This window comes from Prinia subflava, chromosome 8, assembly GCF_021018805.1.
Source record: "Prinia subflava isolate CZ2003 ecotype Zambia chromosome 8, Cam_Psub_1.2, whole genome shotgun sequence".
In the NCBI taxonomy this organism is placed as follows: domain Eukaryota; kingdom Metazoa; phylum Chordata; class Aves; order Passeriformes; family Cisticolidae; genus Prinia; species Prinia subflava.
Window position 1 is genome coordinate 10791190 of NC_086254.1, and position 459055 is coordinate 11250244.

Genomic DNA, 459055 nt, shown 5'->3' on the forward strand with positions numbered 1-459055 from the left:
ACGGAATCGTGACAAACGCCCGGCCCGGGACAGCGGCCGGCGTGCGATCCGGGCCCCGCCCGGCACCGGGTGCCCGCGGGATGGGCCCGGCCCCGCTGTGTCCCCGCAGGGCTCCCAAGCTGTGCCCCATCCCTACAGGACCTTCCCGAGCTGTCCCGGGTCACGGCCCGCGGCTGCGTGTGGCCGAGGGCTCCGGCGTGTCCTGCCCCGAGCCGGCGGGTGGCTGCACGGAAGGGGAAAGCCGAACTCTTTCTATGGATAAAAGCAAGGAAAAGAGGGAGCCCGTTGGAAAGGGCCAACACACGCAGTGCGTGCTTCCCGGGAAACAGCTCACACTGCGGCTGCCTACGGTTAACTTGAGCAACGTTTTCCTTTGTACGGCCCCTTTGTCAGTAGCTTGCGAAACGAAACTGAACTTCAATTATCCACAAAGAAATTTTCCATTCTTAGTATCTACCTCTGATTGACTTCTGGTTTTTGGCTGGGAAAAGATACTGAAATAAAGGGAAAATCAAATGTTTAGAAAAACCAGTCCTTCTCACAGAAGGAATGGGATTTTTAAAAAACAGATTTTTCATATAAGAATTTCATTCTACCTATAAACATTAAGGAATTTGCAAACTGAAAACTGCCCTGAGGAATGGCCACCGAAGGGGGCAAGCCCAAATCCTTGTGAGATGGGCTGTACTGGTTTGTGGAGCTTTGGGCTGACTCTAAAGGTGCTTCTGTTTCCCATTGCCCATGCTGAGCAGTCAGGGGAACCTCTATTCCTTGCTCAGCATGTGACTAGTGGCCTCATGCACTGCACGTTCATCTGATCCTCCTCTGCAGATGCAAGCAGTCATTTCCTCCTGGGCTTTACCATGAACTCATCCCTGTGCTATCAAAATTCCTCACAACATTAATGAGGATAGTGTCATCAACACATGAGCAGAAGATGTAGACAACTATGAGCAGAAGAGGTAGATAAAATACAGATGTATTTTATGTACAGATGAAACCTAGCCAAAAGAAGTCACCTGAGGTACCTTTGGGCAGTTGTAGCTCATGGAGGGATAAGCTAATTTCTCATGGAACTTTTTAGCTGCTTTCCAATAATCTCTGCAAACGGCCTCACCGGCTCCTCCCAGCTCCAGCAATGAATGAAGGAGTTTTACCACCAGGAATGCCTTCCATCGGCCAGCCCAGTTCCCCAGAGCAGCTGCCCGGGCTGCTGAGCTCCGCCTGTGTGACAGCAGCGGGAGCGCTACTCAAAGTCACACAATGCACAGGCCTTAGGGAGCTCAGGAAGAGCTGACTGCATCTGACAGCTCCCACGTTCTTCCCTTTGTAGCCTGGCTGTTTTCAGGTATATTTTGCATGTGCTGTGTGTGACTGTATATGTCACATTCAAAAACTGGGTTGTCTGATCCCAGCAGAGGAGCTGAGGATGCCCCAGCACCTGGCAAATGCAGCTGGAGAGCAGCAGAGAGCCCCGGTGGGACAGCCACAGCTTGGGCTGGCTGTGCTGTGCATGCTGTGGGACTGTCACTCTGCAGGGCTTAGACTGGTCAGCTGGCACTTCAAAAAGCTGGACAGCCTGACCACAAGGTGAGCTGGACTTCTGTCAGAGGGGAGCACAGAGCTGGGACAAGCACTTTGCAGTCCAAGCTGCTGCTGTGGGCTGCAGTGTTGCAGACCAGGTCTGTGTATGCAAGTGCAAAGTGCAGTGGCCACAGGTTCTGTCTCCAACCAGCTCTCTGTAATCCTACAAACCATTCAGGTTTACAGTGCCCTTCTAGATGGACTCAGTTTGAAGAAGGAATTGCTATTCTGCCATCAAACCTGCTGTGCGAACTGCACCTCGTACCACGGGCCCTGCCTGTGGTGCTACAGCCCAGGACAGAGACCTGCTGGCCCTGCACGGGCCACAGATTCTGGGGTTTTAGTGTGTGAGACAAAAAATCCCAAATAAGACAACAAAGTGAGTCATTAGAGGAGGTTATGGAGCATGCAAGAGGCAGTGCTCTGACTGACTGAGGGTGCTTGATTGAACACAGCTTTTGAAAGAAACGTTTTCAGGTGCCATACAATAGTTCAGTCCTGTGCTGGGTTAATGCTTTAGCAGGAGGCAAAACATTCCTTCTTCTGCCTGCTCACATCTTTTGCAACACTAATCTCCAAGGAGAGTTGTTTGTTTTGAAACCTTGAGCTCTGTGGGCTCTTGACTGCTAAGCTGGCTCCTAGCTTTGGCAGCTCACAGCAGAAATCAGTGTCATTAAACATTCATATCTGAGCAATGTTTCCTGATTAAATTTATTTATTGCAAGTTTTTGGACCTGGCTGACAGAGCAGCTTGGGTACACATCTAGAATCCATCAACTGTATATTTATCTACTTCTGGAGGGCTTTATGGAAGAGTTTTCACTGAATCATTTGACACTGTTACTGGGGACAGGGATAAACCAGAACACTTACATTATCTGGGTCGACTTTGTGAACACTATAAGGACAGTGTTCAAAACTTTGCACATGTGTTAGAAGTACCAAGAAGTCCAATTTCTTCCCCATTATGCTCCACACTTAGTGGGAAGAGCAGGCACTGGGCTACCTCCACAACCCTGCCAGACACAGACCTCAGGGGCTCATTGCACCAAGAAGCAGAGTGGCTTGGTCTGAAGTCAGAGCTGTCCTTCCTGTCAGGCTGCCCAGCCTCAGGGACTCTGCTCAGGGTTATGCTGGTCCTCCTCATCTGGACTACTCCTGACAACAACCCATGGGAAGGAATCTCTTCCCAAGAAGAGAAGGCTCCTGTGGCTCCTGAGCAGGAGGCACTGCAGGTGGCACTGCAGGTGACACTGCTGGAGCTGCCACATCCAGCCCTGCACTAGGGGGACAGGGGCCTCTTCAGTTTCCATCTGTGGTTTTAAAACTTTCAGTTGAGTCCTTTGACTGATTTTTTTTTTCATGTTCTTTAAATATTATATATACCTTAGGAGAATTAAGACCTTTGGTCTCCTTATAAGCATACATAGTTTACAAGGGGAGCCTTTTTACCTGTTTTGAGGGAATGCCCAGGGCATTTTATCATCTTATCTGTGTATTATTTCCTGTTTAGTCAGTCCTTTAGATCACATTGGGTGATACTCAGATAGCACAGATATTGATCTCTACTATGTTGTGGCTGTAGCTGAGCCTGAAGGAAATCTCTCTGAAATATTCCACGTGGATAATACCTTAATCATAAAACCGGGCTGTTGTAAATGCCTTTCTTTGTTTTGAGAGTTATTGACAGCATTATATAAAGTTTGAATGGGCTTAGATTTATTTAGATAAAATGATGATGATATTAATATATACAGTGCAGGAAAAAGCAGCAGTGTTTATGGGGCTCATCATCTTTCCTTATATCCACCCTTCTCCCCCCACAAAACAGACAAGATTTGAAGGAGATGAAACATTTCCATTTGAGGATGACACTGTCTTATAATGGCACAAGGATCACCTAATAAATACTCCACATATCCTATACTAGGGATGTGATGGATGTTAAAAAAAAACACTTCAGCTGTGCAGATGTGGAAGAATAACTGCAATAGTGCTGGAGATCTGACAATCTCCTTCCTGCTGTTCTGCTTGCTTCCTTTCCAGCTGTGCAGCAAACAGTTTTTCTGTGCTCAAACTATCCTCAGGATTTCTGCATCCCGTAACCAGCAGTGAGTTTAGCTTTCTGGCAGTATTCATCCCTGTGACTTTTCCCCCAGCTCAGAAATGACTCTCATTAATTTCCTGACTTTTCTGAGGTCACGCAACCCCTGTGAGCCAGGGCATCACCCCCAGCAATGGTGGCTGTGCAGGGACTGAGCTCTGTGTTTGCACCCTGGGTTGAATACTCTCAGCATCTCTCTGGCTGCGCTCTGCTGCAGAACACACTGCTGAACTGCTGAGGAACAGCGGGAGGGAAAGGTCCATCCAAAGTCCAGAGGCTGCAGGCTGAGGTCTCCCAGGTTTGAAGCAATGGCTGGTGGAGTCACTAACACTGAACACATCACCACAGTCTGCTACAAATATGGTCTGTGACTAAAATACCTGCTTGGAATGATAAAAATTAACCTACAGAATACACAGTAAAACAATTCTTCTCCCCTGAAAACTGGAATGGCCTCTGCGTGGCTTCGAGTCACCTTCTGACTGCATAAAAAGCTGTGCCAAGTGATGCACCCTGGAGACGACGGCTACCGAGCGATTTTGACCCGACCGTGTTGTTCTGCGTGAATGAACCGCCGGGACCCCGCGGCAGCGCTGACAGCCCCGGAGCAGCGCTGGGCTCCCGTTCCCGGGCTCGCGTCCGGGGCTGCCGCGCTCCGGCTCCGGGACCGAACCCGGGGCCGCCTGGCGCTCCCGGCGGCCGCCGGCAGAGGGAGCCCCGCGCAGCCGCATCCCGGCAGCGATCCCGCAGCGATCCCGCAGCGATCCCGCAGCGATCCCGCAGCGATCCCGCACCAGCCCCGGCAGCGATCCCGCAGCGATCCCGCAGCGATCCCGCACCAGCCCCGGCAGCGATCCCGCAGCGATCCCGCAGCGATCCCGCACCAGCCCCGGCAGCGATCCCGCAGCGATCCCGCAGCGATCCCGCACCAGCCCCGGCAGCGATCCCGCAGCGATCCCGCAGCGATCCCGCAGCAGCCCCGGCAGCGATCCCGCAGCGATCCCGCAGCGATCCCGCAGCGATCCCGCAGCGATCCCGCACCAGCCCCGGCAGCGATCCCGCAGCGATCCCGCAGCGATCCCGCACCAGCCCCGGCAGCGATCCCGCAGCGATCCCGCACCAGCCCCGGCAGCGATCCCGCAGCGATCCCGCAGCGATCCCGCAGCGATCCCACACCAGTTCCCGAGGGTCAACCCTCTGATGGATGGGAGCTGGTGTATTTAAGGGAGATTATTACAGGGCTGCTGAATAGCAATTGGACTTGTCTGGAGCAACGCTTGGCAGCCGTCAGGCTGCTCTCCAGGGAGGCTGTGACCTCCGAGAGATGCCTACAGAAAATAGGAAAAATATTTACTGCTCCCTGCAAGTTCATTTAAATTGAGGATTCAGCAAAAGAACTCTTAATAGACCTTTCTTGCCTTTGATGACCTAACCAAAGCTGACCCAGTGCAAGGAAAAAACAGGCACATTCCGCTCTGTTTGCTACAGTCAGTAAAGATGCAGAATATTAAAAATAAAATTAAGTTGTTATAAAAATTACAAATCTATCATCAATGTCTGAACATGGCTTAAACCCACACAGGAGTGTATTAAGCTCTTCAGAGACAGTCTCAGCACAGGGACAGTGTAAAGACCAGCAATTAAATTCTGTGCCAGCATCCACTGTTACTTTTAAGTGTATTCTACAATATACATGTGAAAAATAGAAGTGCTTAAATGGCACAAGCCAATTCAATTTGATAAAACGTCTGAAAAAGGGGCTTATTTAGATGTATGATAAACAGCTTCATGGTTCATAAAAAGACAACTTTCCCTTTGCTGTTTCTGTGTACTCATGCTTGTATCAAACAACAGGATATCATAATATATGGCCATGTTAAAATGGAATGATAGCAAAAGCACCTTACGTTTTAAGGAACAGTAGCTCTAAAAATCATGCTTTGTGCTTGCAGTGGGAAAACACTCCTGGACACTTTAAAATAAAACCTCAGTAACAAAATGGTGTTAGAAATGACCTGCCTTTTTAAAAGCAGATACTAAAAAGTAAGATAATTGATAGTTTGGTTGTATCCTACCACAGCCATCTGCATCTGCTCTGGGAAGGACTCGAGCCATCACAACCACAGTCTGGTTTAGGAGGCAACGTAGACATAAATTATTCAGCACTCTCAAATGTAAAAATCAATGCTTTATGCTGTGTAATCCAGCTTAATGTAACAGCCAGATAACCCACTTATGAGCAGTTTTAGAATAGGTTTTCCCACAAAACGTCAAGGGTGCAAGAGCAAAAGGAAACAACAGGTGGGAGGCTCTGCCCCTCCATGTTACGCACAGGTACCCACGTGCCATTCTGCAGGTGACAGTGGAGAGCTGCCTGCATCCTGACCTCCCCTCACAGGGTAATTAACAAAGAGCTCTACCACAAACGGTGACAAAGCTTTTTACACCACTCTTACTCCCTGGAGTAGCAGTACTGTTGCAGCTGGAGCCCTCACACAGGTCAGAGTCGTTCAGAGGCCAGGGGGCTGCACCTCCCTGACCAACGTATGTCACAGCTGTGCACAAACACACACCAAGAGTAAATTCATTTACATTCCCTCCAGCACCATACACACTATCAGGCCTTCAATAATTAATACTCTAGCTTATGATGTACCTTTCACCCCAGGATCTCAAAGCACTCTGCAGTGTGTGGGGATGGATTTTTATTTTGCTGGAGTAAATAGGGTAGAGAAAGATTAACTGATTGACCAAGGTCATGCTGCGTTAACGTTTTATTTCTGCTCTAGCATTTAACTGGATAGCCGCTGTGACCTTGGAAAGCTGGAAGAAAACTGCATTTTAAAGCTAACAATGTAAGGATAATCTCCCCTAAAGTGTACCATATGTTTGTGATTAGGCAAAAGAAAAAGCATCAGAAGAATTGCTGGTCGTGCAAGTTGTTCGCAGTGTTCTCTGGGGTATAATAGCTGGGAATTTCAGTGCAGCCTGAGAGAAGTGGATGCAAAGCTCCCCTCCATTTCAAGGAAAAATGGTTGCTCAGCATCCTTGGGCTCTGCTGGAAAGTCGAGTTTGGTTATCCAGTAAAGTTTCTCAATTAGAAAAGCTGATGTGCTCAGGAACCAACATGTTCTGCTCTGCCTGGCTCCATGCTCTGTACAGGCGTCCACTCTTCCCACTGAGCCATGCCCTTACCAGCTCTGATTCCCCTACAAGAACTAACTTCAGCAACCTCTCCTTTGGGCCTCTCTGGTAATTTTCTCCCATCTGTACTCACAAGTGCACTAAGGGTGTGTGCTCTGGGCTACCCCATGGCACAGGCACCTGCTGGGAGCCACCATGCTGCCCTCCTGCACAGCTCTATGCTGCCACCAGCACCAGCCTGACTGTCCCAGGATCCCAGCTGGGCTGTCATCCTCGTGTGAAGAAGATAAACGTAACTCATTGCCAATGTACTCTCAAGGGGTTGAGGATGCCGTCACATTCGACTGTCTTTTCTTGTGGCCCTAAATTGATGCTGGGAAGTCACACCAGTCACAAACCCTGACTAGAAGCCCTCAGACAAGAGCTCTGGGCTGCAGGAAAGGAGCCACTTGATTTGGCACAGAAAGAAAACAATCTTTTTTCTTCATGGCTCCCCCAGAAGTGAGTCAGTAGGCTTGACGAACAGAAAACACAAGTTGCCATAGAAACTCGCATGCCTTCCACCAGGCGGAGAAACAAATGTAGGCCAATATTTCTGCTTAGCTGGCTTCTGCTCCGGCTGCTCCTGCCCGTTGCAGCCCAGAGCTCCATCAGCAACTTGCAGTTATTTTGCCCCTAACTGTGCCAGACCCTTTCCCCACCACCTCGGGAATGCACACACGGCCACGTGGGCACACACAGGGACAGGGACACCACAGCCGCTGAGCCAGCACCATGCTGTGGCTGGGAGAGCCCCGAAGGAGGAGTCCACTGAGCACAGCAGCAATGGGAAGAGCCTGGCACAGCAGCCCAAGCCCATGCCAAGCAGCATCTTCCCTGGCCTTCTGCTGTGAGCCTGGCAGGGAGGGCTGGAGGAAGAGTGGCTTTGAAATTGAATATTTGTGCTGGATTTTTCCAGCCACCTTTGATTTAAATAAACTCCTGCTTCTCATCTGTAAAAAGGTGAGCCCTTGGTGGGGTGCAAAGACATGCAGGTCATCCATGTGTGCAGAGCCCTCTGGGATGCTTCAAGAGCAGTGGTTACGTGGCATGTGCAGTCTCTATTGAACCAGCCTTTGCTTTATTGTGTTCCCTGATCGCATGCTATTCTTGGGCTTTACTTCTAATTGTACCGTAGGGCAAGTTGCTTTCCTTCTTTCCTTGCTTCTTTGCTTTTTGGATTACATTTTTTTGTAGATTGCCCAGTGGCCTCCTGCATATTCAGTGGGCTGTTATGCTGTAACTGGACCGTAAATAAAAACAATCTAACAAAAGGAAGAAAGTCCACTTTCATCCTATTTTTACTGTAATTTTTTGTGACTCACTACTAAGCAAAAAACCCCCCTAAACACAATAGACCTTTGAAACTGTGTTTGGGCACAGGCTAGTGTAAACCCAGTACTCAGCTTTGCCCACAGGATAGAATCCTCTGCCGGGTTCTTGGAGACAACAGACGGCCGGGCCCCCGCCAGCCCTATGCCCTGTGCCAAGCGCTGGTTCCATCAGGGGCAGTTAAAGGAACGTGACCAAAATGATGGAGAAAGCCTTTTCCTCCAGAGCAGAGCCCATAACCCAGACACCAGCACAGAGAGGATATTTGTCAGTTCAGCTCAATGGTCTCCAGAAAATGTACAATCAAGTTTAACAATTTAATAATTTAAATGAGCTGCCTGTGGTTAATGAACAGGCTCAGGATCTTGACAGCTGGAGAGACAGGTGGTGGGTGGTAACACCTCTCTTCTGAAAGGGCTTTTGGTTTGAGGGCAGAAGGGAGCATCTCATTTTGTAAGTGATCTATGTTGTTTGGGCAGTGATGTGACTGTTTGGTTTAATATAATTTCAAATCTCTCCAGGTAAAGAGTTTAGTGCAATTATTACTGACTGTGAATGAAGATATACCCGTAACACCCAAATTCCTACAATACATTTACTTTAAGACATCCTAGCAGGAAAAGGTTTCTTTTTGCTGTAAAATATTGAGTGAAAGAAAAATAAAGAACTAATAGAACAGTTTTACTCTTTAAAAAAATGGCAAAAGAGGGCAGTCCAACCATACTTTTCCCTGGCTGCTGGACTCCTCATGCCCAGCATCCCCTCATATCCAAGCAGCCCCTCAGCTGCCAGAGCTTCTGGAGAGCTGCAGAGGGCATGAGGAACCTGCTTCCAGAGCGACACCCAGCTTCATTCCTGGATCTGCTGTGGCCTTGGGAAAGGGACTCCACACCCTTCTCTGTTTACCCTGACACCACTTGTCTGAGGCTGTTTTGTTTTTTCTAACTTGAAAGCCTGTTTTCCATGACCAGATCAGCCTGTTTCAGTGGTGACACTAATGTCCCCCCTGGTTTTTAATAGTTACTCCAACATAGCTAGCTAATAATCACTGGGTTTATTTTAGATACATGCTTTGGGAGAGCAAGAGTCAGTAAAACTTATTTTACAGCTAAAATTCACTTCATGGCTTTAACGAAAGTAGAACAAAATTCAGCAGAAACTTTGCGATGTTTTCACAGGGGAAGTGAGAGTCTAATTCTGTGGCTGCCACTGCTGGATTCAGTATGTGGGGCACTTCCCGCTGGGAAGGAATGAGTAAGATAGTGTAGAGTTAAAAAAATAAAAGTCCTAAACTTACTAGAAAATGAGAACTTGGGACTGTGCTAAAAGTCAACAATAATTTCTAGAAGGGTGAATTTCAAAACTTTGCAAACACCAAACCTAACTACAAACAGGATCACTTGGCGAGCCACTGCCCCCCGCTCACAACTGCCCTCAGTCCCTTGTGTGTTGGCTGAAGCCATGCTGACACTCAGCCTTGGAAGCAGAGTTCGCCCTTTGGAAAGTATCCAAAAATCTTTAAAAATATGTAAATCATGCAGAATTACACCTGAAAAATCCCTCATTCAGAAGGGAAGCAAATCCTCCTCTTTGCGGATCTCAGACGCAGGAGGAAGGTGATCCCTGAGAGCATCGGCTCCAGCTGAGCTCAGCCGGGACTGCGAGCTCGAGGGAGGGGCAGTGCTAAAGCCACGGCTGTGCCTGCTCCCAAAGCTGAGGCAGACCTTGATTATTTCACTATTTCCCACTATGGCCCAAGAAAAAAGTTTTACGTAAGAAGTGAGCATCCTCTCTCCATCTCGATCTCTCTGCTTACAACAATGTATTACTTCTCACTGAAATAACCTATGAAGTTCAAAGATTTATGTTTGACTAGAAGATTTCAGTTTTTGTAAGAGCAGATATAGAAAGTGCCAGCATTCACACACTGGATTTGTGCCTAAATTGAAAGAACAGTCTAAAAGAACCACAGAAGAAATTTTCTGTTCAGGCATAAGTAGCAGGTAACCAGCTTCCCAGTACATTGAATTTAAATGTTTCTCTCCATACTGAAGTTACCAGAGCTCCCTTGTACAGAGCTTTACACCTTGAAAGGAAAGAAGTTAATTGGTGAGTGATCAAAGATTTCTGCCTGGTAATTTACAATCATTGCAGGGCAGGACTCCTGTGGAGAGGAAAAGCAGGCATCAGTAGGATGCTAAATGATGAAAGGCTCCTATGGAGGCAGTTATATATTCACCCAAATGTCCTGTAAAAATCCAGCAATCTCCTAGGAATTAGAAATCTGCTTTTCTGCAGAGGAGCCCCAGGGTCAGCACTGTACATCCTCCTGTACCACAAAAATGGTGAGTAACAAAGAGTTCTCCCTCCTTTCTACACTTCCAATGCCATTGTGTCTCCTCTCCTTTCCATGCCTGGGTTTTCGAGCCCCTCTGCTTGCCAGTACCAGGTGAGTGATTTTAATAGCATGAGCTGTATGAGTGAAACTACTTGCACGTAGCAAACTGCAAAGACTCACCCTCCAAGCCCACCACGGCCATCAGAGCCCTCCCTTCCCTAGACACACACTGCCACGGTCACCAACCTCCACAAGGATGGAAACTGCTCCTTGGAAAGTACTTGGCAATTTTAATCCTGCAGATGCACATCACTCACCACAGTTACTTTTAAACAGCAATAAAACTAGTGAAGATTGGTGATTAACCTAAATTCTTTACACTTGCAGGATGAGATAAGCAGTGCAGATATCAGTGTCCCTTGCTGGAAGCTGATTTCCCCCAGCCAGGCTGGCTGGTGCTCCCACATCGAGGGGAGGGAGAGAAGGGGAGGCTGCTCCCAGCAGCTGGTGAGCTGTGGGATTTGGGGGGCAGCTCTGGGCAATTCTGCAGGCCTGACCCCAAGGCTGAGCTTTTACATCCCATTCCACTTGGGACAAAAAGTGATAGACGGCATCTTCACAGCTCTAACTGTGACTCCAGATGTACATGTGTACGTCAGGGAGGGCGGCAGCTGCTGCCTTCACTGAGCGCTACGAGCTGGCTCATGTGAGCGCAGCCGGCGCTGCGGTGGAACCGCGGACGGAGCTCCCACTTCAGCCCGCCGGTGAGACGAAGGGCTGTGCACGGAGCCGCCTCTGCTCGCGGTGTCACGGCGTCACCCCGAGCAGCCCCGCGCTGAGCGATGCTGGGCCCTCTCCGAACACTCCCAGCCTCTCCAGTCCGAGCCCACGGCCTGCCCGCAGCCTCCGAGCAGGCAGGCACGGCTGTCACTCCTCCAGAGTCCGCACACAGAGCCCTGAGCATCCCAGTGCCGGCGTTTCCTGCATCGCCTCCCTGCCCGGCCCGGCTCTGCTCTATTCCCACACCATGCTGAAAGCAGATGTCTCGTCTGCTGCACGTCTGCTGGATTTAACTGTCTGTGTTCTGTGTGCCAAATGGTCTTAACGTTATTAAGAATTGAAAAGAAATGGTTTATATGACTGAAGGTATGCTGTGATACTGATTTTAACTGGTTTTAATAACCCTTGCTATTTTTTTTCTCCCGCTTTCTCCCAATTTGAAAGCTCAATTAATTTTGAGCTACAACTCTGTCTATCATTTCAACCACATGTGGCAGAGTGAGAACTCATGCAAGATAACGGTTAATTTTTGGTATCTTCTGCTGCCTAATGACAGGTGTGCTGTCCTAAATAATTAGCTTTCAGAAAGGGATCCCCTTAACCCTTCTCTGAAACTGGGTAGTGATCTTGGTTTTACTTCATTAAGCTCTTGACAGCTCAATGTACTCACATCTGTTACTGTTTGGTAGTTTGATTCCAAGAACACAAATCGCTTCAAGAACTGGCAACAAATTCATTCAGGCTCATGATGCAGATCAAAATCCATCTGTTTACTAATCAAAAGCCATATTTTAATCGTAGTACTGCAGTAGTGTCAGCAATATCCCAACTTAGACCTTCTCTCTGCCCTAAACATGGTAGGTAGAACTCTTCCTGTACGCTACATTTATTTGAAATGTATGTTTAAATGCATCCAAGGATTCTGGAGTCTGACATTCCAGCCCTTGCCTACTGGATTTGATCAATATGCTTGCCCTGAAAAATGTTATCAGACATTTTGTACCTACAAGCTGAACCTGAAAGTGTGTTACATCAATCACTTCTGATATGATTCTAAAATAGAACAAGAGAGGAAAACAATGTGATGAATCAAATTTTAACTTGAGTTTCCAATTATTTGTTTTATGGACTAAAATCCTTTGCCTACCCCAGCCATGACAAAGCTGACTAATGTCTATGGAAGTCCACCTGTGCTCAGGTGTGTAGGAGTGGTTAACTGAGGAACTGCAGCTCCGTCCCCAAATCTTGAAGAGCCCTTGCTGTATCTGGCCAAACCCCACAAGCTCCAGCAACATCATCACAGCCTCGGCTGTGCCATGGGCTGTGCCTTGGCCAAGGAGCTGCTGCCTTGGAGCCTCCTCAGGTGCAGGGCAGGGAAGGACAGTCCTGCGGGAGGGACACCGGCGTGGGAGCGGCTCTGGGGAGAAACACGGCCCTGCCGGGAACGGCCAGGGACCAGGCAGGGCTGGCAGCTCTGCCCCCTCATGGGGAAGAGAACGCAGATCAACCCCTGAGTATTTCAGTGAACAAATCTGTCCACTGTGCTCTTGCAGGTTGTGCTGCTGGCTGAAGTTCTGCTAAAGCCACTCTAGAGCTCTCTGGGTGCTCTCTGAATTGCAGCAGTGAAGCCACCAGTGAATTCCTGACCCAGTGAAAATCCAAGAAGTTTTGATGCTAATTACAGATTTCACCCATTATTTTCCCTACTATATGGTATGTCAGTGAGATCCCAGTTTATTCCTACCTGGAAACAAATACCTAAGGGATTTTACAAGCTGGTTAACCCATGACCACTACATTAAGATTCCAAAACAAATGTAGCCCATTTGCTCAGGGATGACAGATTAATAAATTGTTCCACCTCATTATCCCTGTAATTCCTGATGGCATCGCTTGGAGGAGGTCTGGCAAATGACATCAGCCAAAGGTCAGTGCTCCTTTTTCAAAAACAAGATTATAAACCTTAATACAAACATAAATAATTCAGTGGATTATGAAAAGGCAGCAGAAGTCCTATGTCAGGTTCAACCAGTGCAAGAACAGAGCCCGTGCTGTGGAGCCCCGTGCAGCTGAAGCAGGGATGGCCGCGTTTCTGACTCCTCTCGCCCGTGCCGGCCCCGGCTGTGCCGGTGCTGCCCCACGGCCCGGCTGCCCCAGGCTGCTCCTGGGCTGCCCCAGAGCCACAACACCAACAGGCTGTTCCCAAGTCCTTGCTCTGGCTGGAGCATCAATTCAAAAAATTAGAGAGGATGAAAAGGAGCTTGGAGAGAGTTCTGCAATTCCAAAGCCATGAATCAGGAAGAGGACTCTCTTGAGCCAAGCTTGAAAGTAGTGCCTCATTTTAAGCTTCTGTGCTTTGCAATGTCCTTAATAATCTTCAAGCCTGCAGGGTCAGATTTGCAAATTTGTCAACAACTGCAAAAATGAATAGAATATTTGAAGTAACAAAACTCATGCCTGCAGGAGTGAAGGAAAAGGTGAATACCATGGAAGCTGTGATGAAATTATGAGACCTGGAAGCTATGGAATACAACTTTTAATATACAAAGATGAGACCAGCTACAAACATGTAGAGGTTTACATATTGATTAGTCTTGGCAGAGAAGCTCATATAACCAGAGGGAAATAGGAGGAAAGTTGTGGCTCAAAATAATTCCTCTTGATGGTGACAGTCATGCATTTTCTCTGTAAACATGTGTAAACTTAGTGGATAATGTGTAGACTAGAGCAGGCTGGAGAAAACTACATCACTGAGCAAAAACACTCCTTTTAGGAATTGCTTCCACATCTGTGGAAATAGGTGAAGATCTGCTAAACTGTAGAATTAGCAAAGGATTGTGAAGACAGCTGAGTACCACAGTGTGAACAGATCCTGAGCAGTACATGGGCTTTCAGGCCAGCATTATGCATAGAACTACAAAAGCTTTTTGCTTTCAGAGGAACAAATAAAACCATACAAACACACAAGTCAAGACTGTCTTATGTGCTATGCCTGACAAGGAGCACAAAATAATCTTAAACCAGCCAAAACCAGTGTGTGAGGAATTCCTCTTATCACAGGAAACCATACTGGTGAAGTGGGGCAGAGGTCTAGGATGCTCTGACAGGTGTAAAAAATAAAAGGAAATGTGAAAAAGGAGAGCTTATTTAGATTTTAAAAATCACTGAAAAGTCCCTGTCAGGATATAAAACAAAGCTGTTCATTGTCATGCACACACTGAGATCTGTGAACTCAGACAGCTGGGGCAGGAGCTTTGCTCTCCCACAGTGTCCCAATAGAGTCTGGGTACTGGGAATGTGGTCCTGGCTGTGTGGGCAGCATTGCTTGTGGATGGAACTGCCAGGGTGACTGCAGCAGCCCATTACCCAGTTATAGTCTGGTTTGCTACTACAGAATGGATGAAGTAGATAAAAAATTAAAAGTTCCTGTGAGTAAAGATGCCAAGCAGAAACAAACATGAATTTTGTTTGGCAGCAAACAGCAAACACTCTGTCACTAAAGCACCTGGCATTTAAAATGTTGATGTTTGTATCTTTCTCTCTGAATATTTTAAGCAGGAACAACTGCTCTGGAGAAAGCATTATAGTAGGGAAGGAACTATAACCATCAACCTCAGCTATGTTAGAGATTAATTCATAATGTCACTTCACTGAAAAATTACTCATATTTCACCTCTCTTTTTCCCAAGGTCTTTAATTCTCCCTCTGCAAAGCAATGTTATTTTTGCTGTTCAATTACATTTCAACCATTCAATCAGACTCAGCTCTATACAAACGTATGGATCCTTGTTTCAGATTCCCTTGCTCAGCTTTTACTTCACAAAGAGAAGAGCTGCGTGCCAAGGTCACAACTGATTAATCTTGACCTGTGAACCTTGAAGAATAAAGTCTTACTATAAATGTATTACTCTACATAGTAAAAGCAAATGTACTCTGTATCCATGACAAATAATGAACTAATTTTTTCTGGCTTTACTTTTTATTTGCCAATTAAGCACTTAAATACAAGATCTGTTAATTCTTATGATAAATGACATGCTTATAAAAAGAGTGAAATCCTTTGGCCTTTGAGCAGCAGTGATGAAGGTATCTTCTCATCAGGTATTTTGGGAATGGATGCTTTGCCAATACTTGTGGGTGCTTAGGAAGGAGCTGCCACAGCCACACTGCACCCCTGTGACATGGACAGTACTTACAAGTGTATGCATTTAGGGCATCCAGTGATACTGTGACAGTATTTCTGTATTACTGGTACTACGAATATTTTAACATGTATTTCTGGTATATTTGTTAGAAATTGGGCCACAAGACAGAGGCAAGTGGAGTTATTTTAAAATAAAAATGTTTGCTAAATGGATACTTATGCAAATTCAATTATACAGTAAATAAAAACAAATAAATACAACAAAAAAATTGAGGGGAAAACCAACAAAAAAGACAACATCTACATTCAGGTCAGCCTTACAAAGCACATTTCTCATTGTGTGTGCAGTTCACTGACAAGCTCTTGGAAGAAAATGAAGTATAGTGCAGAACAGGCCTCATAGCACTGGCACTTCTACGTTAATCAGGAAACAGCAAAGTCAAAGCAAATTTACCAAGCACTTCTTGTTACTGCAACCAGGACATCTCCAGTTGTGACAATGAAATTAGCTCAATGGACACTGTGGAATCATTTCCACAGTACATTAGGGCAGGCTCACATGAGTTTTTGCAGCAAGTGATTCCATACTGCTCACAGATCTGAGGCCCCATGCAAGCAAAAACATGATAAATCTATTTTTATCTTTAATCATTTGGAAGCACTGACAGGCACATTAGGGACTCCTGTCTAAAATTAGTTCTGTTCATGCTGGAAGAAACCATTTATTCTATCAAGCTATTTGTACGCTTAATGTCAGAAGACTTCTGGGAGCTGTTCCTGGTTTTGTGTGAGTTTTCTCTGAAATACCCGAGTTTGTTCCTGGAACGTGGCATTGCTGTTGTAATTACCATCCTAAAGCTCTATGAATTGTATGTCATTAAGATCTCTGGTAACTGTCAGACCACAAACCAAACACAAACGTGTCTCTGGAAGCTGAGCAGTAAGAGAGAAGACGGCTGCAGTTTGCTGTCAGGAGGGGTGCAGCAGCCATCCCAAAGAGCAGTGGAGGATCCCGTGACACGCCCACGGCCCTGGGGTGTGACTGCACAATGGGGGCTCCAGGGGCTGCCTTTGGGACCAAAGCCGGTAGCAAATAACATCTCAGTAATAAACAAACGTTCTGATCTGCATTTATATACTCTGACAAGATCCTTTAGGGGCACAGAGAAACCCCAGTCCTGTTTAGAACACTGCACTTCCAGTTCTAGTCACCTTTTCTGTTTGGTTTTTGTTCTTCTAAAGGCTTTGGAGGACTCAGGAGCACACGAAACAATGCTCCACATCTTAGATGAGTGCTGCTGCTGCAGCCGTGCTTGGTCCCCAGTGCCCAGGGAGCTCTCGGAACAGCCGTCAGCTTTGCTCATGCCTGCAGTGCTTACATACTCAGAGAGACTTGTTTACAGAGATAAAAGAAGGTTTTTAAACTAGGAGTCAATCTATGCCTAAAGCCACCACCATCACAGGAGAATTCACAACAATCCCTCTTGTAGACACTGCAGCTCTTCCCAAGAGAACAAGTGGAAAGGTGGAATGGGTTTGGCTGTCACACAAGTCTTGAGAATGGCATATTATATATTCACTCCAAAGTCCATGTGATCTAAGTCACCATGACTGAACCCTTCGGCCAATCCATTCGCAGCGATTGTTCCCGTGGTTGGGTCGCTCAGCCACTGGATGTCACTGTTAGTCTGAGCACATAAACACAAACAGCATTTGTTTGGCATTAAAAAATGTTTAGGGATATGAAATGATGTCTTTAAACATCATCGGGATGAAATCAAATGCACTGCAGAGGGATCATCTCTTTAGATGCTGAAAGCATTTGCTCAGGTCTCACACTTGTGACAAGTTGATAGCGTAAGAAGTGCCTGATTTAATAAGGGTTATTTCTCTCTTTTGGTGACTAATTTATGAAGCTGATAGCAACTCATGTGTTCTAGTTCCACTCATCTCTTGGCAGTACAGTCGTGTACTGAGCCATTCGGTGATGCCCAGGCACAGGTGCGCAGAGCCCGGCTCCTGCCCGGCGCTCCCGGGCCAGCCCTGGCCGCGGTTTCCCGGGATGCCCATCCCGGCTCCCTGTCTCCCTCACATGGACAGCCCGGCAAAGCATTCCGGAGTCCGCTGCCTCAAGCATAGACAGAGACCTCGAGAGCTGCATTTCCACGTCTGGTTCTCTCTGTTCAAACTGTACAGAGTCCCAGTGACACAAAACATTCAAAACAGGAGCTATCACGATATCCTCTTGAGTTAGGAGAGGAGAAAAGAAACTTTTATTATTTTTTTCCTAAAATCTTCAAGTATCAAGTAACAAAGAACCAAAAGTTAAGATAATCTCATGCTCTTCTTTGTAGGGTTAAAGCTAGAAGAGCCATTTCTCCAAAGGGTAAGAAAAGATGCTCTGGCCAAGTGACTGTAGGGTGTGAGCACAACCTGCCAGAACGAGCATAAAATCAGGGAACAAGGTAATGGAGAATCCATCCTTGGAGAAGGCAAAGAGGGTAAAATAAACATGGGATATCCAGAAAATAATAGTAATAAAAGCAATAATGATAATAAATAATCTAACTGTGGGCTCAATGCTCCTTGTGCAGCAGGAAAGCCTCAGCACCCAGGAAAGCCCTCACAGCAGCTCTGAGCACCACCACAGCCCGACGTGCTCAGTATTGCTGTGAGCAACGTCTGGCTGCACTGACAGTCACTGACAGAGAGCTACAACAGGCCTCCCTCAAAGACAAGTATTGGAAGAAAAGTCATTTGAAGCAATCTTACGAAAAAAGGATGACTGATATGTTTTACAATTATTTTAAATAATTATTTAAAGTAATGATATTGCTCTGAACCAATACTGTAATTTTAACACAGATACAATCACTGTAAATGACATTAAGAGCTTGTCTACAGACAAATTGCATTGCTTTGGTTATAATGGGATTGTTGAAGCTCAGCAAATCTCCAATTCCAGGTATGGCTGAAATCACAGAAAAGGAAGGGAAAGAAGTATAGCAAACCCTTCAACCTTTTCGGGTTTACACTGGCATGGTTTTTTCATTCGAAAGAACTCCTAACTAACCAAAAGGATTGAATTTGAAAGAAGCAAGTGATACATCATCCTGAAACATGGAACTGCGATGACAACAATGCTGAAATTTTCATACATTTAAACTTGAACAGATCTAGAAGTCCTGGCTACTGAAGTCAATGGAGAAGCTCTTGTAACCAGTTTGGAGTAGAACCTGTACCAGGTTCTTTCCCCAAAGCTGAAAACAAGAAGTGACCTAAATATTCAAAAATGACTTAGTGACTGTTAGTGAGTCTATTTTTGAGTGAATTACTGCAGACTCCTCTAAGAAATTTGATCACCAGAGATGAAGCTTTAACACAGCAGCACCTTTTAATGGATTTCAGTTTCAGGCACATCGAACCACTAATCACTTCAGTGAAAAATTGGGTCAGAGTTAGCCCCATCTTCCCCAAAGTGCTGCAAAGACACATTTAAGTGTGTGTGTATATATATATATTTATATATAATTTTGTATTCTGCTTTGAAGAGATGGCAAAGTATAGTGTTGAAATCCTTTTGGATGATATTCACTAAGGGACCCCAATAAAAACACCATCCACTGGGCCTCTTTTGCCAAGTCCTCTTTCAGCCCTGTTCTCAATAGATAATAAAATCTGTATTTATTAATGAGTCCAAAACCCCTCTACAGTTCCTAATGCACTAGGCAGAGACAGTGATATTTTGTACCTGTTAACTGGCAGGCGTAACATGAAGTAAGCAAATGCATTGATAAGTTACTTATGGCTGCACAGACCTGTAAATAAGAAGATAGGGATAAATAAAGGTGTATTAATTTCCTCTGGTATTTCCAAACTGCTTTGCTGTGTTTTAGCCTAAGTTCATATTTCTGGGCCTAAACCAAGGACAGTCAGTGGACAGCCCTTGGCCAGCGGCTCCGCGGGCAGGGCTGGCCGTGGAGCCCAGGCTGGCGGGAGCACGAACTGTGCTCCTGTGCTGCTTAAGCAGCAGCGTGTTAGGGTTCCATTTTCAGATGCTGTTCACCACTAATGCCTAAAGGTGACACGCTCACTAAACAGGCCTGCTGCAAACAATACCAGATAAGACATGAAAGACATATTGGATTACCCAGTCCACGTCTCCAAATGCAACACAAATGAATGCCAAACGCTGTGGGGTTTGTCACTTGCAGCGTGCAGCAGCCTTTCCATTATGCATTGCCTGATCCTTTGCCAGATTTCCTCAGGAAAACCAAGTACTAGGATGGATGGGAAGAGCTTGTCTGGAGGTCACACTGCGGGAGCTGGGAAGGAGGAGGCTGCTGTTCCATTCCTCACTTGCCCTAATGCCCTGCCTGGCCCTTCCTTCCTTGTTCTACCCAGCTGTCAGATAGTGAAGCTTCCTGCCCATTCAAGTCTTACAGATAACAATGATATCACTGTTATTATATTTATTAACTAATCTTAAATCTACAAGTAAATCCAGGACCCCAAAAATGGATTGGTATTTCCCAGATGATAAGAACTATTAAAATTATGAGGGTTGTTGCCATTCCAGGACTGCTGCAGAAATCATTTGGTGCCAAAAAGGCATTCTGCAGTGGAAGAGAGCTGTTACAAATAACTGCTGTTACAAATAATAGTGTCCTAATTCTCAGTGCAAATATGTTGGTAACAGCTCTACAGACAGTTGGGCTGGGAGAACACTGAAGCAAACTCAACTAGATGAGTTTAATTTCCTTTTGGTTTGGAATTACTATTTACAGTGCCACTACAAGAGTCCACGTGTTGGCTTTAAGCTGCCAGCTCCTCAGGGCAAGGTTTAAATTAAGTGCTCTTCTGCTTCTTTCTTTCTTTTTTTAAATCAGGAAATTATTTATATTCATTTCAAGCTTTGTAATCTGCTCCAACCTACTGTTCAAAAATAATAAACAAAAGAATACCCAAAGCTAAATGTTGACTCTACATCTCCTTTCCAAGCCTCCTATTTAATCAGCCTTGTGGCATATTGGAAAACAGAGCATTTAGTTCCACTTCATTATTACGGGGGGAAAAAAATCTTACAGTTAGGCTTAAAGCATTCAAACACCTGAAGCTGTATCCTAATCTGAACAGCACATGGGTGTAAAACAGACAGGCAATTTTTGTTTCCTTGGGGCTACACTGTTCATGGTGTCTGGCAGGGGCTCTGTGTTTCATCAGGCCTTTCTGAGCACACTGCCAGGCGTGGCTGCCAGGTAATGGGTGTGTGGGTGTCAAGGGGGCAACAGAGGGACTGGAGCAAGGAAAGTTGAAATCAGAAATAGACAGAGCTTAACATCAAGTGTGCACTGAAATCAGCATGAATCTAGCAGTGCTGTAGTGAAACCCACCTGCAATCAAAGCAGAGCTTCACCCTTAATATGTCCTGCAAAATCCTCCCTATTGCCTATCCAAGAGCCTGCCCACAGCACAATTTGGGATCACTGCGGAAGAGAGGGCCAGGAGAGAGAGGTTATTTTAACCTGGAGAAGACTCTCATCCTCTTGTGGTAAAAATCCCCACAAAACTCTTTGGTGTCTCGGACATTTAGGAACAGGATTCTATGATCCCTGGGATGGCAGCTGACTTGATGACAGCTCAGTTATAGAGGATCATTCCAATAGTCTGGTCCTTCAGCATGTTTTCAACTGGCATCTGAGAAATGTGAGGTCATTGATAAACAAGCCCCATATTACATTAAAGACAAAGTGATCTTTGAACTCATTTGGGTTTCATTCTTTCACATGTTGTTCTCCAACACTCTGAAAACAAACAACCCCGATATAAATTCTGCAAAGTCTGATGATGCCGGTAAAAAAAGGTCAACAGAGATTGAAGAATTAATTAAAATGGAAAAACATTATCTGGGGAAGGCCCCACCTAGAATTTTCAATTTTGAAATATTTGGAGCTGACCATTAATTTCTGTGTCTTTTCTCTGGCTGGGCGCTACCTTCATCAATATGACTACATTAGTTCCTGCCCATAGAAAGTGACATGAAAACACCCTGCTGCTAGTCCAAAATGATGCAGGTATTCTAAAAGCAATCATGTTAGAATATAAGAAAGAGGCACAGAGTTGTCATTTCTTCATATTTCACAATCATTTAAAGTCAAAACAAGACAAAGAAGCATTTCTGAACCTAGCCACCAATCAAAAGCTTCTTGTGTTAAGTTGCTTTTCAAAATAAATAATTTTCAGGGACCAAAATTGCTCAGCGAGTTCATTGTGTACTGGCGAGAGATTACAGACATGCTTGGGTTGCTGGTGTAGCTGTGTGAGCAGGAGCCGGTAAGGGCAGAGCTGGTGCACACCGCGGGGCTCCTCTGTGGGCAGGTGACGGCAGCGAGCAGGGTCAGTCGGGGATTACTGTGCCCGCTACGGGGCACCAGTTCCGCCACTGGTAACCAAAAACTTGGTCTAATATAGCCTTTTCTCTCTCCAAGTTCCTTTTCTCTCTCAGATTCCCTTGAGAACCTCTCCTCTCTCCCGTGCGCGGCCGAAGGGCCGGTGAATCGAGGGGGCAAATGAACACCGGGGGCGAGCAGGGGCGGTCTGCGGTCGGGTGGCTGAGGACCAAAAGCTGCCTCGCTCTGCAGCCCGGTGCAGGGCAGCTACACAAGGAAAGCCTGATTTAAAATATAGACACGTAAGCACGGCAGAAACCCCACCTCCGTGGGATGGCCTGCGAGGGATCCAACGGGCAGAAATGCCACAGACACACTCCTCCCAGCGTAATTGTGACTATCGCAGCTGTGGCGGAGGGAGGGGGAGGCGGGCGGATGATGCAAGGCGCTCGGATCGCGCTCGGTGCCGGCCAGAGCGCAGCGCCGGGCGGGAGGCGGCGCTGGGAGCCGCCCGGCAGCCCCGCTCCGCCGGCTGCCTCGGGACCGGCACCGCGGGGCCCTCGCCGGGCGGGCTGGCACCGCCGAGCCCGCGGGGACGGGCAGCACCGGCATCTGCTGCTGCCGGGCCTCCCGCCCCACACACGCAGTTTATCCAGCAGCTGTGAGATTTACTCCACCACCACCGGCTCTTAGTCACTTCTCTTCAGAGCTCATTACGAAGAGTAATTAAATGGTCGTAACGTCCCCAGCCTTAACCCTATTTAGTAGATAAAGTGGATAATTGAGCACTGTTAGCTCCGTTTTGCCATGGAAACTGGTGAGAGGCTAACACAAGGTCACAGGGCCACTCAACTGAGTCAACTGAAGATCACAGTACATCACTGTCCCCTTCATCCAAAATGCTAGGATATTTTGTTGGCTTTAAGGAGTTATGGACCAAAACTGCTATTCTTGTCTCTTCACTGAGAAATCTAACACTGAGATTAGGGATTTCTGAGAATACTGAGAAGTATTACATGATTTAACAAATAGAGTATTTGAGAACTTGAACCGAGCGCTGGTATTCCAGATGTATTCCATCTGCCAAAGGAGACGCCACTCTCTCTTTTAAACACGCTGCTCGATGTAGCTAATTGTCTCATATGCATATCCTTGTACTCATATATAGCAAATCAGTAAGATGTGATGAATCTGACCCCTGGCCAGTGAGTTTTAAATGCCATTATTTGTAGCTGCCCAGGTGGAATCACAAGCCCCTGCCACGGTTCTCTGTTTGTCACGTGTGTAACTGCAGGGACAGCTCCGAGGTGTTGGCCAGGCCTCTCCCCTGGGAGCACCTTCCCGGTGCTGACCGTGAGTCATGGGGCTGTCGCTGAACCACTGCATCCTGCAGCTATAAATAGCTCCATTCCTATAAACTATTATCTCACTTTCAGCCAGTCCATTTGCCTGATTCCGAAATGTTTATCTTGCCCTAACTGCCAGCCTAAAGGTGGAATGCTATTTTCAGCCTATGAGAAGCTTGAAGAGAGATACATTTTTAAAAATTCCCCTTTATTTTTTTTTTATACCTTAGTACTTATGCAAGATGATGCTACAAATGGAAGACCTCCATGTATTCACAACATACGAATAAAACTGACAAATTTTCTCTACCTACGTGTCTAAACAGCACAGCTCTGCTCTGAGCCATGGAGAAAGTGCTGGGAAAGAAAATCACTGAGACATCCAAAAGATTTAGACAGCTTTACTGCTTAAAAACCACGCCAAAATCAACCAAACCAAAACTACTCAAAGCAAAGTCTTGAGAAGCCCAAGCTTTCTAGAGAAATGCAAAGCAGCTGGAGCAGCCCTAGGGACCGGACTGGTGGCGTGGTGATGCTCCCTGTCCCCGTGGCAGAGCCGCCCTCTCGCTTGGCTCCAAAGCAGTGTCATTGTTAATTGGATGCTCAGGGGTGGATCTGGCCACCTGGCACCCTGTCTGGCTCTGAGCTCATGATCACCTCACTTGGAGACTGAGGGGGGAACTGGCCACCTGGCTGATATGGGGGCTACAGACCCTGCCGAGCCGAGCACTGTCCTGCTCAGACATTCTTTGATTCTGATACCAACAGCAACTTCTCTCTTTTGCTGTGTTCACCTCTCCCACCACAACTTGTGTGCTCAGATCCAAGCACCCAGCTCGTGACACCCTCCTCTCTTCCCTTCCCTCTGTCTGCCACGATGGATAAACACAGAATCCTGTCTTAATCGATAAATGGGAATAAAATGAGCTACTTGTCTTCTCTCCAATTTCTTTGTATTATTCCAAGTTCCCTAACCCCACTCCATCCTGTCTTGCTTCTCACCATCATTCTCAACACTCCAAATTAAAATGTGTGTTAGCTGTTGAGTTGCACAACAATTTTTTGAATGGGGCAGTTTGTTGAGTATTTTTCTAATTAGTAAAAATACTGATAAATTAACAACAAAACAATGAACTGGAGAAAAAATGCTGTGAAATCAGACTCATGCCTGAAGGCAAGATTCTCTACTTGCCTTGCACCCTGTTCTATTATTAGCACTTGCAATATCATAGTAAGAAAGGCCACAATTTTTTTTTACATTAATTTTGCATATATGTAAATTACTCCACAAGAAGCAAGACAATTGAAGAATGAAGCGCACAAAAATAAATCAGTACAAATATAAAGTGCTGTTTGCATTACTCAGTGAAACAACCCAAATTCCATGAAAATTCATTTTACTACAAGATCTTGAAGGATTTACTACAAGTCCTCACATTTTCTTCTCCATTTCCAATGTACCATAAGGATGTTCCACAGTGGTTTTAAGCTGGTCTGGGGATGCAATAAGTAGCTCATATCAAGCTCTTACATCCATTACAAATGATCTGAAAAGAATGTACTTCACTAATCAAATCGTTGCACAGAAATGCGACCACTGGTTGGAGTTGGTCTGTATTCATTGGTGCTACTTCCTTCTTTAAACCAAAGATTCATTTGTACCTTGAAGAACCTGATCCAAATGAATTCAGGGGGAGCTTTCCACAAGCTTATAGAAGGTGGAAGAAAGCATTTTAGATATTAAGGCAAGCATGAATGTTAAACTTATCAAGTTGCTGTCTTCACATTATTTTTAACCTTTTTTTCAGCTGTACAACTGATTTTCCTGCATCTGTGCTGGAGAAGATTTCAGGAAACTCTTACTGCTTTTTAGGGAGCCCTTACCAGCATGAGCATCATCTCTGCCTACCCCTGCACAGCCTCTACTGCCCTTTACCTGGTGAGCCCCTACCAATCAAATTACTGACAATCTTCACACATATTTATGGGTGAGTCAGGAACACACATGCCAAACCATATCTACCACCAGCCACTGAAGAAACTCCCCTGCCCTCCAGATGCCTCTTCCCACCACTGCAGTTGTCCCTCAGGTCACTCCAATGCTCCCTTGGGACATGGGGACAAAAGCATTGTCATGCACCCGGCTCTTAGTGCACCTGGACCTCCCTGCATTTCCAGCACCTTCCATGTGGTGTTGGTAGCTGCTCCTGGCGACAGTGGCCTGCCACTGCCGGGCTACAGAGCCCTCACTGTTCAAGGCTGACACTAGAAAGGTTCCTGCTTGCTTATTTGACCCCACTTCTCCATTCTGGCTTTACAGCCATGCTTAGCTCCACTTTTCTCTCCCTTATGTCTCAGAGCTCACATAAGCGCTGGATGGCTAATATTAAAAAAAGAAAAAAAATTGAGTCATTTTAGTTGATTTCAGTTTCAGGTCTCTAAATGTCAGGCTACAAGAGGCTCCCTTGTGCTCCCTGATTCTGCATCCCGGCTTGAATTACCAAGTTATTTAGGCAACAGCTCACTGGCACAGGCTCCTGCCTGCACGTTTGGCGGGCTCTGCTCTCTCTGAGCTCAGTGCTTTCCGTTTGCTGACTGGGGATGCATCCCTCCAGCAAGGACCCACATCATTTTTTAATCTTCAGTGGGTAATAGGCTGCTCAACATGTATGACTGCCATTTCCAAGTGTGACATTTAGCACTGTTGGTGTTTTATTTTACCCATCTTAGGTGTCAGTAGAACACTTGTTGCTGTTTGCTAACAGGCTTTGAAGACTTCCAGCTGGGGGCAAGGCAGATGGAAGTTGTGGGGCAAGGGATTTATTGCAAAACCTCAGCATCTGGCATTATCTTAGGAGAGTATGTGCCCTCTCTCTGTTACAGGAGTCCCTGCTGACATTGACCCCAGCTGGAGTCGAGTGCTTGTAAGCAACTCAGTTTCAGTGTCCTGTAAAACACTGTTTTTCCTTAACTGGTCTGGTGGCCCCAGAATAGCTCTGTGCACTCTAATTCATACAGTTTTGTAAGTAATGACAGATAATACTATCAAAGTCTGTTCCTAGAACACAGGGATTAACTCACCTCATTAAAATGTACACATTATGCACAGCAGGACTACTTGAGGACAATTATTTTAGCCAGTCCAAAGATACTACATTCTGTGAGAACTAGGATGATCCCTAGCTGTCCTCTACTTCCCCGTATTCAGATTTTAATAATCTTTTTTTAGATGACTACACAGATATCACAGCACTGAGCACTTTAAAAAACCTAAAATAGACTACATTAGGTTAAAATTCTAGGTAGTAAAGAAACTTGAGAAGCGAGAAACATAATTAACTTGGAGCCTGGAAAGATTCCCTTGTGAGAAAACCACCCTGAATTTTAAAAGGTGGTTTGTACAAAGCACCTAATGGTGAACCCAGAACCTGGCAGGTTACACATTCTGAAGGCTGATCTCTCAGGCTGAATGTGGAAATGCTTTTAATTTATTTTCCCCAGAGAAATTGTTCTTAGCCATTTGGAACTTACTTGATTTCTTGATTATTAAAATGCAATCACCAGCATTTTCAGTGTTTAGTCTTTTTCTGTAGAGAAAATGAAAATAAAAGCTGTATTGCTGAAATTGCGTATAGGTATCTCTCTGCATTCACAGAATGCCTCTGAAAGCTCTGCTTGCAAACAGACCCCAGCTCTGCTCACCTGAAAATAAAAGGTGAAGGTCTCCTGAGCACATGGACAAGGTAGGAGATGGAGTTTTTCCCAAATGAGTTCCTTTTTGTTCCTCATAGCTTACCTTTTCTTTTCAACTCAGTACAGTAACCCTTAGCCTAATTTCTTCCTGCTTCTGCAAGAGAAGCTCTGTGATCTACGGGAGCTGCAGACACAACTGCTCCAGGACTGAGCTCCTACCCTGGCATGCACCAGCAGTGGACATGCCTTTCCCTACAGATGCGCAGGTGGCACAAAGGCAAATTTTTCACAACTGTCTGTTGAAGTATTATGGCTGAAAATTTTACAGTCCAGACTCCCACAGTAGTTATTACTGCCTTACCATAATTCAATTGCCTTCTAACAGCCTTACCTAACTACATTATTCTGGCACATTGTCAATTAGTTGCCCTCCCCAACACTGTCTGGTTTGGTTTTGTTTTTGTTGTTGTTTTTTTTTTTAAATTATGGTTACATTGGCAACTTAAAAGAAAACAAAGGGTATTTCTTTCAGCTGTGTTATGTACCATCAGGCTGATTAATTCTAAGTCCTGACAAAAAAGAATCCTATGAAATATTGCTATGGGAAAAACCAACTTTGCAAACTCAAACTCCTTATTTACACAGTTCTCAGGTTTTATGGACAGGTCAGCATTCCTGGCTGCGTTACATCCCCCTCCAAGAGTCCTCAAAAGAGGCAAATTGGTTGCTTGGTTGGTTGGTAGGTTTTTGAAAAATCACAGAGTAGCTCTGCAAATACAACATATTGGAAGACTTTACAGATCAGATGTGTTAGACAGAGTTCATATCAAAAATCTGCTTTATCAGTATGTAAAAAAACGTTACGAGATACTTTGTATTGTCTTGTGCCATAAGATGACAAAATTGTTCTAATCCAATCTCTCCTTCTCAGATCCTGCTTAATAATGAAGAAGATGCCATAGGAGATAAAGCAGTGAATACAGATAACGCAATGAAGCCTGAAAATGGGGACAGAGAAAACTCTCCAGGCCAAATGGAAATCTACTGGGACTCCGTAGATGAAGCAAAGAGGAGTTCGTTCCTATGTTTTTAAGAATTAGTAGATCATTCTCAATTAGAAATCCTTCTCAATTCTAACGACAGATTGCCGTTATTTATTAACACCGTTTCTAACCAAGGATATCACCATGGATTAAAATGAGAACAAACTGAATCTCACAACTGTAATTTTTATAATTCAAGTCTGATATCTTGTTCCTAGTGAGAGTTGTGGATCACTCCTGGCTAAGTCAGAAGGAGTACTGGTGTAAAATAAAGTGTAATGTAAACACTGTAAAAATCATGTCCCATCATCTTCAGAGCCCACTCTGCCCCACATCTCTCCTAGGCATAGAAAATTTATTGAACTATGAAACTATTCACTAAAACACTCCATTACATAACTATAATCTCCTCACAGCACAGCTCTAACTGGCACCAGTGCAAGTCTTGCCTGAAAACTCTTATGTCACGGTTGGATGCTGATTTTTTACCTTCTGGTAAAATTCTATTCACTTTTTCATAGAGAGCTCTTAAAAGCACAGAACTCAGCCTTCTATCAATTTTTTAAGTAATACACCTTAGTTTAATGAAATTTGTTTAGAATTTCTTATTTGCAATGAATACAGGAAATCCAGTGGAGAGTCAGGGACAATTGATCCTTTCTGAAGCAATTTTAATTAGGTGCATTTTTTAACCTGGCCAAAAATGTCACATCCTAAAATGTATCTTTCTCTAATTATATATATAAGCATAAAGTCACTGATGGCACTAAATGATGCTTAGAACAAACAACAGAAGTACGGCAAATATCTTAGAGAGCTTTTCAGCCAGTAGAGTGTGGAGACATAGCCACTGTTCTCTATAGATATTGCAGACCAGTTGGATGATTAATTCCATCACAGTCACCAAGAGCTTTATCACTGGTTTGGGAAAAGATTTTTTCCAATACTTGATAATATTACTTTTATGGTGACATTTACTGAAGCACGAATATAAACAGCCTTCATAAACATGAATGAATAATGCTGGCATTGGAAATACTTTAACAAGTATTCAAGAGACGTGAAATGATTTGCCCCAAAGGAGAGGAGTTCCTGAGAGGACAAAGCACAGGACATCACAGTGTATCAGTGTTAAGAATTTGTAACTTTTCCAAAAATGGACAGATACTCCTTCTTCCTTCCCTTTCCCTGCCTCTTGGGACTTACAGTTGCACCCAGAAGGGATTGACTGCAGCAGTGTTCCTGCTCCTGCAGCACTGAACAAACCCTTTCTGCTCTTCAGAGTTCCCGAGGCTGCGCTGCCATGGGCAGCGGCTGCAGCCCCCCAGAGCCACAGCAAGCTCTGTCCCACACTGTGTCTGTGTCTTTGCTGTCTGACAAAAGTTTTAAATGTCAGGCTTTTTCTTCCATTTACAATTTTCAGTACATTTACTAGAAAATACCTATGGCAACAGGTGATGTCTCTAAGTTGTCCTCTTTCAGAACCATTTAAGATAATACTCATTACAGCTGTTCTCCAGAGGGAAGCCAGTGGCAAAAAGGCAAGCTAAGGTTCCTGTTTCCTGGTGCCATGTGTCATGAGGAGCGGCCCTGCAGTGTTTCATCATCAGCCAGCACCACACTGAATCACAGCATCACTAACGTGTGTAATTGCTTGCAGAAAGGTTCAGTTTAAGAATGTGTCAAACATATAATTTGATCAGGGCGTATGAGTATCCATGCATGGGTTGGTGGTGGTGCATTCTTACAGCTGTGAATCACCCAGCATTTGAGCCACCTGCCTCCTCCTTGCAGGGGAGCTACAATATTCTGTCCTGTTGGAAAGAATCCTGGACTAGCTTTTTAGAAGTTGAAGGGACTCTCAGCACACATCTATTTCAATCTCTCAGCCCTCTAGTTAGACCAGTAATATTCATGATGTTGCTGAGAAATAAGAGTTTCTTATCTAATAGACAACTTTCATTTTCTGGTAATAACCAATATTCTAAAATGCAAACAATAAAGCATTGGTATGGCATTTATATTTCCGAATAGCTCTATTTGTTGTAAAATGTTGCTGTTTTTAATGGGGGGATATACTGTCAGTTTATTAAAGCTGGTGCAGGTTTGTCAGCTAAACAGATTTAGTGTTAGGAAAGAGCATTCATTCTGCTGTAACAGGAAGTATTTCTGCTCAGGATTATATTGTTTAGAAGACATGTAAGATTAAAAGTCATCTTCCCAGTAGGTACCGACCAGGCTCGCAGCATACCTCAGCTGTAGTCGCAGGTCTCCGGTGCAGCATCCGCATAACTTCAGCAGCGGAGTCCCTCACCCCGCGGGACTCGCAGCGCCTGGGGCCGGGGCCGGGCCCGCCCTCGCCGCACCTGCGGAGCGCGGACAGAGGCTGTGACACCGCGACACGACACGAGCGCGGGCAGTGGCTGCAACCGTGCCCTCGGCACAGCTCCAGCCACAGCCCCTGAGAGACTTTTCCTATTTCCCACATCTATACAGGAATCACATAATGAATAACATCTTTCTCCAACATTCACGGATTGACTAAATAATTTGTCCCATAACCCATGAAGCAGAGGCCACACTTCCCCGATGTTTTACCGTATCTTAAACAACAAATCCGTGCCATAGAAGCAGAATTTAAAGAGCAAGTTTGAGTGGACAAGGGATGCTGAGGTACAGCAAGGCTTATGCTAGAGTCCTTCAAACCACTGAACTGCAGCTGAACCGCAGCTGTGCAGCACATCTGGGAGAGCCAGGAGTGATGCACTGGATCCCAAACACCTGCACAGACCTTTGCAGCAGTTTTCGACGCAGATCAGGTACTAATGCACAAATTATCCTGGTTACCTGCAGGAGCCTACAATGACCTGATCTGCATGTTCAGCTGCAGCACTGGCATGAGAACTGTACACAGCTTTTGCAGGCAAAAGTGCATGCCCCAGTTACATTAAAAGGTGGAAGCTTTATTATCACTACACTACCATCCTTTTAACTGGAATGTGCATGTTACTGGCCTTCACTGTAACCCAGAAAAACATTTTGAAGATATAAGAAATAATTCACTAAAACTATTGAATAAAATTTTTGTGTAAGCATATTTATCATTGAATAATATAATTTTCATAAATTTTAAAATTCTGGGAACAGAAAATACCTTTTTGATTGACAGTAAATACTTGCAATTAATACTCCTACATTAAAAACTTTAACAAGGTTGTTACAGGCAGCACTTGCTTTCACAGTCTCACAGGAAAACATGCCACTGACTGTATGGGGACAGGGAAGGTGAATGTGAGACCAAGCAGACACAGATTACAACCTCACAAAAACACAGAGGAACCAGCAGATAACCTGGGCTAGCAAGGGAGCCAGGCCCACGGCTGTCAGGGAATGCTGCATCTCCAGGGTGAGCATTCAGGCTTGGATGAGGGCCTGGCAGGGGACACCAGTGCAAACAGAACTGATAAGTGGCTGAAATGCTACTTGTACCTGGACTTTCATCCTTTGGCTCTAGGAAAAGCACTAACACGTGAATATAAAGAAGGAACCATGTGAAAGCAGTATCATTGGAATAGTATTGGACTATCAAAGGCTATTGAATCGAGATACAGAAACATCATCATCAACAGTAGCATAAACTCTTTATAAACTCTGTGTGATCAGCAGCCCAGGTGAGATGCAGAATGGAATAAAACCAGGCATGGCCACCTTTAGCAGCAAAACAGGAACACATGCTGAAAATTTAATTTTCATTTCCTTCATACTAAATTAGAAAAGGGGCTCACTTCAGTGAAAATTTTTACTGCAACAAGGGAAGACTTTGCACAGGGCCAAGGTTCCCCACACAGGAACCTCAGAGCCAGGATTTCTTTATCTTTTTAATTGAGAATGTCACGTAGAGCAGGACACACAGATTGCCCTCTTGCTTATGTTTATAATGTAAAAGAAAGGCCACGTGAGTACGGGAGTGGGATTTCTAAAACTTTTACACCTATAAAAACAATAAAGTGGAACATTTGCAGTCCTAGAGTCTTGTTTGAGCCACAGAGAAGTCACTATTCACTAGTGAACAAAAAGAAGAAAAAATGCTCATTTCTTGTGATTTATCCCAGTGACAGGGTTAATGACACAGGTAGACATGCCCATTGACTCATTAAATTGAATTGCAAGACACAGCTAGAAGTTAATTTCCTTTGGTATGTGCTTAGGCACCTTGTAATGACAGTATTTGTGTCACTGGAATTCAGTCCCGACCTAAAACTGCACTGATCTTTCAATTCAAATCTGTGAAGGCATTTTCATGCAACTCTTTCTCTTTCAGAGCTCGGTGGCTGTAACAGCTCACATCTTTTGTAGGTCAGGCACCGCGATGGACGTGAAACGTGTACACGAGTTGGCTGCAGTGGTACAGTCACTGCAGGTGCTTTGCTACACAAATACGAACACGCGCAGAATATTAATGACAACTTTCATTCAGAGGCAACATATGAATTATCAATGACTCCAGCTTCCGTGTTTAGCAGGAAGCGTGTGGCAAGGGCTGATGGAACGTTTGGAATCACAATCTCAGCTGTAGCAGCTACTGATGTGTGCGCCACCCCAGATGGCAAAAACTCCCCTGAAGAAGGCTGGCTCACGCTGTAGCAGAGCTGTGCGAGCTGCAAACACTACCTTGAGGCATATTCTGAGGGAAAACTGAAGTGGAGACCAGCAGGAGCTGTGCGATTGGGGTCTGCCTGTCCCCACTGAGGCGCAGGGTCTGTGTTTGCCATTATCAGGGTACATGGTGGCAATCAAGGAAATGATCAGGAAAAAGGGCTCTGAGACTCCTCGCGGTTCAGCTCTGCTGGCAGCTGGGATTTCTTTTCCATTCTAATATCAAGCAATGATACTACAAGGAAGGCCAGCTGTAAAGGAGAATAAAATACCAGTGTTTTCAAGATCACTGGAAAATTCATTAATCCCTGCAAACCAGATTTAATTTTTTGGGTAGATGCTAATTATCACTTGAATATGCAGCCTAAAACACTTGAAATATAAGAATTTTGAGGCTGTCAAAGCAGTTTTGCCTGCTTTGCAAGTAGATGGAAGTAAAGCCAAGGTAATTTGGGGAACCATTTGAAAGTCTTCCCCTAAATTTCTGTCCCCTGTGTTTATTATGTTGTCTATGCAATAACCCTGGTGAGTGCCTGTGTGGTGTACAGGGTTTGCACACTCCTGTCTTGTTTATTGCTGTATAAAATAAACAAGAGCAGGTGAGGGGCTAAGGCCCAGCACAGGCACGGGTGACACCAGCACCCTCAGGTGTTCTGGGTACAGACACAGAGATCCATTACATAACTGGGACATTAGTAATCTTTACTGCTACTTGCAGGAGTAACAGATAAGACTGTACAGCTTTTGATTATGAAACTTCCAGTGTTCCTTGAAGTTTCTTTCACTTTTTGCTATCTAGATAATTTTCCACGTGGAATTACCTCTTCCCTTGGGTCAGCATTTCAGAGAGCTGTGTGGCCCTGCTCTCACTGCATTGCTGCCGTGCTGCCAGCGCTGGAGGTGGCCGTGGTCGCTGTCCCTGGGGCTGCAGGGCTCCGGGACTCCGGGCCAGCAGCAGGTTCCCTGCCTGGGCCTCTGCCAGCGCAGAGTGCTCACCACGCTGGGCTGTGCAGAGCTCCCGGGCAAGCCCTGCTGTCCCTGACACTGCAGCCCCTGGGGATCACAGGCACCAGAACCACAACCCGACGGGGAACTCTGCCGGACAGAGTTGCTTGGCTGCGTTGGTCACACACGAGCTGGGACAAGCAGTGCCAAGACTGCTGTGTCGCCATGTCGGAGTACATGGATTAATGCAGCAGTGGTCTGCGCCTCAGTTTACCATCAGGAGCTACCATTTTAAGGCACTAAACAAAGGACATTTAGGAGATTTACCAAAATGGGGTTTGTAGATTATGCGAACATTCAGTTCCCAGTGTAAAGTGGAGTGTTCCTATACTGACCCCGTGAAGGTGCTCTGGGAGATGCACAGGGGAGCCCCCAGAGCTCCCGTCACACGGAGGTGATGGACACAAAAGATCTGAACGTTTCTCTCAACTCTGGTGACTCCAGATCTGCGGGACAAGGTCACTTACTAAAAAAGAATTGTCCCGTCAGGGGATTCCTGGGAAGGGACACTCGGAATGCACTACAGCGCCCGGTGCCTGCGGGAGGCCGGGGACGATGGGGTGTACCCGCGGCGTCTCGTCTTCCCGGTACTCGGTGACACCCGGCGTTCCCGGTGCCACCGCTGCTGTGCCCGGGGTTTTCCCGGTGTGCCTGATCTTCGTGGCTCGTGGCCTGTGCCCGGTACTGCCGGTGTGTCCCGGTAAGTACCCGGTATTCCCGGTTCTCCCGGAGCCCCCGGGCCGCCCCCTCAGGCGGGCGGCCGCGCAGTGCACGCCGGGAGCCGCGCGCGGCACGCTGGGACACGCACCCCGCGCCTCGGCCGCCCAAGATGGCGGCGGGCGGCCGTCCCCGCCCCCGGCCGCGCATGCGCAGCGCCGCGGCGGCCGCGCCGCTCCCGCCCTCCCTCCCGGCGGCCGCGGCGCCTCTGACAGCGCGGAGCGAGCGGAGCGTCCCCGAGCGCCGGGACCGCGCACCGGGACCCCCGCACTGGGACCGCGACCCCGCACCGGGACCCCGACCCCGCACTGGGACGCCGCGCCGGTGAGTGGGACGGGCGGGTGGCGCCGGCCCCGTGCAGCACGGCGAGGCGCCGGCGCTGGCGGGGCTCGGTAAGGCCGGGGCCCGCCGCCCCCCTGGCCCGCGGGTTGTCCCGGCCCGGGGCCCGAGCGGCCGCCGCTTTCCTCTCCGCTCTCCCCCTCCTCTCCCGCTCCCCGCCCTCGCCCCGCTCCCCCCCCCCTCTCTCCTCGCTCTCAAAATGGCGGCCGCGCCCGTTGGTGAGGAGGGACCGGGCGGGGCGGGGGGCGGCGGGGGGGCCGGCCCGGTGTCCTCCCCCGGGTCGGTGTTGGGGGGGCTCGGGGGCTCTGGGCGCGGCTCCCCCGCTCCCCGCGGTTCCCGGCCGCGCTCCCGCGGTGACTCTGCAAGAAAACAGGGCCCGGCGGGAGCGGCGGGGCGGGCGCGGAGCCGCCGCCGGGCCCGTGTCCCCCCCGCGGGCCGCGCCGCTCCGTCCGTGACTTAGCAAATACCGGGAGGAGGCGATGGGCCAGGGTAAATAGCGATAAAATAGCCTTCAGGGATGATGGGCCCGCTGTGTGCGCCGAGGGGACCCCCAGCATCCCTCCCCGGTTCTTGCCGGGGTTTTCCCCCTGTCACCGTCTCCCCGGGCCGGGCGTCGGGCGATGGCCCAAATCGCCAGCGCGGCCGAGGGACCGAAAACAAGACGAGAATTAATAATCCAGCGAAAGGAATAGGTGTTGTTTCAAAATTTTTCTCGCATCCTCAGTTTTCCTGCAGTGCTCAGCAGGGCAGCAGCGATAGGAGGTGGCTCAGACCTTCAGAACCAGCTGCAGTAAAACGGGGGAGGGAGGTCTAATCTCTCCTTCTGGGGGTCATATCGCTGCCTGGATGGCTGCAGGTGCACAGGCTTCCCGTGAAAACCTTATAATATTGCTAAAAGTCCTGTATTAATTGCTACTCCCGAGGTTTTGTTTCGGCAGGAGGTTATATGCAGGCAGGGCTTTTGATGGAAGCTGGGGGGTGGGAGTGGTGCCTCCCTTGAAAAGTTTGGGGTTTGTTCAGTTCTGTGGGCATGAGATTTTTTTTTTTAGGGTGGATGCAATTAAACTTGACCTTTAATATCAATAATAATGTGACACCTTCCCTTTCTTTGCCATGGTATCACTCGAACCATATCCTCGCCGATAGTGCTGCAGCAGTGGGCTTGGTTGGTGCAGGTCAAGTCCTTTCATAATAAATTGCCTACTAGGGATGGGGGAAGGTTAATCTAAGCTATATTAAAAATCTTTAATAAACACCATTTTAATATAATTAAATGTTTGGGCATATTGACCTGACTAAATTATGTATTTTTGTGGTGATTCTTTTAAGTGTATGTTCCTTTGACAGTATTGTTCATGGCATTAGGAGGTGGTGGTTAAAGATCCTCTGTTCAGTGATGATCATTTTGTAAATGATTGTGCAGCATTTGGCTGGTTTTCGGGAGAGGGAGGGTCTGCTCTCAGAATGTTATTTGCCCTTAGAGTAATTTTGTTAAATAGGAAAATTATGTTGGGGAACTAAACAAAGAAAATATTTTTAAACTGTAAGATGCATTGCAAATATCCAGCTTGTTCTCGGGCATCTCGTTTTTGTGTGTTTCTGTTGCTGTTCCCATGTTTGTGGATGCTGTGAGCAGCCATTGAGCAGGGAAGAGACTGGGTGGAGTAAGGAGGCAAAGCTGCGAAATGGCTCGATTACCCTTTCAGAGCTTTTTTTTCCTCCCTTTGCCGGGGTGGAGGAATACTAATTGCCGTAACAATGAAGTCTCTTCTTTAGGGAAGAATCTAATGGTGCAGGAAGCTTCGGAAATGAAACAAATCTCACATTCTGTTCCGAGGCTGATTTTTCTGCAGGGTGGATTTTGATTTGTCTGGCAGTGAGAAGTGACCAGTCACTGTTGCAAAGCCGGATTTTTTTTGTCTGATAACCGCTTCAATTTATCCACTTAGATATGCACTTGTTGAATTGATTTTATTTACGCTTTAGATAAGAATTACAATTTTTGTGCGGGTGTTTTACACACAAGATTCTCAGGAATCTAGAGAAGCCTCTGTATTGTGGCTTCATGCTGTTATTTGTTCATGGAACTTCTTGGTTAGAGCGGATTATGGGTGGGCACACAGAAAAAGACAATCCCTGGTTTCTCTGGTGACCACGGTGGAGTGACTGCTGTCAGTGTACAGACTGGATTGCATTGCCCTTCACCATGTGCCAAGTTCTTGTAAAATAACATCTCAGGGTTTTGGAAGCGCTTTTAAGCACTATAGCTCTGTAAGAGCACTGCTGTCCCCCTTGGGTACTACTGCTTAAAGTTGTGTAGGAAATGCGTTTGAACAAAGGATTTGGGGAATACAATGGGGATTGAAGGAGGCACCTAGGAAGGGCTGCCTGTGGAAGTGCTCCCCTGTTCCACATGTTCCTCATGGCATTCCCATCTCATTTCAGTACTGACTGGAGCAAGTACAGCATTGAACACGGATGGTTCTGAAGCAGACTAAGGTTTTGATTTTTCATGGGGGTCTCAGTTCTGGAGTGTAGTTTGTATAGGAGATGGGCATATAAGAAAGGGACTGTGTTTCTCAGGATTCAGTGGCTTCATGAGCTAAATACCTGAGTCTAATGCACATCCAGGCTAAGGCAAATGAAGAACCCAGTAAAACACTTGCCATCTTAGCAGCTTTGGTTGATTTTTGCCCTTGAAATGATGGCAGTCACATTTTCTGCAGGAGTAACTTGTTCATTTGGGTTCTACAGAAGCAAAAGGCATCAACAGTTCCTTTCTGGCTGCACATGGAGTCTGTCTTGCCCGTCCTGCTGACTCCTGTGCCTGTCCTGGCTCCTCTGCTCATCCCAGCCTGGGAGCTCAGGTTGTGTCTTTGCTCTCAGCTTGCTGTCTGTGCAACTTGCTATGGATGGGACAGCTCCAGAACAGCATCTGCTGACTGCCTTGTCCAGCACTCCAACTTTGTCTGCCATGAAGAACTCCACAGCCAGTGTCCATCGTTAATTGTAACGTATTTGTACTTCTTGTGGAGTATTGTGGGCAACCAGTAACTGGAGCCCTCTGCCTGAGGGTAGCTCAGGTATAGACTGCATATGTTTGTAAGTTTTTTTACAACCATCTGTAGCTGCCCTGTATTCCTGAACTAGAAGGGTTGGAATTACTATAGTAGGAAGGAGAGTGACATTGGAATAGTTTGGTTTAGGTCAGCTCCCTTCTACTTTGGTGAACTTGAGGCCCATTTTCTAAACTAAAGACAAAGACTGGGAGAGCCACTGAAGCATCCATGAAGTGGGCACTGAAATACTTGTCAGGCTGAAAAGAAGACCTGTGTAGGCCTAAATTCAGGAAATCAAGAGGACAATAGAAATCCATAATTATTATTAATAGATAATAATTTCAGATTTCCTATAGGGTGCGGGGGAGTTTCCAGCCTCTAACATGTAATTTATGATGGCAGCTGAAGATCTTTCCCAAGGATCAGAGCCATATGTGTTGATAGAATGATGCTGGGACTCTCCTGTGAGGTTTGTTGCAGAGAAGTCATTAAATTATGCACTATCCATGCTTGCAGATCTGTCAGTGATGTTACAGCTGGCTCTTCTTTCTCCCTTTTATAAGAGCTTAAGTATCATTGGCAGGACAACCTGACTACTAAAAATGTATTGCAGTGGTGAAGCCTTGCCTGGGTTCAGGAGCTGCTTAATTACCTGACACAAGGGAAGTGGGGCTTCTAATGTGGCTTTTGAGGATTTTATTCATGGGTGATGTTGCTTTGTCTTTTGATCTGCCTGACAGAGTAGGCTACACTTCAAGTTTTTAAAAGTAGACATTCACACTAACATACAATCCTGACCTGTTTAAAATCAGTTGTTGAGTACATAAAGCTGTTTCCTGAGAATTCTTGCTCTGAATGCTGTCCATGCTAGGAGAATGTGAATGGCTGTGCTCTGTGGGCAGGATTGTGCCACCACTGAGGTGCAGAGGTGTGGTGGGAGCTGTAGCTCTGTCACCTCAGCTTAACAGTGGGGTCCTGAGCCTAGGCTGGGTTAAATGTCTAGTTTTCATACATTACAGTTATTTTAGAACAAAACTTTTCTTCATTCCTACCGTGTTCTAAGACCTGCTGATGAACAGTACATATTAAAAGCATTGGCAAGAACCATGATTTTGTCTGATGAAGAACAGAATTCCAGTTTTACCCTGGAGATACCAGCTGCTGTGGGTTAGCACAACAGATGTGTATTGCTAACCTGTATCTTATCAGTTGTTTAAAGAAGGGCCTTTTCCTCTCAGTTGAGGTAGGACCTGGATGAGGCAATGTTTGTCTCATTCATAATGTTTAAAAGCTTATTCTGGTTGTTTTCTTTTTCTTTTTAGCCTCCCGCTCTCTCCTTAGGGGAGTAGATAGGTGTGACTTAGACGCTCTCGCTTTTAGTTCACTGTCTTGGAAGCCACCTATCATTTCACTTCCTGCTGGCATGTACAGTCAGGAAATTCAAAGAAAAATGTTACTTAGGAAGTAAGTGTATGCTGAACTCCATTTCCTTGAGACTATAAACATACAGTCCTTTCAAAACTAGTGCACAGCATTGTCACACTGACCAATACCAAGAGCATTGATGCATGTATAACTGTGTAAAAAAGTCAACATCATTAATTCAAAGTGCCTGCTAGTTAATACATTTGGAATGATTTGCACCATTTCCTTGGTAGTGGTACTGCTTCTGAGTGAGCTCTGCAGCTTGGCTTGGCTGCTTGTGGACTTTGGATAAGGGTTGTGATTAAATGAATGTAATAAATACAACTTTATGGTTGTGATTCTGGAAGACTTAACAGATATTTTTTACTAGTAACTACTTGCTGCAGCCTTGAGAAGGTGTTTCCAGAGATGGGACCATCCGTGGCTGAGGTTTGTAGGTGGTGCAGCAGCAGCGTCTGTCCTGTAATTTCCTTGGATCCGTTGTTAAGTAGGTCCCTGCTAAGGGAGTTGGTCAAAGGCTCTTCAGAGACACCTCTTGTTCTGGGGCTGGTTGGTGACTCAGCTGTCACACCTCTTGTGAGGTAGGTGACAGGCCTGTGGCGTGGTGCTGTACTGGTTTGCATCTGGGATAGCACAGGGGCATCCGTGACTGAGATTCCTTATCCCTTGTCTCTTGTATCCATGTTAATTGTTCCCGTTGTGCTTCCCAAACCTGAAGTTCTTTTGGTGTAATTAGACAGACAAGTGTTTCCCTCCCCACCTCCCCCCAAGATTGCCTCTGCCTTGTTTTTCTGCTTAATGCTAAAGCAAAGGTGTTAAGTTTATCCTTCTTTAAGACTAGAGGAAAATCAGCTGGAAGCATCTAGGTTGGTTGCTGGAGATAAATGACTATTTCTTCCATGAAGAAGCAATATTGGCAGCTCGTCTTGTGCTGGATTCACCTGCTTTTTGGGGTGCAGAAAGAGACTGGATAAACAATTTCATTTGTTATAAAGCTCATATCTTTGCAATCTATTAAGAGGATGATGTTGTTAATGAGTGTCTGCATGTATTTTAAACAGATGGTGTCTGTTAAATTAGTAATAGTAGTAGTTTATGTTTCTCTCACCTTCAGCTCTGTTTTAGAGGCAGGAGTGTAGTAGGTGAAGGTGGGTGATAAGAAAGACAAGACACCTTCTACCAGAACCCTGATTTTGTTATTTTTGGTACTAGTGTCATGAAAGGTTGAACACTCTTCCCTGTAATAGAATAAGATGTTATGGATGACAACTATGATGAGCTTTTTGGTTTTGTTCCCCCCCTGCCTCTGGGCAAGTGAAGCCATTCTTGGTCAGCAAGCTTTGAAAATGGCTAAAGGACCCACAGTGTTGTCATGACTGAAGAGTGGAAGCTCTGTCTTAAGTTGTTGTTTGGATTTCTTTGTGGTTTACACCTTCCCCTATTTCTAAAGTATTAACGTAAGTGTTCCTTTAAGTTTCCTTCTGGATATTTTTCTATATAAGTTTAATCAATTTGCAGTTGTCTTTGTTAATGTCACATTTCCAGTATAACAGGGAGTTTAATGATTGAATTATTTAAATGTGGAGATAGTCCTGTGACCTCCTTTACAGTTATAAATCTCTTACTTTATTTTTCTAGTCATAGAAGTATGGGAGGAAGAACTGAGAACAGCAAAGTTCAAATCCAGTGCATTCCTCCTGATAGACAGCACTCTTCTCTTGGTGGTCTAGAATTGCTATCCCAAGATCTGTATGGGTTGTTCGAGCTAGCAGGAGTGATACTGCAAACACCCTGCTGGAGTCACGCAGCTGCCCCGCTGTGCTTTGCTGTGAGCAGGGGTTGAGTAGCAGCAGTGTCCTGCAGAGCCCCGTAACGCGACCCCTGCTTGCTGTCCTACCGTGGTCACAACGCCCTCAGCAGCAGTGTGGGGAGTACCATGCCAAAAACCTTTTCACACGTGTTAAAGCTTTATTTTCTACTGCTGCCTGCATTTCTTTCTGTTACTGGTAGGTAAATTTACCTGCATTTTCACACAGAATTGAACAGGCAGGTTAGGAGAAGGATGTTTGCCCTTGTTTTCCACCAAAGCCTACACACAGACCTCAGGCTGGAGCTCTGACCTGGAGGAGAAGCTCAAATGCTCTAAAATGAGATGATGTGACAGTGCTCAAGATGCTTCTCCTGAGAATTATTTGTGTCATGCTTCTATCAGAATTGCAAAACTGAAGTGATACATGGAGAAAAAATGTCAAGATTGAATTAATTTAAAGTTGTCTTAAAAAAAAAAATCCAAGCAAATTTGGTCCAGATTCCTCAAAGTCATTTAATGTTGGTGTCTGGGAAGGTAACGAGGCCAGAAATGTTTTTTGTTGTTTCACAGTCCTAAAGGTGGGTAGTGACTGCCAGTGATGTGTTAAAAACTTAGCTTGAAATAATATGGGAAAGCAGACGGGCATAGGAGTTGATTTCAAAATGCTCAGGCGTTTCTTTAGGCAGCTGCATGGAGCAGCCAACCTGCTCCTGGTTTATAGCATCGTGATGACATTCCTTAGCTTTATTTTACAGACGTAATTGCAACCTGCATTCTGAGTCTTTGGAACATAGGCACTATATCTGATCTGCTACAGATTGCTTTCTAGTTCCCCGTGGATTTGGTGTTGAATTATTTTCAGAACTAAACTACTGTATCAGGTTTTTAGCAAAAGCTGTAAAAGCAGGTGAAATGGGGAAGAAAACAGGCATAAAATTTTTCACTTTTTTCATGTTAAAAATATGTTTCCTTTGATAAACCTGTAACTGAACTGAAACAGAAAATATTTTTTGTGAATTATTACAAACACTGCACAGAATGCTGTACTCTGTGGATACTACATCGATGTATCAAGCAAAGTGTTGACCTACGGGCATTTTGAGACTTCCCTTAATTGCAGAATAACAGGCTTACTAAACATATGAATTAGAAATAGGGCTCAGAGTTGTAATTCAGATCAGATTTGCTTCTTGTTTTGTTTTTCCCAAATCAGATAGCTGTTGGAGCTCACTTTGTCGTAATCCCTCAGCCAGCTTTACTGATGTAGGCTGAAAAGTGGAAAAAAGATTAACCCAGCTCATAAATGAGTAGCTTTCTCATATTCTCCGACTCATCCCTGCTGGCTTAGCAGGTGATGGATTCCAGCATTTTCTAGGATAAGGTCTGTGTGCTGCACTGAGAGCAGCTGCATGGCTGTGCCTGGGTGGTTCTACTGTGGATGAGCTCTCCTGCAGTAACGGGAGGCAGGATGGAAGCAGGAGAGGAACTGGATTATTTTACTTGTTATTGTTTTTCTTTCCTATCTACAGATAGAGACATATCTAGGAATCCTTTTCAGGTCTCAATAGTTATGCCCAGGAACCATGGATATTACTTCACTTCTATGGAATCTGGTTTTGAGTACATTTGTGGAAAGAGTTATCCTATTCTGTGGAGTGAGTTTGATAAAGCAGCTTTTTGCTTATGGGCTTTGAAACAAAATCAGACTGATGAAAAATCAGTTTAAATTAAAAGGAAGTTTTCTTATATACTTGGTAGAATTTAGCGACATAATCCAGAGGTTTAAGAGAGCAATTCTTGTGGTCTAGTTCTTCTGTAAGGACTGTAGCTTTAGTTGCCTGGGAGTACTCCCAAAGAACCACTTTAAGGTCTCTTGTTAATGTTATGGAACAGGATACACTGTCGAAGAACCTTGCAATGACCTCTTATGCCAGCCATGTAGCAAGAGGCAATGCAACAGGAGTTTCTCCTTTATTAGTGCACAAATGGACCCTTTCATCTTTAAAGAATTGGGGAATTTAATTCTGATTATATCAATTCAGTTACTCTTTTTGGTGGCCTTTGGTTTTTATAAGTGACTAGCCTTTCACTGGGATTGTTAAATCAGCTGAAGAGAGGGAGCTAACTGAAGTAGGGTTTGGGGTATGTTAACAAATCGGAAATAAACTCTAGGAGCTTTCTTTGAGGTAACAAAACCTTTCAAGAATGTCAGAATGTGTTAGGGAAACCACTTGAAAGTTGGTAGCATGTAGCTGGACACTCCAAAATGTTTTAAGTTTTATATGGGTTATTGACATTTTAAATGATAAATTAAGATTTAAATTTAAACCTAAATGTGAGTAATGGAAAACTCTTAATTGATTTCACGATGTGAACCCAGTTTTGTGTTCCTGATGGTGGTGTTTGCTCATGTGCCTTTTTAACACCCAAATGCTTTGTATTAGGTGTGCCTGAGCTGGCGATCTGAGATAGTAATGTCTGATTGTGTTTTCTTCAATAAGTGTTCTTGTAGAATATAATTTAAAATGTTGTCGTAACAATACTTATGGAAAAAATGGTCTTGTAGCTGAGTTAATTAAAGTATTAGAATCCTGCAAAAAAAGGCAAAAATGTACAATTCCTAAAGCACAGCAGTGCTGAGCTAAAGCTTTGTAGAGTTTTCAGAGCTGTACTCTGCCGGTCTGTTCTGTGTCTGCTGATGCTTTAGCTCTGTAATTGATGCCCTGTATCTCTTCTAATTTTTAATATAATGAGTTACAATTACATGTTTAGTGTACAAAGCTTGTGTTTTTGTGGGGAAGACTGTTTATGGAGCCTAAACAACGGTCATAAAAACTGCAGAAATTGAATTCATTTACCGATAAGTTCCTGGAGTAGCCATGGACATATATTTGGGATATGCACTACCAGATGAGGTTGCTGGACAGCACCAGCAGAGTGAACCCGGGGTGGTGGTGCTGGTGTGTGGAGCAGTTCACTGCTGCTGCCAGTATCGTGAGCCAAGGAATGCAGCTGAAGCTGATTTTTTTGTCTTCTTACACCTCACTGTGGTAGCAGAGCACTGCCAGTGACAGAGGCACTGGCACAGCTGGGTTTGAGGTGCCTCCCTCCTGGGAGAGGGGAGCTCACTACGGGAGAGATGGATCACAGCTCAATGGGACTGACTGCTCCTGACTGTTCCTGAACAGCAGAAATGGGCACTGTTAGTCAGCTGAGCCATTTTAGGGGTTTGTTCATGGGTTTGGTCCTTAAAAGTGTTTTTGACACACTTATTAGGAGCAAACAAAGGCAGTGGAGAGCCTTGAACCTAACATATCGACAAAAACCTGTGGAAGATGCTGAGGTTTTGATGGTGTGATGCCTGGTGGAGTTTGGTACCTCAGGATACGCTTCTGAAAATGTGGATTTACAAAGACACCTGATCTTGCTGAAAACACCTGTAGCCCTCTGTTACTGTCCTTATGCAGAGGTTTGCCACTTGGTGCTTTTTTATATGCAGAGCACTGATAGGCAATCAGACAGGTTTAAAGTTAGAAACTACAACTTGGAGGAGTGTAAGTGGGTATTAATAAAAGGCACACTTAATTAATAGCTGGAACTCCATGGGTGGCTAAGTTCAGTGTGCTTTTTCCTGTATTTAATAGTGGACAAAGTAAAATTCTGATGTAAAGACACCTTTTCTTTCAAGAGAAGATCTAACTCTGTCTTGACACTGCCTTGAGATGTGGATACAAAGTTTCAGGCGAGATGTAATGAACAGGAGGCGGTTCTTTGTGGGTTTTGTTTCCCAGGGTTGTCCCAGCTGTCTCTGGTGGCTGAGCTGTCAGAGGGTGACACGGTGGTGGCTGGATGGTGATGGAGGAGGACTGGTTAGTCTTGCTTCGCTGAAGCCTGTATGTAAAGTCTGCTCCAGCTGAAAAAAGGTAGTGCACAAAGTGGCACAGGTGTGTAATTAATGGTGGTTCTTTTGGGCTTTTTGGATTTGGACACTTTTGCTTGAGTGGATTGTTTGTGTGGGGGTTTTTATTTGTTTTGCGTTTTGTTTGTGTGCAGTGGACTTTGTTTGTTTCTGTTTGTTCTGTTTTTGTCTGTGAAGGAGGCAGTCCTAAAAATACTTTGCCTTCTATTCAGGTGGCTTTGTAGTTACAAGTCAGGAATGCTGAGCAGGGTGCTTGGAACAGACCCTTTCCGGAGGAGGGAGATGTTGTACATCAGTTGGTTGGTGGCTTTGGCTCGGCTGTAATTCGCTAATAGCAGGAGTAGCTTCTTTGCCCTATAGCTGTTGGAATTTATCTATTACTGGGATCTGTTTCTCACTAACAATTCAGAGTTAGATTGTGGAGCTGCCCAGATGGTAGGAGGTGTATATGGGATATGGACAAGTTTGGGGTTACTTTACATTTGACAGGGAAAATGCATTTCTAAATAGGTGACGTGAAGAATGGCCTTACAAACACAGTTGCTGTTATTTTTAGACAAGTGCTATAATTGCATCTCCCAGATACCACAACAAAATTGATGAGATATTGGGATTTTTACTATAATCAGTACACTGGCACTGGATTTGCTAGGCATTCACTGCGTAGTGGCAGTTCATAATACAAACCCCACCCTCAGGTTTTTCCCCGGCAGTCCTAGAAGCAGAGTTTGGACGTTCCGGTGTTTGTGTTGTGCTGCTGGGCGCTCCCAGCAGTGCTGCCGTGTGTCCGGAGCGCCCGGTCCCGTTCGCTGCCCCTGCCGTGCCCCAGCCGCCTCAGCAGCACCTCATTTCTGATGTTAACTAAGTTTGCATGCGGTACTCTGCTCTGTACTGAGCACTGGACATCTCTTGAAACCCAGCTGTCTCTTTACCTGGCATGAAATAGGTACGGGACAAGAGGAAGCGGAATGCTTGCTTCTGTTCTCTGAAAGGATGCAGCCTGTGCTGTTAGTTTTCAGCTGAATTGTTTCTGAAGTAGCAATTGGGGGAGAGATTAGGCTAATTAAACGAGGCATTGCCTCTTTAGAGTGTTCCTATTGAAACTGGCTTGCAGGGCAGTATTATGGTGTGCAGTATTTAACGTGGAAGATCCACCAGCAGGGAGGAAACAAGCAACTTGCAGCTTAAGCTCATTTTGAAGCAGACGGCAGGACCTAGATAGGTTTAGAAAGAAGCCTCTGATCCCCTGTGATGAATAAGTAGCCATTAATGATACAAGCTTAGTATTTTCCTTACTTTTTTCATAGCAGGCTATTGTTCAAAGGAGACTCCTTACTGAAATTGTTATTGAGCTGTGATACTAAAGTCAGTGTACCTGTGTGTCTAGGGAGGGGCAGAGGCGAGGCAGTGGGAGCATGCAGTCCTCAAGCAGTCAGTAGAAAGTTTACAAACCCACCTGCTGTCTCGGAGCCTCTGTGTTGCCTCAGTTTATCTCGGTGCTGAAGGCTGGCTGGTCAGTCAGACTTGCTGAGCAGCCTGGGTGAGTGCTGGGTTCTGTTCAGAACCTGCCGGGTGTGCAAGAAGTGCCATTTCAGCACTTTGCGTGGTCGTGGCGCTCACGAGGTCCCTGCAGTGCAGAAAGCAAAGGCTCTGCTTCCAACGGGGGTCTGCTGGTGTCACTGAGGCAGAGGCTAGAGCTGCCCAGTTGAAGCAGGTTGTGCACTGAGAATGCTGTAGTTCATGTTCCTGAAGCACAGGATACGAACGACTGTGTGTTGTGGAAAAGCACAACTCCACTGGCTTGAACTGTCTCGTGTGTGTCAGATTTCAGCTGTAACCTGAATTGGCTGGCGTTGCTGGAGTTGTGATCACTGCCTGAGCCCAACTGCAGTAATGGGCCTATGGCAGCCCTTCCCATGGTAGTGGTGCCACTCTGCCAAGATTGGAGGAATGTTTAAAAATTTGCTGTGCCCTAAAAGTGGGTGAGATGAAATATTAACTCTAGGTAAACTACATTAACTCATGACTGAAAAGGAAACAAGTATTGTCTCTTAGTCAAAGGTTTTCCAGAACTTCCTCAGGTGGTGGTACTGGAGTGGGAAAAGTCGTTTGTGTGCTACAATTGTGTAGTGCTGTCGCTGAAATGGCCTAGTGCTGGGTAGAGCCAGAGCCTTTAAAGATGCTGTTTGGATAAATCTGGGAAAGCTTCTTGAGGAATGCTTGTTTCAAGGAAACAAATGATGTCTCTTTCTTCTCCTTGTAGATGGATTGAATGTTCTGTGTTGAATGCCTCTGGATTTCCTATTGGATTTCACATCTGGAGAAGTACTTGTGATTTAAGCCACTGTGGCAGACTGAATTGTGGATCCTGGGTTCCCAAGGCTTTAGCTCTTGAGGAGAAGCCACTGCTCGATCACGTTAACCTGACATCTCAGCCACGATGGTGCTGTCACAAAGGCAACGAGATGAACTGTAAGGGATCTTTGTTTTTAAGTTTCGTGTTGCATTTTCATTAAACTTCAATTATTAGTATTTGTTTCCAAATAGATTTTAGAGTGACTCTGTTCACGTGCCCTTTAAGTACTATGTATTGTGGTTTGGCTCTCTCTAGTCTTTATTTTTGACAGAACTGTTGGTATTTGAAACTAGTATTGGGAAATGATGAAAATATAATTTCAGTTACTGATGGGATAAAAAATGTATTTTTCAATTTGCAATAAGCACATTGCAATATAAGCAGCAATCTGTGAATTCAACATGAATCTTGAGGGTTTTTTGCAATTTCTTTGCTATTTTACTTTGGAACATAGACAAGGATTTGATGAGAGTGCAGTATGTTGTGATGACAATCTTTCTCTGACTCCTTAAATTGTATTTAAAATGTTTTGTAGAAATCGAGCAATAGCAGATTACCTCCGTTCCAATGGCTACGAGGAGGCATATTCGGTTTTTAAAAAGGAAGCTGAATTAGATGTGGTGAGTTCAAACAAGATTCTTCATCTGTATTTTAACTTTGAAGTCCATCAGGTTTATGGCATCTGCATCTGTTCTGAACCTGTATGCCTGTTACCTACCTGTTAGCTCAGACAGTTTCAGAACTGGAGGTGGTGAACTCACACAGGTTATTGCCTTGCCAGAAAAGGGAAAAATAATCATTGGATGAATTGACAGTTTCTGAACAAATGGTTTTATAACCAGATTTGAAATAGTCTGAGACTGTGCAACTTTGGAGACTGACTTCACTGGGAATCTTCACTGAGAAGCAGGAAGACAAAACTGGATTACTTTTGTCCTCTGCTTTATCATACAGAGCCAATGTTGGAAGATAGCCAAGGTAGCCAGTCCTCAGAGCTTTTATCTTCCATGGAGTAAGCCTTGGCATGGTTATTTTCTGATATCTGTTATCTTCATCTTATTTAGGATTATTGTAGCATGAGACTGCAATTTTGTAATGGAAAGAAACATGCAGCATTTAGTTATTCTGCATCTCTGATGTTTGTTTTTCTGTGTTGCTTTTCTTCCTCTTTCTTTAAATGCTTCTTCTCAGAATGAAGAGTTAGATAAGAAGTATGCTGGACTTCTGGAAAAAAAATGGACATCTGTTATAAGATTACAAAAGAAGGTAAGTAGAGATCTGCTGGTTGTACACGTATAAAAAGTTAGCACAGAAGGCATTCAGGAGTGCAGTCCTGAAGCTTGAGAGGCAAGAGGTGCCTGGAGGCAGTTAGTGAGAAGGGAAATGGAATTGCTGTGTGGAGAGGGTCAGGAAAAATCAGGGCTGCCTGTTGTCTTTGGCCATGGCCCTAGAAGGAAGGAGCCATTAGCTGCAGTGCATTCCAGCGGGCGACTGCGCTGCAAGTGGAGAGTACAAAACTCTTTTTAGTCGTGCTTCAATGGCTCAGGAGTGTATTAAAAGCAAAAATACCCCTAAAATCAGTGTGTTAACAATGAAGTCCTATCCCTTGTGCAGGTTAATACAGCGAGGGTTTATTAGCCCTGCAGTGTTTCTGTTGTTGGTTAATGTGTGTGCTAGCTCCAACAGGACACAATTCCTGCAGCAGTAGCATTCCTTTTTGTTAGCACAACCTTCTTTGGTAGTTTGGCACGATAGTAATTCAGATGCATTTATACAGTGTGTGAGTAGAGGGGATTTTTTAGAACTTTTTTTTCCCGTGAAAATATTTGGGAATTTGAAAAGAATAAATAATTAATTATTAAATTATTAAGAATTAACTAAATTATTAAAGAATAAACTATAAATGATTAATTTAGGTTTGAATTTTAAAACCAGTTCTACTGAATATTGATAATCAGTTTTGGTCCATGTAATCTTCGCTTTACTGTGAGTTTTGGAGTCAGTTGTTGTTTGGATTACTAATGCAAGAAGATGAATTAGATCTTGTATAAAACTGGAAATGAAAGGTCTCTTTAAAATTCATACACTCAGGTAATGGAATTAGAATCGAAGCTGAATGAAGCGAAGGAAGAATTTACATCAGGTGGACCTCTTGGTCAGAAACGAGACCCTAAGGAGTGGATTCCTCGTCCTCCAGAGAAGTATGCGTTGAGTGGGCACAGGAGTCCTGTCACTCGAGTCATTTTCCATCCAGTTTTCAGTGTTATGGTCTCAGCGTCAGAGGATGCCACAATAAAGGTGTGTGTGTGCTCCAGACAAGTGGCTGTGGAATAAGTGACATCAATACAGTGAAACTTGTTCTCCTGCTGGGTTTACAATGCTTAAACTTAGCTGAAAAGCAGTTTTCAAAATGCATTAATTCAATTAATTTATAAGTAACAAAATCACATAAAAAGAAATTAATTTTTCTCTGCTGTTAAGCTTTTTAGGGCTGTCTGTCTCTTGCTTGATTAATTACTGAACAAGGTGCCAGACTGGCCTTCAGAGTGCAGATGTGAGGCTGGAGAATACAAAGAGTAATGGGTGCTGCTAACAGGTTGTGTGTTCCCTTGTCAGGTGTGGGATTATGAGACAGGAGACTTCGAGCGAACCCTGAAGGGGCACACAGACTCTGTGCAAGATATTTCCTTTGACCACACTGGCAAACTCTTGGCCTCCTGTTCTGCTGATATGACCATTAAGCTATGGGATTTCCAGGGCTTTGAGTGCATCAGAACTATGCATGGTAAGGTATAAAGGGATTGATTTAGCAGTCTGTAAAGTGAAGAGATTTTTTTTTTTTAATCCAGGAAAACTGCTGATGTGGAAAGGGGTTATAGACCAAAGTATTTTCCAAAAGAAAAAGGGGGGATATAGTTTGATGCTTTGAGTGCTCTATAAATAGGGGATACATGCAGTGTTTATGGAATGAAATAGTATCTTAAATCTGCAATGCATGATGGTGTGGGAAGCATCCCATAATGATACTGAAGTAAAATGACAGTTAGAGGGATTTCAGCTGTAAATATTAAATACTTGCTAGACAATAATAAAACTGCCTTCAAATCAGTGAAAGATTCCTTCCTTCAGCCCTATGTGTTTGTGATGCAGCGCTGCAGGAAGGGAGGAGTCAGTGCCGCAGGAGTTGTGGCTGCTCCACGCAGGGTTTGGGAGCGTTCACTTTGCGCTGGGTTTGAAAACCATAGGGAAAATGGACAGGTACAACCACAGCTATAAGATTCTAATATTGACAGCAAATATTTTATGTATTAAAAATACATAAAAATGTCTTATGTAAGAGCTTCTTTCTTGCTTTTAGGATCATCTTTTAGAAATGGTGAGTAGAAATAGAGAATGTTTGAGACTTAAAAAAATAAACACCCACCCATAGATACATACAAGTAAACAGAAAGCATCTTTAAGGATGCTCAGTGTCTGGACTGTGTGGGTTCTAAAAATGTGGATGATTATTTCATAAAACCTCAAGTTTACATGTAAAGATCATTCCATAAAACACACACTGCTGCTGTAGCTACTTGAGCAAATAAAAAAAACGGCAAGTCCTGTGTGCTCTGTGAAAACTCTGCCAGTGTCACTTAATAAAGGTTTTGTTTTGTTTTTAGGTCATGATCATAATGTTTCTTCGGTAGCCATCATGCCCAACGGAGATCATATAGTTTCTGCCTCAAGGGACAAAACTATCAAAATGTGGGAAGTCCAGACAGGGTAAGTGCACTTGTGAGCAATCAGCAGCAAACAAAAGCAATGAGAAACCACTGTGTGTAGAAATGGGACACAGGAATCTGAATGTCAGCAGGCACGATTTGAATTGAGAAATGATGTTGTGTTGTTTAGAGTAATTCACTGAAGGATTCTGCCTCAATCATTAGGCAAAGGGGTTTAGATGTTAATACTGACTAACTAAAGCTAACTGGTTTTGTCTTTCTGGAAGCTATGAGGATAGATCTCTAGCTCATGACCAATTAGGAAAATAAATTCACTAGGTTCACATGGGTGAATTCACATGGAGTATCTGTTTAAAGGGAGTATCTGTTACCTTTCTTCACACAGATCAAGGTGTCTCCTGATTTTTTTTTCTTTTTGTCTTCTTGCTTGTTTTCATTTATCAGTTGTCTGTCTAATACCTAAATGACCTGTAGATCTCTACTTGTTCTTAAAATAGCTGTTAAACGCAAGTAGTCACATCCATTTCATTTTCTCCCATTTCCTGCTTTTTGCCTTATCAAGTTTTTGCTAGCTCCTAGCTGTCACTGCTTTCTCACGTCAGTGTGCTTTCCACAAACTCTTTATGGTGTGCTCCATCGTCTGCCAGGATGAACATGTGTGCCCTGAAATATTTTGTCTTAACCCTGGAAGTCGGTTAAGTGTCCTGGGCTCGCCAAGGCGCGCGGGTTGCTGCGGCGGCGGGTGAGTGACGCTGGCTCTTTTGCAGTTACTGCGTGAAGACTTTCACGGGGCACAGAGAATGGGTGCGCATGGTGCGGCCCAACCAGGACGGCACCCTGATTGCCAGCTGCTCCAACGACCAGACGGTGCGCGTGTGGGTGGTGGCGACGAAGGAATGCAAAGCTGAGCTCCGAGAGCACGAGCATGTGGTAGAGTGCATTTCCTGGGCTCCTGAGAGCTCCTACTCCACCATATCAGAAGCTACAGGATCAGAGGTAACGTTCCCGGGCCGTTACGCTGGCACGCACAGGGAGATCTTTGTCTGTGCCCTGTGTAGCACTGACAGACACTGAGCGTTGGGCTCAAAGCCTGGCAGCTACAGCAGGTGTATGAGTGCTTTTGTCGAGTATCTTGGTGTGCAGCTCAGCCCTGTCTTGGCTTCCCAGGATCAAGCTTTTGTGTTTAGGACCTATCTTTTCACTAGTGAAGGTGAACTTCGGAGAGATGCTCTGTTGAGGGAGGCGTGAGAGTGGGACCACTGTCTCATATTGCAGCAAAGAAATGTGTAAATCAGCTTCTCTGGCAGAATGTGAAGATTATAAAGATGCTTAGCAATTGGAAGGTAGAGGGGGGAAGAAGCCAGTCAGGAATGTAGAGTGAAGCTGCCTTGGGTACACCAAGGAGTCAAGCACCGACTGCTGTTTTACTGCACAGCTACTGATGGGAGAAAGCATTCCTTAACTAAAACGAATCCCAGTTTGTGTGATCACAGATAGTAGTGAGCCTCAAGAAAGGCTTGCTAAAGGCCAGAAGAAATTTCGTTCTAAAGAGGTTAAAGTGTAGAAGAAAGGAACTAGAAATTAACTCTGGTTTCTAGTCAAACCTTCCCACCCACCATTGCTTTTTTTGCCCTCTGCCTCCAAAGGCCATGGACAGCCCAAGGGAAAAGTAGCCACACTGAGCAAAGGGACTTGTCTAGTGATGGCTTCTACAGGTTATTTCGATCAAATTTTACTTGAATCGCTAAAAGAACCTTATAATCTTTTAATTATAAGTAATTAAAACGAAAGTCTGTGTGTCCCTTCCTGTGGCCATGCGGACTCTGCAGTGGTGCCTCCCCTGCCCCCTGCTGATGGGATCGGGCACAGCCTGCAGGGGAGCACTCCCTGCACACCTGGGGCAGGTGAGAGCTCAGCAGGTGGCAACACCGTGCATGGACACACACAGAAATCACCTCAGAGCAGGAAGTTTTCAGAAATTCTTAACCCTGCTTCATTGCATTTTATGAAGAATGTGAACACAGAGGTGTGTGAGCTGCATCCTCATTTGTTCAGACACACTTGGGCTGTGTCTGCTGTTAACAGAGGATGTCTTGCAGTAGGCAAGTGTGTGTTCAAAGTGTTCCTTGGCTTGTGGAATCAGGAGGACAAACAAACATTACTTTAAACTGATGGTGTAATTCTCCTAGCATTTGTACCAGAGCCTGTAAGCTGTTGTGTGATCTGATTTTGGTACTAAGCAGTATCACTGAGAAGGGATCTGCTTTATTCCTCCTCTTCCTGCTTCCATCCTATGTATACCGTAACTTAAACCATAATTTTCTGTAGACTAAGAAGAGTGGCAAGCCTGGGCCTTTTCTGCTGTCTGGATCCAGAGACAAGACCATTAAGATGTGGGACATTAGCACTGGCATGTGCCTTATGACACTTGTAAGTCCATTGGTGTTTTTTCTGGCAATCATAGCTGCATATGTACAACCAGTTTTAATGAAATGTATTATCTTGCATGTCATGTTTCCAAGAGAAGCCAGAGTTGCTGGAAATACAGTTTTAATGGCTTCTATGGTTCAGATCTTGTTGTTGCAAAGAAATACTGTCAGTCTCTAAAACCATAGTGTGAATGCAGTACTGTGGTGTAGTTTCTGTGATCAGTAGCTTGGTTTGTTTTCAGAAATGCTGGTAATGGTCTGAATTCTGTCCTCTGTGAAATATCATGTTGTTCCCACGTGTGGGACTTCCCGCAGGCCACAGCCTGCTGTTCCCAGCTGACATTCCAGCTGGACTGGGTGGTGGTGTTGGGATGGAGAGCAGAATTGGTACAGACCACATGAGGACTGCTGTTTGTTTGCTTTCAAGTACAGGAACTTGCATTGTTGAGAGGACAGATAGAGGTGTAATAATAGAAACTGGAGATAAGCTCTGAGTTGTGAGAGGTTTCAGGAGCTCCAGTGCTGTCCTTGTGGGGCCAGGCAGGGGTCACTCAGTGTGCCGTAGTGTGACGTGTGGGATGCTCAGCTCTCAGCCTGCTCACTGATCTCTCCTTGTGCACAAGGTGGGCCATGATAACTGGGTACGTGGCGTCCTGTTCCATTCTGGGGGAAAGTTTATTTTGAGCTGTGCTGATGACAAGACTCTCCGTGTCTGGGACTTCAAGAACAAACGATGCATGAAAACCCTCAACGCGCACGAACACTTTGTTACCTCTTTGGGTATGTATTGCTCCCTGTGCCAGAGCTGCTGCTTCCCACAGGCTGCAGCTGGGCACCAGGCTGGCGTTCACTTTGGGGCTCCAGTGGCACCGTGTGTTGCCTGTGTAGAAAAAATGAACTAGAAATCAATTCCAGTTTCTAGTGAAACCCCCCCCCCACCCATGTGAGTTGTAGAGTTGGAGTGTGCTGGATTTTTCCACTTCTGCTGCCAGCGTTGCACATGGATAAGGATGTTAACTGACAGGGAGCTCTGGAACCTGTCACCAGAGCATGCAGGCACCTGGGGAGGGCTGTAGTGTCAGTGCTTGTCCAGCAAGAGAAGGGTGTGCACAACGGTCAGAAATGAGTTACTTTGAATTCCTGGACATTCCTGGTTCGTGTTACCAGATCTTGGTAACAGCATGAGAGAATTTGGCTACAAAAGTACAGTCAGGAGCTTTGGAATGCAGCCTTTGAGCTGGTAGAATTGTTTTGAAGAAGCAGTGCCATTCAGGAGAGCAGGAAATGCTGCGGTTCTGGGTTGGTTGGTAACGTGAGCTTTTGTCTCCCGGCAGATTTCCACAAGACAGCCCCGTACGTGGTGACTGGGAGTGTAGATCAAACAGTAAAAGTGTGGGAGTGCCGCTGATGGAGTTCACAGTGACCCCTTTTCCTCTGGATGCACTCAGATACCATGGTTACCCATTGAGCTCTGTTTAAATAAATATTGTCCTTTCATGTAAATTATTCTGGATGTAGATTGAGCTTATTAAATGTTACACACAAAGTATTCATGCATGGTGAATCCAAATTGTATACTGTAAATTTACATACGTTGTCTAGAAGTACCATAGGTTTAAGAACATGGGCTGGCATTGGTCACATCAGACCTGAGAAGGCAGAAGTGGGATGATTGGAATAGGGCACTTAACTGAATAGTTGACAGTGTCGTTATGTCGGATAATTATACCTGTTTTTCTTTCTGCTGTCTGTTGGTGCCTGAATTGGTGACCTCATTTGGGAAAAGTTTTGTAGGGCTTTTTCAGAAATGTGTATCTATGTAACATCACTTAAGTGTGCTTAATAAATCTTCTCTAAGAATACTAGATAATAAGGCTGCAATTCAGAATCTTCTGAACCTTATATGTAATTAATGGAAATTAATTAAACTCTGGAATATTTGTCATGAAACATTTGCCAAATCAACAGAAAACACTTGTTTTGGCCTCCTATCACGCAAGGGTTGGTATATTTATAGAACTGACTGTAAACCTGAAATAAGACAACAAATCTTAGTCGCAGCTGATGTGATAAATGTATTTATTTTTTATTTGGTCATTCAATGGTTAAGCTGTGCTGTTAAACTAAGTTTAAATGGTTTTTTGTTTGGTTTTTCTTATGCTAGACAAACTTCCAGGAGGAGTTGTCCATCCCACTAGAGTTTAGTGATCCAGTTTCCAGTAGAGCTTCCTCTCCCAAATGACTGCCATGGTCCATCTTGCTGTTAGCTTCCCATGTTTGTTAGAGATGTGCAATTCCTATTACACAGCAGGATCAAAGGACACTTCCCTCATTCACTGGCAGGAAATTGGGGTATACAAGAGTTTCTTGGTTTCCTTAGTGCCTCCTTGGACAATGAGGTGATCCTCACCTTGGCAATGTGGCTCCAATAAAAACTGGGGTTTGCAAGTGAAGAAAAACCTTGGGCTGCAGCATTGAAATGCTTTAAAGGAAGCACTGAGTATCTTGAGAATCAGTTGACAATGGCAGGTCAGATCCATGCAGGCTTCTAAAAGAACTGATGCTATGAGCAAAGCCCACACCCATCCGTGGGAATGATGGTAAACATTAAACCCAAACCCAAATCCTATCAGCAAAACCAGCCCAGCTCAATTATTAGTATTTATGTTGTTTGCTGTACACAATTTTTAATTTGCATATCCCTGAAGTTACATATTTTGATCTGAAATGAATGAAAATATTATAAATTAATATTTTAATCAGCATTTTTGTGATAGATTCCATTGTAGATAACCAAGAATTACAATACTTATCAAACTAACCAGGTCTTTTTAAAAATCATCTTTAAAATTGACAATACAATGAAGTACCAGGCTGATGTTTTAACAGGTGAATTTGTGCATTATTTTACTCCTTTGGTTTAATCCATGGCTTTTAAAATGTCCCTTTTAGAGGTGAGAGTCCCTGACCAGCATAGGGTGGGCTGGAGGGCGAACATACTGCACCTGGTGAGGGAGAAACTTCCACAGTCAGCCCAGAAGGACCCGTTGTTCTGTGGGAAGAGCTGGGTTGGTTTGTGGGATCCTGTGGAAAGCGGGGTTCTGATGTGGGGGTTTTCAGAGCCAGTTTAAGATCCAGGCTAATCTCTTAAATCCAGTGGTTTCTGTCATTCTCAGTGTGTGTTGCTGCATAAGCATGCACGAATAAAGTCTGTTTTGTTCATTAGCTGCTTGGACTGGAAAAATTTGCTGCTTTTTGTCCTATTGGAGAATTCCCGATACACAAGTTAGTGCATCTTAAAACCCTCCATGCATCTGCAACTGTAAAGTAATAACATCTGTTTAATTCCTGGTAGGACCTAGAAACTTTATTTAAGTCTAAAGTAAACCACCCTCATGTACATAACTCAAACCTGAATGAGAAATTAAAGGTACCTGTGATGTGGAAGTTGTCTACTGCATTTTTTCCCTGAAGCAGAGAAACATTTACCAGGACCCCGGCCCCAGAGCTGGCAGCAGCGTCACTGCTGTGTGAGACTCAGCACTGCTGCTGTGCAGAGTGAGCCTGGTGGGGCAGCAGGGAGTGATCTCAGGGATGGTCCCGACCCGACCAAAGCTGAAGCCCTGGTTGGAAGGGAGCCACACCACAGGCGTGGGAGTGAGGGGGACGCTCTGGGACATGCCGTGGAACTGTCCCCACTGTCACTGTCAGCTTTTGCTGTGCCTTTGCTGTGATCAGAACTGCAACAATGAGGTTACTGGGTCAATAATGAACTAAATGCATTGGAGGGGGCAAGAGGTTCACCGGTGCTTTGGCACTTCCTGACTAAACCTGGCAGCACGTGCCAGGACCCAGATCTGGCCTTACCGGAGCCACTGCAGATCCCTGGGCTTAGCCTAGCCTGGGCCATGCCACACGGGCCAGAAAGTGCAACATTTTTTGTGGTTTAGATAGAAGCTGGAAGTTGATGTTTTATACCATCTTGCACTTTAGAAGGTGAAACAACCCATCCTGCTTTTGTGTGTGGTGTGACCAATGTGTGCCCAAGGCACTGAGGAAAGGAAAACAACCCCTGGCTGGTAGTGAGTGGGGACTATGGGCATGGGTCCCTGCCTCTCCCCTGCCTCTTCCTGTCCGTGTGAGCTGCCTGAGAAATCACCCTTAGACAGCTCCTGACTCCCCTGAGAGCTGTTTGAAAGGAAAAATTCTTTGTTATCGTAGACAGTGGTGGCTTGGTAATCCTTTAATGATTTGAATATTGCAAATGCTGAGTTGAGTAAGGAAAAGCACCCTTGGAGTGAGCTGTTGTGTCCAGCTGTATATAATGTCCGTGTATTAAATCAATACCGAGAGTCCTGTAGCAAGAGCACGTGCATAGAGGGGTGGGATGGACGGGGGGGAGCGGGGGGGTCGCGTTGGATTTGCAAGTCACAACTGGCATTAACTGGCCTTTTTATCTTTCCACTGTGTCATGTAAGTAGCTGCTTTCCTGTCTTGCCTGTCCCTCAGGCTTCCCCGAGTTCATTCTGAAGAGAAGTTAGCAAAATCCTCACGCTTTAGAGTCGGTCCCGACATTGACGTGAAGGCAAATGTCAGATGTTTGTTTGAGCGCTGTTAGAGGTTGCAAGTGGAGAGAACAGTTCCCAGGCTGTAGGAGTTAACTGAAGCTATTGACACCATTAAAACAAAATCGGTAAAGGAATGTATATAATACTGCTCTGTGTTTTACAGTAAGATTTGTTGCTCTCAGACTGTGTAAAACAAAATTTATTCATGTTTTCTGCATATTAAAAAAATCTTATTGTACCAATTGGTAAACTATTAAATGCATATAAAACTAGATGTGGTTTTGTTTCCTTGGATGCAAGAATTAAAACTATTTTGAAAAAAGCTATTGGTGTTTCACCCTCAGATTTTGCTCCCACCTGCTTTGCCCTTGCTCTGATTTTAATTTAACTTGTGCTCACCTGAGGCTGCAGGAAGTGGTTTTGAGCTGGTTCATGGCAGCTGGAGTAGTGAGAGGTTTTGTTGGTTGATCCGGTGCAGTGATGTGCTGCAGGAAGTGCTCACGAGAGCCTTGTCTCTGCAGCTGGCACAGGCCAGCCCTGGCTGGATTGGGTTTGGTTGGATGTTTCCCCTTACCTTGGCCCTCTGTACTGCAGCCCTGACAGGAGCTGCCTTTCACTGCTCCTCGCGCGGTGTTGGAGCTGTTGAGGGCAGTGGCTGAGCGTGGCCGTGGATCCTCGGAGCAATCGTTCTCGCCTTTGAGACAGCACAGGGGAGCTGGGAACCAGGAAAGCTGAAGGCACTGGGTGGTTTTGGCAGCATCTGTTCTGCTATTAGGGTCTTGTGCCTGTGTGTACTTCGGTTTAATTTTTCCCTGTGATTTGGCCCTAATTGCCTCAAGTACTGTTTAGAGATGGGTCAGTAGCCAGAATGGAATGGGCACATCTTCGTAATGGAAGAGCACGTACGTGCTCCTGAGCGTGATGTGGGGAGAGAATGGAAGGGCTGAGGTCTGTGGAAGCAGCTGGCAGGGTGGTACTTTGCAGTGGATACACGGGATGGACATTTGGAGCAAACTCACTTGCATTTTGGAAAAAAAACAGTCTGGGCTCTGCCAGAGCCATTGTGTGCGTGGTCTATCCCAGATGGGGTGACAGCATGGCACATAGGTGGTTTTTGGGGTGAGGGTTGAAAGGAAAGCCTCGTATGTCTACAAGTAGTGTTTCTCACAGGGAGCACAAGTCAGGTTCAGGTGTGGGTTGCCAAGAACAGTATGGAGAGTTACCTTTGATTTCCCCCCTTAGCTCGAGGAGTTGTTGCTCGTGCAGCAGGTGCTGCACTGACAGCATCTCTGCAGGTGTGAGATTGGTTTGGACCAGCTGTTTCCAGTCCCAAAACAGCACTGATGAGCACTAAAACATTTTTCAGTGGATGGGTTGAGTACCTGCCTGCCTCCAGCCCAGCTGGGTCCCAGGGCCCATTTGAATCAGTTTCTTCTACACTTGTGTTTAAGAACTTGTGAACAGAGTAATAACAACCCTCAGAACCCAAAAGAGGTAGTGAGGTAGAAACAGATGTTGGTAAATGCAGTTATTTACCAGCCTGCATTGCCCTTGGAGCTGCTTAGCTGTGGAGCCTCAGTAGCCAGGACTTGAGTCCTTTACCTTCAATTTATATGGGTAAAAAATGCCCAAAGCTGTGTCCCTGCTCCCACATCTCCCCAGGGATGAGAGGGCAAAGTAACTCCTCTCCCTGAGCAGGATTCTGACAGCAGAGGTTGTGCATGCCCCCTCTGGGCTGGGGTTGTGACTCTGGTACTTATTTACAGGTTTTAAAGCCTCCAGGTCAGCTGGTGCTGTTCTCTCAGCCCCTCCCGCTCCTTCTCAAAGGCACAGGAGTGGTGGCTCCCGTGCTGGTACCAACATTTTGCCTCATACAGTAAAGAAACCAAAAAAATGCCTGGAAGAGTTTAAAAAGCTTTTAATGGACTGTAAGACACTAGTAAAAGAAAAATCTTGTAGGAAAGATGCACTGTAGTCATTTATTGATTGCTTTCCAGGAAATTCAGAATTTTTCTAATAGGAGCAAGTTCATTTGCAGTGAAGACTGCTTTGTTGCCTCCAACACCTCAGAGGCTGCTCCCTCGTTGCCCTGCAGCCCAGCCCCGAGTTACAAATAGCTGTAGGGTGAGACAGGAAACGGAGGGTACAGAGCACAGGGACAGCACTCGGCTCCAGGGGTCAGTAAGAGAAGCAGCGCGGATTAGCACGGGGCACGATCCAGGACAGACAATGCGAGGGAGGAGAGGCTGGGCTGCCGCCAGCCCACCGCTCTTCTACAGCTGCATCTGCTTGGAGAACAGGACATTCAACTCTGTCGGCATCCCGGGGCCTGCAGCAGCCACATCTTACCTGCTTGAGGACAGTGACAACCCCACAGGATGTGCGTGGAGGGGAGGGGACAGGAGGATTTCCTTGGTGGCACTTGCCATTTCAGTACCATCCATTGCCAGCAATGGCAGCTCCCAGCGCCAGTCCCAAAACCAGTGTGCAAAAGCACCAGAGACAAAGGTATTTGCCAGAGGTTTCAGTGCTGGGGGATCCTCAGTTTTCATTTAAACCCCTTCCCCAAAACCTAGTACTTTGGGGTTGTGATTCTGTCAGGTTCAGGGCCCTCAGCTCTGTGTCAACAGTGCAGTTGCAAATGACACCAGGTCTCTGTTTCTGAATTTTTCTCCCCTCTCCCCCCCCTTAAACAGGGCTGTGATTCCCTCCTTTCTCCCCTTAGCTCAGACCTCATTTGCTGCATTCACACCTCTCCGAGGCACTGGGGTTTCCACTGCAATGGAAGTTTGTGCGCTTTTTAAAGATCAAGCCCTCACTCTTTGGATACAGTATCCCAAGTCACTCAGCTGCAAGCAGAGCAGAGGTGGAACGGTGAATATCATATATATATATCTCTATATATATATATCTATATATCTATATCTATCTATATCTTTATCTTGAAAATTAGAATGTGAATGTTACAAAACCCCACTGAATTGCCAAACTGCCAACCAAACATAGAAAAAAATGTTTAAAGGAATCCCATGGCTATATCCTGATGTAGAAAATGCTGTACATCCCCCGCTTACACATGTCACAAGCTTCAGTCATCTCAGCAACACAAATATGGCTGTTTTAGCACAATCTTGAATAGTGACTGGGGGAAATCAATCTTTTGGCTTGGAATCCACGTTTTACAAGAACGCGGAGCAGCGATGGGGCTGGTTCTTTACTGGTTTAGCAAAGCAGTGTCCTTAGTCAACATAAAAATGACCTGAGAAATGTTACATTCCTCCAGACAGTTCATTTGGAATTCATATGTACAAAGTAGAAATAACTGCTGCGCACACACACGACACAGACACACACACAGCAGGAGGGCCCCGCGCGCCAGGACGGGTCTGTGCTGCCTCCGGCCACTTCCCCTCGCGTGGCAGACACAAGCTGGGGCAGACAGATTACATTGCTCAGATTAGTTCTTTGCATTGTGTATTAATTGTACCAGTGCAATAACATTGTCAAAAAGGAGGAGCTGCTCCAAGGACAGCTAAGGCCCTGGGCCAGATTCAGAAAAGGGTGGTTTAAACTTTTTTTTTTTTTAAGCGAGGTACACATTAAGCAGAGCTCTGTGTTAAGGGGATGGCAGTGGAAGGCATGCTCGGCTCAGCCTCTTTCTCCTCCACAGCTTTGTCCTCTGCTTCCAGCTGTTCCCCACTTTTCATGCTTTCCTGGAGCTGCTGGCGTCGCTGCACCTCGGCTTTAAGGTTCTCCAGGTCTTTTTGGCTGAAGGGGAAAGCAGGAGGAGGAGCAGACATTAGACTGGCTGTGGGAATGGTGAGGCACCAGGACAAGGTCATGTTCAACAGGGGAAACACTCCTTGCACCTCCCTCCCCCACAGCTCAGCCATGCCTGAGCAGAGCCAGGGCCCAGTTAGCTGGCTGGGTTTGAACAAAGAAGGCAACAGGATCTGCTCCCTCAGGGGGGCTGGGGCAGAGCAGGGGGTTCATCTCACTGCTGGCCAGGCAGCCTCCAGCTGCTGATGCTGCATTTTTACCACCAATCATTATTTACAGCCTTAGAACAACAGTCTTGGCTCAGGTCATCTATTTCCACCATCATCCCAATCAAATTTTCAACTAGAAGCATAAAAGAAAACTCATAATAATTAAAAAAATAAAAAGGAATCTTAAACAAATCCTGGGGAGCTGGTTTCTGCTCTCTTGCAAACTAAGACAATACAGACTTGATTTCTAAAGGCATAACCCAGAAGAATCACTGTACCTTAGTGGAATGAAGAGAATTCCATTGATAATGTTCAGCTGTTCCAGGACACTGGCCATACTGGGAGCTGTGAACTACATCACAAGGGAAAAGAAGTTTTAGGAGTCAGAACCTAGAGAGGACTCTGAACTGCTAGGCACATCCCTTTGCCAAAGGTTGGGTCCTGAGAGCATTTGTAAAATGGATACACAGAGTTAGGTAATAAAATGGCATCATTTACATTATCTACCTCTGTATATCCATAGGCTGGAAAGCACCATCTAGAGCTTCCCACCAGTCCCTGTGAGGATCTGCTGAACCCTGCAGGACTCCAGTTAAATACATCACAGTGCAGTTCCAAAATGTGTTGGGTTTTCTACCCTCCTTTAAGTATTTTAACAAGGGTAAACCCTTCAATGCTATTTTTATGGGTTTGAGCCTCTTCACTGGCCACAATTCCCTGGACTTTTATTTGACTCAAGGTCCTTGTACACCCTTCATTGCCATGAATTCCTCAAGTCTGTTGCCAGTTCTCCACAGGGAGAAGAACACCCCCACAGAGAGCACTGTCCCACTCTGTCCTCCCTGCAGCTGGAACTCTCTTTCCCAATCTGCTGGGGTACAGCCTGGCAGGGAGAGCACCCATGGCTCAGGCCGGGTACTCTGCCAGGTGTGGAGGCAGGCAGGAGCAGCTGGGTTTGGCCCAGTCGTTGCTGCTCCATGTAAGGTAAGACAGCCCATCTGTGCTCCCTGCCCAGCCTTCCCAGCCACAACATCCCTGGAAGGAGAACAAAGCATCTGGTAAAAGATGAGAGCATTTCTGAGGATGAGGAAACTGAAGTACTTCTGGGTTGAGCAACCTGCTGCCTGGCAGTGAATCAGCAGCAGAGGAGGGTTGTGTGCAGGTGTGCCAGGCTCTCACCGCAGGAGCTGTCCCTGCAGCCCGCTGCTTCCCTGGGCACCCTGCAATGCTCCATCCACACAGATGACATCACACTGTGTCTGAGCCACTGCCCCAGCAAGGGCTTCTGCCTGGGGAGGGTCTGACCTGGGGAGGGACAACTGCTACCCCTCCTGACAGGCCACGTCCCTCAGGAGCATCTGGACACAGCTTGCTGCTGGCACAGCACAGTCCCCGGTGCCCCAGGTTACCTTCAGGGGCATGATGTTGGCATTGGAGCCGTTCTTGTAGATCTCGTTCATTGTGCGCTGCAGAGCGACCGCTTGCTGCGTCAGGTATTTCAAGTACTCGGAGCTCTCTTTGGTCTTCTCATGGTGTTCACCGAGCTGGTGGGAAATGAGGAAACAAAAAAGGTTCAACATTGTAAGTGAGAGCAGGACCCAACCCAGGGAACACACCTGGGTGCTGCCAGCTCAGCATCCCTACAGGAACGCAGCGAAATGGATTTTACCTGCCTTGGCAATCAAAAACCAGTAAAACAGTTCCCCTGGGAGCCTTCTTATCAACATTTCTCATTTTCATCAAGTGAGGCTATATTTGCTGGGTGAGCAGCTTCCCTGCACTGGGCTCATCTTCCAGGAGCAGCCTCCTAGCATGCCCCGGTCTGGACCAGTATTCCAGCATTCCCCGCACTGGGCTGTGCCCTCACCTCAGTGAGTCACCGCTGCAGCAGCACACGAGCTCACACAGCCTCGGGCTGGGGCAGGACTTTCACTGCAGCAGCTGGGCTGACAGCTCACTACCAAACCAGTTTGGAGCTGGTGTTTAAAGACTAGGGGTGCAAAGCATGGGAAGAAGAGACCATTTTTTTCCAAGTGCCACCAGAACATGGGACTGTGCCACAACAGAAGTGCTTGTTCAGCCATGGGCAGAGCACAGACACATTTGCAGGAAGCTGAGCAAAGTCTGCTGGCATTGACTGGGCAGTGACTGCACGGGGCAGGCATTTTGCCCTGGCCCTACAAGGTCTTCCTGGCATCTCTCAGAGCTGTTTGTAGGAAAGGCGTCCCCGAGGCCCAGGCTGGGCACTGGTTTGCAGTGGAACTGCTCAGTTCTGGCCCTGCAGCAACAGCTCACAAGTGCACAGTGGGGGCACTCATCACCTGATTCTTGTAGATGGTGTAGCCTTCCTTCTCATGCTGCAGAGCTGACCGGAACTCTGCTTTGCTCTCGTACACTCGGGCAACCAAGTGGTGGCTGAGGGAAGGAAAAGGGTGAAGTCACTTCTGTGAAGAAGAAACATTTCTGTGATGTGGTGAGCGTGGCTGTGCCATCACAGGGTCTGGGCTGAAAATCTTAACACGAGTGTGAATGAAGACTGAATGCAGCACCCTGGGAGTTACTTCTTCCCAGCCCAGCTGAGGATTCAAACACTACATTCAAATCACTAAGTTGGATTTTAATTGGAATGCTGAGAAGTGACCTACAGAGGTAAAGACTGAGCTGGGCATCTTTTGTCCTGCATCCACAAAAGCTGAAGGCTACAGCAGTGACTGAAGGGAGAGGCACATCCATGGGAATACCTTGGGGCTGGATTTATTAACTGGAGAGGAAAGCTGCAGCGCTAAGCCCTCAGGCAGAGCCAGGCCTGAGTCCCCTGGGCTCTCACCAGCTGGGAGAGCTGGACTTGCCTTGGACTGTTGGCCTTGGTGCTTCTGGAATGAGAAAGAAATTGCTCAGTTTGGCAGTGTTTCTGTGTGGGAGGGGATGGATCTCTCCAAGCATCCCAGTGCCACTGAGGGACAGCTGAAGACTCTCTGGAGCCTGTACATTCATCAGCCACTGGAAAACAAGGCAGGCTCTTGCAGGTGTTTAATCAGGTTGATTTGCAGCCTGATGGAGAACAGATGGCTGTGATGTGGCAGCAAGAACTGGGAGGGGGCCATGCCTGGCTGACAGAGCCAGTTCTGCACTGAAGGACAGAGGGCATCCAGCACTGCACATCCTACGGGTGTCACCAGTGCCAAGCTCCCTTGGGAACACACAGAAGTCACTCAGCGTTTTTATTCGAATACAGGACTTTATGGCAAAGGACAAAAGCACATTAAATGATTCTCAAAGATCTCCTTGAGGGCTGGAACAATTAAGCATGAGCCTTTAACACACTGTCCCCATCTCCCAGTGTAATTCCCTTACAGGCTCTCCACCCTTTATTCTCCACATACATTTTTCTATTGAGAGTCCACAGGGACCAGGGTCATCTTGACAGATTTTTTGAGCAAGCGTCACAGCAGATCTCACAATTAATCTTAAGAACAACTTTTGAAATAACAAACTTGGATACTGCACCATGACCTTGGCTCTGGGACAAGACTGAATCTGCAGTTCTCAGGCCCAGAGCCTCCCACGTGAGCGCCCTGTGACTGTGCCCGCTCTGACAGCGGTGCCCCAGCCCAGTGCCCCACCCTGCCTCACCTCAGTGCAACCTTCAAAGACTTGGAGCCGTGGTACTTGGAGCTGATGGCCAGCGCGTTCTCCAGGAACCGGAGGGACAGGTCGTACTCCATGACCCCGTGGAGCACCAGGCCAATGTTGTTCTGCACAGAGAAGCCAAGCGGGCATTGGGAAAGGCACAGTGACACTACAGCTCCTGCTCTGTGAACAGTGGGGCCACACAGGTGCGTCCCTGCCAAAGGGCTGCAGCCCCTGGCCATGTCCCTGCAGCAGCAACACGTGACAGGGACCACTGCCCCCATGGAGCTTGGCCCCAACAATCCAGGCACAAGGGAGGTAACAAACTCTCCAATTTATGCCAGCACAAGAACATAATAAACAAAGGACTTTTCCTAAGGATTATAGGTGCTCAAACCCCACCTGCAGTATCTGTGCAGAGCTCAGCACAGAGGCTGACCCTCCCAGTCGACCCTCCCTTTTTCCTTCATCTGATGGCACCAACCAGTAACAACCCAGGAAGGAAAAGCACTGCCTAAACGTTTGTTTTTAACAGCCACCATGTGGGCATCTTAAAGGCCAAGGGGTTTCTCAGAGATTAGGAACTTGAAGACTCTTAAACAAATTACTTACATCTAAGAGTGCCATTTCTGGGTGATCCTCCCCAAATACCAAGAGCATGAGGTAGCGTGCACGGTACAGCAGGTTCAGTGCTGTCGAGAGCTGGCTGTTTGCAAAGCAGTAGAGAGCCAGGTGCATCTAGGACAAGAGAAGGGGCCCAGCATTAATGTAAAGGAAAAATAATCTCTCCTTTCCACTCCCTTCCTCAGCTGCACATGAATAATAAGTCTTCCTCACTGGTTAAAGGACTTCAGCCACTTCAGAAAGTCTGGTCTGCTGGCTAGTGCACAGCCCCACGGAGGTGTCCCTGAGGACACAGCACTGAGGAAGCTGTGTTCTATTTCAGTTTGTCTTAGCACCCCTCATGGGATATTTCCAACCATATTCTGACTGTGTTTTGGGGGGAATTCTTTCTTCTTTTTGTTTTTGACATAAGCCCAGGGCTAAAGCCAGGAGAATTAATATATATAAATAAAGATGCAGCAGACAAACACTAGAAACCTAGGTTAAGCAGGACAAATAGTGAGCATGCAGGACACACTCAGCTTTTCACTTTGCAGGATCGTAAGAGATGATGGAGAATTCTGGAAAGAAAGCTGTAGAAGAGAGGAAAATGCAACCATTTTCCAGCTGAGCCATAAACTAAGGCTCCCAGACTGCAGCCAGACCCCTGAGATGCTGCTGCTCCCCCAGCTCCCCATACTCACATATTCTTGGATGGTGTTGGGATGTTCGATGCCCAGGACCCTCTCGCTCATTAGCACCGCTTTCTGCTGATTGCTTAAGGCCTGGAGAGAACAGAACAGAGCCCAGGGCAAGTCACACCATGCTCTGAGCTCCAGCAAGCATGGGGAAGGAATGAGAGCACTGAGAAGGTCCCCTAGAAGCCCCTGCTCACCTCTGAGTAGTCTCCCATGATATAGTTGAGCCGAGCTAGCAGCCTCAGGCAGGCACAGATTTCTACATGCATAGCACCATACACGTTGTTGAACAGGTTTAAGGCTTCGTTGATGAGCTCACAGCCCTCCTTCAAGAAACCTGGAAAGAAGATAAATCCATATATATATGAAATAACCCCTAACACTGCTGGAGACAGGAACTGAGACCAGCAGTGGGATACACAGCCCTGGGGGAAGGATATCACTGCCCTGACCCATCCTTGCTCACTGCTGGTGGCTTTATAGCAGGAGTGTTCCAGATGGTCTTGGAGACCAGGATTCTCCACCAAGCCAAGGTTGGCAGGGGTGTCCTAGTGGCCATGCCCACACACCCTGTTCCTCCCGTTACCAGTGATCATCCTGAGACAGAGGCATGTGGAGTTTGTACCTTGCTGAACTTTTGCTTGCCCGCTCTGGAAGAAGTGGAAAGCATCGGAAGCTTTTGGGTTTACATGCTTCACTACAGGGAAGATGTTAAGAATATCCTCTTCTGTGAAAGTGGGCTTGTGCCTGTTGTCAAAGTTGTACTCCTTCAGCAGGATCTGGAAGGACCAAAAAAGAGTGGAGGGCACAGTTACCCTTCAGTAGGCACTTGGCAAGAAAGGAGCAAAATTCTAAATGTGGATTCACAGTCAAAACATCTCTTGTACCATGACCTGGGACAGAACTCTCCAGGTGGTCAGATGTGGGTGTGCACCACCACCACCTGTACATGGCAAAATGGCACCGCTGTGACAACACTGAACCCATGACAGAAGAGCTCATCCAGGTGTTGTCCCACAGCCCACAGAGGAGGGAGAAGGCAGTGCAACTGTACTGAGGCTAGCTGTTCTTCCAAGGGACATGCCATCAAGTGTACCCTAAGAGGAACTGGATTAGAAGTGTCTTTCTCAGAGCTGGGACCTCTATTCCAACATGAACACCACAAAGCCCTTTTGGGGCTCATGCTGTGCCTGCAAAACACATTGCACTTATTTTCATGTTCCTCAGTACAGAACATGATGGCAAGGGAGGGAGGATGTGGATCTTACCTGGACTCCAGTTTTGAGGGAGATTTCACGGAGCAGGGTGATTTTCTGTAGATTATACACTTCAGCTGCTTGGTCAGCATTCTCACTGCAAAAAGCACACACAAGCTTCAGCTCTCAGGGGAGTTTCTCCTCAAGGACATCGCTCCATTGTGGGTACCTGAGGCACAGGTGCTCACTCAGACCAAAGACTAACACTGCAGAGTTTGGCCGTGGTCTGTGAAAGCCTACAGAGCACAGCAGTGCTTTTACAGAAATCCCACGTGAGTTCCCAAAGCCCACTGCAGCATTTGGGCTCAGTACCTTCAGCTCTTGGTGAGGAGCGAGCAGCCCCTGACACGAGGGATTGATCACTGCCCAGCTACCAAAAGCTGGTTTATCCAGCTAGCCATGGCTTTTCTTTTGGGCCACTTCATTGGTGCTTCCAGTTTAGTACTCACAATGTGTCCATTCCTTATTCTGCATCTCTGCTCACGTACAGGAGCAGCTGGTTTTTTGGAACAGAAGCTCCCTTCAGCCTAAAGCACTGTTGATATATACAAATATCTTCTGACTATGCTACTTCTGCTTCTCACCTTCTGATCACCTCTGTACCCTTGGGAAAGGTTTCCCTTCCTCCTCTGCTTTTCATGGCTGCCTTTATGTCATAGGTTTCATCTGATTCAAAATTTCACTTCCCCCTTCCTACTCTTTGTCCAATTTCTTTCCATTAAAGATTTTTCTAAGTCCCTCAAAAGTACAAATTTTATTCAAACAGAAAACAAATCAAAAAGAGAGGTCCTGTTAAAGAACAAGAGCTACAGAAGTTTGGTGAATCCAGGGACAAGCCAGGGTCACCTGCTCCACTTACCATTCAAGACTGAAATCAAAGTAGTTCTTTGCTTCTGAACAAATATTCTTCCATAGCTCCTGAGGGGTCATGCTGGCCCATGCAGTGTTATCAGCATTTCCAAGGTTCCTATTTTTCCTTTTCTTATTCTTCTTCTTGGAGACCAGCTCATCAGCTGGAAGATGGGCAATGGGATTTGGGAAGGAGCTCAGAAAACAATTGAGGAAGTGGCTGATAGCAGCGGATAACCCTGACAGCTCCACGCCCTACAGTGAGACACCAGAGTCAGTCAGGAGGCACCTGCCATCCCACAGCCCTGCTCCAGCCCCAAGCCTCACACATCCAGTCCTACTGCAACGGGGGAATCCTCCACGAGAGGGACAGCAAGGCAGCATTTACAAGTGGCACTAGCACAGACAGAGTTATGTCAATGTAGGATTAAGTATATGCCTACACACAGAATGTGTAGTTACATTTTGGGCTGCTAGCCGGGACAGAGAAAGCAGAGAGTGCAAAGAAGACTTTGGCACTGGAACCAAGCCAAGTGTATTGCTAGGCAGTGTGTGAACAGGTACAAGGACACGCAGTGTTGAGCCAATTAAAAAGGCTTCTTAGGAGGGCAAAAGCAGCACTGTTTAAGAGGAAAAGGTATTACAAGGAAAACAAGCTGTGATTTCACTTTTAAAAGCCTCCAAAATAATGAGTGAGGATCTGGGGAGGAAAAGTATGGATGATTGCTCTCCGAGAAAGCTTTTTCAAGTGGGAACTTGTTTTCCCTTACATACAGGCCTGTACCTATTTCAGTGCTAATGAGCTTGCACTTCTCATTGCCACACAACCCCCCAACTGCCTCATGACAGGAGAACCCCAAACAGCTCTGTGAGAAAAGGTATTTGAGGGAGGACACACGAGGCAAGAGGTCAGACTGCAGGTCATACCTGGAGGTACGTCTTGAAGATGTGTTTGGCTGATCGAGTGATCAATTCACTGATTCCAATTTTCTGCCCAAAGGAATAAAGAACAGACTGAGTCCATTGGCAAGAAAACGGAAAAATACACTGGGCTTTTGAAATGGTCTTTTAGCAAGATCTGCAGAAAATACATTCTCCCTGCAGCACAGAACTGCAAAAGCGTTTGACAGCCCTCCAGGAGCCGGTGGGGAGCTGCTGGCACCTCTGTGCCTGGTGCCCACAAGCCACGGGTGCGGCTCAGCGCAGCTCCAGCAGCGCTGCAGGGGCTGCCACAGCCCAGCCCCTCCCTGCTCCTGGGCAGCCACACTCACAACACTTCAGAGTTTGATCCAAAGCCCAGATGTGTCTTAGAGGCTTAAAAAATGCATGGCTGAAAATCCAACTGTGTTACTCACTACTACAGTTGGGAATCCCTGAAGCAATTTTCTACCCCAAAAAAATACTCCCATTTTCTAACATTATGAAAGCCATTAAGGATTTGGAAAAAAAAAAAAACTCCTCAGCCATCACTTACAGGTCCTCCTCCCCTATTTTTGAAGCTGTTTATTTTTACACAGAGAGAACAACTGACCAAGTGGGAATCTCCTTGGGACAAATAATGCCAGAGTGGTTTGAAGTGTCTGATGTTAAGGCTGATGCTTACAAAGATGTGATCCAGCTGTGCACGGCCGGGGGTCTTGGTGATGAAGTTGATCACTTTGCCCAGGTAACGCATGTTGATGCCTCGCTGGTGCATGGCCTCAGCCAAGGTCGCCCCATCCATCGGGAGCACCGTGTGATCCAAGCAGTCCTTCACCTGCAGGGTATGTACAGACTTAGGCTACTGAGGACAAACATGAAGGAAAGAACTTTCATTTAAAAAATACTAAAAAAACACCACACTAGGAGGCAGGACGGGCATTCCCTGATGCCACTGCAGGCACCTCGTTACCTGCCCAGGGCCCAGGGTCGCCCTGAAAGCAGGCACTGACCCTAAACAAGGCTCTTGGTGGGTAACACCTGCTGTAACACCAGGACCACCACGGTAACACAGCCAGGGGGGACACCTGCAGTAGCCAGCCCAGTCTGGGCCGGGTCCTTGCCACGGGGGCCAGTTTCACTCCTCTGTCTCAGCAGGGAAGGAACAGCACTACACTCTTTCAGAGGCAGAGGCAAAACAAATCCTACTTGTGCAAGAAGCAGACCCTTCTTTAAGGGCCTTACAATCACTAACTAATTGCCATTTCCAATTAAAAGAGTACGTGCAGCTGTGCACACATAGCTGATAAGGACAAATGGCACTTGCATGTTAAGTTGTGTTGCAGTGCTGATAAACAGTTGTTTAATTCACGTCACGGAGTAACACCAACTCCTCTCTGATATGCACAACACTACCTGCTACAGCAGCTGACTGCAACCTGCTCTCACACAGGCCTGTGCAGTGTTTTGGGTTTATATACTGGAGCATGAACTACCTTGTAATCAACAATCACCGAGCCCTTTTCTGACTCACTCACCTCCTTTCTTATGTAAAGACTGAACAGCTGCTTCTGAAGGTTGTGCTGACTACAGAATTAGTGGATTTAGAGTTCAGAAGAAACTCTCAAACAAGGAAAATCCTCTTCTACAAAAGACCAACAACTCCTCGGCCTCTTTGAGTAGAGCTCATGAGTTCTCCCCTGCCAGTTCCAGTGCCTGCTCTGACAGCTGCATTAGCCATCAATTCAGCAAGTGTCCCAGGAAGGGAGAAACTGGGATTTTATATCTAGCCAGGTGCATGGGTAACATCCAAAATATTCAAGACTTACAAAATGAGTTTTTAATGACTGCTATTAGTAAAAACAATTTCCCAGTTCACTTCAAATTATTAGTCACTGACTGAGTCACAGCCAGGGTCAGCTAAAACAATAAGCTGTGAAGGATGCCTAGGGCTAGGGAGGATAACTTATGTGGTCTCTATTGTCCAAAACGCTTAGCAATAGCTTTAATTACCAGTGCCAATTGTTTTTTGCTGTATTGGTGAGAAAATTGTGCCACGAGGTAAGATGGGAAATGGAAAACCCCTCGTGCCTTGCACGCAATGCTCCTGCTGTTCCCTGTGGTCCTCCACCAGTGCCAGAGCCTGCAGCTGCTCAGGTGCAGCTGGTGCCCAGAGGTCACCAGTGCCACTGCTGGCTCAGAGCAGCCAGGCTGTGAGAGCAGCATCACTGCTGGCTCTGGGTTCCTTACCAAGCCTGGGATCTGGCACGACAGCAGGAACGCAGCAGCATCCTTCAGCAGCTGCTTCTGATCCTGCACCTCCTCTTTGCTCGACTCAGGGAAGCGAACACCTGGGAGAGGAGAAGAGAAAAAACATCAGCCACAGCTACTCACAGAAACAAGTCCTCTACACAAAGTACACAGTAAAAACAGGTAAAAAGTTAAGACTAATTGTCTTCCTGGAATTAAGGATCCTTCAAAAACTTATCTGAAACTATACATGTTTTGATGGGAAGAGCATTGGCTGCTGTGTTCAGGCAGTGGCTGGGCTGTTCAAACTCAATGGTTTGGCCATTCCCCTGCAATGTGTGCACACTGTTCCAGTATTCACACCCAGAAACAACTCTAGTAGCTTCTTCTCAATTTCCCAGTAAAAAATACTGCTCCAAGTAATGGAAATTCATGTGTGATGCCTGCGCCTGATGTGTGCATGTGAAAGGGCACTGTGACTGCTCAATAAAATGTTCCTAAAACAAACCCAGCCCTTCACTGAGGTCCCAACATCAGTTATTCAACTACAATGTTATTTTTTGTGTAAACCACTATATGAGGAACAAATTTGATTTTTTTCCCTCCCTTTGCTTCTTTTCACGTGGTCTCAGGGCTGGGATGCTGGAGAATCACAGGAGGGAGCAGCCCGCAGCCCTCCCCCGAGCGCGCGGTGGGAGACGCCCCCGCCTGCACTTGCAGCACTGCAGCTCCTCTCTTCTGCATCCCTGTGCATCACAGAGAGCCCTGCACCATGCCCAAACAAAACCAGCAAGAGTCTTTGCTACAGACCAGTTTTTGTCTGCAGCTGGCTGGACACAGCCGCCCTCAGAAGGGGTGGTCCCAGCTCTGGGTACACGTACCTGGTGAGAAAATATCTGGGTTAAACCGAATATCAAATGATGTGTCACTAATGGAGCCCACAGCCTTGCAAGCATTCCGAATCACTTCTCTGCTTTTGGGATCCACTGGAGCAGGAAGAAAAACAGCACAAAAATGAATGTGGAGTTCAAGAAATTACAGACCTAGCTATTAAATAAAGTTTTGTTACTAAAAATAGCAATGATGGCACATTCTGAAGAAATTCATTATAAAAACAATCACTTGCAAAGGAGAATTGCTTCGAAGTCTGAATAAGAGCACATAAGATGACCCCAAAACCCCATGGATGTCCCCACCTCCAAGCACAGGCACTCAGAAATCCAGGCCTGGGTTCCCAAAGGTGCCCATGCACTGCTGGCCTCCTGCCTGGCCCCAGCGCTCCCCTGCACCCCCCAGGCCAGCCTGGGATGAAATACCTGTTCCATCGTCAGACGCGATGGTCTCTGCGAGCTCCTTCACCTGATCGAGTCCCGTCACGCTGTCCTCTATTTTGCCATCCTCTGACTCAGGCCTCTCGCTGTCTGTGGCGCCATTCTCTGCAGAGGCACCATTTTCCAGCGCAGCTGAGTTCTCCTGCTTGTTGGCTTTCTGCTGCATCAGCTGCAGTGCAGCCAGCTTCATGAATAAGAGATACCTGCAGCAAAGGGAAAGGGCAATTCAGCACAACAGAATCCCAGAGCACCACATGTCTGGAATGTGTCCCACTCCCTGAGCTCTCCTGCCTTGCCAGCACCAGGTGACCCAAACATCCCACCACAAACATGCCTACAGCAGTACCCACAGGATTTTTACCAGCCTCTAGAAACAAAAATAACATTCAGAACACTGGGAAAGTCTTAAAAAGAAGCATAAATCCTTCCCATTCCCTAGCCATCAAGTGGAAAGGATACCAGCAGGGAAAGAACTTCTACACGCTTGGACAGGAATCAACAATAACAGATCTGGACACTAAAAACCATCTCTTTCCGTGGCTCTCTGTCCAAATCCCTACTGTTCTCACCCCTTGTTAATTAAGTTCCTGTAACTGTATTTACACAGCCAAGCAATGGGGCAATTAGCTGCTCACTTCTGGGAGCTCTGCTGGATGTTCCCAGGACAGTGCAGCAAGGTCCTGAACCATGACCAGCTGCAGGTGGAGGAAGGGGGAGCTCTGCTCACCTGTGTTCTACAAAGGCATCAACAAGCTCTTGCCGGAGACAGCAAAGCTTGTGTCTGTGCTGCTTGGGGAACCCCATTTTCTTACACTCCTCTGGCATCTCCTCCCCTTCAACAGGCAGGAAGTTTAGATCTGGAGGGAAAGTGCGTAGCAGGTCCAGGATGTAGTGACGCCCATCGTTGCCAATAATGCCTTTGCACTCTACTGAGGAGCACAGCTCCACCTCCTCGTTCTTGTCGTTGAGAACTTTGTGCTTCTGGATCTTCAGCGGCCTGCTGGTCTTCTCCAGCAGCTCCAGGTACTTGGGATGTGACACAACTGTCTTGCCAAAGTCTATTGACCCATAGATGACACTCTGCTCCTGCTCCCGCTCCAAGATGCCAGGAATAATAGACTGAGCTGTCACCCTGTACCCTCTGTAATCCACCACGACAGTCCCCAGCGTGTACAGCCCTTCCACATCCACAGCATTGTAGGTCCGCACACCATTGAGATCATTGGTAGGAGCTACATAAGCAGCAACGTCTCCACCAAAGTCCTTGTAGTGGTCACGGACATCAAAGCCCAGGCTGAAGAAAATGTTGTTCCAGATGAACATCTGCATCTTGGTCTCCTCGCTGGGGTTGATGGCCATGACGTTGCCATCGATGACAGCCATAGCACCTCGTGTTGCTGCTGCAGTGAAGTCACTATGAACCTGGAGGCATGTGGAGACAAAGGGTCAGGAAGGGTCCCCACGCTCTCAGCACCCTGCAAATTTTTCCTTTGCTCCTCTCCTCCCAACAGCCTTCCAGGCAGGCAGGCAGGTCCGCTGGCTTTTACTGCTGTGAGCCAGTCTAGTGCCCAATACAAGCCCCAGGAGCCAGAACACAGGCAGCAGGGAAGCGGCTGTGTGAGGAGCTGCCTGCATACCCCAAAGTTACCTTGAAAATGGCTCGTTCTCTCAGCAGCCTCTCGGGCAGGTTCTTGCGTGGCAGCTCTCGTGTGGTCTGCAGCTCCTCGTTCCAGTCTCTGGTCTGAAAGAGGGAGGGAAAGCCTTGTGGGATGGAATGCATTGTGTGGGAAGGGCTGGCGAGGCAGCATCCCTGCTTCACAAGGCATTTTGGGAGAGAAGGGAGAGGAAGGGGCGAGAACTCAGGCTTCTGTGGAGCTCAGAGGAAGTGACTTAGCAGCAGGAACGAACACACCTCGAGAGTGGACTTTATTCAACAGCAGTTTAGGACAGATCTTGCATCAGCCCAGCCAGTGCAGGGCAGTGTCACTGAAGGGGCAGCACCATGCAGGTGACATTAGCCAGTGCTGTGGTCACACTGCAGGTACGTGCTGCCCACAGCTGGCCACTGCTGCCCTGCACCACTCTGTGCTAGAAAGCTGCAGCTGAAGCATTTGGAGCAGTCTGCTCAGAGACACAAGAGCCATTCCAGCACAAGGGAGTGGTCTGCCTCCTGTGCAGTGGCACTCTTCAGAGAAGGGACATGGAATTTATAAACATCCAGGCAGAACCTCCTCTCAGTCGCTTCTGTGCTCATGGAGCTGCAGCCTGAGCAGCACAGCCCCTATAGTCAAGGGCCCTGTGAAGAACAAGGACTCCTCCAAGTTTTCCCTTGATGACCAAAACCCTCCCACAAACAACAGAGGTTTCTTTTTGGAAGTTAACTTGTTCTTGGCACAGCTGGCAGCAAAACTCTTTCCAGTGTCATCAGGCAAAGCAAGACCAGTACCTGTCCAGGTATGTGCTCCTCATAGCCCAGTCTAGAAGTGTAGGCATCCTCTGCCCGGACACAGTCCATGGCGTGCTCTGCTTGCGGAGCTGTCCAGCTGTACACTTGGAAAGGAGTGGCTATCCTCTCAAAGGGGTGTCTCTGAACCCTAGTGTGGGAGAAACAACAATTATATATTTATAAAGGAAGAATCCTTTCTATTCCTAGAGAATTTTCCCTGGGCTTTCGGACTGATCCTTACAGGTCACGATGTAACAGCAGCCCACAGTGCAAATCCAAGCACTGCTGAAGGTCTCCCGTGTAATCTGTCTGCTCTCAGCAGGGGCTGGGGGCTCATCTGTAGCTACTTCTAGCACAAGAAGCAATAAAGTACAGTAATTTTTAAATGGCCAAATAGTCACAGTGGTGGCTGGAGGCTACTGCTAATTTCAGCCCTTTTCTAGTGTCACTTTCATCTCCTTAATGAAGCAGGAGCAGAGCTCCCAAAGGCCACACAATGTGCCTGTCAATCCATGCCCTGCTGAGCCAAGGCCGTTCATTAAGTGACTCTGAAGAATGACAGGCGTTTGCACAGGACCCACTGTTCTGGAGCAGAACAAATGGTCCCTGCAGCAAGGACAGGAGAATCAAACAATGCCTTATTGTTGTGTTATTATTATAGGATCTAGAGGAAATTACAGAATACTAACGTGCACAGACATGTTTAAAATAACCAACCTCTCTCCACTGTAAGCTTACACAAAGCCCTCTTATGTTACTTGCACTGATATTTATGTTTCAGACTCTTTTGTGGATCGGGGAGATCCTCAGGGTGCTGCCCTGTCATTCAGCCAGGTGCTCCGTGGTCCCTGCAGCTTCCACTCCTGTGTCCCAACCACCCACTGCTACACGAGCTCCAAACGCAGGCACTGCAATCCTGCTGCACAGGGGCACCCAGCTCCCCAGAGCAGCTGAGCCTCCCCAGCTGCACACTGGTCTGCTCAAGGAACTAGAGAGGACGAAGCACTGCTACCGTTTCTTCTGCAGAGCAGAGAAGTTTTTTTTGAAGGTAGGGCTGATCTGGTTTAGTAGTTCCACCAAGGAATGACTGAGAAAACTGGGGTTTGCCGGTTTGGGATTGAAGTTGTATGCAGTAGACCTGCAAGAGAAAAAAAAGAAACAGTCACAAGCCATTGTCATACCTGAGACATTTCACACCCTTGGAACATGGAATATGACTGAGAGCTCTTCACACATGCACAGTACCAAAGGCTGCACTGTGTCCCCCTGCCTGCACAATGGGAGACCATGAGGCAGACTTACCCAGTGTCCTCACATGAAACAGCCAGTAACCCTGTACCTGACCCTGATGGGTTTTTTAATTTAGACCTTCTCCAGCCAACCCCAGGATCAGGAGAGGCTTCTGTTTTTATACCAGGGGAAGGACTGACTTCACAGAACTTCCCAAACACACCAAAGGTGCCTCTGCTTAACAGAGAACCCCCTCAGCACAGCTGCTTCAACAGGCACAGCCACAACACCTCTCACAGTTATCATTAAAGAAAACAAGAAATTATTTATATAATATATAATTATATTTAGTCAAATCTGCACCCAGCTCAGGGAGTTCTGACAGGCTGTAGTTTTGCTTTAGGGCAAAATGAGATAGTTGCAATAGTCAGGGAGGAATTTCCTCCCAACTCAAAATGCTCTAAATAGCTGATGACATTATGGGATGTTTAAACTTTCCCTAAAGCACCAGGCATTTAGCCACTGTGGAGAAGTGGTACCAGGCATAACTGAACAGCCCAATCCAGTATAGCAACTCCCACAAACCCATGTGAGCAGCAAATTAAAATAGGCTGTTTCTGCCAAAGGAAAGAAAAAAAAAAAAGCTGCAACTGTTTGTGATTTGTTTTCCAGTTGGCTGCTGCAGGGCAGGACAGGAAGAATCTCAGTTACTCACTGATTCAAGTAGAATCCCCGAGTGGAGGCGGTGATGCTGACGTGCCGATCCTCCACCGTGATGACGTACAAATACATGAGGTCCCCGTGCATCTTGCGGTTACCGGGCGGGGGGTTCCAACCACTCATTGTCAACACCTTTAGGCACTGCAAAGGCTACAGCAGAACACAACAGAAGCAACTCCTGTCAGCAGGAATTAATGTCTTTGAGTTAGAGTCATTCAGTGTACATGCCAGATCCCTTTTACCTGCTGCCCTTGCTCGACTCCAGAAACAGAGCCTACAAACGCCCCTGGCCTCCAGAGCACAGCTCCCTGAGCCCTCTGCAGACCACCAGCTTGCTGTTCACACTGTGAGACATGGGTGTAAACAGACACCCTGCGCCCTTGGGCTGCACAGCGTATGGATTTCTTGCTGTAATTGTTCTCAAATGGCAGCTTCTACACCAGAATCCGAGTGGAAGGGCATGGGAAAGCTAAGGGCAATCTGTAGTGACCTGCAGATCCTGCCTTCAGGACTTTGCAGAGGACTGCTGCCTTCCCTTCTCTGCAACCCATCCCATCAAGCCTGGCCCTTCCACATGCTGCAGATGTCCAGGCTCCATGTCCAGTGTTTTGCACACCAGCTCCTGGACTTTATTCTTTTGGCTAAGCAGTGGTATCCCAGCACTCATTAAGTTCCAAGCACAGCAAATCCCAAAGTCCACTTCAGCTCAGCTTTCAACCCCAGACCACCAGTTTGCTGTGAGGAATGTGCCAACAGCTGTTTCAATGACACAGGAGAACTCTACCTTCCAGTCTCTGTTCTGGGGCTGAAGGGCACACAGGGGCCTCTCTTTGCTACCTGGCAGGATATGTTCAGGAGGTGTGCAGTCAATTTGTTCCATTTCAGTACCTTTCTTCTTCCGTTTTCCACTGTCTAGAATGGACAGAGACATGAGATCAGTTATGAAAAGTGCAGCATTCCCTCCTCCAGTCACCATTCAAGGAGGGATGCTGAAGTGCTCCAAGTATTGTCTGCACTCCTAAATGACACAGGACAGCTGATGGTTACTGTGTGTTTAACTAAGCAAGGAGTCAGGGAATGAAGCCACCGACCACACCAGAGAAGTCTTTTTGACCCGTACCTCCCAGGTCTCCTTCAGTGAAGACACTCAGGAAGGACAGTGAGTTACAGTCCACACCATTGAAAGCATCTGATGGGTCAAGACTCTTCAGAAGGTCCCGAATGTGGCGCACGTGTATCCTGGCTTCTCGCACTGTGTACGGCTCTGATGAGCAGAAAGTGAGGAAAGAAACTGGAATTAGACACTTGCTTACTCCTTTAGCACACAGGTCTCAAAATGGAACCACAGGAAAGAGCTGACAGGTGGCCAAAATCACTGCCTGAGAAAACCCCCACTCATTCCCTCCCAAGTCTGAAGGAACTTGCCTTCCACCACTTTCAGCAGTGAGCCCTCCTGCAGTCCTTCAATTGTCTTCAGCTCAGCAAAGTTATCCAGGACGTTGCCATCCAGCTGCAGGGAGAAGCAGGTCCGATGGCAGGTATCCTCACGGTCCATCAAAACTTGATGGATTTCTTGCACCATCTCTTGAGGAGAAACCTTAAGAAGGTAAGAACCCATACAATTATTGTTTACCCTCCCACATGCTCTTGCCAAACTTTGCCCCTCAGCTCCAATATCAAGAACCTCTTAGACCTCTTTCTTCAGGCTTGGAAAGGCAGATTCTACTTCCTTTCCCAGGAAGATCTCTTCTGCTCCTGCTGGGAGGGCACTGCCTGACCTCTGGCAGGGTCAGCCACCTGAGTGCCACCCCACAGGGCTTGGCACCCAGAGGTGTAAGAGCCAGGCACTGCACCAACCACTTGGCATGGGACAGAGGTGACAGAGGGCAGTGAAGGAACAGAAGGTGGCAGGGGAAGCAGGGGGTTCTTCCCTTATCCATTCACACCACATTAGTGGTGAGACCTTGAATGCTGCACATGGAAAACGGCCCAGTTCCTCCCCCTGATGTGTGGTGTGTCTGTGCCAGTGCCACACCTCCACAGGGCTCAGGTGAGGCCAGACCCACCCTGAGCACTGGGGGCTGCTCCCTCACCTCCCGGCCCTGCTCCAGCACCACTGACACTGCTGGAAAACCTGGAGGACTCGGGGTAGTTTACATAAGCTGCTGTAAACAGCACGGCCTGCTATTATTAGCCTATTAAAACTAACAGCCAGGGGGATTTAAAGGAGACAAAAAGTCAGTCTGAGATGCAGCTATTTCCACAGGGGATGGGATTTTACTGCACTCTCTGCCAGTCTTTAGGAGATAAGGAATTCCCACTGTGTTTAGATTCCAGATGCCTCTCCCCAGAATTAAAGATACTTCATTCAAATAGTTTTTGGTGAAGTATCAAGGTAAATGGGACTATGAACCAGGCCTGTCAGGTCCTATCCTGACCTGGCAGCATGTTACTGTCCACACGACACGAGGAAGCGATCTCCATGCAGAGGGATGTGGACACTGCATCGTTCCCTTGGTCTTCAGACTGGTGCTTGAGCTCCCTGAGCTGTGTTAGCACCTGTCACTGTACCAAACCCAGACTCGCCTGAAGCAGCATCGTGTCATAACTGCTGAGCAAGCAAGGGATTTTCTCTTCCTCACTCAGGCCCAGAAATCATGCTTTTGCAACTTCTTTAAAACACCCCAGAAGTGGGAAGGCCATTTTCCCTGCGCTCAGCTCCATTCCCAAGCCCCTCTCTGATGGACAAAGGGCTACATCTCAGTAAGTTCTCCTCCCCTTGCTGCACACACGGGATCCAGAAGGAAACACCCTCCCTATCCTTGCAATGCCCAGGCGGGCCTGGGCTAGGCAGCCTCTTGCTCACGTCTCTTCTTCCGTCGTTTCTCTCAAGGCACTGGCCAGGCAGTCTCCTGCACCCTCCATCCTTTGCTGCCTCCTTCCCCACCTAGTCCTGGTCAGAAGACAGACAGGTCAGGGAGCTGTGAGCAGCCTGAAGGTACTGTCCAGACTGTGGGGGCTAACAGGGGCCTTCCCTGGCACTGCCTCCTTCCCTGCCTGCCTGGCTGAAAGGATCTGGCTCAAATACTCCCCCACCACCTCTGTTCCCATCCCCAGCTGGCGAGGGCAGGTACCTGCAGGGAAAAGGGCTCTATCCCTGGTGCACAGATCTTGACAGTAAATCCAGTATCCTGTATGACGATGACCTCCTGGTCGTTCCCATCTTCTCCTGGGTCAGCTTCCTCATGGCCGTTCTGCTTGGCATCCTTCTCGCCCTTGAGGCTGTCATGTGGGCCGCTGCCATTCATCAGTGCCACGCCAGATTGGTGCTCTGGGCAAGAGGAGAGGGGTTTAGACAAGGTCCTCTCCAATGGGCTGCAGAGACTGGCCTGGACACTGGAGAGCCTGAGCCAATCAGGGGCTGAAAGGCAGGAAGGGTTTCATTCTGCACTTGCTGTTTACTGGACAGAGGTGTGTCAGGCCCTTCCCTCCCTTTCCTCACAGCATAATTAAGGTGCTCTCACTCGCCTGCGGGGTTTGCATCTTCCACAAACCATGTGTAGAGAGAGGAGGGAAGGAGAGCAGGAAGGATGGGTCAGTGTACACCACAGTGAGCTGCCTTAAGAAGCCTTTTAATTAAAAAAAAAGGGTGTGTGGTGCTTTGCGGCCTGGAGGCAGCTGTAACCTCTGCACCAACACGTTAAAGAGCAGAGAGGGAGAGGGAGGCGAGCAGCACCGCCGCACATCGCGTGGGAGCCCGGTTACTGCACAGGCACACACAGCTCCCACGGCCCTGCCCGCCTTTGGACACCCTCAGCATTTCCAAAATGCTTCACAGAGATCCCATGGTGTCAGCGTGAGGCTTTGCCCAGCAATTGTGTTCAAGAAAACAGTGACGACATTTTAAGTGCTCGTTTAGACAGATGTGTCACAGCGCTGGGGAGCTCTCTGCACCCACCTCACCCCTCCACAATGGTTTGGGGTTTTTTTCCAATGAGGTGGATAGTGTCAAGAGAGCTGATAAGATCTAGGAAGCTGCCAGTCTCCTAGAGGAGCCTACATCCTCTGAACCAGGCTGAGGACCACACTGAAGAGGACTAAGGGGCTGCCAGGAGAAGCTGGAGGAATGGAAAGAGCCGCTGATAGCAACTCAGAGATGGCAGAGTATCCCTTGCCCGCGGCCTGCCAGGCCGGTGCCCCAAAGGCACCACTCCACCAGGCTGTGTCCCCCAGGATGTACTCCCAGCAGGGCTGGCACACTCAGCTGGACCCCCAAGGTCACACGCAGCAGTTGCAGCTTGCTGCTCTCACTTGCAAACAGCACAGACGGAGCAGGTGGGGCGCTTTCCCAGGCAGCAGAAACAGCCTTTCTGAAAGGCTGCACAGGGTCAGGACAGCTCCAGGGCAGGCTAATGCCTCGAGACTGCAGCCCTGCAGCCAGCTCCATCTGGCAGGTGTCTCTCCTCATCCTCACTTCCCAGCAAGGCAGGAGTCCCCACTCCAGGGGAAATGGCAGATCAGCCTCCCCACCTCACAGACTGGTACTGTGGCTTGAGGACCTACAGCTGTCACAGCCAGTTCTTCCCCACCAGCCTCAACTGCTCCTGCAGCCCAGAAGTCGTTCAGCCTTCACCATAACCCAGAAAAGGGATGGGAACACCACATTCCCCTGCACACCTCTGGAGCACATGAGGCTGCAGCAACAAGCCCTGCAAAAGCATCCCTGGAGGGTCATGTCCCTGACCCAGACAACAACTGCCAACAGCAAACCCTCAGAGATGACTGTCAGGGATGACTTAGGACATAGTGAAAGGGCAAAAAATGCAATGAGAGCACACCCATTCCAAAAGGCAGCAGGTAGCAGAGCTACTTCACACGGCCTCAGCTGCCTTCAGCAGCTCAGCAGCTGCTGCTCATGTTCCCTGTCACTGTGCATATGTCCCCAGCACTCACTGCTCATTTCTTTGACAGATGAAGCCATGGGCAAGTCAGACAAGAGGCCTGGCTCTGGCTCCAGCAGGCTGCCGTCACGCTAGAAAGGAGGAAGAAAAGCTCCATGCAAGAGTGCCCCAAGAGATGTGGTTTCAGAAAAACCACACCATGCCCAAAGGGCTGGGGAGAGCCCCTCGTCACACCCTACAGCCAGCACAGCCATACTCCTGGGCTGCGTGAACACGTGGGCATCTGCAGGGAGTGCAGACAAGCCACCACGGGAATGCTGCACCTGGGGCTACCAGCACTGCAGACAGGATGACCTGCCAGGCGCCCGAGCCAGGCTTGGCCCAGCCCCTGCCCACCCAGGCAAGGCAGGATCACTGAACTTCTGTTCCTGCTGTGGCAGAAAGGAGGCAGAATTTGGCTGAAAGGAAGGCTGGCACTGCAACCCGTGCACATGCCAGTGTGGAGCACAACAAACACCTTCAGCAGCAAAGCGAGACAGGAAAAGCTGAACTCAGCAAGTGAAAGTCACCAGTGAGGACCACACTTCTGCTTTTCACTACACAGTGGTGTAAGATCCCCAAACTACCTATTGTTTCAGAAATCAGAATACCAGTCTGCAGAAATACATGTTCACACCTTCCATTGCTCTTTTCCTTACTTGAGTGAAGGCAGAGCTGGCACAGCTGTGCTCTTTCTGACGAGAGACATGTAGTGGCAACACCCTCATACCTCCTTATGGTCGGGGATCCAGCTCCAGCCAGCATAGTCTCAAGTTTAGAAATGAAAGTTAAGTCTGGACTGAGAAGGATCTGCTGTGCAGCAGGTTAACCCTTGGATGTGATGCAGGCAAGGCTTTCCAGAGGGGTTCTGTAGAGAATGGGCATGTTTCAAGGAAGTGTGAGCCGGCGTGGAGGCCATGCTGGCTGCTGACTCACCTCATGTGCTCCCCAAGGGAAGCAGAGCTGCACCCACCTGCCTTAAAGTGGGTCATCAATTCCTCCCACCCACTGCAGCCCGACTGTGCCGCGGCCTCAGCAGTGCCGGCGCAGAGGGAGGCACGGCATGGGGCACTCACGGATTTCACAGGATTTCAGCCTACTTGTGACAGTAGGAGGAGGCCCAGGAACACCTTAAAGACACCTACAGAGGCCTCTCTCCTGTTCCTTGCTCTGACTTGGAGCTGCAAACAAGCCGGCAGCTGTGTCTGGCTGCTGGCTCCCGCTGCCATGCGCTGCAGCCCAGCTGGCTCAGGAAGGTGTCTGAGTCACAGGGAAGCAGTTCCACCCGCTCCAGGGGCAAACCCGGCCGCTCCTCGCGCTCACCGCCCTGCTCGCTGCTGCCGACAGAGAGCCCTGCCGGGTCACGTTGGCCCCAAGACGCAGGTTTATGGTCTCGACCGAAGGCTGTGACCTCTGGTCTCCCCTGTCACTGCAAGGGATGTGCCTGTGTCCCAGCAAGAACCCTCCTCCTGCACTGGACCTGCAGCTCGTACCCACGGCTGTGGCGGAGGCTGCCCGTGCTGGCTGCTGGCTGGGCTGTACCGCGGTGTTCTCGTCGCTGCCCTGAGCACAGTGCAGCAATCCCTGCGCACACGCAGGGCACAGCAGCACAGAGCGGGCACCGCCGCTCCGGGGCAGCCGCCCGCACCCGCCTGTCTGCGGGCACACCTGGCACAAGGGATCAGACGAGGATTAGCTTTCATCTCTGCGCCTGGACAAGGAGTTCACACGCCAAGGGGACAGGGCCTACTTTAATGACAACTCCTATTTACAGCCAGGCTGCAGCAGCGGCAGGCACCTGGTGAGCCCCAGCGCTCGGAGCCTGCCATGAGGGAGGGCACACACCTGAACCCAGAGTCTGCTGGTTTGCACACAGTGACAGCCAGCACAGATCCTGGGAAGAGTTAGTTAATAACTGATCTATGTTCAAACAAATCTTCTAAACCTAAGTCAGACACAAATCCTTTTTGAAGATTATCGGATCCAAAAGTCAGCGACATTATGTTGCTGGGATTTAGTCTGGTCTACAGGGACTGCTGTGTCAGTGAGGAGTTTCCTTCCCTACATTTAGTAACTGAAGAAACTTAAGAGAGACAAAACTAAAAATTAAACCCCCTGCCTTTTCCAGCACTGACTTTTGGAATGCATTTCCTATTATCAGCTCCAGTGCCATTTTGAGGGGCCAGCTGTCCCCACTGCACTGCAATAACGCACCAGGTGAAGGAAGAGAAGGAACACCTCATCCTAAGCAGAGCTGACGGAGCTGCTGCACCTCTGCAGCTCAGGCCTGTCCTCGACCTGCACACAGCTGAAGGAAGCCAAAGGCTCCCTGTGCTGGTCCCTCACAGCTTCACACTCCCACCCAAGCTGCTGCAGGCTGGGCCAGGCAGATCCGCTCCCATCCTTTACAAGGACCATGTTTGCAGTCACAAACAAAAGAGGGATTTGCCTTATGAATTGAGAAGAAGACAAGCAAAACACCTGAAGTTTGCTTTGCTGACAGGATCAAGGCACAGACAGGTCCCTCTGTGGTACACACCCAGGTGGGATACCTTGCCACCTTCCTCCTTCACCTGTGAAGTTAAAACATCACCTCTGCTCCCCTTTGTGCTGCCCCATCCCACAGGCACACACAGCCACCCACCCCCATGAGGGGCATACGTGTGATGGCTCCATGCAGCAGGACAGAGCCCCTGGGACTGAGCACCTGGGAGAGGGAGTTTCTTTTTCTTCCTCTTCTTTTTCTGCTGCTGCTGCTTTGAGGGCAGAACCTGTGCCTGGGAATCAGGATCACAGCTTGATCTTCTGCTGAGGCAGGCAGTAGGTTCTGTCACAAAACCAGCACTTGTGTCCTGAGCCTTAGGTAACACCTCACCAGGGGAAACAGGCAGCACAACTGCACTTTGAGCTGACAGGGTTTTCCCCACACTTGATGGCAGAGCAGAGGACAGTGTCCCAGGGCTCCCTGGGGAGGGAGCAGGACCTCTGCACTTCAGCACGCTGTCCAGAGCCACTAAGGCTGTGTCCAAGCACACGGCTGCTCGCTCCTCGCCGTGGCCCTGGCCGGCAGAATGTGCTCCAGGGCCCTCACTGCCATCAGCTGCTGCCACGTGCTCCTCCCGGCGGCAGGATCTGTGGGCTAAGCCGCTGTCCTCAAGTTTCACACAGCCCTGGCAGGCCTCAAGTGACTGAGCATGATCAACCAGCCCTGCCGGCCTGTCCCCAAGGTCGGCTGGAAGGACAGTCACTGCACGGGATGCCTCTGTCTGCTGGAGCAGGCCAACCGTGCCAACGCCAGGTATCAAACCGCCCTTATCACAAACTGTCACCATTCCTTCTTTGTCCTTGGTCTCAGATAGGTCTTGGATGTATTCAGTACCCTTCTGCAAGCTTCCCGTCACTGCCTCGCTGGGGATGATGTCTGGATACAGCCCAGCACACTGGGCAGCTTCTGGCATCTCTGGGAAGACAGTGCAGCCTGTGGAAGACTTTGGCAAGAGGGGCGACCTCTCGTCGGGTGAGCCAGAGCTGCGTGGCTGGAAGAGGAGATCGGTGACTTGCCTGCAGCAGTTTGCAAAAAGGCTGTTTCCCATGGCTGGCTCATGCAGCACCGGATCAGAACAGTCAGCTGTGTTTCACACATACACTGGAGTCCCCACAAGGCACACTCCCACGCGCAGCCCGTGCCCTCCGCTGCCTGCTCGCAGTCAGGTGAGAATGCCTACTCGGCCCCGGCGTGGCAGGACACAGGAGGACCAGCAGCTGACTCCACGCAGGATCCCACGTCCCATGTGCTCACCAGAATTGGGTGCTGGGCTTGCAGCAGTGTCCCCAAGTGCTGCCCGGAGACCTTCATCCACCGCACGCCTTCGCGCCTGTCCCCGGCTGCCACCGCAGGCGGCAGGGCCGGAGCAGCCCCGCAGCTGCAGCTCTGCTGTGCCGCAGCACAGCCGGGTCACGCAGCTCCCCAGCACTGGGGGATGCCAGCCGGGCCGGGCCGGTTATAAATAGCCCCATCTCGAGTGCCACACCAGTGCAGCCTGGGACGGTGCTGTGCCAAACCTGAGCAAGGGAGATGCATTGAATTACAAGGCGAGGGCAGTTACTATGGCACGCCCGGGCCCGGCACAGCCATCCATACTAAACAGGCGAGCACAAAGCATTCGGGCAGTGAACCACTAAGTAGATTCTAGACGAATTTTCTCTCCTCTCACGCTGCTCTGCCATATAAAACACAAACAAACCACAAAACCACACACACAAGTCCCTAACACCTCTCCTCTCTCCATGCTACTCAAAGAAAATCACGGCAACTGAAGCAGGGATTATGGAGCCAGAGCCTTCTCCGAGCACAGGGTGGTCTGAGGTCTGGCCACCAGGCTGTGGCCAAGCAGGCACCGCTCGCCCCAGTGAGGCTGTGCCACAGCCACGGGCTCCTCACCCTCCACCATCCGGGCATCATCACTCCTTTGGCACAGGACAGGCCTCGGAGCTCCGGAGCCTCACGACTGGGTACCCCTCAGTCCCACGAGCCAGCACCAACTTTCAGATCACATGAGCATCATGCTTTTCTTGTGATTTGTGATTTTTGAAGGACTTCAGATGTACTGAGAGCTTCAACTCTTCCTCCTTACCCAGAGGCCTCTGGGAAGAGAAGGAATCTCCTAGAAGTACCTGGTCAAGGCTCATGAAGCTGAGCTGCATTTCTTTGACTGCAGCCAAAGCAAGCTCACAGCAGCATGTATGTGTTAGCTCTAACCTGTGAATGCTGGTGTCAGTACAGCAAATGCAAATTAAATATTAGCTGAATAATAAATGAAACAAAATAAATAGTTTAATGAATCTAAATAAATTGACTAAATGAACAGGCATTAGCTTCAGAGATTGCCCTAATGAAAACATTTCTGCAGGACATCCCGTCAGGGAAGGTGAGGGATGTGGAGGTGCCTCCTTCTGCCTCCCCTGCGGAAACCACAGCTTCCAAGGAACTTCCCACTTTAGGTACAACAAGGACTTCTTTTAATAAGAGCCCACAGTGAAACATTAGAGCTGCTCTACTGCCATCATTAAACTCAAATTGGTTCTAAGACATCTGTGGGCAGAGCTACAAGCTCTGCATTTATTTCTCAGCAGCTTCACACCACTGGGACTGGCTCAGAGAGAGAGCAGAGCAAAGTGAGGCTGCAGCCTGCAGTGCTCTCAACAGCGCCAAGCCCCATCCACAGGGTCCCACAGCTGCTGGCTCAGGCACCTACAGGTGCTGAAATGTCTTGTGCTTTGCATCTGGCACCCTGAGTTACCCACCCTGCACTCTCCACATCTGGGAACTACATTCAAACCCATTTGTAAACTTTCTATCTGGCCAAAACTTCTCAGGAACCTAGCCTTGAAACCGGCTGTCTGGGTGACCCTGCTACAATAACACGCAAACATCACAGAAATCAGGCACAAAGAGTAGGACTAATGCAAAGTGCAAAGATCAGCACCAACAAAAACACTAACAGTGTCAGGAAGAGCATGCTTCTCAAATTTTAAGAGAGCCGAAGGAAGGAATTTTATTTCAGACAGAAACCAAGAACCAGCTGATAATTCTTCAAGTCTCTGTGCCTTACTCGTGCACGTACCTTAGTTTCAGAAAGCTACTGGGACAGCACGAGCAGGGAGCTAAGGGAGCTAACATGTTGTTCTCTGTGTGGGGTTTGCAGGGGAGATCTGAGGGCTGTGATGTCCTCAGCAGCTCCGGCTGCCTTCCCGTGCCCTGCGGTGCGGCCGCGTCCATCCGCCCGCTGCCCCAGCGGCTCGGGCCACACACAGCCCCGGGGACAGCTCTGCAAGGATGTGCTGCAAGCAACAGCCCGGGAAACCTGCCTGGAACCCCTCTGCCAGGGACACGGAGTGATCCCACCCGACCTCGCACACTGCCCTGGCCGAGCTGGCACCACAGCCCACCTCAGCCCCAGCCCAGCCTGCAGCTGAGCCTCCGGGTTGTGGAGGCTTTGCAGGCTCCAGGGACACCAACAGCAAAGACAGAGCACGCAAGGTACTCAGCACGGCACAGCTTGCTAACAGCCAGGAGCCACCCACCATTCCCAGTCTCATCCAGCCCCCAAGGGCAGGAGGCTGGCTAGTGGGGAGCCTGGGCAGCAGGGCTGCTCTCAGGCTAATCCGACCCACTGGACCTGTGGGCAAGATTCATGATCCTGCAATTTGATGTCATTGGACATAACTACATACAACTTCTCTGAGCCTGCAGCCTCTTCAACAGCTTATAGTAGAGACTTTCTCTTTAAAGTGAAAGACAAACTAAGGAAATGCTGTTTCAGAAAAACTTGCCAACCAAAAGCTAATCCCGAGACAGCCTTGCTACTATGACAAAAACCTGACCTACTACCAAAAGTGACAGCCACTGCCACCACAGGAGGAACCACACGCTGATTTTCATCCTTGGCACACTGTCCAAGCACTGCCCCAAGGACTGGCATTGCTTCTCAAGTACAAATTAAAAAAATGCATGAACTTCAGACCTGTAAAGCTTCTAGAAATAACAACTTTCCAGCACAACCAATGGAGCACAATGCAGGAAAGTAAAGCAAGTGCTGAGAAGCTGCACCAGGAGACGGGTGTGCTGCCAAGTTTAGTCATGTACAGACAATGAAGGTAAACACAGGACTCTGCAACATGGTGCTGGTTTTACTGTGCACAAGGCAGTTCTGAGTCTGCAGGTGGATTTATCTCAGTGCGTGTTCCTGACCTACTTACTTCCACTTTTCAGCTGGGAAACCCAGGAACAAGGCTGCTCAGGCAGAGCAGAGAGCTTCCAGTGGGAGCTCAGCTCTTATCCCACTGACAGAATCACCCTGAGCATGATCCCCTCGAGTTCCCATCCCTCATCTTGCCATATAGATGCTGTCTTATCACACCCCTTTCCTCTTCTTAACCTTGTAGCAGTGATCAGATTTCTCTTGCACAACTTTCCTCTGACTGTCCCCCCCAAGCCTGTCAGAGCTCCATATTAAAAACCCTGACTGCCAGCAATTCAGTCCTTTCCAGAACACCAGGGGACCTCCAAGGTTGGGCAACAGACAGCGATAGCAGATCCCCAGATTAAGAATCAGCCTTCTGACCTTGTTGCTAATGCACAGCTACACTTGCCTCCACAGCAGTTTTACATTAACACCTGCATTCTCTGCTGCTCTAACAGAAGATGTGTTGAAAGCAAGGGTGGCTGGGGAGCTCGAGGATGGAGGGACTGAACTAGGAGAAAACAGATCTGGCCAAAGCAAGGTTGAAAGGCATTTTATGGTAGCTAGAAGCACTGCTAAACTTGTACGTGAGAAACTGGTTCTAAGGCAGTGAAGACTGTAGCAATAAAAATAATACAAGAAATGCTGCACACAATGGCTGTCTCTGATCTCACAGCAGCTGATAAGAAAGGTAACTTTCTTTAACCCAAAACTGCAGCCATCAGAAATCACTACAGGAACCCCAGCTATCCATTCTTTTGTGTTTCTGTACTCAGAAGGACAGGCTAGTCTCAACAGTTTCTAGGCTGGGGGAAGAGAGCCGCAGCCATCAGCTCTCTTGCCTGGCACAGAGCCCAGCACCTGAGCCTGGGTGCCTGGCACAGCTCTGGGGTTTCTGCAGCAAGGTGCCCACCTGCAGTCTGCCCACGGCTCCAGGTACTGAGAGCTGCCCTCAGACACAGCCAGTGCCTGCCTACACAGGTGCTCTGCAGGCCACAGCAGTGGGATCACCAGAGCCTGGGAAGCAGAGCTCAGGAGGCCAATGCCAAGGTGGCCAGGCTGACCCTGCTCCTGTGGAACAGCTCCTTGATGAGACCTTCCTCTGCTCCTTCCCAGATCCCACATGAACAATCGTCCAGTGCTGAAACACACAAAGAATTTTTCTGCTTTCCATCCTCCCTCAGCAATTCATTGTGGCTGGAGAGGCAAGGATCCATAACCTTTTAACCCAGTGGCTGCCACTGCAGGTGTGATGCTTGCTTCAAAATCCAGCATGTAGGTGAGGGGGTGGCTACCAGCACCAAGCTTGCCACTCTTGAACTGCATCCAACCTGCTCCACTACCAAATGCCAGTGAACTTTGCTTTAGGTGACAAACTTCAAAAATCCACCTCAATACCATAAAATCAGCGGGGGATGGAGGCGACATGTGGGTCAGTCAGGGGACTCACGTGCCTCAGGACTAAGGCCAGCCACAAGCCACGCTGCTTCTACACCTTTTGCTTGTACATCACAGAAAAGAGCTGAGGCTGAGATGGGTGCTCAGGCTTCTAAGTTCTTGAAGATACAAACACCAAACTGAGCAAGCCCAGAGCAGGTGGAAGCATCTGAGGGCTGGTGCCAGCCTGGGAGCTGGCACTGAGAACAGTGAGGACACGGAGCTGCACACCGTCCCTGGCCTGAGCCACTCAGGTTCCAACACAGAGCAAGAACAGCCAGCAAATAACTAGTTAAACCCGCAGTTTGGAGCTGAGATGTCGGACAAGCCTCTGCCCTTCCCAGGAAAACTCTCGCTTCTGAGTATTTTCTAACATGCCAGTGGCGGCCGCAGCCCGAACTTCCTGGAGGACCCAGCCCTCTGCTGCCCGCCACCCCCGAGCCACCCACGCCCGTCACGGGCAGCCCCACGCGGTGCCGGAACGGGCCCGCTCCGCACGCCGGGAGCGCCCGCGGCTCCCGGGAACGGCCCCGCGGCCCTCGGGGCGCTCCCCGCGGGCCGGGCACGGGCGCTCCCGGCCCGGGCCCCCCCGCGGCCGCGCGGTGGAGCGGCCCGTGAAGGTGACCTTCACGGGGCCCGGGGCTCCCGCTCCGCCGGGACGGGCCCGCCCAGGCCCGGGGCGCCGCCTGACCCCGCGGCTCCCCCGGGCCCCGGCCCCGGCTCGGCCCCGCTGCGGCACGGGAGGGCACCCGAAACCGCGCGGCCCGGCCCCGCCGCGGCCTCCGGCCTCGGCAGCCAGCGCAGACCCGGGGCTGCGAGGAGCCCTCCCGAGGCACGGCGGGGCCGCCGGGCCCCGGCACGACTCCCCCGCAGGAGCGGAGCCCCCCGGCCACGGGAGCACGGCCCCGCGGCGGGGCGCGCCCGGGCCGCGCCGCGGGCTGTCCCCGGGTGGGACGAGCCGCCCGAGTTACCAGAACCGCCCCGGGTCCCCACCGCGGCCCCGGCCCCGCTCCCGCAGACCCCCGCGACCTTTCCGGCGAGCTCCGAGAGCCCCGGCGCCGGAGAGGGAGCGGTGGGTCTGCGCCGTTGGGACGGACATCCTCGGGACGGACATCCCCGGCGCCGCAGGCCCCGGCCCGGTTCCTTACCGGGGCGCTGCTGCGTCTCCGCGGGCCGGCTGTCGCGGGGTGCCGGGTGCTGCTGCTCGGCGCCCTGCGCGGCCGGCACGGCGGCCGGCGGCATCTCGCCCGCTCGGATGACCATGGGCCCGCCGAAGGACAGCACCGTCCGCCCGCCCCACGTGGTGCGGCCCCGCCGCCGCTACGGCGCCCGCCGCGGCCCAACCCCCGCGCGCCCGCTGCGCCTTAAAGGGGCCGCGCCCGCGGCCGCGCGCGCCGCCCGCCGCGCCGAGCCCGGCCCGCCCGGCCCCGCTCGGCCCCGCTCGCCCCCGCACGGCCCCGCGGCAGGCGGGGTGCGGCCCGGGGACAGCCCCCAAAGCCGGGGGAAGGCCACCGGCCGCCTGCGTCCTTCCCGAGGCCGCAAGGTCACCGTGCGGCGGCGTGTGCCGGCCTCGTGTGCCCCGCAGCATCGCGCCCGGCGGGGCGGGCACGCACGGACGCGGGCTCCGGGCTCGGGGGGCCGCCCGGCGCTCGGGGAGCGGAAGAGAGCGTGGCACGGCTGGGGTTGGAAGGGACCCCGGTTCCACTGCCTGTCCCACGGACACGTTCCCAGGGTGCAGGCTGCTCCCAGCCCCGCTGTAACCCAACAGTTGTGTGGCTTTAAACAGGAGTCTGCAGCCGTGGGGGAAATGTTGGGAAAATCTTTAATTGTAACAAATAATGGTTGATGATAGGTTAAAAAAAACAAAACAAAAAACACCCCAACAACAACAAACCCCAACCTAAAAAAAAATTCAAACCAACTTTCTTAAGAAAGGATGTTCTTTAATGTTTGATCTTTGTAACTTTCAAGCCTAATCAACGAGATATTTAATTCATGAAACAGCAGCTAATAAGCAAGCAGTAAGTGATGTCCATGGGTTAGAAAAACAAAGTTTAGGGCTTGACATGATTCAGTGATCTAAGACCTGGGGGAGGAGGTTAACATAGCTTAGGAGGAAGGATGTTGTCACTAATAATGGACACAAAAAGTGCAGAATTTATGGGCCACAAGGACATTTAGCAGGACTCCTAAGATAAAGAATAACTAAGAAAACTAACTCAGTGATTGTGCTGAAATCAGCTCCAAATAGGTAAAAGGTAATTCTGGCAGGGGGAGTCTGTGGCCATCAACCCACAGACCACTGATGCCAGAAATCGACCTACCCAAAAGAAGAGAAAGACTAATCAGCATGGGAAGTGGAGAATCATTAACCAAAAGAGAATACTAATTAATAAGAGAACTATGTAACTTGTAGCCAATGAACACTAATTCCTTTGTTTGCTAAAATGTATAAATTGTTAAAAGTTTTGATAATTGCCATACATGTTAGGTGGAACAATGTACCTCCATGTACCCAGAGCTGAATAATGTCAACTTTCTAACCAAACAAACTGATTGGAGAATTTATTTCCCATTTCTCTGTGTCACTGTCCAATCTGGCCTTGAACACTTCCAAGAATGGGGCAGCCACAGCCTTCTCTGTGCCAGGCCTTCCCCACCCTCACAGGGAAGATTCTTCCCAATATCCCATCTAAGCCTGCCCTCTGGCAGCAGGAAGCCATTCCCCCTTGCCCTGGCATTCCAGATCCCAATAACGATCCGATCCCCGTCTCCCTGCAGGGCCCCTGTAAGAAGTGGGGTGTCACTCTGAGGACTCCCCAGAGCTGTGGGAGAGCTCTAGGGGAGTGAGGTAGGAGCCAGTCCTGGGACAGAGATGCTTCTGGTTTATGGCTGGAGGTCTTGCATTCTGGGGTAGGACATTACCAGCCTGTGCAGATTTCAGTCTCTTTATTAAGAAAAATGCCTATTACAACAACTTCTGAAGTACAGCTCCATACTCTAGTCTCTGGGTGTTAACACATTTTGAAAAGCACTTGGTTAAAAAGCAAAGTCAACATATCATCCTGGCAAATAATGGTGACGTAGCAAAATGAACATTCAAATAAAGCAGAGCAGTGTCAAACCTTTGGCATCTGTCCCTCTGGAGCAGCACTCCCCAGCACGAGGCACAGGCGTTTATTGTTCTCACTGAGCTTCGCAAACTCAGCCAAGGACAATATTTTTTCTCCAATGAAACCACAGCTGCTCCGGGACCAGGGGAGCTGAGACCAGAAGTGCTGCCCTCCGCATCCCTCTGCCAGAGCCCTCTCAGGGGTCCCAGCACGCCTCAGGCAGAGGTGACGTCCCCACCCCACTGGGGTGACCTTGAAACATCCAGACAGTGCTTGTCCCTGCAGGGCCAAGGGGCTGCACTCAGTGCTGTACCCACAGCCCCTGGGCAGAAAGGATCTGCTGCTTCAGACATGCAAAGATTTGGGGCTTTCCCAGGGCCTGATAGTCTAATTTCTGTGATAATTGCAACAACAGGAAAGAGGAGCTTTCCTGGAAGCTGCAAGACGACTGAAATCTATCGGGAAGAGCCAGGAGGCATAACCACACCCTGGCCAGGGAGGACCAGGCACCGTTTGGGTGTGGGTTGGGTGCACCTCTCACACACCGGCAGCTTCGCTCCCCTGTTCCTGCCCAAAGGTGCGATGAGAGGGAGGGTGAGAGGAGGGGATCGGGTGTGGAAGCAGTACCGAGTGTCCTGCCCAGAGGCACCATCCCTTCAGGGGCTGGGACAGCAGTGTCCCTGCAGGGCCAGCGCTGGCAAGGAGGGCACAGAGGCAGAAATGGGGCCCTGGGGAGCAAAGGGCAGCTCTGACGATGAGGGCACACAGTGCTTTGATCCTTGTGCTTTACCAGGCCTGGCTCCTCCACAGCCGCTGTGCTCATCGATCCTGAGCTCCTCCTGCTCACCCAGCCTGGCACTCTGGCACTGCTGATCTTATCCACAGATCTCAGATGCTGGCATGAGGCAACCCAGAGGCCCAAGGGAGTTCTCTCCCGTCCTGTTGCATTCCCTGTAGCACTTAGCAGCCAGGCGCCGACAGTGCAAGAGGGTGACAAGAACAGGCGTGCACCGGGGCGGCTGCGGCATCACTGCAGCTACACTGACTCATCGGGGCTGCTGGGACTTGAGGGCTGCTGGTGTTCTAGGAAAAGGGCGGGATGGTGTGGCTTCGCTGGGACAGCAGGAGACAGTTCTCAAGGCTGTACACATGGACTCTGAAAGGTTCACCTAAACCCCAAAATTGAAAGTCCCTTGTGCTGCTGATTAACCTTCCTAGTTTGGAGAGCTTGGGGAAAACTTGGGAAAAGCAGAGCAATCCTTTCACACTGCCTATTCCAGCCACTTCAGGCAGGATATTTCTTGTTGTGTCGCTGCCACCTCTCCTGGGCACCTAGGAAAGAGCACCCCTCAGTCCCTCCAGAGCACCCATCAGCTTAGCCATGAACCTGGCTTTGCTTGTGATTCACAGAAAGCTTCCCTCTGGGAAGCCAGCAGGGCCTGGCCCCAGTTCAGACTGTCTCAGCACAGAGCCATTCAGCATTGGGAAGTTTGGGAGCCTAGTGGGGATGGGAAGGACACGGCTGGGAGAGCTTAGGTCAGCTCCAGCAAACACATTCAGAAAATATGGCTTTTTAGTTCATAGGGTCAAGAAAGAGAACTTCCTGACTAACCTACCCAGGGTTAAAGTAAGTCCAGGGGAGTGTGCACCCCGTGGCCAGGACTGGCTCTGCCATGGCAAGTGCAACGGCTGCATCTTCCCCCACCCACTGCTCACCTCACACCTGCTGCAAGGTGCATTTGAGACATCACTTTCTCAGGAAGAGTTAGGAAAAAAAATAATAATAAGGAAAAGAGATACTAGCAAACCAAACACACCAAATCCATAAGCCTCTGCAGAGCTACAGAGAGAAAGCGGGTGCAGAGGAGAGGAGCCCGGCTGTTGGTCTGCAGACAGCTCTCGGCGCGTGGTGCTTTACACACACAAGACGTTGTTCAACAACCGAGCGTTATTGCTATGCTTCCATTTCCAGTCTAATCATTAAGCTTTACAAGTCAACATCAAACGCTGCCCGTTCCATCCTGAGCACGTTGGGGTGGCTGGTTGCACTCCTCAGTCTGTGCTTCCCACGCGGCGCAGGTCGAAGCTGTGTGTGCCCTTTGGACTCCGAGGAGTGCAGAGCACAGACTAAATGCACCTACAGGTCCTGTGACATCTTACAGGCTAAGGGCTAGCTCACCGTGCCATGGGGGAGTCTGTGAGAGCCCCTCACTCCAGGAGGGGAGGACAGGCCCTGCCTAGGCCCCAGTGGCTCTCAGGCTCCCAGTGGCTCCAGCAGCCTTCTCAGTAAAAAATAGGAATACTGTCTTTTTGATTTTTTTTTTCTCATTTTGATCTCTTTGATCATTTTATATAAATACAAAGATTAAAATAATTTATCTCAACATTATTTCTATTACAATCATACAGTGTTTTCCCTTCAAAACAAGTGCATGTATGTGTGTATATATATATATATATATAAGTGTATATATAGTATCTCTAGAGCTTCCCTCCCCCCCAAGAAAAGCAGCAGTGACTGAAGCAGGTACAGCACGCAGGAGCTGATCCTTCCTGCTCCGAGGCAAATGTGCCTAAGGAAAAGTGCAGGGCTCACCCTGACAACTCATTTCCAAGCACATTACATTGGCATGAAGGGGGGAACTGGGGTGCTTGCTCTCCAAGCCTTTAGGAACCCCAGCTCGCTGCAGGCGGCTCTGCCTGCCCGGCCACGGGGCTCCAGACCTGCCCAGCTGCCTGCCTGCACCAGGAGCACCTGGGGAGGGACAGGCATGGGGGACTGGGAATGAGATCAACTCCTTGAGCAAGCTGCTAATTACTGGTGGAGAGGAGAGGGCCCTGCAGCTCAGACAGGGTTGCTTCATTTACATACTAGGCACTACGGATGATGATTGCTAGGGAAGGTATTTACACAGGAGAAGGATCATACTTCTCCATCCACTTTTCAATGCTTGGGCCGATCATAAACACCATGATCTTATGAAGGAGTTTGTAATAAAAATGCAACGTACTGTGTCTATCAGGATTGTCTAGGAAGGACAGGAAACAGCTGTGCACACCACAGCTGCAGCAACAGCCAAGCACACAGGGACAGGCATCGCCTCTTTCACCCTAACAGGGGAGAGACAAATCCACAGCAGAACCTCTCAGAACCTGAGAGAAACAGCAATTTCCAGAGGCCAAAAGCACCTCATGGGCACGGCACTCCCAGAACTGTGACGCTGGAGCCCTGGGGCTGCTCGTGCAACACTGGACAAACCTCCCCTTGCTGCCCCCACGGGTGGGTGACAGCAGGGCCCCAGCCCACCCAGCTCACCCCGCAGCCGGGGCCTGGCAGAGCCTGCCTGGACCACTGTGCAGAGGAAAACAGGCAGGAAGCATTCTTGCCGGGGAGCTCAGGGCTTTTCTCCCTCTTGCAACTGTTGGCGGTGCTCAGAGCCCAGCGGGGCATTACCAGAGCCCTCCCGTGCTGCGCTGCCCCTGCCGAACCTGTGCAGGCAGCCTGGGCACGTGGAACTCTGCAGCCACGGCTGTCAGGACCCTGCCAGGGCTCCCTGCAGCCTCCCAGGCTGCGACAGTCTGGGAGGACAGCTGGGGGCTCCTGGGGGCTCTGCACTCCCGGGGCAGCAGCTCCAGATACCTCAGGGGCTGCAAAGATTTCCTGCTAGAGCTTTCTTAACCCAGGAGCTGCACACCTCAGCCAGGCTGCTGCCTGAGCACTGTGAGGTGGGCCCTGTCCAGCGTGGCTTTGCTGGGCTCTTTCCCAAACCCAGGGGTGTGTTAGGGACCACGCAAGCAGCTGGGGAGTCCCAACCCTCAGGGGTGCCCTGGGACAGCAGGAGGGGTCTTGCCCTCCAAAGCCTGACTAGTCACATAACAGCCAAAGAAAAGGTACAGAAGCAGCTAATTTCTGCCCTGCTAGTGCAGCTCATATGCTTTGGGGTTAGTTTTTACCAAAGAGCTGGCTTGGTGACTGCTGCTGTGAATCTCATAAAGCATTTTAATAGAGTATATAAATACTGAACTACAAAAATATTTGTTCTGACTGCTCTGACTGCCTGGGCACACTGAGGGTGAGTGCAGGCAGGCCAAGCCTCGCTACTCTATGAGGGTGATGTCTTTCAAGAGGTTTCAAACTGAACTGGAAAGAAATCAGGTCTGATCTCACCCTGCAGCTCCCTCCTGCCCACGCCAGCCGTGGAGGCAGCGAGGGTCCTGCAGGAGGCTGCTGCCCACCAGCCTGGCAGGGCGCCGGCCGCAGGCAGGGCCGAGTCCCGGCTGGGCCAGCCAGGCTGGCAGCCCACAGGCCGGGGTGAAACCTCCCCTTGGGTTGCCCTGAGCAGCACAGGTCCGGCAGCACCGGAGCAGAGAGACCTTTGCCCTGCCTGGCCGCCACCGCCCTCCACTTCTAATGTGTTTCACAACACCCACAGAATGGATTGTAAAGCTGACAGCTTGGTTGGAAATGGGGCACGGCTGCCCCAGCAGGGCAAAGGCAGCTGCGTATGGCTGCTGGGGGAGGACCGGGGGCTGCTCAGCCCTCAGCAGCAAAGCCAGACCTGGCTGCAGATGTGACTGAGAACCAAAATGCTGGTGCAGAGGAGAGCCCTGTGCAGGGGGCACAGGGTGCAGCCCTGCTCCAGCAGCACACGGAGCCCGGCTGCAGCAGCCAAGGAGCCACGGGGTGTCCAGCAGGACTGCCAATCTCAGCTCTTGTCCAGCTGCCTTGTTCGAGTTTTGTGTGCGAACGTGTTGAGACAGCCAAACCGCTGCACAGGGGAGCAATAGGGCCTGGCCAGCACAGCAGCACCATCCTTCTGGAAGGGGATCCCTCCGTCACCCACAGGATCAACCTCGCTCAGCTGCCTGCGTTCTGGAGAACCTTCCTGGTGGTGTCCTGGGCCCTCTCCAGTGCCCGGTGCCGGGGCTGGAGGCCGGGCTGGGCTCACCCCGCGGTGCCAAGCCCTGCGCTGCACAGCCTGTTGCTGCTGCACGCCCACTCCCAGCACCCCGGGCCAGGGAAAGCAACCCGGTGCCCACTCTGAGGGCAGCAGCAGCAGCAGCAGCAGGAAGATCACATTTCAAAAATGCTTCCTCTTCTTTCTTTTGTTCTTTCCTTGCAAGCTCCATACAGGCACTCGGACGTGTCCCCTTCACGGCCCGGGTGCTGGGTGCTCCCCTGTCCCGCAGCACTGCCGGTAACATCCCTGGCTCAGACCTTTCGGGCAGAGGGGTCCTCCCTGGCTGCCGGCGGGTGGGAGGTGCGTGCACGGCTCCGCTTTCGGCTGCCCCGTCCCCTCCGCCAAGGGGATGGGGGAAAGAACCTCGGCCGGCGCCCGCCCCGGTGCCGCCGGGCTCAGGCCTTTCCGGCCGCTCGGGCCACGCCGTCCCCTCCCCGCCTACTCCTGGGCCCGGGGGGCGCCGTGGGCACCGGACCCCTGCCTCCTGCTGGGCTCGCCCTTGGCCGGCCGGGCCCTGGGCTCCTGCGGGGGCTGCCGGGGGGGCCGCTGGCCCCGGGAGGCCGCGGCGGCACCGGCCGAGGCGCGGGGCTGCCCGGGGGGCTCCGGCGGCGGGCGCTGCGGGCCGTGCGGCCGCGGCGTGTACAGGAACAGCGCCGGGTCGGGCATGGCGTCGTGCTCCTCCTGCGCGGGGTCCCTGGGCCGGGCGCCGTCCCCGGGCGGGCGCCGGGCGGGCGCCCTGTGGCCGCGGCGCCGGGGCCGAGCCTCGGCCGGGGGCTGCTCGGGGGGCGGCCGCCCGCCCGCCCGCGGGCCCGGCAGCCGCTGGGCCGTGGCGTGCAGCTGCAGCGAGAGGTAGGCGGCCGCCTCCGTCTGCTTCTGCAGCTCGGTGTCGAGGATGGTGACGCGGTGGCTCCGGCGCTTCAGCTCCTCCAGGAACCGGCGCTCCTTGCTGCGGAGGCTGGAGCGCAGCGCAGCCACCAGCGTCTCCTTGTGCTGCAGCTCCTTGCGCAGCTCTAGGTTGTCCTTCTCCTTCTCCTGCAGCTGGGCCTCCATCGCCCGGCACTTCTCCTCCAGCTCGCGGTCCAGGACGTCTGTGGGTCAAGGCACAGAGGGGTCAGGAGCGGGAGCGAGGCCCCTGCCCCGCTGCTCCTGGCAGGTCCCCGCACGGACGTGGCTGCTGAGCGCTCCGTGGTGCCCGCATGGCCCAGCAGTGCCCTTGAGGCTGCTCAGGGGCTTCTTGAAGTTGGGATGCAAAACTCCCCGTGAGCTGCCCGAGCAGGGGCTCACTGCCAGCACAGGCACAGGAACCGCGGCACAGGTGCTGTGTGTAACACCCAATGCGGGGTGAAAGCAAAAGGCAGTTTCAGTGGAGCATGTTGTCGCCATGGAACCTGCTGCCTCTACCTTGCTGCAGTTTTAAAATTTCCCTGGGTACGTAGTTTTTCATCCCAAAAGTGACTTTGAATGTGTGCAAAAGGTGTGGGGGAGCACATGGGCTGGGAGAGAAAAGGAAATGGTGTAGGGAAACCATCAGCCCAACTTTGGAGGGACTTTTGGCCTGAAGCCTTGGGACTCCAAAGCCTGGTTAGTCAGGATGGAGATGCTAATCCATGATTACAGAGGAGCTGGGCCGTGCTCAGCAGGGAAGGAGCCTCCATCCTGGGAGGGGGGAGTGGGTTCTAAGGAATGCTGTCCTGGGGCAGGATGGCCAGGCAGCTTGGGGAATTCTCAGCTTGGGGCTCTGGGGCCCAGTGGGCAGCAGGAGGGCTGGGTTGGACTCCTGACTCCAGCCCTTGGCAGGGTGCAGGCTGGCACCTGCCCGCTCTCCCTGGCCTGCCCAGGCCTGCTCCCATCCTCTGTAATAATCTGCTTTTTATTATGTGATTGGCAGCCACTTACAGCCTCAGCTCCTCGGTGTTTCTGCAGCTTTGTAATGAGGTCTTAGGGAGGCAGTTGCAGGCAGTAATTATTGCATGAATGGCATTAGAAGAGCAATCATTTGATGGCATCGTAAATGAAATGCTGCCCCATAAACGTGGCAGAGGGATTGTGCAGCTCTAAAAGGCTGAAGGATGGGTAGGCACTGTGGATGAGACTCTCTGCATTGTGGCTGGTGACACCCTGATGGCACCTGGTGGCTTGGGCAACAGGCCCTCACCCCTTTGCCAGCAAAGCCCAGGGGTGCAGAGCAGGGACCCCTGGCTCCATGGGAGGGGCTGGGAGTTTGGAATTCCCCTGGAGCCAGCCATGGCACTGCGTGAGGGTGCCGAGGACGAGGACGCCTCTCGTCCCAGTGAGAGCAGCCTGCATCCACCCTGGGACCGGCTGTCCTGGCACTGAGGACAGAGCACAGGCTGGGGCTTGGTGCCAGGGACCGTGCCCGGGCAGCGCCGGGGAGGAGTTGCAGTTTCATCTCTGGGACAGAGGAGGGAGAGGAGCCAGGCTGCTCACAGAGCAGCCTCTGCTGGCCGCGGGGCTCCCGGGCACCACCAGCATTTACTGGGCTGCCAGCAGGCTGTGCACGGCGCCTTCCCAGCCCTACCCTCAGCCCCACTGCCCCCTCAGGCGAGGTCCGTGTGCCCTCCTGCAGCCCTGTCTGCACCCACACCTCCTCGCCCTTATCTCGTGCCCAAAGCTGCGCTCTCACCTTGCTGGCGGGCCTCCAGCTCTTTCATTTCCAGGTCATGGGTCAGCTCTGCAAGAGAAATCCAACAAGACTGAGGAGGAGCATCCCACCCATTCTGTGCTCCCCGTGCCTTCCTCTGCACGCTTTAGGGCACAGGACATCACTGTGGCTGCAGTGCTACCTCTGCCCAGCCCACGTGGGAGTGTGGCTGTCTTGGAGTACCAGCCATAGGCTGAGCTAAAAATAGGCAATTCTGGCAATTTATGTATTATTAAACAGCCTCATGGCCAAGACATTGTCCACAGGAGGTTCTGCTCCTCTGACAATGCCTTTCCTTTTTCTAAGAGAGTTCCTGAACCATTTTCAGTGATTTAAACCAGGACAAAGAGCAGAGCAATGGATTGAAAATAGACCAAAGTGTAAGCTGCCGCCCAAAGCATTTCATAATTTACTGCTCCAGGCTGATCGCTGCCTCTGGACGTGACGCAAGCGAGGACAGCCTTGTCCCAGCATGGTGTGCCTGCAGAAGGATGCTGCCCTGCTCCAGGCAGGAGTGGGAGCAACCTGGAGCTTCCAAATCCCTTCCAAATCTCAGGAGCTGCAGCACCTACCTGTCTGCTCAGCCCCAGCTTGCTGCCTCCTCTCTGCTGCTCTTTGCCTGCTCGCTGTCTAGCCCCAGGCTACAGCACCAGGTCACAAAGGGAAGCTCAGGGACCTCTGGAGTTCACTTTACCCTGCAATCTTGCAGACAGTCCCTTTTGAATTAATTATCGCAGCCCACCCAACCACTAACAGCCCTGAGCAGAGGAAGAGAGTGGCAGCAGCAGCATTCAGCTGTTTGGGGGCTATTTTTCCCCTGAAAATGAGTTCAAATGGTTAATCTTTGCCCTACATTTTTCTTTTAATCTGCTTTTGTGTTGACTCTAATCCTCATCACTGCCATCCTTCTGAAACCGAATGCTTGGCTCAGGCTGCTCTGCCTGTCTGTCTTGGAAAACAAATCTGTAGCGAGAAGGCAGAAGTACCTGAGAATGTAATGCAGTTTCTGGAAAGCGTTCAGCACTCTCGACTGTCCTGGTGAGAATCAATGGCCATTGCTATTTTTCTGAGGCTAAAATAATAGGTTTGGAGTCTCAAATATATTTCAAATGAAAACCAAAGCAGCTGTCTATTTCCAAAGACATAATCCACTGAGCAAGTGCAAGGATGATGCACAGCCTGGGGTCCCTGTGCTGGAGCCAGGGTGCTGCTGCTGATCTGCTTCAGTACCAACCCCATGACCCCTGAGGGGCAGCTGAGAACCACCTCTGTGAGAGGGAGAGCCTTTCCCACAGGGATACCTCAGAGAGACCAAGGGGAAAATGAAAAAGTCAGGAACAACAGTGCCAGGGCAGCAGGCAAGGCTCCACAGGGCCACAGTGGGGAAAAACTTAGAGACTCTACTCTCCTCCTGCAAACAGCCCCCCTGATAATGACACTCAAATGTCAGCAGAGTCTCCTTAAAACTACCCAGGGTTGCCCCCATCACTCCTGGAAGAACCACACACCTCATCCAGGAGGACAGGACCCCTCCAGTCAGATATGGGTGTTCATGGGTCACACTGGAAAGGGGAGACCACCCATGCAGTGGGCTCATTTCAGCCCGTGAGGACAGACCCCCCCAAGTTTGATTAAGGCATGAGAACCTCACTGTCTTGCCTGCCTGAAAGGCCATAGATGAAACCATTAAAACAATGAAACAGAACAGCAAAAGCTCAGAAGGGTGGGGAAAAAGAGCCAATTTTAGCAGTGCAGACATTTCTTTGTTTCCCAGAAACCTGGGAAAATGAGAGGCTGGAAGACAAGGAGTAATTAGCTATGGCTAAATTATTGATGAGAGCAGCAGCACAAGTTGGAATGAGTTTCAGTGGTGGCAGAAGGCTGGGCAATCATCACTGCTGCAGGGGTGGCTGGAGGGGAGTGTGACACTGCCACAGCCCCACAGCCACGGCCAGGCAGCGCCCCGAGCCTCGCGCTGCAGCCTGGCACCCGCCTCCTCTGCGTCCTGCCGAGCACCTGTGTGAGACCCCGGGGTGCTAGCAGGAGCTTTCCTGCCCGAGGTGCTCCGTGAGCAGCCAGCTCCCGCACGCTCACCTGAGCAGTGCTTCTGCAAGCGGAGGATCTCCAGGTGCAGGTCATGGAGCAGCTCCATCTGCTCCTTCTTCAGGAAGGCGATGTGCCGCTGCACGCTCTGGATCTGGTGCTCCAGGGACACGGTCTCCATCGCAACCAAATTCACAGTCCAGGCCTGCAGGGAGTGGAGATGGCTGTGATCAAACGTGCAGCGGGGCTTGCGAGCCCCAGCGCCGGAGCCCTCGTGAGGGGCAGAGCCTGTGGTGCAGGGTGGTGCCTTCTCTCGACCCTCTGCATGGGAAGTGTGGCTGTGGGCAAAGGAGCCCTGCTCAGCCAATCCCCGGGGAACGGCCTCAGCCCTCTCACCTTCCAGCGCCTCTGGGGCCAGCTCCTGTCCTGCCTGCTCTGAGACTGCACAGGCAGAAAATCCTGCAGCATGAACCCTGGCATCATAGCGTGCATGTCTGTTCTGAATTTGGCCCTAGGAAATACTTTATCACTGAGTAGGATGCATCTGGGACAGGATTGCTCCCTGTCGTCCTCAGGTGGGATTTGCACCAGAGATGATTTTGGCTCTCACTTGACAAGCCCCACATTACACAGCAGCAACTGCAGCGAGTGATCCAGCACATGAAAAATGCAATATGCTCTGTCTAACCCGATCAGCACTGCATGGCTAGGAGAGTCATGTTGTCTTCCAGGAGAAGGAACATCTTCCCTGATAATTTGCCTGGCAGACAGGAGCTGCTGGCAGGCTGTGCCAGGCAGCCGAGCTGGGCTGGGGGTCCAGCCCCACGTCATCAATGGCCTCGGCAACGCAGCTGCAAGAGCCGCCCACCTGTGCTGCTGCACAGAGAGATAAAAATAACCCCTGAAAGAACCCTTTATCCCAGGAAATGCCATTTTGTGGTGTGTGGAAGCTGTACATGCTCCCTACACACAGCCCAGAAGGAGAGAAGCTGCAGCAAATCAAGGTAACCTGGCAGTGCTGGGTGAGTGGCTGGACTCAATGACCTGAGAGGTTTTTCCAACCTAAATGATTCTATGGGGAGGTGCTGTGCCACAAGCCTGAGGGATGGAGTGCATCATCCTGTCCCTGGGCAGGTGCTTCTCATCTGACTCCAGTTTTCTCTCTACTGCAGAACCAAACGAGCACTGTGGCTCACTGTTCCAGCACCCCTGGCATGGTTGCATAGGGCATTTTGCAATTCCTGCAACCAGAATGCATTTAAGATCAATCCCACAGTACGTGGTCTTGGCAGTGCCCCAAGGTCAAAGCTTTTTCCTGCCAAAGGCTCTGCACATTTGTGACAGCTCTACAGTCAGATCTCCACGTTCCTGTATTTGATGAGGTGGGGGGTGCAGGCTGGCTGAGGACAGCTGAGCACCCAACCTGCTGGTAAAGAAATGATCCAAAGTGCATTGTCCTGCAGCTGTCCTTAGGGATGGTGTCAAACCCAGCAGTGCCAGGGGGCTGGGGCTGGCCAGGCCATCCTCCTTGGAGGGCCACATGTCCTGGTGCCAGTGCAAGAGTTATGGAGTTATCTGGCATCTGCCAGAGACCAGGAATGCAAACCACACCACGGGTACATCCTCCTGCCAGCCCTGGCCATGGTGGGCTGAGCTTCTCGATGCGAGTTGTGATACCTCATCTCAGGAAACATCAGAAAGTAGGTTGGCCGAAGCCCAGGGGACATGTACTGCTATTTTCAAGCACTTTGTTCTCTCTAGCTGAAATGTCTTTAGTAGAAATGGCTGCAAATTTTCTATTGAACTTTCCCTTCTCCCATTAAGTAGGAAATTGCTCTTTTTTTTACCAATGAAAATGTTTTCCTTTAAAAATAGTCGATGATTTCAAGCTGAAAAGAATGACAAAGAAAAAAAATCTGGAATTGAGATGCTTGTTGTCTCTGATTTGGAAGCAAAGAGCCTTCATAATTTACCTGTGTATGTGGGAAGAAGCCTGTCTCCAGAGTTGCAATGGGAAATCCTTAGTGGGTTTGAATCAGCTTTGCCTGTCCAACATTACTTCCACATTTTCCCTTGAGAAACAGCTCTCAGCTTGTGGCAGGAACATCTGAAGTCCCACATGAGGGAGCGAGCACCTTGTTCTGTTTAGCCATGAACCTCCCAGCAGTACTAATAGCATGGAAGGAGGCAGGAGTGGGACACAGAGGCGAGCAGGGCAGGAACTGCCTTCATTGGAAATGAGGACAGTGCTGGAAACAGTCGTGCTGTTGCCCAAGAGCAGTGATGGGAAGAGCTCTCCAGGGATTCTGGGGACCCGAGGCTGCTGTTGTTCACCATCTGCAGCCCTGTGGGAGGGCTGTGTTGTCCTCTCTGCAGGTCACACAGCTCTGCCTCCCAGGTGATGATGCAAGAGCCAGAGCTGTTAAGGAAGATGCAATCTCATCCTGGGGCTTAAGTAGCATCAGTGTTGGAGTGTCCCTAACTTTACCAGAGGGCAGTAGATGAACATTTGTGACACCGAGGCAGTGTCCACCTGATATCCCAAAGGGGTTCAGAACCAAACTCTCAACATCCCTCCATTGCTCCTGAAGGCAGGTGGGATTGCAGCAGCATCCTGAGCCTTTAGTTTGATGTGTGCCTTCTGTCATTTCACACAGTTCGATCCCTGGGCAGTGTTGGGAGTTAATAAGGATTAGCTGCTGCTGCTGCTGGCTGATTTAACATGCACAGGATCATTGCAGCTCCCAGCTGGTAACACCAAAACTCCCTGTGCCGAGGGCTTCAGAACACCCACAGTGGTGATGACCAAAAGTCTGTGCAGTGAACCATGGCAGGAATTTTCACCCTGTGCCACAGACATGAGAGCCAAAGCATGGTCACTGGGGCTGTCCTTCCCACCATCTCCTCCTGCCCCAGCTGGGTGAGCGTGGCTCCCAGAGGGGTGCTTGTACTGCAGCAAACAGGGACACAGCTGGGTGCCCCCACTCTGATCCCTCCGTTGCTGCTGTAGCTGTTACTTCTCCTTTCCAGACTAGTTCCTAGATGCCAAGGCAACTGGTGGTGGAAGCTCTCGCAGTGACCATGTGTTCTGTGATTTTAACAAGTTATGTATGAAGTTACAACCCTAGAAAACAATGTCACTCATAACAAAAGCCAAGAGTAAGTGATAGTAGTCCTCTTTAACTCAAAGGATGCTCTGTGTCCTTGTGCTTCTGAGAGTTGTACCTGTGCACACACAGCAGCAAAGGAGGCAGCAGTCAGCTGAGCAGTGTGGTTTGCCCCTATTCAAAGGTGACACCTACAGCCTGAGCTGGCCCCTGCTCCCTGCAGAGCTCTGCCTGAACAGCTCTCTCCAGTTTTGGAGGCTGGACATCCATGGGGCTTTGCTCCTCCACGAGAGCTTTCCAGGAACAAGGTTCTCTTGCTGATCCTCCAAGGTTTTGAGCACAGAAGTGATGAGGCAGCATTGGGCTTGGCCCCCTCCAATGCCCCACATGGAGTGACCGTGGACATGGTCTTGACTGCTGAGCCTTCCTGTGCACCTGCCTCTAAACTACATTTTTTTTCTGCACTCTTTGTCCTTTCACTATGAAACCATGACCTTCAGCACAAGCATACTGGGAGTCCTGATCTCAGCTTCTTTCAAAGTGCTGGTGGAAAACCCCTGTGAGATTTACAATTTCATCCCAATTCATCAAATCTTATTTCATAAACCAAAATGACTGAAGCAGACTCTTGGAGCAGCTGCAATGACCAATTCAGTTGCAAGTCTTCCAAGAGCTGATTTCCTTTGCACAGAGAGGTTGATTAAGAATTTGCTTCCAGGGTAAAACTCTGCTTAAGTCTGCTGTTCAATGGAAATCAGAATCCCAAAACTTTGACCCAAGAGAAACCCTCCACCCCAATGATGCATCCGAAAGGGGGATGCACTATTGCCTATCCACATACCTCTACACACACACACCATCACACAATGGTCTGGCCCTTATCTGTGTGATTATTATTCCCCATAAATGGCAAATTATCTGGGAGTCAGTGGGCATGAGGTTTGCAGGAGCAGGTCGATAATTTGTCCTGCTGTGCCTGCCAGCAACCTCTTCTCCATCACATTAAAACATACGCAGGAATAAACACTCATACACACTGGAAATCCATAGCGCTTGGTATTTACAACTCAAAGAATATAAACTGCAGCAATGCCACTAAGCTAGTGTATCTTTAAATGTAGGGAAACCAGGCAAGCAGGAAGCTCAGAAACTTGCAGAAGGTCACAGAGGCAGTGGCGATGCCAGGAATAGAAACCAGAGGTGAAATCCCGGCCTTGGAAAAGTCAGTGGGAAACCTTCCCTGATCTCAGCGGAGGCAGAATTACACTTGGAGTGCTGTTTGCTATTCATTATCTGTCAGTATCTATTTACAGATAAAATCAATACAGATGGTGATTATAAATTATTGTGTTTCTTGCAATTCTCTAAGCACAACCGCCCGAGGAACAGCCTCAGTGAGGCTTGTCGGGGAGCTGCGGATGCTGAAGGCAAGGCCGTGCTTTCTCCTCCCGGCTCTGAGGAAATTCGCTACGGATCCAGCTCTGCTCCGGGCGCGGAACCGGGCCATCGCCGCCGCCCCGGGCCGATCCCCGTCCCCGGCGGAGGAGCCCGCGGTACCGCCCGCACGCTGGGGCTGGGCAGCGACGCTGCCCGGTGCCGGCGCCGCGCTCCGCAGCGGGCGGCAGGGCCCGGCCGGGCTCAGGGGGGCGGCGGCACCGGCGGGGTCACGGACCGGCAGAGGAACTGCTCGAACCGGCACAGCGGGGCCGCGGGCAACTTCTGCGGGGCCGTCCCCGCGCCCCGGGACCCGCCCGCCCCGCAGCCCGGCCCGCGCCCCGGCCCCGCGCCGCCGGCCCGCCCCGCCGCGCCCGCGGCCCGCGCCTTACCTGGGGGGAGCGGCGGGGCCCCAAGGGGCGCCCGCTGGGCGTCATGGGGCGGCGGGGCCGGGGCCGGGCCGGGCCGGGGCCGCGCCGGCTCCCGCGCTGCCCGCGCTGCCTGCGGCGGCCCCGCCTCGCCCGGCCCGGCCCCGCCGCCCGTAAACAGGCGGCAACGTGACCGGAACTGGGGAGCTCCGCCGGGGCGGGCGGCAGCGGCCGCGGGGACAGAGCCCCGCGCTGGGGGCCGTGCCCCGGGGCCGGGCCGCGCCGAGCCGCTGCCGGAGCAGCCGCACGGGGGCTGCGGCGCCGATCCCCGAGACATGCAGCGAAGCGGGGCTCAGCTCCCCGGGACCCTCGGAGCCCCGCTCCCGCTCCCCTGGACGCTCTCTGCGGCTGGGTCCCGCTCCTCGCGGTCTCGCTCCCCGGGACCTCCGGTGAGGCCGGTGTGTCCCTCCCCGGGGACCGTCGTGTCCCCGTTCTCCCTCCCCGGGATCCTCGGGCCGCCGCTCCCCGCCGCTGTCCGCGGTGCTGAAGCCCGAGGCCGGAGCGGGGGCCCCCGAGCAGCCCCCGGGGGTCAGAGCGGGGGCTCTGTGTCTGTGGGGAAGGCAGCGGGCAGCGGCCGCGTGTCCCTGCAGTGTCACCGCCACGGGGGGATGCGAGTCAAATGCGGGCCGGGACACTAGCGAACATGTGGTCAGAGAGATGATGAGAAAAACTTGTTTACTCGAGTGGCTACTGATTTTTCGTGCCTTTTGTTTGTGGTGCCCAGACCAGCTGGGGCTTCACGCTGAAGGATGACTCAATCCTTTGCGCCTCTGTGCCGGCAGGCAGGCTGGGATGCGGTGGCCTGTTCCAAGCTGCACGGCAGTGACGGCACAGGGAAATGGTAGCGTCCTCCCCATCAGCTGACAGTCTGCTGACTCCCGTCCCCTTAAACCCAAATGTGCCTCAAAGTGCAGTGCTCCTGCTCTGTTGCTGAATTGTGCTGCCGAATCCCTGTTAGAACTGCTGCAATCTCGCATATCCCAGTGTACAACCAGCACACAGAGGAGGTTTAGGGGAGCTCACAGAGTATGGTCGGTGGTATCATTCTGCCATGCCTCATCCTTCCCTCCCCTTGAATGCCTCCAGGCTCTGAGTGAGTGTTGGTGCTCCACAGATCCAGTGAGGGTATACTGTGGCCAAGAGAGTGCCCTGTGCCTGCAGCAAAGCACACACTTCAGGTGTGATACAGAAAGTTTGTGACATCTCTGCATAGTAAAGGCTGAGGACTGGACCCTCACCTGATGCACAGTGGTGGGGTCCAGCCTGGCCAGTTGTTTCTGTTAGCAGAGAAAGGCTGGGCTTGGTGTTAGGGCTCATCTGTGGAGACTAAGTTTAGTTCACACAAAGAAAGAAATTATTAAATCAGGAGAAAAGATAAGCAGTGTGGTCTGAAGGTCTGTACATGCACACACAAGAAGCTAATTTGCAATAAGTTATTCAGACAGATCTGCTTGCAGCCCCAGACAGCACAGCAGAGAGCTTCAGTGCTCACCCATGCCAACTCTATGTGGGCCTCCTCTCAACTCGTGTTCTCTGAAAAGTGTGTTCTTCTTGAAACCAGTAGTTGTTGAGAGGTCACAGATGCCTGCACAAAGGGGGAGAGTGCAGCCTTTCTGATTCAGAGCAGCACTGTCTCATGTGGAGCCCCTCTCACCCATTTGGGACCCTCACCTGCCACGGTGTCACTTGTCCCTCTCAGGGCAGTGTGCCAGGTTTGGGGTGTGTGGATGTTTTTAATGTCTCGTTGTGTCTTCTTTAACTTGTGTGCTAACTTGAGCAGCAGTGAGCTACAGACGGGAGGTGGGGGCAGGAGAGAGGGGGAATGTCTGAGTGCATCATGTTTCACAAGGTTTGTACAATTTTCATTGATTTTCCACTGGATAAAAGACAAGCCTGCAGTCAAGGTCAGGCACTCAGGGGCAGAGAGCTGCTCTGTAAATGAGGTCATCGCTCCTGGATGCAGCCTGCCGGGCGGGACAGCAGCAGAGGGCAGCGCATCCTCTGCACCCAGCATGGCACAGGAAATGTCGGCTGCCTCCACAGTGTGCACCTGGCAACTTGGGGTCACTCTGGTGCACACAGGCTGCTTATCACCAGTTTCCCATCACCAGTTCCACAACTGACTGGTTTCACTGGCAGCTTTCTCGAGCAGGACATGATGTGGCAGTCCCTTTGCTGATGCTTCCAGTCACTGTGATGTCCTGCACTGCAGTTATGCTACAACTCTTCCCCACTCCCTGCTTGCTTCAAGAGACAGGAGCTCCTTCTCAAGCAAGTCTGAGGTTACAGTATAGTGAGGCAAAAATGGCAGGAATACCAATTCAGGAGGAATTGGAGGGTCCCTGCTGCCACCTCAGATGTGTGACTGAGCTCCAGAGGCAGTTGGGTAGAGGCAGTCAGCTCCTTGCCTGCCATACCCCAGCTGGGAGACATCTCACAGCCGTGTGCCTCGGTGAGAGCGCTGGCAGCCCCTGCTCACGGTGACCCGCGGGACAGCAGACCTGGGGACACCCACCGGGTGCCTCAGCTCCGGGTTCTGCTGCAGCAGCCGGGCTTTTCCCCTGGTTCGAGGCTGGTGGAGACTGTGGGGACGCACGATGGGGAATGTGGGGATGTGCGGATGTAGGGATGGAGTGTGCGGGATGCGGAGACGTGGGATGAGAGATGCGGGCACTGCGGATGGGGCTGCAGGCGGCAGCTCTTCCGAGCGGGGCTGGGCTCCGGCGCTGCCGCCGCCGCCGCTGCTCCGTGCCGGCACTGACCTCTAGTGGCACCGGCAGCGGCACCGGCGGCGGCACCGGCGTGGCAGCGGTACCGGCTGCGGTAAGGATAAGCGGTACCAGCAGCGGTACAGGCAGCACCCGCGAGGCCGTGTGTGCTTGTGTCAGTGTCCGTGTGTGCATGGGTGTGCCCGTGTGTGGGTGTGGGTTCGTGTGCGTGCCGTGCCAGGCTGCGTTCCCGCTCTGGCCGCGCCGGACACCCCGCAGCCGGTGCTGGGCAGGCGGGAGGCGGCTCGGGGAGGGCTGGGCAGAGCCACGGCCCTGCTGCCCTGCGGGGGAAGGATGTGCTGGGCACCACGGCCTCGTCCTGTCCTCGCAGGTCTCCGAGTCTCGCTCTGACGCTGCCTGGTTGATCCCGCGTTAGCCGAGCTCCTCGCCCGGAGGAGCGGGGCAGTAAGGACAGCAGCCATCCCACACCGTGCCACAGTCAGCGGGCAGAGACGGCCCCGGGCAGCACCTGGGCTGCTCCTGCCCACCATCCCTCCTTCCTGGGGCTGCCAGAGGAGCTGAGGGATGGAGCCTCTGCATGCAGGTCTGGATGGGCCTGTGCTGGGAAAACCCAGGTCCCTTCAGAGGTGACTGATTCCTGGAGCAAACAGCTGATTCCCAATGGCAGCTGCATCCCATATGCACTGGGGTTAATCCTGTGCCCTTCCAGGGTGGCTATGGGAGTGCTTTGAGACCAGAGCTTTCCCCCTCCACCCTCGAGCTAATTATTAGGGGGATTTTTGCATTTAATTTATAAACGAGTTTAACTTTGCCTCAGATATTATTTTTCAACCTAATTGAAATGTAGTGTGTATGTGTCTTCTAATTGCTTTGAAGAACCTAATAAGAAGATCCTTAAAGTCTAAAGGCTAAAAGCTAGAGGGTTTTAATAAATTTAACATTAGCTTAACATTTCCACAGGGATTGGAAAATCTACTCGTAAGGATATTTGCTTGAGCTAAGCAATGCAATTTGTTCCTCTGTGTTAGTGCGTATGTGATATGTGAACAGTCCAATTTTTAATTTTCTCATGGTTTAAAAATGAGAAAAAAAATTTCAATGAAAGTTGTTCTTATTTTTAGATCTCCCAGGTCTGTAAAAGTTGTTGTGATGAAGCTGGGGTGGATCAGCTCAGGGGCTGCAGGGGCAGGAGGGCGAGCTTCAGCCTCTCCTCTGCTTCGTCCTTGGCCTCTCTCTCATCCCTCGAGTCCATCCCGTCACTGCTTCCCTGCCCGTGACCTCCTGCAGCTGGTGCAGGGGCTGGGGAGAAGCTGAGGCTGGGGTCAGTGCCAGTGAAGGCTCAGCCAGGGCTCTGCTGAGGGCAGTGAGAATGGTGGGAGCAGTGGGACCAGCTCGGCTGTCCCTGTGAGCTCTCTCCCCATTTACAAGTGTGGGGTTCTTTACGGCTCTCGGGCTCTGTCGAGCGCGGCCTCACTGAGCCCAGAGCTGCCTGACCATCAAATGTGATGTACCAGTGATTTCCTGGCCACCGTTTCAGCTGACACACACATGAGGGCCAATTGCTGGGCTCCCATGGGGGGATCTCACCTACCAGCTGCCCACCTGGCACGTGGACATGTTCTCTTTGGGTAGATTGTCCTCTCCAGCCTTCAGCCCATAAATTGTAGGAGATGACAGCCCCTCTGGAAGGCAGATCACTTCCCAGGTTTGGGACACTCTTATCTGAATTCCCCTTCTGTGGCCCAGGCAAGGTACAGCCTCTCTAGCTACCATGGCTAAGCAACCTCTGCTCCCCAGCTGCAAGGAAGCATCAATGCCCTTCAGATGTGTTTGCACCCAACAACAGCAGGACTTAAAAATAATAGGAATTTACTTGAGTAATTAATGCTATTTGCTTTAAATGAAGCTGTTGTGGATGCACCACCTGGGTTTGTTGAGCTGTGAAATTAAGTTCTCAAAGATCAGAAAAGTGAGGATTTAGGGCCGGAACACCGTTTTTGGGAAACAGCTTTCAATGTGGTTTAAAGCTCCTTAAAGTAACACCTGACTACATGTGTGGTTTCCTTCCTGAGCCCCCTGCTGCGCCCAGGGACTCTGGGAGGGAAACTCCGGCTCAGGCAGGTTTTACTTTGAATTTACGGGAGAATAGTTCTCCCAGTTCTGCCAGGTGGGTTGGGTGGGTGCTCTTAAAGCGAGCAAGGACCGTGACAGAGCCAGGGGCGGGGTCCAGCCCCCAGACTGTGCGGGTGTGGCCTCTGCTCCCCCTGCGCGCTTGTGAGGGATTGGGTGAGTGGGGGGCTTGGGGAGGGCCAGGATGTCAGGGCCCCGCTTTGGGGTTTCTTTTCCCCGTGGCTGTTCCCGAGACACTTTGGGATGCTCAGCGCGGACCTGCTGTAAGTGTTTAACAGGCTGGGAACGCACGTTTCCTCAGAGCCCCGGATGGGATCCGGCTGGTCGGTGCGAGACTCCGGGGTCCGCAGAGAGGCACCGGGGCCGTTGTGTGTCCGTCGGGGCTGTCCCGGTGGGGGCATTGCATAACGCTTTACATAACCGGGCAGAGCGGTGCGGCCCCCCCGCACCTGCCCGGGGCCAGCCCCCCCGGGTCCCCCCGGGCGCCGGAGGGGGCGGGAGCGCAGGAACCGGCGCAGCCGCCCGAGCCCGGGGCCGGGGCTGAGGAGTCACCGCCGGCTCCGAGCGGGGTCTGCGGGCCCCTCCCGGGCGGCGGGACCCCCGGGATGGCCTCGGGCAAGGCGGCGGGGGAGCGGCGGTGGGAGCTGGTGCGCTGGTGAGTGCGGCGGGCCCGGGGAGTCCCGGCTTTCTCGGCAAGGGGGACCCGAGCTGGAGAGCGGCAGGGGCTCAGCTGGAGAGGGGGTCTGGGCTGTAGCGTGGGGGATGCTCTCAGCCCAGGAGAGGAGGAGAACCCGGGCTGGGTAGGGCTGAGGGGACACGGGACCTCGCCTTGGTTCTGGGACGCTGCAGGGCGCTCCGAGGGGCGCTGGAGCGGGGCTCCCGGCTGGAGCGGGGCTCCCGGCTGGAGCGGGGCTCCCGGCTGGAGAGGGGCTCCCGGCTGGAGCGGGGCTCCCGGCGGGGCGGCTGCTGCAGCCGGGGGGACACATGGGGGTGCAGGGAGGGGGCGGGTCCGTGCTGGGAGGGGGATCGCTGGCAGAGGTAGAAGACTCTGATCTAGAAGACTTTTTGCGCTTGGGAAAAGGTCCTGCCCGCTGAGGAGGAAGCGTGGGAGCAGCAGCGTGCCGGGGAGGCCGAGGTCTCCTGGTTCCGGGGGAGTCCCCGGGATCGCGTGGCGTGCTGAGGCTCCTCCAATCTCTGGCGTGCGGGGACGGGGCTTGGAACAGGGCACTGTCTGTGCCCGGAGTAGCCGGGATGGGCTGACATTGAGAACAAGCTTTGTCTGTGTTCTTTTATGTTGAATTGTGCAGTTTGTGACGTCCGAAGCTTGTGACTTTTGAGCAGGGCGCTGCGGCGATGCCAGGCTGTGGCTGGATGGCTCGGTGGGGATGCTGATGGCAGCGCTGGGACGGGGCCCGGGCTGGTCCCTGGGCGGGAGCAGAGCCCGAGCCAGGCCGGCACTGGGTGCCAGCGCCCCAGCTGTGGGAGGGAGCCCCACAAACCCGGGCAAGTAGGTAGAGTGGGAGGCACTGAAACTTTTCTTCTCTCTCTCCCTTTCCCCTGCTCCTTGCAGACAAGGACACTTTTTTCCCTCACACACTTGGACAAACTGTTATAGCAGCTGTGGCCTGGCTGTTCTGCATCCCCACTGCCTCACCCCCACTTCCCAAGGGACACTCTGGCTTCCCTGCCTCTGCTCTGTGCAGAATTCTCATATACCAGAGCTGCAGGGAGCACTGGCATTGCACTGTGCTTGGTTGCTTTTAAGTAGAAAATTGGCAGGTCACTCTGTGCTGGCGATGCTCAGGGAGCATTTTGGGTTTCCTTTAGCTGCAGTGCAAAGTCTCAGTTCCTGCACTGTCATTGCCCCCAGCTCCACAGGACCCACAGTGCTGAGCTGGGCTGAGTGGGCTCAGGCAGGTTGCAGAGCCCAGCAGCAGCAAGTGGGGAGCTCATGGCACTGTGGAACATCCCCTTGGCCCCATCCACACAGTGTGGGCACTTCCCTGCAGTTAACATTGAGAATGAACCCCCTGGAGCATCCATATGCAGAGGAAGGGACAGGAGCCCTCTCCAGCTCTGGCTGAGGTTCATGGATGCTGCAGCTGTGCATGTGTATGTCTCCAATTAGTGCTACAGGGGCTTTAATAATTAACTTATTCATTACTTGCTGATGAAATTTCATGTTCAGAGGACTGTGTGTGAAGTGCAGCTGGCTACTGGGATGGAAGCAAGCAGCAGGATTTTGTTCCAAAAGATGGAAACAACTGCAGTGACCAGAATTTTGCTCATACCCATACTCTTCTAATCAGATTCATAAACATCAATTCACTCAACTATTACTTGATAAGCCTCAACATCTGGCCTGGCATTTGAAGTGATGCTAGAAAGGCCTTAGCTTGGCCTTGGAGCCAGCCTGGGGATGGGGGTGCCTGGGTGCTGGGAGCAGGCTGTATTCCAAGACAATGGTGCTGAGCAGGGGGTGCTGTGCCTCTGTCCCCTGGGGCTCTACAGGGGAATGTCCTGCGCTGCTTTGGAAATGTTTGTTCTTTGCTTTCCTGCACATGGTGGTTATGGGGTCCTGTGGGTCTGGTCTGAGGGCCCTGAGTGGGTTGGGGGCTGTACAGGGGTTGCAGCTGGCAGCAGCCCCACAGATACCCATGAAGGGTGCAGGGTCCCCTCCCTGGGGTCCGGTCTCAAGGGATGCCCTGTCCCAGGCATGCCCCTGTGCCTGTAGGGGCAGGGGCTGGTGGACAGTGAGGGATGGGGGTGGCACAGGGATGCAGGCAGCTGGGCTGTAAAGTGATTTTCTGCTCCCACTGGGGAGCGTGGTGCTGTGGGATGCTGGCTCTGCGTGGCACTGCCGAGCCAGCCGCTCCTGCATCGAGCCGCCCCTGCGTCCTGCCGCTCCCTCCCCGCAATCCAGGGCTGATGAATATTTCAGTCTCTCTTGATGTTATTTTTAGGTACGTGCGAGAAGGCCGCTTTCGCATTGAGGAGAGGACGCTGACGGCTTTCCAGTGGCTCTACTCGCCCCACCAGCACCGCATCGTCAGCCGGGCAGACCTGGGCTCCCCCAGCAGGTAAGGGGGACTGTGGGGAGCACTGGCACATTCCCTAATGCTTGCTCTTTCACAAGCCCTTGTGGTTTTGATGTGGGCCTCACAGGCTGGAGCCCTGTGATACATGAAAATCTTGGGCTTTGCTTTAAAATAAAGTTCAAGGCACAGCAGTTGCACCAGGAGCTGCAAACACCACATAAACGCTATTTAGTTTAAAGCAGTGAAAAGACAAACTACCTGCCTGCCCAAACTTTTCTTGTGGTCCCCCTCATGCTTTTGGTTGAGGATCTGCTTTATGCATGCAGCACTTGAGATTTACTTAAAATACACATGGGAGCCAGGGGCTGTGTTTCCCCCAGCCATCAGCGATCATTGGAAAATATCTGTTCTGATCCCTCAGTTTTGTTCGGTGCTTAAACTCTGCCCTTGGGAGCCACATCCCGGGCGTGTGCTGTGGGTCTCCCTGCTGATGCATATGCATCACTGTCGGTTCCCATCCCGTGTTTGATGATCAAACAGCATTAACACAAAAGCCTCATTGGCCTCCAGACACACAGAGAGTAGCATCTGTTCTCTGCCCTGCAAAGAGCTTTGGAACATGCTGAGTCCCTGAGTGGCTGTGACACTAAAAGCTCTTCCCTCTCCATTTCAGCAGCAGTTTTTCTCCAAGAGCCCTTAAAGCCCTGAAGTATTTGTCTGCCTGGAATTGCATGGATGGGAACAAGAGTGGGAGGGTGGCTGCAGAGGAAGGAGGTGTCCAAAAGACTTGGATTTCCCAGGACAGGGAGAGCTGTGGGTACTCCATGCAGGGCAAGCAGGGTTGGGATGGAAGGAGGTGACATTCACACCTGGGACACACTTCCAGGGGCGTGAGGGAGGTGCCGACTGTTCTCGGCAGGAGCCACGGCATACGTGCTTACTGCTGCCATCTGCTTCCCGCGGTGGGAATTCCTCTGCCTGCCGCTGGAGAGGCTTTCTAAACACTGGAATGACTGTGCTGTTTATTGATTTTAACTAATTTTTGCAAATTGCTTTCAGAAGTTGTGTTAGCCTCACCCCTGATATGCAGGTTTCATTTGGCACATGCAACTGAAATGCCTGCAACATCATTTATAATTAATGTTAAGTGCTGTTGGGGTTAACTTCACTAGATTCATTTGATTTCCCGTGGGGGTTATTTTCACTGGATTCGTTTGACTTCTCAGAGGAAAAGCTTCCTGGAAGTTTCCCCCGGGAAGTTACCTGTAGCCGTCTGAAGAGTCTGTAGGACACGAGCGGCCAGTTATGAGGTGTCTGTATCTCTCTCGTTGGGATAAAATGTTTGTCTCCCAGGGCAGCCCAAGTGTAAGCTCTGGCTCGGCAAAGCAGCCGCGGGCACTGCTGCGGCACGGGGATGCTCGGTGGGATGGCGAGGAGGAGGCAGCCACGGCCAGGGCGTGTTGCTGCCTGTGGGCCCCTCGGACAGGGCAGGGCACGGGGCAGGACAGGGCGGCAGGAGTCGGCTCTGCCCCCGCAGCCTGCGGGACCGCGGGCCCGCGGCGGCGGGCGGGGAGCGCGCACGACTCCGCACGGTTCCTCTCCGCCCCGCTCCGCCCCGCACGGTTCCTCTCCGCCCCGCTCCGCCCCGCACGGCTCCTCTCCGCCCCGCTCCGCCCCGCACCGCCCCGCGCTGGGCCGGCTCCGCCACCGCGGCGGGATCCGCAGGCGGAGCGGCGGGCACGGCGCGGGCTGCGGGCTCCATCCTCGGCGGTACGTACGTGCTCCTGGCTGGGGAGCCCCGCGGGGGACACGCAGCGGAGGTGCCTTCGCGACTCTCGGCTTCTCCGTCTGCGTTCGGAGCCGCGGAGCCAGGGCAGGGGCTTGGGGCCTGGAACCGGGGGCTGTACGGAGGCTTAGGGCTGGGGACGGTGGACGTGTGTGGGAGGACGGTGAAATGGTTGCCAGCACCGCTCTTAAATATTGACCACTCGAGGAGGCGATTTCCAGCAGTCCGTGCTGGGCTCTGCCCGGGGGCTCGGCGTGGTGGGGTCCGGCGGCATGCGGGGGGCTTTGTCCTGCCTACCCCGGGCACCTCCTCGGCTGGGGAGCCCCAGGTGTTTGCACAGAAAAGGGGCGTCTGAGCCTCCCTGCATGCCCCACACCAGTCTGCTGCTCCCCACCACTGCCCCTGTGCGAGGCTGCAGCTCATCCCTGACAGGGAAGCGGCGCAATGTCTGCTCACCAGGCTGAGCCTTTCCCTTCGTCCTGCTCATTCCCACAGGCAGGGCACCGGTGTGCCTGGCGTGGAGCTGCACAGGTCCTGTGAGTGCTGTGTGAGGTGTTGCTTGCATCCCTGGTGAATGCAGGCTGTGGGATGGATCATGCCAGGTTCTGCCGTTTCATGCATGCTCTAGGCTCTGCTGTTTTGTTTAAGACTGCTTGTTGTTTTAGTAGCAGAAGGGACATAATATCTGTCCACAAGGCACGATTTATTGAGGGTTGGAATCACGCCAAAGAGTTTAAATCCAGATCCAACACACAGTGTGGTTGCAGGCAGCAGGCTGCTCTTGCACACACCACGTTTCACAGATACTGCATTCTCCCTCTGCTGCCGGTTCCTCCCACTAGAGATGATAACCATACCAGCAAAATCGCCTTTTTCTTTGCTTGTTTGTTTTATCATCCTCCCTTCCCTTCACCCCTAAGCATATCTGTATGGTAGCAGAGTCCTGGGGGCTGCTCAGAGAGGCCCTCTGCTGCTGCTGCCTGTTGTGTACCTGCTCCGATGCTCTGCTGGTTGGTAGCTGCTGCTTCTGTGGAAACAGGAACAGGACTTCAGCAGCAACAGGAGGAGAGACATTTTTTCCAGGAGATAAAAACAGCTCATTCTCCACAGACAGTTTTGCAGTTTTGTGGGGGTAGATGAATCCCTGCTTGGAGTTAACATCTGCCTCCAAGCTGGATACCAGAAAGACTGTTTCTTGACTGTGATTTGATTTCAGCCCGGCTCTTGCAAAACCCACACAAAATGGTTGAAAAAGACAGGTGATGTTGGCAGGAGGTAGCAGGATGTGGAGAAGCTCAAGTCCAAGCCACATGTGCCTTGTTTGACACCCTCAGAGTGTCCACGCACGGGTTTGGCCTCAAACCTGAGCCCTGGCTGCTGAGGTCTGACCTTGTGCCAGCGCAGCTCAGCCTTGGGCAGCCACCGATTCCCCGTCTGCTGCTGAGGCCGGGGTCAGGGCAGGCAGGTCTGAGAGGAACAGCCCTTGTCAGGGGAAGGTGCCAGGACACACGCTGGGTCAGTGAGCCCAGTGCCCTGCTGCTGGGGCCATCACAGAATCATAGAATCCCAGCATGGTTTGGATTGAAGGGACCATAAAGGTCATCCAGTTCCAAACCCCCTCCTATGGACAGGGACACTTTACACTAGATTTTACCATCTTGTGTAACATCTTCACAAGTGTTCTGTGTCTCAGTTAGGGGATTGGGGTTTTTTTTGTTCCTTTATTTCCATTATTAGGAAACTGTTCCAGAGGGTGATTGTATTGAAGATTAGAAACCTCCTAATTTCCAGCCAAAGCATGTTCAGGTCTCTCTCATTCCCATGCTTTCTTTCATCCCGCCCCCACATTTTCACAGCCCTGGTTTTCAGTTTAAGCTGTTCTTTTTCTGTCTCTCCACAATTTCTTCATTGGCTGCAGCCATCCCCCTGCTCTGTGTTTGTTGTGTGAATTGGGCTAAAAGCCCTCTGGTTCCTGGAGCAGCTGCCAGTGCCAGCCTGCCACTGGGAACAGGTTTTTGTGGGAGGTTTGCCCCAATGCATCCTCCCTCCACCAGCCCCTGCGCTGCCTGGACAAACAGCAGCGAGCTCCTGCTCCTCCATGCAGTGTGGGATGTGCAGTGGATATGCAGGTAGCCATGGTGACAGTGCCCAGGGACCTGGTGCTGGCATGGCAGCTGCTCGTCTGGCTGCAGCAGGGATGCCACCAGGCACAGAGGGGAGCACGGAGGGGCCAGTGGTGCCTGCCCTGTCTGTGGAGCATCCTGTGCGAGGCACCCACGTGAGCATTGTCGGGATGCACAGAGCAACCTTCCTGCTGGATCCTGGGAGGCAGAGTGCGTGAGGATGAGAGCCTCTGCTGCTTCCCTGAAGCATCCTCCCTCAGGCTCCCCTGGCATGGGAAGGGGGTGGTTGGAAGAGGTGCAGAAAACAGGCACAGAAAATCTGTGTGCTTGAACAGGCTTTTCCTAGAGAGAGCCTTTTCATGCCTTTTCCTGAGAGAGAAATATCATGCCCTTGTTAGCAAGGCAGGACTCTAAAATGGGTGGACTTGAGAACACAAGCAACTCTGTACATTAAATTCATGGTGGGCTGAGAAGAATTCAGTGTGCCTGGGAGCCTGTGTGACAGGTTTCTGCATACAGGGCTGTGATGAGACATGATCTGTGTCCCTCTGCAGCCAAGAGCTGGTTCATGTGATGGTGGGAGAGACCAGCGGGGCTGTGGGGGGCACAGGCACCTGGCCAGCACGGGCCTGGGTTGTCAGCCAGCTCCTGGCGGTTTCCTGGGTTTCTCTCCTCTGTGCTGGCTGGTCCCTGGCTGCTGGGAAAGCTGGTGCTGCCGTACCTGGCTGTAAGTGTCCCTCTGTGCCAGCTGCCTGAGAAGTGATACTTTGCAGGTCGCATGGTGGCTTCCTCCAGGATCTGTTTTTTAGCTATTTCCACAGAAATGAGCAGGAATGATCAGATCACTTTGGACATGGGGATGAGTCCACAAGCCATCAGTGGTTTGTTGAAAATGTGGAAGAGGAGCTGGAGCCTGGTTTGCAGCTGTGCATGGGCTTGGGCAGGCCTCTGGCTTTCCTGTCCTTTGTCTGAAGCTCTCCTCTTGGGTGACACGGCCTCCCCTCCTCAGTGTGGTGGCTGAGGGAGCCCTCTCAGTCCTTCTGAAGCTGTTGGGCAGTGAAGAGCCACCCCTGAGAGCAAGCTGGCGTTTGTGGGAAGCTGCATTTAAGACATCAAGTTTCTCTTTTCACTTTGGCAGTAACATAAAGGGGAGAAAATAGTGTTTTAAATATTCCATGAACTGAGTCAGAAGTAATTTGGACACTGTTTTCCTTTGCTCTGTAGGTCAGGCTGATGATGTGCACGGCATGTTCTTCCTGTCAGGACAAAATCTAATATTTCTGGGTGTCCACAACCTTCTTTAGAATCATAATAGGAAGCTGAATGCCCTCAGAGTGCCGCAGGCAATATTAAGGCACTAATGATGCAATCAGTCACTTACCCCAGTAAGAAAGAGAAGAATTATGCTGCCCTTGCTGGGCACAATCCTGCTCTGAGGTGCCACCAGCTGTGTGGCACTGTTCCCAGTAGGCAGGGGCTGCTCACCAGGTTGGGTCAGAGCAATGGGATCTTGGTTCTGGCAGAGGCCCCTGGGAGATGTTAATTTAGACTGGTGCAGATGGTACTGAGGAGTCGTCCTCCCCCAGGGTTTTGTTCCCTAATTTTGGCTGCTCGGTTATGATTTGCCTGTGCCTGCTCTGAAAGGAGGAAGGTTTTTTCCTTTTTGTTTTTGAGCCTGTGTGAAATACCTCAGGGGGAAGAGGGGAAGTGAGAAAATGTCATTGCAGAGACTATTTCTGGAGGCACGCCCCTGCGGGTGAGATGGTGCTGGGCAGGCGGTGGTGTGGTACCCGGGAGTGAGGGAGGCTGGTGGCCTCGGGGAAGCTGAGGTTGGGTCCTTGGTATATTTTTAACCTTTTCCTGGTTCAAATGCATTTTGTCACCTGGATCTGTGGTGGCTGATGCGGCCCTGGGGCCTGCCAGCAGGAAGATTTCCATTTCCACCACTGCCAGCCACAGGTATTCCCAGGTGCTGGAGCAGCGTGGGCTTGTGCAGGGGCTGCCCCACACCCTCCTGGACAGCAGGAAATGGAGATGTTTCCCTATGGCCATCCCAGGGTCCTGCCCTCTTGTGCTCCGAAATCCTGGGGCAGGTGTGGGGTTACTCTGTGCTTTAGCATGACACGAGGAAGAGCTGTGGTAGTGATTATGACCTACTGACTGAGGTGGCCTCCTGGCAAAGGGGAGTCAGGTCCTGCCTGGCTGTGTGTGTCCCTGTCACCCCTCCTGCTCCCTTGTCACCTCTGGCAGCCACGAGTTGGCACAGGGCCGAAGCAGCAGAACAAGACACAGTAGATGGTGCTGCAGGGGGAAGGTCTAAGCTGGCCTTCTCTCTGGGGCGCTCCAAGTTGTTCCTGGTGCAGTACCAGCTAAGGTCAGTGCTTCCCACAGCCACTATCCCTCCCTGTCCCACACTCTGCACGCAGGGCTCTGCTGGGTCTCATTTCAATGGGCCTGGCTATACCTGGACCTTTTATTTTTGGACATGTTAATTGTGAGCAGTTCAGCAGAGCTGGGCAGAAATCAGCTGGGAGGAATGTAAGGAAGACATGACCTGGGGGAAGATGAAGTGAGAGGATAACGTCACACTGCTGTAGATGCAGAGCTTTGACACAGATCATGAAGCCAGGAACAAATGTGCTCCAAGCAAATGACTGCTCCAGATATTTTGTAGTACCTGAATTATGGCTTCAAAGCCTGCAGCATGGTTTTGGGGTTTTTTAAAATAATGTCTTTAAGAGCTCTGAAATTCAAAGAATTTCCATCGTTTCATCCCTTTAGGGCTGTAGGCAGAGAAGTAGGAGTTGAAATAGCTGGATTTCAGTCCAAGTTCTTTCCCTGGAGTTGAGTGATTTCTGTCTCCAGCTCCCTATACTCTCTCTCCCCCCACCTCTTTCACACATCAGACAGAATTCAAATGGCTCTCAATTTAAAGCTTTTGGGTGCTTGGATGAGAATGCGGGGCTAGAGCTGCCTCTGACCCAGGAGCCAGCACTGCGTGGAGTGCCAGGGCAAGGGAATGCTGTGAGTCTGCACCAGGCGTTGGCTTGGTTCTCTGGGGTGGGAGGTGAGTGATCTGGTTGGACCTGGGCAGTCAGAGGCTCTTTCTGGCCTCTGAGCTGCCCTGGCTCTGGGACATGAGCTCCTGGCCCCCGTGGGCATGGCCGAGGATGCGTGGCTGAGCAGCTCGTCCCGTCCTGGCTGCGGCGCGCGGCTCTGCTCTGATGTTGTGCTGTGGCCCCAGCCCAGCTCCCCCTGCCTCTCCACTGCCTAGGGGGGCTCGGCGTTCCCACCTTCCTCCCCACCTGGACCGGCAGAGGGTGATCCCCTGGCGTAGCCCCGCTCTGAGTGGGTGCAGGTGGGCGCTGGTGTTTGGTTTGGAGAGGTGAAAGGTGAGAGGGCACCTGGGGATCACACACACCCCTGCAGCCGGGCTCACCTCCCCACGGCTCTGCTGTGGCCTAAGGCGTGGTGCAGGGAACAGCATCTGTTTTCTTGGTGTTTGTGATAGATGGCAGCTCACACCCAGCTAGATGTCAGCATTTCCATTTCCATCGGATTTCTGAAGCCTGGCTGTTAAAGGACGGGGGGGTGGGTGGTGGTCAGGTGGCAAATGCCACTTCAGTCTTACAGAGCTGCTGAGGAACCAGAAGATGCCTGTGTGGCACAGGCAGCTGCATGGGAGCTAGTGGGAGACGCCTGGCTGGGCTCTGGGATGGTGGGATCTGTTTGCCATGAGGGATGAAATGATGGGGTTTTGCTTATTGAGGTTTGATGCCTTTAGTGGGATGTCCCCTGAGGGGCACTGGAGCGGTGAGTGGAGGTTCCCCTACCGGGGAGCCAGCCTGGTGCTGTGACTGCAGCGCTACCATTTCGGGGGCAGGGAGGGAAAGGCAGAGCACCCCGCTGCCGCCAGTGACCCTCTGGACCGGGCCCGAGTGGTTGGGGCAGCCGCAGGGCGCGATGTTTGTGGGTGACACGGCGTCCGCGGCTCAGCCCCGCTGCTCATGCGGCACTGCTGGTGGTCCCGCCATTAGGAGAAATACGATATTTGCAGCGTGAGGTTGCGAAAAGCCTGTGGCCACGAAAAGAAAAGGAAATGACTTTTTTCTGTGGTGTTTGTGTGTGCGCGTGTGCAAGCGCGGCCGTGCTGGGGCGGCTGACCGGGACGTGCTGGGGTCCCCCCGCCCCGGCACAGCGCCCCGACACCGGCAGCAGGCGCCGCTCCGGCCGTCCGCACACGGCTGCCGCTGTCCCATCGCCGCTGTCCCCGTGGCCGCAGCGCCCTGGAAGCTCCGAGCTACCAACATGTTCCAGAGGAAGCGCAGCGTCTCCTTCGGCGGCTACGGCTGGTGGGTGCCTTCCCCCTCCCTCCCTCCCTCCCTGGCTGCCGGAGCCGTGTGAGCAGCTCTGCTTCCCTCCGCGGCTGCAGAGCAGCGATCACCGGGCGCTGCGGCGAGCCCTTCCCTCCGCCCGTGGCAGCACCAGCATGTGGGCCACGGGACGGACCCTCTGGCCCCTGTGCCCGCAGGAAGCCTGGCACAACTTGAGCCCAGCAAAACCTCGTGAGCTCTGCGGGTGATGGGCAGTGAGGGCCATCCTGAGGGCTCGTGGTGGGCTCCTGTGGGCCCTCTACCTGCACCAGTGTCTGCCCTGCACCTTTCTCTCGCTGCTTTCCCTGCTGCCTGCTCCTCCTGCACTCAGACAGCGATGCTCACAGCCACCTTGGGCACCTTGGGGTGTGCAGCAAGCTCCCTCCTGGTCCAGGACAGGTTCCCAGTACCTCTGGCACCTCTGTGAATCATCTGTCCTCAGCAGAGCACCTTGGCTGCTGCCTGCACCCAGAGTTCAGCGGGATGTTTGCCCCATCTCTTCTTTCTGAGAGGTGTTGATCTGTAGGGAAACAGCGTAAGGAAACGACACCTTCTGCCTTCTCTTCAGGTCTCCTCTCCGAGGTGTTTAATGCCTGTTCCAAGTCTGTTATGGCTGTGATGGTGTTCGGTGCTTGGAGCAAAAGGCTGCTCTGCCCCCTCCCTGTTCTGCAGTGGCTGCAGGGGCTGGCACTGGACAGTGGCAGTCCCGGGGCTCAGAGGGGATTGTGGTGTCCTGGAGCTGCCTGAGACCGGCTGGGGGAAATGCTGAGTAACTGTGAGGGCTGTGGGAGGGCAGCTGGCGCACCGAGGCTTTCGGCAGGGTCCCCTGGGATGGAGCTCACGCCTGGCTGAAGCCAAGAGAGCTGCCTTGGCTGGAATATGTTTTCTTTACATATGGGAAGGGAGCATTTGGATAGACTTCTGTACAAATAAGTTTTGTGATATGTGGGCTCTTTTTGTGGTGGCCAAATCGCAGCTCTTGGACAGCTCTGCCCACGGTCGCTGTTGTGAGCAGTGGCTCTGGGGCCGTGACTGCCTGGGGGGCACCCCAGGAGCTCCCTGGGGCGGTGGAGCAGAGCTGTGACCCTCCTTGGCAGGGCATTCAGGGCCAGCTGGGCCTTGCTCTGCTTTTTTCTTGCTGTGCTTTGGCAACTGTAGGGGGAAGATAACCACGAGCCAGAGAGTCACTCAGGAGAAAGGGGTCTGCCAGCTGGTGGGGGGGCTGCACTGGCTGTTGGAGGCTGCACCACCATTGCAGTTTGGGCTGGGGGAACAGGACGTGGGCTTTCCTTTAGACACCATGCCAGTATCTGCATGGTGAGAGCTGCAGGGAGCCCCATCCTCCATGAGCTGCGGAGTGGGGCTCCCAAGGGGGTCGGTGCACTTCTCCCCGGGTCCCTGGGGAAGAAGCTGCCTGGAAAGCCCTGTGTGCTGCCGGGAGAGCCCTTCCCTGGGCGTTTACTGGAAAAGAAGGGACCTGCCACAGCCCCTACCTGCTCCTGCATCTTCTCACGGTCCCACCCTTCCTGTGGGGCTGCGTGTGAGGTGCCTGGGCACACCCAGCCACCTCCTGCTGTGGCTGCACTCGCTATTTCCAGCCTCTGCTGGGATGGAAATTGATATTTTTTTCCTCTCCACCAGCTGCATGTGCTGCCAGCGAGGTCCCGGAGCAGTGTGTTCATCTTGAGGGGCAGATGTGGTGCCCCCAGTTTGGCTGCAGGGATGCACATGGTGTGCAAAGCCACTGTGGTGCTGCCCAGGCCCGGGGAGTCCCAGGGCTGTGGGGTGTGGGGAGTTTCATTTTGCCGCCTCTGGAGCAGAGCAGGGCAGGGCAGGGCACACAAACGGCTCTCACAGTCACACTGCAACTGCGGTTTCCCAAACATGGGAGTTTATTTCCTGTGGGTTGGGGTTTTTTTATTTTTCTTTTTAAAATTTTTTTTCATTTGTTTGTTTCCCTTTCTACCCTTCTCACTCTAAGAGGCACAACAACTGTTTTTCCTTCCCGTGGTTCAGGATGGAGCCACTCTTGCAGTTCCCACTCAGGGACAGGTCCCATGAGAGCTGCCCCAGCCACCCACTGACCCTGAGCTGCTTTGCCTCTGCCACTGAGTTTGGAAACAGCTCTGCTCCCCAGCATGCTCTCATGTTCAACATGATTTAATGATCAACAAGGTCTGGGCAGGCTTGTGAGGTATTAAGGCACAATAGCAGGTGCCCTGGATCTATTTTTAGGAGCAGCAGTGTGCTGGCTCTCCAGAGCAGAGCACGGAAGCTGATGTTTGGGGAAATGCCTGGAACAGAGCTCCCGTGGCTGTGGGGTTTTATGAGGGCAAGGTTGCTGCAAGAGAGGGACCTGGGAAAGGTGATGGTACCTGTGCCTCAGTGCCTGCCGGGCTCAGCCTGTGGCACAGAGTGCTGGGCACCCAGCCCCCCGTGCCACCCATGGGTGCAGCCCCCTCCTGACTGTGGAGCCCAGCCTGGCAGTGGAGAAGGTAAAGCTGCAAGCAAGGGGGAAGGTGTATTTCTGTGGCCATGCCGTGTCCTCTGTGATCACAGTGCAAAACAAGAGGGTGTTGGGGGTGTTATTTTACTGTTTGGTCTTTTTTTGAGATGTGGAATTGATTCCATGTGGCAGATAACAGAGCATTTGCAGTGACTGCCAAAAGACATTGTTTTGCATTTTGAGACAGTATTATGATTTGCATTAATTAATATTAATATGACTGTAACCACCATGATTCTGAGGAGATGAGCACTCATTACCAGTGCCAGGGAAATGAGTGAAGCCACTGGGGCTCCCAGTCCCACATGAGCCAGCTAGGGCTAGGAGTGATGGGGCTGCACTGTGTTTGTCTGCCTGGGGCCAGGTTGCAGTATGTGGGGTTTGGTGGGATCTTCCCAGCACGTCAGAGCTGTCACAGGTCCATTATCTCTAAATATGTGGTCTGTGGCAGCTGTGCTTTGGAGAGAGCTAGGCAATGCCCTCCTCCTCCAATGCCAGCTCACCTCTGGCACTCCAGATTGGGAGGTGGCAGTTCTGCACCAAGAAGGAACTAGGGGGATCTTTTTCTTGCCTGCTGTCAGGCTTCATTTTGGGTTAAATCTTGGCGGATTTTGTTTTCCAATGAAGTCTTTCTGTGGTGATCATTGTGTCAGCCGGAGCGCTGGCACCTCCAAAGGATGTGCTGAGGTCGTGTTTGGCAGCGGCCCCCAGCACCCAACCCCCTCCAGCTACATCTGGAGCCCCTGCCTGCAGTAACACCCTCCTCTGTTCTCTCCCCAGGATCGACAAGACAATGCTGGCCAGCCTGAAGATCAAGTGAGTACCTGGCTCTTCTCTCGCGCAGTGATTTCCCGCGGGATGCGTGGTGCTGGGAGCTGGCTCCGTGTGTGGAGGATGCTTTTCTGGGAGCTGGGCTCCAGCTGGTGCAGTGGAGTCCAGCCATGTCCGCCCACTCCAGGACGTGTGTTCGTGCATGTCCCACGGTCTGCTCTCCTGAAAGCTTAAAGTGAATCAGGCACTGGGAGATTACAGCAAATACAGCGACGTGACTGCTGTGAGATCAGTGGGCTGAGGTGTGCATGGGGCAACTCACAGGGCACCAGCTCTGCCTCGGGGGTAATGCGGGTGGGAATCAGCAGGCCAGGCTGGCACTGACCTTCTGAGTGTAAATCCAATGAAGTCTGGAGGTTTTGTATTTTGTTTTTCAGGCTGGAAAGGTGAGGTGGTGAGGTGGAACAGTGGGTTCCTGTGAGCCAGCTCCTCTCCTGTGCTACTGAGGGGCTCTGGGTATGCTCTGGAAGGAGTGGAGATGCTGCCAGGGTCCAGGAGGGTCTGTGGACTGCCAGTGTTTCTTGGTGTGTCCATCTTGGATTTGCCACAGACTTGCTGGACACTGGTGCGTGGTGTGGGTTGTGCAGCTCTGGCAAGGTGGTTGCTGGGCCAGGTCCTGTGCTGTGATGGAGGGAGTTGTGTGAGGTCACCATGCCTACTGGGATATGTCCTTGGCTGATGGGGAAGAGAAGGTGGTGAAGGTCTGGGAGTGGTGGCACTGATGCTCTCTGCTTGTGGGTGTCTGGGACCTGCCTCCTGTTCCCACCAGCTTTGTCCTCCTGGCTGCTCATCCTCGGTACTGATCCCTTCCCTCCCATCTTCCCCTCTCCTGAATTCCGGATAAGCTCCCCGGGTCGGGGGTTCCCGTTGGGAGCACACGTGCAGCTCCAGCGCTATCAGCTACACCCTGTGCTGATAAGAAATGCTGTGGCCAGGCTTCCCCTGGGCTCCAGGCAATGCGTAGGGTGATGGCTCATGCGGTTTCCCTCTATAATCATTGTGCAAATTATTCATTAATGGAAAAGTATCCGGAAAGCCTGGGGGAGCTGCTGCCTGAACGAGCCGGCAAATGCCCATTGTAAATGGCACAGCAGAATCGCTGGTGCTACGCTCATTGCTCAGGTTGTGCTGAACTAATGAGAAGTCAATGTTTACCACTTTGGGGAGTGGAGGGAATTCTCTGCAGACTTTCCTTTTCCCGTGAAGCTGAGGACTGAGCTGCTCCTTGTACTCTGCTGTACTCTGTGCCCTGATTTTTTCTGAGGCTGTCGCAGCAGCTCTGCAGCAAAACCGCCTGTACCCTCCTCTCCCCACCGTGCCAGGCAGGTAATTTGTGCTTGCAATGCTGTGCCGGTGCTGTGGGCACGCTGCCATACCTGGGCAGGGTGAGGGTCTGGGGCCACATTTGTCTTTCTGTCTCTGCCTTTCTTGCCCTGGCCAAAAGAATGAGATTCCCTGGACCTTTTGATGAACATCCACTGCTGCTTGCAGCTAATGCTTCCCACTACCCCGTGGTCTGTGGGTAGGCTGCTCCATTAAGTGGTTCTGTAATTTGGGCTCAGCCCAAATACGTTTTGTATTTGTAAAAGCTTTTAAAATTATAAAAATATTATAAGCCCAGACTTCTGGGTTTTTAGCGCCCTCTTGTTATTGCTGCAGCCTCTGCTGAGTGTCCTGGTTTAACCCGTGGCACAGAGGCACCAGCCGTCGAAGTTTTTTCCATGTATAAGTTATTACCGAAATTCTGAGCTGCTTTCCGCGTGCCCTGGAGCCCCTCAGGGAGCCTCGTGCTGCTGCGGACAGCGACACCGACCTGCAGAAGCCCGGGAGCAGCGCAGGGTGCTCGGCGCGGCCCCGCCGAGCCGCTGTTCGCAGGGACGGAGGGACGGCTGAGAGATGCAAGCCCTGCCTGTCCTCAGGAGGGATAAACGCGCCCACACAGAGTCAGGATAAACTCACCCACGCAGGTGGCACTGGGGCATCAAAGCACTTTTCCCTGTGCCTGTCTCCGTTTTCTCCTTCAGTGCGGGTTCCGTTAGTTCCTATGGTAACCGTGAGTGTGTCTGCGGGACCGGGAGCTCGGGCAGGCACCGCAGAGCGGGAGCGGGGCCCTGGCACCGCGGCGGGGCTCAGCCGGCCCCTCTGCTGGGGGCTGCAGGTGGCCACAGGGCTCGGGCATTCCAGGGCAGCTGCTGCCAAACAGCCACACAGCTCGGCCGCTGTGGAACGCCCGGGAAGCTCTGGAGAGTTTGGGTCTGGCTCTGCCCCAGGGAGCTGTGCCATGCCCGTGCCAGCCGGGCAGAGGAACCTGAGAGTGCCGGCGTCCAGCCAGGAGCTGGTGTGCCCTGTCCCACCACTCGGGTTTGAATGTCCTGGCCATAGGCCAGCCCTGGCTCTGGAACCCACTGTCCTGCGGCAGGAGAAGCTGAGCCTCTGCTGCCACGGGGAGCCAGGGGCTGCTCTGGGGAGCTGAGCTCCCACCCAAAGGCAGTCTGTGGGGGATGAAGAGTCTGGGAGAGGGCTTGGGGATACTCTGCTCACTTGTTTTGGGGGTGCACATCCACAAGGGTGGAAGCAGGTGCTGCTGTGCTTGGGTGCTGGGGCTGGCCCTGGGGAGCTGTGGGATGGAGACTGAGACCCTTGGGCAGTAAGTGGGATTTGGCATGTGCGGACCCTGGGTTTTGGTTTGGACCAATTCCATGATCCCTACTTTCCTGTTACTTTTTTTATTCCTTACCCACTTCAAGGGAAAGCACTTGGAGCAAAGGAGAATCATGTCCAGAAGCAGCTCCCCAGCCTTGGCTTGCTGTTGGTGTTTTCTTGTGTCCCATGAAGTCTCTGCAGGGAGCTGGAAGCATCTCCAGGTTCCTGAGGTGCCCCTGGCTCTCCTGGGGTCATGGCTCCATGCAGTCCTAGTCAGACATGGGGTGTTTGAGGTCAGGTTGTGCTGCCAGGAAGGGAAGACCTGAGCAGATGGCAGCTAAGCTGCTTCCCAGGTGGGAAGGTCACCCTGGAGGAAAACATCAGCCTGCAAAGGATCTTTGCATGTCAAACAGCAGTTCTGGCCAGTTGAGCCAGCCAGGTGGATTTGTTTGCCTCTCACAGCAAAGTGCAGGGTCCCCAAGAAAGCAGGCAGAGACCTTTGAGCCCCCTTGGCCTTGTAAAGTCCTTGTGTTGGGGATGCTGGAGGTGGAAAAGTGGGATGGGGACTCGTGGGGCCCTTCCTCCTCCTCTGTGGAACAAACTGGTAGAGTGATGTCCCCCGTTCACCAGCTCTTTACCTGCTGACAGCTCCTCAGCCTTTGTTATTTGTTATTTGGTTATTTGCTCATTGCTATTGATGGGGTGTGCTGAGAAACCACAGAGTGTTAAACAAAAAGATCAGTAAAAAAATCCCCTCCTTCAGGCAGAGTCACCTCTTCTTTTAGCCTTATAAAGCAAAAATAGCACCAAAATAATCATGTCTCTGTGGAATGGGGGAGCCATGCACAGCATTTACTGGGAGTCAGTGTGTGTGCAGTCAGAGCTCACATGAAAGAGCATGTGATGTTCCTCTGCTGATGGCAGCAGGAGGATGAAGGTGGGAAGAGATGAAAGATTTACTCGACCTCCGTAAAAAGAGCTGTCCAGGCTTGAGGCTCTTTAATGTTTGATGGGCTGGAACGGAGTTAATGGGAAGATTTGGGAATGATTTAGCGTCTTGGAGGTGGCTGCACTGACTATTGCACTGATCTTGGAGGTTTGTGCTTGGGTCCTGTGAGGACAAGGTCTGGTGAGCAGATTGCATCTAAGTAAATTCCTTTGACTTATTAACACTTCATAAATGGATAATCGCATGTAAATGTATGTTTTGCAATTATACTTAGCTGGAGAATCACAGGCAAAGGAAATGTGTCAAAACTACTGCAAAGCAGCCAGCTGCAGCACACAGGGAGGCTTCCTATCTCAAATGCTTTGGAGCTGCTCTTCTCCCTTACTGCCAGGCGTGGAGCCAGCGCAGTGTAAACCCCAGCAGTGACTCCCACCAGCAACATGCCCTGGATGGATATCCCAGTTCTGGAGCCTGGCAGTGACCCCTTTCTGCCATTTGCCTGGGGAGGGACAGAGTGTGCAGGGCCGGGGTGCAAGGAATGCCCTGGACTTGCAGAAAACTTTTAACTCAGTTAAAACCAGTGCTGGGCTGGAGGGGCAGAATGAGCCTGGGCTGAGTCTCTCAATGGGTCAGTGCTGGGTCCGTGTTAGTTGTGCACCCAGCAGAGTGCAGGGCCGCGGCAGCTCAGAGAGTCGTGGCTGGGCACGGCATGCCAGGCAAATGAGTCCTTGTGTTGGCAGCAGGCCTTGTGCTGGGTTCCTGCTGGGGTGAAGCCCTTTGCAGTGTCAGGGAACTGCAGGTGTGTGCCCAGGGGTGGTGACAGGTCTCTGCTGCCGCCGCAGGTGGTGGCTGCCACCATCCCTGCTCGCTGTCAGCTGCTTGATTTGCTTGCTGGGATGGTGACAGGGCCGTGGTCTGTCCTTCCCATCGGCCCGAGGACTGGTGGGAGATTTACAAAATCCAGCCAGTCCCAACGTCTCCCTGCTATCTCTGGCAGGCAGGCGGGAGCGCTTCCCTCTTCGTGGAAGGGCAGTTATCACCCTGGCTGCCTGCCCACACCCAACCCTGCACCCACACAGCATCCCCCAGCTCGTCTCACAGCCTGCCTGGGACAGAGGAAGCTTTCACAGGAGGAGGAAGGTGCTGTCAGCTCTGAGGACTTGGAGTGTTTCAGCCATTTAATCTGGTAAGGCTTAGCTATATAAAATTTCAGGCCGGGGGACTGGGTACTGGCACAGTTCCACTGATGCTCCCCCTTGGTATTTGACTCTATGCATTCCTCTTAGTGGCCTGCTGTAGATATTTGGTTTTGTGTGCAGGTTTATTCCTGAGAAGGCCCAGCCATGGAGCAGAGGAGGCGGGCTGGGATCTGGCGGTGCCAGCGCCGCTCCCAGTGCCGTTGGAGGTGGCGCAGCAGCCCCGCGAGTGCCGCCCCATCCATATGTTGAAATGTTGCTGTTGCTGTCAGACAGCCTTCCCATATTTAAAACTAGATTATCCACAATTACATCTGCCCAGAGGATGGAGCAGCCCCACGTGGGTCTATTTTTAGCTCTGTCTCAGAACTAATAAACTGTGCTGGTTTTTCCTCCTGCCATATTTATAGCCTGTCAGGCTGGGCGCTGTTTGCAGTCGGAGGGCGGTTGCTCGGAGAGCAGCCACCTTCTGAGAGCAAATATTGTCGTGATGGGAGGAGGGAGCCGTGATGGCTGTGGTGATTGAGGCACCATCTGCCTGCGGGTTCGCTCCCTGTCTGCAGGAGTCACAGAGGTCACCCAGGCAGGGTTTGCAGGGGGTCTTGCCCCTCTCGGGGTGCCCACTGCTCTCCCCTCTGCCCTGGCCATGTTCCCGCTGGTGTCCCTTTGTCCGTGGACACGTGCACTCGCTGCCAGGGTGGGTGTGATTTGGGGACTGTGAGAGTCCCATCTCTGCCAAGCCAAGGAGCCCAGAGCCGGGTAGGCAGTGCTGGCGTGGCAGTGCAGGCATTGTGCCAAAGCCTGTGGTTTGTTCCTGATGATAATTTTGTTAATTACTGTACCGCTCCCGCCGGCTGTCGCTCTTCCTGCGAGTTGGCAGGGTCCTGGCGCCGGCGAGCCCCACGGTCTGGCAGGGACGGGCGGCCACTGGCACCCAGTGGCATTCCCGTGCCATGGGAAGGCTTGGTGCTGGCAGGGCTATGGTCCTGGACTGGAAATGGCCCTCTCCATCTCTGCTATTTTATTTCCAGTGGGGCTTGTTATGCTCTCAGTGACCCATACAATGTCCAAGGACCTCACATCTTCCAAAGCCTGTTGTGAAAACATGGCTCATCTCAGGCTCCCCCCCAGAAGAGACATGTAGAGGCTTGACAGGTACTTGAATAGGTCAGAGCTATATTCTGAGTCTCTGTGAAGGCTCAAAGGTCAGTCCTTTGAGGCACTGTCCTGTCTTGTTCCTCTCAAATGTTACTGGTGTCACACCGGAGACCATGACAGCTCCTTTCTCCCACAACAATATGGTGTTAATCCTTTCCAGTTTGGAATGCAGAGTCCATTTTCTAAAGCCCTGATAAGCTGATCTGGCTCTCTTGTTCCTGATCATTGATGAGGTTGCACAGTGTGAGGTGATTTGAAGAGGAAGATGGTGGGTCTGCAGCTAAAAATAGCTTCATTTCCCATCTTTTCTTATTTGGAGCAAGAGGCAAGGAAAAATCTGTGAAGCAGCAGAAACCCCTGGATGTGATTGACTTCAGAACGTTCCCTGTAGTATGGATGTGTCAGAGATAATACCTGTGTTTTAGCTCCACAAATTATATGTCTTTTAATGCTTTCACATCAAACAAGAATGTGTGAGGGAGGTGAGTAATTGAGATGGTGTCACCTCCAGAGCTCCTGGGGCCCGGGTGCTGCTGCTCCTGCTGCCATCCCCGTGGCACTGGGACCTGCTCCATGACCCCCTCACTGCCCACCACCTCCTCCCACATCCCTTGCAGCATCCTTGGGAAGGGCATTGCTCCACCGAGGTTAAAGTTTAGGCCTAATCCTGAGCTTCCCAGCTGGATTCCAGTGGTGATTGTTTGGCATAATGGCTTCAGAGATGGTCTTTGCTCTGTGTGGGAGGCAGAGGAGGGACTGGGGGCTGAGCAGGGTGCTGGTGGTGCTGGAAGTGTTGGGTAAGTGGTGAACATTAGTGGCTGTGTATCCCAAATCTGGCTTTATTAGTGATGTTACTGATGAATGGTGACATTTAGCTCACTGATTTGCTGCTAGTAAAATTCAGAGGATCTGCTCATGCTGTAAAGACTAATTTCCTCTGCTGATTTGATCTAATTTAATTGGATGCTGAAATCTTGGAGCTCATCTCTTCAGGAGGCCTGTGTTCACAGGGAGAAATACCCCAAATTATCAGGAATACGATTTCCATGTAATTGTGCTGCTGTCGTGGCCATGACTACCTTGTTCTGTGTCAACTGTGCTGCAGCTGATGCTATCCCCAATTGCCACCACACAGCCAGGCTGCTGGGCAGGAAGACCCCAAGGGTGACTCACTTGGGCTGTCTCAGTTACTGGATAGTGTTTGGCTTACAGCCAAATGGCACACAATGGATGGGAGAGGTGTACAAGAGACTCCTTGTACCCACAGCTTGCTTTGTTCCTTGATAAATGAGTCTTGGAAAGCCACCCACTCATGCATTCATGTGTTGATGGCACTGTCAGTGTTCCAGGCTCCTGTCACTGATGCTCTTGGGTCACTGCTCTTAGGTGGCTTTCTTAGAGTTCTTGGCCTGGCTACGGCTCAGGTCTTGCCCCTTTGGAGCTGGTCTGGTTGAGTGTGTCTGTCACACACGGTGCTCGCCCTGCACACGCTGCAGCCAGGAGCGTTTCATTGGGATGCTCTGGAGACTGCGTGCCCTGGAGCAGGGGCTGCACAGGGAGGAGCTGCTCCCAGCACCCTCCTTAGCCATGCTCCTCAGCATCCCCTCTGCCCAGGGGAGGGTGACAAGACCCACCTGACCCCAGCTGCAATGAGAGTTCTTTCAGTTTTGTTCTTTCGTTGTGGCTTTGGCCGCTCTTCCTGCCTACTGCTTGGGAGGGCTGGAAGTTGTGCTGGGGAGATGGGCACTGCTGGACCCTGCTTGGCCACAGGCCAGGCTGGAGGTCGACGCTTGACTGCACTTGTCACAGGGATGGGCTCTGGACAGGGCAAGCTGCTGCCTGTGTGCTCCTCCTTAAGTTCTGCAGGTAAAGTTCTCCTTTCTTGCACTTCAAGCCTGCTCCTCTGTACAGGAGCCACAGTGCCAGGGCACAGGGAGCTGTCAGGGCTGGGACACTGCTGAGCAGGGAGGCCTTGCCAAAGTGTGTGGGGGGAGCTGGGGCTGCCCCATGCCTTGGCACACATCGATCCAATCTCTCAGACTTGACATGGTGTCGGGGTGGCTGGTGGCATCACACCATTTCTGGGGAGATAAGCTCACTGTGCTCTGTCTCTCATGGAAGAGCTGGCTCTGCTTTCCTGGGATTTCCTTTATGTCTTTCTAACTGAAACCATAAAATAAATTTCTAATCAGATTACTTGGGGCTGGATGTAATGTAATCTAAAGCTCTATTTCTTGTGATACTTCTGTACAAGTGGATGCCCTTTTATCCTCCTCCTGCAGCACCGATTGAAACACCATGATCGCTTTCTCCCTCGTTTGCAAGCTCCCAAATCCGTTTCTGCCGTGCCAGGGAAATCGGGATGTGACTGCTCCTTTGCAGGGAAACAGTTGCTATTTTTGGGTTTGGGGCCATGTTGCATTGTCTCCTTTTGTTCCTCTCTGGCTCCTAGTCCTCGGTGCTGGCGCAGCTGCCCCGTCTCAGCTGTCCCACCTGGGCAGGGCAGGTGCCTGTGCTCAGGTGGGAGGCAGTGCCCAGGGGGGCTCAGGGGGAGTGCCTGGGGCGGTGGTGAAGGGTCCCGAGGTGGGGCAGGGCCCGGGCAGATCCCTGGGCTCCCTGTCAGCGCCCGCAGCTCAGGCACGGCAGGGACGGGCTGGCCGTGCCCCCAGCCCGGCTGTGGCAAATGCCCGGCATAGCTCGTGTATTTCTGGCACTGACACTCGTGAGTGAGGGAACCAGAAATATCTCCTGCCCAGGGAGGCTCAGAGGGTGACAGGGACATATCCTGCACTGTCTGATGAGGCAGCGCCGCCGCTCTGGCTGGAGAAGCCCTGAGTCACCAGAGCCGGGCTCAGCTGTGGCTGCAGCTCAGGTGTGGGGATGGGGCTGGGTCCTCTGCAGGTGGAAAGGCCCCTGCTGATGGCTGAGGAGGATTGATGGGCTGCTCACCTATGGGGGGGTTCATCTCACAGCAGCGTCTATACAAAAGCCGAAGTTATTATATAAATTAATGGCCTCATAATAATATTAATAGTTTCATTTATTCACAGCACATTCAGTACTTCTAGGGATAAAAACTCAATCTTTTCCAAGTCTGTTTTTTTCAGATGTTTCTTTCTCAGCAGAGTGTCCAGATGGCTGCCAGGTGATGTGTTAATCACAGTGTGTAATTGTCCTGGCCTGTCCTGCACTCCCTACAGCCCCTCAGGCTTCCTAGTTTGCTGCCAAACTGCTTTCTCTGAAGAAAATGTCAGGGCATTTTTTGAGAGATATTTATTTCTTCATAAAACCGGGGCAACTGCTTACCCTGGAGGTAATTTAGTGACTGAAGGGGTGATACTGATATTTTAAAGGAAGGATGGAGACTTGGAGTCTCTTGAAATGCAGTGTTCTGTCTTAGGAGATGTCCTTTGGAATCTTCTGGGGGTGCTGGGCCTGACAGAGCATCCCTTTTGCAAACATTCAGGAGGGTAATGGATGCTTTGGTGGCATCACTGCAGGAACAGGAGGTTGGATGGAGCTGGAGGGGGTGAGGCATGCGGAAGACAGGCAGGGCAGGAGCTTTCAAATGCACCAGCCCTGCCACCCTGCGTGCCTTCCTAGGAATCCCTGTCATCCTGCCCTGGTCCATCCTGGAGAGGCTACCAGATGGCAGAACCTAAGAAATACAGGGCAGGTTCTGCAGGGCCTGTCACAGCCAGAGGTGATGTCCTATGAAGCAGGAGGTCCTGGTTCCTTTTACCTGTGTGAGCATCCAGCCCTCCTAGGGACCCAAAGCCCCCAGCCCACTTCAGCCCTCACCATCTACTACCTTGCCCTCAGCCTATAAATCACAAATCAGCTGCAATGAGTCCAGGAGCAATTACTTCCATTGTGGGCTGAGCCACATTTGGTTGGAGAGGGAACCTGACTGAGTTTCTGCTCAAAGGTTGTCTATTTCCAAATAGGAGAGAATTGAACATCTTTAAAAATCAATACAAAGCCACTTCAGCATAAACCGAGAGGAGATTAATACTTAACTTGTCTGGAAAAGGGGAGGGGAGATGTGGAAAACCTCTCCAGAGAGGGAGACTCAATGAAATTTGAGTCTGTCTGTTTAATATGAGAGCTAAAAGATTTAAAATGAACCCCCCTCTCCCTCCATTAACTGAAAACTAATTTGAGAATTGGTGTAATCTGGCACAGAATTAGGCTCTAATTTCTCTCCTTTTTTTTTTTTTTCTCTGCACCTGAGAAATTAATCAGACTGATAGCTTCAGCTTGAAGGGAAGCAGACAGGTATTTTTTTGCAGGAAGAGATCTGTTGGTCCACCAAAAACTTTATTGAACAGCTTGGCTGTGCAGGTAGCACCCAGATTTAGCAAGATTCATTCTTCTTACCTACTTACGTTCTTTCACCACCATTCAGAGTTTGGCATCATCTGATGTTGTTCTGAGGAGACAGAAATGCATTTTGGAATTTTTGGAGAATGAGTTGGACTTTTTCATGTGGGGAAATGGATACCTCAACACTTGTCTGCTGGAATTGCTGCTGCCTCAGTCTCCCCAGGGACGTCGAGATCTGGTGAAATACAAAAATACTAATCTTGGGTGTAAGTTTGGGTCTTGACTCTCTGGAGTGCCCCATGTGCACGGGATGGGTGCTGTGGTGACACTGAAATGCTGTCTGGTTCATCTGGGGTGAATTCATGTGGTGTGTTGACAAAAATAACATCACGCCTGTTTTTATCTGACTTACAGTAGGATACAGAAGAGATTATGGCAATAAAAGGGGGTTTGTTGTTGTTGCATTCAAAGAATCCATCTGATTAGAGATTCTGCTGAAACATTGAGATAGAGAAGACCAGAACTGAGGTTGTGTTGATCTCCGTAAGGTTGGTAGACAAGAGGGTGACAGGCAGGGGAGGGTGGGTGAAGCAGGAGTGTGACAGGCAGGACGAGGCAGCAGGAGCGGCTGTTCCCTGCCAGATGTGGTCTGTGGCCTCTGCAAGCTGTTTCTCCTGAGCAAACACATTTATTACCGACTTTGCCAGGGGAGCCCCATGCACTGTTAATGATTGACTGCCCCAGCTGGGGGTTTCCAGGCAGCTCCTGTTCCATGCTGGGCTCTTGCTCTGTGGGTGGGGAGCAGGGGGCCTTTCTTGCCATCTTTCCCCAGGAGTTGCTCAGGTCCTGCTTGAATGGATGGTGGGTATGGTTCCTGCAGCTGTGTGTGCCCCCCAACAGATCCCTGTTTGTGGCAGGGTTTCCCCCAAACCCTGACCTGGCTGGGACACTTTGAGCAGCTGCCCCAGGGGCTCTGCACTGTGTGCTGTGTGCATTGCCAGAGAGGTTCTGCCCTCCCTGCTCTAAGGCCAGGCTGGTTAAACACGGCCAGGGCAGTGGGCTGGACCAGGTGCAGGAGGACTGTTCCGACTGCTCCTAATGGCTGCAGGGATACGGAGAACCCGTAGGTTTTGGGCAGGTGCTGGTGTCCTGTCCTTGCTGGGTGGATGTTGTCATGCATGATCCCACACCTGCTGGCAGCAGGGATGGTGCTTTCATCTCCCGGACTAGGAAGTTGCTCAAAGTGCTGTAGCTTGTCCTGTGTCTAATTCCTGTGAAAATTAAACTGGCAGAAGAGAAAGGTGAGATAAGGGGGGCAGAGGGACCTGGGTGTTTTATCACCATGGCAACAAGGACTTCCAGGGAAAGGTACTGAGGTGAGAAGTAGATAATTTACAGGTTTACTTAATAAAAAAAAGAATTCATTTCCTGGAGGGAGTTGTGTGTAAGCTCCCGGTGTGAGGGACAGGCTCGAGGCCCCATGCTGTCCTGCTGCAGCCTGGGCTCAGGGGGAGGGATGCTCGGCCCTTGCAGAGGGATGGCAGGGCCAGGCTGGGACCAGCTGAGGGGTCCTGCGGGGCTTTGCTGCAGTGAGGAACCCGTCTGTGGGGCAGGAGCGAGTCCTCCCTCTGTGGGGGTTGAAGGGGCTGTGCTGGCACTCGGCCCCTTAAGGAGCCCGGGCTGTGGCTGCCGGGAAAGCCTCCGTGCCGGGGTGATCCGGGGCTGTGCCGCGGACGGTCGGGTCCCCGGGCCCGTGACGTGCTCAGAGCCCCGCCCGCCCGCAGAGCCGGCCCGGGGGTGTCCGGGGGTCTGCGGACACACCCGCGTCCCCCGGCCCGAGGGGCAGGGGCAGAGCTGCCGCCATCCCGCAGCCGCTCCCGCGGGGCTCCGGTACCGGCCCCGCGCTCGTTACCGGCGGCGCGGGGCGCGCGCGGGGCGGCGCGGGGCGGGGGCGGTCGCGGCCGTGGACGCGCCGCCGCCCCCGCCGGTGCCGGAGCTCGGTCGGCGGCGGCAGCCGCGATGTCCCGGGCGGGCGGCAGGACGCGGTCCCGGCGCGCGGGGGTGCGGGCGGCCGTGGTGCTGATCGGGCTCCTGCACCGCTCCCGGCAGAGCAGCGAGAGAAGGTGACGCCGCGGGGAGCCGGGGAGCGCTCGGTACCGTCGGCCGGGCAGAGCCCGGGGGCTGCGGGGGGACGCGGGGCCGGCGGCGGGAGCGGCGGATGGAATTACTGGGCGGGGGGTGCCGGCGGCGGTACCGAGAGCTGGAAGACAGGCACCGGGATAATCGCGACCCGCTCGCGGCGTGCGCTGAGTGCCGGAGCGGTGCCGGGGACCGGGCAGCCGGCACCGGCATTAACCGTGACCCGCTGGCGCTGCGCGCTGCGCGCTGGCGGCGGTGCCGGGAGCCGGGCACCGGCACAGCCGTGACCGCCCAGGGCGAGCGTGTGCAGGGGCCGCGCTCCCGGGCCAGGTGAGGCCCGGCACCGCTGCTGCTGCACACCCGGGAGCACCAGCGCGATCCTCGGGGCCCCCTCGGGCTCCCGTGCGGGCGGATCGCAACCCGGCTCCGCAGCTTTGTCTGCGTCGGGAACAGCTGACGGATGGTTTCATCTTTCATTGCCGAAACCATGCGCTACACTTCGCGTTCAACTTTGTGCCGTAGGAAATGGCCTGTTTGCAGGGCTGTGCGAGCTGGCATCTGTTCGCGGGCGCCGCTCCCCCCGCTCCGCACGGGAGCTGCTGTTGGCCTCAGAGATTGACCCCGCGCTGATCTGTGCGGGCTGCCCCGGGCAGGGAGTTTTCTCCTTCAGGACTCTGCTGCTCTGGCAACTTCGGTGTTAAAAATAGTCAGAAATAGGCACCCGAACCTCACAGCGTGTGTACCTCTGGTTCAGGGTGGAAGCAGCACGGGCAATTCTGCAGACTGAGGGGCTTTTTCCTTTCTTTTTTTCTTGCTTCAATTTGTCATTTTGTACCAAACTGAAATTAATGAAGAGTAGATTATTTGGAGAGGTTATTGTAAAATATTCTCCCACTCCCTAATCTATAAGAGTGAAAAATCAGAGTGAGGCGACTGAGGATGAAGCCTTTTGTCTGCCATCAGCTGTGGATTGCAGGGCTGGCACCCCATTTTTCAGTGCTGCTGGCACAGGGACTTTGCCTAGGACAGCTGGTGCCATGGAGAACAGGATTTCAGTGATGCACTAAACACTGAACATTGGCTTTCCTGGGGAGTTCCTGTGTCACTCGCTGTTTTGGGATATTTTCTTCCTTGCTGGGGTATTAGGTACATCATCAAAGGAGAACAGTTGGAAAAAACCAACCTGCAGGTCCTGAATGAGCAGCAGTAAGGGCTGCTCACCTGAGGCTGGGTCCCCTGTACCACACTCCCTGGCTGAAATGCAGGGTGGGGAGCTGCACTGGGGCTCCCTGGTGGGCTTGACTGTTCCTGCCCCCGCTGTTGTTCCCTGGGTTTTGTCCTGTTTAGCCCAGGCCTGTTCTAGCCATAGCTCTGCCCTTAGACCATGGGCTTCAGCTACCAGCTAGCAAGTGTTGGGAGGGCTGGAAGTCTCTTCTGCTTTCACGTGTGGTAGAGAACCCCCCGTGTGTGGGGATGAGTGCAGAGTGATGCTGGTGGGGGCCCAGATGATGCTCTGGATGTTGTACCCACTGAAACTCCTTGGCCAGTGCTGCACTTGCCTCAAGGGCAGGAAGTGTTTTACCAGTCACACCAAGCAAGACTTTGCCAAAGAGTTGTCTTTCCCCCAGGTACCAGGTTTCTGTGCATGAGCTCAGCATGACACTGGAGTGCTTAGAAAAAAACTGGCTCTGAACTTGCACAGGAATCTGCCTGGTGATATGTGAGTCTGGTTTTCCTTTTTATTTTTTTCCCCAGCATCATGTTGTGCACAAAACATCTCAGTGCGCCTCTTGCTGTGGGGTTTACTGAGTACAACAAGAGTCACACAGACATCTCAAGGGGAGAACAAGACCCTGAGGAGGATTTTTCTGCCTGCTGTGGACTCCATGGGAGTGATTGCAAGAATTCAAGCAGTGCTTTACGGTGGTTGTTTCATCTTATGCAAGCTGTCAGGGCCATCAAAGTGACATAATCTGCAGGAAAAGGAAGGGACTGGTAGCAGCATCGTCAAAAGGGACTCTGTTCCTCCACCTGCTCCTATTTGCTTTTTTCCCTCCTACATTCATCTTTGTTCTGCATTTGCAATTGAATTTTGCTTTCCATGAGCCATATGCAAGCCTGGCAGGATCAGTGGCAGCTGCAGAGTCTGTGGTGGCCCATGTCCCTTCCTCGCTAACAACCCAGCAAAGTGCAGCGCAACACACCAGGCTCCCCCGGCAGAGCTGGGTGATGTGTGCCTGCCCCTCCACCTGCAATCTTCTCACCTGTGCCTCCCCTGCACACCTGAGCTGGAGGAGAGGAGCAGGGAAGTCTTGGGGGGGGGAGGGTGGCTGCTGCTGGGGGATCCTCCTTGCTCCTTTTTCCTCTGAAAGCCTGGGATTTGTAACTGTACTTATACCTAAATGAATTTTCGTGACTATCCCACAGGCAAGGGAGGTGACGCTCTGGTGGCTGTCCTCTCACAGTGCAGAGCTGGTGGGTGGGTGCCCTGTTGTGGGGCACTTCTCCACTCACAGCCTCCCCTTGCCCTTTGGCATCAGTGCCACAGTGTTTGGAGACGCAGGTTTCTGGGAGCTGTTCTCTGCAATTTGCAAATTATTGAATCAGCTCAGAAACGTCTGCCCGAGGCTCCTGGCTCGGGTTTGGCAGGAATAGGATCAGATGAGCCTTCTGGTCTGAAAATGTCTGCAAGTGCCTTGGCTGATTTACCCAGATCTGCAGGAAATTGCCACTTTCTCTGTTCCTGCAAGGGAGAGTAGGCAGTGCATTTTGAAAAAGATAAAAACTTCTTTTCACCCTTACTTGCATATCGAGCCTCCCTGCCCTGGCCTGGCCCAGTGGGAAGCCCTTGGCCAGCTGGACGGGTTCCAGTGTCTGTGGAGGTGCAGGGAAAGCAGGAGTCAGCTCTTCGCTGGCCCCCTCCCCAGCAGGACAGGCAAGGTGTGGTGCAGCAGGGACCCCACGGCCAGTGCAGGCAGCAGGGATCCTGCCTGCTCAAGTGCAGGGCACTCTGAACTGTTCAACAGTGTTTATTTGCTGTTCAGTGGGGCAATTAAAGCCAAGCCCTGGCAGTTAAATGTCACCTTTCTCTGCGCAGGGCTGCGGTCCCGCTCTGAGGACAGTGTGCTGGGGACGTTGTGTGTGTGCAGGTGCAGGCTGGCAGTTTGCAAATATGTAATTTATTGCAAGAAATGTAGATGAGAAAATGCTGCACTCTTTTTTTTTTTCTTTTGCTGACTCTCAGGCTTTGATGTGAGAAGGCAATACTGCTCAATAGGGCTAGGCTGAGCCAGGACATAAGGTAAATCAGTTTCTACAGAAGATGTTCCATGGCAGGGGCTCACCCCAAGGGTCTGGCAGCTCTGCAGCACTGAGTGCCTGGGCTGGACCCCATGTGTGGGGCGGATTCTGGGGCCCCACGACTGTCTGACATCAGTGGGAGCCTGCAGCAGTGCATGTCCTCTGCTGATGTCCTCTCTGGGATGAGTGATGATGCAGCGAGATCTTGCCTGCCTGGCATCCTGGGATTGGGTGGAGAGCTGCTCAAAGTCAGGGCAAGGTTCTTCATTCAGGCACTCACTGCAGATTTGCAGGTGTAAACTCACAGCAAGGTGCCCTTGTCTGTGTTGCAAAAAACCCACAGTTTTGGTTGAGGGTTGTTTTTTTTTTTTGCAATTTGTGAGCAGCTGGCAAGGGCTCCTGGCCACTGCTGCTGTGCCTGGTGTGTCAGCAGGTACTTGTGTCCCGGGAGCCAGGGGTCAGTCCCAGTGTGTGGGGGATGGAGAGCAGCCCCCCAAGAGGAGGAGGACGAGCAGCCTCTGCCCTGCTTCCACCACCCACTGCCGACAGGGCTGAGCCCGGGCAGGGGGAGGATGGAAAGTGATACGGAAGCACAGTCCCCTCTGAAAACTTACAAGACTGGGCATGGAATATTAAACAAACTAAAAAGGAAGCAGCTGGCAAGGTGATGCCCATCAAGGATAAAAAATGATGAGTCCAAAAATAGAGGCTGTTAATTTACAGGAGAGTTTTTGCTGACCTTCTCAAGGATGAGGCATCTGCCAGGCAAAACTTGTTGCTGCAGGGGTTTGGTACCTCCTTAGGCCAGGTTTGATCTGTGGGATTAAGCATAGGCATACAGGTAACCTGGGATGCTCCCATCTCATTTGCACATCTTGACAGAGGCAGAGTCAACCACATGTTGTGGAGCATTTCACCATGTCAGGCAACATGTTGACATCTCCCCTCCCCACCTGTGATTTACATAAATGTACTGTATTGATTTAGAGCTTGTCTGGGAAATAAATCAGATGGACAAAATGAGGAAGTGCGATGCATTAGGTGTTTTTTACTAGGTTTTAGCTTGAGAGAGCATGAGAGAAGTGTGCACTCAGGGTCAGGGTCTGGATGGGAACACTACAGAGGTCCAGGTAGCCTTGGCTCTGTACTGAACAGGACTTTTTAATCAGAATTTCAGTATGTCTGCAGGGTTTACCAAATACAGGATATTAATTTGAAGGTGTTTTAGGAATGTGATCGGCAACGCTTTAAACAGAAAGACCTCACCTGCCCTTGCTGTGTTGGGAGCTCACCAGGGCCCATGGCATCCCCCAAAATGGGGAGAAAAATCCCCATTTTGTCCCCCTTTGGAAGGAGCCAGGAGAGCAGCTCTTAGCAGGTGGGCTTTGCCTCACAGAGACCTGGCAACAGGTGCCCCCCAAGCACAGTCCCAGGAGGGGGTTGGGATGGCTGGGGTGATCTTGGTCTCCGTTCGGAAACCCTGCAGTCGGCCCTGCCATAACTGCATTAAGGTATTTCCTTAATTAGATTTACTAAGTATGCAGGATTCTAATTCTCTCTTTTCCTTCTCTCTTAATTTGCCTAATGAGAAAAACAAAGAAATAAAATTAGGAAAGTGATGCCCACGTTTCCTTCTGGAGAGCCTGGTGTCCGGCCGCGTGGCTCTGGAGGATGCTCTGGCCCATCCTGTGCACTGGTTCCTGGCTGTGGCCCTGCAGGGTGGACATGTGGACATGTGGGCACTGGGGGCAGGCAGAGCCCCCTGGTACCTGCCAGGTGCCCCCTTAGGGAGCGAACACAGCCCTGTGACCTTTGGTTATGTACTCGATGCTGGAGCTGTGCATCTCCTGTGGTGCCAGGGAGAGGTGAGAGTGTGGGGAGCTGCCCGGCGTCCCCAGTGCCCGTCCTGGCTGGCGTGGGCACCTGCCACCCCTGCTGTGCTTCAGGCTTTGCAGAGGTTTGCACTCTCAGTGCCAGCTGGGGACTGGGTCACAGTGGGGGCTGCTGTGAGCCCCCGCTGGCTCGGGGTCACTTCAGGGGGATCCCTGAGGGCACAAAGACGTGCTAATCTTCCCTCTGATTCATTTATCATCCCCTGAGGGCAATCGGTTTGGGAAATGGGCCGTCGGCCCCTGACCCCAGCGCTGATGGCTGAATCATCGGCGTCTGTGGTTGGACTTTTACCGTGACAGATTCCCAGCGCAGAGGCTCGTTCCAAGCAGTCGTTGGGGATGGGCTTGCTTTGCTCTCCCGGAACTGCAGGAGCAGTTCCAGCAGTTTGGCCCCAAAGAAGCAGCCAGCATGTGACAGAGGAACATGTTGTTAAGTTGGGTGATTTTATAATACTTAGATGCTATGGCAACCCACTACAAATCCCAGACCAAATCAAATTATTTGTGCGCATCCCTGTAACTTTAATCTTTTCAAAGTCGTATCTGTTTTATGCCTTTGAGGCCATTGTGTGGCTGAGTGCAATCAGGCAGAGCTCAGGGTTCAAAGCAAGGAGAGCAGAGGATGAGTGGTTTGCTCCAGATCAGGCTGTGCTTTAGTGTCCTAGAAAGTCAAAGAGCAAACAAGGAAAATCTGTCATCCTTGGCATTTTTCAGCAGTAGAGACATGGTGAGGTTGTGGAGAGCAGAGAGGGAAGGAGCTTGATAAACAGTATGGGTAGGCGGGACAGGAATTCTGCTATTGCCCCACATTGCTCCAATAAATTTCTTGCACTGAAAAAGTGGAAGATGCCAGGAGCTCAAATAAGATATAACAATGTAAATTTAACCTGCTCTGATATGAAAAAGAGAAAGAAGATTTGTCTTGGTTTGATGTGATATGAAACAACAGTTCTCGATCTGGATTCACATTTCGACTCAATGCAATGGGTATTTCCCCCCGTGCCTCTGGCTAAGTCCATGTTGCTGGCAGAGCCCAGGTGGTGCCATGACTCCCCTGGCTGTGAGTAGGAGGATGCTGCTGGTCCCACTTTGCCTTCCCAGCACCCCTGCAGCCTCCCCACTGCCTCCTTTCTGCCTCCTCAGTTCATCCCCTCAGCATCTCGATGGCTCCGGGCGCTGCTGAGCAGGGCTTCCCCATGACCGGCAGGTGATTGTCACCTGCTGCCACAAACACTGGGGCTTGGGAGGAGGGGGCATGGTGGGTGGGAGGGCAGGTGTTTGCAGAGGTCGGGGGTGCCCCTGTGGCAGGAGCTGTGTGTTTTGGAGAGGCCCGGCGGGCATCGGCGCCCGTCGCGGCGCACGCGGCGCTGTGCGGAGCCATCCCGGGGCGCGCTGCCATGGGAACCAAGCCCCATTACAGCGAGATAAACAGTTGGACATTTTGGCCCGGTTTCTGCAGGACTAACCTGGCAAGGACAAGAGGAAACTAAATTAAATCTCAGATTTCTGACTCCCGGAGGAGCATCTGGCAGTGCCGCTGTGTGATGGCGTGGCTGCCTGCCCGGGAACTGCCGGGCGAGAGGGATGGGAATTTGTTCAGGGGAGGGCTGAGACCGCACTTTTCCAAAGCTCAGGGGACTTTCGGGGAGGGACTGTCTTGACAGCTCCGTGGCACAGGGGCTGTTTCCACTTTCCTGGGGTCTTGCTGGCTTCATGATGGCTCTTGGTACTTCCAAATCTGGTGCCAGGTGCCGTGTTGGCAACAGGGCCCTCGGCTGGGTCCCTCCAAACCCGTGCTGGGGTGTCCCTGGGTGTCACTGAGCCTCCTTTGCTGTTGGAAGGCTGCTCAGCCGCACGTCCTGCCCTGGTGGGGAGGGTGCCAGAGGCAGGGAAGCCATGGGGAGGGGCTGTCATAGGAACCCAGCCCTGCTGTCTCTGCACCACCAACACCACACGAGGACTCACAGCCCACCCTGGGCACAGGCTCTTCTGATGACTTCTATCACCTTCTCACACTGTCTGCTGTTTTCTTTCTCAGATTCTAGATATTACTGTACAGGCAGCTGCACACCACGGCTTTGCCAAGGGAGATAACCCTTATCTCCTGCCTCGTGCGCTGGCTCAGGCGGGGGGAGCTGACGTGCCTGTGTTTGGTTTTCCAGGAAACAGGAGCTGCTGAACAGCACGGATGTGACGGCCCCGGAGCGGCCCCTGTCACCCCCCCTGACGGCCCCACCGACCATGAAGGTGAGAGCGCGGGCGCCGCGCCGGGCCAAGCTTGGGGGAAGCCGAGTTGGTGCGGAGCAGCGCTTCCAGCACAGCGGCTGCACGGGTTAGCGCTGCTCCCACAGCAGCAGCAGTAGGCGGTTTCTGGCATTCAGCCTGTTCCGACGCCATCCCCGTCTCGGTCCGCGGTGGCGGGCCGTGTGCGCCGGCCCATCCCGCGCTGGCGCTCCCGGTACGCAATCGCGGGCGGCGATGCCGAGCAGGGTGCTGCGTCCCGGGGCTGCCCTTCCTTCCAGTCCCCTCCCCAGCACCGCGCTGGGCGGCTCTGTGCCAGCACTGTCCCCGCCGCGGGGCCGGGCATCCCGTCGTGAGGTTTTACATCTTGGGCTGTGCATCCCAGCAGGCACCTGCCTGTCCCCTGCAAACCTTCCTGCCCAACCTGTTCCGGGCACTTCGCCTCCCAGGGGAGCCACCCTTTGAAATAACAAGACAGCTGTCCTCTGACTTGAGGAAACATTAACAAAGGGAGGTGTGGGGCTGGGCAGGGATGGCCGGGCTGGTGCTCAGCCACTCCTGCTGGGTGCCCATGTGGAGGTGTGGCTGTGTGGCTAATGCAGGAGGGGCATGATGCCAGGAAGGTGATAGGTTTCTTCCAGGGCTCCCTGGTGAATGCTGTGACATGTGGGGGAGAGTGCTGGGGGCAATGCTGGCACAGCTCTGCTTGCTGCCCTCCCTGCGAGGCAGCTCTGGCCCAGTGCAGGGTTCTCTTTCTTTGTGGCCCAGAAAAGCTGGCTCTGAGTGTGCACAGCTCTCTGAAGGGTGCAGACTGCTGATGCTTTGCTCGGTACGTGTGGGCATTTTCTGTGGGACTCGCTGTAGCAGGTGGGTCTGGTGCCACCGTGGGGTCAGGTCTCAGCTCTGGCTACTGGTGAAGCAGGACTTGAAACTATCCAAGAACATTTGTACCCCAAGATAAACAGAATCCAAACCAAGCTCAAACTAAGGAAAAGACTTTTTAAAGAGCATCCACCTGTGGGCAGAGAGCTGTCTGAGCCTGGAAATTTTCTTTTTGACTCCTGCAGGGGCAGTGGATAAGGATGGGCATGATCTAAAGCTGGAAAGAGGCAGGGCTGTGTCCAAGCCACAGCTGCCCCACCTGTGCTGGCAGCCATAGACTGCTTGTGCTGTAAATCTGACCTTTGCTCACCACAAATATTAAAGGAAAAAATATCTCTCAGACTTTTCTTTTCCTTTGATTTTCATTTCTTCATCCTGTCCTCTGTTTTTTCCTCTATTTTTTGTCTTTTGACAAATTCAGTCTATTCTAAGAGCTCACTAAAAATCACTGCCCGTGCCTTTCCCCTTGTTTCCATGACCCCTTTTTTTTGCCCCCAGTCATGCATGTCTCTCGCTTTTCGCTCTCCCCTCGGGCTGGCAGTGCTGCCCTGGGCCAGCCCCTCCCCGTGTGCAGCCAGGAGCAAACCCGGGCTGGATGGAAGGAGAGCTGAGACAGGGACGGGGCGGGAGCGGAAAAGCCACTTACAGGTTTATGGGGAGTGCCGCGTTTACCCAGCCGTAGTTTGGCTGGGTAATTTATTTGTGTGTAGCTGGCAGCAGGAAGAGCTGGGAGAGGGATCAGGACTGTCCAGCAAGTCCAGCTTCTGCAGGTGCTGTGCTAAAGGGATGGCCCCAGAGCAGCTGCACTGGGCACAGGCCAGCAGCAGGACCGCGGCCCCGCTGGGCAGCGCAGGTAGAGCAGGGTGGGAGCAGGGTTATCTGAGTTCCCTCGCCGAGGGAGAGCAAGGCTGAGCCATCAGCGTGGGCTGGCAGCTCTCCCAGAGAGGCGATGGTGGGCTGGACCCGCTCTGGTGGGGTTCTTGTCCTCTCTCCCTGTGTCGCTGCTCACCCTGGGTGTGCGGTGGCTGTGGCTCCTGTCCCCGGCACCGCGGCTCCTGAGGCAGGCAGCAGAAACAGGGTTTCTAATTGGAGCAGCTCAGTAATCTCTTTAGTTCCTTTGGCAAGTGGGGATTAACCCTGCACTGGGCAGCCCAGCACTACCAGCAGCAGCTTCTCCAATGCTGCTGCGATTAAGAAAAGCTGCCTGGTCACATTCAGGGAGCAGGACAAGTGCTTGGGGTGGGGGTCCAGTGTCCTGCTGTGCTGTGGCTTGGACTGGCTCGTGTCTTGTGTCTGCTTTTATAGAACAGTAGATTTCCTTCTTTTCTTTTCAGTCAGCAGAATTCTTCGAAATGCTGGAAAAAATGCAGGTGAGCAGCCATGTGCATGCCAGTAACCCGTGATGCTTGCCCCAGCAGAGCCTCTGAGGGCAGAGGCCCCACTGCAGTGCTGGGAGGCCTGTCCAGGAACAGACCCCACCTTCCAGCGGCTTGGGTGGGACTGATCTCCATGTAGCAAAATACCCACATGTTGCTGGTATGACCCCCTGTGCTGGCAGAAGAATCTAAATTATTTGATGCATTCATTTTGTTCCAAACAGGCACCAAAACTGGAAGAACAGAGGTCGGGAAGCCAAAAACACAAGGTTGGTTGATTTTTGTTTCTTGAGGGGATCTTTTCAAGTGTCCCCTCCTCATCTAAGAGGTTTAATGTGATCATCAAAGACAGTCACTTGAAGGGCTGGAAAGGATTTATATGTTATCTAAAAACAAGGCACTGATTGAATTGCAGAGATAGGAGCATGGTGCCTGTAAATCCCTAATGCAGCTTTATGTCCAGATCAGTGCACTTCAGCTTCCAGCTGTGCAAAAGGATTGGGGTTTGCCACCACGCTGGGAAGTTGCACCAGTAGAGGAACTCCCTTTAGGCAGGACTTAGCCTGTGTTGACGCCTTCCTGCAAGGGACCAGAGGGTGCTGGAGGCACTCCCTGGGTTGGGTGGGCATGACTGGGGTTTTAAGGGACAACTGGTGGTGAGCAGATGGTCATAGATGGTGTTTTGGTTCCTTCCTCCAGGAAGACTACATCCCATACCCCAGCATCGATGAGGTGGGTGCCCTGAACCCCCGAACACCTTCTGGTAATGCCTTTCCAAAATTGCTGATGGCAGAGGTGGAGATTCTGTCTCTGAGAGGAGCTGCACAAAGCATGTTCCCTCTCCCTACCTTTGCGGTTTTTGGCTTTTCCTCAGTAGCATGTCCCCTCTTCTGTGACAGAGGTTTTAGAGAGGGGCTGGACTTGTTCTTCCTGGTGTCAGAGCTGGGGTCTGCTGCAGTAGGGGGGCAAAACATGGGGCAATGAGCTCTGCATCCCACATCCACATCCGTGTCCTGCCTGACCCCTCATGGCACATGTCTCTGCAGATCCTAGAGAAGGGTAGCCCATACCCACTGATCATCCTGCCCCAGTTTGGGGGATACTGGATAGAAGACCCAGAAAACCTTGGCACGCCCACCTCATCTGACAGCAGCATCTGCGAGGAGGAGGAGGAAAACCTCAGCCCCAGCACCTATGGCTACAAGCTGGAGTGCAAGGGAGAGGCCAGAGCCTACCGCAAACATTTCCTGGGGAAGGTGGGTTCCTCTGCCCCACGGGGCTCAAAGTTGCACACTTTTGACTGAGAAAACTCTCCAATTGTGAGGAAAATGGGCAAGTTTTACGATTTCCCTCTTTGCAAGGAGTGGAGGCACTGGTGGGGTCCCAGCATGGCAGTGATGGCCACGTACGCAGCCTCTTCCCCTGGCCCCACAGCCACAGGTCTCCTGTGACGCCAGTGGGGACATTGGCTCTGAGCTTCCTGTCCCTGGGGACCTGCAGGGCAGCCCCTGAGCTCCTGCTCACAGCCCTGGTCCTGGCAAGGGAGTGCAAGTGTGTGAGTGATGGGAGGGCGTTGGGGAAGCAGGTGAGTGTCCAGACAGTGTCCTTGCCATCGGCGAGTTGCTTCCCGGCTGCTAACATGCTGTTTTCTATTTTTAGGATCATTTAAATTTCTACTGTACAGCCAGCAGCCTTGGAAATCTGATCCTTTCTGTTAAATGTGAGGAGACAGATGGCACAGAATATTTAAGGGTTATACTCAGGTATGGAAAAAACCCACTTTGTTTAACAAAACATTCTGTCTTTGGGAGTCCCTGGTTCTGTTTCTACAGCAAGTGCTTGAGCTTGAGCAGCATGTGGAGGGGGTCTGGGTGGGATGCGAGGCATGGGAGGCAGTGGCAGCATCCCTGTGTTTCTGTGCTAGGGCTGCCTAAACCTGATAATGAATGTGAGACTTTGATCTGTTGCTAAACCCACTGGAACTGAACGTAAACCTCTGAGGGTTTAATCCTCCCTGGGATAACACCAGTCATTTCTCTCACCATCCCTACATAAGCTGACAGGACCAAGCATGTCTGAACCATTGTGTTATTTTCCTCCAAACTATGAATATTTTAGGAGCTGCAGAGATGAGAAGACAAAATGAACCTTTGCTCCCTAACCAGGCCAAACAAATGCAGCACAACAGTGTTTCCCAACAGCAGGGGCTGCTTTGCTGTAGACACTCTCTGACATCTGTCTGCTCATTGTTGTTTCTTTACTAGGTCCAAAGTGAAGACATTGCATGAAAGGATTCCGTTGGCAGGATTCAGCAAACTTCCGAGTATCCCCCAGATTGCAAAGGTGAATTGCCTGGCTTGCAGGAAAGGCTGTGCCAGTGCACATCAGGCAGAGTTGGGATGTGTTGGGCAGAGTGCCTGGGCTCTCGGGTCAAGGGGCACTTGGGTGGTGCTGTGTGCTGGCCCTGCTCTTGGTTTCCTGCTGATCCTTGGCACTCATTTGACAGGGAGAGACCTGGCTTGGCTTGCTGCATCCTCAGTCAGGGCCAGCCAGGCCATGGGGCATCCCAAGGAGAGGATGTGAAGTGGGGAGCTTCTGCTATCAAAGGCTGTATTTGGCTTCTTTGTAAGACATTCATGGCCTGAAGTTTTGGCCAAGGACCTGGCACTGACTGCTCTTTCCCCTTGCCCACAGGCCTTCTGTGACGATGCCTCTGGGCTGAAGTTCAACCCGGTTCTCTACCCCAAGGTGAGGTAACCTGCCCAAGGTCGTGTGTCCTGCAGGGACACTGAGAACCACACCCAGGGCCACTGTTGAAAACTTTTAGCCTAATTATGTGAGAATTTGACTTCTTTCCCCCTTCCACTCCCCTGGTGCTGCCCAGCTGTTGTTGTACCCTACTGCAGCTCCGGTGGGCTCTCCTCACCCCTCACCACAGATCTTTTGGCCATCACAATTTAAACCATCAGATGAAACAATTGGGGTTTTGCTTTCCTGCAGGCATCCCAGATGATAGTGTCTTATGATGAACATGAGGTCAACAACACGTTCAAGTTCGGTGTGATCTATCAGAAGTTCAGGCAGGTGAGTTGTCCCCAGGCCACTTTCATGGAGCATGTCCCTGTGCACCAGAGATCCACGTTTCATGAACACAGACTCAACTCTGACATTAATTCTGCCGTGTGCAGCACCTCGTGTCACTGGATGTCCTCACTGACTGTGTTTCTCATTGCTTGGATGTTTTCCCCACTCATTAAAATATGATATGACTGGAAAGTCTCAGTAAGGAAATCAGCCCACAAGCTGCTGTAGGGAAAAGCGAATGTGAAAATGGATTTTAGCAGGCGTGGTATTTTAATCAGATGTATGTTTAGACAGCTAAACAGCTACGTTTGTCTGGAGGGAATGAAGGCTCTGAAGAGAGGCACTTGCTGAAAATGCTGTCATTAGCTGGGGGACTCTGCATGGGGAGTGCAGAGCTCAGCCTCAGAACTCACCGGGAATTACTCTGACAGGCACTCTAATTATCTTACATATTGCATTTTGGGTTGGATTGAGTGACTCATGCAAGGCCATAATTAGGTCTCATTGTTTTGAAATACAGTGGGAGATTATTAGGGATTTTTCAACAGAGGATTCACTTCTGGTTTGGTATTTCCTGGATATTATCCTAAGGTCCTTGCTGGGCCTCAGAAGAGGCTCTCAGCAGCTTTATCCTAGGCTGTCCTGGGTGCTGAGTGGGCTGTGCCAGCCCATGGATGGTGCTGGTGGAGAGTGTGGTGGTGCCAGCTGGGGAGCAGAGGTGGGGAGCAGCCTGTGGCTGTGCAGGACACGATGGAAAGCTGCTGGTCAGACCCCAGTGACCCATGGATGGAGCTGGAGGTGACAGAGGATTGGACAGGCAGGGAAATTGGGGCTGTCAGCAGATGAACCCTGTGTTTTGTAGACCCAAGAGGAGGAGCTGTTTGGCAATAATGAAGAGAGCACTGCCTTCAAGAACTTCCTAAGTTTTCTGGGAGACACCATAACTCTCCAGGACTTCAAAGGGTAAGTTGGATAAAAAGGATGATTTTACAAATGCATTAACAGGAGAGCATGTCATATGTAAAAATATCTATGTGTGAGAACAGAAGTCATCTCGCTTATGAGCGGGATGTGCGGAGCAGAAGCAAATATAGCTTTGGCTTGTTTTTCAAAGCTGGGGGAGTTAAAAAAAATGGAGCTGCTAAGAGAGAAAAACTTCTTTTCCTGCAGCTTTGAGGTTGTGATAAAATCTGGCTATATTCAGCCATAGATGGAAGGAAGTCTGTGGAAATGTGCCGTGCCCGGTGCCTGCAGGGCGGTCACTGCAGTGGCCACAGTGTGGGCAGAGACTCCCACCTGGTGAGGGGTGGTGAGGCCACAGCTGGTGCCCATGGCTGTGGTCATCCCTGGCTGACCAGCCCTGCTTTATGTTCACCCTGTATTTCAGGCTGGTGACTGCGATGGCTGGTTACAACTCATGACGCACGGTTTGTTCTTTCCCATTTGCTCGTTGCTAGATAAAGATAAATGAGCTGGGCTGTTCCATCCTGTCCCCTGACAGCTGCTGGTGCTCTCTGTGAAGCTTTCAATTAATATCTCGTCGTTTCTCTCCGCCTTTCCCTTGATCCCCAGTTTTCGAGGAGGCCTGGATGTCAGCCACGGGCAGACGGGAGCAGAGTCTGTGTACACGGTGTTCAGGGACAGGGAGATAATGTTTCATGTCTCTACAAAGCTGCCTTTTACCGAAGGAGACACACAACAAGTAAGAGAGATGAGGTGGCTGGCACAGAAGGGTCTGAGTGGGGATGCACTGACACAGCCCTGCCCAGTGCCGTGGGCACTGCCAAGCCCTGGCTCTGTGGGAAGTGGCTGCTTGGCTCCCCAGCCTGGGACTGGCACTTGCTTCTGCAGGAGCAGAACTGCCTGATTTCACTGACCCAATGATCTGCCTTTTGGTTTAGCTCCAGAGGAAGAGGCACATTGGCAATGACATCGTGGCAATTATCTTCCAAGAGGAGAACACGCCGTTTGTCCCAGACATGATTGCCTCCAACTTCCTGCACGCCTACATTGTGGTGCAGGTGGAAAACCCTGAGGCAGATAACACAACATACAAGGTGAGGGCAGTCCCAATGTGCACCTACCCATCTTTGCTTCAGCATCTTTTCACAAGGGCATGGAGTGACAGGACAAGGGGGAATGGCTTCCCACTTGCAAAAGGTAGGGTTAGATTAGAGATTAGGAGGAAATTCTTCCCTGTGAGGGTGGTGAGGCCCTGGCACAGGCTGGCCAGGGCACTTACCCTGGGCTCAGTGATGCAGTCAGTGTTAGGCCTGGTGGGGACTTGTGTCTGTGTGCTGAACACACACTCGTGTGCACACAGGTGTGTTAATGTATGCACTGTTATGTAATGTGTGTGTATACAGACATCAGTGCATAAAATACATGTTTATAAAACAGCTCATTTGTTAAAGACTTTTGATGGTGTCCTCAGTGTTTGAATGTGCCTTGGAACAGTCTGACATATCACCTGGATGTAGATGGCATAATCCCTGTTATCCTGCTGCACCCATGGGAATAACGTGCCTCTTGACTCCTCAGGTATCAGTCACAGCCCGGGAAGACGTTCCCTCCTTTGGCCCGCCCCTGCCAAGCCCACCGGTGTTCCAGAAGGTAGGAGCTGAGAGGGGGGCGTGTTCCAAGCTGTGAAAAAGTAGACGTGCATGTCCGAGATGTTTCCAAGCACACCAGCTTGGGGAAAACAGGACTTCTGGGATTGATTTGCATTGATTTTGGTTTCCATTGAGACACCTGGTGTTTATGGTAGGATGAATAGCCATGCACCACTGCATGGCATTACTTTAGCAAGGTGGCAGCAGTCCCTCTGGTGCTGAGGCACCTGTGTTGGTGCAGGCAAGCACCTCAAATCCATCTGGGATCTTCCACCAAGGCTTCCACATCTGGAGGTGCTGCTGGATGCTTGGCTTTTGGGTTGGTACAGCTGTGGTACCAGAGATACAGAGGGTCTTAAAATGGTGGGTGTTTCCCACCTTGGTTCTCTCCCTGCAGAGCCCCGAGTTCCGGGAGTTCCTGCTGACCAAGCTCATCAATGCTGAGAACGCCTGCTGCAAGTCTGACAAGTTTGCAAAGCTGGAGGTAACGCTGCCCACGTGCCCCTGCCTGGAATAGTGTTTGGGCAGTTCTCCCATTCCTCCCCAAAGCCAGCTTTCCCTGTTGAACTGGGTTGGTGCTCACAGGGATGACAGCATGGGCAGTGCCCTCAAGGAGGCACGAGCTGGTGTCACAGGGCTCGGTGCCACTGCTCTTCCCCTGGAGCCCTGGTGAGTCTTTTGTCTCTCCCGCAGGACCGGACACGGGCTGCCCTGTTGGACAACCTTCACGATGAGCTCCACGGGCACACACAGACCATGCTGGGGCTGGGGCCCGAGGAGGACAGGCTGGAGAATGGGGGTCATGGAGGCTTTCTGGAGTCTTTCAAGGTAAAGCCCTGCCCTTGCTAACAGCAGAGCTAAGATGCACCTGAGGTTGGCAAAGCACAAGTTAGGGGACAAGAGGTGTTCCTTGAGGGTAGGGTGGCAAGAAGAGGTAGGGGCTGCAGCCACCAATGCCTGCTCAGCTTGGCAAATGTCCAAGCTGGTCCCAGTGGGAGCAAGCATGAGCTGACACAGTCACATTGTTGGTGAGTATCCCCATTGGAGTGACTTCTCCAGAGTTCCTGAGCACTTCTCTACCAGTGTACTCCAGCCTTTTTTGTGTCCCCAGAGGAGTCTCAGTCCAGGTCCAATCCCCTGCCACAGGGTGTGCCTGCAACTGGGCTCTGCTGTGGCAGGACATGTCCAGCTCATGTTCTGGCTGCTGGCTGCAACTGCTGCGGGACAGGGATCAGGATCCTGGGGAGCTGCCGCAGCAAGCGGGTGGGAGGTGGTGGGCTGGAGGAAAAGGAATGAGTAAAGTGCTGTGGAGGAAACTGAGCAGCCAGTGGCAGTAGGGACAGCGACTGGCTGGGCAGCAGGGATATCCCTCGAGACAGAGGGGCAGCACCTGAGCCTGAGGGTTTGAGCCATTGCCAGGTGTCCGAGGTGCAGCTGCCCTGTAGGGGCTGGCACTGGGCGGCCGTCACTGTCCGGGCAGGGGGGCTGTCCTGGCTGCGACTGTGCTGGGACAGCTCCTGCAGTTAACTCAGGCACGGTTATTTCTATAGCACAGAGAAGTGAGGCTGGTGAATGAGTCACCTCGTCCTGTACCCAGAGAATGGGGTTGGGGAGGAGGGGACAGCTCACCAGGCCCCGCTGCAGAGGCTCAGCTGTGTCCTGTTGCAGTGTGAGACGTGTAGGAATGGCACTGCTGTGCAGTCAGTCATACATCACAGCGTTCACCTCAGGGTCTCAACACTGAGGTTAAACAGTCTTGTTTTGGCACACAGTGTGCGAGGAGACAGACATTGGCATCTCTGGCATTGCAGGGAGTGCTGGGGTGGGAGGCGAGCCCCGTGGGCCGCGCGGGGCTGCGCCTGCCTGGGCGCCTCGGGCCCGCCCTGCTGGGCTGCCTGCTGGCCTCTGTCCTGCACCGCGCGCTGTGGGAGTGACGGGGGCAGGACAGGTGGCAAAGGAGGGCTGGAGGGGCTGAGACCGGGTCCCCATCGTATCTTTTTGCCTGCTGCCTTGCGCCTGTGACCCAGCCTACAGACCCATTCCCTTGGCCGGGTGACCGGGGGAACAGCAGAGCTCGGTTCTGCTGGTCTCTGGGTGAGTGAGAGGTGCCTTTGCTTCTTCTGTGGGAGAAAGGAGCCTTAGGGCTGGGGTGTTGGGGAACCCCACAGAGTTCCACAGCCCTGGGCAGGAGCCTGCAGAGTGTGAATACCTGTGGCCGCTGCTTTGCAGCAAAGCAACTGGTCGCTTTTACCTAAGAACAACATCAAATTGTGTATGAATTGCTGCTCACCCCAATAAATTCAGTCTGATGGACTCTTGCTTGATGTACATTATTGGATGGGCAGGAGGGGCTGTTGGGGCTATAGTCTTCAGCTCTGGAGGCTCGATGAGAGCTCAGGGCTGCAGCTTCCTCTTGCCCTGGTACAGGTCCACCTGTGGCTCCATGACCCTGAGCCAGCAGCAAACAGCCTGCATGCTGCAGATGCAGTGCTGGCACCTTCAGGAGTTTGGCCTGCCATGGCTCATTTAGTCTTTAGCCTGGGCTGGGATTCAGGGGCTGGAGGAGCAGCAGCCATGGCTGAGGGAATAGCTCATAAGAGGTCGGAGAAGGTAGCTGATGTGAAGAGTGAGGGAAGGGGGCTACTTGACGGGGATAAATGGGGATCAGGGGGAGCAGTAGCTGCGTGCGCCAGTGCTGCACAGTGCTCTCTTCCAGTCCCTTCCAGAGGTAGATAGACCAAACCAGAAGCCACAGCAGTGGTTCAGGATAAATATATTCTCAAGCAGTAGCTTGCTGAAGAACAGAAGCACTTTTATGTGGCTGTGAAGCCTCCAGCTCAGGGGCTGTTTTGGGACAGGCTGGAGAGGTGCAGGAGAGGTGCAAGAGAGGCAGGAGAGGATCTGTCCTCTCTGAGTCCAGGGAGAATTGTGGAAGGTGTGCTCACAAACATGGCTTATGGCTTGGCTGTGGCCCCCATTCCTGCCCAGGCATCTGGGAGGTTGGCCAGGCAGGAGGCAGGGCTTGGGGCTTGTGTTTGCATCTCCTGGTCCCACATAGCTGCAATCCTTGATATCACAGAGCAGTGGGGGGGAAATCTGATCCTGTGGGTGCAGTGGGGCTCCCCAAGGGCAGTCCAAGCGCAGCTGCAGCTGCCAGGGCTGCTGTCACGAGTCGTGCTGTTGTTGGGGTGTGCTTGCTCTTGGGGAGGCATAGACAGGTTGCTCTCCTTTATGATGACTTGCTGTCCCCTGTCCCCTGTGTCACAGAGAGCCATCCGGGTGCGCAGCCACTCCATGGAGACGATGGTGGGCAGCCAGAAGAAGCACCACGGCGGTGGCATCCCAGGCAGCCTCAGTGGGGGCATTGCACACAACAGCGGCGAGGTGACCAAGACCACCTTCTCGGTGAGCACGTCCACATGTCCCTCTATCCCTCTGTCCCTCCATCCCACTGTTCCTTCCTCTTCCCACCCCTCCACAGCCCGACAGGTCACTGCCTTCCACTGACACAGCCTGCCAGTCCCCAGCAAGGGTAAGGGTGAGGGGGAGACTTGCCCAGGCCATGAATTTGGATGCCTTGTTCAAGTTGGGCTTATTTTGTGGAAGAACCAAAGATAAGCTTCCTGAGGTTTTGGCCCCATAGTAAAAGGAGATAGAAAAGAATTTCTGGCATTATTTGGTTTTTAGATGTGCAGGCAGTGCAGTTCCTCTCAAGATTTTTAGTGTCTGAACTCCCAGGAGAGAGCTGTGTTCTCAAACCCAGATTGCTCTCTGCTTCCAGCCCCCTGTCCCAGCTGCTGCTGCCAAGAACCAGTCCAGGAGCCCCATCAAGCGCCGGTCAGGGCTGTTCCCTCGCCTGCACACAACATCGGAGAGCCAGGCAGAGAGCAGGACAAGGTGGTGAGTTTGTGGTGGTACCTACAGAGCATCTGCTGCTCTCACAGTTTATAGTTGGTGTTAGGTAGTACAGTTTGACCATCCTTTTTGAGTCTCTTGTATAACTCATGCAACCTGTCTCTTTGTGCCCTCAGTGACAGTGTTTCTGGAGCCCAGAAGACACCAGATTTGGGACATTCTTCCCAAGAGATGAAATCTGAAACCTCATCCAACCCCAGCTCCCCTGAAATATGCCCCAACAAAGACAGGTGAGGCAGGGGGAGCCCATCCTCCTTCTACCACAGCTCAACAGATATCAAGGAATTTGTCGAACAAAACCATATCTAAATTTTCCTGTAAATCAGTTTGATATTAAGGCAGAAACTATTCTGGTGATTCATGAGCAGAGTTCCTTTTTGGTCTTTACAAAGAAGAGCAAAGAACAGCATTTGACCGAGGTTGCCCAAATCCCCGGGGCACAGAAGGCTGCTGTGCCTGTCCCTCCCTGCCAAGGTGGAGTCAGCTCGACCGAGTGCTTCCTGCTGGGCACCCACCCAGTGCCTTATCCCACGCCCTCGGAAGTGGTTATTGCTGAAGCACCCCAAAAGGTTCATTCCTACGGCAGCGCTTTGCTCCGGGGGTGTGCAGGAGCATCTGTCCCCCTGTCACAGTCCAAGGGACACTTCCCTGGTGACAGCCACGCGCCCTTCCTTCCGTTCCGCCTCTCTCTAGGCCTTTTATCAAACTGAAAGAGAACGGGCGGTCGAACATCTCCCGTTCCTCCTCCAGCACCAGCAGCTTCAGCAGCACGGCGGGGGAGAGCGAGACCCTGGAGGAGTACGACAGCGTGGTAGGTACCAAACCCGCCCTGCAGCACATCCCTCACACCCCTTGGCTCCCTGCTGCCTCCAGACCTCTGGGCTCTGAAGGGGGGAAGTGCCTGCCAGCCCCCAGGTGCCTCCTCACTGCTGACAGGGAGAGGCTGAACCCCATCCCTGGGTGTGGGGAGTGGGAGGGTTGGTGTGCCTGGTGGGACATCAGAGTGTTGTGGCTGCCCCGTCCCTGGAGGTGTCTGAGGCCAGGTTGGACAGGGCTGGGAGAAACCTGGTCTAGTGGAAGGTGTCGCTGCCCATGGAAGGGAGGGTCTGATTAGACGGTGTTCAAGGTCCCTTCCAAACCAAGAACCCAAACCATTCTGTGATTCTGTAACACCCCAGTGAGCCTTGGAATGCCGTGGGCACTGCTTGGTCTGCCCAGGCCAGTAGGTTGCAGTGGGCACGGGTGCAGTGGGGCATTGGCAGGATGTGGGGGGTACCTGACTGCAGGAAAGGCCATGTCCTGTCTCTGTGAGCAGGGAAGCCAGCCCTCCACCGCGTCACCCTTCAAGCAGGACGTGTTTGTGTACAGCGCCTCACCCGGCAGTGAGAGCCCCGGCGCGGGGGCCACGGCCACCCCTGTCATCATGAGCAGGAGCCCCACAGGTGGGTGACAGTCAGACTGGCAGGAGGCACCGGCACTGCCCTCACTCCTGGAGACACCCGAAGCCCCTGGGTTCCTGTCGTGGTGGGTTGGAATGGGGTCTGTGGCTCTGGGATGGAGGAGCCCCCACACAGCCTTGTCTGGGTCCCAGGGTGAAGCAGCAGCTGTGCTCACCCTGGCAGGACAGGCGCCCATGGGGTGCAGGGCAGCCCCATCCTGGCAGGGCTGTTCTGGGGAGATGGCCCCACGTGCTGTAGTTCTGTACTTCCATGGGGAATTTGTTTCCTTTCTCAATTAGAGCACAGAGGTGGCTCTTGCTGTGGCTTTGTTCCTCTGTCTCCCCTGACAGGCATGTGCAGTAGTCGTGGAAACTCTGGCTCCAGAGGCTGAGCCATGACTCACAATTATTTAATCAACAAGCAGCTTCCTGTGGTCTTGGCTCCATTCCTCTCCTGCCAACCTGCTCACCAACTCCATCCATTTCAGTCGCATGATTTGCACAATGAGGTGCAACTCAAAAGGGCAGAAAGGCAGGAAGAGCTCTTTGTTGGCCCATCCTGTGGTGGCGGTGCAGTGAGACGGGGGATGGCTGCAGTCACCCCTCGCCCGCAAATCCCCACGGCTCTGATTCCTTGAGCCACAGGGACCTGCCACAGGGCACCACCATCCCCGTGGAGACACACTGTCAGAGGAGGAGCTGTTTTTGGAACAGCCAGGAAGCACAGACAGACCCAAATGGCTCTGTAACTGGGAGTGTTGCAGGCAAAACGGGACCATGGAGCGCAGGCATGCTTTTTTGTATCTTGGCACCCCACAGGTCCTCCTCCTTATTTCATTAGTGTTTTTCTGAACCCTTAAACCAGCCCCTTTTAATGCTTGAAGTGTTTATTTTGTATTTTTCCTGCCAAGAACATGAAAATCCACCCATACATTATATGGATCGGTCATTCCTTGTAGCCTTTTCAGTGGCATTTCCAGGAGAAAGACTGTGAAATGTAATTAAGCCTCAATTTGTTCCATCACAAACACTTAATGTACAGCTTTTGCCAAACATTCAGCCAAGGCAGACTAAATATTGGTAGCACTCCTGACAGCCTATTAAAGTGCCTAGCTGGGCTAGTGCAGCCAGTACTACAGCAAATATTTTTGTTCACAATTTATTATTTTTGTTCTTTGTCCTCTCCCTCCAGCAGATCTAAAGAACAGAAACTCTCCACGGTCCAACCTGAAGTTTCGCTTTGACAAGCTCAGCCACGGCAGCTCCAGCATGGTGAGTGCCAGGGCCCTCACTGGTGGGATGCAGTGTAGATGTGTCCTCCCTGCCTAGCACAGGGGGTCTGAGCTCTGGGCGTGACTGTGGGGCCTGTGAGGGAGAAAAGGGAAGGGATTTTGTGACTTCTTGCCCCTTTGTTTGCAACCCACCCCATGTTCTGTTCTTTCACATAGAGTCACTAGCAGGAGGAAGTAATGACGTGTCACAGGTGAGTGTTGGTATGTTTTGTTTTGTGCAAAAAGGCTGTTTGGGGGGCAGCTGTGTTCAGCCAACTGCTCACACTGCTTGTTATTGCCTGTGGGATCCACACTGTACCTTAGACCCCCTTAAAAGCTGCTGTAGGTGCGTGAGGGAAAGGGCAGGGATCAATGACAGGTCTGCACCCACCAGTGCTGCTGTGTAGCTTTACCTCTTCCTTTCTGGAGCACCATGCCCCTGCACCTGCTCCCAGTGTCAGGTACCCCAGCCCAGCAGGTTGCATTTTTCCCAGTTAACCTTTGTCAAACACTGGTGCCCATCTCCAGGTTTGCTGCCCTGTGCTCTGGGCATTGGGGTGGAAAGGCAGTGCAGGCCCTTACCCATCCCAAAAGTCCAAGGGGAAATGGAATATTCATGAGATGGATTTCATGGGCAGAGGTAAAGGGAACTCAGTGGGATTTACCTGGGTTCCATGAAATTAAGGGTGTCTTGGAAGACCCAAGATGAGCAGAAGACCCCATAGAACTTGAAGTGAGAGAAATTTACATTTCTGAAAGCATGGGTCTCAAAAAGCTGTGATTTTCACCCCATCACTGAGTTTCCTTTCCCCACAACCTGGGAGTGATGGGTGGCCTGGCACTTTGGGGAAGGGCGCTGCCTGGGACAGGTGCTTCAGTAGCCAGCACCTCAGGGGTGGGAATGTTCTCCTTCCACACTCTTGACACTTTTATCCTTTTCTTCCTTGCACAGAATGTTCCAACAAAGGAAAAATCTTCAACACCCCATGGGACCACGCACGCCCCAGCCATGGGCAGCGGGGGGCCCTCCCCTGCTGGCTGCCCACTACCACAGAAAAGAGCTCCCACCTTGCTACAGTCCTGTCCTGACAGGGACCAGCCACCTTCTCACCTGGTGTCCCCTGTCCAGCACACGCCCTGCGCCCCCTGCTCTGTGTGCAGGAGGGGACTGCGCTGTGGCCAGGCCATGTCCCCTTCTGGTGCTCTGCTGGGTCATCCTGTGCTTGCCCACATGTGCTGCAGCTGGTGGGCATCGTCCATTCCCCCTGTTCCTGGGTTGCCTGGCAGCTCCTTTTGGGCAGAGGGGCAGCAGGAGAGACCCCTGCATAGTTTAGGTCACTCCATGCTTTATTTGCAGCTATCAGTGGGGAAACAGGAGTTTATGTTTGTTTTTTGAAGGGTGGGATGTCAGGCCAAAGTTTGGTGTTAGTGGCTCTGGGGGGGTCCTGGGCAGCTCTCTCAGAGTGGGATCTGCAGTGTCTCTCCAGCCATCCCTCAGCTCCTACCTACACCCCAAAACTCTTGGGGCAGAGGCAGCCCCTCACTCCAAACTTACTCAGTTTCTTGCACAAGAGGGAGGTGAGTGACTTGGCCCAGGGAGTGGAGCTGGGGACTGCAGCCAGCTCATCCTCCTTGGCAGGTTTGTCCCTGCGTGACACTGAGCACAGGCCTGGGAAAGGTGACCCAAAGCTGAAGCCGTGGTGTATCACAGCTTTAGCTTTTCTAAGTACTAGAACTGGAACCAGAGGGGATTTACCTGGTGGGCTCTGCTTTGCCCTGTGGCTTGGATCACCAAGCAAGCAAATGCATAAAACTCCAGTGATTTGTGAGGCATTAGCCTGCTCCAGCCCTTGCAGAGTCTGTCCTGCTGCTTTTGAGCAAGTTCTTGCTATTCTGAAAGGATTATAGATTCTGCAAGGTAACTTTCCCATAATACCTTTTCCCAGAAAATACCTCTCTCAAAATGCCAAGAAATCCTTTTGCTCCTTTTTGGAACTTCATGTGAAGTTTCCTTAAGCCTGTCCATAAATTTCACATTGCTCATAGATTTCCCTTACCCATTTATTGGAAGACAGGCCATGATGCTGCAGAGATATTCCCCCCTGTGCCCTCAGCCTGTGACTTTTGGAAACCCTCATGAAATCAGGTTCTCAGTCTCAAGTGAACACAGTTCTCTGAGTTTGTGATTCCTACTGAAAACAAGAGTTCGGGTGCCCAAGTCACCTTCACCCAGGGGGTGCTCCAAGAGGTACAAAGTACCTGACAGCCAGTTTCAGGAGGTGGGTGCAGAACTGTGCTCCTGGAGCAGCCCTGGGCAGCTGCCGTGGCTGTGGCTGCTCCTGCTCCCCTCTCTCTGGGGCAAGTGCTTATAGGATTCTACCCTCACCTCCCCTCCTCCCTGTCATCTCCCGGGGCCAGAGACAAGCCAAGCCTTGCAGAACCTGCTCTGCTCACCGTGGTCCCGCAGGGAGGTGCTCTCTATGATCCGGTTCACATAGGTGCTCTGCTCATGCTGTAATTAATCCATGTGGGAAGGCTGTAGCTATGATGGGAGGGGGACCAGGTTAAAGGAGAGCAGTTGTGAAGAGGCAGGGAACAGTTTCACTGGCCCTAGGTGCTGTGTAGGACTAGTAAATATCAGTAACTCCCACGGGGACGCTCCCTCCTGCTCCCAGCCAGTTGCAATTCAATAGAGTTTAAGCCTTGATTTTCCTATGGAAGAGGAGCATGCAGTGTGCTCAGCCCAGCCTGTAGCGGTGTCTCAGGATCACACACTTTGCTGTTGAGCACTTGTCTGATGATGCTTCAGTAGCACTTTCAAAACTACCCCCAATTCCCCTCTTAGAAGCTTTGGTCTGATTTCCTGAGGCTGCACAGTGAAACACTGACTGGTGCAATGACTTGCTCCCAGGGTCTGCTCTGGGTTTGTTTTTTTGTCTGAGAAGCCACTTGGTTCTGTAGATGTTGTTATTCCTATGGGTGTTGATCTCTGTGAGATCTTTCAGCAGACAATGCAGTGGCTACTGTCAGCTGGTTTGCCATTTTTGGTTGTTTTGTTGCTTTTTTCTCATTTTTTCACTTGAAACTGTGGCTTTCCTTTTTGACCTAGATTGATTTGGGAATTATTCAGATGGGGCTAACAGGCAGAACTGTGTGAAGCCTCAGGGGCAGTTGCAGTGTTCTGGACTTGTCTCTCCTGCGCCGGCCCTCCGGAGCAGCAGTGGGGCCGGGGGCTGGGGTCTGGCACGAGGTTTGCCAGCAGCTCCTGCCAGACATTTCCAGCAGCACTCCTAAAACCTGCTGTAGGTCCTTAGCAGCAGCTGGGTTTGGATGCTGCGGTCCCGGCCAGGCTCCTGCTGCCCGCAGCTGCCTGCGCTGGCCTGCCCCTCCCATCCCGGAGTGTCCTGGATTGTCCTGGGCGGTTCTGGGGCTGAGCAGTGTTTGTGTTGCATCCCGGGGACTTCTGCACTTCCAGCAAGTGGGTGAAGGTGTTCCTGTATATATTTTGCAAAATGTTTTGTGCTTATAAGTGACACATATCTATACATGAAAAAAAGGGAGATATAAATATATATATGTATAATATATATATATTTATATATATAAAGGAAAGGATCCTTAACTGACACTAGAATTACTGGGCAGTGCATTTTCCTTTCTGATTCCACTCTTTCCTTGCACACAACGTCTGCCCTCCTCAGAAGTGACATTGCAGAGGGAGCAGAGGGGGCTCAGAAATGCCTTAGGGGGGTGATGGGGAAACCCCCTCTGTGTCAAGAGTCTCTGTTGCTGGGGGCTGCTTCCCTTCTTGCCGGGTTTTCGGTCCCCGCTTGCTCCTGCTGCAGCCCCTTGGCTCGGACCAGCCCCTGGGCTGGGTGCCAGGCCGTGGCAGCTCGGGTGCAGCTCCACATCTGGTGCCGCTGGCTCCGAGTGCTTGTGCAGAGCGGGCTGGGACCCCTTCCCCTCCACCAGCATCGCCTCCATCAGGGGCTGGTGTGCAGCTGCCACGGGCTGGCAGAGAGCTGCTGCTCTGGCGGGGCTTCCCTTCAGGAAAGCACTTGGCACGAACTTGCATCGTCTTGAAACCCCACAGAGCCAAAGCACAACACGGAAGTGCTTTTTTTTTTTTTTTTTTTTTGAGGGAAGCAGGAGACCCTAAGCACAAACTCAGTTTCTTTCCAGAGTTTTGAGGGTCTTCAATAATGGCAGGTAAGGGGCCAAGAGATGTTTTTGCCACAAAGGGGCTGTGCCTGGGCTGTGACCTCTCGGCTGCGGGAGGTGCTCGGTGCCCGTACCGCCCCCAAAGCCAGGGCAGAGCCCGGCACCTCTGCAGGTCCCACCTGCGCTCCCGCTGCTCCGCCGCCGCTGCAGCCTCTGCCCCCCGCATGCTCTCATCGCCTTCAATGAATGTAGCACTGCGTATGTCCTGCCAGGGGAAATGCTGGATTTATATCACAGAATGTGAAGAGAGTTTAAGAGTGAAAATAAATATTGAAGAAATGTATCTGACAAAGTTTATTTTTGATGTAGAGAGGCAGTGCTTTGTAGTTTCTGGTGACCTATGTCTGTTGTAAATAATGTATATTTAATTTATTGCTATGGTAGCAGATTGTTATGTATAAAACTAAAAGTTCACAAATGTATATTTTGTTGCTTAAATGTGTCTTTGCAAAATTCACAATAAATAACATATTTTGTGTCCATATACGTACTCTATGTGTGAGGCCATGTAGTGTAGTGACAGCTTTAGAGGAGCTTTATCGGAACTTTCCTTTGAAAACCAGGTGAGGGCATGGAACGGGGCTGAGCCGTGGCAGTGGGGGCCTGGGAGGGCTCCCATGAAGTCAAACGCTCTGGCAGTGGAAGCAGAGGAATACTGGAGCACAGGGATGCTTAAATGGGGAAATCTCTGCTGGTGCTCCCAACTCTTGAGACTGGGGGAGCCGAGAGGAGCCAGCAACTCTTCTGCAAACACTCAGCCATTTAACCAAGAGAACTGTTCTGTCTGAACTGAAATTGGTGTCCCATAAAGCTCCATATGAACTGGTCCTGTCAGCAGCCAGCCCCTGTGGCAAAGCACATAAACAGGCAACAATTCTGTCTGTCTGCACCAGCTGAGCTCCCCTCAGGGCATCAAGCTCCAGCATTGCCTCTGGACAGCTTGGGTAAGCTAACAAGGAAATTGCATTTTCTCCTTCCTCAGCCATTTTTTTTTTAAATATATATTTTAGCAGGGGTTAGGGAAAAGGCTGTTGTAGGAGAATCTGAGCACCTCGGTGTGTGGTCAGTGGGCAGGCAGCCAGTCTGGTACCACAGGCAGTTGTTACATGGTGCAAAGTTACTGACATCTCCTCATGTTCAGAGCAGGGTCAGCCTTGAGAGGTTTAAAAAGTTAAGCTTTAAAATTAAACAGTGTGAGACAATGTTGACAGATAAACAAGCAGTTTAGACATATGTTTTAAAGGATTTAAAGAAATCTTTTCTAAACCTGGCAGATGGGCAAGTTGGGAATTAATGGTTCAGTATTCCAGCCAGAATTTGGAAAGTTTCCCACAGAATCTGGATTCTAAAGTTTGGTGGGAGGGAGACTCAAATACTGCAGACAACTGGAAAACAAACTCGAAACAGGGTGCTCAGCCAAAATTGCTTCACTCACTTCCATAGTTTAAACAAACTGTGAGTGTTGTGGAAACAAGAACCTAAATCCAGGTTTCAGAGGAGTTTGCTTGGAGTCTTTAATTCACTCAGTTCCAGCTTTCACAGCCTGCAGGGCAGAGTCCTCAACTGATTTGGCCAGCAAATTGCAGATGTGACCAGAGCCAGAGCTGGGGACACAGTGCTGCTGCCCAGTGTGGCCCTGCCACAGGCCCAGAGTCACGGGAGGATGACTTCACTGCCCGAGCACCTTCTCTGTCTCCTGTAGGGATGCTCACAGTGCCATGGACTGCTCGTCCTGATCACACAGGAGAGTAATTTGATCATTCAGTCGCAGAAGCATCTGCAAACGTGAAGACACTGACCCCAATTAAGTGGTTGGATGTTCTAAGGCTGTTCCAAATCATCTTCAGAGCTTATCAGATCTGGCAGGGCAGCATGGGGCAGCTATTAGGGAAGATGATAAGACCTTGTCTGTCTCTTTAATGAAAGTCTGGAGATAATCATGCTGAATAGTGCTTAGTGGAAAACCTCCTGAATGTAATTAATCAAGTAATCAAGTAATTTTCTAGGCACTGTAGGAAAGTAGAAGGATGAATGAAATCACAGAATGCTTTGGGTTAGGAGAGACGTTTAAAGTTCACCTACTCACCCCTAATAAGAACATCCATTAGGCTCAGGTGCTCAAAGCCTTATCCAGTCTGGCCTTGAACACTTCCAGAGATGCGGCTCTTCAAAGCTACTGCTCTGGATCCAGCTTTGACAATGGCTCTGTGTGGTTCAACCAAGCAAGGCATCAAGTGATAAAAATCAGGTTTGTTCTTAATATTTGAAATTGAAATTAGGGACAAGAAAATCCAACTTGTTTTTGTTTCAGGGTTTTTTTAAATATTTGCAAACTCTTGATACAATATAAAAAAGCTATTCAGTGCAAATGTTTCCTGCAGTCCTTTGACTGTGTGGTTGGATGCAGTGTAGTCTTCAAGGATGAGGTGTGTGTTCCTTGGCACAGCCAGCACACTGCAGCCCCACAGCAGTCTTGGGCTGAAAATCTCTGGGAAAAGCTCAGGATGACAGAGAGAAGAAAAACGACTATACCTGATCACATACTTTAATCATGGCCCTATGAATTTATTTGACATGAGGTTTTGATATTTATAGCCAGACTTATGCTTTACTTTTTTGATAATAGTGGATGTTTATTTCTGTCACCCATTACATCCCATCCCAGAAACTGCACGAATTTATGACAAACACAAAGGGAGGCCAATATACTTTCTTTGTAAAATTAGAAGGTTTTGGCACCTGTGGGTGTCTCTAGCACACAACTCAGTGTGCTGTTGAGCTACTGAAAATGTAAATCCTTCAGTGTTTAATTTCAATAGTGACTGAGTTTTTCCACGTGGGTGGGGGAAGAATTTTCCAGTTTCATTCCTCAGAGCTGCTGAACTCTGAGGTTTCCTCTTCTGTACAGAAGATGGCACTGGAAATACAGGAATGAAGTATAATCATCTGCTTGCCTTTTCAACCAGGCTCGTGTCTTGGTAATGCCTGTCAGGACACCTGGGAACAGGAGTGCTCCCTCTCTCTCGGTCAGTGAGCTCCCGTTCTGCCTCTTGCTGAGGGTTAATCTACCAGGTGACTAACACCGTTACCACAGCACACATTTAAAATGCCTGTGCCTCACAGATGAACTGGGATCTGATGTGAATTGTCAGAGCCCAAACTCTCAGGATAGCGAGAGACAGTCCTTAAGAGTCCTCAGAGACTGACCAGCGCTGTCTCCTTTCCAAGGAGGGAAAGGTGGGTGGCTGAGCTGGGTGCACCCCCGGCCAAGAGCCATCTCCTCACTGTGCAGATCCCTCGATGCAGATTCGTCTCAGCCCCTCCAGCAAATGTGCAGGACCTCAGCCCAACTCAGCATTAGCAGGATGAAGGGCTCTTTCAGCTGATCTAGGCTCCGTGGGCAGTGGAAGTGATGCGAAGGGGACGCGCTTCACCGGACGCAGCCTCGCAGCCTCGGGGCGTGTCAGCTCCGCCCGGGGCCACAGAGCGGCGGCAGTGCCTCGGCGGAGACACGGAGCCGAGCCTCTGGAACTCGGCTCTGGAGGTAACCTAAAAATAAATAACTGTAGTTGTAGGAGCTTAGAGCTTACAGGCTTGACTAAATGGAAAAGGCTTTCTTTCTTTGCAATGCTGGAGGTCCTGCAGGAGACCTCAAATTCCTGTCCCACAGTAGCTGCTGTTTAGGGATGGAGCAGCTGCTGTTGGGAGAAGCTCAGCTGCCAAAGGCATGCTTGTGTTCATAGTTTTACTAATGTTTCCTTTACAACTTTGCCAAATGCAATAAGTTTAAGAATTTTTTGCCCCAATGAGAAGAAATGAGTTAGGCTTGCTAGAAGTTCTTCCTGTGTTACCCCAAGTCCCATCTTAGGTAGAGTCAGCCATGAGCTTTGCTGCTGGGATACAGAGGGAAGGTTGCTGAATAGTTGTGAACCTCAATAATGCCAAACACAGGTCTGGCCAAGGCTCAGAAGCTGGCTGCACATCTGGCAGTTCTCTTACAGTCAGTGCCACGGTCTTTAATTTCTGTGCTGTTTCTGGCTCTGGTAATTTCTTGCGTCCAGTAGGAGAGGAAAAGTTTGGAAAGGAAAAAGAATAGACCTGTCTCTGTGCATGCCTGGCACTGAGACCTGCAAGGGAAATTGTGTGGCTCTGTGAAGCTCTGCGAGACCACACTCTACCTAGTGATCCATCTCCCCTTGAACTCCTCCCCACAGTACACCTTCGCCCCTTCCAATTTCCATCAAGCTCTTTCTGGGAAGGGCCCTCACACCTCCTGAGCTGCTACAGGAGCTTCTTCCTGTACCCTCAAGGCCACGTCTCCTCTGTTACCAAAAGTCGGATGCTGTCTGCAATTTGGAATGTAGAAATGGCCACTTTGGAACACTCTAATCATGTCTCCAATTGTCTGACAGGGACTGTGATGCTTTGCTTTGCTCTGGTGCTTTGTCTGAATTTGGCATGTGGAAGTAGGGACAGGGCTGTATCTGCTGTGCTCTATTGTCTGTTTGCTTTCCTTGAAGCCTTCCTAGAGGAATTATTTGTTAAACAAATTGAATGTGTCGGGAATAGCACACGTAATTCTCTAATGTTCACAATTCTCTATCATGTATCACTGATCAGTGGGAATTCTGCTACATCACTAGCATAGTGCTGGGGCTGAAGAGAATACTCTGGGAGGTGGTTCTGCTGCTGAAGACATGACCATATTCATTGACAAGCAGAATTAATTTGTTGGGTTTTGTTTGCATGGATTTTGCCAGAGTAAAATACCACTTATTTTCCATTTCAGCGCCATGAAAAGTGTATTGATTTTTCTTCACTTCTGATTGTTCACATTACTGGATTGCTTTTAAATAGTTGACAGAGCTCATTCATTTTCCAACTCCAACATATTTTACAGCTCATTCCCTGTTTTATTTGTGTGTGCTTTGGGGGAGTTCCACAGTTATACATCATAGTGATCACCTTCTGCAAACGGCAGCCCTGGCAGGAGGGAGGCAATTCTTCCCCTGTGGGGTTTTTGCCTTCTCCCTAGCAGCTTCAGCACCTGCGTTTCACCTTCCTGACTTAGAAGCTGGAGCTGAGGCTAAAAAAACCTCTAAGCCAAAGATCAGAACAGGCCAAAGAAATAACATGGCCACAGAAAAACCAATTATGTGGCAAGAGGTGTTGGTTAGTGAGAGGATGTGAAGAGCTGTCCTTGGTGTTTGCCCTCACGGGAATGTGAATGAGGGGTGAAGAGCTCACCAGGGGAAAGCATCCCTCTAACCCAACACACGAAGGAAATGAGGGAACCTCTGGGCATTCCTTCAGAGTAGAACCCACCAGGCTTTGAAATGCTGTCCCAGCCCAACACACCTCCCCAGGCTGAGTCCTGCCTGTCCCTATTTGGTGGTACAGTACCTAACACAATGAGGTCCTGATTTCACAGAGGCCTCCAGATAACAGGGCGACAATGCTAATAATGAGAATTAATTATTAATTTATCACTTCACTCTCAGTGAATTATCTCCAATAATCATGTATAATTTGCTGCTTCAGTGAATACTTTGATACTAAACAGAGCTACAGAGCTGGTAGAATAAAGTCACAGGAGTGAAAGCCCCATGTAAAAGGAGTGAGAAAATGGTCAAGACTAAAAAAAAAAGTCTAAGAAATATTTGTGCATAATCACTTGCCCAGATCTGGTAGTGTCCTGGATAAACACAGGGAAGGCAGATAGCGACACGGATTGCTCAGTCTCTTACCCAGCTCTTGTCAGAGAGTCAGAGATCACTGTATGATCCCAAACAGGAGCCTATGTTCTGTGGCCAGAGGATGGTCCAGGAGATCCTTTTGCCTTCAATCTCCTTCTGGGGTGAAGGAAGGCACAATAAAGGAAAGCTACTTGGTACTGAAGCAATTAGGTGGGGAATTAAGTATTCATAAAGTCTAAATGATCGGGGCATCCAGACTGCAGGTCAAACCAAGCCTGCCCTGGGAAGTCAGGGAAAGCTGCCTCCAGTGCTGCTCAGGGTGAGTTTGCATGGTGACATTGATTTTCCCATTTGCCCTTGCCTTTTCCTTTCCCATGGCTACTGAGTGCTTGAGCCATAGGGCTGTGCCCATCCACACCATGTGCATTTATTGCAAAGCTGTTTGTGACAAAGGCAGATTCCAGCAGCCAGGAGCTGTGTTAGGCCGTGGTGTTGTTATGGGAAACTGCTGAAACACTGTCTGTTCCCACATGGAAATCTCTTTCAGAAGCAGATTGCACTGTTGTATTTTAGACTGTGGTGGCTGCTCATATTATCCCTTGCTGATGTACAGTGATGATGCATATGTTGGATCTCACAATGCTGAGAGAATTAACACTTTGGAAGTGTTTACCTCCCCCATTATTGATGTTCTGTCAGTAGTAGTGTGCTAATATTCTCTGCAGAGAAACTAAAGGCTCTGACAAAAATCACTGAGCTTCTCTTCTCATCTAAATCTTCAGGTAAGAAATGGCATTTCTGTATGTGAACAGCACTTGTGCTGTTTGTGTTTGGTGACACAAACCCTTACCTGTTTCCCCTTGGAGTTACAGGACAGGATATTTGTTCAGTTGTTTGGGGTGGTGGTTTTTTTGGTGGTTTTGTTTGTTTGTGGGTTTTTTGTTTGTTTGTGGGGTTTTTGTTGTTGTTGTTGGTTTTTGTTTTTGTGGTTTTTTTGGTTGGTTTTTTGGGGGGTTTTGTTTGTTTTGGTTTTGGTTTTTTCTGAACAGTTTTCTGAAGCATCACTTGGGAGATTTTATTTACTTGTGTTTTTCTTTCTCATATCTATTTCCACAGAAGTACTAAAGCATTTAACTTCCATTTATACATTCATAAGAGTGTGACTAAAGTCCTGTTGGTGGGATGAACTCTCCCCTCCCTTGTGCTGGCACCAGCGACGCTCTGAAATTCACAATACTGGATCCAAACTTCCACAGTCCTGGAGCATCCCCAGCCTGCAGCCCCTGTGCTGCTTACTGCTGAGTAAATGCCAAACTTCCATCTTATAGGCATGTCCTGAGACTTAATTAATGCTTCTGAAGTACTTTAAAGCCCTCAGATGGCAAGCAGGCTAAAATATTGCCAGTCCCTGAGGAACTTTCCCCTTCAGGGAGGAATTCGGGTGTTATATTTAATGAGCAGCAGTGTCTGAGGACTGTCTTGACTGATTATTTCTGAGGCAAAGCAGCAACACAGTCACACAATGCTGCTGAATTTTAAATGGACTCCAGTTTATTGTGGAAATACAGCACTGGAGCAAGTACCCCCTCTTGTATTCCTGCAGCCAGCCTGGCCGGAGACTCTCCCTCCAGGAACTGCTCCACAGGGGCAGAAAAGGCACCCATGGAAACCATGGAACCATGGACAAATTGGGGAGGTTCTACCTCTTCTCCCTAAGGGAAAAATGTATGGAGCCAGGTGATTCAACTTTTCTGCAGGAAAGTGTCTTGCCCACCTTTTCTGTGTCTCTAAGTTAAACAGCATTGTCTGCATTGGGCAGCATCTCTTCTTACATCCTGGGAGTGCTGGGCAGCTCAGCGATGCTGATAAACAACTTTATGATAATGCAGATTATGTAAATGTACCAGTTTTCCTACCATTTCTTGTGCTACCCGTGGGAGCAAGTATTTTCTGGTGTGTGAGCAGGCTGCAGCATTCAGCCTGCTGCTTTTTAAAAAATGCTTTACAGGAGCAGAACTGTCTTCAGAGGTTCTCTCGCCTGATACCTGAACTAGTGACTGTGAACACGACGTGCGCCATGTGAAGCCAAATAACCCTCCAGGAATTCTTTCTATTAAAATAATTGCTAGGGCAGGGGAATACTGCAAACAGCTGTGGTTCATCCCATAAACATATTCTCCTTCCTTTTGGAGCCTCAGCCTCCAACTGATGCCAGAGCCTGTCAGCTGCAGGAGCAGTGGAACATATTTCCTTTGCAGAAATGAAACGATTTCTGTTGAATAAATCTGTTGTGCACAGACCTGAACTCCCCAGTGCGTGCTGCATATGCAAAAGGGAAAAGTGACAGTGTTTCACCCTGGAATGAGCCGAAGTGACAGTTCATCTGCCAAACACTCTGGCTGTGGAGCTGCCATGTGTCAGCAGCCTAGCAACAGTGAGTGTGAGGAAAAAATCCCCTGAAATCAGTCCGGCACTGAATGGCATCACCTTGCATGCAGTGCCCTTGCCCTGGCAGGGAAGCAGCTGTCCCATGTCACAGGATGTGCTGAGAGGAGGTTCCCTGCATGCCCAGCATCCTCCTTTTGGCAGCCTGAGTGACTGGTGGCAAAGGGTTGAACCAGGGAGAACTGGAGGGTGGGGGGCTCTGGGACCAGAGGGTCTTGAGGTCCCTGGGCTGAGGCAGTGGGCACTTCTGGGCTGTTGTTTGCTGCTACAGCAACCCAGGCAAGAGATGAGTCCCTGGCTCTGCCGATTCCCTGAGACAGTGCCTGGAGTGGAGGGGAAGATGAGATGGACCAGAGCAAACCCTGCTCTGCAGCTGTGAAGGGGACAAGAAGGAAAAATCACTGAGGTCACTGTGACCTGCATGCGTCCCAGGTTCACAGGCTTGGTATTGCCTGACAAAGTCAAATCCTCTTTATTTCTGTCAATTATGTCTGAGTGGAGGAGATGAGCAGTGGACACGGTCACTGATGACTCTGATGTGTTGGTGAGCTGTCACCAGCCCTTATGTCACAGTGGTGTTTCTGCCACCTGGCCTGCAGGAAGGTGGAGGCTCTGCAGGGAGTGACAGCAGTGCTCACCCAGCCCCACCATCACCTGTCAGGTTGTTCAAACAGCCTGCACTGTATTTGCAAAATATTGTTAATCAAGAGACACAGTTCAAGGCATTTGACTGTCATATCCAGTTAAGTGGTAGCAAACACGCTGTAAAACCACTGTGCTGAGGCCACCTTCCTAATGAATGCAAAGTGGGAGCAATCAATCAGGGCCAGAGCGCAGCTAGCGCTGGCACCGCCTCTACAAATGCAAATTGAACGAACAATAATGAGTGTTATCTAATTAGTGCACACAGCTGCAATGTTACAGCCCTGTATAGGACACACCTTGTTAAATTTCATGGTATGCATCCCAGAGTGTCTAAGAAAATGATGGAGGTTTACCACGTGCACACCTTTTACAGCACAGACAGGTAGATTCTTGATAAATGCATTATCCTTAGCAGGTGAGCTCTGGATTGGGTAGTGCAAAGGTCTCCTGAAAAGTCAGCTAGTCAATGTGCAAATTAGCCAGCACAGTGCAGATTTTGTGTGTGCGTGCTGTGGCCAGGATGGTCAAAAGACTGGGAATGGGACTGTGCTGTCAAAGGGTCAGTCCTCAGTGAACCTCCTCCTACAGCTGCAGCTCCAGCAGCTTTTACTTGCTTTGGACGGTATCAGGGGAGGACAGGGAAGAACTGCCTGGCACAGTGTTGTGGAAGCTGTCAAGTGGGTGTCACCCATGGCCAGTTTTTCGGAGCTGGTAGTTTTAAGCAGCATATTTCAGTCCTCTGCCAGCCACGGACCTCTGTCTTTGCAAACAAACATCCTCAGAAGCAAGCATGTCTCCCTCACCCAAAATCAAAGGTGGGAGTGCTGCCTATGCTGTCCCCAAACACTCCTCAGCAGCAACACCTGGCTCCTGGTGTCACCATGCAAATTTCTTTTGCATCATCCAGTCATCCTGGTGTTTGAAGCACGCAGTGTGAGGCGATGCTGGACAGCATATGATAAATGACTGAGGACTGGCAGCTGAAAATTCATTCTCTGGAGCCACCCTCACTTCTCTGAACCAGTGGTTGGACATGTTGAGCATTGCAGGGCCTAGGAGCTTCTGAGTCACTTGTGACTCAGTCCCAGTTGTGTTCATGTTGACTTGGTTGCTTGAAGCAGTTCAAGCAGTGAAAATCCCATGGAAAGAGGTACATCCCAGCAAACAGTTTTGTCTGGCTTCCCCGACCATACTGAGACCAGAAAGCTCTGCCCAGGCTCACGGGTGTGAGTGGAGAGCTGCCCTGGGACAGCCCCATCTAATGTCACAGAGGGACTCCAAGAACACCTGGTGACCCAGCACGTCCCATGGCACACACTCCCTGTGGAGCTGCTCCCACAGAATCAACTCCATGCATTCCTCTGGCTTCCACTTCTCCTGCCTGGGGACTAGGAACTCTTTTGGCAGCCGTTCTTAGCACCAAGAGGAAGAACACCTGGGGACAAATTTTCCCATGTGACACTTCTATTCAAATCCATGTCAGGAATTTGGTGAAAGAAATATTTCAGGCAATTCTTTCTCCTTTGTCGCTTTTATGTTCAGCAATATCTGTTCTTCCTGTAAGATCCCTGGTGACACTGCAGGGGATGGTGGGATGGTGTTTAAATATTGATGTTTTAGCAGCTTATGGTTTTAATACAATTTAAATTATGCACATTTTTATTGGACTCATAGGTTCATCAGCAATTAGTCTTTCCCAGCTGCACAGGAGGGTGTTCAACAGCTCTGTATTGATTTCTGCCTCAACCTCTGAATTTTAGTGACTGTCTGCATCTCTAGTGCTTTGGCAAGGTAAACAAATCCACAAGTCCTTATTCAAGAGCTGCTGGTTAGCAGCCATAAAGGTGCAATCAACAACTCAGTATCCTTGGAATTAGATCTTCTTAACAATCATTAGTTTCATCCCTTGCTGCTCTAATAAACCTCTTGGTAGTAGGCCAGAGCTAATTATACTTGTGCTTGGAAAATTATAAAAGGAGAAAAAGTCTGTGTTGCCACAAATAAGGCCCAAACCTGCGACACATGTGGGACTCATCTGTTGTTTATCGGAGGTTGAGCACTGAGTATTGGAGAAAACATTAGGAAAATCTGTATTTATTTTGCACATTATGGATTCTCCCACCTGATGCCAAGCTGGCATCAGTGCACAAGTCCTGCAGCCCCTTTCACTTTCCTTATGTAGGCTCTGCAGACCAAAGCCACCTGCCCAGAATGACCCAAAGTCACATCGTGAGAGCTGCAGTGAATTAACATGGATTCAAAGATGTTTTGGGAAAGGATCCCTGGTCAGTGATGCTCTGCAAGGCTCAGGAGGAGGATGGCTGTCATGATACAGTGACAAAATTACTTTTTTGTCTTTTAAGTGTGATAGGACTTTTAAGTGTGATAGCTCAGCTTGGGGGTCCAGAGGCTGGGTTTTCATTTCCCTCTCCCTTCTGCAGCCCTGGGCAGCTCATGGAATGTCACTAGCCCCAGACACTGGGGGGTAACAGGAGCAAGCTATAACTTGACAAACTGAACAAAACTCCATTACTATGATGGAACATCCCTGGGGACCAGCTCTCTGCTCCCGTGCATCTCTGTCTTCTGGGGTAAGCGTTAGGGAGGAGCTTGGAGCCCTGGAGTGCTCACTCTGTTCCTGTTTTGTTCCCAGTGCAGTGGGATATAACAGATAAACACCCCTGTATCACTAACATTTTGTTTACACTTGGTCTCTGTTCATTCAGTGAGGCTTTTGTGAGGTGCAGTGAGAAGAAAACATGCACCTGCACCAAGTACAGTGGTTGTGTGGGCTCTTGCTAAAGAAAATCATTAATAACAGATCCATCCATCCTTCTCCAGGTGGTTCTTATGCCATCCTGCACAAGTTTTTTTGAAAGAAGTGATAAGTTTCTAGGATGTGACATCAGCTTTACAGTCAAGCTAGGAGAAGAGAATGGGAATGTAATCCATAAAAATAACAGATGGGAGACAGATGTGATAAAATGGAAGCACAAGCAAATTATAAAAGCATTCAAAACTGCTCATGCAGATAAAATCAGGAAACAAAATCACACCTGAAATCACAAGGACTGGGTGTCTGAGAAAAAAATGTTTGACTTTGCTGTTTGTTAGTGCCATTGGTGGTGGAGATGCTCAAGTCCAAAGTCCCGGAGGAGAAGCAGGGATTTCTGCTGCAGGAAAACTTGGGCTGTGGCACCTTCATTTGTTGCTGAGGAGCATTTTTGCTGTGGAGGCTTAAAGACAGTGGTTTTTTCTCAACCCACACTGCAAATGTTAATGTTAATCTTGTGCCAGTACAATTACTTTATTGCAGTAATAAAATATCATCCAAATAACTGAAGAAACGCGAAGGGAAAAATACCCTTCAAAAACCTAAAGGGCAGGTGAACATGAAATGGAAACAAAATGATGCTAGGATCTTCTGGAGCTCTACTGGGGGTATGACAGGATCCTGAAGGGACAGGGTTGAGGTGGCACAGTGACAATGCTCAGAGCCTGGGGGAGCAGGGACAAGGAGGGCACCACAGAGGCTCCGTTAAGGTGATTTTAAAAGACCCAAAAAAAGACCTGTTACATTGGAGCATCTAAAATCACCAAGCCAGTACCCTGTGTCCAGCAGAAACTGGACAGATCTGTGCCTACCAATCAGGCTCTCCATTTCTAGTAATTAGCAGATTACAGACTTCCTGAGCCACGAGTTGTGTTGGGAGCAAGGGGCTTAATAGCCACAGATAGGTTTCTCCTCTGAATTAATTGAATCTCTTTTTGAACCCATTTATCCTTCTGGCCATCACACATCTCACCATTTAATTACACAGCGTCTGGGGACTTCAGAGGTGCCCCTTCCCATTGCACCAAGCATAAGGAACAGACATCCAGAGTCTCACCTTCTTCACACCACTTACACAAATCTCACCGCAGGTTTCCACAGCATCTGATGCTCATTAAAGCCTCATTTTCTGAGCACACAGAAGTGAGTCTGGTTTTCTTTTCTTAATGAGTTCTTAATTTTTTTCTTTTATATGCCCAAAGAAGAGGGATGCAGTCTGAGTATGTTCTGAAACCTCTGTTCAGAAGGCAAACAAAGACCCTCTTTGTTCTCAAAGATTGGGTCCACTACTCTAAATTTACTAACTCCTCCTGATACAGGGCTTCCTTCAGGATCACAGCATTTGGAATATGCTCTAAAACACTTGGATCACGGCAGTAAAGTGGGTGCTATATCCAGGCAGTGTGTTTTACTCTGGATGTGATTAGAAATGTAGCTTCAAACACAAATGGGGGAAAATATGATAACAGGGAGGGGGAAGGAAGGAGGAAGAAGGTTAGAGGACTGAACCTTTCAAAATGCTCATGATCTCTTATTGACTTTATGCAATGATATTCTTATTTATAACAGCATCAGGTCAGAATTAGGCTTTTTCTATCAGTATTTATGATGATGCTGGCAATTTGATGAGTCTTTGTCCCGTAGAGCAAATGAGTGATTAAAGTTTTCAGTGACTTTATGTCTAAGGAGTTCTGCTTTTCCCTCTGGGAAGTCTAAGCAAGAGAAACCATTGGCCTCTTTGCAGCACCAGGGGGTTGAATTTGTTTGTGGGTTGGTATGGGGCTTTTTTTGGCTGGGATTACAAAGCTAATACTTAGCCTTTTATCAGAAATCCATAGTTTTCTGGGGTGCTTGAAACATTTCAATGTATTTTACATTTAAATAGAAATGAGGTCTCCTTGAAACAAATTCATTCTGGTTTCCTTTGCACATTGATGATTAAAGAACACGGTTCATTTTTTTTTGTCTCATTCTGAGAAAGGTCTCATTAGATTTACATTTTATTTCTTTCCATATCCATCATGATTTGTGGCAGCAGAATGGTTACATAGATGGACAGCTTATTATCAGCTTTAAGTGAGGAAACAGAACACAAGAATGGTTACTAAAAAAAGGGAAAGATAATTAACACTGGGTGCCAGAATATAAATGAAGCTTGACATTTCCATTTTGCTAATCCAAATTAACCCTCATCTTAATGTCACAGAGTGCAGGAGGGGATTCTGGGCCTCTGCTGGCGTTTCTGCACCCCCTAGTGCTGCATGTCCTGGCGTGGCACAGCAGGGCCCAGCGGGGCTGGTGAGGCTTCAGCTGCTGCTGTGGTGGGACCTGAGAAAGACGTGGAACTGCTGCAGAGCTCCTGCACCCAAACTGCAGAGCTGCAGAGCCTGAGCAGTGGTCCACGCACAGGGGAAGCTGCTGGTCACTTGAGAATTCACAATTGTCTTTCCAGTGCATGCTGCTGTCCCCTCCTTCATTCTCTCCTCCAAATGTGGTATGTCTGCAAAGTAATGGGGCTCCATTATTTAATATGTAAAGTGGGAGTGGGAGGGAGGGTCAGGGAGGATGAATTAAAATGAATTGAGAATCTTTATGTGAAGCGAAAAGAGGACTGGAGGGAGCTATGATAACTCTTTACAAATACTTAGAGGGACATTATGAAGAGGATAGAGACCAATTACTCTCATTAGTCAGTGCAAGCAGAACAAGAAGTAATGCTGTGTGCTGCTGAAGGGAAACCTGGATTGTGATGGAAACGTTCAAGGGGTAACACCACAGAAGGAATCGTCAGGGGATGGTTTGTCCTGGCCTTGACTGAAGAACCTGCTCCAGAGTTCTGACATGCAGACTTCTAGATAATTCACCAGTACATCAGGTATAAGTTTTTGCTGTTTTCATGTCTACGTGGCATACATTCCTATTCAATCATGGACATATTTCCTGTTTTCGTATCAACCCTCAATATTTGAGATGACACCTTAGGATCTCACCTACCCTTTTTTGCTCCTTTTGATCATACACTTCTCATAGAAATAGGAGGGAAAAAGAGAAAACCTGGGAGAAACCTGCATGGGAATGGGGGAGTGTATTCGCATTTGCTCCACTGGGCATAAGAATCACTCAGGAAATTAAAAGCAGGATGATATTTTGAGGTGATAAAACATTAAAGTATAAAACTTGCATTTGACTCAGATCCAGCCTCAATTTTTCCTTTTTAAGCTGCAGTTTAGGAAAAGCTGAAACCTTGACAGTGACAACTGCAGGCTCTGGACTCTTGCAAAAGGGATAAGGAATTAAATTATGTTAGTTGATGATGAAAAGACAGGAGAAATGCAGAAAGAGGAAAAAGGTAATCACGGAGGTGAAACAAAAAAGTACAAGAGTTTCCTTAAACAATGTATTAATTAGGACAATGCAGTGATTTTCAGGGCGCCTTCGACACAATGCAGGGTGATGGTGATGTATTGCCTGGTGGTGTACACCAGTGTCCTGCTCTTGGATGAAGCCTCAGCTTTCCACTGGTAAAGTTATAAGCCTTTTGCTCTGTTGGGTTTTTGTTTGGTTGTTATTATTTTCCTATGACCTTTTCCTACAGTTGGAAATACACCCAAAGAGGGTGTAAAGTCTGCTGCAAAGGCAGCATTTATTTGATAAATCAAATACCCTAAATGCCATGTAACATAAAAGCCTCGGGTGGTCGGTTGATGCTGATTTTCCTGTTCTCTGTGTGCGTATGTGGTTCACTGGTAAGAAACAGTGTAAGCCCTTGTTACACACAAACTGGGAGCAGCACCCAGCATTCCCCCATGTCCAAGCCCAAGCTCCGCTCTCCCTCTCCTGCAGAGGCTGATCCCTCCTTGCTGAGGCATCATCCCTGTGCTGTTTGTTTTCATTCATTCAGCCTCTTGAGCAGAATGATCCCCTGAGTAGGCAATGATTCAATCACTGATTTTCTCTCATTTCCTTTCATAGCTGTTATTGGAGGTAAAGCTGTCACTACATCCATTCAGGGGAAAGAGATGATAAAAGGGGGAAAGACAGGAAAACACCATTTGAGAAATAAATGAAAAGTTATGATGCCTCTGTTTGCCTGAGAAAGAGAGATTTTTATGCAGCTTTTGGCATTTACAAATCCTTTGTGAAAAGGTCACCCCGTAGTTAGAATCTTATTAATACAGAAGAACGGCCCAGAAAATGTCATGTCTTTTTACCCTGATATTTACCCAGAAAGGAGTGACTCAGCACCTGGAGCTCCTCTGGCAGGATGGCATTAATGAGCCAGAGCCCGCAGCCGGGATGCGCGGGTTTGGCAGGCGGTGACAGTGCCACCACTGCCAGTGACACCGGGAGCACAGGGGCTGTGTGTGAGCACCCTGCACCTGCCTGACTGCAGAGAGGCAGCCCATTAACTACACACTGTATGCAATGTGCATATATGTAGCAAAAAAAAAAAAAAAAAAAACGGTGAACAAAAAGGAGCATTTAACTGTTCTAGAAACATACACGTTTATATGGTTACGTGTATAAGCGCACCCAGCAGGACATGGGGATGGAGTCTGGGCAAATAAAGGCTCAGAGCTCTCAGGACAGTGTGGTGCTGCAAGGGGAAGACAGAGTACACAGTGAAAAAGACACAATAAATGCTTTTCCTCTGGAAAATCAGTAAGAAAAAGTTTGTCTGTCATCTGCAGTTTATATTTCAATCATTAATCTACTGCTTTTAGTTATGTTTGTGTTCACTTCCTTCAAAGGAATTTTCTTTCAGTTTGCCTTAGTGGTGACTCATTTTACCTTTAATATGTTTTGGCAGAACTGAGGTATTTATTTTAGCAGAGTAGTGAAAACAGTTTTGAGCGTGTTAGCGATCACTGTGACTCCCGCCGTGTCACCGCGTGTTTAATGCCCTGGCTCAGGCTGACCCGACGGAGCTCTGAGTGCACACAATCAATCACCATCACACCTCACACTGTACACAATTTCGTAGTTTTTAATAACTTGCACAGTGAAATACTTTGCCAGTTCTGACATGTCGCAGACTTATGCTGAATGGAGCTGGCTTGTTCAGCATTTTCTAACCCATTACAATGTTTTTTCATTTTACTTTTCTCTTTACTTGACATGCAAGAGCTCAAAATGGTGTTTATAACACAGAACAAATGTGATACACCATCTCTGACTAGGGAAGTTTTCAATACTCACTGCTTCTTTCATTATTATTTCCTGTGGCATTTATGGTTCCCATTGCCCTGTCCTGTCCTGTGACCCAAATATCGCTTTCCTCTCAGGACACAGATCTAGCATGAACACTCATGAAAGGATGCACATTCTCTCTTGGTTATTCATGCATCACTGCTCACTCACAAGCTGACTAAATTCTGCAAAGTCATAGGCAGACAGTCTCTGGTGCTCACCTTCACAGCCAGCATCATGGCAGTAAAAGATTTTGCAGGAAAGAATTGCATTCCAAGCTGAAATACCCTCAGTCTGGGTTTTTAGAACCACACTCAATTCTTTAACAGGTACATTTCCCTTCCACTGGAGCTATACAGCCTGAGTACCACATTACTCCTCCTTTCCCCCTTCTCCCCTTTCCCCCAGCCCACCTCAGGTGTATCTCACCATTACCCTCCTGGTCCTCAGGCTCGGCTGCTCAGTGAGACCCGCTGTCACTGTTGCTGCCACTCGTGATTGTACCTGAAACCACAAAGGAAAATTGACAGCAAGCAAACCAATGGCTTCTGAATCCAGCTCCAGAGCTCCAAGTGAAGGTCACCCACACCTCTATGTGGGAGCTATTAATGTTCATATTTGCAGAATCTTTCATGAGCACGATAACAATGAACGGTGACAACTCATGTACATGTGCCTGTGTACACACACAGGCAGACCCCCAAATGCTGGAACAGTATGCCAAAGAAATTATGTTTCACATCATTTGTAGTGTCATCTTTGATTAATTTGCATTTCTTTTCTCATTATGGCTCATCCCTCATTTCAAAGGCATCCTTCAAACCAGAACATGGGAAGAGGACCAAGAATTGACAGACAGCAAGGAATAATCCTAAGACAAAGCTCAGAAAAGCCATTCCCACTGCCACATCTCTGGTTTATCACTTCCACCCCACATCCCACATCGCCCCTTCCCATAGACAGTTTCCTCTTTGGAGAACTTGTTTTCCCAGAACTTATTCATTGTGTCCCAATGGCCACAGATTGCCCTGTTACCCTTATCAGTCAAGGAACAAAGAAATGCCAAAATCAGTGAGATCAGCCATGGGTAATTTGACAGCTACACAGAGCCACAATATGCAGAAATACAGTCAAGGGCCATTTATCCAAATTCTTGGCACCTCCCCCACCCGCCCCAATGTGATGTGTTTGGGCACTCCGTGTTGAAGGAGAAGTGAGTCCCTTATCGCCCACGGCTCAGGCATCAGAACCAGCGTGGCCATAAACTGGCTGCAGGACATGTCCCCAGTGCTGTGACCCCTTGCTCTCCCCCTGCAGAGGGTGGCCACTCTGCAGGGGCACTCTGCCATTGCAGAGTAAATCACAGCTCCACTGGCTTGAGAATATCATAAACAAAACCCATCTGGGGAGATATTTCATCTCAAACTTTGATGATGAGGTCAGCACTGCTCAAACATATCCTTCAGCTACAGGTCAGCCCTTTCTGGACATCTATTTTGAGATATCCATACCCCATTTGTTAACCCCTGAAACAGTCACAAGAGCCTCTGGACTCCTGTCTCTCCCTAAAATCCTCCCCAAAACTGTTGTCTCTGGTGGCATAGGTGGGTGCTCAGAAAACGTGCGCTCACCTTTCTGCTCACATATGAATACTAATACAAAGACACAGTTTGTTCTTTGCCTAATACAGAATTAAACATTATGCAACTCACTGAGTGATATGTTTTGTCCCATGAGAGATTTGCTTCAGAAATACAAAGAAAAATATCCATCTGTCATTATCACACTAGTTTTTAATCAGCTGGGAAATGCTGCTTCTTCCCAAAAATGAGCACGATGGATGGAAACAATGTTCTACCTCTGCCTCCCCCAAAACCTCTTCCTTTTCCCATAGAAATTTTCCATTTTAATTAGATCCCTTTATTACCACCCTCTTTTCTAGCACATCTTTTCTTGCTGTTAAACTTTTTTTCCCTCTACATATCTATTTTTCATTTTCTTCAATTGCCAAGAGCCACAGCATGTGTCCGTGTGCATATGCTAGGGAATGAAGAAGAAAGAGATAAGAAAAGAATAAAAAGAGAGAAAAGATGGAGAAAATTAATCTGATAATTGTTGGAAAGAATTGTTGACAGCAGCAAAAGTGCTGACAAGGCACTTTAGTGAAACCAGAAAGTTTTCCTATTTTGCCAGGATGGAAGTTAGAAACCCACAGTCCCCTCTTCCCCCTGGCTGCACCCCAAAAGGGGAAGTCAAGCTCTCACTGCCTGTTACAGCCACTGCTCTGCCTTAAGGACTTTATTCAGAGAACAAACCAAGCAGAAGCAAGTAATTTCTGGTTTCTGAGCCACTCCCAGCTCACTGACAGCTCTGGGCCGTGATGCTGAGGAGGGGGATGCCCGTGAACAGTGTGGGGCTGCTGGCCTCAGGTCGTGTGATGCGCTGTGGGTAGTGCTGATTTGTGTCTTTCGTTGATGCATGTTAATGCTTACATTTGCATTCCAACTCCAATGAAAAATTTATGACTGTTAAACTTCTGTATGTCATAATTAAACACAAACAATAATTTCCAAATAACTGTTTACCATGCTGCATATTCAATTGTGCAATCAATCTCAGTGACTCTTTTTCCTTGCAAATGAAGGGAGGCGGTCCCATCCTCGCCACGATGCGCTCGCACCACAGCCCGTGGAAGATGAAGAGTCAATCTGACATTTCAGGAGAGAGCAGTTACATGTGGAATAAACAGATTGAAGCCCTTTCATTCCCAAATAGATGCCACCTCCTACTGCCATTTGTTTGGAGGAAGCCTACCAGAGAGATGGATGGGGCAACTGCTGTTCAAACATTAATCTTAATGCAGAGAGAGACAGAAGCAGCTGCTTGCAGAGCTCTGCCAAGGGACCTAAGACCTGCAAGGGAAGCGTGTGAGGTGGCCTGAGCCCTGCCACCAGTGGCGGTCGCACAGCCAGGACCTGCTCTGGGAGAAGGCAGGGACCAAGTGACCAACAGAGACCCCCCCATGCTTGTGACAAGCTCTAACAACAAGCAGGCAAGGGGATGTGCAGGGAAAGCTCCACTGAGAACCAGCAGAGGAAAAAGACCTTGGCATGAGGATAAGGTCCTGCCAGTGCCCCTGTCCCTGCGCATTCCCATCCTTGCCAGCTCAGGTGGCTTTGCTGGCAGTGCCCAGGGTGGCCAGTGAGGAACCAGGAGTGCTGTGGGAGTTGAGGAGTTGGATCATGCTGAGTCAGTGGCACTGTAAGCCTTGTATTGTTGGGATTCAGAGCAGCCTGTTTCCTTTGTGGCATAAAACCTGAACTGGTGACCTGCCAATGGGTGCAGATTGGCGATGGCTTCACAGGGAACTGCATTTGTCCTGGAAATAAGGTGAATAAAAGACATAATGGAGTTCAGTGATGCAATACAAATAACAGTGTCGTTTTACATTACTAACAACACACACTATACTGTCTGGATCCCTGGTCTCCTGAGGCCACCACTAGGAAGCTCTTTGTAAATAGGATGTCTCAGTTAATGTCCTCTCCCAAAGAGTGCATTAATCACCCATTGTCAATTCAATCTCAGGGAGTAAAGACTGCACTGGGTGGGAAGACAACATCGCTCCCAATCTGAGCTGTGTGGGGACTGTCCACAAACCCACAACTTCTCCATGGCTGAAGCCAAGGCCGCAGCACTCTCCACTGCCACGTCTGTGGAGATGCCACCTGTGGCAGGTACCACATGCGCAGGAGAGCCGGTGTCACAGCAGCTCTGGGGCTGCAGACAGGGTCCACAAATCCCCTGAGGGGCTTGCAGAGGGGCTGTGAAGGGCAGGAGAGGAGGGAGAAGACCTCGTTGCAGCCCTCTGCTGCCTCTGTGAGCAGGTGTCAAGGAGTCTGAAGTGTACTTGTTAGCTCAAGAGCTTTCTAATGGGTTCTGAAGGATTTCTTCTCTAGACCATGGGTTTATATTGTCCCCAGGTCAGTTCTAGTGACTAGAACTCCTTTCCACCCAGAGACTTTTTGAAGTTGAATATTGTCCCAGACTGGGTCCCTAAAGATGGTTTCTGTAACTCCAGTCCCTGCTTATGCAGAGAAGGACAAGGCTGGCAGCACATGGACCCTGCTCTGTCCCCCTGCCAGCAGGGCCAGGTGTGCACCATGAAGGAGCCAACAGGGGCATCTTCCAGTGAGATCGTGTGTGCTCCGCTATTGCCATGGTCAGATTTCAGCTCTCTGGGCTGTCAGCTTGCTGGCTTTCATAACGACTGATTCCCTAATTAAATTAAATTCTTTAGCAGTATTTAATGTTGCATATACAACATTAATTTTTGTGCTAGTATGATCAGTGCCATATTCACACTTGTTTATTTTCAGGGTGTTAACCCAAACTCTGTTGCAAACACATTTTCACAGCTCAAAAGCAAAGCATAACAATCAACAAAAATATTTTCATCATGAAGATTTCCAGTTCTACAGTAAATGCGATGAGAAAAAGAATGTCTTGAGAGCAGGAGAGGCTGCTGGAGGACCCTGCTGCTCTGAGACTTGTCATCCCACATGGGAGCTGTTTTCACAGCCACATCCAGCAGTAAACCACACCTAGGAGTGTAACTAGCCACAGAACATTTTGTCTTCCCTTCTGGTTGAGAACCATGTCCTGCCTGGGCAGGAGGTTCTACATGGGGTGAAAAGTTTAAGGGAAGAAAAAGGCTCTGAAAGACACAGGAACTCTCTCTTTGGACTGAACAGATTCAAAGTGCTCCCACTGGGACCTCAAAACTGTGTCAAACAAATGCAACTTATTGTCTCTTTCCCTGTCTTCAGTCCCTAACAAAGTTGTTTCCATTATTCGGGAAACCCCTGGAGAAGTGTCAGCCTTGTAAGTACCCCTTGTAAATGGAATCAAATTAGGGAAGTGAGCATACAACACAGCAGAGCAAATAGATTTCATTTTCTATCTATCAGGTTCTATTAGTTTCACAGACAGGTCTCTATCACAGCCATGGCCTGTCTGTGGTCAGAGTGCACCCAGCAGATTGAAATGGAAACATGTCTGCTGATGAGCCTGATGCTGTCATTGGATTGAGCTCTCAATCCCCAGCTGGACGAGGGGTACTGCAATTCATCGGGCACCAGACTTAGAGAATTCCTACTAAATCCTGTAGGCACAGCTCTCTGCAGTGGTCACCTGGTTTAGAAATAGCTTAAAGTACATATCTCTGATGAGTATCCAGGTGAGATCAAATTACTGCTGAAAAGGTTCTTTGTGCCTTGCTCCTCCACACACTGCTGCAAACCCCTTCTACCCACTAAACTCTTTTCCAGCATCTGTAACACATCATGGGCAAACTGCTTAACTACCACAGCAGGGACTCACCCAGCCCTGGCAGTGATGGGACAGACTCCAGTCACCCTCAACAGTCCTCACAGCTACAGAGGAAGCACCCCCAGGAAATGAGGGAAAGAAAATTTACCTCGTAATTGCTAACAAGCCCCATATTTCCTTGCTAGCACATAAACAAGGGAATTTGGCTCTCTTGCTGCATTAATGGCACTAGTGAAAACTAACTTGGGAGGCTGGATGTTTTTTTCAGGGTAAGGAGATATTCCAATTACAAGTAAATTGCCTGCACTTGGAACCTCGCTGTATATTAATTCAAAGCAAGTGAATGTTCATTGAATTACCCAGAAGAGTAAACAGCTTTTTGTGGGGTGTGTAAATAATCCAAGGGTAGCAAAGAAATTGAGAAAAGAGATTTTAAAAACTAGTTTGCCTGGGCAGAGAAAAAAATTCGAAGGAAATGAGTAAAAGAAAGGGTTATCAGTGAAATGGTTATTTTGGTCGTTACAAGTTGGGTCATATATTTGTGACTGGAAGGAGCAGCCCCAGGCTGCCCATCACACCAGCACTGCACAGAGACTTTCCTGCAACAGAACATGAGCAGCCCCATCCCTGCCCCACAGGCCCTGTGGCTGTCCCAGGCTCCCCCATGGCAGGAGGAACATGGACCAAATGCTGTGGGAAGAAGAAGGGCATTCAGAGGTTGCTGTACTTTCCACCTGAACCAAACTCTGATGCCTCTCCAGCTCAGTGTCCATTACAATCATCACTTACAATCTTTTCCTCTCGTAAAGATTTAGTAAATGCATGTGGCTTCAGGGGGTTTTCCACCATTTTCTTTTTTTCCCAACTCAGATCCCTCATCACTGAGCTAATGCACTAATGGACACATACCATTACCTAACTTCCGACCTAATGAGCACAGCAAATAAGTGAAAGGCTCATAAAATCAAATTTATTGAGCATCATTCCTCTTGCTGTCCATTAACTGAAACTATTCATCAGGTTAAGCAGATCCAGGGTATGGAGCTACATTCATCTTGTATTAATGCTGTTACATGGACATTTCAGGCTCTCCAGCAGTTGCAGAGAAGTGTTGTGAGGCCAAGCTCTCACTCCCGGTGGTGATTTCAGAAGTGTGAGGGCCCTGTGAGATGGGTGGGTTTCTCTTCCTTAAGGCAAGAAGGAGCTCCAGTCAACTGGCTGCTGCAACATTTCCAGGAACAGGAAAGTGTTGTTAACCTTGATGACAGTGTCTGGTTGATAAACACCAAAACTAGAGACAGATTAGATGAACTTTAAAAACTTTAATGTATATATACTGAATGTGTTTTTCCTTGCTAAGTTACTTTTTTCCTTTCTGAACTCCCAAGGCCCCCGTAAAGCCAGTCAATATGCCATTACAATCATTTGGGGACCGTAAAGCTTTGAAAAATAGCATTTGCACTGGATTTAAAGTAAGCCTTGAAGATAACTTTGGAATGTATTTTTATTTCTCAATAATTTCTCGAAAACCATTAAAAGAAATGAAAACTCTGCACCCTGGGCAGACACAGGCTGGTAAAGCACTGTGAGGGGGAAAAACATATTGTCAATACTTAGGAAAGGATCTCAGGAGTGTCCCCAAAGCACTGTTTTGCTAGCAGAGGAGACAGCTGCAGCTCTCCTGTTCCCATGTCTGTAACCCCACTGCCACCCCAGGGCCTCGCCCTGCACCTTTGGGTGCTGCTGCTCCCTGTTGCTGGCACAGGTGGGGGTGCTGCAACCACAAAGCACAAGCAACTGCTTGGTGGTGGTCTCCTGCTTGAACTGGTGCTTGGTCCCCAGAAACCCAGTCCTTCCTCTCTCCCCTATTAACCATCCCTTTGACTATTTTCTAAAACGAAACAGCAGCTTCATTGCATCCAACTAATGACATCTCAGGCTTAAAAGCCATGCTGTGCACACAATTTACAATTAATCAAACAGTCTCTAATGTCTCCTGACCTACTTCTCAGATCCTTCATTGTATCTGCTTAAGATAAAACCCTTGCCAGGATTAAAGCATTCATGGCACATGTCCAAAGGTCAGAAAAGGCCATGCTGGAACTACAAACCAAGAAAACTGCTTCTGGCAGTTTCAGTGTAGTATTTTACCTTCAGGACAGGAAAAAACTTATTAAAACTGTGAATTATCACACCTATGGGAAGAGCTGGAGCCTCTCATTGCAGAGTGGTGCCTCTCGAGCCAAACCCAGCCTCAGAATGTGCCTTTCTTCCTGCAAGGTGAAGATTCTCAACAAAATTTCAACAGAAATTAGGATCTGTTTTTTTCTCTTAAATAACTTGATTTTCTTCAGTATTTATGCTATAAATGGGAATTAAGTAGTAAAGGATTTGAAGCCATTATACAATTAAATGCCTGGTTTTCCATTTTCTCAGCTGTGCATTTGTTTGGTCTCCAGCACAGGTGGCATTTTGCAGTGGAGTACCAAATGCAATTGGAACATTTCTCAAGCACTCAGTTGGCAGCAGAGCAAGCTTGATTCTGAAGGCCACAGTGGTACCAGCTCTGACCAGGAACCAGAGCCTGGAGAAGTGACAGGGATGCACAGTCTCACCTGTGAGCTGCTCTGAGCAACACATGGGAATGAATTCTGAGTGGAATTTTCCCCTTTTTTGTGAGTCCCTCTCTGTGCCCTAAGGGTGGCTGAAGCCAAGCGTGGTGTCCTACTGAAATGAGGGTGGGGTGACCCTGCCACCCTGCGCCACAGCAGTGTTCCAGGGTGATGTCCAAGCCACAGCAGAGCCTGGCAGTGCCAATTGGTCCTCAACAGCTGCCTAAGGCTCTGTGTGGACCCCAGGCACCACCGTGCTGCAGCTGCTTACTGGGGTTAATGACAGTGAAGTGAGGAGCAGGAGCACAGTGTGAGTTGGTTTTCAGTTAATTTAGCAGATGATGTCAGCTGTGCAGGCTCAGGCTATTTCTATTCCCCCCATTAACCTCAGCTCTGACATATTGTGCCGCTGCACTTTGGGGACCATTCATCAATTCCCAACTCCCAGCGACACTGCTTCCGTTTCACTGATGGTGACTGAAGAAAAATTCCATTGTTTCTGCAGGATCAGGCCTCCAGGAACCCACAGTGCTGCTGGAAAGGGAGATTCAGGCACTGGTGCTTGGCCCTTTCGGTTGGGTCAATATCTGAACCAGTGCTGTGAGCAGACACCAGGCAGTTGGGAAGGCCTCTTGCAGATGAGGCTGCTGTCTCAAGTCCTCAGGGTCTGTGAAAATCTGATTATTTGTGTTTATTTTTGTCAGAGATGGGCAACTCTAAGTCCACTTAAAATCTACTTAAAATCTTGCCACCTTCTCGCACACTGAATTTCTGTTATAGCAGGAATAGGACTTCCAGTCTGAAGCCCCTGTACTGTCAGAGAAAGATGACATGAGACACATATTGGGGGACAAATCTTTCTAATTTTTCAGAGGAAATGTCATCATTTCAATTTTCTCATGTTCTGGAGATGAAAAAGAAGCCCCATACAAGGACTCTGCTGAAAGAGGGAAAATTTCTATTACTTAAAAGGCTCTGTTCGAACAAAATATAATTTCACTTGAGCCTGACTTGTGGAAAGTGTCAGAAAACTGAAACATTCAATTCTGAAAACAAAAACAGGAACTCCTTGAACATCCCACAATGAGGCTGGAATGTTGGCCCCTTCCCAAAGTGGTTTTTTTGTTCCAAGTTCTCCCTAGAATACATGTTTTGTTGGAACTCTGGCCTCAAACACCTGCAGTTACAATGATGCCACGGTTAAGAGCTGTGTTCCACAGGAAGTCAGCCCATCCAGATCTGGGCAATTCAGCCCTTATTACTTATTTATGAGAGTTAATTTCATGTGCTGGCATTTCACATGCCATATGGAGGAGCGGCTGCCCGAGCCAAGCTGCAGGCAGCTCTCAGCTGCCTTTTATTTTTTGTTGTTGTTTTAAATAGCGCTGCTCGTGACTGAAGCAAGGTTAATCACTGCTTTTACCAAGAAAAACCACTTCTTGAGAAATCCCAGATCCTCACCTCCCAGGCATGATTATGCCACAGAGAGCTGGTGTGCCCCAGCCAGGGCTTCGGCTGCCTGGTGCCCCACGATTTGCAGATTGGCTTGGTAGGTACAGTGACAGATAATCAGACGTTGGGTATGTGCAGCCATGTCCATTAATTTTCACAAGCATCAGTTCCTCCTGGTGTTTGCTCATCTAATGGTGATTGACAGGGGAGCAGTCCAGAGAGATTTGCCATCACAGCCTGTGTGCTGCACACCCAGCAACTCAGTTCCTGCTGCTGTGTTCTGTGCCACCACTATTGCTAAGAAACCTTTCCTCACCAGTAACTTCTCTTAAATTTGGAGTCTTTGTCACTTTTGGGGAGCTTTTTGTAAGGGTATCAAGGCCCAGGTTTGACCAGAAACTCTTACTGTGTAAACAAAACTAGACCTGTGCAGACTGGGGATTTGCATTGCTCCAGCTGCCTGATAAGCTGATCCCTGATCCATCCAGGCAAAAACATACATCCAAAAATATACAGCTATTTTCAGTATTACTTCTTTTCGATGAGGTATGTCTCCAAAGATAGCACTGAGATAGATTCACAGGAAGGTTGTGGCACTTCTGGTATTTGCTGTATGAGAAGGAAATTTATGATAAAAAACATGGAAGACATGTGGAGCAGTAATGATGGAAATAACACTTCACTGGTGACAGAGAAATTGTATAAGGAAATGAAAGCCAAAATGGAGGGATGGCAGGAAGGGCACCGTGGCAGTTGGGAAGCAGTGGAGTAGCAGTGCCAAGGTGGGCTCAAGGAGCAGCTTTTGTCTGGGGTGGGATGAGCAAGAGAACAGCCCCAGCTGTCTGGCACTGGTGGTGACCTGAAGGAGCCCCAAGTGAGCCCCCAGGGTCTGAGCACATGGGTACAATAATCACAGCCACCTGGTTCCCCCCATGCATCCTTCCTCATCACAGAACCAGTTCCTTCCTTTTCGCCTCATAAATCTCTTTTCTCCTGGAGATTTCCATGGCTAGTGGATCCTACATAAACTTGTTTGTTTTCTCCATTTATGAGCCATCTTTGATCTATCTCTGAAATGCTACAAATACAGTAATAGAAAACTGTTCTCATTACAGCCTGAAATTAAAATTTAGTAGAAGATGCACAAAGCAGAATAAACTTTCAATTAAAATCTAAACACTATATTGAGAAAGAAAACTGGAGGGAGCTCCTAGGTTTTTTTGCATTAAAAATGCCTGAGATTTAATTTCACTGTGACATCTCCTCGGAATTACACTGCTAATTGATCAAATTTTGTCTGTCTGTTATTTAAACTTTCAATAAAACTTAGATTAATGGAAGGTGTAATCCTCCCGGGCAGAACAAATATTCCCATTGTTCGTGTCAGGTATGGAATAGCAATGCACCCACTAACAGCTTCTGCATTCAACCTGGGAACAAGAAGTTAATCATATGAGTGTGGTGATTCCTTAATTGCTTGAAGGAAATTTTCTCTGTGTGCCATTCTCCCCACCCCCAGTCTTCACAACTGCTGCTACAGATCTTTAAAACCACACAGGCAGCATTTCCAGGACTGACTGGCTTTGTTCCTGATGCAAATGAAACCCCAACTTGCTCTACCCATGGTCTCCCAGAAGGATAGAAGCACCTTCAAAGAAAAAAAAAAGCAAGCAACAGCTTTATGGAATCACAGAATAATGAGGTTTGAAAGACACTTAAGATCCCCAAGTCCAACTGTTACCCCAGCACTGCCAAGGCCACCACTTAAACCCTGTCCCTAAGTCCCACACCTACATGTCTTTTGAATCTGTCCGGGAATGGGGACTCCACCGCTGCCCAGGGCAACCTGTTCTGGGGCTGGACACCCTTTCCACAGAGAAATTTTCCCCAGTATCCAATCTAAACCTCCCCTGACACAGCTTGGGACTATTTCCTCCCAACCCTTGTGACCTTCTAGAGCAGATGACCACCGCAGTAAAAATTAGCTCCCATCTCTGGCACTACAGAGAAAGAAGCCTGAATGCCCAAGGAACCTCTGTGCATCCCTGCAGCTTCTGGACTGGCTGAGGGGGACTCCAAAATTCGTATCTGGCTGTGTGGACATTACTGTTGAAGAGCCTCTTGGCCACACACCAGCTGGACCCCAACACTTGCTGAGAATCTGGCTTGCACAGGCATCCACAGGATGTAGCTGTAAATGAGCCCTTTGTTAGCACAGGGGACCTCAACCTCCAGCTTTGGAAGATTTGGTGATTTTCCTACACAATGCACTTGCTGACACAATGTATTTTTGGATGCTTCTGGGGGTAAAACCATTTCTCTATTTCAAGCTGAGTTTGAATAAATTATAGAAAGCCTCTCCAAGATGCAGAATGCTTTCCAAATTGCTTATTTTAGTTTTCCATCTCAGTGAGGACTAAAATCTCCTGCATTTTTAGAGAAAGTGATCGACAGTCAAAGTGCCACCTGTGGTCTGAAATGCTTCTTACTTCAGAAAACTGGGATCAGTCTTGGACAAAGGACATGCTACACCAACACCGACACTGTTCACAGATAATAATATTAACATACTGCAAAGAATTAGAGCCCATTTTTTACCATCCTTTTCCACTGTGAGCAATGTATCTGAGCCAAACTGTTAATATCCACAAGAGGAGGAAATCATGCTGTATTTTTTCCTGATTTCTGCCTTTCCAGCAAATTTACTCTCTGCCAGACTGAGAGACCTTTTGTACTACATCTATTAAAAGCCAAAGACAAGCACTAACAAGAGGGAGGAAGAATTCGGGAAGCAACACCTAGTTTGTATTCCTGCAGTGGTTGATCCTGTTTGTTGTGAAGTGCTAAATTAGCTCCCATTAATTCATTGTGAAAACAAGCTGTAGAAAATAGCAAGGAACCTACAGTTTCTTCTGAATTAATGCTGCATAGTAGAACTTTATTTTAAGAATAATTAATGGTAACTCAGTGGTGGAAAAAACAGTCTTTGATGCCTCTGAAGCACGTCAGCTATAGATGGCTATGGTTGTACATGCTGGGAGTCCTGCTTAAAATATAGTCAAATATTTTCATAGCTGTGATTCATCTTTTCATCCTCCTAGTCCTGTGCTATATTTATTCCACATACACTCGGGGAGGAGAAAAAGGAAAAATCTGGTGTACCTGAAATGGGAATAAAAGGGTCAATTTCAGGCTCTCTGCTCACACCAAGCCAGGTGTCACTGGGACATTACTGTGGACAAGAACTAGCAGGAGGGATGCTGATCCACAGGTCAGATCGTAGGTCTTTGGAGTTCCCTCTGACCTAAAAAAAGTGGCAGCCCGTGGAGCCTGAGACCTCAATGCCTAGCCAGGACTGTGCAGTGTTCCCTGCAGAGGTTTGATATTGCTCAGCTGAAGCATGGCACGGTCTTCTTTGCTGGGGTGAGACAGAGCCAGTGGTGGGGGCTTGGCAGCAATCTGCATAAATGATTGATCCAGGTGAGTGGCACACACCATCCTCATTAAACTATCAGTGGGGCTGGAAATGAAAAAGATTCATGTCTGCTGCAGGAGGCTTTCAGGGATCAATATGTTCCAACATATGTTTTAAAACTTCCTCTGTTCTCACACGTGTCTCATGGGATTTCTTTATTTATCTTTTTTCCCCAAGGTTATGAAGCCAACTGGTTTTTATGTGCTCTGAGGTAGAGACCTGATTTTCATAATAAATCTCTTTCCTAGAAGGTGAAAAGCATGAAGCTCTGTTTCTTATCCAAACAGAGCAGGATCAGATTATGCTATGCACAGAGCCCTGACTGCTCCTGCTGCATGTTGCTAGAGTGCTCAGCACACCTTCGGGAGATTATTGTTCCAAAAGGGGCTAAACACAACTTTTGCTTGTCAGGCTTCTGGAACACTTTCTCCTCCCTTTATCTCTCCTTTTCCCAGAGGACACTGTGCTTTGATGTCTCTATAACAGAGATCACACTGACACTGAGAGGTGAGTGGGCTGTGCAGATCCATACTGGAAATAGGAAAAGCTGTCCTCTGCAGCACTGAAGGAGAAGGGAGAGCAGCCCAAGGAATGGGATTTGATAGGAAAGAAAGGGAAAAGGGCATGAAACTGTGTGGAAGCATGTGAGAGATGCAGAGCAACCCTGGTTATGCTGGCCTAGGAGCACAAACCAGTTCACAGCTGCTGTGTAACTCAGCTTCTGAGGCTCATGTGCTTGGTAACTAACCCAGCTCCTCATCAAACTAATTAATTGAGAGAGCCCAAAGGGCCATTCGAAGCCAGTTCATGGCAGGATGCTGTGAAGAGCCCTCGTTGCTCACTGCAGAGCACAGGACTGGGTTCTCCAAAACAGCTCCAGAACAGTTCAGCTGTGAGCTGGTGGGGTGGGTACGCTCAGAGCAGTGCCAGGAGCAGGGTGGCCATGACCCCCTAACCCCTCGTGGTGCTCTGATGGTCTTGGGCCGCCTGGGGGGCTGTGATGCTCTGGGCTCCCCACTCCTGCTGGCTGGCCCCAGAGGCGCAGTGGCCACTGCTCCAGCCCAGGGTCACCAAGGCCACACAAATTCTCTACCCGAGGTCATTTTGTCCTTCTTTGTCATTCCAAGGAGAGGGGACCGGCTGCTTTGGCAGTAAATGGGGTGATGAATAAATCATGTGTGACACCTCCCACGTCTCATGGTGCTGCGGTTCGCTGTGGAGTCCATCACTGCTGGGTGGGAAGGAAAAACAGGACGTTTTCACACCTTGCTCTCATTAGCTCTGTGTGTGTGTGTTGCTCTTTTCTCTAGCACTTCTTCCCCCTCTCACAGCAAAACTGTAGGACAGGAAAGGAGCTTGCTGGATTCAAACCTGGACCTTTATACAAGAAATTGTTGTATTCCAAGAATCCTATCCCTGGGGCTAAATAATAGGATAGAAACAATGATTGCATGAAATCCAAAATCAACCAAGAAAAGAAGTCTTTGCAATTGCAGCACCCTACCCAAGACAGCCCAGACTATCCCATTACTGCACTGGAAATGTTATTTATTTGTATTCACACCACCATATAACTGCCTTCAGTCAGCATTACAGGCCTGGCATTTTCTAAGTGTATAGCGTATACAGTAAATACAGGCCTCTGACAGCACAGAAAGGTACAAAAGCCAAAGGGCAGGAGGAAGCACTCTGGTCCTGTTTCACATGCCAGGAGGAGGGATTTGGAAAAACCTTTGTGATTCTCACTACAGCACATCCCTGTACTGACACCCATGGTACCCTGTGCCTGGACACCATGTCTGGTGGGGAGGACCATGCATCTCCCAGCTATCCAACACAAAGTGTAGAATTATAATTTGCAACCTAAAATTCCCACTGAAATCTTCCTTGAATAGTCATTTCTGTGCCCTTTGCCCCTCTGCCCTTGTTGAAGTCAGTGCTTTCACTGAGCCCTGGGGCAGGTCACAGCTCCCTGCTGAATGAGTGAGTGTGTCTGGGAAGCAGAGTGAGCTGATTTGAGTCAAACCACTGCCGGGCTGACCGGTTTGATTTCACTCTACAGCAGAAAGCGCTTGGGAGAACAAAAACATCCAGCAGGTGCTGAAACCTTATTCCCAAAGTGTGAGATTTGGAGCTCAAGACACTGACAGGGTGCAAGGCCAGCTCGGCCAGGCACGCCCCAGGCACGGCTCTGCCCAGCGGCTGGGGAGGGTCTGTGCAGCTCCCCGCTCTGACCCTGGTCACTCTGTCACAGAGTGCTAACGAGTCATCACTATTCCTCATTTTCATCCTCAACAGGGGGAGTGTCCCGGGCTTGTCTGGACAGCAAGTGATAACTAAATCTGACATGATAACACAATTTCACAGCTCATGGGTCCTGGGAACAGGGACTTCTTTTTGGCCATTCTGTCTGAGAGATCATTTGAAAATAATTAAAAGATGGAACCTTTTATGTGGTTTATAATGCTTTGCACAAGGTTTTTAATTAACCTATCTTGCTTTCAGCTACTGCAAGTTCATTTCACCCTCACTGACAACATCATACTGGGATTGATGATAACCCAGTGGGGACCGTGATCCACAAGGCTGCAGGGTCCTGGCTGTGGAGCTCCTTTTTTAACCCCTTGGCCACTGGTGTCTCCTGACAAGGTCTCTAAGGGGACATGGGGCTGCTCTGAGGGTGGTGAGGCAGCTGGGAGCAGGTGGCAGCAGCGGACAGAGCACGCTGTGCCAGATCCCAGCCAGGCACAGCCAGAGAGCCAGGCAGTGCATCCATCACCACTCCTGCCAGTGCTGAGGCCAGGCCATTCATCAACCAGTCAATTGGAAGCAGCAACGGGGGCACGGCCACAACACGTCTCAGTGCTGCTGCCTTTGCGAAGGGAAGTGTCAGGCTGAAATTACTCACCCTGAACCCAACAGTCAGAGACACACAGGTCCTTTGGAAGGGTAATTTGCTTCATCAATCTGTGTGGAGACACTGAACCACTCACACGATGTTTTATCAGTGGGGAGGGAGGTATAAATGTCACCTGACATTAATGCTGCTGCCTCTGCTCTGCGAGGGAAGCTGCTCTGCATCAGCTCAGGGCAGATCTGCAGTGGCAGGGAGTTGGGGAAGGTGGAAGACAAGCACAAGTCACGATCGTCCTGCCAAGAGAGGCCTGTCAGAAGGACCAGGGCAGGAAAGGACTTAAAGTTCTCCTGTCTTCCAGAATCCTGCTTCCTCTACCAAAGCTGCCATCAGAATGAACTTCTGTTCAAACTGTTAAACGTGGGGGTATGTCCATTAAGCTCCCCATGCTAAGCTCTGCACCCCTCTGTATCTGGCCAAGGAGGACCACGATGCCCCTGACCAGGAGATGTGGCTGACTCATGGCTGATCTCCCCCAGAGAAATTGCTCTTCCTGACTGTTTGGCACTGACTGCTAGAAGCAGCAACACCGTGTCTCCTGGTGCTTCCACCCAAGGTCACAATATGAACTTGATATTGAACAAGAGCCTAAAACAATTTTTGGCAACTGAAGAGACTTACAGTGTGCTGCGCCAACAGCTTTCCAAGAGGCATTGGAGTAGGCTGTGCTAATAAACCCTGTAGAGAGCCATTGCATGGGGGGAATGCTGAATCATTGCGGCTTCCTCTGAACTGCCGTTGAGGCTGGAAAAATCCATTCTCAGCAACTTCTTTAAGAAGTGTTTCTTAGAAAAGTGTTTACAAACAAAATTGAAATTTCTATTTCATACCATTAGCTTAAGGAAAGGCTAATCAAGCACAAGCTCTTGGAATAGAAAAATTTTCTGAGTCTGTTTCCAAAACTGTCATAAAAATTTGCATTTTCATGATGTTGCTCTTTTCTTAAAAAAAAAATATTCTACACCCCCGTCCCACTGCCCTGAGACACTCCCACAGACAAGTGGCTTCATCTGCTTTTTTTTTTTTTTTTTTTCCCAGCTGTATTTACCAGAAAAGTTCCAGAGCAGACTGGGACTCCTACTGCACTGCATTTTCGTAAAACCGGAGCCACATCTTTGTCACAGCAATTCTAAAGAAAGTAAAGTGATGGTAACAGGAAAGCACCTCAACTCCTTATTGAGGAAGGGAAAAAAGAAAAAAGCAAAAAATTCAGGGAAAGAAAAAATTAAGTTGTTTATAGCAGGAGCTTTCCCTAAAGACTTGAATACCTGTGGAAAATGTGAGAGTGAAATAAGAAAAAGATTTATTGAGTCTCAAAGCTTCCAGTTAAATGTGGTGAGAAAAGTGGCTTTCCACTTTTAATTGTCTTTACCACAGTAACTGTGTGTTAGTCTCTTCTAAAAGCCTATTAATTCTGTAATTTAGTGCTAGAAAGAGCTGGGAGACAGGCAGAACCACCACTGTTCTTTTTTTCTGAATTCATTGACTAAATGTCATCAGGCATCAGTACTAGGGGGAGCTTTCTCCTTCAAGGCTTTAAATACTAAAAATTAAAAACTTTTTATAGTTTACTGAATAAAAAAGTGCTGGCACATCAGTTAACAGGAGTGCTATGACACTGTATGTTGGTGTGCTAATTGTGGCTAAAAATAACTTGACAGGTCCAAAGAGCTGTTGAGTGAACAATTGCACAGGCAGGAGAGGGGATTAGCTCGTTTAACTGCGGTAGCTAGATGCAATGTATGTGCTTAGCCATAGTTTTAGAGTTTATTCTGAAACTAGCTAGACCAATAATAGAGCTATTAAGACAGAGACAGGCTGGTAGGTGGATTTCTTGATATTTAAAGTTGTATAATGAGGTAACTGCCAAAAAAACTCCAATTACCTCAGAGCCAGCAGCAAAACAGTATCCATATTTGAGTCTTTACAAATCGGGAGGAAAGATACTTGAAGAAATAATTAAATCAAAGCCATGGGTGCAAGAGGAGCAAAGGGTCCTGCAGGAGCACCAGCATCCCCCCCGGGCACTGGGGAGCTGCTGGCACCCACAGCTATTTCTGAATGGTCAGTTGTTACAAATAAATCACTGGGTGCCCCTGGGTCACTTCTGTGTCTGAAACAGCATCAGCAACAGAAATGAAGAGTCACTTTGAACAAGTACTGGCACTGAAAATGAGAGCTTATGGAGGAATGCTGAGGGTGTACCCCAAGCTCACTCACCCATTCTAGACCTCTGTATTATTTCATGTAAATGAGGATGCAATTTCCCTGCATCCCTCCTGCAATCCATAGGTGGAAGCCTATAGGAATACTTTCCATTATTTGCTGGCCCTTTCCATTTCCCAGGCCTGCTGAAAGCCATGGGAGGTTCCATAACTGGCAAAATCTGAGATCTAGATAAGTCATTTGCTTATCTGAATGTATTTCATACAGCGCCTCAGCCTGATTCACAACTAAACTTCCTTTTTGGTAACATAATTTTCAGTGTAATGGAAGCTGAATTTTGTACTCCCCTGTTGTCAGGGTGCTGCAGTCCCATGGGCAGGATGGTGACTCCTGCTGAGCTCCTTCTGATCACCTGTGACAGTCCCTGTGCAGACCCTCTGTATGGAGCAGGGCAGGGATACAGGGCACCCCAGTGCTGGGCACAGACACTGCTCCGCCACTGCACTGGGGGCACAAACACCTTGGCTGGCACCATGTGTCACTTTGTCCTCCAGTGCCAGGCAAGCAAGCAGAACACCTTAGCCTGTCTGGCAATTTATTCCCTGCTGATTCTGTCAGAAGAGGAAAAAAAACCAAAACAAACAAACAAAAAAAAACCCCAACAAACCACACACACACACCCCCCACCCAAAAAAACCCCAAACAAACAAACAAAAAAACCACCAAAACAAAAAAACTCCACCCCCCAAAAAACGCTAAACAAACAAACATTAAAAAAAAACGGCAGGAAGTCCTTAGATTCAAGGTTTCAGAGTTCAGGACTGATTTTTGTGCATATACTTTGTTCCTCACTTTAGAACCATCAGGTTTTCTTTCTCCCAGAGAACATAAACAACTGAATTTTAAACCAGACTCAGCAACTAACATGACATTGTGAAGGACATATCAGCACTTATCATCTCTCCAGATGAGTTGGTAAGTATTTATGGAAACATTTCCTCCCTGGCACAGCTTTAACTAAGCAATGTATCTAATTTCCTCTGGAGAAATGTGTTGGAGAAATCAGTAAGATAAGTCTCATCATAAACAGTAATAAATAACTACTCTGGTGTAGTTGCTTATTTTGTGAAGTTATTTGAATATTAATGGTTTTACAGGTACACTCACAGGGTAAAAATCCATTACAGTAATATCCGAAAACTAAATCCAGGATTCTATGGTCTGAATTACAAGGCAGGATGTGGACAAGGTTACTGGGGACAACAATATATGGAATAACCCAAACCTTCCCTTAAACATCAGAGACTTCATGGAGAGCTGCTCCTTGGGAACACTGAAGCCCAGATCACTCAGAGCAGACAACAAACTTCCATGAGCACAGCCAGGCTGAGAGGCAGGGGCACAGTGCCAGGCACGGGGTGGGACAGAGCCAGGTCCTGCTGGGACAAGCCCAGGATGATCTGCTTGGCTGGAGCACGGCTGCCCGGGAGGCAGCAGTCTCGGCTGAGAGCACAGGAGCTGCAGGGCAATCACCCAGCTGCAGAGACACCGGGACAGGAAGGACCAGCCCCTGCTGTGTGTGCCTGGTGGTGCTGCCCGGTCTCCCTGTGCCAGGGTCCCCATCCCTGTGGTGAGATGGAACTCCGTGGGATGCACCCTGTCCGCTGCACACAGCACTGATGCCTTTGGTTGCTTTGATGTTAGCAGCAGGAGACATCACAGCAGTGCTGAGATGCTTATTATCCCCTTGGGTTCTTTTCTTTTATTCGTCATGGGTTTCAGCCTGTTGTATAATACACATTTTTCAAGTTAAGCATCAAAACAATGAATACAAATGAGCAAGGAAGTGTTCACTTGCTGAAGGAGGAGAATTACTAAAAGCAACACTGCGCAGTATTATAATGCATTTCCACTACTACACCATTTGTATTAATGTATTAGAGACATCTACAAAGACAAATTGCAGCTTAGTTCAAAGGGAAGAACACTCAAATGCCTGTAAAACGCTGCAGGCTGCTCTCAGAGATGCTCTCTCTGAAACAACATTTGGATTTCAGATTTTTCCTGGCATCAAGGACAATATGCTCCCACTCCCTCTTCCCAACCATTCTGGCTTATGACAGCACATGAGTGCCCAGAGGCCCTGAGGAGGGGGATGGCCACTGTCCCCAGCCCAGGACAGTGCCTGGCTCTTCCACCCTCACTGACCTGGATGCACAGACAGCCATGGGCAGAACCGATAGCACTGGCATGTCCCAGTGAAGACTTCGTTGCCGAATATAAAGTAGCACTGAAAGCTGCAGGAAGGTCTCTTGTCTTCCTTCAGCATTTAGAGATTCTGAATTTCCCAGCAGGAATGGGCAAACAGCCTCTCAGACCATGGGACACATGACCATACACCGTTCCACAGCACTGCTGTGGCTCAGGAGCAAATGTATCGTTTTGGAAATGTCATTTCTCACCAGCACCAGGGACCCTGCAGATAAAGGGCAGTAAACCCAGGCTGGGAACACAGAGGTCACTCAGTGCAATGAGATCTCTGGGTAAGATGAATCAGATGAGCCATTTTCAGGACATTAAGACTGTTTGCAAATCCAGTCAATTTTTATTTAGTTTTGAATGAATTTGTGTACGTATTTTCTTTTGCCCTCTGCAAGCACAGTCATCCTTTCTGATCTTCTTCCATCTCTCCCTGGCATATGGTATTTTCATTTTGCTAACAGGATTACGTTTACCCTGCCAGGCTATAGCAGGCTCCCAGTTTCGCTCAAACTTCCACTGCTTCTCTCACAAATGTGCTGCTATTAGCAAACGTCAGCCCTGGAGCAGGGAGGTGTGAGAGGAGGAAAGAGGAAAACAAGAAAGGGGGGGGGTGGGAAATTTTAAAGAAAAGGAATAAGAGTGTTAATAGCGGCTGCTGGGAGCACAGAGCCCGTGGTGGGCTCCTGGGGCTGGAGTCCCCGGCACCACTGCGGTGTGAAGGGCAGAGCCCCGAGGTCACAGGGAGAGCGGACTCTCTGCCACAGCCCCGAGGTCACAGGGAGAGCAGACTCTCTGCCACAGCCCCGAGGTCACAGGGAGAGCGGACTCTCTGCCACAGCCCCGAGGTCACAGGGAGAGCGGACTCTCTGCCACAGCCCCGTTCACATCCTGCTGTGCCCTCGCGGGTGAGCTGGCGGTGGGCGCCACTCGCTGTGGCCTGGGGAGAGCGGGAGGGGACAGTGGGATCTAGGCTGGTCAGTGCTGCACATCCTGATTTGCTGGAAGCAACCCACCAAATAAACTGTTTATTTTTCCTGGATATCTCATGTTCATTAAAAAACCAGAAAACCAGCTTTGTGATTCATTAGGGTATCATCTCCCTCCGTATTTGTGCCAGTTGAAAGGGAAATGACAAATTCAGCCAATCTACAGCTATGTGTATCCAAGTTTTGTTTGCTGTGTGCCAGGTCTCCTCCTCAGCTGGGATCACCCCTCACTGCAGGTACCATGTATGGCCACCTGGAGACGCATCTCGTTTACATGCCCACCCCTTCCCTGCACATCTTGTAAGAAGAATTAATTAGTTCAGATGATAAAGCACCGTGGGGAAGGAGAATCAAGGTTAATAACATATATTAATAAAATATCAGCAAGGAAAAATGACTAGCTGTATCCCAGCTAAGCCATCTCCACAATCATAATCTATTCCTGTCTTTGAAAGTGGTTATATCTCAATAGATCAGGAGGGAAAAATAATGGAGATGAAATAACACCGTAAGACTTCAGCTCCAAATGAATGCTCTGCTTGCTGCTCCACTGGCAACAACCTGGTGTGCAAAGGAGCAAACTGGGTGGCTGGCAGCACCCTGGGAGTTGTTCCCAAAATTTGCTCTGAGGGAGATTCTAGTCTGGTGCAATACTGCACACAAATGAGGGACAAGGACAGCCCTCTTCATGCTGTGGCCAAGGTCCAGCCTTGGGCATAGTAAGGGGCACACCAGCCATCAGGTCTAGGTTTAGGTTTGGAGAGTGTGAAATAGTGAGCTGCCAGAGAGCTGTGATTGTCATACTACCTCAAAACATCACCCAAATTCTCCTTTCAGCTTGTTTAAATACATCACTTTATCATTCCCAGTAAGTTTCCCATTAAGTGTTCCCATCAGCAGAGAAGCCATGGAAGCACACTGTTTATCTGAGGTCTCACCACTACCCCAACTAATTACCTGTCCCCAAGCCATGAAGCAGCCAGAGAAGCAATACAGGCACCTTCTGTGACAAGCAGGTGGGAAAAAAACATTTTATCTTCATTGTTGCCTCTTATTCTTGCCCAGGAGAGGAGCCAAAGGGCAGGAACAAAACAACAACAACAAATGCAAAGTCTGTGGAGAGGTGTCAGCAAACCGCATTTGCCCATTAAATTGCACCATCAGAAGGGAAACTGACATTCATCTCACCAAAATAAGAGGAAAGCCTCAATCCAGAACTTACTTTCTAGAGCCAGACCCCAGACCCCAATCTCCAGCAGCTGGTAGGGGCAGGGTTTGGATGCATTGCTAGCCTAAGGGGATTGATGTGGACATTACAGGAATGGCAGTTCCTCCCCAGTGCAAGCAAAGCAGGAACCTGCTCTGTTCTCTAGCTGCTATTGATTTATAACACTTCAGAAACTTCTCACTATATAGTCTTTTAATGCTGAGCTGTGAAATTAAAAGACATTTTCACACCATTAAAGGGAGGTTAATGTAAGATGAAAAAGAGAGTATTTGCATTTAATGAGTGAATTTGAAGAGCTCAGCTGGATTTCTTGCAGGCTGTCCCTGGAAAGAGATTCCTGTACAGGGAAGGAAAGAGGTTCCTGTACAGGGAAAAGTTTCTTCTTAAAAACAAGTGTGTTCCTCCCCTCTCCAATCCCAAAGCAAAGGACACTTTTTAAGTATCATATTGAAATACCTATGGTTTGGTTTCAGAATAAGAAATAATAGCTCCAGAGAATTGGAGGCTGGGAAAGCAGGACGAACCTGGCAAGGAGATGACACACATGTGGCTGCTCGTGAGGCTTGTATGGTTCTTTTCCCAGTTTTCCATTTTTCTCAATTCCAAGCTGCAGCATAGCACAAATACATTAACTTTATGCATAACTGAATAAAAGTATTTTTTTCCTTTCCCTTTGCTCTTCCAGGGGGATGCTCCTGGGGCCAAGCTGTGTCAGGGGCAGATGAGCCCAGCTGGCTGTCCGGGCCCTGCCGCTACAGCCGGATCCCCAGGGAGCGAAGGAGGGTCCTGGTGCTCCAGCCCCAGCCCTGGCAGCTGCACCATCACCCGACACACACACTTCACTTTAACCATCGGCAGCTCCTGACCAGCATCCAGCAGCTGGGAGTTCAGATTCCCACAGTGATCTATGCTCCCATTCGTATCTTTTGATATCGGGAAGTAGAGAATTTCAGCGAGAAAGGGCTTTCCACTAAGATGACCATAAATCTCAATGTGTTTACAACAGAAGACTGACCAGAAGAGTTTATTAAATCTCTAAGGGATTTGATGTATATCAAACGGTTACATAAAGTCAATACTTTGGAAAGAACTAGGCAATAAATACCCTACAAGAGGCAATATTTCTATCACGGAGAAAGCAATCACATAAAGATTAGGAGACCAATTTCAATACTGAATGTCAGTCTGCTGTAAGAAGACATTTATTGTTTTTCTGAGTTATCACAGAAGAGCGAGATAAGCCATAACAATATTCTGAGCCCAGCTAATCATGCTATCAAAGTCAGAAATACTCTTTCACCTTTTAAAAATCACTTTTCTACTTCACAAATAAAAGGAACAACCTCTTGCAGGTACAAGGCGAGGGAGGGAAGGAGATTTATCATGGCAGGTGCTGAAAAACCTGGAGTTGCTGCCCCTCAGGTAGAACACAATTCAAGGTTCCTCTGAGGGTGCACAGGGCAGGTGCTGAAGGGAGCAGCCCACCCCAGGGACTCTGATTCTGCCTCAGTTGCTCCAACTGGTTCAAAGACCAAAGCATCACCTGGGACAAAGCTGGTCCCAGTGGAGGGTTTGGGAACTCTTCTTAATGACTGATAGATGAAGACCTATGACAAAATATCAATATTCAGCATGCAAAAATGCCACTTGTTACAATTATCCCCCTATAAAGAGATTTTTCCTTTTACAGTTCAGATTAAAAGAAAAGAAAATCTCAACCAGTTCAATTTTAGCAGAAGCCAAAGAACAGATATCACTGGGGAACAGTATTGAAACTCTGATATTCTAAGGGCTTGTTTCAATCTCATTCCCCATTTTCCCACTGCGAGGTCCTGCCTCCCCTATTAGTATTCTCCTCCCAGTGGTGCTGGCCCTGCCCCGCGGCCCAGCCTGGGCTGTGCCCACACCCCTGCCCTAAAGCAGCTCCTGCACCTACAGCACTGCCTGCGGGGTGATGCTGAGCTGAGTGTTGCAGCTTTCAGCTTCAGCCCTGCCCAGTGAGGACACGTCCCACTGGCAGCAGTGCAGGGGCACTGTCCTGCCTCCCAACACTCCGGGAACGATGTCAGACCAAGGACTAGAGGGTGGGAACATGGGTTATTCAAGCCATAAAAGCTAACATGAAAACTGCCAGTAGCGCCAACCATGATGGTGGGATGAGTTTGAGAGTTTGGGTTTGTCTGTCTGAAGCAAAAAATTTCAAATTTGAATAACAAAGTGGGAGCTTAAGAATTAATGTCATTTTTGCACAGCACGTTTCCCCTCACCACTCCAAGACCCAGCAGACAGCACAGAGAGCAGCGCATGCTCCGTGCACAGGCAGGGAGATAAGCTCTTTGCAGCAGAGATTAGCTGACAGCCAAAGTGAACACAGCTATTAATAATGACCTGGTCCAGAAGGGAATCATCAATTATCCTTATCATCTTCAGCTTGCATTTCTGGAAAGATGAATCCAGCAGATTAGTGTGTACAGGGAAGAAAGGAAATGACACAGAGCTGTTGCACATTGTTATCACAAACTGAAATGCAGTGAGATGGAGGTAATTATCAGCAAATTTAACACAACTGCACCAGATACATCAATGCTGTAATATTGAGCATCAGTGGGTAGGAGGTACAGCAGGTACCAAACATGAGTTTTAGTCCAAATCAACCTTTTCATCTCTCACAGGATCCACATAGCAGTGCTCAGAGGCCTGAAAATTCATTTGAGAAGAGCAGTAAATTAATTGTGCAGAGGTTATTCCTTCACTAATCCCTGCATTTTTCCCTTGTCCCAGAAAGAACAGTGACTGGCTTTCAGAGAAGTTACTCTCGCAGTCTAATCAAGCCTGTTCTCTCTAAGTGAAGTTAATCACAGGAAACAGGCTAGAGAGGACGGTCCCGGTGAGCGATGCCCATCGGCGGGTCCAGTGATGTCACCTGGCACAAGCACTCAGGCTCTGGCACTGGTTTTATTTCACCTGTTTGCCTAAGAACTGCTCTGTTCTGTTTCTAATGGAACAATAATCTGCACTCTTATGGGACTGGAAAAATTTGGTTTCCAAGGGAATTTGACAGCATCTTTACTAGTTTATGGCAGAAAAGAAAAAGTACTTAAGGGGATTTTGTTTGTCACTTGAAAATTAGCCTAGAGGAAAAATAATCTTCAATTCAAATTTAATTAAAAACTGATGAACCAAAAGCCTTGTAGTGGCTCTGTTAAGTCCTATTCTTACAGCACAAGAACATAGCCCCAATAAGCAGCAAGAAGAAAACAAACACAACAGATTTAAAGGAAAAACATGAATAGAAATGGGCCAAACTGTAATCCAGTGGCACCAAACCATTGCCAGAACAGAAATTGTCCCACTGCACTTAAACAGGGGCTTTAAGGGAACTGCTGACCCACTTGTGTACTTCTGGAAACATCCCATTAAACTTACTGGCATTATTTCATCCATCTCTTTTGGTCAAGACCTCATGGCCCCAAGGGAAGGGGACATGTCCCTGAGGTGCACACATCCCTCTGCACTGTCACACACAGTGCTGAGCCAGGGCAATTGCACATAGTCAAGGTCAGCTTTGTTCCCTAACGCATTAGAGCATGTTCATAAACAGCTAATAAACCCACAGATGAGTGATGACTTGGCACAGAAGGAGGAGAGGTCAGTGATGCTCAGCTGCTCCAGTCTGTTCTAGAAAGGGAAAGCAGCAAGTCCCCAGGGTGGTTTTGGGGATGTCACTGGTGTTACTGGAGCTGCCATGGGAAGGTCTGAGCAGGGCACCGCACACATGACCTGTGCACTCCCACAGACCTCAGGCATGCAAGTGGACATGACCCACTGCAGCAAATCTCTGAGGCCAGAGTGTATGGCTTCACTTTATCAGCTGGACCAACTTAATTAACTACGGGAACATTAATTATTGGCTATTGCTGGTTTTATTTCAGAAAAACCAACTGGCATTTCACGAGGTCAGTATAATGCAAAATAGCCACTAACCCCAGTCTGAGCTCAGGCCCCAGATACTTTGGATTGATGGTAATTTCTTCGTAGCTCTTACTGGCAAAGAACAATTTTTAAAATGGTCCCAAATACCAGACCAGCCAGAGGAATGAAATTTCCTCAGATATTTAAGACCTTCTGTTTTTCACCCTCTGTAGCATGTTATTCATATACATGGTTGTACATTTTCTGTCACCAGCGATTTATGAACAAAACACATTGTTCAAATAAGCTTAATACATAAAGAACTGAAGCATTTTGTCACGGGGTCTCGAGGCAGCAACTGCCTCCCCTACCTCTGGACCTCCTGTTCCATTCTGAAAGACTAGAGGGGCTACAGCAGGCCAGCAGCCACCTGTGCCACCATCACCGGGACAGGGCTACTCAGGACAGGGAGGAATTGCAGCCCACTCTGCCTGTGGCACTGCCTTGAAGTCATGTCTCTGTTACAAACACAAGCCAAGAACTACCCTGACTCCATAGTGGGTTTGGGCACAACAATGTATTAGAATGAAAAAATGATTAAAGTAATTCCATGACTCTTTGTGATTCTGATATTATGGTTTAAAACTCTTGGCCTGGCTTGAACAGCTTCTAAGTTGCACTAAAAAATCTTTCAGAAAGAAAATTCAAAACAAAATGGTGGTATTGAAAGCAGGGGGACGATGGAGCTTGGGTGGCTTCTGTGCAGCATTCAGACCTGGAAATGAACTGCCCCTGGTTCTCTGCTCCTTTTCCTGCTGATTTCCACGGCTCACACAGACCAGGAACAACTGGAGCGTCACAGACAATCACCCGCAGCCCCCATGCTCCGCCTCCACTGTCCCTTCGTGTTCTGAGGCTGCAGAGACCCACGTGGGGTTTGCAGAGGATCCAGCCAGCTCTCACCACGTCCTGCCCACCTCTCCCACTAATGGACACAGCACAGCCATTTCCCCGAACTCCTGCATTTTTCTTTCCATGATTATCTCCTTTAAAAAGGCACGAATTGAAAATGAGATGCAGAGCCAGCGGGCTCTTTTGAGCTATGGTTATTAGCTGTGTGGAGGATGAAAGTGGTACGACTCCCCAGATAAATATATAGTTCATTAAAAGTGTTCGGGATCACTCTATGCTGCTGATCAAAAGCCTAAATCACACAGTTAGCAACATTAAGGAGCTGTATTATGATTTGAGTTATATCTGGATAAACCCACTCGAGGACTGAGGGAAGCCCAGTGGCGCTGGGAGCCCAGCAGTCACACTGCGGCTGCGGCTCTGATCCCAGCACACGCAGCCCAAGGCAGGATTTTATCCTGTTTTCAACAGCTTAAACCATTCCGGCTGTTTGGGAGCAGCAGACTGCACACATGAGTAGGTGCTTTCTTCCTCAAATGGCAGCTGTCAGGTTCCTCTGTGGTTTTAACTGGGCAACAAACCCAACCAGTGCTTCCCAATTCCAGAGGTATTTTTTTAAACCACACCAGAGCTCTGTTTTCAGTAGTGTCCCTGTGGAATGCTGTGAGTCTGGGCAAAGGGCAGTGTGTTTATGCTAAGGAATGTGTGGGTCTGGAGGGTGCAGGGAGGTTGCAGACTGGCTCTGTAGTCATGGGTCAATGAGGTGCTTAATACCACAGTTCTGGGCTTACTGCAGCCAGAGATATGAAATACTGATTCTGGAGAACAACTGCACACTGATTTACTCAGAGTTACCAACACTAACCAAAGGTGATTGTTCCATCCCTTTTGTACAGCTACTTTTATTAAGCACACAGCTTAATAAAAACCCACAAACCCTCTGCAAGACCAGGCTCCAGCCCTCTTGGGCAGAGACTTCTGCAAAGTCCAGCCTGATCTCCTAAGTCTTGGCTCAAAACCTGCCACTCTCCGATTTCCGATCATTTCAAATCTGGTTTAATAAAAACTATCTGAGACTGAGGACATGAATACTGATGACAAATTTTGCACCCAAATGATGTCTCAATCAGTCAGTTTTAAAGAGAGTACAAGTCTCTTGTTCAGCTTCAGGCTTTGCCAAGGACACCCCAGAGTCCAGGCGAGCTGCTTCTCAGGAGGTGGTGAAGGAGTGCTGGGTCTCAGCACCTGTAGCAGCTCCTGTCCCACATCTCTGCCACCTGAAGAAGAATGCACCATTGTGCTCACCCTGCTCAAACGGGGCTTTCTCCTCTTTCCTGGCTGCCCTCACAGCACAAGCCAAATGCTTTGACAACTGGATGTTCCTGCTTACCCCACCACTACCCCCCTGGAAGCAGGACAGCTCACAGCTGAAGGAATCCCTGCATTTCAATGTGTTGCAATTAAACAACAGGCACAATAATCCACAGCAGGAGAGCACCAGTGGGAAACTGCTGTTCCCCCCTTCCCTCTCTGGGAGTTCTTGGCCAGCCACTGATAAATTAAACTCGGCACCTCCTTTGACTAAGATGGATGGCAGGCTTAAATGATATCCTCTGAACAAATGGCTGATTTGTGTATTCTTCCATTCAGGATTAGGCTAATAAGATGTTCATTTCTGGATCTATTACTCAGTCATTTAACTGCTTAAAAGAAGAGGACCGGGCTAATTTCACTACCCAGGAATTGATTTCCATCTTTTTAGGCCAAATTTTAGTGGAGGGTTTGCAAAAGTAATTTAGTGGGACATGTCAAAATATCATTAAGGTGACACAGTATTTTAAAATATATGAAAAAAACTCAGGGTGCTTGTAGCCTCCAGGTTTAAGGCAAATCTGCTCTTCCCCACCTGCCTTTTGCTGTGGTTCCTGGAAGGACACACAGTCAGAGTATTTTAGACTAAGAGGTGGAAAAGGGCTTCCAATGACCCTGGGGACCTTTGGGGAACCCTGAGCCACAGCAGCCTGGTGCAGGGCTGTCCCCAAGCAGAGCAGGTCTCTATGGGGCTGTTCCCAATTGCTGCAGGCTGCAACCTGTAACTGCAGTGTCACTTCAGGAGGGAGAAGGTTTGTACATTCCTCCCTCCCACTTCTGGGGCAGTGCTCAGCTCAGTGCCCATCGGAGCGCGTGCCAGGGGGCAGGAGTACTGTCCACTCTGGTCATTGACTCGGAAACTTCTGGTGACAACAAGGAAAATCCACAGCAGATTCTTCAAAATGAAGATTTGCAGTCACTAAGCATCCACACCCTTGGATGTGCGTTGGATCCAGCCTATGGAGGCTTTGTGTCTGGATAAACAAACCAGCACTCTGGCATCTGTGCAGCCAGCCGCTGGGCTGGCATTAATTCAGGCACGGGGAAAGCCTTTCTGCTTGGATTAAAATAAAAATCATCAGCTGCCTGGTTTGGCTTAATTAAACCAGGAAATAACTAAAGACTCTGGTATTTAGGCTGCTGTCATTAGGATTCAGCATGAGCAGGCATTCCTGCACAAGCAGCTCTCTGCTGCTCTTCCCTTCCCAGCCCCATGCTTGTGTTCCTAACTCACAGCCGAGGTGCTCGCCCACCGGCCAGGGCTGGGGTTAATGGCTTTACCCAGCGCTGCTGCAAGCTGACAGAATCCTCCTCGCCGCGCCCCTCAGGGCACCAAAGACCGAGCGGTAACACTCTCCATACTGGTCACTTGGGGAACAGCTCATTACCCAGGATTTTGATAACACTGCTGAGCATTGGAGACAGGAACACAATTATCTTCCAACCCGGATTTACCAGCGCTCTCATCCTATTGCCTCACTGAAGCACAACAAGCTTGAATGGAACACTCTGCTGTGTGAGATCACTGGTGACTTCTCAGAGACAGAGGACAGGGGGCACACAAGAGTTCTTAATTTATACTTCATCTGCTGGGTCTTAGTTAATTTAACAGGTCCTCATATTCATACAACAGATTATGCCTCCAGAAAACTGAGCTGGTGCCAGGATGTAACTGTTTTGTTCAGTACACCCACCAACACCACGAAAACCCATCTATGTGTGTGCTGTCATGCACTTCACATTAACAGAAATTCTCATCCACATCAGTGCTCTGTCCCACTCCGTGATGTGTCTTTTCATACAGAGAGTTAAGAAGAAAATACAAATGTGCTGCCCAGAAGTCCACTTTCACCTAATGACATGCTTCTCCCCTGCCTGCTAAGGATAGCAGGGGTGATGGGATTTAGCACAGGGTCAGATGCACAGAGCAGAGGGCAGTGCTCTGGCTCCCCACAGGGAGGACAGCTGCTGGCAGCCACCGGAGCAAAGACTCACAGCACCCTGTTCTTCTGGCTCAGCTTCCCTCAGCAGGGCCCCTACTCCCTCATGGGCTCCACAGGGCACAGGTGAGCCTCTCTCCTTCCCGGGGCAGCTGCCTGCAGAGCCCAGCCATGGCAGGGCACAGCCACTCCTTGCCCAGAGCACAGATCATGAGAGGAGCACGAGCACCTGCAGAATACCCAGTCCAGGCAGTCTGTCTGTCCACCCACCAGCCCTCTGTGCCCTGACAGTGGCTTTCAGGAATACCTTGGTGTGCCTCCCCAGGGCAGCAGCCCCTCCCCAAAATAGCCCTGGGAAAAACCCTTGCCAGGTTGGTTTCTCTGTTGATTCCACACTTTCAGAATCCAGGGCAGAGCACTGGGCTGTGACCAAGTGAACAGCTCAGCCGTACATTCATCTCTCTCTTTTGCATAATGCATTTAGAAGTGGATCTATTTTTTATTGCAGAATAATATGTCTGGTTTATATATTGGCATCTTTGTGATGTACTGACATTTTGGGCACATTCACTGCTCACCCCAGAGACAGCTGGTAACTGAATACCACCGTGGCCCTGTTACACAGCACCAATTATGATCTTTCCCAGGTACTACTTGCTTCATTATCTGAGCAAAGAGTTTTATCTTACCTACCAGGCAAACCTTCCAAATTCACAGCTAGGTAGACATAACCTTGAATATTTAGCTCAGCCATAATGGCAGCTAATATTCCTCTTAACTGCTGCTCTTAAACAGTTTCATCCTATCATTGTTAATCACATTAAAAAGTATTGGATATATAATTTCCTTTAATTATGTGAAAATATTGGTTGCTTCCTTTCTTTGGAGTGTTATGCACAGAGCAGCAGTGATTAATGCCAGGAGTTTCAAAAGGCAGTCAGAGAAAATTCCTAATTGTTGATTTATGCCCTAATTAGAAGACACCTGTTTTTTTCCCATCCTTTTGATCTTTACTTTCTGTTTGAGTCCAAAATTATTCAGCGTGTGTCATCATTACATTAATCGATACACGTTTTGTCCTTCACAAATCTGCCTAATTGCTTTTCTCATTCAGACAGTCATTTACTAATGAACACCGTCACCCACTAACACCAACAGGAAGATTTACCATGAGCACTAAGCAGATTTTTAAGGGGAAATTTTTGTTATGGGCAGTGAGCATTTGAGACAAGACTTCAGATAGTCAGCAGGAAAAAGGACAACCAAGCAGTTAAAAAAAGAGTGATTTTGCATACAAATCAAAGATTTTCTGCTCCCCTGTGTACACAAACATGGGCTTGGGTTTTCTGACTATGACTCCTGAGTTATTTTTTTGGAGGCCGCAAATGACACCAAGTCTTCTGTGACAGTGAAATAGGAAGTGCCTAAAATGACAAATTAGGAGGAAGACTGTTTGTGACAGTGATAAAGGGAAAGTTTAAGGCTTGTATTTAGATAAATTGGCTGGAAAATTTGATCCACACAGTCTTTCAAATACGATTATACAAACATAATTTGCATAAATATTATAATTAAAATTCTGCCTATGGCATAATAAAGAAGGGAAAATAGTATTAAATGATCAAGGCATTTAAATATTCGAAATTTCACTGTGTGATGTTTCATGCTATCCATTAAATAAGTAATTTATTGCAAAATCTATCAAAGCAAAAGGAAATTAAGTAAGATAAGGCTGGCTTTTTACTTTGCATGGGGTTTTTCTGAGGATTTTGTTCCTTTCAGAGCACATGTGATTTCTTGAAGGTACTAACTGAGAGTAAATATAATACTGGATCTGCTGTAGAGCTGTGACCCTCCAGATGCTGTAACTACAGCGCGTGCCAATGTTCAGCTTATGGCAGCAGGGCACAGGACTTGTCACTCCTGGGTGGCAGTCCCGTCCTGTGTCCTGCTGTGTGCTAGTGAAGCCTTGGGCAGCAGGGACACGGGCTGTGTCCGTGTGGGCAGCGGGGACACGGGCTGTGTCCGTGCGGGCAGCGGGGACACGGGCTGTGTCCGTGCGGGCAGCGGGGACACGGGCTGTGTCCGTGCGGGCAGCGGGGACACGGGCTGTGTCCATGCGGGCAGCGGGGACACGGGCTGTGTCCGTGCGGGCAGCGGGGACACGGGCTGTGTCCGTGTGGGCAGCGGGGACACGGGCTGTGTCCGTGTGGGCAGCGGGGACACAGGCTGTGTCCGTGTGGGCAGCGGGGACACGGGCTGTGTCCGTGCGGGCAGCAGGGACACAGGTTGGCCGCTGAGGTGCTGTCCTGTCCCAGGACCGACCCAGCCAGGCTGTCACGAGCAGCCTGCGCACACCTGGGGAGCCCCTGCCAGGTGCCAGCACCCTCCTCTCCAGGCGTCTCCACACTGAAGCACTGTTATTTTCAGCTGCCTTTTCCAGGCTCTCCCGCCCCGCCATATCCTGACACGTATCATACAAACAACAGATTGCCACACTGCTAAGCCTTGCTGGGTCTGGAACACATAGGCTGAAGTCATAGGCTGCTGTGACTTCAATCGCTGTTTTCTTCTGCATACTCTGACTCCCACAGCCCCTGGCAACCTGCTGTTTTCATCTCTGTGCCCCTCCTTCCCCTCCCTTTGCCCTTGGCAACGGGCCCCCACAGCATCTGCACTGTGGCACGCCTCACGCAGGGTTAACAAGGGATGCAGGCAGTGTGACGGACACGGGAGGGATGGCAGGATCAGCAGCTACTGGTCACACATGGGATGCATTAAACGTGGTTCCCAGCACCAAGCCAAGCTGGTGGACAGCAGCAGCTGAGGGACTGCATCACTGGCTGGACAAGCGACTCCCCATCTGCTCACAGGACGTGTCAGACACTGGTGCCCTGCTCAGCCGTGGTGAGCAGGGGCCGGACTTCCACGCTCGGCTCAGCCCCATGTGTCCCCAGCCACCTCAGAGCTCCTGCCAGGGGCAGGGACCACCTGTACTCACAGCATGAACACCCCACTCAGAGAGCAGATGAGGCTGGTTAGTTACTCTGTTGGCTCAACCTGGTGGAGACGGAAGGATGAAACGGCAAGTAGGAAATGAGCTTTGAAATGCACAGGGAAACAGCCTTCCTTACCAGCCACTGCTTTGTCCCTGCCACTGCAAAGATCTCTTTAAGTAAACAGCAAAGAAAAATAGGGTAATAAAGGAAAGAAAACTTACAAACAGTTTACTGAAGCATTTAGACTAAACTGCTGCAAGGTGCGTTGACCCTTTGATATAAATCCTCTTCCTTGTCCACCTCCAGGCCTGCAAACAAGGCAGTCTCGCTCCTAATGTCACTTCTACTGCTGAAAATTTGCGACATCAATAAAATCCTGGTTTGTCAGTACAAATGGAATTTTAAATTGAATTCTTATCAAATTAGCCTTTCATCAAGGTCATGCAATATTGTATGAATAACCTTTTGTGAAGCTGTGTACATGGCTGATGCCGGAGGTGAGAATGAGACAAATTCTAATGAGATTACCCAGCTGGAGCACTCAATAACAGGCAGTGGAGGAGATGGGGTGACATTAGGTTTAGGGATAATTTAAGTAAATGGCTACACCAATGCTTGAAGCACAATGCTTCACTCCCCAGCTCAACTGTGAACCCACACATGCAGTACCTCTCTCACAAGCCTCAGTAGCCCCAGAGCAGTCACAGCTCTGATATGCCAGAGCCAAATAGAATTTCCTGGAGGAACCAAAATGAATAGCAAATGCATCCCCTCTGCTGGCTCTGTAGTGCAATAAAACTTCCCTTTGTTTCAGGGGAATGGTGTTTTGCAACAGCAGCTGGAGGGATTTTCCATCAGCTTTGCACATCATGACCAAATTTGTGGGAAAAACTTGTTTTTCAGCATGAGGAGCTCAGTGCTCCAGGAGCTGGGTGGGAGCTGAGGGAGTCTGAGATATGCACATGCATTGTGAAGCAAGGACACAGCCTTGCTCCCTCATTCCAGGCTTGGCTGCAAGCAGAGCCCAGATCCGTGTTGGACACAGCCTCTGCATCACGCAGGTTGAGCAGGCTGCCAGGCAGGGGTAACACTGCCCTGGCCCCCCAGCACCTGCCATGCCCTGGGAACTGCAAGACCCATCTGAGGAAGCTGTTCCCACCATGATGGAATAATCCTAATAAATAAGTATGAGCTGCTGCTGCTATCCTTTTAGAGAACATCTTCTTGAAATGAAATATGAAGATCAAATTGCACAGTCAAGAAATATCCAGCTGCTAAAACCTCCCTCCCAAATAACAACATAGCTGTATATTTGACAACTCCAAAAAATATTTCAGCAAACATAATAGAGAAGATAATGATAATTAGGCTGGTATTTTATGCTCTAACACACTTGAATGCCTACAAAATACAATATTTTCAGCAAAAGATAATTTAAAAGATTATTTGGCTTATCTAAAAAAAATTTTCCCAAGCCTCAGCATATCTGTTACAAGAATTCCTGCAAATACATGGTGCAACGCTGTTGGCTCAACAGACTGTTCATTACTTTGAGAAAGAGGTGGATAAAGACACAGAGGGTTTTGTTCATGACAGTCCCTTTGACAGGAAACTGACAAAATCACATTTTGTTGGACCCATGGAAAAGTGGAAGTGGCTGAATAAGCCCAGGAAAACAGCAGCCAGCTAAGCTGGAGCCCAGCCCAGGGCAGCCCTCGGCACGGGGCAGACACGGGGATCCCATGGCAGAGCAAAGGATTTCCTCACACAGGTATGAGCTGATGTGAACCCTCTGCTCTGGCATTTCCCTGCAAACCTGCACAATTTGCTGTTTGTTGATAAGTTACATGTTTATCCAGCCCTACACAGGTCTCTTCAGCACTAAATGTTGGGTGCCTTTTGCAGATGCAACAAGTTGAGCATTTGTTTTTAGTACATGTTCTTGCTATTCTTGCTTTTAGTACATGTTCTTGCTATCTGCAGGCTGAACCTTTGAAGTACAGACAGGTAATTGAAAGCTACTTTCTGTCTTTGGGGGGCATGGGGGTATGGTGGGGGAATTCCAGGCTTGGCTGCAGCAACACAATTGATGCCAAGGGAGCCTGTGATACCAAAGGGCTGTGGATGCAGCCAAAGCATCAGTTCTGAGAATATTTCAATATTTCAAAATTGAACATTTTAAATCTGAGGGGCCACAAATTCCTTGTCTTTATCCTTCCCTGCTTGTCCTCCTTCCCAAACACTCTAGCTCCAGGCAGACTGAGCAAGACCTTTTGCTTTCAAGTAGGTCTGTACAGTGCTCTGATTTCTTACTCGTGGTCCCTCCAGCTGACAAGGGAGGGGGAAACATCTACATGCCTTGTTTTGGGGTCCCTCGGTGCTCTGTCTCACTCCAGCCACCGTGGCTGCACTCACCTCCCGTACTGACGTGGTCACAAGGATGTCTTCCCAGGGATCCCTGGGTGATTTTGTGACACAGGATTTTTATTTGTCTCAGCATTTCAAAAAACATTTACTCCTGTTCAACCAGTGATTGAGACTGATTGAGGAGAATCTAGAAAAATAGAGTTTTACATGGGCCCTGCTAGGTTCAATCTTCAGTGCTGCTGTGACCCAGCCCCATAACACCAGAAGAGACGTCGGTATCTGCTTTACAAACTGGGCACAGAGCAAGAGAGAAGCAAAAGGGCCAGTGCCCAACTCCACTCATGTCAGTGAAGCAGCATCTCATTATTCTGGGGCAGAAGCCTGGAGCAGCCTCTCCCCCAGAAGCTGCTGCTCTGCTGGTACTAACTGGACTCCTGACATGCACCAGGTTTATCCATGGGCTGAGGGGCCTGTCCTCCACATTCAATATTCAGAATACACTAAGCACAACATTTGTGAAAAGTGTCAAATGCAATAATATATTCCTGTGTTTAACTTCAGGCTACGCCCTCACTAACCACCCTGAAAAGTGTTAGAATTGGACAAGATTTCCCAGGAGTAAAAGAAATTCATGTTCATATGCTTATAAAGGTTGACAGGTGAACAAACTCTTCTACAGGGCAATTGCAGATGCTCTAAGTGACATTTTAAATTCTTAAGAATTTTCCATTTGCAAATAGAAGTTGCCTTGCAAAATGACAAGCAAACCAAGCAGACTTTCCAGAAACTCGTCCTTTCTGTTGCCTTTTAGTGGTTTTATTTTCCATAAGAGAGAAAAATGATCAGTGGTCCCTCAGAAATTGACTTTTACATCTATCTTTTTAAATCTTTTATAGAAGAAGAGTAATTGGCCAGATACAGCACTAATTTTTATTGTAAACTACTCTGGGAACATATTTTACTCAGAGTCCCTAGCACAGAAAGCAGATTAACTGGAAAAGCTAATGGTAAAGTGCAGTATAAATATTTACACAAACTTTTAGCTAAATCCTTTATTAACAGGTCAGATTTTCTCTGAATTTTTCACCTTTTGTTATGAGATTTTTAATGGGTTGATACCTTTCCAGGCTTTAATAACTCCTCAAGGGAGGAGGAGACAGCCCCCCAACCACCCCAACTCTTGCTGCTGTGCTGTTTTCATTCCACTGGCTCTTACAAAGCAGAATTATGCCTAAATTCCTGTGCCCCTCCAGGGACATGATTGCTCAGCGTGTGAAAAGTAGCCAAGGGGACTCTCACAGCAGAAGCCCCATGGCTGTGTCACTGTCCCTGTACCCTCTGGCTCCATATCCACAGTACGATGGGACAAGCAGGTGCCAGGAGCCTCTACCCAGAACAACCAGTCTTCTTGTTCAGCAGTGCAAACATTGTCTCTCCCTCCTTCCTTCTGTTTCTCATTTTACCATATATAGTTCTGAGTTAATAATGATCATTAAGCACACTAAAGATCAATACCTTCCAAAAATCTCTGAAAACCTGTTTTAATTCAAGGAACTGGAGGTTGCTCTGGGGTCCTATTATAGTTTTACAGCCTTGAATTGATTGGAGATTGTTTCAAGTCAAACCAGACACACTGACAGCAGAGAGTGATGGTCTGGGCAAACTCAATACATCAACGCTGTGATCAAGTAGATTCAGCAGTCTGCTGAGAAGCAGGATAAAAAGTGTGGTTTGCACTCATCAATTTTCCATTCTGTCTATTCAGTAAAAACAAAAAAACCCCACAAAGGTTATGAGAAATCATCACCTCGGGTCACTTAGGAATTTCCCATTTAGCACAGCTGTGATGAACATCTCAGACTCTCCTGGTGTCACAATTCATCCAGCTCAGCCTGCCAGTCCTGCCTGTGCCCCAATGAATCCTGTGAACACAAGGAGCTGCCAGAGGCAGGGGACACCTGGGCCAGCGCCCAGACTGCCTATCCCCCATCCCCCAGCAGCCCTGCAGCAGCCACCCACCCACCACTGGGAGTTTGTTTGAGGTTTTGTAGAGATTTCTTCCTTGAAAACTTTTGTCTTGAAGAATGGGAGCAAAGTGAAGGGTGCATCTTAAACAGGAAGAAGTCTGTGGGAAGGCATCTGTATCCTAATTGTTAGCAATGCCTAACTGTCAGCTCAGAGCCAAGGAAGAGAAGGGATTGTTCCTCCCCTTTCCTGCTATTCCAATGCGTCCCCAGTCAGTAGAACGTGCTCTTTTTCCATGGACCTGAAACGGAGCTGATTTACCCCAGCAACAGCTCCTACCCAGTAAATGTTCAAAAATCTGTCTCATGGTTCTCTGGTCATGCAGAAAATTTTGTTCTTAATTAAACAAATGCCACAATGACAACTGGGAATTAGCAGCTGTAGTTTGACCAAGGAAGTATGATACCTCCTTTAATTAAAAGAAAAACTCTCGAAAGTTCCCTAATGAAATCTCCACTCTGATAAGATGGAGCAGCTATGAACCCAGAAAGCAAGACATAATGGGGAAGCACAGGATTCAGTCAATGCAATTTTCTTGCAGGAAAATACTTTAACTTTCAAGGAAAGAAAAGAAGCTGCAGGAAGTTGCAGGAAGTCAGCTTTCCAATAGATTTTCAGTTTGACTATGTGGAGCATCATTCCCAAGAAATTACTAGGAAAATGTACAGCATCCCAATTACAACCCAGAGCACTAGACACTGGAGGTATTGAACTTAACTGTGACAGCTCAGAGTGTGTTAAACAATATATTTTATTTCTTAAGGAGATAGGCATCTGCAGCAGAGGATATGAGGCAGCCAGAGATTCAAATCTGTTTTTTTAAAATATTGGCTCTTTTGCCAGCCTCAGAGCTACTCAACATATTTCCATATTCTGACACACCAGACTTGCTCTCTTAATAGATAAAATATGTAACTCTATTTAAAGATAAAGAATCTCTCTGTGCGTATTTTCCTAAATAACATCAGATACGTAAGAGACTCCCACTGGTGTAAAATTTCCTCTAACTGATTTGACTCTTAACATTGCCCTTCTGAACCCAGCCCTTAAAATGCTCCTCACATTGGGCAAGGCAGCACCGAGGGCTCTGTGTCACCTCTCCTGGAACACCTCTGTGGCCATGGTGCAGGGACAAAGCATCACGTAGCTGCCAGAGCTGTGACTATTCAGTGGTTCAGAAAAGCAAGGGGAGCAGAAACCATCAGGAGCTTATGCAGCATGGCCAAAGACACCAATTACTGCAGAGCTGAGGCTGCTCCCATCTGAAACAGGGCTTTTCTCAATCTTTTGCAGTCTTAAGAAATTATCATTTGCCTCCAGACAATCATTTCACAACAACCTTAGAAGAGGATATGTACTATCTTTGATGTCTTATGGACTCTGGGGTTTGCCATAAGGGGGTAAATACACAAGAGTGGAAACTGGGTGAGGTTACTAAGGACAAGTGTAAAAATAAGACAAATGTACAAGGACAAACCCATAAACCAGTGGGCACTAAATTAAATAGAAATCCAGGGTCCATCATCCATGACCAAGAGAAAGCCTGGGTGGTGTGGGAAGGAGTAAGTACTCTATCCAAAAAAGGGACAGCAGCAATGGGATCCCAGACGCCCGCAGGCAACTCAGGCTTGCTGAGCTTCTCCCTGCCCCACCAAGATGCTTGTCTGAGGCCACCCCTGAGCTGTGCTGGCAGTGGCATCCCCTTGGAGATGCCAGGAACAGAGGCATTAGCCTGGCCATGGTCAGCTCTGGGGCTGACAAAAGCGGTACCAGGAGGGAGGAACTGATGGGTTTTATTGAAATAATTGTTTCACGAAAAACAGTCTCTGCTGAAAATCATCTGTAAAAGATGATACTCAGCTGACACAAACTGATTTAGATCCACAAACTTTGATGAAGCATCAAAAATCATTGCAAAAGCAACTCCCTGCCCCATTGGGGTGGCAGGTAACTCCACATGACAAACCAGGCAGTGGCTGTCAGTAACATATTGACTTTATAGGTGCTTCCAAGAACAGGGACTACACAAGTTTCCAAAAGCAGGGACATATGGTCCTCTGCATCTAACTACATACTAACAATATCCAGGTTGTGCCTGGAAGAACAACTCTGTTTTTTTAAAACCCACTCTTGGCTATGCAGAAGGCATTCTCATGCTTTTGCAGCACAGACTTCCCCCGTGCCTATCCTGCCTCAGGTTTGTACAGTGACTTCCCACACCAACCAGCTCCCCAAACCCATGCTGTAAACATCACACACAGTCCTGTCCTCTTTAAAAAGCACTTGGAGACCTGGGGTAGCAAAGTGCTGTTTGATATTTGAACTGCCTTTTGATCATCAAAGCACATGCTTAAGAACAGATTAGCAGGATTAGGGCATGGGCCAAACCAGAACTCCTCAGGGCACAGCATCCTGGCTCTGGCACAGAACCCTCCATCCTTTTGTATCCTCACCAAAGGAAAGGGGAGCAAAAAAAGAACCTACCAGTAAGGCTGCTCTGCTACAGCAAGGTCAGCCTTGCTCCTGCCATGATGAGAGGCTCCAGCTGTGCCTCAGCACCAACCACTTTGAGTATTACACAAAGCAGAACAGTCCCATTTATCAGGGATGTTTTTTTGCAAAGCAAACCATTCTGGCATTAGCCTTTTCCAACAAATACTCAACAAAAAGTTTGCACAGCAATTGCAACCACCAGGGTAGAGGACTTGACTGACTGGACTGCACTTGACTGACTGGGGTTTGCTGGCAAGTAATCACTCAGATAAGGACACCCAGGGAAGCCCAGGATTCAGCTGTGAGCAGAAGGACATGGGCTCCCTGAAAACCCATTTGGAACAGCCAGATTTCTCCAGAATTTCCTAGCTAGGCACACACCTACTGGGGAGAGTGGGGTTGGTACCTACCCCAGCACTGGAGGAGAGTGCCAAATGCACTGCAGTCCTTCCTGAATTGGTATCACTGTCCTGCTGGAGTTTAATAAACCAGTCTCTGTCTAAATCCCATCTCCTTCTTTTTCTTTCTTTTGTTTATTTGTTTTACGTTTCTGCTGTTTGTTGCTTCAGAATAACCTAGTTTTCCTGGCAGAGGAGCTGCTGATGTGCTCACCTCTCAATGTCGTTTCCTTTCTTCGGTCCCATCAGAGCTGACTGAACCTGGGCCCAGGGGCTCAGCTTTTATCTTGTTTACTCATGCTGTGGTTGGCACAATGGGGCTGTGAGGCCTGGGGAGAATCTGCCCATTTTACTGGGCAAAAGGTACTGATGTGAATAACTTAAGTTCCTCAGAGAAGCAATAGTTGTCAGCACCGTGCTTCCAGCCCTGGCTCTCTGTCCCCAGGTGCCAGCAGGATGGCAGCACCCAGCTTGTGCCCTGTGCAGTGACAGAACTCCATCCCTGCTGTCCCTGCAGCCTGGCATGAGGCACCTGCATCTGATGTAGGGAGCTGCTGCCACGTTCCCTCCTGGCTGGCTCTAACTGGGTGTCCTGGTTTAAGGCAAATTTGGGAGGGAACTTCCAAAGAGGCTCCTCCAGGGGCAGAGGAAAGAGTTTTTCCTCCTCAAGCAGGCAGCAGGGCTCAAACACCAGCAGGGTCTGCTCGGCTGTGTTGGAGCCCAGAACCTGGTGGGCAGGGATGCTGATGTGAAGGCAGGAGCCAGCTCTCCAGGCCCTGGGGCAGCTCTGCAGGGATGGAGCAGCTTTACCACCACATTCATTACCCTTTGTGTATTCCTGCATTTTGCAATGGCACACACAAAATCATAGTGATGTATTATTTATGAGAAATAAATATTAATCAATATGAGTAAATATATGCACACATAAAGAGAGAACAGCACTAGATGATGGCCACTGAGTGGTGGTGAATGTCCTTGCACACAGCGACTTGGCAAACAGCATAAATATATCAACCAGGTATACAAATATACTCCCTCCCTCTCTGGGGTTCAAATACCAGGTATAAACACTCAGCTTTAATATCAGATACACAATAGTGTTTTTTAAAAACTGCAGTAGAATAAAGCCTTGTGATTCAGGAGGCTTTGCAGATAAGTGGGATTTTAAACTGTTCACCACCCAACAGGGATGGGGCTTAGGGATGCTGCTGGATGGACACCAGCAAACTATCCCTGCAGCAGGACAGTCCATCAGCAGAGTCACACTGGCCAGGGCATGGGGCAGGGCTTTCCTGTCACAGCAGATTTACCAAGGGAAGTGGGAGAACCAACCAAGCTGTGAATCCTTAGAAAAGCTGAAGTCAAAGAGAAATGAGGGCTCACAGCCACAGCAGGAGCTGTCAGTAATCAGTATGTGCCACCATATGTTTTAATAATTTCAGATTTCTCACATGGCTCTAAGGGGAGCCTCAGAGCGGTTTTCATGCTCTTCACTCAGTTTTCAAACTTATTCTCATCAATAAAAGATTTGGTTTACACACTGTTGTAACTGTATAAAGAAAGTCAGGTGCAACTCTGTAATATTTCTCTTTAATTACTATTTGTGGCATGAAAAAGAAGAATTAATCATTCTGCATTGTAAAACAGGATGAACCACCTACTAATCACAAACTCTTATTTTCATTCAGGTGGTGTTGCACAACATTCTATTAGTGCAAGTAAATATCAACACTAGTTTTAATTTCTTTGGTATTTCTCCCCGCATGACACATCTGATGGGAACAGATATACAAGTAAAAGAGTTATGGCTCTTCCTTCTCACACATCTGGTCCAGAGACATAAAACAGTTTCACTCCACACCCTTAGAATCAAAGATATGTCCTTGTCTCTCCCTCCCAACTATATTCTCTAGCATCAAATTTGCTTTTATAACTTATGGGTGAAAAGTGTGAATTCAAGGAAAATATAGTCTTCTATCATTTATTCATACTATCCTTCACAGCCAACCCACTCAAGAATCCAAAATAATTTCTTTATTTTGACTGTGGGCACACATGTGTCAGTTAAGTGTTAGTCCTGCTACTATACTTCCTGATGGTCAATTTTTAATTCCTGGCAGGGGTCTGATCTCCAAATCTTACTGAAAAACAAGAAATTCACAGGAATGTCTATCCACAAAGGAGTTGTGTTAGCACTTACTGAATGCCATTTTGTGATGAGATGCGCAGAAGGCTCCAGCACTCCTAAATTATGCATGGCTGTGCATTCAGCAGATCCTTTGCTTTATTTGCAAAAGTCTCACTTGCCAGAGCACTCCAGGGAAGGAGGAGAGGCTCCTGTCAGAACGAATACAGTCAACCAGAGAAAGAGGATTTCACCAATTAACTGATCGGATTTCTTTTTTCTGGTATTTTTCCTCTCTGCCTCTCCTCAGCCCCATTCCTGCAGCCCTCCAGGACAGCAGGGCAGGGAGCACAGGCTCCGCTTGCAGCCTGGACGGGAGCGCTGACCCGGGGCTGAGGGGCTGTGCCCCCACTCCCCACACTGCACCGAGTTTCTGTTGTTTTGTTCCAGGATGGAGCAAAATGTCAAGGCTGCTGAAGCCCCACAAAACCAACTCAGGTGAAGTTGTTTGTTTCATCATTTTTAAGAGATAATTGAATTCCCAGTCACATCCTGAAATTACTGTCAATCAATCCAGTCATTCCAGTATATTCATCAGCTGTATGGGATACTAATCCAGACTGTTTAAAGAAATAACTAGCTATTGGAAACCTCTCCACAGTCCTGCACCAATCTTACTAATTATTAAAAATAGAGCTATAACCTGTCTGCCTCTTCCTGATATCATTAAACTTGAAAGAGGAAATAAAATCCATTTAATAAAATTGCTGCAGCGGGCAGTTAAAAAACCAAGCTTGGTTTTCCTTTCCAGTCCAACACAGGGACACACCTGGCTGTGCCTCAGCCCAGTTCCTGGCAGCACTGGCCACACTGGCTGCTGCAGCCTTGGTGCTGGGCATTAGCATGTGGCAGGAACAGGTACAGGACTTTCTCATGCTCCCTTGAGATTTCACTTCCCCATCTATTACCATTCCCACTTCCCAGCTGCTCTGCCCTCCTTGAAGCCACAGCTCCTTGAAAGCAGCATTTGTCCATACAAGCTGTGTGCTCCCTGGGATCAGCCAGGAACAATCCTGCTCTGGGTACACGTCTTGCAGCAGGGTTCACAGGTTTTCTCTTCCAACCCCACATACCAGCACTGTCTCTTGGGCAATCCTATGGGACTTGTGCTCAGTCTCCTACCCCCACACGAGTATCAGAACCCCAGTTCCCAGCAGCCTTCAGCAGTTCCTGATGTGCTGCTTCTTTGATCTGAACTTAATCAACCTTGAATGCACATTCCTGGGTTTCGCTGCCTCCCACAAGGCTACTGGGACTCCCAAGCTCATCTCATGCTGTGATTCATTCAAGCCATGAATTCCTTCCCCAAAGTCATTCTCCTGCCTGTTAGCCAAGTCTCCCACTCAGACCCCTCCATCCCAGCCCAAGAGGCAGGCAGCCGACAGACGGAGCCAGTTTGGATCCACTGCAGCTGTCCTCTCCCCCTGGCCGCCGTGGCTCATTACAGCTGACTAAGATGAATGCCCGTGTCCATGGCAGCCTCCTCAGCAGGGTACCCACGGCAGCTCTGACCAGATAAGATGCTTGTACACGGCGCGTTACAGCGTGTCCTGGCAGCCCTGCCAGCCCCGCGCTGGCAATCAGGAGACTGAGCTGAAAACAATTAAAAATGGAATGGCACAGCTCTCTTACCTGGGAATTGACCCAGAAAGGAGATTGGAATAAGGCTGTGGGAAAAAGCATGAGGTAGTTTACAGCTACAGTGTTTTCCATCTGAGCCAAGCATGCAAGGAATGATAATCCTCAGCCCCCTGTTTCTCCTGTTGTCATAAGCACTGTTTTCTTCTGTGGAGTTAGGGGTTTTAGTTTTGCTTTTTTGTGCTTTTATTTTAAAACCAATGCATTGCATGGAAGCAGCAAGTCCACAGCATCCATTCTACCAGCCCTCCACAATCCACCATGGCAAATCTTGAAACTAGTGACCCAACTTCAGACTCTGAGTAGCTGCTCCTGCACAACACAGCTGCATGGACATAGATGGAAGAAGGGAAAGCCATTGGGTATTTCTCGGCCATTGCTGCTTTCCTTTGCCTCAATTTCTAATACAGATTTTATGTACGAGGAACTCTAAGAAATACCAATAGAGCAGGGCAAACACCAGCACTCATGCTGATGGTCTGGAGCATGGTATACATTAGTTGTGGCTCTCTAGTACTGGGAACCACAACCCATTAATTCATAATCATCATAGACAACTGCTGAACACAACAGATGCTCAGGCTCCCCACTACATCTGTCTATAGTGGTGGCAATCCAGAAAACAGACACTGCTTTACGGGGAGAGTTAAAAAGCCATGCCATTTGCAACACACACACGTGCATTAAACAACCATAAAGCTCCCCCCTGCACTGCACAGCATTGTAATAGATGTTGGCATTATGTCAGGAAAAGCAGTTTCCTGGATTCAGCCACATTAATGTTCACCCTAATGAACTCTCTGGAGGAGCTGTCATAAATGACAGAATATCATAAAAGAGCTTTGTCGCCAATAGAGGCCAGGGAGAGCACAGACACTGATTACATGCATGGGATGAAGTTGGAGCTGTGATGTTCCGAGGCAAGGCAGTGATATTTCTGGTTAATCAGTTATTCATTTGGTTAAGTTTGCTGCTTTTATCTCTGCAGGTGCATTTGAAGTAGGATTCATGGAAAAGAACTTAAAAGATTTCTTACAAAGTTATTAAAGATAATAATTGAAATAGTTATTTTGCCTGATGATAAAGCCAATGGCTAAAATTATTCAAGCTTTTAAAAATCAGATATTAAACTAAGTTTTTCCTACTGGTAATCAGCTCATTTCATTGCAAAGACCTTAAAGAATTCAGCTTTGTTAACCCCGCTCTTGTCAGAGGTTATTCAGTGGTGTGTAGGGGCTTTGTTTGTTTTGTTTTATTTTGGGTTTGGGTTTTTTTGTTTTGTTAGGTTTTTTAAATTGTATAGATACTAGGGAAGAGGAAGGGAGATGGGACCATATGGAATATTTCTTTCTGCACAGCTGCTACTTTTAACCCACACTTTGTTCACTCACCTGAAAGCATTTACCCTAAAACACTCACAGGCCTTGGGAGCTAGGACCATTTCTGAACAAGAGGACCATTTCTGGCAAGAAGAAGTTCCTCTCCTCCAACACATTCGTTAATGTAGAGCACAACAACCATGTCTTGGAAATCCACAATCCAATGACAGCTCTGACTGCCACCCTTTCTATGGTGACATCCAACCAACAGAGAACTTAATTCAGCAAGCAACCAACAAATGTAATAATTCACCGACACTCACCAACTATTGCCTGCTTCACTTTGGGACAGTGAATGTCCTCTGAGGATAGCAGCATTTCTGCAATGATTGTACCTCAAACAGACCTTTTCCCTTCTCTTTGGCTTCATTCCCTTTTCAGTGCCTTCCTGCCTCATTTGGGCTCCTTTCGCTATTTTCTTGCCTCTTTCCCTCTTCATGTTACAGGTGATCAGAAATGGAGTCACAGGATTTCATGTCACACAGTCACAGCAAGAACAATGGAACAACTCTGTAATTAGTCCAAACCAGCCCCATCATGTCTTTTGGCAAAGAGTGATTTTATACAAATTGCAACTGCAGCCTCGTTTCCAGAGAAACAGATACTCGAGGTTTGGACACAAACTCCAGCCCCCATGCCACAACCCTCTCTTCCATTGGATCAGCATGGAGCCCACACAACCAGGTACAGGGAAGAGCAGCCTGACACAGAATAATTTCTCCATCCTTTCCAAGACCAGCAAGGGACAAGACACCAAATGTGCTATGCTTCATAAGCCCCCCAAGCCAATAACAGCCCTCTGCACCCAACACCTGCTGGGATAAATAAAATCAATCCTCTGCCCAGCACAGTACCAGCAAGACAGGCAAAACCAGGTGCAATTCCCACTTTTCTTCCTCAGCTCTGCCACAGCTTTTCAGGAGAACAAACAGTGATGCAGTTTTGCAGCCCACCCCTTTTGGCTTTCTTCTCTAACCCCTACAAAGGGGGGCCAATAGGAGCTAACAGAGCCTCCTGCAAGATTAAAGTAATTTAGCAAGTCAAAGGTGTCCTCATTTAATAAACTCTGGATCTCTACCACTCTGACAGCATGTCTTCATCAAGCCACTACAGTCTGAAAAGAAGTGGGGACATGAGATAGGGAGGCCTGTCACAGTCACTGGTAAGCTGGCTCCACAACTTACCTGTCAGCTGCAATCAGACATCCAGAGATTGCTGCTCTGCTGCAGATCTGAAAAAAAAAAATCAATCACCATCATGCTCATGTGATAAAATCCTCAGTGCTCCAGACATGCCAGGTAATTGATCACTTCCTCATAACATACATCACTCCCTTGCTCTTCATCAAAAATAAAACCACCAAAAATTAAAATACAGAATGCAGCCCTGCCTCTATGGAGTAATCCCAATCCCTTTGCCCCAAACTCCCTAAAAATAACTATTACAAAGCTGCCTACCACAAAGAGTCAAACATGCTTTAGTCATGAAAAGCATGATGGGGTGATGACATAGTCCTTAAAGCAAGACTTCTCCCAGGATTAGGGGCAAGAAAGCTCTGGAGACAGTTTAGAGCTGAGTCTTTTAGGAGTCCTCAGAAGAGCTTTAGATGATGGTGGTGACAGCCCAGCCCCCCTTCCCCAGTCAGATTCCAGTTACCCAGATCTCTTGTGTAGTCTCAGCCTGCTACAGAACTTCAGGACAGACAGGGACAAAGTAAGAGGGGGAGTCAAGATGCTGCATTTATCCCTCCCCTCAGGGTGTGTCTCTCCTGAGCCACTGACCTACAGCTGTGGAGGCTGACTGAGCCCATTTGAGGGTTTGGGGCTTGGCCCTGAGAGGCTTCTCACATTTCTGTGGTACAGAGGGAACTCAGGCATCAGCACAAGCACTTGGCTGCTTCTGCAGCTGGGGGTGGGTGGGAAGGGACCCTCGGAGGGTAGACAGGCAATAGGGCTCACCTCCACAGCACATACGGTTATATGTCAAACCCATTTGTTCAGGTGTACTGCACTGTAGATTAGTTAAACCACTGTTTTGGTGCTTGCACTTGAAGAGCAGAGCTGAGTGTGAGTCTCCTGTTTTGCAAAGGAACTTCCATTTCTTTGGACTTCACGAACAGCAAAAATACAAATTGCTGGCATAGAAATTAAATGTTGTCTTGCTTTCCTTGAGGCTTGTTCCTGGAAAACAAACCAGTTCCTTTCAAAAATGGTCCTAAATCCCTGTATTTCCAGCTTTTTCTCACTGCTTGAACAAATACTATGCTCCCAGTATACCCTCCCATCTGCTACATGCTTGCAGAAATTTTGGGTCTCTTTTCATTTACCATCTTAATTAATTGCCCTGAAGCTTGCCTTTCCCTTCTTACCTTTTGCTTGTTTATCTGTTCATTCTTGCAACGTTTGTTAATTACTGCAGACATTTGTATTTAAGGAGGATTTGCTCCTTTCCTGCCAATCTTTTCTTTCCACTTGACCCTGCAGTAACTTTGCCTATGAAAGTAAACACAAGCTGCCTGGTTTGCATGTGGAAGAATAAGGACAGTAAGTGGCAAACAAATGGGCATTGCTGCAATACCTGGTGTTTATGGCTGCAAGCTCCCCACCTCTGCCCTAGTGAGGGAAGAGGTATTTAGTCAGAGGAGAACAAAGAGCACAGTCCCTCCTCCATCCCCTGCCCCAGTGGCTTGGCTGGGGACAAATTGCATAAAGCAGCATAGGTGGAAGTTGAACACTATTTATGTAAAGCAGCAGATGGTGGCATTACATAATCTGAAATTATATATATATATATAAAAATTACATATATATTTAAAAAAATATATAAATTTCACCGAGGCAGTAGGACATTACATTGGAGGGACAATGTGTATGGCTGGTTGTGGGGTGGGTCTACAAACCATGTGACAAGCTGAACATGTTTTTGGCTGCTATGTCTCAAGAACAAAAAAATTAGGTGCAGATTTCCGTCTCAAACTTTCTCCCAGCAGAAGGGAAAAGGAAATGCTAAAAGTCATCGAAGAAAAACTAAGCAATTATCTCTTCAAAAGCAGCAGCATAAATAACCAAACATGTAAACGAATGTGGAACTCCAGGTATGTGCTACATGCTGAATCCTTGCAAAATCTGGCCCAAATCCCTTTCCTGCAGAACCCAGGACATGCTGATCACCACCACAGATGTGGGGTACATGTTGTTTGAACCATAGGGCTGTGAGTCCCAGTTCTCCGGGGCTGCTGTCAGTGAGACCATGGACACCTGAGGCCATGCAGGAGGTCTCTGCTGTGGGCACTGCTCCAGCGTCCTTTGTCACAGGCTGCCAGACTGAAGGAGTGATAAGATTGTGTGGTTGAATCCCAGGTGTCCATCCTGAAGTGGCCATGGAGCACAGGGCTCCCAGCTGGAGGCAGCTGACAGCACCTGTACAGGAGAATGCTACACATCCCCCCATGGTGACTGGCCACTTTGGCAGAGAACACAGGCATTGCCCCTGCAAGACAGTGCTGGGCTTGAAATGGCCATTGGCCTTTAAACGCAGAAAGAGCAGCAGGCATTGAGTGCACATTAATTTAAAATTTAATTTTATCCTCTGCCTGGGACTCACGTGGGATTTATGCTATTAAATATTAAATACCAAGACCTTTATGCAATGAGGCAGCTTTACTGAATAAAATTACGTTAAACAGTGAAATCAGAAGCTTTGCAAATATTAACAATGTAACAAGTTCCAGAAAACAGGATGAGGACACAGAGGGGATGTGTCCTTCAGCCAGTGACCCCCAATGAGCTTCTCACCCAGGGCTTGTGGCCTCTGGCACGCACCTGAACGAGGGGCTCTCTCTTACAACTGCACTGTGCCAGTGTCTGCACCCTCATGAGGGCAAGGCTTGCACATCAGAACAGGGGTTTGAAAGGTAGCTCAAATTCCAGTTTGTGGGAAGTCCAACAGCAAATTATAATTTTCTTTTGTTTTCTTTTTCCTTAGATTGCACTTCAGGGAATTATTTGAATATTCTGCATGAAAATGGTGATTACTTTGTCAAGACTGGCTGTTGAAGTGACATGGAGGTGATTTCATTCCACGTCTGGATGGGAAGAGAAACACTTCTGTAGCAATTGCCAAAACTGACCTCTAATTAACACTGGTACCACTGAACCTCAGTTCTCTAGGACCTGCAAATAAATAACCACAACAGAGTCCCAAATGTAATGACTATTCAGTAATCTGTTTTGCTCTGAGATTGTTTCAGGATTTAAAACAATGGGATATAAGTTATTATTCCAGCTCACAGCCCGGCTCACACCCAAGTGTTAACACAGGTCTGGGCCATACCTGCTCTGTGAGACTTGATTTCAAAAAAATTGCTTAAATGTGGTCTAGGATACAACTCAGCATAAGAACATGTTAAGGACCTGCTCCATGTAAGGCACTTCTCTGAAGTTCCTATATTTAAATGTTTTCCTCACCCAAAATGTTTGAGTCTTCTCCCACATGAGGTCATTTGTCAGCATTTGTCAGCAAGTATCCAGAGCATGAACTGGGAGAGGTATGAGTATCTTGTTATCAGAGCAGAGAGACTCTTTTCAACCACTTCACTGAGGTTTTTTAGGTGGAGAGAGGAGAGATGAAAGCTCTTTGCTAAAATGCTCATCTTACAAAAATAGAACAGGAAGAAAAAAAACTTTTTCCCAAGTCCTCAAAATGGATTTGATGTTGAGATTGAGATTTTTAGAACAGAAGACTAATGTGATGAAAAGTAATTGGAAACCTGTTTGAATGACTTTAAAAAGATTGTCTTTGGGGAAAATATCCATTTAAGTGGAAATAAAGAAGCGTAAGGGCCTGGAGGCAAAGCAACCTTCAATAAAGTGCATGGCTTGCTTCTGCAGCCCAGGAAGCAAGTGTTCCAGGGTGAGCAGCCCAAGCTCAGATGTATGCTTTCCTGGCCAAAACACTGTCCATCACTGCTGCTGGGGAAAAAAACCCACAGAGAAGCCCAGGTAGCAGGAGCATGGATACCACAGAACAGTGTAAATACAGACATTAGTATAATTTCTGTCAGAACAGATGACTGAATGAATTTCTACTGCTCTATTTGCAGTTCCAAATTTAACCCATGCCACAAGAAGGAGATTTCCAAACATTAAACATGTTTCCATGTGCTGTGGAAGGACTCTGTGTACCTTTGAATTTAGCTGTCTCCACCATTTCTGTTGCATCTGCTTATAGTCTAGTAACCTGCCAAGGACAGAGCCAGCCAAAACAGCAATAAAAATAATTCCTAAGGTCAGGGGAGTGCATCACGCTTGGGGCATTAAAAATCTCAGCTTTGCTCTAAGCTGCGTAGATAATCGGCACCAGAGACAGCAGGGAGGACTTTCCACAGGAGCGTTATGCTGCTTGGTGTCCATATGGCTCAGGGATATTTTGCTCGATTTTATTTCATGGTTGGCGAGATCAGAGTTTTCCTTGAAGAGCTGGCAGGCAGAGCAGACAAAATTCCCATGGTATTTTCCTGCTCTAGCAGCAAACTGCAAGGAGAAGAGCTCCTGCTGGACTCTCATGGATGAGAGGGCTCTGGAGCAGCAGTGGCATGCCAGGACACAGAATTGTGCAGGAGCTGAGGACACTTCCTCAAAGTGCTGGCTGACACTCACCTCCCCTCCTGCTCAAGTGGGGGAACAGGCACTGCCACCCAATGCAGAAGTCACTGGGTGACCATGCCCATCTCTCTGCCTTGGCATTCTGTTTGGATAGCACTTCCAAAATTACCCAAACATCTTAAACCTCGGAGAAGCCAGAAAAGTCAGTGTGTTCTGGGAAGTTTTAGGAAAAGATATAAAGTTAAATACTGCCACCTCAGTAACAATAGCTTCACACTGCTGCAACTATTTGTCTATCAACATTTTGATGTTTTCACTTACAGTCATTACAAATGACTTATTCCTGTCCCCAGACACCAATCAGAGCCACCATTGGTAAAATTCTGACCACAGGCAGGTGTAATAAAATTGATCAAGGTGTTGACACTTAAAGATACAAGTAAAGGAACATGATAAACTGCCAAGAACTGCAAGCAAGAAACACAATGTTCTTTCTTTGTGAAATAGCACCTGGCAGGGATGGGTCTTTTGACTTTGTTTTGTGTAGACAACAGCTTTCAAATTACCCAAGTAATCCATTTGGCCTCTCAAGAGCAGAACGGGTAGGCAAAATGGCCCTCGTGCCCTTGGACACAGGGTGTCCTTGCTCTGGGCATCACAAGACATGGTGGACACGGGGGAGCTCCTTCATCATTTGTCCCCACCCTCTCATGAACTGGAAATGAATCCACATGTGTGCAACTCCTGGCAAACACCTCTGCAAATTTCCCTCCTGCCCCATATATATTCCAGTTGTAGCTCAATTGTGCATTACATGCCAACAAGATAATTGTGTGGACACACCTAGTTTGTACAAAAACATCCATCCCAACCAAATAAAAAAATTCTGTTATTTTAAGCTTCTGCAACTGGGAAAAAAAAAAAAAAAAAGGCTGAGAACATCACTGTGCAGCTTGGCTTACGCTGAATACAAAGATCATGCCCTGAACTGAGGAGGGGATGCTCTCCTGGTCCTTTTGCTGTTTTACACAAAGCTGCCACTTCTTCCAGTAGCCCAAGGTCTGTGATGTGCACAAAGGAAAATTAGGAAGACGCTGTTGCTGACTAACTGGCAAACCACTGTGGCAAATTCCCTGGAAAAGTGAAGAATTCTAAAGGGCAGTGCAAAATAATGGATTGTTCCAACAAAGGTGGTTTGACAGGAGCTGCACGATTTGAATTCAGTGAGAGAAAAAACAGCAGGGCCTAAACAGGAGTGTTGACCATGAAGTAAACTTTCCTGGAACTGAAGTGGAAAGGCTAATTCATCAAGCAGTAATGAGAACCTCATTGTCATTCATCTTTTATGTGAACATTTGCAGGCAAGAGCCTGGATGTCAGGGGAAAGCCCTGTAATTAATTTATCTCTGTTTTGTAAAAGGTAACAGATCTGAACAATAGGTTCTGTCCCAGCACAGCTGCCTCAAATAAAAATAAAAGTGATTATTTAGGTATAATTTCTGCTTCCACCAAAGGAAAACTAAATAGCTGCAGAAAAACTGGAACCATGAAAAATGCACTGTTTGACAGAAAAGGCGCAGAAGACCTCTTCCAAAAATCATGTTGGCAAGAACAGCCCAAACCCTCAGCAGGGAGGGGTGAAAAGAAGTACCATTTGTTTGCAACGGGACATATATATATATATATATATACCTATCTGAAGGTACCCAGTTAGGATTAAGGCCAAATAATGGAAGCAACAATCGAAGTTATTTCCATGGATAATTTGCCCTCAATGTTCAGAAGACCATGTCAAGATTCCCTACAATTAAAAAACCCTGGCTTACTCTTGTTGTGATTGCTTTAATCAAAACTCTATTTTTTGGAGCAGGAGCACCAGTAGACTCACAAGAGTGACAAAGACTTGCCTGAACCACCTTTTGTACAAACAGGTGCCAGAGAGAGTTCTTACAGCTTCTGACTCAGAAATGGGCTTGTACAGGTTGGGGTCCGGCTCAGTGTGTGTTTTGTGTTGAGCACAAGCTGAGAGCCCTGCTGCCAGGCAGCTTCCATCCAGCAGTTCCAACCCTCAGGAAGTGAGTGGAAAGGCAAGGGAGTGGGACAGCTGGAGCTGCATAAATTATCAGTCCCAGCAGATGATGTATCGATATGTAAAAAGAAGAAAGAGCAGCCTGGGTCCCTGTTTGCAGCCAGTGTGTTGGGTGAGCTAATTAACTCCTTAACTTCTTCAACAAGAAGGAAATACAGTCAGTGGAAAGTCAGGTAGTTGATGTCTGAGAAAGGAAAGAAACAACCTGCTGCCCACCCAGTCCTGCCAGGTGTCCTGCCATGGCCAGGCTGTGCTCAGTGCAGGGACTGTGTAGGGCCAACAGGCAGAAGTACCTTTTTTAGGACGATAAAAGCACAACAAAGAAGAGAGAAAAGGCAAAGAAATACTGCTGAGCCTTGATGCACAAAAGCAACACCAATTTGGGTCTGTTCCTAGAAGCTGAGATCCTATTTTTCTTCTACTTTATACATCACCATGCAACTCTTGAGATTAAAACAAGCAGGGTGCTCGCCAGTACACTGGTGAATCCACAAATATGTAGGTCTCCAGGGTTCTTCAAGTTATTTTTTTCTGTTTGCTGGTGTGGTTGGAATTCAGCCTTTAAGGATGTTCTTGCCAGCTGGGATATCCCAGAGGACACGTTTCTTCCTCTGTTTTGCTGGCAACCATGAGGAAAAAATCATAATGAATGACCTCTTTTCTCTTTTCCTTCTGCACCAGCTGGCTCTGATACCCTTTCCCAACCTGCACTTGCATCTTCTACCAAAACAGATTCTCATTTCCCAGAGACTTCTTCAGGCTTCTCAAGATAATGAAAAAGCCAGCATAATAAAAATACTTTGCATGGGCTTTCCTCTTTTAAACCAACTTGCTTTTTAAATTAAAAAGCTATTGGAATAAGTAATTTTCCTCTATTCCGTTAATCCCAGCTCCCTGCACATCAAGACACATCCTAAACTGGCCATACTGAAAGCCATTAGATAACCTTGAGAGGGCAGAAACAGAGCTCTCTGCGATTGCCCTGACTAAACAGTTTGCCAGAAAAAAAACACTGAATGGGTCTTCAGAAGCGTGTGGGAGGAAAAAAGCAAGAGAATAAAATCTTTTTCCTGTTACTATTTCCTCTTGATTCTTTATTTCCACAGAAGGTGAGCAGAATGGATGTACCTGGTGTGCAGCAGGGCAGAGCCTGGGGAGTGGGGTCAGCTCAGAGCCTGCAGTGCTGGGGCTGAGCTCTAGCCTGGACACCAGACAGGAGGGGAACATTCCAAAAAGGCAGGTGCAGTCTCCTGCCAAGCCCAGAGGGTGGCTCTGCAAAATCTGGTGCTTGACTGACATTTTCCCTCCTTTAGTATTTTCTTTTTCAGAATTAGGTTTTCTCTCGTTCCAGATGTTCTGGTCTGAGTCCAGTTTGCTCCGTGGGTGTGACAGGTTGCTTAGCAGCCGACTTTAAAGTTCGATTATTGTATTAATATTGATGCTACCATTGCATGAATCATGACTCCTGTAGGAGGAATAATTTAAGTTTCTTTAAAATATTGATCTTGGAGAGATACCAAAGTGGAGGCACATGGGGCTGAATCCTGCTGGCACAGCAGCTCGAGGATGAGCATCACCGACTCTGCTGGGTGGGATGGAGCTTGGGAAAAGCAGATGGAAATTCTGGGATAGTTTGGATTTTAATGGATCTGACTCCACTGGGGGCACAAGCTCAGGACAACACAAAAATGTTTCTGCATTCAAAGGAGCTGATGTTCTCATGTGTATGGGAATAACTTTTTCTTTGAGCCAGGGAGATTTCCAAGGCTATAAATGTGAGTGCTAGAAATCTTATCTGGAATGTCTAGAATATGATCAGAAGTCAAAAGAAGTCATGAACACAGAGTTCTGTCAAGAATGTCTGTATTCTCTCGATATTTTCCACATAAAATACAAAAAATGGGTTATACAAATAACATTCTATGAAAATGTCCTTAATGGCTGTGCTTTGACACATCTTTAAGATCATAAACTACACTCTTTTTAATGTTTTTGGTAAGACTTGTAATGAGAAAAGACAATTCTGAAGTCCTGACATTAATAAGTCTATTGTAAAAAGGTCACCTTTGCCTAAGAATGTTTTATTATCAGTGGAGCAGAAGAGCTGTGAATATGTAATGACTTTTATCTGATGACTGCCTTGTATTCTTTCTAAGGAAAGACGGCTTCAGATGTTGATAATTTACATATAAGTGTTGAAGTGTTTGGCAGTAGAAAAACAAACTGGTTCAGAGAAATTAATTATAAAGCAGCCATAGAAGAGACATGAAAATTAACTTCTGATCATCATGTGTTTCTAAGAGGTTTTAAAAATCACCACAGGACTTCCTGTCCTTGGGACACCACTGCATGGCTGGAGATTCACTTTCTGTATAAATCACTGGAAAGGCTGTTTCTCATTTTCTTTCGTTTTTTCCACTTTGGTGTAGAACCTCCACCTCTTGCATTTAGCAGAACATAATGGATTGGGATGTACACAGAGAGGAGATAGGTACAGGTGCAGGTGCAGGTGCAGGTGCAGGTACAGGTACAGGTACAGGTACAGGTACAGGTACAGGTATAGGTATAGGTATAGGTATAGGTATAGGTAGGTAGGAGTGTTAGTGGCAACAGATTAGCAACTTATATTAACAGCCACATGCAAAACCAGAGCTGTGTGAAGGTCTCTGTCCCCAGAAGCTACCAAGAGGAGAGACAAAGGGGAATCATGCAGTCAGGATCAAACTGAACACGTGGGACCAGCAACCTCATGGACTCCCTGCAGGAGCTGCCAGCCTGGCACAGGTTTGCTGTGGGGTACAGAACCTGTTCTGCAGCCACTGACACAACTCTGCAGCTCAGAAATGCCCCTCCTGCCTGCCATGACCCTGAGCACACCTCACACTCTGTGTTCATGTCAGATTAGGTATCCCCAGGAGAACTGGGTGTTCATAAATAGTTATGCAGAGCTTGTTTGTTGTTTTGAGTCATTACATTTCACTTGATTACTCCCAATCCACCATCAATGAAGGTTTTTCAGCAAAAGCTGCCTTTGCTAAGAAAGCATTTTTATATACGAATGATCTCATCTCAGGAATGTTTTTTCAAGAGCAGTTAAACATCATGCTTCATTTGCCAGGGGACACAATGAAAAGTAGGGATTTTTTTATAATTGTAGTTTCAAGAAGAATTTTTCTAGAAGTGCTATCTGGGACAAAGGTTTTGTCTTACTGTGAAGTCCAATTATCTGAGGACTAAATAACTGCAAAACTTCATCAGTGCAACAATGCTGCACCAACTCATCAGTATTTGAGAGGAAATATGATGGATATACACAGAGCATAGTTTTCTGCTGCAAAGTGATGGCTGCTGACTCCTGGAAGCCATTTCAAGGTTCTGCAGGGGGGCAGCATGCCACCTCTCACAACAGCACTGAGTTCATTTCATGTGCCAGAGCATCAGAGAACAAACAGGAACAATTCTGAGGGAATTGAAGTGAGAGACTGGGAAAAGGGGTGGCGAAGAACCACACAATCGACAGCAGCAATCGAGATTTGTCAAGAACACTTCTGTCAGGAAGCTGGAGAGACCTGAATTGCAAATGAGACTTAGCCAAACAGGAGAAGAGAGGACAAAAGCAATCCAGAACATAGTGAAAGCATGAGGATGTGCAACTGTGGCTCTCCAGGAGGCAGATGAACTGAAGCTGAACTCTTGAGGTGCTTCCAAGCATGTCCTGTGCCATTTGCACCAATTACAGGGCTGCTGTACAGCCTGCCCTCCTAATATGAAACAGGAGGAGCCTTAATCTCTCTGTATAGGAAATGAGTATTTAACCTAATTTTTTCAAACCCTATTTGCATCCTTATTCTTCCGATACTGAGCTAATAAATGAAGCATTCCAGATTCCACCCTGGCATTTCAGCACACTATCAAAAGAACACACAATGGATCAAGCAACCATTAGCTGTGTTGTGCATTCTCAGCCAAGTGCAGTTCCAATGCCACATTTCACAGATGGGTTCAGTGACTGCTGCTCTGTGAGAGCAGGAGCAGTGGGGTGGGCTGATTAAAGCAAACTAACAACGTCATTTGTGGCTGCTTCTTCTGTTTTATTGTAATAAGCTTGAGTTGGTTTGTGCTTTCTCCATTCTGTCACCAGTGCATCTTCTCCAACAGAAGAATTCCAGTTCCACTGATGGCAGCCCCTGAGCAGAGCCCACCATGAGGGAAGCCCTGGGCACTGAGGTGCTTGTGTGGGACTATGCTCATGTCTCCATTGAAGAATGAACACTGACAGATGAAAATATTCACAGTTACCACAAAGCTTGCTTCATTTTTCATCCTGTCATGGACGAAACCCCTTCTTAATGTCCTTTACATCAAAGAAATTATTTCTCTATCTAGTATCATCCAACCTGTTTTCCATTCCCGAACTCCATTCCCTTAGAAAGCTGAAGACTAATTGGTATTCAGTGAATAAATTGTCATTACTTTTATTAATTATATCACATTATTCGACTCCCGATATAAGGGAGTTACTGTTCTCAATGCATGATGCTACTCCTGTCAGGAGAGAAGGGTGAGGGATAAAAATTCCAGAAGTAATATTGCACCAGTGAAATGTGACTTTTGTCAGTTCTTCTGAGCCCCAAACCCCGCTTGGAGCTCTGGCTATAGAAAAACACCCTCCTCCCCAGCCAGCTCCCCAGGCAGGCCCTGTCTGAGCCCTCCATGCTGTGTGAGCACACACACTTTTCACTGTCCCCCAGTGCATGCAGGACTGCAATCCAGGCTGCAACCCAGGAGTCACCACTGAGATTTAAAAATCCACAGGTGGAGTTTGCAAAGCTGAAGTTAATCTGTAAGCTAGTGTCTGATTCAGAGAAGCGAGAAGAGGCTGCTCCAGCTCCTACATAGACAGAATTTATTCCATCCCATCTTGGAAGAGCTGTAGTGTTCCTTTTGTCTTGTTTTTCATTTTTATAAGAGGAAAAGACTTGAAAAAGGATCTGCACAGCCTAATTCCCAACTGACATTTCAGTTTTGAGTCCAGAGATGAACAGGATGCAGTGGTGTGAATTGTTACAATAACATTAAAAATGCAGCAGAACTCATTACCCTAAATTTAATCTCTCCCTCTGAAATTCTGTCAGACTCATTATGTTGGTTCCCTTTCTGACATGGTTTAAGCACCTCTAGGGAGCAGCTGTACAATACCAATAATAATGATTAAATTGCTGTCTAAAGCTTCACTGGACATCAAAAATAAGTAGGTTAAGTTCACACTTACAGACATTTTAAAAAGAAGATTATCAGTGCACCAAAATGGTGGAGCTTATGATACAGCCTTGTGGAGTAACTAAACACCAGCTCATAGAGCAAATGTCCTATAAACCTCACGATGCAGGACTCCGAGGGGTGCTGGTCACAGTCCTGTTTTCAGGGAAGCAGAAAGTGACACTTCATCCAAACATATCACAAACTCCAGCTTTGGAAATGTGTTGCTTCCTGCCATTGTAGGGCTCCTGCCCTGTGCTCTGCTCACTGTCTCCCATGGCCACCCAGCCCCAAATCCCCTTCAGCAGCAGTAAAGCAAGTGCATGCTTACATTTTGGAGGGGAGATTTTTAAATAGAGCTACATAGAGATGAATATCATCAACCAAATCTGTAATTAATTCCAGCAACTCATTAACTGCAGGAGTAAAGTCACTGGAGCTTCACTAGTTTATGAGACCTATGAATGGCTGTCCATTTTTTTACTAAAGAACACAAATCATGCCAGGGTTTTATTAGGTGGTGTATTCACTAATATGGAGACTCTGTCTGTCAGAGCTGCAAAGAACCACAACAGAATGATTTAACTGAAATTCCACATCAGTGCTCAGGAGTTAAGTGGGACACAAACAATGTATAAACTTTGTGCTAATTTCTCCTTAAATTATCAGCATTCCCACTGAGAGTCAGTAAAACTGACCCTCAGGTGCCCTGAAAAGCCATGGTTAAAGTAGTGGAAAACCTGAGCTGCGCCGGGTCTGTGTGTTCAGTCCTTTGAAGAGTGCTGGCCGTGTCCCAGCATGCATCCCTAAATAAACCAAAACTGAACTGAAAAGTCACTTTGATTTGTTATTAACAAGCACTGCACTATTTTAATTGGCCCCCTGGTGAATACTGGCCTAAGCATAGGGACAATAAATTGCCTTACTGTGTGAAATTTCTGTTTTGAATCCAAGGGTAAAAGAAGTGCCCCAAACTCCGAAAAAACACTGACGTGTACATAAGCAAAAGGAGAGAGCTGAGAGCACCAGGTCTGGTAAGAGTTCTCTGTTCAGCCAGCTCTGGAACTACCACAGGCAAACTCCAGTGCCCTCAGCATCAAACCAGCAGTGGCAGTTGAGAGTTTGAACTCAAGACTAAAACAGCCCAGTTTTTATGTATCAGGAATGCTTGGAAACTGTATTACTTAGTCTTCTACAAAGGTTGTTTCTTTTCTGGAGGTTGAGAGAAAGCATCTTGTAGAGCCCTGCTGATGTGTTGCACCTCATGCTGGACCTGGGTTTTCCAGCATCACTCAGAAGTCAAAACAGGACAAAAAAAAAAAAAAAAAAAAAAAAAAAAAAAAAAAAAGAGTCAAGTCCTCCTACAGAAAGGAAGAACGAGCCAAATCAGCCTGCAAGTGAGCTCCACCAGGGCTGTTGCCACCCTCTATTCATCAGGAACAATGAGTGTAGGCATTGAAATTCCACACTGGTTTGATAGATAGTGCTGCTTTTTTAGTATGTCACATTTAGGCAAGAGAGCAGATTCTGGCTGTAAAAAAAGTACCCTTAGAACCTGCTTTTATAGTTCTTACTTGAAATATTTCTCAACAGTCCTCTCATCATATGCATTTAAACAACTGCAGCCTCAGGAGTGTAATAACCGATAGCAAATCCACTGACTTTTCCGGGGTAGAAATCCAAGTCCTACATGCAGGTCACAATTTAATGAGTTCACAGACAACAAAGCTCCCAAACCAGAAGGGAATCAATGCTAATTATGACAGGGAATCCCAGTGTCTCCACTGCATCTGTAGTGTCACTTACCTGTGACCACTACCTGTTCACATATTGATTTTAAGGTTAGCATCAGGCACAACACCTTCATGTGAAACGTGTCCCTCTGCCCTCAGATTTACACTGACAGGGATCAAACAGCCAGTAATTGGTAGGGGGGGGAAAATCCCATACTCCCCAGGCACAACTGGAACAAAGGAAATCCCAGATTCATGAATATTTAGCAAGTTTCCGATGCACAACAGATGTATTTTGGTTTTAAAAGAATGTCAAAACCATTCACTGCAGCTCACTTGTGAGATTAGAGTGGCCCCTTTTCTGGGAGCAGTTGGTTTTGTGGCTTCATCCTGCACCTTCTTGAGGATTGGGTTAGGGCTGGAACTGTTCAGGGAGGAAAATGGCATACATACAGACATCTTCTATATTCAATTTTCATTTCAATTACATTTATCTTTGGGCTTTGAGGTTGAAATATATCTGCCAGGAGTTCAAGTATTTCTTAGTCATTGCTCACATTAGTTCTTTGAAAGGATTTTCAAGACAAAGGAATCACACACAATCAAAAGTGTCACCTGAGGAGGACTTGTGAGCAGCAGGTTAGACCAGAGGACAAGTCCTGCTGGCATCCTGACCAGGCTGGCTGCTGGGGCCTGGCACAAAGCACTGCCCTGGGCTACAGCCAGAGCCCTGAGCTGAGGACAGGGGCACTTGGTGTGCCCAGCTGGCTAAGACAGGGCTTGGGAGCCATGGCCACCCCCTCACTGGGCCAGAGCAGCCATGCATCCCTTGGGAACACAGGGCTGGAGTGGCCGGGAGAGCTGTGCAAGGGGCAGAGGGGTACATAAAATGCTCCACTGGTGAATTTAATGCCTGGTGATAAAACACTTTATCCATTCCAAAGGACGGTGCTTAAACAGGTGCTGTTAGGGGTTGTATTTCAAAAGTCAACGGGGCTAAATAAATCTAAAATTTATTTCTAAAAGTGTTATGAGGCCAAGGTCTTTTTATTCTTTAGGTGTTCAATTAAGAAAAAAATCCAGAGATCTGCTGGAGAATTTAAGACTACCATGAACAGGAAAGCTTTTTAGTTAAGCTTTCATCTCTTCATGTTAAGAACTAAATTGATGATTTTTAAATAATTTACATCCCAGAAGTAGTGTTTAAAAAATGTCCCAAATGGAGCTAAAAGCATCGTAAATATAATTTCCTGTCAGATTATATGAAATACCCTGATAAATGAACAGCTCTTAAAAGGACACTAACAGTGGACTTGGAAGGTCTGACTCCAGCTTTCTGAAAATGCCAGCTCTGAGCAGCTGCCATTTGACTTCAGCTCCGTGTGCCCTGAGCAAGCCATGCGATACAGAAGTATGAGTGTGCACTTTTTTCCTTTCTCTGATTTATTACTTCAATGCTTATGTTTTGAAGAGCCTTATCCATCTAAGAAACAAAGGGAAACTAGTCATCAACCCAGAACTAGGGGAAGGGGAGAGGTACATGACTGTTTATCTGCTCAATAGGGATCCTTTTGAACAAATCACCAGCTGCCAAAAAACGCAAATGTCTTTTATTTTCCTTTCAGTGAGTGCACGTGGGAGGGGAGGAGAGAGAGGAAGAAGTCTGTGTTAGCTCTGCTGTTACATTGCTGAATTAAGATAGTCACCTACCCATCATCTTCTTCCAAATCCCCCTTGATTTTCAGACACAACTGACATTTCATAGCCCATCCTGTTTAAATATTAATGCATCCAAAGGTTCAGATGACTGCAGCCATCCAGAGCAGAGAATCAGAAATTAAAAGCAAACAGGAAGAACAAAGCCCAGTAACGAGTGCGTGGTTCTGATCTTGCTGGGAAGGCTGAGATGAGCATACAGTCAGCTTAAGCCGTGAGTCATCCTTTCTTGTTATTAATGCAGTATTTATCAGCACTCACTCCTTTCCTCATGATTTCTGGCAGCTCTGTTTTCACACCACGTTCATCACCACAGCTTTCCTGTTTCTCTGCCCAGCTAGCACAGTTCCTGTCGTGCCCAGCAGGCCCAGCTCGTGTTCCCAGGCTCTGTGTCCCGTACTCCCATTGTGTCAGCAGCCTGTTTCTCTGGGTGTTGTATTTCTTTTGCAATTGTTTGTATTTCTACGTGATGAGGCAGCAGTGGTGAAATAAAAACTGACAGCCTACACTGAGTGTTGTTATGATGCCATCATTTCAATTTTCAAGCAGATGGAGCCAGCAGGAATTGAACGCAGCTCTTCAGACACAAAAAAATGGCTTCAGCACAATGGCAGAACTGACCTCTGAGCCCAAAGTGTGGCACTGATCTTCAGAGCACAAGGGATGATCTCACTTGTCCTACCACCGCCACCAACCATCAGAGATTGGGGTACCTCTGACAGGGCACGAGCATCTCTGCTCAGGAGCTCTCTCAGCACAGTGCTGACCCTGGAACTGCTGCTCCCTGCACATCCTGGCTAGTTACATTGTCCTGTGCACAAGGAATGACCGTGGGCTCGTCTTCCAGACTTCAGATCACCAGCACTGAATCTGCACGAAGAACCTGACCTTTCCCCAGCCCCACACGGACAGGGACGGCAAGGCCTGAGGAGCACATGGCGTGTCCAACGGGGACATTCAGCAAACCGTCACACAAGCTGAGAACAGACATCAAACACTTCTATGACACCAGTCCCACTTTCCATACTGACCTGTCCACCATGGGAAGAGTGAAAGATAGAACCCTTAGAGGAGGAAAACCATGCTCAGGAAAGAGAAGATGCCAAATGCAGACATTATGGGAAGAGTTCAATATTTCCTTCCATTCAGCCTGAAAGTCAGAAATGATAACAGCAGAACCCTAAGGGGAGGCGGATGAAAGAGCTTCGTTCCTGGGCATGTGACACTGCTCCCCTTTGTGGTACCAGATGCGGGAACAGAGAAGAGAGAAGAAAAGCAAACTGGAGCTGAAAGGCTCTTTTTTTCCTCCCTTTTTTAAAGAAAGAACAAAATTAAAATGATCCTGAAAGAACAACTCTTCCTTTCAAAGACATTAGTTTGGGAAGCTGGCTGTAAAAGGGTACATTTTTGAAATGTGGCTGCAGTTACCAAGCAACCTGCTCTGCTGCCAGCAGCACGTCCAAATTTGGGGGAGGCAGAGCCCATGGCTCTGCCCTCCCAGGACAGCAAGTGCAGCTGGACAGCTGGCACAGCACAATGTGTGGAGCCAGGACCCTCCATCCAGAGTGGCCTCCAGAGCTAGCTGGGCCTTTGGAAGTAGTGAGGATGGCAAAACAATCGAGACACTCTGCACTCACAGAGGATGGAGGAACAAGGAGAAGAGGAAAATCTGGAATCAGCCCAGTAGCTGCAGCAGAAGAACTCTGGGTTTATGTGGGCACAACTATAAGCATAATTTGACGTATATTACTAAAACTAAGGCAAACAGAAAACAAAATTCTCAATTAACATTCACAGTTCTTGTATGCATTGGACACACTGCAGTGCTTTGCAGGATTTTCTATAGGGATCTAACAGTGGAAAGAAGAAAACAGATGCCCTGGGACCCAACCTTTCCAGGCTGAAAACCCCACAACTCTTCCTGGGTCCAGAGCTTCACCAGAGCTTTCATTCCATTAATTCTGCACAAGGATATCATTACACTTTTCTAATCATGAGCTGTTTTGTTATCTCCATTGCTGTTCTAAATGAGAACTAGGCACAACATGACTTAATTTATACTATGAGTTGAGCTGGCAAGCTGTACAAAGAGATGGATGTTTTATTTCCCCCCATTTGGTGAAGAGAACTGGCCCCAAAACTTCACAACCTCACACCATCCCAAATGTCTCCTGGCAGCCTCTGTCCCCAAAATGTCCTGAGCTGCCTTGTGCTGAGGGCTGAGTTCAAAGCTCCTGGCTCAAAGCATTAACAGAAAGACTGTGATTAAATGTTGTTTGAGAAGCCTGAGGATGCCAATACTAAAGATGGGATTTGGGCAGCCCCTCCCAGCACCTCTTTCTACCCTTTTGACACACCCTCCACCATCACCTGAGCCAGCAGCAGCAGCAGCAGCGTGAGCCCCTGTGCTACGGCACCACCTGTACAGAGCAAACAGCACTGCCACTGTTGCATCTGCCTTTACTCCAAAAGCCAAAGCCAACTCTGAGAGATATCTTAGGAGTGTAAGATCCTTCACTGATCTGCACAATCTTCAACAAATGTTCTGTCCTGGCACTTGGCATATTTATTGGGTGCTCTGACATCACGCAAAGGTTTGCCAATAATTGTATTAGACATCACAGTTTTCCCTACACTACACCTAATATGGCATGTATGTTATAAACACAGTCATTGTGAAAAGAGAGTGATGTTGTCATTAAACAGCTGTTTTGCTCAGCTCTTTCATGAAATAACTGAAAATTGTAGGTAGGCATTACACGGAATGCCTAATCCCTGAGTATTTAAGATTATTAGGTGAAAAGGACACGTAAACAATTTGCTACATTATATTCCTTTATGAAACCACAGTCTTTTAGATATTTCTTCTTGAAACTGCACTGGCAAAACCTGTCACTTTCCTGAACTGATCCTTACTGTTACAACTGAGACTATTTTCTGAAGTGACTGAAAGTTTGAGTCATTTAGCACAAGAACTGCTCCCACAACAGGATTCTAAAAGTAATGCCACTCATTCCAAATTTCTTTGCTGTATTTTGTGCAACAACCATGCAGAACCATCAAGCACAGAAAGTAAGTGCCCAGGATTTTACTGAGACACACACTACCTCCAGCTGCCACTCCTCCCATCAGTGACTGATTTCACAACATGACCATAACGCACACAGGCTTTTTCCCTCAAGTTTTGCCCCTTTTCTCTTAGTGTTATTAGGTATCATTTTTCCATGTCTGCACCCTGGGCAGTACACCCTTCGGATTTACAGTCTGACCCACCCCCCTCTTAATTTAGTAAGAGCTGCAGTGGTCACTCACGTGAGTCTTGTCAAGGTACAACTTCCTGCAGACAATGGGATAATGCAGGTGAGAAAACAGTGAGAGTAAATCACGAGAATAATTTCCTGTAGGTCTGACCCTGAAAACATTTGAAACAATCTCACAGTTCCTGCTTCATCGTCAATGCCACTGTGCCTCTTCTCATACAGTGCATCACATTTCCAACTTCTCCATCCAACAGTGGGTGTTCCCCTCTTCGTGGGGCCGGGGTGGTGGCACAGGGGCTGCTGCTGCTGGGTGCTGAAGGCACAAAATTCACCTTCACCACTCAGCTTCAGGTGGGCTCCTCCGCTCACCCTTCACAGTGATGGCTCTGCTCTGCCATGCTCATGTCTGTGCTGGTGCCCAAAACACTGAACAGATATTTCTCTTTAAGGCATTTAAGCAGCAGCTGTGAACAAAGTACAAAAATCAAACACACCACCCCCCTCCGCCATCAGGCTGGGTTAAACAGAGCTGAGCATCTCTCAGCTGTGAAGAGGAGTGTGCATAGCAAAGCCAACCTCTCGCAAAGCTCCTTGTGAGAGACAGAAAAATTCCCCAGCGAGTGAGATAAAAACTGTATCACTAACCAGATTGGAAATTAGGGAGCTGGAGATATTACGGCCAGCACAGGGAGCAGCCGGTGCTCACACCGAGGGGCCGGGCTGGCCGTGCCCCCGGATGGCAGCTGCGGCTGTATGACACAGCATCACCCAGCAGGGGACACAGAGCACCTCCTACCTCCACCACAAAATACTCCACCACGGAATTTCAGGAGAGGGGACTGCCATCCCTCCAGATACAACACTACCCTTCCTGTATTTTCTCGCTAATTTCCCCTAAATAGGGCTGGTTTAAGTCTTGAGTAGTGGCTTGACACTGCCATTTGCAGCCCTAACCCCTCAGCCAGGTAATCTTGTGGCAGCAGGACTCTTGCCCAAGGACTTAGTGGGTCTTGCAGTTCCCCACGTGGTATTTTGTACACAAAGTCCTGGAAACAAATTGGCATTAGAGAACGCTCAATGCAGCAGGGCACTTGTTTTATAAACCCCGGGAGTTTGTCTGTGCTTCACCTGTGTTTAGAAATCAAGGCAGAGCAGCTGTGAGACCCCCAAACATCAATGCTTGTTTTCACGTCAAATCTGTGCAAACAGCTCATATGTCAAAGTTGCAGCATTTCCCCGGGATGCTCCTCACACCGAGCAGGTCTCTCCCGTGCTCTGAGCATGCCAGGTGGCTGCAGACCCCACCAGCTGTCCCTCCTGCAGCAAAGGTGCTGAGTGGCTGTACCTGCACATACACCTCCACACATCTCTGCTGCCCCCACACACGCTGTGGGGCACATCAGCATAGCTTTACTCACTGAGAATGCTGACTGCATTTTCTGCCACTGCTTCACCTGGGCACAGTCTTGCAATTCTATTGATTTAGGCCCCAACCCAGCATATTTAAAAATGTCATTACATTTAACATTTGATTAATTTAATTTCAGTAAAACTAAATTAATTTCACAATTTTACACCCTTAAAACTGTACACTCACATGAAGGTTGGATGGGTTGCAATCTAACAGATGCACAACTTCTTATCATTGAGAATAGACCTCTACCCATCAGCATTTTAAAACTTGAATGTTAGACTGCTAAGCCTCAGGGTTTTCTGTTAATCAAAATTCACCAAATCACTCTAGGATTGCAGCACTATCAGTCCATCAGGTCCCAGAGAATATTTGTTACAAGAAAAAGCACTTCAGTTGTTCATGTTGAACTGAACAACCAGGCTCCTCTTCTCCAATGTCATGTAGAGATGGGAAAGCCCAGTGTCATTAGTGTCAGCATCCCATTGTGGGGTTCAGACCCCACTCATGGGGTGCACTGCATGGAGAGATGCACACACCTGCATCGCTCAAATCCATGAGACTGGTCAGAGCTTGAAGCACTCTGCAAAATACAGAGAGGAAAAAGGATCAGTCCCCACATGGCATCCCAATTCCCTCCCACATCCAAGAAACCTCCAAGTGCTGTTTTCTCATAGCCAGGCGGGTGGTGGGTCTGATGTTTCTGATCCACACTCCGGCACAGAGAGGAACGAAAGGTCCCATAACCACATTCTGTTTTGATTCCAAGAGAGGGATCTCCACAGGTTTCATTAAATATGTGCAGACCATAGTGTATTTCAAAACCCTAGGCAGGGGCAGCCAGCTCCCATTTAAATGCAGATGCTTTACGAATAACTATCAATTGCTCAATCTCCATGTGAAGCAGCAGCAGAATGGAGCTGGAACATGCAGGGAAGGTGGCAGCACAGGCACTCCTGAGGACACCAGCAACTGCCTTTCAGCTCTTACGTTTATAAATAATTTATTTCCAGCCACCTGTGCCCAGAATAACAATTTTCTGCCTGAAATCTCTAAGCTGGTGCCGGGAGGCCGTCAAGGACTCGCTTTCCCGGGACCCTCTCGACGTGTTGGGAAGGGGTCCTGGTCTCCAGAGGGGCAGCTCTGAAGGGATGTGCCCCTAGTGGGAAGAGGCACGAGATACAAACACGGAGCATCCGTTCAGCTGATCGCATTAGGGCTTCTCGCTGCTGCTGCCGCCACTCAGCTCTCTGCCGATGCAGCCATCCGTGCGTTTGGACAAACACTCAGGCAGAGGGAATGGGTAGGTCTGGAAACGTCGGCAGCTGCAGAAGGCTGCAGAGCTCTGCTGTGAAGCAGCCTTAGAGGAGAGGCTGTTTCCCCGGGCAGGGGAGCGTTATGAAACGCGAGCGCTCTGGCTGTGCTTGAGGATTTTGGCAGCGCAGCGCGGAGGCTGCTTCCATCCTGCCCGTTGGCGCAGGAGGCCATGGAGCGGCTCCCTCCCGCCGCCTCCCGCAGGGCGCAGGACCCCGGCGCCCCGGCCCGCTGAGCCGCAGGGACCCCGGCCAACAGCAGGGACTCCGGCGAGCCGCAGCGACCTCGGAGAGCCGCAGAGACCACTCGAGGGACTGGGCGGCAGCGGTGAGCGGGGCTCGGAGAGGCGCTGGGCGAGTTCAGGGGCAGCGGGAGGGAGCGGAGCGCCGCAGACCCGGGCACCGCACCGAGGGGTCCGCGCAGGATTACGGCTCTGCGCGCTGGAAGCGGGAGGCAGCGGAAGGATTAGTAGGGAAGGGCAGAGGGAGCAGGATTTATCAGCTTTTCAGATATGCATTACGGCCTTTTGTGATATTTCACTGGATTGTACAGGACTTTGTCCTGGCTACAACAGGGGTTCCTCAGCCGCAAAAGAAAGGGGAGGTTTTTCCTCTTTTTCGTACACCGTTCAGTATCTGCCTCTGCGAGCCGTGTGCCAGCTGGCCTGGGCATGAGCAATAACCGGACAACTTTTTGCAGAGGCTGAGATATCAGCATTCATTGCAGTCTCAATGACTGTTTGTTTTACTAAATCAATCCACAGCATCTAAATAAAGGGGCTTAGCGGCATTATTTACAAAGGCTGCAGGTTGCTCTCGAGATGCCCTTTCCCAAGCATCCACGGAACATTATACTTGAAAAGTCAGCAATGGATACTGCAAGTGTGTTTGTGTCACAGCCTAGCGAGGCAGGCTGGAATGCTCAGCTTCTCCCATCAGTTTCTGGAGCATCACTGTGCTGAACAAATAGACTAACAATGTTTAGGAGGTGAATGTTGCAGGAACTGAGATATTGGAGGGTTCATGAGAGACACTTTAAACCACCTATGATTCAGTTACAGAGCTGTGTGTTATTTTATTTCTAGTAGATTTCCTTGCACACAGGGAAAGATCTCATCTCATCCTATGGGCTAAGGCAAACATAAATATATGGCATATTTGTGACAACATTCTTGTGCAAAACTTTAGCCACAGACCACATAGGGGCTTTTGGAAATTGCAGATAGAGCATCATTTACTGGGCACTTGGAACTCTTAATATCTCAGAACGTACATCAGGCATGAATGTTTTATCATTAATAAAATACTTTTGAGATTTGGTAATAGTTTGCTGAAAGCTTTCAGTTTGTCAGAGAATGTTGACAGCAGACTGTATGTTACCTCTGAAGCACACATCCCTCTGTTTACAGAATGCACACACATGGGTGTGGATGCACATGTACACCTGATGTACACATATAACATATGTGGGTATGCATATGTCTGCATGCATCTCTTCCATACTGGCATGGAATCAGTCCTGCTGATTACTGCATTATGACTTGTGCTAGGTAAAAAGTGTGGGGTTAATGGAGAAATACCATGGTGTGATTTCTGCCCAAGCTGTCCCTGAGCACTTTCTAAGTCAGCATTCTCACAATAACCCTTGCTGGACCATCTGCCTCACGCAGGCTCTTCTACATTCCTCACCTTAGGCTCACCAACAACATTATTGTCTGGATTTACACCTATCTATGCTAAAAAATTAGTCTTAAAAAGTCAAATATCTGGTGAGAGAGCCACTGCGACAGGATTTGCATGAATTAGGACTGACCTCTCCAACCTCAGGCTGCAGCTCTGCTCTGTGACATTGCCTTTCCCTTCAAAGCTGAATTATCTGTCACTGTAAAATGCCTCCTGTATTGAATAAACAGGGTATAATGTATATATAAAATCTGTGTTACTTTCAACTTGAACTGATTTGACCAGTTAATGGACTATAGGATTTTTCTTTCTGCTAACTCCACGGAAAGATATTTTTTCTTATTTATCTTATTTATCTTATTTATCTTATTTATCTTATTTATCTTATTCTTATTTAACAGTTCAGTGTTATTTAAAGGTTTTAATACAATCTCACCATCCACGATAACTTTGCAATCTGATTACATCTTGTAGGAAGCCCTCATATAGCAGGCAATGGTAAACTCGCTGGAAAGCCCTCTCAAGCTGCAACACTTGTCACCACAGCATGGGGAGAAATTTGGGTGCTCCTACCTAATCTCCAGCTTGTTAGCAGACCTAACAGGGAGATGTGTGGGGTCAGCACAGACACATCGTCTAGCAAGGAAAACTTTGTAAGAAGTACTTGAAGTTTCTCAGAATAATTTTAGCTGTTGGAATAAAGGGAACAGCAAATGCTTGACAGGGTCCCAACATAAAATTTGTGGCTTCTTAAGAGTTTTACTTTCTATGTGCCACACAATATGATATTTGTCTTGACTTTCCAAAATGCCCTGAGAAAATGGCAGTGTGTATCCAAGGAAAAGGCAAGACAGAACCCTTCAGCTGAGGCCTGACTGCATTTGTCCTCAAAGGAAGCTGACAAAAAAAAGGAGAGACATGGAAGAGGGATGGATTTTTCTAAAAATAGTAATCATGAGTCCAATTCCCTTCAGTTTACAATAGGAAACATCATCTTGCTTCCTTGCCAACAACTCTGAATTTGCAAAATGCTGCTGGTCTTTATACAAGGACCAACTCTTGATGACCTGCAGGTGTCAATGCAGCACTGACCTGAGCTTCTGCACTGTGCACACATCAAGGGACAGTCCTCAGTTAAGCAACTCTTCACCTGCGAGTCTGGGGCTGTTTTTCAGTGTCTTTATCCTTTACCAGCACTCATGGCATCACTGGAAATATTCAGTCTTCCCTTAAAAATTCTGTAAATGCCCTTTCAGCTGGGACCGTAGAATTGCCAAGAACTTTATCATGTTTCTATTATTTCTCTCTACAAATACATTAATGCAGCTGCCTCTGTCACACTTTGCAAGTTCATTTTGGAAGCAAGATACTGACCTGTTTTTCCTTATAGCAACTTTTTTGGTGGCACGGGATCCTTTCTCTGCTGAAGTTCCAGCACCCTGTAGAACCGTGCTTCCCCTCACTATGCCCAAAGCTGATATTTTCCAGTGCTAATCACTGCCCTTTTCCCAGTGCAGTGTTATCCCTCTCACTGTCCTCTTCACCTAGAGGTCTCCTCTGCCATTTAACAGTTGTCACTGCCTATCATTTATCCATCATTGTCTTTTCAATTATAATTTTATGATTTTACTAACAACTTCCAATTCATATGGTCCTAAGCCCCCTTTGACTGTGAGAACTGATAAAACAGGGATAGAAGACTTGTTTTCTTCCATTTCACTTCATTCATTTTAGGTGAAACATGCATGAAAAAGAGAAATGCCACATTTTCTATTACCAGATACTAGTTCTTTCCTCCTTAGTCTTCCCTTTTAAGTATCATCATCAGAAGTGATGCACTTCAACTCTTTTAGGCATACTTTGGTGATATTGCAATATGCAGCTTATGGAAAAATCAAATGACAGTTTTTATGTCAGCAGCACTTTGCTATTTCCCCACTAAAAAGCAACATTTAATTTTTGAATTGCACATTTGCAGCAGTGGTTGCGGGCGGAGAGTCTGCTTATTTATTTAGTTGGATTTTACTACAATGTACTGTCATGGCAACTGCTCTAAGGGCGAGTGCATCTGGAGGTAATTCGTACACATCATGTTGAATGCAGCAAAATTGCCTTGTACCATTTGAACTTTTTCAACCACTAGGCAAGGGCAAAGTTACCCATTTGAGACTCTGAAGCAGTTTTCTCCTTACTAAACAAGAAAATACATAAACAAACTTGGCAGAACACTACAAGCAATACCAAACATTTCTTGATGTTTGGATGCAGAGCCTGGTGCACAGTTAAATTAGGTCCGATACCTTGGGTGTTTTCTCCAGTTCTGCTGATACACTGCAAGCTTTCCGTCCTGTTCACATGGAGGCAGAACATTATGCCCTGCCCACTTGCTGATTGGGCAGGCATTGGCCAGACTCTATTGTCCGATAGATTTCTATATCTGATAGATTTATCTAGCCTTACCTTGCTGATGGAGGGGGAAAATCTTAAACCTTTTGAGATTATGCGTGACTGCAGTCATCACCATCTCACTGCTGAGGGTTCGCAGCAGCTTCACAGGGCAGGGCTGCCTCGGGCAGCATGGAGTGCCCAGCACTGAGGCGTGTGGGCACCTGCCCTGCTGACCCAGCCTCACCTCGAGGTACTGCACAGAGCATGGGCATCCCCAGTCCGAATCTCAGGTGGCTGATACCTGCACACTGCTTGCTTTCAGATCACACAGCCTCCACTGGGAACAGCTCAAGTTTACAGTAGCCCCATGGCAGGAACAACTAGTGAATTAAATCCCACCTATGCTCATAGACAGTATTTCTTCACATGAATTAGTGCAGTAACAACCTGCAGGATCTAATTATGGCTAATTTTCCATTCATTTGTATCGGTACTTCTGACCCTTTTACTGCAGCTCTTGAGCACTCACAACATTGATCAGAGATTTTCAATAATTTAACTCTAAGGGTCAGCTCTTTAGCTGGTGTAAATCAATGCGTTTTCTTTGGCTTTGGAGCTGATCCGAAGGGAGGTGTGTAACTTCTACTGTAGAGAGAGCAGTCAGAATTCACTGAAGATGCTATGGCCTGGCAGTGCTTCACACCTGCTCATGCTCACCAGCCCTTGGAGAAGGAGTAGCAATCAGCACATTGAATACTTTTGGATTGAATATTACTCAGTCCTCTACAATTAAAATAAGCATACATGTACTTTAAAAAAAATACCATTAATAAAAGTGCCTAAAAGAGGTCTTCAGGGTCACCTGAATTGTAAGATTAGAGACAGAGACTCCTGGCTTGTGATAGCCTCATTTAGGAATTGAGGCTAAAAGGTCACACAAAAGGAATCCAGGCTCCATTGACAAAAGATTTAATTGCATCTTAATTTATTTTTGTCCTAGAAGTTTTGGATCTTTGGTTTGGTTGCTATTTAAGACAGAAAGAATTTGCACAACCAAATGAAAAAGGTAATGGATGGAGAGTTAATTGGTAACATATATTTAATAAAGCAGCATAAGTGAACATCCACAAAACTTTAAATCAACTACTGAAACAAGGAACAGTGAGCAGATGTTCGTTGCCAGGACTGCGGATTTCAGGAGTGTGCCCCAACTGCAAGCTAAGCAAAAGCCATAATATTTTCTTTTCTGGAAAACATTGCATCTTTTCTCAACACTTGCCTTGCTCCACAGAGAAAAGATAGACTGGGAAAACAGGAACTTATGGGGACACGCCAGCTTTTATTTGCCATGGGAGGTTAAAGGTTCCCTAGAGCACAAAGGAGCTTTTCTTGCCCAGACAATCCCATTGTGGCACACATCACTAGAACTAAATCTGCAAAGCTCAGCAGCAGTCAAGAGCGATCTGCTGAACTTGAGCTGAAATTTTTTCAAATATTCACTAGTTTTACTCCACATGCATCCCCACATCAATAGTTGGCAATTTAAATCCACTAAAAAAAAAAGCAGAATCTCTGGTTTCTGTTAAAGCAACACACAGAATCTCCAAATATCCTTCCAGCATAAAGCCCAACTTCTTTGTGCTGCAGAGATTAATAATTATCTATTATCTATTGTGAGTTGATGCAATTTCTTTTTTCCTCCCACACACCCACTCTTCTGTTTCCCTCTGATCTGCATTTGTAGCTGAGCTACTGTTTAGCTGAAAGGAAGGAATTTGGTAATACCTCCCTAAAAAGATGCCTGTTCATCCAGTGACAAAGGATGGAGATGCTGGCTATTGACAAAAGAAAATAAAGAACTTATTTTCCAAACATCCCAAGAGAAAAAACCTCATCATTAAGATATTTCTTGTGCATTACAAGTTAAAAGAAAGAAAAGAAAAAAGTCTGAAGATCTGAAACTCGCTTGAGCTCAATCAATGAATCTCATTGGACTGTAGTCCTTAACTATAAAAATAATTATAAACAACAGATGGAGAAATGCTCAGATAAAGCCAAAAGGGGGAAAGTCACCCTGATGGTGGATGCTTTCAATTTGGATGTGAACCAGCCTTACTCCCCTTGTTCTTTCAGGTTCCAGCATTGGCTGTTTGGCAGCTCAGCAGGACACAATGAAGGTATCACCCCAGGAGCCCACGGAGCCCCTGGGCCACCCAGGCGCCTGAGGCTGGCAGCAGTGCCACACCAGGCTGGTCTCTGCAGCTGGCTGGGAAGAAGATTTTCTTCAGGAGAAGGCACTGATGTGATGGGCTGAACTTATGGAAGGAATGAGTGTCTGGCCAGGCGGAGATTCGGAGGCTGGTTGGGAAGCGTGAAGGGCCAGTTTCAGTAAGGGCATGGCCAAAGCTTTCTTCAGACTACAGAAGTTTCTTCGTCGGACCCAGTTTCTGCTCTTTTTCCTCACAGCAGCTTACCTGATGGCTGGCAGCCTCTTGCTACTGCAGCGGACCCGCTTGGTTATCCAGCAAGGTTCACGTGGGACCCCCACTAACCAGGCCCTGCCGGTGCCAGAGGAGATGAGCAGGGTTGGGCTCCTTGACCCCAGGACCCTGCAGAGCCCCGGCCCCAGGCTGCTGGTGCGCATGGATGCGCTGCAGGAGCCAGCCCTGGACCAGCGGCACAGCCCGCACTGGCTCACGTCCCGCAACTTGGAGCTCAGGCAGCTGAGGAGAAGGTGGTTTCACAGGTTCACCAGCGACCAGGAGCCCCTGCAGACAGCAGGATTTAAAGCAATGAAGCACACTGCTGAGCACAAAGGTAAGGGATGGACCCATTTTCTGGCACACACATAGACTGTGCTTTGCTGATCCCAAGCAGACATAGGCGAGCATCATATGCCCCTGCAGGTCTGCCTTCCTCCTCGCTCATCACCACTTTCAAAACAGTTCTTAGGCATATGCACAGGCCAAAGTACAAAGGATCCATGCTGGGTGACTGCTGTGCCCTCACTGCAGCAGCAAAGTATCAGTTTGCAATCTTTGATGTTTTGCCTTTTAGAAGAACTATCTGTTCTTTGAGACGTTTCTCTGATAATAAAACAAGAATGGGATCTGGATGACTAGACACCACATTTTGAAACTGCTTTTTGTTTGAATAAATTTGCCCAAAGTCCCACAAAATGGGTGCCACATCATGCTGCTTACTGAAGGAATCGTCAGAATGAGAATGAGAAGGCAATAGTGGTGGGAGATGAGTCATACATTGTGAGTCAGGCAAACTGAACTGCTGGAGTTACCTGAAGCTCCAAGCTGGAGCTGCTCCAAGGATGTTTCAGAACACCCTGTTGGTGGCAGGTTTTGGTGGCAGAGGAGAGACTGAGAGCTGTTCAGCCAGGGCCTTGCTGAAGTTTTAACTACTGATGAAAGGGGTCAGAATGACTTTATTTGTACATCTCACGATACTGAACTGTAGATTCAAATATGCATCATTTGAATATCTGATTGAACATGACGGGACATTATTAATAACAATATTGTTAATAACTATTGGAATGCCTTTGAAGGTAATTAATTAAAACTTAACTACCTACATAGAGCATGTTATCTTCTCCAATTCACTTCTAGTAAACTTAGAGACTTGTTATTTCATTATGGATCCCTTTCAAGACCTAATGAACTCCTCCGTGCTTATAATGCTTAATAAAGTTTCAGTGATGTCCTGTGGCTCCTGCTTAGTAGAGCAGTGTTGCCTGACCATGGAGGCTGGGCTCCCTCATGGGTGCCATCCTAATAAGGCTGTGGGTCTGAGGTAGTACAGCTCTGCCCCTGCTTGCCCGGTGGCTGCTAGCCAGCCCTTTGAAGGCTTCCCCAGGCAGACTCTTAACCCAAGCCACCAACAATGGCATGGCCCCAGCCTGTTGTGAACATCCCAGCTCACTTTGCCTCACTCTGTCTCCACCCAGGAGCACACAGCCTTTGGCAAAAAAATCCAAGTTCTTTTTTGTTCTGCGCTAGGCTACCTCAGCTGCTGACATTACAAGTGGCTCAGAGTAGGGATCACACTTTTCCTAAAGGAGACTGATTGGCAAATACTGTTAGTATAACAATGAGAGTTTTCTATTCCGATTACTCCCAGCAGATGGAATTTCCAGTTCCCCTGGCCTGGTTCTGCCATTGAATGGGATGCAGAGGTGACAGGGACTGTATCACTGACATGACATGCTACTCTGAGACCATGGAATCTCCATGACTCCTTCATGGGAGGATGTGAATGAGAAACTGGAGGGACATGGGGAGGAGGGCAGATGGTGGCTGGCCTGCCCAGGACCCCCTCTCAGGCTCTTTGGCCCAGCATCCTCAGTTTTCTGCTGCTACAGGTTTGAGTCGAAGTACTCAAATCAAAAGTCTCCAGTAAAATGTGGAGCTTATTTGTTGCAGGTGCCTGACTACCACCTTGTTAATGGTGTGCTGGGTGTGTGTTTCTAATTATGTGTTGGCAAATTACCTTGTGCAGGTTTTTGAATCTACTGTTGTGTTTGTAATATTTAAAAGTTTGATTTGTTATTCCTGGCTCCAAAATCCCTGATGGAGCAACTCAAACTTCCTTTTTCTTGTGGATTAGTTAATAAAATATTTTTTAGTTTCATTTTTCACTTTATATTCTTTTCCTATGCACAGCTTACATTATTTAATTTCCCTGTGTTATCATCTAAGTGTTCCTATTTCTAAAATCAAATTTCCTTTCTTCCTTCATATTTTGATGATAAAATGTACTTATAGACACACAATTGCTGTATAATAGTGGGACTCCACATCATCATTCCAATTGTATATTAAATAATGGGCTGGATTTTTACAGTATTTTGTTCATGACAACAAAAATTAGGCAGAGTACTGAATGCAGTCTAAAAGAAACATTTATCCTTCCTATGCTAAGTAAAGCAAGACATATTTGAAGAGACTCCTTTGCACCAGAGAGGAGATAGCTCCATGTGATAGCTACATTGTGCTGCCTAGTTAAAAGTGAATTTATCTTTCCATTATAGCTTTAATGTAACCCTCTATATCCAAAGAAAATTGATTTTCTTAATATTTCTCTTGCACCATCTCATTATCAACTAGAGATTTTAAAGAACACTTGGGAGAAGTCCAACAGGATTTCTGGAAGTTGTTAGCATTTTGAAGGCTACATTCTCCTGTACTTTAGAGAAGTGCCATGTTTTGTCACCCGAAGGAGGGAGTAGAGCAGACAGCAGCTGCATGCAGGAGCTGCAGTCCTGGGTGGGTCATACACTGAGTATGCAACAGCAGGTCTGCTGAAAGGAACTTGGGGAAGGGTAATTCTCATTTCCTTTTTGCCCTTTTCCATGAGACAGTGGCACTGACCCCTTAGCAAGGTTCACTAGCAATGGAGAGGTCTGCAGAGGGTGTGGGACCCCAGACAGGTCGGGACAGCCCTGCTCGCAGTGTGAGGCTCTGGATAAGCCTGGGATGGGATTTTCCCTTCCCTCCATATGCATTGCCTAACCCTGGTCTTGCATGCACACAGGCACCTACATGGGCTGCTTCACTCACGATTCGAGGGAGAGGACACTGAAGGGAGCTGTCTTTTATGATTTAAGAAAAATGACAGTAGCTCACTGTCAGGAAGCTTGTGCTGAGAGGTGAGTGGTACTTTTTCACTGCAAGTTTTCTCTTTTCTGACAATAAGTGGAACTGAGTTTGAAATGGGAAAAGCATTCCTATATTAAACATACAGCATCTATGAAAACAGTGATTATCTCCTACCTTCAGGCACAACATAGCTCTGCTTCTCCACTTGAAGCAGACTGCTGCACTGCTGCCTATTCTCTATGGCACCATGACTATTTACATTATATTCTCTATTGTCCTGGACAAAAAAAATATCGTTTGGTTAAATAGTCTTTGTAAGATATCTATCTATCAAAAGATGTCTTGTTGAGGGGCTGCCCCTGCTGAGGAGGCCATGCTGTCTCCAGGACGGACTCAGCTCCACAGCAAGGCAACAAGAGCATAGGCTGTATGCAGGGACATGGGGACGGGTTCCTCCCTTCCTCAGGTACAAACTGGGGAGCAGACAGACTCCTCTGTGACAGCAGCTAGTATTTCTCCTTGCAGGGCTTACAGCTACGCGGGCCTGGCATACGGAGCAGAGTGCTACTGTGGGAACACGCTGCCAGCTGCTGCTGCCAAGCCCGAGGAGTGCAACATCGAGTGCAAGGGCAAGAAGGGCTCTGTGTGCGGAGGGGTGAACCGCCTCTCGGTCTACAGCGTGGAGGAGCTGCGGGCAGGAGCCAGGAGAAGTAAGTGGGCGTGCCACCAGACAGGGGAGGCCACGAGGGACAGATGTCACGGCCCGGCTGCACACAGGGGCTGTCCCTGCTGCTTGTCTTCCTCCGTTTGTCACCAGAGTTTGAAGCAGCAAAGGACAAAGGTGCCTGAAAGGCACAATGTCCCTTTGCTGCTGGTCTGATCCCTGGCTTCTCTCCAGAATAGCAGTGCTGCTCACCACCCCAGAGCAGGGACATGTGCCTGGCGTGCTGCCTTGGGGCTGCCACAGAGGAGGTTCCTGTCACCAGGGAGGAAACAACACAGTGTAGAGTGACTGCAACAGAAGCACAATTTCAGCTGAAAAAAACACTCCCTTTGGTAACTGTTGAAGGGGTACAAACTGAAGTGTGTTTAAGAAATAGTCTTGGAAGAGGTGCCCTGTAACAGGAGGGCAGAAAATCACTCATATCAAGGCCACTCTACGCTCACGTGATCCTAAACAAAATGAGTGACCTGTGTCTGTGAGGAATAAGTGGAGGCCAGAAAGAGCCACATCAGTCTCTTTCCAGAGGGAAGTGAGACCTGAGTTTTGCTTTTCCATGGAGTTCTGTTCCAGCAGCAGTTGGGAATTTCGTTCCATCTTTAGATGGCAACACACTCTACCCATCATTCAGTTAGTTGCCATGGGCGACTCATTGAATAAACTTTTAGACAAACACAAAGCACATAACAGATCCAAACAGCTGATCACTTTGCAATTGGCAAGCTCACAAGACCTTATGGATGTTATTTGCTGAGAAGAAGCACCAATACCTTAGGCTGTGCCAGTATTGATAGGACTTCATTTCTACTTAAAGACAAGTCAAGGTTTGTACAATAATCCAACCAGCTACATATAAATTATATATCAAAGGTACATAGACCTAAATTGCCAGTGTCAGGCTGACAAGCATGTTGGCAGGTTTCCCAGGACATGCATCACTGTTTGAACCTCCAGTATGAAATATATATACACACTCCTCAGGAAAAGACAGCATTTAATTTTTTTTAAGTATTAATGAATTACTCCTCAAATTAGTCTAGCCTGAAGCTAGAGTTGTAATTTTCTTGCCCTCAGTTACACCTGATAGTTGTTTGAAGAATCCCCCTGACACAAGTCAGCTGATGGGCCAGTAGAAGTATTAATCACAATGAACAAGTATGTTAGAAAGTAACTCTGAGACTGTAAAGGCCCCCATGATTTACGCTGTGTACTGTAGAGCACAGACCTCACCTAAGTCTTTTACATGGAGCAGATTCAGTGACATCTCCACTTAAACCTTCCCAGGCAAGGCTTGCTATCTTCCCTCTCTGTCCCTGCCCTCCCTGCCCTGCCATGGCTCCCTGGACACCCTGACTCGTGCTCCCATGTCACGGTAAGGAATCCAGAGTTCACAGCTGTCGCAGCCAGGGGTGGCTGTGGCATGGAGTCTTGCATGCCTCAGGGTGTTCTTCCCCCAAAAGAAAGTGGGCAGACCACACAGACCCGGCCGCTTCCAGTGTAATCCATGGGTTCTCCGTGCATCCTGCTCCCTCCCGATGCCGCTGCAGGCAGGTCAAGCTTTCTTCCTGACTGCTGAGAAAACTCTAAACATGTTTGTAAACATTTTGTTTCAGTAATTAAATATCAGTGTGAGATTTAGTAGAAGATCTTTCAAGAACATTCTAAGAAGTCCAAACACTCCTTTTATTCTTTGGTGCCATGCTCAAAGGGACGTAGATGGACTCCTGTTCATTTCAGCTTGGGTGGAGTCATCCCAGAGATCCAGCTCTGCTTCTAGTAAATGGTTCGAACAGTTACAAGAACAAAATTTAAGCAGCTTCTTCTTAGATTGCTCTAGGCTCTTGTTAGGGAGACTTGCTAGAGCTTTTCTGCCAAGAAATTCAGGCAGAGCCATTTTTTTTTTCTTCACTGCACTGTCTCTCCTATATTTCAACTCACTTCCCACATCAGTTCTGGCAATACTATTCAAGGGAGCAACTGCAACAGTGCCAAGCCCTGTGGTGTTTCTACAGAAGCAGGTGAAATCAGAGGCTGCTGCTGAAGACACAGTGGAAACTGATCTTCCTGAGCAGCTGAGAAGAGCCCAGTTTAGAGTCTGAAAGGTTGCAGCAAACTCCTTTGGCCTGAAAAGGCATAGGAGCAGAGGGGCAGCTGAAGAGGAAGGTGGGTCCAATGAGGGGGTTTTCAGGAGTCATTTACATTCCTTTCCTTTTCTGACGAAGAAGCTTTGTATATTTTTATCAGGGCTTTTAACTCACTGAGGGGAAAGCAGGTCTTCAGAGGAAACTGGGACCTGCAGACAATAGCAATGCCCTCCGCTGGTGGAATTTAACTCAAACTCGGTGCTGTACCGCTGCTTCCCGTGGTTTGTACAAAGATAAAGACATGTGCTCCTTTCAATACCACACGATTTGGAACACGTTCTTCTTGAGTATATTATAGTTTCTCTTATTTCTGCAGCCTTTGCAATATAAAATTAATTTTATTATTTTTGCCTTCTGAACCTAATATTATTCTTTGTGAAAGAGGCAGGATACTATGGACATAGTTTTCTTAAAGAAACCTATTTCATATCCCCACAGGGAGGAATGTTATCTATCGAGGATGTTTTAGAGCTCCAGAAAATTTAACAGACACCTTTCCAGCCTCTTTGATACAGCCCAATTTGACGGTGGAGATGTGCTCTGAATTTTGCTCCAAGAAAGTAAGAACTGTTCTTATTTCACATAGTTTCTTTTATTGTTATTTGAAATTCTAACCTACTGAGGGAAGGGCAGAGATTAGTGCCTTAGAGCTTTGAATTTGTAAATGAGTTTATAAAGGACAAAACTCTTCAGAGTAAATACCCAGTGATGCATCTGGTCCAACTACTGGAGTGGGAATGGTGGGAGGGAAAGTCATCAGACTGGTGCCACTAGACACGATACACAGGCAAGCTGCTCTAAGTGATGAGTATTGACCACGAGGAAATCAATACCATTTCCGTGTCACATTCCAATCAAGCCCTGAGCCACATCTGACCCCGGGGGAGATGGCTGCAGCTCATGGAGAGACATGCTGCCAGAGGGTGGATGTGGGCTGCCAGCATCCAAAACGTGGCTCTAGTGCCCTCCAAGGGAGCCAGCTCCACTCAGAGAGCCATGCACAGGGCATGGGCAGGGCACCCTCTGCTTTAGTGGCTGTTGGTTCCCTTCCCTGCCTCCCCACTCCAATGGGGCTGGTTTTTTCTACACAGGGTTCACTGTATGGTCAGATTTTGCCTGCAGCCACATTCAGCCTCATGCACTAAACTCAACATTCAATTTTGTTTTGCAGCATCACAGAATTGATTAAAACTATTAACTGGCTGATTACAGTGCTTTGACCAGGACCCATGGCCTCAGCACAATGTCCTCTCCCATGGAATAAGCAAATGGCCTCAAGTTGCACCAGGGGTATTTTAGATTGGATATTAGGAAAATTTTGAGATTTCCCATGCAAAGCCCACTCTCATTCATGTGCTGCCCAAGCCGTGGGAAAGTTGTGCAGGTGAGGTCCTGTCCACCCAGCCTGCCCTGGGGACAGACACTGCACCACTGGTAGCCTGCACTGACCACCTTCTGAAGATGCAGGAGTACAGAGGAGCAGCTATTTTTGTTGCCTCATAGAATCCAGCCTTCCAGAAAACTTCATCACTTGCAGGGGCCACTTGGCATGAGGTACAAGGAACATTTTTACCCTAAGCTGTGTTTGAAGGCAGGGAAACTTACTAATTTCTCAAACTGAGAAATGCTGCTTCATTGTAAAGGAAAAATTTCTGTTTACATGCAAACCCAGAACTGTTTTGCCCTTGGATCAAATCTGTAAATAGTTTTTGACAATGTCATATCTCATTCGCTAAGTAAATGTTGGCTGTTGGGCACACACAGCACACGTGTTGCATTTGACTCCTTATCAGAGGATGAATGCATGGGAAAGAGCAAGAGATAAGCTGCTCAGCAGTCTTGTCACATGCTCCCAGACTCCAAAAGACTTTTTAAAGGCAAAAAGTGTTGATGTGGAATAGATGGACTGGAACGTTCTACACTCGAATACTCCCTGAACTTCCTTCAGCCTTCTGCCCGCCCACACAGCCCAGTGCCACCAAGAGAGCCAATGGGGGACTCCAAAGCAACCCAAATCTTTCTTGTAAACAGTAGAAAATCTGAATTTCAGGGCCAGTAAGCAACTGCTAATTTCTTTGGTAAATATTTAGCACATTTCCCTCAAACTTGTTTTAATTCTTACCACTGTTAGCCCAGCAGCTGGGGCTACCGTCCCACCACTACACAGTTTTGTAGCCTGTTACCCTTCTTGGGTTAGACTGGTACACCAAAACCTGAATTACCCTGCATCATATCCATTAAAAAACACTTCTTACAGACAAGAACCTTCCTTAGGAATTTCTTCATTACAAACAACACTAACTATAACTTCCTCATGATTGCATGCCTCAGTAGGTTTCCTATCTAGAAGCAAGGTAACACAAATATGAAGAAGCAACAGGAAAGTAGCACGAGCTTTAGAATGACACTGCTTTGATCTTGACAGTGGCCTCTTGAAGACTTATTTTCTTTGCATGGCAGCAGCATTCCCTGCAGGCTGTTGATGCCATGGCATTTACACCCCGCTCTGTTTTCCCTCTTTTGCAGGAGTTCCCGTTGGCAGTGATCCGAGGGCAGGAATGCTACTGTGGATACCCCACCGGGCGGTTCTCGCTGCGCGAGGGCTCGGACGGGCTGCGCTGCAGCGGGACCCGCAACAGCAGCAGCGCTGCTGGGGGAGAGCACTGCCTGGTCTATCAGACACCTGTGCAAGGTACAAGCTCCAGCCTTGCTGTGCCAGGGCCACTGCTGCTGGAAACAGCCCCTGTGCCCCTTCTGCAGTGGGTAAAAGTGATCCCATTTACAGCAGTCTGAACCACAGTAGTGGGTATCACCATACGGGCAGGAATTTAGAAAACAGTCTTTCTCTAAATTCCCCCCTTGCAATCATGCTCATGAAGATGCATCCTTCCATTCTCTCATTATGTAACACCTTTAAGACAAATTGCTGCCAAGTACAATAGTTTGTTGCAGCATTATCAAAAAAGCATTGCCTTACACAAAACTATCAAAAACCTCTTTGAGGATAATCTCTTTGGCCTCATACAGCTGAATTAATTTTAGGAAATAGATGACTCACAACCAGACCAAATTGATATCCTATATTTTTAAGAGAGAAAAGGAGGAAGCAATAAACTCTGTAATCAAGAGCTGTCAGTAGAATCATTAAAAAGCCATGGTGCTAACAATGAAATATCTTCTCTACTCACAGACACCCGCTGCACGGACAGGAAATTCTTAACCACCAAATCCAAAGTGTTTGTTGCTTTGTCAAGCTTTCCTGGGGCTGGGAATACGTGGGCACGCCATCTGATAGAGCATGCCACAGGATACTACACAGGAAGTTATTACTTCGATGGAGCTCTCTACAACAAAGGTACCGGGGCCCAAGAGATGGTTCAAAGGCAGCCCTTCCAAAGCACACAACTTTACTTATTGCTCTGTCATCCTTTTGCTTGAGCCAGCAATGGCTGTCACTGTCAGCATGTTCAGTACAATTCGGTCCATGCCTGGACTGAGCAGACTCCCGCAGCGCAGACGGCAGCAGGGACAGCTCCAGCAGCTCACTGCTCTGACAGAGCAGCTGCCCTCACAGACAACAGCCAGCCTCTCCATTTACAAATGTGCACATTGCTTGCACTGGTGTCCTGTGCACACTCACATGTGTAGCTCCCACCTGGCAGGCTGATCCAAAAGACCAGTTCCTTAAACACTGTGGGTAAGACCCTTCAGTAAACACCTAGGTTAAATTTTCAAATGTTAATAATTACCAAAGGAGAACAGTATCCTGAGGCAGCAGAAGTTCAGCAAGCACCAAGCTCTGGCCCTGTGAAAAGCTGCCTTATTGCAGTGAGGGGCTAGGGATGCCTCCCCCAGCAGAGGGAAAGCCAGGCTGCCAGCACGTGTCCAGCATGGTGGCTGGGGTTCCAGCCATGGTCTAGCTGACTGGTACTGTCACACCAGCTTTACACCACTGTAGGGAATGATTCAGTGGGAACAGACACAGACATATAAACAGGAAAAAAAGCCAACAATCTTGTCTTGTAAAACAGGTTTTAAAGGAGAAAAAGACCACTGGAGAAGTAGAAGGACCATCTGTGTGAAAACGCATGAAAGTGGCAAGACTGAGATTGAAATGTTTGACTCGGCAATCCTGTTGATAAGGAACCCATACAAATCACTGATGGCAGAGTTCAACAGAAAATACGCTGGGCACCTGGGCTATGCCACCGACCGCAACTGGAAGAGCAAAGGTGAGCATTACCCCAACACAGGCTTGAAACCCATCTCCTCAGTCTGCTGGGAAGGGGGGACACACTAGAACCTGAGTAAGCACTGCAAACAAATTCAGTAGGACTTGAGTCCTGCTGCAGCTGAGATCAGTCCCGAAACCTCTGACACCGGCACAGGGGGAGCGGTTGTGGTCTTGCTGTATGTCCCCCCACCCCGAGGGGAGGGGATTGTACCACCACCGCCAGAGACACACAGGAGCCTCACTGCCACTGCACTGTTGGGAATAGAAAACGTGCCTATGTACAATGCTCCTGTGCACAGCCCATTTGCTAGGCTGAGGTGAAGAAAATTTGCCCCTGCAGCATGTAATAACCATGAAAGATCGAACTTAAGATTTGGAGGATCCAATGGAGCATGACATTTCATGAAGGATATTTTACAGCATTGCACAGGTGCTACTGCACTGCAGAAAAATAGGATAATAGCAATAAATGGACCTGAAATCCAGGGTCCCCCAAACACATGAAAAGACTTCCAAACCTGCCTGCCACACTTCGCGTGTTTGACTGGTGAGCTGGCTGGTGACTGCAATTTCCCCACTGGATACACTGCTGCATTCAGACTCTGCAGCAGAGAAGCCATTTGGCTTCCATTTCTCCTTGTACAGCATTAGAGCTGTGGCTTGGCAGAGGGCTGGGGGGAGAAGTGTCCTGTGTCACAGCACATTTCTTTCCCAAGCTGATGTATCACCTTTCATCAGTCACAACTCAAGACCTATTCATCAAAAGCTGACAAAATAAGCCCCAGAAAAAAGAAAAAGTCTGCTGGGAATAGCTTTCCCATACTGCAAACTTACATTTCAGCCACAAATGCTCTTTGTCCAGCCCAAAAGCTTTCACTAGGACTATCTTGACTTTAGGAAATTAAATTATCAAAGAGAGCAAATAGAGATCAAGACATCATTAATGTCTAAGGCAAAGAAAAATTGCTTACATGCAGCATGGCTAACATTGTCTCATTTTCCTGGTTTCCTGGTCATCCAGAGTGGCCGGATTTTGTGAAGAGTTATGCCTCCTGGTGGGCCTCCCATGTCCTGGAGTGGCTGAAGTATGGGAAGCGCCTGCTCGTTGTCCATTATGAGGACCTGAAGCAGAGCCTCATCCCCAAGCTGAAGGAGATGGTGGAGTTTCTGAATGTGACAGTGACAGAGGACCGGCTGCTCTGCGTGGAGAACAACAGGGACGGGAATTTCAAGCGGTCTGGTGCTAAGCAAAAGAATTTTGAGCCATTCACCCAGGAAATGAAAGATCTTATCAACAGATACATCCTGACAGTGGATGAAGCCCTAAGAGGAAGAAACTTCTCAGGGTTGCCTAGGGAATATGTGCCAAGATGATAGGCTGGTATCACACTGCTGTGGCTAAAAATGGTTTTTTCTTAAACAAGCAAACAAACAAACAAACAAACAAAAAACCAGAAAAAAACAGAAAAAAAAAAACCACAAACAAACAAACGAGATGAAAAGGAAAAAAAAAAATCAGACCTCTTTAGTAGTTCTGGCAAAGATACTTGTGGAGGCTGCAGAGCAGTGCAGCAGTTGGGAACGCCTGGGTTTTGTCAGCCCCAAACAGCCCCAAACCTGGCTCCAGGGGCATGGAGGAGACCCCAGAGGGGTGGCAGAAAAGGGAATGCCACCTGTGCTATGTTTCTGCACCTCCATCTCTTCACCTGGAGAGTCACAGTGGGTCTGGGGGGTCACCACGGCCAAATGTCATCACAGTCAGTGCTCTTGGTTCTAGAAATGGCCATGGTGAGGCCAGACTGATGTCAGCTGGGAACACCTGGAGAATAGGGGCAAAGGGGTGAAGCCAAATCCTTCTGGCCCCAGCAGGGGTAGGATCACACCTCCTACCTCACCCCTGAATCCCTGGAGGAACTCCAAGGCAGTCCAACCTGGAAAACCATGGATACTTAGAGCTGCCCTCTGAAGCTCCCTCCAGCAGCCATGCAGGTTTGATTTTTAACTCCTGCAGTCATCTGAAACTTGTCTGACCCTGCAGGGAGCCCATGTGCAGTGCGGAGAGAACAGGGGCACACGGGGCTGTCAGTGCAGCTGCCCCCATGATCCTGGGCCACTGGGAAGCTTGGAGGTGGTTAAACCCTGTGGCCAAAGGGGCTGCCCTGCTGCAAGATGCTTCTGTTCAGTGAAATAAAGGATTTCTTAAAATTTGAGTGAAAATACTAATTTTAATTAAAACAAGTTTATATAAAGGGAGCTGAACTTTCTCTACTTGTGTACCATTGGTGCTTTAAAAACAATGCAGGACATGGAGTACACTTCAACCTGAATCTCTTCCTGTTTACACCCCACACATGGCTCATCCCTGTGCCACTGCCTGGTATGGGGCTTGTTGTGGGGCTGCCACATCCCTATCCCCAATACTCAGTGCCTTCCCTGGCAGTAAGGGTCTCAAGAGCCACAAAGGCATGAGGGATTGTGGTGGACCGAGCTGGTTAACAAGGAAAACAGATTTTTTTTTTTGTTTATGTAAGGGGTACAGCTTAAAAAAACCCATTTAGTTTGGGTGCTGTGAGCCCGAATAAAGACAAATGGTAAGACTCTGTGGTGCCTGCACAGAGTGGTACAGCCCTCCCTGGGACACCACAAAGCCTCCTATGCAGGAACACAGCTCACATAGACATGGACACCAATAAAAAACCCCAAATAATATTATGCCGGTACCAAACACCGCAGATAGTACAGAAACTCCCAGGTACAGAAACATTCCCATAAAGCAGATAAATAAGAATTCTACAAAAGAGGACTATCACCGTCTCTACTCTGACTTAGTGAAGAGCTGATTCTTTTGAAATTATGCATTAAAGCTCTTCCAAGTTTCATTTGGGCAGCAGTTGCTTTTGATGGACATGGGTCACAGCCCACAAAGTTTGAGCCTGGCCTATGGAAGGAGCACAAATATTTCACAGAAAGAAATTGCTCTTGGCCTCACTGAATTACATGCCTGAGACTATATATCAGGATTTGGGCCCACCACAAAACATGAAGATTATGAGAATGACATTTTATTACATTGCCTTTCCAGCCTTGTATAGCATTACAGGATAATTTTAAAAAGTTTTTGATCATTTCAAACCTAAATGGTGAGCAAAGACAGGCTGTAAACTCTCAAGAGGGCAATTTATTTACACATATGTCCTATAATGAAGACTCCAGGTGGGTAAAATTAGAGCTGGCAAAAATTATGAATATGCATTAGCTCTGTAATGCCAAAAATCAGCTCATTTACAAGAAAAAGAAATCGTAGTCAACCATTTCTTAATAGCTGAGGTACAAGGGCTGCCTCTTTATTTTTATACAATTTGTACAAAATATGTATACACGTTATACACCTTACATATCTGTATGTACAGACACACAAAGGTATCACTTGCATATGTTCTGCCAAGGTTCTTTTAGGATCGTAGGAATAGTGAAGGACTTCATGGGTCATTGCACACAATCCACATCAATAGTCTGGACAGAGGCATAGCTCACACTGTTCTTCCCTGCCACATCTGTCCTGGTCAGTATTGTCTTTTAGCTGAAGCAGCTCTTCATCTTTACCTTGAGATGTGTTCACAGATATTGATCACACCCTCTCTCAAGCTCCATCTTCAAGGAGATGTAAGGCAGGTTTTCCTCTCAACCATCTTTATGCTTATTGCACTTAGCTTAATTAACCAGAATACCTCCGTTTAAAAAAAAGAAAGAAAGAAAGAAAGAAAGAAAGAAAGAAAGAAAGAAAGAAAGAAAGAAAGAAAGAAAGAAAGAAAGAAAGAAAGAAAGAAAGAAAGAAAGAAAGAAAGAAAGAAAGAAAGAAAGAAAGAAAGAAAGAAAGAAAGAAAGAAAGAAAGAAAGAAAGAAAGAAAGAAAGAAAGAAAGAAAGAAAGAAAGAAAGAAAGAAAGAAAGAAAGAAAAGAAAGAAAGAAAGAAAGAAAGAAAGAAAGAAAGAAAGAAAGAAAGAAAGAAAGAAAGAAAGAAAGAAAGAAAGAAGAAAGAAAGAAAGAAAGAAAGAAAGAAAGAAAGAAAGAAAGAAAGAAAGAAAGAAAGAAAGAAAGAAAGGAAGTCACTATCATGCCACTGAAAGCCATGTGATGTTCACTCCACGGTAGGCCTGCCTTCTTATTTTGTATTCAAAATATTAGAAATGGAAGAAATATGCACGCAATTCCCTCAAGCTTTCAGTTTTTCTCAGGAAGTCATGAGTCATAAGCAGGCAACCGGAACAAAACAGAGATGCTACATTTGAAAAAGAAGAGCTTAACACTTGAGGTTGTTAAAGTGAACAACAGGCACGCTATACAAGATGGAATCCAGATTCTCCATTGAACTGCAGCTAAAAAGTGGGTAAACAATACTAGAAGAGAGGACATAATAGGAGAGAAAATGGTTTTTCTTCCTGGAAACCAGCTGCAAAATAAAGCCTTTAAAGCAATCCCAAAAAAGCATGAATGTCATCACCAACAGTTCTGTCTTTCTACACTGCTTTATGAATTTTCTATTAAACAAATTTCTTTTAAAACCCATTACTCACTGCTAAGACCAAGCTACTATACTACTGCAGCAATATTAACCTCCATTAAATAATTAAAGGATGGATTATCAGCATGAGACCTTACATGACACCTCTCTGGAACCTAATGTGTCTTCCAATGGACTGCAATATAAAGAGATGTTCAAATATAAAACGCTGAGTTACCACTTTTGTCAGTTGTGACATTTATTCAATCAGAAAGATTCAACTTCCCAACTGCATTACTTACACTTTACTTTTGACCTTGCGTGTTTGAGAGCAATCCTTAAAGAAGCCATCCCTTTGAATCTCCTTTTTACATTAGCATTTAATTAGGCTAAAAAATTTCCTGATGTACAATTATGATGGACTGTAAATCAGCTCTTTCTCTTTGAAGCATGATGTTGCATTTTTTAGCCTTCTGCATACTCAGACCAGAAAACATATCCATCTCTCTGCTCTTCTATACAGCACCTGTTTATCTTCAGTTGCTGGTTCCCAGATCAGGAGCTTTTCCCATCACAGGACTCTACCTGCTATCCACACACCCCCACCCTTCAGTCTGAGGGCCCCCCAGGTCACACCATTATGCTGTTTCTGTTACAAACAGAGCAATTCACAGGTGTGTTCAAGAAAATGCTAAAATCTTATCAGGAAGTGTATCACTTCTAGACATGGGACATGATCGTCATTAATGGCTGCACTGTTTTGACCAAGCTACTTGAAAGACTACCAAAGAGGAGAATGGTTTCTCTTAATCACATGACTCAGTGTCAAGCAATACCTCAAAGGAAGAGGAATAGGATTGACATGCATTATTAAATGCTTTATGCAATAGTTAAGATGATGTGAAAGGCCCAAAGATTTTTAAATGAAATCAGCTCTAATTGAGGAAACGTAATCTCATCAGTCCAGTCTCTCCCTGGCCTCTGACTGCAGAGTTGTGTCCTGTGCCTGCTCTTGGAGCCTGCTTGTCACACCCCTGCCCACAGGAGGGTGGTCTGCAGGTACCAGCTTGCCTCCTGCCCACCCTGGAGACACCACGTGGGATTTTTCTGCAGTTCAAGGCTTATCAGAGCCTCGGCTAGAGCTCCTTCAGGCGCTGCCCTAGTGCAGAGAACAGCATTCAGCTGCCCACATACTGTTGCCCTTCAGCATGCCCAATGGAGAGTTCCAAGGTGTGGGGGCAGGAGAGGCTATGGAATCACAAGCTCTTAAAAGCGCTGAAAACAAAAATCATTTCCTCCCATGAACCACAGTGGAGAGATCTTTCCAGGTCCGTTCTGCACCAGTGGGATGGGTAGGAAGCAAACTGCATTATCTGGAGCAGTTGCTGCAGACAACAATTCTGGATTATGAGCACTTATCCTGAAGGCAAAACAGACAATCACAGCCTTTGGATTTTTAGATATGTCAGAAGCTGCATTAACCTATAATGCTTCTGAAATAAAGATGTTAAAACCAAGGTCTGTCAATGTCCACAGGCTTCTACCACTGTTGGGAGTAACAGTATCAGAATTGCCAAAACAACTCCCAGACTTCAGAAAGAAGAATTTGTGACCATTCTGAAGAAAAAAATATTCTCGAATATCTGTTTCTGGGTCCAGAACAGTGAAAGGCAACTACAATGTTAATAAAAAAACATCTTTGGGGCAAAGAGCAAGAGAACTTATTTCACCCAAAACAATGAAATGCCTCTTAAATTCATCCCTTTTGCAGCTCCATAAATTGCAATAATTGAAAACAGGAAAAGCTTAATGCTGATAGATTATTTGTTTCAGTGAGTAACAGCTTTTGACTTCTTGCAACCTGATAAAAAGGGAATGACCCATGGGCCTATTTGTGCATTCTCTAATACCATTTCACGTCACCTCCACTCGCAGCTTACCTGCCTCAATGAGGAATAACACACTTCTGCTTTGGCTGAGGAGACTCAGAGGTTGTGCCAGCAATCTGTCCAAGATCTCCTGTGTCCTGTCAATATTCATGCACCAGAGGGATGCTCAGTGGGGTGGGATGGCAGCAACCCTTTCAAAAGGAGTCAGGAATGCTGTCAGCACTGGAAAAGCCACTCGGTATCTGTCAGTTTACTCTTTATTGGAAATATTTTGCTTTCCCCTTCCTCCATACAATTAAATTTGCCATAGTGAATTGGCATGCAAAATTGCCCTCTCCATATACATTGTTGTTAAATTACTCTATAATTAGTACTAATATACTGCACTTAGAGCATTTACTATGCTTGATGGTTCCATCAACATACTCTTATTGTGATCTATAGCAGTAAGGACGACAATTAAAATGGTATTACTCAGTTTTAAAGAGCCACTGACAAGTTCTACCCACATTTGCAAGCATCCTTTCAATCATGCTTAGCAACTTCCATAAACTCTATTAATAATTATATAATGCTGATTTCCCTGTGGAGAGAGAGACAAACAGAAAAGCCATCCCACCCTTTTGGGCAGGACCAGGAAGCAGAGAATCCAAACCATGATGGAGTACCTGCCTCCCATGGAGCAAACACTAGGGGCTTTTGATTGCCCAGGAAATCAGTGCTGGAAATCTCCCATATAATTCAGCAGGATTTGGGATCCTAAGTTCTCGAAGCACTTCTGCAAATCCTGGTTTATTGCTCAGGAGGGCAGAATTTACACACCCCCGGGGACCCAACAAAACAGAGAAGTAATTCCTCAGTTGGAATTTTATCCAGTCACATGGGCCTATTCCCTGTGCACTGTCTCAGAGCCAGGACAAAGATTTAGCCCTTGGTTAGAAAGAATATTTATACATCTGCTTCATGCAAGCTGAGTGCAGGACCCACCATAAACAGGTAGCTTAACACTAAAATTACTTTTTAAATGAAGCCTTCGTTTTTCATAGGGAGAAGCAAATCCATTGGAATACTAATAGCCTACATCTTTCAGATTTGTATTCAGGTACAGGGGAGCAGGGTGAGGAGGAGAGGTAGAAGTGACCTCAGTTCTGACAGTCACATAATTTTGTGGTTCAAAAGTTATTGGAACGTTTAATGCAATGATTTGCATTCCAGAGACCTTGCCCAGAAATTGAAGGATTGCTAAAGGTGCCTATCTCAGCACTAATGCTTGTGCCCTTTTCTCAAATTAGTGATACTGTCAAGCTCTGATGAGATCATATCTGACACAGAGCAAAATTATGGTAACAGTCATATGTGATCTTATCCAGCCCAATTCCTATTTCCATGGGAGTACAAAAAGAAAGAAAGTTCCATTAAACTGTATTTGAGAAGGTGTTATTCACCCTGCAGCTATAGGGCTATATCTGAGCACTACTTATCACATCCTCAGAAAAGGGTAGAAAAAGAAAATTCAGAAACAGCACCAATGATCTAAGCAATCATGTAATACAATCCCAGTTACAATTTAATGCTGATTATAATTCTAGGTTTCTAGATGCAAGTGAAGGAAATCAGATGAATTTTGGGGAACTGTTTCCACATGTATAATTTAAAAGGGTGCTATAGCAGCTGAGGATCTTAGCCTTGTTTGTGAGAGGCAGGGTTTGAACAGTGTGTTTTGCCTGTAATTTGGCTACGGTCAGAACACATCCAAATAGCTTCCCACTTCCTTAAGGGAGGGATAATTAGTGGCTGAGAGAAGCATGCTCTGAGAGCCATCTGTGAACTGAGGTGTGAACCTGCAAACACCTTCAAACACCCAGTGCACCAAGAGACATACCACACATGGCCACTAAAAATAGGATGAGTGTGACTGAATTATTTGTTCAGTTTCTGAGCTCATCACCAGCTGAGGAGCCTCCTGATGAATGTATCTGCCTCAGGCCTGATGCTTTCATGGAGGAACCACAATTGCTGTTGTAGACGCAGAAGCACTTAGCAACACCTCCAACTGAAAGTGTCAGCGGTCTCAGATAAGTATCCTAATATGGATTTAATAAGAATGCCTATATTAATTATATATCCATTTATTGTTAGTTCACTAAAGATTTAATAAGAGATGAATCTAGACGTGTGCTAATTAGCTGAAAGCTGTATGAAGTGCGAAGGGTAAAACTCCCACCTACACCAGGTGGTGTTTGGTCAATGCTGGATTTGGCTTCCACCCATCCCTGGCGCCATAAGGACTGAGCTGGTCCTGAGCTGACCTCACTGCACAGACACAACTTCACTGCAAATGCACAATGACCTTTTCATCAATCCTAGATACTTGCAAATATATTTTTGTAAAATCAATTTAATGCTCTACCTGCAATTCAATACCAATGCAATCAGACCAAGATTATGCACATACAGCTCAGCTATGACTCACTGCCCTGCTCAGCCACATGGTGTTTGAGCAGAAGAATATAAAGCAAAGAACTTCCCTTCAAAATACAGCGTAATGTTAAATTCTAATGGGTATTTTTGGAGGACCATCTTTAAACATTTGACATGCATGTGTTCATTTGCAATCAGGGTTATCAAACACTGTTAGCTGTGAGCCAGACTTCGCTCAGAGTGCTGACAGCAAGACCAGGACCTGGAGGAATTATGGATGTGATCCACCTTCCTTCCCATGGCTAGGCCAAGAAAACAGTAACTTGATCTTTAAAGGTCTAGACTATCTGTTGCAGAGCTCTCTGGTGCCAAGAAGGCTTTTCCACAGGGAATAGGCATCTACCCATTCTTTAGAGTAACAGGTTGGATTCCAATGTCTGTCACCATAAAGTATAGTGACTTTATTTAGACCTCTTGCGAGTGAAATTTAGTCACATTACTCTCAGCAAACAGGTATTAGAGAAGAGAGTTTTGACTTGAATATCAAAGACATCCCCCCCAACAGTCGTTAAACAAAGAATCATTCAGAATAAGACTCATGTTAACATTAAAACAACATGCAGGGGGGAAAAAAGTGAGAAAGCAAGCAAGCAAGCAAGAAAACTTGATATAAATCAAGCCTAAACACTCCACCAATCATCAGCTCTCTAAATCAAGAAATCAGACAGATTTTCCAAGTGAGAATCAATCTTCCTGTCTCTGCAGTAAATATACTGTAATCATTTTTCCAGCACAGTACAGAAAACGTAACAGCCATGTTCAAGATTTATTGAAAAACATTCCGCCAGCCTGTTTGAATGCTGCTGTTTCAAATGTGTTTTAAATAAGAGATCAGAAGAGTTTTCAAGGCTCTATTCTCCTCCTGTGTCCAAAACTGTTTTGGTGAAAGACAGTCCACATAGTTCATGTGCCTGTCCCAGCAGTACCTGTGCCCAGAACCTGCGGTGAAGCTCCAGCAAGATGATATCCCCTCACCTCTTGGGCACAGCAGATGCTGCTGAAAGCACAGAGAGGTCAGTGCGGGGGAAAGGAGACAAAAAAGCAAGGACTGTTAAATAAGCAGGAAGCCAGTACTAAATCCCCCTCACCCCCAGCACTGCCCCTGCCTTCCCTATCTATTGCAGGCTGCAAATCAAAGCTCAGCCCTCAAAGGACAGACTGGGATAGGAATAGATTCTGACTATAGGCAACAGCACTGCAAAACAACCCCTTAATTCTCCGTACAATACAGCAAATCAATGCTGCTGGCATTGGAATCTGTTCATGTTACAAGAAATTCAAATGATTCTGCAAAAATAACCCTGAGGCAACATGTAAAGGGAGAGGGAAAAGCCATTGGATTAAGAAACTATTTAAATTCAGAAGCCACTGAAAAACCAAGGAGCTAAGGTCTCCCAAGAGTTTCTAGAGCTGTTTTTAAAGCACATTGATGAGCTGAAAAGAGATATTCTTCTCTTCCCCATTGCTTACAGCCAGGGGACTTCAGCATATCCATCTAAAGAAGCTACCTTGCAAGCATTTCATGGCTTGCAGCAGGCACTGGCACTGTGGTGATGCTCCTGGGCTGGTGGTGCTGGTCACTGAGCTGTGAAATCGGCAGAATTGCAGTGAATCTGGACACCTTAGAATATTAGTTTTTGCCACTGTGTGCTAACACTGGTGTCCTGGCTCAATTTGAGTTTGCTTGGTTTCACCCCAGCACTCTGCAAGCCCTGCACTGCTGGCAGGGAGGATGATCTCTCTCTGCCCTCCATGACCATGGCACAGCAGATCCGGCCAGTGCTGGGTGAGACTGGGTTTTGATGAGGGCAAAGGCACAGCCACGTGTTGTCCCTGTACCAACCACAGACGAGGTGTGTACTTCCCGTGGGAACTTACAGCAAAGTCAGAACTGCACGGTTCATCCACAATAACCCACAGAGAGGGGAAGGCTCCAAGCAGGGATGTGAAGAAGCAGCAGTGTGAGGAGCCCAAGGTTCAGTTAATGTTGAATGAACAGGCTAATGTTTTAGGAGCTGGCCTGGCAGGGAGGAGGCAGTGAGATGCCACTGACCTTCCTCACTTGACCTTCAGAGGAGGAAAGTGATCTGGTAAAACTTTAAGAGATGCATGTTCCCACTGGTGAAAAAAAGAGAGGAGAGAAGCAGAGAGGTTGTTTCCTTCCTGTTTATCCTTTAGTCTCTCTAAAAACTTATAATGAGAGCTTAGTATAGTTTGGTTTTTAACTAGGATAATTTGTATTTCAGGAGAAAAGCTGAGGTTTGATGTTCCTTCTAAGTCTATATGATACAACAGCCAATGTGTCTGTTCAACAGCAGAAGGAGACCTTGCAGGCATTTTTGTTCTACGTTGGTAAAGATGGTTATTCTTTATATATATATGCATATATTTTTTTCTTTGCTTTCTGCATCTATTTTCACTTTCCTGTAAGCCAAAGTAACATACTTAATGCAAAAGTACTGTGAGAATGCCCCCAGAGCTCCAGCGCAGATGTGTCACTGTCCACTTTTCCCATGAGCTGCACCTGCTCCTCACCCCATCAGTCGGGAACATGCTCCTGTGGGGAACAGTCTAACATCCATTTAGATGAACATGCAGGAAAGATGGGATCTGAGCTGGTGCTCAAAACTCAGCAAGAACAATTTCCTTTAAAAATTAATTACTGCTGACATCTAATACAATTGCAGCATGCAGGCAGATACCAGCAATTAATTAATCGGCAGTTTTCAAAAAAGAGGGTATTGATTTGTTGTTCCTCATAAACCTGGAATATTAGACTGAGGACAAGACAATTACATAAAGCAAGGGAAGGAAATTGGCTTTCATGAATGAGACAAATGGAAAGGAGTCTGGCTGTCTCTGGTTTTCACCTGAATTCCCATTTAGGGTCATACACCAGAAAGACACATTCAAAACAGCTCACTCATTCTTCTGAAAAATTCTCTCCAATAAATAAACTATGCTGTCCCATCCCCTGCTCCACCTCCAGCACAGAGCCACTTGCAGCAGAGCAGGATCTGGCTGTGCTGTACAGCCCAGCAGCCCACTCCTCCACTGGAAAATGTCAGCTCTCAGCTCCAGAGCGTCTTGAGCAGTTCTGTTCAGTCCTGCTTCCCTGCAAGCCTCCTTTCTTCCCAGAAAGCCGTGGCACATGAAACCTGAGTTGCATGGCCAAGGCAGCATGCTATCAATCACACTCTGTTTATTCCTGGAGCACAAATTGTCTCTTTTTATTATCTGCCCTGTCCATTGCCCTGTCACACTTCTCTGTTTCTCCTTCTCTCCATACATGTTATTTACTCACCTCCCCCCCCCCAGTAAGTACTCTTTCTCATGAGATGGAAGCTGACATTTGGGGCATTATTTAGGGGGTTGACAGGCACAACTTCACAGGGAAAACCAGCTGAAAGATTCGGTCCTCCCTCCCTGTGCACCACAGCCCTGGAGGGTGGCAGGGCCCTCAGCAGGAACAGGGGCATTGCTGCCGCCCTGGGCACCCTCTGTCCCTGCTGTGCCCATCTGCGCCTCTGGTCGGACCCGTGGCTGCCCATCCTCTGCCACGGCCCTCCTGTGCACGGAGCACCGAGATCTCCCACGGCAGAGACTGTAACTGAGCAGTGAATTTTAACTGGTCACACGATGTCTGGTTACAACACTGCCAGCACAGAAATCCTGGAGAAAAACAAACAGGAAGATGTCACGCAGGCAGTTTCCATGGATGCAGCTGCTGCTTGAGTGGACTAAAAAAATATAATATTCTCTTGTCCTGAATTTCACATTCCCTTTCTCCCTCCAATCACGTGTGTGAGGTTTGAAGCTGTTAATTCCCATTTCTGTTCCTGCCGCTCCTCCCCAGAGACTGGGAACATGCCACCTCCTAATTGACATGGCAGGCCAGGGAACAGGGACGTGATCAGCTTGCCTGCTCAGCATTCAGCAGGCTGAGAAACAACCCAATACTACATTGCCAAAGAACTAAAGCCTGCCTCAGAAAGCCAAGGCTTCATTAGCAGAAGGTATTTACTTTCTGCCCAGACCAGGAAGGCAATGGCTCCGCCAGCCGTGGTGCATTTGGCTGGGGACAGTGCTCAGGCCCAGGTGCGGCAGCTTCACTGGGTTCAGTTAACGTGACAGGAACGTTACAACTCTCAATTATACAACTTTTTGGCTTGAGTTCCTGAAAAAATCAGAAAATCACCTTCTTTAACTGTGTTCATCAGGGGACACTTTACAGCTCTCCTCCTCATCTTCCATCACACCTTCTTCTTTCAATACATTTCATCCCTTTTTATTTTATCCTTTATTTTATTCCTTCCAAGGAATTTGGCAAAATTTTCAAGGCTTCTGAGCTATCCAAATTCAGACAAGTTTCACCCCAAACAAGCCTGCTGCTTGCAGGGGTGACAGGCTGCTCGGGCCAGAGGAAATCTTCCTCCCCGATGCTGCTGCTGAGAGAAGTGTATTCCCAGGCAGCACTGATCTCTTCCTGAGGGTCTCTGTGGCCTCCTTCCAGTCAGGACTCACTTTGCAGAGAGCAGAGGCAGCTCCACCAGGCTCAGTGGAGGGTTACATCAGTGCAGAGCTGTTGCAGCTGCGTGAAGGAGTGAGAGAGACAAAGCACATGGGACAGGTGGGGTACCCAGCAGGGCTGAGCCTGGGAGCCCCAGCAGAGTTCCCATAATTAGCCTGAGATGTCCCACTCTTGGGAACCATTAGGAGTATGCACCCTGCTGTAGGAACAGCTTGACTGCATCAGTTACCGACTGTTACCGAAACACCCTGCTGGTAAGCATGAAACCAGATCAGCCTAATTAGAGCATCTGAGAACTCTCAGGCTCAGCACAGCTGATCTCATTGTTTGCTTGGGAAGGTGTATCTTCCAAAGCCAGGAATACACTTGACTTAAAAGGGCTTCCCTGCAACTGAGGCAACTTTCAATATTGTTTTCAGAAGTGATTGAGGCAGATTTGGAGGTGGGAAGGACAAAAGGACTGTCACATATGTGATTTCCAGTAAAAAGCCCTCACCTCCACTCAAGGACATCACCCAGAACGTGCTGTCCAGGACCACCACCAGCCAGGCTTGGGTACCTCCCAGGACAGAAGTCACCCTCCCTCTCTGCAGCCCATCCTAGAGTCTCACCACCCTCACAGTAAAGAAGCCTCTTCTGATGTCAAATGTAATGTTCAGCATTTCCATTTGTATCCATTCCAGTCATGAAGCTAAAAGATAAATTTTGGAGTGCCTGATGTGCTCAGATTGTGACACAGAGACAATGGCTCTGCCCACCAGACTTGCTGTAAAGGAGCAATCCAATAACTGGGAGTGCTTGTTTTCACATCATCTGCGGAGAACCACTCTCCACCTACCCCAAATAAGCCCTGCTTCAGAAAACATGCTGTGAGTGAAGTCCATGGACAGAAAAACCTGCCTTTGACTGCACATACAGGAGGCCCTTGTGTCTCCCCAGAGAGGGAATGGGCTCTGGAATGTAGAGCCCTGGCACCTTTCGTTGCGGCCTGGCATTCCCTGTGCATCTTCTGTGCCAGGTGAGGAACTGGCAGTGTCTCCAGTGCTGTGCAGTCCTCTCCCTGCATCCCAGCTCACACCTCCACCAGGGCCATGAGTCCACCCAGCTCTGCAACCACAAGCAGTGGGAAGGTTATGGAGTGCTCAAGTGTGGGACTGGAGATTACAGTTATTATTCTTGTTTGTTCTCTTGGAGGTTCCTCTCTGCAGGCAGGGGCCCTGGGCAGAGAAAGAGGCATTGCCTTCCAAAACATGACTTCTATCTCCCCCAGACCCAGCTTCAATGACTACAACAACAAATTGTGCAGCCTGAGGGCTGCATTTCTTTTGCAGCATCTCCCTCCTGTTGCATTGCATTTTCCCCTTGCTATTTAGCACTTGAGAAACAAAACTCATTAGAGATGTCCCATTGGAGAGTGGTTTCAGGGAGTAGCAGCACTAAAAGCATACTGAATATTCATTCAACAATGAAGTCATAATTCTCCATAGCATCTCCTCTGGGCAACACATTTCAAAGTGAGACGAACATCAAGGTGAATATTCATTATGTTGCAGTTGGCTTTTTCCTCAGCAGATCTCATTTCTACATCTCATTTCTGCAAATTCTCATGCAAAACTAAACTTACTGCCAGGGCTGAACAGAAAAATAACATTGATGAGATCTGTATGTGCAGGGTGGGCAGCAAACACTAAAGATTTGTAAAATGCAAATTGTACAGCAGTTTAGTAAATACCAACAACTACCAACTCACCAGAGTTGTCCAGGGCATCTTAATGTCTGCTTGAGCCTTTGTCACCTTTTGTCATCCACATGCTGTCACTTCAAGGAAGAGAAAGATGGGGACAGGAGGAAGAGCACTGTGAGCTGTATAGCATTTACACGAGGGCGGGACTGGGCTCTGTGCTGAGCTCTTCAAACACCTCTTCTCTAAAGGGTTTCTTCACACGGTACTTAAAACTACTCCCAGCTCTTCATAAAATGATGTCCCAGCTCACTGCTATCAGACATGAATTGCAATGTACACGTGCAAAGAAAATAAAAGTCTGTTTTTATTGAGAAGCTGCCTCAGGGATTTCATTCAAAATTATTGTCTTCAATTTTATTAAAATCAATATGAGATTTTATTACAGTATAAATTAAATGGGAGGCTATTTGCTCCTCAGATACCAGAAGCAATAGTACGAACATTGCTTCAAGCAATGATATTCATCCACATGTCTTAGCTAATGTTATCCATGTACAAGAGTGGAGTTCCATTTCTTTTTCTCTCTTATTTTTTCATTCCTTAAACACCAGGCACAGTTCACAAAATGTGACTGAGGCTTACAGATGATACTCAGATATTTTTAAAGGCTCAGGAAACTCAGAAAGGACTTGAACAAATTATTAAGATCTGTAGGAAATGCTCTACAGTGAGTGATTAAAGAGCTCAATTTGTTTAGTTTATTAAAAAAAAGGTGAAAGGTAGCTTGATTACAGGGTATCAATAGGTTCACAGGGAGAAAAATACATGGGACTAAATGGCTTTTAACCTAACAGACGAAATGGCCACCATGTTCAGCAGCATGCACCAGCCAGGCAAGTGGCCCAGGCAAGGGGGGCTGCTGGGGTGCCCTGCCCCAGCACATCAGCACCAGTGCCAGACACAAACCCTGCAGCAGACATGCCTGTCCTCGTGTCAGACAGTGGGTTTGGGAGCTGAAACACAGAGATTTGGGTTCACATTGTAGGCAGCAGCTAGAGCTGGGAAGCTCTAAGCTCACGCATAGGTGGCAGTCTGGTAATAGCACTGCTTTGAGATTGAAATTTCTAAAACCAGATTGAGAAGATGGGAGATTTCATGGAAATGCCAGGGTGTTGGAGGAAAAATCTCAAATGCTCTGTTACAGTAGATGTGAAATAAACTGTGATAACAGCCAATATCCTGTCAAAGTTGATCTAATAATCACTTAAACTGGACTTAGATGCTCAAAAGGTTAATGTGCCAACAACTCATTTCACCAAGCTGCCATATATTAGCAGACAAATTATTTAAATAAATATATACACACTCAGAAGAAGGTCAGCAGAGTCCATAAATGCAGGTCATATCCTGAAATACTGCCAGTTACTGTCACTTGGAAGGAAAAAAATTATGTTAGGCTGATGCGCATAGGGAGAAACTGGACCTAAACACTCAAGATAGAGAAATCAAATGCAGACGGCAGCTGGTTATATGATCTTTAAAGCTCATCCCAAACATGATACAAAACTAAAGCACTCCCAGTTTCCCCCTAGTTCTTACTCTTTCTTTAATTAGGTCATTTGTATAAAAACTGGATTTCTACATTCAGAGTTTAACAGTTCTAGCTGAGGTTTTGTGCAAGGACTTTTTCCTCTCTTCTGAAATTGCCTTTGCTTTGGGGCATAATAATTTCTCTCATACTAATTATGATGTCAAAACCGAAGGATTAGCTACTCCACTAGGAATATACACACAATGAGAGGCAACTATAGAGCATTCCCTTTTCCATGCAAAAGCCATTGGCACAAGCCATTTACACAGAAATAACACAGACCAAACACTAGCTTGTGCTCCTGCGTGCAGCATCAAGTAGAACTAGATGTGGTTATGCTGCATTTATGCCAACCAAGCTCCTGCCCAGTCCCCTTGTCTTAATCATGTCATTGCAGTTCTGTGCATCATCAGAAATTGGGTGCTGCTGTTTCTTCCCTCTGTGCTCTGCTCACCCATACTGAACAGAGCCATCAGCACAGATTCTATTCTTTTCCTTATTTTATTTCTTATTTTAAGTTGCTGAGTAGAAAAGCCTGTTTTTAATGGAAAAAGATGATCTCTCTGTTAGAAGCATGATGAATAAAGCCTCCTGAATAAAAATTTCTGCAGTTTATTAGAAGTGACACATCAAATACAAACTGGATTACAGGCACAGTGAAGTAATTATTTATTAGAGAGACACAATTAAACTACTATGTAACACTTTTTGAACCCCTGATAGGTTGAACATGACCATGGGGGTAACCCTTTGGGCCCAAGGGATGTTCCAGACCATGAAGTGCCTGAGAGCACTCAAAAGTGTTGAAAAGTGTCTGAGACATCTCAAGATTTAAATTTTGCCATTCTATTGTAAACAGCTCAGCAACACAGGAGCAACCTTGTTAGGAAAGAGACAACTCTTCCATTTATGTTTAGCTGAAATGAAAAATAGTAAGACACAGTGTCTTACTAGTTATCAGAAGGAGCTAAATGATGCCTTATACCTCTTTTTGTAAACTAAGAATAGGGGCCACTTTAATGTGCTGCCAGATACAGACATTTATGGTTGAACATGCTCAAACACCTCCTCCAGCCATGATCCAGCCTTTCACAGCAGTCTCCCATCTTTCCACACTCAAAACCCCTTGTTCTTGCGATCCTCACTGAAACAAATAAATGTATAATACTCCTGTTTTCTTCACAGGGAATTTATATAGAACATCATTATTAATGTATAAAAGAACAGATATGCTCAATTGTAAGCAGTGAAATAATTAAATATAGCAACAGATAAGCAGGGGACATGGTAAATTTTTCATCATTTGAGTTTTTAAAGATCGTATTTCTTTTGAAAAGACATGTTAGTTTAAACAGACACTCTATCACTAGACACAGGAATTAGTGAATAAGAGTCCAGGATTCAGGATGTAAATGTGGTGCATAAATAGGTCCTGGGCCTGTGACAAACAATTAAAGGCTTTTTCCCTCGGGGTTATTATGTGACAAGGGAGTTACAGTTTGTACTGTATTAACCCCTTTTCTGTCACTGTCAGACATGTTCAAGACAAACTTCCCAGCTGCTGGTTCCAGGGGAAAGAAAAAGAAAGTTACTGAAAATGAAAGGAAAGGAAAGAAAAGCAGTTATTGAACAGGATCTCATAGGGCTAGGACCAAAGTTAAAATTGCCTCTGAGAGTAATAGCAGTGCCCTAGGTATCTTGGGTGCTGGCAGAACTAATCAGGAGATTTACTAGATGTAAATAATATTTAACAAACGTAAGTGAAGGTGAACAGAATTCTAGCCTCATGCAGGTATTGTCTGACCCTTGGTTCAGCAACTTAATAGAGCAGAGCAATGTAAAACGCCTGCAGTGGAAGCACTACAGAGCAGCAGCACAGACCCTTTCAACCCAATGGAGATTAAATATGGGACAATAATTTGCTTTTTAAAATGTAGGACAAATGACCAAAATAGAAGATGCAGCAAAATTAGTAGAGCAGAAAAGTCCAAAGGATGTGATAATAATTCTGTTATCAAATGCCTGCTGACACACAGTGCAATTCTAAAAAGGCATTGCTATCACTCTGTGCTGGGAGGGAACGATAGGACAGAGAGACAGAGGTGTCATGGCTGTGCAGGGACTGCACTGTCCCAGCACAGGGGAGAGGGCTGCCTGTGCCACCCTGCCACTGCAACAGCAGCCAGCCACAACCTGAGCCAACAGCAGGCAACAAACAGAAAACAGGCTGGAATGTCTTCTGAGGATGCAAAGATGCTTTCCAAGGCCCTTTTTAAAGCTTGGAACTCCAGCAGTGTATTTCATGTCCTGGAGGTAACGTGACCAGTCAAACATCAGTGCTGCCACAGTCACACCTCAGGAGCCAAACATCACAGTCTCTACTGGCTTGAGCTGAGCCACAGACTGGGACCCTCTGCACCGTAACTCACCATCACTCCTGCCCAGCCAGCAGCATTCAACTCCTGTGGGCAGCACTCAGCTGCTGTGACCAGGGTTTGGCTCTGGTCCATGCTCAGCCCACCTCTGCCTGGGGGCATCTCTGGCTCCAGAGATGCAGCCAGCAAGGTGAGGTGAGGAAGAGCTGAGTACGAGTCGCCGTTGTTTCCCCTGGGAATATTTCCAAGATTAATCTCTGCAGAGATAAGAGTCCTGAAATATTTATATGAAGAATTTCATGCTTCAGTGTAAATCCTATTGTAAGCCCTACAGAAACAATAGGGTTCTTCCTCCTCCCTTTTTCTTCTCGGCTGTCTCTCTCCATGTACATAAAAATAAACGGATAATATCCAGCTAGGCTGAATAAATTCAAAGCTATTGAGCTGTGGAATTACAATTGCCCAGAGAAAAGCTCAGAAGGAAGTGACTTTCCTTCCTACAATGCAGGGGTGAGTAATGGACCATAAACATGAGCTGAGCTCCTCATCCTCCTGACTGACACAACTACACATCAGCTGGAAGATGCCAGCTCCATTTGAGGCCAGGCATTGCATGTGTTAGCGCTGAGAGGGAAGAGGCGATACAACCATCATTATGGGGGAAAGAACAATGCTGTCATCATAGCACAGAACTTTCAAACAGCATAAAGAAATCAAATGGAATTGGGAGAGGTACAAACACTAATTCACAGCATCAAGCACCAAACTTCCCACTGCTATGCTCCCTCCAAAGACATCTTTCAGCCAATACTGGTGAAGCACCAGCACATCCCAGCACCTGAGGCTGATAACAGATTCACCACGAGAGAGCTGGCATCACACTGCTGCTCCATGGGAATGACGGCAGGAGACTTTGACCCTCAAACTCCATGCCTACTCTAGTAACATAACAGCCAAATAATGAGGTCATCTTCAAGTTAAAAATACTTCAAACTTTTTTCATTGCAATGATTTTTGCAATGAGCTGCACTGCTTTTGTCAAGCCCAAGGTTTGCATACTTGAGAATAACTTGTGCAGAAGGCCAATCCTGGTTGCTTCACCACACCAACCTGCCAGTGTTGGTGTGGTGAAGCAACCAAAGCTAAGCCTGCAAGGAAACAATCCCCTTAGCACCATCCCTGTTCCTGTTGGCATTGCAGCTTGTCTGCAGAGGGGAGGGCTTGCTCTGATACACGTGGAACTTCAGGTGAGAAAAGACACACCTGTAAACTACACTCCCAGGCATTACTTCCCACGGAGAGCAAGGGCTCAGGCACCTTGATGGATCAAGTCAGTGTTTGGTGCTGGGCACACACTGTAAGTGACAGGCAGTGCCTGAAAAAGCTTTTTGCTCTCAATGAGCTGCAAAGGTAGTTATTAATTTATTGTGAGCTATAAATAAAGCAAAAATGTCTTTTCATAAAGGGTCTTTTTCCATCCACAGATGGGGAAAAATAAAAAGCCTTCACACACACAGTGCTGCCTTTTCCAACATCCTCAGCTTTTATCTGCTCCTGGAGTTGTTCCTAACCCCCCGGCACAGTGTCCAGCTCTTTAGGCACATGCCTTGTGCTTGGCAGTGCTTCCTACAAGAGGCAAGGACAGGCAATGCAGAGGGGTTTCAGCACCCCCCAGAGCTTCCCAGCTGTGAGCAGAACCCCGTCAGGACGGGGCAGCCCCAGGTCCAGGGAGGCTGAACGTTCCTGCCCCAGGACAACAGGCTCTGCCTCCTCCCTGGACCCAGCCTTCGGGGACAGCCAAAAAGCCACAGTGCCTTTCTTTGGAGCCCGAGGTCCTGCTGCACACGCACAATAGGAATCAAAGTGAATGGGGCTGACAATATGGTGATAATATATGAATTCTTTTTCTCAGTAATCATTGCGTGCTAAATTTAAACATGACAAAGCACATTGTATTTCTGCCTCAGCTTTATCACTTCATAAGAAAAATGCTTGAATACTTCCCAAATTACAGTCCAGCCTAGAAGAGCTTTTTAAGCTTCTAGCAGAATTGGTTATTTCAGGTTAATAGAAGTGTTGCAAGGTCAATGCTGTGAGCCCAGCACATGCCTCTGTGTGGAGGATGACAGCATGCCAAGGGCAACGAATGCAATGCACAGCAGCAACAACTCACATGGCCTGTCAAAACATTTCCTGTATTTCCTTAGTTAATAAAAATTAGGAAATTATTCCCAGCATTTTAAGAACAGTAAATGATACAATAATGTGGTAAGATATAGATAATCTATTGCAACATTAATAGGCAATCTCTTAAAATGCATTTACAGCTTCATATAATGGAGAGGATCCTGAAGTGCCAGCTCAGTAATGCGCACCTGCTTAATTCTGAAGACATAGCTCTTACTTGGCAAGCTTCCCTGGGAGAATGGCTTTGGAAAAACAGAGTCAACATCTGGCTTTCTTGACTCCAGTAAAGGCCAGCCCCTGCCCAAACACACAGCACTGGCACCACACACAACTGCTGCCCTGCTCACACCTGGGCTCTGAATTTCAGAGAGGGAAAATCATCCAAAAGGTATCCAAAGATCAACAGAACAGGGCAAAAGGCTTCAGAGCACAATGAAGTGCCACGTTTCCAAAAGGAAATGAGACAACGGTGAATTCATCTCTCCTGTAATATTCCTACTTTTTTTAACACATTTGAGAGTACCACTGGGGAGGAAGCCCAGGAACACAGCCATCAGCTGCTAGCTTGTGGCACAGGCCACACAAATCATTCCCAGCCCATTACTGGTGACAGCTTAAAAGTTTGATCAGCTCTTTAGAAGTTAGTGCACAAAAACATTTCAGTGTTTTCATTTCATTCAGTCATTTCAACAGCACTATTCCATGCTGGGCATCTATTAAAGGAAGCAAATACAGTCTAAGCCTTCCCATGTCGTTTTCATACAGAAAATAAGTAAAATTTTCTGCCAATGTTGTGTCACCTCATAAATTCCCTTCACAGCAGAGCAGCAATGAGTTATGTGAAGCAGGCACTAATCTATTCCAGTGAATTACAGCATGGTTCTGAAAGCAGTTTCTCAACACTACCAGTGGACTTGGTTTCTAAACCAGGTTTTCTATATATTTATCTATATTTTGTTATTTAGCTGTGAATTTTGGCTGCTGAACTGCTCACTTCTGTTAGGCATGAGAAGCAGCCACTTGGGTGTGCAGCCCTAGCATGAAATTAAGGAGGAGTACTTAATACCTAGTGTCATGTCATGTGGGTGCTGTGCAAATCTTACACCACTCTGGGGACTGTCTGTAATGCCAGCCAGCCAGATAACCCTAATCAGACAGCCAGAAAACAGAAGATGGATTTAGTCTGGATCTTTTGCATTAAGGCAAAACTAATGCTATGACTTGGCTGGATGGAAATGCTACACTGAGTATCCTCACTACACAGCTTACATCTGCCAGTTGTAGAAACAGTAGGATGGACAAGCCAAAAAAACATCCAAAGAAGCCAAAAAGGTTCATTTCTGTAATTAGGCAACTAATCAAGACATCAGCTCAAAAAGATGCATCCATGGTGTGACAGGGATGAAACAAGGCAAGTGCATTTTGCAGTGAAAGACACAAAAACTAGACAATTAATTTTCTGTATCTATGTCCATTTGCATGGCTTCTCTTAGTAACCAGTACAGAGCCTGAGCAAGATCTTTTCCAGATCAAAAATATTTTAAAGTTCTAGCCATGAGATCAACACAGAGAAATTACTGTAAAAACCTGTCTAGAGCCCAGCTGTTCCACCCTTATGAAAAGGAGACAAATAGCCATGTACTGCAGGGGATGACTCCAGAGAAAACAGATTCTCACTCACTGTTTCCTTGAACTGGGGAGAAACAAATTCTTATGGAATATTTTCATGTGTGCCTTACTAATGCAAACACCTGCATAGCAAGAAAAAAAAAATCAATGATTTGTAAAAAACTTCATAAATCTCCTGCACTATGTTGCTATCTTCATTATGGTAACAGTCAATACTGAATATTAATTGAAAATCAATGGTACCAATAATACTTCAACTGAAAACAGACCATAGCTCTAAGCTGTCTTGTATCTCCTGTGTGAGGCTTTCTCCAATATCATCTTAAGCACTTCATTTTTTAGCTATAATTAAAAATGCTATCATGTGCTGTCTGAAAACTGATCACACTGTGTTCATAAAAACCTGCAACGAAATGTATCGTTGTGATCACAGCTTTACACAGAAGCTTCTCCATGGAGCCAAGGCAGTAGCATGTATCCATTCAGGATGATCAACTGGGCCTTCAGAACACAGAAAGAGAGATTGTTTTTCCCATTAACGGGTACGAAGGCTGCAGTTTAATTTATAGAAATTATACCCTTAGTAGATTCCCAGAAGCATGGCTTTGAATGACAGGCAGCTTGATTTTGTAAAACAACATCTGAAATAGAGTGGCATAAAAATGCTGTCTCCAGTGGTGTCCATAGGGCCACTTCACTGCCCATCAGGACAAATGTCCTGGGGCACTAAAGAGATTGCCTTTATAATAATTATGTTAGAATTACAATGATGAATTCTGACAACTGACAACTTCTTCAGGGTTATGACTGGAATACAAAATTACATATTATCTCTTCATCCCTTGCCATTTAACTTGCATTTCCTTCAACAAGACTTGGAAAACCTGAAATTAGTGTTAGCATTGGTACACCTCCCCTGCATATTCACGGCAAAAATATGCGCCCATTTCAAGTGATTGACAAATTCACACCCTTAATAAAGAAGAATTTCAATACAGTGTAGCATCCAAGTAGTTCACAGAATGGTACACCAAGAGTCAGGGTGTGAAATAATTACAATTAAAAAAACCTGATCATAGAACCTAAGCTGTAAAAAGACTAAAGCTTTGCAGGGATCAGAATTTCCATTTCTCAGTGTTGTACAATTTCAAACTACAGCTAATTCCAAGTCAGAAAATACTTTTCCTTTTAACACAAAGATATTTTATAACATTTCAGTCCATTATACTACAAACTGCAACTAAACTTTAGTATGAAATATGAAGATGCATAACTCTCAAAAGGTGCTTTTTGTCAAGGTGTTTTGTGTGTCCCTGACTATTTCCTTGATATCAATACACCCCCATTTTCAGTGTTAATGAAATAGCAATTCCCTAAAGAAAAATGTCCCATCAGAAAACTCTCCATAGATGTAATTATCAGCCAGAAGGCCAGGCTGCCAAAAGGCAGCAGAAAATTTGGTAAATGAAATGCTTCAGCTGTCTTTCTGGAATACCTTATCTCAGCTATCAGTTCTAAGGTTTACCTATCCACACCTCTGACCACAGGTCCTGGGCTGCAGTTCTGCCTTGCTCTGAGCACTTATGTGAGAAGAACAGCTTTAGGGAATGGGATTTCTTCAGGACAGCAGAAACCATGAACATTCTTTCCTTGGTGCTATTCTTAGACTAAAGTAGTCATCCTTAAATTGCTTCTGTGTCTCCAACTGGGTTGTCTGGCAAGCTGACAGACAAATCTTAGTAAAAGACATACTTGATAAATATGCCAGGAGAAGTACTTGCAGTCTTGTTACAAAAAGAAAAGAATTGGAGGAAAAATTAGGAAAAGAGCAAAAAAATAAGACAAAAATGCAAATTGCTCAGCTGCTCTGGCTTCATGTATAACTTTGGGAAAAGGCAGTAAATATTAGCAAGAATGACAATTTCAACAACTGGGTTAATGTCTTCCAGCAGATACAAGATCTGCTGGCTACTGAGTTCAAGAGAGCCCTGACTTGCACAGCCACAGAGTGCAACCTCGCTTCAGCATGGCGAGAAAATGATTGATTGCCAAGGCTCTGGTGTTGAACTTTGTTTTCTCCCTGCAGTATTCACAGCAAGGTAAGCTACGTAAATAAACGGCCCCAAGGTACATTAACTCCATTGAAAGGAAAACACATGATCCTGTCATAAAGCATTCATCCAACAATTCTTCAAAACCGTAAGTGAGGCTGTAATTTGCTGTTGTTGTAATCCAGACATTCATTTACTTTTCCAAAATTGTTCCTTCCATAGAGATCATTCTGCCTCCAAAGCAAAAGTCAAAATAGTATCACCGACCTGTTACATTTAGGTCCTAGTTTTGAGGATTTTTGTCATTTGATTTTACAATGAGAGGGATTAAATATCTCAGAGCTCAGTTACCCCAGCAAACTGTCTGCATCCAAAACACCCTCAGCAGGGCTAAGCTTCTCCTAAGGAGTAAAAAAAAAGTGAAGAGGGATGTTTCTATGAACAAAACTTTTCAGGAGAAAAAATTTACTGAATATGTAATTTTGACTGATTTTTTTTAATCACAGCGAATTAGAATGTATTTTAATAACTACTGAACCGTTACGAAAAGATTTAAACCCTGAACAATACTTCCTCTACCACACATGCAGTCATGCTTCCCTGTGGCAGACTTAATCAGAAATGGAAATTCATTTAGCTCCTGATTGATTGATCATAATGCCACAGCTCTTCAGCAAAATGGAATTAAGAGGACTCATGTAATATTGTTATATAGTTTCCTTGTTGGGAGCAGAGTGAGACATCTCACAATTCACACTGGTTTTTATTACAATGTCACTTGTTATTTGTAATTTGACTCCTTTTAAAATTGTTTTTTGGCTTAGGATTTATTCATTGTATCACTGCAGTTCCAATGGCCCTGTAGTCAAAATAAAGGGGCAGGAGGCCCTTGGGGACAGCTGGCCCCACTGGCACCCACTCCCTGCATGGGACTGGGGCAGAGACAGAGCCAAGTGAAGAAGCTCACTCAAGTCATGCCACAGGAGTGCAGACCCTGCCTCACACCCAACTCAGCAAACACACGAGCTCAATGAGCTATCAATCTCCAAACTTCACAGAAGAAACTGGCACATTAGACTTCAGCATTAAGTCGTAGCAAGGTGTGAATTATTATCCCACAGTGACCATCTAAATCTCATAATAGCAAAATGTGAAGATAATACCTACATTGTAGATCATTTTTCCAATAATAAAAAGGACATAATGATCAAGTTAGTAGGTATAAGCCTGATGACTCTGCTAAGATTTTCAGTTTTTGAAACCAAATTGGTATGGGTGTGCCTGTACTTCCTGACTGCTCCAAATGCAGGATTTATTGCTCTGCCTTATGTTTTTAATTTCTGCTATGGTTGGAGGAGGCATCTCTTGCTTGCGATATGCATTAATGTATCTTCTCTGCCTTTGAGTTTTCTGGAAAATAAGAGGTAGCTGCAGGAACTATTCCTTACTCAGTTTCACCTAATGACAGGCAGTGTTTCATAGATTATTCCAGTGCTGGAAAAAGAAGAATAATGAAGAATTCTAGTGGATGCAAGGATATGAAACACAGATGGCTATTAGTGGAAAGAACTACTTGGACAAATTCAATGGCATCAATCTCTGTGACCAAAAAAAAAAAAAACCCTAACAAAAATTCCCTGCAAAACCAGTCTCAGAAGAAAGTGTCATGCTTTGATATAGTTTTCAAATGCAAATGCAGACCTAGACCATCTGCAGGCTCTGCTGAGTTCAGCAAGAGATAGGTATTAGTTCTTCCAAATGAGGATCAGATCCAAGGATCAGCCAAGTGGCCAGTGGAAGCAACAGATAGGGGTGACCTTTATTTCTCAAAATTTTAGAAGTGTGAATCAAAGACCAGTGAAAACAGTATAAGTCAAATGACCTCACTGGGCTTTGCCAAGATGTTCATTTCCATGTCGCTCCGTACAACTTCTGAAGTACTGGTTCCATCCCAGAAACTTGGGCCCTGGAACAAGTTTTCGTGAGTTTGGAAACAAGTTAGTATTTTTGGTCAGTTTTGTTTTCTCTGAATTTCATCAGTAGTAAATTTTTTGTCTCTAGGGAAATACTCTGAGTATTTCTTGTTTGTAATGTCTCGGGCAAGACAGTGCGACAAAGCTGCACAGACTGTCATCAATGAGCTGACTCATAATGTCCTTCCTCTTCCTCCCCGGTATGTTACCAGAGCCTGGCCAGTCTGGCTGTACTTGGAGTCACTCTCTGAAAGTACTAAATGTCAACTGGAAAATGGGTCAGCTAGTTGCTTTAGGTAGACATTACTCAATATGAAATTATTGAAATGTCAAGAAACATTTGTGTAAGTATGAAGTGTAACTTGTAGAGAGCCAGTAAACGGGAGCACATTAAAATTTAGGCTCAGTTTCAGAGCCCAGTTTTTCACTGAGGTGTTTAAACAAGAGACACTTGCAGTGGTGCACAATGCCCTCCTGCTGTATTAATTGAATTGAAATTTGATGGTGTGACTTTGTGCTTAGCTGGGCATTGAGTGGTTCTGAAATCCCAATTTTCCTGTTACCCTTTGAAGCCTTGGGGAATAAAATCACAAAAAGCCCTGTGATGTTTAACATCTTCCTTCTTGGCTTAATGGTCTTGAGTCACAGTGTGCGGCTGGAGCAAAGACAACCCATGCTGGTACTGACACTGCTTGTGTCCTGATGCTGTCACTAAAGCAGCATCTATCTGTAACTGAAGTCATGTTAAGGGAGAGCAAAGCTTGTCTTCAACTGGTATGTCTTCATAAGCAGGAGATGCTGGTGTTCACATTTGTTTTTAGACAATACAAGCCACAATACCAGCTGCAGGCAGTGTGCTTGGACATGAGCCTTCCATGGGGGTGTGGTGAAGTGCTGAGGTGGCTCTGTCCTATCCATGGATTTCTGTTCAGAACACTGAGTGGTGATTGGAAGGTGCTGTCAGCATAAGCAAAACGTATCTGAATTTGTCTTGGATACTGAAGTTTGCAGTAAATTACAAAATTTATCAAATCAGCTGTGGCTCAGTTTCTGTGCCTTCTTGTCCTTACCCAGGAGTACACAGAGTTCCTGATTACTGCCCGTACTGCACAGAAAAATGAGGTTCTTCAGCCTACCAAAACACTGCTGAATCCTTACCCCCAAGGTACATCATGCCATGTTCCTGTTCTCCCCCTTTTCATGGGCAGGATCAGAGGGATGGAAAGATTAATTAGCTTCCCTAACCCTTCTAGAACAAAACCAAGCATAAAAAAAGAGACCAGGAAACATTGCCTCTTCACATACACTCTTGGAAAACTAAAGAATGCCAGTGGAATTGCTGTTTCAGATGTTCACATGTGACATTCACACACACCTTTCTGCCATTTCAAGAGCAGTGGCCCATGTCTAGAACATCATCTCCACAGCAGAACAGAGTCCCTGGTGGAAGGAAAAAAACCTCTAGAAAATACTCTTACTCCTGTGTGACCAACACTCATGGGCTGCCCTCTCCCAGTCCCTGTGCTCAGGAACTCTTTAGTTAAAGCCAAGCCATGTGCTCCAACAGCTGTGTTTACTAGAGTAACTGTCGCTTGCCCTCTAAAAGTAGTTCTTAGTTGATGTCAGTTGTGTTTATACAGATATGGGAAACTTCATGTGGCAAACTATTTGCCAAGTATCCTGTGAATTCGGCTATTTTCCCTGTGCTAACACTGGCATTACCTAGTTTTAAACTTCAACACATCTGTATGACAGCATTGCAGATAAATCCTCAGCTGAGAGTTCAGCCTTGAAAGCAATTATTTGGCAAGCATGTATATGCTGAACACAAAGGACACCCTGCCTAGTATTTCTTTGCTTTGGAGGATCACAAATCAAAGCCACTCTCTTGTTCAGCCACTGCTACTTTGGGAACAGCCCTCTTCCTCCTCTGAGGAGGGAGGTTCACAAGGAGGAAGAGGCAGGAGGTCACATCCAGCGTGGTATAAGCAGGGTGTCTGGGAACATCCCATCTCTGAAGTAACCAAATTCATGTCTTTTTGTTACCTGGAGCCCCTAAATTCAATGTTAGCAATGCTTAACACAGTAAGTGTGTCGCAGGCAGAAGCATACAGGAGATACAGAAAGTCTTGCCCATTATTCCCTCTGGATTCTCTTAAGACATTTATGATTGATATCCTAAACCCAAATGGTGCTGTGCTAGAATTGTGGCCAAAGCAGCACTGATAGCACAGGGGTATCTCAACTATTACTGAACACTGAGGCACAGCACCAAGGCTTTTTCTGCTTCTCCTCAGTCAGTCAGTAGGGAAAATGCAAGAATAACAGGCAGGACGAACACACAGGGTAAGAAACATGCCTGTGCAGCATCCTGCAGGAAGGAATCTATGATCATCATGGGTTATAGATGAATCTGAATCGACTCATGATGTTGCTGCAAAATATCAACTGGAAAGAATGCAGGAGGGAATGATCTGAAGTCTCAAAATTGCTTAGAAAAAAACAGGTGAGAGAATAATTTAGTCTAAGGAAGGTCAGACTAAGGAGATCAGACAGATGTAACAGACGAGAAAAGCAGTGAACATTAACAATAGAGGGCTCTTTTCAGAGGCATTTAGACATGCTAAATATCAAACTCTGTCAGGATTATGCTCCAAGTTACTCGCCCTACTACTGAAAACAAATGCATGTTCTCAAATTACACCTAAACACTCATACAAGATAATGGCTTCTAGAAAGCCAGAAGCATCACTTCAATAGAAGAAGCAAGATTCTGCTCTATAAACAGACCTCAGTTCTGAGCAACTCAAATCAGACTTCGGGATCTTAACTCCAGTTCAAGCCATGTCTATGCAAATGATTCCAACAGGACTGCCGTATTTTCTACAAATGAAAAGAACAGAACAATCCTGCTCACCTGCAGCAAGACATAGTCTCATTATAATCCACATCAAGTACCTCTCGACAACTTACTGGAACATGATGGTTAAAAATTTGAGCAAGCAGCTGTCAAGGAGTTTATCATTCTGCTAACGTTTGAGGTACAGATGTCAAGCGTTAACAGACTTGCTACAGTGTAAAAGAGCAGGAAGTCTCCGACCTTTCAGTTCAAAGAGAATAGTACCTCAAAATCCTTTTGATCTGGGGATGACCTGCAAATCTGCACTTACCCGTTCATTCTGCTGACTCCCAAGACAGCCAAGAAGAAAAACCTCATGACAAGCAACTTGGCAAAGCAGACGGTTACGGGATACAAAACAGAAAAACCACAGAGCTGCAGTAAGTTTATAGTGATCCTTTCCCAGTACGTTTCTTAATAATTGCAACAATTTATATGTTTCTTGATTTTTCAATTAGACCAGATCCCAGAACTAGTGAAAACACGGAAAATCTTTCTGCTGATCTCAGGAACTTTGGACTAGTTTCTTCTGAAGTGATTTGTGTTTCATTCTGCATTGCAGGTTAAACTTGTGTTCATCAAAGCACTGGCGACACTATCAGAAAGACTATGTGACACTTCGATGCCATTCCACCAGTTTAAAAAATACTCCATGAAGAAGTTGACCTTTTCTCAGTCAAAATATAAATGCCAAAGTTGCAGGAATCTATCTTTCAATTACTGTCACATTGATAGCGAAAAATGTTGTAACACTGCACTTAAAACATTACCAAGACTAGATGTACTTCAAAGGCAATCTTCCCTTTCAGGGTGGATTCTTGATTTCTGAAATGCAATGAATCTTATGCAACTTTTCCTCACAAATATGACAATACTGGGGATTAAGAATCACTTTAAAGAGGGAAGGACTAAGAAAATGTCGGGGAAGGAGCACCAGGCACTTGCCTGACTACAAGGAGCGGCTCTTAACCACAGGCTGGCTGGGGCAATTAATGCCCCCCAGTCTCGCAAAGAGAGACCAGAACTCTGTGTTCCACTACACTGACAAAGTTTCTGCCAGGGCTGTAGGGAATGCTGCCAGCCAGAGGCAGAAGGCACAGGCACCAGCAGCAGGGAAGAAGGGTCCCTACTTCCTGGGGAACAAGTGTCTTTTTTACCCTCTTCCCAAGGTTCACACTTTTGCCAGAAAATGTGCTTCCAAATGAGTTCCCTAGGAAGCAGAAGATAACATCCAAACCCCTAATTTTTAAAACTCAGCCTGAAGCAACCACAGAAAAGTTCTGGTTGAGAAGAAATGCCGTAAGGAATAAATGATCCAAAGTGCCTGCTGCTCTTTAAAGACATTTTTCCTTTTACTTTCCTTTTCCTTTGAACTGAATGAGGCTACAAGTCCAGCTTGCCAAAAAAAGTAGCAAATACTGCACTTGAAACTCACCAGAGCTGAAACTTTACACAGGCCCAATTCTACTTCAGCTCCATTTGATATTCTAGATCAGGATCCTTCTCTGCACAGGTGAATGGCAAATGTTTAATTCATCCCTCTGTGTCTCTGTACGTCTGTCTCATTATCCATATACCCATGAAGTTACAGGATATTCACGATGATGATATATGAGCCCCTGCCCCTAAGGGAAAGGATTGCTGCTTTTAACCTAGAGTTTCAGCTCAGAAAAAAAAAAAAAAAAAGAAAAGAATTTATACCAAAGTGTGTGAAGATCCCTAAATTTCAGTTATTGCTTCCACTTCTCAAAGAAGGCATATACTTGCAATGCTAAGTGACAGCATAAAACCCTTAGATAGGTGCATAACAATTTATTAATTACCTCTAATATAGACAGAAGCCATTGGACATAGATATGATACAAGGAAACTGCCATGAATTACCACCATAGATTAAGAAACATCTGGGGTTTTGCTTCCTCTTGTCACTCATTCCATCTTTTTCATTTCCTATTCTTTCATCTCATGGTAGGAATGCTGAATACTAACAAGATGTATGTATTTAACTGTGCTCACTCATTTCCATGCTAATTAATTCAGGTTCCAATATATGCATTTTGTGCAGGTTTGATAAATCCCTCTTAAATTGGTAATTTGAGCCCAAATCTTCTCCCAGGTCAGAGAGAATCATTCAGTTTCTGGCCATCTCTGCCTATGATGTCAGAGCAGGGATTATTTTAATTAAAATGTAGGTGAGAAAATCAATCAAAATATATCAAACAGGCCAGATCACCCATTACCTGTAGCTAGTATATATATATGGGATTCTAATCCAATTTATGAAGCTTTCAAGCCAGTAAACCAATTAATTTTAAAATGCATTTCAGTCAAGATGAAAAACTACTTTGTCTTGTGCTTTGTTTTTTAAGGTGCAGGATGAATAAGTCACAGAAGACAACAGAAAAGCATTTTCTTCTTGTTTTTGTTTTTTAATGATACAAATGCAGTGATTACTCCTAAGTGATATCCATCAGAAGTCTCCTGGCAGTTTATATACAACTTTAACAACAGTTAAAGTACCTCAAATTCTTTGAGAGTGATGTTAGCAAACTGGGTTTCTGTGCATTTTTTCTGCCATTACTTGCTTTCATTCTGACATGTTAAACCATAAGACAGAAGGAATCTACTATGGTCCCACTGTGTTCTCCCTGTTTCCTTGCCACTCACAGATGCAAGAAGCTCTAAAAGCCTTCAAGGGAATAGTAAATATTCAGGAAAAGATATTGAAATTATTAGATATGGGACCACTATGCAAGTACATAGAATATAATTACCTTACATCACGTATTTCACTGAGCTCAAGACTGTAATTATTATTTTGGTTTATGTTACAATTATAAAAAACAGGAAAAAAACAGAGTCATGCAGCAAAAAAAGCTCTTCACTGTAAAGTATTAAGTGAAAATACTGAAAAACAGGATAGTGTGTAATTAGACATAACATATATCCAAGCAGATATTTACAGTCTTCAGGACAGTAAGACAAACAAGAAGCAAAAAACCTGCCCAAATATAACAAAAGTGACCATCGTTTGGTGTACCAGAGGGCAATTTCATTCTGCATCACCAGAAATGGTTATTCAATTGTGATGTATTCCATTCTTCTGAACACTTTTTTCCCAGTTTTTCAGGTTTTGTCAGGGAGAACAAAAATAGAAGAAGGAATGAAAACAAGAACAAAAAAATTTTCTATATCACCCAGCATAAAATGTATTTCATAGTAAAAGTACTCAGGAATCAGGGGAAAAGAAAATAAATTCCTATTTTTATGCCAAAGTTACATCATAAAATAATAGTTTAAGAACTGCCTGTATTCATAGTCTCAGTTTCAGTACAAATGCTGCATTCATAAAAAGAAATATAGGGTAGTAGGGCTGGATTTATCACTGGAATTTGCACACTGCCATAAAGAATGTCCTCTATTAGTGACAACAGCTGTTGGTTTAATAACCCTAGAAAAGATCATTAAATTCCTTCAAATTTCCCATAAACAGATGGAAGAAATGCAAAAGTGTTAAAACATATGGGAGAACATATTGGAATTCAGCAGCCTCCTGGAGCGGCCAGGAATCCCAACACTGCAGCCTCCAGGCTGACACAGGTCCCCCACAGCACTGGAGGTGGTTTGCTGTGGAAATGATGGAAATACTGGGAGATGATGGAACAGGATGGATGTCTAGGGGCAGGGGTTGCTCTGACAGTTCACCCTCATGGCCTTTGAAGGCACCAATTTCCTTCCCACTCGATTTCCTTGGGAAGTTCTTTGCACCCAGAATTTCAGGACATACAAAATTTTAACTCACAGAGGAACCCTTTCCCCCAAGAGCTGGAGCAAACCCATGACTGTGGATCCCCTCTGCACTTCTTAGAACAAGAAAAAATTCATTTTAGGAAATGGGAATTTCCCAACACCTTGAAAGAAAAATCACAACAGGTCCCAGAAGAAATGTTTCCTGTGAGGCTTTCTTGTCTTGCACTGCAGTAAATCCCCCAGGCTGGGACTCCCAGGACAGAGTGCCCTTAAGGAGGCATTGGCACTGAAAACAAGATAAATTAAATCCTTCCTCACCAATCAGGCTGCAACTCACTTCATGCGGCCCAGCCAGGAAAGCAGGAGCGCCATTTCGCCAACCTCACTCAGTGAGTGTCTTCATGCAGCTACAAGCAGAAGCCCTTATATTTGTGACTCTTTATATATCATCTGCATTGGATTTTGTGAACTTTTTATCTTCCCAGTGAATGCAATTCCCACCCAAACAAGCTGACAGGCAGTTCACGAGCCATCTGCAATATGATGCACCTTCCTTATGTACACAAGTAACTGTAAATTTGTTCTTTCAAAAGACTACTTTTTCTTCAGCAAAATCTAGTTACAATATTAAGCCATAAATGTAGATCTTGTCTCATTGTTTCTTTATGGTAAATTTTCATAAACAAATGGTTCCTGTCTTCTCTAAATTGATAGCACAAAATGGACAAGTTTATCAAAGTTGTTCCAAACTATATATAACATAATGGTGGTTTTGTAAATCCAAGTCAAGTACATAATTGCAAATAATATTTCCACCATTACTCACTTGAGGAAAAAGGTACTTCAGTGAAATTTTAGCTAATAATTGACTGTTTAGAAAATCCATCATTTCAACTCACAAGAACACAGGCAAGTTGATACATCTTATTTATATACAAACACTTCTACTTGCCACCTCTCATGCCTGCCTACCACAGTGCACATCGCAAAACCTGTGACAAATTCAACAGCTTTCTGTTCTGTCCCAAAGAAATGTTATAGGTTGAAAGGGTTTACTCCCTACACTTTTTTTTGGCTTTTGTTTCGTTCAAAGTGCTGTCAAGCAGCACAGTTCATGGTGAGAACTTCTGGTAACAGAATCAGAAATAGCTGCTCTCTTTTTTGAGCCCAGTATAAAAGCCACCAACCCTGCTTTCTCCTCCTTGCCTCTTGCATTCCTCTCAGCTCTTCAGACCCATTTTCCAACCCTACTCTTCTGTGACTTCCTTTTGTAGTGATGACTTCATATTGGACAACCAGTCTATCACTGAAATCAATTGCTTGCACATTCTTGCAGAGCAGGCTTTCAATACATCAGTAACAAACACAAGTGAGTTACAGGGAGTTCTAGGAGGTTCCTTTCACTGTTCAGTTCCTACATTGCAGTAGGGAAACACAACATTCTATTATTGGCATCTAATAACAGAACAGACCCTCTCCCTAGATAAACAGCTGATCTGTACTTGCTGATACCAATCTGCTGTGGTGGGTAATGTAGTCAATGATACCGACCAAGCTCTGTTCATTCGCAAAGCTATCAGTTTCAAATTCATTCCGTGCCTTTGTGTTTAAAACCCCACTCTGGAGCTGCAAACACAAAATATTAGTCAGCCAGCCTCTTGCAGAGATCCAGACCCCTTCTCACACCCACTGTCCTGCCTCAGTTTTTGCAAGGGGTTAGATTCCAAAGCAGCTTTCAGTCACAATCTTTAGAGCCAAGGTTAATCAGAGTCTTTGAGCTTCAGGAATAAAATATTTCTTATTTGTTTGTTTGCTTGTTTTGCCTAGACGGTGTTCTGAAGGTCAGAGTATTGTTTCTCAAGCTGTGGGTACTTCACACTTCAATGGAAATAAAACCAGTTTGCAAGCACCTTCACAGCAGCATGCAAACTCCCTCTCACCTCCCACTCAATAAACAGGAATGAACTAGCATTCCTACTTAAAGGCAGATGAAGATTGGGAAGGTTGGGAAATCTTGGTTCTGCCAAATCAATTGAAAAAAACTATAGAAGCCCACCAAGAACTGCTTCTCAAAACCCCATTTTTAGCAACATGAAGCTTGGGGACTTCAATTGTTCTTGTCTTGCCAGGTAAGGGAGAGAGTGAGTGTGTCTCCGACTCAGGCAGAGTGCCAGAAAGGTTTCACTGCCAGGAAGGGCAGGTGACACCCAGCACATTTCCCCAGCGTCACACACAGCCCTGACAACAAGGCAGCCCTCGGCAATGTCCCTCTCCCACCAGAGCAGGCTCTGACACAGAAAACACTGCCATCGTCATATTTCAGCATGGTAAATATTCAATCAATTTGCAGATTTTCATTATCATATGTGACTCACTATTGATTTCTCTTCTTTTCAGCCAGCTGCAGCACACTTGATCCACCACTTTCCACACCTCCGTCTCACAGTGACCGCTTGTCTCAGCAGCCTTCACAGGAGGTGAAGTGTCACAGGTATGCCAGCCAGGAGGGAGGTCACAGCACCTGTGACAAACTTTCTGCAACAACAATCCAAAAACATAGCAGAGTCAAAACACAGATCTAGGTATTTCTCTCACCCATTTCATGCATGTGACACAAATGTGTCATTAACTTGTAGGAGGATCCACATGTGGGGAAATAAGATTCAAATCTAGGAAGGTAAGGCCCCTTGCTACTGCTGTGCCTCTAGACCCCCAAGACTCCCAGCACCAGGCCAGCTGGGAAGCCAGATGCAGATCTTTAAAAAATGTGAAACGGATGCACAAGATGCTTACTTGAAGGCCTTCATTCAGAAATGGCCTCAAATTGTCATTCCTTATTCCTCCTTAGCAAATGAAAGCTAATTTATCTTTGAATGAAAACATCTGCAGAAGAGCTAATTGTGTTTTAAAATATGCATAGTGATCTCATATTGAGCTGGACCTGCTTCAGCTTTCCTGAGCACGGAGGCAGAAATCACCTGCAATGCAGGGATTGGAACAGCATCAGGAGCCCCTCCAACCCCCACTGCAGAGCCATGGGACAGGAGATGGAGAGGGACTGTCAAGGACTGCCTCCTCACAGAGCCAAGCTGAGCTGACATACACCAACAGACAGAAACACCTCTGCCTCTTCTATTCAATGACCCAAAGTGATGCTTTACCTATGGTCTGACTCCGGCAGTTTTTGAGGGAAGTTGATCCAAATAGGGCCCTTGAGCTGTGCCTGTGCTGAGGTTCAGCACAGCAGAGACCAGGTAAGCCCTGGTGCCTCTGTGAGTCATGGCTTTACTTGTTACTGATGCCAAATCTCTAATCCCTGCTTCCTATGAGGCCAGTTGAAAGGGGACAAGAAAAGCAAATAAAAAGCCAACAAACAATTAAAAGAAACCAACACAAAAACTTCCACACAGAAACTGTACTTTTCTCAACAGAATTAGCTAATAAAGAACATAAAGGCACTTGGAGTTTTACTGGGTTAGGCTTCAATCTTTATTACAAAGTTTATCAATTATTGAATAAAATTTATATGGATTATTTAGCAAACCTTTTATTTAAAGAGGTATCTGGTAGCAGAGAAACTGGAACACACCATTTCAATCCTCAGCTTTATAATCTTAATAGGTAGGCTTAGCAGAGATAAAAGTCACATTTCACAGGAAAAATCCATTTGCTAGACTCATTTCACTTTCCAAATTTGTTTCCACTCCTCAGGAACAGCATGAGATAAAATCAAAAAGCACCTTTGGTCCTTTGGTGTCTGGTGCTGGTGTGGGGTGCGATACCATCCCCAGCACGCCACAGTCCCATCACAGCTTCCCTGATAGTGATGGCAGAAGAGGCCAAGGGCCCCTGTGCACCCACCAGCACCATGGGGTGGGAAAGGGCTTCTGCCTGGCCCCGGCCCTGCCCTGCCAGAGCAGAGGCTTAGGAGATGGTCCTCATCATTCAGCTAGAATGAACCTGCAAACCACAGCTCTCCTCTCACTCGCAGCCAGGGGCAGCTCACAGAGCTGTGCCTTTCAGCTCCATGGCAAACATTCTGATGGCTGCACTTCAGATCTTGCAGCCACTTGATCCTCATGCTGCACACAGAACTTGTCCACTCACACAAACAGGATGACACTCCCTGAAACTGGAAAACTGAGGATAAGCCTGTATAGGATTGTGACCAGCAATTCTGTCCTTCTAGTCAATATTTACACTCCAGCAGTGGAGTTTCATGAGAGTATTTGCCCCCAAAGCTTACTTTGAAGGCTGTATCTACCTTTCCCAACTCACTGCTCTGCAGCTAGCACAGGGCTCCTTCAGTGCACAGGCTGTGCTGCACCTGGGCTTTAGGAGTGACATCCTCAGGTGATACTGCACCATATGTGTGTCTGTCTGTCTGTCTGTCTGTGTACCTGTTGTCTCACCTTACTCAAAGCAATCAAACTGTTTTAATTACTTCAATGCTCTTTATGCACAGTAATAGAACAGAACTGTTAAAGCTGAATCATTAATCATTTGAGCTAAATCGATAAATAATTATCTGTGCCATACCGCTGTACTCATTAATAGAACCTTCCAGATACACTGGAAATAAACAACAGCCACATGGACACGTGCAAGAAAGAAGGAAAAGAGACACTCCTCAAAAACCCAACTTTTTCCCTAAGTGTGTAATAGTGAGATTTGCAAAGTGCCAGAGCTGTGAATTGATAATTTATTCCTAGAATGATTAGAGGCTTTTGAAATTTGGACAGAGCAGATTAATAATTACCAGATCTGGTGTTATTTCTGCACTATAATTTTAGAACTGACCAGGCATGCACAAGGACACACAAACATGAGCAAAGTGATCATGACATGCCAAGGAGCAGTGATGTGGGTCTTGATCTGTGTAGGAGTTTTATGTTACAAATTTCCTGCAATAATCTAAAAGTTGTGAGAGAAGGCGGAACATGAATTAGGCATCCAGTCACTGCCATAAAACTCCACTGTAATGTCCATGACACCTTGGAGAAATGCCTATTCATTTATCTCTTAATTAGGAGCCCACCCAACCCTTCACATCTCAGCTCCCTTCTTCCTCTCACAGAACTCTGGGAACTGGAGCTTCAAATAGAAACAGCAAGCACTGCAAGATTTTAAATAAAAATTGTAAGATGTGTCAGCCCTGCTATTCGAATGTTTTCCTGTTTTCAAAATTGAGCCCTGTGTGCCCCACCATGGTGCTCACCCTGAGACAGGACACCACAACCAGGCCCAGCATCCCAGCTCCCATGAACTACCCCTGCAACGCCCCTTTTCAGTCTCTCCGGAGACGCAAGTTCCTTTTTCAAGAGGAACCTTGCTCTAATTTCAGCATGTTTCCAGGACTGAAATTCTTACACAAGATCAAGAAAACAAAATTAAACAAATAAAATATTCATAATGCTCCTGTAATAAAATCTACATAAGATAATGCTATTTTTGTAGTGCATGAAAATAACTATAAAGATTCAAGCCCTTGTAGAAATCAATGATTCTCTTATTTCAAAATCTTCCATGCAAACAGTATTTCCTTAAACTATTACAATACATTGAAGTGAAAGTTGTAATTTTACTATAATTGCATCAATAGAGCAGTCACATTCCTCCATACAAAACTCTGAAGATGAAATTTTAAAGCATGGTTCATAAATGCAAGAACTGAGAACAAAATAACTTTTTTTTTTGATAATTAAACAGTTAGCAGCAAAATTGCATTGTAATTGATTGGAAAATTGCTTTTTAAATGAAATTTAGTCACTAAAAAATGGCTTTTTTCTTCAATACACCCAATGTGCATTGGGGTAATTTAAAGAACAAATTGCTTTCCCGAGTCCTCCCGTAGAGATTGAACTTTCTGTAAGAAAAGTCACGTCACCCAGCAAAGGAGTCCCAGCCCTGCAGCTCAGCAGGCGTGCACTCAGGGCATGGTAGGTGCAGGGGAGTACAGGAGGTGCAGGTGGGTACTCCTCGCTGTCCCAGGAAATGAACTTGCACCCTGCCAGCTCTGCTGTCTGTTTGGCTAATACTGGGGTGGATTGGGAGCAGTGCTCCAGCAGAGGCCTCAGCCTGGACAGTATAAACAAATTAAACAATGTGAGAGAAAGTACTGAAATATCTTTTTAAAGATGTATTATTTCAGACCTAATGTACTACTATGACTAATACAGTGTGCAAAAAGATAAAGTAGCCTTTCTTCAACACTAGAAAGGCCATTAAAATATTTGCTTTCAAAGATACAGGAAACAGTCTAAAAGAAATCTTGTCCAGCTACCTTAAGTGCACTGAGTAAGCACATATTAATTGTAAATTACAATCTCACAACTATTAGTTAAAGGAATTTTCCAAATGCTACAGGAAAAAAAGATTTTGAAGAATCCTGGTTATTGCAAGCAACCTATTATGTACAACAACACATGCATTATACAGTTAAGTCAGATTTTTATTGTTTCATTTTCAAGATTTCTATTGATGTGGCTTGGACTGCAATATAAACAGCAGTGATCGCAATCATTTGTTGCTGCCATAGCAACAGAGAAAATTAAAAGGGCAAACACTGAAGCTGAAGTGGCATCACAGTTGTAGCTTATAATTGCCTGACAGTAAAATGCTGTGTGCAGGGTGGCAGCAGCACTTGCAGGTATCTGTGAAGCAGGTTTGCTTGCAGAGATCAAAGTCATTCAGGTCAGGTTCTGAAATCAAGAATGAGCACCAGCTCTCATTTTTCTACAGTTCTCTCTTTTTTCTTTCTCTCATATAGGTAGATTTAAAAAAAAATAGTTCAGAGCAATCTTATCGAGATTTAAGCTATGTCTCCATTCTCCAGGCTTCTACTTTGGAACTCACACATAACTATTATTCGCCATTTTGGCTCTGGATTTTAAAATGTGGTGGAGAACATAGTCACGACTATTTATGCAGTTGCATGACACCAGTTTCCACAGCCCAGGGATGAATTTGCTTCTGCTTTGCTGCCTCTGCAATTTGCCATCCCTTGGAGATATTTCTGCCTACCTCAGTCCACTCACTCTCCCCCGCTGGTTATTTGCACTTTTACTGCATTTCTTTCTGAATTTCAGGGGCATGTGTTCATATACCATAGGAGAAGATGGTCCTGATCATCTATCTAATAGTTGTTTACTTTTTACAGGGTTTTTTTCTAAATAATCAAAAAAGTACTTGAACTGAAGTTTCTGCCAAATTTTATCCCAGTGCGACTCAAGACCCCAGAAAGCCCTTCAGCAGCAAATAAAGAGATGTCAATCATGAGGTAGTACACAAGTTACATTGTTGGGTATGATGCATAAAATATACGCTGTTTGTTTTAACATGCTTAGGCAGTGTGGGGGCCTTGCATTGACTCAACAGATGACTTTTACCTTCTGGATTACTGAAAATCCACACCCATAGAAGACAACAGCAAGACAATGAGAACCTGGCATTGTCTTTTGCAACAGAACCGGTGAGAAGCAGAAGTGGGCAAATTCAAAAATAGGTCGTTCAGCTTCTCCCCATCAGCTCACTGCAGGGTATATTGTCAGTTTAATTTCCTCATTTAGTTCCTTCTGCTTCCCATAACATTGCCTCCGAATCACAACAGTGTCTGGGAGTAGGATATGCCAGCTGGCTTTGCAATGTTTTGTGTACACACAAAAATCCTGCATTCAAATGAGATTAACCTTTGAGCAAAATTAATATACACATAGCACACAGCATGGTGAGGAGCAGTCATCAGAACACAGCACCTAGGAAATGGAGAAATATGAGGTGTCCTTCATTCTGGCGCCTCAGACATTGGTCTTAAAATTGTCACTACAACAAAGGATTGTTTAAAAAAATACTGTATGGAGAGACATGTAGGTAAGGGTTTACTAGAGAAAGAGGGTCATACAGAAATGGATTGCCTCCTGCCACTGCCAAAGCGTAAAAGTATGTCTTAAGCTTCAGGGCAAAACACTGAAATCTCAGAGTATTTGAAACCTCAGCAGTGCTTCAGGGGTATGATGTCCGCTGAGTACCTGTCCTGGTAAGGCTGAGCTTCCTTTTCTTGCCCAGAAATATATTTTTTATCGATAATAGTTTTGTGCTTAGTAAATACAGCCTGTCTATTTTTTTTAAGAAACAGACAGTAACAAAACAAATCTTCATTACCGAGCGGAACAACAGCACAGTTATTTTCTTGGTTTCTCTATTATCTTTCAGTTCTGTCCTGGGCCAAATCCAGGCCGGGCTCTACAATCCTCCCCTGCTGCCCAGGGACGAGCACGTTGGGCCTTTATTGCCATCTAGTGACCGAAGAGACAGCACTGGCACACGAACACATCTGGGAATCTGGAAACCGACAAGCGCTGCTTCTCTCTCACTTCGTGCTGCCCTGTTACCCGCATCCTGACCTTGGGCCTAGGTTTGCAGACGCGTGGGAACTGCTGCTTTCATAGTCTCGCCGCTCTACAAATGAACCGGCCCTTCACCCCTCCACTGGGCCAGTCACAAAACCAAAGAGCCTTGGTTTGTCCCCCAGAAACACACCAAACTTGGGAGCAGGGTCATCGCACTGGGGAGCACATCCAGTGACACTTAGGGTGGCATCAGATGAAAACAGCCATCTCCTCACCCTGGGAGAAGTACAAAGACAGATTGCTTACAGGTGTTTTGAAGATCCATCAGAGATGTGTTTTGTTTTGGAGGCTCTCTTGGTACTGAGACAGACTCCTGGCAGCTGGTAGACCTGCACACATGGCAGCAGAGCATGCCGGGGGGCTGCAGAGTGCTCCAGGCCACGGATACCTGGCTTGCTGCTCTCTTTTTCCAGATGCTGTTGTCTTTGGCCCAGCTGGGACCTGACGTTATGAATTACAGAACGGTCCCGCGCCCGGGCTGGCCAGGCTGCTCCGGGCTCTCCTCCCGCCTGAGCCGCGGCCCCGCGCGGGGGAGCCGGTGCCACCTACAGCCACACAGTGCCACCCACAGCCACACGGTGCCACCCACAGCCACACGGTGCCGCTGCAGTACCAAGCGCCCAACACGCCGCGGGCCTTCGCGAAGAAAACACCTCCCTGATAGGCCAGGCTTTCCCACCGCTCCAAAGGGAAGGGCTGAAAAGCTAAAGCCCTGTGATCTGAGGTAGTTTTGTGATCTGAGGCTCTTTTCAGGCACAGCAACCTTGGTCCTGGTGCTGCAGTACGAAATGTGACCCCATGTGTTCTCACAATAACATGTGCCAGAGCACAACGATAGTGTGCAGTACTCTTGGTACGTGCACTATCCCCTTACCTGCCTATTTGCTCTCCCGTGAGCATCCACTCTCCCTGCACATTTAACTTTCCTGCCACTGGACTTCATCAGTTTCCACTTGCATTTCAAGAGACAAAGACCCTCAGTTATCCCTGGATGTTCCTGCCGTCTCCTGAGATGAAGGTGTTTGTGCTGGTCTTAGGTTCAGTGGTTCACTGAAGTCACGGAAAGCAAGATTTAGTGTTTTCTAATTTCACTTTGCCATGACCTGATAAACACCAAGTTCTCAGCTATCAGTGAGCACAAGATGAACTGGTAGCGCAAACCTGATAAAGCCTTCTGAACTCCTCATTTCCTTCTCTTCCCCAGAACAAGTATTTTAAAATAAGCTGCTCTCCCTGCTGAAGCAGGTGGGAGATGTGCATTCCTAAAGCAAGCTTACATAGAAATATTTGAAATTACAATAGCTGTTGAGCTCCCATCAGTTTTACAGTTTTCTGGCAAAACCTTTAAATGCTTCTCTTGATAAGGAATAAAAAATTCTGAGTCACTCTTTGTCCTTAATCCAGAGTAGCAAATTTACACTTTTATTTGCCGATAAAGCTATCATACTTTCAGTGCCCTTTGCTGAAGCTGAAGCTTCAATCTGAACACATGCCTCTATTTCCAGACTTAATCACAAATGCTGTAGAAAGTCTTCTGGAAACAAAGACCAGTTATGTTTTTAAAGTTTCAGGTTTACAGCCTTCCTATGTCATCACTCCAGTGAATGAACAATATTAAAAAAAGTCACTAGGTAGTTCAAATAACCCATGTTATTACCATGTACTCACCTTCATTTCAAGACCAGAGTCCTGTAATTCAAAACTAGGCATACCTCTTATTTATCACTTTAGTGCTTTTTCTCTTTAATCCACCAGGAAAGGAAAGTTTTACAGGGAAAAGTAGTACATCATTTATTGAACAAAATAGAAAAAGGACAGATTGAGAACAATGGCTTTCAGTTTCACTTAACTAAACTGGACCAACAGGAAATTATTCTGCCAGGAACTGAAAACCAAAGGAGGATATTCTGGTCTCTGGTTCAGTAGGGAAAGCACTCCACTGAACAGAATAGATTGATTTGTGAGGCACAAGACATGTTAGTCTGAGTTGAGAGAGTGAAAACTTTGCAGCAATGCTTCTTTAGTGCAATCTCATGGGAACCCACTGTGTGTTGGAATCTAAAGAGCTTTGTGATACTCTGAGTACTGGCTTTACGAGATGCAGTTCCCCTGCAAAATATCCCATTCTTCTGGTTAACTCAGTCTAGAATCATCCCGAATGAGGAAATCTATTCTAAATTTCTGAAATTTTGCTGTACATTTTTCCCTGTGGCTTGATTTTTGTTTCATCCTACCATTTTGCAAAGTTGTCCAATGCAAGTATTTGATCTAGAAAAATAAGGAACATTCAGAGAATAATTTAACATTATATGCAACAAGGCATCATATTCAGTCGGGAGGCATCTAGATATAATCCTACTGTTTGCTTAGCAGGAACAACATGAGCTTTCAACAATTAAGAACAGTTGCTGAAGACTTTCCAGGATTTGAGCTTAAAATTAATTCCTTTAGTCATGGTTATTACTTTCCTAAAACTGAAGCAGCCTACAGGCAAGGGATCTTGTTTCAGTAGACGTGAGCATAGTCTATGGAATTATCAAATTCCACACTTTACAGACGGAGTGTACCTGTGGCAAACAGTTCAGTTTTGGAATACAGAGATGGGCACTTGGGTCCTGTGGAATATGGGGTTATATTTGTTAAGTTGTTAAGGCTTATGCTCACCAGAAAGCCCCGTGGGAACGGCGCAGCTGCACGCCGGACAGCTCGAAGCTGGCTGAGGGGAGCGAGGAGACACTCATTGAGTGACAGCTGGAAGTGAGTTGTGACTGGCTGGAGGAACGCGCGGACAGCGTAAGAGCGGGAAGCTGATTGGGCAATAGGGCAGCACTGCACCCGAGCCGGCCAATGGGTGCCCTTCTTCTGTTAAATGCTGTTAGACCTCGGTGGGGCTTCAGTTAGGCCCAGTGGAGAATAAAGGTAAAAAAGCGGGCGATTTCTGCAGTAAGGGGATCTTCTTCAATTTTATTCTTCTTCTTTGTTCTGCAATAAGGGAATGCATGAGGAGATCCGTGTCACTTCGTTCCCCATTGTTACAGGGTCTTGGGCATTCGGGAGAGAAGTTGTGATTGTGTATGGCCCTTTGCAGGTAGGAAGCCAAGTCCAGTGTGTCACTTCTCACCTCATGTTTCTGAAGGGTTGCAACAGTCACAGGTCAACAGCATGTCAAAAGACTGAGTGTCTTTAGGAGCTTGAGGTGATGTGGAACGTAATTGTTTCTGGGAGAGGGAAAGCTAATCATCTCTTCTGTTGAATTTGTCCAATGGCCTTGCTACTATTCAAGATACATTAGGTTCCGTGATCCTCATGGCCCCTTTCAGTCTTCTATTCCATGAGAGATGGCCGATTACCCTGAACAAGGAAATGAATGTTTTATCACTTAATTGCAAACATATCAATAGAAAGAATCATGTCATGGGGGCAAATTTGAGGCAGCTGCTGGGTTTGGCATGGTCCGTGCAGGACTCCTCTCTCTGCCAGATACTGCAAAATCGCCTACAGTAGTAGGCATTCTGAAAAGTGAGAACATGTAGCAGAAGAGAAAGCAATGAAAGAAACCTCTGCACAGCAAAGTAGCAAGAGAGCAGGAACTTGGAAATGTGAAATGCATACAAAATATTTTTTGTTTCCTACTCAATGGCTAGCATACTCCTGGTGTGTGGTTCTTGCTCTGCTGCCTCACTTACAGGAGATCCAGATAACGCTAAGCAAAATCCTAGAAACTCTTAAAATCCTCCCTTTGTAGGAGTGAAGATCTCTTACCAGTTTTTGCAGAACTTGCTCTCTCCTAACATTTTTCCATTTGTTCTGCTGGATATACTTTCTTCTAAGAGCAGAGAGGAAAAATAATCCTGAAAGACTCTGTTGCAATAACTTCACCCCAAACAGCTGTTTAGCCAAAAAATCATTTAAAGGAGAAACTAATTGCAAGGCAAGTATTGGGGTTTGATTTTCAGTGGGAATTCCACACACAGATTAATTTGCTAATCCTTAGAGAAACTCTGGGGTCTCAGTTGCCTTCTTTCTCATGTAAGTTTGATTTATATTAGCTGGTTCAACAGATGGAAGGGTTCCTCCATCCCACCCCTGGCTGGCCTCTGCCCCCAGCACCCAGGCATGCTCCAGCCCAGGAGCAGAGGGAGCCTGTGCCACCCGAGGAAGGAGGCACAGCATGAGAGGTCCTCCAGGCTGCAGGGCCCCAAGGCTGGCTTGTGATGAGCAGGAGGGCAGGGGCAGGCTGCCATCCCCTTCACCTCTTGAGGGATGGTCATGATAGTATTTGGTGCTACAAACCCACCTTGGGCTCCTTGGGCCAATGCTGCTTCCCTTGGACAAAAGCTGCCAGCTCATGGGAGGTGTTTCCCCTCCATCTCCACCCGGGAGAAACCCAGCATCAGTCCCCAGCCTCTCGGCCCCAGGTGCACAGCATGGGCTGCTGGGCCGTGCCCAGCAGATGCTCAGGCTTCACTGGTTCCCCAGTGACCTTTGGCACACTCCAGGGTATCCAAGTACGTGCCAGGTGAAACCTCCATCCTGCATTAGCCAGCATTGCCTTTCCTCTCTGGGGATCCTCTGCTGTGATTGGGACGGAAATATTTTGCTGTGATTGGGATGGACTGACAGCACAGAGGCCCCAGGAACAGCAGTCCTATCTCCTCCTGAACCTCAGCAATACATTTTTAAATAGGAAACTTCAAAAGATATATAAATAAGAGAGAAAAATGAACAGAACTTTGTTTTCAATGCCAAGAAGTTTCAAGACTTTCTGAAGGAAGGCCAAGCATTTGTGTACCTGTTGCTACAACTGATCCCTTATAGCTGTATGATGGAAGGGGTGTCTCTGATGTGACAGACCCTACCCAGTGTGTAACAACGAGATACAGGAGATGCAGAAAATATTAACTGACTTCCTTAATCTATCAAGTAAAGGCACTAATATTAATTCTTTCGCTTTGCAGGAGTATCAGAAAGAATCATTCACTAGTCTTTGCACAATGTATCTGTAGTGGTTTCAGTTCACCAGTTTCTGTTCCCCAAAATTAGTGTAGTGGTTTGAGTACCTACTAGAAATATTTACTCTTGGTAAGGAGGATTAGGAGAGAAACAAAGCAGGCTCAGAACTTAAAAGGGTATAAAGACAGGTTTATTAACAAAACTACAAGGGAGAAAAAAGTATCATAATGCCATATACAACAGCTGCCACAGATGTTTCTCAGAAATTGGTGTGGTTTGTTTCTCATCTTAAAAAGCCCCTTCTGTCCCCCATTTTTCTCAGGGAAAAAATGAAAGAAGAACAAAAAGGAAGCGCAGTAAGCCACTGTTTAGATCTGAGAATAATGAAGGTTTATCTGGATTTTGTAACACAAATTATGTAATGAAGCAGAGAAAAGGCTTTTGAACAAACATGTTAATGAGATGGCAGCTAAGGGAGAGGTTACAGAGCTGCCAATTCTGAATCAAATTTTTAATGTGATTTTCTTTTAGATCTTTTTTCTTTTGTAGTCATTAGCCTGCACAGCATTTGAATGGGCTTTGGGGCACAAACTATATGGGAAACACAAACTCTAGGTCAAGAAAGACTGATCAGCAACATACACTGACTGCAAAAACCCCACTAACTCAAAATTCATAATGAGGGCTTTTATGTAGAAAGCTGTTGGGCACAGGGGTTGTGCCGAAAGGACAGTTCATTCAGAGTCTTGAGAGCTTTTCTTGGAAAAATATCAGATGCTCCACTGGGAACTTAGTTGAAAGCTACTCCTGAAACAGGACAGTGGACTGGCAGTAGCTGGGAAGGACTGATTGGAGGGAAAATGGAGAGCAATGAAAGAGCAGTTTTCTCTGAATGCTGGTAATAACTCTTTCTTTTTAAATTCTGTGTAAACCTTCCAGTGCATGACATTACCATACAAGACCTCTTCTAGGCATCTTTTGAAGGCAAGAATCACATAGAGGTAAGTTCTGAGCTGGTTATTTTTTAAATGTAATTTTCAAAAGCCTAAGTAAAAACCATTCTTTTTCTGCTAAGTCCTAGAAAATCCCAGGGTCAGTTGTTTTAATTTTTGTTACTGTGTCAAGTATGATACAACTTACAGTCCTTGTTTAATTATATTTTGTTAAAACTTTTGTACCTCTGGCTGTTGTATGGTGCCTGCAACATTAAAGAACTTTAAAAAGTATGCGAGGAGTTTTTGTCTCGAGAGAGAGTAGCCGTTATCTAGGTCAAATGGACTGCTTTAGAACAAGCAAACTGTACTTGTGTGCTTGGGCAGCATTTGAATTTGAGGCAGAAAATATGTCTATCTGTAATTAAATGAATCAGCTGCTGCCTGTAAAGCCACCTTTTTACAGACCATTCCTATCCTTCAATAACTGGAGTAACTGGGATGATTGCCTTGTAGAGTGTGCAATATATCAGAAAAACAGCTTCTCAGGACTGAACTAAACTGTAAAAAAATCTTTATTTTACAATTTTTCCATCTGGGCTGACCCTGGAATTCCTACTTTCTAAGTGGGATTGATTTTCAGTCCCTTTCTCTACCAAATAATACAGGTCAGCCTTTCTTTACTATTGATTCAGTCTTCAGCAGTGTCTCACTTCTGACTGCAACTCTTAGCCGTGGTTCACATCATTGACTCTGGTATCTGAAATATAAAAGAGAAGATCGCAAGACTCTGCATGTGATTTGACAATGCTGTCAAGCTCATCTAGGCATTTGCTGTCTTGAAAGGTGCAGCTGTTCCTGCTACAGCTGTTCCTTGCCCAGCCATAACTAGCCCAGTCTCTTGAGCTGGCTCTGGTGCTCACTGAACACTTCATTGAACCTATTCAGCTCACTAACAGCAGAAAAATGTTCTGCTTTCTTTGTTAAGTTGAATCAAATGAACCCCAGAGCCACCAGCTGAGAAATGTCACAAAGGCCAGGGAAGTTTGGTGGCAGCTACAAGATGGGCTTGGCTCTGTTACTCAAACCCTTGAGGGCTTTAAAATACCTGTGTTTATTAGGGCAGCAGAACAGCAAAGGGGAGAAGGGGTATCTTGCAACCAGGAAAAGGGATTTCAGGTGCAAGAGACCTGATTCAGCTCCTGGTTCCACCTCATGTCACCATCCATGCCTAAGCCTCTTTGTAACACAAAAATATGAGTTCCTTTGAAAACTGATTTGAAACTTACTACCAAGAAGTACTAGAACGCCACATTATTCAACACTAGGGTATCAAAATCTGGCCCAAAGGATGCTACAGTCTTCTGCTTCTAAATTATGTCTGCAATCAAAAGCTAATTTTACCCACTGCTTCTAAAGCAGTATTTAACACCATTGCTTTCTATGGTGGTCAGAGCCATACTGACTGGAGAAAGGATTCCTTTTTCTTGAAGGTGTGCAATTAGGGCTCAATTAACATGAGCTGAATTTCAGGCTGTGGAAGGCTTTTGTTTGAATGCTCTTTGGACCACCTAAAACTCCTCCTGGATGTTTTGTAAGTGCTTAGACTCTCTGTAGCTGTCTTCTACCCAGCTGTCAGACCAGTTCTTAAAGCAAGCAGCCAAAACTTTGTCTGTCTTCTCCTTGGCACAGTGAAAAGGAAGCTCATCATCAAATGATATCAAGGCAAGTTTGCAATAATTCTGCACAATAAGGGAATATTGATTCCCCTTTCTGTATGAAAACAAAACAAAACAAACAAACAAACAAAACAAAACAAAAAAAAACACAAAAAAAACCACCAACCAACCAAAAAAAACCCACCAAAAAACAAACAAGAATTAGCTAATTTATTGCCCATGGAGTCCCATGTCTCATCCCCAGGTACAGCAAGCAAGACTCCTTTCACAAGATTAGTACATCTGAAGGTATCAACACGTTTTTTATCTTTCTTTTTATTTTCTTTTTTCTTCACTGCATTTTGTTTCATATTTGCACTGGTTTATCAGAGTTAACCTTAGAAGAACTCCTTTAGAGTTAACTATTTGCATTTTCTTATTAAGTGCTTCTAGTCCTTTTCGGTTTTTGACTAGGAACCATTTTTTTCATTGGATACAGGCCACAGGAATGCAAGTTTTGGCCAATTCCCTACTTTCTGCTAGACTTTGCACTGGTGTGAAGTTTCCTCTGTGTTGGTAAGTTACCCAGAGGGACTGCTCGGAAAGGTTTGAAGATTTGGAATCTGTCCAGATCCGGTTGGCAACTATTTTGCTTAGTGGGCATTCACTGCTTTTATAAATGAAAAGTAACATTGGAGTGTCTTGTTTTGAACTTCTGTCACTCAAGTTCCTCTGGTCAGCAGAGGACAAAGAGTGCAAGCTGTAGTCAGAGCTCCCTCATTACTTGCTGTGGAATCTGACATTCTTTATTTCTGTGAGTAACTGCTTGGTAAGACTGTATTAAGAGACTGCAGGATCAAATTATTGAGATATGATTTATGCTGACTTCAATTTCAGGTGGCTGTTGCCATCCCAGAAGCAAAACCTAAAATATCAACAATTTGTTTGTCCTCTGTCTAGTTTTCCCTTTCTGCCCTCTCAGTTGTGCTGGCCACCATCAGTAGGGCCATCGCTTTGGATTCTGAGGCTGCTCTGTAGACAAAGTAACTGAATTCAAACAACATTAAAAATAACCTTTCAAGTTAACCTTCCTGGGTTATTTTTAACCCAGATCCAGAGGCACAATGCCTCTCAAAATAATAGCTAAACACAGCCATGCATGCCTGCACAGACCTTTGTTTTGGGGAGACCCCCACTATGGTTTTAACTCTCCGTTTCCCTAAAGGAGCTCAGTCCTTCCCCACCACTGTGTGAATGAGCGGGGGACGATCCTCCCTTGGCGTCACCAGCACGTCCCGAAAGGCGCCGTGTCAGCGCCTCGGTCCCTGCACGAGATGCGCACTGTGACAGTCTGTGCTTGCTGGCACCTTTCCGTGGGCTCTGTGAGCAGGGAGGACGTTCTTACACCACTCTCCCGACTGGTGTGACAGCTGATACAAAGTCATTGAGCCGCTTTCCTTGGCACGGAGGGGCTGCAGAAGCCCCGCGAGGAGGTGGCCGTAAGGGAGGGGGTACCGGGTACGCTCCCGGCGGCCCGGCAAGCGAGGGCGGGTCGGAGCGCGGAGCGGGGCCGGCGCTCTCGGGGAGGCTCGTTCGCTCCCGGTCCTGGCCCGCGCCGCTGCCCGGGGCGGCCCCCGGCGGGGCGGGCGGGACGTGTCGCCCCCAGCCGGGTCCCTCCCGTCCCTCCCGCCCCGTACTTAAAGCGGCGGCGGCGGCACTGCTCCCGCTCGCGCCCTGACCGTGTCACCCCACAGAACATGGCCCCGACGTGCCTGCGGCCCCTGCTGAGCTACCGCTCCTTCGCCATCCTCTTCCTCACGCCGCTGCTGCTGCTGCCCCTGCCGCTCGCTGCGTCCACGCGGGTAAGTGCCTGCGGGGCCCCCGCGGGAACAGAGCCCGGCTCCGGCCCTGCTGCCCCCAGGTGATCCCCGCTCCTCCGGCTCCGGCCTGCTCCCGGTGGCTCCCACGCACCCAACGCATAGTGCCAATTAGATGCAATTCACTCTGGGCCAAGACAAACCCATGTGTGGCTGGCCGGCGCGTTGGGAATTGTCCTGCATTATGTCATAGCGATTGGAGTGGGCTGAAGCGCAGGAGTGCGTCCCCCAGCTCTCTGCTGAGGCTCTGGTACTCCCGGCATGTTGCTTGGTGACATTCTCCATCCTGATGCAGTCAACGTTATGTTGTATGAATTGGTCAGGATTTCAAATGCCCTGTCCTCCAATTCATCCATCTTACTCCAGGGATAGTGATGGCACAATTCCTTTGTGTTCAGTGGAGGTAAACTAGCATAAAATTGGAATAACCCAGGGAAGTTTGGACTTTAGTGCCTTGTAGCCTTCTTGACCAAGTGTGAAAGCTCAGTCCACAGTATTTTAGCCTACTAGAGCTTTGGAGGCTATTCTAATGGTAAAACCAGCCTTTCTTCTGGGCAACTTGTATCACTCAGTCTGTTTTTAAGTACAGGAAAATTTTATCTGTGTTTATAAACCAAATTGCCAACGCTTCTGGTTTACCTGTCTAAGTTATACCAGCCTGGCCTTTCAGTTGAATGGTGTTGCTTTATATAACGAGGAATTTCTGGCTGTTAAGCTCTACTTTGGAAAGGTAATTTCCAAAAAAATTAAGTATGTCTTCAGTTTGCCATTATTTGTAGGCATATTGTCATTAGTCTAACCTAAGAAATTACAATTTTTCACAATGGGAAAGCAGTATTTCTGTCCATGACTGCTTTTTCATTTCTCAGCCAGGAGGCAGGTCACTGTGTTTTGTGTCAGCTGTACAGAAACACCAAAGAGACATTGTGTGACTGTTCCCATAAATCACAGATAGATATAGGTATAAGTGCAAATATATATTTAATTCCAGATCTTTGGTTGTTTGAATTGGCCATGGTTCTTGGAGTTAATTTATAAGCATGGTTGCATTTTTGAACTTCACATAAATTATTTACTCTCTACTCTCTAAAACCAGTGTTTTGAATTTTATTCACTTAGGGTTGTTTATCTGTCTTTCCTACTAGCAACAGATTAACCACAGACAGTCCTAGCCCTGCATTACTGCAGTACAGCATGAATTGTGTCATGAGCTGACCTTATATGTATAAAGGGAAGAGACTTCAACAGTTAAATTTCTCAACAAAATTAAGGAAAACACAGCCCTACTTACTAATATGACCTGTCAGTCAGGTGATATTAAAAACTGATGTCAGTTTTTAAGTGTCACTGTCACACCATTTATTTTAAAATAAAGTCACATTTGTTGTATTAGAGTAAAATCCTATAAACACATGCCCTAAATAGGAGCAAATACTGAACTACAGAACACCGACTTCAGCTTTCAAACAGTTCACTGTTAGCTAATGAATGCTTGCTTCTCCTGACAATTTTTAGAGTACAAACCACAGAAGGCTGGGATACAGAAATGCCTGATCAACAGCCCAAAAAGACAGGTTGCAACAATTCTAAACTAGGGAATCCCCTTAGCAGGTAGGGACAGTATGATCTGGGAAAATAGTTTAATACCTCTAATGTGCTTAGTCACAAAAAAAAAAAATTATAAAAGAGTTTTACTTTAGGAGTTACTTTAAAAAGCAAAAAACTTTTAAATTATTCAGTGAAATAATTTCTGAGCTCAACTGTATTACTGGACATATATTAAAGACTTGGGAATTTCACGCAAGGTAATCATCCACACTGGAAAATTTGGCCATCCATTTAAAAAAAATTAACTCTGTATTGCATTCTTGTTTCCTAGATGTAAAATCTGATTACCTCAACCACCAAGAGATACTTGCACACAGCAAACTGCACTTTCCTAGTGGTGAAAGATTTGTTTTTCTCACAGCATTTATTTTGTGTGGATGTATTAAAGCAAACACTATGGTCTTATTGGTCAAAAAGATCTTTTTATACAAGTGACATCAGAACATGATTTAAAAGCATGAGTTTAAGTCCTCATTCAGCATAATTTGTTAAGCTACAGACAGTGGAGTGTGTGAGCCGCTTGTAAGAGCTACCAATGTGTTTCTTATCTTTAATACAGTTTCTAATGCTTAAATGTGTCTTATATTGCAGGAGGCCAGATGTGCATATATCATCATCATCATGGCTGTGTACTGGTGCACTGAAGTGATCCCCCTGGCTGTCACCTCCCTCATGCCAGTGGTATTTTTCCCTCTGCTTGGAGTTCAGACAGCTAAAAAAGTAAGGAACTCCTGCAATCCAGGTCTGATACAGAGAAATCCAGTGCTCTGATCCCTCATCAATATTTAGCCAACAAGTCTGTGTTAGTATTCAGGGTTCTTATATAGGAAGATGCTGAACTACATACAATTTGAGCAAACTGTTAAGAGTGGGGGGCTTGAGGTGGTAGAGGGGAGGGTCTGTTTTGGGCATGGGTCCTGCTGGAGAGCATCCCACTAGTGCCAGTAGTTTGTGTTCCCAGCCTATGAGAAAGTGGTGCTTACTGTCTTCTGGGAGATCTCAAAATGCATGGGACAAACTTCTGAGAGGATAGACGGCATGGTGCCAGCAGGTATGCTGTGTCCTCCCAAGATCTCCTGGGCGGTTTGTGCTGAAGGCACAAAGGCACAGGTTGTATTCAGGTTCTGTAGCCCAGGTTCACTACTGCCCAACAAGCTGGTAAAGGCAGGTGTGGTTGCTGAAGGTGCTGAGAAAGCCCTTTTGGAGCTCAATATTTCCAGCACCTTCCATACTTTGAGCCCTCAACTGTACTTTAGGAAACCACTGTCATTTTGCCCAATAATGCACAGAGCTCCTGCATAGGCAAGTCAGCAGTAACACAGGAGATCAAGGGCTGAGGAAACTGCAGAGAGCTCTCAGGCAGCAGCTGCCTCTTTTTCTTGTTCTCAAGGAACTCCTGGTTCCTTGACTGGGGTCTGGTACAGTCCACAGATGTGAGAGGGTGGTAGTCAAATTGTACTGGTGAAGCACGTATTTTAGCCTGACTTACTTTCTCTGTCTTTCAGGTGTGCCTGCAGTACCTAAATAACACAAACATGCTCTTCTTTGGAGGGCTGATTGTCGCAATTTCTGTTGAGCAGTGGAATCTTCACAAAAGGATTGCACTGAGGGTCCTTCTGATTCTTGGGGTGAAACCTGCACTGTAAGAGTATTAGATTATTTATTTCTTACCTCTTGTCAGTTTAGCAGGGGCCTAGGGATGATATTTAACAGCTGGCAGAGAAAGGATTCTTCAAGAGCCAATTTAGCTGTACTTGCACAGAGTTTCCAGAAATGAAGTCTCACAACAGGAACAATTTATTTGTCCTTTATCCAAAACTAGCATCTGACTAAATTTTAGAGGTTTGCCTTTGGGGACAAAATTTTGACTTAATTATGATTTAATCCTGCACTGGGATTCCTTCAGTGAAAGTGGCAGAGCTGTCCTAGAAAGGAGTCTGGCCCTGCTCTGTACTAGTGGATGCTGCACACATCTCTGCCTGGGCTTTGCTCTCCAAATTACATTGACTACAAAGCCTAGCAACATTTGTTCACTTTCTTCTTCTCTCCTCTGTGTCTTTCTCTCTTTTCAGCCTCATGCTGGGGTTTATGATAGTCACTGCCTTCCTATCCATGTGGATAAGCAACACAGCCACCACTGCCATGATGGTTCCCATTGTCCACGCTGTCCTGGATCAACTGGACAGCACAGAGTGTGACGTGACCATGGTAGAACAAGCAACTGGGCAAACAAATACAGTGATTGAGCTGGGGGAAAAGAGCACACCAGAGTCCACAGCAGTGCACGGTAAGGGCCTGCTCACCAGTAAGCTAACGCTACTGAACTTGCTACACTCAGTTCCCCAACCTAGGAGTGCTGTGTACACCTTCCAAGGAAAGAGGATGGTAACCTGACTGAAATCCCTTAAATACATGACATTTAGGTTTTACAAAGTAGCTTTCAATTTTGATGGCTGCCTTTTTGTATGCTAGTGCTAGATTCCAGACAGGGTGTTATGTACGGATGCTGAAAACCTGGTCAGAGAGAGAAATCAGGCAGCAACAGCAGAGTCTGAGTCTGTGTGAAATCAAGTCACATAGCTTTCTCACACTGGCCTGGGAAAGCATGAGGAGGAATCAAAAACAATCCTTGGAAGGTGAAAAACTGTTAGCAGGTAGTGTTTTTCTAACTTGTTATTTACTTGGATAAAACGGTCAAGGGGCATTGTTCTGAATGTCCAATCATCTCTCTTTCTCAAAAATGTCTATAAAAGAAAGGAAAAACAACAAAGATTGGCTCTCTTTGCCTTCTGAAAATGGGGAGTCTGTGTCGTTGTCTACTGCCGTCCCTAATCCTACAACAACAGTTATGTTCTTTCCTTCGAGCTGGAGTCATCCTCCCACAGTTTCCCTAGACTTAACCACCTGTTTAGGGAAGTGACGAGCATATCCTCTGGGAAATAACCATCCAAACCCCCAGCATCCCACTTTCTAAATCTTGTGATTATCAGCAGGGATTCAGCTTCTAGGCCAGGTAGGACTATTTGAAAAAGTTATGTAAACACAATCCATTTTGGTTCTAGGGTAATAAATATCTCTTTATTGACCAGATTGTATGTGGAGGTGGGGAGAAGAAAGAGGACTACTTTAAAAGCCACATGGAAAAGAGGAACTGGTGTAATTTGACTCACAGTAGACAAACTGTTCTTGTGTGTGATCTTACCCTGATACTTGATTCCTCAAGGTCCTCTGCCAGTGCTGTGATTCTACAATAGGTTTCACTTCATTTGAAATACGTGCACCAACTCACACCCTCTCATTTCACTGCTCTGCTGTGCTGTTACAGAGGGCTATATTACTAAATTATGAATAAAGATCAGATTCCAAGTGCAGTGAAGATAATAAGAGTGTGCAAAAAATACCCTTTGCTATTGTTGAGTTGGTTGTAATTGCCATAAATTCTTTGTCCTGCTCCATTAGTCCAGTCAGACTTCAAGATTAGAGTGTGAACCTCAGAGAACAATGGACACAGCAGTAAAGTTTCATGATTATTGTAAACTGACATAATGCCAAGCAAGGATTTGGGTTTCAGTGGGAGTTTTTTCTGCCTGTGTTCATATCTGTTAAAGCTGGTTGGGTTTTCACTGTGGAATTGGAATTGTTCCAGTAACTACAATATTTGGCTGGTGGTAAGCCTCTCTGTGAAACAAGACGTTACTGATGAGAAGCTGTGGCACTGATGTGGGCAACAGCATCCTTGGATCATGTAAACCCACACTGTCAGCCTCTTTCTTCAGGTCCTCATGAACATTAGTCTGAAGTATTTAGGGAAATATCTGTGGGTTTTTAAATTAAAATAAAGGGCACATACAAACTGGAATCACTAAGCCTACAGACCCTATCCTGAACACTCTGCCTTTACCTGAGGCAAATAATTTTCTTTCTGTCTAGTTGTAAGTAATGAACAAATCCCTGATGACCCCAGATCTTCTGAGGAAAAGAAAATGAGGAAGCATATATGCAAGGGAATGATACTTTGTGTATGCTATGCTGCCAGCATTGGAGGAACTGCAACACTTACGGGAACAGGACCAAACATGGTACTGAAAGGCCAGATGAATCAGTAAGTAATTTTTGCTGCTTCCTTTTACAATGTCATACTGTTTGTGTGACCAATTGACTGGTCTTAAATGACAATTTCACTTGTGTACTTCAAGCAATAAGTTGAGGAACTGAGACTGAGAAATGTGTATGAAGTTGGTTTTTTTTTGCTTCAGCATCTTTTAAAAGGTGATGGAATTAAGCTATGTGATGGAATTAAGGTCTTCTGAGAAAACTGGAAATACTTGTTGGCAATTGACATGGTGGTTGATTATGAGATTGGTTCTTCTGTGTCCTCTTTTTCAACTGAAGTACAGCACATCAGAAGAGGAACTGCAGTAAAGAGCACCAGAAGAATGTAGATTAACCCTACTCATAAGCACAATGAAGAGAGCTAGAAGGAGCTTGGCCCCTCCTGTAACACAGTTCCTCCATACTGTGGCTATGGAAACTGTGCAGTTGTGTTCTCTCATTTTTAAACTGAGTTTGGGAACTGATCTACATGGAACCTAATCTGCAGTGGAAATTTTCCAACATTGCTTCCTTGTGTAGCAAGTACTTCAGCCTCAGCTGCTACATTATCTGTTGGTTTTAACACCCAGCTGGAGGTTTGCTATTGATATTTTTCCTCCAGTCATTATTGGCAAACACAGAGAATAACAAAAATTGCCTTTCTTAAAACACACTCTTCATTCTTTCAGTCAAGTAGCAACTTCTTAATTTGCTGAAGGCAGCAGAAGTACAGGTATTAATTTCAGGAAAGACATTTCTTGCTCTCTTATTAGAATGAATTGGGAGGAAGAAAAAATATCCTGTCTTGGGATAAATGAACAGGTGTGTTGGAAATGAAAGGTATCTGCAATATATGGGAGATCTTTCAGCCACTCTTATCTGACTGAGCCTAAAGTATCAACATAAGCTCCGATATGCATCAAAGTAAAATACAGGGGAAACTGACAATCATTTAATTTCTGCTCTGAAATGAGGCTTAAGTTAGGCTGTGGATGTTACCTATGATTGCTTGTAATGGTTACCCTAGATTTACATGCATAATTGTCACTAGCACATATTAAAGGGAGAGTAGATTTCTAAATGTTTTGACATTCATACAGAAAGTAATTTCTTTACAGGTTATACCCCAACAATAATGATATTGTGGATTTTGCTTCCTGGTTTGGATTTGCATTCCCAAACATGATCCTGATGTTGGTGCTAGCTTGGCTTTGGTTACAGTGCTCCTTCATGGGACTCAAGTGAGTATTTATCTACATGATATTGTGTAAACCTCTCAGTAAGTTACTGAGACATTTGGCTAAAACAAATGCACTGACAAGTTATTAATTTTGTAGCAGAGAGCAGGTCCATTTCACAGAAATTTTGAGGTCTGGAAACCTTTCGTGTTCATGGGAGGTACATTAAGGCAAAAGCCTTATGCATTATTAATCTTCAATCTTTTTATTTTTAAATCTCTCAGCTGTGAATTTCAGCCCTAGGAGAGCTGGCATATAGCTGGTTTGCAGCCACTGATTCAAACCTGACTCCAAATTGCCATCCTCTGATAGACCCCATTCTTCCGTGAGAATTGGTGTATCCCCACTAAATACTTTGGCACTGTTGTAAATTCTTTATTTATGGCCTCTGCTGTGGTCTGTGTCTGTCACCAATAGTGACAGCTTCAGAGTGATGTTAAAGCCCTCTAATATGTTCATACTTACAGTATTTTTTTTCTCCATTTTTCTCAAAGCTTTAAAAAAAGCTGGGGCATTGGGACAGAGAGAACTACCAAAGAAAAAGCGGCATACAATGTGCTGAAGGCAGAAATGAAGAAGTTAGGCCCTATCTCGTATGCTGAATTAAATGTCCTCCTCTTGTTTGTATTGCTGGTGGTCTTGTGGTTTTCCAGAAACCCAGGCTTTGTAAAAGGCTGGGCCTCCAAGCTCTTCCCAGGAGGAGAAAAGTAAGTTTTTTTAGGTTTTTTTCCATCTTTTACCCTCTTGGTTATTATCAGATTCCCTTGCTCATACATTCCATTTTAAATGTGGGATCATTAATTCCAACTTTACCTGACTTCACATGTTTGCTGGGCTTGGTCCAATGGCTTGTACATGGCACTACCAATTGTCTATGATTTGACAGTTTGTACTGCAGTGGAAAGGCTGGAGAATGAGACATGGAGCAAGCTGAACCTTCTAAAAGAAGAGAAAATTCTGTAATGCTGGTCTTAGTCACACTGACGTACGCCTTGGTATTTTGTTAGTATGAGCTCCAATTACTTGGCAGTGACACTTGAATATTTCGTAATATCACCTTTAACCAATACCTTAAAACTCATTGGAAAATTGATTTTATGTTTTGAATGGCTGCTTTGCATAGTGTTTGTGCATGGCATGTTAGGAACATAAAATACATGTTGGGACTATCATTCAGGCCATTTCTTTAGATGTCTGTCTTTGAGATACAACTGTTGAATCTAGGCTTGAGCACAGAGAAGGAACCCTGCTCCAGGAGGGATGATTTGTCATCCAGGACTCTGGTTATTAATGTGTATTGTAGCTTGTTTCATTTATTATTGTGTTTACATTATGGCAGGTCTAAGAGACTTCAGACATGAGCTAATGACCCATTTTGCTCAAGCCCCAAATGGGATGGCAAAGATCAGTGACCAGAATGCTGAAAGGCAGCCCTTTTCTAGGAGAAAGGTGTCCATTTTCTAACCTGCATTCTCATATCTTCATTAGGTATATCACTGATGCTGTTCCTGCTGTGTTTATTGCCCTGTTACTGTTTATCCTTCCTGCTCATAAGCCCAAATTCATAGCCTGGAATCCAAGCAAGTCTGACACTGAACGGACTGAAGAAGGTATTTAAAAGAGGGATTGTAGTACTGTGAAACAGCTAACCCACTCAGCTAACAAGGCAGGAACATACACTGGGTTTTTCATGCAGTTCTTCAGAGCAGCTCACCTACCTCTCTTGTTGGGCAGGGCTGGGGTACAGTCCATGCTCGTGTATGTTGCCCTCACCCTGTGAAGATTTCTCAGTACTGTGCATCTGCCCACTGCTATCTTATAGAACAGGAGACAAAGTGTCTTCACTCTCCTAAAACATGTTCTACTTTTCATTTCTCACCTCAGATGCAAAAAAGCCATTATCAGCCTCACTGCTAGACTGGAATGTGGTTCAAAGGAAGATGCCCTGGAGCATTGTGCTGCTGCTGGGAGGAGGTTTTGCTTTGGCTGATGCAAGCGCAGTATGTCCTGACACCTGTTTTTCTCTGACTCAAAGGCGAACTTCCCTGGTTTGTTATCTAGTCCTGTATTACTGGGCATGCACCCAAAGTCAAACCTAGTAGCGAATTCCAGTACTGGAGGGAGATATAAATTAGGAAAAACCAAGGAGAGGTGAAGGCTTGTGAGTCTTTTCCAGGAATTTTTGTTCTCTGACCAAGTTTCTTTGATTTATCTTACCTCTTGAAGACAGCTGAGTAGGTTGAGATCTTCACTGTCTGAACAGTCCAGAAAAAGCATCCTTTCTTATTTCTGTAATCATCCCAATCCCAGCCCTGGCTAGAAAAGTAGAAGTATGGATAACATTTATCAGATTTTTAGAACCATTTGATGTTTGTTTAAAGGTTATGTATCTTCAGACTTAAAGCAAAACTGCTGCTGAAGTGGTCAGAAAGAAAAATCCTGGGTTGATACTGTGTTCATAAATTCACAGAAAAGGGAACTAAATTCCCAAAACAGGAAGGAATCTTGAGGTGAACCATATTGTTTCCTTCATCACTGCTAAGATGCATCTAAATCAAAGCAAGCGTTAGCTACCAATAGTGCCATGGTTTGGGAAACCACATGGTTTTGTGTCATGTTCACATCTAAGTTTTGTGGCTAATTAGGTTTAAACCGTGGGGCAGATTAATGCTCTGGGGCTTACATTCAACTACATACCTCACACAGAAATTATTAAAGCTTCAGAGCATTAAAAACGATCAAGTCAAAGATTTTGTGACCTGTTCGTATTAACTACTGACTGTTTTCCAGCAAACATTTCCTAGAGCATTCATACAGAATCATAACCTTAGAAACTTTCAGAAACCTTAGAAAAATGTACCAATATGCTTCTGGGCCATACATTAGGTATTTGCAATGGCCTCAGAAAAAAAATCTTGTTTAGCAAGAAAACCATAATTTTGTAAACTATGTGTGAGCAAGTATTTGATTTCCAGAAGAATCAGAAAAGTGGGATTCAGTGTTATGTCTAGCTGGCAAGGAATTTCTTTTAGTTTTTGTGACAGATCATTGTACTTTCCTGGATGGTGTTTGTATAATCAAAGACTCCTTTAGCATTATTTGACAGAAATGTTGCCCGTAACCTGGCTTCCCCGTTTCTGAGTCAGGGGTTCTAAACCTCACCGAAACCCACTTTTTTTCTTGCAGAACTCTGGGCTCTCAGCTTGGCTGGGTCATCAAATGACTCCACTGGGATCTATCCCACCATGGGCCATTGCATCAGTGGTCTCCCTTATTATAGCTGTCTTCACTGAATGCACCAGTAACGTGGCCACAGCTACCCTCTTCCTGCCTGTCTTTTCATCCATGGTAAGATTGCTTCTGTCCTGTTTCCCTGTCAGCTGGAGGATCAGAGTTAAACTGGGTGGCAAAGCAAGATTATATTTATTGTCTTGGATGTTGGTCCAATGTACTTAAAGGGAAGCCAGGTCATGCCTTCTGTAAGATGTGTGCCTTGGCCCTGGAGAAAGTGAAGTGACAGTCACTTTTTCACTACAGATCAGCAAACATCAGTTACTTCTGGTCATTTTGAACCATCAGCTTAGAACTGGAAAAACACACACACACACAAACAAAAACAAACCAAACCAAAACAAAATCCAGCAGTTTCTGATGATGCCTTTGAATTATTCATCTTCACATTTTGTGCTAAAATACTCAAAGTGGTAGGCCTGATTATTAGAAATGTGTAATTTCTCAGGTTTTTTAAACAATTTTAAAACTTAGGGAGGAAAACCTGGTAAGATTTGCTGCCTTTTCTGAGCAGAATCAAAACTGTGGCATAAAGAGAAAAATAAGTTACTTTGTTCTTTAATTAGAAAAGGACAAGCACTTTATTCTAGACTATTTCATCAAAGCAAAATTACCCCAGTCAAAGTACTGAGCTATTAATGACTTAAACTGGCACTTAAGTTTTGAGTCCCACAGAGTTTATGTAAAGTCTAAGAGTGTCACTCCACATGCCTAGTAATTATAATCCCATTCCTGTGTTTCCTGTAAAAAGGGTGGTTCAAGGTCAAAGAAAAGATTGTTGGATATATTTGACCAGAAATCTAAATTATACCATAGAGCAAAACAAAAACATGAAAGAATCAAGCCTTGTTTTTAAGTATCATGGGACAGGAAACAGCAGCAAGTTATCTTTAAGCACATGTGGATTTCAGAATAAAATGTTTGTGAATTATTCTGATGATGTAATACAAGGCAACAAAATAAGCCTATGTATCTCCATCCCAGTGGTCTGGGGTGGATTGATCCTTTATGCTTTTCTTTTTGAATACCCCCAGAGTGATATTATCTCCATTCATTGCAGGCTACATCTATCAAGATGCACCCTTTGTATGTTATGCTGCCTGCTACTCTCAGTGCTTCATTTGCCTTCATGCTACCTGTTGCAACACCGCCAAATGCTATTGCATTTTCTTATGGCCACATCCATGTTTGGGATATGGTAAGATAATTGCCTTCTCTCTTATCTGAAATTCTCCATTGCTTTCTTCCTGAAATATGGTGAGAGTTTAATTTTCTTTGCAGAGTATTTCCAAAGTAACCAGGAAGCTCTCATGGGCAGTAACTATCACTGTATGTCCCTCTCTTCTGCAGTGTTAATACTGTGATAAAAATTTGCATCTCTGAAGTAACAGTACTTTTCTCACAGGCTTTGGAAGACATACAGACTGGCCCAAATGAAATGAAAAACTGACAAGTCATAAGTCTCTGAAACCTGAAGGGTTAAACTGCAGGCATGCCCTGAGTGTTCTGGGGCTTTGGCGAGGGTCTAAAGCCTTGTCTCCAGTGGAGCTGAAAGCAGAAGGTAGCAATCAGTAGCCCTTGGCTCTGGTCCTCTGATTTTCTGCCAGACCACACAGGGCAGGTTCTGGGCGGAACACATTACTGGTTTTCTAACTGGGTACTTGAAGAGGGCATAAGCTGTTCTCTAACTAATAAGAACGACTTGTTACACATGCCTTAAAGCTCCTAGATTGGTTATATACATAGCAAAGTGCTCAAAGACATTGCACAGTGTGTTCCCTCATATCTCCACCTAAGCAAGAGCAGAAGGCAGTGGATACAGTGGGTATTTCTGTAATTTATTTTACCATCTTTCTTGTGTATGTACAAGTAGGTCTTGCTGCAGTTTGTTGTTCTGGTGTTTGGGTGTTGCTGGTTTGGACTTGCTGTGCTGGTGTTTGATTATTGTTGTTGGTTTTTTCCTCACAGGTTAGAACTGGAATAGTGATGAACATCATTGGAGTCTGCTGTGTCACACTGGCCATCAACACATGGGGAAAACCTATGTTTGGGCTGGACACATTCCCAACATGGGCAAACACCACAACAAACCAGTGAGCTGTGAAGAATTCGTGTGTTAAACAAGGAAAGTACCCTTAGTACTCCCTATTGCCTAAAGTCATATATAGAGTCTCATCACCACTTCAGATCCAGTGCTGGGTGTTTGCTGCCTTCCAGCAGTCACACATCAGTTCAGGTTTGAACCAACCCAGTCTTAGTCTAGTTGTGCTGGGGCCAAAAGTGTTTGCAATTATACAACCTTATGTGTCGGGATCATAAGTGTGATCAAGTGATCGTTGTACCTCCAATCAAGGTCAAGAATTAGGATTTATCAGACTTCCAAGAAAGAGAGGGGAGGCTGTTGTATCTAATGGTTTGAACTATTATATCACTGGTGTGTACTTGTAAATCATTAGCATTGAACATTGCACTCAGGCGGGGGCTGAACATTCCTTGCCTATTCTTATATCTACAAGTTAGCAACTGTACAGAGAAATCTCTGTTGTCACTTGTCTAGTGAAGAAGAGGTATGTGATGTTATACTATGTTATGTTTTAGTTGGGCCTCAGCCATGTGGTGGGATCCTTCCAAATAAACATCCAACACACTTTCTCTTGCCTTGTTTTCACTCCAAGATCTCACTGCATTTAGACACCTTTACTGAGGGTTGAGATAACGTAATTCCATGCTAATCATGATTCAGCTGATATCTCGGACAATGATGCAATAAGGCTGGCTCTGTGTTTCTTGCACTGTTGCAATTAGAGGGGTGGGAGCCTTTCCCTCAGTCACAGGTGTGATTTCACATGCCAACCAGTGTTTTCCAAGTGCCAGCCTGGAGATGACCAGCAGCCCATAGGACTTCACACCTATTGCAGAAGTTCCTGAATTAGCACCTGATGTGCCTTATTAATTAACTCTGAATTTTTGAGTGAAGTCAAGACATGAGAAAGGCTCTTAACTGATGACCTGGGAAAAATTTAGGAGCCCAGATTTTAGTGCTTGTGCTGGCTGACAGCAGTGGGAGTTGCCTTGTGTACTTCAGAATTCATGTCTTGTGAGAAAAATAGTTTGTAACCTATTTATGCTGTTTCTGTTGCAGAAGTAGCCTACAGAATGATTGGGATTGGGCTGGGTGTATTTTGTCAGTGGTACATGGATGCTTTTCCTTCAGCCCTGGGGATGGAGGTGTGTGGGAGGTAAAGCAGTGTCTTACAGTGGAAAGATCTGTGGGTATGACCTGGCATTTTACTCCCAGACTTGCTGTGTATCCCTGTACAAGTCAGTTCACCTCTTTTTGCCTATTTCCCCTCCTAAAGAAGATGTTATGGAACCTATCTTCCTCACCAAGGTGTTTTGAGGACATAAGGGTCAAATTCTGCAGTCATAGTGATTTCCCACCTCATGATAATGGGTGCAAGGTGTTAAGTTACAGAATCATAGAATTTTGTGTAGATCTGGCATATAGCATAGTATTGTGTGTAGGATATTCAGTAGTTATTAATGTGAATTTTCATTATGGAAGTAGAAAAATACATTTTTATCTAGAAGCGAGGGAAATACTTATCTACAAAATGACCAGGTGCTTTTTGGAGCAGAAAACTGCTTCAAGAATTGATTTCCATGCCTTTATCTTTTGTGCTCTTTAATGATGCTAAGCACCATAAAGTGTCTGCTGAATGTTGTTACCGAGTGCCACCAATGGCACCCTGTCCTCCCAGTGGCTGCATGCAGTGCAGCATCACACTTCTTCCAGGGAACGGTGGAGCATGTGGATAAACACACTTCCACTTGCAGAGTCTATCTAAGGAAGAGGCCAGTTCTAGTGCCAAGAATTGGCTTGCTCACAGATATTTGTCACCACCTGAAACATACCACAGTATTTTTTTGAAGAAAGTGAAACCAGGAACAGTTGGGCACCTTCTGTCCTTTGGCAGTCACCACTTAATGCTGATTAGCATCTCTAGGTATCTAAATGCATCTGAGAAAGGGATTTTCTCTTCTTTCTGGTGGACTTAACAGTGTGAGAACATTATTTTTGCCAGATACATGGTGCTTGCTCTGCTGTCTGACAAGTAAGATACAGGGAGCTTGCATGGGTAGATGATACTGAGCTTGGCTATCTCAGTTCACGCAGACCAAAACTCCTCTAAAACTGGTTCCAGCTAAAAGCTGTAAGACAGACGCTTCACTGTCCTGTTTGCAGAAAAGAATGTTCTGAAAGTTCCTTGAAGAAGAGAAATTGCCCTCACCTCAGCTAGTGAAGAGCTTCACTCTGTTGCTGGACACGAAGGAAGCAAATGCTATTTCCATCAACAGTCACACAGGGTGATTCATGGTCAGGAGTGCTGGGCCAGGGGAAGTGTGCATGTGGGGTAATAAACAGTGTTTGGTTTATTGTCACTGTAAGAACTGGATGTGTCACCCCTGTGTACTGTTAATAGCAGTTTCTTTTTGAGACACTTTTATGACATCTTGTGATTTATTCATATTTAATTTAAATGAGTGGGTTGCATAATTAGAGCCTGGCAAATAAAAACTTTCTAGAACAGTCTCCCCTCCTGTGTAACATAGTGGACCACTTGTTTCTGTATTAGCTTCCACTGTAGTACAGTGTGGCCCCAGTAAGATCCAGGAACACACACTGTAGTGAATAATGCAAAGCAGAGATTTGGACACCACTCTTAAGTGTCTTCAGACCTGAATACCAGTGGTTTCTCTTCTTTCATCAGCTGAATGATAACTCACGTTTGCATTTCTGAAGATGTTCAGGTGGGACCAAATCAGGTGACATACCCTAGGAACTGTCTCATTCATTTCAGAGTAAAGGATTACAAGAATCTTAAGAAACACAACCAGTTTTTAAGAATGAATGTTGCAAAAACTTTCCAGTATAACAGGCACAAATGGGCTTTTCTTCATCAAGCACGCATGGTGTCCTGTTCCAGTGCCCTGAGTAAATACACATTACTTACTGTGGATAATGCAAGTTCAGTTGTCTTGTGACTAGATCTGGTTTACAGCCCCTTCAGCTGCAGGACAAGTATCATGATAGAAACTTACCAGGCATGGCATTTATTTTGTTGTTCATCAAAGCATTATTGTTTTAGATGCAGAAGCTGTGATGGTCCTAAGGTAGTGGCATAAAAGAATCCATTTCCCCTGCACTTCAAAACAAGCACTGCCAGCACCCACAGAAATATGGGAGGATCCTCAGTGTGGGCTTTGTCAGGGTGGGTTATTCAGCCACCCTGAATGAGCAAACAGTTCCCATTTTACCATACGAGAGCAGAGTGTGATTCCTTGTGGTCAGAGAGTCTGTCCGCTGGCCAGCTGGCAGCACAGCTGGCAGTGCCACCTCTAAGGAGCTAAATTAATGCTTTCCTACTTTCTGCCCCCTCCCTATGGATCCTTGCCTTTTCCTTTCTTCTCTCAAAATACCAATTTACCAAAATACCAAATTGCTAATGCTGTTTCTGCAAATATTGAGTGTACCAATCCTGCAGTGTTGTCATCTGGGCTGCTGTTGCACAGGGTTCCTGCTTGGTCATGTACCAGTGTGCAAACTTGCTCCCACAGTGTACAAGTGTTTGGGAATGGTCTTAAAATCGCGAATGAGTTCATGAATGACCAAACAAGAAAACACACAAAGGGAGAACAAAGGTATTTCTCATGTGTTGAACATATGTTGAACATCTAGATCTGAGAAAAGAGAAGAAAAACCTTTCAGCATTCTCTGTATGATCAGAAGTCCCCAAGCTGAAGAGTGGCTCAGATTTGTTGGTGTCGTCCATTGAGTTCAGAGCAGCGGGTAGTGCATTCCAGCTGAGTTCTGATCTCACTTGAACTCAGTCTTTGGCTTATTCAGCCTTTGTTTTCCAGCTCAGGTATGTTGCCACTTGAAACAGCAATAAGCTGGTTGTAGCCAAACCCAACATTTGCTGACAAAGTTGGAATTGGACAGTTGGTGAAAATCAGCTCGGAAAAAGAAATAGATAACTGAATTAGTCTTAGCCAAAAATGCAGCAGTGGTTCCTTAACATACCACCTCTTCCTTTCTACTAATAACACATAGTATCCATTTTTACATGTTTCGCATGTGTTTTTTTTCCCCCAAGTGTCTGTGCTAAATATGTGGAGAAGCAGGTGATAATGAATCCTGAGCCCTTGGATCAAGTGACAGAGTTTTCGCAATATGGGACAGAGTTTTCCAGTATGGGTGAATAACTGTGTGACTTTAGACAAATCTGATCAATTTCTTTGTGCCATTGAGAGGTTTTCAATGCTTCTGTACCTTGCACCACAAGGCCACCAGTCTGCTGCAATAGACTTGTTGGGCTCAGCACTTGTCTGCATGGTTTAATGGCAGGGTGCTGATTCTCCTCTGCCCAGAAGAACCATCCCAGTGGCAGCTCTTCAGCGTCAGATCAGACCTTCCCCTTTTTGTATCTTTGCTGGCCCCTGTGTGAAGGATTTGTGGCACAGAGAGGGCTTGCCATGCACTGCAGACTGCCTCTGCTTGGCAGAGAAATTCTGAGGGAACTACAGCCCTTACCATTGGGAGCACAGAGTAAAGATAGACATACCATGCTGCCCTGAGGTGATTGAGCACTGCTTAATACAATGTTTGGTGGTTATTTAAAAATAGAGCTGATTACACTGAAACTATTTTTGTCCATTTAGGTTTTTCTGGAGCACTTAGTCAATAGTTGCCATTCATTATGGTTTAAATGTAGATTTACATTTACTGTAGAGTCTGGCCATAAGAAAGAGACTGTTTCTTCTGTCAGAGAAAAGATTTTTATCCTTCCCCAATTTATTTCAGTGCTTTATTTACCCACAAAAAATTATTTCCCAGTCTTAGTTGTCACATGGCACTTCAATGAGTTTTCATAAGCTGTTTCAGGCCATTACAATGTTCATAAAACTTTTTTTATAGACAAACCATTGTCTTGAAAGAACTTAATGTTCCAGATACTAAATCAAATTTATTGTAGTTTCCTTTGTGAGCTATTCTTCGAGAACAATAACTTGGGTTGGGTCTTAGCAAATATTTTAGAAAGCCAGCTGAAGATCAAATTTCCACCAGAAACAAAGTTAACACAATCTTTCAATTAAGGAATGATTATTCTGGAGGAAGTTTCTATTTTACTTCAATATTTTGCCTTGGCTGTACAGTCAGAAATCAGAAACATAGGTATATATATTGCTCCTGGCAAATAGCTGATTTCAAATTCACCTGCTGTCCAGGTGACCTAATAGAAGCCCTCAAGTATTTTTAACCAATTTATTAATGAAAAATATAAAATGCTTTCTGACACATGACATTTAATCTGGACTTTATCTTTAATTCTAGTGTTTGTCTGAAGCTGGAGGAGTACCACAGTCACAGAAGTACATGTGCCACTGCCTTCAGGAAACTAGTCTTTTTACACTATTTCATCCAATTTGCAGCTCGCTTGAATGGTGTTTGGCATCTGCAGATGAAGTGGTTCCACCATGACTGTTATTGGCTGCCTTCTGAAATGCACATTACCTGCCAGTTTCTTGACCTCAAAAAAGAGAACTTAGTGAAGGGTTAAGCCTTTAATTAAATACGTTCTGACAATTGTTTTAGTCACTGAAAACTATGATCTTGTTTCTACTGAATTACAATTATAGCATTGGAGTAAAAAAATTGCAGACTTTGCGCTGGTTTGTTATATTTATAACATAATGCATACTCTGCTCTCTGTTATTTAACCATATTTTAAGCAGGATGCTCTCCAATCTACAGGAGCTGTCTTGCATTCTGTGGGTAAAATCCTGTCAGATGTTGTCCATGTTAATATCAGTTTGCATTCTATTCCAAAGCAGTGGGTAAATGGGTGAACAAGAGGGAATGTCTTGGATTTCATACAGTGTTGTAAAACACTTCCCTGTTTCATCTCACTTGATCAGTTTTCAGTGATGAAATTGCTGGACCTTCTTTTCTCTCTGGTGCAAATGCACTGTGGTGTCACAGAGGAATCTTTTGCAGCATTTCACTTCCTCAGTTTTTACCTTCAAGAATCAACAGCATCCCAGGCAAGACTATTTTCTCCTGTGTCTCAAAAACCTTGGTGGCTTTAGGTCCAAGAAGGGGCTCCATTTAAGAGCTGTGTCTCTCTGCCAGTTCTGATAAGTGAAGATAAACTTACTGTCCTAAACCATCTCATTTCTGGGCAGGCAACAGCAATGATAGCAGTCTGGTCTCTGTGAAAGGAGAAACAGAGGCAGCAATGTCACCCTGGTTCTATGACAATAATACAAACAAAAAAAAATCAAACTTGTCTTAGAGAATGTTCTCAGTTAGTATACTAAAATACTGATTTTCAATTTTATTCCTAAGTTTTGACGGACAAGAATTGAGATGTTTGACTTAACTCTGGCAAACCTACATAGTAATTTATTTTTGTGACCAATCCTTTTTTAGGAGTCTCTCCTCTGAAGTTACTCTTGGGAGAGAAATCCTGCTCTAGAATAGCAGTGCAGGCACGTGGGATCTATTTGATCTCTTCTTTTAGCCCAAAGTCTGTGTTTACTGGGGAGTGACTTGTTATGTTTTGTTATAGTAATAGTAGTAATCCACAACCACTAAAATGTTGTCTAAAAAAGCAACCTTTTTTATTAAAAAAAACTGTGCATGGATCCTTTTTATATGTTTTTTGTAATCCAATTCCCAGGGAAAAAAATCATACTGTATAGGAAAAGATAGTATTATAGAAAATTGCTAAGTTGGATGCCAAAAATACTTCAACAAATGAAAATAGAAAATAATTAAACAACAAAAAAAGAAAGACATTAGAAGGGTTTCAAGTCAGTCTGTAAAGATTGCTTCCACTGCTGCTGCTCACTCGTGGAGCATTTGGTTATTAATAGTTTTACTCTGAAACAACTGTGTTTTAATTAATGAAGAATTAAGTGCAGAGGTTGACAGAAGTCTTCTTGGCTGACTGTAAAGTCACTATGAAAAACAAAATAAAACTCAAAGCTCCAAACTTTGTCCAATATCCAATATTTACCATTAAACTTCAAATACAGTTTAGTATTTTAGGGTTGATTCTCTCCACTTCCTTTTGCTCTGGAAGTGGTGAACAGTGGCTTTGTCTAGTGCAAAGCTAAAATGAATGTTCTGCAAATACAAACAAAAGTTCATCCTCTTTTTATCCTTCTCAGCTCAAGGGTTATCTGGGGGGAAAAAATGCTTGGACCATTGACCCCAGAGCCATATTCTAATGACTCAGGGACTGACTGGCCTCTCTGGCAGATGGACAAAATACTTGTTCCTGTCAGAAGGAATGTTCATGTTCGGGAAGAGTCGTAGGAGCTGGAGTCCCAGGAATGTCACTCTGTCCTTGCACTGGGTCCCCCTGGCACAAGCAGCGCGTGTGGCTGGGTGTTCTCCCCTCAGATGGTGAAATTCTGCAGGGCCGGAGGCTGCCGCAGGACGGTGCTGATGACGTCGTCAAGACAAAGCGATTGATATAAAACTGAATGCTGGTCGTTTAAAAATACATTGGTTTGTACTTTAATGATTTCAGAGGTTTTTGGAGTTTGCCGTAAGCTGCAGCAGACCACCATGACAAGGAAGGAATTTGAACAGTGCCATATTCAGGGTGGGGTTTATTTGGATATTGGGATCGCTGAATACTCTTTCCAAGAGCAGCTACTCGATGCCCTGCTGCTTTAACCCAGGAGGAGCTGCTCCTCACCGGCGGGAGTGAGAGAATGGTGTCAGCTGTGCTCAGCTCCCACGACCAGAGTGTCTGCAGGCTGCTCGCCAGGGCAGACACGCGGGAAGTGCTGCGACCAGTGCGCGGCTCTGGCCAGACTCGTGGGGTGGGGAAACCCAACTCTTAAAATGACCCGCACTTGTTCAAGGGGCGCCGTGTCAGCGTCTAGGGACGAGTGCGAAGGACCGTGTGTCAGCACACGGCGGGGACCAGGAAAGGGAACGAACAGCGTTTACAAAGGCCCCCTCCATCGCCCCCGCCGCGGCCCGCCCCCGCCGCGGCCCGCCCCCGCCGCGGCCCGCCCCCGCCGCGGCCCGCCCCCGCCGCGGCCCGCCCCCGCCCCCGCCGCCGTTGCTAGGCAAGAAGCGCTGCGTTCCCAGGGTGCTTAGCGCTGCGTTTTTCCGGGCCGCTGGCAGGGGGCGCTCGCCGCCATCCGGTGTGCCGGCGTTGGACATGGACGCAGGTGCGGGGCCGGTGCGGGAGCCTGTGGGGCCGGTGTCGGTGTGGGGCTGGGGAGGAGCCCCGTGAGCAGCCCCGTGAGCAGCCCCGTGAGGCCGCCGTCGCAGCCGCTGTCGGAGCTGCCCAGGCCCCCGGAGCGCCGGGTCTGACGGGACCGCGCAGGCCGAGGCCGCCGCACGGGCGCGGGCGCGGGCGCGGGCGCCCCTCGGAGCTCGCAGCCTCCACGGCCTCTCCCGTGCCTGGCCTGCCCTGGCCGGGCCGGCTCCGCGCACTGTGCCGTTGGCTGCCGCCGGCCGTGGCCCCCGCCCACCCGCTTCGGTCCCGGCTGTAGCATCAACCGGGATTACTTCCAATCTGTTGTTTGGATCAAATTCTTACTGTTTTTTCCTTGAATCAGATGATACAGGAAATCGACTTCGATTCCAGTTGGAGCTGGAGTTTGTTCAGTGTCTGGCGAATCCAAATTACCTCAACTGTGAGTACTTAAAGTAAATACCAGGACCTGGAGGAGTTAATGTAGTTTAATGATGTCTGTTGTGACTGATAAATGCTAAATATAGAGAGAGGGCTAAACAAGGAAAATGGTTTTTCACAGCATAAAGGTTGTCTGTAAAGAATTATTTTAACAGGTGTTTTTTTTTTTTTGCACGCAAATTCTTTTCTTGGTTGGAATGCAAAAAAAACCCCATTTATTTGGTGGAGGAAGAAAACAACAAATTCCTGTCTGTTATCAAAACAGCATTCCTTTATCTGAAAACACAATTTTACTAATGTAAATAGTTTCCAGTACTATACATAACTGTGCGAATTTTGATGCTACAGTCAAAATTTTCTTGTTTCAAAAAGCTGTTCCATTCAATGAAAGAGACAAACTGCAAGGGAGATGAGACCAATCCATTGTTTTGTTGGCATAAAAATCTTATTTTGCCTTCTTTTTTTATTTGCCAACTATAAATCATTGAAATTTGATTGTAATGAGAAAGTTTTGACTTAGTGAATCTTTTCAAGTGTGCAGATTTTTTTCAGCCATCTGTAACTGACAGTTTCTCATTTGTCATTTTATTTCAGTTCTTGCACAAAGAGGCTACTTCAAAGATAAAGCTTTTGTAAATTATCTTAAATATTTACTTTATTGGAAAGAACCTGAATATGCAAAATATCTGAAGTAAGTGCTAAATTCCCTTAAGTCTCTGCATTTTAATGGTTCGGCATTGACCTCATGGTATATACTGTACAGCAGCATGTCACGGTTTCATTTCTGCCTGTAATGTTACTTTTGTCCTCCTCGCAACATAGATTTTGCAAGATTATGGTTACATGCTATGTAGATTTTCCTGTTTCCAATAGTCCACAAGTAGCAGCAGTGGGCAAAATTATAAAAATTTCCTGAGTTTTGCATAGAATCTTCCTTTAAATCCTTAGTCTGCACTTCCGATTGGTTTAAAATCAAACTATTCAATGTTAGGGTAAAAAAGCAGTAAGTGCATTTTACGATGAATTTTGCGTTATTGATGCTTACATGAGACAAGGGGTGATTTTTGTGTTTCTGCAAGTGTGCAAATTCCTTCAGTTTTTGGGAAAATGGTTTTGGTCATCTCTTTTAATTGGGTTCTAGAAACAGGCATTGTAATTCCTATGGATTTGGTCTATCAAACCAAGCCACTGGGGAAGCTACTCTAAGCAAGCAGGAATTTGCATTTATTAATGGGACTGGATTCCTTGTTTCCTGGCCTGATGCTGCAGTTACCAAGTCACAGTGTGCAGGCTGAAGTGGTTTCACACTTGGGTAAAGCATATATCAGTCAAAACTAAAATAACAACCCAAGAAGTACTGGAGACTCTAGATTAATGTCCCTTGCAAAAACCTGTATTAAAGTGTGTTTATTTTTAACCCAGGTATCCTCAATGTTTGCATATGCTAGAGCTGCTCCAGTATGAACATTTCCGCAAAGAATTGGTCAATGCTCAGTGTGCCAAATTCATTGATGAGCAACAGATCCTCCACTGGCAGCACTATTCCCGGAAAAGGATGCGCCTCCAGCAGGCACTGGCCGAGCAGCAGCAACAAAACAACACCTCTGTAAAATGAAAAGCACATGCAGTAGTGATGATAAGGTGTACTTTGTGTTAGTGAAATATTTACAGGAGAGGAATGAACCCTTGTGGAAGTTTGGCTCTGGATGTGTGTCCCTTTAATTTGAATTTATCAAGTGACTGAATTGTTTTTGTTTCATCAACTCTTTTAGAGACTAATAAACACCTGCAATTTATTTTGTAGCATGGACAATTTTGTAAGAGCTTTACTATAATAGTTATTGATTCCTCTTGATTTTGAAAACAAAACCTAGATTTGTTCCTTACTAAGTATCTACAAAAAAGTAGCTCTAAAGGCTGTTCCTAGAAAGCCTTTTCCCTGGAGAATAATGGTGTGTCTTAAAGTGTCACTGAGAACTCCCTGCTATTTACAGCTCTGGGACAAGCAAAGGTGAAGTGATGCTAGACAAAGTTGAAATTGTGCAGTTTTTCTTTGAAACCCAGCTGAGCTGTTGTTACTCCTGTTTCCCTGGCAGTCATTGTTGACGGAAGTTTTGCAGTTTTCCTTACAGTACATTGTACAGATAGAAATCAGGAGTGTACAGGGTGAGGTCTGGGGAGTGGGGTTGAGATAGGTGCTGATAAATTCTGCAGGATAGAGAAGGAAACAAACTGTAGCTGTGTGTTTTCCATTAAACTCAGCGTCCTTGAATCTTGGCCTCTGCCTGTGCAGCAGTGACTGCTCCGGAGTCTCTTTACTCCGTGGAGTCTCTTTATTCCATCCTTACTCCATGTAAGGACAACAGGGTGTGGGGGGAAATGTGCTGTTGCTTGGAGTATTGGAGAGGCACCTGCCATTTATTCCTGTATTGTTTTTTTATTGTAAGAACATAGCTCTTGGCAGCTGCCAGGGTTTTAATTTTTGTATTTTTAGACTGTATTTCTGGTGCATTCATGTTTTATTTCCTGTCCTTGTAGGAGCAGGTGCTCCCAATTATTAACCACTAACATGTGATCAGTGACACTGCAGCTGTCAGCCATCATGTTATCCACTGAACCTGGACTGAACAGCTAAGCCATTAAACATCTTTGGCATTGAAAATTTATCTTAACAGCTTCTGCAATTATGTGGTCAGGCTTAGGGAGGAAGTTTTTCTGTTTCTCCCCTTCCTCCTTACTCACTCTTAAGTGTAACTTTGCAGTTACATTTCAGTAAGTGCAGGCTAATCCCAAGTTTCTAACGTGAGCTCAGCTCCTTTGAAAAGAGGTTATTCACAAACTCAAGTTTATTTGGACATGAAAAGAAAGATACATTTTTTTGTTGTAAGATTTTAGTGTAAAGTTTGGACCCAGAATTTCAGGACATTTATCTTGCTAGTCCAAAGTAATTAATCATGAAAGTTTCAATTAAGGTCAGTGATTCCTTGAGAGGACACTACAGTAATTGAGATTACCATCTTCATCAATGATTGACTAGTGAGGGCTTTAGTCTTCAGTAAACAACATACGCACAAGCTCTGCTTTAAAACATTCTTCTTCGACCAGCTTCTGAGGCTGAAAGGAAAAGTTCATAATTAAAAAACCTGTTCTAGCTGAGAGTCATTTGTACATACTAACATTAGCCATATCCAGCAACTGTTGTCCTGGGGAGTGAGGGAAGAACAAGAAAGGTAATAACAAATGAAACATTCCTGAGGGCTTTCTGGCCTTACAAGAGGCATTTCTAAGAAAGTAACCGCTAATTTAACTAACATGTACAAGTTACAACTTGAGCTGCAGTCTGAGTCGAGTGTACTGCTCATAAATTGTTTCACTCCTGTAGTTCAGTGTTTGGATTTTTCAAAAGTTGAGGAGCTGCAAAGAAGGAACATTAACTAATATGTAGCTAAGAAGTTTCTCAACCCCTCAAGCACTATGAGCCAAGTGCACCTATCTCCTTTACTGCATGTTTATTATACACATTACACAGAATTCTCTTTTGAAGAACCGTTTGAGTGAGGAATAGGGAGCAGAAGAGCTGCTCAAAATGCTCTGGTCTCCTTGAACAAGAGAGGGTTCTCAGAGAATACACGTGACTAACACATTTACAGCTCTGAATTCCTGCCAGGTCCCCATCTCAATGCCTGTAGATTCAGAACGTGCAACACATGACTTACTGTTCCGTATTTAAGTAGTGTAGGCACTCCTGTTAGTTTCAGATTCCTCCTGAATTCATTGTTGGGATCCTTCCAGCTGTTCAGAAACAAGGCATTAAGCAGAGCCCATAGAGGGACATTTAGAAGTTAAAGTAGCTTGAAAATTATTTGAAGGCCTTTGCCTCACACCTTCCCAATCCCCTTCCCCAAACAAGCATGCAGATAGGTTATGTCAGAGATGGTGAACACCTCAAAAATTATTGACTCCTTACAGAAAAGAACAGCTCAGTCAGTTTTTTCAACAGGTTAACCACCAGTCCAGCAACAGAGCAGAGTCATCCCATCCCATTTGTGAGCATTCAAAGGTACTTACTAGGCTCTATCTCCTACTAGACAGTAGATGAAAACTGACCCATCAGGCAGGTTATGAAGTTCCTTCCTCACAATTGGCTCAGCTAGAAAATAATTTTTAAAATCTGTTAGTACTTGTGCTACAGAATCACATGGGTTTACTTGGAACAGCAAGGCTGCTAATTAATGTTTTGTCTGCTTTAGTTAGAGATCTGTATTTGGTTTCACCTGGCTATCCACAAGTTTTTCAGAGTCTTTTACATGTTTGAACGCTGACTGGACTTGTGTTTGAGTAAAGGCCAATTTCTTCTGTAACACGAAGAGAAACACTCGTTCTGCCCTGTCCTGGGTGTGGTAGCCCAGCACGGCGCCCTTCTGCAGGGTGACGGTGCCATAATGCACCTTCATATCTGCTCAGACACGTAAAGCCCAGGCAGTTCAGTGCGGTGATTTCTGAGAACAGCCTTCATCTGCTGCCGCCGAACACCGTCGAGGAGGGCACCGCTGCTCCTCGACACGTGCAGCACAGGTGAATCTGCCCGTAGGACTCAAGTTTGTTTGCTGGGCCGTGTACCAGCCTTCGCGAACACCCCGTGCTGTTCGATGTGGGCAACGAAAAGGGCAGCGCGGCAGCTGCGGGGCACAGCCCGCTCAGTTCACCAGGGAAAACTGCACCTAGAGCCCGAGACCGGCACTGGGGCTACTGTGCCCGCCTGGCATTTTCCGGAAAGGCGCCCGGGGCCTCTCCGGCTTCCGCAGGACCGACACGACCCATGCCGCAGGCAGGGCGCTCCCTCCACATGCCTCACCCGTCACGCAGTCGGGACACCAGCTCCTGCCCTCGGCGTCCTTATCGCCGCAGAAGAGCGCGAAGATGGGCCGGCCGTGGTAGCTCTGCGCCGTCCGCACAAATTCCGAGTACCCGCGGACCTGCACCTCCTCCCAGCCCATGGCGGCAGCGGCGGAGGCTCCGCCCGGCCCGGCCCGCGCGGCCGCCGTAGCTCCGCGCGTTCCCGGCGGCCCCTGCGGCGGCGGCGGGACCGGGTTCGAACGGCGCCTGGTGGGCCCCGGCGCGGCCCGGGCCGCCCGTCCTCCCTCCTTCCCTCCTGTTTCCCCTGCGGCAGCGCCCGGGGCCCGCTGGTGCCGGTGCCGCCCGGGACGCCGTGAGGGCACAGGGCGGGAGCAGCCGCGGGCCCTGGGCGATTGTAGAGAGGCCGCCCCAATCTTCTCTCCGCGGCTCCTCGGGCTGGTTCCTTTTTTACTCACATTAGACCCGGGATGGCTTTTGCGAGCCTGAAATAACGGTTTATTGTTCTCGCATTCAGAGCTCTGATCAAAAGCAAGGGGTAATAGCGGGATTTGCTCTCAAGCCGATGCGATGGGACCGAGCAAGACAGCGGTGTCTGAGGATCCGTTTGCATTCCAGCGATACAGGAGTGAAGCTAAAGCTTTACAAACACAGGTACCATTTGCCGTCTGTAGCGATGCTGAATTGGTTTTCTTTGTGATTGTAACAAAAAGATGATTCTGACCCACTTCTGAGACAGCCCAGCAGGGAGTGTCATACTAGCTTTTTTCATGCTGTCACACATTATCTTGACACTGTCCTTTAGAAAGGGTAGAGATCACAAAATATATTCGTAATTATTCTTAATTGTCTTGTAGTTCAGTCTCTGTAGGCAGTTGAGCATGCAGCCGCTTGCTCACTCTCTCCCAGTTGGGATGGGGAAGAGAACTGGAAAGCAAAAAGTATGAAAAGTTACGGGTTGCGATAAAGGCAGGTTAACAGGGAAAGCAAATGCTTTCCTCTTTGTGTCCACAAACAAAGCAAAATAAGGAATTCATTCTCTACATCCCATGAGCAGGCAGGAGTTCAGCCATTTCCATGAATTCAGCACATATAACAGTGACTTAGGAAGACAAATACTGTCACCAGTCTCCCATTTCTCCTTCTTCCCTGCAGCTTTTACTGCTGAGCATGATGCCACAGGGTGTGGAATATCCCTTTTGTCAGTTGGGGTCAGCCATTCAGTTGTTTCCTTTCTAGCTTCTTACCCACCCCCAGGCTACTCAGTGGTGAACAGGTAAGGAGCAGAAAAGACATGTACCTCAGTGAGCCCTGCTTAGCAAGAAATGAAAACATTGGTGTGCTGTAAGCACTACGTTCAGCACAATTCCAAATTAGTGCCATCATTACAGAGTTGCATCATCTGTATAGTGTTCCGTATAACATCAGGGGTTTTTTTCACTTTGAACAGCTCCAGTTTAATAGAAATGTTCCAGCAGTTCCAGAGAACTTGGCTTTCAGATTCTCTCACCCCCGTCCAATTATAATAGAAAAACTGAAGGCATCCAGTGATCAGAGAAATCTAGTTGGAAATGAGGACCCCAGCCTGAGAAGCTCTGGGATGTTCTCAGTGGTATCTGAAGAGAGACTGAAATTGGCTGTTCAGCTGGCAAAAAGGGACATCAAACAAAGACGTCTCAAAGAACAAGTAAAACAGCAGGTATATGGAGATGTGGTCAGTACACCATTGTGGACCCAGAAATCACAACAGCAGAAGGCTGAAGTGTTTTCAAGTCGAGAAAATAAAAATGCCCTGAAGTCTCAGACTCGCTTGACATGTCAGCAGGGGCTGGACCAGCCTTCCCAGGGGGAGTCTGCCAGCTCTGACACGAACGTTTATCTCTGTGTAGTTAAGGAAGGAAAGCCAATACCAGCTGTTTTGGACTCTCCACCCACCCATGACCCAGGACCAGACCCCAAGCCAAATTTAAATAAAAAAGAACATCAAAATATGCAGGAAGTCCAGCATCTGCAAAAAGAATTGAGAAGCTATGTCCAGAAAATTGAAGAAATTATTACAAAAGGTGTAAGACTGAACAGTAATTATGTTATATAAATGTACACTAGTTTGTTGATTTGTTTTCCCACATTTTTTGGGTTGGATTAGAATTTGTATTTATGTCTGGACTTTTGAGAACCATCTATTTTTTTGAAAAGTAGATAAAAGATAGAAAAGCTAGTCAGCTTAAGCAGTTGGTTCTTTTGTAATAACCAGCAGGAGGTTTAACCTTATTTTGAGTGCTTTATCCGCAACTTTGTCATAAAACTGAGAGGTCACATGATTTTTTAAATAACTAATGAGTTATATTATATTAGACTGTTTAGTCAAATTCTAAACAGAAACAGGATGTAGAGTTTACAATAACTAACTTGCATTACTTTTAAAGGAACTCCCACAAATATGTGGTTTGGTTCTGTGTGGAAAAGGCTTATTACTAAATTATGTCTATTGTCATGGCTTAATTGGGATTTTCATGGGTTAAATTAAGATATAAAACTTTGTATCCTATGCTTTTTAGGGAGAACTAGAAAACTTCTGGATCCTGAAAACGAGCAGCGGCTTTGCACTAGGAGACAGCAACAAGCTGCACGGTCAGCTCGGATGCTGTATGTGCTCCAGCAACAGGTAGAACCATGATTTTAAACTGGGATGCATAGGAACTTAGTTCGTTGTGATGAATTTGTCAGAAACTAATTGAAACAAGAGAAAAATCAATCGAGTTATCTCTGAACTTCCATGGCATTCTAGTTTAGATCTGAATGGTGTGACTCATTTCCCTCATGGCTGGACAAAGAGGTGAGCATCACTGTTGGAAAATCTCAGGTGCTACAGGGAAAATCTGTTGTTCATTTATGGACGTGGAACTAATTCTGACTTCTATTTCTCTCTGTCTCCTTTCTTGATAAGCAGGTAAAAGAAATTCAGGACGATTTAGAGAAACTGAGTCCTCATACAATCAAACATACTAAAAAGGTAAGATGTAATTATCCTTCAGGCTCTAAGTGACTTACTGATAGAGTTTTCTGGATAATTGAGCTTGATTGTCTAGGGTGCAGCTGAGCCCTGTCCAGAAGGGAGATTTCCTTTGTATCTTATACATTTCGTCTCATTCTCCAAGAAGAATGGCTCAGTTGGCCTGATAATGCCTTTGCTGCTTCCCTCTTCTCAGCTCTCATCTGCAGTAAATGAGAGGAAGGTGGTTGGTCATCTGCGTTTATATGGCTTCTAATTCCTTCTTCATTCTAATTCCTTTTTGCAAGGAATTAACAATGTGTTCTACTCTTGACTGCTTTTTTTAAACTTGGTTGATGGCACTCAGTTTTAGCAGCCTTCTTTCTGATTTTCTCCTCTGCCCAGCACCTTTCAGGGGGACAGCTGAGATCATGCCTACAGTCTGGCCAGTGTTGCCCTGTTGTTTGTTTGTGCTTTTTCGATCACCTGCATTTTCTTCTGTATCAAAACATGGAGAATTGAGAATATTCTTGTTTGCACATTAGGCTCCAGCCAACTATAGATGACTACAGTTCTGTGTTGGCACAGAAACATCATGACCCATTATACCCAGGCTGTTTTACATGAAGTCAGCATGACATTGATAGGAGTACTCTTGTGAGGAATCTTGAGTAAATTACTTGAAGGCCTGTTTTATTTTGTCTCACTAATGGCTTAATATCTATCAATTATTCCAAGCCTGAGTGTTTCTGCATGAAATTTTGGTAAAGATTCTTCAAATAGTAAAAGTATCCATAGAAACTGTAGTTATTAAAGCATTAATTTATTTTTCATTTTTCCAGTCTCGAGCAGTATCCAGGTTGGCAGCAGCACACAGAGGAGCTGTACGAACCTTGCAGGCGTTTGCCAATCAGTTTACAGATCACACAGATGAGCAGATTCCTGCCCACTACAAGGAGCTGGGCAGTCTCATTCGTCAGCTGTCTCTCTGCTCTGCCAAACTAGAAGGGGATTCTTCCATTTCTGAAGTTATCATAGATATTTTGCTGCAAGTTGAGGTAGGAAAAAACGTTTGTTTTTGCCAAGGCAGGAAAGATGTAGTGAAATACGAGATTGTTCTCATGGAATGGCAGAATATATTACTGGTTTTGCTTTTATTTTTTAAAGGGTGTATTTTCTAACATAAAAATGTACTTCTAATGTTCCTAAATAATGGTGGTCTAAAAGAGACGTGCATCCTAAACACAGAAGCTACCTGCTGCTGGTCTTGTTGATGCTGTTCCTAGCTTTCTTGGCTGTCCTGGTAGAATGAGGACTGGTAGTAATAGTGGTAACAAAGCATCAGTTTCTAATTCATTAGTCATTTCCAGGACCAAGAGAGTTCATTTTATACGTAAGTGTGCATTAAGCGTTTATTACTCTGGATGCATGCTTTAGTCATCATTATTAGTGATGAGCACCTGAGCATCCCGTATGGTGGTGGGTGCAGAGTTGTCCACGCAGAAGATAAAAGTTGTGGGTACAAGAGTTACTTGGCTCTGTGCCCTTCAAATATCTTTTTCAGTGATATCTGATGACTTACACATGTCATTGGTATAATAGAAAAGTTCTGATGCATGTTGCCTGCTGCATAAATTAAAAAAGCAGTACCAGAGCCATAAGATATTTTCCTTAAAATACTGTTAAAACTGTAAGAGCTATGTTTTTCATTTTAGTGTTATGACCTGCTTATGAGACCAGTAAGAATGCTAACTGCCTGGGAACAGGAAAGGAGGTTGTTGTTTAAGTTTGGATGTAGCATTGGAAGAAGTGTCTGCATTACCATAGTCACGTGACTGAAGTTTTTGTTGGTCTGTAGCCCTTGTGTTCAATTATTTTTGAACATTCTGTAAGCAAATGGTTTGTTGGAGTCATTTGTAAACACAGAAATGTAAGCCTTCTCAGTAAGATTTAAATTAATAATATGAAAAAGCTTCCACATGAACAAACTATCAGAAATAATCACCACCTGAAAAAACAAACAGAACCAAACCACACCAAAAAAGCTCCAGCTGCTTAGAATGTCTTGAATTTGCTTTTCATTACATCAGGTTTACTGAGAGAGTAACTAACTCTAAATATTTGGTGCAGGATCTGAACTCACTGCTGGAAAAAAAGAAAACACCAAAAACAGTGAAGAAATGTATCTCAGTTTCTCAGGCTAAATCTCCAAGGAGCACTGAGACATTTCCAGCCAGAAAGCACCTTCTGTCTCCAAAAGGAGAAAACAAACATCTCACCTTAAAGGGCCAGCATAGACAAGACAAGAGTCTCTTGACTGGTTTGTATTTTGAATAACTAAATACATTTTTATCACTTAACTTGCCTTGAACTTAACTTGAATCTGCAGTTCAATTTTTTAGTATGGTATTGTTGGTCAGAATTTGGTTAGATGTCAGCAAATCAGTCTGGCAGAAACCAGGCTGTGGTGGTTGAACTGTTCATACTGAAAAGTTATTCTGTGGCTTTGGCTCAGAATTCCCTTGGTTGGTACAATTTCCCTACTTCTGGGAGCTGTGGCTGTTTTATCCTGGCCAGTTCATTACTGTTAACGGCTTGTGCACAACAGTCATGTTTTTGTACCTAGAGACACATAAACTGATGGTTAAGCTGAAGACTTGTGAGTTTTCACCACTATGTTGGAATGCAACTGTTCAAAGTTGGCATTCTATATTGTTCTTTTGCTTTGGATATGAAAGGAAAGGTGCTATTCTTTCTCAAGGTGTTGTGAGATAAATTTACCTGAAGTATTTTGACACCTCATGAAAGCCACTGTAAGTTCTTACATTATTATATAAATTATATTAACTATTTTTCTTCTTTGTGGTGACTTTCTCATACCTCAGGCTAGTTTGTACTAGAATAGTAAGTATTCCCTACTACCCCCAGGTAGGAAGAATTCCATATGCTAAATTTATCTTTGGCAGTCCAGGGTAACAGTATATAAATAGCTAATGGTTTCCATGTGTCTTGCTGCCTAAAAGAGGATGCTTTGTTACCGCTGTCTAGATCTCATATAGCAATTGCTCCCTAAAGGCTTCCCCATGACTTGCATATATATGTATATTTTCAAACATCTCTATACATATAAATATGTATATGCACACAAACCCCAAATCTTCCTGTCCATCAAAACAATGTAAGAAAAACAATTTCTTTAATACTTGTCAGGAAATACAAAGCTAGAATTTTTCATTTTGTCTTTGATTTTTTTTTAAAAATTATGGTAGAGCTTAAAAGTTCATTATTAGGTATACCTAGCATAAAAGAGGTATCAAATGTAGAAAAAAAGACAATTCTTACCCCTTTCAACTTAGAGTTAACAGTTCATGTGTTATTTATAGTATAGATAAACACTGACATGTTGCATATATTTCAGCAGTTCAACAGGCAAACAGTAATACTCATATATCACACAATAAATACCAAGAAGAAAATGGCTCATCTACTTCAGAGAGAAATGCCACTTTGCAAGGAAGCACAGATGCACTGGTGAGAGCTAGAGCTGTAAAAAAAGAGTCTGTGCCTCAAAGTGGTGCTTTGAAGAAGAAAGACGTGTTATTGCCTGCAAAACCACAGGTATGGAAGTGGTAAATCATTTATGCTGTCTTCTGCTTGTGCTCTGGGATTTGTTGCATAATATAAGACACTGTCAAAACTTCACACTTCCTCACAATATTGCTATTCTGAGCTAGGATACCTAGGGGGATAAACTGTGTCATCTGCCTGAGATTTCTGGTGGTTATGACTATTTCAGCAAATGTTTTCCGAGAACAGTGTTTACTGTTCTTTGCAAATACACTCTACGACTAGAAACAGAACAGAATTGGTAAGGAAAATGCTCACTGAAACCAGTTGCATGTCTGAAATTAACGTGTTTTCTTTAATTTGAAATTAAAGCTGAAGTATCTTCCTCCTATGGTCATCCTCTATCACAAAAAATGCACTCAGCAGTATTGTGCTAATGTCAGTAGGAGAACATAAGTTACTCAGGCTTACTTAATTGATGACAGAAATGATAAAACTGCACTATACAAGTTCTGGTTTCTGCTAAGTTCTTGCAACCAGAAAGAAGCTCCATAGTGCAAACAAAACAATTCTTAAAAGACTAGGGCTATATTTTGCTAATAAGTGTGTTTTTCTTTCATTCTTTCCTCAGAGTATGACTTTTAACTAGGAAAATCAAATCTGACACAGTAACATAGATGTGTGCTTATGTAACTTTTACTCCTTCCTATCCCTGTGATCAGTGAGGATCGTGGGCAGGAAGGTTAAGCATTTCAGTAATTCATATAGAAGAGAGGAGTCTAAGTGATCCTGTAACAAATATAAATGTGGGAATATTATAGTTTTGTGGCTGAATACAACGTTACCTTGGAAACCTTCTATTTGGATTTATGAATAGTTAACATAGAGTCTAATTCTGAAAAATCAAAAATAACTTTTTTCCCCATGAATAGCAACACTGGAAAAGTTGGAACTGTTTGCAAAAATAATAGTTGTAGAATTAAGCATATTATCTGTTTAGGCACAGCTATACTTCCCTTTAAAGCACTTGTAAAACCTTCACATACATCAGCTGCAGCAAAGTCAGCAGGCATGATTTCAAGACAAAATCTGAAGCAGAATACAAAATACTTTAAAAATTCAGCAAGTGGAATATGTGTTTTTAATGTGATCTTGTTAATTTTAAGGGAATGCTGAAATCTTTGGAGTCAAGATGGGCACACCCTCCAGGAAAGCATGCCCAATTTCAAAAGCCAACTATAGCTTTCCAACTAAAAGAGAACAAACGACCTGTTAAGGAGAGCAAAATGCCTTGCTTGCCTACAAAGCCTCCACCTGGGTGTGTTTCAGCTCAGCGGTATGTTTGCAGTCCCCTGGCACCCCCCTTTGCCCTGCTTCCTGGTGGAAATGCTTCTGGATCTGTGCTAGTGACTGGGAGAGGTTGGCCTGGCTTCAGTCCAGCACAGTGCAGCTTGCTGTCATATAGCTGCTCTCCTTTCCCACTTGGCCCAGAGCAGCCCCATTCCCTAAAGGCTGGAAAGAGCCAGGGCTTTAGTCTTTTGCCTGAGTTGCTGCCTGGAAGTCAAGGCCAAGCTGTGCAAGACAGGGCACTGACAAAACACAGGAGGAGGGATGGGTATTCCCAGAACTGCATTAAGAAGGTAAATATTATCTCCCTGTTTCAGAAGGACAAGACACATGTATTTGTCCCAGACAATAACAAAGTGCAGGTTTGTTTACTGTAAATTCTGTTCAACATCCTGTTAGACAGGGGTCTCCAATTTTAGGTTGGTTTGGGACTGGTGGCATTTGAAGAAGGAGATCCAGGTGCTGGATCCGTATTAGGCAGCAGTATGCATGATAAGATGAGGAGTTCATTTCTCAGGGCAGAAATTGTGTATAAGCATGTAGTTCTGTTTGCCAGCAGCAGAAACATGATTGAAGATCCCTCATTCTCAACAGATTTTTCTGGCTTATATGGTCTTAAAATCTATTAATTTTCTCTCTAAAGTTTCTTGTAACTCTTCCAAACTAATACTGGAAATCACACTACTTCATTCTTAGTTGTTAGAATGTACGTTTTGTAACTCTCTATGCTACTGTGCTGTTTTTGAAGACAAGCAAGGTTTGATGAAAAAAATTCAAGAGGAGTAAAGATTCTAACTGATCATTGCAGAGGAGAAATGGAAAAAATACAAAAGTTAAGGTAATGACTTTCTTTAAAAATTCTCATGAGGGGTGTCAGATTTGATATGAGCTTCTCCCCACTCCCAACAGTCCTCCTAAAAATACATTTATGTACTTTGGTGTTTTAAATTACTGTTGTCATACCAGGTATCAGAATGACATTGTCATTTGTTCTTTGTGCAGGTCACGAACTGTTTCTCCAGCCCAGTGTGCAGACAAAGCTGCGAAGAAGGTATGGGAGTGGTCAGAGCCTCCATCAAACAGGAAACAGGTAATACAGGCAAGCTCATGCCACTGAGTGAATGATGGCTTGAGAGCTGTTCAACATTTATAAAGGGGCAACAAACACTTTCTTTTCAACTTAATGCAAGTTGCCTTTGTTTTGGTTTGGGTTTTGTTCTTTCTTTCTTGTACTGGGTTTGTGTCTTTTTGTTTTACGTGGCATTTGTTTTTGGGGTTTGTTTTTTTAAGTAGCAGGTTGCAACAAATGCAGATATTCTGAGTGAAGAGCTATTGGATGATCTTTTGGAAGATACTGCTCAGGAACTGTGGAGCATGGATCAGCATGAGAGACTCCAGACTGAGGCCCTGACTGTGGCTGACACTCATAGCCTAGAGTCAATGTTGCGAAGAATGGAAGAAATTGAAGTAAGATTTTCTGTCTTGGTTGGTTTCATTAGTGCAAATTACTTATTTACTGTCCATAAATTATAATATCTGTAAGTATCTACATTCTTAAATGAAGCAAGGTCTGACTGGATCAGTGTCTGAGATCAAAGACCTGAATGGCGCTTGTGCTTCCAGAAAACACAGTGTAAGAACAGAATCTGAGTGTTTGATTTATCTGTTGCTGTAAAGTTGGCAGACCTGAGTTTGCATCCCATCTCAAGACTTTGTGGCTTAAGTCATTGTGTGGGAATGGGAGAATCAGTATGGTGATTATGTTGATTGTCTAGCAGATTGGAAAGTATTTTAATATTAATTTGAATTTTTCCCTTTTGTGTGCTATCGAATCTCAGTATTCTAGTAGCATGACCATCTTGAGGAAATACACTCTGGCAATCCAAAGTATTTCACAGTGCATCATGGAGAAGTCAGACAAATACATGGCTATCTGCACCTTTTATTCATCTTTCTATATAAATATACATAAGGCTATAGTTTACTTGAGCTTTCTCATATATTGCTTTCTTAAAAAGTTTTCTTCAATCTGTTTTTTCATAGTTTCTGGTTTAAGCTCCATTTTGACCCTCCTGTTCTCTGAAATTTATTGTGACTTAAGAGCTACTCAGTTTAGTGCCATTTACTTCTAGAGATCTGTTAATCAGTTGGAAGTGTGAAGCTGCAGTGTCCTTACCCTTGAGGCACTGGAGCTCTCATTTAGTGTGGGTGGGGCAGGAGCAGCTAGAGGGCCCTTCAGTTGTTTGGCTGAGAGCTGTTGGTCTGAAATGGGAGGAGTTCCCATGGGACTGGCAATTAGTTTTGTATTTGAGTGTGGCATTTTGAACAAGATAAATGTGTTTTCAATCCCCCACCCCTTTTCTCTGTCGTGTCCAGCCAAAATAAGCCTGCTTTGCCCAAGGAGGATCATGACTTGCTTTGCTGTTAGTGATAATCAGTACAGCTGAGCTGCCAGGTACATGGTTGACTGACTGATGTGTGTCCCACCACAGATGTACCAGGAGGCTGTCCGCAGGAGAGTCACCCAGATTGTCTACAGTGACTCCCAGTTCTGGGCCCAGGAAGACAAAATGGGTAATTGTCTTTCTTAATACAACTTGGTTTCCCTATAATCTGTAGGTTTAAATTCAGGTGTTTTGAAATCCAGGTCATTGGATTATGTGTGATCAAATAGCACCGCTCAGACACATTTTTTACCATAGGTGTTTCTTTCAGAGGGCAGTTGCTAAGATATAGTTCTAATATCAGTACTTTATCAGCATTCCTTTTCTTTATCCTATGGCTTGATTGAGTAGCACTGTGAAGCTACATTGATTTTCTGTTGGATCACATACAACTTTACTGAAACTGTATTGCTTAATACAAGTTGGAAAATCTCACAGTAAGACTGGTGAAGATTTATCCCAAATCTTTATGGATTCTTTTTCCATGTCTTGGATTTACCACTGATTTTAATAGACTGTGCTATTTTTACAGTGGTGTTTTCTGTCTCTCTGCTAGAAGTACCTACTGGCAGCGCAAACAAATACTAGTAAAGGTAGTATTTCTAAAATCTTCAGCTTTAATACACTGAGCTGCATTTATATTTTTTCTCACTTTGAATACTTAACTTACCTGAAGGACTTCTCCTTAAAAGAAACAAAAGTCTTTGTGAGGACTTAACCTGCAGTAGATGTAGTTTCTCTCTTTCAAAAAACCAATATAAAATAGTATTTTCTTCCTTCTAGAACAACAAATGGCATCAACAGCTAAAAAACTTACATCACCTCGTCCAGTTCAGATAACCAAATTAATCAGACACACAGAGCTGGAAAAAGATATTTTATTTGAAAAACCTTTTGACAGCACGTAAGTGGAATATTTGGCACTACACTAAGCTGTGGTGCATAAGATCTATGTGACTCCATTATAGTGCTTTCATTACACTGACTTCAAAAAGAGACAAAAATTTAATTCTGTCTTGATGATTATTTTATATTTCCAGTGATATTGATGAAAATAAAGAAGCAGAGGAGAAATTGCAGGCTGGAAATTACATTCTGCAGCCCTTGCCTCTGAATTCTCTACAGCAAACATATCCTGTGTCTCTCTCTGTGCCAAGCAACGTGCTCAAGAGCATCCTGGATTATAACAGCAGATACAAGCATCATTTAAAGCTTATTTCTCATGAGGTGGTGGGCAGTTTTGATCCATGGCAGATTGCTGAGAGGTATATGAACTATCTTTGTGGTTTGGAAGTGAAAGACTGGAATTTGAAATCTGACTTTCTGAACCTTTTCTTTCTCCTTTTTTGCCCTCTCCCTTAGTCTTGCAGAGCAACTGACAGAGGAAGCCCTGTGTGACGTGGCAGCAGAGCTGCAGGATGTTTGTGAGGACTATGCAGAAGCTGTATTCACGTCGGAGTTTTTGCAGCCAGTGCAGTGAATTCTTTCCCACCTGCCCCATCAATGTCAGCCTCAGCCTAACAGCCTGTGAGATTTTCTGCACTGGATCTCCATCAAAGATTCATCTTAGGTTTTTTATAAAACCATTATTATAATGTTTTCCTTTTCAGAAAGGACTTCCTTACTTTTCCTTTTATTGTCTAATCATCTTAGTACATGCTGCACTGGGTGAGTTCTTTTGGAGATGTGGCAATCCAGTGAAGGATTCTTATGGCACAGCACAAATAGATGCATACACTTGTCACTGGCTGTAGTTGCAGGCTTGCTTGGGCTCTTGCCATCGGCTTCAGAATGGAGTTCTTGAGTAACTCTAGTACATAATGCACAGGCAAAACGAGACCTTTCAATAAAAGTATGTGAAAGAGATCTTACTATCTTTTTCTTAAACTAGTCTAAAATGTTACATTTTTATCAGCATTTAGTGCTTCAACCCCACGTTCCTTTCTCTTAAGAATCCCATTGAAATCAAGAACAACAAAATAAATGAGCAATTGGCATTTCTGCAGCATTAACTTATTTCACGTAATCAGAGTACCAGTTTGGGTTATGTCTGGAGTCAGAGCAATGAATAATGATTACTTATGTAGTACACTAGGGAAATTCAACCCTTGAGGTAATCCAGAGAACAATATGACAATCTGTTTCATTTGTCAATTTTTTTTCTCCAATATTGTTCAATCTATAACACATTCATTTTTAACCTTCTAAGATTATTTTTATTTCCTCTAATTAGAACATATATTTTAAAAATAACTTTGTTTCTATTGAAGCCTGTTTTGCTATTTCAGTTTTCTTCAAATTTACATCAAATGTAATGATGTAAGTATTACTGCTGAAGTGGGAGTTTGCCGATATTCTGTAATTTCTGTAATTTAAAACAACTGATTTCTAAGTCCAAAATATTAAAGCAATAGTGTCTCTATGTGTATATATATGTGTGAAAGTATTTTGAAGATGTTTTATTTTTTAATAAACAACACTTGTTTATTGTCACTGAACACAGTTTTAATTTAAGATAATTTCCCTCTGAATCCATTTGGAATAGTACAATATATTCTATGATTCTATATATTCATGGTCTTTCTCTAGGATTGCTTTCTTTGGTGGCTTAGTGACACAGTAGCACCTTTGCGAAAGCAATCCTTGGTAAATCTTTTAAACAGGACTTGCGTCCAAGCAGAGGCAATGTGGCTTGAGGGCAAACTACAGCATGTAGTAGCAGTGTCACACATCGCTGGGGGAAGGTGAACCATAGTTTACTTGTAGGTGGCTCTGGAAGTGGGGGAACTGCTGAGTGTTCTGGCTATCTATTCCACTTAAGGCTCAAGCAAAACCACTTAACTGGCCATGTTCGCAGAGGTATTTGCTGTGGCTCTTGAATGTGCTGCTAAGCAGTACCCCTAGCAAATAATGTAATTATCTTTAAACCTACCAAGCTACTGTTGACACAGAGCCTGAAAGTTGCTTTAGGACTCGGTTGCATTATGTTTGCTCGGTTCTTAAATTGTAGGATTTTTGGGGCAAAACTTGTTCACTGCCCTTTATTTGTGGTGTTCTGATACACTGTAGTAACATACAATCCCTCCTAAGCTCTCTGTCAGCCTCCTCCCATGATTGCTACAAGAAGGGCTGCATTTTAAGACGTTCCTGAAGATGAATTTCTCCCGCTTATTGGGCATTCTGGAGAAGTTCGCTTCTCTACTTTTAGAGACATACTGCTAGTGAGGCTCTTGAAGAGGAACCCTGCAAGTTCCCTAATTCAGCTTTCAGCAGACTCTAAGCCATTTGCCTATGGGTGACTTAAAATGTAGCTTTGCAGTTGTTTAGCCGCTAACATTGACACGGGCCCTGGCAACGGCCGAAGGAATTTTGCGGCTAAAATCCAGAGCAGCCACTCGCAGGAGCGGCTTGGCAGGGTCAAGCACCACGGGCCGGGGTAGGAACAGCGCCACTCGGCCTCCGGACAGCTGAGGGCGGGAGCCGGGCACGGTGCGAGGCAGGAGCGGGCGCGGGTCTCAGCCCCCTCCTACTCTGCGCGCTCGCAGCTCCGAGGGGCGCCAAGCCGGCGCGGGGGCCGCGAGCCCTCCCCGGAGGCGTGTCGTGAGGGCTGCGGGCGAGGCGAGCTCCGGGCTGAGGGTCCTTGCCGGCAGCGGCGAGGCGAGACCCGCCGCCGAGCCCTTGCCCGGGCCGGGGTGCTGCTCGTACCTCGCGGCCGCTTTCTCCAGGCCGTGTATGCGCAGCCACGTCCCCGTGCTGGCTCGGCGCGGCCCGGCCCCCGCTCTCCGCGGAGCCGCTCGCTGCGCCTTTAGCGACGGCGGCTGCGCCTTTAGCGGCGGGCGGGCGGCACCGGGCGGCGGCGGCGTCGTCTCCCGGCCGCGTCTCTCAGCGCCGAGGGCAAGGGGGTGGCGCGGGGCCTCTGCTGAAAGCCCATGGGGCGCCGGAGAGCAGGGTGCGGGAGCGCCCAGCGGGCGAGCACCTGACACGGCTGAGGACGGCTTGGCTGCGAGCGGGCAGCGCTGAAATGGCGAAAGCTCCACTCCCAGGTAAGTGCTGAGCCCGCGCAGCGCAATGAGCCAGTCCTGAGGGGAGAGCGAGGCCCCTGGGGTGGGATGGGACGGCGCCGAGGGGAGCGCGGGGCCCCGGGGGCGCGGCGGGGGTGAGGCTCCGGCGCGTTCCCCGCCCACCCGCTGCTCCGTGGCGGTTCCGTCTCCGCGTCCTTCGCCGTCGGCCCCGCGGAGCAGTGAACAAAAACTCGTGTGGACGAGGCGCGGGTACATTTGACCTCGTCGTCGGTATCGAGCACGGCCCGCTCTGCCTTCGGCGTCCGCATCTGCCGGTGCCGTGGTCGCGGCACGGCCGTGCGGTTCTGCGGGGGCATCGTAGGCGCCCGCGCCCGTCGCCGCTGCCCGGCCTCCTCCCCGCGCTCCGCCGGTGCGGGTCCGGGAAGGGTCTCTCCCAGCTCCCGGGGACTTCCGTGGCTGCCGCCTGGTCGGGCCGGTGCTCGCTGCCTGCCACTAGGGAGGGACAGACCGAGAGGCAGCAGCCGTGTTCGGAGAACAATACAGGTGTGCTGCTGGGTGGGATTTGACGAAAGCTGCGCCCTGCCTTGCCTATTCACGTAACTTGTGCTTCCGCTGGAGCCTGAGCAGTGTGGAGGTTGGAGGTCGGTTGCTGGGGCTGAGACCAGGGCTTGAGGATGTCCTGTGCCCGGTGGCAGGTGCAACCTGAACGAGGTAGCATATATTCTGTGTGCACGAAGGCTAGAACAGATGAGAGTGCAGTTGCTGATGCAGAAGTGGTTTTCTTCTAGGTTACATGCAGAACCAATTGCTGTTGTAGGTAAAGGCCTAACTGTGATGACTGAATGGTCAGTATGTGCCACTTGCCTGGTGTATGAGTACCACATCTGGACACAGCTTTACAGCAGCATGACAATATTAAAGCTAAACCCAAAATGATTTTTTTTTTTAATTCCAGCACTGTTTATTTCTTTTCTCCCCCAAAAGAGGCGTGGATTGATGGCAGCCCAGAGATACAACAATCGGGAACATGAGAGCATTAATAATTTCAGTGGATGCAAATATAGGATTGAACTAAATGTTTCTTTTCTGTCTTTGGAAGATGAAGAAGTAATTAAATGGGGGAAAAGTCTCATGTTTTTTTCTTTGGCATTAGTTTGCAGTCCTTTTAAGTTTGATGGGAAAATAAGAGGGCATTGCTTTTGCTTTCTGTGATACATGAGTAGTGAGGCCTGTAATACATAGTTTGTGTGTTCAAATACAATTTTGCACAGGTATTTTAAGGCATAGTACTTGTCTTGGATGTGATTTCACTGACAAAGTATGTATTTTGAAAGAAGCTTTGTGATGTCACTACTTATGCAAAGAAAAGTAAGAGCAGACCATTCACAAAGGAGGTCTGGAAGAAACTATCTGGTCTAGGCCTAGGGAAAATGTGCTGCTTTTATAAACTGAGCCTACTGAGTTTATCAGTGTGAGCTGCAATATGTACAAATATAAAACAGTTGTTTTACTTGTATGTATCCTACCTTGCAGCCCTTGCCAGTGCTGTAGCCTTACACCAAATAGAAAGGAAGACCAAAGTTGTAGTGACAATGTGCAGTTTGCTCACTGTTGAATGACAGGTTGCTTGTAAAGCACTTTTAGACCTGGTCCACACTTGACTCATTTGAGTAGCCAGATTCACCTATTGAACTCCAGACATTAAGCACTTGAAATAGTCTCTGGTGGAAATGCTTGAGCATTTGCAAGAGTGTCGACTGTAAAGCCACACAGAGACAATTGCACATGTCCCTGTGGGAGTGGTAGCGTGTCTGCTCTTCAGAGCTGACTTCATTTTTAACAGAGCACAGTGACTCAAAAATGCCAGAGCCTCCTCAGAAAGCCAGAATCTCTGCACTAGGAAAGTTGAGACTTTCAGATATGTTGCAGGCAGTCCACCTACAGTCATTGCAGGAAAAGGTTAGAGAATAATCATATCTTCTCTGATTTTGGGGAGTCAGTTTAGAGGAGGTGATGACACTGCAGAGAGGGAGGGTGAAGTTAACTTCTGCTGTGAGGAAGCTGGCATCTGAAGTATCAAGAAACAGCTCTGGGAGATGTACCATGTTCACAGGAACGTTTGATCTAAGATTTGAAATCTGAACAGTCATGTTAAATCTCTTTTCTCTCTTCTTCCACCTCACTAGTAATCCTGTAAAGCGCAAGATGGCAAATGTCACTGGTACCTTAAAATAGGGGCTTAAAGGCCTGCATGGCTTAGTTTCTTGATTTGTTACCTGAACTCAATATTCAAGTACATGCCCATTCTTACCATCTGCTGCAGAACTGCCAGTGGAGGCATATACAGAGTAGACAACCAGGGGTTTCTCACTGTGAAATTGCTGTGAAATGAAGGACATTGAATGAGAAATGGGAGAGAGGAGCTGGTTGTGTTGGACTTCTGACCACAGTTGCATCTGGATTGCTCCATCAGTTAGGTCTTTTACTTCTTGACAAGAGAACCTGCAATTTGTGTGGACTTTTTTCTGTCTGTAACTGTGTCTGGCTTTGACAGCTGTGTATTTTGACAAGGGAACTTGACATCTTGACTTGACCTTCCACTTTTTTCTTCCCCATCCCCTTTGGCCTTTTATATTGTCTCTGCCCTCCCTCTTGCCTCCCACGGTTATTTTTCTCCCTCTCCTCCTTTAGCCTCACAGTTTTGTAGGCCTCCCAGTCCATGTCGCCACTCAGCCTCTTCCTCTGAGTGTGTTTCATTTCAGCTTCAACTGATTTCATTTCAGTTCCAGTCTCTGATGCAGATTCATTCTGTGATTTTGGATGAGTTCTATGTGGCCCTGCTATTAATGGTGGCATATATGGTTCATCTTTTTTGGTGGCCGGTGGGTAGGCAAGGACTTCCTCTGATTAGCATCTCCCTCTGTCTTGTATGATTTCCTGAGTCTTAGGAGTGCCTCCAGTAGTTAAATTCCCATCCTTGTAACGTACTTCTTCAGTTTTACATTTTCCAAATAAGAAATAAAACATAACTAAAAAATAATAGTGGGTGAACTTGCCCTCCAGTAAGTCTTAACTGCATAGTCACTAGGTAACACTGTGTGGGTAGCTCAGTTAAATCACTTAATGGATAGGCAAGAAGCATCTGAAACCAGCAAAACAGAAAGAAGTATTATTATGCAACAGCAGTCAGTAGCAATAGCAAAAGTCATTCCTCCTACCCAGCATCTCTATCCAAATGGAAAAATGACTTGTGCTTTTTAATTTTATTAGGAAAAATGCCCCTGACTTCAGATGGTACAACTCTAAAAGTGGAAATGTTTCAATCTGTGCAATAGTCTATTTTTTATTTTTTTTAATTGGGATTAATTCCATCCTCAATATTGTAAAAGACTGTGTAAAAGACTGAGTTTCCAGTAGCTATGAGAACACTGTGTGCTGTTTCATCTCTACCTAGGTGTGGTGATAGCATTCAGAAGTGCTTTCTTTATGATTGCCTGTTCTCTGGCATGTGTTTGTGTCTGGGCTTGATTGGAAATTGAAAAATATTACCAAGCAAAAGATGTAGAAAAAAGGCTGGGCCTGCTGCAAAGCTTGAAATCTGTGATAGTATGACACTGAGGTGAATAATATTGAATTAGTTTTACAGTAAAGCCCAGTGCTGTAATTGCATCCAATGAAAATTGCTGCTCTTATCCCAAGCTGCTTGAATGCATCTTCCTGGCAAGTCTGATGTGAGCACACCTGAGGTGGGATGGCCTCTGGAACCAGCCTGTGATGCTGCCAGTACTCAAAGGGCTGGTATGACTGGCATTTTGGTCATCCTGCTTACTGTCCATCTGTCCTGCTTGCCTGACAAGGTAGCCAGTGATGCACGCATTGGTAAGGAGAAGACGGGGATGCTGGCGTGACTCTTAAATGGAATCTTCTGGACTGAGCCTTCTGTGCTGCTACTCTGGCCTCACAAGTATGTTTCAGGAATTAATTCACCACTCTTTCATTCCCAAAGTGTATGTGTTAGCCCTGCTTCTGAAGTGCTTCTGTAAACAGTGATGTGATGACTCCAGTAATGTGTTTTTTCCAGTTGCAGTAAGTGGTTTTAAAAGCTATTTCAATGAGGAGAGGGCAGAACCAGTGAAGGAAGGTAACATGGCTGTGGTTTCACAGCAGGGCTGGGCTTACTTCCTGCTGCATTTGAAAATTATTTTTCTGCTCATTAGATCCAGTAGCAGATTCAATCCCTGTGCCTTGGCAAGGTGTGCTTAGAGGACATCATTTCCACAGGAAAATGTTCCTTCCTTTTTCAAAAGATATTCTTGTACTCTCCACACGTTTCACATCCAGGTGTATGCCACCTAAGGACCTGGGGCCTGTAGTGTGTGGTGTTGCTTTGTGCTGTCAGAATTGGTGCCAGTTACTGGAGTGGAAATGGAAAGAAGATGCCTTTTCTTTCTCCTGACTTGGTATGCATTTTAAATACTATCTTTGCTTAACAAGTAATGAAGCAGTATTTTTGGTACGGTAGCAGAACATGTGCTTACTAGTGAGCAATAGTGGTGAGCTGTTCTGTCTTAGGATGCTTGGGACTTACAGGATGAGTGTGTTTTGGACACCAGGCCTTCCAAAGGATACAGGAAAGTGATTAAAGTTGGGAATCAACAGCATTGGCTATTCAGTTTTCAGAGGAAAACCTTTGCTTCTTAAACTGTTTTTCAGAGCCTCTTCAGTCTTATTTTCCTTCTTACCTGTTTTTCTGTTTCTGTTTCCTTAGTTTGGAGAATGTTGGTTGCAGACCAGTAGGGTCGCTTTAATTCCTCTTGTGTTTTTCTTTTTCTCTTTTAGAATCACCCTCATATCACATGGAATGAAGTGTGCTCATGCACTGCTTAATGTAATATTATTGCCAGTTTGTAAAAAAAAGAATTCATTTGGAAAGAATTTGGGTTTATGCCTCCTGACCAGAGGAAGCTAGAGCTGATTCTTCTCTTACTTATACTTTTCATTTGCTGTTGATTTCTTATTGGAACTATGGTAGAACAAGCCCTGCTGGTGTTTGTGGGTGAAAGTAGGATTGGCATTTTCCATGACTGTTCTGCTCCTCAGGTCTATTTGTGGAACATATCAGAGATTGCATCATTTAGTGGGTTGTTCAGTCTCTGGATGGACAGCATTAGAAGCTGCTGATATGTGAGTGGGAACTGTTTCTTCTGCTGTTTGCTGGAATTATGTACAGTCACTAAAAACACCAAGGATGAAATTTGCCTCGCATCTGAATTAGGATGACGTGTACAGAGGTGCGGTCTGACTTGCCTGCAGCTGAAGTGCAAGTGTTGCATAACTGAACATGGAGCTATTTCTGTAGCAATTTTTAGTCAAATAAGTTGCTGGCTATTTTGCTGCTTATCACAAGAGGTTGCAGCTGATTGTGACCTGTGGCTCTTCCCCTTATGGAAGCTATTGTGCAGGATATAGATTTCAGTTGTGATCCTTACATATACATAGGGGTAAGGAAATCAATACCTAATGTGCATCACAGCACCTCCTCTCAGGTCACCAGGTCACTGATGCAGCAAAGTACCAGTGAAATTCCAGCTGTCCTTTGTTGAAGAAAAAAAAAAAACCAAGACTTTTTAAATGAGGAAAATCCCCGACCGTAATCTTAATTACAATTGCTTACAATTAGTGCTAGCCTAACTAGAGCATTCAGCCTGTGTTCATAGTGCTGCAAGGATGGCTCTGCCCTTGTCTTCTCCCTAGCTTTTACTGTGGCTCTTTGCTCAGGGCAAGCCCCTGCCAGCTCCCTCTGTAATGGGTGACTGTCACAACTTGCAGTTCTGTGCAGAGAGAACAGGTTAGATAGGAAGCTTTACTTCTGCTTCTTCTAGAAGAAAAGCACCTGTGTATTTCTAGGTGTTCTCCTTCCACCTTTTGGAAATGTTACACTTATATCCTACTGTTCCTCTGTCATGCTGCCCCGAAAGCTTATGGGGAACTACTGTATGTGCTTCCAGTTTAACTGTTGTGACTCGCAAATTGGTCGTCTAGTGTTCAAAGCATTTCTACATGCTTTCCCCTTCTTTGATCAGAAATTGTGATACCAAACAAGAGGAATGTAATAGAAGTTGCTACCCTGGGTGCAAAAATTCTGAAATCTTGCTGCTAAGAGTCAGCTGACTGATCTGAAAAAGGGTAGGTTCACTGCCATAGAAGCATAAAGTGTCAGTACCGAGCAGCTCACCTGTGTTCTGAAGTGGGGCTGGTCGTTTCATTCTCTGAAGCAAAACTATAAAATAAAATATGCAGCCGTTGACAGTGTAAATCAAGTCAGTCTAGGCAATATCAGTGTCTAATAAAATCAAGAAATGTTAACAGAGTCCTCTGAAGGTGTCCAATGCTAATCTGCAGGCTCAGAAGGAAGCAGACTCAGTAAGATCAATGTATTAGGGCAATGCAATGCAGTTCAGCCAGCAAATCAGTCTAGATGTGGAGAGTTGTTGCAGTGAGCTTTATGCAGATTTGTGCTGCTGGCTGTGGTTATGTTTAAGCTGCTTCTAAATCAAGAAGCATTCCCAGTGCAATATAATAAAACTGATGCTGCCAAGGTCTTTTCTCATAGCCAGAATTTATGCCTGGTTATTTGTGACACTTTTCCCTGCCCTCCCTTCGTATTCTACATCAAACTCCAAGGTCCCTGGAACCATGAGCTTTTTTTGTGGGGTGAGTACTTTAACTGATTTTCAGCCAGGCTAGTGGCAATTCTTTTCCAGGGCATTGCTGTTTGCTTTGAGTACCTTTGAGGTTTTTACAATTTTTTATTTTTATAGCCTCCTCCCTCCTTTGATTCTTCCTTCCTCCCTCTCTCCCTCCCTCCCTTGCTTCCTTCCTCCCTCTGTCCAACCCTCCATACAGCACTCTGGGGTTTTTTGTGGTGCCTTAGACCTTGTGTTTTTGAAATTTTAGAATGCCTGCTCTTCCACGCATTGACCCAATGCAGAGTTGTTTCATTTGAAGTTCAGAATAATGTTCTTTCTACCACTATTTTGATGACTATAGTGATGCATTTTAAGATAGATATGTGTCTGAATGGAGGGGCTCCAGTAGCTGCCTGATGTCACTGGATACATTCCCAATATGTGCTGTACTCTTGTAATGAATGCTGACTCCTTAATAACTGTTTTTAAAAAACATATTAAAATGCTATTAATTGACTATTATTTTTACTTACTTTGTAAAAACCAACTTTTTTAGCCCTATTAAAATGCTATTAATTGATTATTATTTTCGCTCACGTCTTGGCCGGCTAAAATCTGCTTCTTCCTACCACCCTTTACTTATATTTCTGATTAATTCAGCTATAGGTGGAGTAAATGAAGAACAAAAGGCTGTGACCTAGTGGCATGTTTTATCCAGAATAATACAGAAGGATGCATCCTCTCTTTGAGTTGCTCTCTTACTACTGAGAGAAGAAGAATGCTTTTGTGGCCAGGTGCTCAGGATATTAGAATCAGGTCTGATATCATCATTTGTGGAAATGAATAAAACGAAGGACACTATTCTGGTGGGTAATGAGTGTCCTTTCTACAATAGTGTTGTTAGGGGTATGGTGGATTTGATCCCTGTTTCTCCACTGATTGTGGGGAGACTTTGTTGTTAATATAAGGAATATATTTTTGCTACTTCTCTCTAGTGTTGGGTTGCTTAGATGTAAGAAGAATTCAGATATTTAGACAAGTCTGGTTTACTGACTACAAATCAGTTTGAGTATGATAATCCTTTAGGACCACATAAGCTCTCATGTTACTCATGTTACTGTACCTGTTCTAATGTGGTTTTATCTTCCTGTCTTCAAATGGCAAGCTTCAAATAAAAGCCCGAGGCTCCAGCACAGCAAAGCTCTCTGATGAAACTAGTTCAGTGTGTGAGAATTGAGTAGCTTGTCTGCAAATCTGTGAGCCAAATAAAATGGCACTTCTTTTAGAAGTTAAATTGAATTTAAGTGGGAGCTGCTGCCATGTCCTGGGGAAATGCTGCTTTGTGTCTTAGAAACAATGTGCAATTTGAGTGTTGTAATGGAACAGCCAGATGAATTCAACAGGAAAGAATTCACTTTTTGAGGTCACTGCATTAGCTTATGATTAGAATGCAGGCTTATCTTTAACACGAACTTGTTTTAATCACTTTGGTTAAGTGGAAATGTTTTTTTGCCATCCTGAGAGCTCTGGCTGGCTGACAGTTGAGATTTAAGTGTGCATGATGACCATCCTCCTGAGGCACCTGTACAAACTTCATTAATGGGTTGAGTTGGGATCTTTTCTGGAGCAGAGGACAGCATTCCCTTGAGTTAATGTGAGTCTCCTTGTATTTCCAGCTGGCTCATGCCGATTCGGTGGTGCTCAGCGGCACATGCAGAGTGTTCTCAGAGACTCTGTAGAGAGCTCCGACGATGAATTCTTTGATGCGCGAGGTGAGTACACTTTTTTTGTCCTCCCCTCTGCACTTTTCCCCCCAATTTTGCAAAAATTAAGTGAGCTCCTTCATGGGTGAACTGACAACATTGTCCTCATCAGACAAAAGCTCCATCAGTTCTTCTATCTAGGATTTGTGAATGGACCTAAGTTTACAGGGGTTTGGTGAGATGCTGGGGTGGATGAGTGAGCTGCCCTGAACTGAGTCTGGCATCAGAAGCAGCAAGATGCCACCAGTGCAGACCTCATGGGGTCTGACCCAGGTCCTTCCCAGCTCAGACAGTGTATGAGGTTACAGTGGGAGTGCTCTTGTTCACATTTCCTGCTGAAGGCCTTGAGTGTCCATGTTACTGAGGCCAATCTTTAAGACCAATGTCTTAGGTTTTCCACTCTCACAGAACTTTCACTGAAGGGCCTGGGACCTCTGCTTGTTCAAGAGACAGTGTTTGAATGTTTGTGGATTTCATCACAGGGTATTCTTACTTGGAAGGGACCCACAAGGATCATTGAGTCCAGCTTCTAGGTGAATAGCCCATATGGGGATCAAACCTGTGACTATGGCACTGTGCTCTAACCAGCTGAGGTAACTGCAGCGCTCCCTACGTCATCTGTGAGGCCCTGAATCCTGAGGCCTTGACATGCTCGGTGACATGCCAAGTTTTGTTCTGAAGTGGGAGAAGAATCTATAGGTTATGTGCATATACAGTCTCCCACCTCCAGTGGGAGACTGGGGCTCTGGTTTTGGTTCTGTTTCCAGGAACCAAACTTATGCTTATCTGACACATTTCACTTGCTTTTGCTGAAAGAGCTTTCCTTAAATATTTAAGTTTTAATGGCAAAAGTAGTCTATGTAGTCTGAAATGCTTGTAATGACAGTCGCCATCTATTTTTATAATGGTTACTTGAAATAAAAAGTAACTGCTATGTAAAGATAATGAACAACATCTGTTACTGAGCTGTTAATCTAATAACAGACTTTTAGTGAGAGATAATAATATGTGATAAATTGCCTCTGTAGATCAAAATTAAATGTGCATGGAAGATATCTAAGCATGAAGAGAATGAGAGATGATGATCTCTTCCCACTGGATATTCAATGAGAATAGGATATCCAAATTCTTTAAGGTGCATTTAAATCTTAAGCTTTAGTGAGTGGAAGAGTTGGAAATAGAAAAGATATAACTTGTGCTGATTTTCCTCCACACTGCTTTTGTGCTTTGCAATATTCTATCATGTGCTTAAAATAGATGTCTTGATGATTTCAGCAATGTTGCCAAATTCCATATGAAGCTGCAGTTGTAACTTTGAGCACCAAATCATACTTCAAATTTTTTCTCCAAAAAGAGAACTAAAATGATGATGTTTCAGACATTCTAGATGGCATCGTTTTCTTTGATGTGAATAGATCAAAAGTGTGACTAGATTCTGTCTTTGGGAGTATGATCACTTACTATGGTTGATGGAATATTCTTTTGAATCATCAAGATCCATTGTTCAGTAATGCTTTGAAGGTAGTTTGATGCCTGCATTTTTGGAGTTGGCGAGGCATGCATTGTAGACCGAGAACAAGAAATGCACTCAGAATTTGCTGGACATATTGAGTTGACACAAGTTATTTCCAAGTTTAGATTACTTGATAATTACCTTCCAAAAATGCTCTTCAAATCAAGTTTTATTTAGATAGACTTTTATTTCTTCATATCCTGTCACTGGTCACCAGAGAGGTATCAGCACCTCCCTCTCCAGGACCCACCTTGTGGAAGTTGCAGATTGCAATGATGTCTCCCCTCAGTCTTCTGTTCTCCAGAATGAACAAACCAAGGGACCTCAATCATTCCTCATAAATCTTGGTCTTGAGGCCTTTCAGTATCTTGGTTGTCCTCCTCTGGATGGTCTCTAATAGCTTTAGATCTTGTATTATGGCACCAAAACTAGACAGGACTCAATGTGAGGCTGTGCCAGAGCAAAGTGGGACAGAGTCATCTTCCTTTAGCTGGCTAGGATGCTGTGCCTGGTTGCACCCCAGGATACTCTTGGCCCTTTTGGTTGCCAGAATGCACTGTTGACTCATTCAAGTTACGATCAACCTAAACCCTCTTTCCCCAGGGCTTCTTTTCAGCCAGTTCTCCCACAGTGTGAACATCTAACCAGGATTACCCCATCCCAGGTGCAGAATCCAGCACTCGTGCATGTTAAATTTCATATGGCTGGTGATTGCCCAGTGGTCTATTCAGATCTCTCTGCAAGGCCTTACTACCCTTGAGGCAGTCCATAGGTCCTCCTAATTTAGTATCATCTCTGCTTTCTCTGTAAAAGCCTTTCAGAAATAAGTGTTTAAATGTCAGGAAAATGTGGGGGAAACCTGTCCAGGACAGAGACTGTCACTTTCACCTCCTAAAAATGAGGTAGCGTGATACCCTTTTTCTGTCTCCAGCATAACAGTTTCTGCAGTGTTTCTTGCTTATATTTCTCACCTATTCTCTGTGACTTATACAGGGTGCTTAATCAGTGTTCAGTATTCTTGCAACTGCACAGTGCAGCTGGAGTTGAGTACTGTGGGGTTTCTTCATGGGAGATTCTGGAAGCTATCCCACATCTACCCATGTGTAATTTGTATTTCATAGACAGGCTGAAGTAGGAAACAGTGGGCGCAGCAGTCAGCATCATTAAAACATAAAATTAGTGAGCTGCTTTTGTATTCTGAAAAACAACTGGGGTCAAATCTCAGTTTCTTGAACAAAGATGTTTCTGGCTGGCAGCCTTGTAAACAGAGAATCAGGCACCTGTGTTTGAGATGAAGCAGCTGTACATGTTTTGACTGTTGATTCATCTGTCATGGCTAACTACTTAATTTAGTGAAACCCATATGTAAAGGGAGAAATAATATTATACTGTTTTATGTTGCCTGGCTTTCTTTTGTTTATTCCTTTCCATGTGACATGCCATAAGTTAGGCAGGAATTTTACAGAGTCAACATATAAAATGATATTTGATGCAGGAAACCACCTTGTAATACAACTGCAACATGCCTCTGGTCAGAGAGGATGAAAATTACAGCTGAATACACCCTCACAAAATTGTCAGAATGTGAAAATCCATGGTTGACTAACATTTTTTCTCAGTTTTGAAAAGCTGCTCAGAGAACCCTGCACATTCCCATTTGGCCATTTTATCAGACTTCCAAAACACTCCCAGGCAGGCAAACACCGATCTCCCCACATGCCTGCCCCACAGCCTTTAAGGTGGAAAGAAAAATCTTCCATTACACAGCCCTGGAGGCACATGTCTCTTATTTGTTTTCAGTTCTTTTCACTGGTCTTCATGCCTGCTGCACACACCTGCCAGTGTTAAGGGCCATCGACTGTGCTGCTGCTGCTTGGTCTTCCAATGCCAACACTGGACTTTACTCAAGAAGAGCAAAGCAGGAAGACAAAATCTAGCGAAGAGAACCATTATCTCCCATTTTTATCTGTGGATAAAATGTTACACCTCTCAGCCAGACACACCACTGCTAGACTCTAAGGAGGTCTTGAGGGCTGTGTTTGTTCTACACTGCTGCTAATTTGAATGCTTTTCTATCTGTATTTATGCAGTTGGACTGAGGGGCTGGTGTAAGGCTCAGCGGGGCAAGACACTTCTTGTTACTTCAAAAAGTTGGCAGGATGAATAAGCAGTAAGGACTAAGCACAAAACATCACTGAAAATACCCATCATACTCAGATGGATTTTAAAACCACTTATTGAGGGGGGAGGGAAGAGACCAAAACCACCATGGCTCCTTCCCTTGTTCCTTACAGAACTTCAAATAAATCATCCTCTGAGAGAAAGTGACAAAAACCTGAGCAAAACGCTGTGCTAAGTGGTTGATAGTGTCTCAGGGAGTAGCTGAGATTACATCAGGTCTCAGGGGGTTTAGCTGTATCCAGCTTCTCTGATAAATCTGATAAATGACCTCTATCATTGTTTGCTTATAAAGGTATGACTTAGGGAGAGATAAGATATAGTGGTGACTGTGAAGTAATTTGTACAGTCCTTGATACATATCCATCTTTCTCCTTCTCCAGTACCAAGATCTCTCTAAAAGAGAAAGGTACATGTGAGACAACAAGAAAGAACATAAATTTTTAAATCATTTAGACACCTACTGCAAGACAAGTATTTGAAAATTATTCTTTTAGCCAGAAATGTTCTGGCTAAATTATTCTAATATGGGAATGTTTACTCCCATATTAGAGCCATTCTCTCTATGAAAGGCAGTAAGAGGACAGAATCTGACCTATTCTCCGAATCTGCCTTAACAAGTAAAGAACTGTTATTAGTTATTTTACTTATTTTTTTTCTGTGTGCTCACCCTAGGTACAAAGACCATTCTCGGTTGTATCCAGCCAGACTGAAGTGCTTTGAGTGAATTTATTCAGAAAGGATTAATGCACCCTTCTTGCCAAATAGCCATTAAATTGAAGAAAAATATTTTCCTACAGCTTCTAGGCCTGTTTGGGTTTGGGTTTGTTTTTTACAAAAGAGAGTTAATATCTGTCTACAGGTTTTGTGTTTTTACAGGTTCTGTGTTTTGTGCTTTCAGTTTTTCCTACCCCACTTCCTGAATGCGATCTCAATAAAAGAGATGCTTCTCTGTGCTGGGAGCTTGTTTCCATTCCATTATGTCTCTGTATCCCTGATGAAAATGTAAATCTTTAAGTAGCACAGGTGGCTTTGATAAAAGGGGAAGAAATGTTCTTGAAAAGTCTTGAACTGGTCAGTGTGTCCATGCTTCCCACTGCTCTGCCTTTTGAATGTTCTTCAAATTAAGAAAAATTAAAAAACCCCAAAATCAACCAACCACTCTAAGACAGTAATTATTAGAGACTTTGTTTTACAGTGGCTGCTCAAGAGAGAGAAGATTCAGACAGTCCTCTCTTTTCCATGTTTTTCCTGCACATAGTCTATGAAGTGTATAAGATCGCTATAAAGCGTATGAGTAGACAAGAAGCTTTCCTGGACACTCCTTCCCCTTGGGGGCTCTAATGAATGTTTATTTCTCTCTGGATTAATAGTTCTCACCCTTTATTTTTCTCTTGTTTGTCACAGCAATTTATTCTATTCTTTTTCCTCCTACAGAAGAGATGGTGGAAGGAAAAAGTGCTATTCTCATAGGCATGAGCCAGTGGAATTCCAACGACCTTGTTGAGCAGATAGAAACAATTGGGAAGCTTGAAGAAAATCAAGGTAATGTTTAGCTTGTATTACATAATTCTTAAGAGGTAACAAGAACATCTGACTATCAAAGCAATTACTTTTTAGATAATGTATAAATACAGAAGTAATGTCATTCTACAGCATCCCATAATTAAAAGATTTACATAGGTATGTATGTAGCATTTTAGTGCTGAGAAATGAATTGCAGTGATCTCTTTCAGGAGAAAACTTTGGCAGACCAGGTAATACAAATTTTTTGGCTTCAGTGGGAAGTCCGTGTTGGGTGCAGCTGAACATCTATGAGATAGATTACAAAACTAAAACTTATTTTTGCTTGTATTCAACGTGTGAGAGACTTCTTGTTGTCATCAGGTTATTTTGCTCTTTAAAGTCAACAAATCCTTCCCCAATAAGCAGGGAACAGGTGACAGTTGTGACCCAACCTCTTTGGCAGAACACCAGTCTGTGAATTGTCCTGTCAAGGAACTGAAAATTAAAGAGATTGTATGTGAAATTTGGAAATAGCTAATTCAAATTATTTTCATTCCTGAAAGGTAAGGTGTGGCAGTGTACTACAAGTACAGCTTGCACAAGGAATGAACTAAAGCAGATTTGTTTGGTATATATTAAAAACCTGTTCTTCTTACTCTCTTCAAAAACAAATTGTCAACTGATAGTTGGAGCACCTGAAAAAATAGAGAATAGTTGCAGAGCTCTTACTTTGTAAGAGCTTGCTTACTGCTGCATCCATCAGAGAAGTTAAACATTATTATTATTCTTTATTAACCCTAGTTGGATTAAGGATAACAATGTTTTTAATTCATGAGATTGAGACAAGTTCTAGAGTCTTCTTAGGCACTAGGCAGAAGCTTTCATTGAACACAATAAAATCAATGGGTAGGCAATGGCAGCACATGCAGTTTTACTCACACATCATAGAGGACCACCAGCTTCCCTGGTCCTTGTCATTTGCTATTCTGTTCTTTGATGCCAGGCACGTGCAACAGGATGTTGCCTCTGTTGAGTCAGGCTGTGCCCCAGGAGCAGAGTTCTGTGTCTGTTGCATGTCTAAATGTACTCAAGTGATAGGTAGGTTCTGGGAAAAAAAATAAATGTTGCCTGGGCCTCTGAAAAAAGAACCTAGAGAAAGGATTGAGAGACTTGTGTTCTTATCCCATCTCTGAGGGTAGATGTAGGCAGAGGTAAGCTGATACCTTTGGGTTTTGTCGTGGTCGACTGATGGCAAAGGCCTTTACGCTCCATGGTAGTACTGGCCAGAGTGCTGTAGGAATGCTTTATCTACAGGTAGGGCTCTTATTCCCATATCCTTACATCTCTGTATATTAGGTTTTTGTGTTTAGATCTGAGTACTTGCAACTTTCCTTGGATGGGTGGACTGTGGGAGGGAATGGAAGGACAGAAGTATTCTCTAAACAGTTGCTGATTAAATATTTGTAATAAGAATCTGGTTTGTATTGCTAGGTAAGTTATGCCAATCCTTAGTTGTTAAGAGTGGCTACAGGTTATCAAATGAATTCCTACCTGCATTCCTCTATGAAATAGATTCCTCCCTACCTATCCATAAATTTCATTGCTTATGCTACCTTATGATTAAATGAAAAGTAAAATCTAGCTTCTAGCATAACCATTTTGATTAATAGATTCCAGCAGTTGTCAAGTGTATCATGTGCTGGTCTATTTCCGTGGAAGCCAATGGGGGTTTTGGAAATTAGCGTTGTAGTTGTCAGTTGCAAAATATTTACAGCAACATGGGAGAAAAGTAAAGAACTTGATGTTCATGTAAAGCAATTTTAGTTTACATTGTGGTTTCTTTCTTTTGCAGGTGAAGAGTCTTCATTTTGCTCATCTGGCTTTCTACAGGAAAAACAACGTGAGTTGAAGTTGTTCTCATTTTCCTTTGTACTGAAGGTATTCAACAACTACAGACAGTAATAGCACTTGTTAACTAGCACAGGCTGTGTGGTATGTTACACTGAGAAGAGGAATGCATGTGGAGGGATCATGATTATTTTAAATTTTCTTTTAAATTTAATTATATTCAACATCGATTATTATAATGTACCAGGAAAGTGCCTGTGACATTATTTAATGCATTAATGCCTTATAGTGTTGGCTGAAGTGGTAGAGGTTCTACCACTGGAGGGTGAAGCTGCTGTTGTACACAATAGCTCACACAGGGCAGTACAACATGGCTCAATTTGAAGTGTAGGAGCCTTCAGTACTTTGTGCTCTGGACTTTCTTCTCCCACCTCTGCTTAGGGAGGTACAAGAAGTGTTGCTGTTAAAATTTCTGAGTGCTGTAAGAATGAAAAGTGCCTAGCATTGCTAGGGTTCCTTTGCTGCTGATGCCCAACTTCATGAGTGTATTCACATGTGGCTCTACTTTTGATCTTTCTATGATTTTGCATTGCTTGCTAAAGAGCAGGAATTGACTTACAGAAGTGTGTGGTGTTAAGAAGGGTGTTTCCTTTCATCACAGTTATCTCTGTGGATATTAGCCATTACCTTCCTGGATTTCACAGTGAAATGTCAGTTCTTTATTCCTGCAGCTGTATTCATAAGCACATGTTGTCACTAAGTGCCAACCCCTTCCCTTTTGCAAATCATACGTTTCCCATCTGGCCTGGTCTGGTAACTGGAATTGTGGAGCATTTTGAGTTGAGATCCTCAGCTAAACCCTGTTTATTTCTTCTTCTCCTGTGCTCTGTAGTAGTCATTTACAAGATCTAGTAGCGTGTGTATGTGTAAGACTCATTCAGTGAAGCAGCTATGGAACGTAATACAGGAACTATCTCATGCTGTGATTTTCAGAACAGGATTTGGTCAGAGATGCATGCCATTATTTTCCTATAAACAGTGCAGTTTGCAAAACTGCATCTGCAGTATATTTACAGTATTCTTTCTCATTTGTTAATAGAAAGCATATGTCACAGCCTTCATGTGAACATATTTCTTTTGATGGATTTGTCATTATGAAGGGCTAGCAGTAGTGCAGCAGATGGCAAGAAACAGCATCATTTCTCATGAGAGTGTGGTAATGGAAATAGCAGTTTTCTTTTGGGACTATCACCACTTTATCCTTTGTAGCCAACACAAGTTCTCTCTCTTTTTTTTTTTTTTTTTTTCTCCTCTAGACTTCTCCCTAATTAATATGGCAAAATATTAGGGATATTTGAAATGGTCTGTGTAATAAAAAAAAAAAAAAAAAAGAGGACTTGGCTTGATTCTTAGTATGGGTTGGAACTTTACCTCATGATCTCAGAAGTTTAGGAATGATGATACAAATTCTCTTCTAGCTACAGGGTACAAACTTTTTTTTTTGGTCATGTATCAAATCAATGCCTTTCTTGCCTGCTTTGGCGTGTTGAATCACTCAGTGTTTTTCCTTTCACCTGGCTTTCTTCTCATGGTGATCTTGAGATCTGATGTACTCCACCTGAAGAGACAGGGCAACAAGTTATTTCAGGCAAAGCTAGAGATGCAGAACTTGCTTAGTGTCTCTCTGAATCACTGGTGAACGTGTATTGTTCTGTTTGACTACAGGATTTCCTGTGAACAGAACTTTCTGTCTTGAAATTAATAATGTACCTTACCTCCATAAATGTCTGTAAAAAATGTAACAGGGAAATACAGATATGACTAATATGTCTCTTTTCCTTTCAGGTGAATTATATAGAACCTCTTTAAGGAAACAAAGGTTCCCTGCACAAGGCAGTATTGAAATCCATGAGGACAATGAGGTGAGATTGTTTCCTAAAACAAGCTATGGTGATTTTCAAGGATTAGGCATGTGAAAATGTTCTCATATTATGTTATGTTATTGTAAATTCATCTGATGGCTTAGTGTGCTTTTCCTTTGTTTAGTGGGTGCACATGCAATCCCTGAAAATCATCATAAGATTTTTAGACATTGCATACTTAGGTGGAAATAAGACTCAGTTTTCTGAAGAGAAATTGTTATGTCTACTTAGTACTTGACTGGAAATGCAGGTTTTGTGAAGCAGATTCAACAGCAGTCATGAATTTGATAAAAACAGAATTGCCCTTTTTTAGAAGAAGGAAAGAATCTCAATACGTTGTGGTCCTTCCAGAAAACTGATTAAGGTCCTCTAGTCACACACAGGACAGGTAATGGAAGTGTTTACCATTTTTGAAGAATTCAATCCTACATCCCCCTTAAAATTATGACAGTCATTGATTGACTTCAGATGTCCAGTCGATTAGTCATTGAGCACCTTGTCTAAATCATGGCCAAGCTACTGCTGAGAGACAAATTAATTTTATTCCCTTTGAGTCTTCCTGTGAAAGATACCAGTTAAATCCAGCTGAAAGACTTCTCATAACAGTGACTTCAGCAGTATTGACCCACTTGAATTTTTCCATTTTGAGGCTTTCAGTTCCACCAACTCCTCAGCAGTGCTGCTTATTTACAAGCAGACATTGTCCATGGAAGGAAATGCATTTAGCTTTTAAAGGGAATTACTAAATTTCTCTTTTGAAAACTGAAATGAAACCTTTTGGGGAAGGAAATTCCAGTGCATGGAAATTCCAGTGCATGGAAAGTGGAACCTGAAAAATGCTTGCATGATTCTCCTGTATTTAAGCAGATACAAGTCAGGTCAGGAAAATGCCTTCGCAATGAATACTTCTATTGGTTACTAAAATTCATGGGCTGAACAGAGATGGTGGAATAACCTACAATTCTCTCATTTGCAGCCATTTCTCTGTCATCACTATACAAGTGCTAAAGGTACCCATTTCCCTTCATCCCAGAACTTAAGAATAAACTGTCCAGAACATTGCCTGATTCTGAGTAAATCACTCAATCTAGCATTTAATAATCCTTAGACAAAAAACAATACTGTTGCTTTTGCAGTTTGTTTATATTTGGTCAGTATCTAAAAATCTTCAGGAATCATGTCATCCAAAGTGAATAAAAAAATAGCAGTCAAGATTTAACAACAAAAATCTAATCTTTTAATGTATTAATGAGTTCTTGGAGTGCACATGAGTATCAAGGGATAAAGAGGAAAAAAAAGGTGAAATTTTGAGGCATTCAAAATGCTTTTCTGGTTTCAAATAGGAAATATCTTGTTTATTCTACAAAACATGCTGATTATTGTCTGTGTATGTGCCTATTCACATATTCATAAATTTGTTTGTGAGTTTTATGAATATTAGCAATGATGCTTTTTTTTACTTTTTCACTAAGTGTCTTTCATTTTAATAAGAAGCTACCAGTCTCAAAAGTCTGAGATAACTATATCATCTGCTTTTGCTGAATGTTTTCATTGGCAGAGAAATTTGTCTTTTTTGGACTTGTGGTGTTTTGAATGAGAACCTTGCCAGTAAATCAAGCAATAACTAGGATGCCTAGACAGATGATTGCTTAGGCTGCCTGTGGAGGTTGGAATTTTTCTCCAGTCTCAGAGTATTTATGGTAACTTCTGATGTACACAAAGCTGTCTTAATCTTTGTTGATCTGAAACCTACATCTGTGGTACACAGGGTTTGTGCCAGAGCATAGTGGGCTATATATGATTCAGACCTACTTGAATTAAATGGAGCACAGGACATACACATGCACACACACCCCCCCACCAACTCCAGTGAAAGCAAATATCAAAAAATTATCACAGTGGGGGTGGGAAAAGAAAAATCGCTGCTAATATTGACACCAAGTAAACTAACAAAGTCCGTAAAAATGCCTCCTCCTTTCCTATTTCCTGTTTTTTCTCATAGGAAGGAGTCCAACACCAGAACTGCAAAACTCATGTGTTAATTTTGATCCTACATGGGGGGAACATATTAGACACTGGAAGTGGAGACCACAGCAGCAAGCTGGCAGACATCAACACCTTCAGTTCTGTGTTTGAGAAAGTGACCCGAGCCCATTTCCCTGCCTCTTTGGGCCACATCTTAATGAGACTTGTCCCCTGCCCAGCAATCTGTTCAGCAGCTTTCTCTCTTGTTTCCAGGTAAGTTGATTTGCATTCCCTGGTGTTGGGTTATGCATAGTGGTCTTGAATGGTTTTCTGTGACCCATATATTACATAATGAAATTTTGCGGATCATTCTTAATCGTCTGCTGACTGCAAGACTTGTAACGATCTTTCATCCTTTTCTAAGTGGATGAATTTGTTTTAAAAACCATTTTTATTGGATGTATCCACTTCAGTAGCTGCTTTTCCTCAGCTGCTTTTTGAGTCTTGAAATTCTCTCATTGAATGAGAGAATATTTTGAAATAACACTACTTTCCATGACATAAATGTTTTAAATGGCACGATAGAGAAAGGATACAGAAATACATATTCCTGCGTCAACTCTTCTACAAATGCAAATCAGGATTAACTGCTGAACTCCGGTGAGGGGAGAAAAGAATCAGTTTTTCTTGGTTTTGTCTGGGACTTCCCTAAGTGACGATTGCTTTTAGAATTTTTTCTAGTTGCAGTATAGTGCCCAGGGTTACATTTGAAGCTCTTGTAGAGCAGAAAACCCTGCAGAGGAGTTGAGGAGGTCTACAACCACGTTTTGGGCCTTACAGTGAAGGAATGGTGATGCTTGCAGATCAGTGGAAGAGGTGGCAGGGTGCAGACCAGACTGGTGGAAGTTGTGCCTTACTGATTGCATCACAGAAAAAACTCATTTGCATCATTTGCAATGTGGAAACAACCAAGAAAGAAGTGTGTATACATCCAAGGTGCTGCTCTGTAAAGGAAGAGGACTGATAGAAGAGGAGGTGAAACATCAAAGAGTGTTTGGAAGGTCATCTTTTCTCATTTGTGCCATTGGTCAACAGGTTTTTCTTCCTCTTCACCCCTTGAGAGTTATGTGCACTCAAAGAACTCAGTGGCTGCAAGTCTCAGCTGTCTGGAGGAGGAGCTGGTAGAGTAGAAGAAAGAATGTGTGCTGGCAGCCCAAATGAACACAGCTCCAACTTTCTCTGTTTCTTTATTCCCTCTTGCTGCAGCACAGAATATTCACCCAGACTGAAAAATGCCAGATGGGATGTTTGAATGTTCTATGGAATCATTCTGAGCAGTGATACAAGATTGGTATTGTAGTGGTATGTTCTTTTGTGGAGCTGCTTGACATGTACCCATTTGGTGCTGACAAAAGAAGAGACAGTTCCTGGCTCTCACATTTCTGTAGCCTCATGCCAGCAGCTTTCATAGCCAGAACTTCAAAATGCAGCTGTGGAACATGAAGGTGTTTAACAAACTGTGGTGGAGGAAGGGTGGTTTTAATTACTGTAGTGTTTCAGTGAGGGTGAGCCAGATAACTGACTAAGCAGTGGTACAAGATTTTGTACTAGCTTTGAAGGTAGTCTCCAGTTTCTGGAGATGCAGGCAATAGGGCATGTTAAGGTGACCCTGAGATGTTCTCAGCTGATCAGAGCATGGTGCTACTGATGCTAAGATTGTGGGTTTCATCCTTTAGTGAGCCATTCACTTGAGAGTCGTACTCAATGATCCTTCTGGGTCACTTCCAGACCACTGGTGGTGTCCCCCCAAGTGCCTCCCCCAGGCCTTCCGCCAGCATCACGATGCCCCAGCTGCTGAGGACACCCACACACCTCTGTCTTGGGCCCACAGCAGACCAGTGACACCATGGTGAGGCCTAGGGGGCCCTGAAGGGCTCGGGGCAGGAGGGTGTGTTGGAGAGTGTTTTGAGTACAGAAAAACAAACCATATCTGTAAAAAAAATCCACATGGTAGTTACCCAAACAAGTGTTACCATATAAGTGATTTTCCCCTCTGCTTTCTCCTCAACTCCCTCTCTGTTATGCAGTCTCAGTTATTCCTGCTGGAAATGCCATTGTCGCATCAATCCCTTCTTCCCTGAGAGCCAGGTGTGCACTTACCCACCATGAAAGATCAGGCCTGTCTTGTAGCTGAGTCATTTGTTGCCTTTCACTGGGGAGGTGTTAGGTTCTAACACTGGTGACTTTATCTCTCAGGTGCTTAGTGATTTCAGCTGCTTCTGTGTGATTTCCCTCTCCATCTCCAGCCTTTGTGTAAGTGTTTGATGTTTACAACCTGATGATTTTCAAGATAACAAGATTTGTGCTCTCTTCAGCTTCAGCACTGATATTTTGCCTGGTTGTCTGAGCTTCAGCACTAATACTTAGCATGTCCCCTGTGACAAACAACTTCATCTCTTCCATAGATTCTTTTGGTGGTCTGGATGTTTCTTTCCTTTGTGTTGTGTCTGTAATAACAATGGAGGTCACTGTGGCTATACCTTTACAATAAAACACATTGGAATTTAAAAACCCAAACCCTCATTTCTATGCCGTTTACCTGTTTGTCTTGACAATAATTGCTCTATTTCAGTTTTATCTACACTTCTTTAGCTATGGGGAAAAACAGCAAATTGCCACCTATTTATTTTTCCATTGCTGCTGGTTTGTATAGTTCTCTTGTGAATATTGTTTCCATCTTATTTTTATTGTGAAAACATACGCAGGTATTTTTTTCCATTTCAAGTATTTATTTGATATGTTGGATTTTTTTCTCCTAGGTTTCTTCCTTTCCCTTTCTGAGGTGTTATCTACCAATTTTATTAGTAAATTAGAGGTTTTTATGTAGGTTTTGAAGGTTCAGTTTTAATTTTTGAGTTAGTATTCATAATGGTATATCTGCTATGCATTTGGATGATCTAATCAGCTGGCAAAATGAACCTGTGTTAATTGATAAATTGACACAGCTTGGCAGGCCAGCTGAGCTTGAGGACCTAGAAACTGTTTCACTACTTTGGATGAAAAATACCAAGTGACTGGTCTGCTTCAGCCCGAGGCAAATGTGAAAATGTCCAGTAAGGCTCAGAACATGAACACAGACCAACATGTTTTCTGTTCTTCCTCTATTGCCGTGGTAGAAGTCTCAAGGATATGAGTTTTAGCAAAGATACAGACTAATTACATTTCAGGCAGCTTGCTTTTAAATACTGTGACAGTCCACCAAGTTCCCAAAAAAAGGAATAGAAAATACTGCTCAAGTTGTCTGCCTGTGGCTTTTGGATGGACTTTTGATGTGCTGCATTATCCAAAATACTTCTGACTTTTCTTGAATCTCTAAAGGACAGTCAACTTACTCTTAGAACTTGCAGACAGTGATGTGCCTTCCATCTTTAGCTCTCTGTGAGTTGTTTTCCCACTCATGAGTAAAAATCAGTGAGAAACTTGCAGGGTGCGCATCCACTAAAGTAAAGCTGACATTCTATCAAATTTAAGATTGCATTTTCAATTAAGTCATCTCCTTTTTTGCCAGATGTTACTATGCCAACATTTGCTGTGATTTCAGAATGTGTGCAGCTTTGTTTCATCTTTTTGAAAAGACTGGACACTGGGAAAAATATCTTAATGTGCTTTTGAACAGTATACTTGTCATACTTGTGTTCTGGGAAACTATTCCGTTGTGATGGTTGGATTCTGCTCTCTGGTGTAGTCAGTTATTATACCAGGGGGAAACAAAAGCTGAAATGTAATCATGTTGTTGCCATTCAAAATTATGTCTAGTTGTTTGTAGAACAATTGCACCAAATGTGTCTAACTACAGAAATACCTTCTACTGTGATCCCATTCACCTAAAGCAGTAATGCCGAGGTTTTTTTAAGGAGTTGAATTCTCTGAGAAAATGATCCTTCCTGTGTTTGCTCATTGTGAACTGCAATAGCCCAACCCATTTCTCTTAGTAACTGCTCATTCTCCTGTGTGCTGCCTCTTGCAGTTTTCCAGATGATAACATGTCCTTTTCTAGCCTAAATCCCTACAGCTATGATGAGAGTTGTCTCAGCAGCAGTGAAGACCACATCCCGCTGGCTGCCTTGCCTTTGCTGGCTGTTTCATCTCCTCAGTACCAGGATGCAGTTGCCATGGTGATCAGTAGAGCAAATCAAGTTTACAATGAGTTTCTCAAATCTACTGATGGGGCTGGTTTTAATGGACAGGTAGGACTATTTTCTCTTACATCAAAGTAAAATTTCTTCAGAATAAGGCTGTTTCTTTTTAAGCTATTGTGTTGAGGGGTTTGAGTTACGAGTGTGGAACACTACAAATACGATGGATGAATGAGTGCTAGCATGGAATCACATACACAAAATGCCTTCTCAATGTCCAGCACAAGACAAGACATTGGCATTTCTGGAATTCTGTGCACTATCTCACATGGATTTACTCAGCTGGTGGAAGATTATATACATTCTCCCACAAGCATTTTGACTCCTAACTTCTTTCTTTGCTATGGTATGGTAAGCAGGGTACATAGTGAAAAAGCATGCCAGGCTGAGACAAATGATCCTCTGTGTTAATGAGTTCTTCAGACATAGCTCATGGGAAAATTGGGACACCTTTAAGATCCCAAGAAATCCAATACTGAACTATTATTTCTTCTTTGCCTCAATCACTATAGTAATAAAGCAATTGACAGTAATGAAACATAGAAGACAAATACTCAGTTGCTAGCAGTGTTGCAGATTTCTTTCTAACTCTGGGGAAATAATGTGATTTTTCTGGTGACCCACACAGCAGTGAAGTCACCTATAGGTTGCTTTCAACTGACAGTAACTGTCTATTACTGTTCCTACTTCACCATCTTTAGTCTGCAAAACCTCCTGGTTCACACAGAAACATGATATTGATACCCTGAGCTACTGATATTATTTTGTAATGGGGCCATCTACAATTGCCAGGAACATGCACTTCCTTTAAGTACAGTGACTTCCACACCTCAGGAAAAGAAAGAAAATACCATTAATATAGAATACAGTGTAAACTTTGAAGGGAAGCATGTGTCCTGTTACACAAATTCTTTTCCATGGCCCTAATAAGATTATTCTGTGATACATCAATATTTTTAGACTAAAATTTGGTTGGAAGGCATTTTTACTACATATAGTAAACTGCTCCTGGTTAAAGCATAAAACCAGCCCAGCTGCAGTGACAGAACATTATGAAAGGTGAAATTATGTAAAGAATAATGATACCAGTTACAAAAATAATATGAACATTTTCTCAATAGAACTTCAGTGTTATGATTTTTTTCTTTGACAAAGCTACAAAAAAGTCTCTCTGTTGTGGTTTACAAATGATACATATCACTTCTTGTGGAAGAGTCTACTTGACCTATGTATGTTCCACAGAATTTTCACCATTAGCTAGCAGCATTGTTAAAATGGGACTTCTTTGTGTGCTCTAAAGTGCTTTGCTTTCCTCCTTAGAAATTTCAGCTCTGCCTCCAAGTAAGACCTGTACCGATGGAGTATATATCATATATCCTGACATGTGCCCTGTGCGAATCTTTCCTTTCATATTTTTTGTCTCTTCTGTCAATTTACATTACAAGTTCATGAAATCAGAGATTGCCTTTTTGATTTTATATAGTATCTGGAACAAATTAATTCCCTTACCTTAATGCCAATAATAGTAACAATTAGAAATCCAATGGTAAATAGAAGACGATATTGCAAACTCCCTACAAAATAATGCTGTTAATTTTATTAAAGATACCTGTATCATAAGATTTTTAGCTCTTTGTGGACTTCATTATGCAGCATAGGAATTTGAAAATCAAAGAGTAAATTGGCATGCTGTTCAATTGTACACAACTTTAAAAACAGAAATGCCTTAGGATAGATATCGCCTCCGTATTTTGATATTTTATTTTATTTTTAAAGTTTTTTTTATCATTTTAGTTGAGTACAAGAAATGTACTCAATAGGAAGAGTGCTACATGGATATGCACTGAGAGGAGTTTTTTTTCCTTACCTGCATCTTGAAGAACTCGCTTTTCCTAACATTCTTCACTTAAGAGACAACATGCACAACATCCTTTATCCAAAACTTGTAGTTTAGTGTTGTAGTCAAGCTGAATTCAGTTTAGAAGTAAGTTAAGGTTTGTAATATCTTCTGTTATGCTAATCAGATTTGGGAACAACAGATTAGACAATTGCTTCAGTTTGGAAAGGAGAGGCTTGCTGAGGCATGTTATCAAGCTGTTACTCATGCTCAGACACAGGCAGGGAAACAGGGAGAAAGAATCATCTCATGTGAGATGGGGAGGTGTTCAGTGGAATTGGCTTGTGAGGGAGATTCTGGTTTACCATAAAATTACTCCTGAATTCCCAGTTTTAGTAACGTATGTATTTTGAATTGCCAGATCCATACTTTGAAGGTAGCTTCTATGTTTATATTAAATGTGAAGCAAGAGTGAATCTCTCTGCTTAATACCTCATTTTGAAGTTTTGTTCCCTTGTCCTGACAGGGAAGTACCAGTCTGTAAGGTTCTCTCCCCTGTATGACTCGGAAGGAAATGTTGAGTGCCTTGAAATCTTTGTGACACTGGTCATCCAGTGATGTGGACTTACCAAGCTGGAATCTGGCTGCAAGCAGCTGGGAGAGTTCTAATACATTTGGCAGAACTCCCACTCATCAAAATAGTCCCCTGGGACAGATATTCTTTGCTTAGGGCATATTTCTGATGATAAAAGAAAGTAGAAAAAAGTAGCTGCAATATAAACCAAAGTGTAAAAACCAGTAATAAGGGGATGAAGTAAGACAGAAGCTCCTCTGCAGTACTGTGATGATTTCGTCTCTTTTAAAAACACTTGCTGCATCTCAAAAAAAAAAAATCTTTTTTTCAGGTGTGTCTTATAGGTGACTGCATTGGAGGAATTTTGGGCTTTGATGCCATCTGCTATAATTCTAATGCAGCTTATGAGAGTCGGAACAGTAGCAGGAGAGGAAGCATCGGCAGCATCCAGGTGAAGCGAAAAAAATACACACAGCTGAAACCCTATCGATTCATTTCATGGAGGAAATCAGCTCCATTTAAGCCAGAGGAAATTTAAGGATTTGGTAAATTGCCATGATAGAATGGGATTCTGCCCATGTATCAAAAATTTGCTGTTAAAAATTAAGTTAAAAATTTAGCTTGCGTTTTATGATATACAGAAATCAGTAGTGAAGGCTTTACCTGTTAGCCTTTAAAGCAGGGTTACCAAGTCTCTATATTGTACCCCTAACTGTAGATGCAAACAAGTTCTTGCTCAGAAGTCTCTGGTAGGCTGCCATTTTTGTCAAAATATTTTCTTTCTTGTTTGCTTGCTTGCTTGCTTTCGTTCTTTTGTTCTTTTCACCTGAGGTCTAAAATTCCTCACACTGGGGGTAGTCTAGCATTAAGATATATTATGAATAAATTTTAGTGACTAGTGAAAGAATGCCTCTCTCTTCATAAGGAGTGCAAGTCACCTGTGGATCTGTGAATGGACCACCAAGTGTCTATACAAGTGCTGCATTAGCACAGAAGAGAGGATTCATTCTACCTGTGATCCAGGAAAAAATTTATGGTAGTAAAGGTACAGGTTTTTAAAGTAATGGTAGCATGTAAACTTCATTTTTCTGTGCAACACACTTGAGAAAGAAAATTGAAGTTCAACTGATCTTAAGTACTTCAGGCTCAAGTAAGTGTGATGAATTAGAGCTGACACTGTGTGAGGTGCCTATGCTCTGTTTGGCTTTGTGACCCTGGCAAAATTGTTTCATCTCTTTAGTTACCACCCCTCAAAAATGGGCTCAGTGATACCAACCTTCTTGGTTCAATTGAGAGCTACGTGTGGTGGGAATACTCTCAAGAACAGAGACATCCTCTAAATTTTTCCAGGAAGGAGAATTCCCATTCACTTGCCACAGAAGCCAGGAGATCCTCTTGGCTGTTGGAGACAGTAGATAGAACTGTGTTGGAAAGTTCATCTCAGAGCTCGTATACCTTATGAACTTAGCTTCAGAGAAATAGATTCAATTGACAGGTTTCCCATGGTCTGTCTGCATGTCTTTTAATCTGTCATGCCCCAGACCTCATCTGTAAGCCTTGCCCTCTCTTTTCCTCTATCTTGTCTAGTTCAAGTTTTACACTTCCTGCTTAAAAGTACCGACCATGACAATGTAATTGTACTCAGTATAAATAATTACTCAATGTAATTGTGCTTGATGTTAGGGCTTGTGAAGAGTGTTCCAATGACACTTCAACAGTCTTATGTGGTGGCATAATGCTATGTCCAGGAAGACAGGAGCAGATAGAATAAAAAAAGCACATAAACAAGTGTTTGGAGACAGACGTATGCATGGAGGAGGAGAACAACTTTGAATCCTGCTCTCTTCTACAATGCCAAGCTAACTGTCCAGTGACCTTCTCTAGGGTCACCTCACAGAGATCTAATCCATGCCCTTTTAAAACTGATTTTTTTTCTTCATTGAATTTGCCTGTGCCTGCCCCTCCACTTTCTCTATGAGGATGCTATAGACTGCTATGAGGTCTCCTGTCAGTCCCCTTTTCACCAGCCTGAACAAGCCATGAAACTTCAACTGCTCCTCATATGGCTTCTCCTTCAGACCCTTCACTATTTTTACAGCCCTCCTTCGGACATCCTGTAATAGGTTTTTTTATCTTTCTTGTATTGCGGTGCCCAAAACTGCACACAGGACTCCAAGTGAGGCCACCACACCAAAGCACAGCAGGACAGTCACCTTCCCTAGACAGGCTGGCAGTGCTGTGCCTGATGCACATCAAGATGCAATTGGTACTCCTGGCCGCCAGGGCACACTGTCGATTCATATTCAACTGGCTACTGACCACGACCTCCAAGTTGCCTTTCTGTGTGGCTGCTCTCCAGCCTCTAGTTCCCCAGGCTTTATGCACAGTCATTATAAAAATATGCCTCATGCATGCAGATCTCATGCATGAATGAAGTGTGAGGTTCAGTCCAATGGCATTTATTTTGAAAAGGAGCATCTGCAGCATCAGGGAGGAAATGAAAAATAATTTAATAATGAACAGTAAATAAATAATCTTAAGGATATGGTACCACTAGTCTCCTCTTGCATCCTGCAGAAGCTAACATTTTCAAAAAATCAGATCCCATATCCATGTAGCATGAGCAAGATCATTAATGTTGTAATGTGCATTTTGTGCACTCAGGTAAAATTCTTTCTGATTACCTTATGATATTTGATGTCATGAGGGATAAAGCTTTTGCATTACTCCTCCTTTCCACCCCTTGCACCCTCCTTCACCCTCAAATTCCTGATTCCCCTTCTGGCTTTTAGGCTATTATCTTGAAGGGAAATTTTGTCTTCATCTCTTTCCTTCTACTGCAAAGAGAAATTTTTAATCCCTTCCATCCTTAGTTGGATAAAGTGAGGTCATATGTATAAATGCAGACGTTTCATATAAGCTCTTTTGTATTTTGTTAGCTGTCTAAATCTTCCCTTTGCTCTGTTCATTTTCTGAAGGATAATCCAATCTCAGCAGAGGACTCCAGTCTGGGTGACAGCAAACATCTGAGCAAAAGTAATATCGACGTCTCGGGAATCATGGAGGATGAGAAGCAAAGGCCGCCAGTGCCTCGGAAACAGAGTGACTCATCTTCTTATGACTGTGATACCATAACCCAGCATCATGCATTCCTGTCCAGGTAACCACTGTCCAGTCAGTGGTCACTGACTGAGTAAAAGAAATGGGCTTGCCATTGAAAGGAGCCTGTTAGCACCAGAGTTCAGAGGCATTGTTATTTTTTGTGGTATGTTTCTGGAGGTTTGCTTAAAGTTCTTGTCTATCCCTCAAAGAAAACTATGGATTTAGTGGGTCTAGTATAAACATAATCACATCTGGAGAGTTTTTAATGTAATCTTTATTCAGTTGTGAGGGTTTTGAACATGCAGAAATGAATGTGTGAAGTTCTATTTCTTAAGTACAGCTCAGTCAAAACAAGACACATGAATACTTTATAATTGTAAATTTCTGTTATCTATTTATTTTAAATGATCCCTCTGACTTCACTTTCAGGACTTTTATTATTCTCTAGAGAGATAATTGCTTTAGATGCTCCCATTGGTCTATGAGCTATTCAGATCAGCTTTAAAACAACTACAAAAAACCCCCTGTATTTGGCTTAAATGAGGAGGAATTTGGGGGAAGAAGTTAACTTAGTTTTTCTTTATCCTAAAAAACCTTTGAAATACATGGGATGGGAACATAAGCATTCTCTTTGTCTCATTGTTGCTCCTGGTCCTGGCTATTTGATTTTTTTACTTACCTGAATTATTCGGGCTTTTGTTTCCTCTATTTATCATCCTATTTCCTTTATTTCATTGTGAGTGATGCAGAGGAGGAAGTCTTACTGTGTGTTGAAGTTTCAGTTCTGCTGGAGTTGAGTATAGTGCAGACTTAGCACTGTGCTTTACTTCAAGTCTGGCATTTTTCTTAGTAGCAGGTTAAGGTAATTCTATAGTCTTGCTTTGACTGAAAGTCGTTTGCTTTGTTTTTATTGACTATTCTGCATTCATTTTGAAACCATTGCATTTTCTGGATATCAATGTGTTGTAGAATGTTTTCCCTCTGAGACAGAATGGTTGTTTTTCTCTTGTCTGCAGCTGAAAACATAAAGATTTTTTTGGTCAGTCACTTTTAGGTTCTTTTATAGGAGAAATCCTGTGTTACATTTCAAACAGTAAACTTGAATATTCATGGTCCTTGCTAAACTTTACCACTTAAGTGTTCTGTAGCATAATTGCAGGAAACTTTTGCATGTTGAAAGTAGTAAATTTATTGAATAGCCACACTGAAAATCATGGCTGCTATACTGCATCATCATTTTACAGTTTTAAGGTGTTTTGCTTAGATCTAAGTGCCAGTGCTAGAGCTTTCTAAGCATCCTGTTTCGGGAATGTTCTTTTTTTCTGAATACCATCTTTATTATTTTTGATTCAGTATTTTCTTTGTTCAGCATCCATTCAAGTGTGTTAAAAGATGGTGCAGACCTTCCTCCTGTGGATTCCAGTCTCTCAGAAGTAAATCTGGGCCGATTTGAATTTGAGGTGTCTGATTTCTTCCTTTTTGGATCACCGCTTGGTTTGGTGCTGGCCATGAGGAGCACTGTTCTGCCTGGTCTGGATGGTAAGCTCTTCTTGGGGTTAAAATATGGGATGCATTTGTAAACAAAGAGGCTCACACAAAAAGGAGGTAAATAAAGGAGCCTAGTTAAAGTCAGGAAGTAAGGTAAGTTTCTTCCTTTAAGAGATGGGAACATTAATGCAGGTGGGTACTGAGGTGATGATGATTGTTCCAGGGATGTCACTGCTCACTTACAGAAGTGTGTCTTATGTTCTGCTGTTAATCATATATTCCATGTCATATATCATGAAGCTCACACTTCACCAAGGATCAGTCATTGAAAACAATACCAAAAATAACATTTTTGCTTAGTTCGGCATTACCTCTTGTTCATGTCTGGCTTCACAAGTGGATTTGGCCCTCAGGTGTGTTGCTTGTGAGCCATTCTTCCTCTCTAGTAACAGAGCCTAGTGATCAGACACAGAGAGGATTTTTTTAGTTTTATTTCTAAAATACCTGGATTTTTTAGTTTTTCAGTTAAAAGCTTACATTTCTTTTTGTTATTCAGCACACGCTTTGTCTCTTTGCATGGTATGAGCTTTGGATGGCACAGTATCTTTATAGGAAATGATGCATTCATTTATCAGGCGAGGGAGAAAATCTGTTGCAATAATGAGGAAGAGATAATTCAGAACTCCAAGGTTTTTTTTTCCTAGCCAATAGTCCTTTCCCCAGTCTCTGCTCTTCTACCCTCCAGACACTTTGACAGGAAAATTTCATGTTAATTACTAGTATTTTAAACTATTTTCTTCAAATTAGCTCTCATTTCCATCTTCCCTCTGGTATCCTGCAAAGGAGTACGCTTTGAGAGCAGCTCAACTGATGGGCATTTCAAACACATTCTGAGGTGAGCAGCATCTACTTGAAGTATAATTAGTCTTTAGAGGTGCATATGATAAAAAAAAATCCCATTTTAAAGTGGTAATTGTGACACAATTGAGAGGAAAACAGACAAATTGAAACCTATCATACAGACAGTTGGAAATTAGTTGTGAAGAGTCAGGTGCCCTCTTTACTGAAATGAAAGGTAGAAAGCTATCTGAAAATGTGACAAGTAAAATTCAGATGTATTTATTTATTTGTTTTGTTAGAATCAGTTTTTATAATATAAGGGAAGGTTCTGCTGTCCCCTGGGTTTAAGTCCTCTGGATGTCACAAGTCCATCAGATCATTTTGCTGGTAAATATTTGAAGTGCTGAGCATCACAACTATAATGCTTAATAATACATTTTCAAGATTTTTAACTTCTTTTTCCTTCCTTGCTTCCATCTGTTTCTGCTTCTCTTCACATTCCCTATGTGCCTGCATCTCAGATTGTGATGTCTCTGTAAACTTCTGTGAAGTGTTCTTTACATATGAAAAGGAAACAATTCAATTAAATTTCTTTTGGCCAGATGTGTGCCAATCTGGAGTTTGCAGAAGACCGTATATTTCTGTACAGACTCTTTGAAAATTGTAAAATAGCAATACTGACCTCTCTGTCTTATTCTCATCCAAGTATGCCAGGTCCGACCAGCCTGCAGCCAAGTGTACAGCTTCTTTCACTCTGCTGACCCCTCTGCCTGCAGACTTGAACCATTGCTGGAGAAAAGATTCCATCTTCTTCCTCCATTCAGTGTCCCACGGTACCAGAGATACCCACTAGGGGATGGAAGATCTCACCAATTAGGTACAGTGCCTGTTTTCATAGCTCTCAGTGCTTGTTGTTCTCTTAAGTGTTCTCTCTGTACACAGCTCGAGAGATTTTGAAATAGCAATGGGCTAGCATGCTGAGAACAAGTCATCTGGGACTGAGTAGCACAGACATACTTTGCAAGTGTAGAACCAAAAAAGATTACGAAGAAAAAAATATTCTTATGCATGAGGTTTGTGATACTACTTTGGTTAAAGAGAAGTTGGAAGGCAATACCACTGTTTTAGTTGAAGAACCACTTAGAAAATTCCATGTCTTTGACTATAATTTTAAACAATTTATTTTTGCAATCAGTTGACCTTTGCCTAGATCTTCACATGTTGTTTCTTTTGGTCACTTGTGGTTGGTTTTTTGTAGATATCTACTAGGACATGTCAGACCGCTGAGTAGTCTTGATTGCTCTTCTCCTAGGTGGGTTACTAAACAATAGTTATGTTGGCAATAAAGATTTGAATACAGGGAAAGAAAAAAGCAGAAACAGATTGATTTCTGGGGAAGAAAGAGGAACGGGGGGGGATGAGCAAGGTGCTACTAGATGGAATTGTGCTTTTTTGACTTTATAGAAAATAAGGTAAAATCATGTAGGCATGAAGTATCTTTGACTTGTCACATTATGCAAGAAAGGACGTTTTGCTTATGTCAGAAAGAGGACCAGAGCAGTATCACAGACACCAGTTTCAAAACCATGGTGTACATCTTTTTTTTTTCAATCTTATTTTCATTTTTGTAACCTGCAGGTGATGCTCTCCACAATCACAGTGGTCTGTTCCTTGAGAATAGCTCTTTGAACATACCTTTCTCTCAGGAGAGTCCTGGATCTCCAGATACATCTGATCAGCCACAAGGGAAAACAAGAAAGTTGAGCTTGGGCAGCACAAACAGTGAAAACTCCGGGTCAACTGAAAGCTTGCCATCAGCATGCCTCACCAACAGTGAGTGAAGCCTGGTGCCATGTGCTATTGGATATGGAAACAGCCTTTCCCTTCACATTGTTTCTGTGAAAAAGTTGATTATGAAAAGCTATCTGCTTGAAATTTGGGAAGAATGAGAATAACGCAAGTTTCTGCAATTTTACATAACGCAATTTATCTTCCTTTTCTGTTTCTAATTAGATAGATAAATAAGAGTAATAGAAAAGACGTCACGGTTTTATATTAAGGTGCCACTCATAAATAGCCACAAGAGTTTCATAGTAACAAGGGTTTATTATCATGTTCCAGGCATGAAGCAGTAGAGGTAGATAAGATTTGTTACTCAAAAATCAAAGTGCTATAAATCATTATATTGTCCTGCTATGGTTTATAGTCCACACATATATGGTTTATATATGTCTCCGTGTATGTGTGTGTGTGTATCTACCTATCTAGCTATCTATTTCAATATTTACTTCACTGCTTGGGAGGCATTTTCAATTTTTACCCTATAACATGATCATAAAAGTCCTAGTCTTTCACTGTACATTTTCTGTGGACCAGAAAGCAATAGGGATCATGCTGAGGTCATTTCTGCTTCCCAAAACTTGGACCTAGAAGAACTCTTTAGATGGCAGGCAGTTAAGTGATGATGCAGTCAGTAAAAACAGTGCTTTTGTGAAAGATAGATAGCTTTAACAGACTCAAAATATCAAGATTAAGAAAGCAGAAGACTTAATTCCATTATCTAGCTTAAAAGTAAAGACAGCAAGAAATTTATTGATATAAAAATGTTATGCTATTTTGTTTCATTTTTTGTAGTTACTGCAAAGTGGTGGGGAACAAAACGAATAGATTATGCCTTGTATTGTCCAGATGTGCTGACAGCCTTTCCTACGGTGGCCCTGCCACATCTCTTTCATGCCAGCTACTGGGAATCAACAGATGTTGTGGCTTTCATCTTAAGACAGGTAATTGATAATTTTTTTTTCTGTCACAGATAACCTTGTGATCGTCAATTGCATTTTCCAAGGGTCAGTCTTTTAATCTTCAGGTCAGTTAGATGGCTAACAGTTGATGCATCACATACAAGTGCATGTAGGAGTGACAGATCTGGATTTATTGGAGAGGTAAGGGGGACAGTGAGCCTACCATTAGCACTGCTGACTTTGTGACCAGTAATATTGCACCTTTATGCATACCTCACCCTTTCCAGATGGTGAGGGGTGAGGAAGATTTATCTAACCCTGTATTATGTATTAATTTCATCCTGTTTTTGAAGGAATAGGCAATCTCCAGCCTTAAATAATGATATATCTCTCTATTAAGTATCAAATTATTAGCATACATCTGATAGTAAACCAGTTTGAAAGTACTGCTTCTATAAGAAAGTCAAGTCTCTCCTTTACAGAAGACTTTCCTAGCCTAGTATGTGCATTACAGCTTTTAGAATTTAATAAATCTTTCAGGCATTTAAAACATGTCTAAAACAGTATTTGAGCTTACAGCACTACATAAAAGTCTGGTTAGTTCCAGCACAGCCTGGACCTTCTGCCCTTGTTGAGGGTTAAGATTAAGACTAATGGCTCCTGAATGCCCCGGGGGGTGCATATACTGCCTGCACTTTACCTCTAGTGAATAGAATTTATGCCAATTTGTTAAAAAAAATATGCTTAATGCTCAACATTACTGTGATTTGTTGCAAGCCAGCTGCTTTGCTGACTCTGATTGCAGCACAAATTTACTCAAGGGACTTCACATGAGACATATTTTAAAATGGTTCTAGACCGCTCTTCTAGCAAGAGCACTGAGAGTGTAAACTTCTCACAGCACAGAAAACCAACTGTTCAACTTGAAAAATTTGCTAATCTACTCATTCAAAGTAGCTATTTGTGATTGCAGGTACAACCCACAGATTTCAGTGAGACAGGGCTTATGGTTTCAGAGGCTTATGGCATCACCCACACCCAGATTCTGAATTCTGTGGGTTGTGTCCTGAAGTCTGAGTTGGACGTGCAGGTTTCTTGGTAAGTGTATATTTAGGTTGTAAGAACGTGTATGATATAACAGGCTACTGCATGTTCACAGGTTGGACTTCTGTGGGTCCCTGTGAGTCTCTGCCTATCACCTACTGCAGTAGTAATACCTAAAAGGGATAAGAAACATTCTCTCTCAGTAGATGTGTAGAAAATCAATAAAGCTGAAGTCAGGAGTCTGACGTCTGCCACATAAAGGACATTAAAAAATGCTTCTGTGGTTTTAAGCTGTTTACTGACTTTGCAGAACATAATCAAGATAATGTGACTGTCACTCGATACCATCCTGATGTTTTCACAGTTTTCTCTGGAGGAATGTGCAGACTGTGTTGTGAAGGAAAAAGCTGTTCAATAAGTATACGAGATTAAATGTTGGCCAACAGAGTAAAGCAGTTTCTTTGTCTGTGCAGTTAATGTGAACATATGGCTGGGGCAGCAGTGCAATTTATCTTTCTTTGACAAGTACCAGGACTCCCCAGGCCACACACTATTAAAATATTAATATACTTTCAGGTGATGAGGTATGAGAATATAAATTTCAAGGAAAATGACAACCTGGATCCAGAAACACTAAGTCCATCAAATCCACGAGAAAAATGGCTACGCAAAAGGACACATGTCAAACTGAGGGTAAGTTTAACTCTGAATTTATACGGCAGCTATGAGACATGGGTTTGGCAGAAATTTGAATGGAGTTTAATCTCCCCGAGTAAGAGTTTACATAACTGAATATCACTAAAGAGCTGAAAACTGCTAACTTAATCCAAAGCCAGGCAGATTAATGGTAAGGGAATATGAGCAATTTTGTCTTGGTTTATCACTTCATGCTGGGAGAAAGTATATTTCTTTCTTTAAGTAACAGACAGGCCCTAACTTTCCATTATGCAAAGCAGTTTCTTTTATGCTAGACTAATCCATTAGCCAAGCAAAAATATTTCCTCCTTTCTTCAGGTGCAAAGTCAGTAATGTCAGTTAAAGTGCATGTGCCCTGCACATAGTGATGTGGCTCTATGGCACCACTTGAAATGGAAAAGAATTGACTTTCCCTTAAATGTTCTCTCTTATTTGGTTGTCTTGAGCACTCTCTAGAAAGTCTATTCAGGAACCCACCATTAATGGAAATCAGACTCCAGCTGAAATGGGAATGCAGTGCACTTGATGTATCTCAGACATACTGTGCAGGACTGTGTTTCTGTGTCACTGTTCATAACAAAATAGGAACAGCAGCCTCGTGACAAAAACAAACAGTACCCTTCCCATCTTCTGCTCTTATTTCAGAATGTGACTGCTAATCACCGAGCTAATGATGTCATTGCAGCAGAAGATGGTCCTCAGGTACTAGTTGGGCGCTTTATGTATGGACCTCTGGACATGGTGGCTTTAACAGGTGAAAAGGTGAAGTCCAAGTAATCAATTTTCTTAATTTTACTAGAAACAGTTATTGAATGTAGCACACATGTACAGTGTCTGAAAAAGCCTTACAGTGAGGAGAAATATGTCACTAGGCCTCTACTACTTCAGCAGAATTTGCTCTAAAGTGGGCTTTTCTCATAGCTGACCTTTTTCTGAGCTCTCGTCTCTCTTACCTAATTATGGCTATCTCCTTTGGTTAGTGATGAGTGTGCTGTGCAGTGGTTTCTGAACCTGCCATCCAGCTGTACCACCTACTGGAGACAAATTACTTTCCAAGGAAGAAGGAAAAATAATTTTATAGTAGTTGACAAAACACTAAAAGAAAATCATGTATCATCCTATCCAGGTAAAACAACTAGATAAAAGAATAGGCATTCTAGAGGCTAGGTGGCTGCTGTGTCTTACACATGGGCAAGTAAAGATTAGTTTTAGAAATTAGTAGTATTGTGACACAATTGAAACTGTCATTCCTAAAGCTGCATGCAGAAGCCAGGCTTGCAGCTAATAAGGCCAAGCATCAAGTAAACACATTTTTTCATATTCACTGAGATTGTAAGAGTTTCTGTGCAAATTAAGAGAGCAATGCCGCTGAGCTGAAGGCAAAACTGAAGCGTGGAGGCTTCACTTGGACTGTTTCAGATCCAGCAAAGTATACAATACCCTTTATGTTAATTTTAAATAAATATTTCAGTTGAAGAAAACTATACTAATGAAATTTTTTGATAACTTGAAGTGTTTTGGTTGTAGGTGAGGTTACGATTTGAGAAAGATTTCATCTCAATAACCAGATGAAATTTTGTTGGTTTAGTGTACGAAAAGGTAATACAGCCATGCAAGATAAAATTATCTTTTTCCTATTTTAGGGTTCCTTCTAAATTTCTGACCTCTATACCTATGTTTGACACATGCAGTGCTAAGATCAGGGCTTTAAATTATGAAGACAATAAATTATGAAAGCAATAAACTCTTGTATTATATGTTGGGAAGCATTTGCTTATTGAGAGGACTCTCTTTGAAGTTCTTACTGAGTCGTGAAGTTCTTTCAAACTTCCTTGTAAGCTTTTACTACCAGCTGTGGTTGGAGATACTAATATTATCTAGGCTTGGCAGGCCTTGTAAATAAGAGGGTTCTTTGTTGATTATTACACTAGATTACTGTTTCATTGTTTTTGCAGGTGGATATCTTCATAATGACTGAGCCATCCTCGGGTAGGTGGGTATATTTTGACACAGAGATCTCCAACAGCAGTGGACGAATATCCTACAATATACCTGAACAGAAGAGACTGAGAGTTGGTGTGTATCCCATCAAAATGGTGGTCAGGTAATAACTCCAAGCTGGAACTAAAGCTGTAATGGGTTGTTGTGATGAGGAAAGAATTTCAAAACTGCATAAAAGATTCACTTGAGTCCCTATTTGGGAGATTAAATCAATGAGATGAATTTAGCTGAAATAGAATGTATTGTTATCCACCAGTTAACAAAGTCCAAAGTCAGCTTACAATCCTGTTTAGTGCTACTTGACAGGAGAAAATGTTTACCACCTTTTAATAAAAAAGGCAGTCAATTCAAGAAAATAGAGTTACTGATACGTAAATAAAATTATATTTAAAAATGAAGCTTTAGAGTGCAGGAGTAAGTTTCAAAGAGGAATAAAATAAATTGTTCTGTCTGTTCATTAGACTGTGAGCACGTATTTTAAGACTCTTCATCATCAGATTTAAACACAGTCTTAACATTACAGGTTTTAGGGAACATGAGGAATGGGAAGACCTTTGGATTTTCTTGTCATTTATCCATTTTTTAACATCCAATTCTCTTAGGGAAAATACATCATAAGGAAATGTTTTTCATATCTTTCCAGGAGAAGAGTAGTGTATGACTGCATTGTTTTTAGTTGTCTGGGTTTGGTTGTTTGTGTGATTTTTTGTTTGTTGCTTTTGTTTTTGTTTTTCACTTTTCTCAACTGGCACTCCCATTGTAATTTGCAAGGACAGAGGGTGGCTAATGCTCATGTTACCAACTGTTAAGCTTATGGAGAAAGTTTGAGGAGTAGTTAGAGTGCTTCAAGCTGGTTTGCGGGGTTTTTTTCTAATTCTTTTAGTTATTTGTACGTATGTGATTTCTTATTAAGAGCAGCATCCAAATTTCTCTTTGAAAAACTATTTCCTAAAAGTGTTAAGTTTCAATTGTCCCACGTAAGACTGAAATCAGAAGTCGTATTTGACAGTGATTTTTAAAGCTCTAGGTCCAGACATATCTAATTTCAAGTCCTAGGTAGAACATGCAGAAGACATATTCTGACATTCTGCTTTTTGAATTAATTTATTGCTTTGACTCTCCAGAGGGGACCAGAGCAGTGCTGCAAGTTACCTGACTGTACTGCCCCGAGGAATGGAATGTGTTGTGTTCAGCATTGATGGTTCCTTTGCAGCAAGTGTATCAATTATGGGAAGTGACCCCAAAGTCCGAGCAGGGGCCGTTGATGTTGTCAGGTGAATGAGGTTTGAACACTTCAAATGTCTGACTTTCTCCTTGAACACAGCAGGAAACAAAAGGATTGTTATACTAAAGACAGCAATTTTCTAAGGGCCAAGGTCCTCTACAGTTACATTTCTATATTTTCTTGCACAGCACATCTGCCTGAATTCCAGAGCAATATAGGAATGCTGTGGATTACATTGAAATTTGTAGTTTAAGTTGCCTAAAGATAAAAAGTTGCTTCATGGGAATATGACCTTGAAGTGTGTGCAGTGAATTAATAATGATTCCATGTGTATTTTGTGTTTCACTAATTTCAAATAAGGACATATTTGTACTTCAAAAATATCAGGTGCCAGGAACACAAGAATGTTTTTTGGAGGAAAAATTAAAAGGCCTTTTAATCCATTCTTGCAGGTCTGTTAATGTTGCACTGAATGGGAAAAGGCAGTTCTTTCGGAACTTGCGTGGGAATATAGAAATGTCAGTTTTCAAGGGTTTCCTTATAGATGAAATGGCAGGAAATCTCATTAAAGATTTCAAAAGGAGCAGTACCTAGTGTGTTGCAAGGTTTATTCTAAGTATCTTTTTAAATGGCTCTCATATTTTTTATAATGTTTTATATAAGAATATCTCTTGTTTTCCTCCATATCCCCCAAGGTGCAGACATTATTACTTAGTTTCTTGATTGGAGCAGAGACTTAGGCATGCTCCTTTCCACTTGCTGAAGGATAACATCTGACTTCTAACTGGTCTGAGAAAAATGCTAACCTGACTATGAGTATTGTTTCTCTTTCTACACATATGTAATTTAACTGCTTCTTCTGGCAGGCATTGGCAGGATCTGGGATATCTGATTATCTATATCACCGGCCGTCCAGATATGCAAAAACAGCGTGTGGTTTCATGGTTGTCCCAACACAATTTCCCACAAGGGATGATCTTCTTCTCAGATGGACTTGTTCATGACCCACTGCGACAAAAGACCATTTTTCTCCGGAATCTCATGCAAGAGGTACTAGAAACCTATTTATAGCCTTAGAACCTCTTTTCAGACAATGCCATTCATTAGAGATCTTCCTTCTTTCTGAACATCACAAAGTGTTTTTGCCATTCCTCATTTCTGTTTCCACATTTTAAAGAGCAAGGAAAGCTGATACAACATCCAAAGCGATCTCCAGTCATGAAAAATAAGTAAATAAACTGCTTGTTCTTTCCTTTGCAGATAGCTGTAGTTCTTGCTCACATGCAGGCAGACTGATTTAGCTTTCTGTGGTTTACAGATTGAAATTGTTAACAGTGAACTCACATGCTGCTTTATTGCAAATTAAGCACCAGCCTTGAAGTTGCATGGTGTTCAATAGTGCGTTCACTTTGGAAGTAATGTTTGTTTCAGTGCCACATCAAAATCTGTGCCGCATATGGTTCCATGAAGGATATTTCTGTGTACAGTGTCTTGGCTTTGTCGCCATCCCAGATCTACATAGTTGGACGATCCACAAAGAAATACCAGGCACAGTGCCAAGTAAGTAACTCTTGCTATTCAATCAGGAAGTCCTAGGGAAGACAAGGAAATGCATGCAAGTGAATGCATGTGCAAACTCACACATACACAAAGCAGCAACAGTATTTCTGGAAGGGTGAATAGTAAAGAGAACTAAACTGTTGTAGGTTGTATCTACAAGTGCATGCATTGCATATTTCTGAATGTAATTCGAAATGTAATGGGTCACTTGAAAAAAAAACTGAGGGAAGGGGAGTAGGAGTCAGAGTAGTAGTATTCTGTAGGTGTCTAACTGGGACGCCAGTGATCAAAACTTAATTCCTCATAACGCTCATAGGTCAAGGCAGCAATAATTTGTCACTACCTTTCTTTCCTTCCTATTTCAGTTCCTCAGTGAGGGTTATGCAGCCCACTTGGCCTCGCTGGAGTTCAGTCTCCATTCACGACCCAAAAAGAACAACTCTCGGATGATCTTGAGAAAAGGCAGCTTTGGCCTCCACTCGCAACCTGAGTTTTTGCGCAAGAGAAACCATCTGCGCAGGACTATGTCTGTCCAGCAACCTGACCCGCCGTCTCTGAACCCCAAGCCAGAGCGTGCCCAGAGCCAGCCCGAATCAGACAAAGATCATGACAGACATTTGCCTTCCATCGCTTGGGTTCGAGGTGGAGTTCACAAATTTGAATCTATTCCCTAGGAGAATCTGGGAATGTAGATATTGGGTGCACCCCATTAAACTTGTAGGCATGCCTCAAAGATAGTATTTAGGCAGCTCCAAACTAAGAGAAGTAGACAGGAATTTGTACCTTGGAGTCTTCCCTGTTCTGAAATCTGCCTTCTTACACCAAGTGGGGCACTCCCAGTCTCTTCCTCTTATCATGTTTATTGGGGAAGTTTAAAACAATCTAAAACTATCACATGTTTATCACCATAGCAACAGGTTATTTTTTGGAACAGATACAATATGTGCAATAAGAGGAAAAGATACTGATTTTACTCAGAAGGATTGTGGTATCAGCTAATTAGCTGCACCCAAAACAGTATAAATGGTAGGTCCTGTAGGTTACAGAGAAGGTTTGCACTTTAAACAGACATGTCTGTTTCCACTTCACTTTTCAATAAAAGCGATAAAGGGAAGCAGCAGTGTGAGATATTACAACAGGTGGTTAGGACTTGTACAACAAGATGCTTTCTGGGTGCCTTAAACCCAAGGTTTCCTTTCAGCCTACATTGTTGGTCAACAGACTCCAACATGGGCACTCATGTTTGTGTGAGGTGCTGGACAAATAAATGAGAGGACTTCACTTCACAAACATAAAAAAATCATGTTAAAAATAAGTGTGTCTGCCACAGTTTGAACACAGTGTTGTTGTAAACAAAGTAGTGTGCAACTGTACAAAGATCACATTGTTTGTGGAACTTGATGACTGTGCAAAAATGTGTGGACTACTCCAAAGAAGATGGCTCTGATGATCTCAGTCCGAGAGTCAGATCCTAAGAGGGCATGTTAAAAGGAACTGTTTTATTAGGGAAACTGCAAACTTTAGAGTAATGACTTTATAAATTATTCTAACTAGAATCTTTACACTGAAGGGAAAAAAAAAGTAATTAAGTAAATTGATCAATTGTTTACCTTCTCATGCTTCACAGGAACTGCTGTATAAAGACAATCTGTAGCATTCAGAATTACAGCATTTGAACTTCAAAGAGTGGACATGCGAAAATACAGGTGCCAAATAGACATTTTTCTACTGATTTAAATTTCTCTCTGATCTCTCAGTGGACTTACTACAAGTAAAATGTGTGATATTTTCCCTAAGTAGTAATATTTCTAAAGTATATATCACTTCAACATAGTAGCAGGTTGCAGATTCTTCATGCTGGTACTTCCATGGAAATTAATCAAACAAACTTTAATGACTGAACTGACACATGTTATAAAAACCTGCAATGAAGTTACAAGTGCACATAAAAAACCCCCTTTTTTTTTTTAGCCAAACATGCTATTGGCACTGAGAAAGCTTGAAGTCAAAAGGACATTCCTTTTTCAGTTTTGTTGTTTGTTTTTTATTTCAAGGAATTGGGGTGGAGATAGTGTTGTGCCTCTCCATCCTTCTTTCAGGTATTGCTAGACCAGAAAGAGTCTCTCATCAAGTTGGTTAATGATTTTGAAAGTTAACATGTAAAACAAGAAATGCAATGGAAAACTGTTAAGACAGTGCAGAAGTAACGTAAGTCTATCTATACTCCCTGTTGACCCTGAAGTTTCAGTGGGCTTTTAGAAGGGAATAGGAGTGTAGCTTTTGCCTTAAGAGGCAGCAAAATAGCTTGTAAGTGTAGATCTTTGATTTATAGTTTCAGACATTACTTGGTAAGATTGTCAGTTACCTATTTCAAACTTCCTGAAATATCTCCCTCACATCAGTAGTAGTTTTTCCTAACGCTTCCTTTTAAGGGAAGGGATAATCTCTGTTGAAGATTAAGATGTAAAAAGTTTGGTAGCAAACACACTTTGGGAACAGGTAAAACATTATAAGGGGCTAGGGTTTTGTGCTCTGTTGCTACAAAAGCTAAGTGAAAGATAGTTAGTGAACTACATTGAAACAGTGTTTACATTTACAAATGCTTTCCCAGTAGTATCATAGTGCCTGAACCCATGAAATTGGAGGAATTATTCCATGTTGTGTCTCGGCCCACTGCATGTATTACTTCTAATCACATAGTCCATTTTTTCTCTGCTTTGGACTAGGAAGAAGTTGCATGGGTGCACCAGCCTACGTCTCCTTCTAGTGAATTAACTGTTAGCACGCTTCTGTATTAGTTTTAAATAAGCATGGGAATCCAAGGCTTGTGAGAGAGGAACTTACTAGGAAAACTTTAAGTGTGCTGAGGGGTCTAAAATATTGACTGATCAAAAAGTTCTTTTTAAGCATTGGACATTGCGTAGCATGTCTCCTGGCTGTAATTGCCATTCCTCTTCAGAGCTACTGTTGCTTTAGCCATCTACCTCTATCCCCCAAGAGATTTGAAAACCTATTTTTTTGTTTTAAATTGCTGTAGTAGAAAGGTCTACTTCCTTTCAAAATAGGGATCTGTGTGTAATTCTGTGACTGTATTGAAGGAAATAGTGTCTGAGTACATGGTTAGAAAAATCTCCTAGGTTATAAAGGGGTGTCTTTTACTCTTGGAAACAATATCATTTTACAGGGTTCCATGTCATAAAAACTCTGAATTTGTGTATTTCTATTAATAGCTGGGTCACTTTTACAGTAGTCACTGTGCTGGCTTCCCTTAAGAATATTAGGAGCTAATAGCAGTAAAACAAGTGTGTGTGAGTGTGTGTGTGAATGATTTACTACGGTAACAATTTCAAAGTTTCTACACATGGTGTTAAAATCAAGCTGAAAATATTCTCCCTAGCTTTGTTTTCATACAATTTATGAGAGCTTATATGGCATTTTCATAACTCCAGTACTGCTGATTGCTCATGGCTAAAATGATTTATCTTGTGATCACACGCTCCAGCTGTGCACTTTGGAAAACAGTGATACAGGCATTTTAGTTACACACTTTGTCCACATGAAACTGCATCCAGTCATTCACGGTAATTCAGCTTGCAATTGGATTTCAGTTCTACTTGTGTTTTCATGGAAGATCAGTCCCCTAGGCAGGCCATTCGCTGAGGGTAAGTTTGATCCTACAGTCATCTTATTCTTGATTGCAAGTCCTCATTGCTGCAGTTTCTGTGCAGACAGCACTTACTTAAATTATACAGACTATGAAAGAAAGTGTTTTAGCATACATGGAAGTGAAAGGGACAGAGAAGTCAGGTAGGTGTGCCCACAAAACATACATTAGACTCATCAGTTGTTTCAGCACCATCAGTTGTGTAGTGCCTCCAGTGCGTAACAAAAAAGCACATTATTTTAATGTGCTGAATGGAGGAAGCATAAATGAAATTGTGAAATGCAAAATTGTTTGTCCAGTGGGTACTATGGCTACAGTATAAGTAAGCCACAGTTGGAAGCATTTACTTCTTTGTCCTGTTGATATGGATCCATTTTAAATTACTGTAAAAAAATGGCTGTGATTAATAGCAGTGGTAGAGTTATTCGAGATATTGTGAAAATACACCTTCACAACTGTGGTGTTTTGGTTTTGTCTGTGTGTATGTGTGTATAGCTACTGGAAGACACTTAAGTTTTGGTTCTGCTTTCACAGCAAATTTTTAACCAATATATATTAAAAAAAAAAGAACAAAACCAACTCAGAGCAACAGTGGCTGTCTGTTCAATTTTGTTGTCTAGCTAGGTAGGTTTGGAACAAGATATCATTGTATAGATTACGGAATTGAATAGTGATGTTAACCAGAATCTGCTTATTTTGAATAACATTTTTGTTTGCATACACTAGTGCTCTTGGAATAGATTTTTGCTTGACCAAAGTATTCCTGTTTAGTTTTGTGGCATGGTTTGTATCTCTTCAGCATAAAATTCTGTTAGGTGTAAAAATGAAAAAGTACTGGTAATTCTTATTCATTGGGGTTTGTGAGAGCTGTAATTTTTATTTGTTTACATTAAACTAGTCTTAATTTATACAGAATACTTCACTTTTTCCTCTAGCAGCTAGGGAAGTCACTTCCAAACAGCTAAAACTTTCACTGGTTACGTAGAAATGGAACTATCAGTAAACTAGAGAAAAAAATTACACACCCTGGTCTGTGCAGGACAGTGACTTTTTGCAGAAGCCCCACTATTCTGCAAAACAGCTTTTGTTTGCTATTGCTAGTGAACAAGTTGTCCTGTTTATACATTGCAGTCTTTCTTTAGCCAGGACACTACTAATGTGTGAATTTAACAATTCCTCAGTACTTAAATCTATAGTATCATCATTTCATTCATGGAATAAATAAAAGCATTTTTATACGTATTTAAAATACCTGAAACCAGTAGGTATTTTTACATTTTAAAATTTGTAGGTCCAACAGTTATTACTGAACAAGTAGGATTTTCCCCAGGTTTTTTTCCCCTCTTGCCATCTAGCCTGCAGAAAGGTGAAGAAATGGTCATAGGACTAGATGATTGGAGCATGGGTATCTTTTGGTAAACTCATTGGCTTGATAATGGAGAGATGAGGATTATGTACCACAGTCTCATAATTTTTCTGATTAGAGATTGACATGTGGCATCTGAACTCAAGATCTCTGCGTTAAATTGTTCATGTCAGGCATGCAGGGGAGAAAGTGGTGCTTTCATCCTCATCTAGAGCTGGTACAAGATAGAATTCCTGTAAACACAAAACTTTCCAGTCTACCTTCTCCGCTCTCTGAGAGCAATGATTCCTTATGGTCTGTGTTCAAAGCTTGTGCAGAAATTGTGAGTTTGTCAAGGTAATTAAGACTTCTGTGATGTTTAGTTACACAAGGTAACTTTACGTTGCTACAGCTGAGCCTAAATTTAGAACCCCATAAAAATGGAAGTAATAACACATTTTTTCTGGATGAAAAGATCTGTTTTTCAGAAATAAGGCCTGGAACAGCTGGAATTCTGTGCCATGGACTCTGGAATTGAAGTCATATGTTGGCTCTTTCACTGATTTTAGGTCCAGCCCAACAGACAGGGATTATTACAGTTTACCCTCTACTTGTGTTAATCTCAATAAGCTATCCTTGAAAGAGAATGGAGTTTTGGGGAGTTGGGGAAGATAAATTTGACAGTTCATTTGTCATTTGTATGGATGTACAGAACTTAGGAGGGGGAAAAGAGAGAGGCAGATTTACTGTGATATGCTGGGAGATGGTATACCAGAGATTGCAGCACTGAGACATGATTTACAGATAGCAAGCTTGAAAGGTAGGGTTATTCCTGGATGACTGGTGTACAGCCCAGAATGGCAGTCCTCTCACAGAACCCCAAGTCTTATGCATAACTTGTTTTTCTATTTGTGGGGGGGGAAAAAGGGGCAGTCCCCTTACAACTGAATTCACACAAGAAAACTTGAAATTGTAGGTGTTCTTTCAGTCTATAGTTTTATTAAGTGCATACTTTTAAATATTGTCAGTGAGAAGGTTCTATCTGGTGACAAATGTTTATATTTCTTATGGCTGCCTTGTAAAGATTCAAAAATGTATTATAATGTATTTCTTAATATGAAATAAGGAGTAAGATTTCTACAACTGCTATAGATTTTGATGTGAGCTGGTTTTTAAAATCTTAAAACAGATTAGCCACTTAAATAAAACCTTCCTTGCCTTTAAACAAACAGTGTCAGTGATTTTTCTTACCAGTAATTTGATAAATATTGGCTCATGATTGTACATGTCTGAGTAGCTGGTGGAAACATTATAAATGGAGGCTGTTCGAAATAATAATAATATAATCTGTCTGAAATAATACTTAGATTGGAGGTCAACTTCTCAAAAACTCCAACCCTCCTTCCTTTTCAAAAGTCATAGAAGAAGGCATTTCACTAAGACAACATCTTTGTGAAAGCTTTATAGAAGTAGTTTCAGGACATGCAAAGAATAACTTGGAGATAATATACTTTTCTATACTTCGATATAGAAAAGTTGTTAAAAAACTCTAAAAACCAGCCCACAAAACACACACAAACACTACATCAAGAAATAACATAAGCTAAAATTCTCAGTCATCTGAAAGTCTTCCGGCTGAAAGGGTTGCCTTCATGTTTCCAGGCCTCATTAACTGTTTCAATGTTTTAAAATTATTTTGTTTCACATGAAAAAAAAGAAGAAAAATTGTAAGCAAGTTTAAAATCAATACTTGTACATAAATCATAATTAAATGCTTTTCATACTTATACCCAATACCATTAAAATTTTTGTAACACTGGAACTAGGTCACATGCACATCTTAAAAGTTATCACGCAGAGCAAAGTTTCCCAAATCAGTCTTTTGTTTGAAGGTTCATTTTGCAGTGAACATAATCAGAGAAGCCTGCACAAAACTTACCATGGAAAACAGCCCTGCTGTTGAATTCTAAAATCTTGAGAAATCTTTGCTTTAGTTTGTTATACTAAACTTTGTTATACTGAATGACCTACCAAAAAAGGATTGTCAAATGAATGTTAATTTTTTTAAAGTAATTAGAAGCAAGATACACGTATCAAATGCTAAGTATAAATAATCAAAATACTTCCACTTAGTGATATTAGCTAGTAACAGTAGTTGCAAGAAGTTACATTAATTGTAGTAACAAATTTCTGTGTATAACAGAAAGAAAGATGCAACACAAAAGCAATGTTTAACTCAACTGCCAAGATGCTATCTAAAGCAGCAGTAAGAAATGACAAAGTTGCTTGGATTTGTCTGGAACCAAACTACCTAAGATAGAATTAGTTAGGCTAATCCTTAAGGCCATGAAGTAAGAGTCCTAATATGGCTCTGTTCTTCTGGCACGAGTGACTCCACAGAAGCCTGTTGCTTTGGAATGGCAGTTCTGCTTAGAACTCAAAGAAGTAACTACTGTTTTATTAACTTCCAGCTAACATGATGAATAACTTTTCATTTGCTAATAACAAAAAAAAAAAAAACAAACCAAAAAACAAACAAACAAAAAAGTTAGGCTTTCAAAATAATAGACCAGTCTTTTTCACATGGAAAGTAATTGTGCTAAATCTCGTGGCCACTGGATATCAGTTTAAACACTACTCTTACGTAGCATTACCCTTCATAAGTCTGTCATAAGCCCTTGCTTTGGCCATTCTTACTGGCTAGTTCAGTATCAGTTTCTAAGTACTTATTGCCTCATGAAAGTTATTTTCAAGATGGTTTCCTCATCTCAGCAGGAGATAATACACAGTGGTTGGTACCATTTTGCTTCTCTCTTTACTTGAAAAGAGAAAGCAAGGGAAGTCCTGAGCTGCTTCATCAAAAAAAAAAAAAAAAGTGTAATGGCTTATTTAAGTGTATAGATAGAGTGCAGCCTTTCAGGTGCTATACAGACCTCTCCTCTTTATGTGCTCATAAACTTGGAAATGTGAAATAAATAGTTACAGCCATCTCTATCTAGGTACCAAGTGCTTGATGGAGTTTCTTTGCTTGCCTTCTGATAGCTTGAGATGGTTTCAGGGATTGCTGTACAGACTGCAAGTTTTGTGCCATTAGATAGTAGTAGTTTGATATTGCTAGTTACCTGCAGAAAACAACAGGACTACTATTAGCAGCATGAAGTCAGTAGAGTTAATCAACTGGTTGTCACACAAATGGAAAACACATGGGAGAAAGGAAGAGGTCTGGTACACTTTCACTGTGTAACTGTTCTAAACACTATCAAGAAAATATTTTGTTTTCTTCAGTGAACATAAATGGCAGTACACAAATTAAGTACTGTAACATTTTAGCTATCAACAGGAACATTTCTTGTGATATAATCTAATTAATTAAAATGCAAAACATTAAAACAACACATGGAGTTGGAAACAAACATCTGAGATTAAGATATGCTTCATCATGAAAAAAAAACCAAAAGGGAGCACTAACATTAAAACTCATGGCAATTGGATACCAGAACAGAAAGTCTCATTCAAGACTAAAGGCACCTCCAAAAAAAGTTCATTTTACAATTTTTCCAGTAGGCAACTAGGCAGTAACAGAGCATATTGTATGCATCTACACATGCAGGAGTACTGGGCCAAAATGTGGAAGCAATACAGATCACTGCTGAAAGCATCAGTCCAGCGTTTGAAACTGCTCTCATTTTTCTTGAAAAGTTATGGCAAACTGTCTTGCACCTTTCTTTGTTGCTGAAATAGGACATTGTATTCAGGATGTACCCTTCCCTTTAACAAAAAGAACACTTCCAGCATAATGGGTGAAGATATTTATGTCACATCCATTTGGGTACAGTTGCTGTATTGAAAAATGCCACCAATACAGTTATGAGCTCCTGTTAATTGTGATAGCATGGACTCAACTGCTGTGAAAATTTGAGGGATGGAAAAGAAAGGCAGTAAAATCAGATGGCTCAGGATAATGGTTGGTTCTCTCATGCTTTGTGATCATTAGTAACCAGTGATAACTTGAGTGACAAAAACATTAGTACCAGTCATTTTTTGGTCTGGGGTGAGAAAACCTGATGTTTGCATAGGAGGTTCATTGTGAACCCACAAGGACTGACTAATCCGCAATTTAGAGATGAAGTTCTACAACTGCACAATGATCTGCTGTGGCAGAGATGGCCACAGTGAATACAAAGGAAGAACCCTGTGGTTCTACCTAATTCTGTCTTAAAGTAGCATGAGATAAGCCCTTCTCTCTCTAAACAGCAGGTTTTCTCCCCACAGATGCATGCAGGCATAGGCAAGGTAAGTGAACAACTACTTTACCTGGTTGCTACTATCTTCAGTTACAAATGAGAGAAACTGTCGTATCACTAGCAGATGGGAGAATATTAGGAGTGAGATTTAGTGAACTTTCAGTGGATATGACAAAATTGATACAAGCTTTGATCTATTGTTATCTAGACATGGTCCCATTGGTACAAATTTTTGCAATTATCTGGGATGTTAAGCCGTTACCTCTTTGTAGGTAAGTACTTGATGCTAAATTCTTTCTAGAGAATTTGAGGTACTTGACATTTAGTTATTGAATGCTTGACATTAAGTGTTCTAAGAGAGGAAGAAGTTTAGGGATTCACCCTGTGACAAGATTTCTGACCTTTAATTTTTACTTTCTTAATATGTCTAATTCAGAATAACATAACCTTCACAAATACAACAGCCTACCACCTTGTGGATTAACCAAGGTGTTTTGTAAGAGGCTTTTTCATCCGGCTATCATGGACTGTTTGTTAACATAATGCTACCTAATAAAAGAATTTTTTTTTATAGAGGTGCAGACATCAGTGACTGCGTCAGTACACTGGAATTTTCCCACCTCCTCCCCCAGCCTGGATTGGCACCTCTTTTAGACAAGAGTCAGGGAGGTACTGTTCTCACACAAGGTCAGAGGTAGGCTCTTTCTGCTAAAAATCTGACATCCACAACAGAGAAGCTCAAGACAAGGAGAACATTCGACAGGTTTTAGAAGGTGCAAATCCAACTGCAGATTTAATCTTCCCAGGTATCTTGAAGAAAAAAAATGGATATACTACATTATACCTGAAAAAGTTCTGCAACTATTCCTCATCCTGAGTTACAGGGACTACTTAGCCTGCAATTGGCTATGTTCAGATGGCAGGTAACCTGTGCCAAAAGTTAAGGAAAGGGACACTTAGAAGTATTTACCTCTCCTCTTTCAAAATGGCATCATTGAATGCTTGGGAGATACGCTTCAATTGGCAAATCCCTGAGGAGACCAGTTCCAACTCGCAGTCAAACTCTCTGCAAACAGAATGGTCAGTGCTAAAGATCAAACAGGACAGGCTGACTAGGCGACACTACTCAAGCCTCCATCCCTGCAGTACCACTCTTGTTACCTCTAGACTTTATCCAGAGATGTTTAGGGCAGTGGCAATTATGCTCTTAATTCCATTGGCCAACTGCTTCACGTCTCCATTCATCCCTCAAAGAGCTATCTTCCAACTCAGACACAGGTTTCAGATTCACAAGGCTTGGATTCAGCTTGTAGATTTAACCTTTCTTGTGAATTTGACCAAAAGAAAAACCTACGTCCACATTATTCAGTATTTCCCTAGCTCACAGCCCTTGATCTAATTTGTGTTTGTTCTTTGAGGCAGAAATCTCCATTCTATAAGGAACTCAGCATAAGCAGAGCAATTCCTGGTATTTGTGCAATACAAATAGCAGCTTCAGAAAAGTTGCAATTAAGTTGGAGCGAGATACATACACAGGATTTTCCTTTACCCAAAAGGCACCAGCAAAGAAATCAGGTATGTCTCCAGGAAAAAAATTACTTTTTATGTTTCAGCTGTATGCAGAGCTCAGTCCCTATACAGGTAGCTGGAAGTACTTTCTTAACTATTTGAACAACATACACCTTCAGGGGAATAGGATAGAAAACTTCATACCTTGCCTTTCACTTTACCAGATACTGTAATCAGAATAATCATTAAAAAAAAAAAATTTACAGAAGAATGTGATTTACATCTTTCTGCTGGAAGGTGCAGGTGATGAATAAGGGCTCTTCAGTGCTGCTGCTCTTCTGGATCTCCGGAGAGAGACCGCATTCTTACCAAGCCAGGATGAGAAATCCCTCCATTCTCTATGTTCTGACACCCTCGTTGGCCCAAGCAAGGCCCTTTTGCTGGACCTTGGAGTGCCTTTGGAACTGGCTGCTGGAGTAACACTCTTACAGCAAGGTGTTTGAGGCACAGCACTTCTTTTTCTGGTAGAACTAGTCATACAGCTTCTGCTGATGGATTCAGCTGGAAAGGTCACCATTGAGTGTACTGGGCTTTGGCAAGACTTCTGTATTTTCTGAAAGAAACATTAGACATGTTAGGCTAAATGAACTCAATTAGTCTTGAGTTTGGAACCAGGAAGACTAGGAATATTTGGGCTAAATTCCTAGCTTCCATTCTCATATCAGGTTTCAACTGACATAAATGCATCTCAACCTCTGTACTCATTTGCACTGTAGGAGTTGCTTGCTTCCCTAACCTTGGCACTTGTCAAGGACTTCAGAGCAGGCATTGGAACAAAGCTCCTGCTGCTCTTACACTGGAAAACGTCAGGCTCCCCAATACAGAACTCATGCATTTAAAAATCGGACCTCTCCAAGAAAGGGAAATGCAAGCTTGAATCTGCTACCCTGCTACCTCATAGCAGGTTTTGTCAGTCTAAATTTAGATTAACTATAATGCAGAACATGCTAGTAAATAGTATGGGTACAGGAGAATAAATAAAAGAAAAAAAATCCCAAGTGCTGCACATTTCTCAGTAACAATTCTTTGCAAGCAATGGCAATCCCTACTCAGTTTCTCTGTGTAAGGGCTGCTCTGCCATATACGATTAAATATAGTAGGGGAAAAGCCCATAAAATAAAATAAAAGCTCATAAGAAAAGCAAAGCAAAAAGCAAAGCAAAAAGCAAAGCAAAAAGCAAAGATAAAATGTTTTCACCTTCCTCTGTGTTCTGGCAGATCCATAATTTGCCTGTCTATACTTTAGGAAAAGATTTAAATATTTTAGAAGTTAGTAGCTATGAGACAACTACCAAGTTGTGCAAGTGTGTGGGAAGGGAGTCTCTGGAATACAGCAATCAGTACAGAATTCTTAATACTGGAGTTGAAGCAAAAACTAAACTCTATCTATGTTCCACTGCAAAGGCAAAATACCTGGGACACTGTTCCAAAAGCGCATTTTGCTCTTCTTTTAATAGTCTGAAGAGTTTGGCACCTCTGACTTGGTTCCAGACTTTCCCTAGTTGGAGTTTTATGAAAATTCAGCTCTACTCGCTTTAATGGTACCCGTTTCCTTAAAGACATGCGAATGGTTTTGATAGAACTCAGAGAGGCCCTTCTCTTGAATTTGTCTGGCACAGGACTCTCATTCTCAGTGAGGTCATCTAGGAGCTGGTGTTTCCGCCAAGCCACTGTTGCTTTGACATTTTGGAGCACAGATGCCATCTTATTCCAGTTCTTGGTCAACTTTATTTCTAAAACAATCAAAATGAGAGCAAAGCTTAGACAGAACAAAGTACAAAGCAGTGTAATAAGAGAGAAATAGAAACTGATACACAATGTATTTGGCTACATTGCCTGAACAAGAAAACCAGAGCTGGGCAGACTTTTACTTGGAGTCTTGAAAGAGAACAGGGTTGATTTCTATAGCTATTTAGGTTTGTGCAAGTCCACAAAGAAGCCTAGTACTGCAATTCCACTGTAAGACTCTAGTTTGAGAGGAAGAATGCTCTATGAGTGAATTTTTTTGTTTGTGTCTCAGATCAAGATCTGATATCCCAAATTTTTGCCTTCTTTAATCAAAACAACCATCCACTGAGAGACAAGTTTATGCAGCTGCCATTGTCTCCTACTGTACTTGCTAGCTGCAGGTTTCAGCTTCAGTCACAGTTATGATTGTGGAGACATAAGTCCTGAAACAGACAGGATTATTACTGGCAGAAGACTTTGGTGGGAAGGGCTAAAATGCAAGTTATCTATTTGATATATGACAATTAAAACATACGTACATGTATACTTTTAGTTCTTGATTTTCACATGCTAGCAAATATGATTCAGGTGAAATGACCCAAGAGAGCCTCTGCTGTCTTACAGTGATCTCTTATCACACGGGTATTGCACAGGACAGCGCGGTGCTCTATTTCTCCTGAAGGCATCGGCGGCCTAGGGTAGCCCTCGGCCGGGCCCCTGCGCACGCCCGGCCTCAGGCCCCGTCCGAGTCGCTCTCGCCGCAGAGGCCCCGCTCTGCTGGCACTGGCCGTGCCCCCCGCCAACAGCCGTGCCAGATCCGTCGTGCGGCTGCATCGGGATAACGGGACACGGGGGAACTGGGCAGGTCCAGCCGGTGCCGTTATTGCGCCCACCGGGACGGTCGAAAAAAAGCGCGAAAAGTGCCGCCAAGGCCGGAGGAGACGGGCTCAGGAAAAGCGGACCGCGACCAGGCCGCTCTGGCAGCTGCCCGGGGCAGTACTCACTCAGTGCGCCGGACAGGACCGGGACCGGATGGGGACGGAGCTGCCGCCGCCCTGAAGCAGATGCTTTGTGTGCCCCCACCGCCTTTGAACGCCGCGCCGCCCCCTCCGAGCCCCCGGATTGGCGCCGCGCCGCCGCCGCCCGCCACAATTGGCTGGGCCCCACGCGCGCGCTGCCGCCGTTACTCGGCTCGGCGCGCGCGGAGCAGCCGCGAGTCAGGGGGGCGGCCCTTGCCGGGGCTGAGGGGAACGCGCCGGGCCCAGCGGCACAACCGCAGCGGCTGCGCTGCGCCCCGCCCGCGGGTCTGGCGCTTTGGCGGTCCTCGGCCCACAGATCCGCGTCAGCAGGAGTAGTAAAAGGACTCAGGCTGGATTGCTCATTTGGGTATCCAAGCCACAGCTCCTGTTATTTCCGGTAATTATCGGTCAAAGTCTAAGAAGCTGTTTGTTTGTTTGTTTGCTTTTACTCCACGGGCTTCTGCAGCTCTTGCTGGAGGAGACAGCTAGACAATTAGTTACGTGTCGGACCGTAAACCATCCGGGATGCCTCCTGAAGCAAATCGGGCAGCAAAGAGGGCCAAGGGCAAAGAACATATATGTACAGCAGTGGGGGATTTTATTTTGATTTTTTTTTTTCTTACCCGAGTGGCAGAGAAGACGTGCAAAGCATTCATTTATCTTTAAATGACTTCTGCCTGAAAAAAAGAAATTGCTCTAGAAAGGACTGTAGCCGCATCTAGTTTTTTCCAAAGATTTTTTTTCACCCCACCAAGTTAACCTCAAAACTGACAGCTAAAACACCCCTTTAACTAAGACTTGGCTCACAGTGATGGGGAAGCCAACCCAGTAATACTGCAGGATACGTCTTGAAACAAACCACTGGCTTATAAACAAACATACTTTTTACAAATTCATAAGAACTCTGGTTTTAAAAAAGGTTCCACGTGATGGTGTTTGTACCCCTTTGTATTCACACACAAACAATGATTAGTGTAGTGTAATAAACATCCTTTATTAACAGATGTGTTTCTATGTATTGTAGCTCTATATTCTATTCTGCTTTCCTCTGTCCATTGACTTCAGGGCTTCCAGATAGCTGAAGCATTAGACCTCTTCCCCTGTGTCCTCCCCACCCTCAATCTCTACAGCAAAAGTTTCAGATTATTCTCACTATTGAACTGCAGCTTCAGCCACCATATTTTAAGACTTGGCTTGGATATTAGTACCTGTAAGAAGAGCTCTAAATGACAAACAGTTCTGCAAAACAAACAGCTTTTCTTGGGGTACTAAATACAAGAGAAAGAGTTGGGTGGTTATCAGACCACATGATTAGTTTCTAAGGGTTATCTTGAGAGCTGGGGATGTGGATTGGCACTTTGGATGGCAAGAGTGGGCAGAAGAATCCCTAAGAATAGAAACGGTGCTAAATTAGAGTATGTGTACAGGCAGAGACATTCTGTGTGCCATAAGAACTGTAGGCCAAAAGACAAAGAGCAGACTGAAGCTTAACTGTGCTGTCAGCCTGTCCTTTCATGCCCTTTTATAAAATTAAAATAGAAATATCTGACCCTTGTAGTTGTAAACAGACTCTCAGGGATTTGCATGCTTTCTTTTTCTTCTTATGGTGCACTTGTTGTTTCCATCTATTTCAGCCTTTTTTATCCAGCCTTAATCTAAGGCAGGGTACTAATTGTCATGGAATGGTACCCCAGAAGGCTTTGAAAAGTCATTAGTGCTAATTTTGCAGATGGCCCTTTTCAAATGTACACAGCCCAAAGAACTGAGTACTTCTAAACACTAGGCATCAAGCCACAAACCATGATCAATTGATTGCAGCTCATGGTAACCAAATGTCTCATAGAGGATATGGCTGCTGTAGCAGCAGTTAATACCATTTCACTGTTTAGCCAGACTGAAGGTGAAGGCCAAAAATTTAAAAGATGCGTCCTGTGCTTGTATTGTGATTGTTCTTCGCTCTTTGTGTTTTTATTTTGATTTAGGTAAGACTATAGTTTAGACTCAAGAGTTTGACTCTGACAGCTGGAGTACAAAGGCAGAGGGTTGTTGGTTCTGATTGTGAAGAAGCAAACTTTCTCCCATTTCTTTAGAAGCCTATTATGTTAGGATTAGCAAGAAATCTACCTGCAGCTTTCTGCATCTTGGTTTGACTCAAGACCCGGAAGAGAAGTCCTCTCAATGGAAGATGACGGTGAACACGAACAAAGTTCCTGGGCCTATCTACCCGATGTCTGTCTGAGTCATGTCTTCCACTGGTTAGATGACAGGGACAGATCTCGGGCTGCCTTGGTCTGTAAAAAGTGGAGTTGCACCATGCACTCTGGGTCTCTCTGGAGATGCAGAACCATCACATTCTATGGCCAGCCATCAAGGGCACGCACACTGGAGTTTCAAAGTGCACTGTGGTATACCAAGAAATTTGGCAAGTATTTGAAGCACCTCGAGATCAAGTTATCAAATCCTTACAATACTCCCTTTATCAAAAAATTTCAAGTGGTTATGAGAGGTCTTCTTTCACACCTGGGTAAGTGTAATAGTCACCTAGAATCTCTGAGCATCAAGTACCTAGAATTAGACTGCTTGATCTGGAAAAATGTGGTTAGGGCTCAGTTTATCAAGAATTTAGCTGCCTTCCTGAAAAGAATGAGCAATCAACTTGATTATCTTAACTTAAAAGGAGCAAGAATAACTTTGGAAGAAGGCTGTGAGCTTCTGAATTCTCTGAGCAGCTTGACAAATAGAAGCTTCATATCAGAAATCAATATTGAGGATTTCTTCAGTCTCCATCTTTCTGTCTACAGCAGTGCCTTGTTCCACCAAACTATGTCTAAGTTCCACAGGCTGACCATCCTGACTTTCAATTATAACTGCATCTCTGATGAACTGCTGGACATCTTGCGGGAGCACAGCTCTCATTCTCTGTGCACCTTGAATATCAAGTGTCATATCCATGACCCTCATGGGCAAGTGGTCTCAGGACTGTCATGGGCAAACTTGGCCAAGAGAGCCCCAAAACTGAACGTGAATTTCTTCTTTGAAAGAGTCATGAAGCATGATCAGCTAGCTAGGATCCTGCTAGTGGAGATCCCAGTTAGGAGCATCAGCCTACGGAGCTGTTATTTTAGTGACCCAGACTGGACAATGAGACCTATCCTCACCAACCTTCTCCCAGCTTACTGGCATGGTCTGCAGGTAAGGGAAACAATAGGGACACCCTACTGCAGTATCACAAAGCTAAACAAAATAATCATGTAGGCCTTCTGCATAACAGCAGTCAGCAACTCAAGTTCCTGACTGCTTCAGTTTTACGTTCAGAAGGCTGTTTTCGTAAGTGAGTCATTTCAGTGTTTTACCCATAGTGTAGTTCATGAAACTATCCTTGTCCAGTTATAACCCACCATAATGCTATCAGGCTGCTCTGTTTTGGCAATGCACAAATGTTGTACAGCACATCTAAATTAACTAGTGCCCATGTCAAAGCACCTCAGTGTCACAAGGGATGAGTCACCAAAGGTTTGCAACAGCTGACCCTTGCAAGTGAGCATCAGGTCTTTGCATGCCAGAGGGAAACACGTGGCCTTACACCTGATGGTTGCTGACAGCTTTCTGTAAGTCCTGTTCCATTGCAGAGTTTCCAATAAACACCAGACATCTGTAAAGCTTTCTAAAAACCATCATTTGTTCTACTCTTGTCTCTGGGATCATTTTCATTACATCAGATATGATTATGGTGTGACTGTGGGTGCAGCATTTTCTAATAAATGTACAAGGGATCACCCCATCTTAATAGGAGTGATTTACTGTAGCACATACACTGTTGTCATAATGCAAAACATGCTCAGCTAATGTCAAGGTACAAAATTGATCTACTGACACTCACTTCTGTTGATTAACTTGGAAAATTATTTGTTGAATTCTAGTTATTGCACACAACATCTGTTTAGTAGTACTAACAGTTCATTTTTTTTCTAGAAATTAACACTTGAATTGAACAATGACCATGAGTTGCTGGACAATGAGCTGCTGCAGCTTATCTTATCATGCAAGAGGTTGGTATTTCTGAAAGTCTGGGCATTTCTAAGTGTCAGCTTTATGGAAAGGCTGCTACAAAACCGTGCAGAAAGGAAATGCATTTTGACTACCATAAAGGTAAGACTTTGTGCTTCAAAACTCCCACTCCCGTTCTTGCTCCTGTACCCAAAGATCCCCATGCCCATGCCAAGGTCACTTACAGAAATGTTAATATGGCTGTCTTCCCCTATGTTATGCCTTAGTACTAAAGTGGTTGGGAACCACTCCCAGAAACGGGGCTTTCCAACCTACTCAGCCACATAGAGATATTATAGAAGGTCATAATGAAATCCCAAAAATTCCAGAAGTCCTTCCTAGACTGGTGTTCCCTCTGTCACTTCTAGTTCAAGCCCTCTCCCACTTCTATGGTCTCTCAGTCACCTCTCAGGCTCAGTGCTTATGTCTAAGCTTAAACCAAGGAAAGTGGACTGAATCCCATTAAATTGCAAAAAGATATAAACACATCACACCCTTCAGGGGTCCTGTGTTGAACTGGGGCCAGGCCACAACTGTAGCTGGTGTAAACCATGCTGACATGGTTTATGTGCTACGATCTGAATTCACTAGGTCCTCACAGATCTGTGCAGATCTCGGGGATGCATCAGTTCTGGAGGTAAAAAGAACCTTGCTCTTCTAGCCTGAGTCAGCATAGGGAGACAGCCAGGACAACCACAAAACCACAGCTAAAAGACAAAGAATAAATTTACTTCCCTTCCTTTGCTCACTGAGGCATCCCCAAAGCAACCTCTGGCAGACACACCCAAGTGGAGATGTAGGCACAGTTAAACTCATTCCATGCCAGAAGGTCAGTGGCTAATGTTCATACTGGGTTATCAAGGGCTATTCCCATCTGCCAGATCACCTGAGTGATTTACAATCCCTCTTGCTAGTCTTCCTCCCAACATTCCTCCCAACACTTCCCAAAAATTCTTTGGCAGGAGATGAAGTTTTCAGTCAGTTGGGAGTGGCAAGAGAGGAATACCTCAAGATTCTATTCAAATTCAAGGAATTTTGCTTCTCTAGATTCCATATTAGTCACAGATGCTTCTTGTTGCCATGAGCTGTAATGAGCTGAGCTCCCTATATCTGAGAGATATGACTGCTGTTTGTGCATACAGGTCAGAATTTATACAGCCCAAGATGACAGCACTGAGGAGGAGCGGCTGTTGGCTGATATTTACAGGAAATTCAAGTACCTGATTGACTCAGAACTCAATTATTTTGTCATCACCTACCCAATGGTGTAAACTACAGAAGAGAAGAAGACCCAGTGACGTCTGCATTAATGGATCCTTTAGAGGGCTTTAGTAAGGGATTTGAATTTTGACAGCAGTGCCTCTGAAAGGGAGATATCATTCCAGCAAGAGAGAGGCTGGGGACAATTTTAAACTCCATGCATTAAAATGTTGCACTTGGGAACTGGACTCCTTTGTTTCCAGCATTATTTATTCTTGCCCTTGCTTTCTTTTTCCTTGCCAGAACCAAAGGAAGCAGTGATCTCTTTTCCACCCTTACAGGCATCTCTGATAAAAATAAGACCCTCCTCTTTTTTCAGCACTTCTAAGAGTAGAGCTTCAAACACTTTACAGTTGCAGCCTATCTCATTGTTTCCATTTTATAAATAGGGAAACTGAGACATGGGGTGAAGAAGTGATTTTCCAAAAGTCAGCCTTAACTTGATCTTGATTCAGATGCAGGCAGATGCACGATCTAGTGTATCAGTTAGATAAGTCAGTTAAATTTGCTGTACCATCTAGTTCTTAGCAGCAGATGCTAAGATGAAAACAAAACATGGCATAGCCAGTCCTGAGAGACATCCCTCTCACCTGCCCAGCTTTTCAATAAGTGATTTATGAGGACACTCCTGCTCTAGCTTCCACACGGTTGCCTTTTGACACCTTTCAATGGCAAAAGATATCATTGGTTACACATAAGAGAAACATGGAAGAAGGGGAATTTCTCAATATTCTGGAGTTTTATTGCCAAGTGGAAGATTTCAACAAATGTTTTAGAGCATAGATAGCTGTGAAACAGATAGCTGTAAGTACTGGTCTGTTTTAATTACCTGGCACAACTAGACAGCATTGGGCCAAGCCAATAAATTTGGAAGTTTGTCAATCAAATTTCAGCAGGAGCTGGTTCTTTGGAGAACAATCTCCCAGTATGATGACTTCAGTAATCATTTATGTAAATAGACTCTCTCATTTGCATGCACAGCACTTCATCAATGTACAGTGTATTCTCCTTGACCTTGATCTCTTCCTCCAAGGAAAGCTGTCGGCGGCTCAGGCCTTTCAGCTCTGTCTCAGCCTGTGCCAATGCATCCTTTAATCTAGCAGGGAAAATAGAGGCAGGCATTAGTTGAAAATACATGGATATTTTTTTTTCTTCTCATAAGGGTTAGGAATTCTGAGCAAGAATAAGAAAGATGGAAAGGGATTAATAGAGACAATATCCATTGTCTTCCCTTAAAAGATAGCCATTAACTTCCCTTAAAGTGTCCTGCCCTTAAGAGAAAAGCAATTCCCAACTTTTCAGGGAGAATAGCTGGGATCCATTGTTATGCTAACACATTAAATTAACCCAGTAATCTATACCACAGATTTTCCTCTTGCATTATTTCCACTTGCCTTTGAATATTTTTGGTAATCTCTTGAACTTCACTCATTAGGCTGCTGTGCACTGTGTCATAGCACAGTTCCACATTGGGGCGATGGTTTCTCGCTTCCAAGCGGGTTTGAGCCACTTTTACAGGTCCTTCCTTATCAGCAATTGCTTTCTTTAAGGCTGCAATGTTCTTCTCCTGCGAGGCAATCTCATCCATCACCTTAACAAATCCAGCAACAAAATTCTACACACTGCCTCTTGCAATGTGGGAAATTACCACCATCTTTAATAGTTGTAACAATCACAGTAACACTCACTATGTTATCTCATCCAACAATATTTTGCAAAGCTTAGGCAGGAATATGATTCCTTCATTGGAAGGCAGATGACACTGTTCTGGGTGAACCCAGAAATTTATGCTCAGCAATTATATTTTAATATTAATACTCAGTTTTCATGTGTCAAATTTTGAGCACATTGAACCTGCTTTTATCAATTATCAGGCTCTTGTATCACAATCCTGAAAAAGCTATAGGAGTCCCATGCAACTAAAAATCACAAGGAAAGTCCTGACTTTACTGATGGCTACAGCAACATTTAGATTGAATGAGTGACTCCAGAAATTCATCTCTGTGGTGGTGCACACAGAGCTGAGAAAAAAAATCTAAGATGACTTTTACAAAGGAGGGAGAAGGGAACCAAAAGGAAAATGTGGCAGATAAGTGCAAACCCCTGGATTGGGAAAACCGGTAGATAACCCAAGCCCAGTGTTTCCACTTTTTCACTGTCTGTCCCCAATGACTTACCATTGCAAGAAGTGTCTCTAGCTTGTGCTTGGCATCCTTGACTTCCTTCACCCTATTTCTAAAAGCAGTATTCACCATCTCACATTGCTCACGCATGTCATTTGCAGTCTGTGAGAGGATGCCATCAATAAGTGCCTTCAGTGCCAAAGAATTGTTTCGCTGCTTGTCAGCCTTTTCAACATTTACGTTTGAGAAATCTATCCAGTCCTCAGGGCTAACAAAACTGAAAGAGATTCAAAATAAAAGGTCATCAACACACAGCAGGAGGCTCTGTATGACTTCATAAATCTGTAATTATGCCACAAAATCAAGAACAAAGCAGTACTTTTAACTGCCTGTCCCAGTAAGTGCCACCTGTCCTGCGAGTTCTACAGATACAAAAGAAAGACTCTGTCACAATAATTTTGTAATGAAGTAGATAAGTCAGATGAAAACAAATTTGCTAGTCATAGGGCAATTTTTCTGTAACTTCCTTTTCCCCTGCCGAAGAATTATGTTGTTGTGGGGCTAAACACACATAATAACCAATATTTCTTAGGACATCTTTCATTAATAAAGCTGTTACAATTAATAGCAGGTAGCTATTTACACAACACAGTCACTTATTCTCTCACACAGTTCACCTATACGACACTTAAAGTACCTGCCTGGAACAACAGTTGAGAAGCCCAGCCCCAACTGTATCCCTGGAATTAGACGGTCATTCTTGTGCAGGTGTGGCTTGCAGGTGGGCGTTTGGAAAGTTCCTCAGAGCTTTTCATTCCTTGCTTCATTCGGTGGATATATAAAGTTTTAATTCTCGTTTGCACATATCAGGCAATGCCATCCTGGGTGTGGTCTGAGTTACATAAACTGTTGTTGATGCATGCTAGCGTGATGGCAGCAAGGGCTGTCAGCCTCTTGGTGTTGCAAGTCTGCCAGCTGTTGCATAGCAACAGAGACTTTCTGAGGCTCTTGCACACACTGCTTTCTCAGTACAGTTCCTCTTTTCAGCCCATTTTTCTGTGGTAGCTATTTTTCCATTTAAACCTTTCACACTAACTAACCCATGCAGAATGGGCACATTTGACAGGTTAATGTCTGAGTCAGAAACTGACTCTATACCTCATGTGTCTCAGTCCAGCATTCTCCCCATTGGGACACCCTGGGAGAGAAAAGAAGATCCGTAAATCTATTCTGTGTTTAAGCAATGTGTGAAATTCTTCCTTAGCTGTGAGTTTCAAAAAATTTTTAAAGCAGTTCACTGGGAGCATAGTTATTGTGACTTATTTCACAGACATATTACACAGATACAAAAGTGATGGACAGAAGTACAAGAAACAATCAGATGGCAAAAAGATAAAGCCTGTTTTACACAAAACTAATCTTGCTGTTACTGGGACAGCCCATATTATCTGGATAATTACTGTATATTTGTTGAACTAAAGAACCACTTACTTTCTTTCTAGTTTCATTGCATTATCAGCATATATAATATGAGGAGTGTCATTTGTCAAGCTAGCACAGTAATCATCAATCGTCAAAGCTGTGAATTTGTCCTTCAGATCCATTTCAAGGTTGTATTTTGCTGAACGGTTTTGTCTAGGAGAAGAAACAACCAAACTCTATGACAAAGTGTAGGCACTCACAGGTGTCCTTAATATGCATGCATATACACATTAGGTAATTCAAATGCTGTTACAGAAATCTTCATGTATGAACTCTTTGTTGTCAAATCACAAAGTCTAAAGTATGAAGCTGCCTTTCTATAAATTGATGGTACAATTCTTGTTGGTTACATTAAAGGCACAGGACTGGATCACGAGAAGGCCAAAGATCAAGTGCAAGTACTTAAGAATTAGGACTGACCTCCTACTACTGTTTAGTATTGAAGATAACTCAGGACCTGTGCTCAGCCAGACCCTACAACTTCTCAGTATTATGGCTGTCTTAATTTTCATCTAATTAGTGTTCTATTATGCCCTTTGCTTTGTACCTGATTTGCTCATTTGTTTGTTCCAGCGTACGTCCAAGTAAAGCAATAACCCCCTGGAGGACTTCAGCTTCCTTCACCAGCTCCTGTTCCACTTCATCATGTACCAAGTCAATCCCAACTCGCCTCTGCCTACATGAAAAAAGGAAAAAACATTAGCTACATTGTTCAAATGCCTGCCTCTATCAGAAGACGATAAAGTTCTACTTTCCCCAGTGTTTTAACACCCAAATCAGACTGTGACTCCATTGCAAAGAGAGATGGGCCTTTAGTTTGCAGTCTTTTTTCTTATTTGTTAAAGGTTCATTATCTAGATTTTTTGTCTCTCCTTGAACGCTCACCTGTACAGGAGACACTTTTGGGCAATGACAAGTGGCTCTTTGCAGCCCTCCAAAGCTCTTTCCAGCCTTTTCTTGAAAGTCAACAGTGTCTCTGTCCCATGAACAATTTGTTCCAGTTTGTTATCTAATTCTTGCCTCCAGAATTTTATTTCTTCCCGTCTCTGTTCTGTAGAACCAAAACAACAAACATGTATTAATATGGGCCCATTTTATGAGCAAGAGGACTGTAGCTCAGATCTTAAAATAGCTAAAAATAGACTTATTCTATAGTAGGGTGCCTGTAGTTGCTGTGGGCTCTGTGGAAACAGTTTAACAAGCCCGTGTCAGAAGGTTTGGTTAAAATAGCTTTTTGTGTGTTTTGTTTTAAAAATAGAGTCTGCTTCAAAATGTTTTATAAAATATTTTTGATTTTTCCATGACATCAATGAGCATGGCATTGACATGTACTCCTATTCATTATCAACTAATTTGCTAAGCCCGTCTTGAACGTATAGCTGAAATAATAGATCTTGACACTTGCAGAAGACATGGGATTACCTAATTTTTTGTTGACATCACTTTGGGTTTTTTGAGTTGTCTTTTCTATTTCATCCACCAGCCTCCAGCTCTCAGCTATGTTGCATTCTGACCTGGATTTCTGGGACTCTGTAGTGGCACGCTGCATCCTGTTTGCAGTGTGCCATTCTGAGGGATGAAGTTTAGATGGATCTTGCAACAGTCTGGCCATTGCTATTTGGAAAGTTTCTGAATATAATGCAGGTCAGTTCTTGGAATGTGGAACCTAAAAAGAGAAATAGCATTATATTTGGCTGCCAAAGCAAGAAGGGGAGAAGACAGGTCTATAAGGAGGAGAAATATTTTGTTCCTTTTTACTGGCAAAACGACACTGATATGAAAAAAATACTTTTCTTGCTCAAAGTTCCCCAAGTCTTTGCTGATGTGTAGGGAAGAATGTGCTGATGTATTTGGAGTGAGAGAACGAAGAAACAGAAGAATTTGTGAGTGGAATTTAGGAGGAGAGAAGTGGAACTGACAGGAAAAGATGGACTGTGCAATAGGACGGAGAAGGGAAAGGAGACCTGTGGAGGAAGACGGAATTGCTTAACAAGCAATCACAGAAAACAAGAGAAAAAGTGAACAAATATAAAACACAAATAGCCTCACAGAGGTTGGAGAAGTAAAGACTTCAAGAATATGGTTGGATAAAATCTAGACTGTAAAAAGAAATGTAATCATAGAATTATTATGGTTGGACCCCTAAGATCATTGAGTCCAACTGTCAAGGCAGCACAGCTGTGTTCACCACTAAACCATATCCTCAAGTGCTAAATCCACATGCCTTTTGAACACATCCAGGGATGAGAAATCCACCATTTCCCACGGCAGCCTGTTCCAATACTTGATTAGGTGATTTTTTTTCTAATTATGATTAGGAGAAAAAACAAACAAACAAAGAAAAAACAATCGAAGAAAACCTAACCCAAACCAAAAAACCAAAACCACAATCACACAACGCAATAAAACAAAAAACAAACCCCAGATCAAAACAGAACCTGAAAAGCTGAAGTAGAAAATTCAGCAGGCGAAGAAGGAAATGGGAAAGCCCAGAAAGGACTAAAGTAGAACAAAGAACAAAGCATTCTGAGGACACTTGTTTAATGGAGGGTGAAACCAGTGCCCTGAATTTGCGCAAAGTAGTTTGATTATAAATCTTCCTACTCTTGCAGTATGCTCATCCAATGTTCCTGAGACAGCTTCTGAGCACAAATGCACACAGCCTACTCAGCAACACACAGCTCTGCTCATACTCCATTCAGCACACCTACCTTTAACTCAACTTCCTTCTCCCTCACACACCTCTCAACTGATCTTGCTCTTCGACTGAACTGCTCTGAAGTTCAAAGCCTGGCAAAGTACCACATCCTCAGTTCCCCTTCCCTACGAAGGGGGTCTTTCAGCCTCAATCTCCTCAGCAGCAGCACAGTCTTTTTAAATGTGTAATCAAATATTGCAAGAGGTGTCTCGAACTGCACGGAAGGCAAACAAACTGGCTGTGGTAGGAACCACAGTAGCTACCACTGTTAGCAGCCTGGTGCTGTGGCACCGGGTGGAGGAGGCATAGCACACACAAGCCAGTGGTGGTTCATTTCACCCACTTCCTGTTAAGATTTATCTGGAAAAAGCCACGTGTTTGCTGTACATTATTTTTGATACTTTCCAGAGCTGTGGACAGTAATTCTGAATTGATTTGTTGTAGAAATGCATAAAGATTGTGAAAGCAAATGAGAGGTGTGTTAAGTATCTAGCTATCTAAAATGTCAGCCATAAAATATCCTTAGTAGTATGCTCCATTCTTGTGTCAACAATATGCTTTCCTGGGAGAAAAGATAGTGGGAGCCAGACAGAGGAGATGAAGGAGATCAAGACTTGACATGAGATGATACAGTTGTGTCCCCTCCGCATAGCTCTGCTATAGTTTAGATCAAAATAGAGTTTATCAGAGTGAAACTCGACAACGTTCAAAAAGATCACAAAATTATAAAGAAGTAACATTGGTCAAAAAGAAGCAGAACAGAGAGAATGTCATGTTTCCAAAAACGTGCTCAATCACTTTGAAGCTGAGGAACCCCCAGTGACGGTTCTCCACGACGTTATTGTGAGACCAGTGGACTTTATGCCGTTTTCTTTTGAAAACCCAGTATCTCATGCTGTCTTGCCTCAGATTGTAGCGATCCTGTCACAAATTAAAGGTACGAACCACAAATCCGTTCATCAGTGTCAGCTACCGTAAAAGACAACTTCCTTTTAAACTGTTAGTGTGAAATTTACGACTGATCCCGCAATATGAATTATACGACAAAAGAAAGCTTTTTTAGTTTTACCTCAGATGTCTTTCTCTTCCGACTTACAGGGGTAGAAAATGGCTCCACGGCCGCCGGGGCTGCGCGCACCGGCCGGTCCCAGCGCGCGGCCCCCGCCCCGCGCGCGGCTGTTCGTTAGTGCCGCGCGCGCGGCGCCGTGCGGACCCAGGGCAGAGCGGCCGAGGCGTTGTGCTGTGGAGCCAGCGCCGGGTGCGCGGACAGCGGACTCGCCTTTCCACACCACGTTTAAGCACCCCGTTACGACTGGATTAAAAAGTCAGTCCTCTTCTGCACAGCAGCAGGGGTAAGCTAACACCAGCTCTCTTACCACATTCCACTGTAATGCATTTTAAAAGGATTTTACAAAGGTTCTTCACCTTGTGAATTTTGTCTGGACGTAAAAAATCGGTTCACTCTTTGTGAAATGGCCAAGTCCTCAGTCTGGAAAAGTCTCACTTTTCTGTGAGGAGTCTAACCAACCAGCATTAATGAGACTAGATCTAAATTAAGAATGTTGCCATGTTCCTTACTGGGTACATGAAAAACACCACTGATAGTCTTATTCATCAGAGAATCAATCAGCAGAACTGCTGCCACTGTGTTGAAGTAGAAGAGTTCTCTAGGTTGAGCTCATACTGCAGCATCATTAACTGCTTTCTTTCAATGTTGCTGAAATTGCAAAGCAGACTAACATAATAGATCTGAACTCTGGTGTTCGACTAGTGTTCAAAATAATCTATGAAGAAAGGCTGAGAGAGCTGGAGCTGTTCAGCCTGCAGAAGGCTCAGGGGAGAGCTTTCATACTTAGAGGCTTCTGAGAAAGATGGGGACAAACTTTTCAGTAGGACCTGTAGCAATAGGACAAGAGTTAACAGTTTGAAACTAAAAAGGTTGATTTAGAGTACATACAAGGAAGACATTTTTTACAGTGAGGGTGGCAAAATACTGGCACCGGTGGCCCAGAAAGGTCCGCATCCCTGGAAAAATTCCAGGTCAATTTTGGGCTTGGCTCTGAGCAATCTGATAAAGCTGAAATCATAGAATCATTGAATGGTTTGGGTTGGACACCCCTGCTTATTGCAAGGGGGAATTGGACTAGATCACCACAGTGATCAATCCCTTTCAGCCCAAACTATTAGCTTAGTAAGTTTGAGCATGGTGCTATAATTGCACCAAGGTTGTGAGTTTGATCCCCATACGGGCAATTCACTTAAGAGTTGGACGTGATGAGCCTTGTGGGTCCCTTCCAGCTCAGAATATTCTGTGGTTCTATGTTAATTCCTCTGAGTCTTTAAGTAGACATAGATGTATTTTAGCATAACCAAAAATGGCTTTTAAATGCACCTTACACAAAGCAATCCCATCTTCTATTTTGGACACCTTAAAACTACCTCCGTAAGCCAGGCTGGGTTTAAAGAAATGGTACAAGGTTGAACCTTTAGGATAGCTTTATACAGAGTTACATATATTTAAAACACATTTAAAAGAGTTTGCATGGGTTTGAGCACATGTTTAGATTAAACACTTTATTGGCAATATCACACAAAGGGAGGAACGATGAAAGACATTTATCCAGTTAATTATACTTTAAAAGAGAGGGACTTTCCTGCTGTGGGAAGGATAGACTTAAAAAGTAGATGATGTCTCTGCTGACATTATCTTGAAAATATTGCACAGAACAAACTGATTTAGCTTTTAAAAGTAGGATCAAGTTGTCAATAAACAACCGTAGATATACTTAGATATAATACAGAAACATTAGAAAAGTTAAGAAACAGTCCATTTGTGTAAAATATATACTATGCCAACTTAATAGATTGTTCTTTTATCATTCATGCTAAACACACTGTCATATATACACACATGCTCTGCATTTTTTTTAAATAAAAATACTGAAAAATCAATTTGGGGCATACATTATATACTTTAATTTCAATTTAATCATACAATCAAATAGTTGAGGTCATTCATATAGAGCAGACTTCTTAATGCACAAAGCTGTACATTTTTCTAAAAGTATGTCACAGGACAATCTCCCTAACCCTTACACACAAACCATCAATAGATCAACTCAGCTTATAGTCTTCCACTTCTCTGCAAACACTTCTCTGCTGGTAAGTCCCAGGTATCTTCACAATCACCTCTCTGAAGCAGGAATACTTTAGAAAACCTGTACAAATACCTTGTGGGTAGCTGCAAAAACAAGCTAAATTACAGAAAGGATGTAGATTCACCCAGGTGAACTGGCAATAATTTTACAGTCTAAAACTTCCTTTATATAATTATATGCTATTAGGCCTAAATTGGCCAAGCACTTACCTGTGTCTTCAGCACTCATATCACACAATAAAATCATCCATGACCTCGGACTGTGAAGGAATGCGATGTATTAACCCAGTATTGACCCTCTTGTGGTAGTTATGATGGAACTTGGCTCTGCTACTCAATAAAAAGCATTCTACTGTAAGAATGTAAATAGGTGCATTGCGTGTGCCAGTTTTGGACAGATTTCTCATCATGCTTAATCCAAACTCCTCCAAAACATAAGTACAATGTGTTTATCCTTACAGTGCATTTGGTAGAGCTACAGGTGCACACTTACTCTTTAGAATTAGAGTCATTCAAGACAAAGTAAAAAACTGAAGGCAATGGCACTTACATGCTAACAAAGCAGTTGCTTCAATAACAGTTTCTTAAGTACACTTGACTAGAAAGTGAGACTGAACTAAAATGGTATTTCAAATGCAATTGAACTTACTTACTTTTTAAACTGAAATTCAGACCACACACAGAATGATGTCTGGAACAAAAAATCTTTTAAGTAAAAGCTCTGTGTTGTGTTCAGTGATTTTGCTTGGTTATCTGTCACATCATTCTAAAAAGATGCAATAAATCTGAAGAATGCTTGACACATTTTATTAAAAATGGGCATCAATACAGAACCAAATTAATCTTTCTAAATATCTACAAAAAGCACAAGGGCAGGTTAAAAACTATTCTCCAACATGAGCAGAGAACTTGTGGCTTTTACTTTCTATGAGCCTGTTCTTAGGGAAGAAATAATTTTAGAAGTTTTTTTTAGTCCAGTAAACCTGGAATAATCTAACTGTACTGTTGTTTTAATGCTAATTTAACTGAAAACTGAAACTAGTGCAAAGCTTTTGAAACTATTTCAGAACTCTCACATCTTTTGTGTATTGTTCATCTACCTCAGAATCAGCATCTGTACTGAGCAAGTTGTAAAGAGTTCACTCCTGTCCACATTGAGGAGCTGCTCTCCCCTTGAGTCCAGGTAAAAGCACATTACAGTCTTGTTTCTATTACAACTGCTCAAAGGACTTTATACCTTGCTAGCTCCTGCCTTTCCTGCGATCCTAAACCATGCAAGCACACGATCTCACACAAAGCACACTCCCAGCTGTCGCTATTCTTATCAAGAAATTAATCCAGGACTGCCAATAGAGGCTTTAGCAAGCCTCTCAGCAAATACCACTAGATTTGACCCTTACAGATAAAGGCCATTATGTAACACAGTAATCTGTCACCATACTCATCAGATCAGAGGTTACGCTCTCTTTATGATTTAAGAGAACAAAACAATGCCTGTTTGATCTCTGTGTGCGTATCCTGGAGTGGAGGAGTAGGGTTGGAGGAGAGGCATTATTGCTCTAGTGGTTGAGTACTCTAGGCTATTATTTGCTAAACAGAATTTTCCTTGTCCACCTGCTATTTCTTTTGTACTGTGCTCAACAGAGAAGTGAAACTGAAGGTGCTATCTTCTGGAGTTTTACCTGCATTTTAAGATGGAACACCTTCATAGTAGACTCACTGCATAATATTGTCTCCAGCCTCACAGACATAGGAGAAACAAATTTGCTTCCTGTCATCTTTAAACATAAAAATCATAAAAATTCAATCTACTACTAGCACCAAAACGACAGTATTTGCCTTTGCCAATGCCTTTTTGTCTTTTTCAAACCTATTTCTGTATTACTGACATAGTGATGTGATCAACACTTCAGGGCACTGCTCAGCAATACTTAAGTCAGCCAGCCAGCCACACAGCTGAATGTAAGCAAAGGGACAGTAAAAAGCAAGAAATAATACTGTGTTCCATTTGCAAAATGTCACTCTTCCCATTGGCATGCTGTAATTGACCCTTCTGGCTGGAGAGGTGTCAATAGTTTTATTCAAAACGTCGTAGATGACTGTACAGGGACTGGACATAGGTGAAGACGCACATGGGATCTGGCTTGTGACCCATCACCATCATATCTTCCACTTCTATCAGACGGTCACAGTGAGCCATTTTCCTATATTAACAATAAAGCAGATACAGCAAATCAAGAGTTACATAACTGCATCCAAGATTCATTTGATGCTCTGACTTGAGCATCACTGACACATTTAAGAAATCCTGAGGTTTATCAGCAGCATTTCATTTCACACTGACTTGAGCAGAGTCAGGCTGGACATTGTTATTTTTATGACCATGGAATATTCCTGTTCTTTCTCTCTCGGTTTATACTGGGATCTGATCTAAAGCCCTGGAGGGGTGGTGCTTTTTTCACTATCATTCACATTCCTTATATCTGTAGCATGCAGTACTCTGCCCGTGTCTCAGGTTTTGGTTAATATACAAGGAATTCCAAAAGAATGGAAAAACTCAGAAAGAGGTGAGATGTGCTGATGAAGTTCCATGTGGCTGTGAATTGTTTGTTCTACCACCCCCATGTCTTCAAGATGTGAGTGATCTGGACCAGCAGAAAGGAACAGATCTGCAGAGGCTTAAGATGAAAAATCACAAGGGCAGGAACCAATTTTATCAGCACAGCTAGTACTGGGGTGAGCAGCAAAAACTGAGAAAATAGCCTTTACTGGCACTTGAATAAATCAGTTTAAAGGCAATCATAGCTATGAATAGTAATTTCTGTAGATACTTCTCACCTAATGTTTCTTAGTGTTGTGTTGGTGGTGCCTTTTGTTCTCCCCTAAACTTACTGTTTACATAAACTGATGTAGAAGAACACTGCAGCTTTCCTTTGAGAGTTATAGATAGTTTTCTGGAGATCAAACACTTAAAAGTATCACAGAATCTCCTTCAATTCATGGACAAGCAACAATTTTTTTTATATATACATATATGTGTACTTATAAATATACTTGTAATTTCCAAATTAAATCCTTTGCTAGAGGCTGTAATGAGGAGAAACAACATTATGTGAAGAAATTTGAAAGGTTTTTTATGAATGGCCAATGGCAAATCCAGTTCTTTAAGGTACCGCATTAGCCATGTATTCATACCACCTGTTATTATTTGGAAAAAGTGTACCAAACCGAGCTGCATACCACATGGAAAGGTCTTACCATAAGAATCATGTTGCTAACAGCTAAAAAAAGTTACTATTTCTGACTGGCAAGTTCACATTCATAATTATTTTAACAAACAAGTTAGCATTTAATTGCCTGCTATTCAGCATAAGAAAGAATCTGGATAATGTGACTGAGGGTATTAGCTCTGTCTTCAGAAATGCAGTTACCTGGTTGAGATACTGAGAAGCTCTCAGCCTTGATATCTGCTTACACTGAATTCAGCTTCATTCTTTTTCAAACAAAGAAATGTACAGTCAGAGGTGAAGTCTCCCACATGTTCTATGCATCTTCTCTGCAGAGCTTTATTATCTTTTTCGGCATGATACATGCAAGCAAGTAATACTGATGCCTTAAGTTCTAGCTTTCATATTATCCAGATTCTGTACTACACTAGTCACTCTGAACTTCACATAAAGTGTTAGCAACTTCTCCTCACAGTTTAGTTAGACAAAACAATCCTTTTCCAGCCCAAGAACCAAGGACACCATTGCAACTTCAGGCCCCACAAGTATAAACAACAGTAAATTGAGGAGAGCAAACTGGGAGGATGTGCCTTCATAACCTGAAGCTGTAGCTGGTCAATTAATGTAATGGACCAAAATGTAAATGGACCAAAACTTACAAAAGTGTGAAAACATGTCATCCATCTTGGATGTAGCCTTGGCCAGGCTCTTGTACTGCCCAAGGTGTATCCTTTGAAGGCCTTTTTAATAAATACCTACTTTATTCCTTAAACATTGTCTAGCCTCTGTTCTAGGTAGCCTCTCAAGGCATCAATACAGAGTCAAAAAGAAAAAGAATTAAACTCTCCACTGCTGCTCAGGTGCATTAGACTTGAACTGGAAGCACTTCACAAAGAGCTAATGTACTCACTCAGCTGTTGTGAAGGCCAGCTCAAAGTTCTGCTTGCGATTAGCTGGGTCAAGCTTATTATAATCAAAAGCTTCAGGAAAGAAAGAATGCACAAGAGCACAGAATGCCATCCCATCATTCCAGCTTGAGGAGAAGTTCTGAAGATCAATGTGCTGTCATGATGAAAAAAATACACATGTTAATGCAGCACAGATGAACAAATAAGAGCAGCTGCTTCTGTTCAGTGCAGTTTCCTATTCTTCTTTCCCACCAGCAAGAGCACAGGCTTTATTTTTTCCTTCCCATCTTTGTATATCCATTTCATTGTTGACATTCTGGGAAAAAAAAATGGAACACTCAGCAATAAAAGCTTTTTGCCTGAAATACCCAGATGCAAAGCCAACACATAGTCAAGGTCCCTGATCCAAAGCCCACTGAAAATACTGTGAAGAATCTCATCAATGCACCAGCTAAGTATCTGTGGAAACTAGGATACTGCTTATATATAACCATATCATCCTATGGAGGATTTAAAATTGAAGAACAGTTTAATTTGTGGCTGTGAATAACACTAGATGAAGACTATGCTTGCTCGCTTTGCCCAATTCAATATCTGTTTATACATAGATAGGTAGAAATTCAGGCCAAATCATACCTGCTGCACAACCCGATTCTTAAAACAAATTCTTATTGATACTTTCAAATGCCACAGTGAAAAGAAACGTATTTGTGCTCTTGTCTCATGCTGCTTTCCCATCATATGAAATTCAAGCCCTAGTTTTCTGGTAAGCAATTAACCGTACATTTAATTAGTTCTTCTTATACTATAACGTATAGTTTAGCAATAATTATGCACATTTAGTAACATTGAAAAACATACTACACACACACAAAAAATCTGTATTTCTTTGACAACTGCAGTTTAAGGCCAGGTAAAATGAATAAAATCTTAATTGCTGCATTCTTTTAGTTACACTGATGCTACCTCATAAAAATTTACTCACAGTGTGATTCAAACCCAATCATTTACTACAAACTCATTCGACAAATACTAACAGAGTACTTTGGTCTGCATGTAGCAAAATGACCATAGTCTCCATGTATTCAGAACTTCTCATGTATAATGTGAATGCAAAAATTACAGCCTCCAACTAAGAAAAATAAATCAGAATGTATACTGAAATTTATATCCATAAGCACAAAAAGGTAGGCTTTCAGAAAAACACTAATGCATTGCTTTAACAGACACACAGAAGCTAATTCACGCAACCACTGTCTTGAAGTGCTGCCTATGCAAATCATGTTTGTGGTACCCACACAAAAACTGATGACCTATAGGAAGTTAACTCATTCTCTGGCCTATTTTACATTCACCTTTTGAGCATGGAATTTAGCAAACTCTCCTGAAAAAAAAGGAGAGAGATGAAAGCGCTAGCATATCTTCACCTTGTATCCTATGGTTTTTGAGCGACACCAGTCTAACAGAATTTGCTTGATGCTGCTAGCACTGGCAACGCCAAAACTCAGCGACCTCTTCAGTTTAACTCTGGATTCTCCTTTTCCTCTGTAAAAGTAACAGAGACCAGATTAAATTAAACTCTAGAAAAACTTAAACCTACTTGTCAGGAACATCTATGGAACTTTGCCCAGGTCAGCCCCTGTCCAGGTTATATTTGAGAAATACGTTGCTGGTCCTGCAAGAAAAACTGATTTTTATTAAACTAAAGCCATAATTCCAAGCCCTCTTTTATTTAAATCATACTCTCATCAAGAAGCATCCATACTTCTGATCTTCCATGAACAGCAACAGAAAGTCACTCTATTTGCAGTCTCCTATAATGATGGAGAAGGCAGCTTTCACAGAACTCTTTCCTGATAAAAAGCACCTGCTGCTTCAGCTGAACATCCCCAAAGTCAGAGAAATCTGTATCTGTGAATTTCCAAGGCTTGATCTGTAAAGTCAGTGAAACTTTAAGTGACCTCATATTGTCCCTTAGCTCCAAATCCAGCACTGAGAGAGTTCTCCCACCCAGCTGTACTCTGCTGGTAATAACTGACAAATTATTTTCCAATTAACAAACCATTCTGGAGACAATGACTGTGACGTACTTTTCATCATCACGTTCGAGTTTCTCAAAAAGCGCTTTTCTGGCCTGCGTTCCTGCAGTCCGTGGGAGAGTCTGAGACCGCACCAATTCTCGCCTCCTTTCAACTTGGCGATGTACAGTAGGAGGAGGTGAGTGAGAGCTGGGGGTCACATCACAGTAACTGTCAACGGCACTGGAGAAACATAACATGACAAGTATGCGCTAAACAAAAGAGTAACTCTCTGCAGTGACAAGTGTCAGCATAAAGGTTCAACTGTTGTCTCTAAACCTCTCAAAAGATCAATTTCGAGCGGACCTCATGAGTCAAAAGCAATTTTAATAAAAGTAAACTTCATATTGACACAAGACAGCACTTAAGTGTAGAAGCCCCTAAGGTACTGTTACAAATAAGATGTAGCTTGATAAGGCACAAGCACTTTGTAGCACTGAGCAGAACAACAAGTAAAAACCTTCAAGAAAAAAAAGAAGACCAAAAAAAGAGTTGAGGCCACACAGGAGCACTAAATCCCTTCGATTTCCAACTCCAGAGTTCCTGGAGGCTGTGATGTTTTAAAAATGAAACTTGAAGAGTAATTCAGGAAGTACTTTTGAAATTTTTACTTATAGTACACAGAATTCTGAGCTTCTGTCAGCATTGCTTTACTAACTGCAAGCTGCTAATTTGATTGAGAAATATAGGATTATATTCTAATTTTTGTTTGTTTGAGCCACATATTGCTTCATCAGCATTAATGAAGTAAGCCAAACATTGCATTTGGAAATATTCCCTATCACAGAGATGGGGTAACAGGTAAAGAACAATGACATCAGTGTCACACATTAATGGGTTACAGATGGAGGTCAAGTATGACACCAAGTTCACTAGGGTGGTCAGCGCATCGTGACTCAAATACCTAAGTGCTGATATTGGAACCACCTCAGAAGAAATGTAATACCTACTTTGGAATTGTTTTCAAGGCAGATACAAGCCTAGTTTAAGAGATTTAAACTTTCTCCCATTTTTTTCTTGATGGATATTTTGCATGCTGAGGATGTCTGGATATGCCAGGAATAACTGTGATACCATGTAATCCTCTACTAAGCAACTGCAATTCTGAGTTAAAGAATGTATAGTAGTCCTCAGCAAGGCATGTATCTACAAATTAAACTCTAGGCTAGACAAACTAAGGATATTGGATGGCAATCATATGCTGGTTTCCAAAAAGAAGCCCAAACTACCAATTTCAACACAGAGAACTATTTTAAAAACTGATTTCAAGGGACCTGACAACTTCCTCCTCCTAACAAAAATCCACCACTATCTGGCACTGAAAATCTTACTGATTAAGACTAAAGCAATGTGGAAATTCACGGTTAGGTGTACTTGAAACTGCTCTATAAAATTTTGTCCTTTCTCGTCTGTTTTCACCTAGCCCAGAGGAAGCCTCACAGCCTTTAATGGGCTTAAAATACAGCACCAGTGACTCATTTGTTCTTCAGTGCACTGGTGGGGCAGCATAAAGAAACCTCTCTCCAAAAAAGAGCCAAATATGCTAAGGCTATCCAAAGCTGTAATCACAGGTGTGATGTCGACGTACAGCCTATTAGATGTCTCGTGAAAATAAAGGTGCGAGGATTAACCAGGATATGGCCCTGATATAGGAATCAGAGGAACAAAAGAGCAAGTCATGCAGGGGGTATAGAGGGAATGAATGGTCCTCAAACTAGACATATAGCATGGTATGTACAGCATGTTGCTGATTTCCCATGGGAAGTACAATCAATAAATAACCTGGTATGTTTCACCTGAGAACATTCAGGATATGTATATAAGCACCACTGTATTGAATAAAAATTACTATGTACAGTACATCACTAGGGATGGTTTTAGTACAGACAGTATGATTATTCCAGTAGTTATTGATTGGTTATTCCCTAGAAGTAGAAGTGTGGTTAAGAGGAATATGCCTATTTACATGTTGATGGATATAGTACATACATTAAATGAACTAACTATGTTAATGTAAGAGATTATGGGGCAAATTGATTAATATATAATTAGACATCCAATGCCTAAAATACAGCATCTTGGACCCACTTGTTTTCCAAGTCAGCAGAATATCTGTCCCTTGATTCTATATTGACCACAATGGCCTAACAAAATGTCATGAAAAATGCATACCTTTCACCAGTTTTGGCTCCACTACGCAGCCCGTAGTTCACAGTTGAGACAGACTTGGTGACAGAAGTAGCATTCTCTATATAAAAACAGAAAAGATGCATTAGTGCAGAAACTTTCCTCAAATGCTTTCCTGATGGATAGACACACATTGATTTTTAGTCACCACACTGTAAAGCTGCAGGCCTCCAACTTCCATATGAGCTAACAAGCTGGGGAAAGATTTTCCCCAGTGGTATGATTCCTCTGTAAAATTGTTGGGTAGCAGTGAAGAGAGTGTAAGTGTACCAGAAAGGACTCTGAGAGGATGTCTTTGATAAACTGCACTTGGAAGTTCAGGTCACTTCAGGCCCTTATGCAAATCTCAGAGGAGGGCGCACTGCCACTGACATTTCAGTTAAAGGAAAAAGTGGTGCTCGCAAAAGTCATTCTAGCAGACAAGCCCTGGGGAGTTTAATGTAATTGAATGCATAATTTAAATTATCTAATTTCTACCAGGAAGACATTTTAGTTTGTAAAGTAGAAGAGATTTGAAGTTGCAAATGTTGCTTAAAACCAATTCTGCAGCTTCTTCCCTCCACCCCTGAGGTTCTATCTTTCGTGCTTTGCCTCTTGGGGCTCAGTTCTGGACTCCAGCTATGCTCTATAACTGCAAAATAGTGGAGCATCTCATCCAGTTTTAACATTCTAAAGCCAAAACTTGCTGCATAAACCAGCAACTAATTTCTTGAATGCTCCTTCTGTACACGAAGGACTGGCATCTTAGAAGCAATCCAACCTGATCACTGTCTAAATCACCCTCTGAAAATGCAGAATTCTCCCCTCTTCTTCTAGAAGTTATCCAGATCAACTACACTTGTCATGTAAAACACACTGGTAGATGCCAACACACAGGTGTGACAAATTTGTGACCACTAACAATTGCCAGATATCTATGCAAATCTTAGATGTTTTCAGATGAGGAGGAGTGTGATCCTTATTCTGGGAGGGCTACGTATTTTGCTAAATACACTGACACTTGTGACCACCATGAAATGCCAGTACGTTGTGCAGACAGTAACAACTTGGTGACAGCAATCAGAGGTACTTTTGGAGAGAGCTCAACTCATCTATTTCAACTGAAATCAGAAATCCTTAAAGCATTTTGTCCTTTGCCACATTCATATTACAAAGGAGACTCCTAAGACTTCTATCTTGCTCAAAGTAATTTGCTTCAATATAGATGGATGGGCACACCACTTTCCAACTGCCATTACCTTGTGTACAGTCACAGTTTTCACTTGATCAGCTGAAATCTTCACTTCTCAAGCTGTCTGCCAGCCACACTTTTCTGGCATCTATGGTTTCCACTGCACAGATTGCCTAACAGTACACACATACATCACTGTGCAAATAGCAGTAAGTACCCCTCACTTTGAACTGATTGAGAATCTGATGAAGCAGAACAAGTGTTCATGATTCTATGAGTCTACATACAGACTTGTTAGCAATATTAGTATTACCGTGTACCTACAAATCAATACATGCTCAGATCCGAATCCCCCAAAGAGCATGGAATCACTCTCAATTTTTGTTGCATAAGGGCATGCAGATAGAAACACTCACCTCCAGTGGCAGATAAATCCATTGTTCTCATTGTTATTGAATTCCGGTCCTTCACTGTATCAGCACAAAAAAAGACAAAGGAAATGTTCGCTACATTCTCAGCTTTAGTAAGATAAAAATTGAAATAATCCATCCACAAATAATCCCTATCTCTTGCTAGCAATCCCATCTGGTAGCCTTCCATAATTTTTGACCCATATATATAGTCCAATTTGTGAGTATCACAGCCAAGGATGAATGGCTTCAATGTGAAATTTTTTTGTTAAACTTAGCTTCAATATAACTAAGATTCTGCAATCACTGACGTATGTATATGTGTCAGACTGCTGTCCGTGATTCCTTCCTCCAGATGACTATTGGAACCTGTAAGCCAAATATCTGCCTAACTTCTCACAGGGCCTCCAGCCTCAAAGCACTAAAAAATGTCTACAAATTTTATTAAAAGAGCTTGACGTGTTTAAGAGATTTAGTAACTTCCTGAATTCAGTAACTGCTGTAAGATATGCTTCACTAAAAACTCAACTATGTTAGGCACAAAAATTCTCCACAGATGTGGCATTATGGCTGAAAGCTCCAGCTAAGACCCACAGTATTCCAAATTGGAGTGTCCCACAGTAGGAGATTTAGCCATAGCAGCAAGGTTTCATAATTACCACTAGGTCACAGGACAATACTCATAGCACCAGTTGAAGAAAGGAAACGGGATGCAGCTTCAGCAAGTTATTTTTCATTTACCTGTCTGGTTAGAAGATTTTACTCCCATTGCATTTGTGCCCTTGCCCTGTCCCAGCAGGCAAGAAGATGTATTAGTTGTTCCTGTTGGACGGATGTTCTCTCCTGAAAACTTCTCAGATGTCCTGGTTACTGCAGTAACAGGAAGGTGGGGCATCTGTAAGGTGACCGCAGGGGCATGGGCTTCGGGGGAAGAAGATCCTGACATCTGAAAACAGGTCAGTTCACGGGCGACTTTTGCCTGACCTGAATAAAAAACGGGAGAGAGGAAGGAAATTTGTTTGCAGACTTGTAGCAAAGTTAGAAACACATGCCCATGCAACAACTTTATTTTACAAGTCATTCAACTTCCTCCCCTGTGAAACATTGGACCATTTATGTAGCAGAAACAGCCCTAGTGCAAGTGATCCTAGTGGCCATCACATTTACTCTACATGAATCTCAGCAGGAACACTGTCTTCAGATCATTAATATACTAGCATTTGCATTTGGTAAGCTTCTCTTCCTCTGCGCAGCCCTCACTCCCAATCTCCTGCCCTGGTTAAGGAAGCAGCATTTTTGTTCTTTTCATGGTTTTATGAAACACTGTATGACTTTTGCAAAAGTGGAGATGGTAAATCCTTCCTCCACTGAAGGATGATGGAAGTGGATGGGTGACTTGAAAGATGTTTTGGGATGCAAGACTACAATGTCACCCAACATAGCAGGCCTTATCACTCATGTCTCAAGTTAATGCAGCAGGAATAGCCTCTAATTTATGAAACACCACAGGTACATGCTTAACAGTAAAGCCAAATTTTAAAAGTCAAATTCCTAATTATAAAATAAAGTGTTGGTGCCACAGGCCAATATCCATCCTGAAACTATAGCAGATTCTAACCCTTCCCAAATGTGAGACCTGCTCTATGACTGACAAGATCAGGTATTTTACAAGCAGTGCTACCTCATTTCATGCCCTGTTCCTACCTGATGATGAAGATTGATGCCCATTTTCAATGATGGAAGAACTAAAAACTCTTCTAAACTCAGGTTTCTGGTGGTCATCCAGGTCTACGCTCTGTCAGAACAGACAACAGACATGACAACTAAATTTCAAACAGCAGCGAAAGTGAGAAGAATATCCAGAAACACCTGCCAAGAACAGGTCTTCCTCCTGCAAGTGCCCTCAAAATAAGAAGGGAACAATTACCTTACCCCAGGAGCCAAGCCTGCAAACGAAGCACTGGCAATGCATAACTTAAATCAATCAAACTTGTCCTTAACAGACCCCAAGCACCTAGGAGGTGTTATCTTTTATTAAAGTTATCACCATCCACTGTGGTGGTGATAAACAGAAGACTTCATGTAACAGTGGAAAAATTAATTGAGATTGCATGGAATATTGCTCTGCATTTTTTTCTATTTGCTGTGGAATGAAATTACACTATGAAAACATATTGTAGAAGCATTACAAAGTAAATGCAATCCTAAAACATTACATATTATATTATAATCTGTAACTTCTGTAAGGGTAGCTTTCTTCTGGGAAAAGCATAAATTCTCCTCATAATATCTGTCAATATAATTCCAGAAAAATCAGTCAGGAATTTTTTCATGGGTTTAGTGGAAGGCTGGGGTTTTGTTTTTTTGGGTTTTGTTTGTTTGACTGGGTTTTTTGAGGGGATAAAGCAGCATGTTAAACCATAAGAAACTATGTGATTTTTGGCTGCATAACTAAAGGAAGAAGAAACTGCTTCACAGATATATGATTACTGCAGTTAAGTTTCCAAGAAGCAGCAGCTTCAAGTAGTAGAGAGAAATTCCCCAACACATAGTTCACAAAAGTTTCATTGATTGCATAGTTGCATCCAGATGTTTTAACTTCTGGGAAAAAACAAAACAAAGCAATTATTTGGAAATTTCTGTATTTATCAAGAAAATGGTACTGTGTGTGAATACATTCAGTTATCACTAGCTGCCAGGATTGAGAGAATTACAACAAATACTAATTATAGAAACCACGCAGAACCAGGGGTTCAGAACTTTTATTGCTGCATTTAGTGCAATTGAGATCCCAGTCAACAATTATTGCCCATATCCAGAACCGAAATGTAAAGCATAGCTAAATCAGCTCCCTAGAATATACCCTAACATCCTAACATCTAACTGATATACAGTTAGTACTGTTTAGCCATTATGACCTTAATGTGAAGAATGCCTGTACAGGCTGTAAACATCGATCTACTTTTATAAGCTGGGAGGTGTGGGTGAGTAAAACTGTCAAATGACATGGGCATTGCAAAGGTCATGTAGCATTCTGAACATTGAGCTGGCTTTCTAATGCAATGACAAGTGCTGCATTACCTTATTTCATGCAAACCTGACTGCTACAGTTTGGCTAACAGTGCCAAAGAAGAAACTGATACCAGGCTGGAGGATGGGGAAGAAGGCCCATGTGCTGACAGAACAGTGGGATCAGATTCTGTTGTGCATTTAGTGGTGTCAGGCTGAAGTACTTTCAAAATCCACTTTGGAGATGCCAAGCTTCTGACAAACCCATGTGTTTAGCAATACCACTTGGATTATAAATAGCAGAGGGATAACTACATATATCTGTACTTCATAATAAGAAGTACTCATTTGTACAACTCTTGTGATAACAACATAATGAAGAACGGGTGAAGCTGAAGAAAAGAAAGTTAACACTAATATTTTGGATGCCTTATCCAAGCTTGCTTGTAGAACTAATCTCTCTGTAGCTCAGAGGTCTTCATGTAATGGATGGTGATAACACTTTTTCATAATTGCAGGGCTGCTGGAATTCCTTCTTTGCTGCAAAGAAGTTACACTTTGGAAATTCATAACCGGAAGCTGCAATTATTGCAAACCAGTCGTGAAAATTCAACGCATGCAGAAAAGGTAAGCACCACATCACAAGATTGAAAACAAAAGAAATATAATTGTTATCTCCTTGCTAAACCTCTAAGGTGCATGCCTGTTACGTCTTCAAGATTTTGTCTGCAACAAGGTCGAATTCTAGAAGAATGACAGACACAAATGATATTACTCTCTCTCAAATGAGAGATTTCAGTGATTCAGTCTCTTTCATAAAGCCACCAGCTACCACAAGGGTCACAGTACAAATCACTGGCTCTAGAAATGCTGTTTATCTAGGAGAAGTACATCCCCTTCTTCTTACATGACAGGTGAAATTGATGCTTCACTTTGCTAAACAGTAATATTGCCACTGACTGCCACAAAGGCAAGACTCCACACTCTGTTCCTTGCATATATAGAGAAAACTGATACATCCGATACTGGGAACAATGAAATTTTAAGGAAATGCAAATGAGCCTGCTAGACACCAGCAAGAAGTGCACCACATTTACCCCTTAATTCTACTACTAGAAAGCCATTGTCCACCAGACAATACAAGTGTTCTCTGTCTGTAACCGATGCTGCAACGTGAAGAAAATGCCTTGAACACCATATAAGAGCACTAGAAAAGCTGTTGCACTAAAGAAAAACAATAGAACCTTTTTTGAAGCAAGCCTGGATATAAATGGATAGGAGGCAACAATTCTCCCTCAGCAGCTCCAGCAGGTGCCTGTGACTATGTCACAGTGAATTAAAACAAAACAAACAACAAAAATAATCTAGATAAGGATCAAGGCAACCTTGAAATGTCACCATTCTGAAAGGATACTTGCAGGGAGTATAAGAAATAATAAAGAAGTTAAACCAAGAGGCTTCCTTTATCAAACACAGGAGTTGAAATAGTTTAGAAACAGAGTATGTAATGCCAGGCAATTGCCAGATCACATAATCTCCCCGTCATTATAGAACCATAGAATGGTTTGGGTCAGAAGGGATAGTAAAGATCATCTTGTTTCAACCCCTTGCCATGTGCAGGGATTTCATGCATTAGACCAGGTTGCTCAGGAGCCCATCCAACCTGGCCTTAAACACTGACAGGGATGGGACATCCACAATTTCCCTGGGCAACCTGTGCTTCACTACCCTCTGAACGAACAGTTTCTTCCCAACATCTAATCTAAATGCGTACTCTTTCAGTTTAAAACCATTGCCCCTTGTCCTATTGCTATCTGCCTGTACCAAAACAAGTCCCTCACCCTCTTTTTTGTAAGCCCCCTAAAGTATTTGAAGGCTGCAACGAAGTCTTCCTGAAGCCTTCTCTTCTCCAGGCTGAACAACCCCAGCTCTCTCAGTCCATCTTTGCTGGAAATATGTAGGTCATTATGTACATCCAAGTCATGTCCTATGCAGTAACATGTCCTGTGTTACTCCCACACTAACTGCTGGGTGCCACCAGGTCACCAGGGAGCCAATGGGTAATACTTGTTTAGACCTTCATAGGTGGTTATAGCCAGCTGTTTATCGCTCTGCAGCTTTGACCACTGCAGACAGATTCTCTGCAGCCATCTGTCCAAGTTACACAGAAACTCTTCTGAGAGTTTTAAAACAGAACACCCTTAAGGTACTTTTAGTCCTCTCTCTTAGCAAAGGCATCATGCTCAATCACAAAAACTACGGAAATATCATAACTTATAAAGCTCCTGCCAAAATGTAAAATCAGATCAACAAAAAAAGATCAAAACTCTTCCTTTGTAAATGCTCAGTAGCGCAGGTATGGCTCCAGGATCCAGATCATTGAAACTAATTCATCAAATATCCCCTATTTTCCACTTTTGTGAAAGCAGTTCTCAAGATTCTGGCCTGGTTAAGAGGGCCAAGTTGAAGTCTAGTATCAAACTAACAGAAAGACTCGCCTCTGAATCAGAATGGCTAATGGCTATTTAAAATTTCACCTAAATGAGCATTTAGACTGCTGTATACCAGCTTTCAAGGACATCATAGCAGAAATTGCCCAGATTAGAAATAAATGGAGATTTGTGTCCTTACTTCTGAACTGTGCTTGGAACTCTTTGGATTCATTTTTTTTCCCCAATGAAATATAATCTAGCAATATTAGAAAATAATGGTTCAGATACCAAAGATGCTCAGAATCTCTGGTATCCAATTAATGCTGCATCGACCACACAATAAAAAGGAACTCAACCAATAAATCTTTTAAGGAGCAAAAGAGCACATCTTGATTTGCTATTTCCAGGTCACTATTATTTGCTTCTCATATTTCACACTTAGAGAAGTATTTACTAAGACTAGAAGTGTCACCAGTTTTCTCATAGGTACTCGTGAAAACATATGCAGTACCATTTATGGTATTCTGTTTCAAATGCTTCAGTCGTATCACAAGAAACTGGAATCAACTGAAGGAACTGTGTTCATTACAGAGAATCTGGGTGACCGGCACAGCAACCAAGGCTTGCTCTTTCACCATTTGTGGGCAGCCACATCAGAACCTGACCCACAAATTCATGTTTTCACAAATTTGGTGTGTATAGCTGTAGCTGTACCTCCCATAGTTCTCAGTACTGAAATACCTTTTTTGGTCAGCTCTGCTAACTTGGGAACTTCTCCAACCTAAATTGTTGGGAGGGTGCTGAAGAACGAGCAGCACTTAAGTGATCTTCCCTGAACCCTCAAAGCAAAGGAGGAAAGTTCTCATCCAAACAAAAGCTCACACTGTGCTTTAAAGCGGACTGATACCTAAAGCTGGATATTGCCATAACATTGATGCAAGACTCTTCATAGACTGTGAAGTACACACCACAATGTAGACAGTGGTGATGGAGCGGGTGAAATGGAATGAGTGACCACAATCCCTTGTCCCTTCCGTATCACTCAGCTTACTTCTATTCTTTGCAATACAGGCAAGTGTGGATAGCTCCGCAGAACAAAAAGAAAGCAGTCTGGAAATTGTACAGATGCTGCTTACCGTTCTCACATGGGGGAAAAGTTGGCAGTTGCTACAATGTATCAAACAGCAGCTTTACCTTTTCATTTGCCCAGAGGTCGGAAGCCCAGTGCTCCCATTCACAGGTCAGTAGGAATGAAGAAGACTGGAATGCAATACAGACTCTACTCATTCCCACCAATTCGAGTGAATTTAATTTCCAAGCTTTTATTTTTTAACCCCAAGCCTGGACAGACCACAGACCAGTTTTTTAAGCTTCAACAGTCTCAAAAAACCCTTCAAGACACGCTAAACCAAGAGGATGTGAAACAGGCTCATCTGTGAAAGCCAAGTCTCTGGTACTGCAGTTTTACGTGACCAAATCACAGTGTATTGTCTGGTAGCGATCTCCTGGCATCAGGGATAGCACAGGAGCTCTCAACTCTTCTAGCAGAGACAGACACAGAAAAGGGAATACACAAAACATCTAAGATGAGCTTTCCACTAATTGGGGTTTCTATGCGCCAAGTTACAATGCTCTGTTACACTGCAGGAAGTTTTATCACGGAGAGGAATGAATGACTACGTTTGTGCAAGTTTAGGTATCACTGACCCCGCGCCGCAAAAGAAGAACCCCGTGTCCTTAAACATTACCCCGTGCCAACGCAGTCTGGCAAACAGCCGTGAAGCGTCCGTTCATGCATGCCCTTGGCCCTCCCTCCTGCCGACTCCCAGGCCGCTTACTTGGCTCCGGCCAGCGACCGCTAGCTTGGCACGACTGGAGAATGCGCCGTCGGCCGAATCTTGCCCCGGCGAGCCGGGCCCCACGGCCTGAAGGCTCTCCGCCGCCTCATTCACCCAGTCCTGCGGCAGCCCCGCCGATCGGCCCAGGGCCTCCACCTGCCGAGACAGGCGCTCCAGCTGTACCCGCAGGCGCAGGTTCTCCTGCTGCAGCTCAGAGACAGCGTGTGCCAGGGGGCTGGCGAGGCGCAGCACCTCCTCCACCTGCCGGCCTACTCCCTGCTTGAACAGCTGGATGTCCACATGGATGTCCCGGACGGCGCCCCGCAGGGTCTCCTCATAGCGTCCCAGGCCGTCGCAGACAGTCTGCGCCTCCCGGCTGTTCAGATCCTCGATCTCGCCGGCCATGGTGTCCGCGGACCGCAGGCTGCGCAGGCAGGGACGCAGGGGTTCGGGAGCGGCTAGCGGCGGAAGCCTGATCGTCTCCCCGCTCGCCGCCCCCTCTCCTCTTTGAGAGCTCCCTGTGCCTCCCGGTGGCCCCTAGCCCGGCCCTAAGCCTGGCCCCCGGCGCCGCCGCGCACGGCCTGTTCTCCTGGGGCGCAGGAGCTCGGCGGGGCGCGGCGCCGCCGCCCAGAAGCAGCGCGGATACTTCGGCTGCTCGATCTGCTCCGCTCGGCGTACACTCCTTCGGAGGGGGAGATGGAATTTCGGGAGGCAATGGTGGAACAAGCAGGGAGAAGGGGCGGCGCCACGGGCTCGTTCACAGCTGCCCAGGGACTTTAGGGCCGGGTGGGATGGGCTGCGGGCGGGGCCGCGGGAACGAGACGGCACGAAGAGGGCGGCAGCGCCGGTGTGGGTGAAGGAAGAAGTGGGAGCCGTGGGTCGGGAAGGAATAGGCGAGAGACAGAACTAGGCGAGGAGGGGTTAGTACCAGATGCTTCCCGAGTTGCTTGGACGATGACGATGTGAAAGTAAGCACAGATTGTCTCTTTCGCGGGAAACACGGAGGCAGAGGGAGAAGAGAACGGTCTTTGAGGGCATAGAGACAGAAATGCATGCACTTACGCCCTTAGACAAACTGCCAAGTTTCTGCGCTTTCATGGGCAGAAATTTATAACCAGCATGTTCACACTTAAACGTTTCTCACAGTAGGCTGCAATTCAATGGGCATTAGTATTGAGCTACCAAGTCATCCAGCAGATCCAATCTGTGTGGATGGAGGATGAAACATTTCTTTCAAACTAGCCAGAGCCACGATGCAGAATGCCTTCAGGCATATTCTTTACTTCAGCACAAGACAAAAAAAGCTTCACAGAAAAAGGGAATCTGAGAAATATTTTAATGATATTTGCATCATCAGATAGCCTATATATGTCAGCCCTTTATGTCAAGTAGCTACAACTTCTTTGGTACCATTTTAAAGTTATAAATAGTAGCTCTCTTGCAGCAGCAAGTAGCTAAGCCTGTAAACCTAGAATGTGCAGGGAAAGTTGGAGTTCTGCCCCAGTCAGTATGTATAAAACCCTAAAGCAATAACAATGGAATTCAATTGCCATTAGCTCACAGGCAATTTCTTAGCATATGCAACCTCATCTAAAAATAATATATATGTGTGTATGCAGTTAATAAAGTTGGCAGCTCATAGCTATTAGCTAATGGTACTAATAGTGTAATTCTTTGGAAAATACTTTTCCCTGGACAGCAAATATTTCCATTTTTACAATATTTTCAATTACTAAGAAAAACTACTACTTTTTCACAGAATAATTATCTAGTAGAAAATTCAGTTTTCTGACAAAAGATGTTTGGAAAGAAAATTTCCAACCTATTCTCAGCTAGGTACAGCAGAGCCAAGCAAATCAAATTGTTTTGCTGTTTACAGACTCAGCAACCATAGAGTAATCACAAACCCCCACTATTTTAAAAACTGCCTCTCATTCATGCATTTAGAACAATTTACAGTATAGGTTAGGATACCAGTGGTTAACGTACTTCCTAGTCTCCCAAAAAAATCAAGTACAACTTTCCACCTGTCTTTCTGTCCTGTCACAAACAAGGAATTAGCTTTATATTTCAATTGTCTAAAACCACACTCACCTTTCTGTTCCCTTTGAAATCTTCTCCTTTTGAGCTCTTGCAGATGGACAGAGCATCTGAGTATGTCACTCTCCAAAAGTCGCTCAAAACAGTTATTGGATGTAAACTGCACAGCTAAAGCCCAAATCAGTGATTCAGAAATGGAAAGATAACACTCAGATTCTCAGAGTTTAAACTGAGAGATTTAGAACATTTTGATGCTCAAATCACACCAGGCTCTCTGTCTCAATATCTGATGGGTTTTCTCCTTAAGTAAAACTCTATCAGAAAATAAGATTTCTTTTGAAGTACAGGCAATTAAGGACCCCTTTTCAGGTCTGAGCCACAACCCAAAGACCAAAATCAATAGGTACATTTCTGTTCATGGTGTTTCAATAGATCCCTAAGCATTTGTGATTACACTTTTTAGAATCTATCTGGCATGCTAGGAAAAAAATTGAAAAACTGTCCTAGAATGGCAGCAACAAACTCTGTTTGCTTCCCTACATTTCTCCATTGAAAGACACATGCACATATAACATAGGTAGGCATACCCATGTGCATTCAGATGCCAAAGCATGAGCTAGGAAGTCCTCAGCTGATAATAAGTTCTTTCTAGACTTGCATTAAAGCATACTCATTTCAGACCTTGAGAAAACAACCTACTGAAATGCACTAATCTAAAAGTGAAGCAATCCACTGGAACTTACGCAACAAGGTTTTAAAGAGGTGTCTTAGGTGTAGAAAGATTTTGGATAGTTTAAATATTAGAAGCCCATTCTGAAATGAGATCGGTTGATTGCACGGTTACAGTCACTGCTCAGATGAAGTTTCACAGCCTGACTACCTCTGAAACTACAATGTTTTAGCAACTGGGGAAGGATAAACCTTCTAAATATAAAACGTTATGTTCTTAGTGACCTATCTCAGTCATTAGTTCTAATTTTCAAAGCTTATTGGAAGCAGCTGAAGATAACAAGAATCCAACAGCCTATAAGTTGTTTCTTATAACTGACAGGCAACTTTTCTGTGTCCTTCTTGCTCATACCAGGAATTATCGTAACACTGAAATCACGGTGGCAGAAGGCAACAGAGCATGCGCATGAGGCTCGTGTCCGCAAATGTACGCGCAGTCGCATATGCCCAAAGGCAGCAAGAGAAGCAGCCATTCCCTGATTTGTGCAAGGTATTCAGCGCCTTTGGCCCTGTTCACTCACCACAAGAAGGACTAACAGCCTCCGTTGCACCTAAGGATGCCAAGCCCTGTAAAGGGTAACATTTAAGAGACAACAGTCGCTGCCATGGCTACAAACTTTGTTTTCTCATACTGATCTCGGGTATCTGAGACCTGGTCATCCTCTCCGTAGCAATCGCTATCCGATCATGTGTCTGACAACGTTCCACAAGCAGTTCCAATTCTTTCCAGATCAGAGTTCTAGCTTTTCATGGCATAAAGCAACCTGATACTCTGGGCTAGCTCCAGCTTACACAAGACTGCCAGCCAAGGGGAAGGCCTCAGCAATAGGACATTTTTTGTCAGCACCTGTCTCAAAGCTTTCTATTACAGAAGATATGGAAAAAATCTACGGTCACTTCACCCAAACCAGTTCCTTATTCACATCTCCTCCTCAGCATCTGCTTCACCAAGCACAGCATCTTACAATGTGGCTTATTATTTTGCACAGCACTCAGTTTTACCTCCTCTAGTAAGAGGTGACACCACTTGAAGTGCTGAGACCAGGGCAGAGGTGGGCAAAAAGGAGAAGCAACCACGAGACTTACAGGGACCCGGTGCACTGTGCGAGTGATTCAGGCTGAGCAAATCTTTTATAAGGAGGATGAAAACCTACTATTGTATTAATTCACCTTTGGGCTTTGCATTTGAAAGGAGTAGGAATGCCCAACCCTAAGGGAAGGCAACAGTACATTGGCATTGTCCAGATGGGGTACTGCTACCTGCTTTCATGGCTGGGGTGCTTCCCCTGTGGGAGCTGCCAAATGGCTAACAAAACTCCAGCTAAAATGTCCCCAAATCAGCTAATTACTGTCTTCATTCTAAGAAACACCTCTACCGAGTATCTGGAGATTTTCAGGAATGTCAAAAGACCAGTAGCAAACTGTTTTTCTCATTCCTCCAGCGTAATCTGCTAGGTACCCCACTATGTCACTTTGCATTATGGTATGGAATTCATCGGGACTATTTGACATTTATCAGGCCAGGGTTTGTTAAGGGCTTTCCTGTCTCATAATGCTGGTGGATGAGCTCCTCAAGCAACCTTCCCAAATCCTCCAACACATCCTGCATACCACATAAAATTCCCACAGTTTGGATGGATACGTCTGTCTCTTTTCCTGACTGGGATTCACTTTATCCTGAATAGTCTGTTTTTCCAACCTGTTATTCTTCCCATCTTGCTACTATCTGTCCCACTCTTTCTTGTTCTGCAGTAAACTGATTCCATTATGTCTCCTTTTAGGAGGGAGATCCGAAGTGTTAAAACACACTTACAGTCTGTCAAAAACCTGTACAAAATTGATACTGTGCCAAACAGAGGGCAGTTAGCTTCCTTCCTTCAACAGGAGAGCTTTAGCCCTTGGCTGCTGCTGGGGCATTTTGGCCCACGTGACACAGGTAACACAGATAATGTTCATTGCACTGCTGACCGTTCCTAGCAATTGACAATAGAGTCAGACATTTGCCAAGGGCAGCCATGTAGTGATTGCAGTATGGTTTCTAAAGGGCTGGGAAAAGCTTCTGCTGCAGATAGAACCCAGACCTTGCATTAAGCTTAATGGAAGGAATGATTTGAAGCTCCTAATTGAGGTAAATATGCACATGCTAAGCTGGTAATTTGAAAGTTAACAGGCTAAATTCCAATCTCAGCCAAAATATTATCATTAATGTGAAATTATTTTTCAATTCTTGCAGTTACTTGATATTTACTGTTATCTCTCTAAAATCAGAATACAGGCCTTGGTCTTGATTTTGCAGATTGCCCATACCAAGTAATGAATCTTTTTTCCTCCCTTACACACCAAAAAAAAGAGCAACAAAGGAAGGTAATCTATATCTAGGCTTACAAAAACATTCACAAAAAGAGACAGAGGAAAACATTTGTGTTTTGCTTCATCAAAAACATTTTATCTCAACTGTTACTCATTATCAGCGCAATAAACACAGGTGTGGAGAGCGGCAGAGAGCTCAACAGTGACCTTGCTTCAACTCTTTAAATATAGAGCCAAGCTCGTAACCAATTTCTTAGATGCATATACTTCTTATTGCAAGCAGAAGGCATCACTAAGTTCCTTAAGAAAGGTAAGATTTTTTTTCTTGTCTTTATAGACAGGACAAAAACAGAGGAATTTTCTGAGGTGATCTGTCTACAGCACCAGTGGTTAAAAAGCTGAATGAGAACTCAGCTTTGTACAGCTCCCATCTGGCTTTCTAGCACCAGACCTAAGCTTTGCCTCTCTGCTGCTTCAGAGAGTGTCCCAACGGCCATGCAAGGAGGAAGCCGGGGCAGTGCACCTACCCAACTGCTTCTCTCAGCACCCTAAGCTATGTCCGTTAGCAAAGAAATATTTAGGACTTCCCTGATAGAAGTAAACCAATACAACTTCCTCATATTTCACCCTAAAGTCAGAGGAAATATGGGGACCTTTCATAAGCTTCTGGTTTAAAACTTTCCCATGAACATCAGCATCAAATACTTCCAGAATCCCCCTGCCCCCCTTCCTCATGACGGGTTTAGAAAGGTGGTGTTTCCTTCCATAATTTGCACAATTGTGACACTTCCTTTACCTGTATCCTGTACTGCTTGGTACAGGTTGGAAGTTTTGCTGCAAAATAACTTTGCAAATAATACCCAGAAGTGTTGAGATGCACAGCAGAATAGGAGGCATTTGACAAGTGTTATCCTGAAGTCTGTGGAACATACAATGCCTGGGTTCCCATCCTGCTACTTTATTCCTAATGAGCTTCTTTATGGAGTAGACCAGCCCTGGGTTGCCCACATCAACAGTGGGCAGTCTTTGTCAGGCAACAGCAGTATGCCTCTTTCTACATGGGAGCTTGTTTTCCTGTTGTGTGCAAACCAGCAGTGGTGTCAATGGGCATAACCAGTAGTACTTAGTACCAGTACTCAGGACCTGAAGCTTACCTTTCTTCAGACTATATACAGAATAAACTAGGCTCTCATTTGAGAGATCTTTGAAGATCTGCTAAGATTCAGAAAGCTCACAGGCAGCTAAAGAGCCTGGCTCACATAACTAAGGAACATGCAACTTTGCTCCGAAGGTGTTTAGCAGTCAACAGAAATAGCGCTCGGTAAAGGTCATCAACTCATCTTTCTAGACCTAATAACAATAACAGGGCCAGCAAGGTTGTTTCTGTGATGCCACCCACGGTGATTTATGACCTACAAGGGCCAGTCTTACAGCAGGGGCATATAAAATGCAGTAATGCTGGTTACAGCTTGGAAGAGTTTACCAACCCTGTGGCCGAGGGTAGGGAAGGCTTTTCTGCCCTTGCTAGCTAATGCTTTGTGTGGCTTTTAATAGGCTCCTTCTCCCACAGAGAACTGAGATCCAGTGAAGCCAAGGAGTTTGGCAAGAAAGTTGTGAAAAGACCAGAAAGCTCAGATTTCAATCGTGACTTGCAGCTACACTTCTGTGGCCTGCAGGCAGTTCTTTTTCTACGTGTATTTTGTTGGCCAGAAAGAAGATGACAAAACTGAAAACTTGTGGACTGAGTAACTTGACTGGGGGAAATGCAGGGCAGAGTTGCATGCTGGAAGGACCCCTTTCTAATTTTGTGCCACAAAGGGACAGATGGGAAATTACTCCTGACAGCTGAATGCAATGTGCATTCGTTACGTGCAGCTTCCCCTAGCAAGCATGACACTGTAGCATCAGAAGTGAAAACTGTGTTGAAGAATTACCTGCTGTCAATCAAATTACAAAAGGGTGAGGGGGAGGAGAAAAAAGATAAAAAAATTCCGAACCGAACTCTCCTCTTGTCTGTGCCAGACAGACCCATTAATGGGACAAGAATCTATGACAGCCTGAAATAAAAAGTGAGTGAACTCATCCTCTGCACTTCATCAGCACAGCTGCAGAACTGACATGCATTGAAACAGAACTAAAGGAAGAACAGCAGCATTAACAGCCTCGATGATAAAAGGATAAACATGCCAGCTGTCACCAGCTGTCTTCCTACAACCCAAGTAACTGTCAGTGAATCCTCTCTGTAGATGGCACATGCTCCACAGATAGCCTTGTCAGTCACACTGTGTTTCTAAGGGTAAGCTCAGTCTTTGACCATGTCACAAATCTAAGAAAGGCAATAACTGGATCCAAATGAAAATTCCCTCCAGAGTGGAGACTGTAACTAAATGTGCAATGCAGAAAAGCCTCTGTGGGAAGGATCGTTTGCTCACACAACAAACTTGAGGAGGCATCTCTTGTGGGAATCTGGCAGTCAAGACATTTTGCTGCTGCTTTGGCTGTTAACTGGAAATGCATGGATTTCTGGATGATTTCCATAGGTTCTCCTATTTAGTAGGAGCTGCACGGTCAGGTCAGTGTTCTGAGGGAGGCCCTGGCAGAGCTGCCAAAGGCCGGGAACGTGGAGCGTGCAGGGAGCATCCGGGGGGCTTCTCCCCCCTGAGTTGCTCCTGGGGCGTGCTGCCTGCACTGCTGAATGTTGGACCCGGCTTTGGGCCCTTCTCCTGCGGTCCCAGCTCCGAGTGCTGCCCCTGTGCCCAGACCTTGCCGTGTGCCGGCACCAAACCCGGGCAGCGCAGCCGGGGCTGCTTTTCCAGCCCTTTGGTGCCACGGGCGGTCCCCGATTGCCGGAGCTCCCCAGCGCCCGGCCTGGACTTGCTCTGTGGGGGGGCCTGTTCCATCTGCCTCAACCGAGGACGTCCTGCCCAGGTGGGACACTTGACTCCTGTTGTTTTTCCTCTTGCAGGCAGCTGGCAAAAGAGGAGAGAGAGCCCCTGCGAGGCAGAGCCCCTGGAAGGCCCTGTCCCGGTCCGAGGTTCCCACTTTTCTCTCCGACTTCCTGCCTTTTCCAATAAACGGTGACTTTCAGCTGGAGTGTGTTCCTGGTGTCATCCTCCTCCTCCTCCTCCCTGGATTTGTAAATAAATGTCCTGATTTTTGCTAAGTGGAATTTTGTTGTTCCAGGCATTGTGTCTCTTGTTTCATTGAAACTTCCCAACTCTGCTGAGAGTTTGAGATGTCAAATACAAGTAAGACTGGAGTTTCTTGGGATTGTTACTCACACAAAATAGGGATCCTTCTTGGATAGGAGTAACTTGACATGTTTAATCCCACTTCCCTTTAAAATCAGAGCAGGGGAAGCAGATTTGAAATCATCATTTCATGAACTTGCACCAAATTCCTCCAAAGTTGCAAAAGTTTTCCATGTTAGAAGTTCCTGAGCTTGTTTTCCAGGCAAGCTGGGATTTAGATGTTCTTTGTTCCTTGGATTTGATGGTTTTTCTCTCTCTGATTTTAGTAAGGGAATATTTATTTTTTCATATTTTCCATGCTGATTGGAATTTTTGTACTACTTAGGGCACATTGCCAAGGAAATTTACCAAATTCATGTTAGTAAATCAGGCATTGTTCAGCACCATATACACAGAACTCTGTAAATTCCCAGGAAAACTTGCTAACTGTTGAATTGCCATAATGAATCTCTTTAAAGTTGAATTTACTGCATTTTTAATTCCATGAAACCTGGTAAAACTTAACCCTTGGCCTAATTGCTGTTCCTTGGCACAATGGGATGGTTCTTTGCTGCCTTGGCACATTTGGATGTTCATCCCAGGTGAGCTTCTAGCTTGAATAGAATTTGTTTCCAAGTAAAACTGGGGGGCTGTCTAGAAAACCTGAATTTGTGGGAGGCACTGGGTTTGTTTTCCCTATCCCTGCATCACTGTCAAGAACACTCCTGGAGCTGTGTTAGGCAGTGGAAGGAGGGGAGAGCTGCATTTATTGAATTCCTTTGTTGTTGTTGTTGTTGTATTTTTTCATGCTATTTTATTGTGTTTTAGTTTTTCATGGTTTTTTGTTTCGACTTTTAAAAAATATTTTAATGTTTCCTCAAATTTTTATTTTTTGATTTTTAGTTTACTTTTATATTTTATAGTTATGATTTCACTTTTTATTTTATTTTCAATAACTTTTAAATTTTTATTTAGATTTATGTTTTATTTTTATATTTGCAGTTGTTTTGTATTTTTTAATGTTTCCTTTGTAGTTTTCCTTTGTAATTTTTTCCTTTCTAATTTTTTCCTTTGTCATTTTTTCCTTTGTCATTTTTTCCTTTGTCATTTTTTCCTCTATAATTTTTTCCTTTTTAATTTTTTAGTTTTTTATTTTCCTCTTTTTAATTTTTTCCTTTCTAATTTCTCCTTTCTCGATTTTGTCAGGCACCCCCCTTTAAAACCGGGGGTGCCTTCGGCCGTGCCACAACAAAGATGGCGGCCCAACAGGAAATGGTTTCAGCCACAGACAAGATGGCAGCCGGAAGTATGGGCAGTCACCTAATGCCCCGCTCAAGATGGCGGCTCGGCGAGCTGACTTCGACCTTCCCAAGATGGCGGCCAAAAAAAGCGGGAAAAACACAAGGACCATGCATGGGCTACGACCCAACTGCCCGCTCCCGACCCCGAAAACAGCGCCGCCCGGGAACAACTTTCCGCGGTGCTTCCCGGCGCGAGGGAGCTGTGTGCCCGCTGTGCCGCGCCACGGTGCGGTTGCGGCAGCCGTTTTAGTGAGGCGCCTGAGTAACCAGCTACCCGGGGCCTTCGGGGGTACCACAAAATAGATGGCGGCTCACCCGGATGTGGCTTCACCACAACCAAGATGGCGGCGACGACGGGCGGAAGTCACGTAGAACCACTCTCAAGATGGCGGCTCGGCTAGCTGACTTCGACCTTCCCAAGATGGCGGCCAAAAAAAGGCAGGAAAAACACAAGGACCACCCATGGGCGTCTACCCAACTGCCCGCTCCCGACCCCGAAAACGGCGCCGCCCGGGAACAACTTTCCGCGGCGCTTCCCGGCGCGAAGGAGCTGTGTGCCCGCTGTGCCGCGCCGCGGTGCGGTTGCGGCAGCCATTTTGGTGAGGCGCCTGAGTAACCAGCTACCCGGAGCCTTCGGCGGTGCCACAAAAAAGATGGCGGCTCACCCGGATGTAGCTTCACCACAACCAAGATGGCAGCGACGACGGGCGGAAGTCACGTGAAACCACTCTCAAGATGGCGGCTCGGCGAGCTGACTTCGACCTTCCCAAGATCGCGGCCAAAAAAGGCGGGAAAAACACAAGGACCACTCATGGGCTTCTACCCAACTGCCTGCGCCCGACCCCGAAAACGGTGCCGCCCGAGAACAACTTTCCGCGGCGCTTCCCGGCGCGAGGGAGCTGTGTGCCCCCAGTGCCGCGCCGCGGTGCAGTTGCGGCAGCCATTTTGGTGAGGTGCCTGAGTAACCCGTTACCCGGGGCCTTCGGGGGTGCCCCAAAAAAGATGGCGGCTCAACCGGATGTGGCTTCACCACAACCAAGATGGCGGCGCAACAAAAAAGATGGCTGCTAAACCGGATGTGGCTTCACCACAACCAAGATGGCGGCGACGATGGGCGGAAGTTGTGGTTAGGGTTAGGGTGAGGGTTAGGGTGAGGGTGAGGGTTAGGGTTAGGGTGAGGGTTAGGGTGAGGGTGAGGGTTAGGGTTAGGGTGAGGGTTAGGGTGAGGGTGAGGGTTAGGGTTAGGGTGAGGGTTAGGGTTAGGGTGACGGTTAGGGTTTAGGGTTTAGGGTTAGGGTTAGGGTTAGGGTAAGGGTTTAGGGTTTACGGTTAGGGTTAGGGTTAGGGTGAGGGTGAGGGTTAGGGTGAGGGTGAGGGTTAGGGTTAGGGTTAGGGTTAGGGTTAGGGTTAGGGTTAGGGTTAGGGTTAGGGTTAGGGTTAGTTAGGGTTAGGGTTAGGTGTAAAGCAGTACCTCTGTACTGGATCCTGCAAAGCCCTGTGGTTGATAATATATAATATATAAATGGAAAATACTATATTATTTTAAAGCACATTAAGACTGGAACCCAGAAGGATGAATACGGTTAGGGTTAGGGTTAGGGTTAGGGTTAGGGTTAGGGTTAGGGTTAGTTAGAGTTAGGGTTAGGTGTAAAGCAGTACCTCTGTACTGGATCCTGAAAAGCCCTGTGGTTGATAATATATAATATATAAATGGAAAATACTATATTATATTAAAGCACATTAAGACTGGAACCCAGAAGGATGAATAGGGTTAGGGTTAGGGTTAGGGTTAGGGTTAGGGTTAGGGTTAGGGTTAGGGTTAGGGTTAGGGTTAGGGTTAGGGTTAGGGTTAGGGTTAGGGTTAGGGTTAGTTAGGGTTAGGGTTAGGTGTAAAGCAGTACCTCTGTACTGGATCCTGAAAAGCCCTGTGGTTGATAATATATAATATATAAATGGAAAATACTATATTATTTTAAAGCACATTAAGACTGGAACCCAGATTTTAAAGCACATTAAGACTGGAACCCAGAAGGATGAATAGGGTTAGGGTTAGGGTTAGGGTTAGGGTTAGGGTTAGGGTTAGGGTTAGGGTTAGGGTTAGGGTTAGGGTTAGGGTTAGGGTTAGGGTTAGGGTTAGGGTTAGGGTTAGGGTTAGGGTTATGGTTAGGGTTAGTTAGGGTTAGGGTTAGGTGTAAAGCAGTACCTCTCTACTGGATCCTGAAAAGCCCTGTGGTTGATAATATATAATATAGAAATGGAAAATACTATATTATTTTAAAGCACATTAAGACTGGAACCCAGAAGGATGAATACGGTTATGGTTAGGGTTAGGGTTAGGGTTAGGGTTAGGGTTAGGGTTAGGGTTAGGGTTAGGGTTAGGGTTAGGGTTAGGGTTAGTTAGGGTTAGGGTTAGGTGTAAAGCAGTACCTCTGTACTGGATCCTGAAAAGCCCTGTGGTTGATAATATATAATATATAAATGGAAAATACTATATTATTTTAAAGCACATTAAGACTGGAACCCAGAAGGATGAATAGGGTTAGGGTTTGGGTTAGGGTTAGGGTTAGGGTTAGGGTTAGGGTTAGGGTTAGGGTTAGGGTTAGGGTTAGGGTTAGGGTTAGGGTTAGGGTTAGGGTTAGGGTTAGTTAGAGTTAGGGTTAGGTGTAAAGCAGTACCTCTGTACTGGATCCTGAAAAGC

General features: G+C 46.0%; 14 protein-coding genes and 2 long non-coding RNA genes across 58 annotated transcripts; 9 read left to right on the forward strand and 7 right to left on the reverse strand.

Moving 5' to 3' along the window:
- Nucleotides 1-34484: 34484 nt before the first annotated feature.
- PAFAH1B1 (platelet activating factor acetylhydrolase 1b regulatory subunit 1) lies at nucleotides 34485-56601 on the forward strand. 2 transcript variants are annotated; one of them, XM_063402960.1, is made up of 11 exons: nucleotides 34485-34638; nucleotides 47130-47338; nucleotides 47758-47842; nucleotides 48414-48488; nucleotides 49314-49520; nucleotides 49839-50007; nucleotides 50885-50987; nucleotides 51715-51943; nucleotides 53276-53377; nucleotides 54000-54156; nucleotides 54711-56601. In XM_063402960.1, exons 2-11 carry the CDS (start codon nucleotides 47307-47309, stop codon nucleotides 54782-54784), a joined length of 1233 nt encoding a protein of 410 aa, XP_063259030.1. In that variant the 5' UTR covers nucleotides 34485-34638; nucleotides 47130-47306; the 3' UTR covers nucleotides 54785-56601. The 2 variants fall into 2 exon arrangements, with proteins under 2 accessions (XP_063259030.1, XP_063259031.1); XM_063402961.1 differs by lacking the exon at nucleotides 34485-34638 and adding an exon at nucleotides 34820-34871.
- Nucleotides 56602-59845: 3244 nt separating this feature from the next.
- On the reverse strand, nucleotides 59846-92335 carry CLUH (clustered mitochondria homolog). 2 transcript variants are annotated; one of them, XM_063402962.1, is made up of 26 exons: nucleotides 92133-92335; nucleotides 80999-81195; nucleotides 79290-79461; nucleotides 78985-79128; nucleotides 78649-78776; nucleotides 77860-78014; nucleotides 76927-77052; nucleotides 75915-76062; nucleotides 75117-75209; nucleotides 74196-74890; nucleotides 73454-73671; nucleotides 73019-73123; nucleotides 72138-72238; nucleotides 70573-70725; nucleotides 69897-69959; nucleotides 68980-69224; nucleotides 68133-68217; nucleotides 67490-67643; nucleotides 67062-67201; nucleotides 66871-66951; nucleotides 66176-66301; nucleotides 65567-65688; nucleotides 64255-64348; nucleotides 63343-63477; nucleotides 62212-62285; nucleotides 59846-61712 (listed from the first exon to the last, which is right to left on the reverse strand). In XM_063402962.1, exons 1-26 carry the CDS (start codon nucleotides 92245-92247, stop codon nucleotides 61544-61546), a joined length of 4038 nt encoding a protein of 1345 aa, XP_063259032.1. In that variant the 5' UTR covers nucleotides 92248-92335; the 3' UTR covers nucleotides 59846-61543. The 2 variants fall into 2 exon arrangements, with proteins under 2 accessions (XP_063259032.1, XP_063259033.1); XM_063402963.1 differs by lacking the exon at nucleotides 92133-92335 and adding an exon at nucleotides 85512-86788.
- A 6516-nt stretch (nucleotides 92336-98851) lies between these two features.
- Nucleotides 98852-108845, reverse strand: CCDC92B (coiled-coil domain containing 92B). Of its 2 annotated transcripts, none has more exons than XM_063402964.1 (4): nucleotides 108697-108845; nucleotides 103815-103968; nucleotides 101703-101750; nucleotides 98852-100146 (listed from the first exon to the last, which is right to left on the reverse strand). In XM_063402964.1, the coding sequence occupies exons 1-4, from the start codon at nucleotides 108739-108741 to the stop codon at nucleotides 99497-99499; spliced, it is 897 nt and encodes a 298-aa protein (XP_063259034.1). In that variant the 5' UTR covers nucleotides 108742-108845; the 3' UTR covers nucleotides 98852-99496. The 2 variants fall into 2 exon arrangements, with proteins under 2 accessions (XP_063259034.1, XP_063259035.1); XM_063402965.1 differs by lacking the exon at nucleotides 108697-108845 and adding an exon at nucleotides 105737-107547.
- A 4819-nt stretch (nucleotides 108846-113664) lies between these two features.
- RAP1GAP2 (RAP1 GTPase activating protein 2) lies at nucleotides 113665-167375 on the forward strand. 24 transcript variants are annotated; one of them, XM_063402981.1, is made up of 26 exons: nucleotides 113665-113747; nucleotides 116555-116671; nucleotides 128198-128233; nucleotides 148014-148098; nucleotides 150309-150344; nucleotides 150575-150619; nucleotides 151050-151082; nucleotides 151397-151606; nucleotides 152010-152113; nucleotides 152615-152693; nucleotides 153045-153098; nucleotides 153351-153434; nucleotides 154297-154397; nucleotides 155007-155136; nucleotides 155336-155491; nucleotides 155976-156047; nucleotides 156444-156530; nucleotides 156740-156874; nucleotides 159314-159451; nucleotides 159828-159946; nucleotides 160078-160191; nucleotides 160655-160772; nucleotides 161277-161403; nucleotides 162592-162671; nucleotides 162848-162882; nucleotides 163623-167375. In XM_063402981.1, exons 3-25 carry the CDS (start codon nucleotides 128211-128213, stop codon nucleotides 162854-162856), a joined length of 2139 nt encoding a protein of 712 aa, XP_063259051.1. In that variant the 5' UTR covers nucleotides 113665-113747; nucleotides 116555-116671; nucleotides 128198-128210; the 3' UTR covers nucleotides 162857-162882; nucleotides 163623-167375. The 24 variants fall into 24 exon arrangements, with proteins under 24 accessions (XP_063259051.1, XP_063259046.1, XP_063259045.1 ...); XM_063402976.1 differs by having other exon boundaries at nucleotides 113722-113854; XM_063402975.1 differs by lacking the exon at nucleotides 113665-113747 and adding an exon at nucleotides 114094-114246.
- Nucleotides 167376-167518: 143 nt separating this feature from the next.
- LOC134553383 (uncharacterized) lies at nucleotides 167519-314208 on the reverse strand. 3 transcript variants are annotated; one of them, XR_010081083.1, is made up of 6 exons: nucleotides 313527-314208; nucleotides 304830-304989; nucleotides 231707-231928; nucleotides 230933-230979; nucleotides 184130-184204; nucleotides 167519-170440 (listed from the first exon to the last, which is right to left on the reverse strand). It is a non-coding gene; the product is annotated as an uncharacterized LOC134553383 (long non-coding RNA). The 3 variants fall into 3 exon arrangements; XR_010081081.1 differs by lacking the exon at nucleotides 231707-231928; XR_010081082.1 differs by lacking the exons at nucleotides 231707-231928; nucleotides 313527-314208 and adding an exon at nucleotides 311109-312047.
- Nucleotides 251720-271272, forward strand: WSCD1 (WSC domain containing 1). The gene is made up of 9 exons (XM_063402966.1): nucleotides 251720-252460; nucleotides 258337-259020; nucleotides 261751-261865; nucleotides 262341-262525; nucleotides 265119-265240; nucleotides 267207-267372; nucleotides 267871-268035; nucleotides 268712-268912; nucleotides 269936-271272. The coding sequence occupies exons 2-9, from the start codon at nucleotides 258600-258602 to the stop codon at nucleotides 270286-270288; spliced, it is 1728 nt and encodes a 575-aa protein (XP_063259036.1). The 5' UTR covers nucleotides 251720-252460; nucleotides 258337-258599; the 3' UTR covers nucleotides 270289-271272.
- On the forward strand, nucleotides 304675-305903 carry LOC134553384 (uncharacterized). The gene is made up of 3 exons (XR_010081084.1): nucleotides 304675-304781; nucleotides 304852-304945; nucleotides 305375-305903. It is a non-coding gene; the product is annotated as an uncharacterized LOC134553384 (long non-coding RNA).
- Nucleotides 314209-319741: 5533 nt separating the features above from the next.
- SLC13A5 (solute carrier family 13 member 5) lies at nucleotides 319742-339220 on the forward strand. 2 transcript variants are annotated; one of them, XM_063402994.1, is made up of 13 exons: nucleotides 319742-320267; nucleotides 322482-322610; nucleotides 323396-323532; nucleotides 323963-324177; nucleotides 325821-325992; nucleotides 327101-327223; nucleotides 327715-327927; nucleotides 328709-328830; nucleotides 329105-329220; nucleotides 330407-330568; nucleotides 331572-331709; nucleotides 332480-332634; nucleotides 337906-339220. In XM_063402994.1, the coding sequence occupies exons 1-12, from the start codon at nucleotides 320163-320165 to the stop codon at nucleotides 332606-332608; spliced, it is 1761 nt and encodes a 586-aa protein (XP_063259064.1). In that variant the 5' UTR covers nucleotides 319742-320162; the 3' UTR covers nucleotides 332609-332634; nucleotides 337906-339220. The 2 variants fall into 2 exon arrangements, with proteins under 2 accessions (XP_063259064.1, XP_063259063.1); XM_063402993.1 differs by lacking the exon at nucleotides 337906-339220 and having other exon boundaries at nucleotides 319744-320267; nucleotides 332480-335014.
- Nucleotides 339221-340638: 1418 nt separating this feature from the next.
- Nucleotides 340639-343034, forward strand: MED31 (mediator complex subunit 31). The gene is made up of 4 exons (XM_063403014.1): nucleotides 340639-340768; nucleotides 341162-341239; nucleotides 341833-341929; nucleotides 342661-343034. Exons 1-4 carry the CDS (start codon nucleotides 340759-340761, stop codon nucleotides 342851-342853), a joined length of 378 nt encoding a protein of 125 aa, XP_063259084.1. The 5' UTR covers nucleotides 340639-340758; the 3' UTR covers nucleotides 342854-343034.
- A 1032-nt stretch (nucleotides 343035-344066) lies between these two features.
- Nucleotides 344067-346276, reverse strand: TXNDC17 (thioredoxin domain containing 17). Its single transcript, XM_063403015.1, has 4 exons — nucleotides 346094-346276; nucleotides 345307-345388; nucleotides 344955-345030; nucleotides 344067-344352 (listed from the first exon to the last, which is right to left on the reverse strand). Exons 1-4 carry the CDS (start codon nucleotides 346233-346235, stop codon nucleotides 344284-344286), a joined length of 369 nt encoding a protein of 122 aa, XP_063259085.1. The 5' UTR covers nucleotides 346236-346276; the 3' UTR covers nucleotides 344067-344283.
- A 236-nt stretch (nucleotides 346277-346512) lies between these two features.
- Nucleotides 346513-358940, forward strand: KIAA0753 (KIAA0753 ortholog). 6 transcript variants are annotated; one of them, XM_063403001.1, is made up of 15 exons: nucleotides 346513-346746; nucleotides 347543-348155; nucleotides 348651-348757; nucleotides 349040-349105; nucleotides 349927-350142; nucleotides 351215-351404; nucleotides 352503-352702; nucleotides 353818-353987; nucleotides 354747-354836; nucleotides 355001-355088; nucleotides 355292-355465; nucleotides 356491-356572; nucleotides 357226-357346; nucleotides 357483-357707; nucleotides 357805-358940. In XM_063403001.1, exons 1-15 carry the CDS (start codon nucleotides 346663-346665, stop codon nucleotides 357920-357922), a joined length of 2544 nt encoding a protein of 847 aa, XP_063259071.1. In that variant the 5' UTR covers nucleotides 346513-346662; the 3' UTR covers nucleotides 357923-358940. The 6 variants fall into 6 exon arrangements, with proteins under 6 accessions (XP_063259071.1, XP_063259073.1, XP_063259072.1 ...); XM_063403003.1 differs by having other exon boundaries at nucleotides 352506-352702; XM_063403002.1 differs by having other exon boundaries at nucleotides 349043-349105.
- Nucleotides 358941-359094: 154 nt separating this feature from the next.
- Nucleotides 359095-405744, forward strand: PITPNM3 (PITPNM family member 3). 5 transcript variants are annotated; one of them, XM_063402998.1, is made up of 21 exons: nucleotides 361032-361175; nucleotides 368830-368925; nucleotides 374045-374152; nucleotides 375966-376013; nucleotides 377807-377883; nucleotides 379886-380121; nucleotides 383906-384095; nucleotides 386787-386906; nucleotides 389434-389615; nucleotides 390927-391096; nucleotides 392592-392762; nucleotides 393524-393718; nucleotides 394520-394668; nucleotides 396247-396363; nucleotides 397012-397128; nucleotides 398322-398470; nucleotides 399492-399641; nucleotides 400459-400642; nucleotides 401024-401152; nucleotides 401518-401794; nucleotides 402780-405744. In XM_063402998.1, exons 1-21 carry the CDS (start codon nucleotides 361139-361141, stop codon nucleotides 402791-402793), a joined length of 2916 nt encoding a protein of 971 aa, XP_063259068.1. In that variant the 5' UTR covers nucleotides 361032-361138; the 3' UTR covers nucleotides 402794-405744. The 5 variants fall into 5 exon arrangements, with proteins under 5 accessions (XP_063259067.1, XP_063259069.1, XP_063259070.1 ...); XM_063402997.1 differs by lacking the exon at nucleotides 361032-361175 and adding an exon at nucleotides 359095-360485 and having other exon boundaries at nucleotides 401518-405744; XM_063402996.1 differs by having other exon boundaries at nucleotides 361033-361175; nucleotides 401518-405744.
- A 1387-nt stretch (nucleotides 405745-407131) lies between these two features.
- Nucleotides 407132-414838, reverse strand: PIMREG (PICALM interacting mitotic regulator). Of its 3 annotated transcripts, none has more exons than XM_063403012.1 (6): nucleotides 414706-414838; nucleotides 413387-413706; nucleotides 412196-412527; nucleotides 411376-411471; nucleotides 410476-410522; nucleotides 407132-407833 (listed from the first exon to the last, which is right to left on the reverse strand). In XM_063403012.1, exons 2-5 carry the CDS (start codon nucleotides 413675-413677, stop codon nucleotides 410492-410494), a joined length of 750 nt encoding a protein of 249 aa, XP_063259082.1. In that variant the 5' UTR covers nucleotides 413678-413706; nucleotides 414706-414838; the 3' UTR covers nucleotides 407132-407833; nucleotides 410476-410491. The 3 variants fall into 3 exon arrangements, with proteins under 3 accessions (XP_063259082.1, XP_063259081.1, XP_063259083.1); XM_063403011.1 differs by having other exon boundaries at nucleotides 407132-409283; XM_063403013.1 differs by lacking the exon at nucleotides 410476-410522 and having other exon boundaries at nucleotides 407132-409283.
- Nucleotides 414839-415378: 540 nt separating this feature from the next.
- TEKT1 (tektin 1) lies at nucleotides 415379-429145 on the reverse strand. Of its 3 annotated transcripts, none has more exons than XR_010081085.1 (8): nucleotides 425055-429145; nucleotides 424518-424683; nucleotides 424180-424308; nucleotides 423642-423785; nucleotides 422205-422427; nucleotides 421422-421618; nucleotides 420857-421123; nucleotides 415379-415397 (listed from the first exon to the last, which is right to left on the reverse strand). XR_010081085.1 is itself a non-coding variant. In XM_063403010.1 (8 exons), exons 2-8 carry the CDS (start codon nucleotides 425242-425244, stop codon nucleotides 420964-420966), a joined length of 1209 nt encoding a protein of 402 aa, XP_063259080.1. In that variant the 5' UTR covers nucleotides 425245-425298; nucleotides 427400-427420; the 3' UTR covers nucleotides 420756-420963. The 3 variants fall into 3 exon arrangements, 2 of the variants coding, with proteins under 2 accessions (XP_063259080.1, XP_063259079.1); XM_063403010.1 differs by lacking the exon at nucleotides 415379-415397 and having other exon boundaries at nucleotides 420756-421123; nucleotides 425055-425298; nucleotides 427400-427420; XM_063403009.1 differs by lacking the exon at nucleotides 415379-415397 and having other exon boundaries at nucleotides 420756-421123.
- Nucleotides 416622-420194, forward strand: FBXO39 (F-box protein 39). Its single transcript, XM_063404949.1, has 3 exons — nucleotides 416622-417912; nucleotides 418693-418869; nucleotides 419910-420194. Exons 1-3 carry the CDS (start codon nucleotides 416899-416901, stop codon nucleotides 420036-420038), a joined length of 1320 nt encoding a protein of 439 aa, XP_063261019.1. The 5' UTR covers nucleotides 416622-416898; the 3' UTR covers nucleotides 420039-420194.
- A 1133-nt stretch (nucleotides 429146-430278) lies between the features above and the next one.
- SMTNL2 (smoothelin like 2) lies at nucleotides 430279-447524 on the reverse strand. The gene is made up of 9 exons (XM_063403008.1): nucleotides 446748-447524; nucleotides 441173-441263; nucleotides 440210-440452; nucleotides 439475-439528; nucleotides 437873-437948; nucleotides 435713-435883; nucleotides 435050-435167; nucleotides 433625-433776; nucleotides 430279-431691 (listed from the first exon to the last, which is right to left on the reverse strand). Exons 1-9 carry the CDS (start codon nucleotides 447150-447152, stop codon nucleotides 431565-431567), a joined length of 1437 nt encoding a protein of 478 aa, XP_063259078.1. The 5' UTR covers nucleotides 447153-447524; the 3' UTR covers nucleotides 430279-431564.
- Between the last annotated feature and the right edge of the window lie 11531 nt (nucleotides 447525-459055).

Coding starts and splice junctions, on each gene's coding strand:
- PITPNM3 (XM_063402996.1), top strand. CDS start 361,139: ATGTCCTGTGCCCGGTGGCAGGTGCAACCTGAACGAG. Junction 400,643..401,023: donor TCCGGAATCTCATGCAAGAG/GTACTAGAAACC, acceptor TGTTTGTTTCAG/TGCCACATCAAAATCTGTGC. Junction 401,153..401,517: donor AATACCAGGCACAGTGCCAA/GTAAGTAACTCT, acceptor TTCCTATTTCAG/TTCCTCAGTGAGGGTTATGC.
- MED31 (XM_063403014.1), top strand. Junction 341,240..341,832: donor GAATCCAAATTACCTCAACT/GTGAGTACTTAA, acceptor ATTTTATTTCAG/TTCTTGCACAAAGAGGCTAC. Junction 341,930..342,660: donor GAATATGCAAAATATCTGAA/GTAAGTGCTAAA, acceptor TTTTTAACCCAG/GTATCCTCAATGTTTGCATA.
- PAFAH1B1 (XM_063402960.1), top strand. CDS start 47,307: ATGGTGCTGTCACAAAGGCAACGAGATGAACT. Junction 47,339..47,757: donor CAAAGGCAACGAGATGAACT/GTAAGGGATCTT, acceptor AATGTTTTGTAG/AAATCGAGCAATAGCAGATT. Junction 51,944..53,275: donor CAGAAGCTACAGGATCAGAG/GTAACGTTCCCG, acceptor AATTTTCTGTAG/ACTAAGAAGAGTGGCAAGCC.
- CLUH (XM_063402963.1), bottom strand. CDS start 86,397: ATGGGAAACAGCCTTTTTGCAAACTGCTGCAGGCAAGTCACCGATCTC. Junction 68,218..68,979: donor TTTGATTTCAGTCTTGAATG/GTAAGTGGAGCA, acceptor TGCTTTTTGCAG/TGAGAATGCTGACCAAGCAG. Junction 66,952..67,061: donor TCATGGGAGACTACTCAGAG/GTGAGCAGGGGC, acceptor TGTTCTCTCCAG/GCCTTAAGCAATCAGCAGAA.
- CCDC92B (XM_063402964.1), bottom strand. CDS start 108,741: ATGACGCCCAGCGGGCGCCCCTTGGGGCCCCGCCGCTCCCCCCAG. Junction 103,969..108,696: donor GGCCCCGCCGCTCCCCCCAG/GTAAGGCGCGGG, acceptor CACTCCCTGCAG/GCCTGGACTGTGAATTTGGT. Junction 100,147..101,702: donor GCTGGAGGCCCGCCAGCAAG/GTGAGAGCGCAG, acceptor CTTGACCCACAG/ACGTCCTGGACCGCGAGCTG.
- FBXO39 (XM_063404949.1), top strand. CDS start 416,899: ATGGAAGATGACGGTGAACACGAACAAAGTTCCTGGGCCTATCTACCC. Junction 417,913..418,692: donor CTTACTGGCATGGTCTGCAG/GTAAGGGAAACA, acceptor TTTTTTTTCTAG/AAATTAACACTTGAATTGAA. Junction 418,870..419,909: donor GCATTTTGACTACCATAAAG/GTAAGACTTTGT, acceptor TTGTGCATACAG/GTCAGAATTTATACAGCCCA.
- RAP1GAP2 (XM_063402967.1), top strand. CDS start 132,737: ATGGTGACAGGGCCGTGGTCTGTCCTTCCCATCGGCCCGAGGACTGGT. Junction 133,027..148,013: donor TGTTTCAGCCATTTAATCTG/GTAAGGCTTAGC, acceptor TTGGTTTTCCAG/GAAACAGGAGCTGCTGAACA. Junction 155,137..155,335: donor CCGAAGGAGACACACAACAA/GTAAGAGAGATG, acceptor CTTTTGGTTTAG/CTCCAGAGGAAGAGGCACAT.
- PIMREG (XM_063403012.1), bottom strand. CDS start 413,677: ATGGCATCTGTGCTCCAAAATGTCAAAGCAACAGTGGCTTGGCGGAAA. Junction 412,528..413,386: donor CTTTTGGAACAGTGTCCCAG/GTATTTTGCCTT, acceptor TGTTTCTTTCAG/AAAATACAGAAGTCTTGCCA. Junction 410,523..411,375: donor GCCATTTTGAAAGAGGAGAG/GTAAATACTTCT, acceptor CCCATCTGCTAG/TGATACGACAGTTTCTCTCA.
- TEKT1 (XM_063403009.1), bottom strand. CDS start 425,244: ATGGCCAGACTGTTGCAAGATCCATCTAAACTTCATCCCTCAGAATGG. Junction 423,786..424,179: donor CAAACAAATGAGCAAATCAG/GTACAAAGCAAA, acceptor TTCTTCTCCTAG/ACAAAACCGTTCAGCAAAAT. Junction 422,428..423,641: donor GCAATGAAACTAGAAAGAAA/GTAAGTGGTTCT, acceptor AATCTCTTTCAG/TTTTGTTAGCCCTGAGGACT.
- SLC13A5 (XM_063402994.1), top strand. CDS start 320,163: ATGGCCCCGACGTGCCTGCGGCCCCTGCTGAGCTACCGCTCCTTCGCC. Junction 322,611..323,395: donor GAGTTCAGACAGCTAAAAAA/GTAAGGAACTCC, acceptor TCTGTCTTTCAG/GTGTGCCTGCAGTACCTAAA. Junction 327,224..327,714: donor TGCTCCTTCATGGGACTCAA/GTGAGTATTTAT, acceptor TTTTTCTCAAAG/CTTTAAAAAAAGCTGGGGCA.
- WSCD1 (XM_063402966.1), top strand. CDS start 258,600: ATGGCCAAAGCTTTCTTCAGACTACAGAAGTTTCTTCGTCGGACCCAG. Junction 261,866..262,340: donor CAGGAAGCTTGTGCTGAGAG/GTGAGTGGTACT, acceptor TTCTCCTTGCAG/GGCTTACAGCTACGCGGGCC. Junction 268,913..269,935: donor CCGCAACTGGAAGAGCAAAG/GTGAGCATTACC, acceptor CTGGTCATCCAG/AGTGGCCGGATTTTGTGAAG.
- TXNDC17 (XM_063403015.1), bottom strand. CDS start 346,235: ATGGGCTGGGAGGAGGTGCAGGTCCGCGGGTACTCGGAATTTGTGCGG. Junction 345,389..346,093: donor GTGTCCCGACTGCGTGACGG/GTGAGGCATGTG, acceptor ATTATTTTCTAG/CTGAGCCAATTGTGAGGAAG. Junction 345,031..345,306: donor CTAGTAGGAGATAGAGCCTA/GTAAGTACCTTT, acceptor GTTTCTGAACAG/CTGGAAGGATCCCAACAATG.
- SMTNL2 (XM_063403008.1), bottom strand. CDS start 447,152: ATGGCCGGCGAGATCGAGGATCTGAACAGCCGGGAGGCGCAGACTGTC. Junction 437,949..439,474: donor GGATTTATCTGCCACTGGAG/GTGAGTGTTTCT, acceptor GTTTTTATATAG/AGAATGCTACTTCTGTCACC. Junction 433,777..435,049: donor CAAAAACCATAGGATACAAG/GTGAAGATATGC, acceptor TCATCATGACAG/CACATTGATCTTCAGAACTT.
- KIAA0753 (XM_063403001.1), top strand. CDS start 346,663: ATGGGACCGAGCAAGACAGCGGTGTCTGAGGATCCGTTTGCATTCCAG. Junction 350,143..351,214: donor ATATTTTGCTGCAAGTTGAG/GTAGGAAAAAAC, acceptor TATTTGGTGCAG/GATCTGAACTCACTGCTGGA. Junction 355,089..355,291: donor CTCCATCAAACAGGAAACAG/GTAATACAGGCA, acceptor TTTTTTAAGTAG/CAGGTTGCAACAAATGCAGA.